At 50.9% G+C, this 515,249-nt stretch overlaps 16 protein-coding genes, 1 non-coding gene and 1 pseudogene across 35 annotated transcripts; 5 read left to right on the top strand and 13 right to left on the bottom strand.

The window, feature by feature from the left end:
- Positions 1–7,205: 7,205 nt before the first annotated feature.
- On the bottom strand, positions 7,206–10,224 carry Hspb7 (heat shock protein family B (small) member 7). The gene is made up of 3 exons (XM_075945862.1): positions 9,939–10,224; positions 9,290–9,423; positions 7,206–8,140 (listed from the first exon to the last, which is right to left on the bottom strand). Exons 1-3 carry the CDS (start codon positions 10,129–10,131, stop codon positions 7,961–7,963), a joined length of 507 nt encoding a protein of 168 aa, XP_075801977.1. The 5' UTR covers positions 10,132–10,224; the 3' UTR covers positions 7,206–7,960.
- A 5,600-nt stretch (positions 10,225–15,824) lies between these two features.
- On the top strand, positions 15,825–28,027 carry LOC142833458 (chloride channel protein ClC-Kb). 3 transcript variants are annotated; one of them, XM_075944882.1, is made up of 21 exons: positions 15,825–15,850; positions 16,274–16,380; positions 16,989–17,117; positions 17,542–17,670; positions 18,995–19,134; positions 19,501–19,578; positions 19,655–19,733; positions 19,842–19,967; positions 20,316–20,400; positions 20,494–20,595; positions 21,084–21,168; positions 21,423–21,596; positions 22,332–22,401; positions 22,567–22,677; positions 23,031–23,244; positions 24,542–24,675; positions 26,417–26,505; positions 26,659–26,742; positions 26,959–27,045; positions 27,344–27,387; positions 27,898–28,027. In XM_075944882.1, the coding sequence occupies exons 2-21, from the start codon at positions 16,281–16,283 to the stop codon at positions 27,902–27,904; spliced, it is 2,067 nt and encodes a 688-aa protein (XP_075800997.1). In that variant the 5' UTR covers positions 15,825–15,850; positions 16,274–16,280; the 3' UTR covers positions 27,905–28,027. The 3 variants fall into 3 exon arrangements, with proteins under 3 accessions (XP_075800997.1, XP_075800998.1, XP_075800999.1); XM_075944883.1 differs by having other exon boundaries at positions 27,344–27,399; positions 27,898–28,025; XM_075944884.1 differs by lacking the exon at positions 15,825–15,850 and adding an exon at positions 16,752–16,864 and having other exon boundaries at positions 16,290–16,380.
- A 6,232-nt stretch (positions 28,028–34,259) lies between these two features.
- On the top strand, positions 34,260–46,895 carry LOC142833884 (chloride channel protein ClC-Ka). Of its 2 annotated transcripts, XM_075945746.1 has the most exons (19): positions 34,260–34,359; positions 34,939–35,067; positions 35,696–35,824; positions 36,698–36,837; positions 37,124–37,201; positions 37,282–37,360; positions 37,834–37,959; positions 39,727–39,811; positions 39,903–40,004; positions 40,552–40,636; positions 41,071–41,244; positions 41,927–41,996; positions 42,130–42,240; positions 42,590–42,803; positions 44,197–44,330; positions 45,072–45,160; positions 45,290–45,373; positions 46,385–46,471; positions 46,759–46,895. In XM_075945746.1, exons 1-19 carry the CDS (start codon positions 34,260–34,262, stop codon positions 46,804–46,806), a joined length of 2,064 nt encoding a protein of 687 aa, XP_075801861.1. In that variant the 3' UTR covers positions 46,807–46,895. The 2 variants fall into 2 exon arrangements, with proteins under 2 accessions (XP_075801861.1, XP_075801862.1); XM_075945747.1 differs by lacking the exon at positions 35,696–35,824.
- A 622-nt stretch (positions 46,896–47,517) lies between these two features.
- Fam131c (family with sequence similarity 131 member C) lies at positions 47,518–62,421 on the bottom strand. The gene is made up of 7 exons (XM_075945748.1): positions 62,211–62,421; positions 52,728–52,846; positions 51,580–51,615; positions 51,301–51,394; positions 49,230–49,412; positions 48,918–49,028; positions 47,518–48,365 (listed from the first exon to the last, which is right to left on the bottom strand). The coding sequence occupies exons 1-7, from the start codon at positions 62,230–62,232 to the stop codon at positions 48,103–48,105; spliced, it is 828 nt and encodes a 275-aa protein (XP_075801863.1). The 5' UTR covers positions 62,233–62,421; the 3' UTR covers positions 47,518–48,102.
- Positions 62,422–95,387: 32,966 nt separating this feature from the next.
- On the bottom strand, positions 95,388–122,170 carry Epha2 (EPH receptor A2). Of its 2 annotated transcripts, XM_075945096.1 has the most exons (17): positions 121,918–122,170; positions 117,104–117,171; positions 114,853–115,528; positions 107,519–107,674; positions 107,112–107,444; positions 106,070–106,185; positions 105,607–105,760; positions 103,895–103,994; positions 103,397–103,452; positions 103,075–103,200; positions 102,783–102,971; positions 102,605–102,666; positions 102,311–102,520; positions 102,000–102,149; positions 101,392–101,585; positions 100,782–100,937; positions 95,388–96,375 (listed from the first exon to the last, which is right to left on the bottom strand). In XM_075945096.1, the coding sequence occupies exons 1-17, from the start codon at positions 121,997–121,999 to the stop codon at positions 96,270–96,272; spliced, it is 2,934 nt and encodes a 977-aa protein (XP_075801211.1). In that variant the 5' UTR covers positions 122,000–122,170; the 3' UTR covers positions 95,388–96,269. The 2 variants fall into 2 exon arrangements, with proteins under 2 accessions (XP_075801211.1, XP_075801212.1); XM_075945097.1 differs by lacking the exon at positions 100,782–100,937 and having other exon boundaries at positions 96,119–96,375; positions 121,918–122,101.
- A 40,788-nt stretch (positions 122,171–162,958) lies between these two features.
- Arhgef19 (Rho guanine nucleotide exchange factor 19) lies at positions 162,959–175,570 on the bottom strand. Its single transcript, XM_075944957.1, has 16 exons — positions 175,458–175,570; positions 171,783–172,229; positions 171,165–171,446; positions 170,905–171,013; positions 170,761–170,837; positions 170,306–170,568; positions 169,269–169,429; positions 169,035–169,187; positions 168,762–168,891; positions 168,135–168,209; positions 167,956–168,045; positions 167,459–167,619; positions 166,030–166,188; positions 165,642–165,721; positions 164,211–164,315; positions 162,959–163,884 (listed from the first exon to the last, which is right to left on the bottom strand). The coding sequence occupies exons 2-16, from the start codon at positions 172,198–172,200 to the stop codon at positions 163,727–163,729; spliced, it is 2,421 nt and encodes an 806-aa protein (XP_075801072.1). The 5' UTR covers positions 172,201–172,229; positions 175,458–175,570; the 3' UTR covers positions 162,959–163,726.
- A 5,788-nt stretch (positions 175,571–181,358) lies between these two features.
- Positions 181,359–181,724, bottom strand: LOC142833339 (cortistatin pseudogene; annotated as a pseudogene).
- A 2,440-nt stretch (positions 181,725–184,164) lies between these two features.
- Cplane2 (ciliogenesis and planar polarity effector complex subunit 2) lies at positions 184,165–188,787 on the bottom strand. Of its 2 annotated transcripts, XM_075946246.1 has the most exons (6): positions 188,574–188,787; positions 188,264–188,413; positions 185,856–186,008; positions 185,242–185,366; positions 184,850–184,986; positions 184,165–184,678 (listed from the first exon to the last, which is right to left on the bottom strand). In XM_075946246.1, the coding sequence occupies exons 2-6, from the start codon at positions 188,373–188,375 to the stop codon at positions 184,429–184,431; spliced, it is 777 nt and encodes a 258-aa protein (XP_075802361.1). In that variant the 5' UTR covers positions 188,376–188,413; positions 188,574–188,787; the 3' UTR covers positions 184,165–184,428. The 2 variants fall into 2 exon arrangements, with proteins under 2 accessions (XP_075802361.1, XP_075802362.1); XM_075946247.1 differs by lacking the exon at positions 185,856–186,008.
- A 6,143-nt stretch (positions 188,788–194,930) lies between these two features.
- On the bottom strand, positions 194,931–260,073 carry Fbxo42 (F-box protein 42). Its single transcript, XM_075944699.1, has 10 exons — positions 259,821–260,073; positions 236,090–236,355; positions 231,447–231,563; positions 222,192–222,326; positions 207,556–207,709; positions 206,474–206,584; positions 201,332–201,428; positions 200,891–200,947; positions 200,140–200,256; positions 194,931–199,726 (listed from the first exon to the last, which is right to left on the bottom strand). The coding sequence occupies exons 2-10, from the start codon at positions 236,337–236,339 to the stop codon at positions 198,611–198,613; spliced, it is 2,154 nt and encodes a 717-aa protein (XP_075800814.1). The 5' UTR covers positions 236,340–236,355; positions 259,821–260,073; the 3' UTR covers positions 194,931–198,610.
- An 11,491-nt stretch (positions 260,074–271,564) lies between these two features.
- On the top strand, positions 271,565–299,121 carry Szrd1 (SUZ RNA binding domain containing 1). 2 transcript variants are annotated; one of them, XM_075944810.1, is made up of 4 exons: positions 271,565–271,644; positions 291,806–291,855; positions 293,428–293,682; positions 296,207–299,121. In XM_075944810.1, exons 1-4 carry the CDS (start codon positions 271,594–271,596, stop codon positions 296,307–296,309), a joined length of 459 nt encoding a protein of 152 aa, XP_075800925.1. In that variant the 5' UTR covers positions 271,565–271,593; the 3' UTR covers positions 296,310–299,121. The 2 variants fall into 2 exon arrangements, with proteins under 2 accessions (XP_075800925.1, XP_075800926.1); XM_075944811.1 differs by having other exon boundaries at positions 271,571–271,644; positions 293,431–293,682.
- On the bottom strand, positions 288,534–288,640 carry LOC142834550 (U6 spliceosomal RNA). Its single transcript, XR_012907633.1, has one exon. It is a non-coding gene; the product is annotated as a U6 spliceosomal RNA (small nuclear RNA).
- Positions 299,122–299,558: 437 nt separating the features above from the next.
- On the bottom strand, positions 299,559–323,247 carry Spata21 (spermatogenesis associated 21). Its single transcript, XM_075944809.1, has 15 exons — positions 323,122–323,247; positions 320,761–320,906; positions 318,255–318,441; positions 316,692–316,954; positions 314,969–315,024; positions 314,343–314,360; positions 312,626–312,633; positions 311,528–311,982; positions 310,930–311,018; positions 309,822–309,959; positions 307,247–307,318; positions 307,018–307,135; positions 300,754–300,932; positions 300,009–300,192; positions 299,559–299,616 (listed from the first exon to the last, which is right to left on the bottom strand). Exons 1-15 carry the CDS (start codon positions 323,245–323,247, stop codon positions 299,559–299,561), a joined length of 2,097 nt encoding a protein of 698 aa, XP_075800924.1.
- Positions 323,248–336,067: 12,820 nt separating this feature from the next.
- Positions 336,068–350,290, top strand: Necap2 (NECAP endocytosis associated 2). The gene is made up of 8 exons (XM_075945321.1): positions 336,068–336,203; positions 340,239–340,339; positions 341,673–341,777; positions 341,876–341,957; positions 343,661–343,769; positions 346,110–346,287; positions 348,452–348,536; positions 349,134–350,290. The coding sequence occupies exons 1-8, from the start codon at positions 336,112–336,114 to the stop codon at positions 349,180–349,182; spliced, it is 801 nt and encodes a 266-aa protein (XP_075801436.1). The 5' UTR covers positions 336,068–336,111; the 3' UTR covers positions 349,183–350,290.
- A 5,354-nt stretch (positions 350,291–355,644) lies between these two features.
- Crocc (ciliary rootlet coiled-coil, rootletin) lies at positions 355,645–400,515 on the top strand. Of its 3 annotated transcripts, XM_075945101.1 has the most exons (37): positions 360,169–360,292; positions 360,772–360,913; positions 362,748–362,902; positions 367,596–367,781; positions 367,866–367,949; positions 368,021–368,082; positions 368,161–368,326; positions 368,698–368,804; positions 370,876–371,112; positions 371,545–371,641; positions 372,126–372,209; positions 372,537–372,770; positions 373,256–373,455; positions 376,710–376,892; positions 378,622–378,766; positions 379,645–379,791; positions 380,083–380,313; positions 380,978–381,171; positions 381,439–381,566; positions 382,531–382,700; positions 384,432–384,611; positions 385,137–385,271; positions 385,624–385,767; positions 386,134–386,372; positions 386,814–386,973; positions 389,503–389,670; positions 391,194–391,542; positions 394,521–394,690; positions 394,792–394,912; positions 395,157–395,320; positions 396,513–396,728; positions 397,070–397,294; positions 397,697–397,846; positions 398,126–398,326; positions 398,456–398,587; positions 399,103–399,279; positions 400,023–400,515. In XM_075945101.1, exons 1-37 carry the CDS (start codon positions 360,233–360,235, stop codon positions 400,107–400,109), a joined length of 6,030 nt encoding a protein of 2,009 aa, XP_075801216.1. In that variant the 5' UTR covers positions 360,169–360,232; the 3' UTR covers positions 400,110–400,515. The 3 variants fall into 3 exon arrangements, with proteins under 3 accessions (XP_075801217.1, XP_075801216.1, XP_075801218.1); XM_075945102.1 differs by lacking the exons at positions 360,169–360,292; positions 360,772–360,913 and adding an exon at positions 355,645–355,719; XM_075945103.1 differs by lacking the exons at positions 360,169–360,292; positions 360,772–360,913; positions 362,748–362,902 and adding an exon at positions 365,607–365,705.
- A 785-nt stretch (positions 400,516–401,300) lies between these two features.
- Mfap2 (microfibril associated protein 2) lies at positions 401,301–406,262 on the bottom strand. 5 transcript variants are annotated; one of them, XM_075945024.1, is made up of 9 exons: positions 406,177–406,262; positions 404,142–404,217; positions 403,386–403,475; positions 403,184–403,213; positions 402,968–403,048; positions 402,821–402,874; positions 402,187–402,274; positions 401,960–402,033; positions 401,301–401,770 (listed from the first exon to the last, which is right to left on the bottom strand). In XM_075945024.1, the coding sequence occupies exons 2-9, from the start codon at positions 404,182–404,184 to the stop codon at positions 401,667–401,669; spliced, it is 564 nt and encodes a 187-aa protein (XP_075801139.1). In that variant the 5' UTR covers positions 404,185–404,217; positions 406,177–406,262; the 3' UTR covers positions 401,301–401,666. The 5 variants fall into 5 exon arrangements, with proteins under 5 accessions (XP_075801139.1, XP_075801140.1, XP_075801138.1 ...); XM_075945025.1 differs by having other exon boundaries at positions 403,386–403,472; XM_075945023.1 differs by lacking the exon at positions 406,177–406,262 and adding an exon at positions 404,513–404,787 and having other exon boundaries at positions 403,184–403,204; positions 403,386–403,472.
- Positions 406,263–408,374: 2,112 nt separating this feature from the next.
- On the bottom strand, positions 408,375–428,366 carry Atp13a2 (ATPase cation transporting 13A2). Of its 7 annotated transcripts, none has more exons than XM_075946598.1 (29): positions 428,190–428,361; positions 423,113–423,207; positions 422,820–423,002; positions 421,719–421,777; positions 421,513–421,627; positions 421,207–421,286; positions 420,201–420,278; positions 419,983–420,052; positions 419,165–419,299; positions 419,011–419,077; positions 418,792–418,923; positions 415,717–415,872; positions 414,547–414,657; positions 414,420–414,466; positions 414,152–414,340; positions 413,333–413,539; positions 412,832–412,927; positions 412,587–412,746; positions 412,374–412,494; positions 412,128–412,252; positions 411,502–411,662; positions 411,271–411,387; positions 411,109–411,188; positions 410,417–410,569; positions 410,239–410,335; positions 409,402–409,625; positions 409,164–409,315; positions 408,837–409,006; positions 408,375–408,749 (listed from the first exon to the last, which is right to left on the bottom strand). In XM_075946598.1, the coding sequence occupies exons 1-29, from the start codon at positions 428,197–428,199 to the stop codon at positions 408,612–408,614; spliced, it is 3,528 nt and encodes a 1,175-aa protein (XP_075802713.1). In that variant the 5' UTR covers positions 428,200–428,361; the 3' UTR covers positions 408,375–408,611. The 7 variants fall into 7 exon arrangements, with proteins under 7 accessions (XP_075802713.1, XP_075802715.1, XP_075802717.1 ...); XM_075946600.1 differs by having other exon boundaries at positions 408,837–408,932; positions 428,190–428,350; XM_075946602.1 differs by lacking the exon at positions 415,717–415,872 and having other exon boundaries at positions 408,837–408,932.
- Positions 428,367–435,295: 6,929 nt separating this feature from the next.
- Sdhb (succinate dehydrogenase complex iron sulfur subunit B) lies at positions 435,296–450,715 on the bottom strand. Its single transcript, XM_075945106.1, has 8 exons — positions 450,559–450,715; positions 443,273–443,406; positions 440,839–440,924; positions 439,345–439,481; positions 438,554–438,670; positions 438,022–438,123; positions 436,132–436,254; positions 435,296–435,466 (listed from the first exon to the last, which is right to left on the bottom strand). The coding sequence occupies exons 1-8, from the start codon at positions 450,628–450,630 to the stop codon at positions 435,389–435,391; spliced, it is 849 nt and encodes a 282-aa protein (XP_075801221.1). The 5' UTR covers positions 450,631–450,715; the 3' UTR covers positions 435,296–435,388.
- A 10,596-nt stretch (positions 450,716–461,311) lies between these two features.
- On the bottom strand, positions 461,312–503,126 carry Padi2 (peptidyl arginine deiminase 2). The gene is made up of 16 exons (XM_075945283.1): positions 502,894–503,126; positions 492,169–492,352; positions 490,770–490,842; positions 483,166–483,227; positions 481,994–482,111; positions 481,261–481,386; positions 476,674–476,852; positions 476,047–476,150; positions 475,175–475,286; positions 473,821–473,928; positions 471,488–471,639; positions 470,351–470,495; positions 469,492–469,585; positions 467,148–467,233; positions 464,307–464,435; positions 461,312–463,929 (listed from the first exon to the last, which is right to left on the bottom strand). The coding sequence occupies exons 1-16, from the start codon at positions 502,983–502,985 to the stop codon at positions 463,696–463,698; spliced, it is 1,998 nt and encodes a 665-aa protein (XP_075801398.1). The 5' UTR covers positions 502,986–503,126; the 3' UTR covers positions 461,312–463,695.
- Between the last annotated feature and the right edge of the window lie 12,123 nt (positions 503,127–515,249).

Genomic DNA, 515,249 nt, shown 5'->3' with positions numbered 1-515,249 from the left:
CACCAGGTTCAAAGTCATCTCAACAGAGGGAATTTGAGATGGGCAAGGGTGACCCTGTTAAGAAAAAAAGAAAGGGGTGGCTGCTCTTCCAGAGGTCCTGAGTTCAATTCCCAGCAACCACATGGTGGCTCACAACCATCTGTAGTAAGATCTGGTGCCCTCTTCTGGTGGGCAGGGATACATGCAGACAGAACACTGTATACAACCAACAAATAAACAATCTTTTTTATTAAAGAAAGAATCCCTAAGATGGATGGGATGTCACACCCCACCTGTCATTCCGACACACAAGAGACTGAGAGTTGTAGGCTAGCCTGGATCACCTAGAAAGACTGTCTTAAAGCCAAAACAATAATGGCCTAGGCTAAGGCAGAGACTTGCCTAGCACATCTGGAACACTGGATTTGAGTCCCAGCACCTCGTAAACCAAGCACGGAGATGCACATCTGTAATCCCAGGACTTGGAGGGTGGTGGCAGGCAGGCCAGAAGTTCAAAGTAATTGTTTGAGGCCAGCCGGGACTGAATGAAATCCTTCTCAGAAAAGGGTGGGGGCCAGCGAGAGCGATGGCTCAGTAGTTAGAGCATAGACTACCTTGGAGAGGACCTGAGTTTGGACTTCAGCTTTCCTGGCTTCCCACGGGCACACCTTTACATAGATAAATACATGTGCACATGAACCAAAAAACTTTAAAAACTAAGAAAAGGATAAGTCGGGCCATGGTGACACCGCTCTTGACCCCAGTACTTGGGAGCCAGAGGCAGGCAGATCTCTGAGTTTGAGGCCAGCTGTGTGTACAGAGTGAGTTCCAGACAGCCAGGGTTACACAGAGAAACTCTGTATTAAAAACAAAAAAAAACACAAACAAAGAAAAGAAAAGGAAGAGAAGAACTACAGACTCCTCCCCTCCTGACTACAGAACCATGGGCAGGCAGGCAGGAAGCCTAGGGGATGGACATTAACTCAGACCAGGGAGAGAGACAGTTTGGACTAGGCACGGAGTGACAGTGTTATATAAAAGGCTCATGTCCACTGGGCGAGGACCTTCTGCCCTCTTCCCGATGTGCCTGTGAGCTGCACAGCTCCTGTTCACCAGCAGGTGTCGCCCTATCACCAGCTGGATCCGTTTCTTAAAGTAAAGCTATAATCTTCTACCACCTGGGTGCGGGATAATGGCTGTTTATGCCAAGCATGGTGACTTGGAGAAGGTTCGGGGTTCCCACACTGTTCTTGCACTCAGTACAGGCAGCTGTCTTTGTAGCTACTGGCTAGCAGCTGTATGGGTGGCACACCACAGCGGGGCCCGCCAATTCAGTCTGCATAGACATGATTTTTTTTTTTTTTTTTTTTAGTTTTTCGAGACAGGGTTTCTCTGTAGCCTTGGAGCCTGTCCTGGCACTAGCTCTTGTAGACCAGGCCAGCCTCGAACTCACAGAGATCCGCCTGCCTCTGCCTCCCGAGTGCTGGGATTAAAGGCGTGCGCCACCATCGCCCAGCTCATGATCACTACTTAGTAAGGAGGATGGGAGAACAGAAGGAAGAAGGAAGGGAGGAGGAAAAAAAGAAGGGAGAAGGAGGAAGGAGAGAGAAGCGGCAGGAGCAGAGGAAGTCAATTTGTAGCCCTTCCCTTCCCCTTCTGGCTCTTGGGGAGTTGGTAGTGTGCTGGAGTTCTCCAGGGAGGCATTCCAGAAGACCCTAACCCATAAGCCCCAGACTCCCACAAACGCCGTTCCTAATCTCCACCTATGCAGCTGCAGCCAGGTTGCTCAGGTGCCTACTCCTTGAACTGTGCCCACCATCCTCAGGGATAGAGGCTTCAGTTCAGCAAACACAGCCCATGGAGCTCTTAAGACATCTGTGGTCTCAGGATAGTTCCTGGGTATAGGCAGATTTTTTTTCTATCCCATCAGCCAGCTCCCAAATAACCACATTTGAGACTTCTTATTAATCATGAAATATTAATAGCTCACTGGTAGCTTAGGCTTATTACTAACTAGCTCTTACAACTTAAACTGAGCCATCTCTATTCATTTACATGGGGCTTGTTACCTCATCTCCTACATGATCTGCTTCTCCTGAGCCTGGCTGGTGACTCTGACTTCTTCCCAGTGTTCTCTCTGCCCCAAGAATCCTGCTAGTTATTGGATGTTCAGCTTTTTATTAAGCCAATCCAAGTGACACATCTTCACAGTGTACAAAAAGATTATTTCACAGCCCCTGGTTAAGTGGGACCGGGTCCTCTTTCAGAAGGGCACCCCAGAGATTCTTACTGAGCATGATACAGCAGCTTTTCTCTGATGACTAAGGATGTTGAACATTTCCTTAAATGTCTTTCAGCCATTTTATATTCCTCTGTTTAGAGTTCTCTGTTTAGGTCTGTACTCCATTTTTTTAAATTGGGTAATTTGTTCTTTTGATGACCAATTTCTTGAATTCTTAGTATAATTTGGAGATCAGACCTCTGTCTGATGTGGGGTTAGTGAAGATCTTTTCCCATTCTGTAGGCTGTCATTTTGTCTTGTTGACTGTGTCCTTTGCTTTACAGAAGCTTTTCAGTTTCAGGAGGTCCCATTTATTAATTGTTTCTCTCAGTGTCTGTGCAACTAGGGTTATATTTAGTAAGTGGTCTCCTGTGCCAATGTGTTCAAGTGTACTTTCCACTTTCTCTTCTATGAGGTTCAGTGTGGCTGGCTTTATGTTGAAGTCTTTGATCGATTTGGACTTGAGTTTTGTGTGCAGTGATAGGTATGGGTCTATTTTCATTCTTCTACATGTTGATATCCAGTTATGCCAGCACCATCTGTTAAATATGCTTTCTTTTTTACATTTGTTATTTTTTGCTTCTTTGTCAAAATCAGGTGTTTGAAAGCACACGGATTAATAGCCGGGTCTTCTATTTGGTTCCATTGGTCCTCGTCTGTTTTTATGCCAATACCAGGCTGTTTTCACTACTATAGCTTTATAATAGAGTTTAAAGTTAGGGATTGTGATGTCTCCAGAACTTCTTTAATTGTACAGGATTGTTTTGGCTACCCTGGGTCTTTTGCTTTTCCATATGAAATTGAGTACCATTCTTTCAAGGTCTGTGAAGAATTTTGCTGGGATTTTGATGGGCATTGCATTGAATCTGTAGATTGCTTTTGGTAAGATTGCCATTCTTACTACATTACTTCTACCTACCCAAGAGCATAGGAGATCTTTCCACTTTCTGATGTCTTCTTCAATTTCTTCCTTCAAAGATTTAAAGTTCTTGTCAGACTGCTTTTTTTTTTTTTTGGTTTTTCAAGATAGGGTTTCTTTGTGGCTTTGGAGCCTGCCCTGGAACTAGCTCTTGTAGACCAGGCTGGCCCAAAACTCACAGAAATCTGCCTGCCTCTGCCTCCCGAGTGCTGGGATTAAAGGCGTGCACCACCACCGCCCGGCAAGACTACTTTCTTATAGCACCCAGAATCACCAGCCCAAGGTTGGCTGTGTCAACAGTTAGCTGGGCCCTCCCATATCAATAATCAATTAAGAAAATGCACCGCACACTTGGGTACAAGTCAATGAAGTTCCCTTTTCTAAAATGATTCTAGCTTGTGGCAAGTTGATAAAACTAACCAGTGCTCCTAGGAAGCTGGTCTCACATTAAGCCACGCTAAACAGACAGGCAGAATATTTATCCCTTCAATGAGAGGATGTCCTTGTCCTTAGCATTCCTGACTCTAGCACAGCCCCTATGACCACCATGAGATTGCCTGAAACTTGACTCAGCAAGGTCCAGTTTTAGCTTCTTGTGTTTTTCTCTCCCTCCCCTTCAGATGCTGCACAGAGCAGAAGTACACTTGTTCTGGGTACACAGGGCTTCCTCAGTCTGTCTCTAGAGCAGCGGTTCTTAACCTGTGGGTCGCAACCCCCTGGGGGTCAAACAACCCTTTCACAGGTGTTGCCTAACACTATCAGAAAACACAGACATTTGCATTAAGATTCATAACAGTAGCAAAGTTAGAGTTACAAAGTAGCAACAGAAATGTCATGGTTGGGGGTCACCACAATATGAGGAACCGTATTGAAGGGTCCCAGTCGTTAGGAAGGTTGAGAACCACTGCTTTAGAGTCCCCCTTTCCACATGCTGAGGTGGCTGACCTCCAGATAGCTTAGGTGATCTGCCGCCAGGGTTTTGTTTTGTTTTGTTTTGCTGCTCCCCGTTCTCCTCCTACTGAGATCCGCAGCTGCCTGCCCTGGGGTTTTTCTTCTAGTAAAATTGCCCTCTGTGTGTAAACTCTGGCTTTCCTTGGTTTCCAAACCTTTCCTGCCCTTCAGTTTCTTTAGCTGTTGGAGGGGAGAGACCCGTTCTTGCACACTTTCGGCCCCAGGCAAGGACCTGCTTTCTGTTCGTGATTGAGAGAACTAAGGTGTCCAGGGGCTTCCTACCTCCACCCTAGGGCTGGGAAGGTATCTTCTCGGAGGGGCGGTAGGGTGGGAATGGGGGTTAAGCTCCACCCCCAGTGGCTTTTCCCTGGAGCAAAGGACCGGCCCAAGTACAAGTCCTGCTGGGTGTGGTTACCCTAGCACAGAGAGGTTAAGCTACTTCCACAATGACACATTGCTCAGAGACAGTAGAGCCAAGATTTGGCCCTTAGGTGATCTGCCTCCAGGGCCCACAAGGGTCCCTCCACTCCTTGCTGTAGCTCCTTTGATCGCTTCTGTGCTAGGTCTGGGATCGAGAGGGACAGACTGGGAAGTAGAGAGCTCACAAGGGGCACTGGTCTGGGAGAAGAGAGCTGGACTACAGCGGGAGTTCAAGGATCCCACATTTATTACTGAACTACGCAAATGCTCTTGCTGTGTCACTCTGGGTGAGGTCCCAGACCTCTCTGAGTCTGGAGCTCACCATCGTATGAAGGATTTGGACTGAATCCGCGAGGCTTAGCCTGGCCACGCCAATGGATGGGCCGACTTCCCAGCACCGGGCACGTGCTGTTTGCATGGTCGAAACACCGCTGAAGTCAGTCTTGAAGGAGACGCACACACCTCAGGCTTGGGACTCTGTAATTTTTCTTTGTTTTGTTTTAGACTGGCCTTAATGCAGCCCAAGGCTAGCCTCAAACTGTGTAGCCAAGGATACCTTGAACTTTTGATCCACCTGCAATGGGTCCCAGAGCTCTAGAATTTCAGACATAAACCTCCAGACTCCAGAATCAAGTAACACCCAGTCAGGACCCTGCTTTTGAGACTAAACTCTCGGGTCTGTGGCTGTGGAAGGAAGGAGCCTTTGAAACCAGAAGCCTTGTGGAGACCTCATTCCCTGATACCTGGGGCAGCACCTGGCTTGGCTTCTCAGGAGGCCTCTGGTCTCTGAGGGCTACATCTTTTCATCCTCTCATGGTTGATACACAGGCGTTTTCCTGAAGTAACAAGATGTAGGAATCCTCCTCTCTTCACAGACTCTCCTTCAGCAGAAGGAGGGGCTTCCATGTCTGGGGGAGAAGGAGCATGCTGGTCTGGGCTGACCCAGTGGAGAGTTATCCTGAGCCTCAGGCAAAGATTCAAATCCCAGAGATGTTTGCTTGACCTCTCCGAACCTCCACATCCATCTGTGCCAGACGACAATAGCATCCTGCTCATAGGATTTTTGGGGTGCTTCGCACATACTGGGGACTCAATGGATGGGGCTCGCTGGATTAAGCTCCACCAGTGGGGGCAGGTTGCTGGGCCTGCAGCCAGGCTTATATTTAGTCTAGAAAGGGTGGGCCAGCGTGGTGCCCCAGCAGGCGGAGCTGAGAAGAGAGATTCTTGGATGGCCGCCCCCACATGCCCGCCCTCCCGGTCAGCGGGGTCACCTTGGCTCAGCCCTGGGCTCCCTTAGACCAGAAGGACCTGGTTTCCAGCGGCAGGAAGCTGCCTGGGCAGGGACTGCGACGTGTGAGGGGGAGGCAGGCACCCACCCCAGCCCACCCCCACCCACCGCTGAGGACAGTCGCCCTTCCAGTGCTGGTTTTCCGGCTGGCTGCTGTGGTCTTCTCGCCAAGGTGAACCTGACCTCGGGTCGGGGGCGACTGGGGAAGGCTATCAGTCCCGCCCCACGCCCCAGCCCCGCGCTGATGAGTGTTGGGGCTGCAAATAACCCAGCGGAATTCGTGACTCACGAGGCTGGAAATACTGCACCCCCACCTCCCCTCCCTGCTCCGACCGCGGTCGCCAGCGGAGCTGCTCTGGGGAGCAGAGTTGGCTACTCTGATTTCAGTAGGAGCGAGGAGACCCTTCCCCCATTCCCACTCCACTCCTCCCCCACCCCACCCCACCCCGCCCACCTGCACCCAGAACACTCCAGGCTTACAGCCATCCAGCACCTCTCCCTGCGGTTGACCCTACCCCAGTTGGTTGTATCTTCGGAGCTGTGTGACCTTAGGCCTATCACTTAGCTTCTCTGGGACTCAGAGGCCCCATCGAGGGGAGGGACTTCGAGAAGGGGCGTTGTGGCCCTTGACTTGGGACAGCGTCGAATGCAGCGCTGGTACACAGTCCAGCTCAGACATTCCTCTTGAACTACAGAATGAATACAAAGGGAAAGGCAGGCAGCAGGGAGACAGGGTGCTGTAAGCCTTTCTGTAGAATAACGCTGGATTTCTGCAGGCAGGTTTGGGGAGACATTTCCAGCCTTAAGCTTCTCTCCCCAGTCCCTATGTCCTCCCCGCCCACTCAGTCTCCTCTCTCAGGTAGAACTCCAGGTGGGGTCTCCACATGTCTCTCATACTGTCCTTTTATTGTGTATAGGTTGTAGAGACCAGATTCCCGTGAACCCCCACCCTCCCTGTCCCCAGCTAGGAGTCAGAGGCCCCAAGGACCCCAGCTAACTGAGAGCTCCCCCCTCTCACACACCTGCTTCTACTGTGGGAGCCTGAGACAGAGCCAGGGTCAGAGCCCTGGTCACCCCACCCCACCATCCCACACCCACACACAAGGGTCTTTGTCCTGGACTTGGAGGGCAGAAGGGATCTGGGTTGGGGCTCTTCCTGTGACCACCCTGTGCAGTGGACATGTGAAGGAGGGCCTGTGGAGTCAGGGGGACGCTCCCCAGGGCACAGAGGTGAGAGGCTGAGGGCAGTTGAGGCAGTGCTGGGTTCAGAGCCAACCTTCAGCGGCAAAACCGAGCATCCAAATGGCTCAGAGGCTCAGAGATGCTACGTCCCCATTGATGAAAATAGAGATGCTAAATCTGATTTAGGATGGTTCGAACTGGGCTTGAACCAAAGGGAGTGAATGTTTCAGGGTATGTGTGGGTAGATTGGTGGATTAGCAAATCCCGGGGAGCTCTTGCTCTCACGTCCCCAGGGGCCCTTCTCTGCAGGGGAAGCTGCCCAGGATCCTAGGTCTCTACTAAGAAGGAGAAGACTCAGTCTGGCCTAAGGCACCAGCAGCTGGAGATAGGAGGCCCACTTGGGTGCAGGTGGCCTTGCCTGGCACAAGTAGCTGACAGAGGCCCAGAGTGACAGGTAGCCCTGGGTCTGAGGCTTGGAGAGTTGCAGCCCTGGGGAGGTGGCTGTCATGGCTATCTCTCTGGCTTGTCAGAGGCAGTCCGCCTAGGCCAGCAGCACTGCTTGCGGCCAACTCTTATATTCCACTTGCCAGGAGGGTCCCTGGTCCCCTGCCCCGCAGAGATGCCATCGATGTCTCTCTGTGCTCTGGTCATTTGCTTGGAGGCTCGGTCCCCATCTTTCTCCCCAAGTCCATACTTCAACACCTCTATTTGTGAACTAAGATAGGGAGGTCCTATCTGGATGAGGGTCGTGGGGTTGCCCCAGGTGGAGAGGAGGGCCCTAGTCTGGAGGGGAGGGAGTGACCCACCTGGGGCCTAAGAGTGTGTGGGGTGACTGGAGCCTAGGCTGAGATGTTCTGGGGGCCGTTGTCAGGGGTCAGGATGACCTCAGCAGCAGGCCGGTTGAGGAGGAGATGGGGGGAGGGCAAGGGTGGGGAGACCCTCAGATCTTTATCTCTGTCCGGAAGGTCTGCTGGACGTGCTCCGTGCGTGGGTGACGCCGTGCCCGGATGGTGAGGCTGCCATCCTCTCGGAGGGCCGAGGTCACTGATGTAGGGTCCACATCCTCTGGTAGTTGGCATTTGTGAGCGAAGGTGTTCACGACTGTGCCATCAGCCGCCAGCTGGGGGAGGGGTGACAGGTCAGGAGTGACCATCCCAGCCCTTGTCCCATCCTGGGTCCTGGTCATGCCCAAATCAAGCCAGAGCCTCCTCTTTGCTCTCTGACCCTAGTTACACCACTGCCAAGGGCTCTGCAGAGGGGCCCAGAGGTCCCGGGGGGGGGGGGAACTGAATATAGAATAGGGTTAGGTGGGGCTCCGTAAGGGCTGAGCTTCCATAGAAGTAGCTGGAAGACTGGGACTCTTGAGCCATGGGGGGTTGAGATGACACAACTGTGCCCTCTGGATCCCTAGACACCCTGAGTGACCACCACCAGGGCCACCACCCTCCCCCGCAGCCCAGCTAGCACATAGTGTCCAGCAGCGTCGGCTGGCTGAGTCACCCTGGGACGTGGGGCTGGCACGTGCCGCCAGTGGCCCGCAGTCCTCGAACCTCTGGCAGGGCTTCCTAGTGTCCAGCCTGAATTAGGGGAGCTAGCCAGACTTGGGGGTGGTCAAGGAGGCCTTGGCAAATATCCTCTAAGAATCAGCATGGCCCTAGGGACTGGGGCAGCCACTATCTGTGCTGGCCGTGCCTTCTCCGATGAGCTAGCCACTGAGACTCCGGGTAAAGTAAGTGGGGTCCAGGGTGGGTGTGGCTCTGAGCTTCATGGCTCCCTTTCAGCCTCGGGCCCAGTGTGGGGGTACCAAAACAGGACCCACACTTCTGGCTCTGGGATGAAAGAGGGGTGAAGGTGTGGAGTGAGTGGCTGCCCAGGTGGGCTCGGTCACTGCCACCTTCCTCTCCCTTCTGCCAAGGAGCTTTCCACCACGGTCGCCCTCACCCAATCATGTCTCAACCACTCCGGCTCCCTTCTGCCCACATCCCAAGATCCCTCTCTCATCTCTGGAGGCTCCCAGGTGCCACGACATGGGCTTCTGAAGATAGGTTCTGTGAACCTTAGGTTGGAGAGAGACATGCAGGTCCCTGACTGATGAGCCCACTGGGAACAGACTGCAGTTTGCCCCAGGGGAAGTACAGACAGGGAAGGAACATGGGCCAGGGCATGAGGTCTCCAAAGGCAGGTGCCAGTAGGGGACACAGAAGCAGCTAGACTAGGCAGAGTCCAGGGGAAGGTGGGAACTCTGGGGTGGAGCAGGGTCCAGACTCACCTTCTCCGCTCGCACCTCGATGTGGTTGTTGGAGGTGGTGACAATAATGTCTTCAGGGGAAAAGTCTCTCATGTCCACGGTAAACTCATAGGCATCCCCAAGGGTCTTGATGTTGCCTTGGCCCCCGGGACGGGCTGTGGGCAGAGCTGCTATAAGCTGGGCACCCAGCAAGCCCTGAACCCCAAACCTGGGTCTCCACTCTTCTCTTGGGGCAATGAGTGGCTCTCCCAGACAATAGCTCCTCTCCTCACTCTTGCAGCTCACCTTATCGGGGGTGGGAGGGCTGGGAGGGGTGAGCCTCACCCTATCCAACATGTAATCTATGCATGCAAGTCCCTCCTTTAGCAATTCCATCCAGACCTAGAAGCTCTGAGGGGCCAGCCACCCCTCAGCCCCAGCCAGCCCTCCAGGGTTCCCATCAGGACATGGGCCATGTGAGACTACTGCATTCGTATCTCACCATTGTCTCCAGGAAGCCCACCTGTGTCACAGACAGATCTGTCTTGGTGGCCAGGTCTGCCATGGCAGCCACATGTGGCTGGAACCCATGCAGCAAGCACCTATTCCTGGCAGATGAGTGGCTATAACCCACTCAGTGATGCCATGGAGCAGACCTTCCCACCTGTGTCTCTCCCCTTCCCGCACTTGCCTGGGAAGGCCAGGGTCTCCGAGTGGGGCCGCATGAAACTGCCAAAATCCTCAGAAAACATGCTCAAAGCCTTCTCCATGGGTGGGTCCTGGGTTGGGAGGGCTCGGGAGGCCGAAGAAGAGGAGGAGGAGGAGGTGGAGGAAGAATGGAAGCTTCTCTCCGCTCTGAAGGCGGAGGAGGTCCGGTGGCTCATCCACAGGCAGCAGGGACCCTGTCTAGGCAGGGGCTGGGCTGGAGAAGCGTGTGGGTGCAAGCTTCCAGGGAAGCATGCCGGGGCCCAGATTGCCAGCGCTTTATAAGGCCCGGCCGTCCCTGGGCTCAAGGCCAGCCCCTTGTCTGCTGGCTAAATTTAGGCCTCTTCATGGCCCAGAGGGGCCTGGAAATCTTCTTGGGAGAAATGGCCCTGCTGACAGCCTGACACACAAGGGCCGGCTTGGAGGGCTGAGCTCATCGCCTGGCACTCCAAGACCGGAGCTCCAGCCCCAAGGGCCTCTGTAGTGGCCAGGGCAGGGGGTGGGTCCTTCCCTGTGCCTGCCCCAGGACTTTGTGGTTTGCTGTTTCCCTCCCTAGCCAGGGACCTGACTCTCCTCTTAGACTGATTCTCAGGGCCTGTGGCTCCGTTATCTGACTTCTGAGGAGCGGGCGCGTGCAAGAACCTTGCTGGACTGTTTGTGGGATACCAGCAGCTCCAGAATCAGCTATCTCTTCAGAAAGGTTGAGACAGCCCAGGGAGGGGAATTGGAGGGGAATAGATGACCCCTGTCAACTCCCACAGGGACCCCGATTCTATGTCGTCGTTCCCCACATCCCTGCTCTCAGAACCTTTAGCAGCAGAATAGAAGAAAGCAGGCAGCTGGAGGTGGGGCTAGGGGGTTGGTCCCAGCTTCAGGGAAGGGGCAGATAGTTTGACAATTATCCTTAAAGATCTAGGAGTCTAGGTTGTTGGCAAGAGTCTGCTCCATCTCGGACTCAGAGGAGTTGTCTGCCTGGGATCATGGTCATAGGAGATCATATCCAGGCAAAGAGAATGCTGGTGGCTCCCAGGGTGTCTTTGGGCACTGCTGCCCCTTCCCAGCAAAGCCTCTAGACCAGGAAAATGAGCCTCCCAGGAAGGGAAGGGCTGGGTCTGAGCACGTTAGGATGGCTGGGATTCCACCCCAGATGTGCCTGACCCTTGTGTCCAAGAAGGCCCCTTTCTTTTCACTGAGTAGAACCCCAGACTGCATGACACTGGGCAGGGGAACAGAAGCCAGGGGAGGCACTTTCCGGAGGCAGGTGTTCCATCAACCCATCAAGCAGTTCTGGAACACAAGTCTTGACCTTTCTTCCCATATAATCAATCACCCCATTCCTCTCTCCCATGGAAGCTTCTAGTTGCTCAGGACTTCACAGGGCTCTTTCTGTCCAGAGTCCCCAGCACCTGCAGTGTGAGATAGTCTTTGTGAGTTCTGACCCTTCTCTTGGTACCCCTCATCCCTGCCTCTGGGGCAGAATCTCCTCTCCCCCCCTCACTCACCCAGGAGTTCCTGAAGATGAGGACCGTGCCTCTTGTCTCTGGCTTCACAGAGCCAAGACTGGAGCTGCATCCCTGGTAATACAGTCAGGACAGGGCAGGGCAGAACTGGGGGTCAGAGTGATAGCTGGAGCTACAAGGATCTATCACCCCCTGACATCCCCTGGAACTGGAGTTATGGATGATTGGGAATTACTCATGTGGGGTCTTAGAACTGAACCACGGTCCTCCGTGTTGGCTATCCTTGCTGAAGAGAGGCTGGCAGGGCTTCATTCAGGGGGTCACCGGGACTGAGGGGTCATATGGGGGCCCCCCCAGAGCAGCCTGCCAGGGAAACAAGAGCCAACAGCTAAAAGCAGACACGCTGTCACCGTCACGGTGCTGAGGGCCTGAGTCACTGCTGCTGGGTGTCAGCTCCCTCTACCCCCACACCCGCCCACCAGTCCCCTCCTTTTCCCCACATCCCTGAGGAGTCATCTACACAAATACTGAGTCCTCTGGCTTCAGTGGCCAGGCGGGACCTCAAAAGGTCACCGAGGTCATTCTCTGACACCAGGCACGCTTCTGTCAGATCACAGGAATAGGAGGAGCTTCAGAGATGATCCAGGTCATCACTGGGTGTGGTGGCATGTGCCCGTCACCCCAGGAGAACCAGGAGTTCAAGACCAGTCTCGGCTTCCTAGGAAGTTGGAGGTCGTTATTCAATGACCCTAAATGGCCTCTCCAAAGTCCAGGGAACATCATGGGAGAGGGGGTGGAAGGATAGGGAGGGAGGCACGGGGTGGGGTGCGGTCTCCTGCGTAGGACACGACCTTGCAAACACCAGCACAGAGCGTCTTTGTCTGTCTACCTGGGACCTGGGGAAAAAGAGGGATGTTCGGAACGGCGGGGGGTGGGGGTGAGTTAGGAGGAAGGGAATCATTGAGTGACAGTGAGGGGACCATGGGGTGGAGTGAGGGAGATCCGAGTGCAGAGCACACAGGAATGAGACTGCCAGAAAACAAGAACCCCAAGGGCTGGGAAATGGCTCAGCAGTTAAGAGCACTGGCTGCCCTTCCAGAGGACCAGGGTTCAGTTCCCAGCCACGTGGTGTCTTACAACCCTTTGTAACTCCAGCTCCAGGGCATCTGGCTCCCTCGAGGAGCATCAGACATGCATGTGGCACACAGATATACAGGGGGGCAAACATTTATACACACAGAATAATAAAGTGTATGTTTTTCAAAAGCCAAGAACTCCAGAAAGGATGCTGGTCCAGTCTCTTGAATTTGGGGCATCTTCCTCCTGGGAGCATTTTCACAAACACAGGTGCTCCCCATGTTTCTTACCTGGGAAGCTGGAGAGATGGCTCAGCCTATTGCTTCTGCAGAGGACCCAAGTTTAGTTCCCAGCACCCACAGTAGGCAGCTCATCACCACCTATTACTTCAGCTCCAGGGGATGCAGCACCCACTTCTGACCTCTATGGGCACCACATTTATGCACCCACATGCAGACATTAAAAATAAAATAAAACTTTTACATTTTTATTAGATTTATTCATTTTTTGATTTTGTATGTGTTTTGTCTGCGTGTATCCATGTGTACCATGTGAATACTTTGTGCTCATGGAAGCCGGAAGAGGGTGTTGGATCCCCTGGACATGGGCTATGGATGACTGTGAATTATCCATGTGGGGACTGGGAGTCGAACCAGGGTCCTCTGCACGAACAAATGCTCTTAACTGCTGAACCATCTCTCTGACCCCAAATAAACCTTATTTAATAATATAATATGATATAATATAATATATCAATTAAATGATTCTGATGTGGAGTTCTGAGGACCAGAAATTCTTTCCCCTCGGCTCCTGCACAGCTAGCCTGAAGGCCAGAGTAAGGAATCCATTCACAAAGTGCCTCCTGGGTGATGTTTAGGCCTGGCAGACTTGGATAAATGGAAGGCAGGCAGACCCATGCCGCAAGGCCCATAGGACAGAAGTGGCCGAGGCTCTGGTCAAGGAAGGAGTTGAACGGCAGGTCTGCTCTGGCTTCAGACCCTGCTCTGACAGGACAGCTGCCTCTGCTCCTCAGGCATCTAAGACAGAGGAGAAGGATCTCGTGGGTGGGGAGACTGGCAGGTAGGGCTAGCGCATTTGGGAGGAACTTACCCTTAGCACAGGAACCCCTGATATCCGTGTCTTAGCTTCCTGGTGCTCCCAGTGGGGTGTGGACATGTGAGGCCAGTAATGACACCAGTGCCAGCTAGCTGCCAAGACCAGAGACATGTTTGGGTTGTCAACAGAACAGCTAACCATCTGTTGACAGTTGGGTAGGGGAGGGTGGCCCTAGCTGTGCCGAACAGCTGGTTCCTGCTCACTCTACATAAAAAGAAATAAATAAATAACAACAACAACAAAACATCCTCGCTCCTATTTGGAAGTAACGAGGGTTAGAAGCTGTTAAGAGTTTTGGATTTTGTTGGTGGTGCTGGCTCATGCCTTTAATCCCCAGCATTCAGGAGGCAGAGGCAGGTGAATCTCCTTGAGTTCGAGGCCAACCTGGTCTACAAGAGCTAGTTCCAGGACAGGCTCCAAAGCTACAGAGAAACCCTGTCTCCAAAAACAAAACAAAACAAAACAAAAAGTCTTGGATTTCCATCAGTCACTAGAGGGACACAATCTTTGGAGTGGTGACAGGGGTGAAAGGGGAGAGAGGACAAATCACCCCTTGCCTAGATTTTCTTTTCTCTTCCTCCTCTTCATCTCCTCCTATTCCTTGACACAGTGTCTCGTGGAGCCCAGGTCTCACTCTGATTTGATATGCAGAGGAATGATAACCACGAGCTTCTGATCCTCCTGCCTTTAAGCTCCCAAGACCTGGGATTGCAGACATGTGCCACCACACTGGGTTTAGCAGGTGCTAGAAACCGAATTTAGGGTCTCATGCACGCTGGGCAGGCATTCTACTAACTGAGCTGCACCGACGGCCCCCAAATCTTCTAAAAGTAGCCCCAGGCACATGCTCTTTATCTTGTGTCCAGTTTCTTGGGAGCTTGGAGATGGGACAGACAGTCTGAGCCCAAGTTCAACCTCTGCTTTGTGACCGTTAGTGAGCAACTGCATTTCTCTGGCCTTTCATCAAGCGCTGCAAAAGGGCGTCATTACTTCAACTTACAAGGGCGTGGAGGCCACGCTAAACAGCGGAGCAGTGCTGCCAGCTCACAATACACACACACGCACACACTCATATGTGTACACATACTCATACCCACAGATGCATGCATACACACATATAATGTGTGCATACATATGCACATGTACACTCATAATCACACACATACACATATGCACAAACTCATATATGTACACACACAGATGCATGCACACACATACATACACACATACATACTTGTGTACACATATGTATGTGCACACAGACATTCACACACACATACACACACACATACATGCAAACTCATATGTACACACACACACACACAGATTCATGCATACACATACATGTGTACACACATGCACAGGTACACACATATTCACACACACACACACACACACACACACACACTTCTTTGCCATCACCTCATGCTTTTTCAGAGGGCCCTGCCACAGCCACAGGGGCAGTTTTCTGAGATTCAGAGGCTGGATGAAAAGTTCATTCATTTCCTTGCTTCGTGGTCTCCAGCCCTCCCGGTTCACCACTGTTGCCTCCCCACCCCTGAACAAGATGGGACTGTGGAAGCGAACCCCCAGAACAGTGTGCCTGCATAGGTGTCAGGCAAACCATGGTGGGAATCCTGCTTCTGGCCCTCAGCCTCTGGGCTCTTTGAGGTGGTGGCTCTGGGTGCGTGCCTCTACTTCAGCGGGCCTCTGTGATCTCGGACAAGAAGCCTCACAGTTCTGCGATGCCATTACGGGCCCTTTCCCTGGATTTGGGGGAGAACTCAGTCATTTGGGGTAGTTCTGAGCATGTGCCTTTGCTGCAGCCCTCCCCTCCCCTCCCCCATTATACTTTAAAACCCCTTTCCGTGTCCAGCCGTGTCCAGCCGAGAGTCCAGACCCTGAGGCTCAGCGACAGCAGAGGACTCTCACTCTCCTGCACGGTCAGAGGCTGCTGTTCCCAGACCCAGACCCCAGGAGGCCCCAGGGACCACAGCAAGGGCGCTCGCTCTTGCTGCCTAGCTCTAGATGAGGAAATCCACTCCTCCTGGTGCCTCGGTAGCTTCCTGGTCAGTCAGTCTGGTGAGTTCTGACCAGTTTCTCAAGGACATTCTTAATGGCTTCCTTAACCCCAGGAGGGGAGGGTGTTGATTGGTGGAGGGCACCCCGTCCAGGTGCACCAGGTGAACAGATTCTGCAAACAAAGAGGCTGTGTCCGAGGGCCTTCAGCAGGACGCTCTGGCAGGTGAGGGACAGCTGGATGCTAAGTGGGGCATGGGCTTGGACAGCACCTGCCAGGGCCAGTGCAGACGTGGAGAGGGAGGGTGTGGGGCCTTGAGGTGTTTGCCTGCAAGGATCTCCTTCAGGACTTGGGGGTCTTCTGGCCTCCAGAGGATGGCTATAGGACATCACAGCTGCCCTTGGGGACAGGCTATCCCTGGGCAAAATGACTACTCTGAGTAGTAGAAACAGCCTAGTGTCTCAGGGGGTGGTAGTGGGAGTTAAAACAGGGAACTGGTTCTGATTAGGACTTCTGGGAGTGGAAGGACCCTGTATATGCACAATACACAGTTTTCCCTTGTATTTAAGAATCAGAGTACATTGGAATATTCTAGAAGTGGGGCACAGGTGCACAGTGGCTCACCAAGCACTGTCTACCTGTCGTCAGAGAAAGAATGGAGGAACTGGTGGGGCTCCATGAGGGCTCCTCTGGGAAGCCAGTGACTCTGCAAGAGCTGTGGGGTCCATGTCCACGCGCCCGCAGAAGCATCCGGGGTAAGAACTGGGTCCCCTCCCCCTCAGAATACGCACAGAACCACACTCCCCCTAGGCCCAAGAGCACCCTCCCCACTTCTGTGTGCTCCCAGATGACACGTGCAATCTCTTGGGTGGCAAGGGGTCTGCATGTTCACCCTGTGTAGCCAGAGGACAGAGAAAGGAGGGACCCCAGAAAGAACACAGGTCTAGGCGCTGGAGGCCACAGCTAGAGGGGGTGAGCTTCGAGTGGAGCTGGCAGCTGGTGCTGGGGATGCAACTGGGCACCCCTCCCTGCCGTGCCCTCTGGGATGCAGACCCTACCAAACACTGACTAGAGCGGCAACGTCCAGTTTTTCCAATCCCACTGCTCCCTTTAACCGTTCCTCCAGGTCCCAGTGTGGAAGGAGATGGGGCAGGGGAGGTCAGGGGCCTTTCGTAGGATACAGGCGTGGCATTCACACCACACACGCTTGCCACAAATCATGCTGGATCCTCCTGTGAGGTAGAGTCCCTCTTCATCACTTGGACCTCGGTCCTGGAAGTCCTACCCTGTCGTGCCTGGTCCTTCCTGCCCAAAGCCTGAACAGCTCCCAGGGAAGGAGCTGTGACCCCAGTGTCCTGCCCAGGGGCCCTGGAGTGGGTGAAAGAGCGGCTGTTCCGTGTGGGCGAGGACTGGTACTTCTTGATGGCCCATGGGGTGCTCATGGCTCTGATCAGCTATGCCATGAACGTCGCTATCAGGAGCGTGGTCAGAGGTAAGGCCTCCTCTGCATGCACACCCCTGCAGAGCGATGGCGTTCCTATATGTGCTTGGGATACCAGCTGGACCACCGGGGGCAGCGGGGGAGGGAAAAGGCTGTGAGTGATCAGGCCTGAAATTGAGCCTCACTTGGCCCTGGATTTGCTGTGTGTCTCTGGGCAGGTTCTGTGCCCTGCTGGGACTCCATTATCTCGTCTACACAGAGAGGGTGGAGCCTCTCTAAACTGAGCTTGGCCACCCCTTCTCACCCACCTTCCTCTCAGCTCAATAGCCCTCGACCCCAGGCACAGTTTTCTCCTTCACTTCTCATTGGGTGGTCTCGAGCCTTTTCCTAGACCGTAAGTGGGCACAAAAGTCTGACCACCCCGCCCCAGGGCTGTAGAGGCTCTGGTGGCTCCCTGACTGCTGGGCATCTCCAGCGCACAAGTGGCTGTACAGAGAGATTGGGGACGGTCACCTGCTCCGGTATCTCTCCTGGACTGTGTACCCTGTGGCCCTCCTGTCCTTCTCCTCCGGCTTCTCACAGAGCATCACGCCATCCTCTGGAGGTGAGTCATGGTCACCTGCTTTCTGTCCAGCCTGCCTTGTTCTGCCGTCGCCATGAGTCCCAATCTTTTCACATCCTGCTGAGGAAGCAGCCAGGCCACTTACGCAAAGTCACACAAGGAGAGGGACAGCAGGGGACCCGGTACATCACCCGCTCTATCTGACTTCCCTGGGCTCCTCTGGCCAAGAAGGAGGGCTGGTTTCCATTCAGGACTATAGCCAATGGCCAGATTCCCTAGGACTCTGGAGCTACCTCTAGCTAGTCTGGGGGGAATATTTTTTTTTAAATATTTATTTATTTATTTAGTATACAATATTCTGTCTGTGTGCATGTCTGCAGGCCAGAAGAGGGTACCAGTGCTCTTAACCACTGAGCCATCTCTCCAGTCCCCTGGGGAGAATCTTGAGAGTACATTCAACCCCCAATTTACTCTTCTGGAAACTGTTATGAATCCTATTCATGGGGGGGGGTATGAGGCTGTTTTGTGACTTTTCCTGGGGAGACGCAAGCATGTGCTCATCCCATATAGAGGTCCAACAACAGACCGAAACAATGAATCCACATTAAGCAAACCATGAATTGGGCTGGAGAGATGGTTCAGAGGCTAAGAGTACTGGTTACTCTTCCAGAGGTCCTGAGTTCAATCGCCAGCAACTACATGGGTGGCTCACAACCATCTCTAATGAGATCTGGCGCCCTCTTCTGGCCTGCAGGCATACATACAGGCAGAACACCATATGCATAATAAACAAATTGGACTTACTGGACTTATAGAGAGTATGGGTGATTCAAAAGCTTGAGCATCACTGAAAAGCCCACCCAGCACGGGCGGCAACTGGTGAAAAGTGAGCTTTATAGGCAGTTCTACTAACTGGCAGAACATCATCCCTCCCCTGCAATTGTTGGTGCTGATTAAGCCCTGGGGGAGGGGCCTTGTGAATCCTGTGAGTTTCAGGAGTTTCCTGTACCTTATGAGTTTATTACATGAAAAACAAAAGGAAAAAAATTAAAGTCAGGGTCTCATTATATAGTTCTAGATGGTCTGCGACTTGATACATATACCAGGCTGACCTCGAACTCTTGGAGATCTGCCTGCCTCTGCTTCCTGACTGCTGGGATTAAAGGCATGCGCCTCCATAGCCAGTTTATTTCTTGAATCTTAGCCATCCTCTCTCCCTGCTCTAGGAGGGAATGTTTCAATTCAGAAGGAACAGCTGCACAAGAGGGGCTCCCTAGGAAAGTGCCCCAAGAATGCTGTGCACACAGGGTGCTCGCAGAATTAATGCAGACCCTCTCTCCCTCTGTTCTCTACCTATGTGGACCAGGGTCTGGGATCCCAGAGGTGAAAACCATCTTGTCTGGTGTGATCTTGGAGGATTACCTAGACATCAAGAATTTTGGGGCCAAGGTGGCGGGCCTCTCCTGTACCTTGGCAACAGGCAGTACCATCTTCCTGGGAAAACTGGTACAGACATGGGGGGCCCACTTACCGTCCTATTGTGCTGGCCTTTTCCATATTCCACAGTATAGCCAGCCTAAATTAAGTGAGCCCAGTCTTGGGGGAGCACATCCAGGTCCTCAAGTGTGACAAAAACCATCTTGGAATGGTTGGTGGAGGGTTAGGACAAGGATGTGATGCGATCTATTGCTGGGCAAGGTTTGTGCCTTTGTTCCTTAGGCCCTAAGAAGGAAGAAGAAAGAGAAGGAGGTGGGAGTGGAGGAGAGAGAAGGAGGGGGAGGAGGAGGAAAACAGAAGAGGAGAGGAGGAAGTGGAAGGGTTGGGAGGTAGGGTGCAGCATCCCCAGCACCACTGTACTGCCTCACCCTGCAGGGCCCCTTTGTGCACCTAAGTGTGATCATCGCGGCTTATCTGGGCCATGTGCGCACCAAAATCATCGGGGAGTCTGAGGTGAGAAGCACAGGGTTGGGTCTCCTTGGGGAAGGGCTGTAGAGAGCTGATGAGCCCAGGATACTGTTCTTCCCAGAACAAGACCAAGAAAATGGAAATGCTGGTCGCAGGAGCAGCAGTGGGCGTGGCCACGGTCTTTGCAGCCCCCTTCAGCGGTGAGAAATCCTTCACACACACACACACACACACACACACACACACACACACACACACTGTGTCCTGCAGCCAGGGGATAACGGTCCCCTGAGCTGTGTGTCCCCTAGGTGTCCTGTTCAGCATCGAGGTCATGTCCTCTCACTTCTCCGTCTGGGATTACTGGAGGGGCTTCTTCGCTGCCACCTGCGGGGCCTTCATGTTCCGCCTTCTGGCGGTCTTCAACAGTGAGCAGGGTGAGCCTCACATTGGGACTTGGTCTCTACCCTTCCTCTTCTGCGACTCCTCCCTCCGGCTCCTCTCTAATTCTGCTCCCTCTTCCTCCCCCTCCACTTCTCCTTTCTCTTCTCTGTCCTTCTAAGAGGACACAGGGTCTGACCTGCGTTAAGCAGGGATGGGGTGGGTGGAGAACCCTAAGGGCTGGAGGTGTTGAGTCTAGCTGGGACGCTAGCCAGGTCCCTAAAATTGCAGGGAAATTCGGGGGTTGGGTCTGATGCTGTGTCTGCCTTGCCTGGGTTATTCTGAGACTGGGTTTGGGTGGGAAGGCTGGCACTGGATTTCCACCTGCTTCCCTCTCTCCCCAGAGACTATCACCTCCATCTACAAGACCAGCTTTCGGGTGGACATACCTTTTGATCTACCAGAGATCTTCTTTTTTGTGGTCCTGGGGTGAGTGGGGCCCCAAACCCTGAAAGCCATACACAAACTAAAGTGGTTCTGGCCTCACCCCCTCTTTGGCCTCACCCCCACTTCTGCTTCCAGGGCCATCTGTGGCGTTCTGAGCTGTGGGTACAATTTCTGCCAGCGATCATTCTTATTCTTCCTCAAGGCCAATGGGTTCACGTCCAAACTGCTAGCCACTAGGTATACTGGGCCTCTCAGAGGCTGGCCCCCTCCAACCTCCCATAAAGACCCACCCCTTTCACCAAACCCTTCTTTCCATTAATCCCCCGATGCTCCTCCTAGCTCACACCTGGCTTGTGGTCCCTTCAAACTCCTACAGCCACTGCCCCACTTACGTGAAAATTAAGTCCCTCACTGAGTCTTTCTGGTTCCTGAATTCACATCCCCCTCCCTGATCCCTGCCACTCCTCTCTCAACCTCAAACACACACACCTGCCTTTAGCATTCTGTATGCCCTAGGCCAGCACCCCAGTCCCTTTCTGTTCCAAACTCTCCTCCAGCCCCTCCCCTTCTCACACCAGGTCTCCTGGTCTCAGTGCACCTCTGTCTTCTTGTGGGGAGGGCATCTGGAAGTTTCCCCCCTTCCTCCTCTGTAGTCCTTTCTTCGGCATGAACCCCAAGGATGTGGGGAAGGAGAGGAGGAAAACTGGGACTCTCATTCCCCACAGCAAGCCCTTGTATGCTGCTCTGGCCGCCCTGGTCCTGGCCTCCATCACCTATCCACCCGGTGTGGGCCGCTTCATGGCTTCCCGGGTAAGGCGCACCAAGTTTGGCGATGGCAATAGAAAACCCTCATCTCTGGCCCTTCCATGTATACTTTCTCACCCAGTCCCCTGAAACCACCTAACGAAAATGTCTACAGGTCAATTTTCAGATGTCAAGGTTGTAGCTCTGCAATGGCAGAGCCATCCTCAGAGTCCCTAACTGGGAAGGGGTACGGTAGTTGAGGCTCACATGGACAGCAGAATGAATGGGGACAGGCTGACCTGCCGCTGCCTCTGTCCCAGCTGTCCATGGAGCAACATTTGGAGACACTGTTTGACAACAACTCGTGGGCCTTGATGACCAAGAACTCATCCCCATCCTGGCCAGCGGAGCCAGATCCCCAGAACCTGTGGCTGGAATGGTGCCACCCACAGCTGACTGTCTTTGGGACACTAGTCTTCTTTCTGATCATGAAGGTGACGGCCAGTCCTGGGTGGGAGGGGCTGCTTCCTGAGCTGAAGCCTGGAGCCCTGCCTCCTACATCCAGGTCGCTGATCTGACCATGACCTACTGCACCCCTCAGAAACCCTCCCAGCCTCAATTGCTCCCCTCTTCTCTTCCTCCTCCTCCTTCATTTGAGGGGTGCAGTCTCGTTATGTAGTCCAGGCTTGTGACTTGTGCTCCTCCTATCTCAGACTCCCAGGTGCTGGGTGACAGTGATGTCCCATAGCAACTAGTTCCCTTATTCCTTACAAAACTGTGTGTGTGTGTGCATGAGTGTGTGCATGTGTGTGTGTGCACGAGTGTGTGCACTCGAGTGTGTGCCAGCGCTCCATAGTATAATGTAGAGGTCAAAGGACAACTTGCAGAAGTCAGTCTTCTCCTCCCTCCACATGGATTTCAGGGACCAGGCTGAAGCGGTCAGGCTCAGGGGCAAGCAGTTACACACAGACCCTGGCACCCATTACTCTTGGAGATGGAATAGTTGCCCTCTGCTAAAGGTCAGCCTGAGTGAGGAGAGGAACCCACTGGCATGTGCTCACACCCAGTGGGTGCTTTACTGAGGATTGCTTGGCTCTTTCTCCTGGTTGGTGTCACCTCTAGTGCTGGAGCTGCCGTGGGCCCTGGCCTGGGGGCCTCCCATCCCTCCCTTTCTCTATGACCTCCTGTTTGCTTCTAACTCCTGCCATGTGGATCCAACCTCTCTACAGTTCTGGATGCTGATCCTGGCGACCACCATCCCCATCCCCGCTGGGTACTTCTTGCCCATATTTATCTACGGTAAGACTGGGGTCCCAAAGTTCCGCGAAGGTTCAGGGGCACGAAGGACCTGACTTCCCCGTACTATCTCCCTCCCAAAGTGGTACCGGAGATGGGGCAGGGTCTGAGGGCCTTGGGGGGGATCAGGTCAGCAGGGCTATTTCCTTCACCCTGAGTCTGTGGCAGGAGCTGTCATTGGGCGCCTCTTGGGAGAGGCCTTGTCTGTCGCCTTCCCAGAGGGCATCGTGGTTGGAGGTGAGGTCAATCCCATCATGCCTGGAGCCTATGCTTTGGCAGGTGAGTGAACCTGGGACCAGCAAGTGGGCAGAGCTCGTGGGTTCGACTGCAACAGGAGAAGTGCATAGTAGTCACTGACCTGCCCAATGTGTCCCCACTCCTCCGCAGGCCTGTCCACCCCCTCAGCCATTCCTTCCCCCCAAGCCTTCCACTTTCTCTTGTGTTTTTTTTTCTCCCCATCCGCCACCTGCTCTGAATCCCTTTCCTCTTGCCATGACCAGGTACTCCTGACAGTTGCCAGGACATGCTCTTTACACATTGCTGGGCCTAACCACAGTCACACTATGCCCACCTTGCCCTCTGGGTGAGTTGGCTCCTGGCCTGAATCACCCACCGTGGCTCTGTCCCTGCAGGAGCTGCTGCCTTCTCGGGGGCGGTGACCCACAGCATCTCCACGGCGCTGCTGGTCTTTGAGCTGACCGGACAGATCGTTCACGCACTGCCTGTGCTGATGGCAGTGCTGGTGGCCAACGCTATCTCCCAGAGCTGTCAACCCTCTTTCTATGATGGCACCATCATCGTCAAGAAACTGCCATACCTGCCGTGGATTCGTGGCCGCAAGATTGGGTGAGCCTTGAGCTGGCTGATGAAGTGATGATACCCAGAGTAGTCTGGGGGTGGAGGGATCCCCGGAAATCAGCAGCACAGCTGACTCTGAACTGTACAGGGGTCAGGCTGATACATAATTGCCCTCTAGACCTCGACATCCCCAGAGCCCTATGGGCTAGGTGAGGACCTAGGTCTCTATCAGGCGAGGCTGAGAGGGAATGAGCACCAGGTCAGGGAGGTCCTTCTCCTCCCTACCCCTGCTCTGATGGCCTTTCTGGGTGGTGGGCATGCAAATGGGCCCTGAGATTCTTTCTTGACTAGACTGTACCCTAGCATCTTTGGTCCCCAAAGCAGCACAGCTCAAAGGCTTCAAGAGTCACTGAGTCCAAGGTACAACTCCAAACAAGTCTCAGTTTCCCCACCTTTAAGATACACATGATTTGGGGCTGGAAAGATGGCTCAGCAATTAAGGGCACTGACTACTTTCCCAAAGGGCCCAGGTTCAAATCTCAGCACCCACGTGGCAGCTAACAACTGTCTGTAACTCCAAGATCTGACTCTCACATAGACTTACTTGCAGGCAAAACACCAATACACATAAAATAAAAGTAAATAATAATAAAAAAAGTTACTTATGGTTCTAGCTGGGCAGTGGTGATACACACCTTTAATTACAGCACTCAGAAGACAGAGGCAGGTGGATCTCTGTGTGTTTGAGGCCAGCCTGGTCTACAAAGTGGGATCCAAGGCAGCCAGAGCGGCTACACAAAGAAACCCTGTTTCGAAAAACAAGACAAAACACAACAACAAGAAAAGAATTGTGTGGTCCTCAACCTGGGGGACTGACCCCATTGGGCCAAATGAACCTTTCACAGGGGTCGCCAAACACCATGGGAAAACACAGATACTTACGATTCATAAGACAGCAAAATCAGAGTTGTGAATTCGCAACAAAAATGATTTTATAGCTGAGTGGTAGTGGCACACGCCTTTAATCCCAGCACTCCGGAGGTAGAGGCAGGTGGATCTCTGTGAGTTTGAGATCAACCTGGTCTATAGAATGAGTTCCAGGACAGCTAGGGAAGACAGAGAAACCCTGTCTTGAAAAACCAGAAAAAAATTATGGTTGGGGTCCACCACAGCACGAGGAACAGTTAGCAGCGTTAGCACAGCTGCGAACCACTGGTGTAGCCCCTGCAAACCCATCCTAGAGAAACACAGGTCTCTCCCAGTAAGGCACCAAGGACTCTGCCCTGTCCCAGGGGCGGACATCTCCCCATCCCAGGGCCTGACGGGTGCCCACCTCTGCCCACAGGTCCTACCCAGTGACTGTGGATCACTTCATGAACTGTACCCTTACCACGCTGGCCAAGGACATGCCCCTGGAGGAGGTGATCAGGGTTGTGATCTCCACAGATGTGACCCAGTACCCGCTGGTGGAGACTACAGGTCTGTAGCGGCTGCAAGAAGAAGGCAGCTGCCTGAGAGAAGGGGTTGAGCTTCCTTCCGCTATTCTTCCTCTAAGGCCCTCAGTGTCCCAGGCAGCAAGGGCAAGCATGATGTCAGTTCTGCTCTCTAACCCAGCTCTGCAATTGGGCGGCCGTGTGACCCGGCGCTAGACCCTTCATTTCTCTGGGTTTCATTTCTTCATGGAGAAAATGGACCTAAAGACCACTTCTGCTAGAGAAAGTGGGGTGATGTGTTTAAACTAAACATGAGGGGTGCTTGTAAGGTGGCCTGGGGCTGGTCCTTTGGATTCTGGGAACCAAGCCTTGTGTGTTAACTCAGACAACAGGGCTACTGCTAGGGTCTTCCTGAAGCTTCCTTTCTGACCCAAGTGCCATCTCCCTCCCCCATTCCCCACTTCCAGTTGCCTTTATGAATGGCATTAAGTCTTAGGGGGATCTATCCTGAGCACCTTCTCCAGTTCAGAAAGCACATTACCTAAGTGAAGAAGAAAACCAGGTAGGGAGGAGCTACCTGAGCCCCATCAGGGCACCTATCCATCCACACATCCCCTCTCTGCAAACGAGGTGGGGCGCACACTCGGCAGATTGTTGGAGTCTGGTGCTCACTTGCCCTTGAGCAGTGAGCAACAGGCACAACGTGGTCACCTATATGCCCCCATCGAGAAGAATAAAGTCAGTCCTTAACCAGGGAAAGAGTGGTGGATGTACCTCTCGAGTTGTATGAACTACAGGGTCCTTGTATGAAAATATGAAGGTCACCATGGGTTCCCACGCAAACGTCAGAAGCTTCGCCCTTCGCTAATGGGACGACTTTAGCGTCACAGGAGAGATCACGGCAAACACGTATTTACTTATTTCACAAAAGGAAGGCCCTGCCAAGAGGCGTCACCAAGAATTGGTTTGGGTTGCAGAACTCCCACTGAGACAGACCCTGGCTCTGGACACCCCCTCCCAGTCTACCAGGAAGGAGCTGGTTTCTAAAATGAGGGAGGGGCACTTCTATTGTGTTATCTAGTTACAGACTGAATCCAGGGCCTCGTGCACGCTAAGCAAGATTTCTTCTGCTACTGAGCTACAGTCTTTTTTTGGGGGTGGGGTGGGGGAATGTTTCAAGACAGGATTTCTCTGTGTAGCCCTGGCTGTCTTGGAACTCTGTAGACCAGGCTGACCTTGAACTCTCAGTGAGTAATGCCCACCAACCCCACGATGCCTGTAATGCCCAGCATATGTCCAGGCTAGCCAGGCTGGCTTAGCCTCAGCACTCAGTAGGACCAGCGCTCAGTAGGATCTCAGGTTACAGTGAGCCTCAGGGCTCACCCTTCCACTGACCTGACTCAGATTTTAAACAACTGGACTGAAAACAGAAGAGAAAGCCCAACTGTGATAGCCAAACGCCCAAAGGCTGATGTCCCCAGCTTCCCCCTCCTAAAATGGAGGGTGGGGGAATCAGAATACCCGCTGACCCACTGGCAGCCTTGCCTGGATGCTCTCAGCTGCCATGTCCATGTGGAAGCTGAAAGGTTTAGGGCAGTAGTTAGCCCACCAAAGCCTCAGTTTCCCCTTCCGTAAACAGGGTGATAAGGATTCTGAAAGACCACACACACACTCTGTAAGTTTCCTCAGACATGAGGGCACCCTGCGTAGTCTCGGCACATAGTAGGTGCTCAGCGAATGTGATGTCTATGTTCATAACATGTCCCCCCCCCCTCTGGACTTCCTAGAGTCTCAGACCCTGGTGGGCATTGTAAAGAGGAACCACTTGGTGCAAGCCCTCCAGATGGAGCCAGCTTCCTGGGCTCCAAGCCAACAGGTGGATTCTCCTACCATGTGTGGGGACAGGGTGGGGGTGTGAGCAGGGCTGTGAAGGGAGGAGATGACTAACCTCTTAGAGAGAGGAGAGAGGAGATCAGGATGTAGCAGCTGGTGGCTGGCTCAAGTCCCCGCGGTCCTTTCCCATCCCCAGCCCTGTCTCCAGGATATCTTGGCTGGTGGCTGCCCCATACAACCAGTGACCCTGCAGCTGTCGCCAGAGACCTCCCTGCATGAGGTAAAGGGGGAGTTAGAGCGTGGGGGTGGAGGTGGAGGCCTGATGGGGGAGGCTGGTTAACGGTGGACCACCAGGTTCCTTCCATCGGAGGCTCACCCAGTTCCTCACACGGACTCCGGCGACCCCTAGTGGTCAGATTGCACATTGCAACCTGCTCACCAGGCACAGAGCCGAGTAAAACAGGAAGTCAGCTGTTTCTCTCAATCCCCCCTCCAGACACACAACCTCTTCGAGCTGCTGAACCTTCAGTTGCTGTTCGTGACATCACGGGGCAGAGCTGTGGGCTCTGTAACCTGGGTGGAGGTACTAGGATCTTGAGGGCGGGGCAGAGCTGAGGATGTGGGAGTGCCAAATTCCTTCCCGCCAAAGGTTAAGGCCTACCTGGGACTCTGATGTAACCCACTTTCCGGATGAGAGTGGCCACTGGGCCTGGGACCCCAGCCAACCCTGCCGCTCTCTGGGTTCATTGATATTACTCGTGCACGGGACAGGACCCTGCTCTCAATCTTTCCCAGGGGAGCCACCAGTGCCTAAGCCCCTGAGGGACAAGTCCTCCCCTCCTCTAACCACTCCTCCTCCCTGTCCTCTCCATCTCTGTTAGTTAAAGAAAGCAATCTCAACCCTGACCAATCCGCCCACCCCCAAGTGAGTCAAAAGGTGCGTGTGTGTGTGCAAGTGTGTGCGTGAGTGTATTGTGTGCACGCGACTGTGTGTGTGAGTGTGTGTATGTGTGTGCGAGTGTGTGCACGCGACTGTGTGTGTGAGTGTGTGTGTGCGAGTGTGTGCGTGAGTGTATTGTGTGCACGCGACTGTGTGTGTGAGTGTGTGTATGTGTGTGCGAGTGTGTGCACGCGACTGTGTGTGTGAGTGTGTGTGTGCGAGTGTGTGCGTGATTGTATTGTGTGCACGCGACTGTGTGTGTGTATGTGTGCGGCAGTGGGTGGGAGGGGCAGCCTGGTGGGTGGCAGGGGGATGTCAGCAGCGGGGGGGGGGGGGGGGGGGCGCAGCAGCCTTGGAGTCTGCAGCCTAGAAGGGGCAATGGGGGGCAGAAGAAGGAGGGGCGGCTGCTGCTGCAGAGCTCAGTTTCCTGGCACAGCAGGGCCCCTCCACTCAGCCAAGAAGGGAGCCCCATTGTTACTTCTCCCCATCCTGAAGGAGCTGAGAGTAAGTGAAGACATCAATACATCAATGTGTCCTGTCACCAAGGGGGACCCTTGTGCCTCCTGGGATCGTCTGTGGCCAACCAAGAACTTCGGAGAAAAATAAAAGTGACGTCTAGAGCCACTGCTCAGCCCTCTTCTCCCTTAAGGTGGTGCGGAGCGGGGAGGGGGGGGCCTTCCGGGATCAAATAGGCCTCTCTCAGTGGCCCTTCTCACCACGGTGACCAAGGAGCCCACCTGAGTGCTCTATTGCTACGATTTCTTTGTCTGTCTAGACAATTATCACAGGGTAATCTGTGTCCCCCAAGGACTAAGTTTCATCTTACAGACTTGGCCTGTGCCCTCCCTACTCACAACCCCCAGCTCAGGTACAGCAAAGCCGGTCTCATGCAGTTCATCCTCTCCAAGGGACGGCTCTAAGATGACCACTGGGCACTCCAGCCCTTCCACTCAATCAGGTGACTGCCTCAGCATAAGTCCAGGGTTCCCCAATACTTCAAACCACCCATGTCTTTACCCCAATCCATATATCTACTACAACCCTGAGTACTGAATGCCCTATACCCCAAATAACACACAGAGACCGTGACCAATGAACACCTTGCCTGCCATACCCATGCTGTGCCCTTTGCACTCCCCAAGTTTTGTGCCCCCAATTCACTTAGATTCCATATCCACCTTCACCCTCCCATGTCCTATTTCCAGGGGATGTGTCAGTCCTTGGGGATTTTGTCTTCAGAAAAGTCACACCTTTCATTTCCTTTCTGACCTGGTTCCCACCCCCATCCCCACCTCCAGTCTATAAATCAACAGATATAAAGGGGAGTTGAAAAACAAGAGTACAGGGCTGGAGAGATGGCTCAGCAGTTAAGAGCACTACCTGCTCTTCCAAAGGTTCTGAGTTCAATTCCCAGCAACCACATCTGTAATGAGATCTGGTGCCCTCTTCTGGCCAGCAGGCACACATGCAGGCAGAATACTGTACACATAACAAATAAATAAAACTTAAAAAAAAAACAAGAGTACAGAAAAGAAACAAAGGAAGGAAGATCAAGCAGTGGTGGCTCATGCCTTTAATCTCAGCACTTGGGAAACAGAGGCAGCCTGGTCTACATAATGAGTTCTAGGTCAGCCCAGGGCTCCATAGTGAGTCCCTGTCTCAAAAAAGCAAACAGGGCTGGAGAGATGGCTTAGCCGTTAAAAGCACTGACTACTTTCCCAGAGGACCAGGGTTCAATTCTTGGCATCCACATGGCAGCTCACAACTGTCTATCACAACTGTCTATAATGCCAAGATCTGACACTCACACACAAACGTAATGCAGACAAAATAGCAATGTACATACAATGAAAATAAGCAAATTAAAACAAAACAAACAAACAAACAAAAAGTTGAAGGAAGACTGAGGAAGACACCCTACATCAACCTCTCCCCTAGCATGGTGCATGCCACACTGATACACACACGCATGCACACTGCATCAGGGCATGCACACTAATACACATATGAACATTCACACACATATATGCATACCAACACACAGAACAAAAAAAGATGCTCCAGGGATGGAGAGATGGCTCAGGAGTCAAGAGTCCTTTCTGTTCTTACAGAGGAGCTGAGTTTGGTTCCCTCCGCCCTCATCAGGAGGGTCCTAACTGCCTGGGTCTCCTTCTCTAAGGCGGCTGCTGACCTTTTTGGGCTTCTGGGTGAGCTTGCACTCCCAGTGTGCAACACGCACATACTCACACACACACATACACACAGTGGAAAGTAAAGGAACTTTGGTTGTTTGTTTTTGTTGTTGCTGTTTTGAGTAAGGATTTCTCTGTGTAGCCCTGGCTGTCCTGAAACTCCCCTTTGTGGATCACGCTGGCCTCATCCTCCTGCCTCTGCCTCCCAAGTGCTGGGATTAAAGGCGTGCACCACCACCACCCGGCAAGTGTTTCAATTTTTTGTTTGTTTGTTTGTTTTTGTTTTTTCTAGACAGGGTTTCTTGGTAGCCTGTCCTTCTCTGTGTAGCCCTGGCTGTCCTGGAACTCACTCTGTAGACCAGGTTGGCCTCGAACTCACAGAGATTCACCTGCCTCTGCCTCCCAAGTGCTGGGATTAAAGGCATACACCACCACTGCCTGGCAAGTATTTCACATTTTAAAAGGCAGTAGGATTTTTGGTTATACTATGTTTTGTGTTGTAATATTGATGGAGGTGGATCTGTCCCCCTTGACTAAAGGTCTTGAGTTCAGACCTAGTCGCTCCTTCCAGGTTATGACAGGAGGTTTGCCCTAAGGTGTGGCTACTAACAGGACATCTTGACCTAGGATGGGGTTACTCGATATTTATTGAGAAGATAATTACTTTGTTTGTTCCTTGTATTGTGGTAAAGAAGACTCTTGCCTTCCCCCTCCTTTTCGGATTGGGACGTACAAAGCCTATGCGACATAAACGCCAGGCGAATCTCGGTATTACTGAGTGCCCTCCCGACTCTATCAGCTGTCTCTTCTCTATTTCTTTCTCAGCCCACGCACTCCCCGCCAAGCATGGATGAATATGTCAGGTGGGACCCAGCACGTGCTAGGTTAGGATCCAGCCATGTTTGCACCTGCCTGGGCCCCTCAGTGGCAGGCGTCTCTCTTTCTCTCTCTCCTTTTGCCAATTGGTTCCAGAAGTTGCACCCGGCACCTTTTGGACCTCGTGGAGCCTCCGTTTGTGTGGGGTTCCACAGATGTGAGCCTGTTCCACCTTGACTAAAGGTCGGAGAATTTGACTTTATTTCTGCTCCTTCAAACTCATTGACAACGGGTGTGGCTACAAACAAGAAACCCTGACCTAGGGTGTGGTTCACTTGGTGTTTTGAACATTAAGATGGCCCACAGAAGTGAATCTCTACTCTACCCTGACCAAAGGCCAGAGAATTAAAGCCTATTCCTGTTCCTTCATTTTAAGACAAGTTTGACCCAGGGAGTGGCTGCCTACAGGATACTTGGTCTAGGGTGTATTTGCTACATATCCTGCCCAAAATATCAGGAAATAATGGCTAAATGTCTCAAGTATCAGAGTAGTAACTGTTCTGGTTGTCCTTTGTGTCATGATAAAGCAGTCTTTTGCCTTCTTCCTCCCGCCTCTTTTGTATCGGGGTATAAAGGACGTGTGCAACATAAATGCAGGTGGATTCAGTATTCTCTGAGTGGCCCTCCCGGCACAGGCGGAATCAGTATTCACTGGGTGGCCCTCCCAGCACAGGTGGAATCAGTATTCACTGGGTGGCCCTCCCGGCACAGGCAGAATCAGTATTCACTGGGTGGCCCTCCCGCCGCTCTCCTATGTCTCTCTGTTTCTTTCCTATCTCTGTCCCTGCTAGCATTTCTAGTCCACATGCCCCTACCCTGGAACGTACGAACCCGCCATGGTTGGACCACTACAAATGTCACCCCAAAGTGTGACTTAGGACACATTTGCGGCCCCACTTTCCACAGGCTCCTCCCATACCCCCCCCGTCACGTTCAGCCAAGCTGCTGGGCCTGTCCGCAGGAGCCCCTGCGTGGGTGCTCATCCTTTCTCACTCCAACGTCAGCGTAATTCTGCGTGACGACACAGCAGTGCAGGCTTCACGCGTGCTGCACACTCAGAATAATATGGATTTGTGTGTGTGTGTGTGTGTGTGTGTCAGGGCACACGTGTGGACGTTAGAGGACAACCTGCAGGAGATAGTTCTTTCCTTACCTGCTGAATCAATCTCGCTGGCCCAAGCAATTAATTTGATTAATTTTTAAAATTTATATATATATATAAATATATATATATACACACATACAGTGTGTGTGTGTGTGTGTGTGTGAGAGAGAGAGAGAGAGAGAGAGAGAGAGAGAGAGAGAGAGAGAGAGAGAGAGAGAGAGAGAGCGCAAAAGAGAGTGTCAGATTCCCTGGAGCTGGAGTTACAGGCAGATGTAGGAATCAAATTTGGGTCCTCTGCAAGACCAATAAACACTCCTAACCATTGAGCCATTTCTCCACATCACACCCACAGTGATTTATTTAAAAATTCTTTTTATTGGTGGGTACAGAGCCCATGCCTGTAATCCCAGTGCTTAGGAAGCAAAAGCAGGAGAATTTGGAGTTGGAGGCCAGACTGGGCTGCATAGTGAGAACCTGTCTTGAAAGCTAAGAGCTGGCCAGAGAGTACTGACCTAGGATGCATAAGGCCTCACGCTTGCTCACACCAACCCCTTGAGAAAAATTAAAGGAGTAAAAGCTCTTTATTTATTTGTTTGTTTGCTTGCTTGTTTGTTTAGAGATGGCCTCTTGCTATATTGTTCAAATTGATCAGCAACTCTGGGCTTCCAGAAATGCTCCTGCCTCAGCCTCCTAAATGGGTGACATTCGGGTGCCAGGGAGGGTGCCAGATGGCCCTGTGATCTTGGGCAGGAAACCCCACAGTTCTGCAATGCCATTTCTTTCAAACAGGACAACTGGACATCTCCCTGGGTTTTGGAAGCTCTGAGTTTTGGGAAGGGCCCAGCTCCCAGGGACAATGGAGATGCCCTTTCATGTGCTCCCTCCCCTGTGCCCATTCCCATCCCCTGTGACCCCTCCTCTCCCTTGTGCCCCCTCCCCTATGCCCACTCCTCTTCCCTGTGCCCACTCCCCTCCCTTGTGCCCTCTCCCCTGCCCTGTACCCACTCCCCTCCCCTGTGCTGTCTCCCCTGCCTGTGCCCACTCCCCTCCCCTGTGCCCGCTTCCCTCCCCTGTGCCCGCTTCCCTCCCCTGTGCCCGCTTCCCTCCCCTGTGCCCACTTCCCTCCCCTGTGCCCACTCCCCTTCCCTGTGCCCACTCCCCTCCCCTGTGCCCACTCCCCTCCCCTGTGCCCACTCCCCTGTGCCCACTCCCCTCCCCTGTGCCCACTCCCCTGTGCCCACTCCCCTCCCCTGTGCCCACTCCCCTCCCCTGTGCCCACTCCTCTTCCCTGTGCCCACTCCCCTCCCTTGTGCCCTCTCCCCTGCCCTGTGCCCATTCCCCTCCCCTGTGCCCACTCCCCTCCCCTGTGCCCACTCCCCTCCCCTGTGCCCACTCCCCTGCCCTGTGCCCACTCCCCTTCCCTGTGCCCACTCCCCTCCCCTGTGCCCACTACCCTGCCCTGTGCCCACTCCCCTCCCCTGTGCCCACTCCCCTCCCCTGTGCCCACTCCCCTCCCCTGTGCCCACTCTCCTTCCCTGTGCCCACTCCCCTGCCTGTGCCCACTCCCCTCCCCTGTGCCCACTCCCCTTCCTGTGCTCACTCCCCTCCCTGTGTCCCTGCACCTTCATCTGCTGCCTCCCTCCGCTCTACTTTGCATCTCTCTGTCGAGCTCAGCTAAGAGACCAGACCCTGAAGCTCAGCTATAAGCAGAGGGGACCCTCCCTCACTGCTCTGTGTGTTCATCAGCTCCTACTCCCAGACCGGGACCTCAGGAACATTCCAGGGCCCAGCAGCACAGATGGGTGCCCTCTGTCCTGCTCTCACATGTGGAAATACCCCCGAACCCCTTCCTCACCTCTCAGAAGCCATGTCCTTCGTGCTCTGTTGACCGGGGTAGTTCTGGTTGGCTTGTCTGGGACATTCTTTAGTGGTCATGGTAAACTTGAGCCTGGGATGGGGGGAGGGAGGGTGTTGATTGGCGGAATGCACACCTGTCCAGGTGCAGAGGCTCTCCAAACAAAGAGGCTGTGTTAGAGGAGTGCCAGTCGGGACCTCTGCCTGGTGCACCGAAAGGTAAGGAGCTGAGGGTGCCGAGGAAGGCAGGGACTTGAACTTGGGTGGGACATGCCAGGATCAGGACAGGCAGGGAGGGTGCAGATAGGAGCAGGGACAGAAGCTCTTTCTGGGTCTGGGAGCTTCCTGCTTCCCCTGGAACTAAGCTGACGGACACAGGGCATTGAGAGCGGGGTATGGAGCATTAGAACCATCCACGGGGACCAAATGACAAAGTCATCTCTGAGCAAAATGACTGCTCAGAACGTTCTAGAGCCCCTGAAGGATGGCAGCAGGGAGCTCCAGCAAGGGAGAGGTTTCTGAAAGGAAATAGACCAAGCCCCCATCCCAGCTCCTTCTGGGTATGGCTGGAGCTGAGAGGTCCCATTTCGCATATCCAGCACACAGGCACCACCCAGAGAAGGCACACGGAGACCACTGAAGGCTCCTGAGAACTCCCCGCACCAGCAACCCACACCCACTCACCCACCCACCCACCACCCACCCACCCACGAGCATAGGGCTCTGCCTTTAATTCGGAAGGTGGAGTACTGGGGGAACCTAGATGTGGGATGTGGGTAAATAGTGCCTGTCACCAAGCAGCTGTCCCCCCCCCCGTTACCACAGGACCGATGGAGGAACTGGTGGGGCTGCGTGAAGGCTCCTCCGGGAAGCCGGTGACCCTGCAAGAGCTGTGGGGTCCGTGTCCACGCCTCCGCCAAGGCATCAGAAGTGAGAGCTCAGTCCTTCCCTGCCCCTCCTCCAAAAGTCCTCTTGGGACATCACTGACCCTCGAGCCAAGATCACTCACTTCACTTCTCTCTGAATAGTAGAACCTGACCGTCCTCATTGTTAGGGGGCAGAGAAAGTGGGAACCCCAAAAAGTGGCAGAGTTCAAGCCCAGGCGCTGATGCCCACAGCCAGAGAAGTCTGTCTTCTAGGTTGGGCTGACAGCCGGTGCCAAGGGCATCCCTGGGGGCCTGAAGTGCAGGTGGCCCACAGCCCTGGGGACAACAGTAGGTCCTTGATGCTCTTCATGGTTGCTTAGACCATGATGAGGTCTGGGTAAGAGATTGGTGTCAGGCCCCTCATTTCCATCTGCCACTTTGACCAACCTTCTGTCAGGCCCAAGTGAGCAGACAGACCAAAGCCACAGTGTCACTACCTAACTTTCTACACATCCTGTTGAGCCCCTTCCATGGGCCCCTCCTTATCACCCCAGACTCTAGCTCCGGGTCCCTAGCTTGCTGTCCCTACCCAGAGCCTGAACAGCCCCCAGAGAAGGAGCTGTGACCCCAGTGTCCTGCCCAGGGGCCCTGGAATGGCTGAAGGAGCGGCTGTTCCGTGTGGGTGAGGACTGGTACTTCCTGATGGCCCTCGGGGTGCTCATGGCTCTGATCAGCTATGCCATGAACTTCGCTATTGGGCGTGTGGTTAGAGGTAAGGCCTCCCCGGTATGCATGCCCGCTCTGGGCAATAGGAATCCTACATTACACTTGGGAAGCCAGCTGGGCAGCCAAGGGCAGTGGGTTGGGGCAGGGCTGTGGGTAGCCAGGCCTGGAGCTGGTGCTGGCTTCAGCTGTGTGACCCTGGCAAGGTTCCTTTCCATCTCTGGGCCTCAGTCATCTCAGCCACACAGTGTGGGGAAAGAATCTGAATGCGTCTAGGAGCCTTTACTTCTGGGCACAAACCCCATCTTTCTGCCCTCCCTCCATGTTGAGTGCTCAATGAGATAGCACTTCCCCTGGACACTCGGTTGACATGGTGAGGCTCCATATTGTCTCACCAAGACCTCAGTGGCCTCCTTTGGCCTTTCCGGGACCCAGGGTTGGGGAGGGCACCATCACTGACCACTGGACCAAAGGGAAACTGAGACTCAGTCAAGTTACTTAGCTTAATAAAGTCCCATAAGTAGGAAGCTGGAAAACTGAGATATGGACTTGGGGACCTGGTCGCTCTCCTCTCACTGGGTGGCCGTGGGCCCTCTCTTGGTCTGTGAGTGGGCACAAGTGTCTGTCCCCAGGGCTGTAGAGGCTCTGGTGGCTCCCTGACAGTTGGGCATCTCCAGCACACAAGTGGCTGTACAGGGAAGTTGGGGACGGTCACCTGCTCCGGTATCTCTCCTGGACTGTGTACCCTGTGGCCCTCCTGTCCTTCTCCTCCGGCTTCTCACAGAGCATCACGCCCTTCTCTGGAGGTGAGTCATGGTCACCCGGTCTCTGGCCAACCCGCCTTGTCCTGCAGGCCCCCTGGGTCCAAATCTTTTCACATCTGCGAGACGTCTGAGGAGGGAGGACAGGGAACAGGGACATGTTTGTGCTGGGGAAGCAGACTTGGAAGAGGCAGGCTACTTATTCAAAGTCAGTAGGGGACCCGGCACATCAGCTGGCTTGGCTTGACTTCCCTAGGCCCCTTTGGGACAGAAACAAACATTGGTGGTGGGTCACCTATAGGAGCACAGTCCATGATGTCAGGGCTGGGCTGATGGAAGCAGCCTGCTCTCAGGCTCTAGAGTGGCCTACAACTGCAGCCCAGGGACCTCGCAGGTGTGACTGGTGATAGCTTGACCTTCCCTGGGTCCCGTCCCTGCTGCTGCAGGCTTCAAGGTCCATTTGGACCCTCAGTTGTCTCTCTGGACAGCTGAAGTCACACATCCCACTCACAGGGTGTGTGAGGTCCTGAGGATGGTGCCAGAGTGTGCTGTGTGCATTGGGGCGCTAAGTGTGGTCTGGAGGCAAATCTTGGGAAGCAGAAGCAAGAGAATGGTTGCCGGTTCCAGACTATCCTGGGTCACACAGTGAGACCTTGTTGAAAGAGAGAGCTAGCCTTACCACCCAGAATCCACCTGACACCTCTGATCTTGCTAGGCATGGTTGGGATTGGTTAGTACTTAGACAAGGAGAGAGAGACAGAGACAGACAGACAGACAGACAGACACACACACACACACACACACACACACACACACACACACACAGAGAGAGAGAGAGAGAGAGAGAGAGAGAGAGAGAGAGAGAGAGAGAGAGAATAAGAGAGAATTCCTTAATTCCTTGTTTTTACTTTGCTCCAGGGTCTGGACTCCCAGAGCTGAAGACCATGCTGTCCGGTGTAGTCCTGGAAGATTATCTAGACATCAAGAACTTTGGGGCCAAGGTGGTGGGCCTCTCCTGCACTCTGGCAACAGGCAGTACCATCTTCCTAGGCAAAGTGGTAAGAACAAGGAGAGCCCACCCACCTTCCTCCTTGCTCATCCTTGTTCCTCTAGAAGCACAGCTAAGTCTGTGATAAAATGCATGTCAGGACAGCCCTGAGGTTTGGGGTTCACCTAGGACAAGGATGTGAACAAGGATGCCACATCATCTCCGGTCCAAGCTTGCGGCTCCCATTCCTTGGGGCCTTAAGGAGAAAGAGGAGAATCAGGGGGAGGGAGGACCCAGCTTCCCCAGGGCTTAGACTCTCTGCATCAATGCTTTCTCCCCCCACCCCCATCCCGCAGGGTCCCTTTGTGCACCTCAGTGTAATGATTGCTACTTACCTGGGCCGCATACGAACCAAGACCATTGGGGAATCTGAGGTGAGGGGTACAAGAAAGAGCCCATTGAGACAAGAAGGGGACAGGAGCTGGTCCTGAACCCAGAGTTCTGTTTTCCCCAGAACAAGGCCAAGGAAATTGAAATGCTAGGGGCAGCAGCTGCAGTGGGTGTGGCCACGGTCTTTGCAGCCCCCTTCAGCGGTGAGAGCTCAGCCCCTCCTCCACCTTGTAACTTCCCCTGGCCCTGAGCTCCCTGGCTTGTCCCCCCTCCACTCCATCCCACTACCCGCCACCCCCCCCCCCCCCAGCTCCTGATCCTGGCAGCAAAACCTTCAATCTGGCTGTGTACACAGGCATCCCAGGGTGGTTGGGATGGTGTCCAGGCCTGTAGACTCTCTTTGAACTTATGGGCTTAGGCCCCACTGTGTGGCCTTGGCCAGTGAGTTCACTACTCTGAGCCTGGTTTCTTGGGCTGGGAAATAGAACTCCTCAGTCCCACCCCATAGGTGAGGATGGGGACCTGTGAGCCTTCTTGGCTTGAGCCAAGGACAAAGGCAATAGGGGCTTTCGGCGGTTCAGGCAGCAAAACAACAGGGCTGGGAGGGTCAGGGAGAATGTGACCCCGACATCCTGCAGCTAGGGCAGAGGGGTCCCCTGAGCTGTGTGTCCCCTAGGTGTCCTGTTCAGCATCGAGGTCATGTCCTCTCACTTCTCCGTCTGGAATTACTGGAGGGGCTTCTTCGCTGCCACCTGCGGGGCCTTCATGTTCCGCCTTCTGGCGGTCTTCAACAGTGAGCAGGGTGAGTCCCACGTGGGGGACCTCGTCTCTCCCTCCATTTTCTGCAACTCCTCACCCCATTGTCTTCTCCTTCCTTCCCATCTCCACTCACCCTTCCCTTTTTCCTGCCTTCCTTCCTCCTTTCCTCTCTCCCTCACTTCTTCCCTCCCTCCTTTTCTTCCTTTCTTCCTTTCCCCTCCCTTTTCCTTCTTCTCCATCACCTGGGTTTCTGGAGCATCCAGCCATAAAGTCTAGCTCAGGGTCTGAATGTTTACCTAAACTAAAAAAACTCAAGAATGTGTGTGTGCACATGTGCGCATGTTTGTATGCATTTGTATATGTGTGTGTGTGTGTGTGAGAGAGAGAGGGAGTACTTGTGTGCATGTGCACATCCATATGTGTATGAATCAATTTGTTTATGGCTTTAGGTGACGCTGGAGGGGTGTTCTCAGTCTGTCTGCACCTTGGTCACCACAGTGTCACTAAAAAGGTTAAACAAAAGCCAGAAAACACGTGCGTGCAGACGTCCTCCTTCTGGGGTCAGGACTTCCAAGGGAGCTGGCCTTCAAGCCCAGCATAGAATTCTCCTACAGGAATTCTCATTGCCATGTCCCTCTCTACAATCCTCCCCTTTGTGTGTCTGTTCCTCGGTCTTGAGGGCCTGGGAGTGCTGTGCCATCCGTCTCTGAACTAGGATGTGGATTCCACCAAGAGCAGCTGAAGCCTAAGGCTAAGAGAGGAGCCCACATCCCTGTGCCCGGGGACAGGATGCATACAGCAGCCAAGGTCGGAAGATACTGAAAAGCTCCTCTTGGTAGGAGGCAATTTAACAGAACTGAACACTTCTCAGCTCTCCAAGAGGTCTTTGAGAGGGATACCTTGGCATTTCGACTCTCTCTCTCCAAACACGATGCTTCTCCCAAGCATGGCAGGGTGAATTCTGCTAGACCCTGGGCCATTCTTGATCACCAAACTGTGACCAGAGAACCCAGCCATATCATGTGCCCTGTTGCCCGTTCACCTACCTCAAGAGAAAATGATATGATGTGTGTAGAAGTGAATTTACTTATAGTTTTGGTTAAAACCACAGAAGGGCCACAACTCAGGGAGAAGCTGAGGCAATCATGAGGACACACTCACATGTAGAAAGTCGTCTGATGCCGGGCGGTGGTGGCGCACGCCTTTAATCCCAGCCCTTGGGAGGCAGAGGCAGGCGGATCTCTGTGAGTTTGAGGCCAGCCTGGTCTACAAGAGCTAGTTCCAGAACAGGAACCAAAAAGCTACGGAGAAACCCTGTCTCGAAAAACAAAACAAAACAAAACAAAAAAAAAGAGTTCCTGGGTTTAAGCCTTTCTGTCAGATGCTGAGTTTTCCTAGGGCGAAAAATATTCTTTTTCAGTTTTTCAAGACAGGGTTTCTCTGTGTAGCACTGGCTGTCCTGGAACTTACTCTGTAGACCAGACTGGCCTCAAACTCATAGGATCTGGCTGCCTCTGCCTCCCTAGTGCTGGGATTAAAAACGTTCATCACCACCCTTTCTTAGGGAATCTTAGTCGCTAGCCCTCCCTCCTTGATGGACAGAAGGGAACCTACAGTGTGGATTTGGAGAAGGGCTCCAGGGTAGAGAGAGCCATGGCTCGCTGAATGATGCGCTCAGGTTGTCTGACTCACAAGGTCAGAGATGCTTGATCTCGGGGCACTGTGCTACCTCCCTTGTATGAATTATTCTGGGATGCACTTTGGGTGGGGAAGAGTGTGACCTCAGACCCGCACTCCCACCCTCCCCCAGAGACCATCACTTCCATCTACAAGACCAGTTTCCGAGTGGATGTGCCCTTTGATCTGCCTGAAATCTTTTTTTTTGTGGCTCTGGGGTAAGTGTGGTCTCAGGCCCTGAAAGCTCAACCGGGCTCCTCCAGGCGTGAACTGGGGTAGCTCTGCACTGACCCTCACTGCCACCTCCAGGGCCATCTGCGGTGTCCTGAGCTGCGCTTACCTTTCCTGTCAGCGGAATTTTGTTCGCTTCATCAAGACCAATCGGTACACCTCCAAATTGCTAGCTACCAGGTGGGTGAAGACCTGCAGGGAGGACCCACTCTCAACCCACACCCACTATAGAAAGCCCCACCCCTACCTGAGTTAGGGTCCTAGCCATAAGTCCCTTAAGTATTTTCTCTGGGACACCTCACTCACAGCGTCTCCTGTCTCACCAGCACCCATCCACCAAGCCCCTCACCTCCTGCCCCGCTTACTGGAGACCCATCCCATCATGGAATCCTTTTCATCAGACATTGCTTCCTCTCCTCCCTGAACCTCCTGTCCTTTATCTTGGAGCTCCTCCTCCTCCCCCCTGACTCAGCAAGACCCATCCCTACCGTGACCTGGCTGGTCTGTCACTGTCCAGCTCTATCCCAAACCCTCCCTCTCCCCCTCCCTTTGCCGCACCACTTCTCCTGGGCTCCTCTGCCTGTTTCTTTGCCCCTCGCCTTCCTCCACAGTTCTGTCTTCATTGTGGGGTTGTCTCTGATGAGGAGCCGCAAAGATCCACACACACACACACCCCAGCACACGGTGGGGGAAGAAGAGGCAAACCGGTACTCCCTCTCTCTCACAGCAAACCCTTGTATGCAGCTCTGGTCGCTCTGGTCCTGGCCTCCGTCACCTATCCGCCTGGTGTGGGCCGCTTCATGGCTTCGCGGGTAAGGGGCGCTCGCGAGCTAGGGGGTGGGTGGTGAGTCCCGTTTGGCATCTCCCCTTTGTGCCTCATCTCTTTCACTGCCCCCAAACTGTCAAAGGGAGATCCCTACAGGTCATTTTTCAGATGACCAGGTTGTCGCTCAGTAATGGCAGAGCCATCCTCAGGGTCCTCAGCTAGGAAGGGGTGGAGTTGTTGAGGCTCAGGTGGGAGATGGGGCAGACGGGGACAAGCTGACGGACCACCGCCTCTGCCCCAGCTGTCCATGGCGGAGATGGGGCAGATGGGACAGGCTGACCGACCACCGCCTCTGCCCCAGCTGTCCATGGCGGAGATGGGGCAGACGGGACAGGCTGACCGACCACCGCCTCTGCCCCCCTGTCCATGGCGGAGATGGGGCAGACGGGACAGGCTGACCGACCACTGCCTCTGCCCCAGCTGTCCATGGCGGAGCACTTGCGCTCTTTGTTTGACAACAACTCGTGGGCACTGATGACCCGGAACTCCTCCCCACCCTGGCCTGCTGAGCCTGACCCGCAGAACCTGTGGCTTGAATGGTACCACCCACAGTTCACCATCTTTGGGACTCTAGCCTTCTTCCTGGTCATGAAGGTGGGTCCTTTCTGCCTGCAGATCTGGGGTGGGATGGGGCTGCATCCACAGCGGGACCCTGGAGCACTGTGCACTTCCATCCCTGTCTCCGATCTGAGCCAGAGTCACTATGCTGCTAACAAGTCACACTGGCTTCCCCAGCCCCAGATTCCTTTTGTGTTTTTAACTCAGTTTCTTTATCTTTACCATGAAGTAGGGGCTGAGGAGATGGCTCAGTTAATAAAGTACTGGCCTCAAAAGCATGAGGACCTGAGTGTGCCCACCCTCAGCACCCACATAAAAAGGTGGGCATGGGGGCATGTCATGTCTTGTGGTTGCTGAGAACTGAACTCAGGACCTCTGGAAGAGCACCCAGTGCTCTTAACCTCTGAGCCATCTCTCCAGCCCATGCACACTCATTTACAAAAACAATGGGGGTAGTTGCTCTTTCTACCCAAAGGGCAGGCTGAGGGTGAGAAAGTGAATGACTTAGCATGCGCCAACTACACAGTGGGCACTTTAATAGGGCTTGGTTACTCCACTGATTTGATGTTGTCTGTAACTCCAGACAGTGTTTCAGGGCCAGCATGGGCATTGTCTTCTCTGAGAACAGTCTACTCCCATCCTATTCCTCCCTTGTTTACTCTTGCCCCCGTTGCCTATAACTTCTGCTCTCTGGTCCCTTCTCCCATTCCCGGCACAGTTCTGGATGCTGATTCTGGCTACCACAATCCCCATGCCTGCTGGGTACTTCATGCCCATATTCATCATTGGTAAGTCTGGATTCCAGGAAGATTCGGGGGTCGTGGGGCATAACCATGGCTCCCGCACACCATCTGTCTCCCAGGAGTACTGAGAAGGGGGTCTGGTCAGCCTGACTGCCCCTTCACTCTGAGTCTGTGGCAGGAGCTGTCATCGGGCGCCTCCTGGGAGAGGCCCTAGCTATTGCCTTCCCAGAGGGCATTGTGGCTGGAGGTGAGGTCAACCCCATCATGCCTGGGGGCTATGCTCTGGCAGGTGAGTGAACCTGGGCCCAGGAGTGGGAAGACCACATGAGCTAGACTATGGTTGAAGGGGCTGATGTTTGTCTATGGCGTGGAGTGAACTGTACAATGTGCCTTCCACTCCCTGAACCCCATCATCCTCCGAACCTCCCAGCTCTCTCTTAGCTCCGTCTCCCCTCCCCCATTCCTTATGCCCTCTATATCCCTTTTCTCTCGCCACACCTGAGCATTGCTAGCAGTTTCTAGTATGTGCCCTCTGGATATTGCTGACACTAGCCATGGTCACACTGTACCCACCTTGCCCTCTGGGTGAGTTGGCTCCTGGCCTGAGTCACCCACCCACCGTGGCTCTGTCCCTGCAGGAGCTGCTGCCTTCTCGGGGGCGGTGACCCACAGCATCTCCACGGCGCTGCTGGCCTTTGAGCTGACCGGACAGATCGTTCACGCACTGCCTGTGCTGATGGCAGTGCTGGCGGCCAATGCCATCTCCCAAAACTGTCAACCCTCTTTCTATGATGGCACCATCATGGCCAAGAAACTGCCATACCTGCCGTGGATTCGTGGCCGTAAGATTGGGTGAGTTTCAAGTTGGCTAACAGGGTGTCCCAGGATGGTCTGGGAGTTAAGAAGTGAAGTGAATGGAACTCTTATATTTTTGCTTGTGAGCCTAGCCGTTAGCAGCTGAGCCATACCTCCAGCCCCTAGGAGCTAAAGGACCCCCCAAATTCAATGCAGTTGTCCTCAGCCCACCCTCATGTGGTAGGAGAGGAAGCAGGGGTTCAGACAGGTGTCTGTCTTGCTTCAGGTCAAGAGGGGGGTTGAGCACCAGCTAGGCCAGGCTTCTCTCCTGGCTCTCTTGCCCTGCTCTCTGAGCCAGGTGGGTGGTCAGGAGCTGGGACGCAGATGGGGTCTGAGGTCCTTTCTCCACCAGACTGTGCCCAGCGGTTTTAGTTCCTAAAGCAATAGGCCCAGAGGCGCAAGATCCGCCGTGTTCTGGGTCCAGCTCCAAGCTCATGCAAGCTGCTGTCCTGTTCCAAACCCTCGGCGGCCATGTGGCTGTGACTTTTCTCATGCTCTCAAAAACTAAAATTCTCTCGGGTGTGAAAACCAAACACAACCAAAAGAAATTCTCTAGAGCAGAATTCTGCTAGGTGACACAGTCCCCGGCGAGGCTAGTGCCGGAAGCAGAGGGTGCAGAATACTCCCACTAGGGAGCAGGTCTCTGTTCCTTCCCATTGCAGGGTCCTAAGTGTCCCCCATTCCAGGAGACATTCAGTCCCCCCTCGTCGTGCACTCAGAAACTAAAAGCATTTGCCCATTTACTCCTTGCTACAATAAAACACAAGGCAAGAGCAACTTCAGGAAGGGAAGGTTCACTCCCACTCACAGGTTGAGAGCACAGTCCATCTTGGCAGGGAAGGTGTGGCGGCAGGAGCGTGGGGGTATGGGTACACGGCATCCACATCAGGAAGCAGAGAGAAATGGTGCTCAGCTTGCGCTTGGTCCTAGTTCAGGGCCATAGCTCACCGTGGATGGTTCTGCATCCACGGTCACCGTGAATGGTTCTGCATCCACGTTTAGGGTGGTTCCGTATCCACGCTCACCGTGGGTAGTTCTGCATCCACTTTTAGGGTGGTTCTGCATCCACGCTCACCGTGGGTAGTTCTGCATCCACGTTTAGGGTGGTTCTACATCCACGCTCACCGTGGGTAGTTCTGCATCCACGTTTAGGGTGGTTCTACATCCACGCTCACTGTGGGTAGTTCTGCATCCACTTTTAGGGTTGTCTTCCTACCTCAATAAACACAGCCTAAAACTATTTTACTGAGGCTCCATGATGCTAGGTCTTGTTAAGTTGAAGATAAATATTAACTATCACACATGGGTCCTTCCCAGCAAGGTTTCCTGCTTCTTCCTGAGGGCTAGCACTGCCATGCAGGGCCTGACATATGCATCCCTCTGCCCACAGCTCCTACCCTGTGACTGTGGAACACTTCATGAACTGTACCCTCACCACCCTGGCCAAGGACATGCCCCTGGAGGAGGTGGTCAAAGTCGTGACCTCTACAGATGTGGCTCAGTACCCCTTGGTGGAGACCAGAGGTACTCATCTTGGGTGGGGGGAGGCTGCCAGGGAGGATGGGTGGAGAGTCCCTCTGAGTATCAAGGCAGCAGAGCAAGCAGGGAGTTGGAATCCAGGCTCTGCTGTGTGACATGGGAAAAGTCACTCAGCTTCTCTGTGCTTTGGTTTATTCGTGGATGACACGGACGCAATAACTAAGGTCTGTGTCCTATTTAGAGATGAGAAGACTCTTGTAAAGCAGCCTAGGGAGGACTCTGGGGGTTCCAGTCACAGGTGATGCAGCCACCCCAGCTGCCACATATCCATGCCCAAACTTGAATTTCTGTGGGCAGGACAGTTACCCAACTGTGCCACCCAGTCTGTGCTTCCTCGTCTATAAACTGGGTGACAAGTGTCCTGAGAGACAGAAAATTCTGTAAGTTTCCTCGGAGACACAAGAACACCCAGTATGAGGCTGAAGAGAGAGCCCAGTGGTTAAGAGCACTGCTGTTCTTGAAGGAGCCGGCACTCTCATGGTAGCTTACAGCTGTTCTTAACTCTAGTTCCAGGGACTCTGGCACCCTCTCCTGGCCTCTGTGGGGAAGTATACACAGTGTGCGCACACATACACATATACATGAGCAGGCAAAACAGTCATACATGTAAAATAAAAATGTAAATAAATCTTTGAAACAAGCACCCAGCATGTTCTTGGCACATAGTAGGTGCTCAGATAAAATAACTTTCATAGTCCTCATATGTCCTTCCTCTGCACTGCCTAGAGTCTCAGATCCTGGTGGGCACTGTGGAAAGGACACACTTGGTGCAGGCCCTCCAGACGGAGCCAGCTTCCTGGGCTCCAGGCCAACAGGTGGGTCCCCCTGCCAGGTGTGTGGACAGGGTGGGGGTGTGAGCAGGGCTGTGAAGGGGGAGTTTAGAGAATGGGAGCCTGGGAACTGAAGGCTGGCTCAGGCCTCCATCATCTTCCCCCAATTCCCAGCGCTTTCTTCAGGACATCTTGGCTGGTGGCTGCCCCACACAGCCAGTGACCCTGCAGCTGTCCCCAGAGACCTCCCTGTATCAGGTAAGGGAGAATTAGAGAAAGTGGGTGGAGAGGGAGCGCCTGATGAGGAGACTTAGGCTCCACCTCCTCCCACTGTTCAGTGTTGCGCGAGCGCGCACGCACACACACACACTTGTGCACGCACACACGCACACATATGTGCACACTTCTCACCTGCAGATGTGCACAGCAGCCTCAGCCTGTGAGCCCCTCACCGCCAGGGTTGCTGGGGCCATGTGGAGGAGAGACAGGGAAGTAAGCGGGCTTGGGAAACACATGCTTCTGGGTAGAAACTGTCAGTTAGGAGCATCCCATGGTGCAGGAGAGATGCCTCAGCTTTAGGAGCATTGGCTGCTCTTCCAGAGGACAAAGGTTCAATTCCCACAACCACATGGCAGCTCACAACTGTCTATAATTCCAATCCTAGAGGATTCAAAACCCCCTCTGTACCCTAGGGGCACTGAATGCATGTGGTACACAGACATACATGCAGACAAATACCCATAAACATAAAATTGTTTAAAAAAAGAAGAAAAGCTGGGCATGGTGGCAAACACCTTTAATCCCAGCACTTGGGAGGCAGAGGCAGGAGGAGTTCTGTGAGTTTGAGGCCAGCCTGGCTTACATAGCAAGTTCCAGGACAGCCAGGGCTATATAGAGAAACCTTTTCTGAAAAACAAAACAAAACCTTTTTAAAATTTATACATCACACAAGGATCCCAATCTGAGGAGCTTCCCCTTTATCTTGTGTGACAGCTAGTAGATCACCCAGCCTCTCAGAGCAGGCACTTGTGTGGGACTGGTGATAGAAGCAGCCTAGGGACCTACCAAGGCATGGCGTCCCAGGGGCTCGGTAACCTGGACCAACCTACCTGAGCCCTTGCTTCTGTCATGGATTCTGACTACCACCTAGTGGTCAGACTAGACATTGCAGGCTGGACTCTGTTCTTCCACTCAGCTGGCACAGAGAAGGGTATGGTGGCCACAGGGGTGTTCCCTGACTCCACCATTTCCTGTCAACTTCCCCTCCAGACACACAGCCTCTTTGAGCTGCTGACCCTTCAGATGCTGTTCGTGACATCACGGGGCAGAGCCGTGGGCTCTGTGTCCTGGGTAGAGGTACTGGGGTCTCAAGGGTGGTCAAAGCAGAGTTGGGGGTGGGGGCACCAACATCCTCCTTTCAAAGATCGGGAGATACACTATAATCCTTGGATTAGAGGGGTCACTTAGCCTTGGACATCAATTACCAGCCTGCCACTCTCTGGACTCGGTGTCCCTTATGCCACGGGGTAGGCACCAGCTATAAACCCACAGACTTGACCATCGAGGGTGCTGTCGATGGAGGCCAGAGCTGTCTCTACCCCTCTAACCCTCCATCCTCCTCAATCCCTCTTCCTCCGCTACAGCTGAAGAAAGCCATTTCCACATTGGTCAATCCACCAGCCCCCAAGTGAGCCAGCCTGGGAGTTGGAATGACGACTCCTGCCTGGCTCCAGAGGCTGCAGCACGGAGTCCCACTCCCTCTTCCCTCCCGACTCCACCCTCTCTAGCCCAGCTCAGTCCTTCAGTGCGGCATGCAGCCCTGCCAGCCTGAACAGGGTTCCACATTCATTGTGGCCCACCCTGAAGGGACAGAGGAAGGAAAAGAATCTCGCCCTGGTGTTTGTGCCTTCTGAGGTGATCTAGTCCCAACCAGTAGCTCCTGAGAAAAATAAAAGTGATGCCCAGAGCCACCGTTCATGCCTGTTCTCCCTCAAGAGTGTGCATTTGGCCCCTTGGGTTCCAGTGATGGCCTAGGTTAAGCCCTTGGGGCATCTGGTGCTCACATGGGCATCACAGGCTGGGCCTGGGGCTCTTCAATCTATACCTCTCAGTAGGGAGATAGAGGGAAATGAGGGTCCCTACCAGGTCGTATAACGCTTGGCCTCACCTCTAACAGGACCTTGGGGATGAGGTCTCCAGACTTGATCTCCCTGGCTGTGGTTCAACTGGCAAAGGGAGGTCTCTGGGTGTGGCTCTTTGGGGACAAGAAGATGCCCTAGACCTCCTCCTTTGAGGCTTCTCGGGTATCTGTGTGTTGGAAGGAGGAGTCCTCCCTAAGCCCTACAGACCCTCATCCAGGGCTCAGGAACACGCTCTCCCTGGGATACCAGGTCAAGTTCATCCAGGATGAGCACACTACTTTAATGTCACCAGAGAACCCTGTGGGAGATGAAGGGGGTAAGGGGAGATGTGGGTTCTCTTGGCTTGGGAGCACAGGGGTCATGGAGGAGCCAGGTAAGAGAGGAGGAACAGACAGACCCTCCAGAGATGTTAGAGAGGCAAGGAATGGCTTGACCAGAAGAAGCCGTCCCACCTTCCATGGGACAGATGAGTGGCGAGAAGATGAGCCCAAGTCAAGGCTGGCTTCCCAGGCCCCTCCAAATGACTCCCCCACTCTCCCGATCTTCCCCTGGTGTCCTCCTAGGGGCCTGACTGCCAGTCTCCTGGGGCCAGTTGCCCTGGTGTCTGCTTAGAGTCTGGGAGTGGGCTGAAGGCAGAGGCCCTAGAGGGGCCAAGCCCACAAAGCAGGGGGCTCCCTCCCACTGTTGAGGGCAGGTCCATGGAGGCACTGAGTGGTCTCCACAAGAACTGACAGTGACCATCCCTGCCACACTCCACCCTGTGTTTGTCCCAAGGAGTCAGGAGATGTTCAGTGCCAGCAGACGGGGCCTTGGGCTCCCAGAGAAGTGTGGAGTGGCCAGCTCGCCTCAGTTGTAGAATACCTCATCCTCGTCTTCTGAGAGAGACCCACTGTCCACGGAGGGCAGGGAGCCATGCACGTGGGCCCCTCCACTGTCAGGCCCCTGAGCCCCAGGCAGCCTCTGCCGGTGTTGGTGGGCGGGGCTAGCGGGCTCCTCCTCCAGTGAAGGCCAGCCATCATCGAGAGTGAGGCCAGGGGAGCAGGCTAGGAGACTGTCGTCCTGTGAAGGGCCACTCAGGAGGCTGTCCTGAAGGTAGATGCTCTCCAGGTCTAGAATACCAAAAAGAGGGTACAGAGGAGAGATGGAATCCCGCATCCTGGATCCTACCTCCCTGGGCGTGGGAGGGCAGGCAAGGGGTGGAAGACCTGGTATGTCACTGCTAAGCTCTGTGACCCCAGGCAGGTCTCCGAATCTCTCTGGGCTCAGCTGTCTCCCCATGACAGGGAGTAGAGTAGCCAAGAGCAGGAAGTGATGAGCAGTGTGGCTATGGGTGCTCCTTCTGGTCCTCTGTGCCCTCCCCTTCTGGCCATAGGGAGAATCAAGTGAGCTAAGTCAATGCACGCTTCACCAGGACCCAGGTTTGGGAAAGCAGACCCACAATGCACCTAGTGTCAACTCAAGCCACACCGCAGCCAGGCTTTCCTTTTGGCTTGGGGCACTCCCTGGGAATGTGTAGGCCAGAGCTGCCGCTCCCAGGTTACTGAGGAGGAAGCTAAGCCATGGAGAAGAGGGGACGGGGAGAGGAAGGAGCCCACCTGAGCGACCCAGGCGCCACCCTCAGTGCTCTTCCGCCCACCCTGCCTTGGTACGCCCGGCTGTACCTTGGAGCTGGAAGGCACCCTGGGTACTGTCCTCTGGCTGCAGTTCTTCGTCATCCAGGGAGGACCAGGCACTCAGAGTGGCCTCCGTGATAGCAAACTGCTCAGCGACACCTGGCGGGCAGCAAGATTGGGTTCGGTGAACCCATGGGTGGGAAAGGGGCACTCTATGCCTACACGGGCCTCCCTCTCTACCCAGGTGAGGAAGGGCGCCACCTAGCGCCCGCCCCATACGCCATCCCGTGCTCAGACCCAGCTTCACTCCAGCAGACCTCGCCCACCTATGGCCTCCCTCCCTGCACCCGCCCTGCTCACCGGCAGCAAAGCGGGCCTCCCGCAGCTCGTCAGGCAGACAGCAATAATGCTCGTCGTCTCCTGGGGACAGCTCCCAGCCTGACTGCTGGACGCTCCAGCCTTTCCATTCGATGAGATGGGCCACTCGGCCACGGGCCATGGCTGTGGGCTTTGTGATGTGGTCCTTGATGCTTTGTACCACCCCTGCGAGGAGGTCACAGATGGTTATCGGGTGACCAGGTCAGCATAAACCCCATTTCAGGCCATTCCATGCTCTGTACCCCAACCACCCCCGATCTCTAAGCCTGTGCCTGTCAGTTTCCGGTAACCATGACCAGGGGGAGCTTTGCCTCACAAGTCCCACACCCTACCCCGTGCCCTCCCCAGCCTTGGCCCTACTTCACCTACATGTCTCACCCATTCGTATGTCCACCCCCCAACCTTCCCAATGTCTTATTGAATTTGAATCAGGTTTCCAAACCAGCCACCCCTTAGACTAGCTGAGGCCTTCAGTTCCTCTGGGACCCAGCACCCTCCACTCACAAACCGACAGTTCTGAGGGAGCTTCCCTGTGCTCCCTGCTCTGTGGAGTTAGACTCTGGGGTGGAGCACTCAGGGAATGCTCCCTGGAGGAAGTGGCCTGCAGTTGGGTTTGAAGGTCTGCAGTGGTGGGAAAGAAGGGAGCCAGGCTGTTCCACAGGTGAGACGGGGTTGATGGCACAGAAGAGCTGGCATAACATCAGTACAATCAAGGATGACGCACAGGGACAAGAGGCTGGCAGCCCTCACAGGGACCAGACTGGGGCTGGAGAGTCAAGGTGACAGCCCTGTGTTGTCTACATAGCAGTGGAGAGCCCCAGCCAGACACGGGAGAGGGAAGTTTGGTATGTTATTTGGAAGATTAAAGTTCAACGGTGGAGAAGGAAGGTAGGGGACAATTCAGGACCATTGCAGGGACCCAGCAAGAGGCAGGCCAGGGCTAGACAGAAGGAGAAGGACTTGGGGAGCGTAGGACCTGACTGGCTGAGTGTAGACAGTAACGAAGAGGAGGAGGCAGGAACTGCTCATCATCGCTAATGGAACCAGGGACAGATCTGGGCATCCCCAGGGTCCCTAAAGCCAGGCAGACACAAGGCCCCGGGGAATGCGAGTTCCAAGGACAGATAAGGAGTCCACAGGAATGAGGGACCAGGAGCATGGGAACAATAGAGATGAGAAGGAGGGGGAGACCTGCTCCCCCAATGGGGTGCTGGACTGCGGAGTTCACTGGAGAGACAGTATGTTTCTCAGATGCTTGGGGACAGGGCGAGGTGGGTGGCAGGTGTGCAAGTGGAGGGAGCTGCAGAGACAGGGGCAGAAGGAGGCGGCCGGGTCCTGTGGGAACCTGGAAGGATTGTGATGGGAGCCTGCAGTGTGAGAAGCTGTAGGAGGCGTTGGTGGGCAAAGCGGCCTGGTTGTTGGCTGAGAGCCATCTGCAGCCGAGTACAACCGCGTGGGTGTTCCACCCCACTTGCACGCCCTTCTCCTAGCCACCTTGGCGTGTTGCTCCTGGCTTGTTCCCACACCTGCTTCAGAAAAACTATCACAGCTTTGGTGCGGCCTCATGCCCTCAAGGCGACACAGTCCTCCTCACGGACAACTGAGGACTGAAGTCCAGACCCATGGTCTTCAAGTGCCATTGATCCTCAGGCGACCGTGCTGCAGGGCTCCCAGTGGGTTGAGGCAGGGAGAGAGCCACAGCTATGACCAAGTCTCCACTGAGCAAAATCCTCAGCCTCCCCAGCTGCCTTCACACCCCAGGGGCCAGCCCAAGAGCAATTCTCTGGGGGCACAGGCCCCACCTCAGGCTCTGCTTCTAGGGAACGAGACCCAAGGTGACGTGGGAGACCACGCAGTCAGACACCCAAAAGCTGCACCTCCCTCCTTCCTCTGAGGCATCCCCAGGGCCTGAAAGCCCAGCAAGCCAACTCCTTGAGAGAGGAACTGAGCCTGAAATCTGGCAATTAGAAAATATTAACCCAGCATGACTGTGACCCATTGCCTCCCCTCAGCACACGTCCGGGGAGAGCTGGAAGGGACTGTGGGGACCTACCCACAAGGGATGAGGTGGCCAGGGCAGCCACACTGTAGTTGCTGGGGCAGGCTCTAGAGTCGGATATGTAGCCATTGGTGGTTTGGAAGCACCTCTGTAGAAAAAGAAGGGGTAGGAGGGAAGGGCAGTCAGCCAGAGGACATTGTCCCCCTGTCCCCTGCGCACCACTGTGGCCACCCACTCATCCGTGGGTGGCAGCCAGGGACCAGGCAGAGAAAGACAGGGAGATCCCATCCATTCCCTGGGCTGGCCATACTGCAGGAGAGCAAGCACACTTACCTGCCACGGATCCCAACAGAAATCCATTTGCTTGTCCTGAAGCAAGAGGAGAAAGGGGACCAGTTAGGACTGGGGACGCTGTGACATGGCTAAGGCCTGAAGTCCCTGCAGGGTAGGGTAGCTCCACCTGAGAAATCAAGGTCTGCCCGCTGTCCCTTAGCACTAAAAAGAGTGGGACACACTGGCCTTAGAAGGAGACGGTGATAGGTCCGGCCTAGAACAGAGTATACTTTCATTATTTCCTGATACCTGGAGACTAGGGAGTTCACAAACCAATGAACTCACGCCTCTAATACCAGCACCAGGGAAGCAGAGGCAGGAGGATCTCTGTGAGTTCCAGGACAGCCAGCACAACATAGTGAAACCCTGTCTCAAAAAAATGGAAAAACATCAAGAACAAAAAAAAAATCAAATAATCATAATAATAACATTAATGATGAAACAAAAAAATTTTAAAAACAGCATCTTAAGGCTGTAGAGATGGCTCAGTAGTTGAGAGCATGTGCTATTTTTCCATAGGACATGGGTTCAGGTCCCAGCACCCACAAGGCAGTTCACAACCATCTGTACCTCTAGTCCCAGGGGATTCACTGCCCTCTTCTGGCATCCACAGGTACTGCACACAAGCGGTGAACATAGACACATGAAGTCAAACACTCATACACGTAAATGAAAAATAAATAAATCTTAAAACAAACAAAGTAAACTGGTAGGTTCAAGACACACCCCTGGGCGAGTATGGAAAGTATGCACGAGGACCCCTCGCTACACCAGGACCCCTCGCTGCACCAGGACCCCTCACTACACCTTCCTGATCTATGTGGAGAACCCCCCTACTTTTGCTCTTGAGTATCTGTTCCCAGCTGCTAAGCAGTCTAGACCGGCAGCAGAACTTACTGTCTGCAAGACTTGAGTTAATTTGGGCAGGAAGACCTCTGGGGTGGGATTGTGTATTCTAAATAAGTCTGGCCCTGTTCCTGGTGCCCAGCCCAAGACAGACCCTAATCCAGCTGAATGCCAAGCCCCTGGTGCCCTATTGCTCAGGGGGAAACTAGGGTTGGCAAGGAAGAAAGGAACTGAGAATGGCTTCTGCTTGCCTTAGGGACAAAAAAGAACAGCTGGAGGGAGGGTGAGGAACGGCCAGTTACCTTGCCACCATCATGGTCCGGAACAAGAGCAGGCGGATGCTGGCTGGAGGTCAGATCCTGATTCAAGAGGTCTGTGCCCTGGGGCCTGGGGCAGTCTTTCTGGGCACTTGTGAGCAGATCTGGAAATAAAGATGGGAGGAGAAATTTAAAAAAAAAACCTACTTAATCATAGTAATAGGGTAGTAATAGAAATGAGGGGTTTGGACCAAAAAGGAGGAGTTAAGCTATCCCTTTTATGTGTAAAGAAACTGGACAGCTAGGTGGTGGCGGCGCACATCTTTAATCCTAGCATTTGGGAGGCAGAGGCAGGTGGATCTCTGTGAGTATGAAGCCAGCCTGGTCTACAGAGCAAGTTTCAGGACAGCCAGGCTACACAGAGAGATCCTGTCTCAAAAAATCCAAGGCTTCATCTCTAAGTTAATAATTGAAATCAACGGATAAGTGTAAAGCTTCTGATTCCTCCTTTTCTCCTTCCTCCATCTTTGAGACAGAGGCTTTCTATGTATCTCTGAACTTCCTGCCCCAGCCTGGCAAGCAGGAGGCACTTAGAGATTTGTGCCAATGTGCCCGCTATTGTAATTATTTTTACTTTATGACTTTTTGAGACAGGGTCTCATCATGGAGCCCTGGCTTTCTATACAGACCAGGCTGGCCTCAAACTCACAGAGACCCTCCTGCCTCTGCCTCCTGAATTCACCACCACTACCAGCCCAGCCTTCAGGAGGCAGAGGCAGGAGGATCTCTGTGAGTTTGAAGTCAGTTTGGTCTACAGAGCTACTTCCAGGACAGCAAGGGCTACACAGAGAAACCCTGTCACAATGCTTGGCTATAAAGAAAAAAAAATAATGTTTTTTTTACTCTTTTGTAATAGCACTTAGTATACAAACACATACTACAGCTACACAAAGATTTTTTTTTTTACTTTGAGACTAGGCGTTTGTGTGTGTGTGTGTGTGTGTGAGAGAGAGAGAGAGCATGTGTGTATGTGTGTGTAAGAGAGAGAGAACGTGTGTGTGTGTGTGTATGTGTGTAGGCTAGGACAACCTTGGGAGATGTTCTTCAGGCATTATTACTTATCTATTTATTCATGTATGCATTTATTTGTTTATTTATCTATCCATCCATCTCTTTATTTTTGAGGCCAGGGCTCTCATTAGACTGGAAATGACCACGTAGGCCAGGCCACATGGCCAGGGATCCTCCAGCTGCCTCTGTGCCCCAGCGCTGGCACCGCACGTGCAGGCTACCATGCCTGGCCTCCTAATGTGGATTTGGGAATGAAATGTAGGCAGGTCCCCGACTGAATGATCTCCCCAGCCCCAACTTCATCTATCTGATGGGCCGCAGCAGCCAAGCTCCTTCCGCAATGCCCAGCACACAGCAGGATCTCATTGGGGGCTTCACAAAGGAGAAAAGTGAGGCGTTCATACATCAACACGACAGGGACAAGCCACCGTTAGTGAGAACGGTGTTCTGTCAAACACTGGGTTCTGTCTCCAGCCACACTCCGCTCCAGACCCCAACAGGTCAGGGCAGAACGGGGTCCCAACAGAGGAAGCACCACAGAGCTCACACCACAGGCACAAGCAGCCCGGCTGGAGAGAGTACAAGCCTGCGTTCAAGGTGAAAGTTTCCAGCCAAATTACTTTCCGAAAGAGGCCAGAGGATCTGGGACCTGCCCCAAAGCTGGAATGCATGGGCCAAGGCAGGGAGCCTGGAACCAGGCTGTCTGGACATCATAGGAGAGGAAGGCAAGGTGACAGTCAATGTCCTCTCCTGCCCCAAAGTGGCCCAGACATAAGGAGGGCAGGGCACAGAAGACAACGTGGGTTCTGAGAATGAGGGCTGCCCCATGTGCTTGGACTCGATAGTCCACAGCACAGCCTCCTGCGTTCCAGTCCGCTGGGTGACCCCAAGTCAGTGTTGCTTTTCTCTGGGCTCCAGTACCCCCATCTCCACAAAGGAGGGACTCAATGGCGGGGCAGGGGCTACATCCTTCAGTGGTCATGTAAGCCGTTCCTCAGGTTTGTTTTTAATTTATTCGCTGCTTACATGGTTATCCATTTATCTGAATGATCTCCAGCTGGAGATCAAAACTGAGGCCTGGTGCATGCTGGGAAGCGTTCTCCCACTGAATCTCATTTATATCCTCAACCGTCTTTTCACGGGATCTATTTAAAAAATAACAAAATAAGTATTGAATAGAACAGAATGGAGATCATCAGGACCAGAGGCAGCCTGAGATTCGTTCAGTCTTGTGTCATGGAGCTTGTGTGTGTGTGTGTGTGTGTGTATGTGTATGAGAATTCGCACAGGGAAGAATTTTCTAGATAAACACACTGGGTCAAAATGCAAAATGTATTTATTTCTTCCTACAGGTCTGCCTTAGTTACTTTTCTATTGCGATGCTGAGATACCACGACTAAGGCAACTTGGCAGGCAGATATGGCACTGAAACCATGGCTGAGAGCTCACATCCTGATCCACGAGCACAAAGCAGAGAGAGCTAACTGGGATAGCAGGGGCTTTTGAGACATCAAAGCCCATCCCCAGTGACACACCTCCTCCAACAAGGCCACACCCCCCGATCCTTCCCAAACAGCTCCACTAACTAGGGACCAAGGGTTCAAATATATGGGGGCCATGCTCATTCACCACAGGGTCCAAAAATATCCATTAAAAAGCTCAACCAGCAAGATGTCTCTGTGGTTTAAAGGTGCCTGATGCCAAGCCCACTGATCTGGCTTCCATCCCTGGGAGCCATTGGTGACAGGAGAGACCTGACTCCCAGTTGGTCTAAGACCATCCCACATGTTATGTCATATGCACAATACCACATACAAACACATAACAAACAAGCAAACATAAAAAAGAAAAAAACTTAGGGGCTGCCCGGCGGTGGTGGCGCACGCCTTTAATCCCAGCACTCGGGAGGCAGAGGCAGGCGGATCTCTGTGAGTTCGAGACCAGCCTGGTCTACAAGAGCTAGTTCCAGGACAGGCTCCAAAACCACAAAGAAACCCTGTCTCGAAAAACCAAAAAAAAAAAAAAACTTAGGGGCTGGAGAAATGGCCTAGTATTGAAGAGAACTGGCTACTCTCCCAGAGGACCTGGGTTCGGTTCCCAGCACCCACATGGCAATTCACAACTGTCTCTAACTCCAGTTCCCATGGATCTGATGTCCTTCCCTGGCCTCTATGGGCACTAGAAATATACATGATGCAGGTATGAATTATTATGAGATAATTTTTTTCAAATTAATTTTTTTTAAGTTTGAAAGTTGTAACTAGGCATGGTGACGCATGCTTGTGATCCCAGCACTGGAGGCTGAGGCAGGAGGATCGGGAGTTGGAAGCCAGTCTGGAATATATGGTATGTTCCAAGTCAGTCTAGAATCCACAGCAACACACCAAGCACGCAATACACACCACAGACACACCACACACAGAGACACACCACACATGCATACGCACTATAGACATACACACACCATACACATACACACCACACGTGCACACACACACACCCAAACAACAAAAAGTTAAGAGACACTTGGAGTGTTCTGGAGTTCTGCATGTCATGCAAAGTCAGAGTCCGTCTAGCTACAGGGTGGTGCTGGGTTCCTGGTTGGGTGCTGGGATGCTTCTGGACTCCCTGGACTGAAGCCCTGAGCCTTCCAGCTGCAGAACAGGGAGTGACAAGGATGAGCAGGGGAACCCAGGACAGCAGTGACATCAAATATTTGCTGGGGTGGTGGTGGGGCTGGTAGCCCCTGGCTCCAACCCCTCCCGTTCCTGCCTGACTCCCATCCCATTTGGGATCCAGATGCCCCTACCAAAGTCTCCTCCCCCTGAAGACTTTAGTCCCATGATGTCATGGGCTGGTTGCCACAGAGACGTCAGGTAATGAGCCAGCCCAGGGTGAAATCACAGGCTGCTCTTAGCCCAGCAGGGACCTGGCCACATCATGGCCTTGGTGACTGGAAAAACACACTGCCATGCAGGGTGGGGCAGAGGAAAACCCAGAGGACCTCTAATGCCTGCCTGCTTTCTTGGGTGTCTCTCCCAAGGGAGTTGTGTGGTGACACCCCCTCTCTTTCACAGTGTACACCCTACTCCTTTCCAGTGTACACCCTAACTCCTTTCCCCCCAAGGTCTGAGGCCCTTTCTTGGACCTGCTCCCTCACTCACCTCCTCAGGCTACGGGAGGGACAGTCCTCTTGTTGCCATGGCAACCTGAAGACCATTTTGATTCTTCCAGGAGAGGGCGTCATCTAGAGATCCCCTCCATCCCTCTGCTTGGCAGAGATGTTTCCTGCCTTTTCTACCAAAGCTCCCAATGAGAATGTCAGCCTAACCACCCAGACAGTTCTCCATAATGTCTAGCCTAAACTCTTCACGCCCTGGCGCTCCCGCTACCAGCCTGGGTGAACCTGACGACCAGCCCCACGCCTCCCATCCCCCAGACTCCTCTTATTTGCTTTAGAGCTGTCTGGAGCTTACAGCTATTCATTAGGGCCCCGTGTCCCAGCCCATTAGTCACTGTGGTTGCCACCTGCACCCGGAGCGTTTCTTAGGAGCGAGAGAATGAGCCTGCAGCCGCTTGGGAAGAGTGAAGAGGGCTCTTTCCCAGCAGCACCGAGAAGGCGAACAAGTGAGCAGCAGCCTGGGCGCAAAGCCCCTGGTGCAGCCTCCCTGGAAGCCAGCCTCCCCAAAGAGGCTCCGGGCACCTGCGGCAAATGGACGCGCCAGGTGGTCCCTCCCACTGTGATATGTCAGCTGCCCTTGGCGCTGTACAGAAGCAGTGTTGCGCTTAATCCTCTGGACCACAACCACGTGTTCCCCATGGACACCCCACTTCTCACCCGAGTGTGCGGAGCGCTACCGCAGGAGGCTACGGCTGTGCTGGGACTCCCTCTGAGGAGTTGCTCGCTCTGTCCCACAATGTGTCTTTCTGGACAGTGGGACTCCTGTGTCCTGTTCCTGGGCTGGTGTTTGCCCTGGGGACCCTCTGAACCCTACAGAGGGAGGCCAAAGACTGAGTCATTGGTGTCTCTGCCTGGTGAGTCCCTGCCAGGAGAGCAGGCCCCAGAATTTGGCAGAGGCCCATTCTCCAATGTCTTCCCGAACCACCTGGGCCAGGATGGTTGGCCGAGCTCAGAGGGATCCCTTTCCATCCCCAACCAAAGGCTTTCACCTGCCCCAGCTCCTCATTTGCTCTGCCCTCCTGGGGCCCAGTCTACTCCAGTAGCACCAACACCAGGCACATTGCCAGGTTGGCCTGAGCTGACGAGATGACTCTCTTGGGGGAGAAGCCTGGCCTGCGGGGATACACCGCCTGTTTATTAAGCATGCGCTGCGGGTCAGGCACCATGGTGATTCCTCACCTAGGATTTCGCTTTGAACCCTGCAAAGCGGGTAGCAGCGTGCCCACCTGACAGATGAGAAAATTAAGCCTCGGAGAATGTGCATGGCATATCCAAGGCACCAGGTAGTGAGTGGCAAGGACGAAGTGCAGACCTAGGGGCAGTATGGGTAGTACTGATGATCTCCAGAAAGGGACCTGCAGTCATTATTTTCTGTGGTCTGCGTGTGTGTGCGCGCGTGTGTGTGCACGTGCGCGTACACTGCTTTCCCCCCACCAGACTTCTCTGAACACAAAACTGTGTCCCTCCCCTCAGACTGAACTTCATTGACTCTTTCCTAATTCTCCCACAGAGCTCACTGCAGTGTTGCTCCCAGCAGGGGCTCTGGCAGGGCCCCCGCAGGACCTCAGCCTTCTAGACATAATCAGACATTTGATTCTGATGGCCAACATCTGCTCTCATAAGAACCAATACACTGGACACTAGAGACCCCTAGGGCAGGCCAGGAGGCTGGCTGACTAGCTGGAGGAGAGGCCTGTGATGGGGAGGGGGAGACAGAGAAGCTGTGGAGCCAGGAGGCATAGGTGGGCACAGAGGGACCCTGAGATAGAGAGGGGGTAGATACTGACGCCCTGTGTGTCCCGGTGCCAGGAAAACCTAACCAGACATGAGGCCTCTGAGCTATCCCAGAAATTGGTTCTAGACTGCTGGCCATGTGCCAACAGCTTTGGGGCAGAGCAAGGCGTCTGAAAAATCAAAGGGCAGGGGCTCCTTGCTCAGTACTGGGGCCCATAGACCTGAGTCATAGACGTGTGTCTGCTTCTCTGTGCTACCAGGTGGGGGACCTGAGTGAGGTCTCGCTCCACTCTGAACCCACTTCCCTCCCAGGTTCAAGGAGAACTAACTGGGTCAGGAGAGCCAAGACCTGGCTCAGCGTGGCTCAGGATAAGCAGCCAAAGTGTGGCAGCTTAAAAAAAGATGAACCAGCCGGGCGGTGGTGGCACGCGCCTTTAATCCCAGCACTTGGGAGGGAGAGGGAGGTGGATCTCTGTGAGTTCGTGGCCAGCCTGGTCTACCAAGAGAGTTTCAAGACAGCCAGGACTGTTACACAGAGAAACGCTGTCTCTAAACAAACAAACAAAAACTGATGAACCCCAGACTCGGGTTGTAGCTCAGCTGGTGGAGTGCTGGCTTAGCATGCATGAAATCCTGGGTTCAGTCCCTCAGCATCACAAGCATGAAGTCTGGTGGTTCCGCCTATAATCCTAACACTTCAAAAGAGGTAGAGGCGAGGAGGATCAGGAGTTCAAGGTCATCCTCAGGAACACCAAGTCCAGGGTTAGCCTGGGCTACTGGAGATCCTATCTAAACAAACAAACAAACAAAAAGACAAACATGGCAGACGCTAAACTCTAGCTTTTGGGAGCTGGAAGCTGGAGGATGACCTTGAGTTCAATGCCAGCCAAGACTCTAGAATAAGAGCCTGTCTCAAAAATAAATAAGTAACCAGGACAGGCTCCAAAAAGCTACAGAGAAACCCTGTTTCGAACAACCAAAAAAAATAAATAAGTAAATAAAAGTTGACGAAATTGAAATAGACAATAAATACAAAGTAGCTCTGAGATGCAGTGTGTGCGGCCAGTATCCCCCTGCCCTCAACACAAATGCCTGGCACCTACTGCTTCCTCGGAGGCAGGAGTCGTCCCTATCCCACCAAGATGTCTGCAGCAAAGCTGATACACTTGCTGATACCACGCAAGAAATGGCTATTGAGTGTTGACGGTGACTGGACCGTGGGGAGGGGTCTTTGCACTAAGACCCTCTCCCATCCAGTCCTATGCTCCCACCTGAATACGATTCCCTCTCAACTTGAGACCACACAGTTGGGAACAGTGGAGCAGGGACTGCAGGCTGGAGACTCCTGATCACCCAGCCCAGTGGCAGAAGCTAACTGCTGGGTAGGGTGGATCTCTCAGGTGTAGCCTGGACCTGGAGTAGGGGGAACTGGGTAGCCCCAGTTGGTTGCAGGCTCCAGGCTCTGGGAGACATCAAAGCTCATGACCCCTGACCTCCACTTCAGGCTCTGAACATGGCCCATGCAAACCCTTAGCAAACGGGGACAGTGGTCAACCACTGGTCCAGGGGTGCAGAGGTAGGGACTCAGGAGCCCAGCGAAACCTGAAGTGATATCACCACAAGGCTGAGGGTGCTGAGGCTAAGGACCTGCCCCTGCAGTGAATCTCCAGCCCTGCCTTTATTGTTTCTGGGTTTATGGCCCTGGGAAACTCACTGTGTAGACCAGGCTGGCCTTGAACTCACAGAGATCTACCAGCCTCTACGTCCTGAGTGCTGGTATTAAAGGCGCGCGCCACCACTGCCCAGCTCATACCTCTCACTTCTAAGTTGCTGAAGTGCATGTTGAGACTGTCAGGCTCTGTCATCTCAGGATGGGGAGAGGGTTAGAAAATGCAACCTGATCTGGGGGTGGCACTCAGGACGCAAGAGGAAAGGTCGGAGAGTCTCTCAGTCAGTGTGACCTCAACTGCCCTGGCAGGGGAGTCGTGGAGGAAGCATGGGAAATGGAGGACCCAGGTCTCAGCCTCACAGTGTGACCTTGGCAGGCATCCCCGCTGTCGCTGTCTCTGTCCTGTACTCTGTGGACCCTGGGCTCACCAGACAGCGCACTCAGGGCCGGGACCCCACAGCTGCGGAGCGAAGGGCTGGAGAAGGAACCTAGTCACCAAGGAAACACCCAGATACCTAACTCCTGGAACTGCCTCCATGGGTCTCCAGGGTTTCTGGGAACGGCTCACACCTTTTCTTACCCTCTGCTTCAGAGGCCAGGTGCATGCTGGGCTCATAGGACCACAGTGACTGACACCCAGTAGGTAGCCCTGTGACCATCAATCAATCAGCTTGAACCAACTTGATACAGGACCCCACTGCTGACACCTTCCAGGGACACCCTAAGTCAGTTCCCTGAATGCTTTTCCTTGAACTCGGAGCAGAACTCCCTCAGAGTCCAGAGGATGGATTTTTCAACATTCCCCAGACCAAGATCCCCTCGAGGGCCTGCCCAGCCCCACTCCAAGGCCAGCTGACCCTTCTCTGCCTGAAGTGGCCAGTGGAATCGTCAAAGACCTTGGGTAAGGAGCCCTGGTCTCTAGGCTCTTACTCCCAGCCCAACCCTGCTCCCAGGGAGGGTAAGAGTCCTAAGGGGGGTGGGGCCAATGACCCAACCTTTTATTGGGGGGAGGGTTGTTTTGACACAAGGTCTCAGGAGTATAGCCCAGATTGGCCACGAACCGTCTATGCTGGCCTTGAATTCTTGATCTTATACCTCCTGAGTGCTGAGATTACAGTCATGCCCTGACACCTCCCAAACTCTTCTAAAATATTACTCCAAAGACAGGTATGCCCATCCCCCAGCCTCCATGAAAGACCCTACGCCCCCCATTCACAGTCAGGTGCCCCACCCCTTCCAGATGAGGGACAGTCACTCCCATTCCCTGGAATCATCTTGGGGATGACCAAGGTACCAGGTCAGAGACAAAGGCCCAGGGGTTACTGGGAACATCAGCTGTCCTCTGTCCTCTCCTGTCCCCTGAGCAGGGATGGGGGTGGGGATGGAGTTCGGGATGAGGGTGGGGTAAAGCCAACCTCGATAACCTGTTCATCCCTGCTGACCCCTTCCTGCCAGGGAATTTCTAGGGTTGAAGATGGAGGCACCGGGAGGGAAAGGGACCCCGGGCTAGGAAGGCCAAAGAGCGAGGTCTGCCTGTCTTCCTCGAGCTCAGTGGCCCATAAGAGGACCCGAAAGAACCGGAAACCATCCTCCCCTCCCAGGCACACTGCGGGAGGCGTGTGTCTGCAGAAGAAAGCATGGCACCGGGACCTTGCTTCATGCCACCTGCCGGGTGCCGAGTGGGGCGTGGGGTACCGAGACCTCCGCCGGCTCTGCAAGCTGCCCGCCCTCCTCCTGAGCCCTGTCCCAATGAAGCACCGCGTCCCCTTGGGTGCGGCTGGTCCGTGAAGGGCGGACACCCACCCTAGGCTTCCCCGGGGCCGCGCGCTGCTGCTCCCTCCCCTCGCCGCGTCCCGGGCCGCCGGGTCCTCACCTCGCGACACGCAGGAGCCCATCACGGGGCGGCGGGGCCGGGCCACTGCGCCCGGGGTGCGGCGGGCGGCCGCGCGCTCATGTCTCCGCGGGCCGGGGCTGCTCGGCTCGGCCTCCGCTAGCGCCTGGGTCGTCGTCCCCGTTGCCGCGTCCCAATTGCCTCGCGCCGCGCCCGCAGCTGCCAGGACCCGGCGACGCCGCGGCGGGCGGGGGAGACCCGGGGAGCGCAGAGGGCGGAGGGCGGTGCTGGAGTGCGCCCCGCCCCCTCCGTGCCCGTGCACCTGTTGTCGCAGCCCCGGGGTAACCTGGACTCAGCCCTGTGAGAAAAGACTTTGAGCCTCACTTCTGAGTAGCACCTGCTGTCTGGAGTTCAAGGTCAGGGGAGAGGGCTGGGAGGGGGGAATTCTGCAAGGAGGAGTCTCATCCCAGTGAGCACACTGAGAAGGGTCGAGACTTTATTTACTGTGTGTGTGTGTGTGCGCGCGCGCGCGCCTGCGTCCACATGTGTGTGTATGTTCCACAGCACGAGTATGGAGTTCATATGACACTTGGAGGAGTCTATTTCCGTCCACTATGTGGGTCCCAGGGATCAAACTCGGTGGTCAGACTTCCTGGACAGTGCCTTTAACTACTGAGCCATCTCCCTAGCCCCTAGGTCAGGGTTTGTTGACAGTCACCTGCTTGCTCATAGGAGGATGCTGGCCCAGGGTGAGAGTTCTGAGGGAGAGCCAGGACACACTAGTGGCCTCCTGGCTGGATAGAGGTCTCATGCAGGAAGATAAGACTTCCTCCCAGGGCTCCGGGAGGACGAGGAAACTTAGGGACAAGTCTTTTGCTCCACCTGGGGAGTTCTGTCACAGAGCAGCAGTGGCTCCATTAATTGCCGGCACTCACACACCCTTCTGCATGCGTGGTCTCCACATCTCACACAGATACTCTTGTGTGCATTTGTACGTGCTCATTCAGGAGCCCGGAGTGGCCGGACACTCCTTGGCAAACCTTGCCGGGCTGGAAGCACCCCATGTGTGAGGCAAATTTCATCACACTCCATCCATGGCCGTTCCTGTTCCCAGAAAGAGGAGTCGCTGGGTCTGTTTACCAGACACGTGTCCCTAGAGACAGCCCTGAGGGATGAATATGGCTTAAAGCAAGGGCCTGGGCTGGGGCTGAAGGCCCTGTGCAGAGCAGAAACCTAGCCTGGTGGGGCTGCCCAGGGCCTGGCAGTTGAGTTTTTGAGTGAAGTTGAGTACAAATGACTCTGTGTCAGCCCTGGGGTTGTCAGATGTAGATGTAAATGGAGACTCATATAAGCTGTGTTACTTAAACACACACTCGAGTCTGCAAGGAACATTAGGTGGTCATCACACAGTGCAGAACGAGCATTTACCAGACATGGGGCATGACAACTAACCCTGAGACAGTTGGATTTACAGTGCACGTGCCCGGGAGTAGGGATGAGGTCACTTCTATAATGCCAACACTTGGGAGATAGAATCAGGGGGATCAGAAGTTCAAGGTCATCCTCGGTTACCTAGTGAGTTCAAGGTCAGCCTGCGCTATGTGGGACTCTGTCTCCAAAAAGAAAAGGATAAGAAAATAAAGCGCATGGGAGGTTGTGCACGGGTTATGAGGCAACACTGTACCATTCTGCCAAGGGGCTGGAGCCCCTGGTGATGGATCCCTCGAGGACCTCAAGTGTTGGCATGACGACAGCAGCACAAATTACTGCAGCCTCCTACATCCATGGAGAGAGCTGAAGCCACTACTCGTATGAAGCACCGACTACATGCTAGTGTGAGCAACACTTGAGCGTCTGTCCTCCAGCGGGTGCAGGGCTCTGTCCCAGCTGCTCAGAGCCTGGTACTCTGCCCTCCAAGCCTAGCCTCGCTGAGGTGGCTGTCAACGGACCATTCTTTATTATAAGGACACCCAGGTGGCTCACTCAGCCTGAGGGGTGCTCCTGCCCCTGTGTGGAGGAGGAAAAACAGACCTGCCTGCGGCCAAGCTCTGGTCCTGTCCCGTGTCTGCAGCCTGGCACTGAGCAGGCAGATGTGCCTGCCCTTCTTATCATCGCTCTCAAGAACATGTGGATATGGCTTGGAGGCAGGGCTCTGACTCACCATGACGTAAGGGCAGGAGCTGGTCACAGCAGCTGATGCTTCGGCTGGCAGCATAACAGTTGGGGGACTGGGGTGAGGCTGATGGAAGAGGACCCCCGAAGAGAGGAGAGAGAGGGCAGCTCACGGGGCAGGGGGTGCCTGGGATGGAGAGGAGTGGATGGGATAAGCAGAAAGTCTAGGGTCCCCGCCTGACTGGCTCAGAGACGCAGGTGGGGTGGGATGGATGCTTCTGCCTGCCCCATGTTTACAGTTTACATGCTGATTCAGTCTTGCCGCTGGGTTTGCTTAAGGTTGCACAGCTTACTGATAGCAGGTCAGGGACCAGAACATAGGTCTCCTGATAGACACCTGAGCACTGGTACCTCCCTGAGACTGGGCCATCCTAGGGGGGAGGCAGGTGGCTCTTCCTTGCATGTCCACATTCACCTTCCCAGTCCTTGGAATTCTGCTGAAGCAAACGATAGCAATGTCCAGACAGCTCCAAGATGTGTGGCTGTCCTCCCTGGGATGCTCTGTCCTTTCCCAACTCACCCCACAGCCCATCTGCCCTGTGACCTTCTACTGCCCGCCTGGGGTGCCCTCTGCCACACCCACTCATGGGCAGACAGTGCTGGGGTGCCCCCTTCACCCCTCAGGTTCTGTTCCCCTGGCATGGTCTTGAAGACCCAGGCAGAGCCCCCTCCCATGGCTGTCCATCAATAAACAGACATCTGCAGCCAAGAGAGCCCGCCCGCCCTGCTGTGGGCACTGGAGCATGGAGAAGGACGGTGCAGGGCTGGGCGGGGGAAGGCAGACTAATCTGCGGGAGCCACAACAGTGATGAATCAGACCCGTGCTCGCCTGGCAGTCCCGGGGTCAGCAGGGACACTGGAGAAAGCCATGTGTGAGAGGAGCTCAGGGTCAGGGTGGGTCAGCAGAGCCTGTGAAAGGAGAGTTGCTGCCGAGGGCCAAGGGAACCTGGGGACAGCTTCAAGTCTATGGTGACCCTGAAAACAGATTTTTGAAGGTTGGGTAGAGTGTTGGCAGCTATAACTGGTGGAAGGCTCTCTGTACACAGAGGTTTGAAAACGGGGATGCTTGGGGACACTTGGGGCACATGTGACATCTGGAGAGCAGAAGCAGAGGGGGGATGGGCCTTCTGAATGTAGAGGGCCCTCTATTGAGCAAAACAGCAGCGATCTCCTTCAGAAGAGGCCATTGGTTGCTGACTGCTGCTGCTGTCGTCTCAGAAGAGAGGACGGGAAGGTCACTGGGTCCTCGCTGGGTTTTCAGACACACTTCTCAGCCACCGAATGTAGTTCTGCCCTCAGGAGTTGCTAGAATATACAGGCTAGGGAAAGTGGATCAACCGGGGTTCTGTCTATATGGTGATGCGGAAGCCATCATCCACGCTGGGTGAAGTAGCTGTTGCATGCAGCTGCTTTGGGGCCCCACCAGGCTCCTGAAAGAAACTCCTCACCCACACTCTGTAAGTGAGCCAAATTCACTGTCTCCCCAGGGTGAACTGTGGTGAAATTGCCCTTGGGTTTGTCATTGAGACCTTGTGAGGAGTCTCCAAGAAAGGCAAAGTTTGACGGCAGAAAGAGGAGCAGAGATCCTGGCAGACTTGTGTGGGCATCCTGTGGATGGGAGGACCTGTGGATGGGAGGACCTGTGGATGGGAGGACCCTCAGTAGGTACTCAGTTAATAGGTGGTGACTGAACGTGGAAACGTGAGGTTTGCCCAAGGTCCCACATCTGGAAGATCGATCCTGGCCAAGGCCCAGTCAGCCTGTCCTCACCAGCAGGTACCCTGATGCATCGGGCAAGGGAGACATCAGTGTAGAAGCCCCTGCATACTGGAGGCTACAGTATCAGTGGGGGAAGTAGGAGTCAATGCTTCTCCAGCAGCTAGCAGGGTGTACATGGGACCTCTGTCAGTACACGGTAGATAGGAGATCTGGAGAAGGAGAAAGGCTTGGCCTGGTCTGGTTTGGATCCCGGAAGGCACATCCTGGGAGAGATGAGGATGGGGGCTTCCAGCTGAACTCTCAGATCGGAAGTCTCCCTGACCCCCAGACAACAGGTGGACTAGAGAGGGAAGAGAGAGAGAAAGCGAGACGGCATACACTCTCAGTCTGATGGGGGAGGCAGTCCTGAGGGAGCTCAGTCTGATGGAGGCAGTGACTGCCACTGCTGTTCAGGGCCCTGGGACACAGGGAGGCCTCCAGGAGTAAAGAGACTATGGAGTAAGGAGGTATTGTTTGTCTCTCAAATGTCTAGTGTAAGCCTGGCCCATGATGACTGCTTCGAGACAGGATCCTTTTCTCAGGGTCCGGGGGGCTGGTGATGTTGATGTAACACTGGTTCTGATGATTTCTGCAGGAAGAGGAACCCCCCACCTCAACCCTGCGAGAACCAAGGACTAGAAAACACCAAGGTTCTTGAGTTGTACAAGTCATACAGCAAGTGACCGCCAGGGGGCAGTATGAGACGGTATCATTCTAAATAGCTTTCGCGGTCCTTTTCCACGCTGAGCCAATTGACACAGAAAGCACCACGCTGGCAACTCTGACCCAGCCAGGGCTCAATGTTGTGCACACACTGGGACCTGAACTTGGTGCCTGGTGACGGGGAGGGACTGAAGCATTGTCCCCGTTCCGGCCACTGGGCCCCGAGGTTTACCAGGGAGCTGTGTCTGCCCCAGGACTGTGCCCTCTCTCCTGAGCCACAACTACAAGGCTGCATCCACCCGGAAGGACCTCTCTATGTAGACCACAACCCCTCAGTCTGAGATCTGCATGGTCCTGAGCCCAGTGTATGGATGTGGAGACTGAGAGCCAAGAGAAGGACTAAGGCTAGGTAGAAGAGCTGGGACTTGAACCCACAGCCATGGGCCCCTCTGATCCAGGACACTCACAGGGTGGTGGCCAAATGCTAACTCTTGGAGACATACCTGGCCTGAGAGCCCCAGGGGTCTTTCTGAGGAGACCGGGAAAGTGTCAGTCTAGACAGAGTCAGGTGTCAGAGTCTTCCTCAGACACCCAGGTGGGCCAAGTGTAACAAGAGTTCCCAGTCGGACAGGAGAGGGGTAGCAGAAACATGGCTGTGCTGAGTGAGACCCTGTCCTGAGCCCTGGGGACACTGGCACCAGGCTACCCAGCCTAGAAGCTCACAGGGGTAGTGACACCTAGTCGTGAGGAAGGCCCTTCGAATGGAGGAGCCCTTTAGAAATGTCACTACTCCACGGGCAGTGATGGCACACACCTTCAACCCAGCACTCTGGACGCAGAGGCAGGTGGATCTCTGTGAGCTCAAGGCCAGCCTGGTCTACAGAGCGAGTTCCAGGACAGCCGGGGCTACACAGGGATACCATGTCTTGAAAAATCAAAAAAAAAAAAAAAAAAAAAAAGAAAAGAAAAACACCCACCATTAAGCTACATCCAGCCCAGTCTCCTTTGTCATGGCGTCTAGGGTGATACCAAACCTGGAAGCTTCTGGGTCCTCTGGGACCAGCGTTGCCCTCACTACTCCTGCCTCTGGTTATTTGCACAAGCCGAGCATTCCCCCTCCGTCAGGCCACGCCACACATGCCTGCCCTGGGTCCTGCCCATCCTGCTCCCTCACCTTCCTCTCTATTCTTCGGTCTTCCTGTAAGATGCTCACCACCCACACAGCAAGAGCACAAGGCACAAGCCAGCAGTCTCGGAGGCTGAGGCTGGTGTTAGCAACCTATGGCATGCAGCCTGCTTCTGTAAACGAAACTTTATTTAAACACATGCATGCTTATTCATTCGCCCGTTTTCTTTAGCTGTCTGCTTTCTCACAGTGGAGGGTGCGGCAGGCACGGTGTGACCCTCAAAGCTGAAAATGGAATTGTCTGCCAGTATCTGGTCAAGACTGGCCGAGGGGACAGATAGCAAATCACTGGGTAGATAAGCGGACAGTTCCCGAGAAGTGCCAGGGGGTGCAGAACAGGGCGGGGGGGAGGAATTGAGACTATGGCCGAGACATTTCTCATCCCACCCCTTTCTCCCCAGGTGCCGGAGCAGGTCGGCCTGGGCAGAAGGTGGGCAGAATACATGGCTTTGCCTCTGTGAAGGTCAGGCTGGGTCTGGGCTTTCCTGGCTTTCCTCCCCAGCTGCAGTTCATGCCCCACTAGCAGAAGGTCCTGTTGGCATCCGTCCTTTGGGAGTTGACTACATGCTACATAGACACGGTGTCTCTTTTTCTGGGCGCTCATGGGAGATTACAGAGAGCTGCCCAAGCTGAAACCCAAGTCAGAAGTCAGATCCAATGGGGCCCATCCTCCCTCTCCTCCTCCTGTGCCTTCTTCCAACCACTCATGAACGTCCCCCAGTGGTCCAGGAGCGGGACATGCACCCCTTTTATAGACAGGCTAACAGAGGTTCTGTGGTGTTTGATGAATTGGCCAAGCCTTTGGTCCATGTCTGCAGGCAAAGCTCTGATTGTCGTGGGAAAACCCCCCAATGGTATTTAGGACAATGGGTTCTAGCCCAAGACTTATTCGGGCAAGTCTGTCCCCGCTGGGCCTCAGTGTGGTCGTCAGGAATCAAGAGGGCTGGGTAACTGCACCTGGAAGATCCGCCAGCTGCACACGCTAAGGCTCGCCTCTTCCCTTTTCAGGCCTCAGTTTGTCTCTGTAAAATGGGGAAACGCATGCTGGTCCTCCCACACTCTTGCAGCTGGTCCCATTCCAGGGAGATCACAGATGGGAAAGAGCTCTGCGCTCAGGGGAAGAAAAGAATTCTATAAACCTAGGGGCTTATTATGTTGCTGATTTGGAAGCAAGCATGGGCTAGCACCCAGAGGCTGACAACATTTAGTCTGGCCAGTAGAGGGCACTATGGGGAAGCTGAGTGGATACCGAACTGGAATCCCTTTGGTCCTCGGGAGATCAGCCCAGATATCAAGCCTGCAGTGGGGGCATGGAGGCATGGTTGTGAAATGCAGGGGACCCAAGATGCCTCAGTATAGTGGTAGGGACTGGGCAGGGTAAGAACATGAAGCAAATTAGCCTTAACAGTGAGGTGGGGGCTTTAAGGAGAGATGTCCAGGCTGAAGCCTAGGTCAGAGGTCTGGGCTGGAGAGCCTCGAAGAGCATGGAGAAGTGGCACCTTCAGGTTCCAGGATCAGGCTGTGCCACCTGGGGGCAAGTTCTTCTGCTTCTCAAGGTGTCTAGTCCTTCCCCCAAAAGGAGAAACATCGCTGGGCAATGGTGGCACACACCTTTAATCCCAACATTGAGAAGCAGAAGCAGTAAAATTTCTGCGAGTTTGAGGTCAGCCTGGTCTACAAAACAAGTTCCAGGACAGCCAGGGCTACACGGAGAAACCCTATCTTGAAAACCAAACAACAAAAAAGAAGCCTCGTGGCTTCTCCTCCCAGAGCTTCTATGGGCTGAGAGACCAAACGCTGAGTGACATACAGACAGCTCTTAGAGACTCTGCAAACCCCACCATGCCAACACAGGCTGGGTGATGTTCTGATGCAGGTAGTGGGCCCTACCAACTCCTGCCTTCCCAGCCCTGTATAGAGCCAGAGCCCCGAGTAAGAGTTATCCCACCCAGCACAGGTGTGGGAGGGAAGGAGCAAGGGGGTCAGGGTGGGCCTTGTGGGGACCCCAGGACATGGGTGACAGCTGATGACTCTTCTCAAGGGGGTGAGACAGTGGGCATCGGGATCATGTACTGGGAAGAGCTTCCTATTGGTTCCCTTTCCCTACCGATGCTGGGATGGGATGGTACTGTGCTGAAGACACAATGAAGGGAGGCAGAGGATGATGTTCAGAGAAGGGATGCCCAAGCTGGTAGGAGATGGAGAGGAAAGGGATTTGAAGGAAAACAGGAACCAGCCCATCCTACCCAGCCAACCACCCAGCACCCTCCTCTCTGAGACCCCCCTGCTCTGGGCATCAGTTTCCTTATCTGTGAAATGGAAAGGTACCCCTTGAGTTACAGGCCTTCAAAGATTCCGTTGAATGGCCTGGATCTCCAAAGGGTCCAAATGGCGCCTAGCATCCCTGGTAAGCCTCCCCAACACACAGAGGCCTGGAGCTGGTTTTGCCCCTGCAGCTGCTAAGCCTTTTGTGTAAAAGACCAGTTTATGAGGAAAACCCCCTGAAACAAATAGAGCCCAGCTGGCCTCCCCTCCCCAACCCTGCCCAGTCCTACCGACTCCTGCCTTTCCAGCCCTGGTTAGAGATGGGTAGAAAAGGGGCCAGAACTCTGGGAAAGTGATTTCCCAGCCCAGGGTGGAAGGGGGTAGCAAGGTTAAGGTGGGCCTTATGGGAACCCCAGGAAATTCAAGGGACTGATGGCCTGACTAAGAAGGTGAGTCATCAGGAATCATTCACTGGGAGGCAGGTTAAAGAAGTTAATTCCAGAAATTTCCCTATGTCTAGTGAAGGGCAGAAGTCCTCCTGGGAGAGTGGCCTACAAGGTTTCAGCTAGGCTTCAGACCTCTGCTAAGGACAGGAGTTTGGGGAGGGGCTTAGGCTGGGGAGGCTCTGTCTGAGGTGGGAGGCACTTACAGGGTCCAGCAAAGGAAATGAGGAAGTCGGAAGTGCCAGAGAGAAGAGCAGGGCCTACCCAGACACACGGAGGGCTGCTTAGAGAACACAATAAGACATCAAAATCCCGGGGCTGGAGAGATGGCTCAGTGGTTGGGAACATTGCCTGCTCTAGCAGCGAGCCTGAGTGTGGTTCCCAGCACTCTCGTGGCAGCTCACAACCATCTGCAACTCCATGCCCAGAGGATCTTACATTCTTGTTGGCCTCCTTGAGCACTGGGCACACACATGGTGCCCATGCAAGCAAAACATCCATTCACATAAAACGAATTAATTAATAAAAAAATTAATTATAATTCTTGCTGGGTGTGGTGTCATAGATCTGTAATCCCAGCACTTCAGAGGCAGAATTACTGCAAATTCAAGGCCAGTCTGATCCACATAGAGAATTCTAGATCAGCTAAGGGCTTCCTAGCGAGACCTTGGCTCAATAAATAAATAAGAAAACGAGCAAATGCTCCGGTGGCAGCTGGGCTGCCCACTCAGAGCCCATGTGCTGCCAGCCAACCCTGTGTAAGGACCTGGGTTCCATCCCCAGTACTGAAGGATAAAAACACAGGACTCTGTACCCACAGAGGGAGAGCCCCATCCCCATCTTCTCTCCACCCCCACCTCCCATCCCCACCTCCATCTCCCACCAACCACCTCCAGCCCCTACCTCCCACTCTCCCATCTCCCACCCCACATCTCCTACCCCTCATCTTCCACCCTCACCCCCATCTTTCATCCCCACCCCCATCTCTCATCCCCCATCTCCCACCCCCCAAGCTCAGAGTCAAGCTAGAAGGAAGGTTCATCCACTGTGCTTATGGTTAAACTGAGGCTCTGAGAGACTGGGGCTGGAATCCAAGTGAAGTTCTGTATCAGGAAGTGGGCAGGGAGAGCAAAAGAGAAAGGGTCTGCTGGGCCCCTGCCTGGGTCAGGTTCCTCTTGGGACCTGGAGTTTCATAAACATTTTAGGCCTTTGCTGGATCAAGGCGGGTCAGGACTAAGCCAGACACTGAGGGTCCTACAGGGCTTGGGTAGCAGTTCAGCTGTGTCAACATGGCTGAGGAGGTGGGAGCTGTGTCTTTGGGGATAGTCCGGTCCTATTCCTCTACCCTGGGAAGCCTCAGGAAGGCCAGCCTCTCTGTATCTCCCTAGCCCTGGCTGGAGGACCTGCGGGGCACCCAGGAAAGCCAACTTCCCAGGGGCTGGGTGGTGGCAGTGTAAACCTTTAATCCCAGCACTTGGGAGGCAGAGGCAGGTGGATCTCTGTGAGTTCAAGGCCAGCCTGGTCTACAAGAGCTAGTTCCAGGACAGGCTCCAAAGTTACAGAGAAACCCTGTCTCGAATAACCAAAAAACAAAACAAACAACAACAAAAAAAAAACCCACATTTTTCAAAGGAAACTCCCAAGTGTTGGGATTAATGACATACACCACACATCCGGCAACACTCAGTTTTTATTGTTTACTCTCTGGCAGGGCGGGGCCTAGTAAATCTGGTTAGTTTCAGGGACTTCCTGAAGCTATTCTGAGTTGTTTACTTTGCTGCTCAAAGAGCTTCCCTCCAGTTTCAATCTCTGCAGAAGCAGCTACCCAACATCTGGGACCACCTGTGCTGAGTTAGACTCCATTACGCATTCTGGGCTGCAGGGAGGTCCAGGGAGATCATTCATCAATCCTGCCACCTATGCGTGTGCCCCCACTCCCAACCCCACCAGTGAGGGACTTCACCCTGCACTGTGCTTTAGAAGGTTGCCGTGCTGGGGGAGGGTAGCGGGTGGAGAGGAGATAGAAGCAGAAGCCAGGAGGCCATGGATTCAGAGCCTCAGCAACGCCCCAGCAGGGGTACAGCCCGTGAATTGGAGCCCATGGTGGCTCCTTTTGAAGTCTATTTCCTCCCTAGTGTATGGTGGTTTCTGCACCAGGCGTGGGCAGTGTCTTCAGAGGCCCGGGGAGGGCATAAGATCCCCTGGGGCTGAAGTTACTGACCACTGCAAACTTCCATGTAGGTGCTGGAACCCGAGCCTGAGCGCTCTTAATGTTTGGGCCATCTCTTAAGCCCGGAAGTTCATTCTCAACTGTCGGAGCCTCTGCTTCTTTCATCGCCCCTCACTGTCGCCTCTGTGTCCACAGTCCTGTAACCTCGACCCCCAGTGGGGCCCAGGGACCCTCTGACTTCCCAACCTCTTCCTCCTGTGTCCCCAGCCCAGGCTGGTGCCCCCCAGGGGTGATGCTACAGACAAACAGGAAACACCTTTCTGAGTAAGAGACACAAGACACTCAGAGATTCAGAGACGTTGAACTAAGAAGGGCGATGGACTGGGGACATAGCCCGACTGGTAGAGTGATTATGTAGCATGCAGAAGGTTCAGGGTTCAATCCCCAACCCTTGTACATTCCAGACCTGGTGTTGCACACCAGCAACCCCAGCGCTTAGGTAGTGGAGGCTGAAAGATCTAAAAGTTCAAGGTCATATTTGACAATGTACGTAGCAAGTTGGGTCTAGCCCGGGATACTTGAGACCCTAGCTCAAAACTAACTAAAGAAATAATAAACAGGCTGTTGAGAAGGCTTGACGGGTAAAGGTGCAGGAACAAGCTAAGGCGGAAGAGAACAGACTCCACAAAGTGGCCCTCTGACCTCCATACCAGGGTCATGGCACGTGCCCCGCCGCCAATACACACATGATGGTAATAGGAGAGAGAGTTGGTGGCCAAGTGAGTTACCAACCTCTCTGTCTCAGCTCTTGAGCCTGAAGGACCTCCCATGCTCTTACACTCAGGGAAAGTTTGCAGCTTCTGTTATTGGATCGTCTCTCACCCCCTCACTTCTCAGGGGAGACGCTCAAGCCCAGAGAAGGCGTGGCCCTGTCCAAGGTCACACAGCAGTCCTCTTGTGTCAGACGCGGCTGGGCTGGCGCCACCCCAGGGTGGGTCCCTGGGGGCAGCCTCCATTGTGCGCTCTCCAAGCAGGAAACCGCTGCGCTCAGCAACCTGGGCAGCAGAGATGGGGAACGAGTTTGGCTACGTGACTGGCAGGCCCTGAAGGCTGAGCCAGGCCTGAGTCTGGAAAACAACCTGTTGGAGCGGACTTGGGCGGAGGCCTCCGTGCCTGGAGAAAGGCGTGGCTGAGGGCGGCCTTTTCCCCCAGACAAGGCTGGGAGGCTTACTGTGTGCCTGCCTGAGCTGTAGGGCTCTGGGGAGAAGCAAGGAACGTGGGTGGGCAATGAAGTCAGTGGGCGCACGTAACCCTGGGGTGACCCCTGATTTTCATAAGTCCTGGTTTGTGGGGAGGAAGGAAGGCAAAGCTACGCCTGTTGATTGCTAGGTTCCTTGGTGATTTCGGGGATCCTGGTCCAAAGCACAGGAGCCGAGCGTCGGTACGGTTTCCTTGCCGTGGAACTCAGAGCAAGGTGGAGGTCCTCTGGGGTCTCGTTGCCCTTGTCAGCCTTACCGCTGTTCTCTGGCCCGACTCAGAGCCGGGAAACCATCTTTGAAAAGGCCCGGAAGGGGGCTGGAGAGATGGCTCAGCAGTTCAGAGCACTGGCTGCTCTTCCAGAGTACCCAGGTTCAATTCCCAGCACCCACATGGCAGCTCACAACCGTCTGTAACTCCAGTTCCAGGGGATCTGACTCCCTCACATAGACGGACATGCAGGCAAAACACCAATGCTAGAAAGTAAAAATACATAAATTTATTTAATAAATAAAAAAATAAAAGAAAAAAAAAGTCAGGGACCACAGAGAAAGCATAGAACGCCAGAACTACCAGGGGGCAAAAGGAACCATTGGTGGTCCATCACAGGGGAAGGTGACAGGGAAGGGGAAGCCTAGAGGCTGGAAGCCAGTTGCAGGAGGGGAGACTCAGGTAAGGAAAGAGAATCCTATTTAGGCATCGGCACGGGACCAGGGAAAGACGAAGCCGGGTTTGATAAACGTAAGTGCGGGCACGGAGGGGCCTTGCTTGGGCTCCCTAGGCTTCCCTCCTGCAGCTGTGGGGCTGAGCACACCCAGTCCCTGATGATGTGCCAACCACCACCTGTTGATTATGTGCAAAGACAAGGGGAGGGTGGAACTGGGTCAGAACCTAGGAGACCTCCCACCTCTTTCCCTGAACACACCGCAGCCCCGACTGCCCCTGGCAAAGGGTACCCTGAACCTGGCACAGGGCACAGCTCTAAGGCTGCAGCCACACTCTGCAACCGTGCACTGGGAAGACACCGGCACCAACATCTGCTTCACCTGGGTCTCCCTTGGCTTCCCAGTTACTTCTCTAGAATAGGTCCTGTGGGCGCTGCCTCAAGGGACTAAGGGCAGGAATTAGCGAGTCTGATGAAGGGGCGTGGCGTATCATAAGTACTTCTGACAGCCAGCAGATACTGCTTACTCTGGGCAAATCCCAAGGGGCAGATGCACCCTTCTCCTCACGCAGAAGGAGGGAATTGAGGCGCTGATTCTCAACCTGTGGGTCGCGACCCCTTTGGGGGTTGACTTACCCTGACATGGGGTAGCATACGAGACAGCATGCATATCATATATGTGCATTTGAATTCATAACAAAATTGCAGTTTTGAAGTAGAAGTAAAATAACTTTATGGTTGGGGGGGGTCACCACCACATGAGGAACTGTATTAAAGGACCACAAGCTCAAGGATGGCACCACCCACAATGGACTGGGCCCTCCCCCATCAATCACTAATAAAAAAGGGTCTTCAGTCAGATTTTTTTGTTTTTGTTTTTCTTTTTTTTCTTTTTTTTTTCTTTTATAAACTGCTTGGCCCTTAGCTCTAGCCCTTACTGGCTAATTTGTTTTTGTTTTTCGAGACAGGGTTTCTCTGTGGTTTTGGAGCCTGTCCTGGAAGTAGCTCTTGTAGACCAGGCTGGTCTCGAACTCACAAAGATCCGCCTGCCTCTGCCTCCCAAGTGCTGGGATTAAAGGCGTGCACCACCACCGCCCGGCTTCTTCAGTCAGATCTTATGGAGGCATTTTGAGGTTTGTTCCTTCCTCTCAGATACCTCTAGCTAGTGTCGAATTGACAGGAAACTAGCCAGCACACCTGGATTCTCTGCACTGTGGGAATGGGCAGGTGGGTAGAAACAGGACATGGTCGTCTCTGGGCTTGAGCTCACTCATCCCTTCTCTTCTGTCCTCTCTCCCCATCTGACCCTCACCAGAGGCGGCAACCACGGAGAATCAGCTGACATTCTTTTTTTTTTTGTTTTTTTGAGACAGGGTTTCTCTGGCTTTGGAGCCTGTCCTGGAACTCACTCTGTGGACCAGGCTGGCCTCAAACTCACAGAGACCTGCCTGCTTCTGCCTCCCGAGTGCTGGGATTAAAGACGTGCGCCACCACTGCCTGGCTCAGCTGACACTCTTGGTCCCAGCAACCATCCTGGGTATCCCTCTAGGGTCTAACCTGGTCCTTCCTGCCCAGTGATACTCCACTTTGCCCCGCTGATGCTTGGATGAAAGTCTACCAACCCCACTTCTACATGCCCCAGGGGTGTCATGGCTCTGCCACCCTGCCCTGCATGGGAACGGCAGCACCCTCCCTTCTACATCCAGTGGGTCTCCAGTGGACCCACTCAGTTCCCCTCTGGTGTCTACGCACAGCAAAACAGTGCCTTTACGTCCAGCTGGAACCCAGCAGAAGGCAGCCAGCCTGTCCTGGCACACCTGGCCAGGTGAGAAGGCAATGAAGCCAGGAGCCAGCTCATCGCTTGGGTGTAAACAGCAGGGAAGTGGGAAGTTGGCAGCTGCCTCCTCGGGCCCTTTCCCCAGCCCTCTCCCTGGAGCCCCACCCTGGGGACAGAGGGTGTCCCAACTTGTTGGAGAAGTTTCCTTCCCACACCTGTACCCAGGCGTGAGGGGGAGGGGTCGTGGACAAGGTCTTCAGATTGTCTTTGTATTCCAGACCTCCAGTTGGCCTGTGCTTGGGTGGCCCCTGTCTCCCTCAGACCTAGAAGGACTCCTTGTTCCAGGTCCCACCGCTAGACAGAACTAGGGCGTTATGGGAGCTGGAGCATGCCCTGAAGGGGCCTCCAGTTCCTAGTTTCCACCATCTGAGAGATCTGGAAGGATAAAGAAAATAAGATTACCAAGCATTTGATCCAGCTCCTTGGTCCCTCCGTTTAGAAATGGGGAGACTGAGGCCGAGGAGACTAAGAACTTGCCTGTTATTGCCTGTCTCAGAGTATACTTTGTTTTGGGTTTCGAGGTTGTTTGTTTCTTTGTTTGTTGAGGCAGGGTCTCTCTGTGTAGTTCTGGCTGTCCTCGAATTTGCTATGTAGACCAGGCTGGTCTTGAACTCACAAAGATCTGCCTGTCTCTGTCTCAAATGCTGGGATTAAAGGTGTGCACCAATACGCCTGGCTTATATTTTGTTTTTTGTTGGTTTGTTTTTGTTTTTAATTATTTATTTTTATTTTATGTGCGTTGGTGCTTTGACTGTATGCATGTCTATAGTGAGGAGGTCAGATCCCCGGAAATGAAGTTACAGACTGAGCCACTGTGTGGGTGCTAGAAATGAACCCGGGCCTCTGAAAGAGCAGCCAGCGCTCTCAGCCTCTGAGCCATCTCTCCAGCCCCCTATACTTTGTTTTTAGTGTATGTGTGTGTTGCCACACTTGTGCACAGGGGCCAGTGGAGATTAGGCCCCTGAAGCTGGAGTTATAGATGGCTGTGAGCCTCCTGAAGGGAGTTCTGGGAACCAAACTCAGGTCAAGTGCCCAGCCATCTCTCTAACCCCAGTCAAGGAAAAGGCTCAGAGAGGGCAACTGACCTGGCCAAGACCACACATCCAGGAAAGAGCTCAAATGGGAACTGAGCCAGGCCAGTTTGAATCCTGAATCCAGACCCACCTACTGAGGCTAGAGCAAGGCACGCACAAAGCACACGCACCCACCCTCCTGCCAGAGTGCCGCCCACACACGCGTCCACACCTACCCGTTCAGGGGCACACTGACTACCCTGCCTGCCCACATCATGCAGTCCCATGTCATAGGTGCTCCCTCTGCCATCTCTAGGAGATGCACAAACTTCCTTCTATGTCTTCATGCCACCACCCCCTCCTCCACGCCTGCGGAAGGCAGGACAGTACATGCCCTCCTCCACCCCCCGACAGCCTGTACCCTCTCTGCCTCTCTGGGCCCCAGCAGCTCCCTGGGATGTTTTGGAGAGACTGAAGAACCACAAGACATCGGTTCTAGAGGCCCTCCTGGCATGCAGAGGTGGGGCGCAGGCCAGAAACAGTAGCCTCCCCTCTGAGCCTGGGCGGTGTCAGTTACTGGTTCCTTGCAGGGTAATTTCAAGTTATGGGGCCCGCTCCCTGCTATGCAGTCTTCGGGAAGTTAAGGGAAAGTGTTGGTCACTGGCCTCTCTACTAATACAAGGTCTGTGACTGCAGAAGGCCAACACAGTTCCACACCTGACATGCAGTGTTTAGTCACAGGAATGCTGGGCAATGCTGGGCTCTCATGTATCTCGGGTACCAACATTGTTCCCATTTTCCAGAGAGATAAACTAAGCGCTGAGAATTAAGGCGCCGGCCTGAGGCATGCAAGTCTTGGCATAAACTGAGTGTTATTTTGATATTTGTTGGAAAAAAAATGAAGCTGCAAGGAACGGTGGGGCGCAAGCCTTTCCAAGGACAAACCTCGGGATTTGAACTCAGGTCCACACTTCCTCTGTAACCACGGAGCAAGCCTGCCTACCTGGCTGGGACCCGCCCCTCCCCAGAACCTGGGTAAGGCTGCTGGCTTTCCTTTCAAATGGAAAAAACCAGGAGGGTCCCCTGAGTGGGAGCCATCCCTGCCCACAGAAGCATTGCTGTAGATTGCCACGTCACACAAAGCCACTGTGGGGCCATAATGCACCAAGACAAAACCAAGACCGCGCCACGTCACGTGAACACAAGTGAAAAAAGGAAGGCATTGTAAACCTCGGGAGGACCCAGTATCCTCTCTCCTGGCCGGATGAGTGACAGCGGCTTTAGCTTTGCTTCCTGTCTCTTCCTTTTAGATCGAAATCTCTAAGATCCCCTTCACAGTCACCTCCGGTCTGTGGCGACACCTGACCCAGAGCAAAGCCACACTTCCTAACACCCCCAAAAGCACCCAGCACAAACCAAGGTCGCCTCAGACCTTTCAGAGACCCCCCCATACTCCAACACCCCACTTTTCCAGGTGTGCGCAGCCCGAGTTCCAAGCAGCAGTAAAGCCCGCTGCATCCTGTGGCTGGTCTTGGACGCAGTCCTCAGGACAAAACAAGGCCTGTTTTGTTCAGCCTATTTTGTTGATGTTTTTGGAGCTGGGAGCCAGCGAAGCTTCAGTCTCCCGTGAAGCATGACTTGAACTGGAGAGGAGCCTTAATCTCTGCTGCTGCCAGGGGGCCTGTTTCCAGGATCTCAGGTAGGAGGCTGGCCCCACAGCACTTGCCAGTCCCTGGCCACCAAAGACCAAGTGGTCTGCTGGTCCCCGTCCCCTGCAGGCACTTGCCAGCCCCTGGCCACCAAAGACCAACTCTGAGATGTGACACCCCTGCCAGTCCCCATGGTAGGTCCCCATCCCCTGCAGGCATCCAATACCTGTCAGGCAGAGGCAGGGAGGGAGCACAAGCTTGGGAGTCTGGAGACTTGGTTCTGTTTTGAGGCTCCCTCTCTTTGTTTTACGATCTGCACCTTTGCCTGGGCAGTAGTGGCACATGCCTTTAATCCCAGCACTCAGGAGGAAGAGGCAGGTGGATCTCTGTGAGTTGGAGGCCAGTCTGGTCTACAGAATGAGCTCCTGGCCGCCTGGCTAGCTTATACCCCGAAATAACAACACACAAACTGTATTCATTTAAACACTGCCTGGCCCATTTCTATTAATGTGTGTAGCACCAAGGTGCGCTTACTAGGAAGATAGGCTCCAAAGCTACAGAGAAACCCTGTCTCAAAAAACAAAAACAAAACAAAAAAAAAAACAATCAGCACCTTAGTTTTTCCGTCTGGAAAATGGGCAGGGCAGGGCAGGGCTATGTGGGATAAATGATTGGCAGCTCCCCACTTGGTTCTATCACCTGGCTCCTCTCCGCCATTTTATACCCTGGAGTAGGCAGGTGAAAGTCTGGCATCCCGTCCTCCACACTAACTCCACTACACTGGGCTGAACTGAAGAGCAGACGAGGGTTCAGGGGGACCTCAGCCGTCCTCAGTCACTAGACTCCTGCCTGGGGAAGCAGTATGGCTGAAATCATTGCTAAGAGCTCAGGGTTCAGGGCTGCGTCCTTCCAACCTATCCCTCCTTGTTCCTAGATCAGGGCCCATGTCCAAGGCAAACAGGACAGAGCGGAGGTGCCACAGGAAGGCCCGGCAGAGCCTCGGGGCTCATTGCAGGATGAGGACGCGATGGTGGGGGTGGTGAAGGAACCTCTCTGTAGGTTCTTTCACCTCTAAATCCTGCTCTCTGCAGCAGGGGGATGTGGCCTCCTCCGTTCTGCCCTGGGCAAGAGGGAAGGAAGGACTTTAGTTGTGGGACCGAGGGGCGAGCCAAAGACTGTAACCTTTCCTGATCAAGGGCGCTAGCTGGCTTTCCTTGGAACACAGGATCCTCCGCTGGCTCCGGATCTAGAGGAAGAAGTGGGATTCCTAAAGCTTGCCGGGGCGGGGTGGGGAGGGAGGGAAATGCACCTTCTCTCCGTCCCCCTTGCTGTGACAAACACTCTTGACTTTACCTGGGCTGCCCTTCCCTCCCACAGCCCTGTTTGCCTACTGCTCTTTCCTCATTCTTGCAACCTCAGCTTTAATTTGCTTCCTCCAGGAAGCTTTCTCTGATTGCAACCATGACCACGACGGCTTTTAACTTCCTGCCTATTATTTTCCTGGTGTGTGTGTGTCAGGAGCGGGGGGGGGGGGGGGGGGGGAGGGGCATGGATAGTCTGTCTCATTCACAGCTGACTTCCTCCTGCCTGTGAGGAAGATACCTGATAGACGGTGACATCCTGTGAGTGTTTGATCATGAGCGACCAGAGTGATGGAGATAGAGGCCAGAGACCCTCAGGTAGCCGAGTGCAACAGGTCTTCGGCTGGTATGACTTGTCATGATGACAAGCATGGGTAGGGCTTGGAGACAGGTACCAGAGATAGGTAGAGGCTGCGTGCTGGCTGAGGCTGAGGCGTAACCTGGGCAAAGGCAAGGGGAAAGCAGCGTGAGGCTGTGGCTTCAAAGGGGCTTTTTACTTCAAGTAACTGAGCTGTCACTGGGACCCACATTGCTGCTGAGGGAAACTAAAATCTCAAGGTCCAATATAATATTTTTTAATATTGAGCTAGAGAGATGGCTCGGTGGTTAAGAGCCCTGGCTGTTCTTCCAGAGGAACCAGGTTCTATTCCCAGCACCTACATGGCAGATCATGAAACTCCAGTTTCACGGGATCTGACCAACCTTCAGGCAGACACACCATGCAGGTGAAACAGGAATGCACACTAAATAAAAATAAATAAATGTTAAAAAATAAAAAATTATTTTTATATTTATTTATTTTATTTTACATGTATGAATTTTTTGTCTGTATGTACATACGGGAAACGCGTGCATGCCTGGTGTCCGTGGAGGTCAGAAGGTTTCAGACCCCTCAGAATTGGAGTTATAGATGATTGTCTCATGGGTGTTGGCTCGAGTCCTCTGCAAGAGCAACAAGTGCTTCAAACCTCGGAGTCATCTCTCCAACCCTGCACAACTGAATTTTAACAAAATATTAAAAAAAACTCCAGTGTGTATGTGGTAGGGGCTCACTCACCAGAGACGGCTGTGGGCCCACCCAACTGTCATCTCGGACTCCCAGCTTCCCAAAGTTTGAGGATGTTCATAAAATGCATTTATTTATTTATGGAGGTCAGAGGGCGACTTTAGGGAATCGAATCTCTCCTTCCACCGTGTGAATCCCGGGGCTCACACTAGGGCCATTAGACTTGTCATCGGGCATATTTACCCAGAGAACCGTCCCGCGGGCCCAAGTGTGAGAAATTTGTCTCTACCGTTGGAGTCACCCAATCTGTGGTATTTTTGTTCTAGCAGGCTGAGTGAAGACAATATCATTAGTCACTAGGAAATAGAAACCACAATGAAATTCCTGTTTACACCCACTAAAGTGGCTGCAACCGAAGGGACAGGCCATAACAAGTGTCATCAAGAACATGGGGAAACTAGAACCCTCTGCGTCACGACGGGATGCAAAGTGGGCTGCCATTTTGGGCATCAATGTGCGGACCCACAGAATCCAACAGTTCCTCTCCCTGATGTACGACAGAGAATGGGAACGTGGGACGCTTACACACCTGCAGTGGGCCACACATCTGTGATCCAGCACCCAGGATTCTGAAGGAGAAGAATAGAAAGTTCCAGGCTGCTCTGGACGATGCCGGGAAACCCTGTCTCGACGAAAACCAGGCCTGGGGATGGATGGCCCAGAGAGTAAGAACACTCTCTGCACAGGCCTGAAGAACTGAGCTGCCTTCCCAGAACCTCCACAGTAGAGGGACAAAGCCAACTCCTGAGGACTGTCCCCTGGCTTCCACACACGCACTGCGTGTATGAGACAACACTCACACACTGGTGCACGCATGCACAAACACAAGCACTTGCACACTAAACAACTGAGCAGAAGCAGCTGGGCTTGGTGCACAGGTCTGTAAGCACAGACACCCAGGAGGCTAGAGGCAGGAGACTTGAAAGTTCAAACCAGGGCTAGAGAGTGAGTTCAAGGTCTCCCTGGGCCACTTGATGAGATCCTGCCTAAAATAAAATGTAAAGTATAGGCTAGGGACCAAGTGTGGTGGCTCACGTCTTTAATTCCAGCACTCCAGGAGGCAGGGGCAGACAAATCTCTGAGTTCAAGGCCAGCCTGGTCTACAGAGTGAGTTCCAGTGAGAGTTATGTAGAGAAACCCTGTCCTGAAAAGCCAAAAAAAAGGGGGGGTGCCTAGCCCTAAGTGTGATCCCAGAACCAAACAGATATGATGAATGAAGTAGGTTGCTGAGACAGCAGGAGTGACCTTAAAAACCTCAGGGCAAGTCACGCGCTGCAGACTAAATTTCCTTGAACGTGTAGACTAGGGTCATCCTAGAGACGGGAAGTAGACGAGGGTCTCACGAGCTAGGCAGGTGTTCCACACCCTCCCCCTCCCCCTCAGCTATGACACTGGGCTGGTGTCTTTAAAAGGTAAATATTGGAGCCTGAGAGACGGTCCCTAGCATCTGTCCACCCTCGTGCATAGTAAGTTCTGCCTCGGGGCCTTTGAAACTGCAGTCAGCTCTGCCCAGAATGCTCTTTCCTCCAGCGGTCACCCGGCAGCCTCCTCATTTCAGGGGAATGTGCTTCTGACATCACCCCCTGACACCTGAGGCTCCCTGCACCTTGTCACAAATCTCTTGGCACCTGCATGTGTGTGGTGTGCATGCATAGGCATGTTCATGCACCCATGTGCTCAAACGCCTAAGAATGTGTAGTTTGGGGGGGGGTGGTAAGGTGTGGTCTGTGGGTTTAATTTTTTTTTTTTTTGAGACAGGGTTTCTCTGTATAGCTCTGGCTATCCTGGAACTTTCTCTGTAGACCAGGCTGGCCTCCAACTCAGGGATCTACATGTCTCTGCCTCCCAAGTGGCATATGCCACTACACCTGGCTTACTGAGTAATTCTTTGTTGGCTGTGTTTGACAGCGGCGTCAGGTCTCCGTCCAGTCAATAGAAAGAGGGGGTACCAGCTTATTTATGGTGTGTGAAAAAGGCCTCTAGACAGAACAGATGTCCCCTCTGAGGAAGCCAATAGTTGCCTGTAGTTGTCAGGCCCTGCTCAGAGGGAAAGTAAGAGGCCCTCAGGGCGCAGGCTAAACCAATCACTGCAGGGTCAGCACAGGGTGGGGCAAGAGGGTTGTAGGGCAATTCACAGTTGTAATTTCAGCATTTGGAAGGCGGAGGATCAGCAGTTGAAGATCGTCTTGGGGTATATAACAAGTTCAAGGCTAACCTGGGCTACCTGTTCCTGTCTCAAAGGGGGATAAAAAGTAGCATGGATGTGGCTAAAGAGAAATGGACAACCATTCCCTGGCCCAGCTCTGCTTGTGGTCAGACCCAGCTTCATTTATTAGTTATTTATTTTCTTTTTCAGATGTCATGCTTCATTTTTAATTTTTTCCAATTTATCTCATTTGCTTGTCTGTGCGATGTAGATACACACATGAGCACACGTGGAGGTCAGAGGACAGCTTGGGGGAGCTGTTTCTCTCCTTCCACCATGTGGCTCCCGGGAATCGAACTCAGGTCATCAGGCTTGGCAGCAGTCACCTTTCCCTGCTGAGCCATCTCATCGGCCCTCCAGTGCCCTTTACAGCTGCATCTGAAGTCCCTTTCTGGGCTTCCGCACCCACCACCCATATCTCCTGTCTTCTCTCTGGGCTGAGTTCCTTCTGTGGCATTCGGAACAGGTTGGTGACTTCAGAGCCACCAGCCAGAAGAAAATGCAGCTGCCCTGTGGACCGTGTCTTCTCTGGATCCCCTAAGTCTGAGCAGTCCCTCCTCCCCAAATGCTCACACTCCCTCCTGGGTGCTGTCAGCGTCTCTGGTCATCTGTCCCAAGTCCATCCTCTCTCTGGGAGCCTCTGAGACATCCCCTTGTCTTCCAGTGCTCCTCACGTGACATGCTTGAGTCTGCATCTTTCTGCCGACTTCCTGGCCTTCTCTTCAGCCTCCCTCACCGCGCCCCCTTCCCCTCCAGAGTCTGTCTCTCCCCTAGTGGCTCCAGTGGTTTGGACACCCTGGGCTCCAACTGCCCGCATGACCTCACTTTCCCCCACCACACGCACATGCCTGCTGTCTCACACACAAACTCACAGACATGAACTCATACAAGCACACAAGGACACACACAACGCACACACAAGCATGAACACACTACTGCACACAGCATACACATACATATGCACACATACACACCTCTCTTCTAGGTTTCTTGCTAGATCTGAGGCAGCCTTGGCTTCTCATGGCCCCCAGGCAAGAGCTTGCCTACCTCATGAGGTCCCTGAGGAAGAGAGCGTAAACTCACATGGGGCCAGATAGGCTGGACTTGCAGAAAGCCAGCTCAGCACATGGTGCTGTCTGTACCCTGTCTGGTCTGTGCACCGAAGCCCCGAACCCCTCTTCCAGTAGTCTGTTTTCTACTGGGGAGCCGAGGAGACTGAGCATGTGGGTCACGAGCTCCCCACTCTCCTGAGGGACTGATGGTCTCCTCGGCTCCCCACTCAGCCCTCCTGGCTGGGAATTGGAATCTTGGGTGGGTGCAGCCAGCTCAGCCATCATCACCCTGGGAGACTCTGGCACGTGCCTCAGTTTCTTCCTCTGGAAGCCAGAGTCCTGGCGCCAGTCTGGTGGTGTTGCTGGCACACAACAGGCACCGGGCAGTGATGCACAGACTCTTGCCCTCCTTCGAGCCCCCCCAATTCTGGGCCTTGGGCACCTCGGTAGCTAGTCCTCTGCTCGTGGCTTGTGTCCAGGAGAGCTTCCCAGCAGACTTGGGGGGTCGGAGGGAAGGGGTAACCGGGCTTCTGCCTTTTAATTTAGATTCCTGGGTTTATGGCAGGAAGCATGGCAGGGCTGACGCTGTAATTAAGGCGATTCCTGAGGCCGGAGGAGGGAGGGAGAGGGAGAGAGAGAGAGAGAGAGAGAGAGAGAAGCCCACCCCACTAGGAGGCTGGTTCCCACATCTCCTTCTCCAGCCTGAGTCCCGACCTTCAGCAGGCTCCTTTGCCTCAGCTCTAAGGCACTGAAGTTCCATCCTGCATTCAAGAAAACCAGAACTGGGCAACTACACGCCAAAGGTCACATAGCAATGGAAGCCTGTGTGTCACCTTCAGATACCTGAGGCCTATCCCAGGGGGGCAGGCAGTGTCCAGGCTCTGGAACTTCAAGCCTCATCTTCCCTGGCACCCCACCCCCAGTCCACACTCCTGAGGATTCAGGGTAGAGTCTGTCCCACCCAGGGTCAAGACCAGGGCAGTAGCCTAGGGTTGCTGAAGCCTACCAGTCAAGGCCTGGAGCAGCGCTGGACTCGGCTGGGCCAGGGCTGCCAGGAGACCTGGCTGTCATCTCCCATCCACGGGCCCACGAGCTGGAGCTTAGATTGTCTGCAGGTCTCTGCGTCCCCACAGTATCTTCTTCTGCGTCCTCCCTGTATGATCCATTGGAAGAGAACAGTTGTCATCAGGGTTCCCCCAACGGGGTTTTTACCTCCTGACTCTGTGCCCCTTCTTCCTTCATCACCCTCCCAGACTGTGTGACCTTCAGCAACCCCTGTTCTCTCTGGCCTTCTGGGGTCTGGGCTGTGGCTCAGGTCTGTAATTCCAGCTGCCTGGAAGGCTGAGGCTGGGAGATTGAAAGTCCTGTCTGGGCTACAGTATAAGAGAGATGCTGCCTGGGAAAAAAAGAAAAAGAAAAAAGGCTGAGTGGATGGAAAGATGGCTCAGCAGGTCAAGGCGCTTGCTGGCTAATCTGATGGCCTGAGTTCGATTCTCAGATGGAAGGCGAGAGCTGACCTCCCCAGGTTGTTCTCTGATCCCCACACATGCACTGTGGTAAGCATGTGTATATATACACACACACACACATACACACCACATAAATAAATAAGTATATTTTTTCTTTCTTTTTTTAAAGATTTTTATTTAGTATGTATACATGTTTCTCCTGCATGTATCCTGCAGAAGAGGACACCAGATCTTATTACAGATGGTTGTGAGCCACCATGTGGTTGCTGGGAATTGAACTCAGGACCTCTGGAAGCCATCTCTCCAGCCCCCAGTATAATTTTTTTTAAAGACAGGGTTTGTGTCTCTCTGTAGACCAGGCTGGCCTCGAACTCAGAGATCCATCTGCCTGCACCACCACCCTGCCTATAATTTCTTTTTATTTATTTGTTTGTTTGTTTGTTTATTTGTTTTTTGAGACAGGGTTTCTCTGTAGCTTTGGAGCCTGTCCTGGAACTCCCTTTGTAGACCAGGCTGGCCTCGAACTCACAGAGATCCGCCTGCCTCTGCCTCCCAAGTGCTGGGATTAAAGGTGTGCGCCACCACGGCCCTGCTATAATTTCATTTTAAAGAAGGCTCTGAAGATAGTTTAGTATACATGAGGTTCCAGGTTTAATCCCCAGTTATAGGTATTTTTTTTTTTTGCCTGGACCACCGGCTCCCAAATAACTACACAGAGACTTATTAATTATAAACTTTTAAAGGTAGCATACATATTTGCATTAATACAAGCATAGACTGTGTGTTATATACAAGTTTTAGCCAAAGTTGATGTTTTTTGTTGTTTGTTTTATGTTTGAGGAGGTAAAGTATGCATTACGTGTCTTGTAGTTTTTCTGGGGTTAGCTCTTTATGTCTGTAGCCAGAATTTTCAGGGGGTTTTCCTTGATCAAACCTAATCATCTTCAACCTTGAACAACCTACAGGCTTTCACAGAAGCATAACCTCTTCCCTAAATCAACACAGCATTTGGCTTCCATTTTGAAGTCAAGACATTTTCAAGATATAGGTTGGTGTAATCCAGCAGCCTCCATAATCCAGTATGTCTTAGCAGCTGTCAGTTGTTCATAAACAATAAATCTAAAGACAACACAGTAACATACAGGATCCAGACTCCCCATGTGTTTTCAATCCTAATGTGGCTTTTTAAATATTATTTACTCCTTTTTTAAGGACTTTATTATTTTTAAACTATTTTTTTGTATGAAACGCACTGTAACCTCTGGAGAGGTTTCTTTCATCTGGATCTGTCTTTACTGCATGTCTGTAATCTTTTCCGTCTGCATGAGCAAAATCTTAAATCTGCCATGTGGCTTAGCTCATGGTGTACTAGTGGGGTTCACTCTGGAGACTCAAGCCTGCAGGCAGCAGCCAGGAGATGCCTCTCTATACTGCAGACCGTGTGAGAGGTTGTGGGACTAGGAAACTGAGCTTGACTCTTTGTGTGTGTGTGTGTGTGTGTGTATGTGTAGTTCGAACCTTTTCTTAAGCTTTCTCAGGTTTTATGTGGATAGAGATATGTTGGGTAGAGATTTTCATTGGGACTCCTGGCTCCCAAATAACAACATAGAAACTTAATATTAATTATAAATGCTTGGCCAATAGCTTAGGCTTGTTACTAACTAGCTCTTACACCTTAAGTTAACCCATTTTTTTTTTTTTTTTTGGTTTTTCGAGACAGGGTTTCTCTGTAGCTTTGGAGCCTGTCCTGGAACTCGCTCTGTAGACCAGGCTGGTCTTGAACTCGCAGAGATCCGCCTGCCTCTGCCTCCCGAGTGCTGGGATTAAAGGCGTGCGCCACCATCGCCCGGCTAACTCATATTTCTTATCTATGCTCTACCACATGGTGCTCCCTTTTTTCAGCATGGCACGGTCCTGTTTCTTCTGCATCTTGCTGACGACCCCCCTGAATCTGCTTCTCTTCTTCCCAGCATTCTCTCCATTTGGCTCTCTTGCTAACCTCTTTTTTTTTCTAGCTATTGAGCAGTCTGCTCTTTGTTAATCCAATCAGAAGGTGCCTTGACAAAGACTCATCTTCACAGTGTATCGAAAGATCATTCCGTAACACCCGATTCTGCAAAGAGGGACATGGATAGAATCAGGGTCTCTATTTTCATAGTCTAATACTAGTTCTGAAATCCATTATCAAACACAAAAACAAAGAACAGCCGAGATGGCGGGGGGGCACAGAGCACGTGGCTCTTGCTCAGCTCCCAGTTGGCTGGAGACATTTTTTACCTCAACTGTTTAGTATTCACGAGGGGGCTTGGGTTCCTGTCCAAGGGCTGAGCTATTTGGGGAGGATAAGTGTCCACATGGGTCACGGTGGGCTGAGCCTGCTGTTGTAGATGGCCAAGATTCTCTACAGCTGCCTAGTGGGCGGCTCAGCCTCAACCCCATGAAATGAACCCTGGGGTCTGGGTCCTGAAGCGGAGGCTGGAGGGAATGCTAGGCATTCCACAAGCCCAAGAGAAAGGGGGCTTTGTTGCCTGAAATTGAGATACCCCCAGCCTTTTTGCATGCCCAGGCACTCTGCCAACAACAGAGATGCCCTCATGGTATTGTTGAGGATGCCAAGGTCTCTGCTGGAGCCAAAGCCCACCTTGGCCTGGGTGTCTCCCATCCTCACATCAGAGGCCTGGACAGGTACAGGGAGGTACAGGCCCTAGCTAGGAGCCCAAGGGAGTTGGGGTGGTAGTGAACACCTGCTCTCAGCGAGGGGGTGGGCTGAAGAGTGCTGGCCTGCCTTGTCTTTGGTTCACAAACAGTAAACTGAGGCTCAGAGACGGGAAGGACCTAGCACTGAGAAAAAAACCCCACAAGGCCAAGCTGGAGCCTCCGAAGTCCCACCCACCAGCCATGGGGAATGTAAGGGTTTCTGGGGAACACGGCATGAGCTTGGTTCTCTGAGAACTGTTGGGGTGTCATATCTGGAGCTGGTGACGGTCAATACCCTCTAGGCTTATGAACTTAGCTCTCAGTCAGAGTTTTACTTTGTTTTGTTGTTTGTTTGATTTTTGGTTTTTGAGACAGGTTTCTCTCCAGCTTTGGGGCCTGTCCTGGAACGAGCTCTTGTAGACCAGGCTGGCCTTGAACTCACATAGATCTACCTAACTTTGCCTAGCAAGTACTGGGATTAAAGGCGTGTGCCACCACCGCCTGACTCAGTCAGTGTTTAAAAGAATTTATTAGGCCAGGTGGCACACGCCTTTAATCCCAGCACTGGGCAGAGGTAGGCAGATCTCTGTGAGTTCGAGGCCAGCCTGGTCTACAGAGCTAGTTCTAGGACAGTCAGAGCTGTTATACAGAGGAAACCCTGTCTCAAACCCCAAACAAACAAACAAACAAACAAACAAGAGTTTACTGATGTTCTGGGTAGCAGGGCCCTGATACACTCCCCTGCTGGCCCCTCCTCCACCATGTCCTAAGCCTGCCTGCCTCCCTCAGGTCTGTCAAGAGACCTCTGCTCTCTCTGGCTCTTGACTGTCCCTTCCCTTTACCCCAAGGGCTTGGGTTCCCCTGGGGCTCTCCTCTTCATTCTGGTGCTGGACTCTAGCTTTGTGGGTGTTGTGAGCTGGGAAACTTCAGACAGCTCACAACGGTGGCAGCTAGGCCTTGCCCTGACCCCTGGCCCAGCTAGGGGTGGGGAGAGCAGCCTTTGGAATGCATAAGCCTTGTGCCCACCCCTTCCTCAGACTTGGTTAAAACACAAAGTCCCTTCCTTTGTTCAGACCCCTGCCTAATAGGATTGGGCGGGGTGGAGAGTGGGCCTCTGTTGGGGCAGGACTCCCCCCTGCATAGCCACAATGGGGCCCTGTGACATCACACTGCCCCCTGCTGTGATGTCCAGGGCTGTTACAATGGCTCTACCCAGACTAGGGGTGGGACAGATGGCTGGGGACTGGGCCATGCCAGTGGGGTGGGACACCTGCAACACGGAGCTAGGCACAGGACAGGAACTGAAGGACAGGACAGGCTCAGGGCCCCACAAAGAGGGCTCCCACCCCAGTTTTGGTCGGAGTCAACATTGCAGAAAGGGTGTGTGATAAAGACAGACAAAGACAGGCGGATACAGGCCTGCGGGTCCAAGCTGCTATCATAGCTTATCATGGCTGATGACAGAGGGCTTTGTTGAAGTGGGGTAGGAATATTAGGGTATGGGGACAGTTTCCAGGGCTGAGGGGGCCTTGCAGGGGGAAGGAGGGCCTGGGTAGTTAGTGTGAGTCAGGGGACACAGGGTGAGGAGTCCGGGAGCAGTAACTATGTGCAGACATTGGGGTTGGCCAGAAGCCCCTGGACCTGATCCCTGATGGAGAAGGGCCTGGCCATTTAGCAGGGGACCTGGTCCTGAGCTGCCAGGCTCTGCCAGACCACTGTGGAAACTGCATGGCTTGGCCTGGACTGTGGAGCGGGGGAATGTGATGAGGTTGCTGAACCAGGGGGAAGGCAGAGGGGCCCCTGTCCTCAGCAGGGTGCCTGCAGCTTCCCAGAAACTAGGTCTGGTTCTCCCATGGTCAACAGTTTCAGAAAGAGGCTGGAGTGGGGCCTGCTGCCTGGGCGCTGAGGCTAGGAGTGGCAAGTCTGGGGAGGGGGGTGTCACCCTGCCCCTGAAGGGGCCTCACCCTGCACTTCCAACACAGACACCAAAGACTCAGGAGAGCACTGCAGGGTCCTTCTACTGTCTCCTCTCCCAGCCAGAGACTATTCCCACTGTATCCCAAGAGAAACCATCCAGCCTTCAAATGTCACTTGGAGCAAGCAGTGGGGTTGAACTGGTCTTGTCACCTCATAGCTGTGGCATTGTGCTCTGTAGCTTCATCAACCTTGGTGTTTCCATCTGTAAAATGGGATAGATGAGCAGTCTTGCAGGGCTGTGATCAGTGGATAGAGCAGGGGGCTGAGGGTGTAAGGCAGGGGGTGGAGGGGGTGGGGGTGTAAGGCAGGGGTGGAGGGGGTGGAGGTGTAAGGCAGGGGGTGGAGGGGGTGAGGGTGTAAGGCAGGGGGTGGAGGGGGTGGGGGTGTAAGGCAGGGGTGGAGGGTGTAAGGCAGGGGATGGAGGGGGTGGAGGTGTAAGGCAGAGGGTGGAGGGGGTGAGGGTGTAAGGCAGGGGGTGGAGGGGGTGAGGGTGTAAGGCAGGGGGTGGAGGGGGTGGAGGTGTAAGGCAGGGGGTGGAGGGGGCTTAGGGTGTAAGGCAGGGGGTGGAGGGGGCTTAGGGTGTAAGGCAGGGGGTGGAGGGGGCTTAGGGTGTAAGGCAGGGGGTGGAGAGGGTGAGGGTGTAAGGCAGGGGGTGGAGGGGGTGAGGGTATAAGGCAGGGGGTGGAGGGGGCTTAGGGTGTAAGGCAGGGGGTGGAAGGGGTGAGGGTGTAAGGCAGGGGGTGGAGGGGGTGAGGGTGTAAGGCAGGGGGTGAGGGTGTAAGGCAGGGGGTGGAGGGGCTGAGGATGCAGTTCGGCGGGTGGAGTGCTTGCCTAGCACACACGAAGCCTGGGTTCAATCCCCATTACTGTATGAACCAGGACAGGGTGGGTGGATGCACACCTGTCAAGCCAGCTCAGGTGGTGGTGGAGGGAGGGTCATAAATCCAAAGTTATTCCAAGTTAGAGGAGAGGACTTTGTTGGGCCCCTGAAGCTTGGAGCCCAGGAATGGCGGCTGGTTTCACACTTACTGTCTCACTGTAAAGACTGAGGCTGGAGATGACACAGGGCTGATGGGGGCAGGGTCACCAAGGAGTCAGTACGGATGGGGGTGGAAGAAGCTTACTCCAACCAAATGAGAGCCCAGTGTGGAAAGGCACTTAGCCCCACCTACAGATGGTGGGGGTCAAGGCAGGACCGGGCTCCTCCTGTTATAGTGGTTGAAGAAGGCAAATGGGAAGCTGGGCTTGACTTCCCTCCAGAGAGAGCCGAGTGGCTCCACACTGTCCTGACCTCGGCGTTCAAACCTCTACAACGGGACATCACCAAGCACTAGGGGCAGTGGGTGGCAGCTGGCAGCCAGGGGGTTCCCTGCTGAGCAATGTTTCTTTTCACCCACAGTGCTCTCATTCTGACGGTGTTTGTTTGCTTTAACTGGTTTTAGCTGGTTATGTTGACTTTGATCCTTGGTTAGAGCAGCTCTTGCTGGCTTTTCCCCACTGGGAGCTTCCCTTTCCTTTGCTTCTAAGCCTTACTATTCTTCCACACTCTCTTTCCTAAGAGTTTGCTGGACAGTGGAGGAACACGCCTTTCATCCCAGCACTTGGTTGGCAGAGACAGGTGGGTTTCCTAGTTTTAGGCCAGACTGGTCTAAAGTGAATTCCAGGACAGCCAGGGATGTATAGTGAAACCCCAACTCTGAAAAAAACCATTTTTTTTGTTCTTAATTTCATGTGTGTGTGTGTCCATGCACACAAGTGCAGTTGTCTGTGAAGGCCAGAAGAAGGTGCTGGGTTCCCCTGGACCTGGGTGGTTGTGAGGTGCCATATGGGTGCTGGTTCTCTGTAAAAGCAGTAAAACGGAGCCATCATTACAGACCCAACACATCCTTTCTTTGGGAGAGGCTAACCCTCCACTTACAAGAGAACGGGGACATGAGCACTACCTAACGTAGAGGGAGAGAATCTATAAAAACTATTTTGAAATCTATAAATCAATCTGTCTGTCTACTTTTGAAACAAGGTTCTCTCTGTATTAGCTCAGGCTGGCCTTAAACTCATGATCCTCCTGCTTCCCCATCCCTAGTACTGGGTTCCAGGGTGTGCCACCATGCTTGGCTCGTCCCCATTTACTTGTCGGCTCAACTGTTTGTTTGTGCTAGCATGAACTCATATGTGTTTCTTTCGTAGTTTGGGTCCTATGGTGAAGTCACCATGTTTGCTTTGTTGCTCACCTTGCCTTGGATCTGCCCACTGAAGACTTTGTCACCTCGTTCCTGTGTGTCCTCAGCATGGTCTCTCTCTCTCTCTCTCTCTCTCTCTCTCTCTCTCTCTCTCTCTCTCTCGTTCTTCCTCACTCTTTGTAGATGCTCCCAGATCATCTTGGAGTTTCCCTGCCCAAGTCCTAGGGTTTTCTCTAAGACATCATGATGTTATTGGAGAATGGAGTCCTAAGGCTGGGTTACTAGTGACTACAGCGGCGTTTCTACATCCAGGCTGCCTAGGGAACGCACTTCGGTTTGCCTTCATTCAAAATGGAAGTTTCGGGAGGATGAAATGGCTCAGTGTGTAAAGGCGCATGCCTGGAAAGCCCGATGACATGAGTTCAAGTCCCAGATCCCAAGGCTGAAGGCGAGAATGGACTCCGAAAGCCGTCCTTAGATTTTTCACGCACCCACTGCGGTATACGTACACCTGTGCCCATAAACAACAATAAACTTAAACAGCATTTCTACTTTTACTGGTTAAAGGGCTCATTGGGACATTCAGGTAGCCGCTTGCTACCACCCACTTAGCCTCTGAGCACTGGACCATCTTCAGCCCCTACTTGGTGCCATCTTACGGGTCCTTAGGAAAACCTTACTTACACCCATAGGGGATCAAGGGGAAAGCACACAAGGTTGACACCTTCACGCTGAACCACCTCCTTTTCCATGCCTGCTTACGGTGAGGACATCAGGGCCCATGCTAATTCTTCAAATTCTGTCAGTGGTGGCCCTGGCACCTAGCCAAAGTGACAGTGGTCACCCTGGCTAGGTCAGGTAAGGGTCAGGCACAGAGATCCTGACTTAGTCACTTAGGTAGCCTAGCCTGGCCCTAACGGCCAGCACCCAGCTGTTTTGAATACTCATGTGTCACCCAGGCCCAGCCACACCTGATACCGATGCTCCGTGGGCTGGGACCCAGAAGGGCACCAGCTGGAGCAAGGAGTCAGGACAGAACCAGCCAGGTTCAATACCTCAGAGCACGTGGGGTGCTTTCTCGTCCTTGCTAGTTTCTCATCTCCCTACAGCTCCATACTGAGTCAGGAGGCCTGAGTGCCAAGCTTCTGTGACTCTAACCATGCCACGCCCTGCTGAAAACCTCCAGTGGCTCCCCACTGCTGTCAACTTGAAGTCCTGGACCTGCCTTACAAGGCCCTGGAGATCGCTCAGGCATCCCACACCGTCATGCTTTAATAACACCGAATTGCTTGTGGCTCCCTTGCACAACTGTGCGGTTTCACACCCCCGCACCCAACTCTGCCTGCCCTGCTCCTTCCAACTGCCTCATTGGTGGATTCCTCCAGGGGTGTCCTCCTCCAGGAAAGCCTTCCCTAGGAAGCTCTGCTCACTTAATCATTCTCTGGTCCCCCGTCTGCAACATCTTTCCAAGTCCCCGCTATGAACATCCTGATATATAGACCCAGGAGAAGCAAGTGCCTGCAATCTGAAACGGTGACAAACTTCCTCAGAGGCTTTTGCTGTGTGACCTTGGGCAAGTCACTGCCCATCTCTAAGCTTCACTTTCTTCATGAGAAAATGGGGCCGGGGTGTATGTGGTTCCTGGCCCTTCTTTCAATGCTAGTCTGTCACTAAAAAGCTATGTGTCCTCAGGCAAGTCTGGTCACTGGACACACAGCCTCAGTCTTCCTCTTCCATAGCATGGAAATGCCCACAAAACTCACGAATGCCAGGCGAGACTCCAACTTGACAAAATGTGTGGAAGGCTCTGTAGCCAGCCCTCCTGTCCATTTCCGCAGCTCCTACCAGGGGGAGTGAGTGGGAAGGAGGCTAACAGCTATCCTCATTGCCTCCCAGCCCTGCAGAAGCCTAGAGATCAAAGGTGATCAAGCCTGCTGGTGTGTGTGGAGGCTGGGGCATGCTCCCTGGCCCCTTGCCCATTCCTACCCACTCTTTCTCCAAGGGTGATACAACACCCTCCCTTGTTGCACAAGCTCTATTTAAACGCTTGGAGTTAGGGGGTCCCCTCTGCCCCCAACAGGCAGCCATAGACCCAACTGAGCATCCAGGATAAAACAAAAAAACAAGTCATTTTGAACCATCTGCAGCTTTATTCCAGAGCAGAAATAAGTTGTTTTCTAACAATAAATATAAAAAAAAATAATAATAAGTTAAGTTTCAAAAAAAAAAAAACAGAACAAAACAACCCAATAAAATCAGTAACACTGACAGCAGTGACAGTCGTCCAAAGGGGCTAGAGATGAGGCGGCTGGGCAGCGACTCCCGCGAGTCTGGCCAGCCCCCAGCCCGGGAATGTCTACTGCAGGGCATCCTCCGTCCCCAGCCCTGGCAAGGTCCCTGCCACACACTCATTCTTTCCGCAAGTACAAAATATATATTTTAAAAAAACCTCAACACAAACAAGCATCCTGAGAGGGCCCAGGAAAGCAAGAAACTGGCCCTCGAGGGCGGAGGGCAGGGCCCTGGGTCTGAAGAAGGCACTGGAAGATTGCTGGGGCTCCACCCAGCCAAGTCCACACTCTACCCTCTAACAACGAGGGGTGGGGCTTACAGTGCCCTAGTCATCTGGTCTTGGGCTGAGTGTCCAGCCTCAGTTCCTGAGGTGGCTTCCTGGGGGGAAAAGGTGATGGGGAGATCCATCTGGAAATGTCCCACGTCGGTATCAATGGTCTTGGTGGCACTCTAGCCCCAGGGAATGCTGGGAATGTAATGGCAACCTCTAAGTGCTTAGCTGGGTCCTTAGCAGAGGGAAGAGGCCTCTGCCCAGAATCCAGGAGTTTCCCTAGCTCAGGCCAGGGTGTCATTCAAGAGCTCCCTGCAGAGTCCTTAGGGTGGCGTAGATGAGGAAGAAGTAGAAATAAGTTAAGTCCTAGTGGCCCGGCACAGGGATGGCAGGGAGACCACTGTGTTCTTTTCAAGTATTGTTGGTCAAGGTAGACATGAGGCCCTGCTGGACTCAGATAGGAATTCCCACTGTGTTCACCTGGTCCTTGAGTGTCAGCAGGCTGTAGGCAATGCGCTTCTGGTGGCCAGGAAGACGCACCCCAATCCTCTTGATGTCACTGTGGGTGGGGAGGGAGAGAAGGCAGAATTAGGGACAGGGCTGTGCAGTCTGGTCCAGCTAGGGAAGTGGGCAGGGGGAGAGAAGGAGAGTCAGAGACAGAGAGGAAAGCAAGGCAGGGAGGGGGATATCCTAACATGGCCCGCCAGCCAGCTGACTCCTGCTGAGCCTCTTCTCTAAGCAGCTCTTCACAGGGGTGTAGAGAGGAGGTGCTCTTTCTGTGTGTATGTTTCATATGTGTATGCAGGCACATACATGTGTGCAATGCGTGGGGAGGTCAAAGGGCCACCTCGCTTTAGGAGCTACCCACTTTATTTCGAGATACAAGGGCGTGCCTGTCTCTTCTTCAGTACTGGAACTCCACACGGGTGCTGCTGCGGGTTCTGGGGATTGAACTCCGGTCCTCGTGTTTGCCCAGCAAGCACTTGACCGGCAGAACGATTTGCCCAGCCTTAGATGCCTTTCTTACCCCTTGTCTTGTGGACTAGGGAACTGAAACTCAGAGAGGTGCAGAGACTCTTTTCTGCACTGAGAATTATACCAGCAGTGAAGAAATGTCTTCCTGTCTGTCTCCCTAAGTGGCAGGAGGCCCCTTCAGGGACCCCCTAGGAGTATCCTATCAAGGCCCTCCATCCAAGGACTGCCCCATCCAGCACCTCTAGTCCCCTCCACTCTCTCATCCCTCCCCACCCACAACAGAAACTGGTGAGTATTTGCTGACGGTCTTCCAAGGGTCAGGCTCTGCTAGACTCTAGTGGGCCAGGTCTGCAGGTCGCTAGAGGCAGGCTGCCTTTCCCCGTGGGAACCCGAGGGCTAAGTGTCCAACTGAGGGGCTAGGATTTGGTGCCAGGCTGACAGTAAGTCACAGGGGACCCATGAGGAAGGGGTAGGCTGTCGTCCCCCCCCATCCTAGGTAGAACCACGCAGGCTTTCGGGAGCTGTCAGCAGATGTCTGTTGCTAACTTCAGGAGTTTTCTCTTCCACCGTTCTCGCCCACCAGGCCTTGCTCATGAAAACACCCAGGTTTTTACAGGCCAGCTCTTGGCTGTAATTGGAGGTAATTATAGGGTACAGGCTCCGGGAGTTTGCAATGCCGGAGACATGACTTTCCCACAGGCTCGGAAAGAGCCAAGCATGGAGCAGGGATGGGCAGACCCAGGTGGGGAGGGAGGGATGGTTCCTGCTACAGCCAAAAGGCCAGAAAACAGAAACGGGGCTCTAAACCTACCGCAAAGGGGCTGGGATGCTTTGTGCACCCCCTTAAAGGGTCAGTGTGGGGAAGGGAAGCTAGGGAACCCCAGACTCACTGGGCCTGATCCCACCCTGCACTGCTGAGCAAATGAATATGTATGTAAACAGCACTGTGGGGCTGCCCCCTGCCCCACCTCGAGGCTTTCTCTCCAGCAGAGTGGTTCCTTTCACAGTCTGGGAGGCTAAAGAGTCTTGGCCCAGATTCACGTCAAGGCTGTGGTGGGTCTGGTCGCACCTCCCAAGCCCGTTTCTTTTTGCGGAGATGATGATGTATTCCTGAGCCGTGTGCTCCTTCCCCAAGCTCCACAATCAATCAATCAATCAACCGGCCGACCAGCCGACCAACCAGCCTGCCTGCCCGCCTGGAGTCAGGGTCTCGCTGTATAGTCCTAGCTGACTTGAACTCATGTGGACCACCAGGCTGGCCTCATATGCAGAGAAACCACTTGCCCCTCCCTACCTTCCCAGCGCTGTGATTAAAGGACACCTTTTCTTGACTACAAATAGAACAAGGCACTGGGGTGAGAGCCACAGACAAGCCAGGGTGCAGGCTGGTTCCGGTTCCCACCTCAGTCTTCGCCTAAGGGATGCAGAACAGGGTATCTCCATTTACCCTTGTGCAGGAATGAAGAGAAACAACCCAGGTCAATTCTGTACACTCTTTCCCCTAAGCAGTAAATCCCATGAATGTTAAGTCCCATGAAGACCTACTAAGTGAGGGGGTGGAGGTGGAGGCACAAGAGTCCCCAGAGACTCAAGAATTATATCATTCACACCCAACTGTGGATTCTGATCCTTAAGACCCATCTGGAGCCTGTGCCCGGTCAGGATGCTTTATTCTGTTTTTTTTGTTTGTTTGTTTTTGTTTTTTTCGAGACAGGGTTTCTCTGTAGCTTTGGAGCCTGTCCTGGAACTCCCTTTGTAGACCAGGCTGGCCTCGAACTCACAGAGATCCGCCTGAGGATGCTTTATTCTGTAGCCTTAATGCTGGGCAGGCCTGGCCTTTGGGCCCGCTGTTTTGTTCAAGGTACAGTATAATAAAATGCTTGCTGTGTCAGGCAGTAGTGGCTCACGCCTTTAATCCCAGCATTTGGGAGGCAAAGGCAGGTGGATCTCCGTGAGTTCAAGGCCAGCCTGGTCTACAGAGCAAATTCCATGACAGCCAGAGCTATATGGAGAAAACCTATTTCATAAAACCAAAACCAAAACCCAAACCAAACAAATAAATAAACAAAACCTCTTTCTCTATCAGGTCCTCAGGAAGTCATTTTGATCTTACCCAGCTCAAAACCCAACCGAGTCCAAAATATCATGGGGGACACAAGCTGGGAAGAGATGGGGGGCTATGGGTAGAAGAGGCCAGGTCCTTGGAAAGGGAGGCTCAGGGAGGGGAGAGGCAGGGTACAGAAGCCTAAATCCTGACCCTATCAGGAACGGAACTGACTTCTGCCACCAGCTCCTGTTGGGCTCCATGGTGTGGTCAAACTCTGTGGGTTTAACAGATCATCTCCACATCCTCTCAGAGAGCCAGAGGGAACCCTGTGAGCCACTGGGTCTGAGCACAACGGAGGAGGAAGGAGCGCTCAAAGACTTCCGGGCTTTATCTAGACACTTTTCAAATAACCCCCGAGCTTGCACACTGCCTGCGCGCACCGCCTGTCTGACCAGGAGCCTGCCCCAGCTCGTGGGAAAGGATTTGGCGAGGGGCACCCCAGGCTATTTTGGGATGCTTCTACAGCCATGTGTTTCCTGTAAACCTGCTCCTCACTCTCAGTGCTGGTCACTAGAAGAAAAGCTGTGCTTTCCTGGGGGAGAGAACCTGAAGGAACCTGGGGACTGACCCAGGTTGCCAGGGAAATGGAGAGGGACTCAGGAACCAGGGCATAGAACCGTGATTTATGGGCTCGTGGGAAAGACAGAAACGAGATAAGGATCAAGACAACCTATGCATTTGAATCACACCCATGCAATCCCCACGTGGAGAAATGAGCACCAAGGTCAAAGCTGGACCAAACTCCCTTGCACTGCAGACCTGGGACACGGACTCAGAGCCAACGTGATCTTGGGACCTAATGTTTTCTCTCCATCTTCTCTCGCACCTCCCTCTGGTTAATTTTTTCCTGTCCATTTCCCATGACCCACCATTTTCACGGCCACATTCATGGCCAGCAGGTCAGAAGCCCAGCTGGGAGGTTGTCAGGAACCCAGAGAATGTTTGAGTTTAAGCCCAGGTCCCAGAGCGGCTAGAGCCCGGGAACATGAGGAGGTCCAGGTCACCTCCTCCAAGCAGTTCCCAAAACCTTCCCACCCCAGGGCCTGTTTCTGCGATGGCCTTGGACACTTGGATCCCGGGCTATTGGGACCCACAGCTATTTTTAGAAGCACAAAGGCTAAGAGGACAATGTTGTGTCCCTCCAGGGACGGGAAGAGATGTCCCTGCCAAGGCTGTTCTGGGAAGGGTCAGTGATGGAGATGGGGTAGAGTGATCAGGTCACTTACACGGTCCGACTAGGGGGCATACCCAGGGCCAGCAGCGGGTGAGTGGCAGGGCTGAGTTAACCACACAGGGAGCGTGGCCTGGGAGAGGCTGGCAAGGCTCTGGTTCCCAGGCACCAACCAGGAAAGGAACACAAGGCTCAGCCGGGCGGTGGTGGCGCACGCCTTTAATCCCAGCACTCGGGAGGCAGAGGCAGGCGGATTTCTGTGAGTTCGAGACCAGCCTGATCTACAAGAGCTAGTTCCAGGACAGGCTCCAAAACCACAGAGAAACCCTGTCTCGAAAAACCAAAAAAAAAAAAGAAGAACACAAGGCTCCGCCTGGGTCCTGCTTAATCAAAGCTAAACTCTCTACTCCTGGTGGCTGTAGGATCCCGGGCCTATAGAAGCAATGATTCCTTACACTGCACTGCAGTCCAGGGTGGGCAAAGGGCCCTCCATATATGAAGCTTTGTGATGAAAACTTTTTATCTCCCTATCTCCCAGTGTCATCCCATTCTGGAGGAAGAGGTGGGAGGGGCACCCAGCAGAGAGGCAGAGAGAGAGGAAGAAAGAGAGAGAGAGAGAGAGAGAGAGAGAGAGAGAGAGAGAGAGAGAGAGAGAAGAGTGTCACAGAGGCTGTCCCCAGAGGTGAACAGCAGGTCCAGGGCGTCTACTCACTCGTTGGACATCTGTACCACTTTCTCGATGGCCGTGTACCCAGCCACCATGAAGTGTTCCGTGTACTGTTGCATTTTGATGCTTTCCAGCCACTCGGACACCGTACGGAAGGGGATGCCCTCTGAGCCGCTGGTGCTGGGCAGCCGTATGGACACTCTGGGGTGGAAATCCACAGGCCACAGGTGAGAGGCTGCCTAATATGACCTCCCCAGCCCCTACCCTCCTAGTTTGGGCAGGGCATACAGAGCAAATGAGGAAGCCCAGTCAGGGTCCCGGCACCCTGTGCCAGTTTCCCCATCTGTACAGAGCCCACCTTACTGAGCCCAGTGCCTGCCCTTGTACCATTTAAACTGGTTTCTTGTACTGACGTTAATAACAGACCGTGCCTGGCTTCCTTTTCCTTTTCCAGGTATTGGGGACTGAACCCAGGGTTTTGTGTGTACCAGGCAAACAGTTCACACCACCTGGCCCCATTGCCAGCGCTGACATGTCACTTCTGAGCCCCTTCACACCCGACTCCCACCTAGCCACCCAGTCATCAACCTGAGAAGCCACACAGTCCACATGTGTGAACCTGAAGGCTAGTCTGGGCACAGAACATGAGACTCACCGGGGGTCAAAGTCAGCTAGGGTCTTGAGGGAGTCAGGGGCGCGGATAAGCTTGTCCAGGATGCTGACGATGTCAGCAAACTTGGGCCGGCGGGAACGGTCCTGCTGCCAGCATTGCATCATGAGCTGGTAGATGGCAGAAGGGCAATCCATGGGTGTGGGGAGCCGGAAACCTTCGTTGATGGCTTTCATGACCTGGGGGACACGAGCATCATGGTGTCCTTAGCATCTCAGGCCTTCAGACTAGGTGAGGCACCGGGTACATGGGATGTGCTCGCGTGCATATAACACACATATACAAATGCACACGTACACATGTATATATACAGACACATTCATATACCTACATACAGACATATGCACACATGCATGTGCCTACACACACATGCCCACAGACACACATGCGAATACACACACCCAACATATATTCGCAAGTTGCACACAAATCCTTCCCTTCTTGCTGCCTTTGCATTCACTACAGAGGCCAGGTCCTCCCCCATGACAAGTATTTGTGGGGTCTCTACTCGATGCACATGGATCCCAGACCTCTTCTGCAGGGGGAGGGGGGCAAGATTTGGGAGTGAAGGAAATCTTGACAGCGATCAGTACCTCATGGTTTGACATCTCCCAGTAGGGCCGCTCGCCGTAAGTCATCACCTCCCACATGACAATTCCGTAGCTCCACACGTCACTGGCTGAGGTGAACTTGCGGTAGGAAATGGCCTCTGGGGCTGTCCATCGAATAGGGATCTTGCCGCCCTGCAGGAGACCAACCCCAGTTACCCCTGTCCCAGCCAGAACTCAGGGCCCCTTCTCTGTGGGCCTGGAGTCACCCTTCATGCCTCACGTCCCAGATCCAGGGTAAAAGTCACCCTTAAGCCCCCCACCCCCAGGTATGACGCCCCCTTCTCTTGACTCACACTAGTAGTGTAAGTGGCCTCGGGGTCATCCTCCAGCACGCGGGACAGGCCAAAATCAGACACCTTGCACACCAGGTTGCTGTTGACAAGAATGTTCCGGGCAGCCAGGTCCCGGTGCACGTAGTTCATGTTGGCCAGGTACTTCATGCCAGATGCAATGCCCCGCAGCATGCCCACCAGCTGCAGCACACTGAACTCTCCATCCTTCTCCTGCAGGGTACAGTCTCTCAGTGCCAAGTGGCCCCAGAAACCCCAGCTTCCACCCCCTGCCACCTCCCAAAACCGTGACCTTACCCGAAGGAACTTGTCCAGGGCTCCATTCTCCATGTACTCAGTGATAATCATCATGGGCTTGTCTGTAAAACATGGACACGGTGTGAGTGAGGCCGGTAAGGACGATAGGGGCCCAGCCCCTGACTGGTTTCCCGACTGCCTACCCGGGGCCACCTCCGAGCACCTCCCCAGGTCTCACATTTAGAGACAACGCCCTCCAGGCGGATGATGTTGTGGTGGCTGAACTGGCCCATGATGCTGGCCTCGCTCAGGAAGTCCACACGCTGCTTCTCCGTGTAGCCGGCTTTCAGTGTCTTGATGGCCACCGGTATCTCCTTCTTCCCTGATGATGTCTTCAGCGTCCCCTTATAGACTTCTCCAAACTCTCCTGTGGGTGGGCAAGGTGTGCAAGCACCCTAAGTAAGCCTGTGCATGGAGCAGACCCTTCTCTGGACCACCCATCACCTGACCTCTCCAGGCCACAGCCTCACCTGCTCCAATCACCTTCTGCCTTGCGACACAGGACGGGTGGATCTCGGTGGTAAACTTGAGTACAGCCTGGTTGGGGTCTTCATAAGTGTGAGGGTCCACATAGGTCTTCAGGGGCTTCAGTTGTTCTGGAAGGAGAAAGAGACACGGGGTCAAGGACAGGTTGAGGAGCGGTTCCTGGAGGCGACGTTCTAGCGAAGGAGAGGCCACGTGACTAGGGGACCTCAGGAAAATTTGAATGATAATGAATGAAGCCTCTAGGTCCACCAGGAGCTGGGAAAGCTCCTGGGGCACAGGGGGAGGTGGGGGTTTCCTGCATCTCACCTGACTTAGAAAAATAGACATCCTCAGAAGACTGGCGGGCTCGCAGCTTCCTCCTCCTGGAAGAAACCCCCGGGGACCAGACACACATGGTCAGTACAGCCTGTGCTAGCCAAAAGGACCTCACTGCCTAGCAACCCACTCAGCCTCCGTCTGAGGCAGAGGGTGAGGGGAAGGCAGAGGAAAGAACATCACTCTCTGCAAGGACCACATACTCAGCCATAATGAGGGCTTTCCTCATTTGAGCTAGGTAGCATGTCCTGCCCCATGTCCAGCAGAAGTTAAGAAGGAGCACAAGGGCAATGGCCACCGTGACCCCCAAATTTCAGCTCATCCTCCTCCCATAGGCAGGGATCCCATAGGCTTAGACTAAATTAGATTAAATTGCCTTGGCCTACTTGGGGCCCTGCCTCTCTGCATCTAACCCAGGCCCTTGGGAAGCCTGGGAGGAAGGGTGACAAACCCAGGCCCTTGGGAAGCCCGGGAGTAGAGGAGACAAACCTGCGATGGATGAAAAGGCCGATTCCCGCCAGCGCTAGAAGCAAGACCAAGCCAACGGTCACACCTCCAATCATCGCCATGTTGGCTGATCCTTCCGTGGCTGTTGGGAAGAGACCAACTGATGAGAGAGATCCCACCCTAAACCCTCCAGACACACCCCACTGCACTCAAAGCTCCCCTTAAGGACCTGAGAAGCCTGGGTACCAACAGCATGCTGGGCGTTCCTACCTTCAAGTTTTCTAAGGATTTTTTTTTTTTAATTCAAAAACAAAATCCCCCCTCCCCCGCCACAATTTTCCCTTCCTAGATTCTCCTACTCTGCCCCAACTCCACACCTTTTCTTCTCTTTAAGAAACAAAGGGTTGCAGGGCGGTGGTGGCGCACGCCTTTAATCCCAGCACTCGGGAGGCTGAGGCAGGCAGATCTCTGTGAGTTCGAGGCCAGCCTGGTTTACAAGAGCTAGTTCCAGGACAGGAACCAAAAGCTACAGAGAAACCCTGTCTCGAAAAATCCAAAAAAAAAAAAAAAAGAAAGAAAGAAACAAAGGGGCTGGGGAGATGGTTCAGTGGTTAAGAGCACTGGATGCTCATTTAGAGGGACCAGGGTTCAATTCCCAGCACATACAGGCAGCTCACACCTGTTTGTAACTACAACACCCTCATGTAGACATGAATGCGGACAAAATACCAATGCGCATAAAATAAAATTAAAGAAACAAACAAAGAAACAAAAAGAAGAAACACACAAACACCCTATAATAAAAACAAAAAAATGGGAACCAAAATATACAAGTAAAAGACCAGTAAGACAAATAGTGGTAGGTTTTTTTTTTTTTTTTTGGTTTTTCGAGATAGGGTTTCTCTGTAGCTTTGGAGCCTGTCCTGGAACTCCCTTGGTAGACCAGGCTGGCCTCGAACTCACAGAGATCCGCCTGCCTCTGCCTCCCAAGTGCTGGGATTACAGGCGTGCGCCACCACCGCCCGGCGATTGATTTATTTTTAATTATGTGTGTGTGTGTGTGTGTGTGTGTGTGTGTGTGTAGTGGTGGTGGTGGTATGTGTACACGTGAGTGAAGATGCCTGGCACTGGAATTCCAGGTGGCTGAGAGCTGACATAAATGCTGGGAACTTGGGTTTGTGCAGGAGTACAAGGAGTACTCCATCTTAACTGAGACCTTGCCAGACTGTCCTGGGAATATTAATTACTGTTCCACAGCCAGGCCGGGAGCGGGGGAGGGGGGGGGTGTCCTGATGGCTCATGGAGGGCAAATTAATAACCCTAATCTTTACTGTTTGTTTTTTAATTTTGTTTTGTGTATGTATTTGCTTAAATATTTACTTAATGTTTGAGGCAGAACTGCTCATGTAGCCTGGGATGTCCTTAAAAGCCTGATCCTTCACAGGCATACACCAGGGGTTTATACATGTGTGGGATTGAACCCGAGGCCTTGGGGATGCTAGGTAAGTACTCTACCAATTGAGCCATGCCGCAGCCCAGAGCTAGCGCTTCCTTATGTAGCGTTTGAACTCAGAACTATCAATGCCAGAGCCACAGCCTCCCTTGACCTCTTAACACTGCCCTGAACACACATCCCTGGTCCAACATCTGAGTTGTAGTCCTGCCCTTCCCCACATATGGCTAAGAGGAAAGGGGCATCTCCAGACTCCCGCACTTCCTCCCCAGAAATGTCCTACCCTGCTTCCCTGACTTACACAGTGTCTGGAACTCATGCACCTTGCTGCCGGCGCCCTGGCCCTCCTGCGTCAGCGCCTGCACCTGCACTAGGTAGGTAGTATCAGGAGCCAGGTCATCCAGGGTCACGGAGAAGCCTTCCGTGCGACGCACATTGTAGCTGTTGGCATCACCCTGTGAGTGGAGGTGGGTAGAGGAGCAGGCAGTGAAGATAGGGCACAGCCTTGCTAAGAGCCAAGGTCCCGGCCAGAAAGGTGGCTTCCTGTGCTATCCAACCAGACAGATACACAAACCAAGGTGTAGAAGTACAAAAAGGGATTATGTGACCCCAGGACTGACTGAATCCCAAACAGCCTGCTCTAACTGGCTCTGAGAACCCAAAACATCCTCTGTCCCTACAATCCTCCCCTGTGCTGCCCTGGGAGGCCTCTCCAGATGGCCCTGCATAGAGCATCTCCTCTGGCCCAGCCGACCCTCAGTTACCTTCTTGCGGTAGGTGACTTCGTACTTCCACACGCGGCTCTGCTGCGGCACCGGGATGCTCCAGGTGACACTCAGGGAGGTGGTGCTGCGGTCCTCGAGCCTCACCTTGGGGGGCTCTGGGCAGAAGAGGGTGGGAGGGGCATGAGGAGGCAGGAAGGGGCGAAGGGTGGAGAGTGCCAGCTGTCCCCGTCCCCAGTCCCCAGCACCCGTGTTCAGATTCCAATGGCACACACAGACACACACACACACACAGACACACACACACACACACCCATGGGGCCAGGCGTTTACATGAGCGCCGAGGAGTCAAACCCAGATCCCAATGCCTACGTAGCAATCGCTTTCCTGACTGAGCCCACCTTCCTGTTCCCCGATACAATATATGTTTAACAGCCTTCTGCATCTTTCTGAAAAGAGAAATAAACTTTCAGAGAAATAACCTGAAGTCCCGGGGCTAAGGAGTCCAGAGACTGGGGCAGGTATGTGCATTCACATGTGGGCACATGCTCATGTATGTGTGTGAACATGTGCATGTGGAGGTCAAAGGTTGTCTCCTCCATCCCTTTCCGCCTTAGATTTTGAGGCAGAAGTCAGTTACTGAACCCCTCCCTGGCTTTATCAGCTGGGGTTTCCCTGTCTCTGTCTGTGTGGGTGCAAGGGATCCGTGCCCCTATGAGGTGCAGTCCTCATGTCTATGCAGCAAGCACTATGCTCTGAACCACCTCCCCTGTTCTTCCTTTGCCTAACAGGGGCCTTGAACTCCTGACCTTTCTGCCTCCACCTTCAGATCACGTCTTGGGATTAAAGTATGCCATCCATCATGCCTGGCAGGAGTCTTACTATATATCTCTAGCTACCCTGGCACCCAATCCATAGACCAGGCTACCCTCAAACTCCTAGAGATAGCTCACCTGCCTGTCTCCTAAGTGCTGGGATTAAAGGTGTGCCACCACACCCAGGAAGGGTACCTGTTTTCAAGTCCCACCCAGGCAGGTCCCCCGTCCCCCGGCAGGTCATGACCCATTACTGTCCCTCGGCTCACCTGTCTGGTTAATGCTGACGCTGGCTGTGCGGAAGCTTCGGCTAGTCACCAGGCCCGAGACGCCATTGCGGGCCTCAACGGCGAAGGTGTAATTCATGTGTGGCTCGAGGTCGCTGACTGTCACGCTTGTGCGGGTCAGGGCGTGAGGAGGTTCTGAATAGCGCACGCTGGCCTCGCAGGGCCCACACTCGCCAGACTCGGGCCAGCACTGTTCGCAGGTGACGCTGTAGACAATGTCCTTGCGGCCCCCGGTGTCCTGGGGGGGTGTCCAACGCAGTTCTACTTTGGCACCCATGCCGATGGCCGTGAGGTAGTGGGGGGCAGAGGGGGGACCTGTCAAAAGACTGGCGGTCAAAGGGGCTGTCCCCTCACTCGGCCACCCCTTCCCGGATCTCCTCAAGACTCACGTGTGCAGGGCACGGACAGTGGGTCCTCAGGTGCCCTGAAATAGCCTTCTTCACACTGGCAGGAGGTGGCACCCTCGGCTGACGGCAAGGTATGCTCTGGACACTCCAGGCAAGGGCTCTCGGACGCCTCAGACTTGAAGAATCCTGGCGAGCAGGCTGAAAGGGACAAGGACAGACACAAGGTCAGTTCTGTCTGTCCTTCCCCAGCCGTGTTCTCATTGACATCACACCCATGGCCAGTGCCTGCTGGGCACAAAAATAACTTGTCCCAAGTGCCCCAAACCCTGGGACGTGTGATGCCAGCTGCCTCTTGCGAGAAGTGTCACACCTCAAAGCCTAGCACTCGAGGGCCACAGCTTATCCTCCAGCCTGAGCAGGTCCTCCAACCTGACTCGTGCAGACTGGCTCGGCAGGATCTCTACGGTGCACCACAGATGTGAACTGACGGGGTGGAGAGTGTGGCTGTGAGCCTCCACCCTGACTAACCAGCTGGCCTTCCTCGGTCAGGATGCCCCCCTGCCAAGGCTCCTCTACCGTAGGCCTCCATCTCTTTCCTGTTCCGGGGCTGGCCTCCGAGAGGCAGGAAAGGCCAGGCCCCAGCTTTCCCTGGATTCATTTCCAAAGCCAGGTCATTGCTCCTCTCAGGGGGCCGCCGGGAAGTGGCCTTTCCTCCTTCAATAGTCCATCCTGGACCAGCTGGCTAGGGACTCAGGCACCTGACTCTGGGGGCTTCCTCCCAACACCTTACCCTGCTCTCTGCCCCAAGCCCTTTCCTGGCCTAAAGGCAGGAAGCTGCTCAGACACGAGGGTCACTTCACAAGGCTCACCAGAGATTGGATACCTTCGGGAGCAGACTGAGTGCTGTCCCCGGGAACCTCCTTTTTCTTTCTTTATTTTAACTTTTTTAAAAAGATTTACATATTTATTATGTATATAATTATGCCTACAGGTCAGAAGAGGGCACCAGATCTCATTACAGATGGTTGTGAGCCACCATGTGGTTGCTGGGAATTGAACTCAGTCAGGACCTCTGGAAGAGCAGCCAGTGCTCTTAACCTCTGAGCCATGTCTCCAGCCCCAGGACCCCCTTTTTCAATGCTGCATGCCCCTTTTTGCTTTTTCTGCAGGGAGTGCATCAGTCACTCATTGGCCATCTTCCTCCGCCCAGCCCACGTGGTTTGCGGACCCCAAGGTGAAAACTAAGACTCTGAATTATAGAAAACTACAGCCAAGTGACTGACATAGGTAAAAGACGGCAGCCGGGCACCTGAGACGCCACAGAGGGGATACTTCAGCTGGGGTTTAATGGCTGTGTAGAAGTTCAACATGGCCAAGTAGGATATCAGGGTGAACAAGAGCTTGCCATACACAAGGTATGAGCAGCCTTCTAGGTACAAACAGAAGGAACCGTAGCAATAACGCACTGGGAGAAAGGCCTTGAATGTCATGCAAAGAAGTTCAGATTTTATCCTGAGAGGCATGCTGCACTGTGGGAGGAAGAAAATTCCTGGACAAAGGTTGCCTGATACAGGGCAGCCCTGGCCCCAAGTCCTGAGAACCTCCCCAACCCCCATCCTGGGAAGCCAATTCAAGTTTCCTGCCAGGCTGGAGAGCATAGCCCAGCTCTCCTTGGGCAATAAAGCAGAGGTGGGAAGGGAGATGGGATTGACAGCAGGGCTGTCAAGAGCGAGCCTGTGCCCTGCATTTGCTAGAAGGCTGGGAGACAACATTCTAATTGTGGTTCCTTGAGGTACCCAGGCTGGCCCAGCCATTGTGCGTGCGCACGCGCACACGCACACACACACACGAACTTGGGCACCTATTTTGAGAAGGGATTTAATTCGGAACCAAATAGCAAGACGAAGGCACCCATTCATGGCTAGCATTCATCCCATTCTGCAGTTAAGAAAACTGAGGCCCTGGTGGGTCAATTTGCTCAAGGTCTCCAAGATAAAGGGAGGATAGCTGAAGCTAAGCGGCTCCCCATCATCCCTTTCTGTTCCCAGGAACGCGTCAATGTGAAACAAAGTTCAGGGCTGGGCAAGCCTGGTGCAAGCCATGAGGCCTGATGACCCGCTTGGTAAAGTCCTGACTATAGCCAGAGCAGTCTGGAGAGGAGCGCCAGCACCACCCCAGTGGGCTATGGGTTAGCTACAGTCACCTCTTCCAAGCTGCAAAGCCTCCTCGTGGGTTTGGGAGAGTGTGTCTCTGGCCTCGCTCCCGTTATATAGCTGTTACAATACAAAAATAGCTCTCTCCTTCCTTCAACTTTCACACAAAAATGAGACGCCAGAACGCCAGGCCCTGCTAATCCCAGCTTTCGTTCCCCAGTGCTCTCACTTAAACCCAGAGACGCCTGCGTGTGACTAAGTGTTGGTTCTCTGGGGACCAAGGTCAGGGGACTCAGGAGATGGAGGGTCCAGCCCCCAAATCACAATTGCCTGGGACCCAGCCCTGGCACTCAGTGCGGCCACAAAGGCCTGAGCCACCTGCCAACCCTCATGTCCCTGCTCCCCACCATCTCATGCCAGAGAGGAAGTGGGGGAAGATATGGGCTCTATTCTTCGGCCCCAGAGCCTGGGGGTGGCCTGCCTGCCGGCAGGAAAAAGGGAATTTGGAGAGATTTCCGCTGCGGATGTACCAGATAATGCACGAGAGGCGGTGTCCACAGGGCATGCGCTTGCCTGCCGAAAAGGCACTATCCCCTCCTCCTCCAATCACAGGGCCCCGGGGCACCCCTGGCTGAGCCCGGCCTGCCAGAGTTTGCAAGTGTCTATCTAGAGAGGCCCAGAACACATCAGGAAGACCATGAGGACCCTCCAAATTGCTTGCATTTCCCAACATCCAGGGCAAGCAACAACAAGGGGCCCACACACACAAACACACCCAGAACACCGAGGACCCATCCACTGCCAATAGCTTAACTCCTCTGACACCTTCACCAACTGTTGTTCAGTTTCAGGCTCCATGGTGCTCCAACAGGGCATCTATTACTCAGGTTCAAGTTTACCAAACAGAGACAAGCCCAACCTACGTGTCTGGCACAATGTCGGGAACTGGGATACGGTGGTGTGACCACAGATTAGCATCTTTTCAGCTCCAGGGGAATTCACAGCCTAGCTTTTATGCCTCATTTGAAATTATCTGTGCACACAGGAGGATCTCTCCGCCCCCCCCCCCCCCTCTGAGACTGGAGTAGGACTGGAGTCTGGTCTCCCTGCTCCCGTATGTGGCTCAGCGCAAGGCCTGATGCGATGGAGGGGCTTGAACAAATGCAGAGACAGATGAAGGGGCGGATGAATGAATGAAGGGGTGGATGAATGAATGAATGGCAAACTCACCATGCACAATGAAACATGCCAGGGGCTGCAGAAGCGAGTGGCGTTTCAGCCCCTTGGGGAAGCCGTCCAGTTGGACGCCCACCTGGGGCACCTGCAGAGTGTATCTCTGGCCCCGATTGCCTGGCAGGCCTGGGCCACTCCAAGCAGCAGAACTGGGGCACAAGCACTGTAGCTAGGGCTGTACCCTGGTTTTTCCAGTTCTTGATACCCACCCCTCAGGTGGCAGTGCAGGGTGACTCAGGGACAGACGCCCTCTGTATGGCGCTAATCCAGCTCCTTGTGGAGCCCCTCCCCAGGCCCAGCCTCCCCCCAGGCTTCGGGCAGTGAGGTCGTGAGGTCAAGAGGTCAGCCCTGGTGGCAATCAGCCTTCCCAAGCCAGGGACAGCTGGCAACCAGAATGCCACCTCGCTACCCCAGTCCTCTGCAGGGAGCCTGGACTTTGCACTCGACAGTGAATTTGACCTGTGAGTTACTGACCCAGTCCAAGGAGGGTGCTCCCAGCAGGCCCTGTGGTACCTACAGAAAAGGGGAACCCCATTCCCGGTTATCGGGGTGGGCCCTGCTCCTCTCACAAGTGCCCTGGGATCATCTGTGGGCATATCTGCCACCCAGCAGGTAAGTGCTCCCTTCCGCCCACCCAGCTTTCCCACCTCCAGCCTTTATCTTGTTTGGCTTTCTCTGCCTGCCTCCTTCCTTCCGTTCAGGGGACCCTTACCTCCGGTAACTAGGGAGGGGCCAAGCCTGCTTGGCAGGGCTACTGGGTTCTAGCCTTGTTCTTGGGAGCACAGGGGTGAGGCTAGGGGATTGCTGCCACAACCCTTATCCCCAAAACCCACAGAGATAAGACCTGGTATTCACATACCAGGGGAGGCATAAGCCTGAGAGCCACGATCAAAGGCCCTTAGAGCCCCCACCCCCATCGCGGTCCAAGGTCACTGCTACAGCCCTGGGCTGGGAGTCCCTTCTCATCACTCACAGTAATCACATGTAATAGCTCAAATTGAGCTGACAAAGAAAGTGACAGCTTCTAGGATCCGATCACAAAAGGGTGCCCGACAGCCATTGGCAGATAGTAAGGAAAAAACCCAAAGGGGTTCTGCCATAGTCACTCGGCTCCACGGGCAAGTGCAAACAGTATGCCATGTCTCCTCTGGGCCTTGATCTCCTCATCTGTAAACGGGGAAGAGTCCTCATCCTCTCTGGGTGCTGGGCAGACTATAGACCTTGGCTGTGAAATATTTATTCTGGTACCTGGAATGAAGTACCCCTATATATGAAAGGGGGGTCATGAAACTGGAGCCAGGCAGGGACATCCCCCAGAAGCCGGCCTTCCAGCTGCTAGCCACCTGCTCACCTGGCCTTGGTCTCCCTGGGCAGAGGCAAGGCGCCAGTCGGGGGCCCTGCAGAAGCCAACACAGGAAGCACAGACAAAGCAGCCCCCAGGGAGATGGCAGTCAGTCTGAGTGACTCCACTGTCCCCTGGACAGAGCTGGAGGGAGGCTGGCTCATTCCTGACATAGCTCTGTGTAGTTGTGGCCGGGCAGCATGCCCACCTGTCCACACTGGGCACCTGAAAGGACTCCCCCCTTTCCTCTGACCACTTAACTCTTTCCTGGCTAGTTCCAGCCTTCTGGGGGAGGGAACCCCCAGGAAGAACAGATATGCTGCCTGATGACTCTGGAAATGACCTTAACAAGGTGCAGGTCGGCCTTGGGACACCACGGCCGCTCTCGTCAGTAAAAGCTGTAACAGAAGCACCTGGGGTCACAGCTTGAAGAGCGCCAAACAGGTTGGAAAGACCCTGTGCCCTCACCCATGTCCCCAACACACAATGGCCCTCTAGTCACCCCACCCCTCCCTCTGATGGAGCCCCAGCTCCGGTGCCAAGACCTGCCATCCCAGAACTGCCCAGCAAGCCCATCTCAGTGCCAAGAGCTGAGTCAGGGATTCCACAGGATCTGGTCACTTCCTGTCCTACTTCCTAACCTATGGCGGCCTGGGTACTGTTGTGCACCATGGTTTAAACACTGACATGGCTGTGTGATTCCAGGTAAGCCTCTGGGCCTCAGTTTCCTCATCTATTCAATGGGACTAACAAAGAACCCCAGCCTCATGGAAGGGACACACGGACTCGGGAGACCAATTCTACAGAGCACACTGTCATCGACCCCCTCAGTGCCACGGTCACAGGCTGCCGGGCAGAATGGAGAAGAAAGAATTCTGAAACTAAATGGGTTCATCATGATTGCCCAAGTGCGCATGCACACCATGGCACACGTGTGGAAGTCACTTTGGCAGAGCCAGCGCTCTCCTCCTTCTGCCACTTGGGTTCGGAGACTTGAACACTGTCATGGCGAGACCCTTTCCCTGCTGGGAAGAGGTGCAAAGGGGACAGAGCCAGGGCCGTGGGTGGCTGGCACAGAGAGGGCCTTGCCAGCTAAGTCAAGTGTCCCTCTAGGGAACTGGTCTTCCTAGTAGGGGGGGGGGTTGGTGATTCTTTATAAACAAAGCAAAGAACCCTGATCCCCAAGAGGAGGGAGCTGCTCCACTTCATGAAGGACCCCCACCCCAGCCCCACTTATCTCTGCAGGGTCTGAATCACCAGGGTGGAAAGTTTTCAACCTCCCCTCCTCCACACCCGCATTCTTGTGTTAGGATGTCATGGGGGAGGAGCTCCTGGGCCCACTCATCCTGACCAGCCCCCTCCCCGCTCCCCAGCTCCCCACGCACCCATGGTCATTGTCTGAAGCTGAGAGCGTGCATCTGAGGTCACCTAAGTGGGGGCCCACCTAGGGAAGGGGCCTCACTCAGCAGAGGGCAGCGGGGAGGAGAGGCAGGGTGATGAAGCAAGGGGGGCTTAGGCACTGTGTTATGCCTCGGAGGTACACAGACCACCTATTAGCCAGAACTCAGGGGGCTTTCAGCCTCCTTCATGGCAAGCTAGGTCCACAGGTGGAGGCAATTCTCCCCCCCCCCCCATTTTCCTCAAAGGAGAGCTGAGGCCAGAGATGAGCAGGGACCTAGCCAGCTAGGGTCATCCGTGGCAGGTATGCACACCTGCAAGACACATATGTAAGGCCCTAGCCCCCAGTTTCTCAACACTGAGCTTATCTCTGCAAAAGCAGCTCCCCGGGACAGGCCTTCCAAAGGTCAGCTGCATTCCACACATGCTCTGCCCAGTCGCTTCCAGAGCCATCCACTGCAAACCCTCGATGGTTGTGTGTTTCCGCTGTGGCAGGCCCTGGCGGTCATCACAGCTTCCCCTGTTTGAGCTCACCACTGCCCAGGCCTGTTCCCAGAGAGTCACCTAAACAGGGGCCCTTTGCAATCTCAACAGTCATCAATAAACCCCAACAGAAGATCTGGGTCTGTGGTTCTAGTGAGAACCGAACACAGCCCACTTCATGGCCTCTCAAATGCACTCCCGGTGATTCTAGCATACCCTGGGTCCTGATTCAACAAACTACTCGAGGAGAAACTGAAGCCCCGAGAAGTTGAGCAGCTTGCCTGAGGCCACACAGCATGAGAATCAGAAATAGTTCCTGGGAACAGACTGCAGGGCCGCGGCAGAATAGGAACTAGTCATGGGATGGATCAAAAAAATAAAATAAAATAACAGCCGCACTTACAGGTATGTGTGTGTGTGTTAGGCACTGACCTAAGCACTTTACGAGCATGAGGTCATGTGATTGCCACAACTACCCCCCCAAGATAGATACTATGATCCTCTCTACAGATGATGAAACTCGGGCGGGGGGGGGGGTGTGTGTGTGTGTGAAGGAAACAGATGAAACGGAAAGGTCTGGGAACTGGGACCTACGCCATTGTCCTAAGCCCCATAGCCCTCCCTCTAGGTATAGGGCGATGTAGCAGAGCAGTGACGTCCCCAACGTACTTACTAAAATGCTCCAATCCCAGAGCAGCGACCTCCCACCAACACCGCCTCCCACCACAGTAAGGTTTCCCTGCCACCCCAGGAACCTCTCTACTCACCTTGGCAGGCATCCGCAACCTTCTCATAGCCCGCCTGGCACAGGCACTGCCCGATAGGCACCAGCCACTCGCCATTCACCGTGCAGTGCATGAGAGGCTCCTCGCCCCCATACGGCACCACGGCATGGTCCACGCAGGTACCAGCCACAGTGGCCAGGGGGTGAGTCTCGGAGACGGCCACGGCGATGGTCTCGGGGAAGCGAGCCAAGCTCTGCAGAATCTCGGGACACTTCTTGTAGTAGACACGGACTGAGAGTAACGCCACACAGGCGCCGATGTCCTGGAAGGCCAGGTAGAAGCCCTTCCGGGTGAGCGGCCCCACGATGCGCTCCTCCACGTTCAGCTTGACGTTGCGAGCCTCAAAGTCGCTGCTGACTGTGATCTCATCGGGGGCTATGGTGTCGATCTTGGTGAACTGGCGCTTCTGGAAATTGGTGCCATAGTCCACATCCGACTCTGCGTAGTAAAGGTTGAAGGTCTCTTTGCAGGAGCTGGCGCCTCCCGGGAAGCTGTTGCAGTCTCGCACGGTGAACTTGAGCTCAATGAAGATGCGCTCAGCTTCCTCCCGGTACACCCAGTTGGTACGGAGCCAATTGTCCTGGTCACCGGACACCACGTTGCATACGGAGTACATGTAGATGGGCATGTCATCCATGATATTCTGCATTAAGTCCCACTGTGTGTGAGGAACACGTGAGGGTCAGTGGGGGAGGGTACGGACTGAGTCCCACCAGCAGGCGGGCTCAGTCTCACAGATTTTCCCCTTTCCCATATTTTACTTTCTTCATAGTATTTAGACAGTATCTCATGTAGCCCAAGCTGGCTTCGAACTCACTATGTCATGAGGGGATGACTCCGAACATCTTGTCTCCTGCCTCCACACCTGACTCTCAGCTCTTATGCCCTCATTCTACAGGGAAGGGAAATGAGACCCGGAACATTCTCATCATTGAACTCCCTAAACCCCATCTATGGAACGGGAGCCGTATCCTCCAGCTCATGAGAGGATGAACAACAAAACACAGACTACAGCACGTGGCACTCAGGATGACAACCCTACGAAACAGCTGGCATGGTGCCATCGTGGCTAGGGTCATCGCCGTGCGCCATGTGTGTGGATGAATACAGTAAGTCAAAACCACAGGTGATCCTCCAGGGCCTGGAGTTGGGCAGTTTGTGCTTACAATCTAGCTGAGGCTCGTCCAGCGTGTCTGGACGGCGCTGGGTACCCCCCAGGATCACCATGTCCCCTTTTATCACTGGGGACTTGGCATATGGTAACACAAGCCTGGCTCCCAGGGCTGTATTCTGAACTCTTCAGCATGGCAGCAGCAACTGACTCAGCTCTGAATCCCCAGGGCCTCTCTGCCATTGAGTAGGTACTTAGGGAGGTCCCAGATGAATGAATATGTGAACAAATGAATGAGAAAAAAAATTCAATGAATGCAAGTAAAGAGAACAAAAAAGGAGGCCTGCCCTGCCCTGCCCTGTGTGACACTGGCCAAGACCCACATGCCCCCAGGGCTCAGTTTCCTTCTGTATTGTAATGACCGGGTAGGATGAGGCTATCTGCCTCCAGCTGGACATTCCAGGGTCCCGGAATGTCTGTTCCAAACTCTACCTCAGACCTCACTGGCGCCATGACTCGGGTGCAAGTCCCTCAGATCTGGCCAACTGTAGGAACTGTCCCTAGAGTTCCCCAGAGACACACCCCTCACCCTGGCTCAGAGCCCCAACTTAACCAGGATCCGTGGCACGCAAGGGAAACTGAGGCCCAAAGCAGAGCAGTATCTCTCACAAAGCTTCCCGGCCTCTGACTTAGCAGCGGTGGTCAGCGGTCAGAGTAACAACACCATAAAGCAGAGCAGAAAGGGAGATGTCCCCTGTGGGAGGGACAGGGAAAGGGGCCCCAGGCAGGAAGGGAGTTAGGGTCCCTTATCTGTCCTTCACTCTTCACCTCCTGTGCTAAGACCTCCAGGACAGGGCAGCCTTTAACCCTTCCCTCCCAAGAGGCAAGTAGAGCCATGAACCCCTATGGAATATCCCGTTGTGCCAGGGTCTTCAGCTGTCTCTCCAGCGGGGTCACCTAAGATCCCTTCCTTCCTGCCTAGATCTAGTCTGCCCTGGTCTGGGTCACTAACTCAGTCCTGTGTGGTCAGATGCACTGTCTGATCCCAGCTCCCATCCTCCGTCCCTCCTGGGACCTGCAGTCCCCCTTCCCACCCACCCTCAGTTCTGGAACTTTACTTACCCCTTTGCCATAGGGGTGTGTGAGCCAGCCGAGTTCCCCTTTCATTGCTGCGAAGTCCAACAAAACAACTGTGGGAAAGACGGGGAAAGGGGCTGATGAGCTGGGGCTTTCCCAGGAGCAACGCAGCAGGACTAGTGTGGGGCGGTGGTGGTGATGGTGTGTGTGTGCGACCGCAACCCCAACCCCAGGAGCTACACATGATTTGACCTGGGAAGAGGTGGGACTCATGCCCTACAGCCGCCAGTCACAAGGGTTTCAGCTATGCCCCTGGCTGGGGGAAGGGCAGTGCTCAGCCCTGCAGGACAGCAGCTGGTCAGTGTGCTGGGGTGAACAGAATAAAATGATACCCCAGTGCCCCATCTGCTTCCTCGAACAAGGGGACACTGCACATGGGTCACAGAGGACAGAACTGTTGGCTTCTGCCACATCCCCCTGGCATAGAACACCCTGACCCAAACCAGGCCACCCAGCACACACGGTAGCAGTGGGTAATAGCTACTGAGGTGCTCCGTGAGAAAGTGATGCTAGCCAGCCTTTCGTGGTGGCACGCAGCTTTAATCCCAGCCCTCCAGAGGCAGAGGCAAATGGATGTCTAGGAGTTCTCAACCACCCTGGTCTACATAGCGAGTTCCAGGCCAGCAATGCTACATGGTCAGAAAGAAAAGAGAAAGAAAGGGAAGGGCTGGAGAGATGGCTCAGAGGTTAAGAGCATTGCCTGCTCTTCATAAGGTCCTGAGTTCAATTCCCAGCAACCACATGGTGGCTCACAACCATCTGTAATGGGGTCTGGTGCTCTCTTCTGGCCTGCAGGCATACACACAGACAGAATATTATATACATAACAAATAAATAAATAAATAAATATTTTTTTTTAAAGAAAAAAACGAAAGAAAGGGAAGTTAACAAGAGGATCTGACAAAAAAGGCGAGTAGCCTGGAAATGGGTCTTCCCACCACAGTCTCTGGCATGGAGGTCTCAGCGAGGGGCCCAAAGCCATACATCTCTGGCCAGGTCTCCTCTGGGGGGAATGATAGACGGGAATCCTCAAAGGGGACTTTCCAGACCCAGAGGGACCATGTGACAAGACCACACTATCTTCCCTCAAGAGGCTTTTGGAAGGGGGCTGGAGAGATGGCTTGGTGATTAAGAGGACCCATGTTCAATTCCCAGCACCCACATGACAGCTCACAACCGTCTGTAACTCCAGTTACAAGGATCTGACTCTGTCACACAGACACACATGCAGGCGAAACACCAATGCACATGAAGTAAAAAAATTTTTTTTTTTTTTTGGTATTTAAAAAGGGAGGCATCTGGGCAGAGGGAGGTTCTGCCAGGGGCTTCCCTGCACCTGGCCTGGCCCTCCGGCTCCTTCCACAGGCCACTTCCACTTTTCTGCCAGATGCAGCAGCCAGGGCCCAAGATCTGTTTCTCTTCCATTTCCAAATAAAGGCTAAGTCATGCCACCCTCCCTAGAGAGCAGGTATTGGGGAAACTGAGGCTTCGGACCCATGCAAGGTCCCCAGATTCAGAAGCCAAAGAGCTATGGGAGAGGAAGCAGGAACTGCAAAGTTATTGTTCTCATGGGCAGGGTACCGTGAAGACCTGGTCTCAGAAGTGTCACTCCTCCACACCAAGATTTAGGAGAATGGAGAACCTTGGGGAAAACTGAGACAGACTGGGGTTCCATATTGAGGGGGTGAGGGGAGGAGTCAAGGCCCTAGTGAGAGGTACTACCAACCTGACCCTGGCCTCAGCCACCCTAGGAAGGCTCTGGCAGCCCAGACAAGGAAGGGGAACTCTGAAGTGGCCCAGGCTCCACATCCCAGAGCTGGCTATAAGTTGGAGAGAGTGGATGGTCAGGTGGGTAACGGCAGGGGGCAGGGATTTGTTCAGACATGCCCAGGGCCTAACCTTGGGAAACTCACTAACCCCACAGGAATGGTGCTGGGGGTTCCTGACTCCAGCTGGGTAGGTAGGAAGATGAAGGGGAGGGCTGTTCTCAGTAAATCTAATGTATAGCAGACACACACACACACACACACACAAATGTACACCCAAGCAGTGGAGAAACTTCAAGATAAGACCCCTTGCGGAAAGGACTTTGAAGGGTTAACCTAACAGGAGGGTCAGCCCAAGCCTGGATCTAGAAACATCACCAGGTTCAATCTGAGAAGAAAAGAAGGGCTTCACACATCCCAAGGGCTGCCAGCCACAGGCCCCCTCCCAGGGAAATTCCCTAGAGCCAACCATCAGGAACGGGGAGAGCCCAGCTGTCCCTCTGCCCTGACAGAGCTCCTGACTTATAGGAAGCAGGAAGCTTGGGAGCCCTTGGCATGACCCTCTCAGGGTTTCACCAAAAGGTTGCCTTTGATGGAGTACTCTATAAGTCCCCGTCCCCTAAAAGACAGTAGTAGGGAGGGAGGGAGGGATTTACTGCCATAGGCTACCTTTGTGGGCTACATGACTTTATGAGCTTTCCCACAATGCAATGTCCCCCTTGCCACCTCCCTGCTAACCTCATCCCTCTTTACCCAAGATCAGCTTACACCTAAAAAGGGGGTGGAGGGGTGGGGAGACCGGAGACTCCGGATGCAAACAGGCATGGGGCTGGGAGGCAGGCGAGGCCCTCGCTGAGCTAAGAAACCTAGCCCTCTCCAGGCCTGTGCCTCTTAACCCCCATCCATCCGAGTCAACGGAGGAGACAGCTGGATAGGTGGGTCAGACCCGTCTGTGCAGAGGGCCCTGGCTGACTAGTGGGGGGCCTTCACTAGAAGGACAGGCAGTGAGATGCTTGGTTCAGCAGGTAAAGCCGCATGTCTGTCACCTGAGTTCCAACCCCAGAACCCACATGGTGGAGAGAACCAATTCCTCCTGCAAGTCTGAGTTCCACACTCGTACACTGACATTCACTCTCTCTCTCTCTCTCTCTCTCTCTCTCTCTCTCTCTCTCTCTCACACACACACACACACACACACACACACACACTCTGTAATAAAGTAAAAGTTACTATAGAAGGGCAAATTCAGCAGCTGTCGAGACCCTAACTGGTTCCCTCTGGGTTTCCAAATTCAGCAAAGAATGGTAGAAGAGGCCGCACAGCTGTGTTGAGGCTAGAAACCAGACAGATCATACCTGCCCGCGGCTCCCCCAACCCGAAGTGAAACCAGCTGGGTCACAAACCCCCTCCCCTATCCCCTCATCACACAAGCACTGGGACTCCGGAGCCTAGACAAGAATTTTCCACAACCACGGGGCAATATGCACCCTTTCCCTCCTCCATCCCATGCAAACGGGATTAATCACAATGGCCGGGATGAGGAGGACAGATGCCGGGAGGGAGGCACAAGTACAAGATTGTTTAAGGCTTCCCTGCTGGGGGCTGGGGGTCAGGAGCCCGCATAGCAAAGCAGACGTCTAATCCTCAACTCTGTGGCAGCCTAGGAAAGGCCTGTAGCAATTCCAGCTGTCTCTCCCTTCTCCCCAACCAGTTCCCAAGAAGAGAGAGAGCCAATAACCGAATGGGGGGGGCATGAGGGTCGCAGATTCCCTGCCCTGCCCTGCCCAGCAGGACACACATAGACAAAAAGAACTTCCCGGGGGACCCAGCGGCTTTGTCTGTCCTTGGGATGGGGCCAGGATGTGACTGACACCCCTCCACCCTCCAAGAGCTCCAAACTGGCCTTTTACCCTCCCAACGTGGAAGGCAAAAAGAATTAGGGAACTTCTCACCCATCAGGGTTTTCTCCACGCTTCCCCTGCTGAAGCCGGCAGAAGCCGCGCTATGTTCAGAAGCAGGGAAGTTTTCGCTGTGGGAAACGGAAGCCCGCTCCGGCTGGGTGGACAGGAAGATCCTCGGCCAAGGGCAGGGCAGGAATCCCCATCCTCTCGGAGACCCTAAACTGAGGGGCAACGCCCCCACGCACACCCCAGGCCGTGCCTTGGGCAAAGACAAAGTCTGCGGCCCCCTCACCTTGCGTGGCTCCCTCTGGCACATTGGGGCGGGGGCAGGTGATTCACTTCCCACCTCCAGGTACCCGGCTCCCGGTGGCCCCGAGGTGACGGCTCTACATCGAAGGAGGCCGCAACCCCACCTGCCGCATTTCCTCCTTCTGAGTCACCCCTTGCTCAGTACACTTGACTTTGGGACTTCCTGTCCTCGCTCCTGCCCCTTAACCTGTCTCCCGAACCTGGGAGTGCGGCTTGGCAAGAAGGGAAGGTGTGCGTGGTCAGGGCTGACCCCAGGCGCTTCTTACGGTGGCCTCTGAGACCCGAGTAAAAACGGGGAGCAGAGAAACCATCTTGGGTCAGGCCGCCGAGAAGCCCCCTCCCCAAACAAGCGGGGACTGCACCCAAATGCCTTCCGCACGAAATCAGGGCGGATGAGTTAAGCAAGCTAGGGTTACTAAGAAGCTGATCGCCCGGAAAAGTCCCCTTAAAAGCCTTCTTTCCTCCGAGGGACCCAGCGCGCCCTGCGGGGGTCGCGTTCCAGAAGCCGCTGACGGGCTGCAACCGCGTGGCGGGCGCCGCATCCCATTTTCCGCGGCCTCCGAGCCCTGAGTGCCCCAGTCTACATCTCTTAGTTCCGTAAAGCCTGGAGTCCCAGGAGAGGGTCCCCAAGACTGTCCCCGACCGCAGCCCGCGAACCCCACCGAACCCAGCGCGCCAAGCAGGCACAAGTCGGTTTCCAAAGGTATGTCCCGGAGAGAAGCGTGGAGCTTCAGCGCCCGGAGTCCCGTGGCCCGGGGTCCCGTGGCCCGAGGTCCCGTGGCCCGGGGTCCCTGCTGGCTGCGGCCACCGCGCAGACACTCACCTTCCTTTCCCTGTGTCGCCGCGGCCGCCAGCGCGCAACCCCACAGCAGCGCAAGGCAGAAGCCGGTTGCCCGGAGCTCCATGCCGCGCCTCTCGTTCCCCGCAATTTCTGCTATCCGCACGCCGGCCTCGGTGCCCTGCTCCTACCCGCTTGCCTGCCCGCCCGCCACGGACTTCTTCCCCTCCTGCCCCAAGATCTTAATGGAAGTTGGGTGAGAACCCGCTCCTGTTCATTCATGTCCCGCGCTGACGTCACCGAAACCACGCCCTCAGGAATGTCTTTAAAGGGGCCGGGCTGACACCCAGACTGGAGGGCGGGGAAGTGAGAGGGAAGTTGGAGTGGGGGAAGACAGGGATTTGAGGAGGATTGTAGGGGGCCTGTGACCCGCTGGCGTCTCCCCAGCCTCAAACCTTGAGGAGTTTGTGCGCTGCAAAGCGCCTCCAATGGTTAGTGCCCCGGGATCTGATCTCTAAGCTCAAAAGTGCGGAATGAATGTCCGCTGAGTTTTTTCTCCTCTCGCCTTTTGCCCTTGGGCTTCAAGACCTGGGAAGAAATGAGTTGTAAATCAAAGACGTAAAAGCCTTGTTAGCAACACGCCTGGAGAAGGACTCCTGATAACACACACACACACACACACACACACACACACACACACACACACACGGGGGGGGGGGGCGGGGTGGAGTTCCTGAGACCTCCAGAAGATATGCCTCATCAAGGAAGGTCCTGTAAGCCGAGTGTCAACAGCAGTGCCTCTGGGAACAGGAGTCAGAAGTGCAGGTGCTTTCCCAGCCACTTCAGAGTGGAGAGTTTAAACTTAGGCTCCAAGTCTTCCTAGGATGTGCCCAAAGGTTGTACACCTCGCCAGCTGTAGAGGCAGGGTTTGCCTCTGGGTCTGCTCTGTTTTAACCACTGCTCCATTTGGGGGCCCACCGCACAACCTCATGGGTAACCCCTGACCTCTGCCTCTGAATCCCAACAGAGCGCCCTTGTCCCCTGATCCCTGGATGACAGAAATGAGATGGTATGCTTTGACTCTCTGGAGACGCTCACCTCCCACCCACCCTTTCTCTGCCAAGGTTCCTCACATCTGAGTTCATCGCCTCTCTTGCCTAGAGTTAGTGAAACAAACGGGCTGAACTCAGCAGCCAGCCCGGCCACCCACAACTGCCTGTTGCCCAGTTACCGTTTGGCCAGTGCAAAGGAACAGCTGTAGCAGGCTTGGTTCTCCGGGAACCTTTCTGCCCACGCCCACTTTCTTGTCCCTGGCCTTCCTCTCCTGGACTCCCCTGGCCCACACTATACTGCTCTGGTACCAGGTCCTCCTGGGGTCCTACCCACAAGCTCGGCCTTGGCGCCTGTTTTGTGAGAAGCGGGTCCAGACATCTCCCCTGGAGGGGGAGAGAAAGGGTTAATTACAGGTGTCGGGGTTAATTAAAGCCTTTGATCAGGATGATGGGAAGAGGAGCCTATGACTTCTGAGAATGTGGGCACTCTGGTGTTCTTGAGAATGGCTGACCGCGTCTGGGTGAGAATGTTTGAATGTAGAAGTACTGATAAATACGAATGGCGGTATAAGGGCTGGCATACGGACGTCTGCTGAGGGGAAATTCAGGAGTTCATTGTGTACAGTTGAGCAATTGAGTGTGTAAGAATGTCAATGCAAGTGTGAATACTGTACTTGCAAGTGTGTGCTTGAGTGTGAGAGAATCTGGGTGTGCCACACTTCAAGACAGTGGAGCACACCAGCCTGTGGAGGCAGCAATGAAAGTCTAGACAAGTCTCCTTGCGCCGCTGAGCCTCCCTGTGCTCCTTGGTGACACTAAGAACTTGGAAGATTCACTGTGAAGATCAAATAAGGTCACGCATGGAAACCGCACAGACTGGGATGTGGGACGCGCTAGTCAAATCGCAGCTGTTATTACGGTTACTTGCGGTTCAGCAAGAGGAAGTCATATCTGGGGATGCAGGGAATGTGGTGTGACACGCGCATGTGTACCTAGAGGAGTGGAGCATGTGACTGGCACACACATGGCATGGGTGAGTGTTCGCGACACGCTAGGCTGGGGACACTGTGGTTTCTGTTGACTTCCTGTCACTTGCTTTTGCTTTGCTTCGATTTTATTTTTATATGTATGTGTTTTGGGTGCCTGAAAGGCCAGAACAGTGCATAGGATCCTCTGGCGGTGGAGCAATTGTGAGCTGCAAGATGGATGTGCTTCGAACTAAACTCAGGCCCTCTGAAGAAGGGAATATTCTTAATCACCGAGCCATCTCTGCAGTCCCCTGATGTGACCATTGAGGCAACGTCAGATAAGCCCAGGCTGTTCTGGAACTTACTACGTAGCTGAGGCTGGCCCTGAACTCCCGAGTCTCCTTTCTCTACCTCCCATGTTCTAGGTTCAGAGATGTGCACCAACATTTTCAGTCCTATGAGCTGTGGTAAGACCCTGCACGTGTGTGACATGATATTTACAGGCTCTGAATTTTCAGTATGACACCAGAAAACATATTGTGGGCCTGGCATCACAGTGCGCACCTCTAATCCCAGTAACAGGGAGACAGAAGCAGGTGGATCTCTGGGAGTTCAAGGTCAGCCTGGTCTACATAGAGAACTCCAGGACAGTCAGGGCTACCTACTGAGACCTGTCTTGAAAGAAAGAAGGCAAGAGGGAGGAAAACAGACATGAAAGACAGGGCTGTTAGCAGAAAACAGACCGTGCCCTGTATTCAGGTATTCATCAGAGACGTGTTGGTGAGTGAAGGAAGCTGTAAGGGAATACGGTGTTGGCCAGTTCTCTGATGCACTGGTTTCAGTGTAGAGCTCTTCCTCTTTGTGCCATGTATGTGTTTTATGCATAGCCCCCAAAGGTCGGTCCCCCCATGTGCCAGGGTGTTAGCAGGGGGCAACGTCGTTAGGGCCTTATGCCGAGAGGTGTGTGCTGGAGTCAGGGGGCTGAGCACAAGGCTGTGTTCTCACCCAGCTGCAGCATACAACATGAGCAGAAGTTGGTGGGAAGACCTTTGCAGTGGCAGGAGGCAGGGGCTTTAGTCACCCAATTGCGGTGGCACACCCTTCTCCTGGCTGGCTCTGTGTGAGGAGATGCTAAGGGGGAAAGTTCCCTAGTGAGTCTCATAAATTGGCCCTGGAACGTGGTATTTATTGCGGTGTAATCAGCTGTAATGAAGATGGAATTACCCTGTAAAGGCCCCAAGGAGCCCTGGGGGCCCGAGTGCCACTCCAGCGGACAAGGCTTCCAGGACAGGCAGGTGGAACCAGGGAGAGTGAGCATGTCAGCTCACCTGCCGGCTCAGGTGCCCACCTTTGCTAGGGCTCTGCTTCAAGCTAGGCACAAGCAGACCACCCACAAGAACGTGGATGCCTCGATTTCCCCACCCAGCTTTGATCTCCATCTGCCTTTGGCCAAGAGCCAGATATGATCAAAAAAAATGGAGCCAACTGTGCCTAAAGGCCTTACTGCATGCCAGGCTCAGTTCTAAGCACTTTATCAAGCTGACCCCTATAAGGCAGACAATCCTGTTTCCATTGCGCAAGGGGAAGGAATGACCTCAGGGAAGTCGGAGATGTCACCTCAGCCAGTCTGGGCCCAGTACACAGTCCCCCACCTGCTATCCGCAACCAGGATTTCCAGGCCAGTGTCCCCTTAGTGGCTTCCGGGGGTGGGTCCTCTCCTATGTCCTCCTGGAACAATGAGGATCCTCAGCTGAGCCAAAGGAACTCTTTCTCAGATTCCTGCGTCTCTAACAGTCTCCAACCAGCCTGGTTATCTCCCTGAGGCAGGGGTTGCCTGTGATGCATCTGTATTCCTGGAGCCAAGAGAGAAACAGCCTGCATGCGGGAGTTAATCCACAGCTGCTCATGTCTGATGGTGAACTCACCCTGTAGTCCCAGGCTGACCTCAGGCTCAGAGATCTGCCTGCCTAGGCCTCCCAAGTGCTGGGATTAAAGGCCTGCATCACCACCTGGCATTTTTAAAATTTTTTGAGGCAGTGAAACGGGGACTTGCTGAGTCCACCAAGCAGGCCCTTATTCTTGTGCTTCTGCCTCCCTAGTGTAGTGGGTGGATACATGGATGCTAAAATGGAGGTATGGAGGTCCCGCATATCTGCCTCCTGCTGCAGAGCATATATGTGACTTAGCTATGTGGTTTGTAAAAAAAAAAAAAAGCTCAATAATGGGTTTGTATCTTCCAGGGCAGGGCCTGGGATTCCATGTGATCCCACGTCAGTGCCCTTGGCGTCTTGAATGGTCAATGTACCTTAAATTTCAGCTATTCCTCCAGGTACGATCAAGTCACTTCAGAAGACTGACTGAACCAACTAAATATCCCCCAGGAACAAGCCCAAGCTCAGGTGTACTATACTACCTCCTCCTTAAGCAGGGCGGTGCTTGAGTAGCAGGGGCCTCGTTCTCTCCCTTTCTCTGACCCCAGTGGTGCCTGGCCTACTGTAGGTGTTCGGCAAATATTTGTGGACTGCACACAGGCTTTTACTAGAGCCTCCTTTTCAAAAGAACGCATTTTCCAAGCGCTGGGGAAAAATGAAATCGGCTGATTTCAAGCAGTGGCACAAGAGGAAACCCTTGTGTAATTGCGGGGCTTCCCCCACCCACCCCCAGAGCTGGATTAGAGGCTACACCGCTTCCTCTGGGGCTCGCAAGCGCTTCCTGGGACCCTTTGAAGTGGGTTCTCCGCAAATCCTGCCCGCGGGGGCCCGGAGCGGGGCCTCCGCTCTGTCCCCCCCCTCGGGGTCACCGGGGTGCCTTCCGCCTACCTCCAAGATGAGTTCTCAGCCCCCCTCCAATTCCCGCCCCTAATTCCGCTGGGCCTTCCCTCCCCCATCTGTCCACACCCTCCCGGCCTTGCAGCTGGGTTTAGAAGTCTGGTCCTTACCTTGCTTTCCTGCCTAGTCCCATAGTGTCAGGCCTACAGAAAAGTATTTTTAAAAGCAAAGCAGTCCAGGCGTGGTGGCTCAGGCCGGCAAGTACAGCGATTGGGACTCGAGGCAGGAGAGGACTTGCCCCGAGTTCAAGGCCAGCCTGGGCTTCATAATGAGACATCAAAGTAAAAGAAGAGCTCATGCGGAATTTATGAATCCTGTTGTGTGCCAGGGGAAGGCAATGCCAGTATGCAGCACCCAAAAGCTCTGAGAAGTGGGAATTCTTTTCGCATTTTATACATTAAAACATGAATTCCACCTTAAAACTGAGTTTCCACCCCCAAGCCCACCCTACTCCTCTCCACATGTATGGAATACAAGGAACTCAAACCCCTATTTTTCTTTCCTTGTTTGTTTTGTGATTTTGGGTTTTGTTTCTGTTTTTTTTGTTTTGTTTTGTTTTTTGAGACAAGGTTTCTCTGTAGCTTTGGAGCCTGTCCTGGAACTTGCTCTGTAGACCAGGCTGGCCTCTCTCTCTGTCTCTCTCTGTCTCTCTCTGTCTCTCTCTCTCTCTCTCTCTCTCTCTCTCTGTCTCTCTCTCTCTCTCTCTCTGTCTCTCTCTCTCCCCTGAATGCTGGAATTAATGGCATCGGCCAGCATCCACCACAACCCGCTTCTCTTATTTAAATTTTTGACATGTACCTATTTTGTGGTGCCTGCTTGTCCCTGTGCCTGGGTGGAGGTTCCAGAGAACAACTTGTGGCAGCTGATTTTCTCCAGCCAGCATGGGTGTGTGTGTGTGTGTGCGTGTGTGTATGTGTGTGTGTGTGTGTGTATGTGTGTGTGTGCGTGTGTGTATGTGTGTGTGCGTGTATGTGTGTGTGTGCGTGTGTGTATATGTGTGTGTGTGCGTGTGTGTATGTGTGCGTGTGTGTGTGCGTGTGCGTGTATGTGTGTGTGTGTGCGTGTGTGTGTGCGTGTGTGTGTGTATGTGTGTGTGTATGTGTGTGTGTGTGTGTGTGTGTGTGTGTGTGTGCGCGCGCGGGAGTGCACACAATGATGGAAGCAATGGCTTTTACCTGCTGAGCTATCTTCCCAGGCCCATGTTGTATCTTCTCTGTGGAAGAGCAACATCCACGGAGGGGGAGGGGCCATAGTGAGGAGCTACTGCTCCAACCTGACTCCTGATCTGTGCTCTCCTTTCCTCGGGCCTCTCCAAGCAGCACCTGAAGGCTGTCAGCTCCAGGGAAAGGCTTCATCATAATCCATGTCCTAGGACATTTGCAACGTAGGCAGAAATCTGGGGATCCTGAGGCTTAACTGGCTCTGGCTCCCTGCCCTCTCTGCTTGGATCACCCCCGCCTTAGCCCACCCCCATTTTTAGGGCTGCTTTCTGGTTCAGCTCACCTGTGACACCTTTACCAGACCACCCTGTTCAGTCACCCACCCCAGCCCTGTGGTCACCTCCCCCTTTGCCGTGTGTATTAGTTGCTCTTCCCCCGCACTTTACCCATGGGGACATGCAGGGCTAACCATAGCTCACCCACTAAGAGACGCGTGAGTTTGGCACAGGTATGCTAGCCCAGAGCCTGGCATCCTGCCTGGAGTCCTGGGGGCAGCTTCAGAGATAGTGGATAGTGGGGGATTCCCACTGCTACAGAAGTGTGGCAAAGGGGTCTTCAGGAAATGCCCCACCCTGAGTGCCAGCATTCCCTGCTCTGACCCTGGGGCCTTCCATTCTAGGTGCTTTCCCGGGATTGTCTGATTTCACTGTTATTACGAATCTGTTTCAGAGGCGAGGAAACGGAGGTCCACACCAATGTGGTAACCTAAAGCTGTACCATCTGATCCTATGGTTCTGGTTCAGCTCTACCACCCAAGCGTTCTCCTGTGCCCTCTCTAGTCTGGTCCTCACCCCTCCACCAGAAGCCCCAATGTTCTCTGGGCAGGTGGGAAAAAGAAACCAGGGCTGGCTCGGCCCCCTCGTTGACTGTGAAGAGGTCAAAGATGCGCATCTGGGCTCCAAGCTTGTTTTCTTATATGTCAGGTAGGGATAAAAATAATGCAATATCCACCTTGTGGGGGTAGACATGGAAGTGTGAAAAGTTGGCACAGTGCCTGGCACAGGGCAGGCCCTCAGAACATCAGCTTTGCTTATTTTTAACACTAACACCCTATTTGGGGGCCCCAGGCTGGCATGGGGCTTGCCAAGTGTCACCCCCTTCCTTTCTGACAGCTGGGCCAACAGCCTGTGTGGAAGCTCAGAGGGAGGAAGAGTGGAAGGGTAGGGAAAGCCGTGGGCTTGATGCCTCTGAGAACCCCAAACTCTGCCCCCTAGCTCGTCCCCTCCCCAGTCATATGTAACCTGCTCCAGGCTCAATTCAGTTACCGGATGCAGCTCAGGAGGTATCAGGCCCACAAAGTACCTAAGGGCACACACACACCCCAGCCAGTGAGCACGTGAACGGTGGCCAGCACCGGTAAGTGGCGTGCATGATGGATGGACCAGTAGATAGACTGATGGATGGGCTCAGAGACAGATGGATGGATGGGCTGGTGGACAGACAAACAGATGAGAAGCCAGGAGGTGACTACCTGGAAGCGCAGGACTGTCAGAAAGTTGATGGATGGGACACAGAGAGAGTTGAGAGAGATGGGGCCCAGCAGGGAAGGGAGGAAGAAGGGTGGATGGATAGATGTACAGACAGACAGATTGACAGATGAGGGAAACAGATAGGAGGATGAGGGATGGGTGAGCAGGGGTCTGGATGAGTGATGAGAGGCCCTGCTGAGGAACGGAGAGGGGTCTTGCTGGGGTGGGTGTGGCTAGACGGAGGCCGGGACCCAATGAGGAAGGAGGACTCTTCCCTGCCGACAGGTTGCAGATAGATGGATTCACACCTCACACAGGATGAATGGGCTCAGGGGGTTCCCCTGAGACTGGCTGGTGGAGAAAGACAGACAGATGGAGGGAAGTGGGACAGGAAAGGGAACAGGGACAGGGGAAGGAGTCCAGGACCCTGACTCAAGTTGTTATGTAGGGAGCCCTAGAGATGTAGTCATTAGGAAAGTATGTGTTTCAGAATAATCTCTCTTGGGCACACACAAGTGGGCACATGGGTGTGTGTGCCTGTGTCTGCTCTGGCTGGGTACTGGGCACTTCCCAGCACATCTCAGTGCAAGCCTGGTGATGAATATAGGAATTGGGGGCCAGGAGGGGGACCCTCCCCTTCTCTCAAGGCTTGGCTAGGAACCTAGGTGTCATCTTGCTAGAGGACAGTGTTTGGAAGCTAGGAACCTCCTGGGGTATGTGTGAATGGCCAGTTTACTGTGTGTACTTCCTGTGTGTTGTCCGGGGGTTTCTCACCAGCTCTATCAAAGGCCTCTTCACAATGACACACATAAATGGAGTGTGGTGGCTCACACCTGGGATCCCAGATGTTGAAACAGGAGGATGGCTGTGAGTTGAGGCCAGTTTGGGCTGCATAGTGAGACTGGTCTCAACACACACTCACACTACGGTGTGGTGGTGATTTAGGCCTGTAATCCCCAGCACTAGGGAGGTGGAGGCAAGAGGATGAGGACTTCAAGACCAGCCTTGGTTACTTAGCAGAGTTGGTGGCAAGCCTGGGCTACATGAGGATCTGTCTAACCAAAATAAAGCAAAACCCACAACCATAATTTGAGATGTTCAGCAGGAACCCAGCAGTGCACAGGAGGAAAAGGGGCTGCCCTGGAAGACCAAGGCTAGCCCCCAAACCCTGCCCAGGCCACTCACTGCTCTTTCCCGGGCTCTCTGTCCTCCCTGCTGCTGTAAGATTAGCCAGGCAAGACAGGCGGTGGTGGCCCACGCCTTTAATCCCAGCACACTTGCGAAGCAGAGGCAGGCGAGTCTCTGTGAGTTCGAGGCCAGCCTGGTCTACAAGAGCTAGTTCCAGGACAGGCTCCAAAGCCACAGAGAAACCCTGTCTCGAAAAACCAAAAAAAAAAAAAAAAAAAAAAAGATTAACCAGGCAGCAGGCAGCCACAAGCAAGAACTGGGCGAGGAACCCAGCAAAACGCCGAGACGGTGGAGCGCAGGACCAGATGGTCCCGAGCACTGGGGGAGGGGAAGGAGGCCACAGACCTAGGGCAGAAGCCCCGCCTCGTCTCGCACCGGCCGCCCTGGCTTCCGACCCGCAGGTGCTGCCTTTGACGTAAGGTTTATTGCACCGCCGAGTCTGCGCCCCGCAGAGAGGAACCAGCTCTGCGGCTCGTAAAGGGGGTCGCGGCCTGCAGAGCCTCTGCCTACGTCGCCTTGGAAACGGGGCGCATCCTCCGCGGAGGCAGAGGCTGGTGGGACCTGCCTGAGGTCACCGGACGCTCCTGCTGTGCTCTTTGCAAATCTCCACCAGCTCCCTCCTCCAGGTGGTTCCCGGCCCCCTGCCGTCCTTCTCCGCCCCTCTCCCCAGCGCCTTTGAGAGTCACCTCCTCCAGGAAGCCTTCAGACACTGTCACCTTCAGGGGGCCGGGGTGGGACTGGCGCTTTCTTACGACGCCCAACAATGGTCTTAGCTCGCGCTGTGAACCTTGACCTCAAGCCTAGCACCAGAATGCCTTTTGCAACCGTTATCTTTTGTCCTCATACCAACTCCTCCAATGAACCAAGGACCAGCTAGGAAAAACAACAACGAAACAAAACACCTGGCCTCAGTTTCCCCTTCTGTGGTTTCTTCAGTTCGATGCCTGGAGCCCACATGTGAGTTTTTTTTAAATAAATATTTATTTATTATGTATACAATATTATTTCTGTGTGTATGTCTGGAGGCCAGAAGAGAGCACCAGACCCTATTACAGATGGTTGTGAGCCACCATGTGGTTGCTGGGAATTGAACTCAGGACCTTTGAAAGAGCAGGCAATGCTCTTAACCGCTGAGCCATCTCTCCAGCCCCCTGGAGCCCACATGTGAAAGAGAACAGAGTCCCACTCTTTACCCTCTGACCTCCACATGCCTGCCTCCATGGCTCTTGCAAACACAGCCCTTGGGAGGCAGAAGCAAGGGGATCTCTGAGTTTGAGGCACCAGCCTAGCATACATGGCGAGTTCCAGGCTAGTCAAGGCTACAGAGTGAGACTCTGTCTCCAAAATAAAATGAAAGTAATTTTTAAGAAGTATTTTAAAGGGAAGGAAGGGTCTGGTACCAGGCAGGCTCTTGCAGTTCAGTACTAAAGTGGGAAGGAGACAGAAGGAAGCTGAGTAGTACACCTTGCATGGAAACCTTCCCTGAGCTACACCCCACAGCCAGCCCTGGCTTTGACCTACAGATCAGGAATGCAGGCTCCAGCTGGCCTCTGCCCCCAGAGCCTGCGGCACCACACAACGCCTGTGAGGGCCACTCTCGTGGCCCTGAGTGGGACTCTCTGAGTCTAAGGGACCTCCAAATCCCATATCCTGAAGAGCCTTAGGTCATCAGGCATGGTCTGTCACCTTGCCTTCCCGTCCGGATGAGTGCCCCGACTCACCGCCCTTTCCTACAGACCAGTCCGTTCCCGCCACTTGTCCCACCAGAAATGCCCAAAGCCAGGCTGATAAGGATTGCCTTGTCTTGCTGTGAACACATTCAGGAGTCTTTCTCAGCCTCTTCCCTAGCCTTGAGACTTAGTGACCGACTCCAGGGCCAGACTCTGCTATGGGAACAGACAACCTTGGCCAGACTCTGAGACCCTTCCCAACACAAGCTTAGAAGGAGAGAAAGGGACCCAGAGATAATAACTCTCCAGAGTGGCAGCCACCACAGCCATCATCCCCTCTGGCTGTGTGCCCATACCTCTTGAATGTGGACCGCAGCCCAGCCAGGTAGTCAATTCATGCCCATTTTATAAATGGGAAAACCGAGTCAAGGGGCAGTCACTTGACAAACATTACGCCCTGGCCAAGCGGCAACTATGTTCCTTCTCAGGCGCCCTGCCTCTCCAATGTACCTTGCATTGACTCAAAACTGGCTACTGATGCATTCCTGGGAATGGAAATGGATTTACTTCCTTGTCAGTCTGAGGGTCTAGAACATGACAGGCTTGTTGAAGGCACCTGTTAGGTCTTCTTACAGCTCCAGAGGTCCTGTCTTCCAGAGGCCACACGGCCAGTGTGCTTGAGCATCTGGCTTTGACCCTGGAACCCCACGCATGTCACACTATGGACCCCCTCTCACAGAGTCTATCCCGAAGACTGCACACCTCTCCGTTTTACAAGTGAGGAGGCTGAATGAAGGGCTGAGGGAGCATTTGAAGCCAGCTCTGTGGAGCTCCCGGGAACTTTGAGCCCTGTGGGGCCTTGCTGACTTGGGGTCTGCCCTGGAGATAGCCCTGCTGGTGGAGGGGGCGAAGGCTTCTCTTGGAGTGCTGGTCAGTTCCTCCGTGTTGTGGACACATGCGTGGGCCCTTGTGTGAAGCACATGGCGTGTGAGCCCTGAGGGCGGGGTGGAGCCAGGCTGCGCAGTCAGGTGAAAGTTTGGGCCCGCACATGCAGCGTGTCTACATCCGAGCATTGGGACCCAGAGAAACTGCGCCAGACAGGCACGGAGAGATGAAAGGTTTGCTCAGTCATACAACCAAGGCTGGGGGTGTAGCTCAGGTGGCCAGGCGCTTCCCTAACAAGCAGAAGCCCTGGGCTCGCTCAGCCCAAACTAGGCGAGTGTGATGATGGGGATCTGTGATCCCAGCATGCAGAGGGTGAGGGCAAAAGGATTGGGCCGAGTTCCAGGTTAGCCTGAACTACATAGTGAGTTCCAGGCTAGCCAGGGCTATAGAGTGATAGCCAGGGCTATCTCAAAAAACTAAAAGAAAAAAGCCAGCTGTGACAGACACACTCTTATAATCCTGCTTAAGAGGCAGAGAAAGGACGATCCTTAGCTGGAGGCCATCCTTGGGTACAGGAAGTCCTTTCTTTTCTTTAGATTTATTTATTTTATTTTTATATGTGCGTGTATATGTGTGCACCATTTGTATGCCTGGTGACCTCAGAAGTCAAAAGAGGGCATTGGATCCCCTAGAACTAGAGTAACAGGGGGTAGTGAGCCTGGGAACAGAACTTGAATCCTCTGGAAGAACAGCCAGTACTCTTAACCCTTGAGCCACCTCTTTAGCCCTGAGATCCTGTCTCCAAAATAATAATAACGATAATGGGGGGGGGCTGATGAAATAGTTTAGTTGACAAACACTGGCCTTGCAAACATAAAGACTGAAGTCAATTTCCAGTACCAACATAAAAAGCCAGTTGTGCGGCTGGGGAACGGGTGGTGCACGCCGCCTGTAATCCCAGCACGAGGGAGGCAGAGGCAGGTGGATCTCTGTGAGTTTGAGGCCAGCCTGGTCTACAGAGTGAATTCCAGGATAGCCAGGACTATTTCACAGAGAAACTTGTCTCGAAAACAAAAAAAGTCAGTTGTGGTAGAATAATACATTTATAATTGAGCACTGGCTACTTGCTCTAGGCCAGCGAAAGACCCTATCTCAGACGAAAGGGTGCAAACCTGAAGGAGGACATTCCAGGTGTCCTCTGACTTCCACACATAAGCATCTGCACATACATGAACACACACACATGCACACACACAGAATGCTACCAGTGTGCTCCTGTGGGTGCACGGGCAGGGCAGCGTGTCTGTGTAGGTGTGTGGTGGGGAGCTGGGGAGGGAGGGAGGGTGCCTGCTGCCGCCGCTGCCCTGTAATCGACATTCTGTCTTGACTCCCCTCTCCCTAGGGAGCAATGCTAATAACTGTTTTGCACTGAGCATCTGCCTCGTGTGTGTGTGTGTGTGTGTGTGTGTGTGTGTGTGTGTGTGTGTGTGTTATGACCTGAACACATGCCTCAGGCCCACCTGGGGGAGACTCCTCTCCTGTGAACCTGTCCTCATCCAGACCTGACCCCAGGAAGGTGAGGCCTGGCCTCCCCCAGTTCTGCCTGCCTCCACCCTTTGCCTGTGAACTCCCCAAGGGGAGGGCAATGCCCCCCCACACACACAGAGCACAGGCCTTCCCAGTGATGGAGTGGTTAGTCCATCCAGAGACCTGAGATGCTTCCAGGGCTGAGGCCCACCTTGTCAGACACCGCCCCACGGTCAGCCTCTCAGAGAAGGGGCCATAGGTCCCGCAGACCATGCCACCTGGAGCCTTGACTCAAGTCAATGTCATCCGTTCTGGGGGGCAGCCAGGCAGGGGGGGCGGCAGGGCCTCAGATCTGGACTGGACAATGGCGTAAAGTGTGCTCTGCTATCTTAAAGTCACCCCCACCCTAACGGCCCCATCTCCCAACGACTGCCATTCCTTTCTTATCAAAAGTCACCAAAACCAGCTATCGAAACTCCTGGCCTCATGACCCCCGCACCTCACTCTGTCTGCCCCACCCTGGCACCCAGTGCCCACACCCTGCCCATTCTGCCGTCAGCAGACCCAGAGGTACAAGATCTGGCCCTGAAAGCCTGCATCCAGACTTCCGATGGCTCTTGGCCCGGTGGCTCTGGCCTTCTGCTCCACTCCGCTCCACTCTGGTTTCTCCGGAGGGAGTCCTGTGTTACCCTCGGGATGCCAGGCTGGGGTGGGGAGGCGGCAGGCCAAGGTGCTGCCCATAAAGATAAGGAAAATCGGGCTGCCGGTGCCGCCGGATGATCAAAGGCAGCCCTCGGGAGAGGCCGGCGAGGGGTAGCATCTGTCCTCCGGATCCCTCGGGAGTTCTCTTGCCCTGCTTCCGGGACGTAGAGACCTTCTGTGAACCCCAGCCAGCTTGGGAAGCTGAGAACCAGAGGGAGAGGGGCTTCGAGGCTCTCATTGCCAATCCCGGGTTACATCTCGGTTTCTCCATGCGCAAAATCAAGGGTAAGGAATGGACTGAGTCAGTTTTATTACATGCGATAAGAAAGCGGGACACAGCAGCCAGCTCGGCGCCGGTCAGGGCCAGATGCAGGTGCACAGCAAAGCAGCCCCCTTCCTCTGGGTCCAAACTCCTCAGCTCGGTCCCTGAAACACACGCGGTGACCGCCAAGTTCTTAGCACCCCCACCCAGACCGCTGGGCCCCAGCTCCGCCCACCCCTTTTTGCTGCTGCTGTCCCCACTTTTGAGCCTTCAGGCACCCCACCTCCCTCCTCCCGGGGAAGCAGAGAGTTCTAGTCGCCTCCTGACTCTACCTAACTGGTGACTGGGTTGCCAGAGAATGATGGGCACCCAGCTTGCTGACTCAGCACCCGGAGCTATGGCTTACTTAGCAACCCGGCCAGGCCTTGGGCAAACAGAGCTGTGGACAGCCACACCCCACCGCAAGAATGCAGCAGCATTCCTGGGGGCTGCCACAGCAGTAGGGGTGGGACGTGGGGGGCAGGTAAGCTGTCTCACCTTCCTTCTGCTACCCTGACACTGGGCAGGAAGGAGCTCTGCCTCAGCCTCGACTCTGGGTTCAGTTGGCAGCAGCAAGAGACCAGAAGCAGACCTCAGAGGAGGGGGCCTAAACGGAGGTCAAGAGACTCTGAAATCATTAGTCTACGTGACCTTGGACAAGACCAGCCAGAACCTAAGATTTTAGCCGAAAAGCAGACATAGCACAAAAGGAATCGGCTCATGAAGGGGACCCTCAGTTACAGGTTCCACACCCCATGAGAGGGTGAGGGGAGTCTTGAGGTTTTGAGAGCCTGGAGCAAGGGGCTCCGACCCAGAGAGGGATTTATATCCCTGAGGCAGCACAGTGCAGTGCAACCAAATTCCAGGCAAGGCTGCTAGTGACAGCCTTGCTCCATTCTCCACACCTACCAGAGCCTCAGCACCTCACCCAGGCACTTTCCCGCTTAGGCAACCCCCTTCCTCCTCACAGGGACCGTTGAGGATTTAGGTAGAGAAATCCTGGTTGCTGGTATTTGTTGTTGCTGTTGTTTGTTTGTTTGTTTTTTCAAGACAGGGTTTCTCTGTAGCTTTGGAGCCTCTCTTGGACGCTTTGTAGACCAGGCTGGCCTCAAATTCACAGAGATCTGCCTGGCTCTGCCTCTTGAGTGCTGCGATTAAAGGTGTGTGCCCCCAGTGCCCAGCTGGTTTTCATCTCCTGTGTTCCAGGCACTCTGTCCCAGTGAGGACCCTTCTCCTTCCCCTAGGGAGGCCCCCCAATTTCCTCTTTCTTCCCTCTCAGGTCTCCTCTTCCTCTGGCCGCCTTTGTCTTTTTTCTGTCCTTTTTCCTGTTTCTCAGGAGCAGAGAGCGTGACAGCTCTTTCAGGAATAGAAGCCTTGACTTGACTCTGGGCAGGGCCTCCTGGACTTGCTGGCTAATTTGGTCTCTGTCTTGCTGTGTGATATTGGGTAGACCTCCCACCCTCTCTGGACCAGAACTATTTCAGATTTTATAATATTTGTCTAGACTTTTTCAAGGCTGAGCATCCTTCTTCTGAAAATCCAAAATTTAAACTTGATTGGGCACCCTTGTAGCACCACAGATACTGAGATTTTGATGTCTGAATTAGAGGGACTTTAGCTGTGCTACCAATACCAATGGAGTCCAGGATGTACCCAGCTCATTGTTCATGGACAATCTGAGTCCATCCAGGTGTGCACCCAGCCCCTCACCGCCTCCATTAGTGCCCCAGGTCTGCCCACCTTTGCTTCCCCTCAAGGTTCTGAGTCCAATTCTGTAAAGTAAGTTAAGCTCTCCAGGGCCTGGAGGAGCTGCCGGCCCAGACCTGCCAGCCCAGCCAAGGGAGGAACTGTGGCCTCCACTCACCATTCACTGTCAAGCCTGGATCTGGGTGGTCTTCAACCCTAGGATCAGCTGTTATCTGAGAGGTCCCTCCTGGAAACCTGAGGGGTGTCCTGCGCCCCTTCTGGGCCCTGCAATACCCTGGGCACTGTCCCCTTCCCTGGGTGTGAGGCTGTGGTGGTCGAGGAACTAGAATTCTGACTCCACTTCCATCACTGGAAGACTGTCACATGGGCTTGACCCTGCTAACCTGAGGGTCACAACCTGTACCCCAAGTCAGGTCCTGACACCCGTCCTCAATAAGCCAATTAAAAGTAGAAAGCAGGCTGTTTGGTGGTGGGGTACATGCCTTTAATCCAGCACCCAGGAGGCAGAGGTCAGCCTGATCTACAGAGTGAGTAGGACGGTCAGGGCCACACAGAGAAACCCTGTCTTGAAAAACAGCAACAAAAATGTGGAAAGCAGAAAAAGGAGGCTTATTCAGTGGTCACATTGGAAATAGGGACAAAGCACAGACTCCCCACTTCTGTCCAGGGGTCCTGAAAGGAGACTAAAGGTTAGAGGGAGGGCCAAGGATACACAGCTAAGCAGTCTGGGTTGAGGTGCGTCCTGCCCACCACCACCAGTCCATCATTGTCTGGGCTTTAGCCTCATCCTCTACGGTGGTCCAGCAAGTTGGTAGAACTTGAATCTCTTTCCAGGAGACAAGCTCCCTCCCAGTCCAGGCGGGGCCTCTGCCTTCTGCCATTATGAGATTCCTGAGGAAATTCCTATTTATTTGGAGTCCACTGTTTCAATAGTCTGATAGTCACTTTGAGAGACGCAGGCGTCTCTCTGGAATATTGTCATTTCTGCCAGGCCTGTTTTAATGCCGCTGAGTTCCTGACTCACTGCTCACTGAAATGGGACCTGGAGGCCTGGTGAGATGGCTCACTGGGTGAAGCTGCTAAAGTCTGGTGGCTTGAGTTTAATCTCTGGGCCCCACGGGGTGGGTGGAAGGAGAGAACTGAGTCCATCCACAAAGGAGTACATGTGCACATATGTATGCTTCATGGGAAATACACACAGACACACACATGCACACAGACACACATGCATACACACAGATATACACACGTGCACACAGACACACACGTACACACATACACACATACATACACACACAGATATACACACATGCACACAGACACACATACATACACACAGATATACACACGTGCACACAGACACACACGTACACACATACACATACAGACACACACAGAGACATGCACAAACCCACATGCACACACCCAAGCACACACAGAGACATACACACAGACATGTACACATACACACAGACACACACACAAGCACACACAGAGACATATACACACAGACATGTACACATATACACTTGCATAAACATACACACAAACACATATATGCACACAGACACACATACATACACACAGATATACACAAATGCACACAGACACACACGTACACACATACAGACACACACAGAGACATGCACAAACACACATGCACACACACAAGCACACACAGAGACATATACACACAGACATGTACACATACACACAGACACACACAAGCACACACAGAGACATATACACACAGACATATACACATACACACATGCATAAACATACACACAAACACATACATACACACAGACACACATACATACACACACAGATATACACACATATGCACACAGACACACGTACACACATACACATACAGACACACACAGAGGCATGCGCAAACACACATGCACACACACAAGTACACACAGAGACATACACACAGAGACATATACACATACACACATGCATAAACATATACACAGACACACTCGCACACACATACACACACATGCATGCACACACGCACACACACACTAAATGCAACTAAAGGAGACATGGCAATGGATGCCACCAAGGGCTGGTTGAGGATTCTCTGAAGTTCAGTGAGTGGGACTTAGACCATAGCAAAGGTTGGGTCTGAATGCGAACACGTGTGCCTTGGTGTGCAGGTGTGGTGTGCCTTGGTGTGCAGGTGTGGTGTGCCTTGGTGTGCAGGTGTGGTGTGCCTTGGTGTGCAGGTGTGGTGTGCCTTGGTGTGCAGGTGTGGTGTGCCTTGGTGTGCAGGTGTGGTGTGCCTTGGTGTGCAGGTGTGGTGTGCCTTGGTGTGCAGGTGTGGTGTGCCTTGGTGTGCAGGTGTGGTGTGCCTTGGTGTGCAGGTGTGGTGTGCCTTGGTGTGCAGGTGTGGTGTGCCTTGGTGTGCAGGTGTGGTGTGCCTTGGTGTGCAGGTGTGGTGTGCCTTGGTGTGCAGGTGTGGTGTGCCTTGGTGTGCAGGTGTGGTGTGCCTTGGTGTGCAGGTGTGGTGTGCCTTGGTGTGCAGGTGTGGTGTGCCTTGGTGTGCAGGTGTGGTGTGCCTTGGTGTGCAGGTGTGGTGTGCCTTGGTGTGCAGGTGTGGTGTGCCTTGGTGTGCAGGTGTGGTGTGCCTTGGTGTGCAGGTGTGGTGTGCCTTGGTGTGCAGGTGTGGTGTGCCATGGTGTGCAGGTGTGGTGTGCCTTGGTGTGCAGGTGTGGTGTGCCTTGGTGTGCAGGTGTGGTGTGCCTTGGTGTGCAGGTGTGGTGTGCCTTGGTGTGCAGGTGTGGTGGTGGGTGACTCAGATCAAGCAGATCCGGTGCTAGAGCCAACCTGCTGCCACCCCTCTGCCTCCCAACACCTCCACAGCCTGGGAACATGCACCTCACTTCCAGCCAAGGGCCCCCGTGTTACAGTGCTGGGGGCTGTGTTCCTAGGGAGAAATGGGGAGCCCTTGCCTGCTTGAATTGTCTGGACCCTGCTGATCAGACCCTAAGTTAAAGCGGAGAGCCCAGCCTGTGCCTCTCAGAGGCTTCCAGCTGCAGCCTTTGCCTGGCTTCAGCCCTAGGCTTTCTCAGGCCGGCTTCTCCCAACCAGGAATGATGAGCTGTGGGTCACCTGGGGGGCATCTGAGAACATCGGGGTCTTCTTTGTTGGGGGAGTCCTCTCACCAGGAACCCTCAGGCCGGAGCCAGTGTCAGGGGACAAGATGCCCATGTAGAGGAGGCTAAGGCAGACAGCCATAACTTCATTTCCAGGCAAGGGGACAGGAGCCCCCAAGGTCACACTCCTGGGCTGCGGCCAGCTATCAATAGCAGACTTTAGGGTCAGCGGTATTTAACAAAAAGAACCCTGAGTGGAGCATGTGCTTCCCCACCCCCACCCCATGTTCTCTATCACAGCCTCCTCTGCCGGCCTCTGGGCCTCCCTTTCTGTGTCTATCTCTTCTCTCTCTATCTCATTCTGTCTCTGGACTTTTCCCCTCTTTTCCTATCTTTCTTCCTTGCTTCCAGGTGGTAAATGCGACAACCTCGCCAGCTTGGGAAACTCTGGTGCAGCCCAGACTTCAGCCCCAGGAGGGTGTCCTGGCCCTGACTGTCTGCACCCCAGCTCCCAGTCAAATCTGCTTTCCCATGTCTTTAGTCTACACTGATCATCTAGAATGCAGCTCTGAAGCTGGAAATAGTTTTTGTTTTTTGTTTTTTTGGTTTTTTCGAGACAAGGTTTCTCTGTGGTTTTCTTTGGAGCCTGTCCTGGAGCTAGCTCTTGTAGACCAGGCTGGTCTCGAACTCAGAGATCCGCCTGCCTCTGCCTCCTGAGTGCTGGGATTAAAGGCGTGCGCCACCACCGCCCGGCTTGGAAATAGTTTTAAAACAAAACGGAGGGCCGGGCGGTGGTGGCGCACGCCTTTAATCCCAGCACTCGGGAGGCAGAGGCAGGCGGATCTCTGTGAGTTCGAGACCAGCCTGGTCTACAAGAGCTAGTTCCAGGACAGGCTCCAAAGCCACAGAGAAACCCTGTCTCGAAAAACCAAAAAAAAAAAAAAAAAAACGGAGGGCTTGCCTATCACAGAGGAAGGAGGGCCGTGTGGATCATCCCGGCACCAAAGAGGGATACCTGGGACCCACGGCTGCCTGCCTTGGGCTACATGGGAGTAAGAGGCAAAATCAGGCAGACACAGCCCTCTCATCACAAAGGGGATGGAGGGCTTCCCAACTGGGACTCAGGGTCACGTTCATCTCTGTGCTTCTTGGGTCCCTGGGTCTTCCAACAGGAAGCTGTGCTTCCCAAGAGGTTGACACCCTCTTCCTGAGGTGGTCACCTAGCACAAGAAACTCCATGGAAATACCAGGCCTGCTGGTCACCCCTCCCAGCAGGACAGCCACACGGTAGCCTCTCCCACTCCTTCTTGTTTCTTGTGCCAGGCAGTGGGGAGAGAGCCGGACAATTCAGGGGCTGAGTCACAGGTCCTCCTGTGACTTCGGACGTGACCTTCGTCCTTCCTGGCTGCAGCTTCCCCATCTGTGTAAGTAAGGCTTGCCCCGCGTGGAGTGCCATCCTCCTGTCGTATGCTTCGTGTTCCCATCTCCTTCTGCGGAAGGAAACTCTGAGCCACTAGTCAGGAATGCAGCCTGTCTCCCAAAGTGAAGAGGCTCCCCCTCAGCATGACCTCAACCCCCCAGACTTAAGGTACTCAGGCCCGTCCCCCCTCCAGGGTTTGCAAGGACCTTGGATGCCACCATCTAGAAAAGAGGAGCGCAGTGTGTGAGGAGCCCCACAAGTGGACACTACTGTCAAGGCTGAATTCCTTGGAGCCCTGGAGTCATGCCAGGGCTAGGGGTGGGAGGGATGCCTGGTAGTATAGGGGACTTTTCCCCTTCTCTGCTTAATCTCTGAACATGGCCATAATGGGGCAGAAAAGTGGGGGAGTCACATGGACACATTTGATGGAGCTCCCCTCCTTCCTTCCCTCCCTCCTCCTCTCTCTTTCTTCCTTCCTTCCCTCCCTTTTCCCCTTCCTCCCTCCCTCTCCCTTCCTTCTTATCTTCCCTCCCTCCCTCCCTTCCTTCTTATCTTCCCTCCCTCTCTCTCTCCCTCTCCAGTCCCTCTTTTCTTCTTCCTCCCTACTCCCTCCCTACTTCTCTTCTGGAGAGCCTGGTGTTAAACATTTACCAGGCCCTGGCTGGAGGCCACCCCTTTTGCAAATGTCCCAGAGGGATCCCTGCCTTCAAAAGTTTAAGCTCAGACACACTGATCCCTGGTCTCAGGCCAGGTGACAGATCTGAGCCCATGGCCTGAAAAACCAAGGGAATGCCTTCCACGTCCTTGTCAATGAGAATTTCCTTCTCTTTTGACTCTGTCAAAAGACAATTTCCTGTCCCGGGTAAGGAATGGTCCTGACTGTCCCTCTGGGGCAGAGATGAAAGGGCTGGCAGGTTCAGAGCCCCAGGACAGGACCAGGACGGACAGCAAGCCCTGCCCTGTGACACTGTGTCATCAACTATGTAAATATTTGCGGGTACCTCACTTAACCTCTGGGGTCTGCTGCTTCGCCTGCTCCCGGGGCTCACTGGGCTATTCCGTCTATTCTGTCACTCACTCACTCAGCCATTCATACCTGCGTAGTCCCTAAGTGAAGTGTCCGGGAGGACAATGTCATCTGGATTTATGCTTTGCGCCCTGCTTCATTCCCGGCCCTGCCTTCCTGTGTTCTTGAGCCCTCAGCCTTTCTGCCTATAAAATGGCATCATGAAAGGGGGGTTTCCAGTGTCTCTCCCCATCTACCGATGTAACAAGGCCCCAGCAGAGGACACTGGACCCGTCAGTCCAGCCAGAACTCAGTAGGTCAGCAGCTCACACCCCGGGAACAAAGCATGGGATGTCCACCATGGCTGGTCACCTTCTGCCACATGGAAAACCACTGACCTGCACATTTGAACTTGGGGAGAATGACTGGGCATGGCGGCGCATGCCAGTAACCTTAGCCGTCAGGAGGCTGAGGCAGGAGGATGGCAGATTCAAGACCATCCTTCCTGGGCTACATAGCAAGGCCCTGTCTCTAAAGAGAAAAACCAAAACGAAGGATGAAAATAATCAGTTTTATACTGTGTTTATTCTGCCACAATAAAGACCCAAGCTGGACTGGTGGATGGCTCAGTGAGTAAAGGAACTTTCTGCCAAGCCTGACAGAGTGAGCTCTCAGTCCCCTGACATGGTGGAAGGGGAGAACCGAGTCCCTCAAGCTGTCCTCTGACCTCCACACATGCCATGACTTGCAGACATGCACACAGAGATATACACACATACCTACATGTAATAAAATGATTTTTTTTTACATTAAGAAATGTAGTCAAGCTGTGGTCATGCATGTCTTTAGTCTGAGCACTCAGGAGGTAGAGGCAGGCAGATCTCTGTGAGTTCAAGTACAAAACGAGAGCTGTCACACAGAGAAACCCTGTCTCCCAAGAAGGAAAAAGAGAAAAAAAATGAAGTGAAGAAATGTAGAGCTGAGGGCTGGTGAGATGGCTCAGTGGTTAAGAGCACTGACTGCTCCTCCAGAGGACCCGGGTTCAATTCCCAGCAACCACATGGCAGCTCGCAGATGTCTGTAGCTCCAGTTCCAGAGAATCTGACATTGTCATACCAATGTGCATGAAATAAAGTTGCTTCTTTTAAAACAAAAAAAAGAAAGAAAAAGAAATGTAGAGCTGGGCCGGGCGATGGTGGCGCACGCCTGTAATCCCAGCACTCGGGAGGCAGAGGCAGGCAGATCTCTGCGAGTTCGAGACCAGCCTGGTCTACAGAGCTAGTTCCAGGACAGGCCAAAGCCACAGAGAAACCCTGTCTCGAAAAAAACCAAAAAAAAAAAAAAAAGAAAGAAATGTAGAGCTGCACTTGGTGGCATACCCTTTTAGTTCCAGCACTCAGGGAGGCAGAGGCAGGAAGATCTCAGTGTGTTCAAGGTCAGCCTGACCTACACACCAAGTTCTTGTTTCTATAAATAGTTCCAGGCCAGCCAGGGTGACATAGTAAGACCCCGTGCCCTGTGCCCCCCTCAAATAATAAGAGAGAGAGAAGCTGTTAACTGATTTCTAGTTTTATTTTGAGTGCTTCACTGGGTGCCACAGCACAGCGACAATCAAGTCGGCGGGGTGGACATCCCTGGCTTTGTTGACATTCTGGAGCAGTGCTGTGCAGAGTTCACGCTGGGTGGAAGGCCAGGTGGGTGGGCGTGTTCTGTAACTGCTTTGCACAATCTGCTGGCCTCTCACTTCCAGGGCCGTTAACGCTCCGAAGGCGGCTACCGCAAACAAAGAAAAACTGTCTTTAATTTTGTCCACTGTAGTGGACTTAGGCAGCAGCGGGATGTGTTGGTACATGCCTGGAATCCCGGCACTCAGGAGGCAGAAACAGGATTGTCACACGGGGCTGGCCAGGTCTACACAGCAAGACCTTGTCATTAAATAAATAAACAGATGAATAAATAGATAAACAAATAAATGTTGAGGAGCTGAGCTGTAGGTAATTTGGTTGCTAGAGTAACTGCCTAGAAGACACAGCCGTGGATTCCATCCACAACGTTGCGCACAAACCGGGTGTGAGGCACACGCCCACCATCCCAGCACGGCTTGAGGCAGGGGTACCAGGAATTCAAGGTCATCCTCAACTACTTAGCATTTACCTTTTCTTCCTTCCTTCCTTCCTTTCTTCCTTCTTTCTCTCTTTCTTCCTTTCTTTTGAGACAGGCTTCTCTGTGTAGCCCTGGATGTTCTGGAACTCCATCTAAAGACCAGGCTGGTTTTGAACTCACAGATCCTGAGTGCTGGGGTTAAAGGTGTGTGCATTTGCCTTTCAAGGTTCCAGTTATTGCCCTTCAGCTTCTTGGACATCCCACATTAAAGTCTCCAGGTAAGATGCAGATTCCTAGGCCTGGCTTAGACCCATAGAGTCAGCATCGGGGACTAGGGTTCCAGACTCTGTTTCTGTCTAGCTCCCCCAGCAACGCTGACATGAGAGGTACTGTCTGAGACCCACCACCTAGCTGCTCCCAGATCCCTGACAGGAAGGAACTGTGTATGATCCTTTTTTCCTATACTGGGGCTCCTAGTCCTGACCGGGCCATGCATAGAGGCTGGGGGACAATGCCCCCGCCCAAGGCTTCCCCAGCCCAGTACACACAGGCTTGAAGATAACTAATTCTGACCCCCAGAATTCTGGCCCTGCAAGTCTGCACTGTTCCCACGCAGCAAATGCTATCTTCAGGAGGTCTGAAAGGATGCTGGGCTCCCTCTCCCATGTCCCACCAGTTTTCCATCTCCCCAGCTCGCCAGCTCTCTGGCCCTTACTGGTGGACAGTGAGAGGGAGAGGCTTGGCCTGGTGCCCCACCCTGCAGACCAGCCTGGTCAAGCAAGGAAAGGAAGGAAGTGAAGGCAAGCCCGGGGCCAGCGGACTCTGCTGTTGGCAAGGCTGACACAGGCCTCAGGAATTTGAAAACAAACACTAGGCCAGGGAAGGAAGAGGCTGCCCCTGGCTGCTGAGCCAGGGCTGACCAGCCCTTCTCCGGGGCAGCGTGAATTTCAACCCTGCTGACTGTGGCCCAGGGCAGGAGATTGTGTCTGGGGAGTTTCCATTCCAACAGATCACGGCATGGGAAGGGGTGCAGTAGGGGATGTCAGCCCCTCTTCCACCAAATCCCAGAACATCCTGGCTGGAGTGAGGGAAGAGAAAGGGCCAGGGAAACAGAGAGGACCAAGAGAGCTGGAAGGCGCAGCACCAACGGGAGGGCCATTAAGGTACTTATTGATTACCCAGTGTATCCCAAGAACTCGTGGCTGGGAGGAGCAGGGAAGGAAGCCCAAGGGAAGAGATAGCAGGGAGTCAGGCATGGGGGCTTCTCCTCAGAACCTGGACAAGGCTTCCCAGAGGAGGCAGCATCTGAGATGAGCCAAGCAGAACGGGATTTATTTAACATCACCTTCTGTAGTCCCGTAGCCGTAACGGTGAGGGGATGACTTAGCAGGTGCCTGGAGACATGGAGAGTGGATGAGGAGTGAAGGACTGGAGTCTGAAGCCTACACCCATCTTTCCATCCCTTGTGGATGTGGGTGTCTGTTCCTCACGGTCCCGCTTGGAAACTTAGGAGCCAGTCTGCCTGGGTCCAGCCCTCCTCACAAAGACACATACAAACTCTGTGGCTGTGGGCAAATTACTGAACCTCTCTGTGCTCCCATCCCTGAAACGAAGACAGTAATCGTTCTTTCTCCAGATCAGTAAATTCACACAAGAGCTTGGGACAATCCCAGGTGCTTAGTAAGAGCCATAAAAGCCTCTGATGACATCATCATTTAAGCACTAGCTCACACATTCACATTCATTCATTCACTCATTCACTGATTCACTTCCTCATTCAGTCGACCACTCCCGTAGTCCTCCGTCCTCACCAGTCATACGTTGGGTAATCCCCAGGTACCTAGCCGGTTCCCGCCTCCCAGGCCACTCTCCCGTTCCTGGACTATGCCACCAAGCTGCTAATGACTCTTCCAATTCTTTAATTCCTCCAAACCTCAAACAGTAAAGGAGCTGCCTGTATCAGGATGACATGCTGAGACCAGAACCAGGGTGTGGGCTCTAAGCCCCTTAGACGGCTCCTTGGCCAGGGCCAGCACCGGAGCCCTAAGAATGACTGAACCCAGGCCTCCAGCGTGCTGGGTAGGCACCCTACCCCTACCATGGAGCTACACACCCTCAAGTCTCTTTTCACTTTGAGTTTGGGACAAGTCCTCACTACGTTGTCCAGGCTAGCCCTGAATTTTTGATCATCCTTCCTCAGATTCCCAGGAGCTAAAGCTACAAATTTGTGCCACCAGGTCCAGTTCCACCCCCACCACCGCTGCCACCACCACCTTCACCACCGTCACCACCTTTATCATTAATCTTCAACAGAGTCTGGCCTTGACTTCTGTATGTAGCTGAGATGACACTGAACTCCTTTTGTTGTGTGGGTTTTTTTTTTTTTGAGGCAGGGTTTCTCTGTATAGCCCTGGATATCCTGGAACTCTCTCTGTAGACCAGGTTGGCCTCCAACCAAGAGATCCACCTGCCTCTCTGCCTCCTGAGTGCTGAGATTAAAGGTGTGCACCACCACCGCCTGGCTGACATCAAATTATTGACTTCACCTCTGAGTGCAGGGCATCCCTTGTTGGGTCTCATCATAGCTCTCTTGATACTCTCTGCTCCGGGCCCTTTCCCTTCCCTCACTCCAAGATGTTCTGGGATTTGGTGGGAGAGGTCCCCTCCTGGCCCCTCATCCACAATGTCTTGAGTGGAAATTCTTCAGACACTGGCTTATACCCCGGGGCCACAGTCAGAGCCATTCATGAGATGCTGGGAATTGAACTCAAGATTCTGGGTATGCCAAGCAAGCACTCTGCTAACTGAGCTACATCCCCACGCTTCTCTCCTCTTCTGGATTCTCCGAAGTTCTAATCCTATTCACCATACCTCGGGCTCTAGAATGCCAAGGCCCCAGACCTGGGGCTCAAGCTTGCCTGCAGCTAGAGGCCCAGCGCCTGTTGAGGGAGAGCCCAGGACACAGTTGAGCTTCGAAGGGAACTGATTGACAGCTAGCAGCACCGAGCAGAAAGTCCCACGCTCTGCTTCCTCCTTCCTCACAGGCCCTTGGAGAACAGGTTGGGCTGGGGAAGAACCCGCCAGGATTCTGTAAGAGCCATTTCCTGAGTCCCCTCCTCATGCCCAGCACCATCCGGGACACTTAATATACTTTCGACAGCATCACATGGTGGTTATCTTCTCGTTCCCATGGAAACTGTGGCTCAGAGAAGCCAGGGGGCTAACCCAAGACTGTACAGCAAATGGCCGTGCACTCAAATCCAGATTTGACACCTGAGCCTACCCAGAGACAACAGGATTGGCCTGTGGAATTGGAGAGAAGCTGGGCTGGGCATGAGGTGATGCTGGGGCCACAGGGTGGGACCAGAGACAGGGAGGCAGGGCTGGGCACCGTCAGGAGCCACAGTACAGGGCGGGTAACGGGAATCTGGCCAGGCCAGGGCCCCTGGGCAGGCCCTAGAAGCAGCAGGCTTGTCCTGTGGGGCCACTAGGGCAATACCAACTATATGGCTGACTCAGGGATTACACTGGCTTTTTCCTGGAAAACAGCAGCCACAGGGGGTGGGGGTGGGCGGCTCTGGTGAGGGAGGCACCTGTTTGGGGAGAGGGAGGTATGGACACCCCTCCTGCCCTGCGAAGTTGACAGAGTGCTTGCCGGGCATAGACATATCCCTGAGTTCAATTCCCCTTACTTTCCCACACGCTATGAGTATGCTGGCGCCTCCTCTGCATGCCTAGGTCCTGAGCCACTCTGGACCTATAAGGGCGGGGCGGGGCCTGAATGCCCACCTTACCCACACCGCACAGCCTCTGGGACATGCCCCCACTTGCCTTCTGCAGAGACTCATCTGGCCCCACCCTGAGGGTCAGTGTGGAAGGAATCTGTAGGACTGTCTTCCGTGCCAAGTCCTTAGGGACCTCAGAGCTACTCTGCAGTGGGGACCAACTTCAGGGACTCAAAGGACTCCACGGGATTAGGCCCTGAGACATCCCACTGGCCAGCTGGGTCACAGAGGGATGGAGTTCAGGAGCATCCTAGTCCTCAGGCACCTGGCGGGCCAGTCACAGTCATTTGTCACACCCTGGAGGGGATAATGGGATCAGGGACTGTGGCCTGCTGCAGATTACAAAGGTCCTCACACCCAGTTGGGGCATGGGCAGAGGGGGGCAAAGCGAAGGGACTGAAGTGGGGGGGTGGGAGGGGGCGGGCGGGCTTCCGTGTACTATTCACGGTGGCTCTCAGCCTCAGCAGGCTACTGTTCACAGGACAGTGATGGCAAACACGGAAACCTCTGGGCAGGGCTGGGAGAGCATGGAGAGCTGACTGGCAGGTGCCGGGGAGAAGCTGATTTCCCTGGAGTAATATTCCCACTGTGGCTAGTCAGCAGCATCGTGTAGCTCCCCAGAAAGGGACACAGTCGGGGGAGGCTACTCTTGATAGCCCATCTGAGGGGGCCTCAGCACTGGCAGGTCCCCCCCATCCCCAGCTGCCAACCTTCAAAGCTGGTGTGAGAACCACACGCATGGGCTTCAAGAGCTGGGATGTGGGGAGCTAGGGGCAAGCTCCCCAGCTGGGAGATGGTAGGAATGCTTGCTGGGTGAGCATGAAGACCTGAACCTGGTTGCCCGGACTCATGTAAAAAGCCGGGTCTAGCTAAGCACATACCTGTAACCATAGACCTACGAGAGGCTGAGGCAGGAGACTCTGACAGGATTCTGGCAAGGCAGACAAACTGAAATGGGGGCTCCAGGTTTAGTGAGACCCTTATCAAAGGGATAAGGTGGACAATCACTCAGGAATTTTGTGGCCTCCACACACTCAACTCTCTGTATACCTCACACACACACACACACACCACTGCACACTTTCTGTTCTCTCACTCTCTCTCTCTTTCTCTCTCTCTCTCTCTCTCACACACACACACACACACACACACACCCTAAACCCCATACATACATCACACACACACACCCCATACACACATCATAGCACACACTCACACAAAAGGCTTCAAAGGGAGACCATTGGTCAGGTAGGAGTTGCTTGCTGTGTGAGCTCAGGCTAGCCACAGCCTCTTTCTGAGATCTGGTTTCCTGCTTGGTCAGATTGAGACGATGCAAATAGAACTGGCTCTTGGGGTTGCTGCTAAAGGAGGTGCTTTGGTAAACAGCCTGATATGCGGGTAAACCACTGTCCATGTTGGCAACTGCTCTGCCAAGAACTTGGGCAAGCTGCTTGGGCAGCCCAGGCCACGGGTCATGAACCTTTAGGAAAAGCTTCTTCCAGACTTGCAGCTCTGATCCCAGAGACATTGCCTTCCCTTAGCCCCCATCCAGCCTGCTGCAGCTTACTCTATCCCCACAACCCAATTCAACGTCATGCCAACTCCAACCACCAGCACGGGGAGACCACAGGGTGTGGCGTGCAGGTCCTCCAGCCCAACCCGAGCTTCTGCTTCCCCCTGGTGGCTACCTAGGAGAACTGCCGCTCCTAAGGAGGTGCAAACCTTTGTTGCCTGGTAGGATGTTATGGTCTTATCGTTTGTGGAATACACCCTCCATCAGTCTTAGGATGCACAGAACTGAGGACAGCTTCCGGCTGAAACCAGACGGGACCACTTCGGTGTTGTTTTGTGGCAGGGGACACACACTTGTGGAGGTTAGACGACAACTTTGGTATTGTGTTCTCTCCGTCCATGCGGGTCCAGGAACCAAACTCAGGCGGTCAGGCTTGGTGGCAAGTGTCTCTACATGCGGGGCATCCCCTCAGCCCTCAGAGGGGCTGTCATCAGAGCCGAAGGTGGTCTTGGCAGGTGACCTTTCACGGTCCCAGCTATAGAACAGGATAACAAAAATGGGGGGTAGGAAGAACTAAGAGACCCGATGCCTGGAGCCGAGGTTGGATGGCAGACAACATGATGGGCATAGTGCCTAAGAATCCCTGTTGTAAGACCCTGACACCCGCCATTTGCACACCGCTTTCTCCAGGTCTTATTCATGTATATACGTATATATACATGTATGTATGACATATGTGTTAAGGACAGGCACAGGTGGGCCACTGTGTAACGAGTCTTCCTCTGCTCCGCCAGCCAGCTCCCAAATAAGGACACGGAGAATTCTTATTAATTATGAAAGCTCAGACTTAGCTTGGGCTTGTCCCGGTAGCACTTATAACTTAGTCATATATAGCTTATAACATGGTGATATGGCGTTGACCTCTACCCCATTCTGTGTGTCTCACTCATCCACACAGTGTGCACATACCCCACAACACCGCTATATGAGAGTGAAGGTCAGAGGGACTCTTTCAGGAGCCAGTTCTCCCCGACTGTGTGTTCCAGGACCAAACTCAGGTCATCAGGCTCCTGCAAGCTCTTCAACCCGCTGGGCCATCCTGTCAGCCCTATTCATTCATTTTGCTTTAAAAATTTTGTGTGTCGGCCGGGCGGTAGTGGCGTACGTACGCCTTTAATCCCAGCACTCGGGAGGCAGAGGCAGGCGGATCTCTGTGAGTTCGAGGCCAGCCTGGTCTACAAGAGCTAGTCCCAGGACAGGCATCAAAGCTACAGAGAAACCCTGTCTCAAAAAACAAAACAAAAACAACAACAACAAAAAAATTTGTGTGTCTATGTATATGTGTAGACGTGTGTGTTCAGGACAAAGGACAGGAGAGGGAGTCAGATGCTGGGAACTGAACCCCTGTCCTCTGAAAAGCACAAGTGCCCTTCACTGCTGAGGCATCTTTCCATCCTTCTCTTGTCTTTTCTGGGGGACAGCCAAGGGTGACCTTGAATTCCTGGTCCTCTTAATGGCCCAGGTACTACAGGCATCTACCACCACACCTGGCTTTATTAACAGTTTTTTTTTTGTTGTTGTTTTGTTTTTTGTTTTTTGAGACATGACCTCTCTTGCTGTGTAGCCCAGGCTGGCCTCAAACTCTCCATCTTTGAGTTCCAGCTTCCCATGGGCCAGGATTACAGGCGTGCACCGTCACAACTCTTGGCTAGATTAAACTCTACCTTCAATTCACATTGTTATCCCCATCTAATATGAAAGTCAGGGCTCAGAACTGGTCTCCAGCCCTGGCCCATTGTCCCACACCCCAAGCAGCCCTTTTATAACCCAACCTGGGGCCCCTGCCACCACCACCCAGAGCCCTGGCCTTGCCTCCCATGCTCACACCAGCATAGGACCACCAGGTCAGGCCAGCGACCATTCTCAGCTCAGGGGCCGACAGCAGACAGCATCTTGCAATGGCCATCCTGCTCTTCCCCCTGAGCCCCGCCCAAGCAGATGACTGTACATCTCGGTGTTCAGTGGCGAGGATTCAGTTCCACTTCCTCCACCCACTCAGCTGTTTGTGACAGTCCCCACAGTAGGTAAACCCCGCTGGTGTCAGACTAGGGTCCCTCCTGCGGCCATGTCACCCGTTTCCTTTTGTTCTTTCTCCTAGGAGTGTCAGAAATCTGACCTGGGGAGGACACTTGAGACCGGTACCTTGGAACAGGAAAGAGACACTCAGGAACAGGAAGTGAGAGCTCAGCCCAAGTTCAAACCCAGGCCAAAGTGGCAAGAGTGGCCAAGCTGGTCTCTCCGTGCCCAGGGCTGCTCAACCTCTCCCACAGCCCGAGGATACTCTTGCCACACTGGCACCACGGTGCTCCACACGGGAAGTGGCGCTGCTTCGGGAAGTGGGGAGCAGAGGCCCTGGGGGTGGCAAGTGGCTCAGTCCTGGGATTCTGCCAGTTTGGATGTAACCCTGACCCACCAGCCCTCGTCTACCACAGCACTGGAGGGCAGCCGAAGTCCCTGCCCTCATAGACCTCACAACCCAAAAGGGAAAATGACAGTAAATGAACCTACAAATGAGGCAACAGCGAACCATGGTGTTGGGGGTGGGGATGAGGGGGAAGCAGGGAGAGCGCATGCGCAGCAGTGAGTAAGTAGCGCTTGATACCTGAACTGTGAGGAGAAAGCCTTGAAGGTCTGCAGGGAGGCTTACAGAAAGCGTTTTTATGTTTTATTTCATTTATTTATTTTTTTATTTTAGTGTAACAGTCCTGGCTGTCCTAGAACTCTGTCTGTAGACCAGGCTGGCCTTGAACTCACAGAGATCTACCACTGCCACTATCATCTCAAAACCATTAATTAATTTATAAATTTATTATCTATACAGTGTTCAGTCTTCATGTTTGCTTGCACGGCAGAAGAGAGCATCAGATAGATGGTTGTGAGCCACCATGTGTTTGCTGGGACTTGAACTCAGGTCCTCTGGAAGAGCAGTAAATGCTCTTAACCTCTGAGCCATCTCTCTAGCCCCGCCCCCAACCATTTTTAAACAGTGACCTAAGTTGAGTTAGCTCCCATCTCACTGATTGACTCATGACTGCCTGTAACTCCAGTTCTGGGTGATCCAATGCCTTCTACTGGCCTATGGCACCTGCACACACGTATGAATAAATAAAAGTAAAAATGAAGCCGGGCGGTGGTGGCGCACGCCTTTAATCCCAGCACTCGAGAGGGAGAGGCAGAAGGATCTCTGAGTTTGAGGGCAGCCTGGTCTAAAGAGCGAATTCCAGGACAGCCAGGGCTACACAGAGAAACCCTGTCTCAAAAACAAATAAACAAACAGGAAAAGTAAAAATGAATCCTGAGAAAGACCAGCCTCCTGATGGATTATGGCAGCTGACAAGCACAAGAAAAGAGAGAAGGGGGCTGGAGAGATGGCTCAGTGGTTAAGAGCTTTGCCTGCTCTTCCAAAGGTCCTGAGTTCAATTCCCAGCAACCACATGTGCTCACAGCCATCTGTAATGAGATCTGGTGCCCTCTTCTGGTCTTCAGGGACACATGCAGGCAGAACACTGAAAACATAATAAATAAATAAATAAATCTTTTAAAAAAAAAAAAAAGAAAGAAAGAAAAGAGAAAAGGGGCCAGAGTCGCCCTATCTCCTTCAGGGGATGCCACCAAAGACTTACTAATGACAATAAACTCTCTCCCAGCAGGCTCCACCTCCCTGTAATGCCACAGGCTGGACAAAACCTTCAGCCCACGCCACTGGGGACATTTCAGATCCAGAATATCGCAATCATGAATTGGTTTTACTTCTTTTTAAAAACGATTTTCCTTGGCCTGCATGTATGTATGGGTACACAGTGTGTACAGTACCCATGGCAGCAGAAGAGAGCGTCAGGTCTCCTGGAACTGGAGTTACAGTTGGAGACCACCATGTGGATGCTGGGAATTGAACCCAGGGTCTCTGCAAGAGCTGTCTCTTGTGCCCCATTTACTTTCTTCTTTAGATAGGACCTTGCTGTGTTGCTCAGACAGTTTCCTGAACTCCAGAGAATGCCTCTCTGCGGTCTGGCTCTCTCGTGTCCCATCTAAGTCTAGTGCTGTGTTTTATTCTCATCTCTGTAAGTGTTTTGCTGTGTGACACCATAATTGTCATTTTAACATTGACAAGCATCTGGTGGTTTCTGCTATTTTGACAGTCAGTGGTTAGTACTGTGAACAGCTCTGTGGGGACATCCGGACCCTTTCCGTTGGGTATGCGCCAAGGAGGGCAGCAGCCGCTGACTCATGGGGAGGAGCAGCCCAGGGGATGCAGGGAGTTGTTTTGAGAGCCAGCCTCTCACAGCCCGTTTAGGAATATCCCACTGCCTCTCAAATCCTCCTGAGAGCCTGGAACCCCTGCACCTCCCTGTGAACCCAGCAGGGGGAGTCACACAGGCTGAGGTTAAGAATTGAGCTCCCTTTCCAGTAGAAGACACAAATCCGTAGAGTTCAGAAAAACAGAGAGAAAGACAGAGACATACAGAGAGAGAGAGACCGACAGACAGAGAGGCACAGAGACAGACACAAAGAGACAGAGACACAGAAGTAGAAACATAGAGAGAATAAGGGGGATTGGAAAGACAGCAAGAGGAAGAGAGAGGGACGGCATGAGAGAACCAACCAAGAACACAGTGCAGAGGGCCCTGTGCTGCCCGATGCTCTAGGGCAGTGGTCCTCAACTTTTTTTAAAGCTGTGACACTTTAATACAGTTGTGCTGTGGTGACCCCAAGTCATACAATTATTTTGTTGCTACTTTCTAACTGCAATGTTGCTACTGTTATGAATTGTAATGTAACTATCTGATAAGCTACCCTCAAAAGGGTTGAGACCCACAGGGTGAGAACCACTGCTCTAGAGTCTCCAAAGGCTGAAGCTGGACTCACTGGTTCTCAGAGAGGTCACCGGGCACTGGGGAAATGGACTGGGGGTTTTGTTACTATTTTCTTTTTTTTAAAGATTGATTGATTGATTGATTGATTGATTGATTTGGTACACAGTGTTCTGCTGTTATGTCTGCTGCAGGCCAGAAGAGAGCAACAGATCTCATTATAGATGGTTGTGAACCACCAGGTGGTTGCTGGGAAATGCACTCAGGACCTCTGGAAGAGCAGCCAGTGCTCTTAACCTCTGAGTCATCTCTCCAGCCTTTTAATTTGGTTTTTCAAGAGTTTCTTTAACAGCTCTGGCCATCCTTGGTCTTGCTTTGTAGATCAGGCTGGCCTCAAACTCAGAGAACCCACCTGCCTCTGCCTCCCGAGTGCTGGGATTAAAGGCATACCCTCCCCTTAAACATGGCACACACACCCTAGCTGTTCTGAGTTTTTTACCTCCCTGTTTCAAGAGCTTCCCTGTAGGATGGGATGTTTCTATCTTGGAGTAAACTGTTACACACTCATCTCCAGCCCATGTTTTTCAATTTAAAAATTGTTGCTCTAAAGAACTTCTTTCTTATACGTGTGTGTGTGTGTGTGTATGGAAGACACAGGACAATTTACAGGAAGCAGCTTTTATTTTCCGTCATGTGTGTCCTGAACACAGAACCTGTCAACAGACTTGGTAGCGAGTGCCTTTACTAACAGGGCCATCTTGCCAGTCCTGTTTTTCACTTTTTTTCTGAAGATTTGTTTTATGATTTTCATTTATTTGTGTGTGTGTGTACATACATCTGAGTGCAGGTGTCAACAAAGGCCAGAAGAGGGCGTCAGATCCACTGGAGCTGGAGTTACAGGTCACTTTGGTTACTTTTCTATCCCTGAGATATAAAACATGAGGATGGCATTTGAGAAGGAAGGGTTTATTTGGGGCTTATGGTCCCAGAGGGCTAGAGTCCAAGATAATGGAGCAGAGGCAGCAGTCATGGCGGCTGGAGCAGATGCTGGAGGTGAACCTTAGGCACAAACCAGAGAGAGCACTGATACTGGTGCACAGCTTGAAATGCCCACCCTCAGTGACACACCTCCTCAAGCAAAGCCACACATCCTAAACCTCCCAGATAGTGCTACCAAACTGGGGCCAAGCGTTCCGATATCTGAGCCTATGGGAGGCATCTCATTTAGACTATCACACACACGGGTGATCGTGACTCACAGCACATGGGTGCTGAGACCCACACTGGTCCCCTCCTGTCACTGGGCTATCTCCCTAGGCCCTCTTTGAGGTAGGATCTGTGTAGTTTTGGCTGACCTGGAACTCACTAGACTGACAATCTTCCTGCCTCTGCCTCCTGAGTGCTGGGATTACAGGCATGAACTCGCAAGCCTGGCCAAAATGGAAAGTTTTTATGTGCCCCCCCCCTCATTTGGGTGTGGAGCAGAGATGTGATCGGGGCCTCCTTGTGCTAAACGTGTGAGCTGAACTCTAATTTTAGTAAAGGTCTTTCCCAACAGCCTCACATCAGGACAAAGCCTTCCAAACAATGGCTGAGTTTGGTGACCAGGGGAAGGGTCAGGGCAGCAGGGCCTTAGGCAAAGGCAGGAATAAATACTGGTGGAGAGGAAGTACCAGCAGCCTTTCAAGCCAACTCCTGAGAGCCAAGGCCTGGAGACCAGCTAGACAGATGGTAGTGGAACCAGACCTCTGTCCCCACCCTGCCGTGCCCGCGTCCTGTCCTACAGACAGCCTGTTCCCCTCCTGCAGCAGGCAGAGGCAGGGCCCTGGGTTCATATCTCAGAGAGAGGTATACCCTGGAGGGGGCAGGTGGAAAGTGGGGTGTGGGCCCCTTGGAGAGCTTCTAGTAACATTGGTTACTGCTTAACTGCATGTGCCAGATCAGTTCAGGCTGCCAGAGTAGCCTGGACCCTCTGCCAGCTGAGTCCAGAGGTGCCAGGAAACCCAGATGCCAGGGAGCTTCCTTCCTCTATTTTTCTCCTTTTTATTATTTAATTATTTTTCCCCTGGAGACAGGGTTTCTCTATGTAACAGTCTTAGCTGTCCTGGAACTTGCTTTTTTTTTTAAAGATATATTTATTTATTTATTATGTATACAAATTTCTGCCTCCATGTATACCCACACACCAGAGGAGGGCGCCAGATCTCATTACAGATGGTTTGAAGCCACCATGTGGTTGCTGGGAATTGAACTCAGGACCTCTGGAAGAGCAGACAGTGCTCTTAACCACTGAGCCATCTCTCCAGCCCTGGAACTTGCTTTGTAGACCAGGCTGGCTTTCAACTCAGAGATCCACCTCCCTCTGCTCTGCCTCCCCAATGCTGGGATTAAAGGTGTGTGGTGGTGTGTGCCACCACTGCCCCACATTCTCATTTGTTTATTTGGTTTTGTTTTATTTTTAGTCTTTTTCTTTTTTAAAATATTTATTTATTTATTATGTATACAGTGTTCTGCCTGCATACTAGAAGAGGGCACCAGATCTCATTACCAGATGGGTGCGAGCCACTATGTGATCCTGGGAATTGAGCTTAGGACCTCTGAAGAGCAGCCAGTGCTCTTAACCTCTGAACCATCTCTCCAGTCCCTCTCCTTTGGTTTTTTTTTTTGTTGTTGTTGTTTGTTTGTTTTTGTTTTTTGAGACAGGGTTTCTCTGTAGCTTTGGAGCCTGTCCTGGAACTCCCTTTGTAGACCGGGCTGGCCTCGAACTCACAGAGATCCGCCTGCCTCTGCCTGCCAAGTGCTGGGATTAAAGGCGTGCGCCACCACCGCCCGGCTTTCTCCTTTGTTTTTTGAACACAGGATGGTTATGCCCAAGTTTCTGGTCCCCAAATGAATTCACGAAGCCAGATTTCCAATGCAAATTACATGAGGGTTTTTAATAATATTCAAGTTTAAGTTTGGACCTGCACCTTTCCAGCACCCCAGCATGGTGGGTGCAGGAAGTGTGGCAGGGGAGCGGAGAACTTTTAAAAGGGAAACACCGTAACCAGGGGAGTTTATGTCCTGCCATTTTGGGATTGGGTAAGAAGGACATAGGATAAGGTAGTTTCTGAAACCATTGGTCAGTTTTTGGGTACAAAAAACTAACTAACAAAGAGCCATAAATTACTGACAAGGTATGTTCAAGGACAGGATGTCTCCCAAGAACATCTGGACCTCGTTAAACTTTATGGCCCTGCTCCCTATCTTCTTAATTGGGCATTTTTAGGGCATCCGTTCAGATTTCTGCTATGGCAGCGCATTTCTGGAGCTGAGATTGCCCACCCCCCCGGGCTCATTATATAGCTTAAGATGAAGCCCCTTCTTTAAAATGGAGTTTGTGGGCTGGAGAGATGAGCCAAAGGTCCTGAGTTCGATTCCCAGCAACCACATGGTGGCTCACAACCCCATCTGTAATGAGGTCTGGTGCCCTCTTCTGGCCTTCAGACATACACGCAGAAAGGATATTGTATACATAATAATATAATATTATATAATATAATATTAAAAACTTTATAAAATGGAGTTTGCAAAGTCAGGTCCTTACAGGATCTCACTGCATGGTTTTGGCTGGCATGGTACTCACTATGTAGACCAGACTGGCCAAGAACTCAGAGCTCACCTGCCTGTGCTCACTCCTGAGTGCAGGAATTATTCATGCAGCTCCTTCTGCCTCTACTCCATGAGAGGTGCCAGCCTCGGCTGCCCCTGTGCAGTGAGACTCAGCACTGGAGGATCTCAGAGGCCTGGTCCACACTCCACTCGGGACCCCCACTCTTGGCCTGAGTGTCTGGAGTCCTCGGGGCTGGAGGGAGGAAAGCCAGAAGCTCTGCCCACAAAGGCACCTTTGTCTGTGTTGTCTTCCAGAGCATGGCTTGTCTCTTTATCCCTCTGGGCTCTGCCATTGTCATCCCTGAAGCAGAAAGCCTTAAAGGGGCTTGATGTCTTCTTAGATTCATGGTATGTGGATATAAAATATATGAATTTGGGCCAGCAAGTTGGCTCAGCAAGGTGGCAAAGGTGCTTGCCACCAAGCTTGACGACCTGAGTTCAGTCCACAGAAACCCACAGGTGGAAGGAGAGAAACTGCTCTGTTTCTCTCTGCTGCCCTCTGATCCCCACACAAGCACTGTGGCACACACAGCCCCTCCCCATAAGTAAAAAATATAGAACGAATACGTGTAACGTATAGATGAATTTCCCCTCTGCCTGAGGACCAGAGGCCGTAGTGTCTCAGCAGGAATAGATAACTTTACTGTCCAAAATGTGGAAAGAGCCGCACTCTTCCTGGGCAGAACTCGAGTCTGCAGCACCCTGGAGTGCGAGCTCTGAAGGGGATGCTACACACATAGGCCAGGATGAACCCCAGAGAGCTCAGGGTTGTCTCTTCTACAGTCCATGGCTGGCCTTGAATCAGAATGTGGTCAATAATGACCTTGAGTTCCTTGTCCTCTCCCTCTCCTGAGTGCTGGGGTTGCAGGTACCACTCCCCCTGCACCCCGCTTTATGTAGTACACGGATCCAGCTCCAGGCCCCTTCAATGCTGGCAAGCGCTCGACTTAGTTATGACCCTCCACAGCTCCAACCCCGCCTCCCCCCCCATCTTTAAAGACATAAGGGGTTTACTATGTAGCTCAGACTGGCCTCCTTGCTGCCATCCTGACTGAGCCCCTCACCCTTCCAAGGGAATGCTGGGGTTGTAGGTGTGCACTGCCACACCCAGTCAGCTAGAACAGCTCAAATGAAAGTCAACACTATGACAATGGAGCACAATCCAAAGACTGGTGACAGACAGGCCAGGCAGACAGGATGAAAGAGGTGAAGGGGTGGACCTGCCTTGTGGAAGAACACAAAGGACACTGGAGACGCCTGTTCCAGCAGGGCTTTGGGTCTAGGCCAGTGCTACAGGTTTGCCAGGCTTGTGTGGGGCTCTGGGTTCCATCCCCAACCTAGCAAGGAAGGAAGAGAGGGAGGGAGGGGGAGGGGAGGAGAGAGAGAGGGAGGGAGGGAAAGTGAGCCAAACATCTCTAGCATCTCCCCTCAAAATGGTTTTTGAACGTGGGGTGTCACGGGCTGTGTCTGTTATCTGAGCACTCAGAGGGGGAGGCCGGAGGATCAGGCCACACTGAGACCCTCTCTTAAGCTTTTCTTTTTAAATCAACATCATCTAGGCTTGGAGGTTCATCCCTGTCATGACAGCACTTGGGAAGGGAAGAAGATGTCTGAGGATCACCTTGAGTTTGAAGCTAGCCTGGGCTACCACGCTAAAGGAGAGGGGGTGGGGAGGAAAGGAAAAAAAAATCAACCCTGGTGGTGAGCCACGCAGCCATCACGTGCCTCCTGACCTCATGAGCAGAGGACTCTGTTTACCTCTGTGGGGTTTTTGCCCAAAGCCGCAGTAACTCCTGCTTCGTCATGAGAAAAACATCAGATACACCCAAATTGCAGGATCGTCTACAAAATACCGACCAGAATGCCTCAAAATTGCCCAGGTCAGGAAAAACAAGGGAAAACTGAGAAGCTGAGTCCGGCAGACAGGGAAGTGAGAGGGTGGACAGGAGATGGCAGAGTAGCCAGCGTGAAACCCGGGCAACTTGCAGTCATGTGGGGAGAGTGGAAAGGAAGGAGGCCCACCTGGGTTTTAGGGAGGGTCCGAAACCATAAACACAGAAGCCAGTTCTGTGGCCAACGATGCTTCTCAGTTAGGAGGCTTGCCTCCTACACAAAGCCGGGTCCCCTCCTCAGCACCACAGGAACCTGAGTCAGTTCCCAGTGCCGGGAGGTGCAGGCAAAAGGAAGGACTCCTGTGCAGGGTCATCCTAGGTTACACTGGGAGTTTGAGCTAGCCTGGACTACATGGCCCTATCTAAAAACACCAAGAAAACCAAAGAGCGACTGGGATGTGGGGTCAGAGGTAGAGCCTATCAGGACAAGCAGGAGAAAGAGAAAGACCTATCCTACATTGTCCTAAAGCCCTACTCAGCATTCCTCCCTGGCCACCCATGGCTAGGGCTACTAATGCCTTCTGTTCCTCCCCCCCCCCCTTTGGGGAACAGTTCTAATTGGTCTTAATAATAAAAACCTGGATCCAGATATCGGGGTAAATGCTGAAAGATCAGAGACAAAGGAGCAAGCCACAGCCAACTCTGACCTTGCTAACTCCTCCCGCCTTATATTCCTCTCCCTGCCCAGCCGTATCACTTCCTGTCTGTCTGTACAGACCTCCAGACCTCTATGATTAGCTAGTGGTTAGCTCTGCCCTCTGATCTTCAGGCAAGCTTTATTTGCTAGAGCACAAACAAAACCTCACTACAGAACAGAGTTTCACTATGTAGCTCTGGCTGTCCTGGAACTCACAGAAATCCACCTGCCTCTGTCTCTCTAGTGCTGGGGTTCCAGGTGTGCGCCACCATGCCTGGGTCCCCTCATTTTCTAAGACCTGAAGAAGGCCCCAGACCCCAACTGCTCACAGCCATTATTCCCAGCTGTTTCACCCTCTGGATCAGCAGGGGTGCCCCAGCAGTGGTTTTCACTGAGACCCATGGGACTCCAGGGTAGACCTTGCGCGGCTTGCCTCTCAAGCCTGTGCACACAGTCTAGGGTTACCTAGGGTTACCGTTGGCATCTGAGTGTTCTCAGAAGCCAAGGTACTGAAGTGTTAGCATCCTGAGGCAGTGTTAGAGGTGGTGGACAATGGCAAGTCTACCTGGGAGGTATTGGGTCATTGAGGACATGGCCTTGGAGGGATACTGAGACCCCCACACCTTACTGTCTGCCAAGTATGCCCACCATGAACTACTGGGCTACCCACAGGCCCAAAGCATCAGGGCCAGCTGACTCTGGACTGAAACCTCTGAGGATTTAAAAGAAACTTTTCTTCTTAAGCTGTTTCAGGCACCTGGTTGCAATGACAGAAAGCTACCACACTTAGTAGGGCCTAACATCACACAGTAGGCCTACATGAGACCAGAAGAAACCATGGGATCCAAGCTGGTCCAATCACAGAGAATTCTAGGACTCCACCTGGAAATTCTGACAGTTTTCTTCCATGCAGGGTCTGTAGAAGCCTGTGGAGGAAGCTGCATTGGAAGAGCAGAGTGGAGGGACCAGACTAGCTGGGTCTTCAGTGACAGCAACAAGCCACTTGATCCAGCCTTGACTCGGGCTCAGTTTCCTCTCTCCCTTTTGTTGAGATCTGTGATGGACTGAAAAATATCTACAATATATGTTTATGTCCTTATTCCCAGGACTTATGAATGTCACATCTTTTTTGTTTTTGTGTTTTGATTTTTTTTCTTTTGAGACAGTTTCTCTGTATAGTCCCGGCTATCCTGGAATTAGCTTTGTAGACCAGGCTGGCCTCAAACTCAGAGACCCCCCTTGCCTCTGCCTCCCGAGTACTGGGATCAAAGGTGTGTGCAACTACCACCTGGCAAATGTTTCATACTTTAAAGTGTATGTTGGGGGCTGGAGAGGTGGCTCAGGGGTTAAGGGCACTGGCTGGGACCTGGGTTTGGTCCCCAGCCCTCACATGGTGTCTCACAACCATTCATAACTACAGTTTCAAGGAATCTGTTGCCCTCTTCTGGCCTTCCCAGGGACTGCATGCAAATGGTGTACATACCTATATGCAGATAAAACATCTATACACATAAAATAAAATAAATCACACGCCTTCAATCTCAGCAGTTGAGAGGCAGAGGCAGGCGGATCTCTGAGTTTGAGGCCAACCTGGTCTACAGAGCGAGTTCCAAGACAGCCAGGGCTGGCTGTCACACAGAGAAGCCCTGTATCAAAACTAAACAAACAAACAAAACCCCAAATAGATAAATAAAATAAATCTTAAAAAAAAATGTTTTTAAACAGAAGAACATGGGAGAAGTGTGGGGTCAGATGGTTTTGCCAAGACCGTGATGGCAAGATGGTCCAGGTGGACCATAGGCTCACAGCAGGAGGCAGAGAACATGGAGTGGGCCTGGGGTCTGGCTGCGGGTGCAGTTCACTGCAACCACCAAGCACACAGAGGCAAAGAGCAACTCTCTCCTGGGACCCCATGGGGCCCAGCGCGACCTCCAGGTGGACTTTAAACCCCGGCCTCCGAGCTGCAGTGGTCAAGTCCCGCCCAGCTGGTGGTGCTTTCTTAGCACAAGCGGCAAGAGGCAAGTACAAAAACTCATGGAGTCATTTTAATATTCAAGCCTGCTTGGATTTGACACTTTGCTACTCGGAGGGGAAAGTAGCAGGTAGACACAGGCTCCTCTGCCCTCGGGGCACCTGGAGACAGGTGACATCGAGAACAGACAACACCCTCCTGATGGGACAGAGCTCCCCAGGCAGAGAAGTCAGTGCAAAGGCCCTGGGGTCAGACATCAAGCAGAGGCAGCCAGGGCTTATTTACAGAACTGTTATCACCCAGCGCCTATAGAGAAGCCCCCAGACACACAGAAGCCCACAGCAGGGAAAGGGACCCAGTAGGGCCCCAGGGGAGTGTCAGGCAGGAGGGTCCTCCCGCTTGCTGCTGGCACTGGTCACCCGCTTGTTCTCTCGGAGGTTGCGAAGTCGAGCGCTGAGGCTGCTGATCTCCTCCACATGGGCCTGCGGCACCCACCCCTTTTCACCGTCTGCCAGGCGCACACCCTCCAGCCAGCCTAGGGACACAGCAGTCAGTGTCAGGGACACGGAAGGGCTGCTGGGCAGGCCTGGGAAGGAATAACTGGGCCTGACGCCAGTCTGGGGCCAGGTGATGTTACCCTAGCGTCACCAGCCCCGGGAAGGACTCCACCTCTCTGAGGAGGCTATTTCCCACTCTCCCCCATCATTCCCCATTCTCCAGCAGGAAGTTCCTTCTTTGGTCTAACTGGATTCCCAAATACTGTGGCTGATCACCATTTGCACAACCTGTCCCTGTGATAGGTTGGTCACTTGCCCCTCCTTCTGTCCCTCCAAAGGGCTGTTGGGAAGGCCTGGCTCTCACCATCACTGGTCCGGGTCTTCACTGCCAGGATGTCTGTCTTCTCCAAGGTCAATTCATCCGGCTGCAGGGCCTTATAGGTCCTCACACACTGGACCTGGGGGCGGTCTGAGAGCCAAGAGGGGGGTCCAGGAGACCCCAGGTCAGGGGAGGGAGCCACAGTTGCTCCTCTGCCCATCCTAGGCATGAGTTTCCCCAACCTGAGGCTCCTGGCCATGGATGCTGACCTCCCCAGCTCGCTGCAACATCTTGTGTTGATCTCTAGACTCCCATACAACCCCCAGATGCCCACCACGTACCCCTTGACAGTCCTCTGGGTGTCTAAAGTTCAAATCTAAAGACCTCTTCAGGACCCACAGACTTCACGCGCGGACACTGCCCACTTGGGCTCACCTCTTCTTCCCACCCTCTTTCTACTCAGGTTCATGTAGCTCCAGCCACATGGGGCTCCTGTGGTCTCTGAGCAACTGGTGTCTTTTGTCTCAGAGCCTTCTGCCCAGAGGTCTTTTCTCCACCCCCCAGGGCCATTTCCCAGTGGCCTCTGTTTGGAGTAGGGGGCTTGTCCTCAGCCTTAGTGGGACTCTGAGCCCAAGTCAGAGAATCTGCCCTGCTGTATTTTTTGTGAAGAGTAGATGGGCTTGAGCGTCGCAAACAATTTTGAGCTGGGTGCGGCAGCTCATCCTTGTAATACCAGTACACGGGGAAACTGAGGTAGGACGTTAGCTCTGAATTCAAGGCCAGCCTGAGCTACACAGCAAGACTCTGTCTCAAAAAGGGAAGAAAGAAGGAAGGGAGGGAGGGAGGGAGAGGGACCAGACTTGGCCCCATTCCCAGCTCAGCTGCTGACTATGTGACCTTGGGTAAATTATTTAACTTTTCTGAACGTCAGTTTTCAGAGGTGTAAAAAAAACTGAAGACGGTGAATCTAGCTAACAGGATCACTACTGGGATTAAATAAAATGAGTGAAATTACAGAGTCCAGTCCCTCGTCTCACCCACAGCAAGTATTTGTTGGAAGTAGGTCTCTCCCCGGCCCCCACCCCCGCTCCATAGACCTATAATCCAACACCGTGCCTCTGTTCAAACACTGTCTATGGCTACCTACTACCCACCACCAAGATCCTTTCCCAATAGATGGAGTCTGCCTTGCCAGCCTCACATCACACCCAAGGGAGCTGAGCATCCTTCACCCTGCATCCCACACCCTGTACACACCAGGCCTATCTGCTTCACAACCAATGCAGATAGACAGACAGACAGACAGCAGTGGGCTCCAGATCCAGCTCTGTCTAGCTGGGAGGACCCAGAAGAGGCCCTCGGCCTCTCTGAATCTCTCTTTCATAGTCTGCAAAATGGGTTGTCTGTTCATATGGGGTGTATCCTACCCAGCCCCCAGTGGCCTTCAGAGCCACTCCAGAGAGTTCTGGGTCCTACCTTCTCCATCACAGGTGACCTCCTTGTCCTCCTGGGGGCTGGATGGGCGCAAGGCTGAGATCCATCGTTGCTTCTCACTTCTACAGAGGGGGAGGTGTGGTCATAACAGGCAAAGTACAGTGACTCAGAGAGGGGTTGGGAACCTGAGCTGGCAGAGCTAGGGTTAGGTCTAGATATCCTGGGCTACACGCAAGTCTCCAGGCCTATGTTCCTACCCCACTGCTTCTGCATGCCAGCTCTGGCCACTCCAGCCTCATGCTACCTCCCTGATAGAGGGGCACAGTGGCCGATGCCACCTGCCATAATTTAGGGACTGCTCCCGCCATCCAGACTTGCTCTCTGCCCCAGGGGTTCAGCACAACCCTTGTTCGGGGTTTGGAGTGCTTACTCAGTACGCGCTCTCAGCAGCAGCTGGTGCCTGGCACGCTGCCCATGCAGCAGCCGGAGCAGGAACACATGACCTGGGATGCCCTGCAGCTTCAGGCTCAGGTCTCGAACCTGCAGCTCAGCCATATTGGCATGGACGAAAACAGCAAACTTCCCGAGCCTGGAGGACAGACAACAGGGCAGGGAGAGTCAACAGAGCCTGGGTCCTACCCTCAGAGCCACGCCAGGAACAGGTGAGCTGAAGGGAAGAGGAGGAAAGATCATTTGCTTCTCCAGGCCTGGCTTCACTGGGCGCCCTCTCTCAACAACCAGTAAGGTTCCCATCAGGGTATCTAAACAGAGTTCAGGGTGCTAAGACAGGAGGATTGCTGTGAGTGCAACTGCCTGGGTTTCTGCTGGCAGAAGATAACAGAAGCCAGGCCCCCAGCCCAGGTATACTTGTTTTTGCACCCTTCCCTGCCTCCAAATGGACTCCCATGTGACTTGCACCAAGCCAGCAGAAGCTGCTTCTCCGTTCTGAAGCCAGAACCAGGTGCTGCTGGCCTTGCAGGGAAAGAGGCTGGGAGGCAGGGCAGCATCCTGGGCTTGTTACCCTAGCACAGAAACAGGGCCCAGCCCCCCTCCAGCAACACTGCGCTGTGCACGAGTCCCCACCATCATGTCCACCTCCCCCCATACATGCACTAGAGGGAGCAGGCCCCTCCTCTGCCATCCCGTTCCTGCATCTGCCCATCCTGAAGCACCTGCCACCTCTAGGCCATCTGTGCTCACCTGGAAAAGAGTTTCTGGTCCCTCTCACCCCCCCCCCCTTCAAATCCGCCAGAAGCAGAATGCGGCTCCTCTGCACACCCCACTCCTGCCCTCAGAACGAGCCCAGCCTCCACGGCGACTTCAAAATCTCCGCTCCCTTTTCTCGCCCCTCTCTTTGATTTGTTCGTGTATTTATTCGGAGACAGGCCCTCACTATAGAGCCCTTGTGGCCTGGAACTTGGATGGCTGCCCTCCATCTCTGTCTCTGCCTCCTGAGTGCCAGGACTAAAGGCATGCGCCACCATCCTGGCTTTCTGCTCTTTCTCCTCTGGTCCACTGCCTGGCTTCTCCATGCCCCAGCCACACTCTGTTCTGCCACAGTTTTTCTGTCTTTTCCAAACCACTTCTCAACGCAAAACTCTTACTCTTCAAAGCCCATCCTAAGGGCTGGAGAGATGGCTCAGGGGTTAAGAGCACCTGTTGCTCCTCCGAGGGGATGAGTTCAGAAGCCAGCACCCACAAGGCAGCTCACCACTGTCCCTAGCTCCAGTTCCAGGGGATCTGATACCCTGCTTTGGGGATTGAACGCACATGGTAGTGCACAGACAGACATACATGTGGGCAAAACACCCGTGCGCATAAAACAAATATTAATTTAAAAAAATATTCCCAGCACCCACTCTTTCCTCCGGGACAGAAGCAGGCAGTCATTGAAGAGGTGAAGGTACACGGCTTTGCTGGACAGCTTCAGCTTGGCAGGCGGTGCGGCCGGCAGGGGGGCCAATTCCACCAGCTCCCCGTGCCTCACCAGCCAGCGGGCCTGTGAGATCAGTGGAAAGATCTGGAGAAAGATAGACAATTAGGGAGGGCAGGTGAGGCAGCGGTGCTGGGTGAGTCCAGACCAGGGAGATCATGGGCAGTGACTACCGGCCCCCTGGCCCCAGAGGAAGGAGGAAGCAAGAGCTTTCCTCTTTTGAATTTTTTTATAATGTATTTATATTCTATGAATGGAGGCTCTGCATATATACCAGCATGTTAGAAGAGGGCATCAGATCCTGTTATAGATGGTTGTGAGCCACCATGTGGGTGCTGGGAATTGAACTCAGGACCTCTGGAAGAGTAGCCAGTGCTCTAAGCCCTGAGCCATCTCTCCAGCCCAGCAAGGGCTTTCCCCTACCTTGCCCTCGAAGTGGATCTTCTTACTCAGGTGAATGAGTTCCTCAGTCCTCTTCATGGACTGCACGCTGGCATTGCATTCCTGCACCAGCTGGGGATGGGATGGGTGGGGAGTTATCTGGGCTCCCACCAGGAGAAGGGGAGGCCTCAGGAGCCCACAGCTCCAGTCCCTGAGCTCACCTCCTTGAGTGCACTGAAAGCCTTGGTGGCCATGTCCTCATCTTGGGAGCCTGGTGCTGTCCGCTTCAAAATGTTCTGGTGGGCGAGAGCAAGAGCAAGAGAGAGAGAGAGAGGAGAGAGAGAGAGAGAGAGAGAGAGAGAGAGAGAGAGAGAGAGAGGAGAGAGAGAGCAAGAGAGAAAGAGAACGAGAGAGAGAGAGAGCAAGAGAGAAAGAGAGAGAGCGAGAGGAGAGAGGAGAGAGAGGAGAGAGAGAGAAAGAGAGAGAGAGAGGAGAGAGAGAGAGAGAGAGAGAGAGAGAGAGAGAGAGAGACGTTCTTGGGTACGGTGGTCACTAGTAAGGCACCCATGTTCTCACTTGCATTAAGACGCCCTATTGAAACTCACTGGGTCACACACAAAACAGACTTGAGAGTAGAAGGAGGGGTCACCGGGAAGAGGAAGAAGACCAGTGGGAGGGGACCCAAGGGAAGAGGGAGATGGGTATGTGTGTATGGACATGTCACAATGGACCCTATTATTCATAATTAATATATGATAAAATGGAAGACAAACGTGATATAACAACGAAAACATAACCACGGGTGGCAGGCCAGCCTCTCCCTCCCCGCCCTTCCTGAAGTGAGCTACCTCTACCAGCATCTTGAGGCGGGTGACCCTCTGGAAGGGTAGGATGAGGAAGGAGGTGAGAGGCAGCCGCTGGCACACGGGAGACTCTTCTAGGCGGGCCAGGATGCCGGGAAACTTGGGGTTCTCTAGGCTGGACAGTGGGTAGGAAGGTGCTGTCACAGGGTGGCTCTCTGCACATCGCCCCATGCCTCACAGATGGACCTGTCCCACCCGACAGGATGTCCCACCTACATCCACCCAAGCCCCCCCTCCCCACCGCAGAGCCCCTCCTACAGGAGGCGCTGGTAGGTGCGCTCCTGATAGGCCTGGTTGGTGACGTAGGGCAGGTAGACCCGGCGGAAGGCAGGGCAGTGCTGCAGAACGACGTCGCACACGCTGAAGCGCAGCACGTCGGCCTCTAGACGCTGTTCCAGGTCGTGGAGAAACCTGCCAGGCGAGCCAAGGTCAAGGACAGCGCCACTACAGACCTCTGTGCCCACCCTTAGCCAGGCCGGGCCACTCGCTCACCTCTCACTGGTGCTCTTGACCTCGGGCAGTTTGGAAAATAGCCACTGCTTGTCCTGAGTCCCCAGACACTCGCTCAGCTCCGCGGAGCCTAAGAAGTGGCCCACAGCCACCGACAGGCTATGGATGTAGGAGGCCTCCGAGGTGATCAGCTCAAATTTGGCCTAAGGGAGGGTGGAGGCCGGGAGCAAAGTCAGGCCGCCAAGGATCAGGGTCTCAACTCTCCCAACAGGATCAGACCTCAATAGACACCACTGCCCTGCCCCTTCCCAGCCCTACGGATAATCTGGCGCCAGGTGGGGCCTGGGCGCGCCCAAAGCTGCCAGCTGACAAGCTCCGCTACTTGAAGTCTTTCCCAAGAGCAAGCGCTGCCCGTGGCGCTCGGCTACGCCCAGCACCTGCCCTTGGCCGCGCCCCCAACCGGGGAGGGCGCTCTCCAATGGCCCCGCTCCTGTGTTGCGCTCCGTCCTGTCCTTGACCTAGCTCTCTGTCCTGGCTTCCCCCTGGCACCCGAGGACCCAAGCTTTCCCTGGTTCTCTCACCCACTCTCCGCGTTGACACGCTTCACCCCCTAAGTCCCCAGCACCTGACCTTGACCCCGCCCCGTCCTAGGCTCCGCCCCTCCGATCCCACTCCTGGCTTCCCAGCTGACTTCTAGGAGCCCTACCTTCCCACGTCTTCTCCCCCACCCTTCGCTTTGACAGTCCCTGGGTCTAGCTGAGTCTCCTGATCAACTACTTCTGGTCCCGCTCCTGACATTGGCTTCTCCCTGTTTTAGACCCTCCCGGCTCTTCTCCTGGCTGCACAGATGGGCCCCCCCCCCCACTTTCCACTGCTAGTCGACAGCCCTTCATCTCCCTAAGGTCCCCATCACCTGCTTCTGGCCTCTCCCCATACGAGGCTCCACTCCGCCCACCCCTTTTCCTGGCTTCTAGGCCGGGCTCTCGAGTCTTTTCCCAGGTCCTCCCACCCCTTCTCCACGTGGACAGTCCCTAATTCCCCGTGGGTCCCCATCTCCTGCCTCTAGCCCCGCCCCTCACCTCCTGCAGTTTGCAGTCGCGCAGGCTCAGCGTGGCCAGGACGCCGCTGCCGCGCACGTCGGGGATGTCCTGCCACAGCGAGAAGGTGGAGCCTCGGGCAGAGCGCTGCGCGCGAAAGGAGCTGCTCGGGGAAAGGTTGGCGCGCGGTGGCCCGGGCCCCTCCTCCGCGCCTTCCGCCCCGTCCCCAGGGCCCTCCTCCTCGCGCTGCTGCCGCCGCAACTCGCGCGCGCTGGCCACGTCGCTGTACTCCTGGTAGAGGACAGCTGGGCGGGGCGGGAGACGGGATCTCAGGATCTCATTTACCCAAGCTAGAAACACTAACTGGGCACCAACTGTATGCCAACCCACCTCAATTTCCCAAAAGTAGGCTCCCCAGATTCCAAAGCCCCGGCCCCATCCCCCCGCCCCCCACGTCCACCCCCCCCCCCCCGCCTTCGCAGCAACTCTGCACATACAGTTAAGGAGGAAGCGGGACTGGCGTCGCTCGGTGGCACTGCTGGGATCCTGAGAGGGTTTTTCATGCGTGTCCAGCCTAGGAAAGAGTGTCAGGACCTCTTTGCATCCCTCCCCAACCCGAACCCCAAGAGAGAGGTAGGTACCTGGGCTCCAGTAGACCACCGTGGACCTCATTTGGGTCAGCAGGTGCTGGCAGCGACACACTGTCCACCCTCATCTCCGCTCTTCGGTATTCCCTCACAGGCAGTTTCCCTAGAGAAAGCAAGAGCTGGGAGTGGGCGATCTAGAGAACGACGTGCGTGGGGCCGATCACCCGATGTTAACACCGGTAGGTAGGCTGCGCCCTGCACGCCTGGCTCAGGCTGCCCTCAGTGCCCGGAAAAATAGAAAAATAGCTGATTACCCTCTCGGGTGATTCCAGCACCTGACCCCGAGGTCAGGGCCCTGGTGGCCGTGCGACCCAGGCGCAGAGATGAGTGAAGCCTCGTCATCAGTTCGGAGGCTGAGAAGCGCCTTCGCTCCTGAGCCTCAAGGCCCACTCTGGTGCTTCTGGAAAGTTCCTGTGGCCTGGGCTCTTCCGCACATAGAGCCTGCTCATGTACAGCCTGGCCAGTCTCCAGAAGACCCATGGTGGTCTCGGTGCCACCAGTGGCCTCTTCATTATGATATACCTGGATCTTGCGCCCTAGGGGTGGGGTAAAAATAACAGCTGCCTTCCACTGTAGTCTGTCCCGTCTTCCTTCTTGTTGTGGTGGCATGACCCTGAGCATCAAAATGAGATGCCCCAGGGCAACAGGATATCAGAGGTCCTGACCACAGAGAGCAAGGGAACTGGAACAGCGGCCGCCAAACTGGTTATGTAATGTTGGCAAGTCATTTGGACCCTATGAGCCATCTTTCCCTTGTCGGTAAAACTTGTCCTGTCTTTTGGGACATTCTGAAGTTTAGAGAGTTCAAAAAGAGCCTCCCAGTCCCTCCCCTAGCTGCCCCCAAAGACCCACCCCCCACCAGGGTGACTCACAGGCTGACTTCTTCTCTGAGCCACCATGGCTGGCCCTGCGCTGGGGCTGCATGTGTTGGGAGCTCCAGGGTCCCACCAGAGTTGGGGGCTGGGCACCAGGACAGTGGGGCCAGCTGCCAGCCCTGCTGGGTCTCATTCCTCCACTGCTGGAGATATGGGAATCTGGGCTTCCTGGGGAAGGTGGCCATGACAGTCCTTGGAGAGGGGCAGGGGTTGCCAGGGACCAGCGACTACCAGGAGCTTGAAGCTCCTCAGGCGCAATGGGGAAAAGATCCACACACACTGGGCTTGGGGGCTGCAGAGAGGGCAGTTCCACGAAAGACAGGCTTTCCTGCTGGCACACGGCTACCGGGCGGCGGGCAGTGCCAGGTGGTCCAGCCAGGTGAGGCTGGAGGGTTGCGGGTGGCCCACAGTCCATTCCTCCTTTGCTCTGCCACCCTCCTGGGCCTGGAGGGGAGAAGGGATGAGATCCAGATATAGTACAACAGGCAGTGCTGGTGGGCCATCATGTCCTGGGGGCCCGGGCAACCCCTCTGGCAGGCACATGTGTACGCAGCCACACAAACACACTCACATGCCCTTTTAGTAATCGTCAGTGTTAGTCAGTACTTATTAAATGAGCAACACCCGTGTAGCCCCTCAGTTAATCTCCACCAGCCTTCAGCACCCATGCCGTTACCCCCATTTGATAGAAGAGGAGAGTGAGGCACAGTGGTTATCGACCGACTAGTAGAGCCAGGATTTCCACACAGGCATCACGACTTCCACATCTGCGCTGTTAGTCACCTTGTACAATTTCTAATACACATTGACATGTGACCAGACATATAGATAACATACGTTGTCACACAAATTCATGTTCCAACACACAGCCACACATTCTCTTCCGGCACACATACTTTCATAGATAACTTGAGACATCTCAAATGCGGATAGACACATACTTTTTTTTTGTTTTGATTTGTAACATAGGCTTAGAAATTTTCAGTGACACGCGCACACACACACACACACACACAAGCTTCCTCACACGGCTCCAGGCAGACACACACACACACACCAGGATGCAGATACATACGGGCCCAATGTCCTTGTTCTGAAGTTATCCACCCCCTTCCATACCCAGGCTTGAGGCCTTCTTGCTGAGTGATGCCTACACCCTTGCCAGGCTGGCTGGGAGGGTCACAGACTGGCAGGCAGGCCACCACCCAGATTAGTCCCTCCCAGGGAAGAGCAAGGAGATGCCCAATCCCCAGTTTGGGATGACAGAGGGGGCTTATCCCCGTCCCAGCTCCCAGACACTAGATCAAACCAGGCAGAATGGGCCGTTTCTGGGCAGGATGCCATCCCCAGGCAGTCTGCCAGTACCCCAGGACAGAATGATGAGCCCAGAGGTCCAAGCCCCTTCCGCCTCTGCCCCAGAGCCCTCTGTGGCCTCCCTCTTGCCCCTCACCTCTTCAGCAGAGACCGAAGCCTGCTGCTGATGCTGCCTGCCTGCTCCGGCAGGGGAAGCCCTCTCTCTGCCCAGCTGGCTGGGGGAGATCCCACCCAGACAAAGGGTTTGATTCATCAAACCCTGTGGTGAGGCGAGGAGAGGGAGGGAGCAGGCAGCGGGCTGGGGCTGGGCGGGGGCCTACACTTGCCTGGCTGCGTTGCGGGCAGTCTGGGCAGCAAGGACCCTTGCAGAGGCCCCTTGGGCCAAAGGAGCAGTGCCCAGTCTGACAGAAACGAGAGGGAGACCCAGAGAAATAGCGACCTTGGAGACAACAGCTCGGGAAGCGACTCTGGGAGACTGAAGAAGAGAAACCACAGAGGCTGAGTCGCTTGAGGCCCAGAGCCTGAGACACCAGGAGACACCGAGGATTTCCGATGTGACCAGATGCCCAGGCCAGTGGGAAATCCAGGAAAAATACAAACAAACAAAAAACAGGAAGACAGATGAACAAATAATAGCTCATGCCCGGTGGGGTTGCCAGTCTGGTGGGAGAGCCAAAAAACAAAAGCGGTTATAATCTGAGTTGGCAAGAAACAAGCCACAGGCACTAACACAGTAGGGGGCTGGGCCCAGCCCAATCTGAGTACATCAGGAAGGCTTCCTGGTGTAGGTCTCAGCTCAAGGTTGCAAGGCTAAAACCCGCAAGGACCCAGTACAAAGATGGGGCAGTAATCTCCAGCCTGAACCAGAGACAGCATCTGGGTAGGCCTAGTAGAGGACGGTTGAGTCTCCTGCTTTGTATCTCACCTGCTTCTCCCCGTACCCCTGCCTTAGGAGGCCTGAGGTGAAGACTGGCTGGTCCTCAGAGGCCCTCCCCCAAACAAAAACAACAGCCATACCTCACTCACTCCCTGATTTAGCCTTCGCCCCTCAAGACTACCGTGCTCAGCTGGGTAAGCCACTGTGAACCTCGGTTTCCTCAGCCAGCATTGTAGGAGACCTAGCGCCAACTTCCTCACTGCTAATACAAGAATTAATGGCAGAGCACAGGAGGTGCCTCGGGCACAGGGCACGGTGGGAGGCTTGTCATCGATAGCCAGTCCCCCAGTGGGGTCATTTTCTCAGTCTTTGGGGAGCGGGGAATGGCTTGGGCCAGCAGCCAGTGGTAGTAACAAGTGGGAGGGGACACAGTCTCTGTTCACCACACGGGTCTCTCTTAGGCATAAGAACACACCCTGCCCTAGAAGCCCCTGGAGAACAGGAAATGAGCCCCTCTCCTGTGATTTATAAGGTAAATCACCAAAACACTGGAACTTAAGGCCGGAGCAACTTCAGTTAAGACCTCAGAGGAGAAGGCCAGGGTGCTAAAGGAATGTGCAGGGCTTTCTGGAATACGAAATTTAAAAAAAAATTATAAAAAGGGTGGCAGGAAGTGTGGGAGTGGGTCAGCCCCACTGTGCCCCTGACCCAGAGGCTGTGGCAATGGCCCGTCAAGCCGAGACACCATTCAAGTAGCTTTTCAGGCAACAGCCCACCTAGCCTTGATGTTGGTAATTTGGGCCCAAGCCGGGTTTAAGACTGTGTAGCACTTTTCCATTAAAATAACAGGTCAGGAAGGACTGGCTTCAAGTGGCTGGCTCTAGATGTGACTCCAAGACAGAGGAGTGCTCACAAGGCAAGGGTCACTCTGGAAACCAGGTTCAAGGTCCTGTGTTGACACTGGCCAGTCCTGTGAGGCTCTAGGCAAATTATAAGCCCTTCCTTGGGCCTTGGTATCCTTGTGTGTCAAGTGACCCTGAGGTCCCCCAGAACTCTCCTCTATGAAGCCTGTGTCAAAGGTGTCTCTGCAGGCTAAGAAGGATTGGCAGAGGCCAGGGAGTGGTCTGTGCAGAGGCACTATTAGTTAGAGAGGGCAACAGGTCTATCTAGCAAGGTGTCAGAGCATCCCAAAGCATTGCCGTGGTCCGGGACAGCACCTCTGGCCCCGCGGTACCCAGCTTTTCCTTCCCTTCTTAGTACCCTTTGACTCCCTGCTCAGAGAACAGACCTGCCAGACTCCCTTTCTCCTTAAGGGACAAAATCTAGATGGCAGTCGTGTCTGGAAAGGGGGTTCCAAGTCAAGCAGAGCCCCAGGAGGCCAAGAACGGGTTGAAGCCAGAAGCAGCGGGCAGGCGGCACAGCACAAAGGACTCCCTCGGGACACAGCAAGAGGAGGTTGAGCTGTTGACCCAGGGCCCTACCTCAGCCAGGGAGCTCCTCCGTCCAGCGGCTGGTACAGTCCAGGGCTCCAGGCCACCCTGGGGGCAATGGGGTTGTAGCCAAGTCCTCAAAGGACCATGCCAGCATGGCTCCAATGCTGGACAATGCAAGCTCCTGGGTATTGTGTGGGGCAGGGAGGGGGGAAGCGAGGGTGAGGGAGTCTCGCAGAGGCAGGCGGCTGTCTCGACGTGCCTGCTCCCCGCCCCCCTTCCCCAGAACCGGTTTGGCCAGTCGGGTACAAGAGGGGGCTGGAACAATGGGAGTCCTATGCCTCCCAGAGGCTCTGAGGGACCCCAGACAGCTGCCTAAAGATGGGGTTAGCAGGGTTCTGCTCCTAAGAGGTAAGACACCCCTCTTTGGAGCTTTCCAAGTACTGGGGAGAGGCGGGGATTTTGTAGGAGTGAAGGACGTCCTGGAAGGGTTGCAAAGGAACCTCCAAACCTGGAATCCCCCTCAGGGATTCTGAGACCTCCTCTGCCCCTCTCTGAACCTATCCCACCTCTGAAAATTGGGGACACATGACTGTCTCCCATGCCTGGGAGACAGAAGTCAATCTTGGAAGCTAGTTATCTTCTGGAGGGCCCTTTCTGGATGGCCCCTCCAGCATGGCCACTCCTCACCACTGACCCCTGTCTGCTGGAATGACCAGCCTCTGGGTCTCTAGCAGCTGCCTCCCCAATGGAATCTTCCCAGAGTCCAGACGCCTACCCGGAGAGAGTTCTCAGTAAGGCCAAGGAAACAGTCGAAGCCAAGGCAGCCTCCATAAGAGGTTGGAGGGGTGGGGGTGGAGGGGGGGTCCATGCTCGGTGCCAGGCACACAACTTTGCCAAGTCTGTGGAAAACGTAGAGCTGCTTCTTATCTCCCAGTGTACCGACCATTTGTGTGAGCACCTTGAAATTGCCAATTGGGCGCTATTCAGAGGCGTATGTAGGGTAGGTATGAAGATGATGCCCATGGGGTTAATAACTGGTACGCTTCCTGCATGCCAAGCACTTCACGTGCATGGATTCACTTACTGTCTGTCAGGACCCTGTGAAGCCCCTACCGTGTCTGCTACCATGTAGCAGGGGAGTGAGTACACAAGGCTTGTGCCCCTACACATGAGCACTGTCCCATCTGTGAGGTTTCCCCTCCACACGCACCCTTTACAGACGGTGACACTGAGGTTCTAGGGACTTAATTAACAAGAACAGCCAGGGGCTGGAGAGATGGCTCAGTGGTTAAGAGTCTGTGCTGCTCTTGCAGAGAAGCTAGACTCGGTCCCTAGCGTTCACAGGGTGGCTCACACCGTGTGTCACTCCAGTTTCAGATTATCTGACACCTTCTTCTGGCTTTCATGGGCGCTAGGCGTGTACAGGGTGCACACAGTTACATACACGCAGGCGAAGCACTCATACACATAAAAAGTAAAAATGAATAAATCTTAAAAAAAAAAAAAGAAAGAAAGAGGGCTGGAGAGATGGCTCAGTGGTTAAGAGTACTGCCTACTTGTCTAAAGGTCCTGAATTCAATTCTCAGCAACCACATGGTGGCTTACAACCATCTGTAATGAGATCTGGTGCCCTCTTCTGGCCTGCGGGCATGCATGTGGGCAGACTATAGTGTACACAATAAATAAATTAAAAAAGAAAAGAAAGAAAAGAATAGCCAGTATTGAGACCCAGGTCTGTCTGACCCCGCCCCGAGCCTACATCCTTACCCACTGACTGTGTATTGGGAGATGCCTAGCTGATAGCTGACTTCTTTTTTTCAAACTTGGTATGTAGAGGAGAATCTTAGCGTGTTGAGCTTCCCGCCTCTACCTTTTTTTTTTTTATTTTATTTTTTTATTTTTTGGTTTTTCGAGACAGGGTTTCTCTGTAGCTTTGGAGCCTGTCCTGGAACTCCCTTGGTAGACCAGGCTGGCCTCGAACTCACAGAGATCCGCCTGTCTCTGCCTCCCAAGTGCTGGGATTACAGGAGTGCGCCACCACCGCCCGGCCCGCCTCTACCTTTTTGAGTGCTGGGATTACACAGAACTCCACCACACACAATGCTGGGGGTTGAACTCAGACCCTCTTGCATGCCAAACCTGCATGCTCAGATCCCAGGGAACTCTTCTTGGGAGTGGGTTCTTTAGCCTCTTATTGATGACTTTAAATTCGTAGTGGAGTCCTCTATTCCTCCTCTCTACTTTGCCCTCCCTGAGCACCGTTACACTTCAAGAAGATGCTGGCCAAAGTAGGTGAGGGGAGATAGGGTTAAGTCAACATCCCACGGAGAGCAGGAAAAAGGTGGAGAAAAATCTCCAACCTTCTCATCTGCCCAAATAAAACGACCCTGTACCCCTCGCTGGAAACCAGAGGGCTCCGACCTTGTAGTGGGTAGGGCAGGAGCTCTAGATAACTTTGGGGGGCTGTGCCTCCGCCTCCACTGCACCGGGTTCTGTGAAGCAGGTAAAACTAGCTCTCCAGAGCAGAGACCCTTCCCCCGTCCTCTGAGAAGTCAAGGTAAAAGGGGTGTGTCGTGGTCAGGGTTTGGTAAAGGACAAGACCAAGTAGAAACGATCCATCCTCAGTTAGGGTTTTTTTTTGTTTTTGTTTTTTCTCTGAGACAGGGTTTCTTTGTAGCTTTGGAGTCTGTCCTGGAACTCATTCTGTAGACCAGGCTGATCTTGAAGTCACAGATCTGCCTGCCTCTGCCTCCTAAGTGCTGAGGTTAAAAGCATGCACCACCACTGCCTGGCACAGCAACTCTTACAAGGAAAACATTTAATCGGGGTGGCTCACTTACAGTTTGCAGAGGTTTAGTCCATTATCATCATGACGACACGCAGGTAGACACGGTGCTGGAGGAGTGGCTTAGAGTCCTGCACCTTGAAGGCCACAAGAAGTTAACTGAGACACTGGATGGTGTCCTGAGCATGGAAAACCTCAAAGCCCACCCCTACAGTGACACATTCCTCCAAGGCCACACCCACTCCAACAGAACCACACCTCCTAATAGTGCCACCCCCTGTGAGCATATCAAGGCCTAATACCTGCAAACCACAGACAGTCTAACACAGCTGAGGCCAACAACTAAGTCCTGAACTTAGGAGCCTGAACCAACAGACTGCCTGGCAGGATCATTAGCTTTATTGTCTTCCAGGGGGGCATAGCTAAGGTAAGTTCACAGCCTCAAGGACAGTGCAGAGAAGACTCCAGGTGAATTTAAAACACTAGTACACCTCTGTTCTAGAAAAAAATATTTCAAGACCTGGAGCCTCTCTGGCCATTCAGCCGGACAGCGGCCACCAGTACACAGACCCAGCACTGGTCCCTAGGCTGCTGTGCAGAAGACCAGTTTCTGGAGCCTCTCTGGCCATTCAGCCGGACGTTGGCCACCAGGACACGGACCCAGCACTGGTCCCTAGGCTGCTGTGCAGAAGACCAGTTTCTGGAGCCTCTCTGGCCATTCAGCCGGACGTTGGCCACCAGTACATGGACCCAGCACTGGTCCCTAGGCTGCTGTGCAGATTGAGATGCAGCTCCATCCATCACCATGTTGCCGTACTCAGCTAGTAATCACGGCCGGCCGGGCTCAGCTCTGAGGAGCACAGAGCCAAGTCAGCAGTCACAGTTGGAGTCCGCTCCCTGGTGTCCAGAGAAGAGGATGAAGCTCATCCTGGTGAGCCAGCCCTGGGCTTTTCCCCCATTTTAGGTACGACTCTCAGAAACCGATGTAATTCTAGATGCAGAACTGTATGCTTTGTGGTTCACACCTAGGCAGTAGAGTCCCAGCCTTTCGCCACACACTGAAAGAAAGACCCACCCACTGCAGTGGCCTTCAGCCACTGCCAAGGCTGATCCTGAACGCACAGCAACCCACCTGTCTCAATCTCCCGAGGGCAGCAATCACCGCCCTGAACCACCACACCCAACCTGCCACAGTCTTGGTAGTCTGCAAGACAACTCAGCGATGAAAGGCGATCGCTCCCAAGGCTGAGAACCCTGGGTTGATCCCTGGAAGCAACACAGTGGACTAGAGAACTGTTGTCTCCAGCCGTGCTGACGCCACGTGCGCAGTGAACAAAAGTTTAGCATCTCGAGCCTTCACACTTAGTGTTTCTCCTAATGACCGTGGCTCAACAGTTCAAGTGTGTAGGACCGGAAAGGATTTCAGGGCTATGGGGAAGAATTAAAACATGCTATACTTGGGAATAGTGATTTCTCTTCTGCTTCCTGGGGAAGACCAAAATCCTGCTTAGCTGGGAGGTCAGTGCTGCTCGCTGTCAGATCAGACACGGAATGGCCTCTCATCTGTTACTCACTGGAAATTAAAATGAAAAGCTGCCGTGACAATTGCGCATTAAGTGTGTGTTAAGTTTCAAGCCCGGGACAAGCAGCTGAGGTGTCTAACTCATCAAAGCCGATCTGGCTGCCAGGTTCTCCCAGCATCCCTCAGTCCCTACCTGTTACAGGGTATGGCTGGCACACCTGCCCTCTGCCCTGAACTCTTCAGCCTAGAGGCTGGGTTGCCCTTCCCCAGAGGCTCTTCCTATATAATCCAGGCATTTTTGGTAACCTCCCCTTTTACCTTTGGCCTCCTGGCTGCTGCACCTGCTTCCCCCTCACTCCCCATCTCTTCACATGGCCCAGCTCAGCCTGGTCACGTCACTCTGGACTCTCCCAGTTGTTCCTGTCTCTGGCTGTGCTCTGGCTTTTATCTACAGTAAACGTTCTCCACCACACCTAGGAGCAGTCATGGCTTCCCCCCCTTTCTCTCATCCATCATGGATACTGGATTTTGGGGGTACCTGTCTCAGAAGTCAAGGCAAGCCAGGCAATGTGGTACACACGCCAAGTCCCAGCACATGAGAGGCAGAAAGAGGCGGCTCAATGTGCACTGGAGGCCAGCCTGGTCTGCACACCAAGGCGCGGGCCAGCCACGGCTAAACCGTGACTCCCCGTCTCCAAATGGCTGGATGGGGCAGCGCTACTCAGTGTGATGCTTTTGTTAGATGTCTTTTCTCACAAAATAAAAGTGAAGCTACAGGCGGGGAAAAGAAATGTAACAAATCAATATTTCTAATTAAAACTGCTGCAGAGCGAATTTGAATATAACTTTTATAAGCATGTCAGCATGGTGTCAGTTTAACAGCACAACATTAGTTTCAAAATTAATTTTAGCTAAACTATGAGGAATAACCAGGGTGCTGGTTGAGCAGTGTTGCTCACTGGCTTGTGAACTTCAGTGCTGAGGAGCAGGGGAGACCCTGTGGCTGTGGGCACGCACTCTGCCTCAGGTCTGGGGAGACTTTAAATTAGACAACTCATATTAAAACAGACTGAAATAGAGCTAGCTGCAAGGGTGCATCTGTAATCCCAGCACTCAAGAGAAGAAGACAGGCTGTGAGTTCAAGACCAAGTGGGCTATATGTGAGACCCAATCTCCAAAAGCCAAAAATAAACTGAAGGTGCTGTTTGGAATTCTTAAAAATGCTACCTTGAGCCCTTGAGGAGTAGAGGCAGGAGGGTCATTTCAAGGTCATTCTTGGCTACACTGGAAGTTTGAAGTTAGCCTGAGCTTACACAGACCTTGTTGAAAAAATTGTGTGCTGTGTATACACACACACACACAATTTTAGCTGTTTTCAATTGAGAGAAGAGAAGCCCTCTCTCCCAGAACCAGGATGGAAGCCCAGTGGTCCTGCTTGATACACTCTGGCAAGCACCACCAAATTTTGAGTTGGAGGGTTCCCTATGGGTTTCCAGTTTCTTATTTCACCAATATTTGTAGTGGTCATTACTGAAATTTAGTAATTTTCACATGGCCTGGGAAGAAAAGTTGATTTAGGAAAGCTTCATGCTGCCTGACACTCTTTATTCAGACTATGGATGCATTTCCAGGGGTGGCCAGGGCAGGGTTATTTGCAAGAGGAGAAGGTTTTCCAGAAGTTCTTGCAGGGCTTTTTATCCCGGCGTGGGGGCTGCTGGAGAGGTGGGCTTTCCTGTCGCCTAGACACCTCGCTGGTATCCCCTCCGATGAGGGCACTGGAGCTGGCTTGGGAGGTCCACCCGTGCCACCAGGCAAGGAAAGTCAGGAGGCTGGCCCTCTTCCCTTCCGCAGCTTCCTGTGTTTTCAGAGAAGCAAGGACAAAGTAGAGTGAAACAAGCCCTGGACAGTCGGCTTCAGGAGAGTCCGCCGCTCCCTCCCAGGCTTCCTCCCAGATGGCAAGCTTCTCCTTAACAAACCACACTTCCTTCAAAGGCTGCATCTGGAGCATCCTAGAGAAACTGCTGTGCAGAGGGAAATGGACAAATAATTTTTTTTTTTTTTTTGCTAATTTTCCCAGCCATGGTAGCACAGGTCTTCCTCAGCACTTGTGGGCAAAGGAAGCTGGATTAGTGTGAGTTTGAGGCTAGACAGGGCTACAGAGTGAGACCTTGTCTCAAAATACCGATGAGTGAATTGCTGACCTCTCCCTTCTAACACTCTTTGCTGAGGTCCTTAGCGCTGAGAGAGCTGCCCAGGTGACCGAGGGCTCAGACACCCCAGGCAGACAGGTTCATTTAACTTGCTGCTGTTTTTTTTATTTTTTTTTATTTTCGAGACAGGGTTTCTCTGTGGTTTTGGTTCCTGTCCTGGAACTAGCTCTGTAGACCAGGCTGGTCTCGAACTCACAGAGATCCATCTGTCTCTGCCTCCCGAGTGCTGGGATTAAAGGCGTGCGCCACCACCGCCCGGCTCTTGCCTTGTTTTTAAGAGAGAGAAAGAACATAAAGTTTGGTGGGGAGAAAGGGGGAGAAGATCAGGGAGGAATTAGGGAGGGTAAAGATTATGAACAAAATATACTGTATAAAATTCTCCAAGAATCAATAAAATATTTCTTAAAAAACACCCAGTGTTTGTGGTGTAAATGTGTTTAGAGAACCCCATCACATAGCATCCCTTATTTACTAATATATTCTATTAGAAGCACACAAATAGAACTGAAAATATTTAAAGAAATGAGCAATATTTTAAGGAGAAAAAGCTGGACTTGCAGCAGCCACGCTAACCCTCGGGTTTTCAGACCACTAACCTGGATTTTTTGTTTTATCTCCCATTTCCACACATGCGCACACACACTTCAGCAGCGGGGGTTGCGGGGCAGTGTGTAAGGGTCAGGCCATTCTGGAAACCCATGAGTTGTGTACCACGGCTCCCAGGAGAACCACTGATGTCGACATTGCTTCTTCAACTCCCTTTTTTTTTTTTTTCGAGACAGGGTTTCTCTGTGGCTTTGGAGCCTGTCCTGGAACTAGCTCTGTAGACCAGGCTGGTCTCGAACTCACAGAGATCCGCCTGCCTCTGCCTCCCGAGTGCTGGGATTAAAGGCGTGCGCCACCATCGCTCAGCTCCCTTTCTGCTTTTTCAGTTTTCCAGCATCCATCTATCCAAATATTATATTAAATTCCCTGTTAAAATAGTGGTTTTTCTTTCTGAAAACACTAACCACTAAACGACTAGTGTTTGAATGGCTGGATAGATGGAGAGCGAGATTCATGGATTCATTCAACAACCATTTACTGAGCCCCTTCTGCATGTTAAAGACACCAGCGGTAGGGTAGCTGGCATGACATGACATACCAGGTCTCTGTTCACCTAGAGTTCATTCTAGTGGCAGAAGACAGACAACAAACTAGAGCGATAAATGTGAGGAAGCTCAAGGGACAGGGCCTCTAGGGATTCCGCGGGTCCTTATGAAGGCGGTGTCAATGCTGATGCCTAAACCAACATAAAGCCCGAGTGGAGGGAATCCCGGCAGGACACAGTGCAAAGGCACTGGGTGTAAGTAAATGTGTTCTACTCAAGGATCCAGTAGTGCCAGTCAGGGAGAACCGGTCGAGGCCAGATGGAACAGGGTCTTGCAGGCTGCTGTAAGGGGTCTGGATAGATCACCACGGGTGTCCCATGTGACCACACACAGCAAGGTTGTGATCAGGATGCAACACTAGTTTTTTTTTTTTAAATAACTTTATTATTATTTTACGTATACAGTATTTGAGCTGCATGTATGTCTGTGCACCATGTGTGTGCCTGGTGCCCTCAGAAATCAAATCCCCGTGAACTGGAGTCATATAGAGTGGTGTGCCTCATATGTGCCTGGGGCCTGAGGAAGCCAGAAGAGAATGCTGGATCCCCTGGAATTGGAATTACAAACCCTTAGGAGCCGCAATGTGGATTCTGGGAATCAAACCTGAGTCCTTTGGTAGAGTAACCAGTACTCTGAACCGCTGAGGGACCTGGAGAGACTCGAGCCCTGAGGTAACCCCATCCTCCTCCGGTGGCCTTCTATATACACTCACTCCGTGTCTGCTGCCCGGGATGCTAATAAACTGGGAACACGCCTCTGAGTCGGTGCAGGGAGCCAAAGGAACAAAAAACCAACCAAAACAAAACACATCGACAGAGTTCAGCCGCTGAGATGTCAGAGTTTATCTGTTAGAGCAAGTGGTGTTATTTCAACCAATAATGCTCCTGGCTGAAGTCAAGAGAGGTCCAGGGTCCTTCTGAGACCTCGGTGGGTGCTGCAGAAGGGTGAAGGGCTGTGGGGCTGGGTGACCTTCCAGCTCTGGAGCCTTGTGTCCCCATGTGACAGTCAGGTGAAGGCCCTCCCCAGCCAGTCCCGAGGACAGAACAGTGTTCTTTTTTTTTTTAAATATTTATTTATTTATTTATTATGTATACAATATTCTGTGTGTATGCCTGCAGGCCAGAAGGGGGCACCAGACCCCATTACAGCAATCCCATGTGGTTGCTGGGAATTGAACTCAGGACCTTTGGAAGAGCAGGCAATGCTCTTAACCTCTGAGCCATCTCTCCAGCCCCCAGAACAGTGTTCTTGCATCAGCCTTGGGCCCTAGGTCCTACCATCAATCCTGGGTCACCCAAGAGACGGGAGTGGGGATCATCAGTCCCTGTCTCTACTCAAGAGCCATCACCCTTCAGCCAGGAGCATTCTCTGGGGAGCTGGGGAGCAGGCCGGCTGCCACCTGGTCCTGGTGCCACAACTGCTCTGCAAGGCCATTGAGCACATGCGCAACGTCAACCAGCCCAGCCCGACCGTCCAGTGTACGCCCATCTGCCAGCCGCCGCCCTGGTACACTCTTCACCCGTAACAAGGGCAGTTGCCAGGTCTGCCGGAAGGCCGTGAGGTCTCGCTCTGGTACGTCTGTGTGCATGTACTGGTCAAACCTGGAGGAGGGTTAAGGCTCCTAGCCAAGAGGCTCTGCTCAGCACCCCAGCACACTCAGCCTTGGCCTCCTCTCTAGAGGCCACACCCAGGGGCCTCCCTTTAAAGAAAAGCCCATGGCTTGGACCTCACAGGGTGACAGGTGTGCATCCTATGGGCCACTCAAAGGATACTTGGAGCCAATGACCATCTTGACGACCCCAGGGGCTTCGTTGGCTACGCGGGTTAACTGTCCAGGAAGATCTTCGAAGGAGGCTCGGTCAGTGAAAGAAAAGAGGAACAGGAAGGCGTCTGCATTCTCTTTGCAAGCCTGAGGACACAGGACATGTGACCACGTGACTCCGCGGGCCTAGAGGCCCCCAAGAAGGATCAGTGGCATCTTCTCCTTCCACAGACTGAGAAACTGAGGCCCACAGCAGAGAGTGGCTGGAACACAGGTCCTGGGGCTAGTCAGAGTACACCGACCGCCCTCAGGTAACTAATATCCAAGCCAGGTTCCTGTAGACAGGGCGGGTCTCTGACAAGCCCCACCCAAAGTCCACCCAGGTCCACCTGCCCAGCTCACCGGCAACATGTGATCAAATTTCTTGAGGGCAGACTCGCCACAGTCCCAGAACTCAAAGCGGAACATGACCACACGGTCGCTGGCCTTTAGCTTGGCCGGCCAAAACACCACAGTAGTTTGAATACCTGAGGAGAATTGGGATCAGCCAATCAGAAGTGGGATGTGGGGTGGGGCGGGACTGGGAAGGGGCATGAGGAAGAGCTACATGTCCACCTTGTGGGTCACCACCCTGACGTGGAAGGCATGGTCCCTGACCTGGGAGAATCCTCAGAGCAGGAAGGAACAGGAGTCCTTGGTAGGCCATGTGGGATTGGCCTGTGCCACAAGAAAGCGGGAGGGAGGAGACCTCAAATGTCCTGGGATGTAGGATGGATCAAAAAGAAACACAGCTGGGGGATGGGCAGGTCGTAAGCATCTATCTGCCTTTATGCCAACCAGCCGCCAGTGCTGTCTCTAGCACCAACCCAAACAACATGACTTCCCAAGGCCACAGAGGAAATGGCATTGTTATGTATAAACCCATGCTAAGGCAGTCTGGAGCAGGGTTCTTGCCTCTGTCTCAGGGAGTCTCAGAGAAGGCTACCAAGGACAGGCTGAGGGTTCGAGCCACTCACCAGTCGTCTCATGGTGCACTACAGGCACTTCCAGGCCTGCCAGCTTTGCCACCAGTGCGGTCTTGCCCACACCACTCTTTCCGGACACAAAGATCTTGTAGCTGGCAGTATCAATGGCCACTGAAGGGGGTAGCACTGGCCGTTCCAGCAACCCTGTGCCAAGGAGGGAACCAGGGAGCTGGGGAGTTAATTCTGCTCTTGCTCAGACCCTGGGAGAGATACCCTATATCTAAAGTTAACTAGCCAGCTTGGCTCTCCGCCTTCGACCCAGCTCTACAGAGGCCCAGAATACACAGAGATGACCTAGGATCTCATAGCTGATCTGTTCAAATTGCGACAAGCTTGAGAGCTTTGCCCGGAGCCTGGATGACATCCCCTCTGGGTACACAAAGCACTGGGTGTTTTGCTTGCGTCTATGTCTGTGTATCATATGTGTGCCCGGTACCTGCAGAGACCAGAGGGGGTGTTGTATTCACTACCACTGGAGTTACAGAGAGTTGTGAGCTGCCATGTATGCTCTGGGAATCAAATCTGGGTTCTCTGGAAGAGCAGCCAGTGCTCTTAACTGCTGAGCCACCTCTCCAGCCTTTTCAGGCCTCTTTTAAGTTTGATGATGGAAATTTTTTTTTTTTTTGAGATAAGGTTTCTCTGTGTATCCCTGTTTGTCCTGGAACTTGCTTTATAGACCAGGCTGGCCTGGAACTCACAGAGATATACCTGCCTCTGCCTCCCGAGTGCTGGAATTAAAGGCATGTGCCACCGCCACTGGCTTTGAAATATTTTTTATTGTTACTATTCAATCTGGATTTCTCATACACAAAAACAGGGTGCTGTAGAATTTCTCCTTTAACAGAGAAATATAAGCACAAGTATTTCCAGTTACTAGAAATAAATCCCATAAAACCAATTCGTTGAGATCTTTATGAGTTCTTAAAACCTGCACACAGGGGCTGGAGCGATCAGTCAGTGGTGAAGAGCACCAGCTGCTCTTCTAGAGGAGCCAGGTTCCAAGCCCAGCACCCACATGGTGGCTCACAACCATCGGTAGCTGCAGTCTCAGGGGATCTGCCCTCCTCTTCTAACCTCGAGGGCACTGCATGCAGGTGCTGCATAGATATGCATGCATGTAAAACACTCATACACACAAAGAATAGTAATAAAACCTTGAACATAAAAATGTCAAAACGATGATATTCCATAACCTAATGATTTGAAGTCCTAAGTTCTGAGCTGGTTTTTGAGGCGCCAGGGACAGAACAGCCCCCCGCATGCTAGGTGACAGCTCTACCATTGAGCTATATCCCAGCCTCATGAGACAGACTTTTTCTATGTTGCCATGGCAATCCCTGAATTTGTGATCCTCCTGCCTCAGCCTCTCCAGGAGCTTTGGTTTGAAGCCTGCTGGTGCTGGACTCCCAAAACAGATGTCATGCCTCTTGGCCTGAATCAGGGCCTTGCTTGGGTAATGTGGCTTAATTCAGGGGCACACCAATGCCTCACCTTAGATAGCAAGACCAGCAAGGCACTGAAGGGTTCTCCTTTCCTCATTAGGGTATGACCCTAAGCATGTCTCTTAACTGTTCTGCTAAGAATGTTGAATAGGCCTGGCCCGGTGGCATATGCCTAATCCCAGGGCTGGGGAGGCAGAGGTAGGCGGGTCTGTGAATTCGAGGCCAGCCTGGTTTGCAGAGTCAGTTTCAGGACAACCAGGGACTACATAAAGAAATCCTGTCTCAAAACAAAACAACAACAAAAAAAAACCCCACCAGGCGTTGGTGGTTCACGCCTTTAGCCTTTAATCCCAGCACTCAGGAGGCAGAGGCAGGCAGATCTATGTGAGTCTGAGGCTAGCCTGGTCTACAGAACAAGTGCCAGGACAGGCTCCAAAGCTACATAGAGAAATCCTGTCTTGAAAACAAAACAAAAACAAAAAGAGAGAGAAATAAAGAAAAGAGAAGAAAGTTGAATGGTGGCACATGCCTTTAATCCCAGCACTTGGTAGGCAGAAGCAGGTGGATCTCTGAGTTCAAAGCTAGCCTGGTCTACATAACGAGTTTGGGCTATATAGTGAAACCGGGTCTTTTAGAAAAAGGCTGCTCAGTGGGTCACTGTGCAAAGCGCCCAGCAGAGGGCGTAACTCCAGGTGAGGAGGGCTCAGTCAACAGCATCTCTGGTGACATTGCTATTGGCAGGCATGGGCTGTTTCCATGTTCCTGGCTCTGCTGGTGGAATTAGCTTTAAGCAGATTTGGGGGAGGGGGCCCTAGAGAGATTGCATTCAGGGGACCTCGACGGTGAGGGCTGCTGTTGGGCAGGTCCCACTGTCCTGTTTCTGTTACCCCAGGGAGTGTCAAGAGCGCACAAGTGTGGTATGTGGTGTTTGGCGAGGTGAGGAGGGGAGGCACTTACCAAACTCCCGCCGGCGATTCTTGCGCAGGATGCAGGCTAAGTACTCCTTGCCCTCGACGGTTTCATGCCAGTCTGGGACAATCACTGAACCGTGCGCGGGAGGTCTGGCCATGGTTGAGCACGCCAGTGAGGTTAGGATGTGGCAGAATACTGGGAATAGGAGTGGAGAGAGGGTTAACTTTTATCCCAAACCGGCCCCGTGGTTCCTCTTAATCTCTTTCTGGCTCTCCCTTGAAGCCTGGCTCCCCACCCGAAGGTGCATTTCCATAGCCCCACTCCTCCACATCGCTCTCTGGGGAAACAGCCCAACCTTGTCCTAGGAAGGTATTTCCACAAGCCTCTTCTGCCTTGTCGCCTTGCGAGGGTCTCACAGCCCGGCTTCACCTCTGCCTCCTACCCTTCGACTCCCGGGACCACCAACTTTCACAGTCCCGGCGAGCAAGCCAGGAGGAGTAGGGAATGATTCCTTTAAAAGCCCACCCTGTGTGCTAGCCCAGCCCGCAGGGCCCGCTTCCGCCAGGCCGAGACGCAGTCCGTGAGGCGCATGTGCGGGATGTTGCCATGGCGACGCAGAGAGAGGCGGGGCCCCTGAATTCAGGCCGGTCTTTGTGGGTTCCGCAAGGTCTGCAGTTCCATCCCTCAGATGGGTCTTCTTTGGCTTTACCAGTCTGGGCTCAGATTTTCCTCTCAAACGTAGGCATCTCCTCCAGGAAGGAGGCTCCCTCAGTCCTCTGTGCCTCACTTTCTTCTTCTACAAAGTGGATGTTAACATTAAATGCTTTTTTCCTTTCCTTCCTTCCTTCCTTCCTTCCTTCCTTCCTTCCTTCCTTCCTTCCTTTCTTCCTTTTTTAGACAGTCTCACTGTGTATCCTCCCTGGCTAGACTGAAACTTCCAATGCAGACAAGGATGGCCTCTAACTCACAAAAATACGGCCTCTGCCTCTCTAGCACTGGGGTTAAAGGTGTGCACCACTATACTTCCCCCCCCCCCTTTTTTTCCTCATAGCGTTCTTTACCACAGTGTCTGGGCAACACAGCTCAGCGGTCTTTAGTTATTGTGTTGTTGTTACTAATGTCACAACCCCATCGTTCCTGCTCAGCAGGTCCACCATCAAACACCTCTGGACTGAGAAGTCAAGGGACTTTTGTAAGAGGTCTGAATAAAGAGTCATTTGTTTACTAATTGATTTATTCATTCCTTTCATTCAATGGTGGCCAAGCCCCTACTGTGTGCTCAGCATCTAGTAGGAGCTGTGGAAGCAAGGGTGAGCCTGGATGCTCCAGCCTGGGCCTGTGAGCAACCCAGAAGTGGGCTGCTCCGTGAATGACGTGAACTGGACAGGACAAAGGGACCAGCTCTGAGAGGCGTCTATTACAGTTACCCTTCGCCGGTATCTCGCTCAGTGTGTCTTCAAGTAGGGCCAGCCACTGCTTTGCTATGAATGACTTAAAGGGGCTCGGAGGAGGTTACTGCACTGGAGTCTACGGCCATTCATCCCGGTATAAACAGTACCATGTCTTTTCTATTACAGATGAAGAAAGCCCGAGGAATGACATAGCTTGTCTGGGGTTACACCCGCCACACAATAGTCAGTGGAAAAACAGACTCAGAAGCCCGGGTTACCTGACTCTGAAAACACTATCCATTCAGCCAGATTGGGTTTTGGGTTTTCAGCACTTCACCCCCAGCACCTAGGAGGGGCTAGTGAAGCTAAAAGCAGGAAGAGGGCCACAAACCTTCAAGAGAGAGGTTTGTGTCTCACTGGGTAGGGAAGGGAGGAGGGTGCAACACTGCTTGGAGGCAGAAGTACAAGAGGAAACCATTTGTACAGGACTCTGCGGCTGGAATCCATTGCTCATGCTCCTGGGTTCCTTCTGGAATGCTTGCGGATCTGCCCATCCAGGGTGATCCATAGCTGTGCGTGGCTCTCCACAGGCCAGGAGGGCTGAGCTGAATTGTCTTTGGGCTTCTACACTTCACATCCAGCCTCGCCAGGTCTGACTTGTGGGAGACACAATGGGGGGGGGGTGTGTGAGAAAGTGCAGCAAACAGCAGAGCTCGCTGGTGTTAACGTGGGGGGTCCTGGCGCGGCGTCTGGTCCTCTTGGGCACAGACAGGGAGGCGGGTGGATAGAGCAGCTGGTGGCCAGAGGGTGAGGAGCTCATCAGTGTTCATTGCCTGAGCTCAGGAGAAGACACTCGATGGGAGCATAGAGTCTGCGAACACAGGGAAATGCTGTCCTGGGGTCTAGGGGGAAAGGGGAGTCTGGACATTTATTTATTTATTCTTTTTTCTAAAGATTTATTTATTATGTGTTCAGTGTTCTGCCTGCATGTATGCCTGGTCTATAGAGGGAGTTCCAGGGCAGCCAGGGCTACACAGAGAAACCCTGTCTCGAAACCAAACCAACAACAAAACCCCAAAAACCCAAAAAGCTAAGTGTGTGCCACCACACCAGGTTCTGCTGTCTCACTCTTTGTTGTTTTTTTTGTTTGTTTGTTTGTTTTAGTTTTTTTTTTTTTCGACACAGGGTTTTTCTGTGTAGCTTTGAAGCTTGTTCTGGAACTCGCTCTGTAGACCAGAGCTGGCCTTGAACTCACAGAGATCCACTTGCCTCTGCCCCTCGAGTGATGGGATTAAAGGGACCCCCCCCAGTGTTTTATTTATTTATTTTTATTATTATTTTTATAATTTTATTTATTATGTATACAATGTTCTGTCTGTGTGTATGTCTGCAGGCCTGAAGAGGGCACCAGACCTCATTCCAGATGGTTGTGAGCCACCATGTGGTGGCTGGGAATTGAACTCAGGACCTCTGGAAGAGCAAGCAATGCTCTAAACCGCTGAGCCATCTCTCCAGCTCCCCCAGTGTTTTATTTTTGATACAGGGCCTCACTATGCAGCCTTGGCTAGCCACTCTCCAAACTAAAAGCACAGCCAGCACAGTCAATGGTACCAGCCTGACGTCATGTCTATCCAGCCAATGGACAGATAGTGCTTCCCCTGAGAGGGAAAGGACATGCAGACCAGAGTATCAGAGAAAGAGCTCCGGAAAGAGGGCTGGGTGGGCACTAGCTGGAGGTGACAACAGACGGTGGGTGTAGGAGGTGAATGGCCAGGCCAGTTGGAACTGTTAGCCACATAGATAGAGCAGGGGACCAGTCACTACCTTTGGCCTTTGTGGCTACTACTTACACACACACACACACAGGCACACGCACACACATACACAGGCACATGCACACACATACACAGGCATATGCACACACATACACAGGCATATGCACACACATACACAGGCATATGCACACACACATACACAGAGCCTGGATGCCACCCAGCTATAACAGTGACAAGCTTGAACTGAGGAAAACCTCAAAGAGGCTGAGACAGAACAAGTGCCAACAGAATAGCTGGGGGCCCCAGTGACAGGTAGCTGAGAACAGGGGTGGCCACCCTTGCCACCCTCAGCCTGGGCAGCTACTCCTGTGCAGCGAGTGGTTCCTTGCTGCATCTAGAATACTCACGCTCTGTTCTCTCACTGCGGCCGGTAGGCCCACCAGCCCACCCTCCCCTCACTCAGAGAAACCAGCTACACTGCCTTTTCCTCCTTCAGTGTGTGGACTTCATGCTGCCCCAGGGCCATTGTTCCTGATACCCTACCTACACTCTTTCTTCAAGATCTTCCCATGACCAGCTTCTCTGGTCAGCTCCCAGGTCAGACTTGTCTCTCCTGAGGCTTCCTGGGATCCGCTGGGCTACATGGCTGTGCAGGGCAGAGCACTTGTGGCCAGGCATGGTGATCTGAGTTTGATCCCTGGGACCCACATAGTGGAAGGGAAAACTCTGGGGCCCCATAAGGTAAATTGAGAGAACCTATTCCCACAAGTTAGCTTTTGACTGTGATACACGTTTATTTATGAAGGTACAGACACACAGGCACATACAAGTGTATACACACACACACAGAGATCAGAATAAAAGTCTTTTTTTGTGTGTGGTAACTTTTAAAAATATTTATTTATTTATTTATTTATTTATTTATTTTTTGAGGCAGGGTTTCTCTGTGTAGCCCTGGCTGTCCTGGAACTCACTCTGTAGACCAGGCTGGCCTTGAACTCACAGAAAGCCAACTGCTCTCTACCTCCTAAGTGCTGGGATTAAAGGCGTGTGCCGCCACCACCAGACCTCGTCTCATTTTAATGCATCCCTGAATCAGTCATTTCAGTTCAGCAATTTCCACGTAAACTGTAATTCCTCTCTCTCTCTCTCTCTCTCTCTCTCTCTCTCTCTCTCTCTCTCTCTCTCTCTCTCTCCAGGGTCTTCCCTACACATTCCTGGCTGTCCTGGAATGCTCTATGTACCAAGGCTGGTCTGGAACTCAGAGACTGACCTGCCTCTGTCTCTCAAGTGCCCAGCCTCTTCTTTTTTGAAATCTCTTGCTCCCTCAGCCTTGGGGCTCGTGTTCAGTGTTGGAGGAGGCTGGCTCAAATGCCAGGGAAGCCTCGGTGGGAGGGTCACTCTCTCTGAGGCCATCTAAGAGAGGCCAGGGAGAACTCTGCACTGAGCCCTTTGGTGCTGGTCTGGTCTGGTCTCTCCTCCTGGTGAGGATTCAGGTGGGCATCTTTCCAGCTACATCCGAGAGGATGAACTCAGGCCGTCATATAGTCCGGGAGCAGTCTGCCAATCCCAACAGCCGTTACTTAGCATAATCACAGTACCTGTGACTATCTATGGAGAAGCGACCTCCCCCCAAGATCAGGCCTGCTGACAGTCCCTCACAGGAGGGGTGAGGAAGGACACTCGATCTTCACTGGAGGTCCCAGCCACTCTGTCATGCACCCCTACCCAACTGTATGTAACTGTGCCCCAACTGTATGTGGTCTCAGGAAGTGGAGTATATAGAAGGAAAATTAACTAAAGGCGGATGCCATCTCCACAGTTTGGGGGAGTTCATTACTCATACTGTGGTGGGACTTTTCAGTGTAGCCGCTGTTTGGGGGTCACCTGTTCTTGCAAAGAACCTCACCCATGCTCCTACATGTAAGCCCAACAACTCATTGGATGGAATGGCTCCCCTGATCTGCTGCTGACTGTTGAGGGGAGAACATTTGTGAGGAAGCCGGAAGCTCCACCAGGGGTGAGTTAGTATGTGCCACTGCCTGGGGGTGAGGGTCAGTAAAGGGTCCCCAGGTCAATGCCACCCTCCACAGACAATAGTCCGTGCCTTCCTGCCAAGTGTTTGCAGCAGTCCTTCTTTTTATCCTGCAGGGGGCGGGCATGTGGGTTCCTGGTGTCGGGGAGACACCAGCTTGGCTTTGTTTGTATATATGACAGCATCTACAGCCCAGAGCCTGGCTTCAGAGAGATACTGAATTTCCCACAGCTGGGGGCTGGGGCAGACAACACTGGGGTGGGGGTGGGTTTGTGCTGGGCCTGCAAGGGTTAGCCTGGGGGTGGAACTCTGAAATTGAGGCAGGCTAATCAGGGAGTGTCAACCAGGGTTCGGAAAAGGGAACAATGGGCAAGCCATCTTGTCTCTTTCCTTACTATGTTGGACAGAGCGCGTGCGCGCACACGCACGCGCGCGCACACACACACACACACACACACACACACACACACACACGGACCGTGCAGGTGCAGGGCTCCCCCAAGCGGCTGTTTAGGGAATCACATCTATTCAAAAGTCTTGCCTGGTTCCAGCTAAATTGCTAGAGCATGGCTTCCTAACACTGCTTTACTGACAACCTGAGGATCAAAGAAGTGAGGAGCTCATCTCTGGTTCCAAGTCTATTTCGGTTAATAGTCTGTATTATAAGCCCCCTCACTTCTAAGACCCTCTGAGTCTGAAGAGTCAAGTAGTTTCAAGAGTCGAAGGTGCAGGGAGAGCTCATTCCTGACCTGATGCATGAACCAGCTGTCACCCAGCAGCTCATCAGTGTCCACTCAAACACTCGCAGCAAGGGTGGAACCACCCCTCATACCCATTCCCTGGCAACGCTGTAGAAGAGCTAACACAGGTAAGAGATGCTGTCCTTTGGGGTGGAGGGAGAGAAGCAGCAAGGGGAGCCCCAGTCATGTGGCTAGCTTGGTAGGTTTGGAGACAGTGCCCCTATTTTGCCAGGCCCATGGGTGCTCTAGGCCCTCTGCTTTTAGGGATCTTTCTCAGGTTCCTATGGGCTCAGGATAGTGGCCTGGGCTGGGGGAGTCTGCGCTGTCTCTCTTCCTGGTCATTTACACTGAGACAAGGGAGGCCACCCTGGCTGAGTACTGCGCTGGGCCTGTGCACGGAGTGGGGGGAGGGCTCCCGTGGGTGACAACTTACCATATGCGAAGCACACTGCTGGCGTGCTTCCTCTACTCCTGCAGCACACCCTCCTGAACCCAGAGGGTGGAAATGACCACCCCACAGCTGGTAAGACCTGCACCCCAGGGCCAAGGAGAAAAGCAGGGGCAGCAGCACCCAGGTCCTATTTGCTGTGTGCTCTGCGCTTCCCTTGGGGCTCCATCTCAGGGTGAGACCAAAGATCAGCGATGCCAAGTCCTTCAGGCATGGTGGAGACAGGGACAGCAATCAACCTTCCAGCCACTGCTTTCCTCCCACTGCCCTCCACCCGGGGAGTCCCCCTTTCTCTCCTGTACTAACAGAACAGTCCAGACAAGTCAGTCCATTTTTGTTTTATTTGTTAAACTGCTAAAAAGTCATCAGGGGAAAACATTAACCAAAATGAAGTTGACAGATTTAAATATCCATGGGTTCCATTTTCATTCCTACACTGTGATGTGCCTAAAATGACGATCAGGGTGAGCCACCTGGCACCCCTGAGTGGTATGGAAACATCACTCACAGCACCAGCTTCGCCAGGGCACGGTGGGTGCGCACTGACATGAGCCCTGGTTGGTAGAAGAGGACAGAGCGAGCGGAGCGAGCACAGTGGAGCCCAACAGGCTGGCTTTCATCCATGAGGATGGCGGTGAGAGGCCACCAATGGTGGCAGCAGAACATGCTGTACGCAGTACCCGAGGCCAGGTTTCCTTTCCTGGCCCCCTTCAGCTCCTCCCCACCATCGTATGCGCTGGTGAGATAACACAAAGCAGAGTACATCACCATGCTGGGGTCACCATGAGGACAAGGACAGACAGACGGACACACCAAGCAGGTGATTCACTTTGAAGGGGAAAAGCAAAGCAGAATAAACCCAGAAAAATATGGTAAAGCAAGGGAGGACCCCCTTGTTTTGTTGCCAGTGGCTGTTCCCGCAATGCGGCTTCCTCCTCTTCTCTGCTGTATTTAAGGAGTTCCAAGACAGCTCTTCCACAGTTCGTGGCTCAAACATTAAAGTCAATCAACCCACAGAGGTTGGGGAGAGGGGGCGGGGAGCAAGTTCCAGCATTACCTTAAACAAACTCTTACTACACCTTACTGATGATCCCAAAATGTGGCGCGAGGTGGGGTTGTGACGAGCTCACCCCAAGCAAGGAAGGAAGGTGGAAAGAGGAATGAAAACCAATGCTCTCTGCTGCATGGTGTGTGGATGATGAACAAGAGGCTCTGTGCAGGGGCGGAGCAGTGCCCAGAACTCTCACCCGGGAGAGGACAGCGAAATGACTGGTTAATATGACCGAGGGCTCTCAAAGGCACACTTGTAGGAATGGAAAGGGTTAAAGCTTCAAGTAGAAACAAGATGTATTTTAAATACTTAAATACTGATAAATATTTGCTTTAGGTGCTCCTGAGGGTTCAAACAAAATATTTTGTCTCATGTCTCTCAGTGAATTTTAAGACAAAATTGGTATCGTGTCAAAAAAAGGAGTTGTGGTTAAATTTGAACTAACGGTGTGGGAATGCCGACCTCTGTGGAGACACCGGAAGTCCTGCCACACAGTCTCCCAGGGCTGGGAAGACACCATCGTCACTGTGGAGTCACTTTCCCACGGCACACATCCACAGAGCTCAGGGACTACCAAGTCCTGCACTGCTCGCTGCACACAAGGCTCGCTCTGTTTCCTCTGGAGGAACTGCAGATACCGGGCTCTCAGCAGTGCAGCCAGCCCCAGGACCCGAGAGTTCTGAGGAACCCATTGCTTTCGAAGAGGTTAATATTTCTGTTGCCTGCCTACTTGGGAAAAGTAGAAGAATCAACAGTTGACAGCCAGCTTAGGAAGGCCACAGGGGAAAAAGAAAGACTACAAAGTGGAGATTTTAAACTTCCAAGTGTCTGAATACTTGGTATTTAAGTAGAAACCAAGTCCAGGGGCACTGTCCACATGCAAACATCACAGCCAGGGTTCAGTAATACCAGGTTGCTCATCGGCTGGCCTCGCCTCATAAGGCAGGGCCCCACAAGATCAAACAGTCTTGGCTAAGGACCGGCAGAAATGACAAAGCAGGGAGCCAGAGCGGTGGGACACGCAGAAGTAGGCACACGGGTGTTCCCTCGGGAGCAGCTCCAGAGCACAGGCCTTCCCTGGCCTCCCACAGGGGGCTTTCCTGCCAAGACCACCAGAGCAGAGCGAATGGCTAAGGGAAGACTAAGCATGAAGCAGACACAGCTCTCAGACAGGTGGGGCCAGCAGCAGTGGTCTTGTGTCTGGGAGATGCTGACAAGAAAAAAGTAGAGTGGGTGGGGCTGGGAAGCACGCTTTCATTGTTTTAGTTTTGGTTTTAAAGGCAAAATGAAAATCCTTCACCACTGACAAGAAGCCACCAAAATCCAGAGTTGCACGGCCATTTAAAATAATCTTCTTTGCTATCTCCTATGCACAGGCTGCTTCAAGTCTAGTCATTTCCAGCGCCTCTGAACAACACGAACCCTCTCCTGGGGGGCCGTACTTAGCTGGACTGAGGTGAAAGTACAAAGCCTGCTGGGGACTAAGGTGCAAACGAGAGAGAGCGGGAAGGACAGATAGTGCTGCCCCCAGGTCATCTTCAAGTGTCAAGGACGTGATTCTCAACCCAGTCACTAGCCAACAGCACAGCAGAAGGTGTCACAAGTCAGAAGACCCTTTCTGGGAGGAACTGTTCCCAGATTCCCCTTTAAGACCAACTCTTACATTTTACTAACGGGGACAGGTGTGCCCAGTGCAACGGAGATAAAAGAAACACAGAGAAAAAGGAATCTTTGGGGCTGGGCCTAGTGGCACGTATCTTTCCTCCCAACATTCGGGAGGCGAAGGCAGGAGAGTCTCTGTGAGCTACAGTGAGAACCTGCCTAGGGTGGGGGTGTGTGTCTTATGCTTCATAGTGAGAATCTGCCTAGGGTGGGTGGGGGTATCTTCTTATGCTTCTGAGTTTTGTGTTGTTTTACTGATATTGGCATCTTAATTTTACTTTGTTTTGTTGAGACAGGGTCTCATCATATAACCCAGGCTAGCCCCATCATCCGGCCTCTGCTCTGAGTGTTAGGGTCACAGGTGTGTACCCCCACACTGCGGTGGAAGGCTTGAGAAATCTGACGTCTACAGACACTGGAGTTTTGTAAGAGAAGCTGGAGCAATGGAAGTCCTGATGCTTTTTAAAAAGACCAAATGCCCAAAACAAAACAAAAAGTGAAATAAACCATCCCAAACCAAAGCAAACCACTGAAGGGCAGGGGAACAGCCTACAGACAGAAAAGGGGCCACTGAGGACCCAATTCTAAAAGGAAAACAGTATGTTTTTTTGGCAACTTGCAACCAAACACGATTGTCAGAAAAATCTCATAATTGGACACTGCATGTTTGCTGAGACATGTGGGAAGAACTCAGAGGACCGATGGACAGGAAGGAGGCAGACAGATGGCGGCTCTCTAAACATTGTTTCACCGTGACTCCAGCATGTGGGGAACAATATTTCTTGTCGGGTGACTTCTCTGGATCACAGAAGGGACCAGGCACAGGGTGCTTCTGCAGAGCCATCACAGGTCCTCTGTGGTCCAAACAGGAGGGGACAGAACTTTTTCTGTTAACTGACTTTGACCCTGCAGCGCGGCGTCTGTCTGAGAAGGCCACAGAGATCACAGGGGGCTCTTCAGCTTGCTTCTCGTGGGAAGTTAATGCTGTTTGTCTTTCCCTAACTTCCTGGCCTGGTGATCAGCACAACAGAAAAGGCCAGCACAGCCTCCGCAACAGCTCATCTGAACCAGGACGGAGATCTCACCTTTACTTGTAAACAGAGTTGGGTATATAATATATCTGTATATATTTATATATAATCTTTTCCTTAATGGAGATTTGATCCCAGCCTGGAGTGAGTTAGGCCTGGAATTGGAGTTTTGGTTTGTGGGAGTCATGTGGTTTTCCCAAGTCTCAGTCCAGATGCTTGTACACTGGAAAATTCCAAACGAAAAGGGATTTTGAACACATTATCTCTTTGCTCGCACAAAGTACAAGGCGTTTGTTTTTGGATAGTACTTCACATTCTGCTTCTTGTCCATGAGCCCCCCAAATATGATAAGCTCTCCTCGGCCCTGCACCACTGTGTGCAGGCTGGTCTCCGGAGGTCCGACCACGGAACTGCTAGTAAACACTTTCCATTTGACCCGGCCTTTCTCCTTGGTGTCTTTAATGTCCAGAACATACATCTGCATGGGCTTACAGTTCATACTCTGGTACAAGGGTTTGCCAACATTGAGGGACTGTGGAGGGTGGTGGCCCAGACGGCGAGCAATGGGGGGTAAAGAATGACCATCTCCTTGGGCTGGTCCTGGGCGGGGGATGGGTACTGTTTCTCCACTGCTCAGGTTTTGACTCCCAGGAGAGCTTGGAGAAGACCCAAGAGGAGGACTTAGTGTGGCCGATGCTGAGGGGCCTTTGGATGACATCGCTTTGATGGCTTCCAAACTCCGACGCAGGGCACTGGGGGATACAGCCCCTGCAAGGGCACTGGCCACATGTGGTGGGGTGTGAACACCATTGGTCTGTTCTGGAGGGTGTCTCACACTCCCTGCAACTGTCCTGTTGTCTGTACCATCCACGTGACTGCTATTGGAAGCAGACTTCAGGTCCCAATTCAGATCAATGGAACCTAACCTCAAGTCCTTCTGATCTGGTAGAGACCCTCGTCGGGGGGCTAGAGAAAGTCCCATTTTTAGGTCATATCCTTCAGAGGCAGATGGAGTGCTTGGAGATACTACCTGTACAGGGCTGTCTAAGGAAGCACCCCCGACAGCTGCTGTTCCTGGAGACAAGGTTCCACCATTGAGGATGGGAGAGCCATCTCCTCTGGCTGGGGAGAGGCTCCCTTCCCGGGAACCTGACGGAGTCTGTCTTTGAGCCCTGGGCCTCAGTGTTCCCCAGCGGCCATTGACACAAGGAGCTTCATCCATACTCCTCACTGGGGACTGGGAGCGGTACTCTCGGGCCTCAGGAACCAGGGCTGGAGGAGTGGCACTGATGGGTGATGGGCGAGAGTTCAAACTGGGGCTGAGCGGTGCTCTCCCACTAGGAGCCTGGCTGAAGACCACCACACACTGTCCCACCTGGAAAACAAAGGACTGTGCTCACAGTCTCGCCTACAGTTCTCATCATTCTTGCAACCATCCCACTGTCTAATACAGGCACTGGGAAAGGCCGGGACTGAGGGGCTGAAAGGAACAGCGGTCCTGGCTAGGAAGGCAGGTAGCCCTGAGCGACTGCACTACAGTGTGAGGTGCCGCCCGTTACGGCTGTGGAACAGGAGCTCTGAGGGACCTGGGGAACACTCTGCAGACAACTGGATCCTTAAAGCTAGGAGTCAGAGGATGTGCACCTACATCCTCCTTCCAAGCGGCTCAAGGACATGGCAAATACTGAAAGAGCACGTGACACCAAACTGTTTTCTACTTCTGTCAGCTTAACAAATTTGGTTTTCCAGTTTAGGACATTTCCCGCTGGCTGCTCCATCCTTGCTTACCCGGCAGGCTGGGTGGCACCATAGTTCTGGTGCACCGTGGTCTTCGTTTTCTACCTTGAGTGGCTGCCAGGCCCAGGGACCTGGGTGCATGTGCAGCAGCCAGGCATCTTTGAACAGCTGCAAGAGAAGGAGCAAGGACAGGAGTCAGGGTTGTCAGGTGCTCCGGCACACACAACCACTGTCTCACACTGTGTTACGTCTATTTACATGTATCTATCTGTTGTGTGACAGACTGTCGTCTTAAAGCCGTGCTGCCTGGTTTAAAGTGTGTGGTTTTGCAGGACAGACATCCGAAGTCCTCAGCTCTTCACATTCAGCTCTGTCTGTGCCTTTGACTCCTGCCTCCACTCACTCATACATGACCCACACACCAACCGTAACTAGTGTACGTGCGTGCATGCAGGGGAGACATGATATGTCCATTAACTTTCTCAGTCCGCATTCTAAAGTAATTCCATGTGGACTTCAGCTTTCCACCTATTTTCTACCCCACTGCTCCCTTAACGGGCGAATCTTACAGCTCAAAGAGGAAACAGAGCCAGGAAGAATCGAGGAGTGAATAAGAGACCAATGTTTCTGATTAAAAGAACCTCTCACCCCCCCCCACCCCCACCCCCAAAAAAAAGAGAACAGGAAAGGGCGGAAAACATGAGCGCTACCCTCGGAATGCAAGGGTGCTCTCTGAGTCAGCATGCCCTAGGGCTCTGTCTCACTGAGCAGCTGAGGCAGAGTGAGTGGTACTGATACTCACGGCATTGGGACCGCCACAGCCGCCGAGGATTAGGATAGTTGCATCATCTATAACAATCTGGGAAAGATGAAGAAATTTAAAATAAACCTACAAGGACACTTCAGTGACATACACAAATGCCACGCCCAGCTCCCAACTGAGTGTTCCAGCTGCCTACTCTACCCAACCCACATCAATTCGAGACCTTTGAACTGATGACCCTTTAACAGACATATTCTAACTTAAAAAAAATTAATACAAGTGTGTCAATCAGTGAAGAATTCTCTTTTAAAAAAACCCGCTAAGGCCACTCTAAGTAATACAGCAATAGAAGCTGAGAACAAACAGAAAAAAAGAAAAGAAAAAGAGAAATTCTCTTTGGCTCAGTGCACAGGGTACCTCACCTCACTCCCATAAAGATACTAACTACAGTGCCTGCTCAATAGTCAAACTCTTTAGCACCTGAGACTGGCCACCTCGGGGATGAGGGCTGGGGCCAGAGATGTTCGGCTTGGACCACGCCCACTGCTCCAGGTCCAGGACCCAGACTTCATTGCTCCTGTGAGACAAGAACACAGTCGTGAGGAAACTAGTTGGAAGCTCCAGAGAGCACAGCGGTGGCCGGGAGTTTCTGGTGCCTGTGCTCAGGGGGAAAACTTACATCACTTTCATACAAACAGCCTTCAGAGATGATTTCCTCAAAGTCCAGGGACTTCAGAAGAAAAAAGACCATGGCTGAACCCTACCCAGTTTTGCATCCTAAACAAGAGACTTTATTTTCTCTACCTTTGGTTTCCTTTCCTATGGAACAGAAACATTGCTGATCTTCAAAACTGACAGAAACAAGGCACATGCCAGTGGGGAAGGGGGCCAGAGACCAGAGTTTAAGCCAGTCAGAGTGAGTTCCAGGACAGCCGGGGCTACACAGAGAAACCCTGTTGTAGTAGGAGCTGCGGGCAGACTATATAGAGAGGTCTTGAGTGTTGTCTGTGGGCATAATGCTGCAACTTACTTGCTGGCAGGGACCTTGAAATGCCATAGAGTTGTGGCAGTAAACATGGCTACAGCCAGTACCTCAGCCATGAGGCTGGAAAGCTAAGGAATGGGCTGGATCCAGCCGTCAAAGCCACGGCTTTAGTCCTACTGATATTGCTTGGTAAATTAAAGACTCATGTGGTCAAAAAAGAGACATATACAGTAAAAGAAAGATTCAAAGTCAAAGAAAATGTTTAAATGATTTACAGCGTGTTAAAAATATATGCAAGCTAAAAGTTAAAAGTTCTTAAAAGTAACAAAAAAAAAAAAAGAAGAGAGTTGTTGGGTATGGTAGTACACACCTTTAATCCCAAGGCTTGGGAGGCAGAGGGAGATTGACCTCTGTGACTTCAAGGTGTGGTAGCATACACCTTTAATCCCAATGCCTGGGAGGCAGAGACAGGTGTATCTCTAAGAGTTCAAGGACAGCCTGGTCTACAGAGTTATTTCAGGTCAAAGATATATGGAAAACCTGTCTCAAAAAGCAAAAAGTTAAAAAGTAAAAATAAACAAAATAGGGCTGGAGAGATGGCTCAGTGGTTAAGAGCATTGCCTGCTCTTCCAAAGGTCCTGAGTTCAATTCCTGGCAACCACATGGTGGTTCACAACCATCTGTAATGAGGTCTGGTGCCCTCTTCCGGACTGCAGGAATACACACAGACAGAATATGGTATGCATAATAAATAAATAAATATAAAAATAAATAAAAAAATAAACAAAATAGAGTTAAAATAAAGCTGTACAAAGATGGAAAATAAGCAGAGAATCTTGATACTGTATGCTATTATGCTCTCTTTGAATTGTTTGAATGCTGAGAAAAGAGCAACAGCTGCTAAAAGATATTTGTTTATAAATGCTGCTGAATTAATCCAACATAGATATTTTGAAAATGCCTTGACTTTAAAATTTGGATCTAAGGACATGATGCTTTGGAAAGGAATTTCTTATTTTGTTTTCACAGAGGGTGAGAGTCTGTGGATTTCTTCTATTCCAATATGGTATGATGGACCACGCCCTCCTGAAGGTTTGCTGTGAACACTTTCAGAAAATTGCTTCACTCAACTGCCGACTGAGATGACCCTGGCACACAGGTTACACCATGAAAGATTTGAATAACAGCGCCCCCATTCAGCAGGAAGTAGTTTGGAGAGAAATAACTGCGCCCATGTTCTCAAATATTGTTTATAAATGTTCTTTTACATTTAAAGGGGATATGATATAGATATGAATAATTTGCATTAGTATAGATTTTGCTTTATTGATAGAGATTTAAGGTCAATTTTGTTATATGTATATGTATTTCTGATCTTGATTAAGGTATTGTGATTGTGTAGTTCACTTAAAAATGTAATGTATATAGGTTGTTAATGGATAATCAATAATAGTCAAGCTTGTAGTCATGTTAGTTAAGATTTTCTAGATGTACATAGATATATTTTAGATAGGCATTCTTCATATCTTTCAAAGATTATAGAATATGGCATTTTAAATGTTTTAGTAACTTAGGACTTTTCATGACAATGAGACACTCTGCTCCTGGCAGCACCAATCTACTTCAAGAGGAAGATGGGCATCGAAGAGGATCCTTATGGAGTTTGATAGCCATTTGGGCAAGAAACTGCTCTTGTCTGGACTATTGCATAAACTAGACACAGAGAACCTACAGAGAGAGAGGACTACTGAACTTGCCTAAAGGTGAGATGATCTTTCAGGGTTCCTGATTCATGAAAGAGTCTGTGAGATATCCTGCAGGACACAGCAGATAGTGACTGAACTGCCTTTGAATTTTCCTGCTTCATGAAAATGTCTGCTGGATACCATGGGCCTGTAGGCCGAAGATGGATGCCCCAATGGTACAGAGAAACTTTGGGTGACTGTCTAGGCAGCAAGATGTCTCTGTTATTTCTAGAGTTTGGAAGTTGCTTATTTCTTGTTTGCTTAGGTAATATTGTATCTTTCTGGAGTCTTTGATGGAATTGAAGAATAGTTAGTTATAGTTATAGTTTTCCTTAGTTATGATAAAGATAAAATAGATGTAAATATTGTAATTTTTACTTGATAATTGTTTTGTTATATGTAATTTTGCTATGTTAAAGTTAAAGCCTTTCCTTTTTGTTTAAACAGAAAAAGGGGAAATGATGGAGGAAGGTCATTGGTAATAAACAAACTGCCTTGGCCCATTTTGATAGGCCATCCCTTAGGTGGGTGGAGTAGGCAGAACAGAATGCTGGGAGGAAGAGGAAGTGAGCTCAGACTTGACAGCTCTGCTCTCTGGAGCAGAGGCCATGCTCCCCTCTCCTGAGCAGACGTGATGAAGCAAGCCGCCAGGTCAGACATGCTGAATCTTTCCTGGTAAGACTGTTGCTACACAGATAATTAGAGATGGGTTGATTGGGATATGAGAATTAGCCAGTAAGGGCTAGAGCTAATGGGCCAAGCAGTGTTTAAATGAATACAGTTTGTGTGTTGTTATTTCTGGTGTAAAGCTAGCTGTGTGGGAGCCGGGCGGGACGAAAAGCAGGCCCGCAGCTCCCTCAACAACACCCTATCTGGAAAACACAACCAAATAAATGCATAAATAAATAACACACACACAATTTACATTATACAAGCGTCTCAGCGTCACTTAGCACTGAACCCATCCTGAGATTTTATTTCTCTGTGGTCATAAGGTCTTAGCTGAGGTGAGTGCGCTTCTATACCTTGGACCCAAAGTACAAGCAGGAAGCAGCTTCTAAAAACAAAAACCACGAGAGACAAAAAACTGGTTCTAAAGGTATCTATCATGGTGCAGGAGTATTTTGCAGTGCTCGTAAAAGCTTCAGGTTTTTGTTTATCAAGATAGGTTTCTCTACGCAGCTCTGGCTGTCCTGAAACTCACTCTGTAGACCAGGCTGACCTGGGACTGACAGAGATCCACCTGCCTCTGCCTCCCAAGGCTGGGATTAAAGGTTTGCAACACCACAACCTGGCTTAAAAGCTTTGATTTTATTAAGAACCAACTGCTACATTCAACTCCAGAGGGCAGCAGTGCTGGGCATGGCAGCACACACCTTTGGTGGCAGGCAAAGGCAGGCAGGTCACAGTGAGTACAAGGTTAGTCAGGTCAGCAAGAGAGTTCCTGTCTCAAAACACCTACTCTCCCTGACAAAGGAAAGGAGCAGCACTTTGGCTTGGACCTCCCCCACCCCCACTGCAATCCTAGCACTCACAAGGTCAAGGACTGCGAGAATTCAAGGCCAGACAGCAGGGCAAGGGCTGAGTCCTGGCTGCAGTCTCCAGTGTTATCTCTTTAAGGTCTTCTACTTACACACAAAGACAGAAAGTAGGTACTCCCAAACTTAAACCCTAAGTCCTCTCATTTGGAGGGCAGTTCCTTTTGTTTCTTTCCACAAAAATTTTTTATTTAATTTACATTTTTGTTTTATTTTTTTTTAAAGTCAGATTTTTATATAGCCCAGGCTGGCCTCAAATGTGCTATGTGGCCTTGGATAACCCTAAACTCCATAACTTTTTTGTAGACTAAGCTGAACTCTTCTTATAATTTATTATTTTATTTTATGAGCATTAATTTTTTTGTATTATTATTATTATAAATTTCCACAAGAGCATTAATGTTTTGCCTGCATGTATGTCTGTATGCAGTGTCAGAAGCCCTGGAATAGGTGTGAGCTACCATGTGGGAACTGGGAATTGAGCTCAGGACCTCTGGAAGAGCAGCCAGTGCTCTTAACCTCTGAGCCATCTCTCTAGTCCCTCCATAACTATTTATTTATTTGTTTGTTTGTTGGTTATGTATACAATATTCTGTTTGTGTGTATGTCTGTAGGCCAGAAGAGGGTACCAGACCTCATTACAGATGGTTGTGAGCCACCATGTGATTGTCGGGAATTGAACTCAGGACCTTTGGAAGAGCAGGCAATGCTCTTAACCACTGAGCCATCTCTCCAGTCCCTCCCCCCCTCCATAACTATTTTAAAACAGAAAGCTCATGAGTCCTGTCAGAGAGCAAGCTTGGGTCTGTTTTCTTGATGGCTCAACAGAAAACTCCTGTGCTCCCACTCACAGTAATGCAGACAGACTGCTGGTCTGGCCCTGAACTTCACAGGACTGGGCAACCCTGGAAGGCAGTGGCTGGGGAGCAGCTTCCCTGACAGTTTCTCGTTTCTAACTCACTCTCCCAATCTCCTTAACCCAATGGGAGAGTTCATGATTTCTACCCATCCAGTGACTATACCTCTCCTCCTGGAGGACCTGAGCTGGGCAACAGAGTATCATGCTTTTTGGAAGGTGACCTTCTATAGGCGCAAGACAGAAGACAACGGGGAAGCTTCACAAAAACTTGACCCCACTGGATTAACAGAAAGAAATTCCACTTAACCTTGGCTTTAAGGAGAAAATTTGGTATGTGATGGAGAGACTGAAGAACTAAACGCTGGGGTAAAGTAGTTAACTAGGTTACGGAGAACTTTGTTCAGGGACAAGGCTATGCCTAGTTCACTTTTCTGGCCTGTTACGACCAGGAGTTTCTATCTTTACATTAGCATGAAGCAAATCAGAAATACTTACATTTGCCGGGATCCTAAAGAGCCACCAAAGACAATCATTTTATCACCTATCACACAGGAGGAATGGCCAGCCATGGGAGGAGGCCCATGGGTAGTAACAATGCAGTTCCACCTAATGGAAAGCAGAGGGAAGAAGCAAAAGTCAGAACCACCTACTCCATCTTGAAAGTATAAGGCACAAAGGAGTAGTGGCATCCACTAAGAAAGACAGCCTGTTTTCTAGCAGACATCTGCTAGACACACACACATACACACATACACGTAGGCAAATGCACATAAAAAAGAAAGAGACGTGTCTGTCAAGCGTGGTGGTGCACACCTTTAAATCCAGCACTCAGGAGGGGAAGGCAGGAGGATCTCTGTGACTTTGAGGCCAGCCTGGTCTACAATAGTGAGTTCCAGGACAGCCAGGGCTATCTAGAAACACAAAATAAGGCAGGCATGTCTGAGAAATAACCTGTGTGGCCCAAGACTGCGGCAGTACACAGGGTCTCCACGCACACTGCTCCTGGAAAGGAGCCACTTTCCTCAGAGACAACAGCGCTCCCCTGCTTCTCCTCCTGCGGAACCGGCGTTGCAAAGGTCTCAACCCAGAAGCAAGCTCCTGATGTGCGCCCTCTGCACGAGCAGAAGTTTAGCTTCCATCAACCTCTTCAAGGGATTCTCTTGTTTTGTTAATAAGTTTACAAATACTTACTTTCAGATTAATGTGTGTCTATCTGACTGTATGCTGTGGGGGGCAGAGTCCAGAAAAGGGAGCTGGATCCTCTGGAGAAGGGAGCTCTAGTCCTCCCTCCAGTCCCTCCAAGGGATTCTTGACACACACACAAAAAAAGAATCCATTGATTTAAACCCCTTTCTTGGTCCAGCAGATAGCTTGATTGGTGAGGGCACTTGCCACCAAGCCTGACAACCTGAACCCGATCCATAGGACTCACATGATTAAAGGAGAAAAACGGCTCCTGGAGTTGTTCTCTGACCTCTATATACATGCTGCAGCATGCACACACACACACACACACACATGTAATACAACGAAACCCATTTCTTCCAGATATAGGATGGATTATTTTCGTGGCTTACCAATTTTTAGATGGTGAGTATGTGTGAATTTCATCAAAGAACCTCTCTGGTTGGTGTAAGGGATAGGGACTTGGTCTCGTCCAGCCACCAAAAAGCACTAGCAAGTCCTTATATACGACTAGAGTGGCTCCAGCTTTGGGGGAAGGATAGGACCCTAGGAAAAGGCAACAGCACCATGGTTAGGATTTAGGAACATACAATTCATTAGGCTAGCTACAGGTCATCTTTCCTTGGAAAAACAAGGAAGGAACCAATGTCACACAGCAGAAGAGAGAGAAGCTGGGTTTCTTAACTGGCTTGGCAGTTAGGAGCACTGCTGTGGAATATCAGTTTAAGGTGTGTTACATTAGTTTATGTTGTGGAACACCTGTTTAATGATGCAAAGATGTGTTGCATTCTTTTATGTTGCATTTGTTTAAACTCTGCAAAACTGTGTTACTTTGCCTGCCTAAAACACCTGATTGGTCTAATAAAGAGTTGAATAACCAATGGCAAGGCAGGAGAGAGAACTATGTGGGGCTGGCAGGCAGAGAGAATAAATAGGAGAAATCTACGGAAGAGAGCGAGCGAGGACTGAGAAAAGGAGGAGAGGAAGACACCAGGGGCCAGCCATCCAGCCACACAGCCAGCTGCGGAGCAAGGAGGAAAGAAAGATATAGAGAATAAAGGCTAAAAAGCCCAGAGGTAATACACAGTTAAAGAGAAATGGAATAATTTAAGCTAGAAAAGCTGGCTAGAATCAAGCCAAGCTAAGGTTGGGTACTCATAAGCAAGGTAAGTCTCTGTGTATCTGGAAGCTGGGTGGCGGCCCCCCGAGAGTTTAAAAACAAAACAAAACAAAAAACAACAACTATATTTTGACATTCCAACCAGGGATCTGAATTTCCACATAGAGTTTGAGAAAGTTAAGCAAAAGAAAAACCAGAAACGGTTCTTTAAGAAGCTCTGCCATACAGCAGAGTACTTAAACAGCCTTTTCCACATTAAGCAGAAACAAAAAACTAAGTAATAAATGCCTGCCACAGGGCAGGACAGGACATTGCCACTTCAGAGCTGGGAGACTGAATGCGGCTCTCAGTCACCTACCTCCAACTGGGCAGTGAGCTTTTAGCCTGGCTTTCACAGACCAGAGGAGGGGGCAGAGCCAGCCACCAAAGCTGCAGCGGCAGAACCAGCTATAGCTAGCAATTTTTTGCTCACATGGTCAAAAAAGGCTAGAGATACATAGTAAAGCAGGTTTGTACACAAAAAAACCCTTATACAAGTTACAATGTGTTTAAATATACACTTAGGCTTAAGAAAGGATATAGATAGTCATAGAAATAATTTTTAAAAATAATAGTTTTTAAAGAGAGAGTAAAAGTAATGTAAAAAAGAGTAAGCCACACAGAGATGGGAAGCACACAGGGAGTCTGGTCCTATACAGCACTGTGCTGACACTGAATTTTTTGAGTGTTGATGAGCAAACAACAGTGGCTGACAGACCCAGGACTATGAACTGCTTCACCTAACCAACCTAGACACTTTAGGGCTATCTGAACTTTATAAAAAAAGAAGTTAAAAAAATTGTTACATTGGAGAAGAGGTTTTGTTTGTTTCCACAAGAAAAGGAGAGGCTGTGAATTCTTTCAAGGGATCAGGTTTGATGGGGGAGACCTCTTGAAGCTTGACAGATGATAGTATCAACAAAGGTTACAGCTGGTCTTCCCAGGACTTGGCCATTATCTCAATTTTCTTAGGGACCTCTAAAGATGCTTTCACCCACAGATAACAGGAAGCAGTCTAGAGAACATACTACCTACATTTCCAAGAGGTAGGGTGGGTGGTTTTGGTTATTTGGTGGGTTATGGATGCTTGTTATCATTTAGAGAAATATAGGATAAAAAGACAACTATTAATCTCAGATATTTTTGCATTAGCATGGATTTTAGTATACTGCTAGAAATTTAAAGTTATTTTTGTTATACTGTATATATGTTTTTACTCTTGTTTGGGGTATTGTGCTTATGCAGCTCATTTAAAAATGTAATATATAATTAAGAAAAGAGGTTAGTAGTTAATATACAATAATCAAACATATATAATCAAACCATTAGGAATATTTTCAAAGTAAAACAGGTATATTTTAGACAGATGATTTTCAAAAACTTCGAAGACCTGCAGAATATGGCACTTAAGATATTTAATAACCTAAGGTTTGTCATGACAATGAAACACATCTGCTCCTGGTAGCACCAATTTACATATAAGGATGATGAGCAATGAAGAATCTCCATATGAAATTTGCTTTCAATGCGGCAAGGCTAGCCACTTGGGCAAGAAGCTGCTCTTGCCTTGACTGCTGATTGTATGCTGTACCGACTGGACAAGCGAGACACAGGAAAAAGGCAAAGTTGGACAGTCCTCTAAGATTCCTGTTTCCCAGAAGAGTCTACCAGATATTCTGCAAGACAGAGGGAAGTAACTGATAAACTTTGCCAATACAAGTTGGGACAGTCCTTCAAACTTCCTGCTTCACTGAAAAGTCTGCCAGATATTCTAGGGCTGTAGGCCAAAGATGGATGCCCCCATGTTGCAGAGGAACTCTGAGTGAATGCCCAAGCAGTTAGATGTCTCTGTTGGTAGGTAGTATTACATCCTTCTGGGATATTTAACGGAGTTAAAGACTAAATAGTTTTAGTTTCCCTTAGTTATGACAGAAAGTAAATTAGGTATAAAACTTTGGAATCCCTAAGATAAGACAAATAATAGAGTATTTTCTCTGAATTTGCTAAATATAAATGGGCTGAATATTGTAAATGTAACTCTTACTAGATAACTTTTTGCTGTATGTAGTTTTACTGTGTTAAAGTTAAAACCTTTTCATTTTTATTTAGACAAAAAAAGAGAAATGTTGTGGAATATTAGTGTAAGTTGTATTACATTTGTTTATGCTATAGAACATTTGTTTAATGATGCAAAGATGTGTTACACTGTTTTATGCTGCATTTGTTTAACTCTGTAGAGTTATGTTACTTTGCCTGTCTAAAACACCTGACTGGTCTAATAAAGAGCTAAATGGTCAACAGTGAGACAGGAGAGAATAATAGGCAGGGCTGGCAGGCAGAAAGAATAAACAGGAGGAGAAATCCAGGGAAGAGAGTGAGCAATGAGTGAGAAAAAGAGGAGAGGAGGATGTCAGAGGCCAGCCACCCAGTCAGCCATAGAGTAAGAAAAAAAGAATAGAATAAAGAAAGGTGGGGCTAGAGAGATGGCTCAGAGGTTAAGGGCACTGCCTGCTCTTCCAGAGGTTCTGAGTTCAATTCCCAGCAGCCATAAGGTGGCTCACAATTATGCACAATGAGGTCTGGTGCCCTCTTCTGGCCTGCGGGGCCAGAACAGGGAGAACACTGTATACATAATAAATTTTTTTAAATCTTAAAAAAAAAAAATAAAGGAAAAAAGCCCAGGGTTAAAACATAGTTAAAGAGAAATGGGCTAATTTAGGTTAGAAGAGCTGGCTAGAAACAAGCCAAGCTAAGGCTGGGCACTCATAAGTAAGAATAAATCTCAGTGTATTTATTTGGGAGCTGGGTGGCAGACCCCCAAATAGTAAACAACAATAACAACAAAAACTACAAACAACGGCTGCTCTTTCAGAGGATCAGGGTTCAATTACCAAAACCTGGCTGGCTGCTCACAACATGTAACTCCAGTTCCAGGGGATTTGATGCCCTCTTCTGGACCCCATAGGTATCAAACACACACATGGTGATACGCATGTGTAGGCAGAATATTCAAGCACATAAAATAAATTAAAAATCTTTTTTTTCTTTCTTTTTTTTTTTTTTTTTGAGATAGGGTTTCTGTATAGGTTTGGAAACTGTCCTGGAACTAGCTCTTGTAGACCAGGGAAGCCTCGAACTCACAAAGTCCGCCTGCTTCTGCCTCCTGAGTGCTGGGATTAAAGGTGTGCACCACCACTGCCTGGCTCTTCTAAAGTTCAATTCCCAGCCACAACCATCTGTAATAAGATGTGGTGCCCTCTTCTGGCCTGCAGGGATACATACTAAATATATACTATATAGAATAAACAAACAAACAAACAAATGAGTCGTTTTTTTAAAAAAATAAGTTTATTTTAGTATTTCTGTGCAAGTGTGTATGTGTGCCCTTAGCAATCAAAGGCATCAGCTTCCCTGGAGCTAGAGTTGCAGACCCCTGCTGTCTGACAACATGGACACTGAGAACTAAACCTGAATTCTCTGCAAGAGTAATATGTGCTGTCAACTACTGATCTATCTCTCCAGCCCCTCAAAACACAATTTTTAAAACAAACCTGGTAATCTACATAAAAATCTCTAGAGCACCTATAGTGAGCCAGGGATCCCATTTCTGGGGTTAATAAGATCCCTGAACAAAAGAAAGAATCAGCACTGCACAGGTATTTTGTCTGGGAAGAGAGACTTCAATTGAGAAAATGCCTCCAACAGACTGCCTGTGGGAAAGCCTGTAGGACATTTTCTTGGTTAATGATTGATGTGTGTGGGTTGAACCCACAGGGGTTCATGACACTAACAGCCAAGAAGGAGATTTACAATCCCATCACTTCCTCAAAAATCATTTATAGTCTCAACAAAAGGATTTTAATCTTAGTTTTAAGATTTAAATAAGTAAAAAAATTTAGCACATTTTTATTTATTCATGTGGTGTGTGGTAGTAGCTACACATTTGTCAAAGTACTTGTGTGGAGGTCACAGGATACCTTGCAGCTCCTTCCTTCCTTCTATTTTGTGGGCTTCAGAGATGGAATTCAGGTTGGCAGGCAGGGAGCAGGCAATGCTTTTTCCTCTGCTTTCTTTATATACAGGGGCCTTCCTTTGGAGGGTACCACCATCCCGAGGGTCTTCCGTTCTCAGATAATCCTTCCTCATGGACCTACCAGCAGATTCATCTCTTGTTGGTTCCAGTCCATAGTGATTAAACATCAAGGACAGACTCAGGATTAAGAATCCTCCTGCTGGGGGGCATGGTGGACTCCTAGCACTTGGAAGCTGATCAATGTGCACATCCCTGATGCTCACATCAGCTCCCAGCTTCTTCAGCCTTCCAATCAGGACTGAAGGCCACTGGCTCTCTAGGAATCTTCCAGGCTTCCAGCATCAGGTTGGGACTGCTGAGGCTTCTGGACTGTGGGCTGAACAGTGTCCTCAGCTTCTCCAGTGTGCAGACAGCCACTGTTGGACCACCTAGTCCCTATGGCCTAAGTCACTCTAATGAATCCCTTTGATTTCTATTTGATTATCTATTGTGTTTATTTATTTTTGGTTTTTCAAGTCATGTTTTCTCAGTGCCCTGGAACTTGCTCTGCAGATCAGGCTAGCCAGATCCACCTGGCTCTGCCTCCTAAGTGCTGGGCTTGAACAGATGTGCCACCACGTCTGGCTATGATTCCATTTTATAATACACACAAACTCATATTCATTTACCACTCCCCTTCTTGTGACTATCTGGACTCCTTTCATTTCAATAATGGGATAATGACATAAATCCAAAATGGGTTTCACTTTACAAATGTTCTGATTAAAGAGTTACTAACATAAACTAAAATTTTTTTAATATACAAATATTTCACTAGTCACTGAAGTATATTACAAAATAAATTAAAAAAAAAACAAACCAGATTGTCCCCACTACTGACAAAAGATTTCCAGTTGTATGTGTGATTTAATAGCTGGCAATTTTGAAAACTGACCTAGGACTAGTTATTAGGGACATGTCACAGGTATGTCTAAGAATGGGACTCAACAACATGCCACTCCAAAAGGAAAGCAGCAAAGTAAAAAACAAAAAACTGGCTCCCATGTGTTTAATTATACATTGTTGTGTTTTTGTTTTTGTTTTTTAAAAAGGGGGGGCATGGTCTAAAATGCCCTGAAACTAACAGTGAACTTTGTTCTCTTGGAGACGGAAAGATGGTGCACTGGTTAAGAGTGCTCACTGGTCTTGCAAGGGATGGAGTTCAGTTACCAGTACCCACACTGCCAGTAACCCCCGCTCCTGGGAATCCAATGCCCTCGTCAGATCTTTATGAATGGCACTGCACTCAGGTGGTCCCCAGAACTTCTGTCTGTGCTGGGCTAAAGGCCTTGGAGGGAAAGGCGTCACCTGTCACCTAACTTAACCCAATGGTTTACTTATATACACTGTGCTAAAATGACCTGCTCAGCATCTGCCAATAACAGAGTATCCTGAGGCAGAGGGGCTATTTCCTATAAAAACATCTGATGAACTGAACCCCATCATCGAAGCCTACTGATGACAGGTCCCTCCTGTGCTGGGACAGAGCTGGTTCCCTGTAATCATGGCAGAGCCTGGAGGCAGTGGTTGCCATCTCAACATCTCTTTTTTATTTTTACTTATTTATTTTTAGGTTTTTGAGACAGGGTTTCTCTGAGTAGTCCTCTGACTGTTCTGGAACTCGCTTTGTAAACCAGGCTGGCCTGAAACTCACTGAGACCCGTCTAGTTCTGGCTTCTAAGTGCTGGGATTAGGGTGTACATCACCACTTTTAGTTTTTTTTTTAAGATTTATTTATTTATTTATTATGTATGCAACATTCCTTCCATGTATGCTCGCATGCCAGAAGAGGGCACCAGATCTCATTATAGATGGTTGTGAGCCACTATGTGGTTGCTGGGAATTGAACTCAGGACCTTTGGAAGAGCAGTCAGTGCTCTTAACCTCTGAGCCATCTCTCCAGCCCCACCACTTCTAGTTTTAAATATTTCCTTTGTTTGTTTGGTTTGGTTTTTCGAGACAGGGTTTCTCTGTGTAGCCTTAGCTGTCCTGGAACTCCCTCGGTAGACCAAGCTGGCCTCAAATTTACAGAGATCCACCTGCCTCTACCTCCCAAGTGCTGGGATTAAAGACGTGCACCACCACCGCCCAGCTAAACATTTCTTAGTATAAACCTGTCTCTCCAATTTCTCCCATCTCTATTTTATTCCTCAGTTTCAGCAAGATCAGACAAGCCATTAAATTAAACAAAACCTCACTGACGTTAAAGCTCGAGGACACAGACACAGACAGGGGCACACACACACAAGGTTTCACTATGTGACTTTGTTTTGAGATCTGATCTTCCCAAGTGTTTTGTGAGCCAGGGAGACCTTGAATGTGCTTCAATCGTCTAGTGTCAGGCTCTGCAGTGATGGAATTACAGGCATGTGCTCCCATGGCAAACCAAAGATACACATTTTCACTCTTGCACCCACACCCATGCCTTAAAAACATCCCTGCATAGTTTATGAGCACCCCAATGGCAAGGACTGCAGTACCCGCCATCATGAGCATAAAGAATTCCATGGTGTTGTTCCCAGTGCCAATAAACAAAGCCACATGAAAGACCATTGCATGAGCAGGGAAATACTTACCAGCTAAAAATTAACATGAAAAACAGTAACGGCTCCTTGATTCCACTGCAAGCTCTCTTTTGATACAATTTCTAGGGCAGGAGAGGTTGCATCTGATAACTTGTTAATTGCAGGCCTAGTCAGGGGCACCTTTCAAGTGGCTCCATACACAGTGAAGCCAATGTTAGTCACAGACCTCCCCGCCTGGAGAACAGGAAGGCCCACTAGCCCTGAAATATGCTCGTCTATTCATTCTCCCCAGGGGGACCAAAGGTTATCACAGATCTGTATGGGGCAGTTCTGGCTCTTCTCTCCAGCAGCACAGAATACTACCCACCTCCAAAAAGCATGTCTTCTAGAAAAATCCCAGGATCTGAACTTTATAAACAAAAATTCCTTTTTTCCCTCTGCTCTTCCCCACACACCCTGAGACCATAGGCACGGACTATCCCAGGGCTGCTCTGGGTCAGAGGAAACGAGGCAAAGCTGCCACCCAAGAAGAGTAAGATCAATAAACAGTGCCTCCAAACAGAGTAAGAGGAGCCAAAGTCAGCTAATGAAAGGTAGAGAAGCCCTCTAATCAAGCCCATTTCCTTCTGGTCTGTGCTCTGCTTGCCTGAGGATCCACTGCCTGCCAGCAAGAGGAAGGCAGGTAGAAGCAGACCAAGGCCAGACCTACCCCATGAGAGGTGCTTCTCTTGCTTGTGCCCTCTTGCCTCCCTACAGGACAGAGCAGGCCCACCTACAAATGCAAGAGGGAAGCAGAGGGATGGAGGCATGGACACACACACTCCGGTAGTCCCTGGATTCTAGCAAAAGCGGGAGAGGAGGCTGTACCCTGAGCCCACCACATCCAGTATCCTAACAGATAGAGTTGGCAGCATTCGATGGAAATGATGATAGCCAACCATGGATCATATTGGCCGCATCCAGCCCCGGTCAGGGGACAGACCTACTCAAGTCCAGGAACACCATCCCTTCTCAGGCACTCCCACCCTAGTCTTCAGGACACAGCACCCATCCTGCTGCCATTCACAGACACCCACAGCCCGAGCCCTGTACCACACAAGGTTCTGCTTGCTTCTGTGTCAGAGTGTCCCATACGGAAGACCCCAGTTTAGTGTTTATGTGCTCACTAGCCCTCTACAGAACAAAACATTTCATGCCCAACATGGTAAACTGGGGCTATTTCAAGTCTCCACCCACTTAGAGCCCAACTGAAATGCTTTTTGAATAAAAGGACATTGGAGCCATCAAAATTGGTGCACATAAAAATCCAGTCTTGGGGCTAGAGATAGCTCAGTGGTTGTGGTGGTCTGAAGAAAATGGACCCCCAGAGGGAGAGGCACTAATGGGAGGTGTGGCCTTGTTAGAGTAGGTCTTGTTGAATGAAATGTGTCACTGTGGAGGTGGGCTTTGAGGGCCCACACCTTTAATCCTAGTACTTGGGAGGCGGAGGCAGGAGGATCTCTGAGTTTGATGCTAGTCTGACCTACATAGGGAGCTCGTTCTAGCACAGCTAGGGTAACAGAAAAACACTGTCTTTAAAATATAATTTATCGGGCTGGAGAGATGGCTCAGTGGTTAAGAGCACTGCCTGCTCTTCCAAAGGTCCTGAGTTCAATTCCCAGCAACCACATGGTGGCTCACAGCCATCTGTAATGAGATCTGGTGCCCTCTTCTGACCTGCAGGAATGCATACAGGCAGAACACTGTATACTTAATAAATAAATAAATTAAAAAAAAATAAATAAAATATAATTTATCAATACACATAAAATGGACTAATTTGTATCTTAAACTAGGTAAACACTCATGGCTGCTGTGATGGAGAGATGGTTTGGTTGCTGTCCATGGTTCTTGCTCCTGGCTCCAGCCACAGCAACTAGAACTTCTCCTCGCCGACCTGAGGCATAGGAATTGTCCTGTACTGGAGTTGCCATAAGGCAATGTTCTGGCTTGCCTTGCCTGACATTAGACGATGAGAGCTCCATTTTGGAAGGGGTCCTGCCCCATACCTAGGAGGGAGGAATTGCTGCTAAGGGACCAGGAGGACTGAATGAGGCCTGGTTGGATTGCCAGCACCTCACATGCAAGGAAATCTGTATGGAAGCTTCTGGGTGATTGAGTAGGTGGAGAGGCTCCAGGGACACACGGACCCTCTGTGTCCTTTCCCACCCACGCATCTTTCCTCACCTGCCTCCTTTGAGACGCCCTTTAAAGCACTTCACTTTTAGTGCGAGTGTTTTACCCACATGTGTGTATTTGTGCAGATATGAGTGCTGGTGCCCAGAGAACAGAAGAAGGTCCCCTGGAACTGGAGTTACGGACAGTTGTGAGATGCCAAAAGGGTGTTGACAATCAAACTTGGATCCTCTGCAAGAGAAGCTAGTACTTTAACTGTTGAGCCATCTCTCCAGCCAGGCCAATAAACCTCAAGAGAAAAAAAAGAAAAGAAAAGAAAAGAAAAGAAGCCAGGCATAGTGGTGTACACCTCTAATCCCAGCACTCCTGAGAAAGTTGTAGGTGGATCTCTGTGAGTTCCAGGCCAGCCAGGTCTATATAGTGAGATCCTGCTTCAAACAAAACAAAACAGCCAACGTCAAAACTGGTAGAGCACTCTGTAAACATTTTCCCACTGTTGTTACATGATTCCATAGGCTACTTAACTCATAAATAACTCTAAGCAGAATTAAAACTCTTTGGTGTGGGTTTTTAAGAAGTCATTCTTAGGGACTAGCAAGATAATTGACTGGGATGACCTGGGTTCAAACCCTGGAACCTCCATGGAGAAAGGAGAACCAACTTAGAAACACTGGCCTCTAAGCTACATACACGTGCCACAGTGCATGAATGTATGCAAGTGCGCATGCACGCGCGCGCGTGCGCGCACACACACACACACACAAGTGTGGATTTTTAGTGAGGTATTGTTTTTAATTTGCTTATTTATTTTTTATTTATTTTGGTTTTGAGACAGGGTTTCTCTGTGTAGCTCTAGAGTCTATCCTGGAACTCACTCTGTAGATCAGGCTGGCCTCGAACTCACAGAGATCCCTTGCCTCTGCCTCTCAAGTGCTGGGATTAAAGGTGTGAACCATGACCACCCGCTATTATTTTTTTAAATTTATTTTTATTTTATGTGCATTAGTTTTTTGCCTTCATGCATGTCTGTGGGAGGGAGACAGATCCCTTGGAACTAGAGTTACAAATAGTTGTGAGCTGCTATGTGGGTGCTGGGAATTGAACCCAGGTCCTCTGGAAGAGCAGCAGCCAACGCTCTTAACCATTGTGCCAACTTGCCAGCTCCAAGTGTGGTTCTTTCTAAAGCAATCATTCCTCACATAAAATGCAGTCATCGTGTCACAGACATATGCCACTCAAATAACATTTTTTTAAAGAATCATTTATTATGCATCTAGGCCAGAAGAGGGCACCAGATCTCATTACAGAAGGTTGTGAACCACCATATGGTTGCTGGGAATTGAACTCAGGACTTCTAGAAGAACACTCAGTGCTCTTAACTGCTGAGCCATCTCTCCAGGCCCTCAAATAGCATTTTAAGATTCAGAAAGCTTATTAAAATAGCAATAATGAGTAAAAAGACACACTCAATATAAAGGTACTGGCAGAGATTGGGAGAGAGGAAGTCCCAGGGCACTATTCATTTGAAAAGTAGACTCCTGGAAGGGTAGTTCAACCTCATTTCCCAAGGGCTGGGAGACAGCTGGCTTTGAGCTCTGAAGGATGAAGCGGTCTCCTCTAGAATTCAGCTGACACCTATAAGTCAATACACGACCAATCATAGTGCTCATCTGCCTAGCAAGAGCAAGCAGCCCTTTTCACAACAGACTATGAACCACCAAGTCTTCAAATACACCAGTCTCATTCAAACCACCACACGGAGAAAGCATAAGTTAAAAGTGACTCAGGATAAGACCTGTATCTCCACAGTCAGAATCAGCTTTCTACAGTTCAGTGCATAAAAGAAGGGTTAACATCTTAGGTGGCACTGGAGATATATAAGACAACATACAAAATGAAGTTCATTGTGCCATGAACTGTTGTGAAGATATATTGCCGTGTTTGATGTAATAAAAAGCTGAACGCCAATAGCTAGGCAGTGGATATAGGTGGGATTTTCAGGGAAAGAAAAAGGAGAACTGAGGTGCACAGGTAACACAGAGAGGAAAAAGGAGGTGCAAGAGGGAAGAGAGGTAACACCACGTGATAGAATGGAGATTAATATATATGGGTTAATTTAAGTTATAATATCTAGTTAGGAACAAGGCTAAGCTATAGGCCAACCTTTCATAATTAATAAGAAGTCTCTATGTCATTATCTGGGAACTGGCTGGAGGGACAGAGAGACTCATTACAATAAACCATAGTGTTTGGAGGTTCCATAGACTCCTGAGAGTAAGCAGAGGCAGTGCTGGATGACCTGAGAGTGTTACTGCACAGGGAACCCAGGAGCAATGATGGTGTGGACTTAAACGCGGAGAATTCTGCTTATTTTCAGTGACACTGTGGGATCTTAAATCAAATAAAAAAGAATTATAACAGCACCTGAACTGGACTAAATGACTCAAAGTCAGAGGATGAAGGACTTTCAGCATAGAAGAAAACGCAAATGACATTTTGGCAATACGCGCATTTAAAGGTAGAATCGAGTTTTCTCATTCACAAACAAAACAAAACAAAAAAATAAAACAACGATATTAAGGGCTGGAGAAACGGCTCAATGGTTCAGAGCACTGGCAGCTCTTCCAGAAGACTGAGTATGAGTCCCAGCACCCATATGGCAGCTCACACCTGTCTAAAACTCCAGTTCCCCGAATCTGGCACCCTCACATAGATGTCTATGCAAACAAAACACCAATGCAAATGACATAAAAATAAGTGGGCTCCTACCAACACCTGGGGTTTGGACAAGGAAGAAGGAGGAAGGGAAGGGGAAGGAAGGGGAAGAAGAGGGGAGGGGAGGGGAAGGGAAGGGGAAGGGACTGGGACAATCGAGCCTGCTCTGAAGTGGCAGCTGGGCCCTATGCCAGGTACAGTGGCCACAGGGTACTGAAGCTGAAAAGGTGTTCTGCATTTAAAATTTTTGTCTATTTATTTGATGTACATGTGTATTTTATCTGCAATGTGTCTGATGCCTGTGCAAGGTGTTGGATCCTCTGGAATTGGACTTATAGACTGTTGTGATGGTTACCATGAGGGTGCTGGGAAAAGAACTTGGCTCCTTTGAAAGAGCAGCAAATGCTCTCAACCACTGAGCCTCAATGCTTTGTATTTTAGAATCTGTGACTCAAGGGCTGGAGAGATGGCTCGGCAGCTAAGAACATCTGTTGCTTTTGCAGAGGACTGGAGTTCAATTCCCAGTGTTCAGGTGATGACTGACAATCATTTGTAAGTTCAGTTCCAGTGGATCCAACAAGCACGCACATGGTTCACATACATGCATGCGGGCAAAACACATAAAGTATATGTTTTTTAAAAAAGAAGAATTTGTGACTCCACATATTTATTGAATAATACTTCACTAAATGAATAAGGAACAAGGGAACTAGGAAAGGAGACCTTCTCAAACATAAAATCCTGAGCCCTGAAACAGTACTAGCCTTCAAATTGTCTGTAAGAGGAAATTTAGCCATATTTTCAATATTTTTATATAGAGCTGCACAAACCCCACCCTCTCCCTCTCCAAGTACTCCAGTGACCCTGTCTACATGCTCCGGCTCTATTGGTTCACTGCAGGGAGCAGATCTCAGCCTCTGGGCACAACTTCATAGCAGTGGTTCTGTAAACACAGGGAACGTGAACTGGCTTCCCCAGCCTTTAAGGCAGGATCGCCCAGTCCACACCTTTGAGAGGTGCCATAACTCACAGTCACTGAGGACTGAGATCATGCCAGAAATGAAGCTCCTGCCTCCTCACCAGGGCCCTTTCTAAAAGACCCAGCTGACCCCAACCAGTATGGCATGGATGAAGTAAATGGAAAGAGCCCAAAGAAAAAAAAACCCAAGTCTCCTTGGTGTTGAGACTGAATTCCAACCTTGAAGAGCCAAATGAAGAGTGTTAGGGGAAAGCCTGCCAATGGATCTAGCAGAGCATTTTACACCCTCCCAGGGGGAGGGGGGCTCAATTTCTCCACGGCACCAGCAGCTCCAATCTTATGACTGACACTTCAAACTGATGGGAATCTCATGAGTACTAAAATAACTCTTTTTCAAAGGAAAGATTAAATCAAAAGGAGACAAGGAATCTGTTTTTCAGCGTAATTCTGCCACCTTGGGACGGGGAAGGAATGCACCTCCTATGGAATCTTCCCACACTCCTGAGTAACCAGCAGAGGCACGTCCCATACACTCCCGAATATCTGAGCTGGCAAGAACAAGTGTTATTCAAAGACCTCAGCCCTGGGACAATAGCTCCTGTCAGTCAACTACAGTTCTCATGTTGCTTTCTGTTCTTCGACTCATTCCAAACACAAATCACACCTGTGCAGGTACCTGAGAAAACCACACCAATGGATTCACACACTGGCACAGTGATTCTGGACAGGTACCAATAGTATTTTTATTTTTTTAATTTTGAGACAGGGTCTCTTTATGTAGTTCTGGTTGTCCTAGAACTCTCTATGTAGATCAGGCTGGCCTAACACTCACGGAGAACCATTTGCCTCTGCCTCCCAAGTGCTGGGATTAAAGATATACTCCACTAAACCCAGCCACAACTTTATTGTCAATGCAAAGACTTAGATGAGCATATGAGCCTGGGTATTTACACAGAAAATTTAATAAGGAACCTAATACACCAGTAACATATGCTTGAGTCCATGCCAAGAAGGCTTCTGTGAAGCCGGGCGGTGGTGGCGCACGCCTTTAATCCCAGCACTCGGGAGGCAGAGGCAGGCGGATCTCTGTGAGTTTAAGACTAACCTGGTCCGCTATGTTCAGAGAGTCCGGGAGACTTAATTGGGGGAGGGGGAGGGAAATGGGAGGCGGTGGCGGGGAAGAGACAGAAATCTTTAATAAATAAATAAATTTAAAAAAAAAAAAAAGACTAACCTGGTCTACAAGAGCTAGTTCCAGGACAGGCTCCAAAGCCACAGAGAAACCCTGTCTTTTTTTTTTTTTTTTTTTTTTTTTTGGAAACCCTGTCTTGAAAAACAAAACAAAACAAAAAAAAAAAAGAAGACTTCTGTGAGAAGGCAAAAAGCAGCAGTCCATCACTTACCTGAAGCCAATGGTCGAATCCACTCTTTGCTATTTAGGTCGAGCCTCCAGAGGTCGTTGAAGGCAGCATTGCAACTGCTCTGGGTACAGCCTCCAAAGACATACATAGACTGATTGGCATCATAATAGCATGCACCTACACGGACGGGGGCGGGGTGGAAGAAAGAAACAAGTGACTGCAGCTTAATTTAGAGGTATTTTCAATAACTTAAACCATTATTTTTCAAAACTCTAATATTCCACATGTTCAGCAACTCCTCTGTACCAGACATCAAATTCCGATCTCCACATATTGTCCTCAGATTGATCAATATCACATTATTCTTGCAAAGAAAGTCCAGAGAAAAGCTATGAGCATTTTTTAAAATTTATTTTGAAATTTTTTAAAGATCTATTTTTATTTTATGTTTATAGATGTCTTTCTTGCACGAAGGTAACGTGCGCCATGTATGTGCAGTGCTCATGGAGTTCAGAAGAGGATGCTAGATCCCCTGAACTGGAGTCACAGTTATTAGTTGCTGTGTAGATGCTGGGAACTGAATCCAAATCTTCTGGAAGAGCAGTCCATTGGTGCTCTTAACAGGCAAGCCATCTTTCCAGCTCTAAACATCATATTTCTGAGCACTAAGCAAACTAACGACATCACGGAACAAGATGGCAGAATTCCAGGAAGAGCAATATGCATTCAGATGGCAGCTGCTTGAGAGTAAAACTTCTTTGGATCCAGCTACATCACTATCTAAACTGCATCCTGTGTCCTAGAGCAAGGCAAAGCCAGCGTCCACAGATGTTCTTCCTCTGTCTTCCACTGACTTTGCTCTAAGTTTTGTATTTTCAAATGAAACCTAAAGCACAAGTATTTATATAAAACATGACAACTGTGGAAACATTCTAACCAGTGCCGTGAAAACCACACAGACACCAACATGACTAAAGCAAGGTAGGATTTCATGAAGTGAAAGTACAGCAAGGGAAACAGCAGCTCAAGCCCAAAGCAATCAAAGGGAAAAGCAGAAAGCTATTGGACTCGTAGGCATGCTGGTTGGTGTGGACTAAATCAGGGCAGTAGGAAATACTAGAAGAGAACCAAGGCCACGGTTAGCAATCAATTATATCACCGGAGCTTTTCCAAGAAACAGAGGCAAAGAAAAGGGCTAAACCCAGAAAAACCTATCCAAGTTCAGATGAGAGGTGGGAAAGCTGAACTCTGCCGGCATCTCCCTGAAGGCTCATCCAGCTGCTGTCCGTAGGAAAAATGAACACAAGCCCTGCAGCCTCATGTTTACCAGCTGGGCTTGGGAGAGACTGAGCAAAGCTTTGTGTCTACATCATGCCACACAGGTGAGTTACCCCTCATCTCTCATATGAAACCAATAGCCGGTGTCACATGAACTGAAGGACAGAGTAAAAAAAAAATGCATATTCTGCAACACTAGTGCTTAGCTGCAGGTGCAGTTCAATCTCACAAACCACTACTTTCAGGTCTCTTTTCAATTACAATGCCACTTAGTCAAGTCAGAAAAAGGGAACCGCTCCTCCACCGCACCCCAGCCTGTATCGGCTGCTAGTTACAGTTACAGCAGCAGTGTGCACTAGCTCTGGAAGTTACCAGTTCTCTTAACTCAGGGGGCTGTCAGGCAGGTAACTAGATGAATGAAGCTGTGTGCTTTAGTAGCTGCCCCAGTAATGACTGCAGATGTCACAGCAGTAACGATAAATGCAAGGCTGCCACAGACGGACTCGACCACTTGTCTGGCACTCATGGCAGGGATATACGGAGCTTTAAGGGTTATGGTCTGGTCTGGCTTTTTTTGAGACAGAGTCTATGTAGCCCTAGCTGTCTTGGAACTCACTCTGGAGACTAGGCTAGTCTAAGAGAATCGCCTGGCTCTGCTTCCTGAGTGCTGGGATTAAAGGTGCGTGCGACCACACCTGGCCTTTAAATGTTAACCTGTCTATGGACCCTTGTTTTTGGTTTAAAATAATTTTGAGTGGCTCAAGTAACAGCTCAGAAGTTAAAAGCCCTGACTGTTCTTCCAGAGGATTGCGATTCAACCCCATACCCACATAGAGGCTCCTAACATCCAAAATTCCAGGTCCAGGAATTTGACACTCTCTTATGACATTCGAGGGCACTGCATGCACATGGCCCAAAGACATACATGTAGGCAAAATATCCATACACATATAATAAAATAATTTAAAATTTTTTAAATAATAATTTTTTAAATTCTATCTAAATGAGTTACTTTGTCTTCACAACAAGAAAGTCTATTTTAAAGTAGAGTCTAGCATAGTCTAACAGCTCAAGTATCAGGCTAGTCAGCTGCCTGATGGTGGCGCACTAGTGCGATGGTGGCGCACGCCTTTAATCCCAGCACTCGGGAGGCAGAGGCAGGCGGATCTCTTGTGAGTTCGAGACCAGCCTGGTCCACAGAGCTAGTTCCAGGACAGGCTCCAAAGCCACAGAGAAACCCTGTCTCGAAAAACCAAAAAATAAAAAAATAAAAATAAAATAAGAGAAAGTAATAAAAACAAATAGAGTAAAAAGTAGAGTCTAGTAAAATCCCATTGCTCACATTTGCTAAGCACGGTAAATAACAAAGAACTAAGTTAAAGGGCATGAGAGGAATAAGGAAGATTCCTGGGGCTACATCTGGGTCTCTATTAAAGAAACTCACCAGCTTCAGGTTATCTTGCTCCCACAAAGACAGGGTCTCACTACATAGCCCAAGCTTGGCTTGAGCTTGTGATGATTCTCCTGCCACAGCCTCCTGAATATTAGGATTACAGGTATGGATTACAAACCTGGATTCCCTCAGACTTGGAATGAACTAGTAATTCCAATGATGGAGCAATCATGAAGAACTAGCAGTATTCTAGAGCTTTTGAAATATAATATTTAGGGCTGGAGAGATGGCTCAGAGGTTAAGAGCATTGCCTGCTCTTCCGAAGGTCCTGAGTTCAATTCCCAGCAACCACATGGTGGCTTACAACCATCTGTAATGGGGTCTGGTGCCCTCTTCTGGCCTTTGGGCATACACACAAACAGAATATTGTATACATAATAAATAAATATTAAAAAAAAGAAATATAATATTTATTACAATGATATTTAATAAAGCAAATCTGGGTTAGCAAAATGGCTCAGCTAGTAAAGATGCTTTCCAACAAGCCTGATGGCCTGGGAACCACATGGTAGTGCACATGCATGTGCATGCATGCACACACACTAAATAAATAATAGACGAGGCAAGTCCCTGATTTCCTACGAGGATAGTCAAGGCTAGTTTAAGTTGCCGGAGTCTATATACAAACTCATAGCAGCAGCTTCCTTCATGTAGCAAAAGAGCAGAGTGCCTTTATTTTTCAAAGAGTTAGCAAACATTCTTCTCCTCTATTTGGATTGAAAACTCAGCCAGTTGGGCCCCATGAGGTCCTTCTCATGTATTTTAATCCTATACTAAAATAGGGCAGGCTATATTTTCCTGTTTCTCTCTGAACAAAGAAAGGTTTTTGAAGCAGGAACATGGGGCCCAAAGCTAAGGTACTAAGAGTCAAGTGACACACAGCTGAGTTTCAGTGACCACTGGTCAAGTATTAGTGAAGCTGAGGTAAAGCAGAACAAGAACATATCACACTATTGGACACAGTGCATACAGTTTGAGACAACATGGTCTATAAAATGAATTCCAGGCCAGCTAGGGCTACATAGTGAGACTCTATCTCAAAACCCACAAAGAAAATAGGATACTATTTTCTAATATTTCTAAATATTCTAATAAACATCCCATTGAACTCTGCTTACAGCGTGTCTTTACTTGAGACATTGAAGTAGTGATAGTGGTGGGTGAGCAATCTCAGTCTCACACAACTGTTACTTGCCTTTTACTCAAGTTCTCCACCCGAATTCTGGACCTCTGGATGTCACCATACTTAGAGCTCACGGCAGTGTGAATACTGCACTGAGAAACGGAGAAGCTCTGTGCTCCAACCGTCAAATCTCCCAAGTAAGTTCATTTGTTCTGTGAACAGCTATGACAAAGAGACCTATCTCAAATTGTCGACAGTCTCTATTCAAAGACAAACCACACAGCCACAATCTAAGTATACACATGCAAGTCAACAGTTCTTTGCAGACCAGAAAAGACTCCTACTGAACTACAATCATCTCAAGAGCAAGAGCTTCAGGAATCTGGATTTCCACGGTACCTGGAACAATTCCCAAATGTTCCCTGAGTGAGCTGCGCGCTCTAGCTTTGCAAACTTTCAGATGTTAAACTGTCTTTTGTTTCCCTACTGTCACCAGGGAAAGGCCCTGAGGCATTTATCCCATGCAGAAAGAGACTATGCTGTTATGTGTCTCCCATCTACAAGCTGGGACATATTTGATAAGGTCTATAATTACATAACTCGGGACAGGCGAGGGTGGTGATCCAGCCTGGGCCTGCAGACTCCTGCAGGTGCCAGATCAGCAGTGTGTGGAACTACCTGACTATATGAGAAGTCGAAACACTTCAATGTTGGGGATTCTCTACAGTAATCTGACTAGGGTATCCTCCATTAACCAAGGCTGGCGTGAACAGACTTGCAGACATTCACTAAAGATTACAAAACTGGCCTTTTCATTTCACCTGTCTTTTCTGTACCAGGCTTTTTAACACAGGAAAGATCTTATACAGAACACGTATTTGTTGTGTCTATGGCTTTTTAATTTTTTAAAAATTAATCTTGTGTGTGTATGCATGCCAAGGCAGGTGTGTAGGAGCCAGAGAACTTGCAGGAGTTGGTTCTCTCTTCTGTGTGGGTCCTGGGAACTGAGCTGAGGTCTTCTGTCCTAGTGGTAGGTGCCTTTCCCTGCTAAGCCATCTCGCTGGCCCATATTTGTTGTGATTAGGCCTATACATCTCAACAAGTATTAAAATGTCTTCATACTAATGTATGATACTCCAACAGAACTGATGTTACAAAGGTTCTTCTAGTAGATTTGCTTAGGAGACATCAGGACACATAAAACAGAGCCGCCTCCTAAATACCCGAAAGCACAACTTTGGAGTCAGGATGTATTAACCAGCCATTAGGCTCACTCTTACAACAAAAGAAGCAACCCTGACTTACAATCGGCCATTAGGTCCTTCACCATATGAATTTGAGGGGGCAACACAGGTTCATAACCAATGTTAAGCCCTGGCCTGCCATATAGCCCCTCAGTTCTCTTTTTTTAAAAAAGCATAATTCTGCCAGGTGAGCAAGATGACCCTGGGTAACAACTATTTGAAAAATAGTAACACTGGTATACTAAAAAATAATTCTGGCAATACCTTTACTATGTAGATCTCCCATCTGCCTAAGTGACCAGACTTGCAGTCTCCTAACTCTATTTAAATTATTCAAAGTGTAACATGGGGCCGGAGAGAGGTTTACAGATGACAGTGTACGTGAGATGCATAAGCCTCAGGTGTGTGTAAGCTAGAGAAATCTATTCAGGGCTGGTTCTTCTTTGGGCATTAGCCAGAGTCTGCCATTCATTATACTAAAGAGCTTTTCCTTTATTTTTCTCTATGTGCATGGAGTGATTTCTCATCCCAAAGGCATAATTCTAGAGCTAGCTGTGAACTAGATGTAAAGGAGTTCAAGGGTATCTCCAATGTCACTCTCCTCAAGTACACAACCACCTGTAGAAGAGACAGCATACTCACATTCAACAGCCTAAACAATGTTTTGACAACTGATCTCGACTAATTTTTCAGCAACCTATAGCATCAACAGTATTTGCTATGTACCTCTTACAAGCAAACTGAGTAAGAAACCCAGGGAATTTGGCTTTGCTGCTGACAGAGCTTCACTGGCAGCGACAACGTAAAGAGGAAAGTGCAGGTGTCAGAAGGGCAGAGGGACGGTGCAGTCTCCCCAGCGGAGGGCTCAGGGTGGGGCGTGAACAGCATGGCTTTTTCTGTTTTTATAAGGAGCAGGGTCTAGCTTAGTTGCACCCAGCTTGAGATGGAGAGAAGGAAAGAAGACACTTAGAAATGTACAGGGGGCAGAGAGTACTCAGTTCATGTTTGCTTTGCTTGAGGCTTGGGGTTTAACCTCCAGCACAAGAGGAAAAACGAGGGCACTGAGATGTAGTATCAGATTATGGATTAAGAGTGACAGGAAAAAAGAAAAGGTTTGAGACAGAACAGAAACTTGGCTTTTTGTTTTCTTGTTTTACACAGAATCTCAGATAGTCCAGGCATACCCCAAACTCACTAAATAGCCAGGGCTGGGCCTTGAACTCCTGATCCTCCTGGCTCCACCACCAAAAGCTGGGACTGCAAGCATGTACCACCACAGCCAGCTTGGATCTTGAGGGCGGGAACTGAGGGTGAGTGCAATACCTCATTTAAGATGATGGTGACATTTGCTAAATTAAGGAAGGGAAAAAATTGGAAATAGGGGGCCACTGAGCTCTACTTTTAGCTAACTGAATATGAAACATCTAGTATTTCCATGGTAACAAGTGAAGAATCAAAAATGCAGATCTTGAATCTACATGAATTAGGGATATGAAAGAAAACTGAGGGATCAAGAATAGATACACAATAGAAAAAGGAAGGTGCCAAGGGGGGAAATTAAACCCTTAATTTTCTTTTAATTTTAAAATTACATTTATAGCCAGGCGGTGGTGGCGCACGCCTTTAATCCCAGCACTCGGGAGGCAGAGGCAGGCGGATCTCTGTGAGTTCGAGGCCAGCCTGGTCTACAAGAGCTAGTTCCAGGACAGGCTCCAAAACCACAGAGAAACCCTGTCTCGAAAAACCAAAAAAATAAAAAATAAAATAAAGTAAAATTACATTTATTAGCCAGGTGGTGGTGGCACATCCCAGCACTTGGGAGGCAGAAGAAGGCAGATATCTGTGTGTCCAAGGCCAGCCTGGTCTTCAGAATGAGTTCCAGGATAGCAAAGGCTACACAGAGAAATTTCCTGTCTCCAAAAAAAAAAGTTCTTTCTTTATTTCCTTCCTTATTTATTTACTCTGCGGCCTTAAATAAGAACATGTATGCCAAGGTGCATGTGTGGAGGTGAGAAAACAATTTTTGGGAATTAGTTCTCTCCATCTATAATCTGGGTTCTAGGGATCAAACCCAGGCTGTCAGGCTTGGTTGTAAGTACTTTTACCTGTTGAGCCTTCTTACCAGTCCTGGAATTCTTAGTTTTTAATCTATTTTGCAAGTTGCTCTTTTCTCTGTAATGGTCCTTTTCAGTTGTCAGTTAGCTGGGCAGTGTACAGGACACATGGAAAAAACAGACCAGAAGAAAAACGAAACAGGATTTTTTTCTTTCTTTCTTTCTTTCTTTTTTTTTTTTTACAAAATTACCCTGTGGCTTTTCCTGGATTTCAAGCAGCATGATGAGCCACCCTTGCCAGAGGCTCTTAGTAACAGGGCCTCTAATCTCCGGGGGGCTGCAAGGTCCAGCAGTGTGGGGGAGGGAAGCCTCCCCTTCAGAAGCCGAGGCCTCCAGTGCGCTGCTGTGGTGGCCCAGCTGACTGACCATCCGGACTCACTCCTCCCTCACTGTGGGGCAGTCTCAGGGCTGGGGCAGAGCTCAGCAGGAAAGAGCTTGCCCTCAGCAAGAAGCCCTGACATCAATCCCCAGCCTTGCAAAATCCAGAGCAACAGTCTTCAGAAGCCCTGTCAGCACCTCTTCCTCTATCTGTAACACACACTGAAACAAATACGGACCCTGACAGAATACCATCCAGTCTACCCATTCTGAATCATGGTCTGCAAACTCCATAAACAGTTGAGAACATTTCAAAACTCTTTCAATAACAGCAGAAATGATGATAGCACTTGCTTTCTGCTTCTAAGACAGGGTTCTGCTAAACAGTCCAGCTAGTCCTGAAACTCTCCTGTCCCTGCTGTCCTGATAGGCATGCACGCCACTTCTCTCTGTGCTGGCAGTAGCACAAACACCTCAGGAGCACTGGGGTAGACTGCTGTTTCAGCATGGATCAAGGCAGTACCACTAAACTATTCTCTTTTCTCTCATTATATTTATTGATTGTTCACTTGGGGAAGGGACCGTGCCACAGCGTGAATGTGGAGGTCAGAGGACAACTCACAGTTAAAGGATAACCAGCAGGAGCCGGTTCTCCTCCACCATGTGGGTCCTAGAGATGGGACGCATGTAACAGCTTGACAGTGGGCTCCTGTACCCACTGAGCCAACTCACCTGTCCTCAACTACTTTTGTAACCAGGGTCTTCCATGGTCACACACTCACAGTTTTGACTTCAGTGAGTCCCACAGGTCTCAAAGATGTCCTTCTTCGAACAGGATAGGGCAGCACAAGTATAAAACCAGCTTTTTGAGAGTGGCACACAACACTTTACCTGCCTCCCTGGTCTGTTTTCATCTAGCCTCAAAGCAAGAAATGAATCATAACTATTTCTGAACCTCACCAGACATAAGTATAGCAATCTGGGGTAAGTAGCACTGAAGGATCTTCACCTCCTGGTGTTATACCCCTACCGTCCTTGTGTGGTCAATGGAACAGAAAGGAAGAGATGTACTCACTTCAGATGGTGAAGAGATAGCCTGGCTTCCTTCCATCTTGGGTACCTGCTCTACAGTACGCAGCTGACTGTGCCTCGCTCTAGCTAGAGGTCCATGCAATAAGACACTGAGGCCTCCTTTGAAGAGGTAGCCCAGTCCCAAGTAAAGCTTCAGGACAGGGAATCTCTGGATAGCAATGATGGCCACTCTACGAAACATTCCTAAACCAGAACTCAGTACACCATCTCCAAGTCCCACACCTTCAAGAACAGGTTAAGAAATACTGTTTTAAGCTGCTCAGTTCTGGAATCACTTTTTTTTATGACACAGGTAATAACTACATGCTCCTTCCTACCAAAAGCTCAAAATATAACCAGGTATGGAGGCACATGCCTGAAATCCTCTCCTTCAGGAGGCTGGGGTTGGTGGAGAATCGAATGAAGAACAATATAAAATTAATAAGCCCCAGCAATTCATTTGTTGAGGTGTCAGGGATTGAACCCTGGGCCTAGGTGGGCAAGCATTCTGCCACTGAGTTAGTTACATGTCAGCCTTCACAACATGTTTAGACTCACTTTTTCCTAACTCTGTTAGAAACTCTCATTTTACATTCTCTTAATTAAAATGCCAAACAAAATGCACGCCTGCAAAACAGTGTCTAGAAACACAATCACGGGCAGTGTGGGACCTGCTTTCCCAATGTGGATACTCACTGTGGGAGAAGCGCTGCGTGATGGGGGTTCCAGGATAAGGGTAAGTCCTGCTCTCCCACTGAATGTTTCCTTCCTGGACAGCCTTCATAAAACCATGGTAACACTGGTGGGCTACACCTAAAGATGAACAAAGTCAAAGGCGTCAGCTTGGATACCTAATGTGTGTGTGTGTGTGTGTGTGTGTGTGTGTGTGTGTGTGTGTGTGTGTGTAGAGGGATCATTAAAATTGTGTCTTTTAACTACTTTATCACTTGTATAGGCCAAAATGTTTTGAGGAAGTCCAAATTCTCTCATTTTCATTCAAAGAAAAATGGAATCAAGGAATGTCAAAATTGAAAGAACTACATTTTACCAAGGTACAGGAGATTCAGAGATGTGTGCAAAGTTATTAAATCAGCTCATATGATAACCCTTGTCCATTCTCAGTTATATCCCGTAGCAATAAAGATAATTGGTAGCATTTACTACAAAGCAAAGGGGTGGGAGTAATTTATCTTTGTGAAGGAATGCGATGAAGCAGTATCTGTAATGTACCCGCTGCTCAAAAAGCTCTGCCGTTAGCAGGAATCCTCCAGCTTAAGAAAAACGTAGAAGGAGATTATTATATAATAGATTACGAAGTGTTGAGTGTGTGTCTGAGGACTGTGTCTTAAAAGGTAAGAGCTTGGGTGGGCTGGAGTGATGGCTTAGCGGTTAAGAGCACTTGGTTGCTCTTCTAGAGGACCCACGTTCACGTCTGAGCACCTACATAGAGACTCAGCTCCAACGTATGCTTTTGGCCTCAGTGGACAGCAGGCGTACATGTGTTACACAGACATACATGCAGGCAAAACGACCATACATATGAAATAAAAATATATAGTTAAAAATTAGGAGCTTAGGGTTGGAGAGTTGGTGCAGCGGTTAAGAGCACTTACTGTCCTTGCAGAAGACCCAGGCTCACTTTCCAACATGCTGGGTGGCTCAAAACTGCCTGTAACTCCAGTTGCAGAGGATCCAATGCCCTCTGCTGGCCTCCAAAGGCACCTACACACACATGGTGCACATACATACACCCAATTTACACACACATACATATAAAATTAATAAATAACTTTATAAAGTTATGAGTTTTCCAGGCATAGTGGTACTATACCTTTAGTTCAGCATTTAGAAGGGCAGAGGCAGGTGAATTACTGTGAGTTAGAGGCCAGCCACATTACATGGTGAGACCCTAAACAGGTTGAGAGCTTTACTCCAAAGGTAAATATATGACATTATATACTTGTCTAAATTTATAATATGGACACCACCAAGATTGAACTCTGAAATAAATGATGGTCTCTGGGTGGTGGTGATCTTCCAATACAAGATTCTTCAGCTGCAACAAGGTACCACTGCCGTGGGCAGTGTTAACAAGAATGGAGGCTATCAGTGAACAGGGGAATAGGCAGAAAGCAAATTCTGTTCCTTCCACTAGTGACAGTGAATCTAAAATTCCTCTTAAAGCAGAGCATTAGGCCAAGCTGAGATGTAGGATGATAAGGCCAAGTCTAGCCTGAACCATACACAAGGAAACCTTGTGTCAAAAAGTATATGTGTTAGTGGATTTTAAAAAGTAAAAGCTTCATGCTTGTGGAACAATCTAGTTTTTAATGCATCATTCTAATAACTAATTTCATTAAAGTCCTATTTTGTTTGTTTTTGGTTTTTTGTGTGCATGTGGTGCTTGGCAAAGTCAGAGACTGGTCAGATGCTGTGGAGCTGGAGCGTCACATGATTGTGAACCATCAAGAGGGTGATGAAATCCTACTTGGTCCTCTTGCAAGATCAGCAAACACTGTGCTTTAGAAGCAGATGGTTGCCAGGTAGTGGTGGCGCACACCTTTAATCTCAGCACGCAGAAGGCAGAGGTAGAGTTTGAGGCCAGCCTGGTCTAGAGAATGAGTTCTAGGATAGCCAGGGCTACACAGAAGAAATCTAACTTGAAAAACCAAAAGGAAAAAAATGTATTGTGTAGTGAGTATGGAGCTCTGGGGAAAGTTGACACCTCTGACCTCTGAAGACACCCACACACTGGCCTACACTCTGACAGACACACAATCATAAGCGACCTCGAGAGTGTACTCAGAGACACTGAGAGCACAGGTACAACCAAGTGTGGGCCCAGGCTCAAGGGAGCATTGTAGCCCCACCTTTATATTTTTGAGAAAGGGTCTTTCTTTTTTCCTTATGAAGACAGAGTCTCACTGTGTAGCCCTGGCTGACCTCGAACTCACAGAGATCCAATTATCCCCCACTTCTGCTTCATAAAAAAATTATTTAAAAAATGGAAGGTCAAGAGCACACGAGGAAAGACACTGGAAGTCTACCTCCAGCTCCACATCCTTGTACACACATGCATACACCCACACTAACAAGTACATACAACACACAGGTACAGCCAACACACCAGGCCCACAGCTGCCTTTAACTCCAGTGCTAGAGATATGATGCCCTCTTCTGATCTCCACAGGCACCAGGTATTGTACATGGAGCACAAACAATACATGCAGACAAAAACACTGATTTTTCCAGATAGGGTTTCTTTATGTAACAGCTCTGCTGTCCTGAAACTCGCTTTGCAAATCAGGCTGGCCTCAAACTCAGAGATTCACCTGCCTCTGCCTCCTAGAGTGCTGGGATTACAGGAGTGCGCCAGCACCACCTAGCCAAATAAATCAATCTTCAAAAACAAAACAAAACAACCATCATTTTGAAACTGCAAATGAATTAAATACTACTATTACTATTATTAAACAACTGTATTCTATTTTATATTAATATTCTAGCTGTTTATAAAATTAACCAAGATAAGAAAAATATGTTAACTTATCTAATACTAATTTTTACAACAATGTCTTTAAGGGAGAAAAGAAAAAGGGAGCCTAAGAGTTTTCTTCAGTAGCTTTCTGCCCAGCCTGTTACTTTTTTGGGGGATGAGGTAGTGGTTGCACTGGAGACTTTTATGTTCCTCTTTCTCAACTATGAGACTGCAGTCATTGAGACTACCGCAAAGGTAGCTTCCCTGCCTTTACAGTCAGCAAGAGCACAATCATCGACTTCTACATGGTTTCCAGCAACAGTAAGGACCACGGACATCCACACAATCTCTGGCCTCAGCATGGACTCCAGTGGCCGTACAGACCACGGATGTCAACACAGTGATCAAAGGGATCTCTTTAAAAAAATTGTGATAAGGGGGGCTGGAGAGATGGCTCAAGGGTTGGGAGAGCTGGCTGCTCTCCCAGGAGTCCTGAGTTCAGTTCCTGGCATCCACATAGTGGTTCACGGCCATCCGTGGTGAGATCTGGTGCCCTCTTCTAGTTTACAGGCAGAACAGTGTGTACATAATAGATAAATAAATCTTAAAAAAAATACTGTGATAAGGATGCTGAAGTGTAGCTCTCCACAACTGATGGCTTCTTGTGGAGGTGCCAGGTGGAGAAGAACTCAGTTTTCTTTTCTTTTTTTAAAATTTTTCTTTTTTCTTAAAGATTTTCTTTATTTATGATGTATACTGTGTTCTGCCTGCAGGTCAGAAAGAGGGCACCAGATCTCATTACAGATGGTTGTGAGTCACCATGTGGGTGCTGGGACTTGAACTCAGAACCTCTGGATGTTCTCTAAACTGCTGGTCCACCTCTCCAGCCCAGACTCAATTTTCTTTAAGGGGCTGGCCACTGGGAGTCTAACCATGCTCCAGTGAGTATATGGGCAACACACACTGGACATGTTTTTCTTTTGTTTGCTTCTTTTTCTGGGGGCGGGGGAGATCACAAAGGCAGAGGGCGGATTCTGGAGGACTGCGAATTGAGTATGATCAGAGTGTATGATGTAAAATTCCCAAATAATCAATAAAAATATTATGTTGGGCCTGGCAGTGGTGATATATGCTTTTAATCCTAGCACTTGGGAGGCAGATCTCTGTGAGTTCAAGGCCTGCCTGGTCTACAGAGCAAATTCCAGGACAGGCTCCAAAACTACACAGAGAAACTGTGTCTCAAAAAAAAACCAGAAAGAAAGAAAAGAAAAGAAAGAAGAAAAGTTGGAAAAAAAGAAAAAGGAGTAGTGTTGGAAGAGTGGAAAAGTAGGGAGAATCTGGGAGGAAATGCTAGAGGGGAAATCATGATTAGAATATATTGTATAAGTTTTCAATTAATAAAAATAAATTTAAAAAAGGGGAGTCAAACCCAGGCAGTGGTGGTGCACGTCTTTAATCCCAGAACTCAGGAGGTAGAGACAGGCGGATCTCTGTGAGTTTGAGGCCAGCCTGGTCTACAAGAACTGGTTCCCGGACATTCTCCAAAACTACAAAGAAACCCTATCTCGAAAAAGAAAAATAATAATAATAGTAATAATAAAAAAAGGGGGAGTCTAAAACTAAGTTACTCAATAATAGCTGACATAACCAGGGCTTTGCAGTTAGGAACTCTTGCGGCTCTTCCAGTGGACTGAGTTCAAACCCAGCTCCCACATTAGGTGGCTCAAAGCCTTCTATAACTCAAGATCCAAGGCATCTGATGCCCTCTTCTGGCCTCCAGGGATACTTGCACACATGTAGTATATACAAACACACACACACACACACATACACTTGAAAGAACCTGTCTTTCCCATAGTACCTTTGATAAGCCGATACCACTGTTTGCAGACCAGAGCTGCAGTTTTATGCTCCTGATACGGTGAAAGGAAGGACAGGATATACTCCAAAACTTCTTCTGGCAGCTCAGACATGGACCTATTATGTCTTGTCTCTTCAACTTCCAACACTGGGTGGGATTCCTCTTCTTGCTCCATTGTTCCTTCCAGTACAGTTTCTTCTTGGTCCACGGCCATGAAACTGTCATCCTCACTGTCTGAGGAGCTGGCCATGACATCCCACTTGAAGCTGTAGTGGGTAAGAAATAAGTATTAGGGAACAACTTTCAGAAGCACAGAAGCAACTGAGCACCCAAGTGGCTTGTGGATTACTTCCTACACAGCATGAAATTGCTCCAGCACGTCCTCACACTAGATGAGACCACCTTAATTCGACAGAGGTCAAATGCCAAGTTCATCATCACATTCTCCTTCCTCAAATTCTACTGTAACCTTAAAAAAAAGGAAACTAGGGCTAGGGAGAAGGCTCAGAGTTAAAAGCACTCCACACACAAGGCCCAGGTTTGGTTCCCAGCACTACAAAGTGGCAAACAATACCCTGAACTCCAATTTCAGGGCCCAGCACCATCTTCTGGCCTCTATGGAAACTGCGCACATGTGTTGGTACACAGACCACACATGCAGGTGAACACTCAAACACATTAAAAATCATCTTAAAAACAAAAGAAAAAACCCACCACCAAGAGTGGCATGGTAACACCTTTAATTCTACATAGTGAGTTCTAGGCCAACAAAACTACATGGTGAGACCCCATTTCAAACAAACAAAAGAAAAAACAACTTGGAAAACCTGTTCTTTCATAATTTCTTTAACTCTTTTAGATCTGACTAATACATGATTCAAGGAACACTCAATGACCCCAAAACTCCCACTGAAAAGGAAAAACTAACTGCGTTCTATAAAAGAACAGAAGAACACTGGGAAGATCTGAGTTAAGAAACAGCAATTTAAGCTGGGGTTGGGGTGCACATCTTTAATTCCAACACTTGGGAGGCAGAGTCAGGTGAATATCTGAGTTGGAGACCAGCCTGGTCTACAGAGTGAGTTCTAGGACAACCAGGGCTACACAAAGAAACCATGTCTCAAAAAAACCAAGCCAAACAAACCAAACCAAAAAAATCCCAGAAGCTTTAAGACAGGCACAGTGGCAGACACCTGTGTCCCAGCAAACTAGCCTAATGTACAGAATGAGACCTGGTGTGTGTGTGGGGGGGGTATTAGTTTGAAAGGGGGTATGGTTCACAGTAAAGTGCATGCTTAGAGTGCTTGACCTTACACAGGACAATTTAATTAGAGGAAAGTGACTGTTCTAAGAACAGGCTTAATTGGCTAAACTGCAAACTATAAAGCAATATGGACAATAGAAAATATGACAAATCTAGGCAATAAAAATAAAAACCCAAATGCCTAACAAGAGAATCAATAGGGCTGGAGAGATGGCTCAGAGGTTAAGAGCACTGGCTACACTTCCAAAGGTCCTGAGTTCAATTCCCAGCAACCACACGGTGGCTCACAACCATCTGTAATGAAATATGGTGCCCTCTTCTGGCCTGCAGGGACATATGCAGACAGAATACTGTATACTTAATAAAAAAATAAACAGAATCGATAGTGTGAACTGTCATTCACAATGGAAACCCATGAAGTCAAAAATGACAGGTACATGTCACATACACATGTCTCACAAGCAACACTCAGCAAAGAGGGCAGAATGCATACTACACGACTATTTACGCAAATTCAAAGCTAATTTGTGCTATTATAAGCGAGAACCATGATTAACACTCAAAGTTCCAAAAGTGCTGGTAATATTCTGTTCCTAATAGGGAACAGGAGTGTTCTGTCTGTGAAAATTTCATGGGCTAAATATTCGTGCACTCACGAGAGCTGCTCAGAATATGCTCTTGCTAGCAGTTATCTCTAGTGGAGAGAGTAGACAGTTTACATTTCCTTTTGTGCATAACTCTATTCCCAGAAATTTCTAAAAAGAAAATTCTGTATCATACACAAAGGCAAATAAATCATTTGCATATATAAAGCCTAAAGTAAAAACAGTAAAATTAAGGAAATGTCATTTATATAAGAACAGGTGTAGTTGTTCACACCTTTAATCCCAATACTTGAGAGGTGAAGAGGCAGGAGGAACTTGTGAGCTAAGGCCAGCCAGGACGACCCAGTGAGACCCTGTCTCAAAAAGAGAATTGTGTCCCGGTTAGACTAAAAGGAGAAGATACTAAATAGAATTATGACCGAAAAGGTTTAGTGCTGAGTAAATTTTCTAAGGGATGTGGGAGAGCAGGGCTCAGATAAGAGGAGACATAGATCATGCCAAGTTTACCGAGCCTGTCTCACAGACCTTACTGAGACAGCTAGTTAGAAGAGTCTGGTGAAGGATGGACAGGGTGAAGCTCCTGTATCGCTCCTTGGCTAAGGCACTGGCTAGGGACCACTCCAAGAAAACTTACAGCAAAGCTCTGGCAAACTTCAAAGAGGCAAACAATGTAGTTGAATTTTTCACAAGGAATATAGCTTTTTTGTTTTCTTTCTATTGGGAGGGGGTCTTGGTTTTTTGAGATAGGACTTCTCTGTGTAAAAGCCCTGGCTATTATGGGATTCACTCTATAGATCAAGCTAGCCTTGAACTCATAGATCCACTTGCCTCTGCCTCCCAAGTACTGGGATTAAAGGCATTAAAAGAGTGCTTCTGAGCCATCTCTAGGTCCTATTGCTTGCTTTTTTTTTTTTTTTGAGACATCCTGTAGCCCAGACTCTTTTTGAACTCACAGTTATCCTCCTGCCTCAGCTTTCCAAATGTTAGAATTATAAGGTGTAAGGCACATGATGTACTGAGCTTACTGCTTCCCCTACGACTCCCATTCTCACCCCCTCACCAGTCCCCTAAGTTCCTAAAGAGTTTTGTTCCTGTTTTCATTTCTACATGCACACAACTGATTCCTTTCTCTAATTTACTGAGCTACATTGACGTCACTCTACCCTAAACTCACCAAAGAAAAAAGTCCAAGAAAAAGACCCACTGGGTGAGGTAATTTTTCATATCTACTTCAGATACATCTTCCAGCCCCGGCACAACACTGACAGTGAGTCCAGATCGGCTTCAGAACAACTGAATCAGAGGCTATAGAAGGTCATTTCCATTTCCATTTTTCTCATACAAGAGTAAACAATTTATCCCCTGTCCAAATCTCCTAAAAGCACAATTAGCAAATCTGTGCAGCAGCATTCCCACGGCCTCTGTAAGTTTTAAGGAGATTTCAGTGTCAACCTTCGTATGGTTCAGGGAAGCATCAGTGCCATGCCTTAAAGGCTTGCTAGCTCCGCCCTGACACAGGTGCCAGGTGCCTCTCCTTGGTACTGCATGCCTGCACCAATTCACACAGTGCTTCCTTTTCACTTCCTCCACCAAGCACTCACAACCCCCGAGGACACAGAGGCAGTTTTTAATGCTCTGAATTTTGTTTTGTTTTCATTTGGCCTAAAGCATTTCCCACGTAAATGCATTAACTCAAGGAATGTGATTTTCACGAAGCTATTTACAAAGACAAGAGCTCATCCTCACTGGTGTCAGAGCTCTTCATTTCCCCAAAGTCAGGGGTCTTTGGAAAAACTCACAATCTCAAGTCAACGCAACAGACCTAGACCTCGAAGATGGGCTGTTTAACTGGGCTTCTTTGCCTTCCATGGGGCATCCTAGTGAGCATGAGGTTTCTAGATACTTCGCCCAGAACGTAAGAGTTTCCATTTCTGTGAAGAGATACCATGACCGGAAACATTTCATTGAGGTGTCAGCTTCAGAGGTTCAGTCATCCTGGCAGGGAGCATGGCAGTGTGCAGGCAGACATGGTGTTGCAGAAGGTGCTGAGAATTCTACATCTTGATCCAAAGGCAACAGGAAGTGAACTGAGACACTGGGCATGCCTTGAGCATATTATGAGACTTTACCTCAAAGCCCACCCCCACAGTGATACAACTTCCTCCAACAAGGCCACACCTCCTAATAGTGACACTCCCCATGAGCTTATGGGGGGGGCCCGATTACATTCAGCCTATTACACACTCGGAGCACCTGTATGCTGACCTCGCATCACTTTACAACAGAACTGAGTCACACGACAGCAAATTCCCCCCACCCAACCCCCCCGTACATCACTGAGTACCAGTAGTCTGCTGGACAAAAATAATATGGGTTTATGTCCCTTAAATTCTGAAGTTTAAAGAGGGGAGCAGAAAGAGTGTAATAAGGAGAGAGCCCGCTTGTTCTTCCCGGCCACCTTAGCCCCAAAATAATCACACAGAAATTGTATTAAATCACTGCTTGGCCCATTATCTCTAGCCTCTTATTGACTAACTCTTACATCTTGATTTAACCCATTTCTATTAATCTGTATATTGCCACGTGGCAGTGTCTTACCGGGAAAGATTCGGCATGTCTGACTCTGGCGGCTCTCCTGACTCTGCTTTCTTCCTCCCAGCCTTCAGTTCTGTCTTCCCTGCCTACCTAAGTTCTGTCCTATCAACTAGGCCAAGGCAGTTTTTTTATTCATCAACCAATGAAAGCAACACACAAACAGAAGGAACTCCTACACCAGAAGAGTTTTTTATTAGTTTGTTGTTGGGTTTTTTGTTTGTTTTTGAGAATGCCAGTTTTATTTGCCAAGAGGTTGCTAACTGGCCATACTAGTTGCACCACTGAATTCCAGCTTCGATGGGAGGCCCTGTCTCAGACAAGATTGAAAGGTAAGTGAGATGGTTCAATGGGTAGACACTTTACCCCAAGCTTGATGACCTCAGTCCAATCCCCAGAACCCACATAGTAGAAGGAAAGAGACAGTTCCCACATGTTTCTCTCCTATCTCCCCTACCTGCACCAAAGAACAAGCAGGGGCGTGGTGGTGGCGCACGCCTTTAATCCCAGCACTCGGGAAGCAGAGACAGGCAGATCACTGTGAGTTCAAGGCCAGCCTGGTCTACAAGAGCTAGTTCCAGGACAGGCTCCAAAGCCACAGAGAAACCCTGTCTCAAAAAACCAATAAATAAATAAATAGAAATGGGTTAATTCTAGGTATAAAGAACTACTTAGCCCCTGATCGCTCTTTGGGCTGACGAGGGAGGGGGACTTGATTGGGGGGAGGGGGAGGGAAATGGGAGGTGGCGGTGGGGAAAAGACAGAAATCTTTAATAAATAAATAAATTAAAAAAAAAGAACTAGTTAGCTATTGGCCAAACAGTATTGCAAATAATACAGTTTCTGTGTGATTATTTCAGGGCTGAGCAGCCAGGAATAAACTAACTGCCTTCTCCCAACATACATGGACCAAAATACTACATTTCAGGGTCAGGGAGATGGAAAAAGCATTTGTCATACAAACCTAACAACTTGAGTTCCATCCTTGGGTGCCAATGGTGAAGAAAGTCAACTCTTAAAAGTTGCCCTCTCACATCCACTGTGGTATGCACATATTGGGACAGACACACATAAATACAATTGTTTCAATTATTAATACTGTTTGGATCTCACAGCAGATACAAAGAGAGAATGATCCCACTAGTAGCTAATAACACATAGGTGAGCAATAGCACAGAGCAGTATATGCTAAATTGTGTGTGGTATCAAGCTTGAACAGCCCAAAGGAGGCGGGGACCACTGTGGTAAGATGTGCTCAACTCAGCTTGGCTAACAGGTAGGATTTTAGAACATCAATAGGAAAGTGGGGATGGAAGGGTTCCAAATTAATATTTCTTTTTTTTTAAAAGATTTATTTATTTATTATGTATACAACATTCTGCCTCAATGTATGCCCACACGCCAGAGGAGGGCGCCAGATCTCATTACAGATGGTTGTGAGCCACCATGTGGTTGCTGGGAATTGAACTCAGGACCTCTGGAAGAGCAGCCAGTGCTCCTAACCTCTGAGCCATCTCTCCAGCACCCCCCAAATTAATATATCTTAAACTGGTAACTTTCCAGTTAGAAAAACACACTAGAGAAAAGGGTAAAATCCATTCAGCACTCAAACAGATATTATGACCACATTCGCAAAATTAAAATATCTATAGTAACAGAAGCACATAATCAGGAGACTCCTTCACTCCTGGCAGCCAACGATTTAAGAGCAACAACAGGAATAGAATGTTTTGGCATAACCACTGCTGTACTGCTGCTATTAGCAAACTGAGTTCCTCTGATACAGACACCACGGAGTGGCTCTATTAAGCATTCCACATTTAATAACAGATGTCAGCAAGAGTGAGGGTTTTTTTCAATGGTTAACATGTCTGTCACCCAATACAGATTCCCTTCAATAAAATAGGAAAATAAAGTATGTCCTCAAATTACCTATCTGTGTTACTGTACTAACCATCAGTATTCTTTGTGTTTGGGACAGTCTTCTAACATAGTCCAGGCCTAGAACTTTCTATGTAGCTTAGATAAACTATCCTCAAATTTGTGATCCTCCTGCCTCAATCTCCAAAGTGCTGCCACTTCAAACAAGTGGCACCATGCTCAAATCATACTTTATACATACATACACACACACACACACACACACACACACACACACATAATATTTTATGTGAATGGATGTTTTATCTACAAGGTATGTCTGTGTACCATGTGTGCCTGGTGTTCCATGTGTGTGTCTGGTGCCCCTGGAGGTCAGAAGAGAGTTTTAGGCCCCCTGAAACTGGAGTTACAGACTGCTGTGAGCTGCCATGTGTGTATGCTAAGAATGGAACTGGATCCTCTGGAAAAACAACCATTGCTCTTAACCATATGGCTATCTCTCCAGTCCCAAATCATACTATTCTTTACAATGGTCAATATTAAATAAAAGTGCCTTAGGACCTATAAGAGGCTGTAGAAATGGACCAGCCTCACAGCTACTCATTCTCCTTGTCTGCAGCAGCCAAAGGATTTGCTATCACTAAGCATATGCTGATATAAAGAACACTGGTTTCAACAATCAGTGGACATACTCTAGGTTCCAAATTTTTCTTATGAAGAACCATGCGTTCTAGACTCAACTTTCTGTACTTTGTAGAAAAGCATAATCATACTGATGTGGGATTCCCCACTGTATGCCATGAATATGTTTTATTACCATTGATTAATAAAGAATCTGCTTTGGGCCTATGGCAGGGCAGAATAAAACCAGGTAGGAAATCCAGAGACATAGAGAGAAAGCAGGCAGAGTCAAAGAGACGCCACGTAGCTGCCGAAGGAGACAAACGTCCCAGAACCTTACTGATAAGCTATGAGTCTCCTGGCAAAATACAAAATAATAGGAATAGGTTAATTTAAGACATAAGAGTTAGCCAGAAATATGTCTAAGTCATTGGCCAAGCAGTGTTGTAATTAATATAGTTTCTGTGTGATTACTTCAGGTCTGGGCTGCTGGGAAATGAACAAATAGCCTCCTATTACACCAAACTGTAATGTTCAAACTTTTTGCTGTTATTTTATTATTTATTTATTTATTTGTGGTTTTTCGAGACAAGGTTTCTCTGTGGTTTTGGAGCCTGTCCTGGAATTGTTTTATTTTTTGAGAGAGGGTTTCTCCGTGTATGGTCTTAGCTATACTGGAACTAACAGTGTAGACCAGGCTGGCCTCAAATTCACAGAGATCCACTTGCCTCTACTTCCCAAGTGTTGGGAATAAAGGTGAGTGCCACCACGGCTGGACTCAAACTTCTATTTTTTGAGACCTGTACCCTCCCACCCTTATGCAGTACTGAGGACTGAACCTGGGATTTTGCACATACCTAGTAACTACCACTAAGCAAGCCACATCTTCAGCCAAAAATGGAGACACTAGCTCTCTCCACATTTTTTTTTTTAAAGACAAGGTCTCATATAGCCTATGTCAGTCTTAAATCCACGTTCCTCTTGACTTAGTGGTCAGAGGGCTGTGTGATTAGAGGCTTGTGCCACTACACCTGAGAGCTTAATTTTCTTTTTTTTCCTTTTTTTTAAAAGATTTATTTATGTATTATGTGTACAGTATTCTCAGTATTCTGTCTGCATGTATGCCTGCAGGCCAGAAGAAGGCACCAGATCTCATTACAGATGGTTGTGAGCCACCATGTGGTTGCTGGGAATTGAACGCAGGACCTTTGGAAGAGCAGGCTCTTAACCGCTGAGCCATCTCTCCACTCCTAATTTTCTTTTTTTATAGGTAAGTTTATTATTGATGGGGGAGATGAATATATGTGGAGGTCAGAAGACAACTCTCCTTCCACCCCTATGAAGGCTGAGGGTTACAGAGACTGAACTCAGGATGCCAAGTTTGTGCAGCAGACGCCTTTACCCGAACAGCCACCTCACTAGCCCTGAACTTTTATACCTAAGAGAAGATGATACAAAGTATAGGACAACCCTGTTTATAATGATTTGGCATATAGAGGCTGGAGAGATGACTCAACAGTTAAGAGTACTGGCTGTTCTTCCAGAGGACCTGGGTTCAATTTTCTTTTCTTTCTTTTTTTTTTTTAATTTTCGAGATAGGGTTTCTCCGTAGCTTTTTGGTTCCTGTCCTGGAACTAGCTCTTGTAGACCAGGCTGGCCTCGAACTCACAGAGATCCACCTGCCTCTGCCTCCCGAGTGCTGGGATTAAAGGCGTGTGCCACCACCGCCCGGCCTGGGTTCAATTTTCTGCACCTTCATGGCAGCTTACAACTGTCTGTAACTCTAGTCCAGGGATCTGATACCTTCACACCAATGCACATAAAATAAAGTTAAATTATTAAAAATATACAAAAAGATAAAAAATAATAATTTGGTATATAACTTTAAGCAGAAGGCTTTGGTTGTAAAATACAGTACAAATCAAAAGGGAATTTACAAACAGTGCCCCCCCTTCCAAACTCGGTCTCTATCCAGTCCAGGCTAGTCTACAATTTATAATCCTCCTGTCTCAGCTTCCTGATTGCCTGTGCCTCCATGTCCAGCTCTCTCACTACATTATTCAGGTCTAGATTATTAATAAGATTTAATTACCTAACACTGTATTTTACTTTTATCTAATAAACGGCAACTGATTATATCAATGGAACTTTATTAAGTCAAGTCACAGAGTTTCATAACCCTATTCCACAGAGCTTGGTGTTTTACTAATAGAGTCTCATATATTAGTTCAATGCCACTGAAGAAAAAGTCCAAACCTTATTCCAAAGTTATACAGGCCAGAAAACTCATGATGCAGAGGAACGTGGGACATCATAAGCCCACCACTTCAAGGCTTCAGTTTAAGAGGAGCAGAGCAGCTCACTCATCCACAGCAGGTCTGCCCACACAAGGATCAGTTTATTAACCTAATTCACTGTGCTCTGTACACCAGCTCTGCAGAGTGAACTATTCTTTCCTAACATCTCCTAGAGCTGCATCTGCAATGGCATTCTGCTACCGCATAGGCATAAGGAAAACAGAGGGCAGAAAACTTGAAGTACTTCATTTGGCAACATTTATCCACTTAAATATGCAAACAGGAGAGGGGCTTAAGGTAATTTTAAGGCATCTTTCCGCTGCAGTCATATACACACAGCACATGTGCAGAGGCAGCTTCGAGCACCTTCCTTGTAATAAAAACCTGCAAAATGGAGGTGGCTATAATGGGAGAAGCAACGCTACAACTGGGTCCCACAGCTTTGATTGCCCTAGTCTAGAGCTCACTACAGTAGCTCTGCTGGCCTCAACTTCCCCTTTTGTTACTCACATAATTTAAACTGACCTTAGGTGGAGATGAGTGGGCGCCACAGACAGCTAAAGACTCTTCTGCAAGGAACTTGGGCTTACAAACATTTAACATCAATGAACTTTTAACCTTTGCTAACCTTCAACAGATGTCACCAGGAAGCCTGCTCGCCTTAAAACCTCACCTCTCTAGCATACTAATAGGAATTTATCAATATCAATATTTTGCTTTCTTATAGTGTTGGGGATGAAACCCACAGCAAGCGCTCTATCAACTGTTATACTCCCCAGCAATGTTAACACCCTTAGTTGCTGTTTTATCACCTTATTTTATATGTATTAGTGTTTTGTCTACATATATGTTTGTGTATCACATATGTGATAAAATTCTAATTGTTCTTAATAAATAAAACCCATAGTCAGATATTAGTGGATGAAAGCTGAAAAACCAGAGAAGCAGTGCAGACAGTTAAAACAGAGACCTTTTACCTCTGCCGAATCCTCAAACTGAAGGGGCGATCCTATCTGTACTAATACTTAGATTGTATGCTCAGACTGTTTCAGACTGCTACTTTGGACTACACTGAGTTCCTGTCTCCTCCCACCTTATATTCCTCTCTCCACCCAGCCACATCATTTCCCATCTCCACCTCCCTGATACTGGGATTAAAGGTGTGTGTCACCACTGTCTGGCCTCACTTCATCTTCAGGCAAGCTTCATTTGTTAAAACACAAAAATATCACCACACGTGTGCATCTATTGCCTGTGGAAGTCAGAAGAGGATATCAGATGCCCTGGAACTGAAGTTACAGATGGTTGTGAGCCGCCATGTGGGTGGTGGGAACCAAACCCAGGTCATCTGCAAGAGCAGCCAATGCTCTTAACTGCTGAATCACAGCAATAGCCCCTGTGCTTTGTTGTTTAAGGCAGGAACTCCACAGGATTGAGGCTGGTCACAAATTTACATTGATCTGCCTGTCTCTGGCTCGCCAGTGCTGGGATCACTGGCATGTACTACCATGCCTGGCTGTCGATACTCTAATGAATGACCATAAAGTCCTTTACTGACAAAATTAATGTTAATGACTAGATGTAAAATATAACCTTGAAATGCTGAATGCTAAGAATTCCTGTGTGACTGTGATAATTATGAAATATATAATTGGTCTTTCTTCTGTTTCCTGGCACACAACTCCTAAAAACCAAAGCATTTCCAAAGTAGACTCTTTCTGTACTAATAAGCTGACTTACAACTTGCAGCCCCAAGAGCTTCCAGATTGGGGCTGATCACAGGCAAAATTAAGGCATGATTAGAAGGTGAGCACGTTGCCGAGCGGTGGTGGCACACGCCTTTAATCCCAGCACTTGGCAGGCAGAGGCAGGCGGATCTCTGTGAGTTCGAGGCCAGCCTGGTCTACAAAGGGAGTTCCAGGACAGGCTCCAAAGCTACAGAGAAACCCTGTCTCGAAAAACCAAAAAAAAAAAAAAGATGAAGAAGGTGAGCACATTGGCCCACCTCCAACTGCTAACTTGATCACCAATGGCCACTGATTTAATCAATCAAACTAAAAAAGACACTAGGCACAGTAGTACAATGATGTGGGAGTCTGCTGTTTTGTGTTGATTTCATTGGTTAAATAAAGAGACTGCCTTGGCCCTTTAAGAGGACAGAAAATTAGGTAGGCAGAGTAAACAGAACAGAATGCTGGGAAAAAGAAGCTGAGTCAAGGAGTCACCATGATTCTCCCACTCCAGAGAGACGCAGGTTAAGATCTTCCCTGGTAAGCCAGCTCGTGGAGCTACACAGATTATTAGAAATGAGTTAGATCGATATGTAAGAGCTAGCCAATAAGAAACTGGAACTAATGGGCCAGGCAGTGTTTAAAAGAATACAGTTTCCATGTAATTATTTCGGGTAAAGCTAGCAGGGCGGGCGGCTGGGTGCCGGGGACGCAGCCTACCGCTCCTATTACAACAGTACAAGCCCATAACCCCAACTCTCAGGAGGCTGAGACAGTAGGTCAGGAGCTCAAAGTCATGCTCTACTATAATAGAGAGTTGGAGGCCAGCCTGGGCTCTAAAATATTCTGCCTTAAAAAAAAGAAGAGGAGAAGAAGGAAGAGGACTGGTGGCCAGCAAACTCCAGCAATCCTCCTACCAGGGCCCTGCTCAGTGCTGGGAGCTGTGTTCCTGTGTGAAATCACATCATCTAGTTTGTTATATGGGACCAAAGGCAGATCCTCATGCTGCAGCAGTCCACCAGCAATCCAGAGCTCCATCCCTATCTTTATAATAAAGTGGTATATGTAGTGTTTGTAGGGGTTCTGTGAGCCCAAAGGACATGAAAAACCAGACTTACAGTTGGCATCTGAGTGGGGAGAGGGGTCACTCTGGCAGCTGTGAACCTTCAACCTTGGTATCTGAAACTACCACTGCCTCCAGGTAGTGTCAGAATTAAAAGAATGACTGGATCAGAGGATACCTAACTGGTGTATTCTACTGTTTGGTTGGGGCGGGGGCATGGATGCCTGTAATCTCAGCATCACAGGAGCTATGACAAGAGGATCTTGAGTTCTAGGTCAGCCTGAGGATACAGAGCAAGTATAAAGCCAGCCTAGGTTATATGGAGAAACAATGACCCAAACAAACAAAAACTAGAATGATCAGCCAGTATATACCTTGTTGTGCCCAGGGGATTACCAGTGAGATTAGTGGCCTTTCCCACAGATTTCATTCATCCCCTGGTCCTCAGACGTCCTTAGATCTCTTTGAACCTCTGACTTCTATTCTTGTTTGCCACCCCCACTTCTGAAGTATCGCTCTCTGCTTGGAGAGTGGCAGGCCTCTCGGCTCCTTCTGACCTTCGATCCTTACACAGGAGCTGCCGCCATCTTAGAACTTGTGAGCACTTGAGTGAGGTGGCCTACGAGACCAAAGCCAGTGCAACCATGCAGAGAGCTTCTCCTTTTCACCACCTCACAAGTTAGATTCTACCCACTAATCACCTGCCTAATTAAAACCCACACTTCATTTCTCATTGCTACAGTTTCCACGGGAGCAGAGACAAGACAATAAATAGCAGGAAGATAATAAGATGTAACACGCACAGCTAGAATTTTGCTCTAAGGTAGCAAGTAAGCTTCAAGATACAGGGTCTAGCCAGGTGGCAGTCACCCCTTTAATCCCACCCAGTACTTGGGAGACAGAGATAGGTAAATCTCTGTGGTTTGAAGCCAGTCTGATCTACCTAGTGAGTTCCAGAACAGCCCGTGGTACATAGTGAGACCAGCTTAAAAAATAAAACAAAACAAAAAAACAAACAAAAAGATAGTGTCCAGCCTTGACTCACGCTCTCTTCCCCAGGACCAAGGACTACTGCAAATTGAAGGCCAGCTCCATCTACATAATGCATTCCAGTCCAGCTGGGATTACAGAAGGAGACTATCACAAAAACAAAAAGAACCATGCCCAGATACATGGAAAGTGCCATTACAGATTGCCCTCAGTTTTCTGTGTCACCCCATATAATGCTGTAGAGATTTGCATGGGTATGGATCTTGGTTTACTGATACAAATTTAAGGTCAGTTTTGTTATACTGTGTGTGTGTATGTATATGTGTGTGTGTGTGTATATATATATATATACACAATGCCTTGATTAAGGTATTGTGTTTGTGCAGCTCACTTTAAAATGTAATGTAATAGATAGTCATCTATAATAGTCAAGTTTGTAGTCATGTTAGTTAGGTTTTCTAGATGTACAGAGATGTATTTCAGATGGATAGGCATTCTTCAAACCTTTCAAAGACTACAGAATATGGCATTTAAAATGTTTAAGAACGAAGGACTTTTCATGACAACAAGACACATCTGCTCCAATTACTTCAAGAGGATGATGGGCATCGAAGAGGCTCCTTATGGAGTTGGCTACCCATTTGGGCAAAAAGCAGCTCTTGTTCAGACTTCTTGATAAACTGGACATGCAGGACCCACAGAGAAATGACTGCTAAACTTGCCTAAAGGTGAGATGATCCTTCGGGATTCCTGCTTCATAAAAGAGTGGGCTAGAGGGCTAGAGAGATGGCTCAGTGGTTAAGAGCATTGCCTGCTCTTCCAAAGATTCTGAGTTCAATTCCCAGCAACCACATGGTGGCTCACAACCATCTGTAATGAGGTCTGGTGCCCTCTTCTGGCCTGCAGACATACACACAGACAGAATATTGTATACATAATAAATAAATAAATGAATAAATAAATATTTTTTTAAAAAAAAGAGTGGGCTAGACATTCTGCAAGACACAGAAAAATGTGACAGACAAACTGCCAGTATAGGTGGAACTGTCTTTGAAATTTCCTGCTTTGTGGAAAAGTCTGCTGGATACTATGGGCCTGTAGGCTAAAAAGATGGATGCCCCAACGATACAGAAAAACTTTGGGTGACTGTCCAGGCAGCAAGATGTCTCTGTCAATTCTAGAGTTCTGGAAGTAGCTTACAATGCACTTCCTGTTTACTTAAGTAATATTATACCCTTCTGGAGTTTTTTTTTTAATAAATTTATTCATTATATATACAATGTTCTTCCAGCCTATACACCTCCATGCCAGAAGAGGGCACCAGATCTCATTACAGATGTTTGTCAGCCGCCATGTGGTTGCTGGGAATTGAACTCAGGACCATAGGAAGAGCAGCCAGTGCTTTTAACCTTTCTTCAGCCCCCCTTCTGGAGTCTTTAATGAAGTTAAAAAATAGATAAAAAGTAGATATAAATATTGTAACTATAATTCTTGCTTGATAACTGTTTTGTTATATGAAATGTTGCTATGTTAAAGTTAAAGCCTTTCTTTTTGTTTAAACAAAGAGGAAATGGTGTAGGAGGTCCTTCTATGTGTTGCTTTAATTGGTTAATGAATAAAGAACTGCTTTGAACCTATGGCAGGGAAGAACGGAACTAGGCAGAGAAAGCTAGGCTGTATGCTGGGAGAAAGATGGGCAGAGTTGGAGGAAGCCATGGAGCCACCGGAGACGAACGCTGGGAACTTTACTGGGTAAGCCACAGCCATGTGGCGATACACAGATTAATAAAAATGGGTTAAACTAATATAAGAGTTAGCCAATAAGAAGTTAGAGCTAATGGGCCAAGCAGTGATTTAATTAATATGGTTTCTGTGTGATTATTTCAGTTCTGGGCAGCTGGGACAAACAAGCGGCCCTTCCTCCATGCAACAATATAATGTACTCTGTGGTGAGTGGCGCACGCCTTTAATCCCAGCACTCGGGAGGCAGAGGCAGGCGGATCTCTGTGAGTTCGAGACCAGCCTGGTCTACAAAAGCTAGTTCCAGGACAGGCTCCAAAACCACAGAAAAACCCTGTCTCGAAAAAAAAAACCAAACAAACAAACAAAAAACAATATAATGTACTACTACAGGTGGGAAAGCAGGGATGGCTACAGTCAGCAATACTACAATTCAGGTTTAAGGGTTAGCACTTAAAGGGCAGAATAAGACATGCTCACTTCCCTCTTGCTGACCAGTTTCTATGGAGATGACACATCAAGGGTCATTCGACAACCAACGACTGAGTTCTATCAACAGGACCCACATGGTGGAAGAAGAGAAATAACTTCCACAGGTTGTACCATGGCACCTCCACACTCAAAAAATGTAACCAGGCATAGTAGTGCATGTCCTTAATCCCAGCACTCGGGAGGCAGAGGCAGGTGGATCTCTGTGAGTTCGAGGCCAGCCTGATTTCCAAATTGAGTTCTAGGACAGCTAGGGCTGTTATACAGAGAAACCATGTCTCGAAAATAAAAAAAATAAATAAAAATAAGAAAGTAACAAATTTTAGAAATATTTGGAAGAGGGGCAAACATGAGAAGTAAAATGATACATGCATATGAAAATGTCAAAATGAAACCCAGTAATTTATATGCTGAGTAAAAACTTAAACAAAGAAAAAGACAGAACACTTACCTATGCAAAGGCCCCAATTCCACCCAAGTATAGAACACAGACAGGCAGACAGACATGATAAATTCTTTTTTTTTCTTGGTTTTTTTTAAAGATACCGCCCAGCCAAATTTTTAAAAAAAAACCCAGGTAAGAAAGTGCCCTACTATAATAAATACTCCTTGTTTCACTGTTTCACATTCACTACTATGGATCGATCCGTTTACAAACTCTACAGTAAGGCTGACACCTTGCACCAAACAACAGTCCACACAAGAGAGGGACAACACCAAGAGTCTAAGGACTTAGCTATCCTGTTACTATTGCCCCTCCCCCCACAGGGTCTGTGAAGCCAAGTTTAGCCAGCGACTCGCTATACTCCTGCCTCAGCCTCCCAAGTGCTGGGAATATAGGTATACAATACTACATTTAGTATGAAACTTCATCAAAGCTGCAAGATATAAATCAAAATTTGAAATGGGGTGGGGTTTAGTTCAGTGGTTACCATGTTCAAGGCTCTGGGTTTACTTCTAACAGTGATGCTAGACAAACAGAGTGCATCAGTGTGGGCTGTACTGACAAACAAGTAAGCAGAAGCACCCCAAGTTCTAACTGTATCTTTTGGTTTTCTTTTTCAATGCTGGGGAATCAATCTTGGACATGCTAGACGAGCTCTCTCTACAGTCCAGGACAGCCAAACCTCCTGCTTCAGCCACTGAGTGCTCAGATTACAGTCTCATGAAGTATTGTTCCTAGATGATTCCACTAGGTACTTCACACTGAAGAAGTTAATACAAAGACAAAGTTAAACACATTGAATTGACACGTGGAAAAGATATAAAGCTGCTAGAATAGTGTCCACTCATTCCTTCATGTCAGCTCAGTTTCAACAACACTGATCAGCAAGCAGAGATTTCCCAGACACTCCTTCCGACTTGATGGAAAGGGTGAGGTTGAGCCAGGGTCTTACTTTATAGCCCAGTTTGGCCTCAAACTAACAACAATCCCCTGCCTTAACATCCTGACTGCTGGGATTACAAATAGGAGATGCCAGCTGCACGTAGTGGCATATGCCTTTACTCCCAGCACTTGAGAAGCAGAGGCTCAAGGAGCTCTATGAGTCTGAGACCAGCCTGATCTACATAGAGAGTTCCAGGCCAGTCAAAGATACACAATAGACCCTGTATCAAAAAAAAAAAAAAAAAAGGTTCAAGGTCAGCCTGGGATACAAAGTAAATGCCTTCCAGGCCACCCATACTGAATAAAAAGTGAAACACTATCTCAACCCCCTGAACACTTGTTCTTTAAATCAAAAGGTCATTAGGTCATTAGCATGACATTTTATTAAGATTTGTTTTTAGGGGCTGGAAAGATTGGAAAGATGGCTTGGAGGTTAAGAACATTGGCTGATCTTCCAGAGGTCCTGAGTTCAATTCCCAGCAACCATATGGTGGCTCACAACCATCTATAATGAGATCTAGCACCCTCTTTTGTCATGCAGGCACACATGCAGACAGAACACTATACATAATAAATAAATTAATCTTTAAGAAAAATTTTTAAAAGATTTGTTTTTAATTAAGTGTATGTGTAGGACTGAGTGCAGGTACCTACAGAGGCCAGAGAAATAGAGTTGGAGCTGGGGTTACAGGTGGTTGTGAGCTGCCTAATAATGGGTACTGGGAACACACTGTTGAGTCATCTCTCCAGCCCTAATGTGTTCTTTGCTTTTATTACTTGGGTGGGGAGAGAAGGAATGCTGAGGATTGAATTCAGTAGGGCCTTGTGCTTGCTAAACAAACACTCCCTCACTGAGCTACATCCCCAGACCTCTTTAAAAACTTCCTTAGGGGCTGCAGAGATGGCTCAGTGGTTAAGAGCATTGCCTGCTCTTCCAAAGGTCCTGAGTTCAATTCCCAGCAACCACATGGTGGCTCACAACCATCTGTAATGAGGTCTGGTGCCCTCTTCTGGCCTGCAGACATACACACAGACAGAATATTGTATACATAATAAATATTTTTTTTTTAAAAAAAACTTCCTTAGATTAGCCTAGTCCAGCAGTGGTAGAACACACCTTTAATCCCAGCACTGGGGAGGCAGTCTGAGGCAAGCCTGGTCTACAGAGTGAGTTCCAAGACAGCTAGGACTACACAAAGAAATCCTGTCCCAAAAAAACAAAAAAGAAAAAAAGTAAAACTTTCTTAGACTTACTTTTTATTTTATGTGAACTAATGTGTTGTTGCCTACATGAATATCTGTACACTTCTTGCATGCAGTGCCCTCGGTGGCCAGAAAAGGAGATCAGGTACCATAGAACTGAAGTTACAGACAATTGTTGAGTGCTAGGAACTGAACCCAGCTCTTCTGGAGGAAGAGCCAAGTGTTCTTAATTGCCAAGGCATTTCTTAAGTTGCCCCTCCCTACCCTGTATGAACTTTTTCTTGTAATGAACGATTCCACTCACTAGTGTTTTGAAGTCTATAAAGTCTATAGCTTGGTGGCATTAAGTCCTTCTGCTAATTGTGCACATTACCCATCTCAAACAGGCCACGCTCATCAAATGTACATTCCCCATTCTGCCCTGCCCCAGCTTCTGAATACTGGAAACAGTTCTAACATTTTTAAAGTACACGCCAGGTGACTTACACAGCCTGCTTCTAGAAATGTCTGAATTAAACCCTCCCACAATTAAGGCTCAGGGGACAGCTCAGTGGGAAAATATTGAATTCAGACCACCACCCACACAAAAGTCAGGGCAGAGCAGCATGTACCTGTAGTCCGAATGCGGGCTTGCTCACCAGACAGTCTAGCCAATTTGGGATTTTCAGGTTTCATCAGACAGACAGACAGACAGACATAGACACACACACATACAAAGAGAGGGGGGGGGGACAGAGACAGAGAACTTTTTTAATTTTTTTTTTCTTTTGGTTTTTTGAGACAGGGTTTCTCTATGTAGCTTTGGAGCTGTTCTGGAACTCGCTCTGTACACCAGGCTGGCCTCGAACTCACAGAGATCCTCCTTCCTCTCCCTCCCGAGTACTGGGATTAAAGGTGTGCACTACCACTGCCTGGTATTAGATTTTTAAAAGAAACTTTATAATGAAGAGCAAAAAAAAAAAATCTAAACAGCCTAGAGAATAAAGGAGCATTTGGAAGAGCATGGCTAACTAGTCTGAGGAATGTTACTAGCTAAAATTAAAACCCGTTTGCCCTTGTAGAAGCTAACTGCCTCAAAACTGCCTAGCCTATGTTGAAATGTGAAACAGTTACTGTCAGGGGCTGAGGACATACCCCAGCGGGAAAGTGTAGAGCGGGGGCTGTGACTAGAGCATGCACGAGTCCCCGGTTCAATTTAGAAGGGAGGGAGGGAGTCAAGGAAGAAAAGAAAGAAGACGTGTGAGTTAGCTAAGCTAAGCTACAGTCCAGAACAACAAAATTTTACATAATTTTTATCAGATTCATATTTGCACATAAAAACACACCATCTCAAAGTACCATAAAATACTTCCACCTTTTGAAGCAAAATAGAGTAACACTGGGAAAAAGAAAATGAATATTTTTTTACAAATCAAGGCAAAAAATTTAATACAAGAACATCTAGAATTCACAACAAATTTGCCCACTAACATATGCATCAGTAAGGAAATGCAAAATTCAAGCAACAGGAATGCCACTAAGTCATAATTTCCAAGACTTGTAATGTCACAGGAACAATTTCAGAAATAACATGTATTATGCATTCAATTCAAGGTAATTTTAAAATGACTTATATATACAGGTCATATCCTTCTTCCATGTAACAAACCGTCACAATACAGAGTAATAAGAGGCTGGGTATGTGGCTCACTGGTAAGTGCTTGTCTAGCATGCACACACAGCCTACGGCCGGATTCTCAGCTCCAAATAAATCGGGTGTGGTAGTACAGGCCTCCCTAGTGCTAGGGAGGCAGAGGCAAGAGGATCAGAAATCCCAGGTAGTCTTCTGCTACACAATGAGTTCAAGGCCAGTGAAAATATACAATGGTAGACATACTGCAGATATCTGTAACCCCAAACCTACAGAGTTTAGGATGACAGGAAGATGGCAAGCTCCAGGCCAACTTGGGACCAACTAAATCTGTCACAAACAAACAAACAATCAGGGGGAGGAGAGAGGGTTGGAGCAACAAAATTAAAAGCATCCTGAATTGGATTTTCAGCACCACATGGCAGCTCAAAACCTTCTGCAGCTCCAATTTCACAGGATCCAATGCTCTCTTCTGGCCTCTGTGGGCACCAGGAATGTACATAGTGCACAAACCTACATGCAGGCAAAAGACCCACAAACACTGAAAAAACAAAAATAAAAACATAAAACAGGGCTGGGGATGTAGATCAGTGACAAAATAGCTGTCTTGTTTGCAAGGCTGGGGCCAGGTCCCCAGCACTCTCCATCATCATCATAGAAACAACTGAAACACATTGCTCGTGTGCCAGTGTATCCAAAATTAAATAAATAAAAAGTGTAACTCTGAAGTTTCCTCGTTCAGAACCTAAGGGACGTTCACTGAGAGAATGCTTCCTGCCTGTGCCTGTGACTCACTCACAAAGGCTCTCCCAAGACTGCTGGATCTTTGACAACTCAGAAGCCTAACTGGGACAGGCTGTGAAGGAAGCATCATGACAGTGAATGAATAAAACGGGAAAGAACCCAGGACCAAAAAAAAATTAAGTTTTCCTAAGCCACGTGTGCCTGTCCACACCTAGAATCCCAGCCCTGGGGAAGTCAGGAGGAGGATGGTGAGGACCTGGGCTGACACAAGCTACATACATATTGAGACGAGAAATCAACAAATTCCAGAGCTGGAGAGATGTCTCAGTGGTTAAGAGTACCATCTGCTCTTCCAGAGGGTCGGATTCCTAGCACCTACATGGTGGTTCACAGCCATCCACCACTCCAGTTTTGGGGAGTCCCATGTCCTCTTCTAAACTCTGAGGGAACCACACAAGTATATGGTGAACACACAAGCATTCAGAAAAAAATTCATACCCATAAAATAAAATAAATTTAAAATAATTTTTAAAAAAAACAAATTACTAGGAAAGAGAGGAAAAATCACCCCAGCTCTGAGAACCTCCCTTCTCTCTCCAGGTTGGACAAATGCACTTATTGTACTACAATAAGCAACTGATTTTCTTGTCTGGCTTTCCAAACAGGCTCTAGCCAACTTTTAGATAAGAAGTTGTCCGTAGAATCATCAGTACCCAACACATAGAGGGGGGCTAATAGATGCTTTATTGAAATCTTCTATTTTCCTTGTACTGTACTTTTTTTTTTTAAAGCCAAGGTCTCATTATGAAGTCCAGACTAGCCTGGAACTTGGTACGTAGCCCAGGGTGGCCTAGAAAACAGAGATTCGCCTACCTATACCTCATGAGTGCTGAGATCAATGGCCTGCATTGTCATGACCACTATCCTACATATTTCAAAGTATACATTTTTCAGAGCGCTCTCACAAACATTATCTTTTTATCTACTTTACGATCTTGTAAAGAGGGAACACCATTCTTGAACCAAACGGCTTTAGGTTTTATAAAGAATTGCTAATTCACTAAGACACCCTGAAAACATGATCACGTACTCTTCACCTCTAGGTCTTTCTTTCTTTGCCTGCTCTTTACAGAAGACAGCTATCACACAGCTACATAAAATGATATTTGATAAAGCCCTTCCAGAAATCAACATGAAGAAGCACCCTAGGGCTAGAGATGGCTCAGTGGTTAAAAGTGCCTGTTGCTCTTGCAGATTCAAGTTCAACGCCTAGTATCCATACCAGGTGGCTCACAACTGCCTGGAACTCTAGCTCCAGATACACGGATTAGCTCTATCCCTGTCCCTCTCTTTCTTTCTGCCTTTCTCTCTCATGCGCAGGCACACACGCACACATTTTTTAATAAAAATTAAAAAAAAAAATCCAGGGGCTGGAGTAAAGTTCAGCAGTTAAGAGCTTCTAGAGGACCAAGATTCAATTCCCAGCACCCACATGGCAGCTCACAACTGTCTACAACTCCAGTTCCAGGGGATCCATGGCACCAGGCATACACATGGTACACATAAATGTGCATGCATGCAGAAGCCAGGCAGTGGTGGTGCATGTCTTTAATCCTAGCACTCGGGAGGCAGAGACACGCGGATCTCTGTGAGTTCAAGGCCAGCCTGGGCTACAAGAGCTAGTTCTAGGACAAGCTCCAAAGCTACAGAGAAACCCTGTCTCGAGATAAAACAAACAAACAAACAAAAATGCATGCAGACAAAACACCTATACACATAAAATGACTTCTATTTTTTTTAAAAAAGTATCCTCAGCTGTTTTTCCTAATCTTTCTCTTTTTGTACACAAGACAGGTAAGGAAATAAAGCTGAAACAATGCCACGGAGTTCCATCAATACCTGATGATTACGTAGCACAGCAATGTAGCAGATGACGCCAAGGAACATGTCAAACCACTGCTGACTCCAGGTAACACGCAGAATGACCCTCCAATTTCCTACTTCTAGGTCAAGTCTACAGCTTTAGCAAAGATACTGAGGAAATCTACACATTTCTATAGAAAACGTTGATTTAGGAAAGGGGGGGGATAGCCAAAGAATTAGCTAATATTAAATGAAGTAATTGTCATTTTAACTTAATAGTTGTCCTTAAAAGCTGGCTGAAGTGCAAAAAACACTCAAGGCTCAGTGTAGATTGAATGTTATATTAAGTTGGGTTTATCTAAAGCAAACAGTTATAGGATATAAACTGACCAACTGAGCAACAGAAGAGACACCCAGCCACACTAGACAACTGAATAAGCTCAGTTAGAAATCTGACAGAGAACATCCCTGTGCAACTTAAGAGCTACAGACTGAATTCTAAGTGATGGTGTCTCCGGCAATTTTCCTTGTCCCTTTAAATCCATGATGTCATCATTCTTAAGCACAAGCAAAGCCCGATTTGTTACAAAAGACGCTTGGTGTATCCAAGCAAAAGAGATGGTCCCAACAATTCACAGGAGCACAATTCCAGCTGAAGCCATTCTTCCTCACTAAAAAGGCCACCAGGCATCAAACCGGCTTCTCTACCCGAAAAACAAAACCAAAGTCACTCAATTACTAGCGTTAACAACAACAACAAAAAGTTGTTCCAAGAAAAACAACAACAAAATAGTACAGTGTTGCCTCCAGCAAGTGAAAACCGGCTATATGTCTGGTTCTGCACCTAGATCCACCGGAAGGCTACCAAAGAAAAGTACAAACATTGTGGCCATTGAGAAACGAAACGAAGCGTTTATTTTCCAGAAGATCCAACAGACAAAGCAATCGGTTGTTCCAAAGGTTTCGAACCAACTCCAGCATCTGAAGTTTCTTGGCTGAGACTATTAGGATCTCACCCAATTGTTGTCTCTGGATCTACGAACCCGCTCCCACCCTCCACAGTTCTGAGCAGACAATTCTCACCAGGGCAAGCCTTCCTCAGTCACAACGTGGACTGCTGTCTCCAGCAAGGAGAGCCGCAGTTCCCACTCCTAAGAGAACACCCAAACGGCTAGGGTCAGGAAAGGAACTGCTTGGGTTTCAATTCGTCAGCCGATTCCAAAAAATCATTTCTCTGCAGCTGCAGCTTCCGAGACGCCGGCCCCTCGCCGCCGCAACCCCAATTCGGGAGGGCAGCCGTCTCCCGCTCTTCTCCGAGGACTTAAGGGTTTCAGGGGGGCGGGGTGAGGCTCGATGACACCCCGAAAGCCATTCTTGCCCTGGCCACGCATCCTCTCCCGGCCCGGGTGAGGACCAGAACCGCCCTGCTGAGGAGAGGGCACAGGTCTGCAACCATCCCCACCTCAGCCAGGGGAAGCGAGGATGACGACAGCAAGCCCCCAGGCCCGCCAAGACCCACGCCCGCGCAGGACACCGAGCCCGCGCCGGATTCGGGGTGTCCCGGGATCCCCGGGCATAAAGCGCAGGAGGCGTCGGCACCCGGCTGCGGCCCCGCACCGGGAGAGGCCTCACCTGGCCCAGCCCGCTCCGCGCTCTCGGCTTGGCGTCTCCGGCGACGACGGCGAAGGAGCCAGGGCCAGGGCCAGAGCACAGCCGCTCTGCCTGAGGCCGGTGCTTGCCGTGCTCTGGGAATCTTCACGGCTGGCGGGACCCGGGACCGCCCGGAGCCGCCATCTTCCGCCACTCAAACGCCGCCGCGGCTACCGCCGCCGACGCCGTCCCCGATGCCGCCGCTGCCGCCGCCGCCACCGCCGCTGCTCAGGCTGGGAGAAGACAGCGCGCAGTACGCATGCGCCGGGGCGGGGCGCAGAGGAAGCGCGCGCGCGCACACACGTCAGCGCGGCTGGCCTGCGCGCGGTGGCCGCTGGGCGGCGCCATATTGAGAAGGGCGGCAGGGAACGCAGCATTCCAGCACTCTGCCTGGAATAGCCCGGCGGCGCGGGTACCTGGGCTATTTTCCTGTTGGTTTGACACTATAAAGACTTGTCAGATTAAGTCATTTGTGCCCCAGGGTAACCACTGAGCACAGAGAAGGGCAGTGACGAATGGCAGTGCTTTTTGACGTCGCCAGAGAGAGTCTTCTCACCGCGTTAGACGCCTATGGAAACTGGAGCAACAGCTATGCTGCTACCACCTTTTTTTTTTTTTAAATAAATGAGGAAACCCAGGCTCAAAACTACGCACGTGGAGCAGGGGCCCTGGAGGAAACAGGCCTCTCTCTCTCTTTCTCTGTGCTTTCCACTGTTGCCATCACCAGGGTGTGGGGTCTCGCAAAGTTTCCCTAGTGAAAACCCTGTGGCCGGGCAGTGGTGGCGAATGCCTTTAATCCCAGCACTCGGGAGGCAGAGACGGGGATCTCTGTGAGTTCAGGGCCAGCCTGGTCTACAAGAGCTAGTTCCAGGACAGGCTCCAAAGCCACAGAGAAACCCTGTCTCGAAAATACAAAAAAAAAGAAAGGAAAGGAAGAAAGAAAGAAAGAAAGAAAGAAAGAAAGAAAGAATGAAAAAAGAAAAGAAAGGGGAGGGGAGAAAGGAAGAAAGAAAACTTGGTGACCCAGGTAGTTTATGCCTTTAATCCCAGCTTGATCTGTATGAGTTGAGTTCCAGGACAGCCAGAGCTACATAACAGAAAGCCTGTCTCAAAGAAAAGTAAATAAAATAAAAATAACTACTTTATTTAAAATAAAATAAAAACAGCGAGGTGGTGGTGGCTCGTACCTTTTAGTTACAAAGGCAGGTGGATCTCTTGAGTTCAAGGACAGCCTGGTCTACAGAGCTAATTCCAGGACAGGAAGGGCTTCCTAGAGAAATTCTGTCTCGAAAAACAAAAGAAAAAAATCTATATGTAGGTAAAAACCTTCCAGCATCTATCCCTACAGGTTTGGTTTAAGTAAATGCCAAATACAGGGAACTCAAGGGCTTCACCTCTTGTGCAACAGGAGCACCCTGAAACACCAAACAAATTACCCTGGGATAAAGTAGACCTCCTAGGCTAGTTCTTGGGACATAAGACTGGGTCAGAAGCCAAACTCCACAAAGCTTGGTGGCACTCCTTTAAGTCCCAGCTATGCAGGAGGCTTAAGGGCAAGAATTGCTTGATCCCAGGAGTTCGAAACTAGTTTGAGGAGCCTCAGTCTGGGAAGGATTTGTGTTCCTCAAACAAGATTTACAAAACCCCCTGGCATACAGTGTGTGAGAAACTCATTTAAGAAATTCCACTGGTTTGGCATGATAGTTTACTGTTCATCCCAGCACTCAGGAGGCAGAGGTAGGTAGATTTCTGAGTTTAAAGTCAGCATAATGAGACTCTCCAAAAAAGAAAGAAGTCTTGGCCTCTGACGTCATTGTGGTGATACTTTGTGCTCTAACAAATAAAGCTTACCTGAAGATCAGCATGCAGAGCTAAGCCACTAGTTAGCCATAGAGGCCAGGCAGTGGTGGCACACACCTTGAATGCCGGTACTTGGGAAGATAGTGGCAGATAGACCTCTGTGAGTTCAAGGCCACCACCCTGGGCTACCCGAGATTGAATCTGCCTCTAAAAGAGAAACAGAGCTCACACCAAGGTGATCCCAGCACTTGGGATCCCATGCCTTTAATCCCAGCACTAGGGAAGAGGAGACAGGAGTGATACGGCTGGGTAGAGAGAAGAATATAAGGTGGGAGGAGGCGGGCTCAGATGCAGTCTGAGGAGCAGTCTGAGATGCAGTCCGAGGAATCATAGAAACAGGATTGCCCCTTCAGTCTGAGCATTGGTAAAGGTAAGTACTCTCCAGTGGCTGGCTGCTCTGTCTCTCTGATTCTTCAGCTTACACCCCCCCAATATCTGACTCTGAGTTTTGATTATTAAGGCCAATTAGAATTCACGCTATACTTCATCCTCAACAACGTCAGTTGTAAGCCTGCACACATGTGTACGCATGCACAAACAAATACCGTGTGTGCATGAGTGTCTTGTGTGCACCACGTATGGGAGTGTCCATGGAGGCCAGAAGAGGATGTCAGATCCCCTGGAGCTGAAATTAAAATTAAAAGCAGTTGTGGCTGGGCGGTGGTGGCGCACACCTTTAATCCCAGCACTTGGGAGGCAGAGGCAGGCGAATCTCTGTGAGATTCTACAAGAGCTAGTTCCAGGACAGGCTCCAAAACCGCAGAGAAACCCTGTCTCGAAAAATAAAAAAAAATAAAATAAAAGCAGTTGTGACTCCGCTACCACCACCACCATGTGGGTGCTGGGGATTAAATGTAGGCCCTTCTGCAAGAGCAATACAGGAAGACCCTAGGCCAGTTGCCAGCACCCACAGGCAGCTCACAATCGTCTATTCCAGCTCCAGAGGATCTGATGCACTACTTGGCCTCTTGGGCACCCATACACATACTCACACACACACACACACACACACACACACACACACACGAGACACATCTGTCTTTTAGATAACTTCACATCCAGTCAAAATGACCATCATGCCCCTCTACTACAAAATAAAGTATTGATTCCTTTTCAAAATGTAGGTTCCAAGCCAGGCAGGCAGTAGTGGCGCCTGCCTTTAATCCCAGCACTCGGGAAGTAGGGAACTTTCTGTGAGTTCAAGGCCAGCCTGGTATACAGAGTGAATTTCAGGACAGCCAGGGCTGTTACACAGAGAAACCCTGTCTCAAAAATAAATAAATCTAAAAAAAAAAAAAACGAATGAATGAGTGAATGAAATGTGGGTTCCAGAAGCTGGAGATATGGTCGGCAGTTAAAAGCACTGGAAACTCTTTCAAAGGACCCAGGTTCAATTCCCAGCATACACAAGGTGGCTCCTAACTGCCTAACTCCAGTTCCAAAGAATCTGATGCCTTCTGTAGGTACCACACATACACATGGCCCACAGACATACCTTTTTCTTTTCTTTTTTTAAATTTATTTTTATTTTATATACAATGGTCTGCTTGCATGTGTCCCTGCAGACAGAAGTTGGCACCAGATCTTATTACCGGTGGTTGTGAGCCACCATATGATTGCTGGGAATTGAACTCAGGACCTCTGGAGGAGCAGTCAATGCTTTTAACCACTTAGTCATCTCTCCAGCCCTCCTTTCTTTTCTTTTTTAAGACAGGCTATGTAACTCTGGATGTCCTAAAACTCACTACGTAGATTCCAGCTAGTCTCAAAATTCACAGAAATCTGTTAAAAGTTTTAACTTTCCTTTTTTAAAAATTAGACAAAAGGGGGAAATGCTGTGGAATATGTTCTTTGCTATTAAAAAAACCAATTGGCAGGCTGATAGCAGGCCAAAAAGAGACTGGGCAAGGCAGCCTAACGCAGAGAGAATGCTGGGAGGAGGAAGGGCAGAGTCGGGAGAGAAGAGAGAGAAAAAGAGAGGGACCTGTCAGCCACCAAGCAAGCATGACATGTAGAAAATGAGTAAACAAGCCATGAGCCACATGGCCAAACATAACTAGAACTATGGGCTAATTTAAATGTAGGAGTTAGCTAGTAACAAGCCTGAGCTACTGGCTGAGCATTTATAAGTGATATTAAGCCTCTGTGTCAGTTATTTGGAAGCAGCTCCTGGGACAGGAAAACTCAGCTGTCTCTCCCTCCCAGGTGCTGAGATTAAAGGTATGCCCTTTTTTTGTTTTTTGTTTTGCTATTTTGGAGACAGGATTTCTCTATGTAGCCTTAGCTTGTCCTGGAACTCACTCTATAGATCAGGTTGGCCTCAAACTCAGAGATCCTCCTATCTCTGCCTCCCAGATGCTGGGATTAAAGGTGTGCGCCACCACCGCCCTGTGGGTTTTGTTATTTTGACAAAAAGCCTGATCATCAACATCTGACACATATGGACTAACACCAGTAGGATCTCACTAGATAATTGTTGAATGAAGAATGAACTGGGAGTAAGAGGGGATTTAGGAAATGTCTATTTAGTGAGCACCTACTATGTACCAGAGTTTGGGATGTGTCTTTCTGTTTATTTGCTTGAGTTTTTTTTATTTGTTTGTTTGAGATGAGGTCTTACTGTATGGTCCTGGTTTGCCTTGAGTTCTCTTGATAGACCAGAATGGCCTCAAACTCATAAGGATTTGTCCACCTCTGCTTCCCAAGTACTGGGATTAAAGTGTTGCCATCACACTCAAGGCATTTGGAGGGTTTTTGACAAGAAGTCTTATGTTGTAAAATAGACTAGCCTGACACTTCTATATAGTGGCTTTGAACTTAAAGTGATCCTCCTAGGGGCTGGAGAGATGGCTCAGAGGTTAAGAGCATTGCCTGCTCTTCCAAAGGTCCTGAGTTCAATTCTCAGCAACCACATGGTGGCTCACAACCATCTGTAATGGGGTCTGGTGCCCTCTTCTGGCCTGCGGGCATACACACAGACAGAATATTGTATACATAATAATAAATAAATATTTTTTTTTTAAAAAGTGATCCTCCTATCTCATCTTCCCAAGTACTGGGATTGTTTCTAGCCATGAATCATCATGCCTGGCCCTGATATATACATATACAAATATATATTCATATGAATATATGTATAAAGTATATATAACATTTTAACCTTTATTTCCGAGAGTGTATGTGATGTGAGGTGGGGTGTATGGAAGTCACAGGACAACCACAGCCTCCTTCAACCACATGGTTCCAGGGATCACACTGAAGTGATCATGAGTGGTAACAAGTGCCTTTGTCTGCTGAGTCATCTCACCAGCCTGTGACGTCAGTAAAACTGATAAGGTCCATGACTCATAAGGAGCTCTTGCAAGAAAATAAATCTATGTTTGTATTAATTGCAACATACAGAAAAGCGTTATTAAAGCAGATTATTTAGTATTAACCGTAGTTGACATTTTTCTGTCGGTTTTTATTTTTATGATGTCTGTGAGAGGATGCATGTGCTTGCACACTTGCGTGCTCATGCTATGTGTGTAGAAACCCGAGGACAGCTTCAGGTATCTGAACTAACCTTGCCTTCCACCTCATTTGAGACAGGGGTTCTTTGTTGTCCCCTGTAGAGTACTCCAGTCTAGCTAGCCCATAAATATCCAGGATTCTCCTGCCCCACTGTAGGCACACTGGGATTACAAATACCTGCCACTGTGCCCAGATTTATGTAGTTCTGGGGATTTGAACTCAGGTCCTCACGCTTGTGTTGCAAGCACTTCACCAATAAGCCATCTCCCCAGCCTCACTTACCGATAATTTTATCAGGTACCCAACACTGCTACCTGGGTGCCACTAATGTGCTTATTGTCTAGATGCAGAAACAGGATTCTCAAGATTAAGACGCTCACCAAAACAACAGGGTTCAAACCCAGATGCTTCTTGTGGCTTCAAAGCAGAGGCTCTTGAACTCCGCAAGAGTTCCGACAGACTGCAGGTAAGCCTGATGACATGGGAACTGGACCATCAGGAAGATCGGCTGTCGTCTCTATGGTTATGGAGGCTGGATAGGAGATTATGTGACAATGGTTCAGAATTGTCTCTCAGCCATAAGAAGGCTGGGAACAGGGATGAGACTGGGAAGAAAGATGTGGCTCAGATTTTCCAGTAAGTTTAAATACATTTTCCTTAGAGTCTGTCCAAATAATTACAGAAATACATTTTGTGGTTTTAGTTATTTAGGATAGGTTACATATGCCCATCATACAACATTCAAAATCACAAAAGGAAGCATAACAAAACATAAATTGGAGCTAAGAACATGGCTCAGTGGTATAGAGCCTGCCTAGAATCTTTGGATCTGCAGAAATTAAAAAGTTTAACTAGTATCCCCTCAGTTACTTGGTCAACACCCTCCCACACACTAAATCAATCTCTGTCACACCCCTCTGGGTCAACACCCTCCTAGCACCAAGTCAACTCCTGTTATGCCCCTTTTATCTTTCCAGAGATTTTATAGGTGCAAATAAATGGGAGAAAAAATCCTTGTATATATTTCATCATTTTTGTTTCGTTGAAAAGGCTCTACATAACGCTGGCTCTTCTGGAACTTGCTATGTAGGCTCAAACTCACAAATATCTCCCTTTGCCTCCATAGTGCTGGGACCAAAGGCATGCACTAGTATACCCTTCTTTTTTAAAATATTTATTTATTATATATACAACATTCTGTGTACATGTATGCCTACAGGCCAGAAGAGAGCACCAAACCTTATTACAGATGGTTGTGAGCCACCATGTGGTTGCTGGGAATTGAACTCAAGATCTCTGGAAGAGCAGTCAGTGCTCTCAACCACTGAGCCATCTCTCCAGCCCCTAGTACACCCTTCTCAAACTAACTTTTTTTCTTTTTCTTCTCTTTTTTTTGTTTTTTTCTGTTTCAAGATAGGATTTCTCTGTATAGTTGTAGAGCCTATATTTTTGTTTTGTTTTGTTTTGTTTTGTTTTTCTTTTCTGTTTTTGGTTTTCAGGACAGGGTTTTTTTGTCTAGCTTTGAAACCTGTTCTGGAACTCACTCTGTAGACCAGGCTGGCCTTGAACTCATAGAGATCTGCCTGCCTCTGCCTCCCGAGTGCTAGGACTAAAGATGTGCACCACCATCGCCTGGACTTCTTTTTTCTTAAAGAGAAAAAAGAGAACAGCCCAGCATTTGCTTTTCTTCTTCTGAATGGACACGGTGGGTGCAAGCACACTCCTGTCTGTTCACACGCCCACCACATGTTTAACTGTGTGCTTTCCCTCAGCTTGGGTCGGTGGTTGTCTCACCACAGGCTCTGTGCTTGTATTCCACACCGCAGGTTTGACGGTGATTTCTTTTTTTTTTTTTGGTTTTTCGAGGCAGGGTTTCTATGTGGTTTTGGAGCCTGTCCTGGAACTAGCTCTTGTAGACCAGGCTGGTCTCGAACTCACAGAGATCCGCCTGCCTCTGCCTCCCGAGTGCTGGGATTAAAGGCGTGCGCCACCACCGCCCGGCTGACGGTGATTTCTTAACTTACACACCAAACATGAACTGTGGCTACGGGCATTTCACGAGAAACAGAAGCACATGCCTTAGGGTCTCTGCCAATACACGAATCTTGTCACAATCTCAACTTTGGGGGCTTCCCCTTGAAAAATGAAACTGCCCCCGTGTTCTCAACCGTGGAGTTTTCTGCCCCATGCCCTCCTTTTGTAGAGAAGAAAACAGACCAAGCAAGGAAAGTCTCAAGAGGCTGCTGTGATTAATTAGGGATGGCCTCTTGGTTTCCCACTTAGTGGAACTAACGTTATTATCTTTACAGCATCCTCAAATGATTCCCAAGATTTAGATCTTTCTGGTTCTCTTGAAAACCACAACTAAAGATTGTCCTACTTTTAAAAGTTGTCTGCCACAGAGGAATTGTAAGAAACGGTCTCCCTCTGCTGGCAGCACTCTGTAACTACAAGGCCAAAAAATTACCGATAATCTGATGTTCCACCTGTAGGCCTTTTTAGTTGACCTTTGAGAATTTCATTAACTTTGCTGTTCCAAGACACAGGAGAATTCACTTTAAAAAAATGAACTCAGAGGCTCCAGTTAGGGCTCACCTGGTAATAAACTTGCTGTGTAAATGTAAAGACTGGAATTCGGATCCCAGCACCAAATAAATGACAGTGGAGACACACCTGTAATCCCTGAACGGGCGAGAGCTGGAGCCGGCATCCTCAGGGAGCTGAATCCTGCAGCTAAGGGTTAAAGTGCGACACCCCGACTCTATATATATCGTGGAGAATGATAAGGGAGACACATGCCATGCAATCTCTGACCTCCACACACATGTACACATGTGAAAAGGCGCACACACACACACACTTTAAAACAGATTCATGCTAGTTCCAGGAGGACAGGCTCCAAAAGCTACAAAGAAACCCTGTCTCGAAAAACAAAACAAAGCAATAAATAAGATTCACGGAGGACTCTATCACATATAAATACAGTCCCCAGAGAAGGGCAAGATGACATCCTTTCTTGAAAGATGGTCTCACAGTGAGACCCTGTTCATGGGGGCAGGGCGGGGTGGGGCGGGGAGACATGGATGGGACAGGACTGGAATCAGAAACATCTAGGAAGTCTTCAGTGTACAAGTGGAGGCCGAGAGCAGAAGGTTCTAGGTAAGGGCATGAAGTGAGGACAGACCTGGAGTCAACAATACAGGAAGCTGTGAAATTAGGGAATTGGTAAACAGGTCACTCGACTAGGAGATAACAGCTAGTAACATTTTACCAACTTGGTTACAATTATAATCCCTAAGATTTGTCACAACAAGGAGCTGTTATTCTACTAAGACTAGTGACTCCCAAAAATCATGAGGGCAAAAATACACATTCCAAGCCAGCTAGCTTGGCTACAGCAGCGGAAGGGTGCCCTGTGAAGCAGCGTGTTTTTATTTTTTTTTTATTTTTTATTTTTTGGTTTTTCAAGACAGGGTTTCTCTGTAGCTTCGGAGTCTGTCCCAGAACTAGCTCTTTGTAGACCAGGCTGGCCTCGAACTCACAGAGATCCGCCTGCCTCTGCCTCCCAAGTGCTGGGATTAAAGGCGTGCGCCACCACCATCTAGTAGAAGCACAGTTTTTGAGTGGGATGCTATGGACAGAACTCAGAGTATTTGTGCATGTGTATGCTAAGCAAGGACTCCACTCTGAGGCTGGATAAATGGCTCAATATTTAAGAGCACTTACTGCTCTTGAGGAGGACCTGGGTTCAGTTCTTAACACCCACACAGTAGCTCAAAAGAATTCATTAACTCCAGATTTAGGGGATCTGGCCTCCACATGATCTGTAGGTACCAGGTATGCCCAGCAAAACATCCATATAAATTTTTTTTTAAAAAAATCTAAAACAAAGCTCAATAATTCTAAAAATATAGTTTAATATATTTAACTGTTATTAAAGACCCAGAAGGGGGGCTGGAGAGATGGCTCAGTGGTTAAGAGCACGGTCTGCTCTTCCAGAGGTCCTGAGTGCAATTCCCAGCAACCACATGGTGGCTCCAAACCATCTGTAAAGAGATCTGGCTCCCTCCTCTGGCGTGTGGGTATAAATGGAGGCAGAAAGTTGTATACATAATAAATAAATCTTTTAAAAAAAAAAGGGCCCAGAAGTACTTCAGTGGCAGGGAATTCTGTTTGAGTTTGGATGCAATATTATGAACTTTTTCTTTTCTTTAAGATTCATTTATTTATTATGTATACAACATTCTACCTCCATGTGTCCCTGCAGGCCAGAAGAGGGCACCAGATCTCATTACAGATGGTTGTGAGCCACCATATGGTTGCCTGGGATTGAACTCAGGACCTCTGGAAGAGCAGCCAGTGCTCTTAACCACTGAGCCATCGCTCCAGCCTTGAATTTTTTTCTTGAAACATGGTCTTCCTATGTTCTCCAGACTGACCTGGCATTCACAGAGATCTGCCTGCTTCTACCACCTGAGTTGTTTGATTAAAGGCCTGGTCTAACTAACATCCCCGCCCCCCCCCCCCCCCCCCCCCCCCCCCCCCCGCCGCCGCCTTGAATTCATTTATCTGACACATTAAATTATATGAAGCAAAATATATGCAACTGCCGAAAAAGAACGGTATCCTCATATTATGAAACACACAGCCGGTAGCCAAAAAAGTATCAAATTATAGAATGGAGCCCAGGACTTAATGCAAGAAAAAAAATACCCCGTACAGCCTGGCGGTGGTGGCGCACGCCTTTAATCCCAGCACTCGGGAGGCAGAGGCAGGCGGATCTCTGTGAGTTTGAGGCCAGCCTAGTCTACAAGAGCTAGTTCCAGGACAGGAACCAAAAGCTACAGAGAAACCCTGTCTCGAAAAATCCAAAAAAAAAAAAAAAAATACCCCGTACAGAAAAACGTCAGGCTTCTAACTTCAACAAACAGTACTTCCCATGCGTCTCTCTGCCCCTCAGCTTCTTCCAAGCCTCTTCCACATTCTGATGTGCGGGAGATGGGTCCGTGCAGCCTCTAACCCGAGCTGGCGCTCTGGGGTCATCATCCTGAACTCTTCCAGGCCTGCTTCTAAATGGCCGAATTTTCACCGTCTTCAGCCATCATTATCTCAATCTTTTCTACTTGCTGCTTTTTTATTTTTCCTTTAATCAATCACTTCACCACGCTGGTCTGTCTTGATCAACTTCAGTTGCGGATTTGCCAGGGTCTTTAGAGCCTAACTAAAAATTTTAACACTGTGCACCACGCACATGCTTGGTGACTACAGCGGCCAGAAGAGGGCCTCTGGTGCCCCAGAACTGGTTGTGAACTGACCCTGGGTCCTCCGGAGTCCAGTCCCTAGAATACTGTTTGTTTTTTTTGTTTGTTTGTTTTAAGTTTTTCGAGACAGGGTTTCTTCGTAGCTTTGGAGCCTGTCCTGGAACTAGCTCTTGTAGACCAGGCTGGCCTCGAACTCACAGAAATCCTCTGCCTCCCGAGTGCTGGGATTAAAGGCGTGCCCCCCCCCCCGGCATTGTTTATTTCTTTTTAAATAATTTTCTTTTACACGTTGTGCGTTCGTGTTTTGCCTGGATACAGGTCTGGGTGATGGCATCAGTTCTTGGAATTATAAACGGTTGTGAGTTGCCATGTGGGTACTGGGAAATGAACCTGGATCCTCTGTATGAGCAGTCATTGCTCTTAACCGCTGAGCCACGTCTCCAGCCCTAGAAACAATACAGTGTTTTATTTATTTGTTTGCTTGTTTTGTTTTTTCAAGATAGGATTTCTCTGTGTCACTCTGGTTGTCCTGGAACTCACTTAGTAGAGCAGGCTGGACTCAAACTCACAGAGATCCACCTGCCTCTGTTTCCCAAATGCTGGGATTAAAGACGCGCCACACCACAGCCCGACTAATCCAAAGTTATCTTTATAGGAGATATTTTAAATCATTTGTTGAAGTACAGCAATGTTTTCAGAATGGTGTAGAACAAAAGACATAACCTGTAGCTTACACAAACTTATGGACTCGCTCTTTTTTTTTTCCTTTGAGATTAAAATTTTGGAGGAAAAAAAGATGTTTTTTTCGATAGTTGCCTGATCTTAGAGAAGGCAGTTCCAAAGTACACAGTTCTCAAACTCAAGCACTTCACTTGAACTCTAATCCCGTAAACCAGCCTGAGGGTTGACCTCAAGAAAGATGGACGCCCTCGCCCTTCGCCGCCCTCTTCCACGATGGCGGACCAGGTTCGCCGAGGACTTGGCAGGCAGCCTCTTCCGGGCTGGGCAAGGGGGCGTGGTCCATTGAGGAAAGCCCTGCGTGCCTCCGCCCGCGACCCAGGCGCGCTGCAAGGCGCAGGCGCGGGGAGGGGTTGGGGGGAGGAGGGAAAGCGGCGAGTAAGATGGAAGATGAGGAGGTCGCTGAGAGCTGGGAGGAGGCGGCAGACAGCGGGGTAAGGAGGAGCTGCCGCCCCGTGGCAGGGCCGGGCGGACCCGGCGTGAGGGAAGCCTCCGGGGAGCGGGTCTGGGGGGACTTTTCCCCCAGGAAGGGTCTCACATACCGGGCCGGAGGAAGAAGAGAGGCTCCCTGTCCCGGAGCGCCGTGAAGGCCTCTTAAAGGGGCCGCGTTCCATTTCTCCCTCTACCTTTGCGGGGTGCCTCTCCGTCCAGCGGTGTGCGCGTTGCTTAGGGCGCCCCACCCTCTACCCCGGGCCACTCTCTTTGGTCTCCGCACCCCAGGAACCATTTTAAAGTTCGTGTGCTCTGTCTGCTGAAGGAGGGTCTCGGGCGGCGTGCCTGACTCTGAGGAAGAGCGGGAGGAGGCCCCAGACAGCGGGGAGCAAGCAACCATGTGTCCTCTGGGACCACTAGGCGCTGAACCGAAATCCCCCGCCGCTATCTGCCTTCCGCCTCCGTGGGCGAACCTGGATTTTTTTCTTTTTCTTTTTTTTCCTCTCAGTTTTACTCCGAGAGCCCGAGGCAGTTGGTTTCCTGGGGATCTCAGCAGAGCTCCCCTAAACTCAGCTAGCATCCGCTCTTTCCCGACACCCACCCCAAAGATCTGCGTAATGGGGAGGATCTCGGAGTAGGTTCGCCTGGGTGGAGGGAAGGGAGGAAGGGTGTGATTTGTAAGATAGCCCCATGCCTGCGAGGAGAAGGGGAGATTACCGATCGGAATGATTGGGAGTTTTTGCTTGCCTCCAAAAGTTACAGGGGGAAAAAATTAGCTCAAGTAGGAACTCATTTACTAGGTTGGTGATGAATGTGGTAATTTCAGAGTTTGAGGTTTGACGGTAATCCTCCTGGAGACGGAAACGTCTCTCTGGTGGGTGACCATGTGTCCGCGCCTGTGCCGTGCTGGGCTCCGGTGACATGCATCGCAAAAGCTTGTGTTTGAGGAGTCGTACACACGCCAGGGTAGGAAGAAGCTGGGTCTGTCTGAGCCTGGCACTTCGGATCAGTGCAGCAGCGGGTGTATCTTCACAGGAATGTTGAAACTTGGCTTCGAAGATTTTTCCGCTGGTTCAGCATTTCTTGAAAGATTGGTGATGTTTCCCCACTTAACATAATCGAGTATTTGAAGGAGTGCGTGATTCAGAGATTGTTTAGTAGTTTTAAGATACCCTTCCAGCTTGAATCAAAAAAGCTACAGGGTTTTTGTTTTTTGTTTTTTGGCTGTAGCCCTGGCTGCCCTGGAACTCACCATATAAACCAGGCTGTCCTTGAATTCACAAAGGTCTGCCTGCTTCTGCCTCCCCGAGTGCTGAGATTAAAGATGTGGGCCTCCACACCCAGCAAGTTAAAGGGTTTTATAGAGAGCAACAGGTGTCATTTGGATATTTACTCATTCCACAAATATTTTTGAGTGTGTGCTATATGTTAGGAAGTGTGCACAGTAGTGACTTGGCCAGAAGATGCCCAGTTTCCGGTAGAGGCATTTATGGACTGCTGCTAGGGTGAGTCACTCAGACACCCTCGTGTCACCCCTGCATAAAAAAATAAAAGAAAAAGAAAAACCTTGTTTTTTTTTTTCTAATTACATTTGTTTGTTTGTTTGAGACAGGGTTTTAAAACCCTGGTCTTTGCAGGTTTCATGTAGCCCTGACTATTGTGAAACTTGTTGCTCTGTAGACTATACTAACCTGGAACTCAGAGATCCATCCGCTTTGGCTTCCCAAGTGCTGTGATTAAAGGCATGCGGCATGATTATATGTATCTTTTTATTTAGTTTCGAAATAAATTGCCTGGAAACTGCTCTGCTTTTCTAGACAGGAAATTGAGGTTTGGGGATTTGACTCCAAGACCAATTTTAAAACGGACTTCCTTTGCTACCATTTTGCTACCTTTTTACCTTGAAAAGACTTGAGTTTGTCTTTATCTGTTTCTTTTATTTATTTCTTTTTATTTTTCCATGTTGTTCATCAGATCCCCTGGCTACATATATGCTGAACACAGACTCTTGAGTTGCTCCCCTGTCCTCTGGGCTTTTTGTTTTGTTTTTAAGGCGGGGTCTCACTGTGTTGTCCTGGCTGGCCTGGAACTTACTCTGTAGACCAGGCTGATCTGCCTGCCCTGCTTTGACTTCCTGAGAGGAGTGCTGGGATCCAGGTGTGTGCCACTCCTAGCGTTCTTCTTTTTCAATTGAGAAAGTGAGCTGTGCATGCTGTGGTCAGGAGTGTGTAGGTGCGGGAAGATGCCAGATGTCGTCGGGTCCCCTGGCCATTGTGAGCCACTTGATGGGGAGTGCTGGGAGTGAAACTCCAGTCTTCTGCAAGAGCAGCAAGCACTCCCTAAGCCCTGGGAGCGGCTCTCCAGCCATAGGCTTTCATTTTTAATGTTTGCTTTGTTTTTGAGACAGTGTCTTAGTTACTGTCCTTTCATTGTGAAGTGATACACCGTGAGGAAGGCAACTCTTAATTTAAAGTTTCAGAGGGTTCTTGACCATCATGGCAGGGGGCGTATGGCAGGCAGGCATGGTGCTGGACCTAAGAGCTTAACGTTCTGATCCTGAGGCACCTGGCAGAGAACAGGACACTGACTCAAAGGCCAGACCCCCTAGTCCTTCCCAAACAGTTTCATAGACTGGGGCAAATTATTCAAACCTAGGAGTCTAGGGGGCCATTCTCATTCAAACTGCCACATAAGGTTTCAGTGTGTAGTTCTGACTGTCCTGGAATCCACTGCCTAGATCTGGTTATCCTTAAACTCTCAGAGATCCACCTGTCTTTGCCTCCCAAGTGCCAGGCTTCAGGTGTTCATTTGAATGTTTGTTTGTCTGCAAGCGTCAGCCTTTCACACTGTAGCTCAGGCTGGCTCAAATGCAAAAGAATAGTCCCGACTCAGCCTTCTGTATTTCTAAAGCTGGATTACAGGCGTCTACCCCACCTGGCCTCTGAAGTCGGTCGTGAATTTGATTCCCTTAATGTGCACCTTTGGAGGAGGAGGCTGAGGAGGAGTGAAGCATGTCCACATCACCACATCCACTCGACTCTCCATAGTTTCAGATGCAGGCAGTTGCTGGCATAAAAATGCTTAGTTGCAGGTTACCTGGTCTCCCTACTGGTAATGAGTTTTGAATATGCCCAGTCTTCAAAAACGAAAAAAGCAAAACAAACAAGTAGAAGAAAACTTGGGTGGAAGCGGAGAGAAGATTATCAAATGGGGGGCGGGGGCTGGAGAGATGGCTCAGAGGTTAAGAGCACTGGCTGCTCTTGTAGAGGTCCTGAGTTTAATTCCCAGCAACCACATGGTGGCTCACAACCATCTGTAATGAGATCTGGTGCCCTCCTCGCGTGCGGGCACACATAGAGGCAGAATGTTGTATACATAATAAATAAATAAATCTTTTAAAAAATTATCAAATGGGGGGCTGGAGAGATGGCTCAGAGGTTAAGAGCACTGACTGCTCTTCCAGAGGTCCTGAGTTCAATTCCCAGCAACCACATGGTGGCTCACAGCCATCTATAGTGAGACCTGGCGCCCCCTTCTGGCATGCGGGCACACATGGAAGGAATGTTGTACACATAATAAGTAAATAAATCTTAAAAGTCAAATGGGAGTTGGCTGATTGTAAAATTGAATGACCAGACTCCGTGGATCCAGAAGTGCCGTTATCCTTGGGATCGCTGCCTTCTAACTCTACGAAGCTGGGTCATGTCAGAATGTCTTTCCATGTCAGGATCTGAAGTCATTTTTTTCCCTTCTTGAGTGTCTTTTCCCCAGTATAGAGTGGTCGTTCCACTGAGGAAGGGTCAGCCTGAATCGCCTTGGGTATTCTGTAAACAAGCTGCTGCTCGTCTGTGGGTGCTTCCCTTCTGTGCAGTTGCTCCTTTGGGTGTTTCTTCAGAAGGATCACAGCCACACGCTAAAGACAGTTCAGAGAGTGCAACGTGCCTTTCCCCAAAGAAATGCTTCTTTAAAAACGTTCCCGGTGGGGAGGTGAAATGGAGAAGCGAGTCACTGTTGGTTCAGACCCTGTTGATATAGGGAGTTCCCTGAGGATAACCAGGCCTTTCCCATGCTAAGCACAGGCACTGCCCCTGCCATATACCTTCTCCCCTGCTTCAAATTTTGAATTGAATCCTCTATCTTCAGCAAAACTCAAATGGCAATGAGAGTGGTTTGTAATTGGAAGGCATCTTCCTGCTCCAGAAACTAGATCAGCAATTGTTCTTCTAGACAGTTTCTCTCCCCGACTGTCCTGAAACTCACTATGTAGATCGGGCTGACTTCGAACTCACAAAGATCCACCTGCCTCTGCTGAGATTAAAGGCATGCACCATCATGCCTAGCCTCGTTTCTGATGGTTTGAAACTAGTTTATATACACCAATTGTTTAAACAAAAGAAATCTATAAAACATGGCCAAACTAATCTTGTTGGTGATGAGCCCTTCAGCTAGAATAAGGTATAGAATAAGGATAGATGAAGTTAGGTTTGTAGTTATAAAGTATTGTCAGCCTCTCATTTCCCTATGTCCCTAAGATTTCCTTTGTAGTTTTTTTTCTTTTTCAAATTAAGCAGCTAATGGGAAGAAAATGTATCTTTTTTTCATACTTATTTATTATGGGAGTTGGGCTTGTATGTGGAGGTCAGAAAACGGCTTGCAGGAGTTGGTTCCCCTTCCACCATGTGGCTTCCCAGGGCTGAACTCAGGTATTGAGTGCCTTTACCACTGTACAGTCTTCTTTTTTAAAAGTAGGGTCTTTGTGGCGCCCTTAAACTTAAGGTCCTCCTGCCGCTAGGATTATAAATATGTACCTCCACTCAAGCTCTTCCACCCCCTTTTAATTGGCTGTACTAAGAATGAAACCCAGGGCCTCATGTGTGCCGGCAGAGGCTCTACTGCTGAGCTCAGTTCCAAGCCCAAGAAAATGTCTTGTGCAAGTTAAAGGATAACTAGGTCACTGGTCTTCCGGATTGAGAATTCAGATGTATGTTTACTTTACACCCGAGTGAGCCAGTCATCCGGACATTGCCCCATCAGTGATGCTTGGTAGTGTGAAAGCCCATAAGAAAGTGTCCATGGAGGCTGGTTGGTGGTGGCACATGCCTCTAATCCCAGCATTGGGGAGGCAGAGACAGGTGCGTCTCTACAGAATGAGTTCCAGGACAGTCTCCAAAGCTACAGAGAAACCCTGTCTTGAAAAACCCAAAAAGAAAAAAAAAAAGAACAACAAGAAGAACAAAAAAGAAAAACCCATCCATGAACATATCAGTGTGCATTGGGCACTATGGCCTTGTCCAGTGAGAGAACAACAACGCTTTGTAGAAGCACAAATGGGGTGCAGAGAAGGTCTTGTGTGGGAGCTTATGCTGTCGTGGACTTTGAAAGACCAAGAGCCAGGAAGCTGGCATCATGAGTTTGAGGCCAGCCTGGGTAACACAGGGAGATTGTCTCAGGAAAAAAGAGGAACAATAAATAAAAGAAGATTTGAAGGCTGAGCTGAGCGGAGCCGTCCTGTCTGGTCCCTGGGCAGGTGGTAGTGTGGCCAGTGCATACATAGATGAGGCCGTGTGGGGAGAGCTGGGAACACTGCAAGTATTTCCTCTGGCTGGAGGCACTAAGGTTGGCAGGGCTCAGTGGAAAAAGATGGAGCCAGAGAGGCTTGCAGGGGTGCTTTGAACTTGCTTCTGGGAGCTGCAACTTTGTCCGCAAAGCAGTGGAAACTTTTAAATAGTGCCTCCCTGCTCCCCTTCCTTTAGCAGAGGCAAGATGTAGTTGGATTTTCATTTAAGAAATTAAATCTTTACCTTTGGAGGAGTGGCCATGTTCTGCAAGGCGTGGCTGTTGTCACTTTTGAATGTGTGCAGTTGACTGTATAGCGGGCACAAAACGACAGATGAGTTAGTTTGGGGCTCTCTGGTACCAGTTCCCTTCTGTTTATTTTTTCGGTAAAGAGGACACCCAGGTCTGCCAAATCTGAAGGCTTCTCAGCAGTTCCTCGTCTGAGTCCTGGGACCTGCAGTGATTGCTCTCAGAAGGGCTTTTCTGCAGATCTTTTGGTCAGTATAGTCATGATGGCTGTGAGGTGGCTGTCCCTGAACTCTGGAGAGAGATCTGCTTTCCCGGCCTCAGAGAAAGGAGGGTAATGAGCTTTTCAGCAGTGGCTCCCTGCCCTTTTCACTGGAGCTGCACGAGGGGCCTGTTCTCAGCGTGCTCTGGGCACTCAGGGAGCTGCCATGCAGGCCTTGCCTTCTGCAGGAGAGAATCGTGGTTCTGTAAAGCTATTGGTGAAACCCTGCAAGAAAATGTTGCTATTGTGGAGATGTAGTGACGCAGACGTGTTCTTGGGGCCAGACCTCTTAACGGTCCCTTCATCTCCTCTAGAGGACATTGGTTACCCTGAATGAACATCGGTCCCTCGCTGGGCCAGGTAGCTGGCCTCCACAATGTACAGTGTGTTTTCTTAATGTTTCCCTCACTGACATAACAATAACATAGATTATTTATTTCTCCTGTTGAAGACAGAGACAGACTTGTTGGTTCCTAGGAGGAAGTTGTGTTTAAATACTTTACCTGCCTGTGGCCAAAGTACAGAATTTTTTTCTTGTTTTTCAGGACAGGGTTTCTCTGCATAACTTGCTCTGTAGAACAGGCTGGCCTTAAACTCACAGAGATCCACCTGCCTCTGCCTCCCAAGGGCTGGGATTAAAGGTGTGCTTCACCACTGCCGGCCAAAGTACACAGTACACAGTTTTTAAAAAATCAATTTATTATTTCTTTTTGTGGTGCTAAGGATTGAATTGAGAGCCTTGTACATAGTAGGCATAAGTAGCACTGGCTTACAGCCGCAGCCCTCTGCTGTTTTTAGGTAGTGCTGTGGTGACTGGGGAGAGCTCTGCCAGGCAGCCATCAGAAGCACTCTTAGTAACTCCAGAAATGTCCATACATGAATAGTTTGAACTGTGTTACGCTCTGACACATGGCTTCCTAACATCTTATTCTTGCAGGATGTTGATCCAAACATTAAAATTAAAAAAACAGACACCACAGGAATTATGCCTTTGGGGGAGGGGAATTAGGCTGTTTTCTTATAAAACCCAGGACCACCAGCCCAAGGATGGCCTCACCTACAATGGGCTGGGCCCTCGCCCATCAGTCACTAATTAGGAAAATGCCTTACAGCTGGATCTTCTGGAGGCCCTTTCTCCGCTGAGGCTCCCTTCTCTCTGACTTTAGCTTGTGACATAAAACCAGCCAGGACACAAAGCAATGATGACCCTCCTGCTGTCAGTTCTTTTTTGCACGGCTGACTGGTGAACAGAACTATCACCCAGATCCTACAGCCCCTTTGTGGAAGGGTCTGTGAGACAGTAGAGTTAGTGCTCGCTAGGCCTTTGTGGTCCTAGTCACTGACCTGTCACTGACCTCCGAGGTCAAAGAGAAGAAACTGGGTGGTGGGTTTGGTCCTGAGTCCTGTTGAGATTGTTAGCATTTGCTTGTCACCAGGTGGTTCATCGATAAAGTGCTTTAGCTAGCTCTGTTGTTGAGTTCTTAGAGGCCCCTCCCCCACATGGCCTTGACCTGCTTCTTAACAGGGTTGCCCTTGAGTTGAACGCTCAGAGCCCATTTTAACACCCAAAATGTGACTGCCTGAGAGGTACTGGCTGGTGGAAATTGTAAACAAAACACTCCTTCCTTTATTTTGTCTCACTGTGGGCCCACGTGGGCCCCTGCCTTGACTTCCCTTTCTTCATCTGGCTTGAGATAACTTGTTGGCCAGGTGAAAGATTATAAATACTTTTTGCTCAGGATTATTGGGCTTGATTGCCTTCACTTGGGTCCTGGTTGCTCTCCTCTCCTGGAGTCCCCTCTTTGTGTGTCTCATGATCCATTTGTGTTCTCTTCTGCCTGCTGAGTGTCACTGATTGATTCAAGCTAGACTGATAGGAGCACCCTTGGGTGTTCAAATAAAATTGGAGGTGGTGTCATAGTTGCTTGATTAGTCCTCCAAAGCCTGCCCACTTGGGAGTTTCCTTGGGAGAAGTGGCAAGGTGTCTTCATGAGGAAGAATGGTTGCTTCCCTACTTCTTCCGCGTGTGGCCTTAGAAACCGAGGGCTTCATGCCAGGTCTGGTTCTGGGGCAGCTGCTTCCTGCCTCTCAACTTCATCCTGGTTTGTAAAACCTGATTGCTGGATTGGACCCAGGGCCGGTGAAGGCTGGGGTGAGAGCTGTGCTCCCTGTGGGTGTTACAGTCACTGCCCTCCAGCCACTGGCAGCACAGTCTGAGGGCTCCCAGGTCCTAAGCCTGCCCAGGGGTCTCTCTGGCTTGCGGTCTCTGAGGACTAATATTCTGTTTCTTCTCTACAAGTCTTGTTGCTCAGTGCTGTGTGAAAACCAAACTGGTAAAAGAATTAAAATAAACAAATAAATGAAGCCTCACAGAGCGGAGTGCTGTAGACTTTGCCCTGTTTTATTTGCCCTGCACAAATTCCCTCCCACACTGAGACTGATGAAGTGTCCAAAGTCAAACATTCCTTTGTGTCAGGGCTGCAGTTTTCACTTTCTGAGGCCCTCTCTGCTGGGGTCTTTTTAAATTTCTGGGTCTGGTTTCTGCTGAAGAACTGTTTCCTTTGTAGCCTGCCTGACTGACCATGAAGTCATCCTGCCCTTGTTGGGAAACCTGGATTCGTTTGAACCTGGCCTGCCTGGGTATAAAAACTGGTTGATTCCATCACCAGTTGTGTGTCATTTGTCAAGTCGCCACTTGAGGGTGCACAAGGCTGGTTACACCCCATGGTTGTGGCAGGGATTGGAGATGGTGACCTGGGAAGGTGCCGTGTTAGAGGATACAGATCCTGCTATCCCACCAAGGGCTGCATACACACAAGTCCACATACTCAGTGGAGGGTACAAGTCTCACTCTTGCTTAACCCGTGTTCTGCCTCTGAACTGCACCCCAGCCAACCTTAGCTCCAGTTTGAATGTGTGTAATCACCTCCTTGGACACTGATAAGCCCAGCTGAGATCCTGGCTTTAGTCATGCTGGAACTGTGGTTGTTCCAGCAGAACAGAATTGGTTCTTTTCCATCTGTAGAGTTGGGACAGGTCTAAAATTGCTCCATCAGGACTATTAACAAATTGGTGTGTCGGGCATTGTGTTAGGCTCTTGGGCCAAGTGTGGTGCATGAAGCGTCTGCTCTCAGAGCTCTGCTGGGTGAGATGGCTGGTGTATGCTTCATAAACACTCAGCAGGGGCACAGAGAGTAGTGATGCCTGGGCAGAGTGCAGTATAAACCTGGGGTTGAGAGGCCAAAGGTGAGAGAACTGTGGGGTGTCTGCACCTGGATCTCGAGTTTTGGGAGGCTGGGGCAGGAGTGCTTTCAGTTCCAGGGACAGGTGGGTCTCTTAAGTTTGAGGCCTTGGTCTACGTAGTGAGTTCCAGCCAAGGCTATGTAGAAAGACCCTGTCTCAAAGAATAAAAACCAAACCCAAAAATACCAGAACAGAGTAAAAAATAATACTTCAGTGCACGGATAGCTATGCAAACCTACCAGGGCATTTCAGGAGGGAACACTGAGTGCGTGGGCCTTGGGATGGATTGGAATTGTTTTTGCCTGCTGAACAGTGGAGGCCAGTATGGTGGCTAGATGGGGAGGGAAGGTGGCCTGTGAGGCTGGAGTCGCTGGGAGCCGGGTTTGGTGGAAATAGTAGATGGTATTGCTGTACAGTAGGGAACCATGGTCGGTTTTAAGTCTCACTCTGGCTGCTATGGGGAATACAGATGGAATGGGCAAGAACCAGGGGATGTTGGTGATTTGGATTGTCATTGGGAAGAAACTTTAGTATGTATTTTGAAAACAGAACTGATCCTGAGCTGTTTAAGTGGCCTGTAAACAGGAATTAGCGTCTTTGGCCTGAACTGCTGAGATGGTACATGAAGCAGGCTGGGGTGGTCCCACAGTCATGGGTTGTTACTTCTTAAAGTCTGAGCCGATCTGACACTAGATATATATCAGTGTTCGTAAAACTGTGAACCTATACAAGGTTTGGACAGTATAGTCAGGTGCTGTGGTACATGTCTGTAATCCCAGCACTTGGGAGGCTGAGGCAGAGGATTACTGTGAGTTTGAGATAGGGCCTACCTACAAGCAAGGCCCTATCTCCAAGGAAACCAACCCAGGGCCAATGGAATGGCTCAGTGAGTTGAGGCACTTTCTGCCACACCTTGCAAATTGAGTTTGATCCCCAGGACACAACATGGTAGAGGGTGTAAGATAAATAAGCATAGAAAGAAAGGGAGGCTGGAGAGATGGCTTAGTGGTTGAAGCGCTGGCTGTTCTTCCAGAGGACCTGGAACCCAACACCCACATGGCAGCTCACAACTGTCTATTATTCCAACTCCAAGGGATCTGAAACCTTCATACCAATCACTTAAAGTTAAATAAGTTATTTAAAAGAAAAGAAAAGAAAGGCTGAACATAGAAACGGGCTTCTAATCCACACGTGGGAGGCAGATGCAGGTGGATCTCTGAGTTCGAGGCCAGCCTGGTCTATATATGAGTTCCAAGACAGCCAAAGCTACATAGTGAGACCTGTCTTGAAACAAACAAACAAACAATAAATAAAAGAAACCAAACCTTTGTACTGAGACTGTCTTATTCTGATCATAAAACCATGTCCAGAAGAAGGTGTCACGTGAGCCACAAAGTGCTTCCTTCCTTCTTTCAGTATTTTGAGATAGAGTCTCTATTATATACCTTTAGTTGTCCTGGAACTTACTAAGTAGACCAGGTTATCATTAAACTCACAGGAATGCACCTGCCTTTGCTTCCTGAGTGCTGGAATTAAAGGTGTGTGTTATCTTACCTGGCGTGTTTAATTTTATTTTAAGATAGGCTCATCATATAGCCCTGGCTGGCCTAGATCTTACAGAGCTCCATCTACCACAACCAGGCTAATGTTTTAAATTTTACTCAATGTATCAGAGTGGTATTATTCCATCATGCACTCCATATTAAAGATTTTTAAATATGGAGCTAGAGCGATGGCCCAGTGGTTAAGAACTCTTGTTGCTTTTGCATAGGACCTGGGTTCTATTCCCAGCATCTGTGTGGTGGTTTACAACACCCTGTAACTCCAGTTCCAGGGGATCCTATGCTGTCTCCTGGCCTCCACAGTCAGCAAGCACACAGATGGTAGAGCATACATACTCACACATAAAATACAATAAATAAAATTAATTTTTTTATATTTATTTATTTATTATGTATGCAATATTCTGTCTGTATGTATGCCTGAAGGCCAGAAGAGGGCACCGGATCTCATTATAGATGGTTGTGAGCCACCATGTGGTTGCTGGGAATTGAACTCAGGACCTTTGGAAGAACAGACAATGCTCTTAACCTCTGAGCCATCTCTCCAGCCCCTAAAATTAATTTTTTAATCATTAAAAGATTATAACTGCTATTTTGCACTCTAAAGTGAGAGGGAACTCTGGTGTACACTTGGCACTTGCAGCTTGAGATGCACAACTAGAGCTAGTGTGGGGATAAAGGGTGTCCCGAGGGCTCCCCAGGGTCTCTCAGTGCAGACACCCTGAGCGCTGAGTGCTTGGCGGGAAGGAGGTTTTGGGGAACCTTTCCCTGACAGGTAATACCAACCTGTCCAGAGGCGCCACCCTTTGAGAAGCGTCTTTTTTTCTTTCTTTCCTGCTATTAATCTTTTCATCCTCCTTTCCCCTGCCTCCCCCCTCCCCCTTGCTTTTATCTGTTCCACACTTCCTGAATTGTACAGCAGTATGGCTGGCTCTCCGTGCTCTGGTCTTGCACAATACTGCTCACACAGCACACAGCTTCTGTGGCCTGCTCACCTCTGGCCCCCAAGCTGAGGACATCTATCAAACCATGCTTTCCAACTCTCTCCCCTCATTTGAGAAGGAGAAGCACGAAGACCCCGACTGACAAAGCCTAGGCTTCCTCAGAGGGAGTCAGAGCCAGATCCTGTGCCCTGTGGTGACCCACTTAATTAAAGTGGAATGTTTTCCCTCACTGTGGGAGTAACAAAGGGAGGGGTGTTTCGTGGGAAGTGGAACGGAAAATAGGCTTACCCAAATCTGTACTGTGAGTGCCTGTGGCCTCAGCCTCTCAGAGAACATTTCTCTCAACCCCTCAAGTTTTTGGCTTTTTGTTGTGAACTTTAACTTAGCCTGTACATAGTTGGATTTTTTTTCAGGTTTGCTTTTATAATTTTTAAAGGCATGAAAAGCACATATAGTAGTGTTTATAATGATTTAGACTATCTTGGACATTTGCTTAATTTTTGAACCTGAATTTTGGGTGCTTCCCCAAGGATGGGGGGTGGTTCCAGTAGTAGAATGAGCAGGGACAGCTAGCCCAGTCAATCCGAGCCAGTGTCTCTGCTCCTGGCCGACATATAAAACTGCAGGACTGAAGCACAGGCACAGAAATGGGCTCTGTGGGCCGCACATCTGGACTAGAGATGACCCTTTAAAGGTGCAGGACCTTCTGACTGTTCTGTCGTAGACAGAATGGTTCTCCTTATGAAGTTGTTGGAACAGTCTTACCTGTAGCCCATGCTGGCCTCAGTTTCAAAGTAATCCTCCTGCCTTAGGCTCTCAAAAGCTGGGAAAACACACCATACTTGTCTTATCTTCTGAATTTCTTTGCTTTGTCCCTAAGTGAAATTGAGACCCTCAGGAAGAGCCAGGATCCTTCCCAAGTTTATGGGAACCATGAGGCGCCTTAGCCAGGACCACAACTCTACTGGGTCATGACACTGGCCACCCTGAACCAAGGACATGGCTACCAATGTCTGTTGTGGGCCCAGAAGTAGCTATATAGACCAGACTGGCACACAGAGGTCTGCCTGCCTTGCCTCTATTTCTCCAGTTCTGGGATTAAAGGTGTGCCAGGTGACAATGGGCCAGCCCTGTGATGTCTTCTTTGCATTTCTCCCGACACATACGCTTGTACTGGTCCTGGTCAGTTTGGAGACTTACCTGCTGTCCACCCAGCTCTGGAACATACTCACTTTCAGGAAACTCACGGTCAGTGGTCATTCCTTGAGTGTGAGAGAAAAGCCAGAAACTGACAAAGATGGGTAGAAGTTACCTGAGGAAAGTTACTGACTGCATTGCCAATAAAAAGGGGCATTTTCTAATCTAGAGCCAAAACCTCATTGAAAGCAGCTTGCTACTCTTAAGGGTTAGGTTGGTTGGTTGCAGTAGTCACCAAAGAAGTCATGTTAGCTGCTATGGTGGGATGAGAGGGCTCACCATCTTCTCCTTTGGCTGGATACCGTGGCAGGGGTGGGGAGCTGGCAACAGCAGTTTAAGCCCCAGAAAGGACAAGTTACTCCCTCCCACTCTTGCAGAGTTCCTGGGGAGTATTTGGGCATGTTCTTCTGTGGGCATGGCTGGTTTAACTCTGTCCCTCAGGGCTTCGCTACCCCTGAATGAACTGATGAAACATTTCCTGACCTTTCCTGTTGAGACAGGACAGCTGCAGTAGTACTGTCTGCTGCTCTTCACACAGAGGCCCCAAATAGCCCGACTCCTGTCCTCTGCCCTTCCTCCTTCCTCTCGCCTTCTCACCTTACTGAGTTCTGTCTCATCCACCTTTTAATGTGGTGGTGGGGTTTTTTTTTTGTTGTTGTTGTTGTTTTGGGGGGGGGTTTCGAGACAGGGTTTTTCTGTAGCTTTGGAGCCTGTCCTGGAACTAAGTCTTATAGCCCAGACTGGCCTCGAACTCACAGAGATCCCCCTGCCTCTGCTCCCCTAGTAGAAAAACCTGACTGGCTTTTGGTTTTTTAAAGATTTTGTCTGCATGTATGTCTGTGTACCAGAAGAAAGCATTGGATCCCATGGGATTATAGTTATAGATGGTTCTGAGCTGTCATGTGGGTGCTGGGAATTGAATCTATGACCGGAAGAGCAGTCAGTGCTCTTAACCTCTGAGCTATCTCTCCAGCCCCATTTTTTTTTCTTCTTTACATGACAGGGTTTCTTCTGTATACCTCTCGTTGTCCTGTAACTTGTTCTGTAGACCAGGCTGGCCTTGAACTCACAGAGATCCTCCTGCCGCTGCCTCCCAAGTGCTGAGATTGAAGGCATGTGCTACTACCACCCAGCTCCAGCCCCATTTTTGAAAGATTTATTTTATTATTTGTATGCATATATTGTGTCCGAGTATGTACACGTGCAAGCAGGGGCCAACCAAGGCCAAAAGAGAGCTTCAGATCCCCTGGAGCTAGAGTTACAGACAGTAAGCCACCTGGTATGGGTGCTAGAGCTCGGGTCTCCGCAAGAGCAGCAAGCACTTTTAACTACCAAGCAAGCAGTCTCTCCAGCCTGCTGTTAATTTTTTGTGATGCAGTCTTGCCATGGAGCCCAGACTGGCTGGAAACTTGTGGCAATACTTTCTCATTCTCCCAAGTGCTGGAATTACAGGTATATGCATGCCATCATGTCTGGCCAACATCTTTGTGTGTGTGTGGTGTAAGTCTGGTGACTTACCTGTGTGTGCAAATTTGGAGGTCAAGCTGGGACGTGATGACGCGCGCATTTAATCCCAGCACTCAGGAGGTAGAGGCACGCGGATCTGTGAGTTCAAGGACAGCCTGGTCTACAAAGTGATTTGCAGGACAGCCAAGGCTACACAGAGAGACCTGTCTCGGGGTGGGGTGGGGATTGGAGGCTAGAGGTTGACTTTATCAATCTCCCCCTCATTCATACATTTGTGTGTGTGTGCGCGTGTGACGGGGTCACTCATTAATCTTAGTTCATCATTTCAGCTAGGCTAGCTAACCAGCAAGCGCCATCAAGCTCCTAGGACCTGATCACCTCCACCCACAGGACTGGGGTATAGGCTTGTACGGTGTGCCCAGCTTTTACTTGGGTGCTAGGGATCAGAACTCAGGTCCTCAATTTACCCATTGAGTCATCTCTCCAGCTCATTGTTTTTGTTTTATTTTTTATTTTCTGATTTAGTGCCTCACTCTGTGGCCCAGGTTGACTTGGAGCTCACTATGTGATCTAGACTGATGTCTAACTTATGGTGAACCTCCAGCCTCAGCCTTTCAAGTGCTAGTGTCTCAGGCATAAGCCACCATCCCTGGCTCTATCCACCTCTGAATGTCATAGGAACAAACCTTCTGTGTAATTGGCCTTGCCTTTCACACATACCCCTGCCCTTTTTGTCTTCCCTGTTCCCACACAGGTTATAACAGTTTTGTAAAAGTAGGCTGGGACTGGGGAGGCAGTTCAGCGGGTAAAGGCTCACTGCTGTGATGCCTGACCCACATGGTAGGAGAGAACCAGCTCCTGAAAGATAGCCTCTGCCTTTCAGACATGCACCATGACAAGTACATTCACACCGTCAGTGTTAAACTTTAAAAATCTATTTATTGAGACAGGGTCTTACTGTATAAATAGCCTTGGGTTCCTGGAACTAAAAGTGTGTGCCAAGCTTATTATATGTGTGTGTATAGGTATTCTGTCTGTGTATGTGTTTGTACAAATGTGTGCAAGACCAGAAGAAAACGTTAGATTTCCTGGGACTGTAGATACAGACAGTTGAGACCTGTTGTATGGGTGCTGGGATTTGAACCTGGGCACTCAGGAAGAGCAATCAGTGTTCTAACAGCAGAATCATCGTTTCTTCAGCCTCTCTTCTGGCTTCTGCATGCAGTATACATAGATGCATGCAGGCAAAACATGTAAAAGTTTTTTTTTTTTTCAAATAAGAAAGTAGTCTATTTGAGGCCCTTCCTTGCTCTTCCCCTCCTCCAGAATGAGCTCTTCCCCTCCTCCAGAATGAGCTCTTCCCCATCATACCCCTGCTTTCCACCACAGCTTCCTGCCGGAGGCTCTACAGTCCACACACTGAGGGGAAGGGCATCAACAGCAGTGAAGCTGAACTTTCCTTCCCGTGGGTTCACTAGGAACTGCTGGTGTCTGCGTTCATTCACCTGGAGGTGTAGACACTCCTTTACCTGCCAAAACACCACCCCTCCTCCCATGGTTCCTCTTTTTCTGGCTTTGGGATTCTTCAGACCAAGAATAGCCTGCCTGTGTTATTGTCATTTTTGTTTTTCTTTTGAGACCAGTTTGCTCTGTGCAGGCTGGAGTCCTTCTGGATTCATTCTGCCTTATGAAGTCTTTTGCTTTATCTATAAGTGAAGTCGGGACCCCTAAGGAAGAGCCAGAATTCCACCCTGCCTTAGTCTCCTTGCTCTGGGATCACAGTGTTCACATGGTATAGCCCAGTGGAGCTGGGTCGGGTTTAGAAGCTGATCTTTTTTACATGGAGTTGGACCCACTTAGGAGAGGCACATTACACCCAGAGAATACTCAGCTGCCCATGGAGTATTTATGCCCCCCTTTGCCCCGTGTCCACTCAGAACAAAGTCATGGCTTCAGTGTTTATTGTCCTAGCCATGGGATTCGGTAACACCATCAAGACTCTGGGCATCTTTGTAAAAAATAAAATAATAATGGTAATTTGATCCTTATTTGAGACTGGAATCTCCAAGCTGATGCTTCCCTGTATGACACAGCAGTGTAGGCCTGTGTGGTTCCTGGAGGAGATTTCTATTTTCCTTGAAAATAGAAAAGTCTGTCCTGTGAGAGGGTGTAACTGAGCTCAGTTTCTCAGAACAAGCCTGGGAGCAAATGCCCAGAGCTGTGTACCTGGTGCTGGCAGAGAGGTCTCCCTCTGCTCACTGTCTGAGCACTCTGCCAGTGGCCAGCTCCGCTTCACCGGAGTTGCTTGGCTTTGGGTCTCATTCTGTGTCTGATGGGAGACCTTCCTCCGCTTTTGTAAAGCGACCCTGCCTGCAGGATGGCTGGCATGGCAGTTGTAGTTTTGTTTTGTTTTTTTTAATATGGAACGCTTCACGAATTTGCGTGTCATCCTTGTGCAGGGGCCATGCTAATCTTCTCTGTATCGTTCCAATTTTAGTATATGTGCTGCCGAAGCGAGCACGGCAGTTGTAGTTTTTGCAGTGCCAGTGGTGTGGCTTGGGAAGGTGACAGGATCAAATCTTAAGGTTTTCCCAGTAGTTCATCTCAGTGTCGGGTGTTACTTTCAAGAAACAGTAAAACAGCGTGCCACATTTATTTGCTGGGCGTGACTGGCTGGGGACAGAGGCATATTTACTCAGGTGTGTCTTCACGAAGGACTTCTTTCTGCCCTGCACCACGCGCAGGTCGTGGGAAGATGGTTATTCCAGTAGCCCTAGAGAAGGAAGCACAGACTCTGTGGATCAGGGCAGTTCTCTATCTGTCCTCTGACCTTTGTGGGCATAGGAAAGTGAGAATCCACACAATGAATCGATGAATAGTTTCCCCTGTAAAAATCATGACTTGGAAACTTCTGAAAATAGCACAAAACACACCCTGTCTTGTCAGCCAAACCTTGGCAGTGGCCTGTCCCTGTCTTTAGCTGGGGCCAATGTTATATTTGTTTTTTAAGATTTATTTACTGGGCTGGAGAGATGGCTCAGCAGTTAAGAGCATTGCCTGCTCTTCCAAAGGTCCTGAGTTCAATTCCCAGCAACCACATGGTGGCTCACAACCATCTGTAATGAGGTCTAGTGTCCTTTTCTGGCCTGCAGGCATACACCCAGACAGAACATTGTATACATAATAAATAAATAAATATTAAAAAAAGGGGGGGAGCTGGAGAGATGGCTCAGAGGTTAAGAGCATTGCCTGCTCTTTCAAAGCTCCTGAGTTCAATTCCCAGCAACCACATGGTGGCTCACAACCATCTGTAATGGGGTCTGGTGCCCTCTTCTCGCCTGCAGGCATATACACAGACACAATACATAATAAATAAATAAATATTAAAAAAAAGATTTATTTACTGTGAATACAGTGTTCTGCCTGAATGGATTCCACCAGAAGAGGGCACCATATCTCATTATAGATGGTTGTGAGCCACCACGTGGTTGCTGGGAATTGAACTCATGACCTCTGGAAGGACAGCCAGTGCTCTTAACCTCTGAACGCTCTCTCCAGCCCCAGAACCAATGATTTAGAAGGCTTTTGCCCTAGGTATGTCCCTTTATATATAAAACTTAGCTCCTTCCTTGACTGGAGCAGGTGCTGGATTTAAATTCCGTTTGAAAGTATTTGAATTTCACAGATGCGAAAACTATATTAGTTGGAGAAGCTGGAATCAGCAGTGGGGAACTTAATAGAGGGCTTAGGACTGGAGAGATGACTCAGAGTTCAAATCCCAGCACTCGAATTAGGCAGCTCATAAACATCTGTAACTCTCGTTACCAGGAACCTGACATCTTCTGGACTCCGGGGTACCGCACAGGCCAACACATACACTCAGACACACCTGCACACTCACAAATAAAGAGGTTGCTGTGTAAGACATTGCATTTGCTCTTGAAATGGCACTGCATTAGAGTAAATTCCTAGAATTAATACCGTTCTAGCAGGAGCTGTGCTTGGTAGAGAATCTGGGTATCTGTCAAGAGCATTCTGTGTCTTTTCTGTGCATTGACTGTAGTTCAGCTGTGTTCTGGCCTTTCCAGGTGCCCCAGAGACTTGACGGTGCCTCCCAAGCACAGTATATTGTGTTGCCAAAAATGAGTGATAATGTTTGTACTTGAATCTAGCTTCTGATAGTAGAATTTTGTATTGTTTGTAAGAGATACAAATTAGGAAAGATGAAAAGAACCTTTTAGAAAACACCATTAAAGAAAGTTGGCTTGATTGTAGGACTCAACCAGTGGATTGAGCACCAGAGTCACTTCAAGACTAACAGCTGTTCAGTTTGCTGATTCTCCTCATAGACAATAATTAGGTAAATCACTGATAGATAGAGCTGGCTAGCTTGAACTGCCTCCTTCCTTGTAGAACACAGCAGGTCCCTTCCTGAGGAATTGTCACTGTAGTTGTGGTTTGGAATGTGGCCTTTGAACTCCTTATCCCCTGCCCCCACACCCTCAGCCTCTACTTCCTTAGTGCTGGGTTTGTGGGTGAGTGCCGAGACACTGGTGTCTTAGAAACAGGGTCTCCAGCCTGAGCACCATTGACTTTGGAAGCTGTTCCTCACCTGGAGGCTGCCCTGTATTGCAGGACACTTAGCAGTACCACAGTCTCTACCCAGTAGCAGCCCCCACCTCACCCACCTGCCATAGTCACAACCAAAAATGTCTTGACCTTGCCAGATGCCTCTTAGGCAGAATCACCTGTGGCTGAGAGCCCTCTCCAGCAAATACTGCTGAGCACATAGCTCCTTCCCTCCAGGAACTGGTCCTCACAAAGTGAGACACAAAGCCTGCCTCCACGTCACATGCAGGCACCTGGAATCCCTGATGCTCAGTACAGAGGGCCCCCGGGCTGAGGTCCTAAATGTGTGGGGTAATGGTCTCTGCTCATCCTTTGTCTGCAGTGCTGGCTTTGTGGTAATTAGGTTCTGTGAGAAGTCTCCCTCTGATTCCCCCTCAGATTCCCTGGGTCCACTTTGGGGACAAACAGCAGGATTATCTCCTATCCCCTTTCCCTCAGTGCTGGCCGCAGATTGCTTGTGTCAGTACAAACTAGATTTTGAGCTGGTTGACACTGTGGCTGTGAAGGGCTGTAAAAGGGAAAGTCAACCCCAGGAGTAGGTGCTCAGTGCACCAGGGGGATAGGAAGACTGCAGGGAGAGGAGGCACCTGGGTTGTGCAGGCTGAATAGGGCATACAGGGGCTGAGGATGCTGCAGGCAAGTGGGGCAGCTCATTGGGTTCTGAGGACTGATAGCTCAGTCCTGTTCTAGTGAAAAAGAGGAACAGGAGATTAGAGGTAGGGGAGAGGCAGAATTCAGATATGGTCCTTGAGCAGTTGAGTGGGGACAAGACTTGGCTAGGTAGGTGTGGAGTGACTCTGAAGGACAGTCCAGGAGAGGGGCTGGAGGCTATGCAGAGAACCCAGCCTAATGGTGAGATCCAGAACTGTTGTGTGGTCATGGGGCTAAGGGGAGATGGATCTGCAGAGGGAACCTGGTCCCCAAACCTCAGGTCTAGTAGGAAGGCACAGCCATGTCCCTGGCTAGAGAGAGGACATTGCCCTTAGCTTGGAAAAATAGAGAAGGTTTTATTTGAGAGAGATTTTTTTCCACTTTTATATACATTTTTTTCCTCTAGGAAATAGACAGACGGTTGGAAAAAAAACTGAAGATCACACAAAAGGAGAGGTAAGGCTGATGTCTGGCGTGAAGGCTCATGCTCTCTGCCACTGGAGAGCTGGGCAGGCAGTGTTCCCCAGCAGGCTGATAACTTTAGAAGGTTAGGCTCCTGGGCACTACCTCTTCAATCCCAGTAGAAGACCAGGACCCTGGATTGAGGCTTTGGGATGAGGCTAGGTGGGCTCTGTGTGAGGTCATCTCATTGACAGCGGCAAGGTGACAAGTTGCAAGGTTTGGTTTTAGCTGTGACTGGCCCGTGACTCTGAGGTGGGGTGAGTTGTTTTTCCCTCTGGACATCGGTATCTTCTGTAATGAAGAATTTGGACAGATGGCTTCTCTGTGGCCTTTGGCGTGCAGTTTAGGCTGTTATGAGGTGTCTTGGAAGGGAAGATTCTTGGAAATTCTTGCAAGACCTTTAATAATTGCTCTCTCACATCCATCCGTGCAGCATGGAAAATGGGTTTCAGAGTGGGTACTGGGCTTAGGTAACAGGGACAAGCAACAGAGTAGAACCAGCTACGTCATTCCCCCAGGGGATTCTGGGAGGCCCCTGCCCCACACTGGCTTTCCAGACTCCCTGCTGTTGTGATGAGACTGCTGGCTCCTTTCCTTTTCCCAGGAGCTGCTTCCTATGGTCATTGTTCCTTGCTGCTCCCACCCCTCCAGGACCTTTCCACTCGACTCAGAGCACTAGCTTCTACCCTTCCTGACAACCCAGGCTCTGGCGAAGGTCTCAGTGGTTGTGACAGGTCTGGGGTGGCCTGGTGGCTGGTGTGTTAATCTTGCCTTGCTCCAGTTCTCATCTGTGGCATCTGTTCCCTCCCTCCCTCCCTGTGTTGTTGGCCTCTTTGTGTTTGGGGAATTTCACCTCTGCTTGTGGCCACCTGGCATTGATGTGCACATCCACTAACCTTGGACAATGCTTTTCTTTTGAGCATTTGCCAAGCACTGTTTCTAGGACCGGCCTTTGCCCTAGCCCCGCCGCTGCCCATCAGAACAGAGAGCCCTAGTAAGGGAGATTTCTCTGTTCAAAGGCTCTTGTGTGGAGGTGACTTGCTTGTCTGGTGCAGCCTGTCTCTGAGAGGCACAGGTCACTGGCCAGAAGGCAGAGAAAGTTTGATAAATGTCTTGCTTGTTGCCAGATAGGGTGGCATAGCAGGTGCCTATATATTGTCTTATTTTGAGCACACGCTGTAGGAGACCTGGACGGAGGGGCTCCCAGCTCACTAGCCTCTCATTCTCTGGTCTGTGTAGGGAAGCTGGGGTTTTCATCAAAGTCGTTGGATTTTGGGTATGGAATGTTTGGTGTCAAGGGCCAAACGGTGCTTGCTGGGCCTGTTGTGCGCATAGAGAGGAAGTCCTAGGACACAAGGTGGTGAACTGGCCCCTGCAGAGTTAGATCTGTGGAGCAGGTTCTGTGCCCTGCAGAGCTAGTGGCAAGGTGACGCTTGAGGAGTGGGAGTGCAGTCGTGGTCCTGGGCCGTGACTAGTTAGAAGGAGGACAGTGGTGAGGAGGGTGTGGGCTTGGATGGGCCTTCTGGTCCTTGTGGGGTTTGTGAAGTTGTGTTTGCTCTTTGTCAGCAGGAAATCCAAATCTCCTCCCAAAGTGCCCATTGTGATTCAAGACGATAGCCTTCCCACGGGGCCCCCTCCACAGATCCGCATCCTCAAGAGGCCCACCAGCAACGGTGTGCTCAGCAGCCCCAACTCCACCAGCAGGCCAGCCCTTCCTGTCAAGTCCCTAGCGCAGCGGGAGGCAGAGTACGCAGAGGCCAGGAGACGGATCTTGGGCAGTGCCAGCCCTGAGGAGGAGCAGGAGAAACCCATCCTTGACAGGTGAGTGTGGCTGCCAGCAGTGGCAGGGCAATGGGAGGCATAGGTAGAGTGTACCCCACACCAACCTGCAGGGTACCTTTATGTGGGTTCTGGGAATCCAACTGAGGTCCTCGGCTTGAGAGGCAAGTACTGTATTAGCAAAGCTCTCTTCAGCCAAGGGGTACTGTAGGGTGTTAAGTGGTTGGCTGATGGGCCCCCTCCACAGCTACAGGCGCCAGGAAGCAGGCTGCACAGGGAACAGAGGATGGGCTTTGACTTGGGCTTTGTCAGCCGCACTCTTTACAGCTACTTCACCTGATGTCTGGTCTGAGAAGTAGGGTAATGGTCATACCTGTCTTGCCAGCCAGCCATTGGGTACATACTTACCAGTGAGCAGATGGCCATTAAGGTGCCAAGTTCTGCCCAGGACCCCAGAAAAGTTCAGTGTTTAGGTGCTGGGTCTCCAGCAGACCCGTGTGAGTTTTTGCTAAAATTTTAATATTTCACTTATGTCTTTTTATTATTATTTTAGATTTGTATTATGTGTGTTTCTTTCTGATAACATAATATTTGTTAAAAATGCCTCTGGAACTGGATGGTGGTAGTGCTTAATCCCAGCACTGGAGAGGCAGAGGCTGGAGGATCTTTATGAGTTTGAGGCCAAGCTGCTTTACAGAGTGAGTTCCAGATCATCCAAAGCTAGAGAGAAACTCTGTCTCAAAAAAAGAGGCAATCAAAAAAACCCAAAAACCTGCCTTAGGAGGCTGAAGACACACGGCTTAGTCAGTCTTAGAGTGCTTGCCACACAAGCATTGGGAACCTCAGTTTGGATCCCCAGTACCTACATGAAAGCTGGGCACAGGCTGCTGAGGTGGCTCAGCAGCTAAGGGCACAGGGTGCCAAGCCTGGCTGCCTGAGTCCAGTTTCTGGAACCTTCCCACCACCTGCCGGGTGTTCTCTGGCCTCCGTACTCAGGCTTTGGGGTGCACGTGGGCACCCGTGTACATGCACGCGGTTCAAAATGGTTTTTAAAAAGGAAATTGAAGGTTGAGGAAAATACCAGATGTCACAGAAGTGCACACGGGGACACACAAAAGCCTGTTTTTGAGAAAGGGTCTCCTGTAGCTCAGGCTAGCCTCAGACTCACTACTGTATAAAGGATAACCTTAAATGCTGGTCCTTCTTTCTCTACCTCCATACCGCTGGGATTCCAGGCATGTACCACCTCACCTGGTTTACATAGAACTGGAATCAAACCTAGGCCTGTATACATGCTAGGCAAGCACTCTGCTAAGACACAGATCCAGCCCATACTTTTTGTATGTCTCTTTTGAGACAGTTTTTCCCTGTAGCCTAGGCTGACCTGACAGTCGTCCTGTCTCAACCTCCCCGGAGGTAGGGGTACAAACACACCACACCAGACTGTTCTTTCTTTTTTCCCCAGTGTTGGGGACTGCATGGTTGGCCTCAAAGCCGGTTAGGCAGGCAGCCTGCCTCCGAGCCTGGCCCTAGTCCTCTTCCCTGAGGCTGTCTTTGGCTTGCTATTCTGGGCTTGGACAGTTGATTGAGTTCCTTGTCTATCCCTGCTTGGTGATGTTTTGGTTGGTTTTTGGCTTTTTGAAACCAGGTTCTCACACATGCTAGCGTAGAATTCAGTGTAGCCCAGCCAGCATTGCACTCTGGGTGGTCCTTCAGCCTCCCTAGCACTGTTACAGGCGTGTGTCACCATGTCCAGTGCTGTTTGTCTTGAAGGAACCTCCGTTCTGTTTTCTCCTCTTAGTCTGCACCTGTCTGGAGTGGGAAAAGTCCATTTCCTTCTGTCTTCTCTAGTACTAGGAGTCAGCAGCTAGCCTCGTGGTTTGGAGGGAAGCAGGAGGCAGACAGGTGGGTGCCAGTTCACTCCTGAGTGCACAGCTAGGGGCCCAACACTGGAGCAGTCTGTTAGCTCTGAGGGAGAAGTGCTGCCATAGCCACTCCTCCCTCCATGGGATCGGGTGCACACCCTCCCTCAGCTCACAAATGAGAAGGGGGCAGTGCTGTAACTGCTAGGAGTTAACACAGACCATGGACCATTCCCTCCTTCCCACAGGAGCTGCCAAAGTAGCAGCCTTGGCATCTCCAGTTGGCTGCTAACCCCAACCTCTGTCGTGGGTTGATTTTTTTTTTTCTTTTTAAGGTTTGGGGACTTCAGGCTGGGATGGGGCTCAGTTGGCATTAGTGCTATAAGACAAGCATGAGGACCCCAGCCTGAATCCCCAGCACCCACATAAAAGCCAAGCAAAGCTACAAGTGGGTGGGGCAGAGGGGTGTGAAGGGGTTAAAAGGATCCCTGGAGCTCATTGACCAGCCAACCTAGTCAGTGAGTTCCAGATTCAGTGACTTGAAGAATAAGATAGAGAGCAGGGGAGGAGGACACTTGACAATATTTGGCCAGACATAAACACTTGTGCATACATGTCCCCACACTCAACAAACAACACACACAAAACAATTATTTGAGCATTTTTTATATCCTCAAGGGCTTCTTCCTCTTATCTTCTTTTAGGCCAACCAGGATCTCCCAACCCGAAGACAGCAGGCAGCCCAGTAATGTGATCAGACAGCCTTTGGGTCCTGATGGGTCACAAGGCTTCAAACAGCGCAGATAAATGCAGGCAAGAAAGGATGCCGCTGCCGCCACCATCGCCTCCTGGATTGTCTGCCATGGGTCGCACTGCCGTGGCAGACGTCTGGACTTGAGCAGAGGGAACGACCTGACTTACTTGCACTGTGATCCCCCTTGCTCCGCCCACTGTGACCTTGAACCCCATGCACTGTGACCTCTGCCTCCCCCCCTTCCCACTGTGATTGGCATGTTGACAAGGGCTGTCCTAAGTCAATAGAAAGGGAAAGGGTGGGGATTAGGGGAGGATTGGGGGAACCTACCAAGGACTCAGAGTAGAGGGTCAGACAGTGCCACTTGGCCACTTGGGGTAAAGCCAGTGCCAGCAATAACAGTTTATCATGCTCATTAATTTGGGATTTCAAAAGACAAATGAAAACTCCCCCACCCACCCCAAGTGCATGTCGCCATCACTTAAAAGGAAGTTCTATTGAAAATATCCTTTCCTTTTTTTTTCTTCCTATTTTTGTTTATTATACAAATATCTGATTTGCAAGAAAAAGTGCATGGAAGGGGTTTTAGCAGTTTAATGAATTTTTAATTGAGAAGGGTAGTTTGGTAGTCACTTGAGGATGTTTCTAGGAAATTTGCTAGAAACATTAACCAATAGGATTTTGGTGAGCTTAGCTTCTGTATTCCTACTGCCGCCCAGAAAAGGCGGGGCTCTGGAGCCCCCAGTAGATGAGCACTGTGCCTATATTGCCTTCCTCCAGCTAAGTCCCAACTAAGTTACCTAGAGACAGTTCAGAGAGCCTGGGGGAGGCGCCAGCCCCACCTCTAGTATTGTGGGAGATGGGGAAAGTGACAGACTTCCCCTTCCCATACCCCTCAGGGTGGCTCCCTACCAGCCAGGCTTGCTGTGTCTAGAGGCGGACAGGACAGGGAGTGTTGGGGAGGAGACACACTCTGGGCTCAGAATCAGGCAGTGGTGGCACTTGTCCAGTGCTTGCTGTCAGCACAAGCCCAGGGGAGCCTGACTCAGAACTCCAGGCCATCCCTTCCAGCAAGACTGGAGAGCTTAAGGATATGTGGCGTGCCACATCTGTGATGGCCCTGGCTCAGAAACTGGTACGTTTCCCCAGTGAAACGAATACCACAGGAGTAGAACGGTTGGAGAAGGGTTGGGGAAAGAGAACTTGCATTGCAGAGGCAGATAGATGGTTGACAGGCCTCTCAGAGGCTTCGACTGCCCTTTCCCTTAGAATGAGGCTGGTATGAAGGCCATTTCTGTCCCCAAGCCTGGAGATTTGCTTTGGTTCCTGATAGGGAGAGGCTTGAGAGGGCAGCTGTGTCCATTGGGTGCTCTCAGGCTTCGCAGTCTTTCCTGGGCCCTTCGCCTTATCCCTCAGCCAGCCTGACGGCCTCCCCTCTCCTGGCCAGCACACAGGTTTGGGAGTGGGTGGCGTGGGGTGGGATTAGGGCAGCTATGGTGGTTAAAGTGATGAGCTGAGTTTTGCAGGATCCTACCACCTTTGGGTCCCCTGGCTTATGCCCCTTACGCCCACAACATCCTCCCCTTGGGAAGAATCTCTTCCGTAGCATGGCCATAGACCTGCCTGAAACCAGGGGCCTTCTGCAAGCCAGCTGGAGCAGAGCCTCAGGAGGAGGGCTGGCAACCCCCTTAAATGCAAGTAGGGAGTTGGCTGCTAGCTCATAGACTAGGGCCCACCCACAGGGGCTAGTGGTTTCTGGTTGGAGGACAGACTGTCCTTTGGAGAAGGGTGCAGAAACCCTGCTTGCCCCACCCCTCTAGTAGGAGCTAAGGGCAGCTGGCGTCTGCATATTGAGAGCTTGTGGGAGTGGCTCTCCCGTCTCACTCTGGCCAAAGAAGGCCCTGCCCATAGTGTACTTGTGCCTGCCCACCAGCAGTCTTGCACTTGACCTCCTAGATGGAGAGGTGGCTGGCACAACGAGAGAAAGAAGGAAAGAAAGGAAGAAAGGAAAACAGATGTGTTGGGGGAGGTGGGAGGGCATGGGAAACCGTTTGGATTGTGTGTGTGTGTGTTTGTGGGTTTATTTTTTCACTGTGTGTGTGTGATTTATTAATTTTGGTTTTTTTTTCATTTTTTGTTTTTTTTGTTGTTTTTTTTTTCATTTTTTGTAGTTGTCTATAACTCCATAAGTGCTTTTCTTTTTTTTCTTCCTTTCTGTCTCTAAGTAAGTTGCAGGCTTTGGCTTGGAAATCCCCAGGGGGATGAGGGGCAGGAACCTGAGGCTGCTGCCCCTTTGTTTGCCTTCATGGTACTGTCCCTTCCCCCAGCTCTTCCTGGACCCAACGAGCCAGGCCTCAGCCCTTCCAGCTAACCGCTTCCCATGAGCCACTACTCTGATGTCAGCCTATAACCAAAGGAGCTGGGGGTCCAGGTCTGGTGACCAGCCCTTCTCAGTCCCCTCAATCAGGGTGCTCCCCACCTGCAGGCAGGAGGCAACACCCTATCTGCTGCCATCAGCCCCTTCCAGAGCCCACCTGTCCCGCCCAGCCCTGTCCTGCCCTGCCATACCCTGCTCTGCCCCATCTTGGGGTGCTCTGCTCAGGGATGGGCCGGCAGGGCTGTATCCAGTCTCCCTGGTGAGCAGAGACTCAAGAAAACCTCTGGGGTCCTGCTTCTGGTCATATGACCCCAGGGGGGACCCTTGGGCATCTGTACAGAAGGGACTGGGAGGGAGGGCCGCACCCTGCAGTCTCGCTCTGCTGGTGTAGCAGGCTGCTCCCCACCCTAACCCCCACCGCGGGCTCCTGAGTCGGCAGATTAAGCATTTTATAAATTGTATTTTAAATACATGTTTTAAACTTGTCAGGCATTTGTCCTCTTTTCTGGCTTCCTATCTCGAACTGTGGTTGCTTGTCCAGCCCTGAGGGGGGGTTCCTGTTCCTGCAGAGGTCGGCTGCTTCCTAAGGCTGAGGCTTTCTGGTGTACTTGGCTTAAGTCCATCACTGTAGGACTCCCAACTCTTGAGTGGGGAGATGGGCACTGCAGTAGGAAGCCCCCCCTCCCCGAGACAGTTTCAATGAGTCCTGCCTAGATTCTGACCTGGGGGCGGGGGGCATGCTGGAGCTTTGTAAGTCAAGTAGGGTGGTGAGAACTGGGGCTGAGACCAACATCAAGTACGGAGGCTGAGGTTCTTGGTGTTTATTGGCTTACCAGGCCATGAAAGCAAACTCCCAAAACCATGCCCTGCCCCACAGCCCAGCTGTCTATAGGCCTTGAACTTCTGGAGCCAGGATTCCAGACGATCAGTGGGTTCGGGCTGGCACGGAGCTAAGCCACTTTCTGCTGTCAGAGCTGTGTTCCCTGGGGAGGAGAAGTGGGCAGAAAGAGGGCATATTTGACCCTCTTCCCCTAGTCCTGCCAGGTTCATGAGTCATCCCATGTACTCGGGGAGAGGCCGCTTCTGGATGGAGTGGAACCTGAGGGGCTGATCCCAAGCCCTAGGAACTCTGAAGGGAACATCTCCTTCCCAGTTTTCTAAGCTTCCCGTAATTCAACCAAGGAGTTCCCATGCTTGAGAAACAGGGAACACCACCATCCTGAGGACACTAGGGTCACAGCTGCTTAATGCTCAGGACACAGGCTTTCAGCAAATGATGCTGTCTTTCCTGCCCTGTCTGTCCATCCATCCTCCCTGGAGTAAAGGGTTTCCCAACATAGTCTCTTAGAAAGAGGCCCTGGCCCTCAGTACCCACCTGCTTCCTTGCTGTCCTGACTGGAAGAAAAGGCCATGGAGGTCAGGGCCCAGGCTTGTAGAGACACACTGATCCAGCACCGAATGGTTATGGCTACCCTGTTTTCGACGGACTGTCTTCTTCTCCAGCCGTGGGCAGAGTGGGATGCAGGGCACCTGGGCATAGGGGCTCTGCATATTGGCAGCTGGAATAGGAGGGAAACGAGAATTGGGAGCATGGCCAGCCTGGTGAAACCCTCGGTTTGCCACATAATAGAGTGAATTTAGGCGAACCCTTAATGTCTGAGCCTCTAAAGACAGAGAGGGTATTGGTATCCACCGCACAGTAGATGACAGGGATGTGTACGATGCTGAGGGCTAAGCATAGAGTCAAGGCTGGCCATAGCGTAAAGAAGCTTGCCCAGGAGAATAGGCACACAATTTGGGGGTGAACCTAAGTGCAAACTGCCCTTGCTGGCATATTAGCTGGGGAAGTCACTAAAGTTTCCTTAGTTCCCATTTCAGTCGAGTGTGGAGATTATAGGGCACACCTGCAAAGGGCTGCGCAGTAGAACTGACCCTGGCGGGCTCTCACACAGTAATTCTTGGGACAGCCTCAGCTCAGTGGGAAGGTCGAGTTCAAAGCATGGAGCTGGATGTTGGGTGGTATAGACTAGCCTGACTTGGTCACAGTTCCCACACAGCTAACTCCTGGGCTTCATCTAGGGGAATCTGCTTGCCAGCCCAGGCTGCTCACGGGCCCATACCATAGTTCTGCTGCTTCAGCCGGCTCAGGATCCTGAGGACCCTTCGATCTGGGCCCTCTAAGCTGTCTGCTTGCTGCTGAGAGTTGTAAGGAATTTTCTTCCTCGATCGCAGCCCGCCCATAGTCGATTCCATCTCTCGGGTCTTGGGGGTGCCTTCCTTCAGCTTCTTCTGGTAGTAGCTGAGGAGGCAAGGCCTGGTAGCTCAACCTGGCTGTGGTTAATTCACCCCTTCCTCCTGACCCCCGCCCCCCAGTTCTGGCTGGCCAGTTGTGGCAGTACTGAAGCCTGGGGAGTCAGGAGATGTAGTCCCCTTATGAAATACAAGGAAATAGTTCTGTCTGCCCTGTCGCTGCATGCCACTTCACGTCTGAGCTTCAGCTCTCCACCACACTGCTAAGATGGGGGCCGGATGTGTGTATGCTGGAGGATTGCACATGGGATGAGACCCGTCTTGGCACCAGCCATGTAGAGATTGGTATGTATTACACACTTTCTGTTACTTATGTTTTCGCTTAGATACATTTCTGCTTGTAAACCAGCCAAGCAGGGCTGGGGATGTGGCGCAACTGCTAGAGTGCTTGCCTAGCATGCGGGAAACCTTGGTAAATCGTTAGGCTGAGCATGGTGGCAGGTGCCTGTAATCCTAGCACTCAGGAGGTAGATGTGGGAGGCTCAGCAATGCAGTCATCCTTGGCTACATGGTGAGTTCTAGGCCATCCTGGGATACCTGAAGTCCTTGTCTTGAAACAACAAACCCAGCCATGCAGCGGGCTCCACCTCATCTAAGCTGTTAGCCAGGCTTGCCTGCTTGCTTTTTATTTCTATTTGGAGACAGATCTTCCTATATAGCCTTGGCTGTTCTGGAACTGGCTGTAGCCCAGGCTGGCCTCAAACTCATTTGATCCTTTGACCTCCTGTCTTCTACGTGCTGACGTGACATTCATGAGCCGCTCATCACTTTGCCTTTTACCTTACTGAGTGCCTACCCCAGCAAACAGTGTGTTAACTGTTTTCGCTGGCCTGGAGCAAAGGGCTGTCACACACAAGGACCCTGCGCGTGTGTTAGCCTGGCCTCTCACCCCAGCCCCTGCTGCAGCACTCATTTCTGTAGGGACGACTCAAAAGGTCCACCTCAGGCTGCCCCAGGATGCTTCGGACACATGGAACGCAGAGGTTCACAGGAATTAAAGGGCCAGGAGTTGGAGGCCAGGGTATAATAAAGCATTCCCCTCTCCTCCCAAGACACCGCACACAGTTCTTCAGATCCAGGGGTGTGCAACTTAGTGATGCATCCTTGTGTTGCCTCTCCCTCTGCCACCTACCCCCTTCCCTTCCTTCTCCCTGAGTGAGCTGCCTGGACACAGAATGGCCGCCTTAGGCCATATTCAAAGGTAAAGATACCACCGTGTGAGGAGTGATGGATGCTCTGAGGGAAAGGAAGGGATGGGGTAGTGACAAGGGGCTGTTTGCTCATGGTGATAAGCAGAGTACCAGATGAGGCGGGTAGCAAACCCAACAGCCGTCTGGAGGAAGAGCCTTCCAGCCTTCATGGCCAAGGAATGGCACAAGCAAAGGCCAGGAGGTGGGAAGGAGGCCAGAGGAGCTGGAACCTGATGGCTGCTGAGTGCTATGAAGGCTGAGTATGCTCTTCAAGCCCTCAGGACTGGATGCTGGCTCTGCTGGGGCCTCCCTATTCCTCATGGAAGGTGAGTTGAGATGATAGAAAGCCAGTTTTGGGCTGGAGACGGCTCAGAGACCCTAAGTTCAATTCCCAGCCACCACACGGTGGCTCACAACCATCTGTAATGAGATCTGGTGCCCTCTTCTGGCCTACAGGGATACATGCAGGCAGAACACCATACATAATAAATTATTTCTATTTAGAGACTGGTCTTATAGCCTTGGCTGTCCTGGAACTGGCTGTTAGCCCAGGCTAGCCTCAAACTCATGGTGATCCTTTGACCTCTTGCCTCCTACGTGCTTATACAAAACACTGTATACATAATAAATCTTTTAAAAACAAAAGAAAAAAAGCCAAGTCCACAGTTACCCATAGTCAGAGGTTGAATCTGTCTCTCCTGTGAAACCAAGGCTACCCCCAAAACAATACAGGGAAAGAAGAATAGAGAGGGTCACTTTGGCTCTGGGGCTGAGAAGGCAAACTGAAGCTGGGTCAGTCAGCTCTAAAGTATATCACTTGTTCTTCCCTCTGCTTCCCTAGGAACCTGGGTACCTGGGCAGCTTTGTCTCCTTGCTCGCTGCTTCTAGTCCAAGAATTTTTCGAACTGGTATATATTGTAGCCAACTGGAGACCTGCTCCTTAACTGACTTGCCCTATAGGTTTCTGTACCAGCTAGACTACCCAGTGAGCAAAGACTAAATGCACTGCCGCTGGCCGCCATGCACAGTCCTAGAAACCCTGCCTCCCATTCGTTGTCAAGAAACTTTGGTCTGGCATGAACCCCAAAAAAAGAAGGTATGTCCATGGAAAACAGTGCTAATGTAGAGGGACAAAAAGAGTTCGGGCTGGAGAGATGGCTCAGTGGTTAAGAGCATTGCCTGCTCTTCCAAAGGTCATGAGTTCAATTCCCGGCAACCACATGGTGGCTCACAACCATCTGTAACGAGGTCTGCTGTCCTCCTTCTGGTCTGCAAACACACACAGATTAAATATTGTATACATAATAAATAAATATTTAAAAAAAAAAGTTCATTACAGGACCGGAGAGATGGCTCAGTGGCTAAGAACACTTTCTGTTCTTCAGACGATCCAGGCTCAGTCCCCAGCACTCATGTCAGGTGGCTTAAAACTGATTGTGACTGCAGCTACAGACACCTTGCCTGGCCTCCTGGGTGTACCTACATACATACATACACACACACACACACACACACACACACTGCCCCTGCAAAGGGCCTGGTGCACACTACAGACAGCTGGCTTGTGCCTTTGTAGTTCTTGACAGTCCCATGTAGCCCAAGTTGGCTTCTAACTCAGTGAAGCCAAGGATGGCCTTGAGCTGCTGATCCTCCTGCCTCCACCTCTTGAGTGCTAGGATTAGGGAGTCAGTTTTAAAATCTCTTGAAGACTTTCAGAACCAAAGGGTGAGTCGTTCAAGAAAACCTACTGGACCGACTGTAGCTCCGTGGGAAGGGCTTGCAAAGCGACAGGAACTAATTTGTGAGCAAAGTAGGGATATGCTTTTTTGTCTTTTTGAGACAGTTTCTCTGTGTAGCTGAGGCTGTCTTGGAACTCACTCTATAGACAGGTTGGCTTCGGACTCAGAATCGCCTACCTCTGCCTCCTGAGTGCTGGGAATACATCTTTGTATTGGCGTTTGTATAGTGGCCACAGAAACAGTTATGAGTCTTGGATCAAAGAAATCACCAAATTGTAAGAGTCGTTGAGCTTTATGGCTTGAACTCATTTGCATTTAGAGTGAGAAAAGGTGTTTCTGTTGCAGGCTGTTGAATGCCATGCTGTGTGAAGATATATCTGTTTTAGCTCACCTGCCTGAGACACCTTCTGATTGGCTTAATAAAGAGCTGAACAGCCAATAGCTAGGTGGTAGAGGATAGGCAGTACTTCTGGGAAGAGATAAGAACTCTGGGGCCGGGCGATGGTGGCGCACGCCTTTAATCCCAGCACTTGGGAGGCAGAGGCAGGCGGATCTCTATGAGTTCGAGACCAGCCTGGTCTACAGAGCTAGTTCCAGGACAGGCTCCAAAGCCACAGAGAAACCCTTTCTCGAAAAACCAAAAAAAAAAAAAAAAAAAAAAAAAAAAGAACTCTGGGAAGTATCTGATGTGGGGGGAGCACATGGCAGAATGTAGATTAATATAAACAAATTAATGTAGGTTATAAGATTATAAGAGCTGGTTGGGAACAAGCCTAAGCTAAGGTCAAGCTTTCATAATTAATAAAAAGTTTCTGTGTCATTATTCAAGAGCTGGCAGTCCAAAAAAAGTCTGACTGTGTATGTGTAGTGGGGTGGTTGGTCAGCTGATGAAGTACTTGAAGTACTTGAAGCTAGCGTGCATGAATCCCTGGGTTTGGCCTCTGCACCAAATTAACCAAGCATGGTTGTACACACCAGTAATCCTAGAGACAGGAGCATCAGAATTTGAAGGTCATCCTCAGCTGTATCAAATTGGAGTCAAGGCTGAGCTACATGTGCCCTTAGTGAAATTTAAATTTTTATTTTATTTTTTGAGACAGTGTCTCACTTTGCAGCCCCTGCTGGCCTGGAATTCACTGTGTAGACCAGCTTGATCTCCAAATCTCAGCCAATTTAAGGTTATTAGCCTTTGGGAGTTATGGGCACAGGGTGAAGCTGGAGGAGTTCAGGTTCCAGCCCAGCTGGGATAACACAGATCCTATCACAAAAAAGGGAAGAAAAAGTTAACTCTCACCTCGTGCCCTGGGGCCCAGTCTCTTAGAGCCTGTAGGCATTTTGTAAAGATGTCCTTTCTGAAGTAAATGCACTTGTGCAAACAAGCTGGGAGCTAAGCGGCCACCTTCCATCACAGAAAGAGCCACTAATTCCTGGGCTAGAGGTGTAGCTTAGGGATGGAGTGAAAAGGGAAGGAGGGACTCCAGGGGACAGGATGGGTAACCTGAGAGACTAGAGGATCTGAGACAGGAGATTGCCATCCTGGGCTACATGAGACCCTGTCTCAAGGGGGTGGGAGGAAACGGGAGGAAGACCAATGGTTATTTATCCTCTGGTATCTGATAGATGTTTTCTCAAAAATGAGTGATGTTAGCTGATCACATTGGCTGCTATACAAAGTAAAATGTCTCCTTCTGAGACCCTTGTGATGTCTTTTTTTTTTAAGATTTATTTATTATGTATACAACATTGCCTCAATGTATGCCCGCACGCCAGAGGAGGGCGCCAGATCTCAGTACAGATGGTTGTGAGCCACCATGTGGTTGCTGGGAATTGAACTCAGGACCTCTGGAAGAGCAGCCAGTGCTCTTAACCTCTGAGCCATCTCTCCAGCCCCCTTGTGATGTCTTATGCCAGTGCTGTAATCCTGCCTAACTCCTCTAAGGGAACGATGAGGGGGGAGGAAACATGCAGAATTGGAGAGACTGTGCCCGCTGTACGTCTGCCAAGGAGTGATAATCAGAATATACAGAGATCTCAAAAGCCGGGCAGTGATGGTTCACACCTTTAATCCCAGCGCTCAGAAGGCAGAGGCACGTGGATCTCTGTGAGTTCGAGGACAGCCTGGTCTACAGAGTGAGTTCCAGGACAGCTAGGGCTACATAGCTGTCTTGAAAAAAAAACAAAGCCAAACAACAAAAAAGAACTGAGTCAAGAAAACAAACCACTCAGTTAAAAACTGGGCCAAGGATGTAAATAGTCCTCAAAAGAAATACAAGTGGCTATGAAAGACCTCGGTGTGTTCAGCAGCAGCAGCAGCAGCAGCAATTTGAGAACTTCACCTTGAATAATGAAGACCAAGAAAACAGCTGGCAACAGATGCTGGTGAGGACGTGGGGAAAGGAAATCAGTGTGGAGAATTCTCAAAAGGCTAAAAATAAATCCACCACATGACCAGCAAGTATTAAAATATGCTCATTAGGGTCAGGAAGTGAGGGCAAGGTTCAGGGATCAGCTGGGCCTGCCACCTCCACCCATCACTTTCAGCCTGAGAGACATCATGTTTACTTAGCCTGTAGTCCTATCTCCCTGGGCTGCCCACGACCTGCCCACCACCCTTCCTGGAGGGTGAGCTGTCCACTGCCCGCCCACTACCTTTTCTGGAGGCTGACCTGTCCACTACCCTTCTGGGAGGCTGAACTGCCCACTGCTTGCCCATCACCCTTCCTGCAAGATTCTCTTTCTGAGGGTGTTCTAGTGCTTCAGGAAGGTTCACTGTGGTCCTGATGAAACTGCTGAACCAGGAGGACTGTGAGCATCGGGCTGCCATCACCACCCTTCCGTTTCCGTAGTGTAGTGGTTATCACGTTTGCCTCACCACCCTTCCCACTGGGAGAACCTGGCTGAGCTTGAAGCCAGCACCCTGAGATAGAGAGGTGGAGAAATAAAACTTTAATGGTATCATCCAGTGTCCTGGATCCAGCCATTCCTGAGGCCCTGGCCGACTATTTGAATGATGCATTCCTCTTCCGTGTAAGGCTGTTTAATTGGGACTCCTGAGTGTCTTAACCCTCAATCATCGTTAGCTGCTGAAGCACTAGCTGCCGCTTCTGTCTATGTCTCCCACCCTCAGCCAACCGGCCCCTCTTACTTTGTGATCTCTTCTAGGGCCGCCTCCGGCAGGGCCAACATCTCCACCAGCAGAGAGAGGATCTCAAAGAACAGTGTGTAGGGGTTCGGGGGTGACATATCCATCAGGACATTCTGTTCTGGGGACATGGAATAGTGACTGCCGTTACTCTTAGGTGGCCTCTGATGTACCCCATCAGCCTCCAGGTCCTGCTTCCAGTTCTGACTGCCCTGGGCTGACCCCTGCTTACCCACAGAGCAGAAGAAACGCTTGGTGTCTGTCATTACTGCCAAGAAGTCTTTGAAATCCACAATACCGTCTCCTGCAGTGTCAGAAATAACAGGGTGAACAGGGACCCTCTGCAGCAGGCCCAGGTACTGCAAGCTAGGCGTGGCCCTGGTGTCTTCCCCCCCCCCAACCCAGGGGGCAAATTGTAATGGCAGTGCCAGTTCAAGCTACAATCTTGTAGCTAGAGGCTGTCTGACCAGGACAGGGCTTGTAGCTCAGTGGGTAGAGTGTTTGCCTAGCATGCATGTAAACCTGGAGGTAGAGGGAGGAAGGTTAATACTTCAGGGTGATCCTTGGCTACATAGCCAGCTCCATGCTAGCCTTAGCTACACAGACTGTGTCAAGGAATATGAGAAACTACTGGATCTTGTACTTTTTTTTAAGCTTATTTTTATTTTATGTGCATTGGTATTTTGCCATGGGTGTCAGGTCCTCGAACTGGAATTACAGACAGTTGTGAGTTGCCATGTGGGTGCTGGGAATTGAACCCGGGTCCTCTGTCCTCTGGAAGAATTGTCAGTGCTCTTAACCACTGAGCCACCCCTCCAGCCCTTGTACTTGTATTCTTTTTTTTTTTTTTTTTTTTTTTTAGTTTTTCAAGACAGGGTTTCTCTGTAGCTTTGGAGCCTGTCCTGGCACTAGCTCCTGTAGACCAGGCTGGCCTCGAACTCACAGAGATCCGCCTGCCTCTGCCTCCCGAGTGGTGGGATTAAAGGCATGCGCCGCCACTGCCCGGCTTGTACTTGCATTCTTGAGACAGCACTGTGAGTCGAAAACCCAAGTCCACCATTTCCCATTCATGTGACTTGGGTCAAGTTTCTGAATCCCAGGATGGTTTAGTTTTCTTGCTATGGAGTGGAGACAGTCAGCAGGGCTGCACACATAGCATGTGCCCACTAAAGGCCAGCAACTGTCATTACTGAGAATGACCTACCAGATTCTAGCTAGACTTTAGGGCCCTGCAGTACCCGCCGGACTCTGTTAACAGCCTCATCTCATGCCAACCTCCCTGACAGGAAAGATATACTTCCCAGAAGCCCATATTCCTCCCATTCGAGGTCTCTGTGCTGCTCCCTGGTCACAGATGTCTCCCCCTTCCTGCCATGGTTCCTCATTGTTCCATTTTATTTCTTTTATGTGAGGGTAGGCCATATGCTTGCCACATCCCAGGAGTGGCGGTGAGAACTCATCTTCTGGGAGTTGGTGTTCTCCTCCCACATGTGAGTTCTAGGGCTCAAACTCAGGGCGTGTTTGCAGCTAAGCCACGTCACCTCCCCTTTCTCAGAGGTTCAGACAGAGTCAGATCCCTCGCCAGACTGTCTCCTAAATCCCTGTTCACACATGTGACACCTGGAACTTAAGACCCTGAGAGACAAGAATTGCACAACTTGTCCCACGCCAAGTCCCAGGGTTCAATCTGATGGGAACTCCACTGATGTTCTCTGAGCTTCTTGACAATGGACTAAGGTGTAAAAACAGGGACGGGATGCTTTGGACTTAACCCAGGTCACAGGTAGGGCTTGAGGTGCTTGCCCCCCATCCACATCGGCAGAGCTAGGTCAGCTAGGGTTGAGTCCCAGAACCTCTGTCTTCCTAGGTCAACAGTCTGCTGCTTCGCCACACACTCTTGAAATGTGTGTGAGGACTCTGTGCAGTGGCAGAAGGAGCAGTCGTGAGCGGTGGTCAGGATGCAGGTCCCACATGACCCTTCTCTTTCCTGTGTCAGGCCACACTCCACTCCACCATACACAAGTGCCTCAAGCTCACTTCTCAGGAGCTACTACTTCCTTTTGGCCTGACTCCTATTTGATTTAACACCACTTGGCTTGAGTGGCACCTCCTCCAGGAAGCCTTTCTTCCTGACCCCCATCTTCCAAGCTGCTGTAACTGTTGTTTCTGTTTGCTTTGCTTTGCTTCTGTGTCAGCTCTTGCCCTGTGGCAGTAACTGTCTGGGAATCCTTGAGGACCGCAGGGCTCGCTTGTCCTACACATCTCTATTCTCGGAGCCCTGCACAGGAATAGCCACAGAAGGCATTCCATACTCGTCACGTGGGTAGCTAACAGCTGCTGCCTCCTGACCCGCAGGCTTGGCTCCCACCCTTGGCCTGGCTCACCCATTTTATCTGAGAGAACTTGATGAGGATGTTGCTCCCAATAGCACAGAGCAAGCTGTAGTGACTTGACCAAAGCCATAAGGCTGGTAAAAGACATGCAAGGGTCATGGAGGACACTTGATGTGCAGAGCCAGCTGAGGTCACTTACACCATTGGTCAGGAGGGGGGGTCCTGGTCACCTCTGGATTCCCAGAGATGACATTGTACAGTGATTTTGGGAACATCAACTTCCGGAACCAGGCCCAGCTTGCTAGAGCCTTGGTGAGCCCCCGGGGTGGAAGAAAAATGCAAACCCAATGGGTTCAGATGTTAGGGCCACTGGACGCTGACCCTGAGGGTTTATGCCAGGAAAGATCCTTCCAGCAAGGAGCCCACATGTGGGTGCAGCCCCTAGCTGGAACTCAGGGAAGACCCCTTGCTCACCATTGACATCGGCACTCATCAGGGCCTCTTCCACCTGTGCTGAGGTAAGGGTGAAGCCAATTAGGAGCAAGATGTTCTTGAGGCTCCGCGCATCCACCTCACCAGGGCCGTTGAAGATCTCAAAGTAGCTGCGGAAGGCTGTCAAGGGACACAGGGTGACCAAGTGAGTCACTCCTGCCTTTCTTCCTTTTAGCTTTTGTGTGGCATGTGGGGTGTGTGTAATATGCGTGGTGTGCCACGAGGAAGACGTCGGTATCCAGCCCTGTTCCTCGGTTTTATTCCCGTGGGTCAATGACTACATTCTGGAAGATCTGAGGAAAAGAGCTGCTCTGGTCAAGAAGGTTCTAGACCTTGGGAAGGAAGTGTGAAACAGGAGGGTTCACCGCTTTTAAACTTAATCTCGAATCTTACAGATTTTACCAGTAAAGACTCAGGAGTCAGATGCTGGGGAGAAAACCTGCTAGCTCAGAGAGGCTGAGGAGCAACCAGTCGACCTTTTTCCTTAGCATCTCAAAAAGAGAGCTTCTCTTTTGAAGTCCCACACCAAAAAGGACCGCCAAACCCAAAGTCCCTCCCTCCTACTTCCTGTGCATTTCTCTGTCCGTTTTCTGGACTCCCTCTTACTCTCTATGGCTACTTCTTGTTAACCAGCTGCTGGTTCCACCTCTTGACCCAAGGTTGATTTTATTAACACAATCTTGGGGTTTACAGTGTGATCAAATATCCCACAATAGTACACATCCATTCTTCTAGGGACAGCCCAGAATGAGAAAATAGGGTCAAAGTGCATCCCCAAGGACCATAGAGACCTTACCCAGGGTAGGAGTTCAGCACTGTTCAGTTTTGTTAGTGGGGCAGGGTGTGATGGGAAGTAGGGACTTGTTCAGGGCTGGTAGCCTTGTTAAATGGAGAGGGGTTATTTAGGATGGGTAAGGTTCTTGGGGGACCCTGTCTCTCCTCTAAGCTGCCTCTAAAGAGTGGCTTGGAGTGGGGGAGGTGGCCCACCTCCTCTTCTGTGTCCTAGGCCAAGTGCAGTTGACCCCCCGCTGGGGACACTGCTTGGTGTGATGAGACAGTGGGTCAGCAGGGCAGTGGTGTAGCTGCTCACCTTCCTCTTGCTTCAGGGTGAGGTGCTCCTCCGACCGCTCCTCCCAGCTCTGGTACAGTTTGAAGAGGCCATGCTCTTCCGGCTCCTGCCTGCAGAACAACGGACCCAGGAAAGTTTGCAACCACCTCCTGCCTGCCTCTGCCCCTGCCTCTGCCCAGGTTACCCAAGGCAGGGGAGAGGAAGCCAGGGCAGCACAGGTTAGGGAAATTCTGAGGGACTTTGGTGCTCAGCAGTCACAAGTGACAGGAGAGGCAGACCCAAGGGAATGAGGCAAAGCCATAGGTGGTTCATTTGATGGTGGTGGTGGCAGGAGTGGGGAGACCAGATGGTGGGGGGAACTGGGGGTGCACTACAGGGGTGGAGTGTTTGTCTAGTATGTGTGAAACCCTGGCTTTCACCCCCAGCACCAGGAAGAAGAGAAAGGAGGGAAGGAGGGCTTGGAAAAGGGACCTGGAACTTGGGGGATCCTTGCTGGGAAGCACAGAAAGAAGATAGAGTTGAGGGGGGACTCCTGAGAATGTAGAAGGAGATGCGAGGGCCCACGCTGGACATAGACTGTAAGCGTGGGACCCTGTCTAGATGGGGAGGTGGCTCCTACCATGTCTTGGCATAGTTCAGGCTTCTCTCACTGCCCTGGGGCAAGAACTCTGGCCATCTCCAGCTCAGGTCCTGGGTGGGAGCTGACAGGACTGAACTAGGGGACCCCACAGAGGCAGGGGCTTGCCCAGGGGCTGGTGGTCTGACCCACAGTGGGACAGTAGTTGGAGCTGAGGTGGAGGGTTCAGGCAAGGTCAGAGGCAAGGTGGGGACTGAGTTTCTGATGGGGCCTGAGGTGGAGACAGAAGTCAGGGTCCTGGGTGACCTCCGGGTTGTCAGGGTCCGGGCTTTCAAAGTCCTCCGATGGGTGACTTCTTCCTGCTCCTCCACCTCCAGGAGGCACTTCATGAAGCCCCGACGGGAGTTCCCAGATGCATGAGTTCCTGCAGCTGCTGAAGCCTGCTGCCGTTGCTTCTGTCCTTGGCCCAGCTCCTTCTTCTCAATGTTTCTTTCCTCCTGAGGGCAGGTGAGGGCATGTGGGATACCAGAAGCCAGCCAGACTGGCTACAGAGCTGCTAACCTCCTGCAGAACGACTGCGGATGCTCAGACTGTCCTTTCCTCTCCAAAACTGTGGTGGAGATACTCCAGATCTCCATGTGCCACCCCGGGACCCAAGCTATGTTCCTGAGTGAGCCAAATTCCTTCATTGCAGCCCACACAGCTGGCAGTGACCTTGCCTCACTCCTGATGCCTATTTCACACAGGTGTCCCCAGCACATATGAGCACTTCAACTGTTGTTCCTCATTCATTCCATAGAGCCAACCATACCTACATCTGGTCCTCCCATCCCTGGGTCAACATACCTTCTTCAGCCCAGCCTTTCTCCATCACTTACTCCCCTCAGCATCTCAGTCTTTCTCCACCACTTACTCCTGTCAGCATCTCAATCTTTCTCCATCACTTACTCCCATCAGCATCCTGGCATTTTTCCATCACTCATTCCTGTCAGTATCCTTTTCTTGATGCTAAGGATCAAGCTTAAGGTCTGGCTGATGATAGGAGTGCTTGCACCTCTGAGGCCCATCCTTAGCTCTCTCTTTTGTAAAAGTAAAGCAAAGCTGGCCATGGTGCTGCACACCTTTAATCCCAGCTCCTACTGGAGGTTCTAAATCTGTAACTCTAGTATTAGGGAATATAGTTTAAAGTGTGTTACATTTTTTATGCTGTGAAATGTTTGTTTAATGATGCAAAGATGTATTGCCTTTTTTTTTTAAATGTTGCATTTATTTAACTCTTTAAAACTTTGCTACTTTGCCTGTCTAAAACAGCTGATTGGGTCTAATAAAGAGCTGACCGGCCAATAGCTAGGCAGGAGAAACAAATGGGCAAGATTGTCAGGCAGAGAGAATAGGAGAAGAAATCTAGACTCAGGGAGGAGTGAGGAGTGAGAAAAGGAGGAGAGGAGGACGCCAGAGGCCAGCCACACAGCCAGCCACAGAGTAAGAAGGAAAGATATGAAAAGTAGCCAGCGGTGGTGGCGCACACCTTTAATCCAGCACCCAGGAGGTAGAGGCAGGCGGATCTCTGTGAGTTCGAGGTCAGCCTGGTCTACAAGAGGTAGTTCCAGGACAGGCCCCAAAGCTACAGAGGAACCCTGTCTCGAAAAAAAACAAAACAACAAAACAAAAAAAATTAGAAACAAGCCAAGCAAAGGCTGGACATTCATAAGTAAGAATAAGTCTCTGTGTATTTATTTGGGAGATGGGTAGAGAACCCCCTAAAAGTTAAAAATAAAAATCAAACAACTACAGTGGGGGCCACAAGACCTGTTCTGGTCTGTGATCTGAGGAGAGCTCATGCCATCTGAGCTTGGGTATTTAAGCTGGGAGTTTCAAGGCTTCATGGTTGTTTCTTTATTCTTTTTTCTTTCTTTCTTTAGTTTTTGTTTTTGAAACAGAGTCTCTGTGTATCCCTGACTGTCCTGGAACTCTCTATAGACCAGACTGGTCTTGATCTGCCTCCTGAGTGCTGGGATTAAAGGCCTGACTGAGGCTGGATCTTTCTTTCTTCCTTTTTTCTTTCCTTCCCTTCCTTCTTCCTTACTTTCCTTCTTTCTTTCTTCTTTCCTTTTTTCTTTCTTTCTCTTTCTCTTTTTTCCTTCCTTCCTTCCTTCCTTCCTTTCCTTTCTTCCTTTGTTTCTTTTCTTTTATTCTTCTTTCTTTCTCTTTTCAATAATTTATTTATTTTTATTTTGTGTGCATTGGTGTTTTGCCTGCATCTATGTCTGTGTGAGGGTGTTGGATCCTGGAGTTACAGATAGTTGTGAGATGCCCTGTGAGTGCTGGGAACGAACTCAGGTCCTCTGGTGTCAGGGTGTTGGATCCTGGCGTTACAGATAGTTGTGAGATGCCCTGTGAGTGCTGGGAACGAACTCAGGTCCTCTGGTGTCAGGGTGTTGAATCCTGGAGTTACAGATAGTTGTGAGATGCCCTGTGAGTGCTGGGAACGAACTCAGGTCCTCGGGAAGAGCAGCCAGTGCTCTTACCCACTGAGCCATCTTTTCAACCCTGAAGCTGGATCTTTTCATCCTATTTTCTTCAGTGGCAATTGCTGGAGGCTGCAAGGACATGGTGGAATGGAGGTAGAGGGTGACGTCGCTGGGCATCAGCTAAATAAATCACACACGTGGTAACTTCAGAAAGAAGCCAGTGGCAAGCCTTGTGCATTGTGCTGCACCTGGAATGTTCAGGGCTGGGGTGTGGCTGGGGGTGTGACGTGAAGATAGGCAGGTGTGGTGAGGGCTGAGGATGATGGTAGGGTGGGAAGTCTAAGCTTGTACCATCAACTCAAGAGACCAGAAGAAAAGTGGCAGACCTGGTGGCATGGGGCTGGCTAGAAGCCAGCAGATATTCAGAGAAGCAGATTGGAACTGAGGGCAGAGGGCAGTAGGACTCTATGCCAATGTGGAGCAGTTCTGGGATGGACTCAAGGGCTCTCGAGTGTGATCCATTTTGACTGCCAACTCCAGGCAGACACACCAGGGCTCCCAGTAGCATACACACATACTCCCAGCGCCTGGGAAGCAGAAACCAGAGGGGTTAGGGTTTGGGGATCATTCTCAATTACATAGGGGGTTTTAGGGCAGCCTGGGTTATAGGAGATCCATCTCAAAAACCCATAATTTGACTTTTTGAGATGGCTTAGCAGGTAGAGGCACTTGCCACCAACCCTGACTTGAGTTTGATCCCCAGGGTCCACATGATGGAGGGAGAGATCCTCCACTCCTGTGGTATGGACATGTGGTGAGCTTGTACATGCACAATAGGACATTAGGACTTGTAATTTAAAAATGAATAAACTATAGATCAAACACATAACACATGCATAGGTTTACACTTACACTTACCCCAGTTTGCCTGAAAATGTTTCTCTGTCCATCATTTTCCCTCTAGCCTTTCCCAACTTCCTTCCCCCCTCTCCCATCCCCACTCTGACTCGACTTACTGGTGGAGGAAGAGGCCTTGGTGCTGCCTTGGTCTCCACAGCTTCACCTCTAAACAAAGAAGAACCCACCCCCGTGAGGGGCAGGGTTTCAAGTCAGGGCTTGCACCTTACACTGGCTCCGAACCCCCAGCACACTCAGGCCTGCTACCCTAGCCTTGCCCCTTTGTTTTCACCTCAGTGCACCTTCATTGCCTTACCTGCATGCAGACAGACCCACAGACCAAAGATGGGGAAACTGAGGCCTGGCAGCGTGCAACTTAACCAAGGTGTTTCATGAGCCAGAAATGGAAAACACCATACCGTTTTTATATATGTAGCTTTTTAAAAAGTACATGTGTTTGCTCATCTTGTGTGAGCACAAATGTGGAAATCAGAGGAGGACAGACAGACAGACAGTGGGGTTCAGTGGGTCTGTGGGGTGTCAATCAGAGGAGGACAGACAGACAGTGGGGTTCAGTGGGTCTGTGGGGTGTCAATCAGGAGGACAGACAGACAGTGGGGTTCAGTGGGTCTGTGGGGTGTCAATCAGAGGAGGACAGACAGACAGACAGTGGGGTTCAGTGGGTCTGTGGGGTGTCAATCAGGAGGACAGACAGACAGTGGGGTTCAGTGGGTCTGTGGGGTGTCAATCAGAGGAGGACAGACAGACAGACAGTGGGGTTCAGTGGTTCTGTGGGGCGTCAATCAGAGGAGGACAGACAGACAGACAGTGGGGTTCAGTGGGTCTGTGGGGTGTCAATCAGAGGAGGACAGACAGACAGTGGGGCTCAGTGGGTCACCATACTTAGTGGCAAGCACTTTTACCTTCTGGGCCATCTCACTGACGCAGGTGTGTGTGTGCATGTGTGTGTGCACGCGCACACGCACATTCCGCAGCCCAAGTGTGGAGGTCAGAGGACAACCTATGCAAATTGGTTTCCTCCTTCCTGGGGATTGAGCTTAGGTCTTCAGGTTAGCAGCAAGTGTCTTTACCCACTGAACCATGTTGTTTTGAGACATGGCCTCCCATTGTTCTGGAACTGGCTAGGCTAGCTGGCCAGTCATGGTCCCAGGATCCACCTGTTGCCGTCTCTCTAGTGCTGGGATTACAAGCATGTGCCTCTGGGCCCAGCTTTTTTCCTGGGAAATTAATCTCAGGTCCTCATGCTTACAGAGTGAGCCCTTGACCAGCTGAGCTGGCTCCTGATGTGGGGATAATTCTTGCTTGATAACTGTTTTGTTATATGTAATCTTACTATGTTAAAGTGAAAGCCTTGGGGCTGGAAAGATGGCTCAGCGGTTAAGAGCACTGACTGCTCTTCCAGAGGACCCGGGTTCAATTCCCAGCACCCACATGGCAACTCACAACTGTCTGAAAATGCAGTTCCATGAGATCTGACACCTTCACACCAACGAACATAATAAAGTTAATAAATAAATAAATAAATAGTTTAAAAAATAAACAAATAAATAAAAATAAATAAAGTGAAAGCCCTTTTTTGTTTAAACAAAAAAAGGGGAAATGATGTGGGAGTGATTTCTTTCTAATCTGTTGCTCTCATTGGTTAATTAATAAAGAAAGCTAGCTATGCAGGCGGCCGGGTGCCAGGAACATAGCCCGCCGCTCCTACTACAGGCTCCCTGGTCCCATCTCCAGTGTCACTTAGCTGAAGAGTCACCCACAGGTAGAGGGAGCAGCAAGCAGGGCAGAGGTGGCCCTGAAAGATGACTTACCCCCCCTCTTTGTGTGGTCGAGGGATTGGTGCCAATGAGAAGACGGGACGGGCCTTCTTTTCCTCCACAGTCGCAGTGGGTTTGGGTGTCACTGCCTCCTGGGGACTGTCCTTGTGTGTCCCCGAGCTGGGTGTTGGCATGGGCTTCTGCAGCCTGACCTGTGGGAGGCCTGCGTTGCTGGGGGGGTCATCCTCCAGTGGCTGACTCCTGCTGCCGGAGGCGCATGGCTTTTCCAGATGATGATCTGTGTCTCCTTGAGTGGGGAGAGCCTGGGAAATTAAGATGATGACCTGAGAAGTACTTTTGACTTCCTAAAGGGAGTTTCGAAGGACAAACCTCCACATACTTCTTCTATTATATGGTATATTTTTTCTAAACATTTTTTTTGAGGGGGTGGGTTTCGAGACAGGGTTTCTCTGCATAGCCCTGGCTGACCTGGAACTCACTCTGTAGACCAAGCTGGCCTTGAATTCTCAGAGATCTGCCTGCTTCTGACTCCCAGTTGCTAGGATTAAAGGCATGCGCCATTACCACCTGGCCCAAAGATGTTTTATTTATGTGTATGTATCTGTGTGAATGTATGTATATGCACTTGAAGGCCAGATGACATTGGATCCTAGAGTTACAGGTGGTTATGAGTCACTGTGTGGGATTCTGGGAACTGAACTCTAGTCCTCTGGAAGAGCAGCCAATGCTCTTAACTCTGAGCCATCTCTCCAGCCCAGTTTTATACATATGTGTATATGTGTGTGTTTGTGTGTGTATTTTGTATTGTAACATATGTATATATGCACACATATATATTTCATTGTTTTTGTTTTGTTCTTGCTTTGGGAAAGGGTCTACGTAACCCTGGCTGTGCTAGAACTCACTATGTAGACCAGGTTAGCCTCAAACTCAGAGATCTACCTGCCTCTGCCTCCCGAGTACTGGGATTAAAGGCGTACGCCATCACTACCCTGTCTTAAAAAAAATGATGCTGATTTGGGATTTGGGGCTAGGCTTCAATATGAAGAAAAACCAAGAATATATGCCTTTAATTCCAGCAGTCGGGAGGCTGAGGCAGGCGGATCTCTGTAAGTGTGAGACCAGCCTGGTCTACAGAGCAAGTTCCAGGACATCCAGGGCTACACAGAGAAACCTTGTCTCATTAAAAAGGGAGGGGAGGAGGAAGAACCAAGAGTATTGTATTGGGCTGTGTTACATTGTTTTCTTCTATAAATGAATGTAGAAATGAGAAAAATAAGGAAGTAAAAAGTCTGTTTGTTAGTAAGTTTTGGAACGGCCAGCATGTCTTGCAAAGGCTCAGTGGACACGGGGTGAGATAATGTCACAGTCATTCTCTTAAACCCAGCATCATCCGTCACACAACCCTCGTCCTGCCCTGTCCCCAAGACACCCAGAGGGCCTCTCTGTAAACAAGACCTCAGGGGAACACTGTGATTCCAACTGCCAGAACCATCCAGAGACCCAGGGAGACTGAGCATCTGCCAGATCCAGTGCACAGCCTCCACCAATACAAGTACATCCATGGGTGCCCATTCCCTCTTCCTGATCTCCCAGGGTTACCAGGCAGCTCTCAGTGGGATGAATCTCTTCGGCCTTGGCGCTCTGCCATCCCTCCTGTTGGTCCTTGGTTGGCATGGTTGGCTGTGGCGGCTGCTCTTCTGAGGTCACACACTCCTCTCCAGGCTGGGCTTGTTCCTGGTCAGCTTGTAGATCCTTCGGCCCTTCCTCGGTTGCCAAAGATGATTGGCTCCTTGTGGAAAGAACAGACAACAGATACTTCACCCCAGCCTGGGTGCGGCTCTCTCAGAACTCTGTCCAGGACTAGGCATCTTAGGGGTACATACTTATTGCCTGGGAGAATAAGTGAGGGACGGATACACACCTGAGTCTCAGCACCTTAATGTGAATGTTGAGGTGGTTACACTCTAAATCTTTTTTTAAAAAAAAAAGATTTTTATTTTGTTTTGCCTTCATGTATGTCTGTGTGTGAGGATGTTAGATCTTGAAATTACAGTTTGAGTTGCTTTGTGGGTGCTGGGAATCAAACCCTGGTCCTTTAGAACAGTCAGTGGTCTTAACCACTGAGCCATCTCTCCAGTGTTTTTTTAGAAAGAGAAGGGGGTGCTGGTGGTGCACACCTGTAACCCCAGTACTAAGGAGGTGGAGGGGGGAATGTCAGGATCTAAAGATAGTCTCAGTCACATGGTAAATTCAAAGCCAGCCTGAATGCATGAGACACTCTCACTATGATCGAGAGAGAGGGAGACAGATGGAGAAAGAGGGAGAGAAAGAAGGAGAGGACTTTATGTTGGACTGGGGATATAGTTCTTTGGTATAATACTTGCCTGGCATGCACAAGGTCCTGGGTTCAAACACACACACACAAACACACACACGAACTGGGTTGAGAGACTTGGGCACAGGGTCATAAAGCTGAAGGTAGCATCAGGATTGGAACCTGTGTTCCTAGCCTCTTTACTCTGAGTTTCTGTTCTTCACCAGCCCTTTTGCTCCCTCCTTTCTTCCCTTCCTTCCTTAGACAGGGTTTTGCTCTGTCGCCTGGGCTGGCCCCGAACTCCTAGTCCTCCTTGCCTTAGCCACCTCTGTGCTGGGGTCACAGGTGCGTGCCACTGCCTGCCTGGAGCTTTCTCCATGCATAACCCACTGTCAGGGGATTCATCAAATGGCTGTCTTCACATGACTTCGTATTCTACATATTCACAGTGCATGATTAGCATGCTAAAAAGCCTTCATCTGCATACTTTCCTTTTTATGTTTCCATTAGTATATTTTTAAGTTTATTTAAATTCATTGGAACGGGTTTCGTTTTGACATTGATACATGGATATAAAAATGATGATGTTCTCCCCTCATTACCTTCTCTTCCCCTTCCACTCCCTCTCCCCGCACCCAGTCCCCCTTTTCATTTCAGGTCTGTTTTTTGTTGATGACTGAATGACTTTCATGAGGGTTGCAGACAGGAGCACAGGTGACACACGGGCACCTCCACATCAGCGACATCACTGAAGGAATGTTTTCCCTCCCTGGCAGCCATGGACTGCCTAAGGTCCTTAGGAGGGGTGGGGCCTCACGAGTCCCTCCTCCCTGCAATAAACACACTTTTGAGTGGGCATATAAAATTCCATATCCTAGATGAGTGGTGGGCACACACCTTTAATCCCAGCACTCGGGAGACAGAGGCAGGAGGATCTCTGTGAGTTCGAGGCCAGCCTGGTTTACAAGAGCTAGTTCCAGGACATCAAGGGCTACATAATATAGAAACCCTGTCTCAAAACAAAACAAAGCAAAACCAAAAAAAATCCCATATCTTAACATATAGCAATAATGAAACATTTCTTCTTCTTTAATTTGTTTATATCTTTATGAGTGCTCTGCGTGTACACCTGCCAGAAGAGGGCACCAGATCCCATTGCAGATGGTTGTGAGCCACCATGTGGTTGCTGGAAATTGAACTCAGGACCTCTGGAAGAGCAGCCAGTGCTCTTAACTCCTGAGCCATCTCTCCAGCCTGAAATACTTTGAAATATTTCTGTTATGTGCACTTTTTTTTTTTTTTTTTTTTTTTTTTTTTAGTTTTTCGAGATAGTGTTGACAGCCAGGGCTACACAGAGAAACCCTGTCTCAAAACAAACAAAAGCAAAAGAGGTTTGGAGAGGTGGCTCAGTGATTAAGAGCACTAACTGCTCTTCCAGAGGACCCAAATTCAATTCCCAGCACCCACATGGCAGCTTACAACGATCTGTAACTCCAAGATCTGACACCCTTACGCAGACATACATGTAGACAAAACACCAACGCACATAAAATAAAAATAAATTATGTAAAAAAACAAAAACAAAAAGAATTTAGTTTGATTGGTGCTCTGAACTGGGTCAAGGGCTTCCGATCAGTGAGGGAACACTTGCCAAGCTAACAACTGGGTTTGATCTCTGCAGGGGTGGGTGGGGCAGAGATGGGAGAAGTAGGAAGGTGGGGAGAAGCATGGAGTGTTGCAGCCACTAGATCTCAGGTCTCCCCCTTTTCTGGGACGTCCCCCGCAACTCACTCTGGTCTTGCTGAGAGCTGTTCCTGGGTCTCAAGCTCCTCTGGCCCCTTCTGGAGTGATCCTGTGTGTCCGAGCTCCTCCTCTGGTTCTCTGGGAGCTACAGGCTGCTTTTCTCTCTCCTTTTCCTTGGCATCTGCAAGCTCAGCCTGAAACAGAGACGTGAGTGGGTTGGCTCAAGGGCGAGGTGCTGGGGCCATCTTCTGTTCCTCTTTGTGCATCCTCCTGTGTCTGCCTATGTTGGGGAGATGCTGGAGAGAGAGGACAAGAAAGACCAGGGGCGCCTGGAGGTAGGTGTTGGGCCTGGCCCTGCTGCTTAGCGTTGTGAACTCTGGCATAAAACTGGAGACCAACTGGAATATGAGCCCAAGGGTTGTGTTGAAGAGTGATGTCTCCCACACAGCACCATCGTCCCATGGCCCAGATGCTGGACTTCTTAGATAGGGTTTCTTTGTGTAGCCTCGACTGTCCTAGAACTTGCTCTGTAGACAAGGTTGGCATTGAACTCAGAAATATACCTGCCTCTGCCTCCTGAGTGCTGGGATTAAAGCGTGCGCCACCACTGCCCAGCATTTTTTTGTTTTTTGAGGTAGTGGTTGTGGTTTATAGCCTAGGCTGGCTTTAAACTTGACCATCTTTTTGCAGCAGCCTGGATCCTAAGGCAGCGGGTGTGTTCCACCATGGCCCACCTGTTGTTTTCTTTTTCAATTATTGCTGCCTTTTAAGATACAACTGTCCTAGCCAGCAACTGCACCTTGGCCGCTATCAGCAGCAGTTTAGCTGCAAAGATGCAGCTGACGACATTTTGTTCCCTCAGGCACTGACTCTTTCAAAGACGAACTTGTCTAAATCTCTGTCCCTCTAAAGAACTCACGATTCAAAGGTTGAAATACACTTCTGCTCCTCAGAGGGGCTAAATAGCAAGCAGCCCACCTCCTCACGTCTCCCAAGAAGTTCTCATGCTTCTCCTCGCCCCTCCTTATAAACCTTCTCCAGCTGGGTGATGGTGGCAAGCACCTTTAATCCTAGCACTTAGAAGGCAGAGGCAGGTGGATCTCTGCAAGTTCGAGGCCAGCCTGGTCTAAAGAGCTAGTTCCAGGACAGTCAGGGCTACACAAAGAAACCCTGTCTCAAAAAACAAAAACAAAAAATTCTTCTCCACCTGGCTCCTCCCTACAACTTCCCGTCAGCTACTTGCTAACGCAGCCTCGTGGCTGCAGGTGAATTTTATTTAATCAAACACATCTTTGTATCATTAAACATTCCAGAGCATAAACAAAAGCAACACACCTTAAAATAATATTTTACAACACCCACCCCTGGGTTTTTTATTTTTAATCTCCATCTTGTCCATCAGTTGCCAGTAGGGTGGAGTGTAAGCCAACATAACTCCTAGCCTCAGAGGTCAGCGAACCTCACGTAGCTCATTAACTAATGGATGAACTTTTTCTTTTATCTACTTGTTTTTACTTTATGTGCATTGGTGTTTTGCCTGCATGTGTGTCATGGGGTGTCAGACCCCAGAAACTGGAGTTCGAGACAGCTATGAGCTGCCATGTGGGTGCTGGAAATTGAACCTGGGTCCTCTGGAAGAGCAGTCAGTGCTCTTAACTGCAGAGCCATCTCTCCAGCCCCATGAATGAAGTTTTGTTTTGTTTTTTTTTTTCCAGATGATTCTGGTGGGAGCCAACTCTAGTGGGTGCCTACAGCGAGACAGGGCCTCAACACACTTGGTCCAGGTTCTACTTACCATGACAAACACACACACAAAATGATGAAAGGGATTCAGAGATGCCTCGAGGTCACAGAGCTAATTAGGTGGCAGGGTCAGAACCCCATGTTTGCTTGCTGAGAAAATGAGTAGGAGGTGGTAAAGAAGGCCCAGAGTGTTCGCCAAGGGTTCCTTTAAAAGACTAAACATGTGTGACGTGTGGCCCACAGACTCCCATCTGGGATTAACAGCTGGTTGGTTTCAGGAAAGCAGCCGGATCATGAGGGCTCTGCTTCCCCTAATGGAGTCATGCCTTACTGGAATATTTAACATGGTGGCTTTGTGGGAAGGGTTAGGGACATGCTTGGATGGCAGGTGACAGGTGTCCACAGAGGGTGGACTTGTTGTCAGCTTGACCAGATGAAGAAATGCCTGGGGGCTCGATGGGGTGCTTCGTGGTCTTTAATCCCAGCATTCGGGAGGCAGAGGCAGGTGGATCTGTGTGTTCGAGGCCAGCCTGGTCTACAGAGCGTTCCAGCACAGCCAGAGCTACACAGAGAAACTGTGTCTTGAAAAACCAAACAACAACAAAAGGAAAGGAGGAGACCAGCGCTAGGGATGGAGATGAGAACTGGAAGTGAAGGCCCACCCACCTGACTGACTGACACAGCGCACTCCAAATCCGTCTTCTTTTTGGTGGAATTCAGGCCAGGACTTGGTTGGACCGCTGGAGCTTCCTCCTCGTTCTCTGGGTGTATCTGGATGTTTCTGTTTTCCATCGTTCTGGAGCCAGCAAGATTCCCAAGCCAGGGGCATGAGCTGCTGTTACCAAGGAGAGATCCAGTCAAACTCCCACTTACAGGGCCCGAGACCCCATGGCTGCATCTGTGCTGCACCTGAAGCCTGGGGTGAGCAGGTCTGGACTCAAAGGAGCAGGGCCAGCCTGTCAAAAAGGAGCCTGCACTTAAGTAGGAGCCAGTCCTATGTAGCAAGAGCTCATCGGATTCTTTAATTTCCATAGTTAGCCTGAGGAAGAGGCTCAGGAAACACACCCAAGGTCTAGAATAGGTTCGGCCGGAGGGCTGCTGCAAACGCCAGATCTTGGGCTCTTTTCCCACAGCTCTGTCCTGCTCCATCCTCAAGCCGGCCTCATCGAAACCAAGCATAGAGTGTCTTGCAGGACATCTCAGAACCTTTAAAACCCTAGTGGACACTTAAAAGCCTGCCCATTAGGAGCTGGGGTGTAGCAAAATTGGTGGTGTGCTTGCCTAGCTTACACAAGCCCGCATAACCGGGTGTGGTGGCCTGGGCCTATGATTCCAGAAAGTGGAGACAGGGAATGAAGAATTCAAGGTCATCCTTGGCTACGTAGTGATTTGGAGGCCAGCTTGGACCTCAGAGAGAGAGAGAGAGAGAGAGAGAGAGAGAGAACATGTGAGAGAGAGACCTTGATGCCACTGCTGCTTCAATGAAAACCCCATTTTTCTACAAACAGCTGAGACATACATCCATTGGATGCCAAGTTTCCATTGGCAACGGTAACTTGTCAAACACAGCACCCATATGCCTTGCCCCCTTTTATTAAACTTCCTTAGGGTCTGTGGTGGTTTGGATGAGAATGGTCCCCATAGGCTCGTATATTTGAATACTTAGTCACCAAAGAGTTGCACTATTTGAAAAGATTAAAAGAAATAGGAGGTGTGGCCCTGTTGGAAGAAGTGTGTCACTGGGGGGGGGGCTTTGGGGTTTCAAAAGTCCAAGCTAGGGCTGGAGAGATGGCTCAGAGGTTAAGAGCATTGCCTGCTCTTCCAAAGGTCCTGAGTTCAATTCCCAGCAACCACATGGTGGCTCACAACCATCTGTAATGGGGTCTGGTGCCCTCTTCTGGTCTTCAGGCATACACACAGACAGAATATTGTATACATAATAAATAAATAAATAAATATTAAAAAAAAAGTCCAAGCTAGCCGGGCGGTGGTGGCGCACGCCTTTAATCCCAGCACTTGGGAGGCAGAGGCAGGCGGATCTCTATGAGTTCGAGACCAGCCTGGTCTACAAGAGCTAGTTCCAGGACAGGCTCCAAAACCATAGAGAAACCCTGTCTCAAAAAAAAAAAAGTCCAAGCTAAGCCTGGAGTATCTCCTCCTCTCCTCTCTCCTCTCTTCTCTTACCCTTTCCCCTCCTCTCCCCTCCTCTCCTGTCCCCTCCCCTTCCCTCCCCTCCTCTCTCCTCCCCTCCTCTCCTCTCCCCTCCCTTCCCTTCCTCTCTATTCCCCTCCTCTCTCCCTCCCATTCTCTCCCCTCCCCTCCTCTCCCTTCCCCTCCCTCCGTTCTCCTCTCCTCCCCTCCCCTCCCCTCCCCTCCCTTCCTCTCCCCTCCTAGAGATCAGAATGTAGCTCTCAGCTACTGCTCTGGTGCCCTGCCACCATGACACTCTTGGACTAAGCCTCTGAAACTATAAGTAAGCCCTAGTTAAATGCTTTTTTTTTCATAAGGTCATGGTGTCTCTTTACAGAAATAGAGGGTGACGAAGACAGGCATCTCCCACTTCCTGCCCTCTGGGACTTCACTTCTGGCCATATCGTAGGGCAGAAGTGGTGGCATGTTCTGTTCTAGTCCAAGTGGTCTCCATCCTCTTCCTCAGGGGCCCATGTCCACATTTCTGCTTCTCCCACAACCCATTCCATCCTGGCTTCCAGTCACTGAGTCCTTCCCCTCTCTGTCTGTCTGTCTCTCTCTGTACCTGGGTCCCCTGCAAGAACACACAGTGCTCTAACCACCAAACCACCTCTCTGACTCCTCCATATCCCCCCTCTAACAAACAAATCAAGATAGGGGTTTTGGTAACTGAAATCAGGTCCTCATTCTTACAAAGCAAGCTGTTTACTGGCTGAACCATCTCCCCAGCCCAAGCTCCTTTAGGGCAACATCAGCATCGTTTCTATGGCAACACCTTGGCTGCTTCTCACACCCACTAGTTCTCAGAGGTCAATACCCCCTCCCCACAGGGAGAGCCTGTGACCTGGAGGTTCTCGGAGACCTTCTCTTCTAAGCCTCAGCAGGCCAGCTACTGTCCATGGAATGACCTCCTCGCTGCTGGAAGTTCTTCAGCAGGATTCTCTTCCCAGCCCTGTGAGGTTCCTGTAGTAGAGAAAACAGCAGCTCAGAGTCGCCCAGCGTTTTGCCCAGCACTACCTTGCTCATCTCCAAGTGGATTAAAACCCAGACCTGTCAACTCCCCAGATGGCACTGCTCACAGGGTTACCCTGCCTATTGAAAGCATGGGCCCCTTATTTACCGTTTAAAGACAATCGTCTGTGTCACTTAAGTGCCAGGGTGCCCTCTCACACACCCCAGGGATACAGATAATTTCGACTGACACAGACCCCAGCTTTCTCCTCCTGCCCCTCCAAACCCCTTCTGTTATCTCACCTACCTTCCCACAGTGAGCCAAACCCTGTACCCCAGCTCCTGCGCGACCCAGGTTCTCAAATGGCACTAGAAACGGTGGCTGTGGCTAAGTTTCCCTTTCTTCCCCTGTGGTTTGTCAGTTTCCCCCCACCTCTTTCCCATTAAGGACCCCTTAACCATCCCTCCTCTCTGGAGCTGTGCTGCTCCAGAGGGGGCTGACCCTTCTGGGAAAAATCTCCTCAGGCCCCAGACACACCTTTCTTTGTCCACTGTTTCCATCTCAACCCCAGAATCCTCAGGTCTTAGTGTTCTACAAACCACAGATTCCTCCCCCACCCAAGGTTTGTTATGTATACAGTGTTTTGCCAGCAGTATGCCTGCAGGCAGAAGAGGGCGCCAGACCTCATTACCATGTGTCATCATGTGGTTGCTGGGATTTGAACTCAGGACCTCTGGAAGCACAGCCAGTGCACTTAACCACTGAGCCATCTCTCCATCCCTACAAACCACAGTTTTAAGGGAACAGAAGTCCCCAAGGAAGACCAGGTCCATCAGGAGCTAGCTGACAGATTAGACAAGGAGGAGACTCTCTGGCCAGGCTGAGGGGCACATACTCCAGGGAAAGAACTGGGGTGGGGGTGGCAAAGACAGGCTTCATACTCCTTTCAGGACACCCGACCCCATTTTTGTTTGAGCTATACCTCACATACCATACAGTATGATCATTGAAAGTCCACTGATCAGGCTGGCAAGATGACCCAGTGTGCCGTGACACACACATGTGCACACACACACACTAAATAAAATATATAGTCAGGTGGTGGTAGCACACTCCTTTAATCCCAGCACTTGGGAAGCAGAGGCAGGAGGATCTCTGTGAGTTCGAGGCCAGCCTGATCTACAAAGTGAATTCCAGGACAGCTAGGACTGTTACACAGAGAAACCCTGTCTTGAAAACAAACAAAAAAAAAGTAATATAATATATATATTTTTAAGAAAGCCCACTTGTCACTTAGTGGCTATTAGCACAGTCACAGGGTTGGGTTCCCAGTGACATTTATCTCAGCCCATAAAGGAATCCCAAACCCCTTGGCCATCGCTACCAGCCTTCCTGCTGGACTTGGCAACTATTATCTTTCTGGCGCTGTGAACTTGCTGTTCTGGGTTTTTTACAGAAACATGCTCATACAACTTAGTGCTCCCATGGTTCATCGATGTGATGGCAAGCATCCAAATGATGCTTCCTTGTTTTCTTAAGATTTAATTATTATGTATACAGTGTTCTGCCTGCAGACCCGGAGAGGGCACCAGATCCCATTACAGATGGCTGTGAGCCACTGTGTTGTTGCTGGGAATTGAACTCAGGACCTCTGGAAGAACAGACAGTGCTCTTAACCTCTGAGCCATCTCTCCAGCTTGATGCTTCCTTTTAAGAAGATTTATTTTGATCCAAAAAAAAAAAAAAGCCGGGCAGTGGGCAGTGGTGGCGCACGCCTTTAATCCCAGCACTCGGGAGGCAGAGGCAGGCGGATCTCTGTGAGTTCGAGGCCAGCCTGGTCTACAAGAGCTAGTTCCAGGACAGGAACCAAAAAGCTACGGAGAAACCCTGTCTCAAAAATCCAAAAAAAAAAAAAAAGAAGATTTATTTTGAAGGTGTGTGTGTGTGTGTGTAAATGAAGATATCAAGGGACTAAAAGAGTGCATTGAACCCCTGGAGCTGGATTACAGATGGTTGTGAACTTTTGGGGTGTTGAGAACCGAACCTGGGTCCTCTGCAATAGCAGCCGGTGTTCTTCGCTACTGAGCCATCTCTCCAGCCCCTTTTCCTACTCTCTGTAATGAGATCTGGCGCCCTCTTCTGGCATGCCAACATACATGGAAGCAGAATGTTGTATACATAATAAATAAGTCTTTTTTTAAAATTAGGGGTGGAGATGTAGCTCAGTTGTAAGAGTGCTTGCCCACCACACAGTCTTCAAACTGTATAAAGTAGACAGGGTTGTGCATACCCGGAATCCCAGCACCTGGGTGGCAGGAATATCCGAAGTTCAAGGCCAGCCTTTGCTACACATACTAGAAGAGCAACCTGAGTCATATGGAGACACTTACCCCTCTCTCCACTCCAAAAAATGAGAATTTAACTCTGTCTCTTAGGCCAGTGTTAGGCCATAGGTTGGGTCCTTAGCAACCCTTCCCCCAATAATATAGGTGAGGTTATTCTTATTTTATAGAACTTATATAATGCTGGGCATGGGGGCACATGCATTTAATCCCAGCACTCAGGAGTCAAAGATGGGCGGATCTCTGTGAGTTCAAGGCCTGCCTGGTCTACAGAGTGAGTTCCAAGACTGCCAGTGCTACGCAGAGAAACCTTGTCTTGAAAAACCAAACAACAACAACAAAAGACTTAGTCTCCTTCCCAAAAATGGGGTGGAGGGGAGCAGAGGAAGTTAGGGGTCTTTGGGGAATCACCAACTTCAGTTAGAGTACCCCAGATAAGACTCGGCCCACTGTGTAGATGTGCCATGAAAATAGGTGCACTAAGAGAATGGGGGGGAGGCGGTGGGGCACACACCTTTATTCCCAGCACTCAGGAAGCAAAGACAGGAAGAGTGTGAGTTTGAGGCTAGTCTGGTCTACAGAGGGAGTTCCAGGGCAGGCCCCAAAGCTACAGACAAACTCTGTCTCGAAAAACCAAAAAAGAAAAAGAAGAGCCAGGCGGTGGTGGCTCACGCCTTTAACCCCAGCACTCGGGAGGCAGAGGCAGGCGGATCTCTGGGAGTTCGAGGCCAGTCTGGTCTACAAGAGCTAGTTCCAGAAACCCTGTCTCGAAAAACCAAAAAAAAAAAAAAAAAAAAGAAAGAAAGAAGAAAGAAAAAAAAAGAAGAGTAAAAGGGGTTTTGAGGATTTGACACCATATTCCTTAGAGTACTGTATGAGAATTCCAACTTAAAGCCAGATGTGGTAAACTCCTGGACTCCCAGCACCTGAGAGCAGGGGACAGGAGGCTCAGGTGTTCAAGGCCATCCTGAGATGCGTGAGACACTACCTCAAACCCAGAACCAAAATGAAAACAAAAAGATTCAAGTTATGGTGGACGTTCTTTTTGTTTATGTTTTGTTTGAGAGTGGATCTTGTTTAGCCCCTGCCTGGCCTTGAACTTGCTACTTAGACATTTAGGGGACACGAGTCAAAGGAAGGAGCCCCTTTTGGAATCCTGAAGTCTCTCACTGGCAGAGAAACAATAATTCCAGTTACATTACCAATGCTTAAGGTTTTGCTCTCTTCCAAGATATAAACCAGTTTTCTAGGAATCTCTTCAGAAACCCCCATTTATGGGAAAGAATATGTACACAGCCCCTTGTGCTACCAGAGTGAGTCCTGGCTTCACCCTATCAGATAATATCCCTGTCCAAGGTGTAGTCACAAAACTCTCTGGTCTCACCCAAAGAGAGAGAAAGGGAAAAAAATTGGTTTGGACAGATGGCTTGTTGGTTAAGAGAACTTACTGTTCTTTTAAAAAAAATTCTTATGTTAGTGTTTTGTCTACATGTATATATGTTCACCACCTTCAAGCCACCAAGTTGGCTGTGAATTGAACCCCTTTCTTCTGCAAGAGCTAAAAGTGTTTTAAGTCACTGAGCCATCTCTCTAGTCCCCAAATGCTGCTCTTACAGGGGAACCAGATTCAATTCCCAGAAGCCACATGGATATTCACAATTACCCATGGCTCCAGTTCTAGGGCTTCTGGTGCCTTATTCTAGCCTCCAAGGGTTCCAGGTATGCATGAGGTGAACAGACATACATGCAGGAGAATACCTGTACACATGAAACAATTTTTTAAAAAGAAAATATTGTGTGTTTTTTGTTTTGTTTTGTTTTTTTTTTTTTTTTGAGACAGGGTAGGTTTCTCTCTGTATCCCTGACTCTCCTAAAACTCTCTATGTAGGCTGGCCTCAAACTCACAGAGATCTGCCGCCTCTGTATCCTGACTTCTGGGATTAAAGGTATTAAAGGTATGTGCCATCACTGCCCAGTGAGAAAGAACTGTTAGGCAAACTTTTTTTTTCTTTCTTTTTTTTTTTTTTTTGGTTTTTCGAGACAGGGTTTCTCTGTAGCTTTGGAGCCTGTCCTGGCACTAGCTCTTGTAGACAAGGCTGGCCTCGAACTCACAGAGATCCGCCTGCCTCTGCCTCCTGAGTGCTGGGATTAAAGGCCTGTGCCACCACCGCCCGGTAGGCAAACTTTTAAGGTACAACTTGAGAGAGTTAGTACCCACCCTTGGATATGTTTTACTTCCTACAATTTTTCTTTAAGAAGCCCACCCTCAGGCCCTCGAATGAGTCCCACCTTTCTCTCTGTCTCTCTTTCTCCTAAATGCTGTGGGAACTCCTTCAACCAATAGCCTTTAAGATACCAGCCCTCTTTGGGCATGGTCTCACATACTATAAATGCAGACAAAAGTGTGCATGGCTCTCTTGGCTGCTGGATTCAGTTCCAGTTCCCAGTGCTTTGAGAAGACTGTGGATTGCTACATTCTGTGAGTTTATCCCCAGATAAATAAACTTTTGTTATACTCCATTCTGGGTGATTGTGGAACTCTTCTGTATGCCAACAAATTAGCACCACCATCTGGGGCATGGATGCACATAAGACCTAAAAAATAGCTTAAAGGGGCTGGAGAGATGGCTCAGAGGTTAAGAGCATTGCCTGCTCTTCCAAAGGTCCTGAGTTCAATTCCCAGCAACCACATGGTAGCTCACAACCATCTGTAATGGGGTCTGGTGCCCTCTTCTGGCCTGCAGGCACACACACAGACAGAATATTGTATACATAATAAATAAATATTTTTAAAAAATAGCTTTAAAAAAAAAGAGGGCCTCTAGACCCACAAAAATGGGAGCATTTAGGTTGTTTCCATGTTCTGGCTATGACAAACAATACTGCTGTGAACATAGTTGAGCACATGTCCTTGTGGCACGATTGAGCATCCTTTGTATATATACCCAAAAGTGGTATTACTGGGTCTTGAGGAAGGTTGTTTCTTTCTTTTTTGTTTTTTTTTTTTTTGGGTTTTTTTTTTTTTGGTTTTTCGAGACAGGGTTTCTCTGTGGTTTTGGAGCCTGTCTTGGAACTAGCTCTTGTAGACCAGGCTGGTCTCGAACTCACAGAGATCCGCCTGCCTCTGCCTCCCGAGTGCTGGGATTAAAGTCATGCGCCACTACCGCCCGGCGGAAGGTTGTTTCCTAAATTTCTGAGAAATCGACACACTGGCATCCAAAGGGATTACTGTTAATGAATAAAGAAACTGGATAGGGCAGAATTTAGGGACTTGGCCTGTTGATAGGCCAGAAGTTAGGTAGGCAGGGAAAACTAAACTGAATTATTTTCGAGTCTTCATACTCTTTGCTTATATTTTTTTTTGGTTTTTCGAGACAGGGTTTCTCTGTGGTTTTGGAGTCTGTCCTGGAACTAGCTCTTGTAAACCAGGTTGGTCTCGAACTCACAGAGATCTGCCTGCCTCTGCCTCCCAAGAGCTGGGATTAAAGGCGTGCGCCACCACCGCCCGGCTCTGCATGGCTTCTTTAAGGGAAGGCTTCCTGGTTTGTGCTGGCAGCATGGACTTTGGCTCTTTGGGGAGGTCCTGCACTTAAGTGGGGTTTGTAAGAAGCATGCTACTAGTTGCTTAATGGCAACATAGACCCACTGCATCCCTGGAGCTGGAGAAGTGAGCACGGCTTGCAGAGGTGGTGAACATGCCTCTGCCATGTTGGATAGGGTGGAACAAACAGGCAGGGCTGCAGAGTTAGTCCTAGCCATGCCCGCTTAGCATTTAAAAAAAAAGGCTCTCTTGGTCATAAAATGATTAGAGATACACAATAAGACAGATTTAGACAAAAAGACCTCTAAACAAGACATGGTGTGTTAAAGAATGTATGTAGACTTAGGAGAGAGAGGAAAAGGGGTATAGACAGTTATAAAAAGAAGTAAATACTTTTAAAGAGACAGTAAAAATGATATAAAAGAGTTCATACAGTCATAGATTAAAGGAGTAAAGAAAGATACGCCATATAAAGATGGAATGTGCATAGAGTCCCCCAAAAGGTCTCCATGAACCCTAAAAATACTTTGCCCAACAAACAGCAGAAAGCAGTTTGGAGAAAACAATGTGCAAATTCCCAAAATAATTTTTTATCAATGTTGATTTTCATTTAAAGGGGGTTGATTAATGGTCACAGTCAGTTTCTAAAAAAACCAATAAGAGGGGCTGGAGAGATGGCTCAGCGGTTAAGAGCATTGCCTGCTCTTCCAAAGGTCCTGAGTTCAATTCCCAGCAACCACATGGTGGCTCACAACCATCTGTAATGAGGTCTGTGCCCTCTTCTGGCCTGTAGGCATAACGCAGAAAGAATATTGTATATATAACAAATAAATAAATATTTAAAAAACCCAATAAGGTGAATATGATATAGAGATGAATACTTGGCCTTGAAATGGATCTTCATTATTGATACATATTTAAGGTTGATTTTGTTATACTATGAATATGCATTTTTGCTCTTATTTAAAGTATTGTGTTTATGCAGCTTATTTAAAAAGGTAATAGGTAAAAAGATTAATAGGTTGTCATTTATAATACTGAAACTTGTAGTCATATTAGTTAGGTTTTCTAGATGTAAAGAGATATATTTCAGATGGATATTCTGCAAACACTTCAGAGAACTGTAGAAAATAGTATTTAAATAACTTAGGGTTCTGTTGATGTAAGACGCGATTGCTCCTGGCAGCACCTATCTATTCCTGAGAGAATGTTGGGCACCAAAGAAACATCACTTGGAGCTTGTTTTTTTCTTGACAAAACTGGCCTTTGGGCAAAGAACTGCCCCTGCCTCAACCAATGACAAAATGCACAGTGTCCAGATAGGACAAGCAGGATACAGGCAAAAAGATTGCCAAACCTTGCCAAGACAGGGTAAGACGGTTTTGAAAATTTCCTGCTTCTGAAAAGGGTCTGTCAGTTACTCTAGGCCTTAGCCAAAGTTGGTTGCCCCAATGTTGCAAATGAGACTTTGGGTGATTGCCCAGGTAGTCAGTTGTCTCTGTCATTTCTTGCACCTTTTGTAAGTTGCTTGATGTACTTCCTGTTTACTCAAGTAATATTTCCCTTCTCAGGTCTTTGATGGGGCTGAAGACTAGATAGCCATAGTTACTTTCCTCTCATGACTTAGCCAAGCCATTTTTAATATAAGACTTAGACTCTTTAAGCTACGATAACTATTGAAACATTTAGCATATGTGTCTTGTTTGATGTTGTTCATGCTAGTTGTAATTCTAATTTTTATGTATGTTTTTGCCTCTTCTTTTCCCTGGACAATACTTGATATTTGTTCTTATTGTATATAGTTTTGTATTAGGCTTGGAATTTCCCTATTTAGACAAAAGGTGGAGGTGATGTGGGAACTCCTTCAGCCAATAGCATTCAAGATACCAGCCCACTTTGGGCATGAGCTCATTTACTATAAATTTAGACAAAAGTGTGCACAGCTGTCTTGGCTGCTGGATTCCGTTCCAGTTCCTAGTGCTCTCAGAGGACTATGGATTGCTATCCTTTCTGTGTGTTTATCCCCAGATAAATAAACCTTTGTTATACTCTATTCTGGCAATTGTGGAACTCTTTTTTTTTTTTGCCAACACCTAACCTGTTGTGATAGGAGCAATGGGGCTGCGTCCCTGGCACCCAGCCGCCCGCTAACCCATTTCTAATATTCTGTGTAGCCCACGAGGTGGCTTACCAGGGAAAATCTTAACCTGAGGCTGTGTTGGGTGGGAGAATCATGGAGACTCCCTGACTCAGCTTCTTTCTCCCAGCATTCTGTTCTGTTTACTCCACCTACCTAATTTTCTGTCCTATTAAAGAGCCAAGCAGTTACTTTATTAATTAACCAATGACCTTCCTCCATCACTAACCCTTGTCCTTAAGCCTTTATCAAAATATCTTTTTTTGAGCCAGATGGTGGTGGCACAGGCCTTTAATCCCAGCACTCAGAAGGCAGATCTCTGTGAGTTCAAGGCCAGCCTGGTCTACAAAGCAAGTTCTACACAGAGAAACCTATCTAAAAAAAACAAAACAAAACAAAAAACAAATCTGAATGGCCAATACCTAGGCATTACAGTAAAAGGTGGGGCTGGCAGGCAGAGAGAATAAATAGGAGGAGGAATCTGGGCTGGGGAGGAAGAGTGAAGGGAATAAGGGAGAAGGAGAAGGAGACAACCAGCGCTGGCCAGCCAGCTGGGCTGCTAATGCCATCCATCCAGACATGAAAGAAGTGCAAAAAGTAAGACATATAAAATTAAAGGTAAAAAGCCCCAAGACAAAACATAGATGAAAAGAAACAGATTAAATTAAGTTATAAGAGCTAATGGGATGGGGCTGGAGAGATGGCTCAGTGGTTAAGAGCATTGCCTGCTCTTCCAAAGGTCCTGAGTTCAATTCCCAGCAACCACATGGTGGCTCAGAACCATCTGTGATGGGGTCTGGTGCCCTCTTCTGGCCTGCAGGCATACACACAGACAGAATATTGTATACATAACAAATAAATAAATACATATTTTTTTAAAAAAAAGAGCTAATGGGATAAGTATAAGATATGGGTGAGCATTCATAGCTAATATTAAGTATCCATATTTTTATTTATGAGCCGGTTGGTGGCCCGAAAGAAAGCCTGATACACTGGGATTAAAGGTATGTGCCACCACTGCCGATTTTTGGTGACCGTCCTAGTGTTCTCTTGCTGTGAAAAGACACAGTGGCCACAGCAACTCTTTTAAAAAGAGAGCATTTAATCGGGGCTTGCCTATGATTTCAGAGGCTTAGTCCATTTTGGTCATGGCGGAGAGCTTGGTGGCATGCAGGCAGACATGGTGCTGGAGAAGCGGTTATACATTTTGTCTGCAGGCAGCAGGAAGAGAGAGCCAGTTACACTGGTGTGTGCTTTTGAAACCTCAAAACCCACCCCCAGTGCCTCTCTTCCTCCAACAAGGCCACACCTCCTAGTCCCTCTCAAGTAGTGCCACTCCCTAATGACCTAGCATTCAAACATGTGAGCCTGTGGGGGCCACCCTCATTCAAACCACCCCAGCGATGAAGAAGTTATAAATCAAGGCATTTTTAAACCATTGGTGGAGACATCAGACAGGTGGGTGACAGCAAATCTGGGAAGTGTCAGGTGTTGGCCCCAGATGCTATCTGAAGACAGTCTCAGCTTTTTCACTGGTGGAAGCTAGAGGTACAGTCCAAAAAGATTTACCTAATAGTCACAAGGATATTAGGTCACACACAGAGGTGGGCAATGAATGGCTATTTAGAAGGCTAAGATAGTCCCAAACCAATTTGGCTCCCAACCTGAAATAAACCAGTTTTTCACACTCTTATCAACCTCGTCTAATGTTTCATACAGGTGTGGCTTCCCCCTCTCACTCCCCAATAGGGTAAGAATGTCCCTAAGGCTGATATATTTGCATACTTAGTCCCCTGTTGATAAATTGGAAGGATTAAGAGGGGTGTCCTTGTTGGAGGTGGATAATAGGAAGGGGCTTTGAGGGTCCCCCCAGCTCCATGCTTCCCACCATGATGATAATGGACTAAATCTCTGAAACTGTAAGAGAGCCCCCAATTAAATGCTTTTTTTTTATCAGAGTTTCCTCTGTCACGGTGTCTCTTCACAGCAATAGAGCAGTGACAAAAATACTCAGGAACTTGCAGTTCACAAGTTTGATTTTGACTCTTGTTGAGCTAAGCCACTGGGGCCTTGAACACAAAGTAGATTACAAAAAGTTCAGAGGGTGGTGGAGCAAGATTTCTCCAGAAGCCTCTGAGAACCTTCTTGGGTTAGCAGTGAGGAGGACATTCGGCTGGGAACAAGCACGTACGAGGGCTGGAGGAGGGAGAGGCTGCAGAGAAGGCACAGTTTAGCCTATCAGCCGGCCTGACCCAGGGTGTAGGAGTTTGGACCCCAACCAGATTCCGGATTAGGTCCTAGTCGGCTTCGCTGGCTTTTCAGGGCTCGCAGCATCAGGGTTCTGACCCAAGGTGACCGGCAGAGGGCACTCGACGAGGAGCAACCGAGGGCTGGGAAGCGCTGCTCTAGACAGAGCTGGTCATAGAGTCGCGTCAGTTCCGGCCCCGAGGGGGCGGGGAAGAAGCCGGAAGTTGGGTGAGCTCCGGTAGTCGCAATGGAGGAGAGCGAGTACGAGTCTGTTCTCTGTGTCAAGCCGGAGGTCCACGTCTACCGCATCCCGCCGCGGGCCACCAACCGTGGCTACAGGTGACCGTTCTGGCTTAACCTTTCCCCTGCCACCCTGGCATGCACTGCGGGGGTCAAGGACGGGCTGTCGCATTTAGGGAAGGAAGGGACGGAGCCCAGTGGCTGCTTCCTGTTGGGGCCAGACCCAGGAGGGGTAGCTGGCCATGAGCTGTCAGCCAGCTCTTGGGGACCCGAGTGGGCAGCGGGGTCCACGGATCTTGTCACAGCCCTAACCGACAGCCTTGAAAGGATCCACGGAAATGCCCAGCGGGAGGTAACCCGATTCCATCCGAGGGACCCGTCCCTGTCTCCGGCTTTCTTGGTCCCTGTTTCACTCCCAGATCACAACAAGCTGCAGCTGGGAGGACCCAACTGCCTTTGTCTTGAGTAAGCGTCACCTGAGGCAAATCAACACAAGTGCCTGTGAACATATGGCGCGTCTCGAAGGGAATCCAGGACTCCACTCTAGGAGGGGGAGACCCAGAGTTGTACAGACATTGTTATTGTTACATACCTCCCGTACTCTTGGCATTACCTATCCAAACAAGATGTAAGATACTTAAAAAAAAAAGTCATTGCTGATATAAATGGCGTGCCCTGTGATGGGTGGGGTCTTGCTACTTAGGAAGGATGGCTTTTTTTCCCTTCCTAGACAGGGTTTCTCTGAATAGCCCAGTCTGTCCTGGAACTCTCTGTAGATGAGGCTGGCCTCGAACTCACAGAGAGCGCTTGCGGCTGCCTCTCAAGTGCTGGGATTAAAGGCGTGTGCCACCACTACCCGACAAGGGTGGCTCTCGAAGGGACCGTGTATCTAATTTATTTGGAAATAGAAAGTAGCCTCTACCACAAGTGTGTTGGAGTGCCTTCGACTTATCTGTCCTTTGCACTTGGGTAACACAGGCACACAGCACACTTTCTGATCGGGTATCTCACTGAACACTTACTGTTTCCGTTAGATGGCTTTAAAGTGGTATGGAAATAACAGGAACAGAGGTCAGCAAGCAACAGCTGTCTGTGCTTTCTTCGTGTGTTGGCGTGATGTGTGCGCGCCAATGTGCACGCGTGCAGAAGCCACAGGAGGACCAGCCAGCGTCTTGCTTTCTCTGTTTTTCCCTTGAGATGGGCTCTCTCTGAAGCTAGCGTTTGCTGTTTCATCTAGACGAGCTGCTCAACAAGCCCCAGCCATCCTCATGTCTCTGCCCTGCCCCCACTCAGAGGAAGGCTTCCAGGCTTTTAGGTTCTGGAGATCCAATCTCAGCTCCTCAAGTTTGCTCAGCACACGCTTTTCCTCACTGAACCATCTCCCCAGCCTTCTCCGTTCCCTTTCTATTATTAAACTGGAGACTTGCCCCCAAAGCAGTGGTGGCTTCACTCAGTAAGTGAGGGTTAACTCCTCTTGAAGGCAGAGGGCAGGGTCACCAAGTATCCGGCCAGGCTGGTTTGATAGAGAAGAAACTGCCCGCCTTGCACCTAACCTTTAGTGCTCTTCTTAGCAGGATCTAAAACCCGCTGCGCCAGTAAGAGGAACAGAAACTGAGCCTGCTGTGCTGTTAGCTGCGGATCTGCATTTGGGTAGCCCTGCCGCAGCTGCCATTGAGAGTTCTAGAGAGATGATATTTGCTTAGGAACTTAACAGAAAAGCCTTCTGGAAATACCCGTGGTGCTTGCTGTTTAGGGGCTTTTCTGTGCTTCTGCAACTAAAATGTTAACACTATTACTTTTTTTTTTTCTCCCCAAGACAGGGTTTCCCTGTGTAGCCCTGGCTGTCCTGGAGCTCATCCTATAGACTAGGCAGGCCTCATGAGTGCTGGGATTAAAAGTGTGCACCACCACCTCCTGGCTATGCTACTGCTTTTTTTTGCGTGTGTGGTTTTTTGTTTTTTTTTTTTTTTTTTTTTTTTTGAGACAGCCCAGGCTGTCCTGGCATCCGCTCTATAGACCAGGCTGGCCTTGAACTTACAGAGATCCGCCTGCCTCTGCCTCTCACGTAGGGCAATGATGAGGGTCCTTGTTCCCTTGTGTTTCTTCCTGCCTGGAATACATTTGAGAATATGCTCCCTAACTACCCGATTTCTCCCCTGTATACACACCCATGCACTTTTAAGCTCTTTCTACCAGAGATTGTGCCCCTCTATACTTCTTCCAACATTGTCTCCGGGTCCCGGCTGGTCAGCTTGGCATCACTGTGTCTTCCCAGAAACAATAGGCCCCTAGCTGCTTCCTCCGTGGAAAGGAAGCTGGGAAGGAAATTCCATTTGGGAAAAGGTCTGTGGTCAATGGAGTGGGCCAGCAAGCTACAGTGGCCTGTGGTTTTGAATGCCCACAAGCTAAAAATATTTTTTTTTTTTTTGCTTTTTCGAGACAGGGTTTCTCTGGCTTTGGAGCCTGTCCTGGAACTAGCTCTGTAGACCAGGCTGGTCTCGAACTCACAGAGATCCACCTGCCTCTGCCTCCCAAGTGCTGGGATTAAAGGCGTGCGCCACCATCGCCCGGCTAAAAATATTTTTTACAACTTCAAATGATTGGAGATTTTGAAGACTCATGATGTAAAAAATGAGTTCCAGATTTCAGTGTTTGTGTAGTTACTGAGATGCAGCCATATTCAAAAGATACTTGCTAAAAATAGCTTTTAATATAGCTGTTATAGTATCTATCTATCTATCTATCTATCTATCTATGGTTTTTTGAGACAGGGTTTCTCTGTAGCTTTGGAGCCTGTCCTGGCCCTTGTTCCTTAGACCAGGCAGGCCTTGAACTCACAGAGGTCCACCTGTGTCTGTCTCCCAAGTGCTGGGATTAAAGGTGTGGGTCACTGTTGGGGACTGCGGACCACCAGACCCTGAATTTCCTGTAAACAACTTGTTTTCCTCTGCTCTGAGCAGCCTGCAGCTGCTCTGAGCACGAGACCCTGATGATAGGGGAGTGCGTTCTGATGAGTCTGGAGCTGAAAGATCCCGAGAGCTGGCGTGTGGCCAGAGCCCTATATAAGCTGCTTCTGAGCACAATAAAGTGGGCATTTTTGTTGCAAGGATGTCCCCGTCGCCCTGTTTGTCTCTGTTTGTGTGTGTGTGTGTTTTTAAATTTTCAGCCTAGTTCCCATAGTGCGTAGCAAGTAGAGCGCAGCCTGGAACCAGTGTAGTTTTACAGGCCACCACCTCTGTTTTATTTTTATTTTTAAATTTACTTTTTGTATGTGTATGGGTATTTTGTCTGCATGTATGTCTGAATGCCACACGTGTGCCTGAGAGGCCAGAAGGGATCCCTTAGGATTCAAGTTACAGACCCTTTGAGCTGCCATGTGGGTGCTGGGAATTCAACTTGGGTCCTCAAATAGAGTAACCAGTGCTCTTACCCACTGAACCATCTTTCGAGCCCTTGTAATAAAAATTTTTAAGTTTATCTGCTTATGTATTGTGTGTATGTGTGTGGGTACATGCCTGTCACAGCATGTATGTGGAGGTCAGACAACATGGAGGAATTAGTTCTCTTCATCTACCATGTGTGTCGCATGATAGCGCACACCTTTAATCCCAGCACTCAGGAAGCAGAGGCAGGTGGATCTCTGAGTTTAAGGCCAGCCTGGTCTACAAAGGGAACTCCAGGCTGGGCAGGGCTACACACTGAGACCCCCCATCTCAGAATACATTGTTTTATTATATTTATCCTTGTGTATCTGTCTGTGCACATGTGCTGCTTACCAGTGACAGTCGGACAATTTGTGGGAGTTGGCTCTCTCTTGCCATGGGGAGTGCCAGGGGTCAAAAGCAGGTTGTCAGGCTTGGCGGTGGTTGCCCTTACCTGCTGAGCCGTCTCGGCAGCCCTGTATGTGACACAGTATCAGCTTGTACTCCCATTGCTCAGCTGTTTGCCACTGCATCATCAGAATGGTCCAGTTGCCCAGCTGAAGTGTGTGACCTTCGGAGACATTAGTTACTATCCTTGCTTTTACAGAAAATGTTTGCCAGCCGTGTTCTTGAACAAGGCAACCCTACCCATCCTCTTCTCCAGCACTGGAGGAATGGAGCAGGAGGCTCAGTGCTTTTCTTGTCCTCACAGGGCCTCAGAATGGCAGCTAGACCAGCCATCGTGGAGTGGCCGGCTACGGATCACTGCAAAAGGGAAGGTGGCCTACATCAAGCTGGAAGACAGGACTTCAGGTAAAGGCACAGGACAGATGGAAGAGAGAGATTGCCCTGGCCAAGGCTGCTCAAGGCCATGACAGAACCATTGCTGCAAGATAAAGGCCTTTAGGTGCATCTAAATGCTGAAGTGGGTGGACTAAGTTGACAAGCTGCAGGCTCCAGGGCCATCAGTTTTTATCTAGGTCACTGTTGGTGACCTAGCTGCTTCTAAAGCACCAGGCATAGCCAACACTTGTGGTCATGCCTTTAATCCAGGACATGGGGAGATCTTTTCTCAAGCAACAAAACAATGGTGTGTTTGATCAGACACTGAGGGCACCGATAAGAGTACCTTTGAGCTTGGAGCAACATAGAGGCTCTTGGGTTTGTGGTCATCGCTGCCGCTGTGGAACCCAGAGTCCTCAAGGGGACACAACACAAGGGTGCCTTTTTTTCCTTTTGAGACAGTCTCATGTAGCCCAGGCTACTAAGGAACTCACTGTGTAGCCAAGGATAACCTTGAACTTCTGAGCCTCTATCTCCAAAGTATAGAGATTATAGGCATGCCCCACCATGCCTGCTTCATGCCCTGCTGGGAAACTGACCCAGGCTTGCTAATCAAGCCCTTACACTGAGCTCCATATCCAGCCTGGAGCGCAGTGTTAGACCTGCCATCCTTTGGCCTAGTCTCCGAGACTGAACTGAGTGTGTTTTAGACTGTTCTGTGGGGTCATAACTTCTCTGCTTTCTGCCGGGCTTGCTGGCTCCTCTAACAGTCCTTCTTGCGGTCAGGCCTTTCTGAGGTGTGTCACACTTGCACTGGGACCATACAAAGAGAAGAAGCTGCTGGGCTGGCTGATGGCAGCTCCACCCTGGAGTGACTGTGTGGGATGGAGACCCAGCACGGGTGGAACTTTTCATCTTCGTGAAAATCAAGGCCGGGCATTGTGCGCATGCCTTTAAGCCCATCCCAGAGGCAAAGGCAGGTGAATTTCTGTGAGTGTGAGGCCAGCCTGGTCTATGAGTTCTGGAACAGCCAGAGCTACATAGTGAGACACTATCTCAACACCCCCACCTCACAAAAATTCCACAAATGGATGTTTTAAAGCAGTCTGATTTTGAAATACTTGTCACTTAATTAAAAACTGTTGACACTATGAGCAGATGTGACCAGTAAGCCACTTGTCACTGCTTTTCTCTTCATTTCATGCTGGCACTGTCCCTTCAGCAGGAATAGATTTGATTGAATCCTAGAGCAGTGCCCACCTGTCTAGCTGTCCTGGTGTGATTCACATCAGGAAAGCCCCAGTGCACAGCAGCCCTAGGCTGGAGGGCTCCCCGACTCACCTCCCTCCCCCTGTACTTACAGGGGAGCTCTTTGCACAGGCCCCAGTGGACCAGTTTCCTGGCTCAGCTGTGGAGAGCGTGACTGACTCCAGCAGGTACTTTGTGGTCCGCATTGAAGATGGAAATGGTATGTGCGGGTCTGGGGGGTTCTTCTGAGCAAAATCCTTGCCTCTGGAAACATGAAATTGATGGCTGTCACTTCCCCTTCACTCTCCCCCACCCCAGGGCGACGTGCTTTTATTGGGATTGGCTTTGGGGACCGAGGGGACGCCTTTGACTTCAATGTGGCGTTACAAGACCATTTCAAGTGAGTACCTCTTGGGACACGTATTCTTGTCTCCTGCTTCTCTTCCCTTCTTTCCAGGACAGAAGCGTTCTTCCTGGTTGTACAAATCAGTGACTGCTTTGTTTGTCAGCAGCCTGGCAATCCTCCTCTAGGCTGCCTTCTCTGCTCTGATGGTCCCCAAGACGGTGTTCCACCTGGGTGAGCTGGCCTAGCCTTTTCAGTGTCCCAGCTCTTCCTCAGTAGCTCCTGAGCTGCCAGAGTCCCTGTGACTCTAAGGGTCTGCTCCTTTATAATGTCACAAGAGGGCCTAGCATTTCCAGGTGTAGATATCTTGCAGATGCTTTGGTGTCCTTTGTGAAAGGACAGGGCGTCCTCAGGCCTCTTCCTGATGGTAACTGGGTAGTGCCTGGGCATTTGTGTGGACAACCTTGTCCCAGATGGCTGCAAGTAGCATTGTGGAGGGTAGACAGCATTGTGGGTTGGGGACCAGCCTCGACAAAAATACACTCGTCAGGGTAGGGGCGTGGGGATTAGAAATATAAGCAAAGAGTATGAAGACTCGAAAATAATAAAACAGAAAAACAGAATAGTACTGGGAGGGAGTTCCAGTGAATACTGAAGTCTCTGGCCTTTAATTTTCCATACACTTTTATGCCCCAATACAAAAGGGGGAAGAAGGCAACAAAAGACATCTTTTTTTTTTTTGATTTTCGAGACAGGGTTTCTCCGTAGCTTTTTGGTTCCTGTCCTGGAACTAGCTCTTGTAGACCAGGCTGGCCTCGAACTCACAGAGATCCGCCTGCCTCTGCCTCCCGAGTGCTGGGATTAAAGGCGTGCACCACCCCCGCCCGGCTACAAAAGACTTCTTTAACATGATACAAAGGACAACTTGAACAGCTAATTGCTTTAACACTTTGAGACATCAAGTCATCAGCATTCTGTTGTTTAGGCAGTGAAGCAACACTAGACCAAATATCCTGAAGGCAACCATCCCCCAGGTCACCTCTTATTACAAAGGAAGTAGCAGAAGTATGCTTGCATATCCTGACCGGCTGTCAGGATGGAATGGTTCTACTTGTTTGAGCTACCTTAATGTCAAAAGACCCAAGTAACCACACCCTAAGTCTGGGTGAGTATCCCTGGTTGTTGTCAACAATTTCGAGCAACCTCCAAACTCTCTGACCTTCAGACAAGGTGGAAATAGGCTCACATTTTTGGGCCTCCACGATTGTGCTATCCTTTCCTTTTAGGTGTCTATACTGTCTGTGAATATAGGAGTGTTCAGGTGGAGCCAGAGGTACAAACTGCACCAGGGGCTGGAGGGAAAGTGCTGGCTCAGCTCATCCAGTTCTCAGCAGTGTTAAGACCTTAGAGTCTAAACCATTGTCTCAGCCTTTCTATGCTGCAGGTGCAACCCTTTAATGCAGTTCCTCATGCTGTGACCCCAATCTTCTGTTTTTATTGCTACTTCATAATTAAATTTGCCACTTTTATGAATAGTAATGCAAATATCTGAATGCGGCCCCTGCGAAAGGGTCATTTGACCCCCAGGTTGAGAACCACAGGTCTAAACCATGGAAGTGCTTAAGAGTTGCAGAGCTGGGGTCTGAACTACTTACTGGTCGGGAAGTCGGCCTCAGCAAGGTCCTCCTGGACCCAGGCATTGAGTGTGCATGTGGAGCGGCTGCCATTCCTGCCTCACCACTCTTCCTGATCCTCCCCAGGTGGGTGAAACAACAGAGTGAGTTTGCAAAGCAAGCCCAGAACCCAGATGAAGGCCCCAAACTGGACCTGGGCTTCAAGGAGGGCCAGACCATCAAGATCAACATCGCAGTGAGTCCCACCCTCACTTGACACTCTGGGCCGTGGTTTTGTGACTCTGAAACCACCCAGCCCAAAGCCTCCCCATCCCCCAACCCTTCATAGTTCAGTTCTATCCATGTAGCCACAGTGGATCCAGCATCTTGGCTTCATGCCAGGTTCACCCCAGGGTACCAGGCCTCTGCTGCTAGGCTCTTCAGGTTGAGCTGACCATGTTCAGATGTGACTACAGAGTGGCAGGAGAGACTGCTTCTAGAGCAGTCCTGGTGCTAGGGCTTCTGGGGAAAACAGATGGCCTATAATGCAGGAGCCCATGGAAGGCTTCTTGGAAAGTGACCTGTGGCGGGCATGTGGGGTCAGTACCAGTGTGCCCAGTGTTTCTGTCCTGGTTGGAGCGGGTCGGGAGCTTAGTGTGCTCATCTCAGCTGTATCTTGGCCTCATGCCTGAGTGAGGAAGGTTTGGGAACACCCTGGGCTCTCAGGCATCGAGGAGGATTCTGGGAGTCCTGGGCAGCTTCTGCTGGTGGTGGTGTCCTGGATCCTTGAGTCTTCTTCCTGTGTGGTTTTGCATCCAACCTCCCCGGCCAGGTCTTGTTGAATAGAAGCAAGTCAAGCAGGACTGGGTGCCCAGACACGGTTTCTCCCTGGCTGCTGGAGTGGAGGGGCGGTGGAGCTGGGAAGCATTTGGGGGAACCGAGGACAAAGGATTCTGTGTAGAAAAAGCCTGTGACTCTGAAATAACGCTTTCCTCTTTACTCACCGTTTCTTTCTCTTTCCTGCTTCATGCTGATGATGCTTTGGGACCTTGACGTTGGCCAGCTGGCCCTTGAGAGAAAATGCAAGTCCAATCCAGTGGGCTGGTGGCACTGTGATTCTTTCTCTTGCTTGGAAGAAACTAACATTTAATGAGCGTCAGCTGTGGGCCAGGTAGTGTTTCAGGCATTTCTCATATGACTTCAGGATCTCACTTTGGAACCGATGAAAATTGAGGCACAGAGATGGGGGTTAGGGTGGGCTTAGCCACGATAGGAACAGAAACAGCCGGCCCAACTGGATGCACGTGGAGGATGCTGGCCCTTCCACCTCTGCCGCTGCTGTGCTCACACGCAGACTGCTGTCTTCATCAGTGTGGCTTGTGCTGTTTTCCGGCTTATGCTTGGTGCTCGCTGCTCTGTTATGTTGTATAGAAGTGTCACATACAGAAAAGTTCCAGATTATAAGTGTAGAACAGAGTAACTTTCTCAAGACCAAACAAGGGCTGGGACAAAAGGCCTGTTGGTAAAGTGTTTGAGAACCTGAATTCAAGACCCAAGACCCACATTAAAACAGAAGCTGAATGTGGGTAACACATGCTTGTAGCCCAGTGCCAGGGAGACAGACAGGAGGGTTCCTGCTGCTCACTGGCCAGCCATCCTCCTCTAAGTGGTGAGCTCCAGGTCAAGGAGGTGGGTGATGTTTCTGAAAATGGCACTCAGGGTTGACCTGGCCCGCATACTCACCTGCATGCTTGGTCACATATATGAGCATGCGTGCGTGCGTGTACACACACACACACACACACACACACACACACACACTCTCTCTCTCTCTCACTCAAGAGCATGGGACTTCCCTAGGTCAACCTAGGTCAAGAAGTAGAAGTAGACTCCCTTTGGGAGTCCTTCTGCCCACTTCCAGTAGCTTCCTGCCCTGACTTCAAATACCTAGGACTGGGTCTGTGCTTCGCTTTTGTGCGTTGTATGGGAGACTCAATCCCTTTAATCTATGACCCCTCATTCCGTGTCATATTGTAAGAGTTACTCCTATGTTGCCTGTGGTTGTTTGTCCTCTGTGGTGGAACATGCCATTGTGCGTGTGTTCCTGGTTCATCTGTTTCCCTGAGGGTGGACACTGGGGGATGCCATCTGGTCAGCTCCAGGTGGAGCTTCTGTGAATATCCAAGCTCATGTTTTTGTTGCGCATACATCTAAGGAGGAGACCACAGAGTCCTGTGGATGCTTCGGCAGAGCGCTAAGGCTGGCTTCCCTTGCCTCACCGAGCATGCATGTTCTGGCTGCTCTGCCCTCATCAGTACTCTGCAGTCAATATCCGGGCTGTTTTCATGGGGCAGAGTGGTGTATGGCTGTAATTGGTGTGTCCTTTCCTTATGAGAAGTGAGGTCAGGTGCTGGGTTTAACACTGGCTGCTTTGGTGCTAGATGGAAAACTGGGATGACTTGGCTGTAGCTCATGCTGATGCTGTGTGGGACTGTTGTTTGCTGTGCAGATGTTGAGGACTGGAGGTCTCCATGGATTTTTTTCCAGTACACAGTGGTGGCATAATGACTGATTTGCATTCTGCTCTTCTCTTTAGAACATGAGAAAGAAGGAAGGAACAGCTGGGACCCCAAGAACCAGGCCTGCCAGCACAGGAGGACTGAGCCTGCTTCCCCCTCCTCCAGGGGGCAAGACCACCACCCTCATCCCTCCCCCTGGGGAGCAGTTGTCTGTGGGGGGCTCTCCAGTCCAGCCAGCGGTTGTTTCTGGTTCAGGTGAGTGCCGGGTTGACCATTGAGTCCATGCCTGGCAGCTTTGTCCCCAGAAGTGATCCCGTGGCTTCCCTTTCTTACACTTACTTTGTGCCTCGTGTGTGTGTGTATGTGTGTGTGTGTGTGTATGTATGTGGATGTGTATATGACTAGATGGTGGCACCAGGGTGTCTTGCATACCCTTTTGGTTCCTCTGTTCCCTGGCCCTTCAGGGCACCTGTCCTGTCCTGGTAGGCAGTGGCTGTGAAGTTATCGGTATGCCTGGGCCTCCGTGTGGTCTGCACTCAGGTGTCATGGGCAAGGTGAACCACAGGTGCACAGGCCAAATGTACCGAATCACTAGGGCCAGCAGCATTCCCTGTGGGGGGCTTTCCGGAGGAGCTTAAACTATGAAGGAAGGCCTCTGAGGCAGAGGTGCTGGCATTCTAGGTAGAAAGAAGAGCAGGCAGAGGTTGAGATTTTGAGAAGCATTGTCTGAGAGAGGTGGATACAGCTGTTAGTGTGGTACTTTGGCAGGAGACACCATGGGGACATGTGACGTGGGCTCGTTGGTGCACCACCAGGAGCTGGGAAGCTGAGAGGCTTCTCTCGGGGGCAGTGCTGGGGAGCCCTCTTCCTCCACCTCCCCACCAGGCAGGGATTGTCACCACCCTTTCCACAGCACTGTCCGCAAGTTTGTGTAGAGTCTGACATTGTCTCCCCTCTCTGGAGGTCGGGCTTCAACCTCAGCAGTGTGAGGTTGGTCAGGAGAGTGCCAGAGTTGAATCCAGCCTCTGCCTGGCATCAGGAAATCTTTCTGGCATTATGTTCAGAGTGTGCTCACAGGACGCTGGCTGTGGCATCGCCAGAGACAGGAGCAGCTTCTGAATGCTTAGAACATTCTGTGTATGTCTCAGCCATCCCTGGTCTCTGGGTGGATGTGGAGGATTAGGCCCTGGAGATACCATAGGACAAGTGTTCCTTAACTTGGGATGGCTGCAGTAACATTCTGATAAACAGGTAGAACATGCATTTAACATTTTCATAAGCCATAATAAAGCTGAAAAAAACAAATGCAGCATCGTGAAGTCAGGATCTTTTGTACAGCATGGAGTCCTAGCTCTCCGGCTTCCGGCCTAGTACTCACAGCCTGCAGTAAACACGTTTACACACAAGGTGGTGTCAGAGAGTCGCCAGCTGCCATCTGCTGATGCTGTCTGCTCTGGAACCACCATACAGAATTTAGACTAGCTCTTTGTTTTGAGCTCCTAATGGCCTACGTCTCTGTGCGTCTGTTTTCCCATCTGTAGAATGAGATACTGATGATGTTTATAGTGAAGACACTGGAGCTAAGCCTTGTGCTACACTCGGAGTAGTATGCTGACCACTGTGAACTCTCTCTGAGTGCCGGCCTGGGTTAATTCATTGTCATTTTAGTGATACTGTGTTCTGGGCCTGAGCTGAGCATGCCGGATCTAGGAGCTCATTCTGCCCTGTGAAATTGTCCTGTCAGCCGAATGAGAGATAAGAAAAGTGAAACTCAAATGACCTGCACAGTCACACAGCTAATCCCAGCCTGACCTCCTCCCCTAGGCACTGTGGTGAGGTTCAAATGAGGTAATGCATGCTTAGCACTCAGTGAACTGTGAGGTGTCCCTGATGGGGACCTTGGTTTTATCTGGTTTTCCAGTGCAGGGCAGTTGAGAAATGGCAGTGTGGCCGTTGGGCAGCATAGGAAAGGTGCCAGGAAGCCAGGAGTAGGCTTGCCCCCAGAAGAGGTGTGAGGGCAGCTTCTGTGTGGCCTCGACTGGAAGGCTCTCCCTGGTAGTGTGTGGCCTGTGGCTCTAGCCAGTTGATGCACACGGTACTGCAGGCTTTCTGGACAGGCTCTGGGGTTTCAGGAAGCATTCCCACTCCAGAAGTCAGAACAGGACACACGTGTGACTCATGTTCCCTGGCACCACTCCCTCCACCTTGTATGTGGCTCCTGTTTTCGCTCTAGGGGCTACCAAGGACCCATGAATAAGGTGGTGGAAATGTGGCTCTTTCTGGAGTCGTTTGTCCCCAGAACATGTCTCCCTGTGGGATACTGGTCCCCAGATTTAAAAATTTAGTAACTGAGACTACCAGAAAGATATCTGACTTCCCTATTTCTTTCTTCTCTCATTGGATTTGGGGACATCACTAGGTGGTGTCACAGAACCCTGGCCACAGTCTAAGCCTGCTGCCGCCACGACTGCTGATGTCTGGGGCGACTTCACCAAATCCACAGGGTAAGGAGGGGAGCTTTCCGGGCTGGGTGGGGCCAGAGCTATTTCCCTGGGTTTCTTGGAATTGCTGGTTCAACCTGCTGGGAGACTAGCTCTGGTTGGACATTTTCATGGTAGCCATGGGACAGAACCCCCCCTGCCTTGGGTGGCACACTGCCCTCTTTACCTCTGTAAAAGCTTTCCACTGTTCCCCACTGCCTGAGACCTCCTTTTGCAAACTTGTCTGATTCTCACCAATTGTTGCCTTGGGTCGGGAATCAAGACCCAGATTTTAGGCCTGGACTATCTTTACAGGACCTCTGAGGCAAGGCATCTCCTGAGCTTTAGGGCCTGCCCTTGGGTCAGTTTGGAAAGATGCCAGATTCCTATCCTCAGGGTATATGGGAGACTTTGGAGCTGTCAGAGCGGGTCTGTCTTCTGTAAAGGAATGGACAGCTCAGATCCACACACGGGCCAGATTGGATCCTTAAGCCACGTCTGCTGCCTGCTGCTCTAGGCCCTTTGGGGACTGCCTCCTCAGTGCTCCATCTGCCCAAAAATATGCCCCTGTGTCTGCTCTCCAACAGCTGGATATTGCCACCTCCTGTTTTCCCTTCACAGGCCGTCCTCCAGCCAGTCTCAGCCAGGCACCGGCTGGGTCCAGTTTTGATGCACAACTTTTTCTTCACAACTTCTGGGAAGAAGCTGCCTCATCAGGCCCACAGAAGGAGGCGAAGCGCTCCCTGGCTGGACCCTGGAGCATCACTCTCTTCTCTTTGCCTGGCTCTCTTGACAGCCTGAGCAACAAGAAACAGTAAATTGGCAGTAAAATGCCTCACTTGCTGGGGTGCAGGTGCTACACAGCCAGATGACAGGGGCAAACACTCCAGGGCCCCCAGCTCATCCTTCCTTACAAGAGAGACCCAGAACTGCCTTCTTCCATGAAGTGATCCTTATTAAACACAGCCCCTAAAGCACAGAATGGGTTGAGTTTGTGGCCTGGGTTCAGCTCTGCCCCTCAGGTTGGCAAGTGTCCCAGATTCACTGTTGGACAGGAGACTCCCTGCACTCTGTCCATTGTAGACATTGTCGGATGTTCCAGAGGATCTTCCTGATTGCTAGCACATCTTTGAGCTGCAGCTTGAGTGTGCTGTCCAGGGACACTGGAAGGATTAAGCAGCTTTTTGAAAATGTTATTACATTGCTCTGCTAATATGCTGACCAGCACTAATTTGCCCTTGCGAGGGACCCACCATGGCTCATGGCTGGGTCCTGTCACCCTCCTCCCTGCCTTGAGCCCCAGAGGTGGCTACGGGAGTCATCCTGTGTACCTGGTTTCCATGTCTTCAAGCAGTCGCCCCTCAGGTGGGGCGGGCTCTGGGAGCCTGCAGAGCAGTGCTCTGAGGAAGTTGGAGCATCACCCAACGGGCTGGCCTGCCTGTCTTCCGCCTCTGCTCTGAGCTCACAGGGTCATGGCATGACTGGTCCTTCCCTCGTGGCTTCTGGAGGGACATGTCTGTAGATAGCCTATCCTTTTCTCCCTTCAGAGACTGTGACAGAGGAGCTCTGTCAGCTGGAAGCCTGGGCCATCAGTAGTGGTTTTTAAGAAGCCATTATCTCCTCAGTGCCTCTCTGATGTTTCTTTATAGACTTAACCTTACCTTCAATTGAAAGGTTTCTTTTTTGAAGGGTCAAGACTATGAACTGAAAGAAGTTTTGACCTTGTGGGACCAGAGTTTTAAAGATGGGAAAGAAAAATAAAAATTTTGACTTCTGTAGTGTCTGTCAGATGGATGTGTTTTTGGCTGTGTGGCTGCTCAGCTCTCGGTGCCAGGGTATCATTTAATCCAGAGGAGAACCTGGTCCTCCTGCTCTAAGGGTAGCACATCTCTTAGCATGTCCAAGAGGAGTCTTTTCCCATCCTTGTGGCAGCTGGAGTCACTGGTGGAGACCAGTTGTGTCGTAGACCTTCAGTGGACAAAGCTGTGGATAACTTTGTCTCTGTAGACACACCACACAAGTCCAAGTGTGAAAGGGTACGTGTACACAGAGGCCAGGCAAGAAAAAAAAGTTAACAAATCGTGCACCCTGAAAACACAAGAAGACTGCATCACACCGGTGCCCATCTGAGTGAACACCCTCTGTGTGTGGTGGCTGAACGTCGGAATGTGTAGACTTACAGGGTTCCTTCAACTAGAAGTCTGCCAAGTGTGGTGATACCTACTTGTAGTTCAGTACTCAGGTGAATGTTGCGGTATTAAATAGTTCCACGCCCAGAATGGAGTATAATAAAGGTTTATTTATTAGGGGTAAACTCACAAAGTAGTGATCCACAAACAACGGTAGAAAGCCAGGCTTGCTGCATTCATCCTTCCCAGAGTAGGTAGGCTTCAAGGGCTGAATCCTTGCTGCAAGCAGCTTCTGCTGGCCCCAAGCACTCCTTGGTTTGTGACAGTACAATGCTAGTCTCTGCCTCTTTTTGCATGACATTCTGTGCCTCTGTGTCCACTAAATTACTGGATTTCGTGACCCTTAATGGTTCTGGAATGTCATCTTGAAATCCTTAACTAATCACAGCTGCAAACTAAGGCCCTGTTTCTAACAAGTCGACCTATGCGAGTACTGGGGGTTAGGACTTGAACATAAAGTTTGGGGGAACTGTTCAGTACTCTGTCTAATTAATAGTGTCTACTGAGAGAAGTTACATAAATATTTATATATCCAGTGGCTCACTAGATCACTGGAAGAAATGAATGATGGCATTCTATGTATTGATCACTAAGATGTATAAAGGGCAGACAGCTAGGAAAAAGTCTAGGGTACAGGATGGAGCTCAGTGTAGTGTACCTGACTAGCATATGCCAGGCTCTGTGACCAAGCCCCAGCACAGACAAAAACCAAAAATAACGTGTTCCTTTGTATAAAAATTGAAGGGCAAATATGTAAATTTTCTCTAAAGAGACATAGGAAACCATCTCATAGGTTTACCTGCAGAGTGCCCGGTGACTAGAGATTACTAGGTATAAACTGGGCAAGGTCAAGGTTACCCTGAGCTATATAGTTCCAGGCAAGCCTGGAATGCAATGTGAGACCATGTCTCCAAAAAACATAAGAGCAAATTTCAGGACAGGCTCCATAGCTACAAATGGAAACCCTGTTTGAACTGCCCTACCCCCAAAAAAAGAGAAATTTCTATTTCATTTTGAAGTCGGTTTTCTTAGGGTTTCTCTTGCTGTGAAGAGACACCATGACCATGGCAACTCTTATAAAAGAAAACATTTAATTGGGCTGGCTTAACAGTTTTCAGAGGTTTTTTTCCATTTTTGTCATGGCAGGAGGCATGGTGGCATGCAGGCAGACATACTGGAGAAGGAGCTGAGGGTTCTATATCTTGATCTGCAGGCAGTAGAAGAAGACTGCACACTGGGCACAGCTTGAGTATATGAGACCTCAAGGCCCATCCCCACAGTGATACACTTCCTCTGACAAGGCCACACCTCCTAATAGTGCATTCAAACACATGAGTCTATGGGGGCCATTCCTATTCAAACCACCACAGAGGTCAATATGCCATCTTTTCAAAGGAATAAAATCTAGACTTAGGAGATGAACTGTCAAACCAGTACCTAAAGATAGAGCATAGTTAATATATATATATAATATATATAATTATATATATATAATTTTTTTTTGGTTTTTCGAGACAGGGTTTCTCTGTGGTTTTGGAGCCTGTCCTGGAACTAGCTCTTGTAGACCAGGCTGGTCTCGAGCTCACAGAGATCCGCCTGCCTCTGCCTCCTGAGTGCTGGGATTAAAGGCGTGTGCCACCACCGCCCGGCCATAGTTAATATTTTTAAGTAACATTTTTTAAAGATCTGTTTAGCTGGGTGGTAGTGGTGTTTGCCTTTAATTCCAGCACTCAGGAAGCAGAGGCAGGCAGATCTTTATGAGTTTGAAGGCAGCCTGATCCACAGAGCAAGTTCAAGGACAGCCAGGGCTACATAGAGAAACCCTGTTTCCAAACAAAACAAACCTGTTTATGTCTGTGTATCTGCATGATTCTAGGCTAGAAGAGCTGGAGTTATCAGGGTGTTCCTGCATCAGGCTTGTTATGTGGGTGCTGGGATACGAACTCCCAAACTCATGATTGCGCAGCATGCTCTCCTAACCCTTGAGCCCTCTCCGGCTCTAGTCAACATGTTAGTATCATCTTTTTCTGTGTCACAGCTTCTCATGTAGCCCAGGTTGGCCTCAAACTCACTCTGTAGTCTCCACCTCCTAAGTGCTGGGATTTAGGTTTCTCTACTGGGCTGTTGTATGTAATGTTGGCTCTTATTTTCTTTGGAGTTTTTTGAGACTGGGTTTCTCTACAGAACCCTGGCTGTTCTGGAACTCACTATGTAGACTAGGTTGGCTTCAGAGATCTGCCTGCCTTTGCCTCCTGAGTGTGTGTGCATTTGGAAAACAGGCTTCTGAATACTTGTTTTCCAGATGCCAATCCATAAAAATGCTTTTCAAGCCAAAAACTCTGTCCCTCAACTCTATAGTCAAGGTAGAGCCAAGGTACTATTTTGAAGACATGGCAGGAGACCTGCAATCATCTGGTTAGAAGGTCTGGATCTCTCTTAGTTTCATTCCATTTAGGAGACTCTTATGAGCTTTCAGGATGCTATGGCACAAAAAAAGAAAAAAAGTTCACCTTGTGGGCCTGGCTGAGACAGTAAGACTGTTGTTCTGGATATTTCTGCCTCCAAAACCATGGAGACCTGGGTATGACTATCTGTATATGGACTCTGATCCCTGTAATTTTTAATGGATTTAACAACTATTTGGTCTGTACTCAGATATACTTTATTTATCCTTCTGAGATCTCTGATAGTATTAACAGCTAGGACAGTTATAATGTAAGCTTAGCAGCAAAAGGTATCCAGATTCTTCCACAAAGCTATAGCCAACTTGTTAGCTCATTAAAAAATATATTAAGGTCTGAGAATATAAAAGTTCATAAGCCTTAGGGGTCTAAAAAAATAACTTAAGACATAGATACAGATTAAGATACAAAAAATGTTTCTAATTTCCTCCTCCACTCTGATAGTTCTAATAAGCTAATAGAGCAATGACTATTTACTGTGTGGGTCACAAGCTCAAGATTTTGGATCTATTCTGGTTAAAGACATCTCTGTTCAAACCATACATGGTTCTCTGGACACCAGGAAAATATACATGCTTCTAATCAAAATCTGTAGTTTTTGCTAGGGCCCAGAGGTATGAGTCTATTCCTTCTGTTTACAGATGCCCATTATCTGCTCTTTTTCTACAATATGGGCATTTCTTTAAATAAATTTTAATAAAGTTTAAACTTATCTCAACAGGCCTCCACTTGGCTGGCAGACACATTTAAGCATCAGTTGCTGACTATAACCTACTCTGAATGGTGGCGAGCCCTAGACTTCCTGAAAGCTGGTGTGGACCAGTCTGGCTCATATGAACATAAATGCTCCCTGTGCCTTCAATGGAGTCTGATGAGTGCCCCATTGCCCAAATTTCCTCCCTATCTTTGGCTAGCCTTTCAACATACTTGGGCCCGGATAACAATGCCCCAATGTCAGCTTGAAGTAGTTGCGAAAAGGAACATGTTGTCCCATGACCACTGCCCAAAATAGGTTAAAAGGCTGATACAAGGGGAAACTCCCTGGAATGGGGCACAGGACAACTACCTATAGTGCCTGTTAATATACTAGGTCCAGGGTTGTCAATTAATTTAAGTAGTTCCACGCCTCCTTAAAACCAGGGGCAAGCAGGACCCAAGACTGGATCCTGTCATAGGTGCTTGTGAAGGGGGAAATGTGGGGGCCAGCCATGATAAGCTAAGTATGGGCAGGTTATCCAAAGGAAGTTCTTTACTTCCAACCATTATCACCTGTCAGAGTAGAACTCGGCCATCCCTAAATTTAATAGATGCTTGAGTCTCAGTAGTTTGCCCTGAGGCAATGCCTGGTTGCAGGAGGAACCACAAACTGAGAATACCCAACCTCCACCCAAGAACAGACCATTCAAAGGAAATACCTGGCATTCTAAGCGCTACAGATAGAGACACCTGCCAGTGAACATTCGTCAGGATACCCCTAGACAAATGTCAGCCAATCGGGGCTCTTAAAACCTCAGAAACCCTTCACCCCCACCTTTACTACTATAAAACTATTCTAAATGAGCTTCGGGCCCTCCAGTTATCTCAATACCTTGGACATGCTGAGAGACCGAGTTTGCAAACTAGATTAAAATAAAGGCTCCTTGCTTTTACGAATGGGACTTGTTTCCTTGTTGGCTTTTGCGGGGACTTCACGGATTTGGGCATTACAGGCACTACCTTTTTTTTTTTTAAAGATTTATTATTTTATATGTTTGTGGTTTGCCTGTATGTATGTGGGTGCTGGGAATAAAATCCAGGACATCGAAAGAGCAACAAGCGTTCGTAATCACTAACCAACGTTCCAGTCCGGCACTACCATTTTACAGGTGAGGGCAGACTGATCAGCAGGACCGCTCCATCACCGGGAGAGCAGTCTCTCCTAAAGGTTATCACATCATTAAAGCCTCGGCCACACCCCTCAACCCCACAGCCTGGTTATCTTCGGGCAGAACGCAGAGGTTTCGCGCCGGTCGGTAGGACAGTGAACCTCTGCAGCTGGGACACTTGCACCCGAGTGCAGGACGGTCCAGAGCAACAATGGCGATGACCAGGAAGAAGCTGGAGCCGGACCTTATTCCGCCCGACAGAGCCCGCCGGTAGGGTAGCAGAGATCCTTTCTTCGCAACTCGCTCCGTCTTGGCCCCGCCCCTGCCTGAGCCACGCCTCTTGGTCACGGCCCTGCCGCGTAGCGTCGTTTTCCACCAAGCGGGCGCTTTGCTTCCCCTCAGACACGCCCCTTCGGCGGAGCCGTTCCCCACCGTAGAGCGCATGCTCCGTCTTAGCATCACCTCTGCTCCGCCGCAGAGCGCCTCTCTCCACCAGGAGGCGCTCACCCCGCCCTCGCCCGTTGGCGCACCCTAAGACCCCGCCCCCGCGCCGCGGAGCTCCTTCTCTTTGGCTGGGGCCCTCCCGCCTTTCTAACTCCGCCCCCTACGTAGCCCCGCCTCTTACACGCCCCCGGAGCGCACGCCCCGCCCCTCGGCTGTGGCCGCTCGGCCTCGGCGGCAGCGCGCGAAGGTAGGAGCTCGCGCCGCGCGTGCGCGGGGCGGGGACGGGGCGGGCGCGCCTGGCTAAGGAGGCGGGCTGGAGTTGTGTGGGTGTCCTGGGGTCTCTAAGCTCCACGGGCGACCCCGCCGGGCTGGGCTGGACCAGGTCTGGGCGGGAAGGGAAGGCAACGGAGGTGCGTACCCACCGGAGTCTCCCGCCACGGGCCCGGGGCCTATGGCCCAGCAGCCTCTCACCGGGTCTTCTCGCTCCGCTGGGCGCAGCCGTCGACGACGACGGTCACCCAAAGCCTCACGCCGATGCTCGCGGCCTCCCTAGAGCCAGGCCCGGCCCCACGCACCTCCGTGGGAACTTTCTCTTTTTAGCCGATCTCGGGGGAAAGGCTCTCCATAGTGCACACGAGCAAACTGGGGCCCGGCGCAGTCCCTGGGCGGTCCAGCATGGTGAGGCCCCAGAAGCCTGTGCGGAGAGATTGGGGCTTCCACTTAGGGGTTCTCAGGATGGGTCCAGCCAGTGGCTCTGGAACTGGCATTTGGAGAGACCGCTCAGGTTTTTTGCGAACTCAAATCTGAAGGAATGTTTGTTCTTCCCCACCCCACATCTGCCCAGCTCCCTGGGGACCCGACTTGTCTGGAGAGTTAGGACCCTTAGGGAGAGGCGTTGGAAGTACCCGCTGTCTTCTTCCAATTTCCTGTTTTCTGGTTGAGCTCACAAATAATTCTTGTCATTTGCAGCCCCCATCCCCTCCAGGCGTGAGTCCTGCTCGCGCGGGGGGGGGGGGAGTGTCTTCTGAGGGTAGGATTTCTGGACCCCGGGTGTCTGGACCTGGGTTCCCTGCTGTCTTGTGATTTCCCAGCTGTGTAGCATGACTGAGATTTATGCAACACCCAACCAAAGTTAAGGAGATTATTCTACTCCCCCACCCCCATTTAGTTTTCTTTTTAGGGTATCTCAAAATTACTTCATTTAAGACAATTTTTTAGAGCAGGATGGTTGTTGGCTCACACCTTTTGTTCCAGCACTTGGGAGGCAGAGGCAGGTGGACCTCTGTTGAGTTTGAGACCAGCCTGGTCTACAGAGATCGTTCCGGGACAGCCAGGGATATGCAGAGAAATCCTGTCTCAAAAACAAAACAAAACAACCAACCCAAAAATTTTTAGAGATTTACATATACATAAAAAGGTTTGAGGGGACAGGCCCCATATCAAAACATAATGCAATCTTGCTTCCTACTTCAATTGCCCACATCGCCGGTAGTAGCTTTATACATTTTTCGTGTGCTGTGATTAGTCACAGGAAGTTAGGCACGGGTCACTTGTGGCATTGACTCAGAAGTTTTAGATTTTCACATTAGAGTTGCTCATCTCGGTGTTCATTCATTAACAACTGTTTGTAGAGCTTTGGGCGCTAGGCTCGGTGGAGGTGGTAATGTACAGTGCTCTGGGTAGAGAGGGTGCTATGCCCAGATCACGGAACTAACTAGAAGACAGAGTCCTGTATGTAAAATATGTAAAATCAAAGAGCCTTTATTCTTTTTTTTTAAATATTTATTTATTTATTATGTATACAATATTCTGTGTTTATGCCTGCAGGCCAGAAGGGGCACCAGACCCCATTACAGATGGTTGTGAGCCACCATGTGGTTGCTGGGAATTGAACTCAGGACCTTTGGAAGAGCAGGCAATGCTCTTAACCTCTGAGCCATCTCTCCAGCCCCCAAGAGCCTTTATTCTTAAACCAGTTTGCAAACTCGGTCTCTCCATCTGTCTAAATATTGGAGTGATCGGAATGCCCTGAGCTCAGTGGGGTTGGGTTTTTGTAGTAGCAAAGGTAGGGGTGAGGGATTTCTAAGATTCAGAACTCCCAATTAGCTGACATGTTCCCAGTGGAAGTTTTCTTCTTTCAGATAACTGTAGCTTGTGTCAAGTTGACATAAAACTAGTCAGCACACCTACCCTGTATTCACATAGGTGCCAGGGATCAGAGCACCAGGCTCTTGTGGAAAGTGCTTTGTCTACTGAAGCACCTCCTTTAGATTTATTTATTTTATTTCATGTGTATGAGTGTTTGCATGCATGTCTGCATAACATATGCATGCCTGGTGCCTTCAGAAGCCAGAAGGCATCAGATCCCCCGGGAACTGTAGTTAGGTGTGTTCTGGGAATTGAACATGGGTCCTTTGGAAGAACAGCCAGTGTTTTTAACCACTGCACCATCTCTTTTTTTTTTTTTTTTTTTTTTTCGAGACAGGGTTTCTCTGTGGCTTTGGAGCCTGTCCTGGAACTAGCTCTGTAGACCAGGCTGGTCTCGAACTCACAGAGATCCGCCTGCCTCTGCCTCCCAAGTGCTGGGATTAAAGGCGTGCGCCACCATCGCCCGGCTTGCACCATCTCTTAATGTAGTCCAGATTGGCCTCACACACAAGATTCTTCAGCCTTTACTTCCAAAGTGCTGAGATTACTAACTTAAACCACCACGTCTGGCCTCAACTCACACTTGTGATATAAGTAAACTACAGTGTTGAGAAAACATTAATCCCTCTGACCTAATTCCCTCTTAAAGGTCCCATCACCTCTCCATTCTTAACACTGGGAACCAGATTTCACCATGAGTTTGGGAGGGGACAAACCACATTAGAACTGCAGCAGGTGATGCTGTAGCAATTAGATTCCTATGACCAATTTGGTGGGCCTTCCTTCCTCCTTCCCTCTTTCCCTCCTTTTTTCTTCTCTTCTTCCTCCCTTCCTCCCTTGGCTACCTACCTGAGACTTGGAAGGAAGCTGCAACTATCAGGGCAGAGCATATCCACAGAATTTATCAATGCTGTCTCAGGATCTGTGGGGGGGAATTTTTGGGAGAGCCAAGGGTTGGTATTACCTAGTGTCCAGGGTCTGGCATCCTGCCCCTTTCACTCAATCTCTTAGGACAGCAGCTTGTGGGAGACACAGAATAATTCTGTTCCATTCTTCAAGCATATCTGTGATCTCATCTGTGCTGAGCTGGGCATCCTGGCCCAGGGTGACTGAGGCGCCCTTTGGCCGGGTGATGATGCAGCCTGGAGGAGTTCTGTGGTGGTTCTTCGGAAGGAGGGCAGGGCTGAGTGGCAGCTCTGTGCTCATGGGTGTAGGTTTGCTGAAATCTGGATTTCTGTCATAGCAGCTTGGTGACACTTAAACCTTCTTGGTGTGGTGTACCTTGCTTCCTGCATTTTCATTTGCAGGACAAATTCTGTATTTGGAAAGGAGAGATCCAGTTTGGATTAATGTGCATATATGCAATACCTGCTGCATCCCTGGGTCTGACCTGGATACAGCCCCAGGTCTTGAGGTGCAAGAAGCCTGGCATTGCCCTTTAGGTATTTGGGGAGGTTGCTTGGTCTAAGTGGGGTGGTCTTCAGACTTACACTTCTGCACAGTGTGCCACCTTGAATAGGTGAGACACCCATGCACCCACCCCTCTGAGCCTCATTTTGCTCATCTGGAAATGGGCTGATGTGAGGATTTGATGAGCTCAAGTGGACCCGCCCTAAAACCAAGGGACCTGGAGAGCAGGAACTGGCAGATGGTGTTAATGTGAGCTGTGAGCTTGCCTTCCCTCACCTCCCTGCTTCCAGCACATTTTAATCCCCACAGTGACCCTCTTCCTGTTTACAGAGGAGGGGACAGCCAAGAAGAGGTAATTTATCCAGGGATATACTGCTAACACATAGTGCCAAGCAACTCCAGGCTCTAACCATGGTGCCACACAGCCTCCTTGCTGTAGGGAGGGAAACTGTTCAGACTTAGGCCCACAGTGTGCATGTTGAGTTTTCCAAAAAATGAAAACAGTGCTTACCCAGTGTTCAGGGTGTGAACTGGTTGCCCTGCTGTGTGCTGCTGATGGGCAGACATTTTGCTCCAGACAGCTCAAGAGGCAAGCACCAATAGTATCGGCTCTTACACAGGAGGATGCTAGGATACAGCTGGGGGTGGGACTTGGAGGGGCTCGGTTCCTAGTGTTGTCCGAGCCCCTGCTTTCTTCGTTTCTAACCTGTAGTGCACAAACATCTGCCCAGCGAGCTGTGGATGTGTTCTGAGCAAGCCATGTGAGTCCGTTCCGGGTCATGGAAGATGCTCTATAGACTGGGGACTCTGGCCTTTCCCACCTCCAGCAGCTGGGCTTGGAAGGCTACAGAACCCACAGCCTGGGGAGAGTGGAGGTAGCGGGAAGTACTGTCCTCTTTCTTCCCACCTTCCATTCCTCTTTCCCTCTTTGCTCTGCTCTCTTCTTGCCTCTGTGCTGGCTGGGCTTCAGGGCTGCTTCTGCCCACTCTTCTCCTGTATCTCTGCTTCTCTCAGCTCTCCTCCTCTCCCATCTGAGCCCTCCCCACCCCCTACATGGTCACGTGGGGGCAGCGGCGGATTTAAGCTTAATCTGCCGGGCGCTCAGCCCAGCAGCCTGGCATTGTTAGTGTGTTGTTAGTAGCTGAGCTGATCTTGGTACTTTGGGGAGGAGGGCTGTGGGATACCCACAGACCCCCCCCTCCATGAACCTAGGGCTGGCAGAATCCCTGCAGCCCCAACTGGCATTGGAGATTGTGATCCAGGTGGGTCCTAAGTGCTGTGTCTACCCTGTCTAGAGCAGGACAGAGCAAGATAACTGACCTACTAGGAGCAGTGAGAGGTGGGTGAACTGAGGGAGGTGTGGCGCTGGTATACAGGAGCCGCAATTTGCAGCTCCCAGGGGCTGCATAGGCTAACTGCTAGGATTCCCTAATCCTAGTGCACAGTAGTGGGGGGAAGGGCCTCTCATGGATTTTAGGGATTACTGGCCTCTGGCACAGCTAGATCCTCCTTACCTATGGTGGGAACTGGGCTGAAACCCCGCCAACAGCCTGTGCTGCCTCCAGTGTGGTGTCTGAGTTACTGTGGGCTTGGTTTACCTGAAGGGTCCTGCCTAGAGCACAGACCTAGGTGAGACTCCCAGCAGGAGCTCTTTTCAGTTTACCCTTCAGGCATCAGCTTCATCTTCTGAGTTCTCTAGGACTTGGGCCATAGGACTTGTCCAAACACTGTCCTCCCACAGACTCTGGAGAGCTGTAGCCTGAGACCAGACCAAGAGAAGAGCCTGAGTGTGCAGAACCCAGCCCAGGACTCCCAGGGTGCCATCCTGCCAGTCTGTATCAGGGAGATCATCACCCGCAACCTTTCTCAGCCTGAGAGCCCAGGTGCCACTCCCTACCCTGTCTAGGGTTCCTTCTCTCGCTGTCTTCCTCATTAGCAATAGATAGATAGTTCTCTCTCTCTCTCTCTCTCTCTCTCTCTCTCTCTCTCTCTCTCTCTCTCTCTGTGTGTGTGTGTGTGGCACATGCACACATGTGCAGATGTGTTTCCTATGAGCACAAGGACATCAAAGGAGGGCACTGGGTTCCTGCAGTATCACTCTCCACCTATTCCAGCAGGGTCTCTCACTCAGCCTGAAGCTAGGCTGGCAGCCAGTAAATCCTGCTGATTCTCCTGTCTCTTCCCCACATAGCTCTTGGATTACAGGTACTTGAGCGGCCGAACCCAGCTTTGTGCATGGGTGCTGGGATTTGAACTTAGATATTCAATCTTGTGTAGTAAGGACTGAGCCATGTCCCCAGTCCTCTCCCTACTTCTTGAATACACATAGGGGGTTAGGCACAGCCTAACCTGTGATGGATGGATCTACTGCACAGAGGAGGAAATGGAGGCTGAGATGCAATGCACCCAGACTTATTTTATTTATTCCCCATGTGGCACAGCTAGGGGAGAAGGAGGGGCACACCCTCCCTGCTCCCTGCTTCAGATTTGAACACCAAATACTGTATTTCCTATCAGGGATGGTGTGAGCTGTCTGAGGCTGAGATTACATGGGGAGGCAACTCAGTTCAGACCAAGTTCCTGCAAAGGCCTGATGGCTTGAGCACAAAAGCTGATGGCCGCAGTTGGTCCTGGTATGTGGCATGCATGACCTGATTATGTAGCCTGCCTGAGTGCCTAGCCACTTAGTAGGTGGTGTGGGGCACTGGCAGCTGTTCTGCTGGTGATTTTTGGGTCCCTGCTACAATCTGCTTTTGATTCCAGGTCAGGGTTGGGCTATCTCCTTGAGTGGAACAGGGATGCTGAGACTCCCCAGAATAGGGGAGACTTAACAAACCACCCCAAAACTAGAAGGCCTGCAGTGTGTGTCCATGTTTTCAGGGTCAAAGTAGAGCACACAGGGAGGGGTGTTCTGCTCTGGCCTTTATTTCTCTCTGCTTCCTCTTCCCAAGCTAACCTCTACTGTCTTAAACTCTGGGTATGAGAAACTGGGCATGATGGAACTCATCTGAAATCTAGCACTAGAGGGGCAGAGGGTTCCACGGCAGCCTAGGCTGCGTAGGCTGTGTTACTTCAAAAAACAAGAAAATAAAGCAAAGTTATGAGAAGCCCTGACTTCGAGTAAGGCTTGACCACTTTCCTGGCATGATTGGATCACTGTTCTACCCATTTAACAGATGAATAAAATTGAGGTCCTGAGGAGAATAGTCCTCAGAAAAGGAGGGAGCAAGAATTCAGAGCTTCGGCTGGGTAATGGTGGCACACGCCTTTAATCCCAGCACTTGGGAAGCAGAGACAGGCGGATCTCCGTGAGTTTGAAGCCAGCCTGGTCTACCAAGTGAGTTCCAGGACAGGCTCCAAAGCTACAGAGAACCCCTGTCTCGGAAAAAAAAAAAAAATCAGAGCTTCATGTCCCCGGCGTGGGTATAGGAAAACTTTCTCTTGACTCCTAGCTAGAGCCTTCCTCCTGCATGTTCTGGGGAAGTGGCCACACTGGCTGTAACTGTTTCTATACAACTCTAGCTCTTGATGTCTCTTGCTAACTTTCCCGTTCCTCAGCTCTCTTGGACCCCAGGTGCTGCAGCCACACACACACACACAGGGTCCTCCCAGGGCTCTGGCCCATCATCTTGTCCCAGAAATGAGTAGAACACCCATTGGGGTTGGTGCCCCTCCGCACTAGACAGAAATCAACCTCAGCTCCTTGTCCTTGGTCAGCCCCTCTCCAGGTCCCAGAGATGGCTTCCCTGCTGTCACTGCAGGAGGAGAACCAGCTGCTGCAGCAGGAGCTGTCTCGTGTGGAGGACCTGCTGGCCCAGAGTCGTGCTGAGCGTGATGAACTTGCTATCAAGTACAATGCCGTCAGTGAGAGGGTGGGTGCTCCTGGGGCCAGGCTTGGGTGGGTAGGGGGATGTCCTGACCAGGCCCACTGACCATGTAAGGATGGGCATCTGGTTCAGACTGCAGCTCTGCCAGCTGGAATGGCCATGAACTCCTGGTGCCCTGGGGGAGCTGATGGTGGAAGGTTGAGAGGAGTTGAGTGAAGGATGAAGTGTGAGGGCAGATGATGAGGACAATAGTTGTAATAGTAGCCACCATGGGCCGAGTGTGGTGGTACACACCTTTAATCCCAGCACTCACGAGGCAGGGCAGTGGATCTCAGTGAGTTTGAGGCCAGCCTGGTCTACAAAGCAAGTTCCAGAACAGCCAGGGATACACAGAGAAACCTGTCTTGAAAAACAGACAAACAAAATAAATAAAAAGATATGCCTACTATATTCCAAAAATATGCTGAGTCCTTTATATTTAGTATACCAAAGTTTGTAGCATTATAATAACCATTTAACCTAGGAGAAATATCCATTTATCCTAGAGGAGAGAGAGAGAAAGCCCCATGCCTTGTGACACACAGCCAGTTAAGACTTCCAGTGTCCTGGCTCCCAGGCTAGGACTATATATTGCCTTTGTTTGGGGGCTGTGCAGAGAGCCTGCCAGCTCCTGTAGCATCCATTGTGTGCTAGTGGGAAGCCCTGTCTGTATGGAGCCCTGTGTGTTGTCTTGTGTGTGTTCTGTACTGAATTCTGTACACCCTCTTGTTATGGAGTGTGCCCATGTCTTGATACTGCCTGCTCAGACAAGCCTCTGACTTGTTGGGGCTTGCCAAGTAGCCAAGAGGGGGCCCTATTGTGGTCCCCTAGCTTTGAGGACACTACAGAATTCATTTCTTGGAGTCTGCAGGGGTTCAGAGACAAGGTGGCAGGAGTACTAGGTTGGTACTGTTGATGCGCCAGAATCAGCCTCCTGCTGGGTAGACCCTTCTTGGCCCAGGGTACAGTGCCAGTCCCCTGGGGACTGCCTCTCAGGTGCCAGTTTCAACAACTGAAGCTCACACTGCTCCCTGATTGACAAGGAAGGGAAGGAGAGGTGGGTGAGACATAGCTATTGGGGGGGGGTGTCTGTAGTGGGGGCTGAGGAGTTGTGCCCTCATATATTGGCACAAATTGCCTGGATTTTTTAATTGTTCTGTGTCTGAGAGAGTTTGGGTGAGAACCTACCTGGAGGCAGAGATTGAATAAAAAATAACCTTGAAGGCCTTTCATGGAGGGGGAGGGTCCTGAGTGGATAAGAACCCAGTGATCACCTTATTACAGATGGAGAAACTGAAGTCCACAGAGGAGCATGCTAGACCCAAGGTCAGTGGTAAAGCTGGACAGGGACCACTGGTCCAGGGATATGGATGTGGTTGTATGACACATTCCCTGATACTCACTTCAACCTGTGCCTACAGGTGACAGGTGCCCTGTGGCCACACTGGCAAGGTAGACTAGGTTGGGGACATTTAGGTGAAGTTGTTCTCATCCTTCAAACCCCACGTCCTCCCTGGGGTAGGGAGTGGAACAAGTCAGGATTCATGCTCTGTTCTTTGGATGTCCTGTGGAGAAGCTGAGGCAGGACTACCAGAAGCTACCTCCTGAGTATAGTGTACCTCAGTATTCCCAAGAAGCAGGGGTACGGCAAGGTAGGTGGGAAAGAGGCAGTGGCATTATCCCTTGGCTCTAAAGAACAGATTCCCTGAGTTTCCTCAGTGTCCATGGCAACCTGGGCTTAGTCATTAATGGGGCAGGAGAGCAGCAGTTGCTAAGGGAGACAATAAACTACTTTCATCCGTTCTTGTGGAAGCCTCCTTTCCACTGAAATTGCAAGTTACACTGAAAGGCTATTTTGTAGAGGGCAGAGCTGTGGAGAGAGGTGAGGTATGGCCTGCAGTAGCTGGCACTAAGCACTGGGGAAACGGGTGGAGTCCCTAGTAACTGGCCAGAGCCCCTCCACACCAGGAGCCAATAGCACTGGGGTCACTCGAATGTGCAAAGCACATACAATGCAAGCCACAAATCGACCCCACATAGAACACAGCACATAGAAACAAACCCATCCTATGGATACACTCAGACTCATGGTCTATATGTAGCCAGACACCACACTGTCCTGCCCTGGCACAGAGCAACACCCTGGTGGACAATCCCACCACCTCTGCATATAGTAATCAACCGCACAGTGCACTATATGCATCCCCTGGCTGCACACAGACAGCAAAAGGACAGAAGCCAGCAAGGGCCAACCGTCAGCCCACAAAGGCACTCACACATGCACTAGTCACTACCATTACCTGTGACCCAAGGAGCCCAGACTCTTCCCCAGGCCCCCAATTTACATCATGCCCACACCTCCCTGGCATACACAGACACACAAGCACATGTCCTGGTACATACTGGGCATAATGCCTGCACCACCCCATAGACCATGTCCAGATGCACCCAGTGCATTCAGAGCATGCGGGGTTCCGTGTGGAGACATGGCTAACCACAACCCACTCTGATGCATGGGCTATGTGACATGTAGGCTCTGTTCACCTCTCTGCTTGCTTGGGCTTTATGTAGCCATTTGCCACAGACTCAGAGAATGTTCCTATTGCCACTCCCTTAGCAACCTTAGCCTGTGTTCTTCAACTCACAGTACAGCCCCCATGCGGCTGTGCTGACTCCTCCCTGCTGGTGTCATCCCAACCGGCACAGTCGCACTACCCACCAGCATTGCTGAGAGTGGCTGTCAGAGCAGCTTCCAAGTACACTAAGCTAGTGCAGTCCTGGAGTGCCACTGATCTGGCCTGGACCCCAGGTTAGTGTGGGTAAGAAAAGTCTCCCCTCCTGTTGGCTTTCCTATGACTGGTAGTCCTACACTTGTGTGTGTGTGTGTGTGTGTGTTTGAGGACCTTGCTGGTCAGCCTGGGTGCTTGGGAGATGGATGGTAAGTGTGCGTTGACATCAGTCAGCTAGACTGGGATCATCCATTGGTTGTCCTCAGACCCTGTGTGTTCATGACCTTAAGTCAGTCCTTCCTCCCTCAACCTGTTTCCCTGACAGCCAGAAGCTGAGGAATCCTAGGAAAAGTAGCCAGGACAACCAGGCACCTGAACAGGGTTGAGAGGGCTATTGGACAGGCCTCCTCTGTGTGCCCATGGGGTCTGAGGGTGGCACACTACACAATACCTGGAGAGGAGGAAGCTGGACGGGAGAGGGTCCTGTGAGGTGAGGGAGAGGCCAGGGTAAGGGGGGGCAAAGCAGTGCTAGATGGGGTACATCCAGATCTGAAGGCTGTGTGTTATATATCACCCTGGGAACTCTGAGACTGCCTTTGTGCACTTTGTGTGCTCTCCGTAAGCTCGGATCTTACGCTTAGTGACACATTTGTTCTGAATAGATTCACTGTGCACTCATGTTGTTAGTCTCGATATTCCCTGGGTATGAGTCAGGACACCCCATAGTCAGTGTCCTATATATTCAAATCCAATAGGGAACAAAAACCCAGGCTTTCCTGAGCTTGCTTTGGGGAGCAAAGAGGGTTGGGGAGACATGGCAGCAGACTAAGGCATAAGCTATAGTGGGGTAGGCTCAGTGTTCTGAAGGGATGACAGAGAATACATGGAGCAGGCGGCTACTTCTGCGGTCTGCCTCCAGGTACCTGCACATGTACATGCCTGCCTCTTCTGTGTGCCTGTGTGCCCATACCTGCTCTATCTGTATGTCCATGCCCACCCCACATATATTTCCATGTCTGCATTGTGTGCCTGTGTCTGTCCTGTGTATTCAAGCATGTCCCATCTGTGTGCCCATTCCTGTCCTGTGTGTCCAAGCATGTCCTGTCTGTGTACCCATTCCTTTCTTGTGTGTCTGAGCATGTTCCATATATGTGCCCATTCCTGTCCTGTGTGACCAAGCATGTCCCATCTTTGTGGCCATGCCCACCCCCACATATATTATAAGGTACTGTGTGCCTGTCCTGTGTATCCAAGCATGTCCTACTATGTGCCCATTCCTGCCCCATCTAAGTGACCAAGCATGCTCCATCTGTGTGCACATTTCTGCCCTGTCTTAAGTGTCCAAGCATGTTCCATTTATGTACCCATGCCTGCCCTGTGTATCCAAGCATGTCCTGCCTTTGTGTCCATGCCTGCTTTATCTAAGTGTCCAAGCATGCCCCATCTGAGTGCCCATGCCTGCCCTGTCTGAGTGTTCAAGCATGCTCCATCTGAGTGCCCATGCCTGCCCTTTGTGTCTAAGCATGTCCCATCTATGTGTTCATGTCTGCCCTGTGTGTCTAAGCATGTCCTATCTGTGTGCCCATGCCTGCCCTGTCTTAAGTGTCCAAGCATGCCCCATCTCCATTCCTGCTGTAAGTGTCCAAACTTGTCCCATCTGTGTGCCAACACCAGCCCATTCCTGCCCTGTGTGTTCAAGAATCCCCCATCTGCGTGCCATGCTCTGTGTGCCTATACATTGCCCTGTCTGTGTGTCCATTCCTGCTTATCTGTATGCTCATGCAAACTCCCATCTGTATTCTCATGTGTCATGCACATGTGTACTACATCCTGGCTATACCTGCTTGTGACTGCTCCTTGGAGTGCTATCAACTTGCAAGGCATTGTGGTCTGAGCCCAGGCTGGTGTCTCCTGCAGAGGCCTGGGCCTGCTTGAAGCACAGGACTCTCACCCAGGGCCCTTCCCTGCAGCTGGAGCAGGCTGTGCGGCTGGAGACTGGGGAGCTGGAGGCCCAGGAGCCCAAGGGGCTGGTGCGGCAGAGCGTGGAGCTGCGGAGGCAGCTGCAGGAGGAGCAGGCCTCCTACCGGCGCAAGCTGCAGGCCTACCAGGAGGGCCAGCAGCGGCAAGCTCAGCTAGTGCAGCGGCTGCAGGCCAAGGTCAGGGCTGCCCACCCCTATCCCTGCCCTCTTCTTCACTCAGCCCTTATCCCTGGGCTCACACGGCTTCCTGCTCGTTGCCAGATTCTGCAGTATAAGAAACAGTGCTCAGAGCTGGAGAAGCAGCTGCTGGAGAAGTCCACTGAGCTGGAGCAGCAGCGTCAGAGGGTGGGTGCCAGGTGGGGCAGGCACAGGCCTCCCTCCTCCTGCCTGTCCTTACTCCTCTCTTCCTCACCTAGGACACAGAACATAGCCAAGACCTGGACAGCGCCATTCTGCGCCTGGAGGAGGAGCAGCAGAGGTGAGGGTGGGGCACAGTCAATGGGTGGCCTCCTGAACAATGAGCAAGTGCTCACTGACCCCCATATGCCTCTCCCAGAAGTGCCAGCCTGACCCAGGTGAATGCCATGCTGAGAGAGCAGCTGGACCAGGCAAACTTGGCCAACCAGAGTCTGAGCGAGGACATTCGCAAAGTGACCAGTGACTGGACCCGCAGCTGCAAGGAGCTGGAGCAGCGGGAGGCAGCATGGAGGCGCGAGGAAGAGGTGAGAAGGGTACCAGCGGGATAGCTTGACAGTGGGGGGACCTGCAGAGGGACTGGGTACCTGACCATGTGAGCACAGAGCAGTAGTCAATGTCATCAAGGGAGTGCTGGCTTTGTTTACTTAAGCCCTGGGCCAGGTTCACAGTTTCTTCTATTTCTCATGACGTGTGGTGCTGTCATTGTGTCATATGGAAAGTTAAGTGACCAGCCCATGGTCATGGTCACATGACCCTGCCCACTGGGAGGCCAGTCCAGGCCCTGAGTACTCTCTGTCCCTTGGGGAAACTCTGGTCCTTCTTTAGGCCACGCTGGCGGGGCACTGGGGCAGGAATGCAGCTGTGTCCCCAGTGCCTCTTGTGTCTGTCTCCATAGTCCTTCAACGCCTACTTCAGCAGAGAGCACAGCCGCCTGCTCCTCCTCTGGAGGCAGGTCATGGGGCTCCGACGGCTGGTCAGCGAGGTGAAGATGGGCACAGAGAGGTGAGGGCTGCCTCCTGGGGAGCATGGGATGCATCTTTCCAAGGGCTGCCTCTGGGGATGCAAGGGGCAGCTTGCAGGAAGAGAGGTAGTCAGCTTTGCTGGGGCCCAGCTGAATTACACTCTTCTGTGATCTCGTGATGAGAATTATCCTGCTCATCTCACACCAAAGAGCAGAGGGACCGAGTGACCCTCTCAGATCACACACCACAGAGTAGCCGTGGTGTCGGACTGCTCACAAAGAATGACATGGAGACTTCTTATTAATTATGAAAGCTTGGCCTTAGCTTAGGCTTGTCCCACTAGCTCTTACAATTTAAATTAACCTGTTTCTGTTAATCTACATTCTGCCATGTGGCACCGTTACCTCTCCTTCTTCAGTGGCTAGCTGGCATCTCTCTTGTACCTAGATTCATCCTGAGTTCCCCTCTCTGCCCAGAAGTCCCGCCTGTTCTCTTCTGACTAGCTATTGGCCAGTCAGCCCTTTGGAGACCACTCACAGTGACACATCTTCACACAGTGTAAACAAATATTCTTCAACATAGCTGAGTTTGGATTTGAAGCCTGCCTCCCTTTTTGTCTTTATAGTTGGTTTGACTCAGGAGTCACAGATACTCACAAAATGTGAATCTTTTTTTTTTCTGAGACAGCATCTCATTATGCAACTCTGGCTAGCCTCCAGTTCAGAGATTCTGCTGCCTCTGCCTCCGGAGTGCTGGGATTAAAGGCATGCATTACTATGCCCATGAGATTTTTAATTTTTTAAATCCTTTTTCTTTCTTAGAGTCATGTATCCCAGGCTATCCTGGAACTCACTGTACAGGATGATGGCCTTGAACTTCTGATCCTCCTCTTTCTACTTGTGTGCTTGAATTACGGGCATGTGCTACCATGCCAGGTTTATGTGTTGCTAGGGATTGAACCTAGGGCTCTGCATGTGTTAGGCAAGCACTCGTCTAAGTTGAGCCAAGATCCTAGCCCAGTACTTGGATCTTTTTCTTCCTAGTACTAGGAATACAGGTCTGTGTTGCCACCACACCTGGCTAAACTTTTTTCTTCTATTGGACCCTTAAGTCTCTTATTTGTTCAAGGAATGACCGGCTTTCCTCAGGGATTCCTGTAGTCTAGCTTTTTGCTGTCTCGTGTTTCATAAGCCTGCACAGCTAGAGCTGCAGATTGCTATTTCCTTGGCAAGACCGGGACCCCAGGAGTGCAGTGTTCCCCCACAGGAGGCCCTTTGGCCTGGGGCAGGTGTCTTCAGCCTGTGATGGTATTTCTGGCTTAATGGCAGGATGAAAACTTTATTAGAAGTTTGATACTATGCTTGACCTACTGTGTGTTACCTAGAATTCTATGAGGTACTCCCCGCCCCCTGCTGTTGGATATTCAGTACTGCAGTTCATACAGAGAGTGAGTGAGCCCACATTGGGGCCTTATTTTTAATTAATTTGAGAAAAGGTCTCATTATATTGCCCTGTGTGGCCTTGAGCTTGAATTGTAGACCAGGCTGGTCTCAAACTCACAGAGATCTGTCTGCCTCTGCCTCCCGAGTGCTGGGATTAAAGGCGTGCATCACCACTGCTCAGCTAACTTTGCTGCTTTGGAAGAACCCTTCCTCATCTGACTATTTTCCTGGGAGAGGTACACATCAGGAGTAGCTTCCCTATTGGTTTTTCTTGGCTGTGGGATCCACTGACTGAACTTCCCATCGTTTATTTACTTGTGATCTCCCTTTTTATGGGTGTTTTGGTATTTCCAGGATTTCCACACATGCTATGCTACCATAGTCATCTGTCATTGCCTTGAGATGAACCAGTCTGGAAGATGCACTCTTAGGTGCAAAGGACCCGGGTGTTCATACCTTTCAGGGCTTTTCCTAATTGCCTTCCCCTATGGTTCTGCCCACTTGCCCTTCATCAGCTGTATAGGGGACATCCAGTTCCCCTGCGACCTCACCCATATTGGGCATAATGTGACTTTGTTTCTATAATCTGATGGTGACAGATAGTGCTAGTGTAGTTTTGATTTGTACTTGGAAGCCACCTCCACACCCCCTTATTCTGCTCTCTTCTAGGGACCTATTGCAGCTGGGAGGGGAGCTAGTCCGGACATCCCGGGCTGTCCAGGAGGTGGGCCTGGGACTGAGTGCCAGCCTTCAGCGGGCTGAGAGCCAGGCTGAGGCGGCTCTGGAGAAGCAAACACTGCTGCAGGCCCAACTAGAGGAGCAGCTACGGGCCAAGCTGCTCCGGGAGAAGGACCTGGCCCAGCTGCAGGTGCAGAGTGACCTGGACAAGGCTGACCTTAGTGCCAGGTGGGTGGCAGCAGGCCCATCTGTGACCAACTCCCTTCCTGCAGAGGGTTCCCCTGGAGACTCAGAGAGGAGTGTGTTCACCAGGGCTGGGCCTTCCCCAGGTGAGCCTGGCTGGGCTTCCCAGGCACTGTGTTTGAGGTTCAGAGAACTGGGGTCTAGACATATAGGCAGTTAAACCTCTGATGACTTGAATGACCGCAACTCCTGCCCCCACTGCTCTCTCATGAGATACAGCCAGCTGCACCCTCATTCCCATTTTGCAGCTGAGAAATCAGAGGCCCCCAGGTAAGAAGTGACTTACTCCAGGTCCCATACCTGAGGAGGTGGATCCTAGGGTCCTTGTTCAGTTTTGGGAAACGCAGAGGACATATGCTGGTAAATTTGAGAAACTGAGGCAGCTCCCCCACTCACCTCTTTTGCTCCTTCCTCCAGAGTGACAGAGCTGGCCCTGTCTGTGGAGCAACTTCAGAACCAGAACACAGAGAAGGATCAAGTCAACAGGACTCTTTCTGATAAGTTGGCGGCCCTGGTGAGATGTCTATGGCTATTGGCTGAGGGCCAGGCTGCTAGGAACATGTTGAATGTCTCATCTAGACTGCTGTCCTCACAGTGCATGCCAGGCTTTACACAGTGACATTCACCATCTCTGTGCCCTTCCACCCTCCCGCAGCAAGCCATTACACAGTTGAGGAAGCCACAGCCCAGGGGTCTCCAATTCAGTAGGTGGGGAGTCAGGACTTGGACCCATTTTTAGGCTCCCAGGGGAATGCCACTGCCTCCCCACCAGAAGCATACCTCCAGGGCACTGCCTGAGCTCCACACCCCTTTGTGGAGCAGGGTTTGGGTGCTTCACTAGGTCATGTGACTGGGACAGGGCACTGTACTTTTCTGGGCCTCATCTGTTCAGTGAGAGCAGCTGACCTGTGGGTATGGCCATAACTGCTACTCCAGAGGGGCAGGAAGAAGTGACTTCATCCTTCGTCAGAACTGTGACCAGCCTTTCTTGTCGCTAGGAGTCTCTGCGGGTCCAGGAGCAGGCAGCCCTGGACACTGAGGATGGAGAGGGACTGCAGCAGACACTGAGGGACTTGGCACAGGTATGCTACAGCCCACAAGGGGGGCCAATCCTGAGCCCCTGCCACACCCCTTGGGAGCCTTGGGATGTACTGGAAGTGGGTGGGGCCTATTCACCCTGGCTGCTGTTACCTCTGCTGGCTCACCCAGCCTTGCCCTGTGGAGCCCCTGTGAGAACTGTGAGGACACTGGAGGACAGTGAATGGTAGGCCTTGCATGGAGGGCTGCACTGTGGCAGAGGTGGACTCTGAAAGACTTCTTGGGAGAAGGGGCATGTGGGAAATGTCACATTGCCTCGCTTATGCCTGTGACTAGTTAACCCCCCCTCCCCTTTTCTCCTTCCCCGCAAGGCTGCCCTATCGGACACAGAGAGTGGTGTCCAGCTCAGCAGCTCAGGGCACACTGCAGACACCTCTGATGGCAGCCTGCGGGGGCTCTCTGGCCCACGGACCCCCACCCCACCACGGCACTCCTCCCCGAGTCGAGGTCGTTCCCCGCGCAGAGGCCTGTCCCCAGCCTGCTCCGACTCCTCCATGCTCACGCTGATCCACTCCGCCCTGCACAAACGCCAGCTGCAGGTCCAGGTATAAACTGGGCCTGAGCATCTCTCACACAGCCAGGGACCATGGGGGCGGGGCTGGGGCCCTGAGAAACGACTGCTGATGGAGGGTTCTAGATAGAATCTGAGCCCGGAGTGCCTGGATGGCTGTGAGTGCCTCGGAAAAGGAGCTGGAGCTCTCAGAAATGGAGATAAAGCTTGGGCCAGGATCCTAAGACAAATCCTGAACAGAGAATCTGAGCCTAGGACAAGGGAAGTCTGGGAACCAGAGGCGGGGTTGCGGGGGAGGAAACGAGGGGGCGGGGCCTGGGTCCTTGTGGGTGGGGTCAGTATCTAAGGGACAGTTTCCCTTGTCTGACCCTGGGAGCGCTAATTGGAGTTGCCCCGTTGGCAGAGAGTGGAGGGCACAGTGGAGGCATCCCCTATGCTGCCTCAGACACGTCCAACGCTATGGAGCTGTTAGGAGGGAGTGAATGGGTTCCTCCAGACCCTGTCACCCCCATACTCCAGGATATGCGTGGGCGCTATGAAGCCAGCCAGGAGCTACTGGGCACCGTGCGCAAGCAGCTCAGTGACAGCGAGGGAGAGCGGAGGGGCCTGGAGGAGCAGTTGCAGCGCCTGCAGGACCAGACAGCAGTCACAGCCCAGGCCCAAGAGGATGCACTGCGCGAGGCCCAGCGCCTGCGCAGTGCCAACGAGCTCCTGAGCAGGTGCGGGGGGGCCTCCAGGCCAGGGAGGCGTTGGGTCTAGCTAGCCAGGACTTTCAGCTAGAGGGTTCCTCCCCACTGACCAGGTGAAAAAAATTGATAGTTTTCAAGGAAGTAAAAAGTCAGTTCTTGTTATTCTAGCCACATTTCAAGTACCCCCCATTGCCACATGTGGCTATAGAACATTCTAGAATTCTGCCCTCAGTGCTCTTCTGAACTGTTTCCTGTTGGTTAGTTGCCTCCTGCTGGGAATGAACCCAAGCCCGGTGCAAGTCAGGGAAGTACTCTATCACTGAGCTACATCCCAGCCAAACTAAAAGCAGTTTTTTTGTTGTTTATTTTTTATTATTTATCTGAGTTTTATATTTTTGAGACAGAGCTTCACTAGGCAGCCCTGGCTGGCGCCTAGAGCTGCTATATAGCCTGAGCTGACCTCACACTTGGGGCAATCCTCCGGCTTCAGTGTCCTAAGTGCTGGATTGCGGATGTGAGCTAGTGGTTCCTGCTTTTCCTAGAGACTTGTTTGTTTGTTTTTGAGACAGGATCTCAGTAGGTAGTCCTCGCTGGCCTCGACCTCCCAAAGTAGACCAGACTGGCCTTGAAAATTCCAGAGATCTGCCTGCCCTTGCCTTCCTAGTGCTGGGATTAAAGGTGTGCACCACTATGCCCAGCCCTGGTAGAGACTTTTTTTTTAATTCAGATTTTTTTTTAGATTTATTTATTTATTATGTATACAGTATTCTTAGTATTCTGTATGTATGCCTGCATGCCAGAAGAGGGCACCATATCTCATTACAGATGGTTGTGAGCCACCATGTGGTTGCTGGGAATTGAACTCAGGACCTCTGGAAGAGCAACCAGTGCTCTTAACCTCTGAGCCATTTCTCCAGTCCCGAGACTTTTAAAATGATGATGATGATGATGGTGGTGATGATGATGGTGATGATGAGTTGTATGTGGGTATGTGCTCTCCTAGAAACCAGAGCTGCCAGCTAGATCCCTGTGGATCTGGAGTTTGAGGTGACTATGAGCTACCCAGGGTGGATGCTGAGAACCAAACTGGTCCTCTGCAACAGTGGGATGTACTCAAAAGAACTGATTCAGGAATGTTATCCTCTCATCTCCATTCATGTGCCTTGTTACACACACACCTCCACACACAGAACAACAACAAAATTAAAGATGTTATAAAATTTCTTTTAAAGAGACACACGTTATCCTCCTCTTGGCTACCTGGTAGATTTTGGATTTTACTTACTTACTTATTTATTTATTTTTGGTGTTGTTGCTTTTTCATTTTCTTTTTCTAAATAAAAACACCAAAGCTAGGCATGGTGGTGGGGATACCTTTAATTCCTATATTCTGGAGGCAGAGGCAGGCAGATCTCTGTGAGTTCTCGGCCAGCCGGGTCTATGTAGGAAGCTCCAGGCCAGCCAGGGTTACATAGTGAAACCTGTCTTAAACAAACAAACAAATACCAAGTCTTTAAGACAAGCAAGAACTGGTAGCTCACATCTGCAGTCCAGCACTTAGGACACTGAGGCAGGAAGATTGTCCCAAGAATGAGGTCATCCTAGGCTATATAACAGTTCCAAACCAGCCGGGGCCACATAGTAAGACCAGCCTGATCTGCTAAGCGAGTTCCAGAGCTATACAGAAATACCCTATCTAGGAAAACAAAAACAAAACAGAAAGAGAGAGAGAAAAGGTAAACTCAAAGTGCAATCCCCCAACTCCCACCCTCACTCCCGCCTGCCTCACCTGCTCATCTTAACCCCGAGTTCTGCTTTTGCCTTCCATAGTCCTGGCAATATGGAAGCACAGTAGATGTGCATGTGTGCATTTGTATACCTACTGTGTTCCAGGATGTGTGGCAAGTGCTGCACCCATGGTACCTCAAATTCATGTGAATCCGTCAGAGCTGTCTTCATACAGCTCGTGAAAGACTTTCTAGACTCAACTCTGAGTGTGGGTGGAGGTGACAGTGGCTTATCTGGGGCCAGGCCTTTGGCTTCCTTTTGTGGGAAGAAACTGGGCCTTTTAAATGGTAATATCTTTGGTGAGAAACCCATTTTGCATTCTGCAGTGTTTTTTTTTTTTTTTTTTTTGGTTTTTTGAGACAGGTTTCTCTGTAACTTTGGAGCCAGTCCTAGAACTCCTTCTGTAGACAAAGCTCTCAGAGATCTGCCTGTCACTGCTCCCAAATGCCAGGATTAAAGACATGCGTCATCACTGCCTGGAACATTCTGCTGTCTTTATTTATTACTTATTTATTTATTATTATTTATCATATATACAGTGTTCTGCCTATATGTTTGCTTTCATGCCACAAGAGGGCATTGGATCTCTTTGTAGATGGTTGTGAACCACCTTGTGGTTGCTGGGAATTGAACTCAGGACCTCTGGAAGAGCAGTCAGTGCTCTTAACCTCTGAGCCATCTCTCCAGCCCCCTGTCTTAATATCATACCACAAGCCGTTTTCACTTTGGTATTTAGTATATTTGGGGGTTGCCACTCTGTAGTAAAGAAGTGAGTAGCAGCTGGAGAGATGGCTCAGAGGTTAAGAGCACTGGCTGCTCTTCCAGAGGTCCTGAGTTCAATTCCCAGCAACCACATGGTGGCTCAAAACCATCTGTAATGAGATCTGGTGCCTTCTTCTGACTACAGCATGCATGCAGACAGAACACTGTATATATAATTAATAAACAAATCTTTAAAAAAATAAAAGAGGTAGGTACCTCTTAGCCTGATCTCCAGGCCCCAGCTGACAAGGGAGCCCCCAGTCTGACAAGGTCCAGCCCCCAGCGCAGGACCACTGGAGTTGGGGAAGACATTCTCAGTGGCTCCCTCCTTCCTGTGTGTACATACTTCTGCTCTGTGCAGTGTGAAACTCTGGGATCCAGACAGATCAGTTCTGTTTGGAGGATGATAGATGGTGGGTGTTCCTGGCCATGCAGCTGAGAACTGGTATCCGAGGTGCCTGTGTGTCCCAGGAGCCTATTCTGGCCTCTCCCACTTGCTAGAGTACTTGCAGCTGACAGCAGCGTCTTTCCCCGTTCCTCTGGCCTCCAGGTCTGCAAACTGGGGAGAGAGCCATTCTCAGTGCCAGGTGGTGTGAGATGAGTCAGCTGTGAGAGGCATCAGGGAAGGCTTCCTGGAGGCAGTGTCCTGGAGGACAGAGGCTGTAGTCGGAGTAGTCAGTTCAACCATCTTCTCTGGTAGACAGCAGCCTCTCCTCTCCTTGTGTGTCCTACAGGGAGAAGGGCAGCTTGGCCCACAACCTGCAGGTGACTCAGCAGCAGGCCGAGGAGCTACGCCAGGAGCTGGAAAAGCTTCAGGCTGCCCAGGAGGACCTGAGGCGCCAGCATACCCAGCTGGAGGACAAGCAAGAAGACACAGTGCAGGAGGGGGCCCGGGCCCGCAGAGAGCTGGAGCGCAGGTGGGTCCCTGCTCACCGAGGGTCCTTCAGTGCACCTCTTGGGAATGTGTGCATCATATTCTCTAGACTGCTTGCTGTTGTCTGGGGACGACATCATCTTTAGAGGACCCAATCCTGGGAGAGCTAGCTGTTGTCCAGTCTCGGTGTGATAGGAAAATCTCTGGCTGGAGTAGTCTGTGAGGCTGGACCATCTCAGCCAGCAAGCTGTTCAGTTTCCTCTGAATTCTGAGGAAACTGTGACAGAGGCATTCTGAGAGACTGGATCACCTGGGCCACCTGTTTTCATTGATGTCTGGTCCCCCTGCTCTGAAAACACACAAACTTTCAAAGGTAATATACATATCTATATTAACACAAGCATATGGACTGGGTATTATACATAGGCCAGGCAAAGATGATTTTTTGTTTTATTCTTGAGCAGGTAAAATATAAGTCATCTGCCTTGTAGTTTTCTAGGTTTATTTTATGTAGCCAGTACAGTCTTTTGTTTCCTGTGGAAACAAAAGCATAACCTCTTCCCCAAAACAATACATTTTCTGACTTACATTTTAAAGTTAAGGCTTTCCTAAAGTATCTAGGGTGGCTTAATTCAGCAGTCCCTTCCACAACCCAGTGTCTCTTAGCAGCTGTCACTCTCTGTTCATTAGCATTCAAAAATGCAGAATTAGCAAAGCACCATATAAGGGTCAACTCTCTGTGTTATAATAATCCTTACATTTTAAAAGACTTCATTATTTATAAACTGTTTTTTCTATTACTATCTATACCCATTTTCTTTCCAGCATCTAAGCACACTTTAAAACACTGCCTCTTAGAGGTTTTCTGTGTCTGGACGTGACTTTACTAAGCATCTGCAGTATATTCTGATGGTATGAGACAAATCTTAAACTATACAGCTGAAGTGTAGTTTAGTGCTTGGCACTGGAGCTTGGCAGTCTGTATGCTGCCGAGCTTACCCCTGAAGACTTTGGTCACCAGGAAGATGTGCCAGGAAGACACATTTGTCTCTATGGTTCTGAACTTTTTTAAGTTTTCTCACACCTTATGTGGATCTATGTGGCCAGATGCCATATGTAGGTGGACTTTTCTTTTTGGACCGCCAGCTCACGGAGGGGGTGGAGAGATGACTGAGCAGTTAAGAGCACTGACTACTCTTCCAGAGGACCCAGGTTCAATTCATAGCACCCACATGGCAGCTTAAAACTGTCTGTAACTCTTCTTCTAGGGGTTCTGACACCCTCATAAAGACATGCACACAGGAAAAACACCAGTGCATGTAAAATAAAAATTTAAAAAGTGACATGGAGACATTATTAATTATGAAAGCTCGACCTTAGCTTAGTCTTGTTTCTAACCAGGTCTTGTAACTTAACCCATATATATTTCTTAAGTTTTTGGAGCCTGTCCTGGAACTTGTTCTGTAGACCAGGCTGGCCTTGAACTCACAGAGATCCTCCTGTCTCTGCATCCTGAGTGCTATAACCCATATTGTTTAGTCTACATTTTTCCATGTGCTTGCTATCTAACTCGTCTCCATTTTGCCCTTCCTGGTTATTCCTCATCTGACTGGTGACTCCACCTTTCTTCTTCCCAGAGCTCTCTCTGTCCAGAAGTCCCTGCTATACCTCCTGCCTAACTATTGACCATTTAGCTTTTTATTAAACCAATCACAGTGGCACATCTTCACACAGTGTAAAGGAATATTCTATAACAGTCCTCTTTTGCACAGTCACAGGCAGCTGGAGCAGCTAGAAGTGAAGCGCTCAGGACTGGCTAAGGAGCTGGTGGAGGTGCGGGAGGCACTGAACAGCGCCATATTGCAGAGGGATGTGCTGCAGACAGAGAAGGCAGAGGTGGCCGAGGCACTGACTAAGGTGAGTCCAGCCAGCTGCACAACTCAGGATTTGTCCACTGGCCACAGACTGACCCCTCTTGGGCCACTGTCCGAGCGTGTCACTGAGTCAGACTGACCTTTTATTTTTTATCTATTTATTTGTTACTGTGCTTTAAATCCACAGACCCCCCCCCCCATGCTGTGTGTGTGGTGGGATGCAAGTGTGTGCTGTGGCGGTTGCCTGGAAGTCAGGATAGCATTGGTGTCCATCCATGCCTTCCAACTTACTTATGGCCCATCCTTGTTCCCTGCTTTGTACACTAGCTGGATCTTGAACTTCTGGGGACTCTCCTGTCTTTTCCCCATCATGCTGTAGGAATGCTGGCATTATACTTGTTAACTTAGGCATACAGCTTGTACGTGGATTCTGGAGATTTGAACTCATGTCCTTATGCTTGAGCAGCAAACATTTTACCCACTAAGCCATCTCCCTACCTCCACAGACTGACTTTTGACCCAGGGCATAGATCCCTCTTCTTCAGAGGCTCTTGGGACTGGAGCCTGAAGCTTAGGGTCACCTGGACCTTTCTTTGGAGATGGGTCCTGGGACTGAGGAAGTTGGGGCCATTGTCCTAAGAGTCCTCAGAAGGTGCTTGACCTACTTCTGGTGGCCTAGGCTCTGCATGATGGCCCCTAGACTGCAGCTGTAGTCTCTTCTGACCTCTGGCTCTGCCTTATGGTCCTTTCTTGAGCAGCTCTAGGGTATGAGGTGTCTTTGAGACAGCGTCCCAGTCTGTGGCCTTCTTTGATGGGATTACCTGACTCCTCTCAACCCTGCCGCCTTGGCCCCGACCCAGTTTGTCAGCGTCTGCCTGCCTGGATTTCTCTCTGACATCTGCTTCCCTGTTCCCACCGTAGGCTGAGGCTGGCCGTGCACAGCTAGAGCTTTCCCTGACCAAGCTGAGGGCAGAGGAGGCCTCCCTGCGAGACTCCCTGTCCAAGTTGAGTGCCCTCAATGAGAGCCTCGCCCAGGACAAGCTGGAGTTAAACCGCCTCATGGCCCAGGTATACTGTGCACCAGCCACCTGTCTCCTCTGTCAAGCATGCTGGGGCTTCTACACCCTACCTGTCTGTCCTGCTATCCACCTCTCATCCTGTTTGTCTTTCTTTGTCTGTTTTGTGCATCATAGAGGGCCCTGCTGTATTTTGGTGCTTTGTACTCCACACTGTGGACATTCTTCCTTCAGCCTAGGGAGCCTTCCCTGGGCTGGCTGTGACCATTGGTGGGAATGGAGGGGCATCCCTGGTCCTGGTAAGGTTCCCTTCCTCCCCCAGACCTTTATCCATATCCTACAGCTAGAGGAAGAAAAGGCGGCGCTCCTGGGCCAACAGCAGCAGGCAGAACATGCTACTACATTGGCTCTAGAGGAGCAGGAACGATTGGAGCAGCTGAGACTGGAGCAGGAGGTGGAGCGGCAGGGCCTGGAGGGCTCTCTCTGTGCCGCTGAGCAGGTCCGGGAGGCGCTGGAGCAGCAGCTCCTTGCATTGCGCAGTGAACGCAGTCATCTGCAGGAGCAGTTGACCCAGGTGGGCTGAGCCCCAATCACATGTGTGGGTAGGGTTTCTGGCCACTCGTGTGCTACTCTGGGATAAGCCATAAGCCATAGGCTTAGGTGCTTGCCTCTGGGTGTATATGTATCTCACCTCTTCTAGCTAAGGGCCTTGAACTATATCCTACATGTCTCTGCCATCCCATTTGTCTCTGAGGCTAAGATTCTGTCACTTAGAGGATGTGCTGGCTCTGAACCGTGCTTGGTGAAGATCTGTCATATGAAGAAAGTAGAGATTCAGGGAACTGGAGCCACATGGCTGGAAGGCAGCTTAGGGTTCCAGGCCTCCGGGGCCTGTGATGCAGCCTGTGTTCTGGGGTCCAGGGGGTCCTGTGAGGACGGTACAGCTCCAACTCTTCCCTGCAGCTTGCACAGCTGCTTTCCTTGCCTTGCTGTGTTCAGCTTCTTAGAAATTTTTGGGCACAAGGCAGAGTGAGTGACAAGGGCCCTTGTTTTTTCACATGTGTGCATTTGCAGGTGTAGACAAGGCTAGGGTTTGCCCTGGGCACACACAGCACACCAGTATAGAGTCAGTGCTCAACCCCTTAATCTTCTGCTGCCGGGCCAGCACTGGACTAGACCCCGACATTAAAGTGCTGCACAGTGAACCAGCCAGGGCTCACTATCCCTGGATTGGCCAGCTCTCCCGGCAGCTGAGTGGACGGGACCAGGAGCTGGAGCAGGCCCTGCGGGAGTCACAGCGGCAGGTGGAGGCACTGGAGCGCACGACCCGAGAGAAGGAGGCACTGGCCAAGGAGCGGGCTGGCCTGGCTGTGCAGCTGGCGGCAGCAGAGCGTGAGGGCCGGACCCTGTCAGAGGAGGCCCTTAGACTACGGTAAGGCGTGGGCTTTGCCCAACTCCCAGCAGGGGGCATCCCTGGGGACACTTCCTGACCAGCCCCGCCCTGGGGTTAACCCAGAGGAGCAGTTACTTAGGAGCCATGCTTACCAACGCAGCCTAGCTCAGGTGCAGTCTTCTGGGGGAGCCTGGGTTCTAGCTGGGCAGGTAGACTGGCATTTGGCCCATACTGGCTATACCCTGAGGCCCACAGTCCTGGGGCAGGGAGGCTGTGTCCCAAGGCCTTGGGGAATGTGTGCTACAGCTTGGAGAAGGAAGCCCTGGAGAGCAGCCTGTTTGACGTGCAGAAGCAGCTGGCTCAGCTCGAAGCCCGCCGGGAGCAGTTAGAAGCTGACAGTCAAGCCCTGCTGCTGGCCAAGGAAACCCTGACAGGTACGAGGGTCTGGGTCCTGGGGAATATCTGGCTCCATACTAGAGGTTAGGAGTCCTCGGTGAGGTGTGTGGCAGACCTGGGTCCCTGAACAGCCCTTCCTTCTCTGAGCTGTAGGTTCCTCTGACATCAGAGGTAGGGAGGGGAAATACCCACCTGCCTAACCTGTTGCCAGGATGAGGTAAAGGAGCTCGTGAAGGAAGGCCTTGGCAAAGTGCCTGACTCAGCCAACTGTGGCTGCTGTGTCTTCGTCATCAGGGAGGCTGGAGAGTTCTAAGGTCCCTATAGAACAATCAGCTGCTTCCATGAATCAGCCCCATGGCCCCAGCCCATGGTGCCCACATGCTTCCCACTCTCTAAATTCAATCCTTCCAGCTCAGCGAATGTAAAGCTCAGCTAGCTAAGTACCCGCTTGGGTCGTGGGAATTGACTTTCCTGACTCAGACAGACCCGAGTAGGGCAGTGCACGTGCTGACCAGGTGGGACACACCTTCCACTCGAGACCCCTCCGTGAGGTGCTGGCATTGCCACTGATGGAGACACTCCATAAAGCTAGACAGCTTTGCATGGTTTCTGGTCTTAGAGCATCGTCTTTGACAAGGATGAGGCTGTCATTTAAATAACAAGGCACATCATTTAAATGCAGTGACATGCTGGGATGTATGGAGTATTACCAGCTGCATGACCCAGCAAGCATGCCAATAATGGGTGTCACTGCAGTTTTGATAGCCTTCCCCTCTATGTAGCACTTCTCATTGGGCATTTTACCCCTTGTATATGAGGGGAACAGAGCCAGTGAGCCCATACGGCAAGTGGGAAACTGGTATCCAGAGGGGGTGAAACCCAATGTAAGTGCCAGGCAAGCTCTCTTCCCTCTAGTTTTGCCCATGTGGCTCATCTGGCCCGAGTCTCTTGTCCCAGAGGAAGACTGTGACTCAGCCCTGTCTTCCTGCTATCCTTGTGCAGGGGAGCTGGCAGGCCTGCGGCAGCAGGTTACAGCCACCGAAGAGAAAGCAGCCTTGGACAAAGAGCTGATGACCCAGAAGCTGGTGCAGGCTGAGCGGGAGGCCCAGGCCTCTCTGCGGGAGCAGCGAGCAGCTCACGAGGAAGACCTTGAGAGACTCCAGCGTGAGAAGGTTTGGTCAGCTGGGGAGGAGTAGGCAGGACTCTGAGCTTTACTGTCTCTGAGCTCTGGGGAGGCAGCTGTCTTGCTCTGCCTCCGTCTCTACATCTGTGTAACAGGACTTCATGTCTGCCATAGAAGTCCTGGGGACAGCTGGGAAGATCTGTGGGAGTAAGTTGTCCTTATCAGATATGTAGAGTTCCAGACCCCAAATTAACTCCAATTGTAGTGAACCTGATGGAAACCCACAACCATACCAAAACAAGGTCAGTATAGTATATAGCAGAAAGAGGCTGGTTGTGGTGGTACACACCTTTAATACTATCATTGAGAAGGCAGAAGCAGGCAGATCTTTGAGAGTTTGAGGCTAGCCTGGTCAACATAGTTCCAGAACAGCCAGGGCTATATGGAGAGACCTTGTCTCAAACAAAACATGCAGTAAAAAGCTACATTCATTTGCTAAAGTTCAAGAATGACAAGGCAGGGCATGCCAAGGAAGTCACTTGAACACTGATTCTATGCTTACATTTCCTGAGTCTGTGTCTGATCTTGGTTTCACTCCACTGATGCTGTTTAAGATTTTGTTCCTTCAGTTTTCCACCCATAGAAGTGGGGATAGATTGCTATGGGGTCTTGTATGTAAAGGAGTTAGCCTAGTGACCATTACTTAGTAAATTTCCTGTCAATTCCTGTTTTTGGGGTGCTCTCCAGAGTTGTCCGCAGGACAGGGGCCTCTAGAAACTGAGCCTGGTCAGGGCTGCCTCCAACAGTTTCATATTTCATATTCTACTTGCAGGGCAGTGGTGTGAGAGATGCCCCCTGAACCTCCTTCAATTAAGGTGGAAATTACCACATATGGTCTGTAGGTGTCAGGGTATCACCTGAAGAAGGTCTCACCTACTATCCTTCAGAAAGTTCTAGGGAACAGAACACCTGGAGAAAGCTGTCCTTTGTCATGGACTGTACCATGTTCAGGGAGCCATGCTCTGATCCCTGGTCCTGTCTGTCTTGACCTCATCAGTGCTCCCAAGTCTGTCTTCTCTCCAGATTCTCTGCCAGTCTGGTCCCTGGAGCTCTGCCACTCTTGTAAGCAGCCCTACTCTGCACAACCCTCTAGCCGCTTGCACAGAGTGGGAGAGAGGGTCCAGCAATTGCTGCTCTTCTAGGTTAAGTTCCTAGCACCCACATGACAGCTCACAATCATCCCTAACTTTTCTGTAACTTCAGTTCCAGGGAATCCAGCGCCATCATCTAACCTTTAGAGGCATCAGGAATGCACAGGGTACATAGACATCATGCAGACAAAACACCCATACACAGAAAATAAATCTAAAAGAAAGTTTAAAAAATAAAATTCAGATTGACTTTGTCACCTTGGGGCTGAGGGTCCCTATTGTCCTGGTGTAACCCAGTGACTGTGCCTATGGCTTTGACCCATTGTTACCATGTCCCTGAGGATTCCTGAGGTTCCAGCCTGTTCTTCCCTCAAAGCCTCCAGGCTACACTCTGGCCTAGTTCTCTTCTGTCTGGATGGATGCTGCTTTGTCTTCACCAGGGAGCGTTCTTATCCCCAGCCCAGGTTGCTGTGCCTCCTTGCTGCATTCAACGACCTGATGTGACTTGGTCACCCATCCTGCCTCTTAGCTGGGGGGGCGGGGTACTTGGGCCTTTTTCTGACCTGAAGTATGCAAGGGGCTTCCTGGGCTCTTCCTTGCATGTCACACGGCCTGGCTTTGGCCCTCAGGAGGCTGCATGGCGGGAACTGCAGGCAGAGCGGACTCAGCTGCAGGGCCAGCTGCAGCAGGAGCGGGAGGAGCTGCTGGCACGGATGGAGGCAGAGAAGGAGGAACTGAGTGAGGAGATTGCCGCGCTGCAGCAGGAGCGGGATGAAGGCCTGCTCCTGGCCGAGAGCGAGAAGCAGCAGGTTTGAGTCTGAGTGGCCTCTGCGGCTCTCCTGGCTCTGTCCAGCAAGTCCCCACACAACAGCTGGAGCCCAGCAATCAGCCAGTTTCTTCCTGGGCCTCAGTTTTCTCACCTGCAGGGTAGGAGAATTGGAGGCCTAGCACACAGTGGCAGTGACAGTAGACACGAGGCAAGCTGCCTCACATTCTTCTCTCTTCGCTTGCCTCAGGCTGCATGCCTGTGGAGGGTGCCCACAGGTGCTTGCTGACCCTTCCAATAGTTAATTCTTGGTTTCCGTAAGGTAATAGAGCATGGCAGACTGCAGCTGTCTGCTGTATCACCCTGGAAAGTGACATTCTCCCTGAGCCATTGTTTTCTCTTCTGTAACATGGGAATCCCGAAAGTCTTTGCCCTGGGGTAGTTGAGGCATTAGTTTTTCTGTAGATCATGTTCACTTCCTGGGCCATTGCTGCTACTGAACACCAGTGGGAGGCTAAGAGAAAGAACTAGCCACCCACTAAGCCTTGTCTTCCTTGCCTCTGCCTAGGCCTTGTCCCTGAAGGAATCCGAGAAGACAGCACTGTCTGAGAAGTTGATGGGAACCCGGCACAGTCTGGCTGCCATCTCTCTGGAGATGGAACGTCAGAAGCGAGATGCCCAGAGCCGACAGGAGCAGGACCGGGTAAGTAGGCACCCAGGCCTTTATCCAAGGGGAAAGCAGCTTGCCTGGAGGGGCCCATCTGTGGGAAGGCCTGGTCTTGTCTTGGGGATGCTTCCAGGTTGTAGGGAAGGTCCAGCCCTTCCTTCAAGACCCAGCTGAGGGAAGTAGCCAATAACTCCACCCTGGTAAGACCACAAGTGTAGAGAGGCCAGCTTCCCCTCACCCCCTCATCCCCTCTCCCTCCACACAACTGAAGAATGATCAAGCTGTGGTGGCCCCCAAGGAGGGGCTGCATTTTAGCCAGAGGGATAGGGCAGTGCAGTGGGGTTGGGGGCCACATCAGGACTAAGTGTGAGGATCCTGACTGCCTCAGAACACAGTGAATGCCCTCACATCTGAGCTTCGAGACCTCCGGGCCCAGCTGGAGGAGGCCACTGCGGCCCATGCCCAGCAGGTGAAAGAACTCCAGGAGCAGACTGGGAACCTGGGCAGGCAGCGGGAGTCCAGCATGCGAGAGGTGAGCTGACACTGTCCTGGCTGCATGTGGAGTGCTGGGGCTGATCCTGTGAGTCCTGCAGTGGGGACAGACAGTGGCTAACCCAAATAGAAGGCAGTAGACATTTATTAAGCACCTGGTGTTTGCAGAGGGGGTTGTGGGACTCATTCACTGGACAGTCCTAGTGGGGACTGCTTTCAGGTTCCTGTACTGCTGCTGAGTCCAGTGTTCCTTGTCCCATACCATAACTGAGATCAGCCACCCACCTCAGATTAATGGGGCAGTGTTGGGACTGTGATATCCCCTAGCCAGGGAAGGGAGTGGCATATAAGCCTTTTCTGCCAGGGCCTTAGTCTGGGGGGTCCTGACCTCATTCTGGACCCACAGGCAGAAGAGCTGAGGAGTCAGCTACGCCTACTGGAGGACACCCGTGATGGGCTGCGGCGAGAGCTGCTGGAGGCTCAGCGCAAGGTTCGGGACAGCCAGGAGGGCTGTGAGGCCCAGCGCCAGGAGGCCAGTGAGCTGCGGCGCAGTCTGAGTGAGGGTACCAAGGAGCGTGAGGCCCTGCGGCGCTCCAACGAGGAGCTGAGGACTGCCGTGAAGAAGGCTGAGAGCGAGCGCATCAGGTGAGAGGTGCAGAGGGCGGCCTTGCTGACCACACCCCATCCTCTAGCAGTTAAGAACCCAACTGAACCAAGGCTCAGGGAACCATATACATGGTGAGTGTTGGTATGTATGTAAGCACAGCCTAGTGTCACTTCGGTGGCTTGTCTGTCACAGAAAATGAACAGGTGACAGCAGAGAGGGTTGGGTCACTCTTAGGCTTCACCTGTGTCAATAACCTTGGAAACTAAGCTCCCTCCTGGATTCCCTTATGTCCCTCTCCCTGCCAAGGGCTTTCCCCCAGCTGTGCTGGGTCAGTGCAAGGGCAGCCACGTGGGCAGGCAGCGCTTAGGCTACCCTGTGGCAAGATGGGGCCGGACCCACTAGGAGCCAGGAGAGAGTCTTGTGCACCGAGATGCAGATGACTGTACCAGGACTCAGCCTCTGCCTTCTGTTCTCTCCAGCCTGAAGCTTGCCAATGAAGACAAGGAACAGAAGCTGGCTCTCCTGGAGGAGGCTCGAGTATCCATAGGCAAGGAGGCTGGAGAACTGCGGGCTTCGCTGAAGGAGGTGGAGCGGTCCAGGCTGGAGGCTCGCCGAGAGCTGCAGGAGCTTAGGCGACAGGTGCGGTCCTGGCTCCTGCCCTTCCACATGCTCTGGCCAGCAGCGGCCATCTCAGGAGGCTAGGTCCACTGTAAAATCAAGGCCTGGGCTGTAGCAAGCCTTTCACCTGACCTTGCCATTTATGGATGGGGTTTTGTGAGAGAACATACCCCTACTCACCCCAGAAGAGAACACACAACAGACCAAAGTAATGGTTGCCCCAAAGTCCAACTTGATGAATCAGTGAATTTTTATAGTAGTTGCAGGAGTGTGGGTGAGGGATCACTTACAGGAGCAGGGATGATGCAAAACTGGCCACATCACATAAACACCAACCCTGACACAGGCAGCTACTCCTGAAGGCTGCAGCTGGACAGGGAATCCCCTCCCTCATTGGTTGTTTATGCATCTGTAAAGCTGGGGATGGGCTTTTGAGTATTTTTCAGATTTCCATTCCCTCCTGAAAGTCTGTGTTTACCTCCTGGGTCTCAGGAGCCTCCCCTCCCTCACAGAGAGAGTTTTAGTTCAGAGGAAGCTGCTGTAGAGCAGAAGGGCTTTCAGGGGCCTTCTACCTGTGAACTGTGGAGACGCTGTGTGCCCTGTGTCCCATTCAGACTCAGGCGTCCCCACAGGGAGGCCCAGCATCTTGTCCAGTTCAAGAGGAACCTGAGCAGTAAAGGATTAGCTCCGGGGAAGCAGGCCCAGTTAGCAGACTGCAATGAGCCAAGAGCTGCTGCGGTGCTTCCACTTTTACAGGCCACGGGGCTCTGCTTCCACCCTCTTTACTTACTGCTGTAAGAAAGCAGCCGCAACTTCCCAGCTACTGTGGAGACTGAGGCCAGAGGGGCATGGGTTCAAGGCCTGCCTGGGCTGCAAGGTCTGTTCAAGGAATGTCTTGACTTACTGAGGCCCTGTTCAAAATAAAAGGTAAAAATAGCAAGGCTATATATTACTAACTCAGTGAGAATGCTTGCCAGAAGCGTGAAGTTCTGCGTTCACTGCCCTGTACTGCCAAGAAATAAAAGTAGGTCCTGGAGAGGTGGCTCAGCAGTTAAGAGCACTGACTGTTCTTGCAGAAGTCCTGGGTTCGATTCCCAACACCTACATAGCAGACCATAACTATCTGTAAATCTAGTCCCAGGGTATTAATACCCTCTTCTTGGCCTCCACAGGGATATAAGGTACACAAACAGACATACAGGGACAAAGCATTTATACATATAAAAATAAATAAGTGAAAAATATTTTTTTTCCAAGACAGGGTTTCTCTGTATAACAACCTTAGCTGTCCTGGAACTTGCTTTATAGACCAGGTTGGCCTCAAACTCAGAGATCTGTCTGTCTCTGCTTCCCAAGTGCTGGCATTAAAGGTGTGTGCCACCATACCCGGTATAAAATTTTTTAAAAATGAAAATATCCATAAGAGGTTGGGTGTGTAGCTCCGTGGCAGGGTGCTTGCCCCACACGCCCAAAGCCTGTGTTTGCTCTCCAGTACAAGATGGGAGATGTGCACACACACGCGTCCTCTGCTGGAACATGAACACGGGGTGTGTTCCAGTCCACCTTTGTGAACACAGATTGAACCCCATCTAATTATCACGTGTCAGGAAACACTGTTTTCCTCTGTGGTTTTGTTTCATTGTGTTTTAGTTTTGAGCCATTTTCTGTTGTTTGAAAATGGAAGAGCTGTCCTTGCCTTAGTAGAAGCAGGAGGTGGCTGAACTTGTCTGCAGGCTGTAGGGTGCTGATTCGGACTAGATCCCTACCCCATCACCAGCAAGCACTGATCAAGTGTCTGCTATCTGCTAGGCATGGCCAGTGCACTGGAATGTCAAGCTTTCCCCACTTAAGGGGAACAGGAAAGAGCCTTGATAGCTACAGTGGAGACATAGTGTCATAGTTAAAGACCGACGCTCTAAGATATAATGCCTTCTCACCTCAGACCCTCCAAGCCCCTCAAGTTAGCAGCCAAGTGGCTGGCGTCATGTGCTGGGCTCTGTGGGGAGCATGCTGAATGCTGATCTGTCAGGCCTACTCTAGTCCTGTGGGGTGGGTGGTCCTTGCCCCACCTGCTCCTGGGAAGAAACAGGCTTAGAATGCTCCCCTTGCCTGGGATCATATACCAGTCTGCTGCTTGTGGGCTGCGTAGTAGGCTAGTCATTCCATGCTCTGGCCTGTCTTCTCTTCAGTGAAATCAGGCTTAAACATACAGGGACAATTGACGGTAAATTCAGTTGGTGTAAGTGCTTAGAACAAGAAGCACTCTGGTTTACAGAGACCTTGGGTGTTGTGGTTTCCAGCTGTAGTTGCTAGCTTGGTTGGATGTCAACCTCTTCCCTGCTGTCACCCTCACATCCAACCCCCATCAAGTGGCATACAAGCCACTGGGGCAAGGCGCCTGGCAGGAGCTGAGTTCAGTGAGCCCCTATGGACTCGGAATATTAAAGTTGAGGCCTACGTCCTAGGTCAGTCTATTCCAAGAACCTCCAGGGCCAGGACTGGGCAGAACTGTAGGGCCCAGCTGACCTCCCTGTGTGCTCTGGTTCACAGATGAAGGTGCTGGACAGTGACAATGCCAGGCTGGGCCGGGAGCTGGCAGACCTGCAGAGCCGCTTGACCCTGGGTGAGCGGGCAGAGAAGGAGAGCCGGCGAGAGGTTCTGGGCTTGCGGCAGAAGTTGCTAAAACGTGAGAGCAGCCTGGAGGCCTTGAAGCAGGAGGTAACTGGGCAGGGGGGTGGGTTGGCCAGGGGAGGGTGGGCTACTGTCTGCCTGTGTCTTTCCTGTGGAGGAGTGTGCTGAGCCTACTACTTTGGGACCCTCCCTCAGTTGTATTAATACTAACAAGCAAAAGAATCTGTAGGCCTAATGTGTGCAGACACCAAAAGGTCATGGAAAGTTGATTTCCCACAGCCTGCTCATGAGGCAGGTAATGGAAACCCCATTTCACTAGGAGAACCATGCAGGCTCAGAAAGGTCAAGACATCTGCCCAATGTCACACAGTGTGACTTTGACTTAGACACTCTCTCTGTGTTTCAAAGTTCTCATTTACACCCAGGGAAGATGGGGTGAGAGGAAGAGCTGGTGCAGGGCCTGGTGTCCTGTAGAGGAGGGGCTGGTGCAGGGCCTGGTGTCCTGTAGAGGAGGGGCTGGTGCAGGGCCTGGTGTCCTGTAGAGGAGGGGCTGGTGCAGGGCCTGGTGTCCTGTAGAGGAGGGGCTGGTGCAGGGCCTGGTGTCCTGTAGAGGAGGGGCTGGTGCAGGGCCTGGTGTCCTGTAGAGGAGGGGCTGGTGCAGGGCCTGGTGTCCTAGTGCTCTGTGGAGGAGATTTCCTATGAACTAATGACTGTCAGAGGTGGCCCCTTCTCTTTACCAGAGGACATCTTTCTGTGTGTTGCAAGTCTGCAATGGATGGCTTCTCCCTGTGTGGCCTTGGACAAATCACTTAACTTCTCTGTTCCTGTCTCTTTGTTTTGTTATGCCCAAATCCACGAAGTCCCCACAAAAGCCTACAGGAAACCCATATGTAAAAGCAAAGAGCCTTTATTTTAATCAAGTTTGCAAATGTTGTCTCTCTGCACGTCCAACATACTGGAATAAACAGAGAGCCACGAGCTCAATTAGAATAGGGTTTTATAGTAGTAAAGGTGGGGGTGAGGGATCTCTGAGGTTTAGGACCCCCGATTGGCTGATGTTTGTCTAGGGGTGTGTTTTGGCAGGTGTTCCTATCTACAGCAGTTGGAATGCCAGGCATTTCCTTTGAATGGTCTGTTCTTGGGTGGAGGTTGGGTAATCTCAGCTTGTGGTTCCTCATGCAACCAGGCATTGCACAGGGTAAACTATTGAGACTCATGCCTCTTATTAGATTTATTGATGGCCGAGTTCTGCTCTGGCAGATGATAATGGTTAGAAGTAAAGAACTTCCTTTGGGTAACCTGCCCAGACTTGGTTTATCATGGCTGCCCCACAGTCTTATTATTGGTGGAAGAACTGTGACTCTTAGAGCAGCTTGGGGTCTTTGGGAAAGTAATTTCTGCCGGGCACTATGTGCATGTTCCTCTCTTCACCAACTGCACATTACACATGAACAGCAAGGACAAAGAAGCAAATTCAAATTACCCCTCCCTCTACGGATGTTCTTTCCCTCCTAACAGAGTGGGGGCCACTAAAGGTACAGGTGGCAAGAACCAAGTGGGGACTGGGGGCTGCCTTGTGACTCGGTCTCCTGGCCTCACCTCTGCCCCAGCTCCAGGGATCCCAGAGGAAGCTGCAGGAGCAAGAGGCTGAGTTCCGGGCGCGTGAGCGAGGCCTGCTGGGCTCCCTGGAGGAGGCGCGTGGCACCGAGAAGAGGCAGCTGGACGTAGCCCGGGGCCTGGAGCTGAGGCTGGAGGCAGTGCGGGCTGAGACCTCTGAGCTGGGGCTGCGGTTGAGCGCAGCTGAGGGCCGGGCGCAGGGCCTGGAGGCCGAGCTTGCCCGTGTGGAATCACAGCGGCGGGTGGCAGAGGCCCAGCTGGGTGGTCTGCGCTCTGCCCTGCGTCGGGGCCTGGGCCTGGGCCGAGTGTCCATGTCCCCAGCGCGGGAAGCACCCGCAGGAGGTGAGTGAAGCCACACTACTTGGAGGGTGACACCCCCTGGCTGCTCTGGGCTCCTGGGTAACTTTGTTAAGGAGGGACTCTTAAGGTTTTTTTGCCTTTTCTGAATCTTTGAACCCCATCGTCTTTGTTTTATTTTATGTGTTTGTGAGAGTGTCTGCATATCTGTATGTGCATCACTTACATCATATCTTGCCTGGTGCTGGAGAAGGCCAGAAGAGAGAATTAGATCCCCTGAAGCTGGAGTTAACATGTTTGTGAACTGCCATGTAGGTGCTGGGAATCAAATCCAGGTTCTCTGCAAGAGTAGGTGCTCTTAACTACTGAGCCATCTCTCCACCCTCCCAAGCCTTCCTCTTTTTTTTTTTTCTGGGACAGGGTTTCTCTGTAGCTTTGGAGCCTGTCCTGGAACTTCCTCTGTAGACCAGGCTGGCCTCAAACTCACAGATATCCACTTGTCTCTGCTTCCCAAGTGCTGGGATTAAAGGCATGTGCCACCACTGCCCAGCTGAAAATAGAATTGTTAGTGACAGGAGATCCAACATTCCTGCTCCTCAGTATATAGCTAAAAGGACTACAAACAGGCATGTGGTAGGCACTTCTATAGCAAAGTCTGTTGTAACCTTGTTCATAATAGCCAAATGGCAGTGACGTCCCAAGTATCTATCAACATGACTAGATAAACAGAAATGTGGTATATCCATCCTGTGGAGTAGCATTCAGCCATTAAAAGGAATGGTACTCTTACGTATGCCACAATGCAGGCCAGCTCTGAAACATTCTACTTGTTGAGTAAGACAGGCATAGGAAGGCAAACATCAGTGAGTTCTAGTACAGACAAGAACATAGACTCAGGCCGGGCGGTGGTGGCGCAAGCCTTTAATCCCAGCACTCGGGAGGCAGAGGCAGGCGGATCTCTGTGAGTTCAAGGCCAGCCTGGTCTACAAGAGCTAGTTCCAGGACAGGAACCAAAAAGCTAAGGAGAAACCCTATCTCGAAAATCCAAAAAAAAACAAAACAAAGAAAACATAGACTCAGCAAGCAGGTTCAAGGTTACCTAGATCTAGAGAGGAGACAATGAGAGCTGTGTTTCAAAAATAAGTTTCTGTCTGATTATCTTAGTTGGCCAGGACTGTTCTGTGAAGGAACTGTGGTCCTTCAGTAGCCATGGAAGAATGCAGATTCTGTCTCCCCATATCCCAGGATGCTTTTGGTTGCTTTGTGTAATTGCTGTGTTTGTGTAACCTGCACACAGCTACCTAGACATCCTCAGTCTCTGGAGCACTGTGATAGCTAATGCACATACAAACCATGTGGACAGGCGGCTGGAGAGATGGCTCAGAGGTAAAGAACACTGGCTACTCTTCCAGAGGTCCTGAGTTCAATTCCCAGCAACCACATGGTGGCTCACAACCATCTGTAATAAGATCTGGTGCTCTCTTCTGTACTGTAGGAAGGATACATGCAGGAAGAACCCTGTATACATAAAAATAAAAATCTTTAAAAAAAAAACACATGTGGACATTCTCCTTGGAGAATACTCACGGGGAAAGTCTGCACACGCTTAGTACAGGTTCAGTGATTGCGTTGTTTTGCCTCAGTTTTTAGACTGGGGTCTCACTCTAAGCTATCCTGGAACTAGCTGTGCAGCCTAAGCTGGCCTTGTACTCAGGGCCATCTTCCTGTCTGAGCTTCCCAAATGCTAGGCCCACAGGCTTATGCCACCATGCCTGGCTGTTAGAAATATTTTCCTCTGCATTTGATGCAACTGGTAGATCGTTTAGGGCCAGCGGGCCAGCTGTCACATGCTTGGAGGCTTAACAAGCAGAAACGTGTGTTTGTCTCAAAGGCTAGAAATCTGAGGGCCACACCCCCTCTGAAGGTACTGGGTGGGATGTGTACATGGCTTCACAACTCTAGTGGTCACATGGTATCTGTGTTTCTCCTTTTTATAAGGATAGCAATAGTGGGGTTGGGGCCACCATTCCAGCGTGACGGCCACCTGTTTCCAAATAAAGTCATGCTCAACATGGGGAATTTGGGGAGATACACGACTGATGAAAAAGATTTGAGATGACCAATGTACAATAGCATAAATGTAATTCATGCCGCCAGATCATATCTTTAAAAATAGTTAAGGTGCGTGGGAACGTGGTTCAGTTGGTATAGCACTTGCCCAATCTGTTCAGAGGCCTGGGTTTGATCCCTAGTACTGCATAAAATTGGACATGGTGGTACATACCTGTAGTCCTCGCACTCAGAAGACTGAGGCAGGAAGATTGTGAGTCAGGTCCAGCCTACATAGTGAGCCCTGTCCCTGTCTCAAAAAGGAGGAGTTTGTGGATCTTAGTGGCAGGGTGCTTATCTACCATGGCCAAGACCCTGGGCTCACCCACAGTACCTCTAGAGCAAAAAGATTAAAGTGGCATATTTCAAATAATATATATTTTGTCCAAAACAAAAAGCAAAACATCAATGAAAAGGAATTAGGGCTGATGTGGGGACCAGTGCATCCCGGAAGTAGGGGGAAGTGGGGAGGGAAAGATGTTGCAGAGGACCTGAATTCAGTTTCCAGCACTCACAGGACAAGTCTCAACTGTCCTTAATTCCAGTTCCAGGGGTCTAATGCCTTCTTCTGGCTCCATGGGCACAGGCACATTTGTGGTGCACACACATACATGCAGGCAAAACACCCATATACATCATAAAAAAATAAGCTAGGTGTGGTGGCACATGCTTTTAGTCTCAGCAATGGGGAGGCAGATCTCTGTGAGTTTAAGGTCAGCTTGGTCTACGTAGTGAATTTTAGAACAGCCTGAACTATAATAGAACCTATTTCAAAATAAATAAAAAGAACTACTTTATTTAAAAAAAAAATAAAGAAGCTGTGCTTGGTTGAGGAATGTGAGTATCTCTGGCAAGAGGTTTTAGGCAGGAAGATAACCTGGCTGACATGTCCTTGACTATATCTTCCCTTCCAGGAAGTGGGGATGGTCTTAGCAGCCCCAGTCCTTTGGAATATAGCCCTCAGTCCCAGCCACCATCTCCAGGGCCCACTGCCTCCCCAGCACCTTCAGACTTAGACCCAGAGGTGGTGCGTGATGCCCTCCGAGACTTTCTGCAAGAGCTTCGGAGTACCCAACGGGAGCGGGTGAGGCCGGTGGAGATGGCTGGAAGGGGAACCCGGGATCCAAGAGAAAAGCTGTGGTGGCCAGAGCTGGGGTCTTCCACTTTCCTCTGTTGGGGTTACAGGATGAACTTAAGATCCAGACTAGCACCCTCAGTCAACAGCTGGTTGAGATGGAAGCAGAGAGAGACCGTGCAACCTCAAGGGCCAAGCAGCTGCAGAAGGCGGTAGCTGAGAGTGAGGAAGGTGAGGGCCCCTCTGCCCTCTTATGTTCTTAGCAACTGAGGTGGGAGGCTGGGGAACTGGTGTCAGTGGCTCTTTTTGTCCAGTCCTGGCCTACCTTCCCTGGGCAGCTCCAAGGGGCTCAAATCTGCAGACCCTCTAATGGTCCAGGCAGGGCTTGGAGAGGGTGGGGTACAGGTTGGACCTCATAGCCTGGTTCAGGGGCTGGGCTCGGCATGAAACTGATGGGACTGGGTGGTGGTCGCAGCCTGGCGCAGTGCAGACAGGCGACTGAGCGGGGCCCAGGCAGAGCTGGCACTGCAGGAAGAGAGTGTGCGACGTAGCAAGCGGGAATGCAGGGCCACGCTGGACCAGATGGCAGTGCTGGAGAGGAGCCTGCAGGCCACCGAGAGCGAGCTCCGGGCCAGCCAGGTGGGCAGGAGTGGAGGGCCCATGGGAGCAGGCCCCAGGGTTTTCTGTGGTCCTCTGCCCAAGACACAGCCTATAGGGGTGGCCTGTGGCTCTTTCCATTGGGCAAATTTTAGTCCACTGTTGGGTGTTCATGTGCTTCAGGGGGAAGGGCTTGGCCTGAGTCAGACAGAGGAGTTCAGAATTGGCCTGAAACAGCCTGCTGTCCAACAGTTGCCCTTTGGGTTGGGGGGTCACCTGTAATTGCCACGTTGAGGCAGTCCTGTAAGCTTTTGGCTGGAGCCTCTGTCTCTGAATATCTGCATGAATGGCGATGCAGTGTTTGATGTGTAGGTTTCCACATGTCTCTGTGTCTGGGACAGGAAGCCCAGGCCTTGGGTGATGACAGCCCAGCCTCTGAACTGAAGCCCCCTGCCCTTTCTCCAGCTGCTGTCACCCCCACCACCTCTGTCTGGGACCAAGCTGGAGCAGGATTGTTGTGTCTGCAGCTTCAGCTCTGGCTTTGAGCCCAGAAGCCCCTGGGGCCTGAGAGGAGGCCAGGAACAATGCTGGGTGGGAGCCAGAGTGGGGGCCCACTCTCCCCTACAGGCCAGACAGGGCAGGGAGAGGCTTGAAGATGAAGCTTGAAGCAGGGAGGCTGTAGTGACACCCAGAACCCACTGGCTCTGGGGCCCTGTGTATCCAATGGTCCCAAGTTCTTCCTACCCTGTGTCCACTCTGCAAACCCCTTCATCATCTGAGTCCTGAACAGGGGAGGAGAGGCAGCCATTAGAACTGCAGCGGTGCCCTGCTCTGAGGAGCAGCTGCCAGGTTCAGCTCCGGTTTCATTTGTGCTTTCAGCCATTTCTGGAAGCCTTTTTGTAGAGCAGGGGAGGGTCCAGTGTCTATGTTCTGCAGCCCCCTCCCAGGGATCAGATAGCGGCACCTCTGGAACAGTCCTCCCAGGACAAACATGAAACAGCTAGAGTGGGGAAGGGGCATCTTGTCTCATATAACATGTTAATCAGCTTGAACAAGACAGCTCTGGGCACCTCATAGCTGCTCAGTCTGTAACAAATGGGGAAACTGAGGCCCCAGAAGTCACAGGCTGGTCCCAGGTCATACAGTCCTTGAGGCTGACCCTGCTTTGTCGTGGTGGTGCAGAGGGGTTTGGGGAGAGGTGGACAGGCATGGGGCTGAGCCTTGTTACCCACAGGAGAAAGTCAGCAAGATGAAGGCAACCGAGGCGAAGCTGGAGAGTGACAAGCGGCGGCTGAAGGAGGTGCTGGACGCCTCCGAGAGTCGCTCCGTCAAGCTTGAGCTGCAGCGGCGAGCTCTCGAGGGCGAGCTGCAGCGCAGCCGCCTAGGTCTGGGTGACCGGGAAGCCCATGCTCAGGCTCTCCAGGATCGGGTCGACTCCCTGCAGAGACAGGTGGGCCCTTCTCCCTCCTGGTTACCTGCATGCCCTGTGCCAGGCTCTCTGTTCAGGCATTGTGCAACTGCCAATTCTGTGAAGTAAGTCTTCACCATCAGGTTTCAAGGTGGACAGTAGGACTCTCAGAATGGCAGTGTCTTTGCCTGTCACATAGCTAGGTTGCCGTGACTCTGGACCGGGTGGTTAACCCACAGTGGGGTGAGGGCAGACCACAGCAGGCTGAGCCAGTGAGAGAACAAGCCAACAGGGATATGGATAAGGGGAGCTGAGCTGATTAGCACTCCTAGTGGAGATCCCAATGGAAAGGGAGCCCTTGACCTTCCTCTACCTTCCTTCAGGTGGCAGACAGTGAGGTGAAGGCAGGGACCTTGCAGCTAACAGTGGACAGGCTGAATGGGGCACTGGCCAAGGTGGAGGAGAGCGAGGGGACCCTGCGGAGCAAGGTGCAGAGCCTGACAGATGCCCTGGCCCAGAGCAATGCCAGCCTCACAAGCACCCAGGACAAGAATCTGCATCTACAGAAGACCTTGAGTACCTGTGAACATGACCGCCAAGTGCTTCAGGTCTGGGGTGGGAGGCTTCCAGGGTCTGGCATATTTCTCTCTTCCATCAGGAAAGAGTTCAGTGAGAGAGTTAGCTGAGAACAGCAGATGTGGAGGGAGGTGATAGCCAGTGGGGCTGTCAGACAGGAATTCTGGGGAGCCAGTAAGAATAGGTCTTGAGGTGGGAGTGGGGTCAACAAAACTAGCCAGTCATGAGGCTAGAGGGGGATGCTGTCTAGTGAGAGCAGAAGCCTGCTAGTATGGCACCTATGTGCAGTTTGGGATATGAGTGACTGTCACCTTCAGCCCAGGTCCAGGGACAGGACTGGCAACAGGCCGGACCAGTTTAGGCTTTTCACCCAAAGGGAAGCCTTTTGCACAGGCTGGCAGTCTGGCTTGGCACCATCAGCCTCTGTCCTCCAGGAACGGCTGGATGCTGCCAGACAGGCATTGTCTGAAGCACGAAGGCAAAGCAGCTCCCTAGCTGAGCAGATGCAGACTTTGCGGGGCGAGCTAGCCAACGTGGAGCTGCAGCGGGGCGATGCTGAAGGCCAGCTGCAACAGCTGCAGCAGGTGAGGCCTGGAGGGCTTCTGTCTATAGGGATGCCCCATGTGGTTCTTGGCATGGGGTGGGGAACCCACTCAGCTTCCCCCCAATTGACCCAACCACCTGTGCAGAACCATGGTTCATCTGGCCCACACTCCCATTATACCCAGAGAGAGCCATTTGGCCTTAGGTGTTTCCCTATGTGGGTCTTGCAGTTGGGAACAGTGGGCCAGCACCTTTGCTCCCGAGTTTCAGATGGCCATCCTGAGGTGCAGTGGGATGAGGGACTGCTGGCTTGTCTGCAGGTGCTCCGACAGCGGCAGGAAGGCGAGGCCACAGCTCTGCGCTCTGTCCAGAAGCTGCAGGAAGAGCGGCGGCTGCTGCAGGAACACCTGGGCAGTCTGCAGCAAGCTCTGGCCCAGCTGGAAGCTGAGAAACGTGAGGTGGAACGGTCAGCACTGCGACTCGACAAGGACCGTGTGGCTCTCAGGAAGACACTGGATAAGGTGGCCTGCTCTGCTGGGGCCTGCCTAGGTTTTGTGTCTCTTCAGTGTGCTGCTTCTGCTGATGTCAGATTATTCTACAGGGGCTCCTGTGAACCCCCTGTGAGCCCCTTCCGGTCCATTTCTACCCAGGTGGAGCGGGAGAAGCTTCGAAGCCATGAGGATACACTGAGGTTGAATGCAGAGAAGGGCCGCCTGGACCGCACACTCACAGGGACTGAGCTGGACCTGGCTGAGGCCCAACAGCAGATCCAGCAGTTGGAGGTCAGCCCTCCCCCTCCCCTGGCCTAGTCCCCAGTGCCATTCCCATACTGAGTTCGAGATGTCCTAGGGGGCCTATGGCTGAGCCAGCATAGGAGCCCAGAGCCTTTGGGAGGGTGTCCTCATTGGACTATAGAGCTGGGTGGGAAGAAACACTGAGGCTCATTGGCATTCAAGCCAGTGGTGATTCCTGTGCTGTGCATGTATGGAAGCTTGCTCACCGGTATAGCATGAACCTCATGTGGCCTGTGGGGTGAATCCATGTAAATGTTTTCACACGTGCAGATGTTAGGCTGCTGTGCTTTTGTGCCCGTGTGTGCTTCTGTACAAATAGGCTTGCTTTTGTTCCTGGGCGTGTGTAGGCCAGACACTGTTTGAGTATTTTTGTGTTTGCATGCCTGTCTGAGTGGGCTTCACTGGGGACCCTGACCTGGGATTGGAAGGTACACTGTTAGGAATAAGCCCATGCACTGTGTGTACATTGGGTTAGAACCCTGATTGGCAGCCCCTGTCTGTAGGCACAGGTGGTAGCCCTGGAGCAGAACCACAATCCGGTTCAGCTGGAGGCAGATGAGCAGCGACTGGAGCTGCAACAGGAGGTTGAGCGCCTGCGCAGTGCCCAAGTACAGACAGAGCGCACACTGGAGGCACGGGAGCGGGCCCACCGCCAGAGAGTGTCAGGACTGGAGGAGCAGGTACAAGGGCCTCCCCTGGGAGAAGATGGAGCTGGGATGGAAGTGTGGGGCTGGGGGAGAGGACTGCTCATGAGCTTTATAACTTGGAAAGGGCCAAGTAGATCAGTGCTGGTACCAGCGTGGGTGGGGTGGTACTGCTTGGTCTCAGTAGCTCCTGGCCTAGGCCTCACTCTCTGCCTCAAGCCATCAGACCCTCTCCCTACATAGCATGGTTCCCTTAGCAGCTCCAGCTTTAGGCTCTGCCAGCAACCTGGGATCCCAGTGGAGAAGGGGCTCTTTCCTAGAAATACTAGTAAGAGCCCAAGAAATGGCTCTTTCTGGCGAGTGAGGTCACTCGTTTCTCTTCTGTCTGTGCCTAGATCAGCGCTTAGCTGCTTAGATAGGTCCAACCTATCTAAGGTCACACAAACACTCTGCTAGGAGACCCAGCCAGGTCTTCCATGCCTCTCTCTGGCCCTTCTTGGGACAGGGTCCCCCTGTGGATAGTGCCAGTGCTCATAGACGGTAACGGGGGCCGGGAGGACACAGGGCCTTGCTCTGTGGAGTGATGCTGAGCAGAGCTGCTTCTCATGACCGAGCCTCTGAAGGGGTAAGGATGCCAAACATACACTTAGCCACCATGAGCAGCAAAATGAGAAGCAGAGACTCTCCCAGTCTTAGGCAGCAGCAGGTGGCTGCTCCCATCAGCTCCCGTTCTCTGAAGTCAGCTGTGGCCCGAGCTGTCGGGCCCTTCTCCTTTCCAGGTGTCCATGCTGAAGGCACAGCTGAAGAAGGAGCTTCGCAGGAGCTCAGCACCTGTCTCCCCACCCTCTGGCACCCCAGAGCAGTGAGTCCCTTCTAGCCAGCATCCTGAGCGCAGTCATCTAGGCAGGAGAAGGCCCTTAGTAACATAGACCAGGACCTGGACATCGGAGTGGTGGGAGGGAGCTGGGGTGACAGATGAGGGTGGCACTGTGGCTGTACCACATATACCACTCCAGGCCCCTTTCCTAGAAGATCCTCTGACGGCCAAGGCTCTTCGACTGAGCCAGCCAGGGGTCAGGGAGAGCGCTTGTTTCCACCAGTAACAGAGCAGGGTTTCCCCAGGAAGCAGTGCCTAAGCCAGATTGGTTCCTGGTGTCAGGAAGCTCCTTAGTGAGCCTAGAGCCCTTGTATTTTTGTACCTTTTCTAAAGTTAACTGTGGAGAACTGTTGTGCTTTTTGTAACATGACCTGTTTTCTAGAATCGTCTGTACACACACATGCTTCCTCTGCCTGGGAGTTGCTTGGGAGAGCAGGGGCAGTCTTGCTAGCTGAGCTTAGCAACCTCACAGGGTGCGATGGACCTCTCTCTCCATCTAGCTGCTAGCAGATGGTGCTGTGCCCACCACATAAGCTCGGGCTCCCCTCTGGATAGTGCCAGGGCTCATAGACATCCTGGTAACAGGCAGGGCCGGGAGTGGAAAGTGTTGCTGTGGCTCTGTTGAGTGACGCTGGCTGAGAGTGCTGCTTCATGTGGCAGGGTCTGTGTGTGCTCTTCTGTGAAGTGGAACGAAAATCATGGTGTGACAGTGGGGCTCATGGAGTGCTCAGCATCCCAAGACCGCTCTACTCATTCCCTTCTCTCAAAGTCCCATAGCCAGGCTTGGCCCTCCCTGGCACCCACTACTGTGGGCCTCTGGATGGTCACTGTCATTTGAGGACAGTGATTTACCCGCTGTGTAGACCTGTCAGGAGAACTAACCAGGACAGCATGGGGAGCACTGTACAGCTCTCTATGCTGCTCACTCAGAAGAACCAAAATGACCTGTTTGTTTCTGCATGCACCTGAAGAGTTGCACCTTGGGAGAGAGTGTCGGGCCCCTTGCTCTGGGTGGGTCACAGATGAAGCTAGGGCTGGAGTAGGTAGGGGTGGGGTACAGAATAGAGCCATATGACACTGCCTTCTAAGGAGCTGAGTAGCCTTTTGTTAGGAACCAGCAATATTGGTGGCACTTAAGTTCTCCTCTGCCCCAAAAGTGACTCTGTGTCTTTTGTAAAAACTTTATTATTTTGTATAAAACAAAGGTGGCCCATGCCTGGGGGCATAGGAAATCCAAGCAGACCAGCTGGGTGAGGGGCACAGCCTACCTGAGGAGACTGAAAAGGGAGGAATGCCCCCAAGGCACTGAGAAGGCACATTGAGATTCCCAGACCCCCAAAAGAGGCCTTGAATGAACCCCACCTAGGGGGTGGAGACTGGACAGTCAGCAGCCCCAAATGCTCAGGGGTGGCCCCACTCCCCAGGGCAGCAGCCCACTGATGTCCAGGATGAAAGGGAAGGCAGGATGGGAGAAAGCACCAGGTCAGGCGGGGCCTGAAGTGGATCCGAGCTGGGTCCGGGGCTCGGATCCTACACCAGCTCCACCCTAGCAGCCCCCACAGCTCCTGGCACAGGAGGCAGCCACAGATTGGCACAGGCCACTGACGGCCATCACGCCACACTTGGAGAACTTGTCCCGGCACAGGTCAGCTGTTGGAGGGAGGTGCAGTCAGGTGGGAACCCCCCACCCAGAACTAGTGAGGATGGAGGGAGGGGTCTTGCAGCATCTTACAAGTGGGCCTGGGCACATATTCCATGCTAAACCTTGCAGGTGGGACATGGCCAGGTAATGAAGTGGGTAGTGGATGCTGCCAGGACAAGGGGTGGTGGTTTTCCTACCTCGGAGGAGTTCCTCATGGGCACAGACTGTGCGGACACATATTTCCTTGTTGACGACATACACCCGGCGAAGGCTGGGGGATGAGCCGGGCATGCTTTCAGCCACACCCTCACCTACTCCCATGGGGCGAGTCCAGGGGTCCAGGCCCAGGCCCACCCTCTTCACTGCCTATCCCAACTCACACCTTCCCTGGTAGGAGTGGCCCCGAGTCCTCCCTCACCCTCACCTGTAGAAGCAGACCTCATTGAGACACTGTTTACAAGGCTTGTGGATGGAGTAGAGGCGAGTGCACGGGTACTGTTCCTCACGGCAGTCTGGGGACAGGTGGAGGCTCACTCAAGTGCAGGTTCACCCTTAGGCCCTGCCCAGGTCCCCACACAAATCCAGCACCCAGGTAGCACAGGATTGCCCAACTTTATACCACATACAAAGTCATTCCCATTTGGAAACAAAAATTCCCAGCTACCCATCTTGGTCTCTGGGACATCACAGTAGCTCACAAGCTGCCCTGTAACCCACTATGTAACCAAGTGGGTGTAACACAGGCTGGGCTTCTCCGGGTCCCTCCTCTCAGGCTCTCAGCTAGGTAGCACTCAGCTGGGCTGGGCTTGCTGGCCCCTCTTCACCTGGCCATGGGCACCACCCAGTTCAGGCTGTAGCCCCAGCACAGTGCTGGCCCCTCCCTAAGCTCTGCTGACCAGATGCTAGTGGGCATGCAGGGAGGACTATCCCACAGCTGCTCAGAGACATGTCTGTCAGCTCCCTCACCTAGCACCCTGTTGCTTCACCCTGCAAATCCCACCAAAAGGCCCTCTTTCTGAAGCCGTGCCTGCTTTCTCCAGCTTCTGGAAGGTTCTTACCAAGAGGCCCAGGCTCCGTGGGTTCAGTCTCCAGGTCTCCTGGAACTGGCGGTTCTGGTGTAGGAAAGACAGCCAGGGGTATTCAGGGCAAGCCAGTACCCCCATCCTGAGGCATACAAGTAGCTGGACTAAGGGAGACAGCATTACCTGGGGTAGGGGCTGGGATGACTTCCTGCGGGACTTGCTGCTGGGACTGGAACTGTTCCTCAGGAGGTCGAGGACTCACTTCTGCGGGGGTGGGGTGGGTGGGTGGGTGGGTGGGGTGGGGTGGGGTGGGTGGGTGGGTGGCAAGGCATCTGCTCACTTTCCCTACAGACCCCCACCAGGGTTGCCGGTTCTGCCCATCCTACCCCAGACTCTTACCTTGGTAGTCATAGTAGTTGTCTGCGTTGTCTGTAAGTGAAAAGGAAACATGATAGGGGAGGGGGTCAGGTTAAGCCATGGTCCCAGAAGAGTGGGGCACCAGGGACCTGCCTCTGGGATTCCTACCACCCCACCGAAATGGGTGTCTGGCTGATGCATGTATATGGGAGGGCAGCACCGGGCACTGCGAGGACTGTCTTACCAATCTGGTCGCCATAGTGGTTGTACTGGACATGGTCCGGGAATGGGGGGAGAGGATCCAGATCATATTGGCCCTGCGCCAGCAGGCCTGCTGAGGGGAGGGGTCATGTGTGGGCACCCCACAGAGGAAGGACAGAGAGAAAGCAGGTGGCAGTCCTATTAGGCCAGGGACCTACAACCAGGCTTAGGCTCAACAAAATTCAAAAAGTCCTGGGTCAGTTCCCTGCCCTTGCCTAGCCCCTCTGCCCTGGGTGGCCTCATGGCGGCTCCAGGAATTCCCATGCTCCTGCTTGCCTCAGAGCTTTCCATAGGACTCCCCAGGCCTTCTCCAGGCCTCAACTACCATTTCAGCTCTCCCGGGGCTAGCCCTGCCCCACCTTCCCTGCTATGGATTTCTATCATAGCACTCAACACAATCTGAAAGTTACCAGTATTTGCCTCTTCTCTAACCTGGCCATGTGGTGGGGGCTGGGTGCGTCTGCCTAATTCACAGCTTCATCTCCAGTACTTAGCTTATAGTAGATGCCAGGGAATGGATGAGACTCCTAGGTCTGGCACCTCCTCATGTGATGGATAAGTACCCCTCAAAGGCTAAGACTAAGTCTGTACAGACCCGTGGAGCCCCACGTGGGTCTAGCACCAGAGCCTGGACTCCCTGCCACTGCCGTGAGGTGCAGGCCTGAAGCAGGACTCGGAGCTGGACAGCAGAGTTTTGACCAAGTCCCACATGAGAGCCCCCGGCCCAGCAGCCGCTTACCAGGCAGGAACAGCAGGAAGAGGCAGGTGGCTCTCATGGCCATGGAGGGAGGAGGCTGTGGTGGCGTTGAGGACAGCTAGAGGGGAGGAAAGGACAGCTAGCTGCATGCTGGCCAGCTAGCTCAGGATGGCACAACACATTTCTGTCCATGAGCTCAGTCTGCAGGGGACAGACAGAGCCAGGTGTCTGGAGGTGGAGAGGGACATCTACAGTCCCTGCTTGGGCGAAGGTGAAGGCTTTATATCAGGTTCCAGGGCTGACTTGGTTTCCTAAAGACTGTTCATGTAGCCCAGGCTAGCTTCAACTTACTATGCAGTGGAATAAACCCTTAACAAATGGATGGACACTCACCCCACCCTGAGTTTACCCACCTCAAGCCCATCACCTCCCTGAGTTCTGATGTTCCGTGTGAATTCCAGTGACCTCAGGCACATCCTTAGGGTACCAGCCCTGCCCAGCCAACACCACAGTCACTAGTTCAGCAGCATTTGCCAGGCCTGCCACCTGCTCCCAATTAGCCCCTGGGCCCTGAGCAGGCCGCTCAGCAGGAAAACCACATGCATACAGGCCCCAGGAGCCCCCAGAGCGGCCAGGGCTGGGCAGGACTCCCAGCTCCAAGAAGATGCCTGCCAGCTCCAGGCCTCCCAAGACCTGGCTGTCTTCATTACAGACACGCACGCACGAGACTGAGGCCTATTTGTCTGCAACAGCAGGAAGCCTGGGGAGGAGAGCCGGAGGAGGTGAGGGCACCTCTGGCTACCAGCATGCTAACTGGGTGAGGCAAAGTCGCGTGGCCCAGGGATTCAGAACCCTTGACATGACCCTGGATGACAAGAGTGTAGCTTTGGTGAGGGCACTGGTCCAGGGCTTGCACAAAGTCCCTAATACTCAGGGACTCCCGGGTGAGTCCAGCCTCCAGTGCTGGCTACAGAGTCAGCTTGCTATGCCCTGTCTTAGTCAGTGGAGAGTGACTTCTAGATGCTGCCCACAGGCTAATCATCCAGAGGGCTCCCTACCCCACCATGGGACATTCTTCCACACAGCTTGAATCCCAACTTTGATGTAGGTCCCCCTAGGAATCTGGGGAGAGAGCAAGTGAAAGACAGAAACAGGGTATCTGACCTCAGTTTCCCCAACCGTGAGGTTTCTTGATACCTTGCCCATCTCGGACATCTCACTCAAGTGGCCCTTGGTGGGGGCCAGAGGCCCTTGCTAGTATATATCCTTTCCCATAGGGACCATGGCTCAGGCTCCTCACATTCCCGCTTTTTAAAATCTGGACAGTCTTGTGGTTGGGGGGCCACCAGCTCCATACAGGCTGATGATTCACCCGAGGCCCTGGGCATTAGGAAGCATCGGATGGCTGCCAATGTGTATCCGAGCCTTTCTCCAACACTCGCACTCGGGCCCGGGCATATGGCAGGGAATGGGGTTCATTGGCTAGCCCCCCCCCCCCGGGCATGAAGAAGAGAATAATGAATTGCTCCCAGGCAAGTTCTTCAAAAGTTGACTTTGAGAGGTGTTAGGCAGGCCAGGAGCTGTTGGGATGGCTGATCCACCCCCACCTCTGGCCCTTTCCACAACTTCGGCCTTCTTAAGCCCCTTGGCTCCTCGATTCTGGGGGGCGAGGACTGGGAGCCCCCTCACTGGCTCAGACCCGAAGGGGGCCCCACCAGATGCTGCAGCATTGCTGTACAGCTGGGAACAATCAGCCGGCGGCGGAAACTTGCTGAGGCACTAGCTGGCTCTCCACTTCGGTCTCTCTTTGTCTCTGTGTCCGACCCCTGCCCCGCCCTCCACATCCCAAACACTTGGGGGACAGCGGCCCTGTCCCCCAGCACTCCCATCTCTGACGACCCCTAAGTTCCAGCTCTGGGTCTATCCTATCTTGCGCCCCACCACTTGCCAGGTGCCCCCTCAGTATCTACTCGGTACGCCGGGGCCAGGGTCTCCACAATCCTCCCCCTCCCCACCAAGAACGGAGTGTGGAGCATGGCGCCCCCGACACCCCTGGGCGTGCCCAGCCCGCGCCTACCTGTTGGGGCCCTTGTGCGGTGCTCTAGTGCGGCTGAGAGTGCCCGCCCGCTGCCCCGCAGCCAGAGCCCCCTACGGCCCCCAAGGCCCACGCCCGCCCCTAGCCCGGAGTCTCTGGGTCCTAGAGAGCGCCGCCGCCACGCCGCACCCTCGAGGCTCCAGCCCTTTCCCAATGCCGCTGATTCTGGGCCTGGGCCTGGTACTAGATGAGCCAGCCAGCTGGTCACCCCAATTAACAGAGGGATCCCAGTCCCTCCACCCGGAGTCCAGAGGTCACTGGGCTGGAAACAAAGTCTGACTTGCTTCCTGCCCTCTTTCCTTCCTTTTCTTCGCCCTTCCATCTCTCTCCTTCCTTTCCTCCTGGCATGTCAGGCATGACCTTAGAGCAGATCAAATTCAACGAATGCACAAGTCCAATTTCACAGCTCCCCAACGCTGATTTGACCCCAGGAGTTGGCCTCAGTTCAGGGGAGCCCCAACATTCTTCCCTTAGTCTCTCTCTGCTTTTAGTGTCCCATTTCCGACACTGAGTTTTTTTTGAAGATTTTTTAAAATTTTATGTTCATTGGTGTTTTATCTGCATGTATGTCTGTGAGGACGCCAGATTCCCTGTAACTGGAGTTACAGACAGTGGTGAGCCACCATATGGGTGCTGGGAATTGGACCTAGATCCTATCTGGAAGAGAGCCGGGGATCCCAACCATTGAGACATTTTTCTGGCACTAATTCTTATCTTGGGAGTTCAAGTTCAGCTCCCACGGGACTAAGTCTGTGCTGTGTATTTCTTGTATCTGGTCTAACCTGGTCTGAGTGAACTGCATTGCCTTGCTCTGTGTGTCTATTGCAGGGTAGCAGGGACTTTTGTCACCCACAAACCGGTGAACCCTGTGGTTGGCCAGCTGTCCCTTACTGTCAAGCTTAATCCCACTTGGGTAGGAAGGGAACCCCTCTGGCAGAAATGCTGCTGCTATACTTGACAAAAGGGGAAACAGAGGCCCCACAGACAAGCTACTCCAAAGTTCTGGCCAGGATCTGTGGCTTCTCCTCTCTTCCCCTGGCCCTGAGGATGCGGGTGAGGCTGGCTTCACCCTTCCTCTGCTTGGCCCTTAGGCCTGGCATTTGCCTGCCCAGTAGATCCATGGAGCGTCAGTAAACTATCCAACCTTGCCATCCTGACTGCAGTGGTTCAAATGAAAATGGTCCCCATAGGCCCAAAGGGAGTGGCAGTATAAGGAGGTGTGACCTTGTTGGAGTCACGGAGCGTGGGCTTTGAGGTTTCCGAAGCTCAAACCAGGCCCAGAGGTGCTCTTCCTGCTGCCTGCCATCCAGATACCGAACTCTCAGCTCCTTCAGCACCATGTCTGCCTGCCTGCTTCCGGCCATAATGGACTACATCTCTGAACCTGTAAGCCAGCCCCGATTTGCCATGGTCACGGTGTCTCTTCACAGCCCAAGAACACCAAGACACTGGCTCTGTCCACTGTCACAGCCCTCCGTACAGCCACATCCAGGTGCCAGTGTATGCCTGACCTTTTCACTGCTGCCTGACCCAACACTCCATGAGCTGTGTGCGGCCTGAGGATGGCACCAGGTTCCTAGTAGCAAGGCTGGAGGAGGCTTAGGAAGAGGAACCAGCCCTTCTTTCCTGTCTTCCTGCCCATGAGTCAAGCCAACTTGCATTTCCAGAGCGGAGCAGCCTGGCCAGCAGCCCACTGGTGGGGTGAGGTCAGATGCATCCGCCCTTCCCAGGGGATAGGGCTTGTGGCTCTGGCTGGGAGACCTGGGCTTAGAGCCTGGCTTTATCTGAGGAACCAGATCACAAACACATCCGAGGATGTGGGAGTGGCAGGCAGAGAAGATAGGCCCCAACTTGAGGCAAGCCTGTGGCTCCTCTCTTCTGCAGAGGTAGGAGGGTGAGAAATAGTGAACTTGAAGTCAGGCCCAGTTGTGACCACTACTGTGACCTCAAGCCTCAGTTTATCTATCACCATCTATAAAGTGGGGTTGACTCTGCAATTGTGGGGTACAAGATGGCACGAATAAGAGGCTAAGCTGTCTGTCTGCATCACGTATCCCACCTATCCCGGGAAGCCGACTGTCAGATGAGATGGACACTCAGGTGTCCAGTGTGACCAGAACGGTGAGCATGGGACTTGGACAGTGGGACATACCACAGTGCCCAGATCGAAGACCAGCGTAGCCAAGGCAGGAAAATCACTTTATTTGCTACACTGACAGCAGCCTCTAGCTGGAGTTGGTGACTGCTATCTCTACACAGCGTGGTCTAAAGTGGGGGCAACAATGAACACTTCCCCAGGCAGTGTCTGGGCAGGAATGTGACAACAGCCAACTCGGGAGCTGTGGGAGGTGATAATGGGTCCAGTTTCAGCTCAGGGGCAGGGGGATCCAGTGTCCAGCATGCCCTCCAGGCCTTCACTACCTCACAGAGCTGATGGGCAGTGTGGGCCAGGGCTGTTCAGCAAGTTCCCGTTCTAGCCGCTTGAACTGCTTCTTGGAGGCCTGTTTAGGCCGGAACCACTGCAGGCAGGCTGGGAGGCACTGGTCCAGCACGCTCTGCAGAGGGCAAGGGAATGGTGTGGAGAGACAGCTGGACCTGGGTCCTCCACATCCCTCTCTAGCATCCATCCGTGTGGGCCCTACCTCCAGCATGAAGGCTCCCACAAAGTTGAAGGCGACCAGGCCCAGCAGCAGCAACTTGAAGGAGCTGTCCGCAATGTTCCTCAGTCCTAGTGGCCCCTGCAGGAGGCCGGGGACCAGGATGAGGCCCACCAGGACAGAGCCCAAGAGCGCCAGGGCCACCAGGAAGGGCACTGGGGGTGGGGGAGTCTGTCAGCAATGGCGCTGCGCCCTGGGACGCATGCACGCACACACACAATCACACACCAATGCATACTCTACTCAGGGTCCCTTCTGCATTCCAGCTGCCACCCCTCAAACCCAACGCCCCACCCCACCACGCGGCAGCACCGTTGGTGTAGAGCGGCTGGCGGAAGGGTGCCCCCTTTGACACGGCTGCAGCCAGGATGAGGTACTGGAAGCTAGATAAAGAGAAGACCACTGTGTTCTCGTAGTTGGGCAGGTTTTCGGGTGCGGGTACCGTTCTGTTCAGAGGCACGAACCTAGGGACCAGGGTGGTGGGGTTAAGTTAAGCGGGAGGGGTGTCAGAGGCAGGGGCCGCGCTGCTGCAAGGGATTCTGCTCCTTACCAAGGCTGGGTTATGACCAAAAAGTAGCCCCCCAGCTGGATGCCAGCCACCAAGGCCACCTGCAACAGCAAACTGCCAAGGACAGGCACGCTCAGCAGCGCCCCCGGTGGCCGTGCTCGCACTAACGTCAGGGCAGGGCCTGTGCGGCTCATGAGCACAGCAATTGTGGTGGTGATGACAAGGTCGATGGCCAAGAACTGTAGGTCTCCCAGGTTGGTGTTGACCTGTGGCAGGCAAGAGGGCAGAGACACTGAGGACGAGCCCCAGGGTGTCCCATCCTTCTTGCCCACCGTCTGACCTAGCATCCTTAGCTGACACTGGTGGACCTCAGGCCAAGATGCTCCCAACGATCTACGGCCCAGTCTGATATACAAGCAGCTGTCCTGCCCCCTTTAGACATTGGGGTCTAAAGTTCTGTGGAATTTTTATGTACAGCAAAACCCCAGCCTGGTGGAGCAGAGGGGCTGCCCTGTGGGGCCACATTGTCTCTGCTCCAGAGAAACTGAGGTGACCTGGATCTGGCCCATTGTGCCTCTGTAGTCAGTGGGGGGCATACAGGGCATGTTGTGAGCAGGGGAGGGGCGGGCTTTGGCTCTGTGTCACTACTGCCTGGGCTCTGCCTTATTCTCCCCTGCAGACTGGGAGCTTCAGGGCTTAGAGACAGCTACTAGCATACACCAGTGGTTCCACTTTCAGGGACCCACGTCCAGTGGTTTTCAACTGTATGAGCTACACTCCTAAGCCATGGCAGGCAAAGACAGCCACACCGCCCTGACTTCTCCCTGACACGGGTAGAGTGCAGGCCTGGGGTCTGGGGCTCTGCTGACGCTTGCTCACTGTGTAGAGAATCAGGACCGAGATGAACTGGGTCAGGCTGTACAGGGCCATGTACTTGAAGACGCTGAACGAAGTGTCCAGAGAACAGCGGCCCTCCCTAGGAGGCAAAGACAGACATGGAGGCTCAGGCTGCTGGCAGGCCCCACCTCACCTTCATCCACAGCCCTGCCTGCCTTACCTGATGACAGTGGGCACACACTCGATACTGGCCATGCTGGAGGTGAAGGGAGAGACCACTGAAGCCTCTGCTTGGGATAACGAGATGCCCACGTCAGCTGCCTTCAGGGCCCCACAGTCATTGGCTCCGTCTCCGCACATGCCCACACAGTACCTGACAGAAAGAGGTGAGCAGATCAAGCCGGTGGAACTACTCCACGCCCCGGGGAGTCCAGCCTAGTAACCAACTGGTGTTTGGTAAACAGTCATAATTATTTTTGGCACGGCAGAGAGGCCTGCTTGGGTACCTCTGTTTTTTTACCATGCTTGGGATAGACCCTAGGGTCTCTTAAATGACAGGTGGGCACTCTACCACACTTCTAGCCCAACCTAGGTGCTATTTACTATTTACTTGTTTGTTTATTATTGAGACAGGGCCTTGTGGGGTACCCTGGCTGGCCTGGAACTCACTAAACTACATCAGCCCTGGTGTTTTTACTTGCTTGAGACAGTCTCCCTACATATTCCACACTGGCCTTGAACTAGTAGCAATCCTCCTGCCTCTGCTTTCCAAGTGCTGGGATTACAGCCAATGCGAGCATGCCTGGCTCCTGGATGCTTCTGGAAGGTGAAGAGTTGCTAATGCCCGAGGAGGAGATCAGGACAGACAGATGGACGCGCTGGCCCTTTGGCACACCACCACATGGTACTCACTGAAGCTTCTGCAGCTCACACACGAGCTCTGTCTTCTGCTCCGGGGCCATGCGTGCAAAGACAGTGGCCTGCACCAGGACCTGGGGTGCAAGAGGGAAGGACTGAAGAATAGCCTGGCATGCAGAGGCGGGCAGCACAGAGCCCCTCCCTGGGCAGTTCTACCTTGGGCAGCAGCTTGGGGAAGTGCTTCTGAAGGACAGCAAAAGTGGGCCCACTGAGGGCCAAGTGACGAGATTGGGGTTCCAGCTCCACGGGATAGCCTGTGGCCTGGCCGGGGTCCTAGGGATCAGGAAACTCAGTAAGGCTTTCCTTCCTCAGAAAGCTGGGCCCAGTCAGGTGACATGGAATGGGCTCGCTGGGTACGGTGCAGCCAGGGCTGGTAGTCTGCCTCACCTTAGCCCCGTTCATGACTGCAGAGAACTCGGGTGGCAGGAACTCAAGGGAGGCAGGCTGGCCCTGCTCAGGGTGGGTGGCATGGATGATAACCAGGTGCTCCTGGGTGCCCACCATGCCACAGCCTCGGGCCACAGTGACTGCTGTCTGCAGGTTGTCCCCTAGGAGTATGAGGCACGGTCAGAGTCAAACTGTCCAGGGGCCTTGTCATCCTGATCCTTACGGGTGGACCTGTCGACTATGGCTGGGCTGGTCAATCTGGCCACGTCCCCAGACTTGTTCCTTCAGTGTCAGTCAGAGGAGCTACTGCATGACTGGGGTGTGTGAGACAGACAGACCGTCAGCCAAGACCCTCTTACTCCAATGGGAATCCTACTTGCTTTGTGAGGTTGTCACAGCCTTCTAGCCTGACACCCAGAGTGGTGACCTCCTGGTGATCCAACAGGTGACAGGCTGGGCTATAACCCAGGTTGACACCCCACCTGGCTTTTAGGAACTCATTTGTCCTCATCTGTCAAACATGGGTGACAATGACATGTGATGGATACTATGAAAAGATGCTGCAGCAGGGGATGCTGGGAAACTTTTTTTTTTTTGCCCAGGACAGGTCCCCTAGGCCATAATACCTGTCACCATAATGGTACGGATGCCTGTCTTCCTCAGAGTCTGTATAACTGGGGTCGTCTGTGGCTTCAGCAGGTTCCGCATGACCAGCAGCCCCAGGAGGCTCAGCTCCTGCTCCACAGTGTCCCTACAGGGTTAGCAGCTCTGGGTCAGAGGTCAGGCAGGAATCAATGCCCCCTCCCAGTGACTGGATGGGGCACTTGTCTGGGCTTAGCACTTCCCTCCACACAGCCCAGGGATGGATTCACCTTGTCAGCTGCTGAGCGGCCTCAAGGCTAGGTGCAATGGGCAGTGGCTTGCCAGCCAGGGCCACAACTCGGTAGCCAGCAGCTGTGTAGCTCTGCAGCACCTGGGTAAAGTCACTGGGTACTGTGGGGATAGGGAGTGTTATCAGGGCACAGGGGGGCCATCAGAGGCTGGAACCCACCCCCACAGTGGACGCTGGGCCTGCCCCCTTTCACCTGTCTCAGGGCTGCAGAGGCTGGCCACAAGCTCTGGGGAGCCTTTGACATAGGCCTCAGGCTGGGTGGCCCCTGGCCAGGCCACTACCACGTCCATACGCTGCAGGGCAGACGAGAAGGGGAAGCGGCAGAGGACGCTGATGGGCTCCAGGGGCTCTTCCTGTGGGTGGGGGAAGAGCTGAGGGGCTGGCTGTAGGGCTCACTCCTGAGGCCCCAAGCCTCACTCACCTCACCCTGCAGCTTACCATTCCCTGTTGCTGGGGTCCCCCGGGTGGGGGTCTCATTACTGCCAAGACCTGGGTGCCAGGTGCTGAGCCTGCAGCCGGACCCTCCTCCAGGACCTGGTTAGGGAGCAAACAGAGGAGGTTGGGAACCAGGGCCTTGACGAGGGGCGGGGCACAGCAGGACTAGACTGAGGGTGTACTTCATGACTGGAGGGGGAAAAGTTAACATGGCCTTTGGAGCTGTGCAGGCTCCACTCTACACTCTGGCTGTCCCACCGGTGCGCTCCTGGGAGATCTTGGGAGTTAGTAAAATCTCCGTGAAGCAGGTTTCAAGTTTATGCTAGGGGCAATAGTGAGCAAGAAAAGGTGGACGCAGTGGGGTGCCAGGACATAGCAAGCACACAAGGTTCTCCCAGGCCCGATAGTGACGCAGGTGTGACAGAGACCACTAGGGAGTTCGAGATAGCATTCCTCAGGCCCCACTATCCTGCGGCAGGGGCCTAGCCTGCTTGGCCTCCTCACCCAGCCTGTAGACTCCACCATCTTGAGATCCATAGGGTCGCCCACTGGGGTGTCACGTAGCTGGCTGAGGGCATGGCAGGTGGCCAGTGCTCGGAGAAGGGGCCCCAGGGGCAGGTGGCGGGGCTCTGGGACCAGTGGTAGCAACATCTGTCCCTTTAGGGGCACCACCCCCATTACGTCCAAGCCGTCCTCCGTGAGGGTGCCTGTCTGCAGGGGGACAGTGCCGAGTGCTCGGGTGAGTCAGCACTTGCTGAGCTGGTCCCCACACCCCAGCCGGGCAAGTCCCATAGGAACCAGACCCTGTGTCCCTGCTCTATACCCCTATGGAGTCTGACCATTGTCCCGCCCCTCAGGTCATGGCCCTGGTGGGTCAACACCCGCTGCCCACTGGTCCTTTCCTGTGATCACCACTGCTCAGTGTCCATGCGCTTGTTCCTCCCATCCTTTCTGCCCACCCTCGCCATGGGAGTGCTCAGAGGGAGAAACTGGTCATGCCCCATCATGGTGGCTCTGGGCTCCCCTGATACCCACTGTGCACCGCATGCTGCCGGTGGACTCACTTGCTGAGGACACAACACACACAACAGTGCCTCTGTGCTGGTCCCTACTGACCTCCAGGGCTGTGTACTTGCACAGCACAGCAGGGCCAAAATGGTTCTTAAACAATTAAAAAATATGATTTCAGGCATTTGATCTGTCAGGCATGAGATGGTTGTGGAGGTAGGTCCCTAAATGCTCCCATGTGTGAATCAGGTTTAGGTTCAGCAGGCTGTCTGCTGGAGTGCCCAGTTCCCAAGATCTTGCCAGCCAGGCCCCCACCTTGTCAAAGCACACAAGCCGCAGCTTGCCCCCCAAGTTGATGCGCAGCGGGTGGATGCAGAAGATGCCCTGTGTGCGCAGCCGACTCTGAGCATAGAGTGTGCACACGGTCATGGCGGCTGGCAGGGCAGGTGGTACCACCACCGTCACCAAGTCCAGAGCGCGGATCACGATCTCTTTCACGGGCACCTGGCAGGAGGCACTGTGAACACAGAGCCCGGCTGGCTGGGCCCTGCATGCGGACAGCTCCACCCGGCCCCTGGCTTACCCGGTTGCGGTAGAGTATGAAGATGCTGTAGACCGTGCCAAGCAGAGCTGGGGAGACAGCAAGGGGTAAGCGGGATTCCAGTCCTAGGCTGAGGCTGTCAGCAGAGTGAGGTATGCAGCCCACTCACCCAGCACAGAGAGCGCGGCCACAAACTTCATGCTGTGTTTGTAGAACTTGAAGCTGATGGGCCTTGGGTGGAGGATGGAGCTCACCAGGCCCCCTTTGGCTGTGCAGAACCCTGGGGGCAGGAAGTCAAGGGAGGGAGAGGGGTCAGGGCAAGCTCCTCCCACCCCTCACACACCACCAGCATCCTGGGTGATGACAGTCACAGGGCCAGCCATCATCTGGATGGGGTCACAGATGACAACTCACAAGGCTTGCCCAGCCCCCACAGTTTTTTAATTATTATCTTCTTCCTGTGGTTCTGGGAACTGAAGCCTCACCCACGAGGCCAGTGCTCTGTGTACCTTTTTATTTTCCTGCAGCCCTCTTATTACTTTTATTCTGACTGAGGGTCTCACTAAATTGCCCAGGCTAGACCCCAACTTGTGATTCTTCAGCCTCCACCTCCCCACTGGCCAGGATTTTAAGTGCACAGCCTCCACAGGAGTTTATTTTAGGCAGGGTTTCACCATTTAGCCCCTGCTGGCCTGGAAATTGCTCAGCAGACCAGGTTGGCCTCAAACTCACAGAGATCCACCTGCTTCTGCCCTTCCAGTGCTGGGATTAAAGGCGAGCCATCAGGCCACTGGGGCCCCATAGGGATTTTACAAGTGGCATTAGTGGACAGCCTCTCAAGGGGGTGGTTTCATTCCAGCAGTGCTGAGAGGACCAAGTCCCTTTCCCTCCCACAGGAGGACCCCTGCTGTCTCCTACAGACACTGCAAAGCTTGCTTATTAGTCTGCCCCAACTTCTGTTAAGGACCGAGGGCTGGAGAGATGGCTCAGTGGTTAAGAGCACTTGCTGATCTTCCAAAGGACCCAAGTTCATTTCCTAGCACCCACATGGCAGCTCACAACCATCTGTAACTTCAGTTCCAGGGGCTCCAATGCCCTCTTCTGGCCTCTGCAGGCACCAGGCATGCATATGTACAGACAAACATACAGCAAAACACCCACACATGTAAAATTAAGAATTAAAGACAAAGATGGGACAAAAGGCCCGACTGGGTGGGCTAGTCAGAATCACAGTGGCAGAGGCGGTGGTGGGGCCCAGGGCTCCAGGTCCTGTCCTGTCCTGTGTCACTGCTCCTCTGTGTGCTGGGCTTAGCACTCCTCCCCACCTCCAGATATGTACCTGTCCGGGTCACCACTGCTAGGACACGGGGTCCCAGGTAGGCCCGGGCCTGCAGAATGAGGGTCCCACAGAAGAGTGTGTGCCGCCGATGGGTCTCTGGGCAGTAGGGCTTGGGCCCCTCTGGCAGGGCTGTCTTCAGCACTGGGATGCTTTCCCCTGGGGGGGACATGGTGTGAGGTCCATTAGGGGCCCTCCCTCCCACTGAAGCCGACAGCGGGAAGAGCTGCCTGCAACTCCTCAGAAGCCACACTTAACTCTGTAACTGGGTGGGGAACAAGAGGGAAGCAGGCCAGACAGGAGGACTTGGGACTGTGAGGCATGAGGCAATCCCGAGGGAAGACAGTCAGTTATTGGGAGCCTGCTTTGGAGAGCTGGGCCAGTCAGTGCCAGCATGTATGCATGTTGGGGGACAGGGTTTGGGAAGACTGTGTGGAGTTAGTTTACCACATATTTTTGTGGATTTTAGAGAGATCTTGCTATTATAATGAGGCTGGCCTCAAACTTGTGATCTTCCTGACTCAGCTTTTATGAGTCCTGGGAATTACTGGGTGAGCCACCACAGCTGGTTACATCTTTTTGTGTTGTTTTGATTTGAGACAAGGTCTCCCCACATAGACCAGGCTGGCCTCGAACTCAGAGAGATCTACCTGCCTCTGCTTCCTGAGCGCTGGCATTAAAGGTAAGCACCGTCACAACCAGTTCACATATAACTATTAAGGATATTTGCATGGGGGGGTCTGTCACCTCTACAAAGCTCTGGGCAGGCTGCCTGGCAAAGGAGACTCCATTGTTGAGCTCCTGTGAGGACAGGATCATCGGTATCTACAGCAGGCATATTTCTAGGGGAACTCAAGAGCAGCCCAAGCTCACTGTGTCCCTAAGATGAGGCAGGTGTGGGATAGTCCATGGAGGGCCAGACTTTTTTAAAAATACAGGTTCTCATGTAGCCCAGGCTAGCCTCAAACTTACTATGTAGTCAATGACTTTAAACTCCTGATCTCCCCTACTTCAACTTCCCAAGTGCTGGGGTCACTGGTGTGTGCCACCGTGCCTAGTCCTTCTGCGCTTTGTTTTATTTTGAGACAGGGTTTCTCTGTGTAGCCCGAGCTGTCCTAGAACTCGCTTTGTAGACCAGGCTGGGCTCAAACTCACAGAGATCTGCCTCCCCAGTGCTGGAATTAAAGGCGTGGCACCTTTTGCTTTTTTGTTAGTTTGTTGAGGATTTTGTAGTTGTTGTCATTGTTTTGAGATGGAGTCTCATTGTGTAGCTCTGGCTGGACTCTAACTTGGGGTGACCCTGCTTCTGTACCCCGAGTGCTGGGATTACAACTGTGTTTGCTTTCATTAGTTTATTATACAGATGAAGCCCAAAGCTGGACCTAGGGGTGCAGTGCTGTAACAGTAGCTTTTCAGAGTCACAAGTTTTAAGCCTGCTGGGACTACAGAGTGAATTCAGAGCCAGCCTGGGCAAGTTGGTGACGCTCTGACTTGAAAAGTATAATAAAGTAGAGGGAGTGTAGCTCAGGGTAGACTATAGCCGAATCTGTGGTGGTGTTTTGAATGAGAATGGCCTCCATTAGCTCGGGGTGTGGCCTTGTTGGAGGAGGCGAGTCACTGAAGGTAGGCTTCCAGGCTTCAAAAGCCTCCAGCCATTGCCAGTGTACGTGTTCTCGTTCTCTCTCTCTCTCTCTCTCTCTCTCTCTCTCTCTCCCCCCCCCCCCATCTGTGATGAGATCTGGTGCCCTCTTCTGGTGTGCAAGCATGCAGGCAGAACACTGGACATACATAATAAATAAATCTTTGCAAAAACAAAACAAAAAGCACTCATGTTCCTGCCGCCATGCCTTTGTTCCATTCCATAGCCTCTGATAGACTCCAACCCTCTGGAACCATACGCTCAATTGCACACTTCTTCCTTCAGCAAGGTTCTATTGGCTTGGTCATGGTGTTTTATCACAATGCCAGAGACATAGCTAAAAGAGTAAGGTGAAGGAGCAGAAGCCCTAAATCCCAACACTTGGGAGGCAGAGGCAGAGGCAGGTAGAGCTTTAAGTTCAAGGCCAGCCTGGTCTACAGAGAGAGTACTAGGGCAGCCAATGCCACACAAAGAAACCCCATCTCAAAAAGCAAAAACTAAGCCAAAACAAAACAAACAAACAAACAAAAAAAATAGAACGAAACAAAACCAAAAGTAACTAAGATTAAGATACAGGGCAAAGTAAGGTCCTGGACTCAACAGTTGGCACCATATACCATCAACAAAAACAGGAACGACAGGCAACCTTAGGCCAGAGCTTTTCTCGGAAACAACCATCCACTCTCATACTTTTAACTCAGGCTGGTCTGGACCTAGTCATCCTCCTGCCTCAACCTCTTGAGTGCTGGGATCACAGTGTGAACCTCTGTGACAGGCTTTTGCATGAATCTCATAGATACTGAGAGAAGCACAGGCAAGGCTGCTCTTGGCAGTGCCATCTGCACTGGTTGGCATCTCAGGGCAGATCAGTCACCATCCTTCCTAGGCAGCGTGCGAACAATCACCCGGGACACATGGAACAGAACTGAACAGGATCACCGGGTGGTGGCGGCGCACGCCTTTAATCCCAGCACTCAGGAGGCAGAGGCAGGCTGATCTCTGTGAGTTCGAGGCCAGCCTGGTCTACAAGAGCTAGTTCAGGACAGGCTCCAAAGCTACAGAGAAACCCTGTCTCGAAAAATAAAAAAAAAAACCAAGTAAACAGGATCACGAGCCCGTGGACACAGCTGAAGGTACTGTGGTGGTGGTGTGAGCGTGCGGAAGGGACACGGGACACAAGCAGGGACCCTGGTTCATGTGCCACACTCTCCTGCAGGGTTTAGAGTCTCAGCCATCTAGCAGATGCTGACACAGAGTTTACGCACACCCTATCCCAAAGTGACTGACAACCAAGTTTTTCAGATAGGGAAACTGAGGCCCTGAGTGTTTAAAGGCATATGGTTAGCAAGTGCTGAAGCCAGGACTGTTACTTCTAAGGCTGGTGAGACAGAGGGCTGGATGGAAGGGAAGGGCTCTGGGCCTGGAGAAGCTGGACTTACCAGTCAAGGAGCTCTCATTGACCACACACTCGCCCGCCACCAGAGTGGCATCGCATGGCATCACGCCACCTTCCTGGGGCAGCACCAGGCAGTCTCCGGGCACCAGCTCGCTGGAGTCCACCCACTCCTCCTCTGTGGGGAGACGGGATTCAGTAAGGGTCAGCTGCCCAGCTTCCCTGCTGCCTCCTAGGCCCAGCCTCCCTCCTGCCTGCTCCTCACCTCCTCCAGGCCGGCACACCTGCACCCGCACAGACAGCCTGACCATGTCCCTCAGAGTCACACTTTGCTGTAGGACAGAGGGATGGGAAGAGTCAAGTGCAAGGCAGCCCCTTGGGTTTATCCTGCTCGGTCCTGCTGGGCCGCTCACTCTCACCTTTCTGGTTTTGTACAGAGCCAGGCAGATGGAGATGGCCGAGATGAGGAAGATGCAGAGGGCATACCAGTAGTAGTGGTCGGCCAACCAAAGCGCGATGCTGAAGGCTTGGAATCCGTAGTAGGGGTTCAGTGCCTGGAGGGCAGAGAGACATAAACACTGCATCCCTGGGAAGCCCACAGATAGCTGGGTGGCTGCCCCAAGCAGTGCCAAGCCAGTCCCCTGCTGAGCCCCACTCCTAGTTCCTATGACATTCCCCAAGCTGCAGCGAGGAGGACAGGGCATTTGTCCCCAGACATGTCAGACCCCTGCTAGGCTTTCTAAGTGCCACATAAGGGCGAGGACAATCCACAAGGTGGAGCCACCACCAGAAGCAGGGACAGACACTGAGGGTTAAGTCAGTGGCCTAAAGCCACACAGTGCATAAGCATCAGGCTGCAGCTTGTAGAAGGCTAGGACATGACTTCCAAGTAGAGGTGGTCCTTTCGGCTATGTGTGACCATGTCTGTGCCCTGTCCTGTCCTGAGGCGGGGGTTCCTTCTGGGAGGACATACTGTATAGTTTTTATCCTTATTCACAGGGCTGACAAAAAGCAAGACGACAGACTGGAACTGGGCCCTGGGGCAGGACCAGCTCTAACGCTGGCCTCCTGGCCCGAGTCTGTGCTCGACTCTGTGGCTCGGCTATAGGCCTCTGCAGGCCTCACTCTGCATCGACCCTCCCCAGCCTCAACTCTCAGGCTGAGCAGACTAGAGTCGGGGACTGCCTGTCACGGATCCCTTCTCAGGTAAGGATAAACTGGACCCCAGGCCCCTTACCTCATCCACCAGCAGCTGCAGGTAGGACTTGACGGGAATACCGATCACATTGGGGCCGTAAATAGTCTTTCTGTAAGAAGAGAAGCCACCGAGCTGTCCCAGGGTGTCGACGACCCCACTTTCCACAGAGGAAGCCAAGGTCCCGAGAAGGTCCAACTGGATGACAGCAGTGTGGGAAAGGGGAACAGGTGGGGCCCCAGGGCCAGGGCAGCACACACCTCACGGCTTGGTCCTGGAGGCTGAGGCCGGAGCGGGAACGGTGAATGTCATCACAGGTGCGGCCATGATCCAGTAGGCTGGTGAGGGTGGGGAGGGGACACTGTGTGGGTGACAGGGCCTGAGCTCTGGACCTCGTCCTCTGTAGGCTGAGAAGTTGGGGCTCCAGGGCTGTCAGGGCCTGTCAGTCACCCTAAACCCTGAGGAGAGCTCAGCTTACCCTTGAAGTCCTATGACTGGGCCACAAACCACTTCCCTGAGGAAGACTAGCAATGGGGATGGGCATTCTATGGTCAGTGACAAAACCATTATTGACATCAAGGATACCCTCAGGCAAGTCACTTAATCTTTCTGTGCTGTTTCCTCATCTGCAAAGCGGGGACAGTAGACACAGCCACCTCTTCGGGCTGTGGGTGGCTGAGCCGGTAATGCTGAACATGCCAGTGAGTTCTGTTCCTGTCACTACCTTACAAAAGAGGCTGGTCGAGCCTGTTTTCCCCTGCAAACACCTGAGTTTACCCAAGGATTGTCCTGGCTGTGTGAGCACAGGATGTACGGGGCAAAAAGACCCAAGTGTGGCTGACTCCACCTCCCCAGGAGCAGTTCACACCCTTCCTAGCTGGGAGCTGAAGGGTCGTGTCCGTCACCCCTGAGGTGTGTGCTCCACACTGCTCAAGGGTATCCCTGTCATTCCTGGTGGTAACAAGGTCTGGTACCCTCCACTGTCACTTCCCCAGGGATGTCCGGGGTCACCTTCTAGATCAGTGCCTTCCTCACCCTTATCTGGAGCTCGCTTCTAAGGGTTCAACCTCAGCACACCATGGGAGTCAGAGCCTGGGGTGTGGACCCTCCAAAATGACCCTATGAGATGACACGTACCCTCACCGCCCCCCCCCATTTACAGGAAGCAGCTCCCAGCTGAGATGGGCTTAGTGAACTGCCCAAGGTTTCAGGGCAGACAAGAGTAGCCTGGGCTAGACCAGCCCCATCATGCCCTGGGACCTCTACCTGACTTGGCAGAAGGCTTGCTGGGTCTCTATCCAGACGTAACGTTGGCCTTGGAGAAGGTAATAGCGCAGTACCTGTTTCTGGGTGGGAGAGGAGAGGCCAGTGGGAGGTGGCCCAGCATCAAGGAGCAGCCACAGGCAGGTGGGGAGGGTACAGGGACAGCATCACGGGAGAGAGAACTTGGGAGTCTGATAGCATCCCAGAACTTTGGGACCACAGAGAGCCAGAGGGACACAGAGAACCCTGAGCCTAGTCCTCCCACACAGTGTGACCCAGATGCCCAGAGAAGCCCAGCTGTCCACTTACTGCCTCTTTCTGCCCGTGGAGCTGGGTGGTGTCCTCCCATGTGTCCTCGGGTACCACTCCCACAGCTGTCTGACTTCGGCCATCTTCTGCCTGGGCCTGTCGGGGCAGCTCCAGGCTGGGGAGGGTTGGGAGTTACTCTGCGACTCCAAGGGTTGCCCAAACCTCCCCTCCCCAGGAAGGGATGGGTGGGACCCCTGCATTCTCACCTGCCCTCGCCAAGAGCCTCGGTCTGCACCTGGACTGTGAAGAGCTGCCTGGAGCTACCCTGGAACACAGAGATGTGACTTCAGCCTCGAGAAAGCCCACACGGACCCTTTCAGGGCAGTCCTTGTGGAAGGCCAAAGACACAGGGCTCTCCATTTAGACAGACAGCACATCACATCCAATGGTCTTTCTGCATCCGAGCGCGGCGTAGATACACGTGCGCGGCAGTGCACCTGTGTGCTCACAGACACCAGAGTAGGCTATCAGGTACCTTGCCCTGCTGCTTTCTGTCTCACTTCCTTGAGACAGGGTCACTCCTGGACCCTGGAGGTCAGCAAGCCCCAGAGATCTTGCTGTCTTTGCTCCCTCACCCCTGACATGAAGGTAAAAATCACTAGGGCCCCCATACCCAGCTTTTTACACGAGGGCTAGAGATTTGAACTCAGGTCCTAATGCTTGAACAGGAATTGCCCTTATTCACTATTCCAGTTAGTTTTCTGTCGAGTTGACGTGAACTAGAGTCATTTGAGGTGGGGGCACCTCCGCTGGGAAAAATGCCCTCATAAGACTGGCTTGGTGACTGCATGAGAGGGCCCAGCCCAATGGGGGAAGGGCCTCCCTGGGCCTGTGGTCCCTGATGGTACTAGAGAACAGACTGAGCTGAGCAAGCCAGCAAGCGGGGTTCCTCCAGGGCTTGGGCTCCAGGTTCCTTCCCTGAGTCTCTGACCTGGCTTCCTTTGATAGTGGACTGTAATGTGAAGAGGAAGGGAGATAAACCTTGTCCTCCTTGCTTTTGGGTCACAGTGATTTTCACAGCAGGAGAAACCCTGACTAAAGCTCCCATTTAGAGCCTTCTCCGGCTCTAGGTAAGGTCTTGTTTTTGTGGGGTTGATTATGGAAACTATCAAAGTTATTTTCTAAAGGGGAAAAAAAAAGCTACAGGATCATAAGGGAACCCAGTGAACCACACCAGGGTTGCCTCTGTCCACTGCCCACATGGGGTACAGAGGTGCAAACAGGAAGATGAAGGCTTGCTCCCCCCCCCACCCGCCCCCAGGGCCAGGCACCCCAGCATCGCGCTACCCTTTCTTGGTCCCGCTCACCTCTTTGTCTCTTATTTCTATAACGAGTGTTTCGGCGTGGGCCAGGCTGCACGGCCTCAGGCGCAGGCGCACGCCCCACAAGGGCTTCCAGCGGAATACCAGCCAAGGGATCCCGGCCAGCATCCAGATGGCGGCGTGATAGCCGATGGCCCTCCATGGACTGCCACAGTAGCCGCTGAGCCTCTGTGGATGGGGGCGACAGGGCCGATGAAGCAGGGGGTAAGCGGGGGTAGAACAGAAGCCAGGACACCGGTGGGAGACTGGAGTATCCCTCCTCCACCACCGCTACCTACCACGGATGAAACTGAGGAGCTGAGGGGATCGATTGATGTCCCTGTCATCAGGGTCCCATAGCTGGGGGGCGTGCTGCCCACGAGCGGGCTGCTGTCTGTGGACAGGAAGGAGAAAAGTAACAGAAGTGAGGGCTCTTTGCTTTTCCTGGTTTTCAGTGCTGGCAATGGAACCTGGCCCTCTCAGGGCTAGGTGAGCCACTCCAGCACCAGGCCACACCCCCAGGACTTCCTTCCTTCCGGTCACTCTGTACCTCTATACCCTGTGAACCGATTGGTGCATTGTTTTTGTTTTTTTTGTTTTTTTTTTTGAGACAGGGTTTCTCTGTAGCTTTGGAGCCTGTCCTGGAACTAGCTCTTGTAGACCAGGTTTGGCCTCGAACTCACAGAGATCCACCTGCCTCTGCCTCCTGAGTGCTGGGATTAAAGGCATGTGCCACCATCACCTGGCTGGCCCGTTGGTTCTTAAGAGTGTCTCGCTCCCTTGTGTGTCCAGTCAGAGCTGGAGAGAGGCACGTAGTTACCCCACACGCCTGTATCCTGCTGCTGCTCGGTCGGGCATGGCATTTCACCCACATTCCCTTCCGCACTGCCACCTGTGGGCAGGGACGGGGTTCTCATTCATTCCTGTGCCCAGCTCAGGCCTAGAGTCCAGAGCCCCTATAGAATCAAGTCCACACTGATTGTGTCAGACACAGGGACTGGCACCAGGCTGCTGGGGTGAAGCCTCCTTTCCGTCTAACTCCCTACCTATGTGGCTGTGGTCCCAGCAAGGCAGGAGTCTTTCTAGTCTTTCTAGATGTTTCTACCCAAACCAGTCCACCTTTTCCTTTCCCAACAGCTATAGCCACAGTGTCCATAGTCTCTTGGCAGCTTGGTCCCTGTAGGCTGAGGCTTCTGCAGTTTCTCCCAGACCTTTAAAGAATCCTGACCTGGTTTGGCGGAGGTGGCACACGCCTTTAATCCCAGCACTTTAATCCCAGGCAGAGGCAGAAGGATTTCTGTGAGTAGTTCAAGGCCAGGCAGGCAGGTTTACAGAATGAGTTCCAGGGCAAACTCCAATGCTACATAGAGAAATCCTGTCTTGAAAAAACCCAAACCAAACCAAACAATACAAAAAATTCTGACCCATCAGGCTGGGTTTGTGGTTCAGAGGCAGGCAGCAGGTGTCCTGTGCTTGAGGCTTGGTGGCTAATCACGTGTGGGCCTCTGCTCTCAGCCATTTTCCCATGGCTATCATATAATAATTCTGGCAGGTGTAGCTCCATTCTAGTTTTCATTATTTGTGTGCAGGTGTTGTGTGTGCACATACATGCTCAGCTGTACTCTTTCTCGCTCTCTCTCTCTCTCTCTCTCTCTCTCTCTCTCTCTCTCTCTCTCTCACACACACACACACACACACACACACACACACTCGAGAAGTTGACACTGGGAATCTTACTCCATTTTCTTCCTCTGACTTCATCTGAGACAGGGTCTCTCCCTGAGATGAACTTAGAGCTCTTCAATTAGTTTAGGCCGGCTGGCCAGAGGGCACCTCCAGCTGTGTGCCACTGTGTCCAGCTTTTACGGTGGTGCGGGAATCCAAACTCTGAGCCTCAAGCCTACAGAGCAAGCATTTACCTACTGAGCCATCTTCCCGGCCTCCTTTCTCCATTTTAAAGGAAAGGGAGAGGTGAAGTAACTCACCCAAGATCACACAGCAAGAACCTGGGAGCGCCAGGAGGCATGCCCAGGCATGCTGGCTTCAGAGTGGAGTTGTTTTTATAATTAAACAATGGATGTATTGGTCTCGTACAAAGACAGATCTTGATAAGGCAACCAGGGCTGAAGGAAGAGTTCATTTCCCATGTGCCAGAGCTGGTCTTGATCCTCCTGGATGGATACCCACTCAGGACCGTAGGAATGGGGACAGGGCACAAAGGCCAGTTGGGTCAGGAGGCCTGAGTCCTGGGCTTTCACACCAACAAGCAACAGCCAGGAACCAATGTGTGTCGTGCCACCTAAGTCCTCTTTAAACTGAGGACCCAGAAAACGGCTACACCAGAGGCTCGCCAGTGGGCCCTCTCCCACCTTCCACAGAAAACCAATGGATGACAATGCGGTGTGTTCCAGCAGGGGTCTGACCTCTGGGACGGACAGACAGACCCTGGCATAAGGGTGGAGCCAGCCAAGAAGAACATCATTTCTGTCCCTTGGCCCCAAGGAGCAGCCTGGCTCTCACGGAGGGGATCTGAACTCAGGACAGGAGGGTCAGCAGGAGGCTTTCAGGTCCTCGGCCACAGTGGCTACAGGGCTTATCAAGGATACAATCACCTGTTCATTCCCACACACACCATCAAACAGGCACAACTTTCATCTCTATGCGACGGCCGGGAAACAGGTGTATGGAGGCACGCTGCCCAAAAGCCATAAAGCCATATTTACCGTCTCTATTATCAACTGCACCCTGCCAAGCTGTGACTCACAAAGCAGGTGCCCCAGCCTCTCTGGGCTTCCATTTCCAGTCTCTAAGTGATAGCGTGTGCAGCGACGTACTGTGCAGCTGGCCACAGAGGGAGAGCGAGGAGACCAGGAGGCTGGTGTAGGCAGGAAGCTTCCCACCAGGGTGTGGTCTCCTCTGACCCCCATCACCAAGCCAGAAACCCGGCCCGGGAATGTCAGCTCCTTCCTGCGACTTGAGGCCCTTGGGGCACCAGCTGCACGGGGCTCAGACTGATAAAGAAGTCACAGAGACAACACTGAGTGGATCATCTGACCTGAATCCACCCACCGAGTGCTGAGGGATGGCCGGCCTTTGATGCGGTTCACAAATGGAAGTGCAGGGCCTCCCACATGCCCTCTTGCCAAGGGCTTGTTAGGAGAAGAAATGGGCCTGTCTTCCTCCGTCTCCACGATCACCCTCCCTCACTGGTTTCTGGACTACGCAGACACTGCTGCGCAGACAGTGCGGCCAGCACTCAAAGAGACTGAGAGAATGAATGGATGGATGGACTCCGCCCACGCACTACAGAGCAGGGAGGTGGGTTAGTCCCCTAGCGCCCTCCCCCTCCCCCACACCAGCCTCTTCCTTAGAGAGAGCCCTTACCATTGGTCCCCAGGATCTAATCTGGAAGGTTCCTTTCTAGTCTCTCTCTCTCTCTCTCTCTCTCTCTCACACACACACACACACACACACCAACACATCATTTCACAAGGATGCTCGGGAAGGAGGGAAAGCAACTTGCCAAAGGAGGAAGTCACATCTGAGGAAAGCCCCAGAGTGCCCGAAAGGGCCACGCCCAGTGCACTGTCTGGCAGGAACACAGGACAGCTTCAAAGCACTTGGCCAGGCTCAGGGACAGCTCACCTGTAAGGTGTCCCAGAGCTCACCAGTCAGGCAGCCTTGAGCTGGCTTGCGCAGGCTGTGTGTTCTCTAAACTGTCCTTCTGCGGCTGCCTCATCAGCCAAGGCAGCCCGAGGGCCTCCTGGCAGCAGTGGCAACGTAGCAGTTCACCTCAGTCCTCTGGGGGAGGGACTGTTGAAATGCTCCCCTCAAAGATGGGGAAACCGAGGAACAGAGCTGTTGAGATTCAGGCTTAGAATCACATGGCCTCAAGTGAGGACGCAGGAATGACTGGCTGTGACAAACTGGGCCTTTAATTCACCCTCACTGCCAGCTGCGGCAGGAAAAGCATAGATTAGGAGTCTCATTAAAAATGGGGGAGGGGCAGTGGTGGCGAAGGTTCAGCAGGTAAAGGCAGCCTGCCGGCCTGGAATCCATGGCGGAAAAGTCCCATAGCCGGGCACAAGGACTGTAGCACATGTGGGTGAACATATACACAGGATAATAGAAAATTTATAAAATATTTAAAACAAGAGCTACATTTAGTAGCCCATGATTGTAATCCCAGCACTGAAGAGACAGGTGGAGGCAGGAGGATCAGGAGTTCAAGGTCACCCTTGACTATGTTTCACCTCTCTAAGGCCAGTCTGGGCTACATGAGACCCCAATCTCAAAAAAGGGGCTGGAGAGGTGGCTCAGCAGTTAAGAGTATAGTCTGCTCACAACCTTCTGTAACCACTCCTCCCCCACACTATTAAAATTTTTAAAAATAAATCTCTGAAGGATAAAAAAATAAAATAAGACCCAAAGATTGCAATTTAGTTCAAGAGTAGAGCACAAGCCTGGGCTTGATACCCAGCACTAAACCACAAAGCCCAAGTTTAGGCAGCCCAAGAGAGACCGACAGACAGCATATACAAAGTCACACCCGCACTGTAGGGCAGAGGGGCTAGAGTCAAAGCCATCTGGGAACCTCTTATTTCCTGCGGAAGACTCAGCTTCCTGCTGCGAATCTGCCAGTGACCCAGGGCACCAGCATCTACTTCTGGTGGCTCCCCCATGGCTAGGAGCTCCTAGCCTTCATCAGGCTGGGAGGGTGTGCACCTGGGAGGTCTTTGGCTAGCGTCTGGAATCTAGAGAGACTTTGCTCAGATGCAGACACTGGTGCATGATGGGCTGGCGTTCTTATCACAAGCTGCCCGCTCGCCACCCCCCCCATTCTTCTCCCTCCCTCCCTGTAGGATGGGGGGCTGTGCACTGGGCCAGTGCTGGGAAAGACAGAGACTGGGGGCTGGGCAGGATAGCTAGCACCTAGCGGGTAGCAGGGGTCTGGAAGCCTTAACTGCGTCAGGTGGGATTTTGGTTCCAGCCTTCTCACTCAGCCTGGCATGGGGACCATGCAGGGTGTGGTCCTTGGACCTGGCCACTGACAAGCTTTCTCTGGGAACCTGAGGTTGGGGGGTCAGGAACGCCTCTGTGCCTTAGGTCTCCCATCCAGGCCCTGCAGAAAGCTTGCTTCCCTAACGCTGTTCATGCAGCACACATGAGTGACTGCTCAGAGGCCCAAGGGCGGTGCATATCGGGTCCCTCACCTGGACCTGTCACTCGGGGTCGAATGCATTCAAAGGGGGTGGGGAGGGTAGGCCCCCAGGTCCTAAAGACCCTCTGGCCCAGGGTGTGCGCAGCGGCATCCTCAATCTGGCTCTCTGGGGGCCTGGGGACGAGACCCGAATGGAGGGCCGGGCCGCCGCTCACCTGCGCTCATTTCGGTTCCTCGCGCTCATCGCCGGCCGCTACGGCCCGCGGCCTGGGCTCGGCGTGCGAGGCCCCGGGGCACTGTCGGGGGCGCCCGCTGCGGCGGGTTGCAGAAGGGCCGAGCTGGGCAGCACCTGCACGACGCGACGAAGGCTCGAACTGTACCGCAGTCAGCTTGCGGCCGTCAAGCCCCGCCCCCCTACGGCGCCCACGTCCGCCACAGCCGCGCAGGCTGCCGGGACTTGTAGTTCCCAGTCTGGCTCGCCTGAGGTCCGGATGTTGGGAACAGCGTGGGTGGAGGCGGGTGTAGGGGGATGGGGAGCGGGGATGAGGGGGCGGAGAGAAGTGGGAAATGTAGAGGACGCAGTCTTTAGACAACAACAGATGGACAGAAACGGACAGGCTGAGAGATAGGCATGTAGACACGCAGGCAAACGGGGGATGGGGAAGGAGGCGCTGGGAGACACAGGTGGGACCGACAGCCCCTTGATATAACAAATACAGAGAAATAAGACAGGCTGGGAGAATCGCAGGCAGGCAGACAACAGAGGCAGAGCCCCTAGATAGAATAACCATACAGTAAAACAGTCAGGTGGAGAGACAGACTTACAGATAGGCAGGCAGGCAGCGTGGGAAGCTGGGAGATACAGGTGGGACGGTACCCAGACAGAACAGATAAACAGAAAACCAATATTCTGGGAAACAGAATAGATAAAAAGACAGACAGGCAGGTGGGCAGGCAGAGGGGCATGCTGGGAGACACAGGTGGAACAGACCGGAGACAAAGAAGATGAATGGAAAACGGACAAGCAGAAAGAGACGAGACTGAGGGGAAGTCATCCGCAAACACACAGCCCCAGGTGCACACCATAATAGTTAATTAAGCCTTACTCATGAAGAGTCAAGCTTGCCTCCTTCTCTTCTAGGCTGTGTGACAGCGGATTTATCAGTTAACCTCCCTGGGTCTCTTTTTCTTAAAAACATTACATTTATTAATGTGCATCTTGTGTATGCATTTGGGGGGGGGTCATGTTTGTGCTACAGTACCCATGTGAAGAAAAGCAAGTGCCTTTACCCCCTGAGCCATCTCACTGGGCTTGGACCGCTTCTTCTGACCTGTAAAATGACCAGCAGCAGCAATACTTGCTTGTTAGTAGTGCATAAGAACACTCATCTGAAGCCCTTCAGACAGAGCCTGATCCTCCGGGAGAAATGACAGGACAGAACAGGACAGACACACTTAGACTCCCGTGATCAGGTATGGCCACACAGGTGCCACACACAGGCTGGCAGTGATGATGCACAGCAGGCCTTTGGAAAGCCAAAGAGATCGTAGGGCCCAGCCCAAGAGCCCGGAAGTATGACCTGCATGCATCCCCCTGCACAGGTGGGACAGATGAGAGACTTGTCTACAGCATTTACACTGTTCCAGAGTGACAGACACAGCTAAAGTGTTCCCTGGTCCTGGGGTCAATGACCTCTGAACAGGAGTCACAAAGGTAGAGGTTGTGTGTCAGAGGCCTGGGATAAGCCAGGGAAAGTTGGGGCCAGAATAGTCCTGGGGCTGCAGCATCAGCCGCTTGTCCCTGTGAACTCATGGAAAGCCAAGGAGAGCTCTAGGAGCTGGAACAGGCCCTGTCCACTGAGGACTCCTAGAAATCAACACGAGGGCAGCCAAGCAAAACAAGTGACTGCAGAACATGCTAGAAGAGTACAAAGCTATGATGTGGGAGGGGCTTTTGTGGGGACAGCAGGGAGCTATGACAGTGAACACTGGCTGTGTGGGCGGGACTTGTTGGCCAGATATGTGGGTGTGGAAAGGTGAGACTCAGACATGCCCAGGGGTATGGCTTCAACAGCTGGGGGACAGTGGCGTCATTTACTGAGCTGGGGGCAGGCTGCTGGTGGAGCAGGTTGGGGGGCATTCCTATTGGCCATGTGGGGCATGGGACTGGCTTTACTGGGTCAGGTGAGACTTTATTAGCAGATGACACTGCCAGTAGGGACCAGCTCTGTGATCATGCAGAGCCTGTGTGTCCCTCACCCCAGCCCCCTGATGCCCAGCAGGTAACATTTCCAGGGAATCTGGATGCCTGGGTAGCCTGGGTGGTGGTATAGGTTTGGACCTGGCTGGCCTGGGGCCAGAGAAAGATCTGGTGCATCAGCTGCGGTCTAGCTGTGTGCACATTTCTTATTTATGGAGACAAGAGCTAGCTATGTAGTCTTGATTGGCCTTGGACTGCTAGAGATCTGTCTGCCCCATCTTTCCAAAGGCTGGGATAAAAGTCCTTTTCCCTCTCTGAGACTCTCCTGAGAGCCCAGGTACATTCACGAGATCCTCAAGTTGGGTTAGAAGCTTTGGAGGTTTAGGGGCTGTGGGGACAGACGGGCCTTTGCCGGTTGTCTGTCACACACCATGAGAAGTCACTTGACACTACACAGCTCCATCCCAAACTGTCTGGAAAAAAAGTCAAGCTGGTGGCAGCTTAGCCTTCTCCTTGCTAGGGTAGGTGCCAGGGAATGCACTTCTCTAAACCACAGAGGATGTGGCAGTCCCTGCTCACCTGCCAGTCACCTTGTTGGGAAGTGGCTCTCACTGTGCGGCCTCTCTGGTGGCCTGTGGGCAAGGCTCTCTTCCCAGATAAGCACAGCTAAGTTTCCAGTCACATGGGCCAGGCCTGATTCAACAGCTTCCATCCGGGGCCACTGTTCTTCAGGGGCCCTCATGGGGGATGTCCCATGCCTGGTTCACATTGCAGAAGTCTGAGAAACCAGTGACACTGACCAGTTTACCCCAGAGCACAGCCTCACTTCTCCATTTCTTTAGTTTCGTTTTTTTTTTTTTTGCAACAAAGGGGTGTTTTCTCAACCAGTGACATCCCTGAAGTGAGATGAACAAAGGAGTCCCTGGGACCCTCAGCAGTCAATGAAAGGGGAGGGAGGAGGACATTCTTAGCTTTGCAAACAAAGACAGAAATTTGAAGCCGAGCCCAGGTGCCTCAAGCCCGGTAATTCTAGCACTCAGGAGGCTGAAGTGGGAGAATTGAGTCCAGCCTGGGCTACATAGTAAGATCCTGTTGCAAAAAAAAAAAACTAGGCTGGGGATGCAGCTTGGTTGGTACAGTGCTTGTTTAGCACATGTAAGCAGGTAGTTTGATCTTTAGCACAGCAGAAACCAGGTGTGGTAGAACACGCCTGCCACTTGAGATAGGCAAGAGGCTCAGGAGTTCAAGGTTATTCTCAGCTGTCGTGAGTTTGAAGTCAGCTTGGGCTAGAAGTCTGTATTGCAAAAAGAAAAAAAAAGTAACTCAAGAGACAAAAAGCTCTAAGGTGAGCAATCCCATGAGAAATATGGCTGCAAGGGTTTAAAGCGCCTTGGCGGAGCTTACAGAGTTCCATATATGGTTCAGACCAGTCAGCTACACTGAGTATGGTGTGTTTGTGTTATTGGAAAGCAAGAGGCCTGTTGCTTATTCTTAGACCCCAGTCGCATTCTGAATACCACCCATCCCATTTTACAGATAGCAAAACAGAGGCACAGTTGGTCAACAACTGTCCAAAGATAAGCTGAGAAGAGAGAGCTAGGTGGGTCCCAAGGAAACTTGAAGCTTTCCATAGTATTGCTTTATAAATTTTACACACACACACACACACGACAAAATACTGCTTGGGACTTAAGTTTAATTAAAAGTCTTGCTGGGAGATGGTGGTGGTGGTGACTGTGCATGCTTTTAGTCCCAGCACTCTGGAGGCAGGTGGATATCTGTGTGTTCGAGGCCAGCCTGGTCTACAAAGCAAGTTCCAGGACAGTCAGAGCTGCTACCCTGAGAAACCCTGTCTCAAAAAGCCAACAACAACAAACAAGAAAGTCCTTGTGGCTGGGCACAATCTCAACTCTTAGAAATATGAAGCTAGAGGATTGTGCGTTCATGGCCATCCTGAGCTACACAGCCAGGCTCATCTCAAAATATCAAAGAGAAGGGCTCAGAAAGATGGGGCAGCAGTTTGCTGCTTTTGGAGAATGCTGGAGTGTGGTGCCCAGCACCTGCTCTGGGCTGCACACAAGACTCAGGTTACACTCGTGTAAGTCCAGCTGCAGGGTAGTCTGCCTAATTTCTGACCTCCCCAGGCATACATGTGCACAGACATAGACATAGACATAGACATAGACATAGACAGACACGTGTGCACAAATACACACACATTAAAAAATACACTAAAGAGTCTGGGCCGGGCGGTGGTGGCGCAAGCTTTTAATCCCAGCACTCGTTCGGGACCAGAGCTAGTTCCAGGACAGGTACCAAAGAAAAGTCTGATTTGGTATGGGGGCGGATGCTTGCAATCCTGTGACTGGGGAAGTAAAAAGCAGAGGCTACAGCGTGGACTCCAGGTCAGTCTGAGTCAGTCTCAGGCCCTGTCTCAAACCGCCACCGCCACAGCTGCCGCCACAGCTACCAACTACCACCACCACCACCACCACCATAGCCACAATAGCCACTGCCACCACACCCACCACCACAGCCCCCACCAGCTCAAGGCCTTCACAACCAGTGAAATGTAAATTTCCCTCCGACCCAGTGGCAGACTAAGCAGCATTTACACAAACATCTTCACCTTCTGAGCCACCTCACCCTTGGGATTCAACTCTCTTAGAAGCAGCCAGGCTACAGAGTTCACCCTCCCGCACCACTTTCCCTGCAGATCCAGATATCCCCATGAGCCTCCGGAATGTGACCTTCCCGGCTGGGTTAGAGGGCCATTAGGGTTGAACTGATCTCTGTCCACAGACAGGGCAAGTGGGTTTACCCTACCGCTGGAATTTTAAAATCATGCACTACCATCACTGGGCCATCCCTTTCTCTTAAAGACAGGGTCTCACTGTGTAGCTGGAGCTGACCTAGAACTAAGTAACCCAGGCTGGCCTTCACCTCCTGCCTTAGCAGGTGGAGTGTTTGTTCCACCACCAAGCTTGGTTCTTGTTCCCAACCCCATTTTGTTTTTTTGAGACAAGATCTCATGGAGCCCAGGGTGGCCTGGAACCCCCCCCCCCCCCCATGTGCTGGGATTATAAGCACTTGCTTTGTTTTTTTTTAAAGCAAGGTCTCTGGTTGCTCAGGCTGGCCTAGAATTATATAGCCCAGGCTAGTACAAAACTCATGGAACTCAGAATCCTCCAGCCTCTGCCTCTAATGGCTAGGATTAGATGCATGCCCCACACCCAGCTCAGAAATACTCTAAGGCTCTTTCTCTGGAGTGTCAGACATTTTCTTAGCTGCCTGCCTCATGATATAAAAAAGCCTTTGTTTCTGGGATGGTCTGAGTCTACAGCTACTGCTTAAAATGCAGCCCTGGAGTATCCTTTCCCTTTTACTGTTAGGGTGGGACCTGGAGCCTGGAAGTGTACCACCACTGAATTAATTGTACTCCAGCCCTTTTTGTTTTGGGTCAGGGTCTCACCCAGGCTGGCCTAGACCTCAAGATCTTCCTGCCTCTTCCTCCTATGTGCGGGACTCCTAGGCACAGGCCACCATGCCTGGTAGCTTTTAGATTCTAGAACCGAGTGCTGCTTCACTCCACAGGGAGTAATGCACCCCTGGGCCGAGCAGGAGTTCCTTTTGGAGTTGAAGATCTCTCCTCTGCTGGATCAGTCAGGGTTACCATTCTTGTAACCAGGAGTCTTTCTTGTGGGACCAGGAGACAGCAATGGAAAGGGGCTGCTTGGAGAACACCAGCCGATCACTATGGTCAGGATTACCACTGACTGTGCCACTTGAAACTGGCCTGTCTGGGAAATGAACCACTGTCTCTGTGGCCTGTCTGGTAGGTGTCGTGGAACTCTGACACCAGCTACTCTATTTGGATCTCTAGTCTGGTCTGCTGGGGCTCAGTGAAGAAACGTAGTCAAAAAGTAATGGGGTCCTGTAACTTTTAACACGAAAACAGTTACATCTGTTATTCCGTGGTTGTGAATGTTGGGGTGGAAGGTAATGCCACACATATATGCTCACCGACACACGCCGTATGGAATTATCATCACCTGTCATATGGTAAGAACGCTAACATACCTGGCTTTAAGGGGTTTTAGAGAGTGCACATTAGGAATCAAGCTCAGAACACAAGACAAGGGGAATTCGAAGGCTTTTTACTTTTCCTTCTTTTTTTCCTTGATCTCACTAAGAAGCTCAGGCTGGCCTAGAACTTGCTATGTAGCCCAGGTTGGCCTCAAACTTATAATCCTGCCTTTACTGATGTGCTTTCCATCCATTTTGTATTGTTTGCCCAGCATGCTAAGACCCGTGTAGTAAACAGCAGGGCCAGGGCAACTGCTGCATGGAACTCAGGTTTGCAGCTCAAGGTCTCTCAAGGTTATTTGTGGAACCAGTGAGCTTGAAGCTGGTCAGGGTCACTGCTGTGTGCTGGAAGAACCTCTGATGTGGGAGTGTCATATATCAATCTGTTGATTTCATTGGTTAAGCAATAAAGAAAACTGCTTTGGCCCTGATAGGTTAAAACATAGGTGGGAGGAGTAAACAGAACAGAATGCTGGGAGAAAGAAGCTGAATCAAGGAGTCGCCATGATTCTCCCACTCCAGGCAGACGCAGGTTAAGATCATTCCTGGTAAGCCAGCTCGTGGGCTACAGCTAGAAATGGGCTAGTCCAGGTGCGAGAGTTAGCCTAGAAGAGGCTAGATATAATGGGCCAAGCGGTGTTTAAAAGAATACAGTTTCCTTGTAATTATTTCGGGTAAAGCTAGCCGTGCGGGCGGCCAGGTGCCGGGGACGCAGCCCCGCCGCTCCTATTTCAACAAACCTCAAACCTTGCCTCCATGGCAAGGAGAAACTGACCAGCAGGTAGTCCTGAAGACTGAAGATGGGTGCTGCACATGCCTGCTAGCTAACACTACCGAGACCAGGAATCCACGGCAGGCGAGGCGGGCAGCTACTAGTCCCATCTCACAGAAGGGCAGCGTGAGTGCAATGCCCCGGCCCTGGTCCCTTATCCTCACCAGAGCTCAGGTCTGGAGTTCTCTGTAAGAACAAAGATGCCCCTGACACAAGGCAAAGGAACAGGACTGCTTTTTCTAATGATGTATAGTAACACCTACTTATTTCTTAAAATGTTTATTATACATGCTGTTTTCCTGGAGAATCCAGGTGTTTGAAGTCGGAGCTGACAGGCACATTCAGCACAGTGAGGGTTAAGCCAGTGCCCTCTTTTCCTTGTAGGTCGCCATCATCTTCTTGATTTCAGCAATGGCTTTCCCTGGATTTAGACCCTGGAGAAAAGAGAAGACTGTCAGTAAGGTGTGACGGAGGGAACAGAGCTGGCCAAGTCCCTTCTCAGGAGGGGTGACATGCAGATCCAGTCTTCGAAAGCCAGCAAGCCCACAAGGGCAGCCCTGCCCCCCCTTCTAATGTTTACAGGGGTCTGTTACACTGACTCCTGGCATGGCTCACTCCAGCAGGCAAACACGCCTATGGCAGACAGCATTCCCTGACTGCCCTAGACTCCCAGAGATACCCTGTCTCAAAACAAGACAAAACAACAACAAAAGAAATGTGAGATCTGAAGGTGCTGGGGTCTAAGCTGGGGAGGCTGAAAGCACAGCATATGAAGAAAGAGGGTGACCAGGGAGGCCAAAGCTCAGAGTCCCATGAGTCCCAGAGCAGCTCTGCAGAAGAGATAGACCTGCCATACTGGCTCAAGCAGATCAGTGGCCAGAGGTGTGATACAGCTGAGGGACCCTGGCTCTGTTTCTCACAGCACTGGCTTCTGGCAGCATTCTTGTCCCCTACATCTCTGTCATCTACAAGTAAGACCTGCTGCCCCTCTTGGGACCTGGTAGAGTGTGTGTGACTAAGAGCCATTCAAGCCCCAACTGAGTAAACAGGGATTCCAGTCCCTCTCCACCTCCAGTGACTGTGCCACTCCGACCCATACCTTCGGGCAGGTCCGGGTACAGTTCATGATGGTGTGGCAGCGGTAGAGAGAGAAGGGATCCTGCAGTTTGGCCAGGCGCTCCTCTGTGAAGTCGTCTCTGGAGTCGATCATCCAGCGATAGGCCTGGGAAAGCATGGCAGGGGGATGGTAGCTGAGTCAGCTGCTGGCCTGGACGGGCTTGGCTCAGGAGTGTAGGAGCCTTGCCATTGCCCTGTAGTTCTTGCCTACCATGCAGGAAGGCTCCGAGCTCTTTCCTAACTCGGTGTGTTCATGATCGTCATGAGCCTTTGATCCACCCTGTGCTTGGTACCTCGGTGCGTAATGACATGGTACTGGCATCGGCTCATTTCACAGTCCCAGGTTCTAATTAGTGAGGGTAGGCTGCGCTAAACGCTTTTCCCTCTCCTTATAGCACCTGCCTGTGCTAGAATCTGCCACCAAATAAATGGATGCTTTGTTTGGGACAAGGGTCTCACTGTATAGCCCTAGCTGGCCTGGAGAACTCAGAGATCTGTCTGCCTCTGCCTCCTGAGTGCTGGATTTACAGGGATGCCTCAGGACGCCAGGCTGGTTTGTTATTTTAAGGCTCCCAGCCTGGCCTTGAACTCATCATCTTCTTGCTTCAACCTCTCAAGGGCTTTGGACTACAGGCATAATGAGCTATCATAGCCATCGTGGACTACAGGCATAATGAGCTATCATAGCCATCATGGACTACAGACATAATGAGCTATCATAGCCATCGTGGACTACAGGCGTAATGAGCTATCATAGCCATCATGGACTACAGGCATAATGAGCTATCATAGCCATCGTGGACTACAGACATAATGAGCTATCATAGCCATCGTGGACTACAGACATAATGAGCTATCATAGCCATCGTGGACTACAGGCGTAATGAGCTATCATAGCCATCATGGACTACAGGCATAATGAGCTATCATAGCCATCATGGACTACAGGCATAATGAGCTATCATAGCCATCATGGACTACAGGCATAATGAGCTATCATAGCCATCGTGGACTACAGACATAATGAGCTATCATAGCCATCGTGGACTACAGACATAATGAGCTATCATAGCCATCGTGGACTACAGGCGTAATGAGCTATCACAGCCATCATGGACTACAGGCATAATGAGCTATCATAGCCATCATGGACTACAGGCATAATGAGCTATCATAGCCATCGTGGACTACAGACATAATGAGCTATCATAGCCATCGTGGACTACAGGCATAATGAGCTATCATAGCCATCGTGGACTACAGGCGTAATGAGCTATCATAGCCATCGTGGACAGCTTGTCATTTTCCATCAATCAACACATCCCCTGAGATGAGCGGACTCACAATGGCTCACCACAGCCTGGACCTGTTCCAGCTGTGTTACCGAGACCTATGTGCTTTCCAACAACTCAGATCCTGGACAGCGAACAAGCGGCACAGTTGAGCGTATCTGACTGCACATGGCATGGTCAACACTATTCTGTGGTCACACAGCCTTTAACTTCCTTTTTAATGGGAAAATGAGAAGCATGAAGTTGTCTTTCGACTTGCTTCAGTCTCTCAAAGCACTGACCACAAATCTGAAAGGCAGGCTTCCTTCCTGCCTTCTGATGAGCAGCTGCCCCTCAAGATGCTTTCCTTGCCTCACAGCCCCAGCCCAGGGATCCAGTTCACACCGGTTGTCCAGTTGGTCCCTCCCTTTGGGATGGTCCTCCTTGCTATGTAGTAAGATGAAACCTCAGATTTGCTGAGAGCCACCTGAGCAAGGCATTGGATGTACTGCATGTCACTGGACACCATCCCTCTACAGACAGCTGCCTGCAGGCCACCATCCTCAAGGACTTGTGGCTGCTTGAGTTAGGGAGCACTGTACCTGCATGAGAACTGCAGGTCCCAGGTACTTGTCTCCGTTCCACCAGTAGCTGGGGCAGCTGGTACTGCAGCAGGCGCACAGGATGCATTCATACAGTCCATCCTGTGTGGAGAGAAAGGAAGTCAGAGACCAGGGACCAACACACGACAAAGTGCCAGCCTGCGGTGTGCTTTCTGGTGAAAGGGTGGTTTGTGGCAGTGTAATAGATTCATAAAAAATACCTTGTAATGAAATGCAAACCTGTGCTAGATCAGAGTTCAGGGCCCTTACATCCAAAAACAATGCATATAGATTTGATAATCAATAACCCCTCACAGACCTAAGAGTCATGAACAAGTTCAGGTTCCCAACCAGCATGCAGCCTGCAGCACAGAGGTCACTTAAGTTCCTTGGCAGCCTGCCCCGTGTCTCAGAGAAGACTGCTGAGCAGGCCTCAAGTTTCCACTGGGGCCTCTATCCTACAACTGCCCTCCACCCTACTGCCGTCCGGAAAGCACCCTCGCCAACCATGACAGTAGGTTTAAGTAATGACCAGCTTCTCCCGATCCTCGATGGACTGCAGATACTGCTGCTTGCCCTCCTGGGACTCATCCTTCTTCTTCAGATAGGGCTCAATGGATTTGTACTGTGCGTAGAAGTTACTCAGGTCCTGAGGGAAAGGAGAGGGCAGTAGGAGAGAGGTCAGCTTCTACCAGGGAGGGCCGTCAGCTTGCTGTCAGTTCAGACACTGCACTTTCCCTCCCTATGATAGTCAGAAACCAAACTCTCAGAGGCTGAGATAAATCAAGGTTCTAGAAGGGGACATGGTCAGTGTTAGCCACACCAGCTGAAGACATGGCAACTGCAGTCCTTTTCCCTGCTGCCCCAAGTCAGGGAAGCCAGCAGAGAAAGGGGAGCTCAGCGCAAAGCCCACTACTGCTGCTTTCCTGCTGATCTTCCACACAAAGTCTCTGCAGTTAAGGCCAAGTCCTCTATTTCCGGGGCTAGTTCAATTCTGGGGTTCTAAACCCCTATCAAACAAGCCCGCACTCTGAGCTTCAGAAGGACTGATTTCCAGGCATGTCACCTCTCATTTAGATTCTTCAAACACACATGGGTCACACTGGTGTGGACCTGGGAAGGGGGTTCCTAATGTCTCTGGGGATACTGTGGAATTCTCCTTGCCATGAACACAGGGAGTGTCTGATTGTAACGTATACCACAGTAGCTAGGGACACCTGGACCTAGCCTGCTCTGGAGAACAGAGGGCAGGCCATGCTAGCACCACCCCTGCTGGACACACCTGCACCACCCCCAACAGATGGGAGAGCCACAGACACTCACAGGGACTAGATCCTTGATCACATACATATGCGGAAGAGGGTAAATTTTTGAGACTTTGTTGAGGTCCGTGTCGATCCTACGAGTGCACGCCAGAGTGTTGCCTCCGTTGATGTTCATAGCACAAGAGCCACAGATCCCTGAGAGAGACACCAGGTGACCTCAGGCTCCCAATCCTTTCTTCTGGGCCACACTGACCACCATTAGTAGCTGCGCTAACAGGATGTCTTTTCTCCCTTTCTCTTTCCTGCCTGGAACTCAAACTTGAACCAGACCATGCACTCTACCCACTAAGCTAAACCCTCAGTTCCTTGAAGCTCCAGCTGGCTTCTTCCATCTTTGATTACCCCAAGTTTCCACGGCTAGTGAGCAGCATAGCACAGACAGGGAGATGGCCTCTGTGGCTGACTTCTGGTGTCCACCCCGCTACAGGTCCTTGCAGAGTCCCGTAACTCCACAGGCCCATTTCCCCCTCCCCTGTATATTAAGTTCATGTAGTCACCTACCCATCTCACATGAAGACACAACAGCTCTGGCTCACAGACGGGCTTCACAGCCACAGGGCCACATGGGCCTCAAGGTACCATGTGATTTTTGCCTTTTGTGTTTTTCCTTTTTAATTATTGTTATTAAATTAATTTTATTTTTGCCTAAAATCATATTTTAAAACATTTTTACTTTTGTTGCATTATTACTAGCAATTATTCCTCCCTCCCTCTCTTTTTCCATGACAGATTTCTCTGCGTAGCTTTAGCTTTGGCTGTCCTGGAACTAGCTCTTGTAGACCAGGCTGGCCTGGAACTCACAGATCTGCCTCTCTCTGCCTCCTGAGTGCTGGGAATAAAGGTGTGTCCACCACAGCCTGGCTTTTCTCTTTCCCTCTTTTGAGACAGGGTCTCACTATGTAGCCTTAGCTGGCCCTGAACTTGATCTCAAAGACTCAGAGATTTTCCCGACTCTGCCAGTCCAGTGTTCCACACCCTCAGCTACATATTTTCAGATACACAGACTAATGCAGAGCTGTTAGAGCAGGACGTTGTCTTTCAGTCTCAACAGCAGCGCCAGCACGTCACCCCGTGACAAGTGAGAGTCAAGGAGCCTCAGCAAGAAACATCTCACCTCTTGCTAAACAAAGAGCTCATATGAAAATGCCAGCTAGCCTGTCTTCACTGCTGCCAGTGAGCTCATGGCAGCTAACAGGAACCACGAGACAGAGGAACCTCGAGACAAAGATCTCAGGGGGAAATCAGAACTTGCATCACAGTTCAAACTTTGGAAGCCATTTCCCAGGAAAAAGAAGGTGGTGTACAGCGTCTCTGTACATATCCTCTATTCCCTTGCTGCCCACTCGGGCAACCCCTAAAGCTGTACTAGTGTCAGCAGCGAGTTATCTGACTGTGCTGCAATTGCTCTCCAGGCTGTCCCCAGCAGCGGCAGCCAAGACTCTCGGAGTCAGAATCCCAGCCAAGGTCTAGCGATAACCAAAGTTATGCTCACCTTCTCTACATGATCTTCGGAAGGTCAGAGTGGAATCTATTTCATTCTTAATCTTGATTAGAGCATCCAACACCATAGGTCCACACCTGATAGAGAAAAGGCCTCGGCTGCATTCACAAAGGTAGCATCTTTCGCTACTGTACAATGATCAGAACACCTAGATGCACGACCCATTCAGTACCACATCAGCACCAGATTTGTTTCCTACAGTTTTATCTCTTACTTGTTTAAAGGTTTAATTGCTGCAGTTATTTTTTTTATTCTTTTGTGTGTGTGTGTGTAGTGTATGCATGTGGAAGCCAGAGGATGCTGTTTAGAGTCTCTCTCTAATGCTCTGCTTTATTCCCTTGAGACAGGACCTTTCAATGAACCTGGAGCAGTTGCTTTTCAGCTAGGTTGATGGTCAGCAATCCCCAGACCTGGACCAGCCTGGGTCTGCTCCCCCAGGAAATACAGGAAAGCATCGCCTGGCTTTCTCCATGGGTGCTGGGACCCAGACTCATGCTTGCACAGCTACCACTCTTACCCCCTCAGCCATTTCCTCAGCCTGCTTTTCTCTTGTTCTGTTTTTTTTGAGATGGTGTCTCACTAGATAGTCCAGGCTGGCCTTGAAATCAAGATCCTGATTTGGTAGTTAAAATAATACAGAACCACCACAAGAAATATGGTAAAGATAATAAAAGAAAATGAAACAGTCTAGAGATGACTGAGCTGTTAAGAGCACATGCCGTTCTTGCAGAGGACCTGAGTTCAGTTCCCAGCGCCCATGTTGGGTAGCTCATAACTGCCTGTGACTCAGCTCCAGGGAATCTAACAATGCCTGGCCCTGCATGAGTCTCCCTGACAGCACCGATCTGTGAGTCTCCATCTTCACAGCCTCTAAGTCTGTTTTTATTTGTTCATTTGAGACAAGGTCTCAGGTAGTCCTGGCTGGCCTTGAATTTGCGATGTAGCTGAGGATAACCTTAATTCCTGGTCTGCTTCTACTGGCCAAGTGATGGGATTATGGGTCTGGGTTACCATACCTAGCCAGTCTGCTTCCTTCACTGTTTTTTTTTTTTTTATATAATTAGCAATCCTAGATCCCACCAGATTTTACTGAGGAGTGTTAATTAATGTCTCATTGTTTTTAGCAGGTGACCAACACGGCAGGTCCAAGCACTGGAAAGAGGCTGCACACAGAATTTGGGATTCCTCTTCACTTCTTTCCAGGGTCCCCGCACTTTCCATGTCCCCTGCTTCCCCTAGTTTTAATCTTTCTGTTGCTACGCACGCTGGGGCCTGACCTCATGGAGGAAAACTATGCAGCTCACAGTGGAGTCCACATTCTCCCAGTATTTTTGTTTACTGCTGGTCACTTCCCAGTGCCTTCAGGTCATTCCTATCTGCTCCCTGGGGTCAGTCTGATGAAAGCCTATTCTAATATTCCTGAAAGGAAAGCAGTAATGCCTAACTAGCCACATACTGAGGTGGGTTTTTTTTTTGTTTTGTTTTGTTGTCTGTCTGTCTGTCTCTATCTATCTATTTTACTTGAGACAGGGTCTATGTATCTATCTTACTTGAGACAGGGTCCCACTATGTAGCTCTGGCTGTCCTGTGGCTCATGCAGACCAGACTGGAATCAAACTTTTTACTTTGTTTTGTTGTTTGTATGTATCTCTCTCTCTCTCTCTCTCAAACTTTTTACTTTGTTTTGTTGTTTATATCTCTCTCTCTCTCTCTGTCTCTCTCTCTCTCGTCTCTGTCTTCTGAATGCTGGGTGTGCACCACCATGTCTGGTCTGGTTTACTGAGTTTTGATTTGTACGGTTTATCTCTAATTATTTGGCAATATTTTTTTTTCCTTAATAAAACAGTTACTATGAATGTGATTTGGGGCTGAGGATGTAGTTCAGTTGGCAGAGGGCTTCTATAGCATGCATGAAGCTATGGGGTTAAAGCCCAGTACCTCACAACTATAATCCTAGAATTTCGTAGGTAGAGGGTGGAAGATCGTAAGTTCAAGGCTTTCCTCAATTATAACATGAGTTCAAGACTAGCCTGGGCTGTAAGACTCTCTCAAAATAAAAAACAGAAAAAGAAAAAGAAAGGAAGAAAGAAAGAAAAAGTAATTGGGAGAACACAAGGAAGGAATTTTTCAGTGGTTGGTATCTGGTGTTTATCTTTCTCAAATAGACATCTACCTGACTTTAAAAACAGAAGACAGATTCCAAAACATTAGAAAATCAGGCTTTTATGTCTCTTAGATCCTGAAAAGTATGTCCCTATATCAAATTATGAGTTTCCCTTTAGAGAGGGGGCATAGCTCAGTGGTAAAACGTAACACACATGAGGTCCTGGGTTCAGTTCTGGTACCACAAACCAGACCTAACCATGAACCAAGCATACCTTCCCGGCCTGCTCCTTACCAAGCACTGGCTGGCACAGACACTTACTTATTCAGATCAACTTCGTAAGTCTGCATTCGGGGTTTATCTCCAGTCTTGTCTGGGTCCCATCGGTAAATGGCAAATTTTTTGACTCGGGGAGCTGCAGCAGCAGCTGTCTGTGCCCCTCGGCAGGCCTGAAACTTGAAAAAGCCCAGAAAAAGAAGAAAGAAAAACATTTAAAAATGCAAGATACTTCTTTCCACTTAGCTGACATGATAAATGTGTTACTGGGTGAAGCACGCTGCTATGCCAGCCATGGCTCAGGGCATAAAGACACAGAATTTAGTAAAACAAAGCCTTGTTTCCAAGGAACTTATTTTAAGGTGACAGTGACACAAAAACATGTCTGAAATACTGCACAGAGTGACCTAGTCTGAAAAACCAATAAATAAATAAGAAAGAATCAGAAAAGAAAGCACCCCTCCTAAACCCAGGGAAAACTCATACTGAAAAAAAAAAAACTTGGTAAGGAGAACAAGATAAAGAATGCCCGAACACATAATAAACTTAGGGAACAAACAAGTTCTGCCCCGTGATGGCCCTACCACACCTCAGCAGAATGAAACCTCAGCCACAGGGCCTTGGATCTACTCCCCTTGTTGGGAGTGCAGGCATGCGCCACAATGCCCGGTTCATGTGGTGCTGTGGACTGACAGACACGCATCATTACGCCCAGCTTTTATGTGGTTTCTGGGGAGCCAAATTCAGGTCATAAGGCTTATAAAGTGTTCTTACCAATGAGCCATCTCCCTGACCCCTTTAGTTTTAGAAAGGGGTTTTCAAGTGGCTCTGAACACACTGTGTAGCTGAGGATGACCTTGCACTTCAGAGTGCTTAAACTGTAGGTGTGGACCTTTGCGGTTGTCTGAGGAGCTGGGACGAGAACTCAGAACCTCATGCTTGGTAAGAACTGAGCTCCATCCCTAGCCTTGTCCTCTCCTCACATGACACACCCCTGGAGGTGGGCAGGTTATATTTACACCTCTCGGCACGCCTTGTGCAGGCCTCTGTGCACAGACAGCTTCTGACACAGGCTTAGCAAGGACTGAGCCAACGCTGAACAGTACACGACACCCAAGCTGGCTCATTAAATGGTGTTATTTAGTCACACAGGCTGCTGCAGTGCAGGCTGTGTCAATCACCCGAGACGCTGACTGCACTCCCTGAAGCCCTGTCCCCTATCAGCAGGTGAAACGAGGCAGAGTCCACAAGCTTTCTGTGGTCCTGCTACTGGGAGGGGACGAGGACTTTGATGGAGCCAATATCAATTATAAACCAAGTCTCAATTTGTCTACAGAATGATACAAGACATGTCTCAAGGTGGCTAGGGCATTTATGGTTTGTAGTTAAAAAATGCTCCCCTACCTGAGGCTTAAAATACATTTAGGGGCCTGAAGCTTAGGAGGTGGAGGCAGAAAGATCAGGAGTTGAGGGCCAACCTGGGCTACACGATACTGTTTCAACACCACCACCCCTAAGAAAAAGAAAGTGGGGGGGAGGGGAAGCGGGTTAATACATAAAATGAAAAGTAAATTTTTTTCATTAAAAAATATATAAAAAAAATGAAAATTACATCTCACCTCCCTATCAATCTGCATAAGCACCAAGGGAAGTTTTCTCCTGGGAAGAAATCCCAGCCCCATTCCACCCATTCACTGCAGCTGCAAGACACTAATGCAGGACTCGGCTAATGTCCTCTGAGATATATATATACACACACACACACACACACACACACACACACACACACAAATAAAATTTGTTCACTTGAGACAGACTTCCTGTGTAGGCCGGTCTTAAATTCTAAATCCCCTTGCATCCACAGCGCTGGGACTCCAGGCGTGTGCTTCACCTCCAACTCTCCTGTGCTATTTCAGAGGAAGTGAAAGGGAGGTAACGCAAAGTGTGGGCTCCAACCATCTTAGCTCACTTAATAACAACCTTGTTCTTTGTTTTGTTTTCTTTAGGTAGGGCAGAAGTCATCACAACATAGTTACTGGGTAAAGACATAATTTTATGAGTTTTAACAAAGTAGTATTACCATAATTAGAGTATTCTTGCCCATCCAAAATGGTCTCTTTTTCATCACCCCATGTCCACTTTTTCACTCAAAGTAAAGACTTTTGGTGTTGCCAGGAAGTGGTGGTGCACTCCCGTCACTTGGAAGGCAGGAGCAGGTGGATCTGTGAGTTGGAGGCCAATCAGGACAGCCAGAGGCTAGCCTGGTCTAAAAAGTGAGTTTCTTTAAAAAAATAACCTGAGATAGCCTGGTGCAGTGACGCACACCTTTAATCCCAACGCTCTAGACGCAGAGGCAGGTGGACTTCTGTGAGTTGGAGGCCAACCAGGATGGCCAGAGATACAATGTAAGACTCTGCCCCAAACACACACACACACACACACACACACACACACACACACACACACACACACACACACCCCCCCCTGGGGACCGGAGAGTTAAACTGCTCACAACCTGTAATTCCATTTCTAGGGGCTTCTGCGCCCTCTTCTGGACTCCACAGGCAACTACACTCACACACACATATATACATAACTAAAAATACAAGTAAAAACAGGTCAGTAAGATTGTACTTATCACCAGCCTGACAACCTGAGCTATATGCCTAGAATTCACATAACGGTGGAGAGAACTGACTTCTACAGGTTGTCCTCTGATCCCCACATGCACACCTAGACACGTGTGGACCCCATATACAAAATAGAGAACACATGACGATTTTTTAGTTTGGAAAAATTATAGACCACACGCATCTGTAACAGCACTGAGCTTCTTTCCTGATGGAAACACCTGGATGTCCGTTCTACCACAGCCACTTCGCCATCCTCACTCTGTAGCACCCAGGGACCACCATCTGCTAGCCCTACAGTCAGTTTGAGGTGAACCTCGGCATTATAGAAACGCAACTGCCTAATGCAGGGGCCGGCTGCTTTTGTTTTACACTTAGACTGGCCCACACTCACCATACAGCTGAGAATGACCTAGTGTTCCTACTCTCCGGCATTCACCTCCCAAGTTACGGGATCAAGGTGGGCATTACCATCCCTGGCTTTGGTTGCTTGTTGTTGGTTTTTATGTGTGTGTCTTTTTGAGATAACACGCTCCAGTGCAGCCCAGGCTGGCCTTGAACATGTGGCAAGCCTCTTGCTTTTGCTTCTGAGTGCTAAGACAATAAATACTACACACCGAGTTGTGGTCCCACAGTATGGAAGGCGAATTCTCCAGTACCCTCAGAGGGTGGTAAGAGCCCCCATGCTCAGCTGATTCCCTCCAGGCCTGCTGGGATGACAGGTTACCTGCAATGGAGCCTCACATCACCTTTCTCCTATTTAAATACTTGTTTCTACAAAGACATTTGATCAGGTACACTTTTCAAAAGGGACTAGGTTTAGACTGAAATTGATATAGGGTTTTTAGATTTATTTAGCCTTTTTTTCCCCCTTTAGATAAGGCTTCACATAGCCCAGACATGCCTCAAATTTACTATGTAGACACGGACCTTAACCCCCTGATCTTCCAGTCTCCACATTCCAAATGGGTCACCACCCATGGCTATGAATCAGCAAGAATCCTGTTGTTTTGAGACAGGGTCTCACATCTAGACCTGGCTGTCCTGGAACTTGCTAGTAGACCAGGCTGGCTTTGAACTCACAGAGATCCGCCTGCTGCTGCCTTCTGAGTGCTGGGTTAAAGGTGTGCACCACCATGCTAGTCTATTTCATATTTATTCATGTGTATGCAGCACGTGTGTCACATGGTGCCTGTGGGGGCCAGAAGAGGGCAACGGACCTGTGAAAGCTGAAATTACAGGTAGGTAGCTGTGAATGACAGGTGGCTCTGAGTGACAGAACATGCATGCTGGGAAATGAACTGCAAGTGTTTTTGACAGCTGAGCCACCTCTAGTCCTGGAGTTGTGGTTTTCAGAAAGATAGGCTAAATTACACATGCTCGTGCACTGAGCACAATGATGCTGGCAGAGGACAGATCAGCTGTGTATGGATGAGGGGAGAATTAGCAGAGGTTCTGGTGAACGAGTGAGAAAGGACAGGATGGACATCAGCACAGGTGGTGTCTTGTTAGCCCCTTCTGAGTCCCCAGTAATAGGAAAGAGAAGACGGTGACTCTCGAGAAGCCTGTGTCCACTCAAAGGTGGTTTTTTTTTTTAGCCTTTTTCTCCCCTAATGTGGATGTCTAAATCTATAATAAAGCTTTTTTTTTTTAAAAAAAAAAAACTTTTCTTCATTATGGTTGTGTGTGTGAAGTTGGTGGTGAGGATGTGCTCTCGTGTGGTGGTCAGGAATGCTCTGTGTAGTAAGTTCCCTCTTTCCACCTTCATGTGAGTTCTGGGGACGAACTCAGGTCATCAGGCCTGAATAACGAGCATTTTCATGCAGCAAACCTTCTCCTCAGCTCTTAGAGCTCTTCCTAATAAACTCCGCCGTTGCTTTTAAAGAAGACTGCGTGGACAGGGAGGTGGGCCAAAGCACCAAGTCTCCCATGGGAGTAGTGACTGCGAACACATCTGCAACTCAGTCTTTGCCTCTAGTGGGTGTGCAACACAGGAAGAATGTTCTAGACAGTCCTGGAGGAGATGAACTTCACAGCCCATGACTGCAGCAAGGTAATGAGTGACTGGACAGACACAGACGAGAAGGGAGAACTGCAGCCACATGGAAGGGCTATTGCTATTCCTCTGGCTTCCTAAGGGGCAGGCTTGAAACTAGACAAATTACACGGCTACCAGAGGGAAGGTGGGCGAGGCTAGGAAGGACACCAGGCCTGGACAGACTGAAGGTGCAGGCTTGTATCTGAAATGCGCCCTGTCACCTTTGAGCTGTGTGCTCTTCAGAGAATTACTTAGCTAATCTACCCCATTCCTCCTTCGCAAAGGGGAGGGTGGGACTGATACCTACTTCACTAGGAGCAAGTCAATCTCTTGGCAGAGCTCAGGAGACGGTCTCTGCCTTTCAACACTGGCAGCATTTTCAGGCCTCGGATTATTCTGACTGGAAGATGGGCATTCTAAACCTTACTGATCCCAGGAGCAAAGAAGCAGAGCTGTAAATGGCGGCTTTGCCCTCCTGGAGTCCACAGTCCAGATGAAGAAATAGGAGCGCTATTAACAGTTAACCCATCACAGTTAAACACTTGCAGGCAGAACTGCAGTCTGGGGGTGCAGGCCACACACAGAGGTTCAGAACCCGAGCCCAAAGCAACACAGCAAGCTGAGTGGGGTCCTCGGGAATATGAATAAATACACATTCCCACAGGGAGGACACCTCTCTCTCACACTGTCCTGGGGAAGGTGGGAAAAGGCCTCTCCTGAAACCCTATCACCGACCGTTTTCTACAGTTCCTTCTAGGAAGCCCCTCTTAGAACTTGCTCCTAGTGGTGGGGCTCTCACAACTTAACTGCTGCCTCAGCAACTCAGAAAGAGGCTGGTGAACAAGGTCACCGGGAATCATTAACTGGAAAACCCATCAGGAGCCTCTCCTTCCTTGAGAAAACGGATGCACCCCTTCTCAGCAGACGGATTGCCTATAGCTCTTCAACTAGAGTAGAGGCCTCGTGATATTTCCCCTATTTATGCTGGCATGTGAACTGGTGCTGTCCAATCCCATGTTGTCAACGCTAAACACACGTATGTATAAGCAACACTACACGGACTCAAGAGATCGAGCATGTGTCTCTGCATATGCTTAGCAACGACAATTAAAGCCATGCATGTGAGAGGGAGCAGGGAGCATGGAAGAAGAGGGAGGGGTGGGAATGATGTAAACACAGTACTCATGTATGAGATTCTCAACCACAGACACAGAATCATTAACTGAATCAGCCTGAGGCTCTGGCAGGCACTGTTTTACTGTTCTTTGAGACAGGGTCCCAAGTAGCCCAGGTTAGCCTTGCACTCCACATGCGGCCGAGGATGTCCTTAAGCTCTTGATCTTGCTGCCCCAGGCTCCTGAGTGCTGGATGGCAGGTGTGTGCCAGTGCACCTGACTCCGGACCCTTCCTACTCAGGAAGAGATGAAGAGGAGAGAGATCAGCAAAGTCAAGAGAAGGAACTAATACTTCTATATGCTGACCACACACCAGGGTTCTGTTGCAGGGCCAGGTGTGGTGGCATACACCTTGAATTCCAGCATGGGGGAGGCAGAAGCAGAGGGATTTCTGAGTTCTAGGACTGTAGGGCGGCCAGGGCTGCTTAGAGACCCTGTCCAAAACCAAACCAAACCAAACCAACTGGATATGTGTCTCAGCGGCTGGGAGAGGGGCAGGGGTCCTGCTCACATGGTGGCTCATAACCACCTGTAACTTAGGTCCTGATCTCCCTGGATTACCAGATAGGCACATAGTGCCCCTACATACGTGCAAGCAGACACTCATACACCAAACTTAAAAACAAAACAAAACAAAAACTGCCCTGGATAAGCTGATGGGGAGCCTCGGTTTTCAAATCTCTAAGAAGCTCAGAGTTCCGGCTGCCCACCTTTAAAGGGCTCTCTCTGTCCGGGAGCCCAGAGGAGCCAACAGACTGGACGGGATTCGCCAATCTTTAGCCACTTCTGGAAGCAGAGGCCGCTTGGCTGGCCCTTCTAAACGCTCCCACTGAGAAAGCACGCCTGCAGGGTGCAGCTCCCCGAGGATACAGGGCGTGCGGGCCAACCTGTGACAGCTACTACAGTAGCAGAAGCAGCCCCGGGCTCTGCCTGTGTCACCCCGTGCCAACGGTGTGACATCAGAGCCGCTACACACACTTTATGGAACCGGGTCTCGCCTGCAGCAGGCTTCCACAGGCCGGGCTCCGAGCCTTTCCAGGGCTGGGTCGTTTCTTCCACCTCTCCTGTCCCCTGAGGGTCTGGAGCGTGGCTCCCCAGGCTTACCGACCCAGACCAGCCTACCCTGGCCGCGCGACCTGGCCTCCCGGGTGCCACCCCAGGCCCCCCTTACACACAGGGCTGAGCAAGTCCTAATTTCTGGATTTGAAGTTGGAGACCAACAACCGGGCGCTGGTCATATGACCTTGAGATGCCCTCCCTGACGTCCGTCAGTCCGCCGACTTTATCCACCCTGTGCCCCGCTGCGACCCCCGGCAGCAACTAGGCGCGAGACGGCGACCTGACAGGATGCTCCGGGGCAGGGCGTAGGTGAGCCGCCCTCCCCCGAGGCCCGGCCCCGGGCTCCCTCCGCCTCCCCGCGGCCTCTCCACTCCGGGCAGCTTCGGTGACGGGCACGGTTCCCCACTGAACCACGGCCTCGGGGCTCACCTGCAGGCCGACTCGGCCGAGAGCCGTAGCCGGGAAGCCGCGCTTCAAGGAGACCCCGACCGCCGCCGCCATCTTTGCTCGTGACGTCAGCCCCACCCCTTAGCCTCCGGCATCCCGTCGAACACCGCGGTGGAATCCGGTATCTCACCCCGAGGCCCGCTAGCCGCCGAAGAGCCGACGAATGGGAGGCGGCTTCCGGTGTCCCGGGCGAGCCGTCGGAAAGCGCGCGTGCGCAGTAGCGGTCAGCGGGCCGCTCGTCCTCTGGGCCTTGGGTTCCTAGGGTGACCTTAGCAGTCCAAGGGGCCGGAGGGACGGTGACCTGGATGGGGCGGAGACTTCCAATTTTGTTCAAGGCGGTGATTTCAACCCGGCGAAGGTGGCGCACACCTTTAATCCCAGCAGTAGGGAGGCAGAGGCAGGTGGATTTCTGTGAGTTCGAGGCCAGCCTGGTCAACAAGAGCTAGTTCCAGGACAGGCTCCAGAGCTACAGAGAAACCTTGTCTCGAAAAATAAACAAACAAAAAGCAAAAATAAATAAATAAATAAAAATAAAAATTCAATCCCTTTCCACTTGCAAGAGTATCTGTCAGTCATCTCTGGCTCTTGTCTGGTCAGGTTTTTTTTTTTTTTAATTCTAGAGACAAAGGATGACAAAGGATAGACAAAAAATTCTAGAGACTCATCCATTTATCCATAAATATGTACATAACCCGCATGATTGGAATCCTAACAATTGGCAAGTGGAAGCAGGAGGAGCATCCAGATTGTCTTTGGCTGCCGTAGTGAGGTCGGTCGAGGCCAGCCTGGGATACATGGGACCACGCCTCAAAACACTCAAAAACAGGGCTGGAGAGATGGCTCAGAGGTTAAGAGCATTGCCTGCTCTTCCAAAAGTCCTGAGTTCAAATGTGGTGGCTCACAACCATCTGTAATGAGGCCCGGTGCCCTCTTCTGGTCTGAAGGCATACTTGCAGACAGAATATTGTATACATAATAAATAAATATTTTAAAAAAAACCACTCAAAAACAGAACCAAAGATATCAGAAAGTAAGGGGCACCTGGTAGTGATAATCCCATCACTTCGGAGGCAGAGGCAGGCAGATCTCAGTTAGTTCGAATCCAACCTGTTCTAAAAAGGGAGTTCCAGGACGAGGTTACACAAAGAAACCCTGTATCGAAAAGCAAAACAAACAAAAACCAAAAAGTAAGTAAGTAAGGCTATGTAGCTGGGGCCTGGCTCTAGGATGAGCCAGGCACTCACCTAATTCCTGGATAACAATGACAGTAGAAAAGCTGGGTGATGTGGCCTAGGGTGTCCACTCAGGAGAATGACCTTGAACTTCAGAGAGTGCTGGCCTTCCAGACAAGTGCCATCACGCCTGGTTGCACATGCTCGCCCCTGAGCACTGCCCACTGAGCTGTCCCGGAGTTTGTTTTCTAAGTTTCCTTTACTCATCTGAACCGTTTTATCGAGCATCTTCTATGGATTCTTTCAGAGTCGCTCTGACTTGGGATTTGACTTCCTTGGGCAGGTGTGATCTTGGTGTCCAAGTCACTTGATCTCTTCAGCCACCCAGTGACTTTGCTGGTCCCCTGTTTCCAGAAGGAATGATTTCATTTCTCCCCGCTCACTTTTGGCAAAGGAAGAGCGCCGTTTATAGTCTTTGATTTCTTCACTCCAGCTCATTTAGATGCCACTGGAGAAATTAAGATGGCAGAAGGAATGGCTACATGGGGCCAAGTTTCTGAGACCTTTACCTGAACCTGGCTTCTCTGCCAGGTGGCCTCCTCAAAGGGAGTGTGGTGAGGTCTGAGCCCCAGGAGGTTGCCTTAACTGCTTCCCTTAAGCCTATGTGACCTTGGACAAGTCCTTCTCCACCTCACTCCTGGCCTGAATCAGCTGATTTAAGGTTCCAAGATTGATGTGGCTGTCTTGTGCAATGGTCAGCAAGGTGGAGGTCACCTTGACTATCCAGGGAGCTGGCTCAGCACTGGGATAGGCTACCCCAGAGGACCTTTGGGTCACCCAAATTGGCTGGGGTTGTAGAAAACCTGTCCCTTTCTTTGCAAGTCCTCCAGAGTGCCAAAAGCGATGTTTCTAGAGAACTGGCCCCCCTTAGCCATTTTCAGCCATCATGTCAAAGACAGACACCACCCATACATGAGTGGCTATCCTTTCACTTTGCCCAGGTCACCTTGGCAAAAGCAGTCTGGGGCCAACAAATGTGAGACCTTGATTTATGGAGGGGCTCTTGGTGCCAATGTGCCCACACACTCTGCAGGCACATCATTCCTGGGCTTCATGGGGATTTGGGAAGCTCAGTGTTATGGAGGGATAATAAATTCCTGGGCGGCTCTACCTCCGCCCTGAGCTTTGGGCTTCCGGAAAGGCACATGTGCCATAGGACTTAAAGGTCTTCGTGGTCCACTTCTGACTTATGTTCCCAAGTTGCCCTTGCCACAAGAGCGTAGGGTTTGGGGGCTGGTTGGTTGCCATCCATTTGGAGGGTGATCTATTGCTTTTCATCAGTCATTCCGATGGGCGCCCCGGGCTTACACAGAACCTCACCTCATCGCCTGCAAATGTGTTTACATCAACAGTCTCCTCTGGCTCTCCTGACAACCCAGTGGGGTGAGAATGACTGCCCCCATTTCAGACAGTCTCCGAATAAGAGGAAATGGGGGCAGCCTAGGGAGGAACTTCTGTTTGAGAAACTCTCTCCTCCTCCAGGGCTAGAAATTGAGTCCAGAAGCAAACATAAATGCCAAGCTGGGTTTTGATAGCTTAAGACTGCATTCTAAGTTCTCAAGAGGCAGAGGCAGGAGGATTGGTAGTTCCAGATCAACCTGGACTACATAGTGAGAACCTGTTCCCCAACCCTCCGAAAAGAAAAAGGGGGCCAGTTGGTAGTGGTGCATGTCTTTAATCCCAGCAGTCGTGAGGGAAAGGCAGGTGGATCTCTGTGTTTGAGGCCAGACTGGTTTACAGAATGAGTTCTGGCTACACAGAGAAACTGTTTTGAAGAAACAAAAAGAAAAGAAAAGAAAAGAAGAAGGGAGTCCCCATCCCCTTTAAACTCAGCATTAAATGATTCACTCCCCCCCCCCATCGCCCAAGATGCCCACACCCACTCTGATCAGTACCACCCTCTGTCAGCATCCGTGGTGAAAAGCTGGCATCATCCTTGGTCCCACTTTTCCTTCCACATCCCAGCAATCATCCATTGCACCACAGCCTCCGGCCCCTGTGGCCCCTCTAGTCACATCTGTCCACCCTTCCTTGCTAGTCACTTCTGTTTCTCTGTGAAGCTCCCTAGCTTGGATCTGGAGTGTCCTATTTCCTTGACTATATATCTATCGACAAAGTCTCTTTATTAGCCCAGGCTGGCCCAGAATTCTCAAGCCTCCCAAGTACTGGGGTTACAGATGTGGGCCACCTGCCTGATCCTTCCTCCTTCTCAGTCATGGGGAAAATTCAGATCCAACTTGGTCCTTCCTTAGATAATAACTCCTTGACCACTCCCAACAAAATATCCTATCCACAGACCACCAGCCCAGCTTATACCTGGTTTGGTAATGTCCTACTTCTGTATCTGTACACCCAGCTGGGGACATTGTAAAGGCCTGGCCTCTTTGTTCTATTTTATTTTCTTCACCCAATTTATTGCTATCTCCAAGTCTGTTTTGAGTTTGTTCTTTCTTTGTTTTTTCTGGGGTCAGGGTCTGGCTGTATAAGCTGACCTCAAACTTAGGATCCCCTACATTGTTAGCAGAGGATCATAGTATCTGTTTTAGATTCTCTTTGGCTTTTGAATTCTTTATGACTGTGTTGATTGCAAGAAGTTTTCAGGCCAGGTGAGGCTGTATCTCTTGTTCATGGTCACGTCTAGAGCCCGGCTCAGTGGCCTGCATGGCAGCAGTTGGCTAACAAACAAGGAATGAACAAATTTGTCTTCAATTCCAAAGTGCCTGGCTGGGGATGCAGAACGCAGTAGGTGTGCAGCCGAGCGGGTTGGCTGAACAAAGGGATGAGGAATAGGAGAGGTGAGCTGCTTTCTTGTAGCAGTGAGCAGAGAGACTGAGGGGGCAGGTTGGGTGTTTAGGAAAGCAGGAAGCCATGTGGAGACTTGGGCACCACAGTTTGCAGTGCCATGACTAGGGTGGGGTTTCCCCTAGTTAATGATGGTTTCCAAAGTTCATTATAACCGGGTGGTAGCGGTGGTGCACACCTTTAATCCCAGCGCTAGGGAGGCAGAGGCAGGCAGATCTGTGTGAGGCCAGCCTGGACTATAGAGTGAGTTCCAGGACAACCAGGGCTACACAGAGAAACTCTTGTCTCAAACAAAACAAAACAAGGGGCTGGAGTGACAGCTCAGCAGTTAGGAACACTTGCTCCCTTTTCAGAGGACTTGGGTTTAGCTCTCAGCACCTACTTGGTGGCTCACAATCATCTATAATTCCAAGTCCAGGAGATCTGATACCTTTTTCTCTTCTCCAGGGGCACCAGGCATGCATGTGATGTAGATACATATATGCAGGCACAACATTCACACACATAAAAATTAAGTAAATAAATCTAAATCTGTGGAAGGCCAGGCTCTACAGTGAGCGACAACCCAAGCCTCTCCCTGACTCCTTTGCATCTTAGCCGCTTAGCTCTTGAAAGAGTGTTGAGGAACTTCACAGTACATCAGGGCATCGGTGCCTCTTTGGGAAACAGAATAGAAGGAAGGAGAGCCTGGATGGGTCAGGGATGGAGAAAAAGGAAGTCTGTGTGATCAGCCAGTCAACACGCAGGTCTCCATCTGATTCAATCCATGCCCGCATGGGTACTTTTTGTAGAGAGGCTGGGCCTGAGTCCCCTCAGCCCTGGAGCCTCCCTCTGGCTACATCAGGAAAAGCTCTATCTCTGGCTCAATTATCCAAGCAGGCCTGTGGCTTCTGAGCTTGGCAAGAGGCTGACTCTTTCAGGAAAGTGTCCGCTCTCTGTCTGGGCTATTTTACTTCTAGGGCGCACTCATACAAGCTGAGATGCTAGCTGGCAGGTCCAGAACCAGAGGTGACACAGCAGAGCAAATGTCAGCTCCCCCACCTCCTGTCCTGATCCTTTCCCTCCTTTGCCAGGCTCTCAGAGAAGCCCTTTCCCTTCTCCTAGCCACTGGGTGGCATCGCTGCCCGGCTCACGATGCTGGTGCTGGGAGGCTGCCTCTACTGACGGCATCCACACTTGCAGGATTTCCTGGGTGCTGATCTCTAAGCCAACGCTTCGGCTCTGTTTGCTTCATAAGCATTACGACAAACCCACAAGGTGAGAGTGACGGGTCTTCATTTGTTTCTGAGGCTACTGAGTCTCAACAAAAGGTCAATTACTTACCCAGGTCACACAGCTTGGATGGGCAGGATATTCTGAGTCTCTATGTCTGGACTGTGAGCTCAGGGTCCATGGAGGCAAAGTGGTGGCTGCAGTCACTGTGGTCCACCTCCAGGGGGCACCCCCGGCCCACAGCACTGCCCAGCACAGTAACAGCTGTTGCCAACTTGCCCTTAGAAAAGGCTTTATCTAAACCCCTTTCTTTTATCCTGTACAAACCCTACCATATAATTAGACTTCTCAAAATATGCTCTTCGAGTGGGAGTGAGGCAATAGGGCTACAAGCGTCTCCCATTTCACGAGCTGTCTCTTGGAATTAATTTCCCGGAGCAAAGAGTCACGAGCCACCCCTGCTCCAGCTGGACCTGCAATTCACACAGCTTAGGTCAGCTCAGCTGCTGGGACTTAGCAAGTGGCCCAGGGACTTCTGGGGGGACTGTCCCCCCACCAAGCACCAAGTACACACAAACTTTTAGAACCCATCCACTCTGCGCCTTCCCGCCCCTCCCACCTGCCTGCAACCTCCCAGCCCCTCCCACCTCTCCAGCCCCTCCCACCTGCCTGCCGCCCCTGCAGCCCCTCCCACCTGCCTGCCGCTGCTCCAGTATACTCTCCGATCAGCAGTTTATTTGATCTTCCAGATAAACGCAAACTTTCACACCGTGGACACCGCGCGCTGCGCTGCATCCACCTCCTTCCGTTTGAGCCTGAAGTTTCAAAGGGTCTTAAAAATCAGAGACCGAGCCCTGCAAGTGAAATGTAAACATGAAGGATGGTGAGCCACGCATGGTGGCTGGATGCCAGAAGCAGAACAAGCCCGTGAGAGTGTCAAGGGCAAATCTGCCTTTTAGGGAGACTAGGAGTGTAGGTCTGGGAGCTCAAGCTGTTCCACCGACCACCAACTCTGTGCCCTCGAGTAAGCCGCTAAATCTCTCTGTGCATTAGTGAAATGAATGGTGATGATCAGTCCCCAGCCAAGGAGGAGGATTGGACTCCTAAAGGAATTCTCGATTTGCAGTGGTGGCTGGGAAAGCCAGCTGAGCGGAGAAAAGAAAAGAGAGCTACGTATCATTAGGAGAAGTGGATGATGCTAAGGGGGGGGGGGAGATTTGAATAGAAAAAATACGCTGTGGAATTCAGCCAGTTATAGCAATCGTTAAAAGTACATATAACAGTAGGGGGGGAGGGCGGGGGGCGGTGATCAGTGGGCAGGGTATATAAGCATAAGGACTTGAGTTCTGATCCCCAGTACTCACAGAAGCAGGGACTGGTTGTGCCCACTCACCTGTAATCCTAGCACTGGGGAGGACTGAGGCCGGCAGACCTTGGGGTGCTGGGAAGACAGTCCAGCAGAAGCAGCCCCTCCCAGGTCAGTGAGAGACTGTCTCAAAAGTAAATTGGAAGATCAGCAAGATGGTTCAGAGTATAAAGGTGTTTGGTGCCAAGTCTGAAGACCTGAGTTCCAACGGAGGTTGTCCTCTGACCCTCGCAACCACACACCTACACACACAAAAGGAATAAATAAATGCAATTAGAAAAGGTCAGAGTTCGAGACCAGCCTGGTCTACAGAGCTAGTTCCAGGACAGGCTCCAAAGCCACAGAGAAACCCTGACTCGAAAAAAACCAAAAAAAAAAAAAAAAAAGGTCAAGAACTGACTGAGGAAGACCTGACATCAACCTCTGACCTGCAACACACACGCATGGGTAAGGACACCGGCACAAAACGCCGTACAAACCCGAAACACACATCATTCAGTTTCTGATGTGTAAGGAAATCCAAGCAATATAGACAAAGTTTAAATCCCCTTGGTCACATTTCTTTTCCCAGAGGTGGCTGCTGTCACCAGTGCACAATGCAAATGTATGCTTCTACAGAAGCAATGGCAGTTTGCACACTGGGCAGCCTGTCACCTTTCTGTTCCTTGCTGGGCCTTGGGGCTTTGTCATGTTGGACCCCCAGCACGTGGTGGCACATGCTTAGAATCCTAGCACTCTGGTGAGGCAGAAACGAGTAGATCCCTGGGGCTGATTGGTCAGCCAGCCTAGCCTACTTGATCTCAGGTCCTGGTGAGAGACCCTGCTTCATTCAAAAAGCTGGTGGGCACTTGCTAGGAAGCAACACTGAGGTTGACCTCTCACCTTTATGTGCACACGTGCACAGGCACCTGCACATACAGGAGTACATACATACATGCATACATATGTTTATATGTATTTTTGTTTCATGTCATATGTTTATATGTATGTATGTATGTATTGAGATGCTGAGGGAGGAGGACTGAAAGTTTGAGGCCAGCCTGGGCTACATAGTGAGACCCTGACTCAAGAAGAAAACGTGTTTAAGAAGTGTTTGGGGTTGGGGATGTGACTCGCATGCATGAAGTCTGGGGTTCAGGTCTCAGCATTGCATAAGCTGGGCATGGTGGTACATGCCTGTAATTTCAGTTCCTGAGAGCTGGAGGCGGGAGGATCAGAAGTTCAAGATCATTCTTGGCTGCATAGGGAGCTTAAGGCTAGTCTGGGTTAGAGACCCTATCTTAGAAGCAAAAGATAGGAAAAGAAAAAGAAGAAAAAAGGGGAAGTTAGTTGGAGGGGGTGTCTCTTAGTGGTAGAGTAGAGCCCTTGCCTAGAATGTTGAAACCTAAGTTTCGATCTCCAATACCAAAAAGGAAAAGAAGACAATAAAGCATATTTCTCACTTAGAACTCCTCCCACTATAGAGAGTTCTTTTTCACTTTCCCTGATAAATCCGTGCTTGGTCTGTAGAAATAAATTATATATATATATATATATATATATATATATATATATATATATATATATATAGCAGAAAATAAGGGATGAAAACCAGCCTGCCTGCATATTCGGGTTAAAAGTCATCTTATGGTAAAGACAAACTAGGTTCGTTCCTGTTCGTGATTGAACCTCTGTCTCTCAAGGACTGGGCTGTGCCTCACCTGTAACCTTAACTACGAAAGGTACTGGGCTGCCTGTTCCAGGGAGTGGCTATGCCTATGTTTCAAAAAGCTGTAATGACCATCTTGCAAAACTACCTGTGTTCAAAAGGTTATCATGACTACTCTCTGTCATGACTACCTTTTTAGGATCACCTTGTTACGACCTCCTTGAAGTCATGTCTTTGTTTCAGAGGTTGTTGTGATCAATTTATTATGCTATGTCCTGCTCCTGTAACCCAGCCTATTTCCCCCATTTGGAAATCTTTACTCCTGAGCTATAAAAACTCCGTCTTCCTCATGTCCAGTGACGACCTCTTGAACCCCACCTTAGGGGGAAACAGCCCATGTATACACATTTTTTAAAAAAGCTTGCTTCAATTAATTGCTTGCTCCAGCTAATTTGGCCATGATTAGTTGGGTCGGTGGTCTTTCTCCTTGCATCTTTGAGATAAACTCTAGAAAGGGAAGAAACTGACCTTCCCTCTTCTGTGGGCATCTGAACAGATGATTCAGTTTCGTTCCGATGTATTTTGTGAGCACAGACCAAATGCCCGGAATAGCCACCCATAGGAAACAGAAAGGCAAAGACATCCAATCCACTTTCCCTGAGCAGTAGCCTGTGGAAGGGGTGGGTCTTGACATGTGGGCCTGAGGCTGTTGAGAATCTCTTGGGTCTCGACCAGGGTTGTAATAAAGATGGCCTTGGGGCCGGAGAGAGGGCTGCTCTTCCAGAGGACCTGGGTTAGATTCCCAGCACCCACATGGCAGCTCACCACTGTAACTCAGTTCCAGAGGACCAGCTCCCTCTTCTTGCCTCTGCAGGCACCACGCGTGCATGTGGTGCACAGACATACATGCAGACAAAACACCCATGCAAACGGTGATGAGAAAGAAGACTGAGAACAAGTACCTCCTCTTCCCTGCAAGACAACCTTTGACGTTAAAATACAGAATCAAGTTATTCTGGGCATACGAGGAGAAAGAGGGCAGAGGTGAGGGTCATGATTGTCTTTCCACAAGATGGTGGGGGTTCCATCCTGATAGAGGGTACCAGTGACATAACCGAAGGCACACATCCCTCCCCAGCCTTTCTGAGAGAGAAGCTGGCCCTGCTGACATGGTGATGGCCAGGGTTTAGGGCAAGAGGACTTTCTGGAAGGAAAAGCGCTGATGTTCATTCTGCGCTTCTCTTTTCTGTGCTATAGCCATGGACTCTAGGGATTTGATAATAGTACATTTTTCCATAATTGGGGCTAAACCTGGCAGAGAAGATTCTAGAAATATGCCTTCCAATATAGACACTTGTAGCCAGTGAGCACTTAAGTATGGGGACTTTGTTCATTGATGCATTATTTATTTATTTTTATTCAAGATAGGGGCTTGCTGTTTAGCCCTGGTTGGTCTGGAACCAACGACCAGTCCTTGAACTCACAAGATCTGCCTGCCTCTGACTCCCAAGTGCTGGGATTAAAGGCGTGTACCACCACTATCCAGCCAAATATTTATTATTATTATTATCATTATTATTACTATTACTGTGCATGTAGACTCGGGTGCCACAGCATGCATGTGGAGGTCAGAGGACAACTTTGTATCCTAAGTTCCTTCCTTCCATCTTTACGGTAGTTTCAGAGACAAAATTCAGGTTGCCAGGTTTGCAGTAAGCACCTTTACCTGGCGAGCTATCTCATTGGCCTCACTTTGCTCTTTTTAAACGCGAATGTATTATAATATATTATATTATAACTTATTTGCACATACGTATGTACGTAGGTGCCTACAGAGGCCAAAAGTGGTAGTAAGCCACCTTATGTGGGTGCTAAGAACCAAACCCCGGTCTTCTGGAAGAGTAGCAAGTGATTTTTAACTACTGAGCCATCTTTCCAGCCATCCCCATCCCCCACTCTGTTCTTAATGCCGCGGACACAACCTTTTTTTTCAGATATTTCTGTGGACTGCTGGTGGCTTTGCTCATCGAGTACCAAAGGTATCAGAGTTAGTGCCCTGGGGGTCAGATGCAGAGGGACTTGGGCTCCATGGAGATCAGCTTCTAGGGGCCATGGGCACACTAGAGCTCACAGCGGTGGGGGGATACTGGGATGAACTAGCCCCTGAAATTACATCCTTGCTGGCTTCTTCCCTTCCAATGCTCTGTTCCCCCAGTTCCTGGACCCGTTTCTCCTGGAGACATCTTCCTATCAAACTGTTGGCTCCCAAATGCTCATCTTACATCTGCATCTTTAAACTCGCCTTTAAAACATGATGATAGCACTGTGGATATTGGTCATGACCTTGAGTAGTGGCCCTGTGACTCACAGACCTGGACAGTAGGAGTTTTATGACCGTGAGGGGAGGCCTGTGATTCGGCTCACTTGTGACTGTGCCTAGGAAGTCGAAAAGCACACCACACCCAGAGTCGTGGATGGATCATTTTGTTGCTCTTTATTTTGGCTCCTTCCCAAATACTTTGCAGCCTCCATCTTGGCTTCTTTTCCAAGAAGTTGAAACTGCCTAGTTCTTGCCATCTTCCTGCCATCCCTCTGCCCCCCACAGAATATTTCAAAATCAACCCTGAAACAGGAACTGGTACAGCCCAGAGGCATCTAGGCCTATGTTAAAGTGGGGGTGGGGAAGAGCAAGGGGTCCACAGGGGAGCATCACACTGGGGGGGTCACACTGGGGGGAGTCACACCGGGAGTGGGGAGTCACACCGGGTGGGTAAGTGTCATAGGACAGGCAGTGTCTCAGTCCAGGAGTTCCAGAAAGTTCTGAAACAGCCATGGCTGCCAGGGAGAATCATAGCACAATCTACAAAGACAAGCGGCCTCCACGAGGGAGGCACTCACTTCCCCTTACCATAGATAAAAATAAAAGCCACAAAGCCCTCTAACTGAACACCACACATGACAAACTCCACATGCCCAGATCAGCTCCCTCAGAAGGGCATGTGTTTCAAAGGCAGGGACCACTGACCCCAGCTTTGGCGGCTCTGGGGCCTGACCTGACATGGTGCTGTAGGCCCAGCTGGACGGAAAGGGGGCTCTGTTTACAGAAGACACCCTTATTTCTTCAAGGCAGTGACTGGTGTCCTGGGTGCTTTTTCAGTACACGGGGAAGTGTTTCTAAAGAGCACACCACAACAAGGGCAAAGGGTTTAAATGTGGATTTTGCCTGAAGGGGACACACCAAGTCTATAGCTAGTTTGTGCTGTGGGAGCCCAAGTCTGTGCCTGTTGCTCAGTAGCATGCAACCCATGTTGGTTTCATAGCTGAGGAAATAATCCAAGGTAAAAATCCTGTTCCCCTAAAAATGCAAGACGGTAACCCTTTCTTCGGTTATAACATGGGGCTGTTTAACCCTTCAAAGTAGAACTGATATTTCTTATATTCCTGGCCCTAAAGGACCTCCTTTATTTAAGTAATTTATTTTTCATTTTTTAAATATTATTTATTTTATTAATATGTGTGTGTGCCTGAGTGTGCAGAAGTACATGGAGGTCAGAAGAGAGCATTAGATCCCCTGGAACCAGAGTTAAGAGGTGGTTGAGAGGCACCATTGTGGGTGCTGGGAGCTGAACCCAGGTCCTGTGCAAGAGCAGCCAGTGCTCTTAACCACTGGGCCCTCTCTCTAGACCCTACAAATCTTATTTTTATTTATGTATATGAGTTTGTGCACAGGTGTGCAGTGCCCCTCAGGGGCCAGAAAGGCTACTGTGTCCATTGGATCTGGAGTTACAGACAGTTATGTGTTCTGGGAACCGAACTTGGGTCCTTTCCAAGAACAGCAAGCACTCTTGATTGTGGGCCTCTCCAGCTCCTGGGGCTTTTCTAACTGAAGCAGAGGGGATACATTTGCCTGTTTCCGGATGGAAGGACTTTGGAAAGTGTGCTGGAAAATTCTACCTCCAGAGCAGTAGCTAGCCGAGAACCCATGGCTGAGGCTTTAGCCTGACCAGCATCCTTAGACATTGCAGCCAACCTTCGAGAGGAGGGACAGGTCATTTCTTAGGCTCCAGGGAGGCCCACATCTGGCTGGTGGTGAAGAAACTATGTAGCTGTCTGGAGGGGACAGGGTCCAGAATAGGCAGAATGGTGGGAAGAGGGGCCCATGGACTGGTCAGAGAATTGAGGACCAGGCAAGAGAAACAGGGGAGAGCATCTTTACATACTGAACTTTGGACCACGGATGCTATTCTGGGGAGAGAGAGCCCCTCAAATTTGGGCAGCCTGCATCCACAGCGAGTGAAGAACTCTCTTCGGCTAAGACTTATTTCCAGAAGATTCTAAGCAGAACGGTTGGACCCTCAGGCGGCGGGGACTCTGCGTGTGCAGGAAGATGGTGAGGAATGAGTGGTTGGAGGGAGCCACCATGAAGCCCCGAGGGAGGCGAACGTGAAGTGAGGGTGCCATTCAAGGTATACCAGGACCCTGGTCCCGTCCTTGGGGGTCTACCTTGAACAGAAGAGCAGGTGCTGGGAAAGCCAATCACCCCAGGGTCTCCGTTCTCTCTCCCTTCATTCTCATCTAGAATAGAGGCTGAGGATTCTTGAGGAACGGTCTGGCTACACGATTTGCTGAAATCTGGTTTTCCCTGCCAGAGCTCTGCACACCAGCCATGTGTCCAGCAATTTTCAGGGGGGATGGTTGGGCTTACTGGGGGGAAACTCCAGTGGACACCGAGGCCCTTTCCAGGGACAGCAAGGCACAAGTACCCCCAATCCCACCCACTTCTTGAAAGGGAAGGACTTGGGGGCACAGGAAGGACCTGGAGATTACAGGGGAGGAGGGTAGGCCAGGGGCCCTGCCAGTTAGGGCACCATGTGCCACCACTTAAAGGTGAAGGGCTTTCTGCGGACGTTGGTGCCACAGTGCACCTCCCCCAGGAACTTGTGGTAGGCAGAGATGTCATCAATGAAAGTGCAGGCAAGGCCCAGGGGCTCCAGCAAACTTCGAACATGTATCTCCAAGCAGCACTCCTCCTCCACCTGGGGCCCGAAAGGTTTGGGGATGCCCAGTTCCTTGTCCAGCACGATCATGTTTACCTGGGAGGGAGGGAGGGAGTGTTTAGGGAGCAGCCGCTGTTTGCCTGCAGGGGTCAAGACCCCAGATCCCTGTTACTGACCTACATAGGAGGTGTTATCAGGATCCTCCTTTAGAAGTGGGAAACTGAGGCCCAGATTGAGCTAAACCTTGTTTGTGCTGTGACCTTCTGCAAAGAACTTGCCTATCTGTTAAAGGGTCTGGGGACACTTAGTGAGAAAGCAAGGTTAAGCCTACCATCCCTAGCAGGGAAGGGAGGGCCTCAGAGAGGACAAGTGGCAGAGGTGGGATCACACAGCAACTCAACTGGGCCTTTCTGGATCGGCTGTGCCTGGCTGGGCTGGGCATAGCATGAGGGGCTGGGGCCGGAGGGTCTCACCATGTTAGGGAAGAAAGCTCTGGCCTGGCGGTCTTCATCCATCTTGAACAGAGCAGGCAGGTCAATGATGTCCCTCTCAGTCAGTGCCAGCTCCTTCTTGAGGATGTCACGGTTCCAATCCAGGCAGCGCTGGGGGAGAGGGAAGGAGGGGGCACACACCTGTCACTCTGCCTGCATTCCAGAGAGACTCCAGCTTAGCTGGTGTCTCTGTTACCTCTCTGGAGTCTCTCTAGCAGAGCGAAGGGACAGTAGTTTTTGTTTATTTTTGTCTGTTGTTGTTGTTGGTGTGTGTGTGTTGTTGTTGTTGTTGGTGGTGGTGGTGGTGGTGGTGTGTGTGTGTGTGTGTGTGTGAATGATATGGTCTCTCTGTGTAGCCCGACTGGGCTATCCTGAAACTCTCTTTGTAGATCAGGCTGCCCTTGAACTTACAGAGACCCGACTGCCTCTTCTGGCACGTGGATTATAGGCGTGCACCATTATGCCGGCCCCAATGGTTCATTTTCAAAAATGACTTTTGATGCCCAGCTACCAATGAACAGAAAATACTAGAGACTCCTGCTAATGCCTGCTAACCTAGCTACCCCCCAAAGGCTCTATTAGCCTAGACCCCCACAACTTAAACTTTACAGTAGAAAATTGTTAGTACCCGAGCTTGCCTAATAACCGGCAGACATGACAGTCATGCACCTGACAAACCATAAAATAAACAGAGACTGAAGTCAGCCCAGTCCTTGCTGAAAACACAAACTTAAGTGGCAGAGACTCAGGTGGCCCCATAAGGTTGTGCCCCCTGATTACCCAGCTAATGAGGAAAGTGTGTGTGGGGGTGGTGCTGGCCTCAGGGTTTAAACACTTTCTCTGCTGTCAATCACTGCACCTGCCGCCTGGGCTTCTGGCCTTGGCAAAGCTGTGAGCTAAACTGCCTGGCTTCTGCTAGCCTGCGGTCCAGGGCTCTTGTTACAGAGTGTGGGGCTGTGTGTGTCTCTGTTTCTCACAGGGGTCACTGTGGGGTGTGTGTCTCTGTTTCTCACAGGGGTCACAGAGGGATAATCAGAGGTCGGGACCCAAGTAGCTGGGGAGGCGTTGGCTCGACTTCAGCGGGTCCTGTGTAGCTCCCCTGGGACTCTGCTGCCCTGCCACGCGTCCTGCAGAGCGTGGCTGGGCTGTACCAGATTCTCTGACCTTCAGGGCCCTTGCCACTTCCTCTCACCCCAGCAATAAGGTCAGGGTGAACAGTGACTCAGGACTAAGCAAACGGGTGCTCAGAAACTCCCCGTCCACAGTAATCAGTTCAGGTTGACCCACGTCAGACTGAGCTCAAGCTCTTGTTCAAATGCCGTGGAGCAGCTACGTCTTCGTGGATGGCGTGCAGTATTTACACGAGGCTTTGAACTTCTACAGCCATGAGGGCACCTGCACATACCAACGAACACGGAGCTAGAAGAGCCGGGAGCCCTGATCAGCCTGTGCCTGAGATCCACACAACAGCAGGATTTTGTGCTGGAATAAACCTTAAACAAACCCTTCCCGACCCTGACCAAGGCCCTGTGTTGAAACTCCATCCCCCTTCCCCTCACTGCCATTGCCCAACTCAGTTGCCCACTGTGACCTACATCCTGATAGCAAGGTCGAGACAGAGTCTAAATAGAAAACCGCCTTGTCTGGGTTTTGCATGTAGCCTCAGAAGTTGCACTAACTCCCCATTCCCCGAACTTCCTGTATAAACCCCAAGTATCTCCTTTGCAGACACCCCTTTTCCTGTTGTGTCTGCCCCCCACCGTTTGAACAAACAGTCCAGGCTGTGGAGGCCAGTTTCAGTCTATCTTCTGTCTCTTTAGCTGCCTTGGAAATCTAACGCCTTGCCTCTTCTTTTGTTTTTTCAAGGCAGGGTTACTCTGTGTGGTGGCCTTGGCCTTGGTAGACCAGCCTGGCCTTGAACTCACAGAGACCCACCCGCCTCTGGTTTACAGGTTGTTGTCATAACTCAGTTTAAGTAGCCCTAGGGATTGAATCCAAGGCTTTCTGTGCAAGGCAAGCAAGCACTCTACCAATGGAGCTGTGTCTCCCGCCCTGGGTATTATTTATTTCTGTCTGGGTACAACTTTAAGACTCAGACACTCAGAGCGTGGTGCCTGGATCCAACCCTTCAGAGGTTGAGCTCCTGAAGCTCCTAAGTAAGGGGTGCACTCAGGCCCGCATTGCCCCAGATGGATGGCAAGTCTGAAGCGTTAGTGAGTTTTAAGCGGGGGATGGGGTGGGGTCTCCTGTGAACACTTTTCTAATAGAACACTGGGGCTCTGAACTTGTCCCCTTAATGGTTCATTTTCAAAAGCAACCTGAGGCCCAGCTACAAATGAACAGAAAATGATAGACTCCTGCTAATGCCTGCTTGTCTCGCTAACCCCCAACGCTCTATTAGCCCAGCCCCCCAACTTAAACTTTACAGTTGAAAACTGCTAGCAGCCAAGCTTTCCTGACAACTGGCAGGCATGGCAGTCGTGTTTCTGACAAACTATAAAAGGAACAGGGCGGAAGACAGAGACTGAAATCAGCATAGTCCATGCTGCTTTTCCAAGTTTCCCAAGTCTCCCGCTGGGCTCTCAGCACCTGGAGGCCTCTGCCTCTGTCAGCAAGGTGGAGGGAGGAAGAGTACAGCAAGCAAATCCGTCAGGTGCTTGTGGAGGCCCCTCTGGGCCAGATGCCCCAAGCCCCTGACGTTTCTCCATCAAACCAGCAGCCCTGCCCCACCGCCATGCACGCGCATGTGCACCGCCATGCACGCACGTACGCACACGCACAGAGGCGGCCTTGCGCACGCCCCCTCCAGCTCTGTTCCCCCACCTGGAAGTACTGGTTTTCCTGCGAGAGGCTCTCGTTGGACAGGATCTTGTTGATGGTGATGCGTTTGCCGCTCATGCCCCCCAGACCTGTGGGGATCAGAGAATGACAGGAAATCTTAGCTGCCTGGCTGGGTGTCCCATCTGAGTTACCTATTGGCAGGGATGGGGTGGGGGTGTCTCCTACCCAGGGAAGCACTATACAGTCCTCTCCCTACACCCACCATGTCCCTGAGCCAGGAAGCAGGTGTGGGCATCTCGTTCTCTCTGGCAGGAGGAGCCGACACCTAGGCGCCCCATTAGACTGTTAGCTGATCCAATACCCTATCCTGGAGAGAGCCTGCCTTTGACTCCAGCCCCACAGCCCAGAGGCTTCAGTGATACCCAAGTGCCTGCGATCTGTTCTTCGGTCCCACCGCTAGGGATGGAAGCCAGGATCTCAGACACACCAGATAAGTATTCTGCCATAGAACCACATCTCCCAGCCAAGAAAGCATTCTTTTGAAAGTTTAATAATATGGATTAACTTAGCAGCGACCCCACCATGTCCCTGTGAGATAGCTGCTACTGCTAAAGGTGAAGAAACTGAGGCATAGAGGTCCATGATTCTTGAAAGTTCCACCCATACAAGTGGCCACACAGCAGCCTGGCTGCAGGACTGTGAGCTGTATATATCGGCTTTTCGAGATAGGGTTTCTCTGTGTAGCCCTGGCTGACCTGGAACTCACTCTGTGGACCAGGCCTTGAACTCAAAGAGACCCTGCCTCTGCCTCTAGAGTGCTGGGGTTATAAAGCTGTGCACCACCACTGCCTCATATATTTGATTAAAATTTTTCCCTTTTAAATTTTTTATAGGGTCTCTCTATGTGGTGTGGGTTGGCCTTGAACCCACAATCTTCTGCCTCAGCCTCCCAAGTGCCGAGACCTGGTATATTTGATTTTTGTTTGATCTCGGAAGAGCCTGGCAGCTCTTTGCACATCCCAGGCTTGTGACACCACAGCATCAAAGAGATCAGGGCTATGGGGCCAAGCCTCATGCCTGGCAACCCAGGAGAAACCCGCCAGCAGGTCGCTAGCACAAAAGGATGGCAGTCTCAAGTGGGTCTGTCCTCGACACCGGCAACACTCAGTCGCACTTCTAGGACAAGGAAGACGGTAGCATAAGCATTAACCAGTGGACTTTGAGTGTCAGATACTAGCCCAAGATGTAGCAAAAAGTAATTTAAGAAAAAAAAAATGCCGAATGGGCCAGAGACAGTAGAGGTTATTGTTCAATGCTGTAATATGTTGGGTTCTAAGTGGTGAGAATGACGAAGAGGTCGGTCTATTTTACCACAGTAAGAGCGTGCAGAGGTGCCCTGGCTCTCTCACCCTGATGGCTGGCGGGATCCTCTTTCTCATGATTAATTCAAGGGCAAAGCTTATCTCTAGGTCTGCCCTACTTCGGAGGGAGATGGAGTCTCCCTCCAGCCCCTGCAGGCCCTGCCAGCTGAAACCTCCACCCTCAGCACTGCTTCTCTCCTCTGGGAGGTAGGGGTGGAGCAGAAGGGGGTGTGGCTTAGCAGTAGAGCTCATGACCATGGGGGAGGTCTTGGCTTCTATCCCACTGTTTTGAAAACACAAGCTTCTGGATGCAGATGACATGACAATCTGGGCTCCTTCAGTCCCTCTGTATGTTTGGTACCCTTTCAAGTACTAGTTCTGAAGACATTCTGTACCCTTTTCCCTTTTGGATGTCCTGGAAGTAAGGACCCTCCTGCCCCCACCCCTGGAGTGTGAGGATTACAGGTGAGCACCACCACATTGGGTTATGTAGGTGCTGGGGCTTGAACCCAGGTCTTTGTGCATGCTGGGCAAACACTCTACTACCTCTGCATCCCTAGCCATGTATGAATTTTGGTTTGGTGGTAGAGCTCAGTGTTCAGAGACAAGGTCCTCTTGAGGGCTTTCCGGGATTCCAGCTAAGGGTCTGTGACCACTCACTGTGGCAGTTTGAATATAACTGGCCCCCATAATCTCAGAGGGAGTGGCACTATTAGGAGGTGTGGTTTTGTTGAAGTGGGTATAACCTGTTGGCGGAAGTGTGTCACTGTGGGGGCGGGCTTTGAGGTTTCCTATGCTCAAGATACTGCCCAGTGTATCAGTCAACTTCCTGTTGCCTGCAAGATGTAGGACTCTCAGCTACTCTCCAGCACCATGTCGGCCTGCATGCACCATACTCCCTGCCATGATGATAATGGACTGAACTTGTGAAACTGTAAGCCAGCCCCCTCAATTAAATGTCTTTATTTATGAGAGTTGTCATGGTGTCTCTTCACAGCAACAAAAACCCAAACTAAGACACTCACCCTTGAACATAACGGCCTCCCCGTGGCCTTCCTTCTGCTTCTCTCGGAAGAGCTGGTAGCAGGCTGAGGTGCTGGCCATGAGCAGCCGAAACCCCTGCAAGAGATGACCCGGTGGGTGACACTGTCAGGGAGGGAAGGTGGCCAGGATGCGTGAGGGACTAGGGCCCTGGCTGCCAAGCACTGCATGCCTCCCATGCTGGGTGTCACTGGCTTCCTGTCTCTCTTAGGACTGTGTCTCACTTTTCTTCCGTCCTGGACAACAGCATCAGGTAAAAGTACAGACCCCAAAGTGACCTGAGATGGCAGGAAAGGACGTCTCCAGAGGGCTAGGCAGCTCGCAGAGAACCCAGGGACACACAGTGGCAGACAATCCTTTCATTTCAAAAAAGAACAAACTTGCCCAGAGCCTTTGGCCCAACCCCGTTCCCTAGAGTGTTCTGACCAATGAGCCTTTATCTAGGTGTGATTGCTGAGCACATGCATGGCTAGTCCAAATGGAGACGGGCCTAAAAGTAGACTAGGAAGATCTGGCTTGAAAAAAAAAAGGTTAGAAAATAATAATTTTTGCACAGGGCTGGCATGGTTGGCAAAATGCTTGCCCCAAGAGTATGAGGACCTGAGTTTGGGTCCCAGGATTCACTATGGGGGGAGAAGAAAGCCAGGCACCATAGTGTAATCTCAGCGTGGGTGGGGTGTGGGGTGCTGGGAAGTGTGGTGGTTTGAAGAAGAATGAGCTCTCATAGGGGGCACAGGAACATGACTGTCTCTTTACGGGTAGCATGGGTTGTATGTGCTTGGAGTGAATCTAAGGGGAAATATCCCCTGTCTCAATGCACCCTAGTCTTGGGGACTGGCTCACCTTCGTGCCTGGGATGGGGACGAAGGTCATAAACTCGTCTACGTGGCCTACAGTCAGCCAATCAGAGTAGAGTTCCACGGGCGCCTGCACCTGCTGGGCCTGCAGAAAGTCACGCACTACCTTGGTCATCCTCCGGCCTCCAGACCTAGGGCAGGGTTGGAGAAGAGGAGTCTTTTAGGAGGTTATCCCTGTGCCCCTGCACCACAGCACCCCTAGGGTGAGACGTTCAGCATTTGGAACCCAGGCGCCATCTGGGTGAGCACAGGTGGGAGCCTGAGCTGAGATCCTGGTGCAGGCAGAAAGTACTGGAGTCCCAGGCGGGAAGATGGTGCACTGGCCACAGTCAAACCTACACGGAGGGCTTAGAGCTCAGCCTTTGCCCTGGGGTTTGCCAGTGAGCAGCTGAGGTTGGCTCCCGTGCTCAGCATGGAATCGACATGTCTATGACTTTCACTATCTCCTCTGAGGCAGGGCAAGGGCTTGGCGCCCCACTGAAGCACAGGAAGTAGCTGCTGAGCAGATGAGTGACCACTGAGGGCAGGGTAGGTTAATGGTCACTATCCATGTCTCCATAGACAATAGAACATTCTAGGTGGGTCAAGAGACTTGATACTCGGATCCTTCGTGACCTCAGGTTTCAGGCAGCTCTTGAGAAGTGAGGACCCAGCCTGCTTACTTTCTCCCAGCAACTGTTTGGATCAGGGTAGAATTGGCCTTTCATTCATTGAGCAGAGAGTACAGTTATCGTGGACAGCCAAAGGAGCCAGAGACTCATGCCTGTGAGGTGGGGCCATGCCTCGCTCTCTTCATTTACTGGGAGCCCCCACTCTCCCACTGTCCTCTGCTAGGGTGCCTTCGCGAGGTCCCCACGCCCCTTCCCATCCTGGCCTACATCTCACCACAACCCTCCCATTTATGAAAGAGGATTACTGGGTTGCATATTAGATCTTAATTTATACTTAGATGTAAAGGCTAAAGTGGCTTTCTTTCCATGAGTGTCTATTGATTTGCAGCGCATCGCGACAGGGGCTCTTCCCCCCTTAGAGTCACTCCAGCTACATACACCCCACACCACCCCCAAAGAGACAGCCATGCTCTTGTGCCTGCCACCCCCAGGCCCGCCCTGGGTTATCTTACAGAGGGAAACTGCTCCCGATGAGGATCCGGCCAAGAGGGTACGCCTTGCCGTTCACCGTCACTGGGGGACTGACCTCCAGATTCCCAAAGGAGTCGAGGCTGGTGACTTTCTCAAAGAGAGGCTCCCGGGTCACATAGCCAAAATCCGGGCCCTGGGCACAGAGAGGGTATACATCTGCCTTTAGCCTCCTGCAGCCAGGAGCCCTCTTCCCCAGCAGCCGTGCTGTGGTGACAGCTGGTGAGGTCTGCAGCCCCAGCTCTGGATTCTCTGCCTCAAGGATGGCTGCTACCCGAGGCTAGCTCATTGCCTTAGGGAGTCTATGAGAGGTCTGACACAGCGAGGGAGTAAGTGTGGGTGCCATGTGAGGGCGTGCACCCCATCTCTGCCTGGCCTTGGCCCCTGGCCCCTAGGCACAGGCACACAATGTGATATCAATATCTGGCCTCACAGGTTCTGGTGACCTTCCTGGCCACCTCAGAATCTCCCTGGCCCTGGGTTTCCATTTCTGTGAGAAGCGTCTTCAACCAGGAGGCCCCAGGCAAGGTGGTGAACTGATCATCCCAAGGCTTTTCTAGACCTGCCCAGAAAGAGAATGGTGCATCCAGTCCCACTGCAAATGCCTTCGGGCATCTCCCTACAAGGCACTCAGGGTCACATGACTTGCTCTGACCAATGGAATATGAGCAAGATAGGAGGCTGGCAGGTCCACTCTCTCTTCTTCCTACAGGAGGGGAATGACAGTTCTCGGCCTGGCTATAGCTCTAGAATGAGGGCAAAGAGACAGCCAGGCATCAGTTCAGGCGGTGAGCAGCAGGAGGGACTAGTTGCTGTTGGTTACTAGGTTAGGGGGCTTGTTTGTCACTGCAGTCTTACCTAATGACAGCTGACTGATAGTCACTCCTACCCAGCCCAAATATATATATATATACATACACACACACACACACACACACACATATATATATATATATATATATATATATATATATATATATACACATACATATGTTCCATTCATTCTTTTTTGATTAAAAATGTAGTGATCTTCTTTGGCAATTTGTATTAGAGCAGGGAGTAACTTGTGTGACCCAAAAAGCCAAACCAACCAACAAAAAGACCCTGTGTGGTAGGCAGATAAGGCTTATACTGACTGCCTCAGCTGAGAGGCTCAAGGGACAGGCATGCCCGATGGGGTGGATGGCAGCAGCTTAGCACTTTCTCACCTGGGGGCCCTTGTTGGCCATGTGTGAGCTTGCCACAGGTGGCAGCTGGGGCTTTACAGTATCACACAGGCCGGCAGGCACGTAGCACAAAGCCGGGCCTGGCCCAGCCTCTGGGAACAATGCAGTCAGGCCTTGGCACCAGGCCAGGCTGGAGCCCTGAAGACAGCTGGAGCCCAGGGGAAGAGAAAGGACATGGCTGGGAGCTTGGTTCTTGTTCCTGCTGCCTGTGGTAGCCCTGGGGTGGTCAATTTGATGGCCCTCTCCCCTAGTGTCAGGGAAAACGAACAGTACCCACATGGAGGGCCTCTAAGGGCAGCCTCCAGACCACAATGGCCACTGACGAGGCCTAGTGACAATGCCTTGATTGAGTAACAATCTTGGGTAAAACCCCCGTCTTCCAGAAGCACACACTGAGGTTCATGTAAGTTCAAAAGCATGCCCGAGGTCCCCTCTTTGATACAGGGTGCTGTTCAAGGTCAGGTTTCTCTCTCATCCCAGAGTGGAGCTTGCATGCTGCTTCTGACACCTCCACAGAGGGGACTTGGGCAGGGTCACCTCTGAATGACCTGACATCTATAGTAGGATCTGTCCTTCATGTGACCGTGGGAAAGCCAGATCTGCTGGTGTCTCTGTAACATGCCCCACACGGGCTTCTGGCTCAGTGTGAAGGGCAAAGATGCAGAGAGGCAAATTTCAGTCCTCCACATGTCTCGAAGCCACAAAGTCGGGGTGACAATGGCTTCCAGGACGGGGAGGAGTCACTGAGATTCACATCCACAAAGTCCTGGTGAGTGTTGACATCTATAGGCTTCTGTTTTGCCTCCTTGAGACCCCCATAACTACAAGTTGGAAGGTTGGGGCAGCAGCAGGGGCCAAGGCCTCTGGGCCTGGGTCTTGCTCTGCCTCCCATGGTTCTCATTTCCCACAAGACAACTCTCCTAGTTTAGAGACTGCATTGGACCTCAGGGCCCACAGACCCATCTTGCAGATGAGAAAACAGAGGCTCTGCGTGTAAGACAATAGTTATTTTGGGGTGCCCCATATTTCTTGACTGTGTTGTCCTCTAAGAGTCCCCACTGTCACCCCCCAGGTGGCCCCCAACATCTTACTAGGAGCTGTTTAATTGGGAAGTCCTTCAGGTTTCCATCTCGAGGGGAGTCTAGCACCACCGGGAAGCCTTTGTGGGGTGCCTCAATGTAGCCAAACTCAATTTCATCCTGTGGAGGAGAACAAGGAGGGCTTTCAGCTGTAGTGATACCCAGGGGTGTCTGGAGCAGGATGGATGGGGCGGTAATCCCAGCTGGATGTGGGGGCAGAAAGGGGAGGCTGGAGAATATGAGGTCAGCCTGGGCTACATATTGAGACCCTGGTTTAAAAAACTTATGCACAAGGGGCTGGGACTATAACCCAGGTGCTAGAGTGCTTGGCTAACGTACATCACCAAGTCCTAGGTTCGAGCCCCAGGGCTACATACACTGAGCACGGGTGCCACATGCTTATGGCTTATGTAATCACGTAATCGTCGCGCCTGGGAGGTGACTGGAAGAGGAGGATAAGAATTTCAAGGTCATTCTCTAGACACAGTGAGTTCAAGGCCAGCCTGGGATATGGGAGACCTTGGTGCGGAACCAACAAACATAAAAAACACAAGCAAACTAGGCGTGGCCTGTGCACCTCTAACCAGCACTCAGAAGGCAGAGACCAGGAGCTTGAGAGTGTAAGGCCAGCCTGGGCTACGAAGTGAAAACCTGACTCAAAAATCCAAACAAAAGCAGAGCCAGGGAGATGGCTCAGCAGGTAAAGGAACTTCCTGGCAAACCTGATGACCCGAATTTGATTCCCGGGACTCACAAGATAGAAGGAGAGAAGCAGCTGCTCCAAGCTGCCCCTGACCTTCTCCATATGTGGGCTGTGGTGTGTGCACCACCCCAATAAATCAACACAATAAGGAGATCTACCACAAAACGAACACAAAAGAGCTTGGCTTGGGAAGCGTGTCTCATCCACAGTCTGCCTCTGGCCCCACCTCTCCTGGTAAGAAGCAAATGACGGCAGGGCATCTTCCCACAGATTGCCTCTGCCCATAGCAAAAGGCACACAATGATCTTGTAGTGATACTGACCTCATTTAAAACACATAAATAGCTATATCTTAAATATATTTCCTTCCAAGAAACAGCTCAAGAGTATTCTGTGTCTTTAGTCACAGGCTGACCTTTTTCTTTTTATCTGCCACAGAGTACTCCCCGTGAGGTTATCACCAGCCCCCAAGAATGGATACAGATTATTTTAGTCTAGGCTGCCACTAGAAGCCACACTTGTTCTCCCCAAGTCTCTATGCACACAAGCAGACAGCGGAATCCACACATCCATAAGTAGTAGGTACCAGGGTGTTGACAGCAAGCCTCTTTGAGTCAGAGCCCTTGCTGCGTCCTTCCCCTGGGCCCAGCCAGGCCCCTCTCACCTGGATCCAGCGGTCTCCGCGGTTCATATACTGGAAACAAACTTTCAGTTCGCAGCTGGTTTTCTCCACCAGGTTCTTCACCTCTTTCAGGAACAGGTAATTGTCCTTCATGCTGAGGAGTATAGGCAGAGGACAAAAGGAAGAGTTGGGGGGGGGGACACACAAGTGTCACCCATCTTGGGTGGTCGCAGCTGCTGTCACTCTGGACTGAGTTGTGGTGATGAAGCCCTGCCTGTGCCCATAGCTACTTTGTAAAGGCCACTGGGGCCGTGGGCCACATAAGCCCACCCACTTACACAGTTTTTATAAAGGTCACATGGATAGATAAGACAAGGAAGGGACCTAGGACCCCGACATGCTCTCTGGCTCCCTAGAATTTAGAAAGTGCTGTCCCTGGGGTATGGGAAATTCTGGCATGAAAGGCAGGGTGGGCAGAGGACCCCTCTGGAACTGTCAGCCATACACATGTAGATCCTTCTTGCCCTTCCTGCTCATCTTGATGTGCCAACCAAACACAGAGTAGACACTCAGTAAAAACTGCTGAATGAGCGAGCAAGATGAGCCAGGAACCTAGCCACACACAGTAGAGGGCTCTGAGCGGGAAGAGGAGGGGGAAACATGGCCTTTGTGACATACAGCCGGAGCCAGGATAAGTGTATAGATGCAGGGGCATCATCTCAGCTCTCACAGCAAGCCTGTGGTTTGTGCATTTCAGAGAAACTGAGGCACAGAGAGACCACATGAGCTGCTGCAGGTTGAATAGCTGCTAAGCGGCAGAGGCAGAATTGGATTTAAGTCAGTCGGACCCTGAAGCCCAGCTCTTGGCCACTCTGCCACACTGCCTTGTAGACCGGACCATGCCTGCCCCTTACCAGCACACAAACACTGTGACGGGAGGCAGGATGTTGGGGGTCATAATCCACGGTGCAATCCGGAACGTCACAGTGTCTGTGAAGATGGGTGTCAGTGGGATGCCCTGGGTGTGGGAGAGAAGAGGAGCACCAGTGAGCCACATGGGGTACCTGTGGTCCCCGCTTCCCTCTCAGTGGGTGAGACCGACAACAATGCATTTACTGAGAGCACTTACTGTATGCTGAGAACGGTGCCAAGTATTGTTTCTATGTGCATGTACAGGTCTATGTTTCTCTGTGTGTACATGTGTGTGTGCGTGCGTAATGCCCATGATGGCTAGAAGAGGGCATCAGATTCCCCTAGAGCCAGAGTTACATGCAGGTGTGAGCAGCCCAGTGCCAATCATGTGGTTGCTGGGGAATGAAATCCACACTTTTGGAAGAGCAGCAAGTGCTCTTAATTGCCGAGCCATCTCTCCAGTTCCATATACCAAGTATTTTTGCCTGTACCAATTCATTCCCAGGGGAGAGATGCTGCTGTAATCCTTACTTTTCAGATGCACCTATCCTGCACGCACACTTTGTCCATCATAGTTACCAGGTCCGGGCCAGGGGTATCGTTACACAGGGGAGGCATGTGGCTCTCACCTCGGCCATATACTCCAGCAGACTGACGTGGATGGAAACCAGACCCGAGAAGCTCTCGTCGGGGAAGCGGAGGCCTTCCACGAAGAACAGCAGCTCCGCAGAACCACCCGTGTACTTCACCACGTGGAAGAGCTTCTGCCGGCCCAGGATGTGAATGTAGCGTTGGCCGAAGAAGGGGTCTGTAGGGGATGGACCCACGTTAGGACCCTCTCCCATCAGGAGGTCAGAGGGCTGGGGGCAAGGGGCAGAGTGACTGGTCCTTTAGACACAGAGAGATGCACAGTGAGAAACAGCACAGGAGGGTGCGAACTGGTCATTGTCATAGTCTGGGCACACTGTGTGCCAGCTGGCTTCTGGCTTCCTCGTCTGGAAAACGAGCTGCCTGGGGAATGAGGGCGGCTGGGAGGGCACGGTTAGCATAGCAGTAGGGAGGTGTCAGTCCCATTTTACAGAGGAGGAAACGAACTCAGAAAGCAGAAATGGCTGGGCAGGGCCAACAAGTCACATCTAATTCCAAATGCCAAGTTCCTATTCTTTTTGTATGGATAAGACACGAGTGTGCCATTTGTTTGAGAAGGTTTCCTCTGTATCGTGGAAGCTCTGCTGTGTAGAGGTGGGAAGGAAGGCGCTCCTGCCCCATGAAACCGCCAGCCCTTTACAGTGACTTCCCCTCTGTTTGGAAGACCTGTGTCATCAACCCTTCCGGGAGTCCTTTGTAGATTCCTAGAGAGCAAGCCAGGGTCCACTCCGCATCGCAGCCTGTATAGAATACAGGCTGCCAGGGTCAGAGACGGCCCTGTCAGGCCATCTGCCTGTCTGGCACATAGTCATGTTTAATAAACGTTTGTTGAATGAAGCAATGGCTTCCATCAGTATCCACAGGAGAGGCCCATGGGGGATTTCAGGGATGGTTCAGAGTTCATGAATTGAATTACTTGGGCCAGCATGAGCAAAGACCTTCAGGAGTCAAAGGCCACGGGGCAGCCTCTGTGTCTAAGAGATGCTCAGTGGTGATAAGACAGCGGATGTGGGGAGCATCTAACGGCAGTGTCACGGCGGAGAGCTTGTCCATTACTCAGGGTGGGGAAGGGCAGGGAGGCAGGGGAGACTTATGAGAAGAGGGAAGTGACTTTGAGATGCTTGTGTGGGGCAGCAGGGTGCCTGCGAGGATGTGGAGGGAAAGAGATACTTGCATCGGCAAAGGCCTGGAGATAGGACCCTACACAGTTCCACAAGCAGCTTCTTTAGGCCCTGCAAAGCTGGAAGGGCAAATCAGGTTCAGTTTAGTGCTTTTGATGATAGTACAGCAGCTAATGACCGGCTGCCCACGGGTTAGAACATGAATCGGGACCGTTCTCAGTCCATAGCGCTAAAATCTGTCAAGTCCAAAGTACCCCAAAATGCAGGCTTGAGACAGCATCTGCTTTAGGACAGGGTGCTCACCTGGACCCTGATTATGAATGGCACCATGAACAGGTGACCTTTTTGTCTTCCCAAGTCAGAGGGACCTCAGGCCAGGCATCCTCCAGACTTGGCAAGTTACAAACTTTCTGTGAATCCCGTTGATCTCTCAAACAGGTCACTCAATTGCTAACTTGCGGACAGAGGAGATGTGGCATACGGAGGTGGGTCTGGTGGGAGGATGCGTTCTGCGCAGTGGCTGGCAGCTGGTGGCTTTCTCCTCCCCTTGAAGCCTATGCCTTGTGATTCACAATGTGTCTCTATTTGGGGCTGCTTTCTGGCAGTTAGTGCCAGCACCAGGCGGATTGAATCTCACGTGGAAACAACATAGCCCTTGTTTCAGAGAACCCCGGCTTGGCGCAGAGCCTGCCACCCTCGGTATAGCTGCCTGTCCCTGCAGGCACCGACGATGCATATCTATTGAGTGGCTCTCCAGCCTTGTGCCGGACCTGCTAGCCACCCCTGGCCTCTCCTGATGCCCAGTACATGGCCCGATTTGGCACAACCTTTCCAGTTGCAAAGAGACGGATAGTGTGACTGTCTGTCTTGGCCTGACTGGGATGGAAGGGTGTCTTGGCATAACAGGCCTTTCGTGCTGAAAATCAGGGAGGTTCCGGACAAATGGGGACACGTTGTTTACTTTGTCCTTGGAGGAAAAGGTGAGTCCCCCAGTTTTGGGGGTTCTAGGGAGACTTGAGACTGGAGGAGCAGGTTTCTAGGTCCTCCAGGGAGCATTGGAGATTTCTGTCATAAAAATCACCAGTTCATATAATTCCAATCAAAGAAATAGCTACCGTTATACAGAGTACAACTGTTGTACTGTTGTACATGGGCCAGTGTGACAGTGGGGACCCCTCTGCGGTCCATGCCACCCCACAGAGGAGGCCCTCAGTGATCCCAGAATCTGGCTCCTGACCTTGTTGGGAACTGGACTGTCTCGCCTAGGACACAGGTCAGGACACTGAAGTAACATGACACATTACACACAAGGTACTCAGATTCCAGCAAAATTCCCTATAGGCTCATATGGAAGAAAAGAATATTGGACCAAAGAGTAACATTAATTGTCCCTTTTGCCAGGCCCTTGTGACTCAGAGTATTCTCCTGTGCCATTGTCTGTTTGATACAATGTAGACTCACTTGAGAAGGGGAAGTCTCAATGAGGAACTGTCCAGATCAGGTTGGCCTGTGAGTAAGCCTGTGAAAGTTATCCTTAACTGGTTAGCTGAGGTGAGTTAATGTGGGTGGTACCATTTCATGGACTGGACCCTGCATTGAATGAAATGAAAAAGGAGCTAAGCTGCCAAGGTGGCTTCCCTGCCGTGATGGACAGCAACCTGGAGCTGTGAGATTGAGTAAGCCCTTTTTCTTCGAAGTTGTTTTTGCCAGAGTACCTTATTAGAATAAGCAGGACGTGCAACTAAGACACCTGGAGTCCATATCTAAGGGAAACTGATTAGGGAGGCAGACCCAGGAGCCATCCTCCCTGTGGGATGGCGGCCCAGCTAAGACATCTAGGGGGACACCCTCCATCGGCTCTCAGCAGGAGCTTTTCCTTGCCTGCTCAGGACTCAGTGAAGTAAAGAGGTGGGAGTGGACCCAAGCCTGGGTATACTCCGGTTAGCAAAGCAAAGAAGCATCTAGAGAATGCCCCAAGTCAATGCCCAGGCTGGGTCAAAGCCCCAATTAGGTCCTCCTGGTCCCCTTCTGTCACATGGCGACTCTCAACTGGACCCTGCAAACATCAGCTTCTCAGCCTCCTGGGGCAGCGGAGCCAGCCTGACTTCAACCGTCTGTCAGAGCCGAGAGAGGAGGATCATAGGCCTGTGCACTAGTGTCCCAGCTGAGTCCCTCCTTGAGGTTAGGGTCCTGCATAGTGACTGCCTGTTTCTAGTGGATCTGTCCAGAATGGGTCCCACGGTGAGGCCCGAGGCTCAGGCTCCAGACAGAAGGTCCCATAACACCTGACAAACTGCAAGATGCTTCACAGAGCGACTCTTCGCGTGGGTAGAAGATCTTAACAGTTCTGCCCCAAACCCTCTGGGGCTAGGGATGTGGCTCAGGTGTAGAGTGCCTGCTCAGCATGTACCAGGCTCTGGTTTGATCCTCAGCACCACATTCTAAAGCATGAGGGTGGTGCGTGGCTGTAATCCCAGCACTTGGGCATTGGCTGCAGAAGGTTCACATGGTCAAGGTCACCCTCCCTTCCCTACAGATGGAATTAGAGACCTTGGAACCCTGTCTCAACAAACAAAAACAAAACCCCTGAGTGACTCTTTGCTGTGCTAAGAATAAAACGCAAACCCTCCCAGCTTTGTTGGCTGACTCTCTAAGCACAGCCCCCTCCCAGGCCTAGTCTTTCTGCTTCTCTAAAGCACTAACCCAGTCCCCTCTTCCAAGCCTGCTGAACACTGTGCCTTAGCTTGTTCCTCCCCAGCCCCTCCCCAGCTCCTCCCTAGCCCCTCCCCAGCTCCCCCAACTCCTTCCCAGTTCCTCTCTAGCCCCTCCCCAACTCCTCCCCTGCTCCTCCCCAGCTCCTCCTCAGCCTCTCCCTCCTCCCCAGCTCCTCCCCAGCTGCTTCTCATTGTTTCCTTAGAGTTTCATCTCTAATGTCACTCCCAAGAGAGGCCTCTCAGGACCAAGTAGCCAGCTCAGTCTCTGTGCTAAAGCTCCCTGGGACCTTTCTTGTGACATGTCTTCCTCACTCGGGGCGGCTCCTCCAGGGCAGAGGGGGTAGGGGAGAGTTATGTTTACTGTATTGGCTCCCAGGTGGTTCTATGGCACAAGCAACATAGTGGCATTCAGGACACCCTGTCACCACCAGGAGGAAGAAGGGCAGCCGTGACATCATATCCAAGGACCTTTGAAAGTCAGAAGTGCCAGACAATACCTGGAGGAAGTGTATATCTGGCCTCAGGTATCATGAAGGCAACAGGACTTCAAATGCCCTTCCTCCCCTGGCCACTGGAGAGAAGTGTGTGGACACAGGCCATTGACTCTCCTCAGGGGAGAAGAGATGTGTATCTGTAACTCACTCTGTGGGCTCCACAGCCCAGAGCACCTGTGCAGAGAGAAGGCAGTGGCCACAAGGGCTTTGGGTGGGTGGAGGACATGACGGTCACTCACTCTCCACGTAGAACACGCCCACTTTGTCCGAGTCCGACATGGAAATATATAGGACTATCTCGTACCCAGCGGGCAGGCGGTCAGGACCTTTGGTCCGCAGGATCATCTGAGACATGTCCTTGAGGTCTGTGGGTAGAAAAAGGGGGTTAGGAGGAGGGCCTGAGGGAGCTGGTCTCGCCACGGCTCTTACCCTTCCCACCAGGATGCATCTTTGGAACTACCCAGAAACTAAGGGAAAGAAGCTTATCTCCCGCCTGGGAGAACTGGTCAACTCTTTGGGAATTTCCTTCTCTCTAGTCTTGTTTTCTCATAGACTAGGCTGGCCTGGAACTCACTATGTAGACCAGGCTGGCCTTGCACTTAAAGAGATCTGCCTGCCTCATGTATGTGTGTGTATGTGTGTTGTGTGTCTGTCTGTCTGTATCTCATGGTGTGTGTGTGTGTGTGTGTAGGTCAGGGAACAGCTTGCAGGAGTCTATTCTCTCTCTTTATCTCGTGGGTTCCAAGAATTGAATTCAAGTCATCTGGCTTGGTGACAAAGTGCCTTTACCTTCTGAGCCATCTTGCTGGCCCCTCCAGGGTTTCCTCTACCCATGCATATAAAGGTGCAGCTGAACTGTATTTACATATCTGAGTGCTAACCGTTTGAATCATTATTTCCTGCCTCACCCCCTGCCCTGCCCAGGACAGGACACAATGTTCCCATCACCCCACAGGGTGGCCCCACAGGCACCTTCCTTGCTGTAGACCTTTTCATCACTACAGTCCTCTGTGGGCAGCCAGGGTGTGTCTCGGTCACAGTTCACCAGCAGGATGGCCCCCTGGCCTTCGGGACCCCAGGTCCAGGACGCCTGCAGCAGCAGAGACACGGGTTAGTGCCTTCCCTGGTTCAACCCAAGGGCACTTTCCTGAGGGACAGACATGGTTAGGAGTAGTTCCTGCCCACTGGGACAGCAGCTGGGACCTGGAAGGCTTGAAGGGCCCAGAAAGGACCCATATGATCATCCAAGTTCAAGAGCGGAGAGACAGGAAGGCTGAACAGGGCATATGGGCCTCAGCTCTGGTGTGAGGTGACCATGCCTGGCAGAGATGGTGGCAAGAACTGGCCTTCTAGGACAGGCTTGAGGTGACTGATTCCAGACACGCTCTGAGAGCTCCCAAGGGGGCTGCCACCTTGCCCTGCTTTCTGTCCTGCGGCCACAGGGCCCAGAGCAGACTCCAACTGGATCACACCACTTCCCTGTTTGAAGCCCTTGCTGTCAACTCAGATAAAGCCTGGATTCTCTGGTCTTCCAGAGGCTGGTGAGACGCATGGCCTTTGCATCTGGTCTCTTCATCCACTTTGCCCCAGCCACACGAACGTCCTCTGTACTCTAGGAGTTCCCAGACCTTTGCCATGCTGGTCCCTCTTCCCCAGTCAACTCCACCACTCTTCCTAGACTCAGTGCACCTGACCCTCCTTTAACTTTATTCATACAGGGTCTCACTAAACAGCCTTGGCTGGCCTAGAGCTCTCTATATAGACCAGGCCTGCCTCTGCCTCTTCAGTGCTGGGATTAAGGGTGTGTGCTACCACAACTCCCTGCCCCTCTAATTTTAAGAGAAGAGGCCTAAGAGGAACAAATGCCTTCCCTGGGCAGCCTCTGTCTCAGATGCATTGATTCTTCAGACCGCTCTGTGACCTGTGCCAGGGAAGCTGATCCTACAGCGAGCCCGGCTTGCTGGGGTCCCTCCCTGTTGTGCAGCATCTGCGTCCAGCTTTGACCTTCAGCCTCCCGCCTTGTGAGATGGTAGCTGACCGCTTTGGTACACAGCTCTGCCTGAATGCACCGTGCAGTCCCTGCAATGCCCTTCAGGTCCTCCCATGCCAGGGTCCGGACAGCTGCCCCCCTGCAGGCCAGTAACCTTCTTAGGGTTGTTCTTCTCCACCTCGCCATCCCGGTCTGCATCCACGTCCAGCGAGATCTCTGCAGGCAAGAGACCAGTGTGAGCTGAAGAGCCAGTCAGATAATGAGAAGCTGGAGGAGCCCAGTGGGAAATGGGGCAGTCTCCCCACCCCCCACCGTTCACTTGGCTGCTGGGAGGGGGCCTTGCCGAGGTCATCATCTCCCGCTTACATGCTACCGCCTCCAGGGAACCTCAGCAGACACATAAAGCTTTGGAAGTGGAGGGGAGGTGTCCCTGCAAACCCTGGTTGGGGTGGTAGGCTAATCCTCACTGTACATGTGTGAGAGACTCAAGTCACCTGCCCAAGGTCACAAGTGGTATTAATAGAGTCACGGGGGGTCACGGTGTTTCGAATTCCTTCTTCAGGCCTTTCTCGGGAGTATCTGAACATACACATGGCCGTCTGTCTGTCTGTCTGTCTGTCTATGTTTCTATCTCTGGCTTTCTCTCTTTTCCCTCTCCCCTCATTTAATTTTTGTTGTTGAGAAGAAGTCATGTCTTTAGCCCCCATCCACCTAAGGGAGCCTGTGATGCCAGCTTCAGATAGGCCAACTAGGGCAGGGTCCCCATGGACCCTTTCTCTTGGGGGAACTTCGGCATTCCAGAAGCTCTCATGGGAAGGCTCTGTGGAGCCTGTGGGGCAGAGAGGAGGTTCAACATGAGGTGGTCTTAGGCTGGTGCCGTGGAACAATCCTTCTGTACACTGTGAATATGTATTACTCTCATTGGTTAATAAAGAAGCAGATTGGCCTATAGCAAGGCAGGATAAAGTTAGGTGGGACAATTAAACTGAGGACATGGCGATGAAGAAGGGTGGAGTCGGGGAGACGCCAGCCAGCTGCTGAGGAAGCAGGATGTATTGAGAATGAGGTAATGAGCCATGTGGAGAAGCATAGATAAGAAATGAGGGTTAATTTAAGCGTAAGAGCTAGCTAGTAACAAGGCTGAGCTACCGGCCAAGCACTTCTAAATAATATTATGCCTCTGTGTCGGTTATTTGAGAGCAGGCGGTCAGGACAGGAAAACTCCACCTACAGATCGGAACTCTGGTTCTCCAGTTATGAGCTGTGTGACACTGGGCAGGTTCCACAGCTTCTCTCAGCTCCTATCCCCTCACCTCCAGCATGGGGTTCTGGTTTAGCAATTGTGCCAATGGAAACAGCTGGCACTTTCTGAGCCATACGAATCCATGTGTGGGACTGTTCTGGGTGTGGGTGTTTAGTGGCATCCTGGCCACCACCTGCAGGATGCCAGTAACATTTCCCATGCCTCCAGCTGTGGTCTGACAGCCTGGGGAGGTAAAACTGCCCCGAGTTAGAGGATGGAGGGAGGAGGGTGAGGTGTTGCTGGGGAGGTATGGGAGGACTCCCAGCATGAGATGTGAGGCTTCCAGGCCTTGAGCTGCCCCAGTGAGCATGCCTCATGATAACTATGACTTCAGCTATGGCGGAAGCTGTGTGGGAAGGAATGCACCCAGTCAGTACTTTGGCGGACACACCTTCTTTGGGTGGAAGGAGGGTCCTGACACAGGGAGGGTGCTGATGGTACCCACCCCTGGTTGCATCAGCCCAACAAGGTCCAGAGTCACATTCAGGGCCTCTTTGGTCCACAGTTCTAGTCCCACTGGCCCAACTATGGCTTTTGTGGGTGCGGAAGGAAATGGGAAGACCATGAGGAACTGGGAAGAGGCACTTTCTGGTGTCCCATCCTCCTGGACCTTCTGTAAGCCCTGCGCTACAAGGCCTCCCACTAAAGATGGCTATGCAAGACGCCCCGCCGGAGTACCTGCTGTAACTAGGCCCTGAGCGAGCGATACACAGTAGACATCGTTAGGAGCCTGTGGCCCGGGACAGAAATACAATCACACCCATTTCAGAAAGGAACAAACTCAGGCTTTGAAGAGCCACTCAGCAGTCAGCAATGTGGCTCTCGAGTGAGGCTGGAGCTGGCAGATGATCCCAGAGCAGAGGGAGGCCCTCTAACCGCAATGAGAGGCCGTGAGAGGCCGAGGTGCAGGGACAATGTTGACTTTGGCTCCCAACTTCACCAACTTTCCAGCCTGCCACGCCCCATTCCATGAACAGCGCTCTGCCAACTGTCGACGCTCTCCAGGGCTATTCTCCCTCTGAGAACTCCAGGAAGGAGACCCACATTGCCACGCAAACCAGGAGTCTGAGGCCACCCAGCAGGGAGGTGACACAGCATGTACCCACATTCTTAGAGTGCGGGGTGGCCCTCTGACTCCAGACAGTTGACCCCTGGCTGGCCCAGGCTGCCATAAGACCTGGACAGTGTCCAAAAGCCAATCTCATCTTTAAAGTCCCAACCTGGGCTCCCCTGAAGGTCACTGGCCACATCCTCACAGTGGAGCCCCGTGACTTCATTTCTAGGCCACAAGGGAACATTGAAATTCCTTATGGTGGGTCTCCTGTGTCTCCCATGCAGTGCATCATGGGAGATGATGAGGCACTTCAGGCCATACTGAAGGAAGGCTCTCCCTCCCTCCCTTCTCCTTCCCTCCCTTCCTCTTTCTTTCTACTGAAGGAAGGCTCTTCCTCTCTAACTCCCTCCCTCCCTCTTTCTTTTTACTTGTTTTTGTGCCCTGGCTGGCCTGAAACTCACTATGTACATCAGGCTGGACTCAAGCTCAGACCCCCTTGCCTATTTCTCTGGTTTCCTAGAGCAGCAATTGGAGGTGTGAACCACCACGCCCACCTCCCTTTTCTTTTTCTAAGTTTAAAGTTATGTGTACAGTTGTTCTGCCTAAATGTATGTCTGTGCCTGGTGCCTGGGAAGGCCAGAAGGCACTGGATCTCCTGGATCTCCTGGATCTGGACCTACAGATGGTTGTGGGCCATCATGTGGGTGCTGGGAATCAAAGCAGGAGCTCTGAAAGAAGAGCCAGTGTTCTAAACTGCTGAGCCATCTTCCCAGTCCGTATTACCCTTTCTGATAGGGTCTGGCTATGTTGCCCAAACCTTCCATCCTCCTGTCTCAGTACTTCTAAGTACTGGGATTGCAGATGTGTCCCATTAAGCCTGTCTGAATCATCTTAAATCAACACACACACACACACACACACACACACACACACACACACACACACGGAAGCCAGAGGCAAGCGCCCTTGCCTGCTGAGCCACCTTTCCAGTCCCTTGAGCCCTAGGCTCACAAGCGCTGGGCAGGTGCTACACACACCTCCCCTGCAGCTCTGTCCCCAGCATTAAGATCTTTATCAGAGTGGTGCTTAACTTGGTACAAAGAGATAAATCAAACAGCCATGAATCCTTTAGGGCAGCAGCAATCCCCTCCCTACACTCTCCTCACCTCCCTAAGATCACACCAGGCTTCTTGTTGCTTGTTGCTTCCTGATCTCTCCCTCCCTCCCTCCCTCCCTCCTTCCCTTCCTCCCTCCTTCCCTTCCTCCCTTCCTCCCTTCCTCCCTTCCTCCCTTCCTCCCTTCCTCCCTCCCTCCCTCCCTCCCTTCCTCCTCCCTTCCTCCCTCCCTCCCTTTCCCCCTTCTTTTTTTTTCCTTTTTTTTTCTGACTATGTATCTTTGGCTGTCCGGGAACTCACTATGCAGACCAGGCTGCCCTCAGAATCACAGAGATCCGCCTGCCTCTGCCTCCTGAGTGCTGGGATTAAAGGCGTGCGCCACTGCATCCAGCCTGTCTCCTGATTTATTACTCTCTGAAGGCTCTGCCACCTTCCCATTATGAAATTTGTGCTTTCGCAGTCTTGCTCTTGGCCACCTCCTCTCCATCTTCCACAGGACTTCTCAGTTCTCTCAGGACCCCACTGACCCCACCGTCCACTGACTTCTCTGCTGCCCTCCAGCCTCCCCTGGACCTGCTCCCTGGCTCTGATGGGGTGCTGTCCACAGGCCAAAAAGGAGAGGCTGGAGCAGCCCTTCGGAGCTCTGCCCTCCCCAGGGGGAGGGGAACACACCTGTTTCACAGCCTCTGAACTCCAGACATTTCCCAGAGGCTCTGGGTCCTGCCTCAGCTACCCAGAATAGCCCCAAGGTGTCAGGTGGCGCCCCGGTGCCAGTGCCGGGGTGTGGGGCAGATTCATGGGAAATGTCACTAGGATTGAGTTTGAAGCCTTTGCCCTGGGAACATAGACACCGAGGCTGTGGCTGCATTTTGGCAGGCTGCCAGCTCTGTGGACTGTGGCTGTGTTGGCCTGGCCTTCTGACTTGTTCCAGGAGCTTGGGATACAGTGCGAGGAAGGGCTTTGGGGGAAGGCAGAGGAACGAGAACCTGCCATGGATGCTGAGGGCTCCAGAGCAGGGCTTGTGGGGGAGCTCAGTGTACTTGGAGAATTTACCCAAGGTCCTGAGGGGAGAAAAGCGCTGAGGCCCCTGGGCTAGGACCTCAGCAGGAGAGATGACTGTCCCCCACTTTTCTATCCCCCATCTTCATTATCCTCTGAAAGGTCCTAACTGGAGTCTTAAAGGTTCTTAGATATCAACTCAAATCCTCATTCTATAGCTAGGGAAAAGTGGAGCCCAGAGAGGGTGATCTACTTGTGAGGGCCACACAGCAGGGTCAGACAGACCTAGGGTCTGATTTGGCCAGGGGCTCCTTAGGTTTGTTCCCATGGTGCAGGACGAAGTCCTTCCAGGCAGAGAGTAAGAGAAAGGGGAAGGAGCCTCTGCTCAGCACACACCACTCCCCTGACTCCCTGGAGGCACCGTGCTAGAAAAGGCCCCTTTTGCAGATGGAGAAACTGAGACTGAGGGTGATGGAGTTGGTGCAAGATCACCATGAGGTGGACAGAGAAGGCAGAGCCACAGCTTATTCCTGCCTGACCTGAGGCTCTTGGGGTTCAGTGTGGGCTTGGGACAGTGGGAGGTGAGGTACAGTCAGAACTGATTCTGTGGGGTCAGGTCTAGGAGTGTTCGGGGTGTTCTCCCCTTTAGGTGCTACTTCTCATCACTCTTAGTGGAGATGCTGAGGGAGGAGAAAGTCAGGTGGGACATGGACCACGGTTGGACCATGGGAGGACCACGGGAGGACCACGGGTTGGCCACTGGTTCCTGCTAACGGAACAGTGGGACTTCATAGTGCCTGGTTTTTACACTGTGAATGGCTGCCTTTTATTCTGAAAGGATCCCCTGCCTGGGGGCTCTGCCACAGAGCTATAGCTCAGTCCCTCCTCTTCCTTTAGTTTGAAGGCCGAGTCACCCTAAGCCGTCTAGGCTGGCCTTGAACTCTCTTCTCAGCCCAGACAGTCTCCTGCCTTAGCAGGGATGACAGTCATGTGTCATGAGGCCCTACTTCCCTTTCTGCTTGATTTGTGCTTTCCAAGACAGGGTTTCTCTGAGTTACAGCTCTAGCTATCCTGGACTTCTCTCTGTCCCAGGCTGGCCTCAAACTCACAGAGATCCGCCTGCGTCTGCCTCCCTAGCGCTGGGATTAAAGGTGTGCGCCACCACCGCCCGGCCCCTTTCTGCTTTTTAAATGTAATTCATTTCTATACATTTTTTTTTTTTTTTGCGGTATGGTCTTATGAAGTCCAGGCTGGCCTCGAATTTGCAAGGCTGGCCCTGAAATGCTCATCCTTCTGAACCTGCCGCGTGTGCCACTACACCCAGCCCTTCCTGCTTACCATGTGGGGAGGCTAGGGGACAATTCTGGGGCGCTGGTCCTCTCTTCCACTGTGGTTCTAGGGATCAGACTCAGGTTGTCAAGGTTACCCGCAGAGCCATCTTGCTCACCGGCTGCCTGCTTTAATGTCAAGACGGACGGTGATAGCTGAGGACAAACTGCTAACTTAATGGGGTGTCCCCTCTCCTGCAGACACACTCTCGTTTACTGTCCCAGAGACCAAACCCCTCCTGGCACACGCCCTGGGGGATCCGCTGCTTCTTTGCCTCAGGCAGTTAGATGTCACTAGGACAAACCTGAGCTCCTGAGTCCTGAGCTCAGACTTGAGTCTCAGGTGGCAGACAAGCCTGCCCCACCTTCTCCATTTACCTCTCTGTCTGCCCTCCCCTTTTTCTTTTCTTTTTTTTTTTTTGGTTTTTCAAGACAGGGTTTCTCTGCAACTTTGGGTACCCTGGAACTCACTCTGTAGACCAGGCTGGACTTGAACTTGTCTCTGCCTCCCAAGCGCTGGGCTCAAAGGCGCGTGCCACCACCGCCCTGCTGCTGGCCTCTCTTCAGTGCATATCCCAAGGGTGCTCCAGCATGGGTCACCTTCTTTGGCAGGTCCCTGGCCGCTGCCCTCCCTGCCTTTGTCTTCAGGTATCCCTGGCTCTGTGGGATTGGGTTCCTGGGGGCAGGCATCTGAGACAGGTGGGGGCTGTGTGTTTGCACACACCGCTCAGTCACATGCTTAGCTTGGCGGCAGCCAGGCTACCATCTCCCAAGTCCACCCTCTTCCCCCATCATTCCAAGGCCCTCTCACTCCTGGTGCAGAGGGAGGGACAGGACGACAGCACCCAGGCCCTGGAGAGATTGGCTGAGAAGCGAGCAATAGCATTGCTACTGAGAGTCCGCCATGAGGCTGAAAGGAAGGGAGGGTCTCATAGAGAAGCCAGTTGTGCTTAGGGAGGTTTCATGACCCTCAGAGAATGAGATAACAGATGTGACTTGGTGCCCTAATAATCATTTCTAGGTGTAACCCAGGCAACCTTGTTTTGCTCTTTTCTGAGCCTCAGTTTTCCCATCTGCTTAATGGGCACAGTATTGGGGGCCTCTCCTTGTAACAGCTGAAAGGACAGATTGAAGTCATGGTGGGCAGGCATCCAGGTTTGGAGCCTGGCATACTGTGGCTACTCAACGAGTGTCCCATGTTTACCCTCCTCCTCTTCCTCTTCTAGCTCCTTCTCATCAAAGCCCCGAGCGTAGACCTAGCCACAGCTTGGTGTGTAGCAAGTGGCGACACCATTAGGGTGGTGGTTCCCACCCTGTCATGTTCTACCACAGTTCCCTGGACAGAATGGGCTTCTGGATTCCTTCTTGCATGAAAACACCAGCAAAATAAAACAGAAGGAGATCGCCTCTGCAGCAGGGACTGAGTGTTCAGAAGGTCATCTCCCTCTGCTCTGCTCAGCCAGGGCAGGGCCCTGCAGGGGAAGAAGCCAGGGAATTACTTCCAGTCTGGGCTTCCACCTGCCACACTGGTACTGTGTGACTGTGAATGAGTCTCCTAACCTCTCTGGGCCATACCGCATCATCCTTTGTGGACCGAATGAAGAGCATGGACTGGATAAGAAGCCCAGACTACATCCGCGGTGGTAGTTAAGACTGTCAGGGGCAATGGGAGCTCCTGGAGTCTCCAGGCTGGAGGGTGTGTGTGTGGGGGGGGGGTGCGGGATAGGCTTTTCTCTTTCTCTCTGTAGCTCACAGAGTCTGTGAAGGGGATTCCAGGGCATCACCCCTCTACAGGATTTCGTCTCCTCTGAAAGTCCCAGTGTGTGTGCCCATGCACCCCTCAAATCCTGGCATTACTTGGAAGTGGCCCCAGGAGCTGGCCTCCCACACTGAAACCCACTCTGCGAATTTTTCCGGGCCCTCCAAGGTCAAGGCACCCACACCCCAACACCAACTCACCAATGGCTGTGAGGAAGAGCCCAGCTTGGTCAATGGGGGCGCTGCCCTCCTCCTCATAGTAGCTGACTGTGACCTTGGTGGGGACAAGAGATAAGGGCAGAAGATCAGAGGTTACAGTGAAAAACAAACAAACAAACAAAAACCAGAAATAACACCCTGCCTCCCAGTTTTCTCTAAATGCAGGGCCCTGTCCTCCAGGAAGCACCCCTTGGCTGCTGAGGTACCTCTCACAGTTAATTTAAGAGGACAAGAGGTTCCTCTCCCCACCTGACCTGTGCTCTGGCACCTCCCCCTCCCTGCTTCCTGAACCCACTATGGTTGTGTGCCCAGCTCCAGCTAAGCCCCACGGGCTTCATTGTTCCTTTGGATGGTGCCTGATGCCAACACAGCAATGGGCTAGAGCAATGTTCATGAGAGAGCCCAGTGTGGAGACCGTCCGGCTTTGGCTACATCACCTGGGCCAAGCACTTTGCCCTGATTGCTCCGCACTTCACTTGACAGACAGGTCTGGGTTGCTATGGCTACAATCTCCAATCACGATACGACTCTGAGGAGCTATTATTTTTGTTATCGTTAACCCCCCTCAAAACCCAAAACAAAACAAAAAACCAGGACTTGCTATATGTCTCAGGCTAACTTCAACACAGTGATGCTGCTGACTCTTAAGAGCTGAGATTACAAATGTGAACCCCAAGTCCTGGCTTCTCTTTTGCGAATGTGCATTTTGAAACTCTCTCACCATGTAGCTCGGGCTAGCCTGGCCTAAGTAGCTGAGGCTGGATTCAAGCTGGCAGAAATCTCTCTTCCTTCAGCTATCTGGGTTGTACTTCCTTTCTTCCTGTACTAGGACCTGAACTCGGGGCTTCACACGTGCTAGATACACAATCACTGAGCACCCGTTTTCCATTAAAGGACTATTTTATGTGGACGGGGTTTTGCCTGCATGTATTTCTGTGTGCACCACACACAGGCCTGGTGCCTTTGGAGGCCAGAAGAGGGTGTCAGATCTCCCGAAACTGGATGACAGATGGTTGTGAGCCACCATGTGGATGCTGGGAATTGAACCAGGGTCCTCTGGGAGAGCAGCCAGTGCTCTTAACTGCTGAGCCACCTCTCTGGCCTCTAGTTTTCACTTTTTGAGCATATGTTCCATGCTTCCCAAATCAGGTCTTGATCATCCTGCCTCCATCTCCTAAGTGCTGGGGTTACAGGTGTGTGGCTCCATGCCTGGTCATTTTCTTTCCTTTTTTTTTTCACTCTGCTGACATAGCTGCTAGGGACTAGGAAGGACTCTATGGCTCTCACTGCTTCTCTGGAGGCTAGTATGCCCCGCCCTCCAGGACTCCAGCATGGCCCTGGGCTCCCTCAGTCCTGGATATTGACTTCCTGGCCATGGTACCTTGTCGCTGCTGGCCTCTGTGCTGGCCTGGGCCATGCTGAGCCGCAATGTGGTGGTGGGAGAGAGGGCCCAGCGCTGCTTGCCGTTGGTGACCACCTCCTCGGCCTCCCCATCACGCACCACCTCCACCTTCACACCTTCTGAGTGCTTCAGGCTGAAGGTTTTGGCCCCTGCGGGGGCTGCACTGTAGGGAGAAAGGAGAGAAGGTCAGGGAGAGTCTCGGCTACACGGGACACGGGCCTTAGCAAAAGAGTCCCAGAGGGGTAGGGCCCCCAGGCGGTGTGGTCTGGGGATCCAGGCAGCCTAGCTGTAATGCAGTGACCTGCTCGTGGCAGGAGACTGTGAAGGGCACAGAGTCCTGGGCCAATCTTGCACCTGCTGAGTTGGAGGTGCAAATCTCTCTGTCTCTCTGTCTCCCTCCCTGTCTCTATCTTCATTCTCTCTGTCTGCTATGCTAGGCAAGTACTCTGCCACTCAACCTTCAGCCTCAGGACTGGAATTCTTTTACTTGTTGGATAGGATAATTTCATGCCACTCAGGCTGGTCCCAATGCCATCTTCTGCCTACCTCAGTCTCTTCAGTGCTGGCATTTTTAGGAATGTAGCACCACACTTGGCTTAGGCTCCAATTCATTCATTCACTCGCTCACTCATTCATTCATTCATTTACTTATTTATTTATTTATTGAGACAGGGTCTCTTGTTTGCTATATAAGTGAGGATAATCGTAAACTTTTGATTCTCCCACATCTACGTCCACAAGCTGAAGTATGAGCCTGTGTTATCATGCCTGGTTTATGCTATGCTGGAGACTGAATGCCGAGCCTTGTCCATGCTAGGCAAGTACTTTACCAACTGAGTCACACCCCCATTTTAGACCTTGAATTCTTACTGGGTTCTTGATGCCTCTGTAGATGGGTGACCAGCTTTGGGAGCATGGGGCTCTGCAGGGTGGATGGCAAGCCTAGGTGGAAGGATGGTTTTGCTCCAGAGGCAGAGCTGGACCGGAACTTCACCTCCCTGCCCACTGTCACTGGGAACTTAACAGGATGGAATCAGGCTCTATAGGAAAGGGGATTCCGTCTAGAAGATCCCCAGGCCTGGAATTCCTGAAGGTCATCTCTTGGAACTCATGCATGGCTTCCTGATGAGGGGGAAATGGTTTGGAAATTGTCAGACTTCACCAAGACTTAGGGCAGGGGAGGACACCGGCTTGCACTGGTTGCTGGGTACTGGAATTTATGTTCCGCCAAATTCATATACTGATGTTCGAACTCCAGGAAGGTGGCATCTGGAGACCTTTAGGAGATGGGGCATCAGGAATTCTAACCAAATATGAACGATGGCCTTTTAAGGAGTGAGAGAGAAGCTGGGTAGTGGTGGCACACACCTTTAATCCCAGCATTTGGGAGGCAGAGGCAGGTAGATTTCTGTGAGTTTGAGGCCAGCCTGGTCTATAAATGAGTTCCAGGACAGCCAGAATTGTTACATGGCAAAATCCTGTCTTGAAACAAACAAACAAACAAACAGAGTGCAAGAGAAGACAGAAGAATGAGTATACAACAGTAGGTGACAGGGAAGCCAGCAGAGGGAGATGCCAGGGCTGGCGGTCTGGGCAAACCCAGGTTTGAAGGTTCCTAAGGACCATGGTGGATCTAGGAGCTCTGGAAGGGTTCTTGTGGGATTTGAGATGATGACAATGGAGGCCTGAGTATGTCCCAAGGGCACAGCTATTGCTCTGGGGAATCTCAGAAACATTGGTGTGCTGTTTACATTTTCAGGGCATTTTCCTTTTTTTAGTTTTTTGCTTTTAGACACAGGGTCTCCATAGGTAGCTTTGCCTGGAATTCATTATGTAGACCAGGCTGGCCTTGAACCTGCAACAACCTTCTTGTCTCTGCTGGGATTGGGATCAGAAGTTTATGCTACCATGCCTAGACTTAAATTATCATCATCATCATCATCATCATCATCTTCTTCTTCTTCTTCTTCTTCTTCTTCTTCTTCTTCTTCTTCTTCTTCTTCTTCTTCTCCTCCTCCTCCTCCTCCTCCTCCTCCTCCTCCTCTTCCTCCTTCTTCTTCTTCTTCTCCTCCTCCTCCTCCTCCTCCTCTTCCTCCTTCTGCTTCTTCTTCTCCCTCCTCCTTCCTCCCTCTCTCCCCTCTTGCCCCCCATGCCTACAGGCTTAGGGGTTCCATCCCCTGAGAGGCTGTCTTCTGGGCCAGGTGAGACAGGGTTAGCTGGCAATGAAGCAGGGGCCCAGCTGAAGAAGAGGCTTAAGTTTGTGACTCTCAAATTTAGCAGCAGCAAAGACAGCTAGAGGTCTGGTCCAAACAGAGACTTCTGGGTCCTCAGAATGTACATCCTAGAAACTCCCGAGGCCATAGTTTAAGAAGCACTGCTGTAACTAACGGTCATCAATGTGGTCTGGTAGTTATAGCTTGGGAAGGAATTACAGGGAGTCTGTAGAGGCTGCCAAGCGATTCATTCTTGGTCTTTTGGCTAAAATAAAGTGGAGGGAGCTAGAGCCCCGCCCTCCTTGAACCAAGACCACTCCATCCAGCTTTATAAGTCGGCAAGCTTCTGCATGCAGTTCTGAGATAAGGATGCTTCCCAAACCACATCAAAAGCATGATCCCCCAGGATGCGGTTAGTCTCGGTGCTGGCGCCTGCCTCCATCCCTCTGAGCCAGCAAGAAACCAAAGGAAAAATATCTAGTGGGTTAACACTGGGCCACAGCAGCGCTCCCTGGCCCCAAGCCTCCCACAGCCCCACACCAGGCCTGCTTGAGGCTGAGCAAACAGCTATTCTTAGAGCAGCTCTGGCAGAGGCCACAAAGACGCCATTGTCTCTTGCGGATCCTGTTGGCTGCCTCCTTCCCCGGGGGAAGATCCTTCTAGAATCCCCTGCAGAAACCCAAGAGCCTGGGATTACAGATGGCCTGGGGTCCCTAGAGGCTGTGGGACAGAACCGAGGGAGAGAAAGGAATGGGGTGGTGTGGGTCTGACCTCATGGCTTACTGGGAAGAGTCTAAAGACAGGAGGCCGGTCCTAAGGATATGTCCGCAGTGTCCCAGCACCCAGGATGTAACAGTAAATGAATGAAAGAATTCTTCCTGTCTGGCTTTGCAGGCTGGAATCAGAGCATTTTTTATGTTTATTAATTTACTGTGTGTGTGTGCACACACACAGGTGAAGACCAAAGGTTGATGCCAGATGTCTTCCTGTATTGATTTCCACCTTAGTTTTTGAGGCAGGGTGTATCACTGAGCCTAGATCTAATTGTTTTGGCTAGACTGGCTGGCCAATGAGCCCCTGGGGTCCATGTGTCTCCATCGCTCAGTCCTGGGGTCACAGACCTTTGCTGCTACACCCGGCTTTAGGTTGGTGATGGGGATCTGAACCCATGTTCTCAAGTTTGCACATAAGCACTTTACCCACTGAGCCACCTCCCAGCCCCTCACTGTCACAATTTCTTCTAATACCCGTAAGGCTGGTCCCTGATTCTCCACCTGCTCAATGCCCACATCTCGATAAATGGATTTGTGCCTGTGTTTATTCTCCACAGTGAGCTGCAATTTACTTTTCATTTCGCTCCAGACCTGGCACAAAGTAGAAAGATTTGCTGGAGGCCGGGCGGTGGTGGCGCACGCCTTTAATCCCAGCACTCAGGAGGCAGAGGGAGGCGAATCTCTGTGAGTTCGAGGCCAGCCTGGTCTACAAGAGCTAGTTCCAGGACAGGCTCCAAAGCTACAGAGAAACTCTTGTCTCAAACAAACTAACAAAAACAAAAAAAAAAGAAAGATTTGCTGGAGATGGGGCTGGAGGAGAAAGGTTTGCTTGCTTCTGCAGCCATTTATTCGCTCTTCTGAAAAGATGGGTGAATGATGTCTGTGGTTCTCAGATGATTCTCTGAGGAAATAACATTTGAGCTAAGAGTCTAAAGTTTATTCTCAAAGGAATCAGTTAAGTCTGGAACTCTAGCATCAGTGACAGGGTGACACACTACTGTCTCAAGAGGATTTCTTTCAAGCTCCACGCTGCCTTGATGCTGTAGGACTAGGGAGACCTGACACAGAAAAAAGGGAAGAAGGTGAGTGTGGCTGGATCTGTGTGTGTGTGTGTGTGTGTGTGTGTGTGTGTAGGTAGGTAGGTAGGTAGGTGGGTGAGTGTGGGGGTGTATGCACACACACATGGGGAGAGGATGATCATGATTGTGGGACAGGTCCCAGACATGTTGGAGCTGGCCTTTCTACTGAGGGAGGGACATTACCAAGGGCTTGCCAGCAAGTAGGGATTACAGAAGAAAAGTAATGGAAGTGTGTGTATGTGTGTGTGTGTGTGTAGGGGTGGTAAGTGAGCAGGTGATGGAGGTGATGGTAGCTGCCATGTGTGTGGTGATGGTTCTTGGGGCTGGATAGTGGCCATGGAAATGGAGAGAAATGGCTAGGCAGACCTGTGCCCAGCTTCTCAAACGCTGTATGGCCTCTGGCCTCCTGCCTGTCCGATCTTCTTTCAGACATTGGGGAAAGGTCTTGGGAATAGCCTGGCAGGCATGGGGAGGCCCACACAAACTCACACTTGAGGGTGTGATATGACTGGTCTTTGCTGGCCCCTGGCTCTCAGCTTGTCCATTTGGCTTGGACCTCATTAATGCCAGCTGGGGTTCATCCTTGGAGTGACCCCAGCTCCTGGCAGCCAGGGTGTGACATCCTGCCCTTAGGTCTTTGGAGGAGTTGGAAGGGGCAGTTATGGCTGCTAGACTGGTGAGCACCCTCAGGGACAGAGATGAGGGGAGGGAAGAAGATCTTAGGCCTCACACCTGATGGTCACTATGGTGGTGGCCAGAGTTTTGAGGGCTGGCGCTAGCCCAGGCAGGGCTGGTTGAGGCAAACCTTGGCATGGCATGTGTGTATAGCTGGCCTCCTTCTCTACGTGGCAGCCCAGCAGCCTCCTTCCCAGGGTGCTGTGCATCTGGCAGCCCGAGGTCCCTCTACAGGGAAGAAACAATCTAATCTCTGCTAACTTCCTTCCTCAGAAGACTTTGAGACCCTCCTGCCTACAGATCAACGTCCAGCCCCCGAGCAAAGGCTTCAAAGCCCCAACTCTTGTTCTCTGGCCCATACCCTTATACTCCAGGCCACTGAAATGACTCACTTCCTGCCTCCATGGGTCCCATTTTCCAGGTGGTTTGCTCCCACGGGAGTTATCCTAAGTTCCATACTGAACCTTTGCCTGTCTTATGAGACCCAGTTCACTTGCCCCCTCTTCCAGGAAGTCTTTCCCCACCCCACCAGCCAGATCACCTTTCTCTCTCCCTTAGCCAGGGTCTCAAATACTAACTTTTCTTTAATATATATGTCTCTCCTGTGAGTCTCATGAACACTTTGAGGGCGGTAACCATGGTTCAATCGTGACGGGTGATACAATAATAAATCCAATCTTATTCACAACAATGACTTAGGGAGCATTTACCAGGTGCCATCCTCCAAATCACAGGCTCTCAATCCCTACTTCACACACCCCGATGAGGCCTGCCGACCCATCCTATTTCACAGATGAGCACACCGAGATCTATACAGAGTGAGTCCTCACTCCAAAGATGTCTCCGGATCCTCGGAGGAGGCTGTGAGTGAACCATGCTCCATGAGTCCCAGGCCTGGGGGAGCCCATCGGTCCTCATCAGAGTCCTCTAGGTAAGGACCCAGAGAAGAGGATTCTTAGGGACCTCAAGATCCCCCATACCCCTGATAAACACATTTATTTGCAGATTAGAGTCAGAGACTCAGAGACCCTTGACTAAAGGGTGGCTTGAGGGTGGAGATCCTGCAGATACATTTTCACCCTAAATCAGGGATTTGTGGTCAGTAGGGAAGAGCATCACAGATCCCCACTACAGGAAGGGACTGTGGACTTGGCATACAGGGTGCCAGGTCCTTCCTAAGCCCTCCCTCCCCCTGGGCAATTGTCTGAAACCTGAGTCCTAAGCAGCTCCTGGCAGAGCCTCCTGTCCAAGGCCCAGGGCTCTAGGTGTTGTTCTAATTTATGAGGCCACGGGACCTGGCCTGATGTTTTCCTTCGTCATTCTCTCGGCAGCAGGCATTGCTGCTCTGCCAAGCTTTGCCACATACCCTTGACCTTCCATGGACCCATCCAACACCATCCAACCGGGTCTGTCTATTGAGGTTGGAGGTGAGAAGCGCAGCCCCGTGCTAGCTGTCTGCAGCCATTGGTGGTCATGCTCACTCAGCGACCCAGCCACCCAGCCACCCACCCCACAGCCCACAATGACTCTCTAAGGAAATGAGCAGGGAAGAGCCATGCCCCAAACATGAGTCTCAGGAAGACAGATTGAGAGAACCCCTGGCATCCTGGGCCTTGCTCCTGAGGCACTTCTTGGTCTGACTTTAGGTCTCCAAGGGTGAAAGGGACCTAGTACCTAGCTCATGAAGTCAGTATGAGGGCTGAGCGTATGCAAATGACTAAATGCATATGAAATGAGCATGTAAATGTTAGGAAGGCTGCTGGGTGGCCAAAAAGTGTTAGGGGGTGATATTAAGTGAATAATGGCAAGATCGCTCTTTCTCATATGTGTGTGTGTGTGTGTGTGTGTGTGTTTGTGTGGTGTATACTCACATGTGTATGCAGGGGTGCATGTGCTTATATGTGCAACTGTGAAAACTCACAGAGGCAAGAGGACAATATTGGGTGACCTGCTCTATCTGCCTTAATATCTCTGTGTGTGTTTGTGTGTCTCTGTCTGTCTCTTTCTCTTTCTCTGTTTCTCTCTTGTGTCTCTGTGTGTATCTCTCTGTCTCTCTCTGTCTCTGTCTCTCTCTGTCTCTGTCTCTCTCTCTCTCTCTCTGTGTCTCTCTGTGTCTTTGTCTCTCTCTCTCTCTTTGAGACAGCCTCACTATGTATCACTGACTGTCCTGGAACTCGCTGTATAGATCAGGCTCTCCTGGAACTCATAGATATCTACCTGCCTCTGCCTTTCAAGGACCAGGGATTATAAACATGAGCCCTGCATCATTTTTTTGAGTAAGGGTCTCTCATTGACCTTGGAGCTAGGCTGCTAGCCAGTTAGCCCCAGTGAGCCTCCTGTCTGTTCTCTCAGCACTGGGGTTACTGTAATGTTTATGTGGGTGCTGGCATTTAAATTCAGGTCCCACCCACTGAACCATCTCTCTCCAGGCTGACAATAAAGTCTTTGAAAACCAAAACAAAATTAACACAAAAAATTGTCTATTTTTTGTGTTATTATTATTATACAGGAATAATCTGTTGAGCCAACAGATTCTAAGTTCCTCAAAGCAGCCTCCACCCAGAGACCACTCACCCCACGTGAAAGAATGGTGGGGTCTGGCATCGGACTGGCAAGGCAGTTCCCACCAGGGTCACAAGGTCTGGAGAAGAGGATTACCTTCACCCTCAGTCCTTGACGGGGGAGTGGGGCTTGTTCATTCACCTTTGTGACCTGATGCGAGAACAAGGGCCCCCCACCTTCCTTCCTACATAACTGGGTGAGCTACCCACAGGCCTCGCTGTGTGGAATCTATTATGAGGCCCTGGGGGTGACAGCATCACTTGGGATCCTGAACCAGAACCTGTGTCTCAGCCAGGAAGGACTTGTTAAGATGTAGAAGGCTGGGTGTGGGTGGTGATGTTTCGGGGTAGAGGACTCCCATCCAGGGTGGAGGGTGGCCAGGGGTCACACAGGGTGGGGTGGAGGAAGACGCATGATCTCTGAGCTGGACAGATTTACAGGGGTCCTGGTTGTCACCAGGTAAATGGCTTCCTCTTTCTGAGCCTCATTTTCTTCATGAGCGAATCAGGATGCTCAAAGAGCATCTTCCAGGTCTCACACAGAACAAAGAGGGCGGTGCATCACTTCCTAGTGTTAAGTGGCCATTGACCCCTCCTGTTTCTGTCTGCCTGAGAGGAGCCTGGTCCCTGCAGTACTGGACATGACCCGATGGAGAAGGCTCCTTTCTGCCCGACATGTGATCTCAGCTGACAGTGACTTTGCTTCCCTGAGGACGGCTGACATTGTCTGGAGGCATTTTTGGTTGTCATAGTGTGGGTGGGGTGGGGGGGATTGCTATTGACATTGTGTAAGCTGAGGCAGGAATATCGTTCATCATGCTACGCCATACAGACAGTCCGCTCAGCAAAGAATTACCCGGAGAGCTTGTGGGTCTCTGCTCCAGACGCATGCTGTCCAGGATGGTGAAGGTCAGCACAGGTGACCATGGGGCCCCTGCAGAGTGGCCAGCTGCCCCACTGCAAACAAACTTTGAGTGTAACAAAGTCTCTCAGGGGAAACAATGTCAGCTTTCTCATGAACCATCTTTCCATGATCATATATTCCAATGATAACATTTTAGATATGTTGGGCTTAACAAAATACAGCATGAGCATTAATTACGTCTCTCCAACTTGTGTGTGTGTGTGTGTGTTGTGCATGTAACATGTGTCGGGGGATGTGGGGGGTGAGTGAACATGCCAGAGGAGGCTGTTGTCATTCTGCTGACACTCTCTGCCTGGGTCTCGCACTGACTAGGCTTGTAAGTGTTAAGCTCCCAGTGTCCTTGATGTCTCTGCCCTCCACAGAGCACAGGAGCATACAGCCGCATCTGGCTTTTTATGTGGGACCTGAGGATTCAAACTGAGACTTCCATGAATGAGAAGCAACACTTTTAGTCTCAGAACCATTTCTTCAGCCCTTTTATTTCTGTGGTTTTGAGACAGAGTCTTAATAAGTAGCCTTGACTGCCCTAGAAGTTGCCGTGTAGACCAGGCTGGTCTCAGACTCACAGAGGTCCATGCTTGTCTCTGCCTCCCAAGTGCTGGGTCTAAAGGCCATTTTCTTATTTTTCTGAGGTGTGCATGCATGTGTTGAGGGAAGGTTGAGAACGGGTCATGCTGGTAGCCCAAGATGACCTGGAACTCGCTATGTAGTCTAAATGAGCCGTGGACTCAAGTCCTCTGGTGTTGGGATTACGGGTGTTAGCCACCAATCCCATATCCATTTCCAGTTAACTTACTTTAAAACACAGACCTAAAGCAATGACTGTGGCCTGCATTCTGCCTCTTCTGGGCAGGTGCTGGTCTAGGCTGTGCTGACCCTTGGTGTTGGGGAACTGTCAATACTGTGAACTGTGAGTCCTGTGGTAGTTCCTGGTGGAGCTAACAAGAGCTGGCACCTGCCCTCTTGTCCCCTGCCAGGCTGGTTTCTCTCTGCTAGAGAGGAGCAAGGGCAAGGACTTGGGTATGGACCCCTTTTGCTCCCTAGCCCCCAGCAGAGGCCCTGTGCCAGCTTTTCAGACAGTGCCCACAGTGTCCCAGCAAGCAGACGGGCATGGTGACAGCTGTGGCTTAGGGACCTGAGCGCCCTGGATCCTGGCTTACCCCTTGGCAGTGCCCAATTCAGAGCTGGGAAAGGGGAGAGATGGGCACTCTGCCAGGCCACTGGCGCCTAGACCATACTCCGCCACTGCATTACAATCCGTAGGGCCCATCCAGTCCTCTTTTGGGGTCTGTATGCTGGACCAGTGAGGTGGAGATCCAGGTGACATGGAAGCTGGGACAGGCTTAGGAGTAAAGGAGCAGAGAGGGGCCCTGGTGGCAGGTTTGCTGGGATCAGCAGGGCCAGTGGCTCCTGGAGAAGTGATCAGGCAGTTGGGAGGGAACCAGAGAATGGGAGCGGAGAGTTTAACGGAAGACACTCAGGTGGGCTTGCAAGGGCTTGGGAGAGCCGGTGCTTTAGTGTCAGAATGATTTGGGATTTGGGAACAAGGCACACAGAGGAGGTACCCATGCGGGTCACCAGCACAGGGTCTCACTCAGAGTGTGCTGCATGCCCCTCCTTCCAGCATGAAGCCCTCCCACCCTAGGAACGGAGAGCATTTAGAATGTTTGGAGCAGAGAACAGCACATCAGACCTCAATGTGGTCTCTCAGGCTGCTCACCCAACTTCTTTCTCTGGTTCCACACCACACTCTACACATTTTCTCAGAACATAGGACAGTAGTAGCACCATTCCTTCACCCCGAGTCTCTGAGTCTCCTGTACCCCAAACCCCATCAAGGGTACGGACAGATAGGAGAACAGATCCTGGCTCCCAAGGCATCAGCGGGTGGAAAGTGACCCCTCTCTAATCTCAGGGTGAAGTCAGGAAAGGCATTTGGTGACACAGCCAGTGCCTCGGGACGGACAACCACCAGCAGCCCCCGGGAGGGTGAAATCGGATAAGTCCCAGGCCAGATTCCACCTGGGTAGCTCCCCTTTGAGCAAGCCAGTCCCCAACACATCCCAGGGAGTTTCTGCTTGCGGGGAGTAGGAAGTCCGCTGGGGTGAAAGTGAACCAGGAGGGCCTGGGGGAAGTGAGAGAGAGGGGCGTGTTATAGGGAGCCCATGAGTGTTGAGGTCATCGGGCGAGAGGAGCCGAAGAGACCAGGCATGAGATGGTTAGGATAAAGGGGAGCAGTCTCGGAGAGGGGTGAGGAGGGAACTGTGACTGGGTGTCTTGGAGGCCCTCAAGATTACGTGGAAGTGGACACTGGCCTGGGCGTTATCAGGTTTCTGGGAGTTCTCGGGATTTCTAAGGATCTCGAACTGAAGGACAACTGGGATAGTGGAGCCAGGCTGTCCTGGTACAGAGTCTCAGAGTCTCGGGGTTTGTGAAGGGTGGGTGAGTCGGAGGGGGTGACTCGCCCACGCGGCTCACCTGTAGACATCGGTCCAGAGCTGCGTGCCCAGCACGTACACCGCCTCCACGCGGCTACCGTACAGCAGCCGCACCGTCCGCTCCCGCACCATCTTATCACCCCTGCAGAGCCGGCTGCTGTCCCCGCAGCTCCCGAGACTGTGCACCTGCTACAGGTGAGCCTGCCGCTGCGCCTGCGCCGGCCGCTGAGCGGCGGGCGGCCTTAAACCACAGCCGGGAGGGCGGGGCTGGGCGGGGCTGTCCGCCGGACTCCTCTTGGAGTGGGCCTGCGGCCCGTTCATCAGGTCTGGCCCCGCCCTCCCGGAGCCCCTAACCGCAAGTTGTCAATTCCTATTTTCCATATTTGGCTTGTTCATTCTTTTATTCATTAAGTTCTCCTTTCTGGACCTACAGCACGGAGGGGCAGACAATGCGAGCAGGAGCAGCCGAAGGGACAGGGCAGGAGTGGGTGGGAACACAGAGGAGGCGACCAGATCCAGTCTAGGGCCAGGGAAGGCTTCTCGGAGGAGACCTCTGAGTTTCTTGAAGAAAATCTTGCCAACACAAGGGGGAGGAGAGTAGTCTTCCGAACATCTTCGGGAAATTGGGAACCCCACATCAGATCTACATTGCCGTGGGAAATATGGAGTTGGGTGGAGTGAGGGGGGACGGGACCCTACCCCTGGCAGGGACCGGAATGCTAAGCCCAGGCATGAGAAGGGCTGCATGAGTCTGGAACGGCTCTTCTCGGCGGTGATCTGGGAGTGTATTCTGGCTGCCCCAGAGCACTGTGAGCAGGCTGAGCTGGGGCGGGCAGCGAAGACCCCGGCTGGAACGTGAGAGGACAGGAGAGGGGAGGATTGGTTCTAGTAGTGTTTATGGATGGAGATTTGGGTGGCTCCCGGTGGCTGAGAGGGTGTGCCTGTTTGAAGGGACAGGGACCAGGCAGAGGATTAGGGCCCCAGTCTGGGACACCAAAAGGTGTGCCAAGGTAGAGGTCAGCGTGTGTCCTGGAAGGCCAGGATGCATGTGACATCTAGTGGGGGGGGGGTGGTCTGAACCACCCTGAACTCCATCCAGGCCCTTTCTCTCTGAACCCAAGCCTGGGGCAATGCAGTAGACAGCAGCGTTTGAGGAAGGGGCTTCTTGCCGTGGGCTTGGAAACTGCAGGGTGGGTGGATGGAGGGGATGCATACGGGGGAGGGAGGTGGACTGATGGGAGACCCCTGAATTAAACAGGGGCTGCTCATAGGTACCGAATGCCCAGGCACACCCAGCCAGCCCTGGACTCCAATCTTCTCCTCCAGATGCCCAAATTAGGAGTTGGTAAGGACCCCAGCTGTTCCTGGGTGTCAGAGATCTGGGAGGAATGTGGGTGGAGAAGGGAGAGGACCCAGAGTCCCTGCCAGAGGGGTCACTCACTGTCCCCCCCCCCCCCAAAGGCTTCCTGTTCAGATCCTGGGAGAGGCTAGGCTAGTAACTTCTGATTGGTCCCTGGCAGAGCTTCATCCAATCAGGAGGAAGCGTGGGGAGGGCCACCTGCCTAAGTGGGAATGAATCCCGGTGGCAACAAGCTGGTGGAACCCCTCTCCTTCAGAGGCAATCTTGGGCCTGAGCATCCCTCTGCATGTAAGCCAGATGGGGCGCATCTCACCTCCAAGAGGTGCAGAATATGAGGGTTTTTTTTATATCACCCACTCCCACCAAGTAAGTGGGGTCCATTGTGGGGTAAGCACACGTCTCCTCTCAGCCAAGTCCTAAGTGGGTCACAACAGAGCTAGGGTTGCGAAGGCATCCGGCAAAGGCCGTGGTTACCCAGCTGAGCAGAAGTAACAGCGAGGACTTATCGCCCGTGCGGTTTCTGCACCCCCACACTGCTCCCAAGCAGCACTTTCCAATGTATTAGATTATTTTATCTTTCCAGGAACCCTGGCACTTTGGAGATGAAGAAAGAGAGCCCAGAGAAGGTGAAAAATTAACCGGGAGGTGCACAGCTCCTGGCAGCGGCAGAGAAGGAACCTGAGTGGAGACACAGGGAGTGTAGGCAGGGGCTTAGCGGGGCGAGAGTGGCTCGTCCTACCTCTTGTAAGCTCACAGGCAATCCCTCAGTACAATGGAGGATACAAAATGATATTAAATGAAACAATAGATAGAAAACGCTGGGAGTCTCGTCCAAGGCTCAGGATACAAAGCCCCCTCCCCGCATGTAATTCACCCCTGTCTGGCTACCCACACTCGAGCCTCTGACCTGGTTCTGGCTCACCCCATTGGGCCCAGTGCCTGGTTTGATGGGGTGGGAGCTTTTGGAGCCCAAGGGTTTAAAATAGCTGAAGTGGTCACAGCTGTTGGTGGATTGAGGGCCGGAGGTCTCACACATTACGTCTGCTCCTGCTGCCCCCATGGAGCCCAGAAAATCCACATGGCATCTCTGGGTGCCTTTTGGAGAGTGCCAGCAAAGGGTAGGCTCAGATCCGACCAGTTCCCAGCACTGACGGTCCCGGACCCCTCCTCCAACACAATCCCTGCCAAACACGAGGCCAGAGAGCCTGCGCCTGGAGGGGCTCCTATGCCAGGTGCCTTGCTCTCTTGTGGGACTGCTCTGTGCCTGGCTTTGGGGAGCCTGTCTGGAAGGTGACTTAAAACATCCATGAGCCTGCTTTGAGATGGGCAGCTCACCAAGAGCAGAGAAAAAAAAGGGAAAAAGGAAAGAAAAAAAAAAGCTGGTTATTGGGAAAAATTAAAAAAATCATGACCATCCAGGGCCTAGCAACAAAGACAAATGTAGACATTTTTTGGTAGGACCCCACCACCACCACAGTTTTAGGTGTGTTCACGCAAATGTGTGGGTGTAGAGGTCAGAGGTCAATGTCAGGTATCTCCCTGTAACACCTTCCACCTTAATTTTTAAATTTTACATGGTGTGTGTATGGGTGTTTTGCTTGCATGTATGCAGGCTCTGTGTGTGTGCCTGGTGCCCTGGGAGGCCAGATATCCCAGGCCAGGCATCGGATTCCCTGGAACTGGAGTTACAGACAGCTGTGAGCCATGGTGCGGGTGCTGGTCCTCTGGAAGAACAGCCAGTGCTCTTAACCACGGGGCTGAATCATCATCTCTCTGCTCCAGCCCTCTCACCTACGTTTTTGAGGCAGGGTCTCTCTCTGAAGCTGGAAGTCAACATTTTAGCAAGAGTAGGGGAGCAGCGAGGGCACCCACTCCATGCATCTGAGTAAAGCAAGTCCTTTGCTGTGTTTTGAGTCTCATCCTGCAGGTCCTGCCCAGGGGCAACAGCCATCACACAGAGCCCTGAGGCTGTGCCAGAAACTGCTCAACATTTTCCCACCTTTAAGCTCACTTCACGGCCCCCATCCCCCGCCCACAACAACCCAGTGCAGTGGGCAGTATTGTCACCCCTCTGCCCATTTGAACAGAGTCCCAATCCTTCCAGTAGAAAAGATGGTAGGCCTTTGGATTGGGCAGATTTGGGTCTGCTGGGGCGCTCTGTGGACTTCTGTGTCTTTCTCTGTGAAGAAAACACTCCTAGTACCCAGCCTGCATGAGTGCAGCAGGTAAAAATGATGAGAGGCAAATCGCTCAGCCTGTGGTGGCCTGCCAGAGCCGAGTCCCGCTAGTTAATGATATCCTCTCTGCAGATGACCCTTGTCTGAAGGCTTTGCAAGAGGGGCATCTGTGTGCTACACTTGGAAATGTCCACAGTGTAAGGACAGCCTGGTTCTATTGTGAGTGGTCGGAAAGGGACTTGGGCTCTATATTAGGGTCATGGGAAGCCACGGAAAGCTCCGGAATATGATGATGGCATGACCTCACTTGAGGAGACTCCCTGTGGAGACAGGAATCTTGGCGGGAGACCAGAGTGGACTTGAGATGGAGGCAGGCGTCCTCCTCTCTGTGACTGTGCCACGGGACCTGCAGGCCTGGCCTGACCTCACCTCCTCATATTCTCCCTTTCTCTAGAAGAGACCTGCTGCTTCTCCTCCTTAGGGATGGGCTAACTGGCTGGGTGGTGAAAGAGGAGCAGCTGGGCATGGTGGAGCAGCTGGAGGATGGTGGAGCAGTGGGGGTGGAGTAGCTGGGAGATGGTGGAGCAGCTGGGGGTGGTGGAGCAGCTGGAGGATGGTGAAGCAACTGGGGGATGGTGGAGCAGCTAGGGGATGGTGGAGCAGCGGAGGGGTGGAGTAGCTGGGGATGGTGGAGCAGCTGGAGGATGGTGAAGCAACTGGGGGATGGTGGAGCAGTGGAGGATGGTGGAACAGCTGGGGGATGGGGAGTAGCTGGGGGATGGTGGAGCAGCGGAGGGGTGGAGTAGCTGGGAGGTGGTGGAGCAGCTGGGGATGGTGGAGCAGCTGGAGGATGGTGAAGCAACTGGGGGATGGTGGAGCAGTGGGGGATGGTGGAACAGCTGGGGGATGGGGAGTAGCTGGGGGATGGTGGAGCAGCTGGGGGATGGTGGTGATGGTGGGGAAGAGTGACACAACACTTGTGATAAAGTGAGCCAACTTCTGCAGTTCTCCAGGTATCTATGGCCACAAGACACCCCGGGGATTCTGGTGAAGGCTGGAAGAGATGATGGCCACAAGGTGGCACCAGGTCCCCATTTTCTATGCTCAGGGAACCATCGTTTCTTAGTGAGGTTGGGTTATCTAGAAGCCTCCTGATGCTGTCCAAGCTTGTCTAGCGCCTTCCTTTAGCACCTAAGATCCTCTTGCTCCCTAGACTTGGGCTGGGATTTAGGGACTCCGTTTGCATCAGGCCAGGTCAAAGCCATGCCCCCCCCCCGCCCCCCCCCAAGTGATACAGGCTCTCTAGTCAGAGGAACAACTGAGAACCCAAATGAGGGTCCCAGTGACTTAGCTGACATTGCACCCTACTTTTAATGTGTTTGTTCCGTGAGCCTGGGGTATCAATCCATTTTTAAAATTGAATTAATTTTTTAAAGTGTTGTGTTACACATGTGTGTCTGGGTGCCCGTGGAGTCCAGAGGTGTCAGATGATGGTCAACCTCTTGATGTACAGGTGGCAGTGCTTCAGGTGCAGTGGCCGCACAGACCAGTCGGATGAGCTTACAGAGGCAGCGTGGAGATGAAAGAACTTTCTGGAACAGTTCCTGGAGACTTTGGAGCCCAGAGCTATGGCCCTTGCTGCCAGCAGGAGGCACCAGAAACCCAAGGAACCCCGCCTAAGACCTTAAGAGGACAGTGGGAGGGCTCCTGGGAACAAGATAATCACAGATTTCTTCTTCAGAGACAGGGAGTAGAGCTCAAGATCCAGCATGACACTGCCTAGGATCTCAAAGTCACAAGAACCTGGATTTGAATCCCTGGGCCGAAGGTGCCTTTTTGTGCCTCGGTTTCCCCACTTACAAAGGTGGGTCGTAGAAGCTCTTTACGCAATTATTACAAGAAAGAAGTGAGCGGGCATGGTGGTGCATGCTTTTAGTCCCAGCACCCAGGAGGCAGAGACAGGCGGATCTCTGAGTTTGAGGCCAGCCTGGTCTACGGAGTTCTAGGAGCACATACAGACTGAGTGCGAACCACGCAGGCCCCAATGCAGCCTGGTCCCTCCGGGTCATATGGTACTGCCTTCCCCGAGTCAGCACAAGGGTGGGAGCAGGTGAGTCTGCTTTAATTTCCTGTACATTGGGGTGCAGTTTTGGTTCCCTTGAGGCTTTTGTGCTGAGAATCGATGGTCAGTTTCCTTGTCTTTCAAAATGAACAGTCAGCCTATCAAAGCCACACACCCACCAAAAACCCTTTACGTCAGTGGTTCTCAACGTGTGGGTCACGACCCCTCTGGGGGTCGCACATCAGACACCCTGTGTATCAAATATTTACATTACAATCCAGAACACTAGCGAAATTACAGTTATGAGCAGCAATGACATAGTTTTATGCTGGGGGGAGTTACCACAGCATGAGGAAGAGTGTTAAGGGGTTGCAGGCTTAGGAAGGTTGAGGACCATGGCTTTAAGTTGTGAGTTCAGGTTTATCTTTTATAAATACAGTCTTCTCCCAGGTATGTCAGCACCCAGAGGAGTCAGATTCATGACGGTGTGTGGGGGGATAATGGCAGGGACGAGATTCCCGATGAGATGCCCTGTGGCTCCCTTTGGCTATGGGAGTCTGAAGCGCACCCTGGAGGGAACCGCAAAGTCCCTGGAAGCTGGGAGAAAGAAAAGCTGGAAACCTGGTCCCAGCTACAGGAGGAACTTAATTCACACAGCTCCGGCAGCTGTCAGAGCACCTTTGGGGAGAGACAGGAACAGAGATAATGATCTGCCAGTGCCGGGCAGGGCCACACCTCGACAGGGATTGCCTGGTCATACACACCTCTTACCTTCCATTTAAACCAGAACCTCGAGTCAGAGGTCAGGACCCAGAGGATGGACTTCAGGGAGGCACACACAACACGTGTCTATGTCTGTCTCTCTTCTCAGTGCTGGGGTGAGGGAGCACATCAGGCTCCGGCCTTAACAACTCTGGCACCCCCAGCTCTCTCTCAGTCTTATTCTTCTATCTCGTCTCCCCAAAACTTTGCATGGAAACACCCAGGAGTTGCTGTTTCTTTGGGTTTTCTGGGGCTCACGAAGACTCTAGTGTTACAACTTCCATACTTTTCTTTTGTTAATTTGTATTTTGAGGCAGGGGACCCCTTAGATTGAGAACCTAAAAAGTTAAAGGAAAAAAAGTTTCTTTGAGATAGGGTTTTTCTGTGTAGCCCTGGATAGCCCCGAACTTGCTACGTAGGCCAGGCTGGCCTGGAACTCACAGAGATCCTCCTGCCTCTAAAGGTGTACACCATCATGCCTAGCTTTTTCAATCATTTTCACTGAGTTTCTGAGGAGGAAGCAGGCTCAGAGAGGAGTTGTAACCTGCCCAAGGGCACACAGCCAGCAAGTAGGAGGGTTTGGACTCAGACCCAAGTTCACTTTCAGGCTCATACTGGACCTTGGTATGGACCAGACTAAGGAATATCAAGGGCTTAGTGCAGTACCAAGCTAACAGTGAGCTCACTAAACACAACAAGCCTCTCCTTAGAGGCCTCCTTGATGTTTCTTTCTGTGCAAAGGCCTTAAGCACTAGCAGGCTGGGTGACTGACATTCCCACCCCAGTAATGCCAGTACTTAGGGGTGGGAATCATGGGGTTGACCTCATGACACAAAGGGGCTGCCTGACAGCAGCACTCAGTCCTCTTTCTGGGACTCCCCCCTGCTGAGCACCCCTGCCAGCTACACATCATCCTTTCTTCCTGGGCTCAGGTTAAGCTCCTCCTTCCACTGGCTGATAGGAGACCATACACCTGCTGTGACCAGCCAGGGCTCAGGTCTGGGGCTCTTGAGGTGTCATCTTGCCGATCCCTTGTGTACCCTTGGCTCTGGGTCAAGTATGTCCTGCCTTACCCCATTCTACAATTGCCCTTGAAGGGACGCTTATTCTCCCCATGTGTTGGATGCCCAAACTGAGGCTCTGAGACATTAACTGACATGCAGGCTTGAGATGGCCTTGTGTTAGGGAGGCTGTGGCCAATCCTCAGGAGGAGAAGGACATAGCCTGGTTGTGTGGAGGAATGGGGGGGGTTTGTTGAGGGGCTTAATATGGTGACGGGGAGAAGGCTCCAGGTGCATAAAGGAGCTCTTGATGGTGATTCTGGGAGGCGGGACAGGTTCCAAGTTGAGATGGGCAAAGAGCAGGATGGGAACCCAAGTCAGACTGTGGGGCACCTAGACTTCAGCCAGAGCTGGGGACCATGTTCACCTGCCAAGAGGCGGGCAGCATGTGGGGCCTGCTAGTGCGCCTAAAGACCAGGCAGGGAGAGAAGGCAGTGGGGTCAGGAAGGACTTCTGAACCAGGTATGGAGCGTAGGGAGAGGCCCAGTAGTTACTGCCCTTGCGAAGGACCTGAGTTCAGTTCCCAGCACCCATATCAGATGGCTCCCAACTGCCTGTAGCTCCAGTTTCAGGGGACCTGACGCCCTGTCTGGCCTGTGAGTACCTACTCACACCGTGCATGCAACACATGCTCACACTAATAAAAATAAACCAAAAAATGAAAATGAGTGTCCCTGGTGTTCAGGTGTCACCTCTCACCCAGCTATTGTCTCCCAGGACCCAGATTAAACAATTACAGCATTTAAATGTCTTCGTGGCTTTGTTGGACCCTTTGTCACGCTGAGGTCCCTCCTCTGGACATCATCTGGGTCCCGGTTCCAGCATTTCTTCTACTCTAAGGTTCTCCCTAGTTCTGTAGTTCACAGGTGCTGGCCGAGTCTCCTCTCAGACGCTAGAATGTGGAGGTTCTGTGATTACATTCAGGAAGGTAGCCAGCACCTGGGTGGGTGAGTCAGGACCAGGTCTCTGGGCACAGCCTGGGGCCTTCCTGCTCAGGCATCATTTCCCAGGGCTCTAGTCATAAATGATTAACTGTCAGGCTGTCCCAGGAGACAAAGGACAGGGTGGTTTCGGCTGGGGTGGGGTCTGAGTATTCTGGGCCAGGGCAGGGTTGGCAAAGGGAAGAGACCATGGTTAGGTGCCCACATGAACCTGCAGACGAGCGCGTGTAATGGAAATGGGATCTCATGGCAGCAACTAGGTGGGAGGTGGGTTGCTGAATGGAAGATGCTTCAACCTGTTGTGGGAGACTGCTCTTGTACACTGTAAAGATTTGTCACTTGTATTGGTTTAATAAAACACTAATTGGCCAGTAGCCAGGCAGGAAGTATAAGTGGGGCAACCAGAGCAGGAGAATTCTGGGAAGAGGAAAGGCAGAGACACAGTCACCAGCCAGACATAGAGGAAGCAAGATGAGAATGAGAATGCCTTACTGAGAAAAGGTACCAAACCACATGGCTTAAACATAGACAAGAATTATGGGTTAATTTAAGTTGTAAGAGCTAGTTAATAATAAGCCTGAGCTAATAGGATAAATAGTTTATAATTAATATAAGCCTCTGTGTGTTTCTTTGGGATCGAATGGCTTCAGGACAAGAATTATGGGTTAATTTAAGTTGTAAGAGCTAGTTAATAATAAGCCTGAGCTAATAGGATAAATAGTTTATAATTAATATAAGCCTCTGTGTGTTTCTTTGGGATCGAATGGCTTCAGGACCAGGCAGAACAGAAACTTTCGTCTACATCAACCTTACAAAGGGAGCTGGACATAGTAGCTTATAACTTCTCAAGAGTTGAAGCAGGAAGATTGATATTGAGTATGAGGCCAGCTTGGGCTACATTGTAAGTTTCAGGCCAGCCTGGGCTACATAGTGAGTTCTAGGCTAGCCTGAGCTATAGACTGAAACTCTGTCTTAACAGGTAAAAGATAATTTCGACACGTGCTACAGTGTGGGCCAAACTTGACTTTATGCTGGAGAAGTAAGTCTGACAGAAGAGGGAAATGCTAGTTGGTTCTGCAGAACTGAGAGATGCCAGATTCATAGACCATGAGCTGGCAGTGTAGCTACAGGGCTTGCCTGCCATACATGATGCCCTGGGTTTAAGCTGTACCACTACATAAAATTGGGTGCATGCCTGTAACCTCAGCATGCTAGAGGTGTGGGCAGGAGGTTCAGAAGTTCATAATCAGTCTGGGTACAGGAGACCCTGCCTCAAACACCAAACAGAAATATCAGATTCATGGAGAGCATGTAGGAATAACAATGTCAGGGGCAAAGAAGTCAGTGCTCTGTGAGGATAGAGTTTGCTGTCGCCTCCTCCTCCTCCTCCTCCTCCTCCTCCTCCTCCTCCTCCTCCTCCTCCTCCTCCTTTTTCTCCTCCTTTTGTGATTTTTCAAGACAGGGTTTCTCTGTGTAGTCCTGGCTTTCCCGGAACTCTCTCTGTAGACCAGGCTGGCCATGAGCTCAGAGATCCTCCTGCCTCTACCTCCCAAGAGCTGGGATTAAAGGTGTGCACCATCACCACCTCCCAGCCACTTTAATTAATTAATTAATTTTTTTTAATGAATTGGAGCTCACTGATTTAGTTAGTCTGTCTGGTCAGCAAGCCCCAGGGATCCTCCTGTCTCTGCCTCTCTGGCATTGAGGGTATACGATTTGTCATGTGCCTGGCTTTTGGGTTGGTGGCAATTGCTTTCACCCACCTTGTTGGCCTCACCCTTGAGTTATTTAGAGGGGGGGGGAATGATAATGTTTTAAATTTTTTCCATCTTTGTTCATCAGTGTGATACTTATTTTTCAATTGTTTTTATTGAGCTATACATTTTTCTCCGCTCTACCCCTTTCCTCCCCAGTCCCCTCCTTCCCTCTCCCATGATCTCCAGTTTACCTAGGAGACCTTTTCTTCTTCTACTTCCCATGTGGATTAGATCCATGTATGTCCTCTTGTCTACGTTCTCTGGGATTGTAAATTATAGGCTGTTTTTTTTCTTATGTCTAAAAGCCACTTATAAACACATATTACATTTGTATGGGTCTGGGTTACCTCACTCAGTATGTTTTCTAGATCTATCCATTTACCTGCAAATTTCAAGATGTCGTTATTTTTTCTTTGCTGTTTTACAAGTTTTTCTGTTATTTATACTCCAGTGTTTAAATGTACTACATTTTCCTTATTCATTTTTTGGTCGAGGGACTTTTAGGTTGTTTCCAGGTTCCGACTATGACAAATAAAGCTGCTATGAACATAGTTGAGCTCATGTCTTTGTGGTATGACTGAGCATCCTTTGGGTATATACCTAAAAGTGATATTGCTGGATCTTGACGTAGGTTGTTTCATAATTTTCTGAGAAATCGCCATACTGATCTCCAAAGTGGCTGTATCATCTTGCACTCCCACCAGCAATGCAGGAGTGTTCCCTTTACCCCACATCCTCTCCAGCATAAGTTGTCATCAGTGTTTTTGATCTTGGCCATTCTGACAGGTGTAATATGCAATCTCAGAGTTGCATTTCCTTGATGGCTAAGGATGTTGAGCATTTCCTTAAGTGTCTTTCAGCCATTTTAGATTCATCTGATGAGAGTTCTCTGTTTAAGTCTGTATTCCATTTTTTATTGGATTATTTGTTCTTTTGATGACCAATTTCTTCAGTTCTTTGTGCATTTTGGAGATCAGACTTCTGTCTGATGTGTGGTTGGTGAAGATCTTTTCCCAGTCTATAGGCTGCCATTTTGCCTTGTTGACTGTGTCCTTTGCTTTACAGAAGCTTCTCAGTTTCAGGAGGTCCATTTACTGTTTCTCTCAGTGTCTGTGCCGCTGTCACCCATGGTTTTAAGGCAGGGTCTCTGCCTGACTTCAGTGTTGGGAACTGAACTGAAGTCCTTTGGAAAAACAGCAAGTAGTTTTAACCAGTGAGTGTACTGTCTTTCCAGTCTCCACGGTGCTTCTTTCTCTTCTTTCCCTCCCTCCTCCTCTTTCTTTCTTTTCCTTCCTTCCTTCCTTCCTTCCTTCCTTCCTTCCTTCCTTCCTTCCTTTCTTTCTTTCTTCTTTCTTTCTCCCTCCCTCCCCTTCCTTCCTTATCCTCCTCCTCTCTCCCTTCCTTCCTTCCTTCCTTCCTTCCTTCCTTTCTTTCTTCCTTCCTTCTTTCCTTCTCCCTCTGTCCCTCCTTCCCTCCCTCCCTATTTCCTTCCTTCCTTCCTTTCATCCTTCTTTTCTTCCTTCCTTCCTTCCTTTCTTTCTTCTTTCTTTCTCCCTCCCTCCCCTTCCTTCCTTATCCTCCTCCTCTCCCTTCCTTCCTTCCTTCCTTCCTTCCTTCCTTCCTTCCTTCCTTCCTTCTCCCTCTATCCCTCCTTCCCTCCCTCCCTATTTCCTTCCTTCCTTCTCCCTCTATCCCTCCTTCCCTCCCTCCCTATTTCCTTCCTTCCTTCCTTTCTTCCTTCTCCCTCCCTCCCTTCCTTCCCTTCTTTCTGCTTTGGAGACAGTTTCACTCTGTGACCCAGGCCTGATTGTGACCTGCCTCCGTGTGCTGGGCTTGCAGATCTCTGCCACCGCACCTCTCAGTAGTTTCCCTCTCCTCGTGGTCTTGGGAATCCATCCAGGGTCCTGTGTATGTTAGGAAAAGCGCGCTGGCACTGAGATGCTTCCCAGTCCCACATGTCTGATCTTGAAAAGTCAGTTTCAGAGTCTCGGACAGATTCTAGAGGCTTCTCCTGAAACAGTTGGAGCATGTTGTTATTTAAAGAATTTATCTTCAGGTGTGTCTGGCACATTTCCCTCCCTATCCACAGATGCTGCCAGAATACCAGCACGCCTGCATGTACACACTGGGTACTGTGTGCCATTCAGAACACCAGCACGCCTGCATGTACACACTGGGTACTGTGTGCCATTCAGAACACCAGCACGCCTGCATGTACACACTGGGTACTGTGTGCCATTCAGAACACAAGCACGCCTGCATGTACACACTGGGTA

This window comes from Microtus pennsylvanicus, chromosome 13 (assembly GCF_037038515.1).
Source record: "Microtus pennsylvanicus isolate mMicPen1 chromosome 13, mMicPen1.hap1, whole genome shotgun sequence".
Lineage (NCBI taxonomy): Eukaryota > Metazoa > Chordata > Mammalia > Rodentia > Cricetidae > Microtus > Microtus pennsylvanicus.
Note: the sequence above shows the minus strand (reverse complement) of the source record. Positions and strands in the feature narration are given on the sequence as shown.

What these genes read in the sequence shown, in the direction of transcription:
- Hspb7 (XM_075945862.1), bottom strand. Translation starts at nt 10,131, where the DNA reads ATGAGCCACCGGACCTCCTCCGCCTTCAGAGCGGAGAGAAGCTTCCAT. An exon ending in GGAGACCCTGGCCTTCCCAG is followed by an intron (nt 9,424 to 9,938) that starts GCAAGTGCGGGA and finishes CTCTGCCCACAG; the next exon opens with CCCGTCCCGGGGGCCAAGGC. An exon ending in TCGAGGTGCGAGCGGAGAAG is followed by an intron (nt 8,141 to 9,289) that starts GTGAGTCTGGAC and finishes CCCCTCCCCCAG; the next exon opens with CTGGCGGCTGATGGCACAGT.
- LOC142833458 (XM_075944882.1), top strand. Translation starts at nt 16,281, where the DNA reads ATGGAGGAACTGGTGGGGCTCCATGAGGGCTCCTCTGGGAAGCCAGTG. An exon ending in CGCCCGCAGAAGCATCCGGG is followed by an intron (nt 16,381 to 16,988) that starts GTAAGAACTGGG and finishes TGTCCTGCCCAG; the next exon opens with GGGCCCTGGAGTGGGTGAAA. An exon ending in ATTCGTGGCCGCAAGATTGG is followed by an intron (nt 23,245 to 24,541) that starts GTGAGCCTTGAG and finishes CTCTGCCCACAG; the next exon opens with GTCCTACCCAGTGACTGTGG.
- LOC142833884 (XM_075945746.1), top strand. Translation starts at nt 34,260, where the DNA reads ATGGAGGAACTGGTGGGGCTGCGTGAAGGCTCCTCCGGGAAGCCGGTG. An exon ending in TCCAAATTGCTAGCTACCAG is followed by an intron (nt 40,005 to 40,551) that starts GTGGGTGAAGAC and finishes TCTCTCTCACAG; the next exon opens with CAAACCCTTGTATGCAGCTC. An exon ending in CAGAGACCTCCCTGTATCAG is followed by an intron (nt 45,374 to 46,384) that starts GTAAGGGAGAAT and finishes CTTCCCCTCCAG; the next exon opens with ACACACAGCCTCTTTGAGCT.
- Fam131c (XM_075945748.1), bottom strand. Translation starts at nt 62,232, where the DNA reads ATGGGCTCCTGCGTGTCGCGAG. An exon ending in GGGCTCCTGCGTGTCGCGAG is followed by an intron (nt 52,847 to 62,210) that starts GTGAGGACCCGG and finishes CTTTATTTCCAG; the next exon opens with ATCTGCTCACAAGTGCCCAG. An exon ending in CGGACCATGATGGTGGCAAG is followed by an intron (nt 51,616 to 52,727) that starts GTAACTGGCCGT and finishes CTCTTGCTTCAG; the next exon opens with GACAAGCAAATGGATTTCTG.
- Epha2 (XM_075945096.1), bottom strand. Translation starts at nt 121,999, where the DNA reads ATGGAGCTCCGGGCAACCGGCTTCTGCCTTGCGCTGCTGTGGGGTTGC. An exon ending in GGCGACACAGGGAAAGGAAG is followed by an intron (nt 117,172 to 121,917) that starts GTGAGTGTCTGC and finishes TCTTTCCCACAG; the next exon opens with TTGTTTTGTTGGACTTCGCA. An exon ending in CACACCCCTATGGCAAAGGG is followed by an intron (nt 115,529 to 117,103) that starts GTAAGTAAAGTT and finishes CCTCACACACAG; the next exon opens with TGGGACTTAATGCAGAATAT.
- Arhgef19 (XM_075944957.1), bottom strand. Translation starts at nt 172,200, where the DNA reads ATGGACTGTGGGCCACCCGCAACCCTCCAGCCTCACCTGGCTGGACCA. An exon ending in GGTGGTCTACTGGAGCCCAG is followed by an intron (nt 170,838 to 170,904) that starts GTACCTACCTCT and finishes ACTCTTTCCTAG; the next exon opens with GCTGGACACGCATGAAAAAC. An exon ending in GCGACTGCAAACTGCAGGAG is followed by an intron (nt 169,430 to 170,305) that starts GTGAGGGGCGGG and finishes ACCCTCCCTTAG; the next exon opens with GCCAAATTTGAGCTGATCAC.
- Cplane2 (XM_075946246.1), bottom strand. Translation starts at nt 188,375, where the DNA reads ATGGCCAGACCTCCCGCGCACGGTTCAGTGATTGTCCCAGACTGGCAT. An exon ending in GAATCGCCGGCGGGAGTTTG is followed by an intron (nt 186,009 to 188,263) that starts GTAAGTGCCTCC and finishes TCCTTGGCACAG; the next exon opens with GGTTGCTGGAACGGCCAGTG. An exon ending in AATTTGATCACATGTTGCCG is followed by an intron (nt 184,987 to 185,241) that starts GTGAGCTGGGCA and finishes CTGTGTCCTCAG; the next exon opens with GCTTGCAAAGAGAATGCAGA.
- Fbxo42 (XM_075944699.1), bottom strand. Translation starts at nt 236,339, where the DNA reads ATGGCCAGCTCCTCAGACAGTGAGGATGACAGTTTCATGGCCGTGGAC. An exon ending in GATTCGACCATTGGCTTCAG is followed by an intron (nt 207,710 to 222,191) that starts GTAAGTGATGGA and finishes GCCTTTTCCTAG; the next exon opens with GGTCCTATCCTTCCCCCAAA. An exon ending in GCTGTGGCGGTCCCAATGCC is followed by an intron (nt 200,257 to 200,890) that starts GTGAGTATCAGT and finishes CTTCTCTTGCAG; the next exon opens with CTGTTCAAAGATGCCTGGCT.
- Szrd1 (XM_075944810.1), top strand. Translation starts at nt 271,594, where the DNA reads ATGGAAGATGAGGAGGTCGCTGAGAGCTGGGAGGAGGCGGCAGACAGC. An exon ending in AGGAGGCGGCAGACAGCGGG is followed by an intron (nt 271,645 to 291,805) that starts GTAAGGAGGAGC and finishes TTTTTCCTCTAG; the next exon opens with GAAATAGACAGACGGTTGGA. An exon ending in AAGATCACACAAAAGGAGAG is followed by an intron (nt 291,856 to 293,427) that starts GTAAGGCTGATG and finishes GCTCTTTGTCAG; the next exon opens with CAGGAAATCCAAATCTCCTC.
- Spata21 (XM_075944809.1), bottom strand. Translation starts at nt 323,247, where the DNA reads ATGGAAAACAGAAACATCCAGATACACCCAGAGAACGAGGAGGAAGCT. An exon ending in CACCCTGAAGCAAGAGGAAG is followed by an intron (nt 309,960 to 310,929) that starts GTGAGCAGCTAC and finishes GTCCCTTGACAG; the next exon opens with CCTTCCGCAGCTACTTTGAG. An exon ending in GCTGAAGCAGCAGAACTATG is followed by an intron (nt 300,193 to 300,753) that starts GTATGGGCCCGT and finishes CTCCTATTCCAG; the next exon opens with CTGCCAATATGCAGAGCCCC.
- Necap2 (XM_075945321.1), top strand. Translation starts at nt 336,112, where the DNA reads ATGGAGGAGAGCGAGTACGAGTCTGTTCTCTGTGTCAAGCCGGAGGTC. An exon ending in AGCGGTTGTTTCTGGTTCAG is followed by an intron (nt 346,288 to 348,451) that starts GTGAGTGCCGGG and finishes GGACATCACTAG; the next exon opens with GTGGTGTCACAGAACCCTGG. An exon ending in GACTTCACCAAATCCACAGG is followed by an intron (nt 348,537 to 349,133) that starts GTAAGGAGGGGA and finishes TTCCCTTCACAG; the next exon opens with GCCGTCCTCCAGCCAGTCTC.
- Crocc (XM_075945101.1), top strand. Translation starts at nt 360,233, where the DNA reads ATGAACCTAGGGCTGGCAGAATCCCTGCAGCCCCAACTGGCATTGGAG. An exon ending in CATTGGAGATTGTGATCCAG is followed by an intron (nt 360,293 to 360,771) that starts GTGGGTCCTAAG and finishes GTCCTCCCACAG; the next exon opens with ACTCTGGAGAGCTGTAGCCT. An exon ending in AGCAGATCCAGCAGTTGGAG is followed by an intron (nt 398,588 to 399,102) that starts GTCAGCCCTCCC and finishes CCCTGTCTGTAG; the next exon opens with GCACAGGTGGTAGCCCTGGA.
- Mfap2 (XM_075945021.1), bottom strand. Translation starts at nt 404,575, where the DNA reads ATGTGCCTGAGGTCACTGGAATTCACACGGAACATCAGAACTCAGGGA. An exon ending in CCACTATGGCGACCAGATTG is followed by an intron (nt 403,214 to 403,385) that starts GTAAGACAGTCC and finishes TTTCACTTACAG; the next exon opens with ACAACGCAGACAACTACTAT. An exon ending in AATGAGGTCTGCTTCTACAG is followed by an intron (nt 402,034 to 402,186) that starts GTGAGGGTGAGG and finishes CTCATCCCCCAG; the next exon opens with CCTTCGCCGGGTGTATGTCG.
- Atp13a2 (XM_075946598.1), bottom strand. An exon ending in GCTCCTCAGTTTCATCCGTG is followed by an intron (nt 423,003 to 423,112) that starts GTAGGTAGCGGT and finishes CCCCATCCACAG; the next exon opens with AGGCTCAGCGGCTACTGTGG. An exon ending in TTGGTCATAACCCAGCCTTG is followed by an intron (nt 409,316 to 409,401) that starts GTAAGGAGCAGA and finishes CCTGGTCCCTAG; the next exon opens with GTTCGTGCCTCTGAACAGAA.
- Sdhb (XM_075945106.1), bottom strand. Translation starts at nt 450,630, where the DNA reads ATGGCGGCGGCGGTCGGGGTCTCCTTGAAGCGCGGCTTCCCGGCTACG. An exon ending in TCGAGGATCGGGAGAAGCTG is followed by an intron (nt 438,124 to 438,553) that starts GTCATTACTTAA and finishes CTCTCCACACAG; the next exon opens with GATGGACTGTATGAATGCAT. An exon ending in GTACCCGGACCTGCCCGAAG is followed by an intron (nt 435,467 to 436,131) that starts GTATGGGTCGGA and finishes TCTTTTCTCCAG; the next exon opens with GGTCTAAATCCAGGGAAAGC.
- Padi2 (XM_075945283.1), bottom strand. Translation starts at nt 502,985, where the DNA reads ATGGTGCGGGAGCGGACGGTGCGGCTGCTGTACGGTAGCCGCGTGGAG. An exon ending in GCTCTTCCTCACAGCCATTG is followed by an intron (nt 483,228 to 490,769) that starts GTGAGTTGGTGT and finishes TCTTGCCTGCAG; the next exon opens with AGATCTCGCTGGACGTGGAT. An exon ending in GCGGAGACCGCTGGATCCAG is followed by an intron (nt 473,929 to 475,174) that starts GTGAGAGGGGCC and finishes TCTCCTCCACAG; the next exon opens with GATGAAATTGAGTTTGGCTA.